General features: G+C 38.5%; 3 protein-coding genes across 6 annotated transcripts; all 3 read left to right on the forward strand.

The window, feature by feature from the left end:
* The first annotated feature begins 27,001 nt into the window (after window positions 1-27,001).
* On the forward strand, window positions 27,002-344,819 carry LOC131041755 (long-chain-fatty-acid--[acyl-carrier-protein] ligase AEE15, chloroplastic). 4 transcript variants are annotated; one of them, XM_057974951.2, is made up of 19 exons: window positions 27,002-27,160; window positions 27,370-27,606; window positions 47,051-47,248; window positions 69,370-69,484; window positions 113,566-113,653; window positions 138,964-139,172; window positions 145,353-145,471; window positions 145,598-145,747; window positions 146,058-146,125; window positions 230,773-230,878; window positions 231,038-231,196; window positions 231,366-231,419; window positions 231,496-231,576; window positions 275,577-275,714; window positions 303,342-303,501; window positions 320,756-320,835; window positions 320,999-321,144; window positions 344,431-344,488; window positions 344,584-344,819. In XM_057974951.2, exons 2-19 carry the CDS (start codon window positions 27,373-27,375, stop codon window positions 344,674-344,676), a joined length of 2,256 nt encoding a protein of 751 aa, XP_057830934.2. In that variant the 5' UTR covers window positions 27,002-27,160; window positions 27,370-27,372; the 3' UTR covers window positions 344,677-344,819. The 4 variants fall into 4 exon arrangements, with proteins under 4 accessions (XP_057830934.2, XP_057830932.2, XP_057830937.2 ...); XM_057974949.2 differs by lacking the exon at window positions 27,002-27,160 and having other exon boundaries at window positions 27,246-27,606; XM_057974954.2 differs by lacking the exons at window positions 27,002-27,160; window positions 303,342-303,501 and having other exon boundaries at window positions 27,246-27,606; window positions 275,577-275,718.
* A 43,797-nt stretch (window positions 344,820-388,616) lies between these two features.
* LOC131041765 (uncharacterized mitochondrial protein AtMg00860-like) lies at window positions 388,617-389,063 on the forward strand. The gene has a single exon (XM_057974967.2). The coding sequence runs from the start codon at window positions 388,617-388,619 to the stop codon at window positions 389,061-389,063; it is 447 nt and encodes a 148-aa protein (XP_057830950.2).
* A 131,490-nt stretch (window positions 389,064-520,553) lies between these two features.
* Window positions 520,554-521,433, forward strand: LOC131858952 (uncharacterized). The gene is made up of 2 exons (XM_059212449.1): window positions 520,554-521,167; window positions 521,349-521,433. Exons 1-2 carry the CDS (start codon window positions 520,554-520,556, stop codon window positions 521,431-521,433), a joined length of 699 nt encoding a protein of 232 aa, XP_059068432.1.
* Window positions 521,434-527,265: the final 5,832 nt, after the last annotated feature.

The following is a 527,265-nucleotide window of genomic DNA, read 5'->3' on the forward strand; positions in this document are numbered from 1 at the left end:
ACCCCCTAAAGCTTTCAAGTTAAATCCTCTCTTATGACCCCCAATTTAAACAAATAAAATGTAGCAAGGATCCTAGATCCTTGTTTCCCTCTCTTCCTGCAAGAGAGAATCTACACCCTATGAATGTCAAACTCCCTTCACCCCAAGACTACTCTACCCTTCCAAGGGTGAGTTTGGTCTTGACTCCCATAACAATATTCAAGAAAAGACATACTACACTATGCAACAATCCATCCAAAAATTTACAATAACACAAAAACTATAAATACAACAAGTAATTTAACAACATGCAAATTTTCACATAAAACAACCAAAATATGCATTTAAAAACCTAAGGGTGACAATGTACCAACCTCAACTCCTGTAATGGAATGTGATGAGAGATTTGATGAAGAACCTCCAACCCAAGTCAAAAATACCTCCACCAACTACAAGCTTCCTACCTTTGCTAAATTTTCTTCTTCAAATTCAATTCATTCAACAAGTCTTGATCTCCAAGATTGGAGAGTGGGTGATAAAAATTCTAAGTTTGAATTTTTCCTCTAAGTAGACTCCTCTCGCACTTTCCAACTTCCTTGGAAAAGGATGATGAGATCTCATATGTTGGTCTTCCCAATCCTCTTACAAGGTTTCTAAAAGAGGAAACTAAAAAGGTAAGTGTAAGGTGAGGAAGTGCATCCAACACAAGAATGGAAGGTTGTCTTACCAAGACTCAATCTTCTAAAAGTTGATTTTCGTCCATCGAGAAAATGTCATTTTGAAGTGAATTGGCAATCACATGTGAGTGGTTCTATGCCCAAAAAGGTTCCTTACCCATAGGTATATCAAGTGGGCCTTCAAATATGACCTAACCCCAACTATAGGAGTTAATTTCCCCCCCAAAAAAAACCCACCCAGGTTTGAAAAATACATAGGTTTTCACATTTCCCTCTCAAAGACATGTCATATGCCAACTCACAACACATCATAAGTGTCAAGTGACACCATAAAATACAACACATCAACATAAACTTGGACTTGTCTTTTCAAGGTGAAAATAAATTAAAATTAAACAAATTGAACATACACACATGCATTCACTTATACAAAAATAAACACATTACAAATGAGGTATTGTCTCTCCAAATAGACAAACCTTGGCTTCACAATCACACATAGGTTTGGCTCTAGTTATCTTGTGTATTTTCATGGTCACATGGATTGATATCCCGCACATCTCAACCCACACATTGGTAGATCCAAAACAATATGTATGCATATATGAAAGAATAAACTTTTAAACACATAGCATCCAATTTTACATCATATCATGAATTGATCTCCTAATAAAAAATAGTAACGATAGAATCCAATTACCTTTCCTAACAATCCATAACAATCCATATGTAACCATTTACTAAATTGCAACATCATTGAAATCATATAAAGCAATCATCAACTAGGCATGCATACGTAAATCATAATATCATCAACATAAGTACTGAAATCAAACATAATATAGGATATATCATATCCAATGGTATCAAATCATCAATCAAATAGTCTCTAAATCCATAGTGCATCAAAATAATGTATCAAACAATAAGTCCATAGTGAAAAATAAATGTGCTATGATGGCTCGGAGTAGGGCCTCACAATTTTTCCCAACAAATGTTAACATATTATCATGATATGATTCAATATCTACATATGATAAAATTATAGAAGCTCTCAAAGTAGGATTAAAGGATGCACAAGATATTTTATCATCTCTTGGCATGGGACTAGAGAATCCCACACAACATTCTTGGTGGGTTAAACCATGTATGGAGGACCAAAATTATCCAACATTCCAAGTTGTAGATGAAGTATATGATGAATATCCACCAACATATTCCAACTTTATATTTCAATCTATGTCTTCAGTGGCACACAATCATGATGAATTGAAAATAATGGAAAGTGAGTGGAGGAATCAATTGGATGAAATTTTAGATTCCACTGATGAAAATGTAAATAAAATTATAAAACCAATGTTAGAGATTGATGGTAAGGATGTGTTCAAATCTTATTTGGTTAGTCAATTGAATGGAAATCAAGCGTTATCCAAAGATAGGTTGAATAAAGTGAGGAATGGGATCTACTTTAGATAAGATGAGAGGGCCTCACAAAAGGGTGTTTCAATTAGCTTTGGAATTGGATCTGTTGGAATATTTAATCTTTACTTGGCTTAGGTTTATTTGTATTTAGTTTAGGATATTCCTTTGGAATGCCTACATGTAATTTGTCCTCTAGTACATGTGTGAAGACAAGTCATTTCTTTTATTTTCCTTTATCAAGGAATATTAGATTTCCTCCTTAAGAGGACGTGGACACATGACATACACATTTTATGAATGGTGGAATTCATCTCTTGGAATTGCCTCATTCATAATACCACAAGGGGTTTTTCTTTGTTTTTTCCCTTTCAAAAGTTCTTGTGCCTCCTTCTTCACATTTGGGTGATTGATCCAAGGTTTATGCATTTCTCTCGGTAACATTTACTTCATCAATAAACTTACTTGGATTTTGTTTTTCTTTCCTTGCTCTTGTATTTCCTTTCATTTTTTACTTCATCAATAAACTTACTTGGATTTTGTTTTTCTTTCCTTGCTCTTGTATTTCCTTTCATGGTATCAGAGCAGGTTCTCTTCCTTGTTTCAAGTTGAGATTGATGAAGGTTACCATTTTGTGGAGCTCACCTTTCTTGGAAGCATTTTTTTTAGAAAAGAGAAGAAGGTTGTTCTTTAACGTTTTGCTGTGTAGGTTATGATTTAAGTTTTTTTTTTTTTTTTTCAAACTTGTTAACAAGGCTTCATGCAGGTTTAATCTTCTTAGATTCTAGTTTAAAGTTTTTTTAAAGCTTTGGAAGGCTTGCTGCCAAAGTATTCTTTCTGGTTTGAGTTTTGATTTTGGAAGGCTTATCGCCAAACACATTTTATCTAACTTGTTTTGGAAGGCTTGTCACCAAAGCTAGTTCTTTTTTAAGCCAAGACATTCTCTATTTTTTTGTAGGTTCTATTATTTCATTTATTTGCAAGTATTTTTGATAAAAAGAAATTTCTTATTATTACTGTAGGATTTTGTTAACAAGTTTTCTGGTCTCATTTATATAATTCTAATTCTATTTGCTTTATATTAATCTATATTAATTTCAAACTAATATCAACCTACTCTTTTTCTGTTTAAGTGTTCATACTTTTTTTTTTTTTTTTTACTACTTGTTGTTGCTCCCGTAGTGAAGACTGTTTTTTTTCCTGTTGTTTTCTTATCACTGTATGTACCTTTGCTTGTTGCGGTTGGTCGGAGTTTTATCATGGTAACATTTGTAGTTTTCTCCAACTTCATTCATTACGTATCTTGCTTGGCTAAAAAAAATCATTGTATGCTTCGTCTCTTGCACTGATTTGTCTATGTGCAACGTAATTATAATACTTTTCTTTTGCAGTTCATGATACATTTCTGCATCTCTAATTTTAGGTTTGACTGTTTTAAAAATTATTAGCATTTCAGCTGAACATTTCACACACCACGTATCAACATAATTTCATTGCTTAAGATTTATTTTGGTCTACATTGACTATTGGATAGGTCACGTTTTATTCCTCCATTCCTTATTTTTTATTTCTTAGTTTTTCTAACATATAAACGTTTAAATTTTATTCAAGTATATTTTAAAAGTAAAATTCCTTTAGTTTATTTCAAGAATCTTTCACGAATAAAGCTTATAAAGTTAAAGATTTTATAAAGATTTTAATATATTTTAAATAGTTTATATTAAGAGTTTTAAAAGTTTTTTAGTTTTAAAAGTTTATGCATTTTTTAAATAAAGTGTTTAAATATATAGGTTTTTTTTTAAGTTTATATATAAATTGTTTTATTTTATTAACAAAGATTTAAATTTTTTTTAATATAAAGTTTGTTTAATTAAAATTTAAGTTTTAAACTTAAATTTGTTATTAAAAAATTGGAAAATAATATTTTTTGATAAATATTTTAATTTTTCAAAAAGGATTGAAATTTTATTCAATTTTTAATAAAGGAGGTTATTTATTTTTTCATCTTTTAATCCAAAAGGGGTAAAAAAAATTTAAATACTAACTATTATTTGTTTAAGCTTATTTTGTAAATATTTCTACTTTAATTCCAAAAATTAAATTAAATAGCACTAATTTATCATTCATGGAAAACACAAATTTCCTTCATTGGCTTGTTCATGATACTCATGTTCATATTCGGTCAGTTGGTTTTGGTCTGGTGATCATATGCTATCCTGCTTGCTTAGAAGCTTAGTTTTTGGTTCCGACGAGGGTTTCACCGATAGAGCTTTTGATGAAGATCTTTGATGAATTGCATAAGTGGTGTTGGTGCAGCTTCTGGTGGAGTTTCAGGATGCTGTTAGTAATCATGTTCAAGACTTGGCGAATGGAGATCATTGTTGTAGCGTGTGGACCTATACTGGATCCCGACTGATCTAGGTTATGGACCGACTTTAATGTAACATGTGGATTGGACCTCTCGATGTGTTTTTGGATGTCTTATGTGTTAGATATTATTTGTTTGGTCTAAGGTCGACATGGTATATAATTATGTAATTGGTTTATTATCTAGTGGCCAACCTAATTATTTATGGTTGAGGGTTTGTATATATAGATGTAAGATTTCATTGTAGATCATCATGGTTATGTTAGAGGTCATGGTCAAGGAATGTAATGTGTGAATAATGTAATATCATTCAGGCAGAGGATTTGGTCGATCATTGGAGATCGAATTGGGTTTATGTAAGAGGATGCAGTCCTCCGGTATTGAGCTTAATCGAAACTGTACTCAAGCATAGGAGATGCTATCTTTTACAGTTCAACACTTCTCTGAATTGTAGTCTGGATTTCTATGTAGTCAGTGAGGCTCTAGGCTATTGGCCTTCTTGCAAGTGCAGGCCCCTCAAGTGTAATTCACATACTTACTTTAGAAGCATTATCTAACTGTGGGTAGGCTTCCCACCGTCGTTTTTCCTTTTATCGGGTTTTCCACATATAAATTTTGGTGTCATGTGGATGGTTCTTATTTTGTGATTATTGTTTATGCTTAATTGGTTTAACTACTATTCTAGTATTAATGTTTTAGGTTATGGTATTAAAGTTTTAAATTGCTAATAGTTTTGGTAATCTATGCCAACTGATTCACCCCCCCCCCTCTTAGTTGTCTTCCAGTTATCTGAACTGTCTAACACAATCACTCTATGTGAACAAGCATGCAAAAATATATCGAATGCCATGCTTCAAACCCTCACAAATGTAACAAGAGATTCTCTCAACCCCTTAACAAAAATGGTCAACTAGCCAACCTTAGACAACTACCCTTGTGTTTTCTCTTATAGAAACAAGCTCACACAAAACCACCAAGTGATATTACGTAAAACCTTGTAACTAAACCCACGAGAATAAAAAATCATTGACCCCACATTTAATATTGGGTAATTTATTAAATAACTTTCTCTGATTAAAATAAATATAATTACAACTTACATTCAATAGAAAAAGTGGCCCCAAGAATGTTAACTCTTAGTGATGCATGTACTTCTAGGACACTAAAGGTGCACCACACAATAATAATAAATTAAATATTATAGAAATTATGCAAGGTGTACAACACCTAATTGCTAACATTCTTCCACTAGTTGTATACATTGCATAAGGTGTAACAAGTAACCGCAAACATGAACAAGGGAAAAATCCCCATAGACACATATACTATCAAGGAATCAAGATACTTGCTCCATGTGCTCCACATGCTCCATAAAAGATGCTTGTATCAAGAAACAATGTGACCACCATCTCAAAAATAAATTCTCTTGTGCTCCATCATGTCAAAGAACAAAGATAAGAAGTCATCCAAAGAGAGACCACATTATCTGTCACTACAAAGCATAAGTCTTGCCCCAACTGATATCCCAAACACAAACACTCTATCCAAAGGTATCAATATGTAGTGGTAACTGTTAAAAAAAAATATCCATAGCTGAAATATCACCTACAACAAGTGCTAACACATCCAACTAACCATGCCTCAAAGGTATACAAATCATAACAAGTGAATCTCATATCATCAACATATGCAACCCATAACATACAAACATAAGCTCCAAGTGGCAAACCTATCAATGATGAACATACACCTAGGGACTCCCAAATTGCATAGATAATGTCAAACCTAAAATTGATCAAGACATACAAAAATCCACTAATAGAATTATATAGAAAGTGTAATCATCGTCATGTAGTATCAAGGAACATCCACAATGATATGCAAAAAATGTAATCTAATAACCTGCAAGTACAACTCTCACCACATCTCTCCATAGCTCTCCCAAGTTCTTCACACACAATAATGAAAGGAGATAAAGGAACTCCATCTCATCACCCGAGAACCAAGTGACAAAACATGACCACAAGCCTAGTGGTCACCATAACTCCACACTAACCTCAAACCAATGTCATGTGAATCCAAACATCCAAGAAGATAACCAAGATGAAAGAGAGAACCTACAAATAAAAACCTATAACATGTCCTTCTACATACACCTCTAAATGCCAAGCTATGAAAATCATGATCTCTTCCATAAAACCCCAAAGAGAATAGCATCAACAACACCCATCCATTTGATACTATAGATCAAATAAAGCATATATCATGTAATCAACATGGTCATAAGCCTCTAAAACCAAAGAAGATTAAATCAAATACATTTCTTATCTATAGGAATAAGTCCAAAACCATCTCCTACACTCAACATCAATGAATTCCATCGTAAATGAACCATAATGCATAAGAAGATAAACATGTAATACACTCCTCAAATGAATACTCTAGAACTAAATAATTGTAGCTCATGATCCATATGCATGAGAATACAAGATATAAAAGATAATGCACCTATAAGAAATAATGAGCAATACCTCTCCAGTGATAAACCATCGAGTGGACCAAGAGTGGAGAATGAGAATCCTCCTCCAAGATATCCAAGTCCTCATGATTAATCTGTTGGCTTGATAATGATTGTAATGTATTCATGACTTGTTGTCATTGATGAAACACTCACACACATATATGATAACATTGACTACCGGTGTAACTTCAATTGGTTTACACTACCAACCGGTATGTTTAAGGTCTATCTCTAACCGGTACCTTGTGTCAACCGGTATGTGCCTATGAGATAACATGTGATAACACTAAGCTGGCATCAGAATCAGGATGAAGATGAAGAAGAAGATCCAGTGGAAGATTCCATAACAATGATTCACTAGTTTTATTCCAACCGGTATTAAACTACTCTAACCAGTATCTATTTTTGTGATGAGTTACCAACACCGTTTGTTTGGCAGTCATTTTTGTGATGAGTTATGATTACATGTCTAGATTCATTGCACCTAGGAAATTGTGTTCCTATGACCAACATAAGGTTTGTATGTCTATTTAAAGACATCGTAGAGAATCATTTTGATGATGAGAGATAGAGAGTTGTTATGTGAAAAGAGTGAAAAAGCTTTTGTTGAGAAGCGATAAGTGTTAAGATGTAGAGCAGTCTTGAATGTACTTAGAAGGATCTAATCAAGCAAGTTTTGTGCTACTTAGAACAGATCAATCTATTCTTGTTGTTTTCTAACCATTACAATGGATTCAAATCCCTTAACTGGGTAAGCTCTAACAAGCTTCATTGTACAAATCCTCTGACAAGGTGATCCATTAGTTTGGATTCTCAAATCCTCCAATGAGTTTACTCCTAACAAGGTAGTACTCTTAACAAGGTATAAGCTTCTGATTAAGCTTGGAATCTCTAACAATATTCGCTCCTAGCATAGCTCTTTGTAAGACCTTAACCGGTCAGTTTTCTATGACTGCAGATAGTTAGCTTGTGAGTTCCATCTCACCATGGTTTTTACCTATTTGGGTTTTCCATGTATAAACACTTGTGTTATGGTGGATGTTCTACTTTATGTGGATGTTGTTATTTCATTTTGGATAGCATGTATTTTGTTTAACCACTTGGCTAACTTCATCTTCCAGTTAGTGTTTAAAGTAGTGTGTGTTTTGGTGTCACTAATTCACCCCCCCTCTCAATGCTTTTAGAGTCCATCAATTGGTATCAAAGCCTAACTTCTTTGAAGCCTAAACGCTTAGAAGGGAATCTTGAAACTACCATGGGGGACAAAAGCTACTTTGAGATGGTTAGAGAGCTAGAAGCCAGTAGAAATGAAGTTGAAACCCTTAGGGGCAAACTGAAAGCTTCTTAAGTCAAGAGGAGAGAGCTATCTGAAAAACTATTAGAAATATCTAACAATAGTTCTTCAGACGAAGCTAATATTGATGCTTTATCAAAAGAAGTTGAAAAGTTGTAGGGTGAGAAACTGAATCTAAGGAGAGAACTGGAAGATCTCACTATCTACATGAGTCAGGAACTGGAATCCAGAAGAGCTGTTGAAGATCTTATCAAGGCAAGAGATCAAGAGATTCTAAAAATCAAACGGGAAAGAGACACCATGCATGAGGACTTAATAGCTGAAACAAAAGAAAAGGAGAATTTAAAGATAGACCTTGAGCTAGCATCATCTCTAAAAGAGAATATGTCTAAGCACAATGAGGATCTTGTCAACAAGCTCATTGAAGCCAATGAGAAACTGGAAAAGCTTGTCAAAAGTTCTACCATGCTGGAAGAAAAAATTCAATCACAGAGAATGAAGGGTGATATCTCTGGACTTGGCTTTCAGACAACTGAAAAAGGTGAATCCTCTAGCACAAAGAGCTACTATCCAAAGAATAAAAATGCTTCTAAAGTCAATAAGACTACCGGTAAGAAGGCTTTTAAACCTGTCTGCTTTGTTTGTCATAAGCCTAGTCATACTGCAAATGTTTGTAGGAACGAACCTAGCAGAAATGCAAATTATAATACCAATGCTAGGTATGTATCTAGAAAGTTTGAAGGTCATTGCTACACTTGTGGAATGTATGGGCATAGACATATTCAGTGCAGATATGGTGCAAACAATATTTTACCACACATGCATCCTAGACCATATGTTGACCAGACAAGGAATTTTGATAACCGGGAGAACAGGAACTGGCAAAGATCCTATGACAATCGGTTTCGTCCATTCAAAATGGAAAAGGTAACAAATGTTGTGTGTACCTTTTGCAATAAAATTGGTCATGTGGCTATGAACTGCTAGAAAAAGAACAGGAAAAGGAAATGCAGGACCCTGAAGATCATCTGGTATGGTATGTTACCATTGCAACAAACCGGGACACCTGGCAAAGTTTTGCAGAACAAGAAACAACAAGTCGGTCAACTCTACTAAGGATCAGAAAGGCAAGCAAAAAATTGATGTTGAGGAAACAAGAGAAGATATGAATCGAACATGGAAAAAGAAGAGCGAAGAAGTGCCTGTAGAAGAAATCACTCCTTCACCCAGTGAAGAGAGTCCAGCACCAGTGACTTAAGCCTGTCTAAAATGGCTAAGGAGAGCGTAACGGTAAAACATATTTCAGAGAGAAAGAATCTTTTTTGAATTTTGAATTTTGGTGACTTTTTGTGCTGACGTGTTAATCAACCAGTATTTCACTTAAGCGAAAAAGTTAGGGTTTGTAACCTAAAAGTATGAGCATTTATTACGGTCAGTAAAAAGGATAAAAACAAGTTTTACCTTATCATTTTTACCCTAACCCTTTTGAAAAGAAATTGAAGTGATTGGAGCAGAGCGAGATAATCTTGGTATGAATTAGCAAATTACTTTGTGATTAAGAGGAATCAAGTAGAATTGGAAACTGCAGAGAAGCGAACAGGAGAGAATTTGAATAATTCAACCGGGAAACGGAGTGACGTGCAAGACATTAGGTATTCCTTTGAACACCGTCTTGAATCTTGTTTATCTATAATGGCATCTACGTCTAAGTCTATAGAAAGATTATTGATCACTGCTAAGCCTGAAGAAGTTGTAAAGGCAGAGAGAATTATGTCTTATAATGCGTTGTCGCAAGTCCCAAGTGGAGTCATTATCCAAGGTGATTTGTCCAGCTATATAAATTGCAAAATTGAAGATATGGGAACTCTTCACATCTATACTCAATTGAAATCACTCTGTGATAAGGAAGGAAAGATTGAAGCTAAATATGCTAGGGTTTTTGAGAAAGGATTTCATAATGCCGCCTACCCTCTTGAAGATTTTGAGGAAGAGTACATAAGAATAATTCTGAGTCGAGTCCATGGAGAAAATATGTATCTGGAAAGGACTCACATGATTACCAAGGAAGCCATTAGGGCTATAATGGGTTATTGTTCAACAGGTAAAGTTCCTAAGTTGAGGAAAATTACAAAAGATACTGCCTTCAAGCTAACCGGTTCTACCTCTGATGGGCGTGCTTTCTCTGTTAACAATATCAGAGATCCTGCGGTGAAACTTGCAGCAATGATGATAGGCTATAAAGTATTTTACTCTAGTAGACTTAACAGTGTTCCATCCGCAGCAATTCATACATCACATAGTATGATTGTTGGAAATGAAGACTATGATATATGTGAAGCTATCAAAGTATAGCTATTTCTAAATTTGAAGTCCATCAAAAAGGACAATACACAGAAGTTCAAGTTTGGTCAGCTGTTGGCTGGGTTATTTTTCTACTTTCAAAATTTTCTACCGGGTATAGGTGACATTGAATGGTCCAAAGAAGAATTGGTCAATGCTCAGATAAGAAACAACATTAAGGTTGTAAATAATACCTTTTTGGCTGCCACCAATAGGTACTTCAATGAATTTCAAAAGAAAATGAGCTTGATAATGAGGGTACCTGAAGATGTAGTAAGACACTTTGAAAAAGACATAATCTTCATGGTTACTACCGACTTTTGCTTAATGCAAGCAAGAGAACCCAGAGAGGAAGAGATGGAAGATATGAGCTACGAGGTCAATCATGACTTACTGGTTGGCTATGCTAATACCCTATCAGCATCACCTATAGACAAAAAGAAGGCAAAATTGGACATCTTAACAATCCAAGCTGCACCTGCTGAAACCAGTACTACACCTGTAGCTAAAGCTAAAGGAAAGCAAAAGAAAAATGAGGAAAAATCTCTTGTGAAGAAAACTACAAGGGTGACTCGGAGTGTACTAAACAAGAAGGAACCAACACCTAAAATAATTGAGAAAAAGGAGAGTGTACCAAAGAAGAGGAGGAACAGGAAACTAATTTTGCTACCAGAGTTTGATGAAGAACCTAAGAAGGAGAAGGCAACTAGCAGAACATCTAAGAAGGAAAAGGTAGTGCCAAAGGCAACTACACCATTAGAAATTGCCAACTACAAACCTGACACAATATTTGAAAGAACAATGAAGTCATTGGGAAGAAACAAGTTTGAAAATGTTAAAGAACATTATGATTCTTTTACTGTAGATGAGCTGAAGAAAATACACCAATGGGTAATAACCTTGTTGAATCACTACTATAGATATCCACATAAATTAGAGAAGGATATTTCAGTCTCTTTGTATAATACTTTGTTAGAAAAATGGGAAGAAGCCACTCAGTTAGAAAAGGAAATTATTGATGAAGTATTTGTACAGTATTTTCCCACATTATCATCAGAAGGAATTAGTGCTTTGACTGAGGAATACAAAGTATATTTTGATTTTAAAATAAGGAGATTGAAGCTTCTTAATGGAAAAAAGGCAGTTATTGAGTCAAATACTCACCAACTAACCTGTGTAATCAAACAAAGGGTAGAGAGCCTCCACTCTATCAATAAGGATGAAACTGCAGATAATGTTTCTCCACCGAAAATGGATATAGAGAAAATTGTTCTAGCTGATATAGCCTATTCAACCAAGAAGAAGGATAACTTTGTTATTCTTGTTGATGAGGATATTAAGGATACAGTGGACCTATCGCACTAGATATGGATCCTCCTTCAATCATAGAAGTACAAGACACAACAGGTGTTCAACAGGGTACTCAACTAAAGGAGGTCAATATACTAGCAACTGAACAACTGGAGAAACCCCAATCTCCACCAGTCACTGAGATCACTTGAAAGGAATCCATTGAGAAAGTTGCTACTTAGCAAGCAGAAGGTAAAACAGAAGAAAATACATAAAAAGCCATCATTAAGTGTATACCCCCTGAACCGGCAAAGCAAAAACTATTTGATGATGATGATGAAGACTCTTTAAGTATTTCAGGTCCTATTGATATGAATACCTTGAGTGCATCTAAAATGATGAAGATTGCCAGTGTTATGCAATCTCGTGCACATAAGAAGAGGTTGAAAGAACAAAGAGTTGAGGCAGATACAATCTGGAATGCAGTAGAATTTTTTTTTGGATTACTACCAAAAACCTCTGTCGCACATCTTCCCACTCGTATCAACAAACTTGGTCAGTTAGTTGTAGAGGCATCTGATTAAATCAAATCACTTGAAGATGCTGCTCAAATATCTATTGAGAAGAGCCATAAGAAGGCATGTGGAGATAAGCTAGCTAAGCACATTGAGAATGGCAAAATGGCTTTATCTCATAATAGCAGTCTGTTGAAGAAAGCTATTGAATCTGGAGGAAATTATCTTGCCTCTACCTCCAATGTTACTTTCTTCTATTCTGATATTTCTAAGAATTAAGTTGAAACTAAACAGGAAATTGAAAGGTTATGCAACCCATATGTCCCACTCCAGGACTCCATTCATGTCTTTAACTAGTCTATAGATGAACTGCATGACAGGTTGATCAAGAATGATAATGAGAGAGCTAAGAGATTCCAATCTCTAAGAGAACTCAAAAGTCATCTCACCTCACAGATTGCCATTCTTCAGAGAGCCTACTCTAGTGCAGAAGCTATTCTTGCTACTCCTGAAACATGCTCGCTTGACTTAATGGAAGAATTCCATTCTCAGCTGCTGTCTACCTCAGAGTATACAAATCACATACTGGAATCATGGCAGAATGCTCTATCTTAGATGAAGTAGAATTTCAACAATATTTTCATGAGAATTGCTAATGTATGAATTAGTTTCAAAATGTAATATATGTTGAACTCTTTGATACATATTTTCTATATATATGTATATATTTTACTTTATCATTTTGGCATTGTTGTCAAAGGGGGAGTAATAATATGTATGTGTGTTTTTGAAAATTTTGTATTTATGCATGCATTAAGGGGGAGTATTACAACATTAAGGGTGAATGTTACATTCAAAGGGAGTATGTGTATATATATGTAGATATGTTGTGTATGCACACTTAGCAGTATTGTAAATTACTCAAAATTTTCTAAGTGTTGCCATCAATGCCAAAGGGGGAGATTGTTGGCTTGATGATGATTGTAATGTATTCATCACTTGTTGTCATTGATGAAACACTCACACACACATATGTTAACATTGACTACCAGTGTAACTTCAATTGGTTTACACTACCAATTGGTATGTTTAAGGTCTATCTCTAACCGGTAACTTGTGTCAACCGGTATGTGCCTATGAGATAACCTGTGATAACACTAAGCTGGCATCAGAATCAGGATGAAGATGAAGAAGAAGATCCAGTGGAAGATTCTGTAACAACGATTCACTAGTTTTATTCCAACCGGTATTAAACTGCTCTAACTGGTATCTATTTTTGTGATGAGTTACCAACACCGTTTGTTTGGCGGTCATTTTTGTGATGAGTTATGATTACATGTCTAGATTCACTGCACCTAGGAAATTGTGTTCCTATGGCCGACATAAGGTTTGTATGTCTATTTAAAGACATCGTAGAGAATCATTTTGATGATGAGAGATAGAGAGTTGTTATGTGAAAAGACTGAAAAAGCTTTTGTTGAGAAGCGATAAGTGTTAAGATGCAGAGCAATGTTGAATGTACTTAGAAGGATCTGATCAAGCAACTTTTGTGCTACTCAGAATAGATCAAGCTATTCTTGTTGTTTTCTAACCATTACAATGGATTCAAATCCTCTGACAAGGTGATCCATTAGTTTGGATTCTCAAATCCTCCAGTGAGGTTACTCCTAACAGGGTAGTACTCTTAACAGGGTATAAGCTTCTGATTAAGCTTGGAATCTCTAACAAGATTCGCTCCTACCAGAGCTCTTTGTAAGACCTTAACCGGTCAGTTTTCTATGACTGCAGATAGTTAACTTGTGAGTTCCATCTCACTGTGGTTTTTACGTATTTGGGTTTTCCAAGTATAAACACTTGTGTTATGGTGGATGTTTTACTTTATGTGGATGATATTATTTCATTTTGGATAACATGTATTTTGTTTAACCACTTGGCTAACTTCATCTTCCGGTTAGTGTTTAAAGTAGTGTGTGTTTTGGTGTCACTGATTCACCCCCCCTCTCAGTGCTTTTAGAGTCCATCATAATCTAAGAACAATCTCCTTATAGTTTTGTGTTGATCTCAAATCTAACTGAGGTGTAGCGTCAAACTTTCTTGCTGATAACGTCATCAAGAGTATCCATCTCAACAAATGTCTCTAATCATAAGAGAAATCTGACCCTCACCTATGTCTCAAAATATTCATGGGCACTTGTAACCAATTAATCCATGCCAAACTCCAAAATACAACATAGCATCATCATTAAGTAATCAAACAAATGATCATGTACCCAAAACAAAAAGAACCAAACAACATCGATGCCAAAGTCTAATCACCAATCAAGAACATAAACACTACTTCATGATCTCACATCTCTATAAAGGTAGAACACACGCTCTAATCAAAATATCAAAGCACTTGTATCATGCCACAACTCTAAATCGATAATCAATAGTACATCGTGACTTAATAATAGACATCCCATCAAAACAAGAATAACATGTCAAATGTCAAAGAATAAACAACACCTCAACCAAAGGCTTCAATAGTCCTCCATGGATCCAAGACATCAAACTATCCAAAGCACTTGAAGACTCTTGACAATGAAACCCTCACTGCAAAAGATCACCCACCATCTAATGGTGAATCTAACATCATTTCCACAATTTCCCACTAATTTGTGACACCTAGCTCTCTATGGCATCATGAAAAACTGTACTCTAACCAAAGATCATCCATGACCCCAACATGATCAAATAACTCAACATCATGAGCTCCTAAAGGGAAGACCCAAATTATGATCTCCGAACCAAGAAGATACAACGTGCTGCCAAACATCATAGTCACAAGCTCCCACAAAAAATGTGTATTTAAGCTATCCATGACATCATGATAGCAATATCATAAATGAGAATCAACCAAGGCCCTCACACTATCAAAGAATTCAAATACAATGCCATGAGCTCCTAAAAGATAAAGTAAAACCATGATTTTCAAACAAGAATATACACTACCACAACCAATCAAGAACCAATCCACCATTACCAATAAAGTGCATGCATATACAATCATGTCATGCCTAAGTCCCAAATCACAAGGAACATCCATGACACCATGATCACCACTAACTTAACAAGCATCTAATTCCCATTGTGTCACACATGTCTACATCACATGGTCAACAACATAGGTGTCACATCATGACTACCTAGTAACACCATCTCACATCCTCAACATGACAAACAAAGTAGCAAACCAAGTGACTAAACCAATCTATAGATCTGAATCTACATCAACATTGAAATCCACATCCAAGTCATATATGTAATTGGTAAGTATAGATCATCTACAACATTGCACAACTTGTAGACCCAAAAATACAACATACAAATGCAAACTAAATATTGATAATAATGTAAAATGAGAGTAATATAGGACATACAACTGAGTATACAATGACACAAGCACCAAATCACCAATATTTGAATTTCCATAAACTCTTAGAATCACCATAGTCACAAGAACCTATAAAAAACTCATATTGAAATAATAGCAAATAAACCATGCTAATACCACTCCAAGCTTGATCCACTGTGTAGTGCTAAAAAAAAATTTCATCGGCTATCTGAAGTCCAAAAAATGAGTTCATTTATACAAGTTATGACCTCTCCAAGTAAAAAAGGTATAACTGACTTCCAATTTGAATTTCACTATCAAAACAATAAAGTTTGGAAAAATCGATCACACCACTATGTAGTGCTTAGAACCACCTTTCCAATGACTATAATAAGTCAAAAGATTGATACTATTGTCCCAAGTTATGCTCCATAGACAAAGGTTAGCCTATTACATTTAAGGCTAGGGTTCATTTAGGGTTATAATTTAATTAGGATTAGGGTTTAATATGGATTACAATTAGGGTTAAATTAGAGTCAATATCAAGGTTAAGGTTAAGGTTAATGTTCAATCATGATTAGGGTTAAATTAGAAATGAATTAAGGTTAGGGTTTAATTAATGTTATGATTTAATTAGGGTTAGGGTTAAGGTTAAGGTCACAATTAGGGTTCAATTATGGTAACTTGATTTATTAGGGTTAGTGTACACTCAGAGTTATAATTAGGATTCAAGTAGGGTTAGGGCTCTATAATAAAGCATGAGGTTAGGGTTAGGGTTGGGGTTCTATGATAAAGCATGGGGTTAGGATTAGGGTTAGGGTTCACTCAGGTTTTAATTAGAGTTAGGGTTCAAGCAATTTCAATTAGGGTTAGGTTTAAGTTTATGACTAAGGTTCAATTATAATAAAAGTTAGGATTCAATAAAGGTCCAATTAGAGTTATTTATATATTATTATTACTTATCTATATATGACTTATGAGCATTTATTTTCATCAAATAAAATACATTTTAATTATCCTAAATTAATAAAATGTTACTTATCTTATACTTACAATGGCAATTGAATTAATGTCTTACGTGTTGCAACTCTTTTTCTAATCCTTTTCATTACCCTAACCTTATCCCCAACCCAAACTCTAATTTTAAACGTAACCCTAACCCTAACCCCATTCCTAACCCTAACACTAATCTATGTCATATATGTTGTGTTGTGAATGCTACTAGTACATAAACACACAATGTGGAGCCAATTTTTGAAATTAATTTCTCATATAAAAGTGTAATAGATATACCTCAAAAATGATATCTCTCACTATATTTTAAGAAATCAAATTATTGACCAAATAACTTATAGTAATTCACATAAACAAAGTCAACATTTTGTCTTATAACATGCTAAATTATTTATGGATGAATTCCACAAACATGGTATTTTTTGGGATTAGATATCATAAAAAAACCATTACATAATATAGGTGCTGAGAAAATACAACACCACAGGAGCCCAAATAATCTCTGCAAGCTGAAAAACCTATTACAAGGAGAAGCAAGGAAGCAAATCTCAGAAGGAAAGAATACATAGGAAAAATATGCTCCAAAAGATGAGAGCTCAATAATCTCCAAAATGTATTGTCATTAATAATCCTTCTTCATACAATGAAAAGAAAGAACTCAACCTTTAATAGGTCAAGAAACCCTAAAAGGGAAAACCTAGGTTTGCACATAACAATTAATTAAAATAATTAATTATATGCACCTAAAGTTAGCTTAAATGTAAAAGAGATAAAGGGAAATTAAATAATTAAACAAATAATGTTTAATTAATCAAGTAAATACCTGAATACTCTAACACCCCCCCTTAAGCTAGACTTAGGGAGAAGCTAAAACCTGGAACTGCTAATGAAAGTAATAAAGATGGGTCCCGACAACAAGGCCTGATCAGGTACCCAAATACAATGAAATCTCTATGAATTAGAGAAATAGAGAAAACCACATGGGAACAAAAGTCTACTCCAAAAAGAGATGGAAAAGAACACCACTGAAGCATGAAGAACCTGCAAACTCTGTCGAAGAATAACTACTGATCTGGAGAACCTCCATTGAAATAGAACATGACCAGGTAGAGAAGACTGTAATCTGCATGAGTGCCCTCAAATGACACTACTCGAATCAGATGGCAAACAAAGGCAAATAATTGAACTCAAAGATACAGATGGCATGAGACACCAAAGCCTGAAGAGCTGATCAATTGAACCATGGAAGCATTAGAACCAACATGATAAACCTCCCCATAATGCGGAAGTGGGAGAGGGACAGGAACACTGAAAAGGACAGCAAAAAAAAACTGCATGACGAAGAACCAAGAACATCAAAGGTGCTGAGACAAGTACATGGTGTCGTGGAAGGAACACTCACTTGACAAAGGAAGATGGAAAACAACAGGCAAACATCAACCCCCTCATGGCACTTGATCAATAGTACATGTACAACAAGACACAATATATGCAAGATTCCAAGTAAATAATGCATGATGACACTTTATCTCAGTGCGTTTGCATAAATACAAGATACAATGATAAGAAGACTGGAAATAGAAACGTGAACCAAAATAGAGACATCCTACTCAGAGAAGAGATCCCAGGACCTGAAACAACCACGATATCCACCAGAGTGCTGAAAAACAAAAAACTGAATAAAATATGCATGGAGCAGAATTTGGAAATAAAACTTAGATGGCTGGAAAGTACACAGCACACGCTTTCCAAAAAAATAAACTTTTTGAAAAACGGAGTTCGGATGCTCATTCTACGTCTCCTGGAGTGCAAAAATAAGACCTCACTTTGACTGGAAAAAAACATAGTCAAACAACAAAATTGGAAAAAATTACCAACATGACGAGGTCCGGCTCAGAACCATCTTTCCGACGCCTATTCATTTTTGAAAAAACAACTCCGTATGTCCAAGATAGGGCCAAAAAACCAAACCCCCCCCTGAAAAATGCCAAAAAAAGGTCTGGTGGCTTGTTTGGGCGGAGGAGGCTAGGGAGCGGCACTCCGGTGGTGGACGGGTGGAGCTCTGGTGGCCGGCGGTTGAGCTCGGTGGTTGGGTGGCGCAGGGAGGCTGCGGGCGGAGCGGCGGCTGGGGAGCGGAGCGGTGGCCGGGTGTGGGCGGCAGGCCGGGGAGCTGAGCGGCGACCAGGAGCTGCAGGGTCGAGCGGAGGCCGAGCGGAGGGCCGGGTGGCAGGGGCTGGGCGGCGGGGTCAGGGGAGGCATGGGGCCCGAGCCTGCAGGTCTGCGTTCGTGGGCCGTACTGACAGCGATAGTGGCAGGGGCCCCATGGTACCCTGCGTACCATGGAAACCCCCCCCCCCCCCCCCCCCAACCCAAAAAAAAATTTGCAAAAAACAAAATATTTTTAAGAAAAAAAACTCTTTTTTTTTTTCTTTTTTTTAAGAGATTTTTTTTTTTAAAAGCAAATTTTGGCCTGCATGCAGTAAAAAGGCAATTTTTTTTTTTTTTCAATTTTTTTTTTCAATCTGTGTGCCAGAGCCATACAGCCTAGATTTGAGAAAAATTCACCCAGAGGCTCAGGAACCAAAATAGGTTGAATTTTATATGACCATAGGGGTTTTCGGGCCTTCTGAGCACGATGGTGTGGTCCGTTTAGGCCCAAAGTGCTTAGAAAAATAAGTCAAACCCTAGGTACATAAAAAATTCTTGAAACCCCAGATCTGCTTCCAAAGCAAAATTCTCAAAACAAGAACAGGTAGCTGTAGATCTGAAGCTCTGATACCATATAGGTGTTGAGAAAATACAACACCACAGGAGCCCAAATAATCTCTGCAAGCTGAAAAACCTATTACAAGGAGAAGCAAGGAAACAAATCTCAAAAGGAAAGAATACACAGGAAAAATATGCTCCAAAAGATGAGAGCTCAATAATCTCCAAAATGTATTATCAATAATAATCCTTCTCCATACAATGAAAAGAAAGAACTCAACCTTTAATAGGTCAAGAAACCCTAAAAGGGAAAACCTAGGTTTGCACATAACAATTAATTAAAATAATTAATTATATGCACCTAAAGTTAGCTTAAGTGTAAAAGAGATAAAGGGAACTTAAATAATTAAACAAATAATGTTTAATTAATCAAGTAAATACCCGAATACTCTAACACATGGCATCAACAAAACCCGAGTTCAGCAGTATCAAGGGCACCAAGGGAAGGTGCATGCACAAAAAAATATATAGTTATCGGGCACCTCCACTATAACAGTGATGATTACATTAGATATACATATTTGTAAACGAAAATATCAGCAACAGTCTATGTAAGAAACATATGCATCAGTCTAGGAAACATATGCATCTAAAAGAAATGTGGGAATGGGTAAGGAATAAGATTGATAAGAAACTCTCCAGGTGGAACAAGAACTTTTTCTCTTTGGCTGGAAGATTCTAGGCGTGTCAGAAAATATTGGCTTCATATAATATTTATTTCTCATCAGCTTGGCTCTTTAGGAATTACCAATTTAATCATGTTCAAAAGCAGTTTAGGGAATTCCTATGGTCAGATGGCAAGGGTACTAGGAAGCAACATGCAGTGAAATGGGAATGGTGCACTATGCATAAACTATTTGGTGGGATGGGGTTGAAGGACTTGAAACTATATGGCATTGCCCTCGCCTCCAAGTGGATTCTCAAGGCCATGGAAGGTAATGAGTCATGGAAAGTTCTTATAAGAAATAATATTATATGCTTGGTCCCTAAGAAAGCCAAGAAATGGAAAGATCTCCCCATTCTTGACCTTCTTATTGGACAGTTTGAGGTATCTCCGACTGGATCTGATATCTTTAAGTCCCTATGGAAGGCTTGGGAACATGTGAAACACTTGGTACCTATCAAAGTAAATGGCACTGTACAGGGGCATATTGTTGATAACAGATCAATATGGTGGAATCTATTCCATAATGGAAAACCTTTAGCCACTCTCCAAGGCTGTTCTGCACTGAAATGGCATAATATGGGTATTAAATACTTTGAGAATCTATTTGAAAATGACCAATTGAGATCGTGGGAGGAACTGACACTTACCTTCCCTATCCCGACATCCCAGAGCAGGACCTATAACATACTTAAAATAGCCTTATCCTTTGCTCTCCCCCACTCTCACCCCCCTCTCCTTGCCCCCCCCCCCCACTTCTGCACTTTGCTGGACTGATGGCACACCTCTCCCTTCCCTTAAAGCCAAATGCATTTACTCTTCACTCATCGAGGCTGATACCATTTTTCTGCACCTTAACAAATGTTGGGGTTTAAACTGGGAACCAAAGGCCTGGAAAGATAGCCTTTGTAAATTTTGGATGGCTCATAATGAACCAAAAAAACAATTCTTTGGCTGGCGCCTGCTATTAAATAAACTCCCCATAAAAGATAAGGAGGGTGCTTTCTTAAGTTGTAACATATGCAGAGTGCCTAAAACTGTGAAACATATATTTTTTGAATGCCATTTTGCAAAAGAAATATGGAGATTGTTTGGTTTTAACTTGGAATCTGTTTCTTTTGAATACATAGATGTTATTCTAGGCTATATCAAGGGCTGTAGGAGAATTGCAAATATCTTTTGGTCTTGTTTTTCTTCGGAAGTTCTTTGGCTTATATGGAAGTATCGTAATGATGACATTTTAATAGCAATACCAAGCACCTCACTGAGTCTCTTAGGAGACTCATTGTTTACTCTATTTCTATGCGGGTCACTGTTATACTTAAGCTGAACTCGGACAAGTTTGATAGGTGGATCAAGGAGGGGGCTACTACTGTTTACATCCAAGAAACATGGTATTTTTTAGAAAGCATACACATCATAATTAAAACATAGAACTGGTTTCATCTTTATGAAATGAGTATTTAGTTTAATAGATATAACAACATTTCCATCAAGTTTAACCCTTCATAACAACTAGTCTCACCAAGCTTCTTGGAAGGTAATAAAAAAAAATTCATGTTTTTTTGTCAATATTACAAAATATTTAATTTTTTAAAATGGCATTTCAATTAAAAAAATAGTTTTTGTGATGTAAAATTATAATAAAATCTAGAAATAAGTGTAAGTAAATTTAAAAGAAAATAATTAAAAAATATGTGTATTGAAGAAAAAGTATATAGAGTTGAAAATTGTTGCTTTGTATCGATTCCTTTTATTAATTTATCAAAGGATTTGTGTCATTATATTTAAAGCATTTTCAATCCTCGTGTTCTTGCTTTTTATTTTAGTTAAACAATGCAAGTGTCCATAATAAGATTTCTTTTTAGTAAAAATTATAAAAGTGTTTTCCTTAAGTAAAAGAATGTCTTGGCCTTAAGGTCATTCAAGAGAAAACCAAAAAATATATCCATTTATATTTTATTCAACATAAACGTGAACCACCCCTAAAAGTTGATTAACAATTATAAATTGCAAGTATATATTGTTTAGTTTTAGGTTAGTTTTTACTTTATAATGGGCAAAGCTTTCAAGGTCTTAATTTTAAGAGTGGGCTTACTACACATTTGTTTTATTTTGTGTCACATTAAAAGGTGCAAATTAAAATGCTTAAACCCATGCCATCTTTACATCTACTTTCATGCTTTTATCCTACTTATTTGTGCTTTACACGCTTATCTTTTATGTAGATCGTATATTCAATACACTTACATGATCCTTACTTGGCTTTTAAGGCCACCTTTGTATTCTCACTTGCTTATAATGGGGACAACTTTATGCTATGATGCTTATTGCCAATTTACGATATCATGTGCTTGCTATATGATGGTATATATTTAAATGAAATACGTGTTTACATGTTCACATATTACATAATTATTTTCTTACTTTTATTGTTTTCACTATTTTGTGTATCTTTGCCCTAGTTTAACTCCCTACCTTCTGTTAAATGCAACCAATTGAAGTGGGATGCTATATTACCACTTACTCTTTTCATGGTTGAGATTCCCAGTAGAAACTTGTGCTAGAGAGCATCACAATGTTCAAATAAAATTATATTGCATTGCATGCTTACATTGCATGCTTACATTGCATGAATATATATTACCTTGTGTGGACACTTATCATTGCATGACATAAAATATTTGATTATACCATGTTGCACATATTAGGCGAATATTTATGACCACATTGCATGAAGATTTATGATTGCATCGTATAAGATATTTCTTGTATGAAATGTTTGCATTATGCAAGCATCTATTGCTACATTGCATGGAGAATTATAATTGCATCACACATAATCATATTGCCACATATTGTGGAGATTCAATATATGACCTATGCATTATAACATAATGCAAAGTATTATCATATCACTTTTCATATTAACAAAGTTTACTAACCTTTGTCACTTCTCCTATCTTTTTTATTTTAATTAATGGTTGTAACAACTTGCTATTTGTCCTATACAATTAAATGATATAGGCTATTCATTGCACATATTTTAATTATAACTTTGTTCGCTTCTGGTTTTTATTTTATTTGTTTTGTAGGCTTTGATGAAGCACTCATACCTAAGAAGAGGAATATAAGAATAATCTAAGAATCATTTGTTACTTTATATAAATCACCATCCTTTTGAGTTAGAATAATCAATTTTCATGCTCATTAAGAATGCCCATATACTTTGAAATGCATGCTCATTTTAGAATTGCATCCACCTCAAAGCGAATGTAATGGTGAAATTAACATGTGTGTTGTCTCCCATTAAACTTTCGACAGGTACTTTGATGAGAACATCTTATTGGAACTTCATATTGACAAGTGACTAATCTTGTGCCAAGCTTGGCTTATGATTTAATCCATATCCATCCATATTTCCTCTCATTTATATTCATTCACCATTGACCTCACATTATTGTGCCTGTATTTTCCCTCATTTTGTAGATTTAGTCTTTGCCTTAAAGCTTATCATTTCTATGCTCTACTTAAATTCCATATTGATGAGATCAATCTTGTGATGTGCAATAATGAACCTAGAATTCAAACTTTTAACTTTCAAATCCAAGCCTCTTGCCCCTTTTCTAATAGTTGTTATGAGTTGACTGAACACATGTTTGTGCAACATGTTGTTATGTCACAATATTTAAAGATATTCAATATGCCACCAATCTATAAGATTAAACAAAAAAATATTAAAGCACACTTTGATTTTCTAAATGGACAAAGAACCTCATTTGCATATAAGCCACTTGCATGCTAGTAAATGTTGTCTTCAAATCTTTGTATGAAGCCATAAAAGCTATTCCATTTATGGATCTTATGCAAGAGAACTTGATCCTAACGATTTGATATATATTCTTTGAAGGTGTTTCTAAACAACACAATCTTTATATTAGACATCAACAATCATAACAAACGATTTTCAAAAGTATACATTTCACTAGTTCATATATGCATATTAGAATTCACGATTGCAACATTCAAGATCCAACTCCCCACACTCATGATTAAACTACAAGACTTTTTATACTAATGTATGGTTCTCATATAATCTGTAAAGCGGAAAAATCGAACCCTAGTCGTTCTCCCCTCCCCAACTCCAAGGAGAGAGAAGGGAGAGTCACTAGGGTTGATGGTTTTCACTTAGGAGAGACTTTACATTCAAAAGAGGGGTTGAAACCCACAAGATCCAATCCCACGCAATGCAAGATTGGACTCTATATGAGTTTCAAGGGTTGTGATAGCAAGGATACCCTCTTTTGTAAAGAATGTAGATAGAATGATTAAGCTAGGAATGCATAGAAAGTGAGAAAGATTCGCTTATAAACTGAGTTAGGGATATAGGATGAAGCTGCGAACCTGGAATTAGCAGTAAAATGTCGATACGGCGCTGTCCTGCAAATTTGAGCAAAAGTTGACGGGACGATGGCGCCCGGCGTGCACACGGTCCTCCGAAAAATCCGCGAAACGAAGGGGGATCTGTTCGTCTCTGCACAAGGATTCCAGATCTTCAATTTCAGTCGCGTACCTGCAACCTACACACAGAAAAGCGAAGACGATTGGGGGGTTAGGGATTAGGGGTTTGCCCTTAGGTCAAACCCCGGTTTTGGAATTAACCAAGAAATGAGAAATGCTGTAAATGTAAATGTCTGTAATGTAAAACAAGTACTAATACCTTGTTGTAAGGATGTTTGTATCCTTATATGCGAAGGTATAGATGTTGTTGTTTGTTGTATGTTGTATGTTGTATGTAGCATGTAGTATGTGATCTCCTCTTCAATGGTTGAATCCTTGTCTTGAATGCAACACTTAGCCTTGAATGGAGACTTAGAATGATCAATTGCTTGAAAGAATGCTTGAATGCTTGAATGCTTGAGTATAGTTTCCACGCTTTTTCCATCTATTTTCCATCTTACCAAATGGGAGAGGAAAATGTAGTTTATATACTTGCCAATTAGGGTTAAAAGACTGATTTTCCCGACCTTAGGCCGACCAGGAAATATTATTTCCAATTTGCAAACAAAAAGACCCGAAGTCCCATAGGAGACCGGGCCCAAAATAGGGCCAGGGACCAGGGCGTTGGGCGCCATGGTCCTGGGGGACCAGGGCGCTGGGCGCTCTGGTCCCACCTCCCGGGACAGCAGGGTGCAAAGGAGGTTCAGGCCAGGGTGCTTGAAAATGCAGTTTTTGGTGTCGTGAGCAAGTTTCGGGGTCTCCATTCAGGTTCAGTGTTGCGTTGCCATCGTGAAGACCCAAATGCGGTCGAAATTGCAAGTGTCACAATTTTAGGATGCTACATAATCATTATACCAATACCATTATTTTGTAAGATAGCAAATACATTTTATATATAATCACCATCATGATCCCATAAGTAATTCTAAATCTAAATATCATTTTTTAACTCTTATTTTTTCTTTTAAATTCCATTCCAATGAAAACTTAGGAACATATTAAGTTCTCCACTTATTAAGAAAACAAATGTTTGACCAAACAATTTTATAATATTCTTATATAAACAAACTCAACTTTTTGTCGTATATAGGGTCCACATTTTATGGATGGATTCCAAAAAATATGATGTTATACAAGCTCCTACATCAGAGTAAATGCTCTTAAAAGAGTAGACTGTTTAATCTTAATGAGTCGAGTACGTAGTTTTATAGTTAGGTGTGATAGTGTTTCCATGAAATTTAACCTTTGACAACAACTAATCTCACCAACCTATTTGGAAAACAATTAAAATTTTAAAAAAATCACTTCATATATTGAAAAATAATTATAAGATATATTTTTTATGATATATATTTTAAAATTAAAAAGTTAGTTTTTTATGATTGCAAAAAATATAATAATTTTGTAAAAATAATGTAAATAAATATAAGAAATCTTAATATTTTTATTTTGTGAAATATTAATCTTCTACTATTTAATTTAATAATAAAATTATATTAAAAGATATATCAAAACAAATCATAGCTTTGAATATAATATATTATAAATCTTATCTTGTATAATTTGTCAAAAAATGCTGTCTATTTAATTCTTAAAAATAAATAAATAAATCATTTTCAAATATAAATATCATAGAAATAAAGTGAAATCAATATCTATAATAATCAATGCCTATAATAATAATCAATACCTATAATGATAAGGCAACCATTTTTGTCAAATAAGTTGGTGAGAATAATTGTTGTAATAGTTGTATTGGTTCCTAACAAATTTAGCATCTTAATGATAAAGTTACAAATTATATTTATTGTTTAAATAATATTTGCTATAGTTAATGTATTGATTTAATATTTGCTATAATTAATGTATTGATTTGAAAATAAATTAAATTTGATATTTTAAAATATTAAAAACAATTAATATTTCATTGATTGAATTTTTAATTTTCAAGTGAAAAATGAGAAATTGTTGAGATATTGACTTTCTTAATTTTGTATAGATATTTTTATTTTTCATATTTATAAATTATGTATTATTTAAAATCTTCTTGTTAATAAGGAGTTAAAAATATCACTTGACAATACTAATATATATATGTATATAATCTAAATCTATATATTTTTCTATATATTAAATTACTATAAAATTTCAAAAAATTATTTAATTTAAAAAATAAATATCATACACTAAAATTTAAATAAAAAATATAAATAAGATAAATTCAATTCCTAAACACTAATGAGATTAAATGGATAAAAATAAACTGCAAATTTATTTGAATGGACAGTAAAAACCTAATGCCACTCACGTAAACATTTTTGACGATTAGGATGGTTCTTCCTTCAATAAAAGCTGTATAACTAATTTAACATCTCATCTTTGAATCTGCAACATGCCTGACAAATTATCCCAATGAAGCCTTGTTCGCCATTTTCAGGCATGTCTCTTAAATCTGTATCTCTTAATTTTTATTATTTATATATTTTATATATAGGTGTTTCGTAAGCATTTTTGAATGTAGTGACAAAATTTTATCGAGTGCATAGTCGAATGGAAGTATATTCCAATTACAATCAAACAGACTGATTCGGCTTTTTTTGTTTGCTTTGAAATCAATGAATGATATCTTGCCCTGCTTATATGCAGGGGATGTTCGTTATTTTTAGCACAAGCTTTGGATTCAGAGGTTCAGCTATGTCAATTTCATTGCCTGCATATGGCTTTGTGAATGGTGGTGCTAGGTTTAGCACTGTCAAACATGAAAGAATTTGCAGGCCTTTTGCTTTTGGTGAAGGAAAAATACGGGACAAGTTTTTCCCATCGAGTTATCGGAGGTCTATATTGCGGACCAATCGAAATTTCCGGATTTATTGCGTAATTGAGGTAGAATATTGGATAAAAAACAAAAATCTTTTTTCAATTCTGTTTTTTATTGATTAGTGGACTGATCTTTGTTAGGCAATAGTCTCTTATGATTTGTTGTTATGTTTTTCCTTTCTCTGTATGCATAGCTACTGCTAGGCCATAGTCATGTTGGGTTTAAACATTTTTCATAGATATCACTTGTTTTAAGCTCCACATAATAGAGACCTAAGACGGCAAATTGTTCTTACGATTTACCTTAAAACCAGTCAAGAGTATAACAGTGGAATGAAATCCTAAACTAGTGGAATATGCCACTTTCTTTGTAAACTGCTTCTAAGTTAGAATCTTGAGAATTACATTTCATGATAACCGCCACAAGTCGAGGAAACCTGCAAGGCATGATTCCTAGACCACTAGTAATGTTAGTAAGCTAGGGAAGATCCACGGTGAAACTGCTAGGGATGTTAGAACTGGGGACGGCTAGAAATGTTAATACTCGAGAGATGTTAGTAAGCTAGGAAAAACCCAAAAGACATGACTACGGAATTGCTAGAGAGCTAGACATGTCACGTCGGTGATTTTAGTAAGCTAGGGAAGATCCACAAGGCATGCTTGCAGAATCAAACAGGAACGTCAGTACTAGAGAGAGCTAGAAGTGCTAGTACTTGAGTGATGTTAGTAAATCTAGGGATGGTCAAAATGCAGAGAGCTCGAGATGTTTGTACTCGAGGAGGATATTAAGCCATCGACCAGGGGACTTGCACCTCATAGTCAAGCTTCAGGTTTTTGGTGCAGACAGTGTCTCGTAAACTGTTGAGAATGTGAAGTTCAATGGTCATCTGATCATTCCTTTCCTTTCTCTTTTCATTTCTTTGCTGTTTCTTTATATTTGAAGAGTTAAACATTTGTATAAAAAGACGAGTGCAGATTATGTATGGCGTATCAGAGAAGCAGTGAATAAAGATATTCCCCTGCTTTCCCGTAGATGTAGCCTTCAATGGTGAACCACATGATTTGCTGTGTTATGTGTCTAGTTTTGATTGTCTTTATTTTTAGTTGTTTATTATTATTTTATCTGCTCTTTAAATTCAACATAAACCACCTATTTCTCACAATTGTCATACATGTGGGATAGACACAAATTTAGAGTATTGTTGTGTAATAAAATTTTCAACTACTTCGATATGCTTCCTTATTTAAAACTAAAAACAATCACAGAAAATAGATAAGAACGACTAGATATATCTTGGGCAGGGAAAATAATAAAAAGCTGAAAAAAATAGAAGATAATATGGGGAGAATTTTGACAGAAATCCTTTTTCTAGATTTTTTAATGGTTGTTAATGTTAAAGTAGATTAGATTTCTTTGTAGCTAGAAATAGAGGTATCTTTTATTTTTATTGTCTCACAAATGATGCTCTCACTAACCTATTTATCTTGCAGGTTGCTGCAAGTATAAGGAGAAGATAGCATGTCCACAAAGTATGTTGGCAACCTGCAAGTATAAGGAGAAGATAGTATGTCCACAAAGTATGTTGGTTTGCCAAGTATTGATAATACTTCAAGTGTTGCTGATTATATCACAAATATTGCTGGGCGTTAAGAATGAGATCGATCTTCAAAGGCTTAGACTAATAGATTGCTGTGTAACCTTTCACCGATCTATCGTGGATTATATATATATGGGTGAGGAGACATATCGATTGATAGACATGTCTCCACACGTGTGGAGACATGTCTCTCCACCGATATGTCCATTCATTAATCATTGCAAACATCATACCGATTCATAATTGGTAGTTTATAATCCATTAACAAAACCGATTCCTAATTGGTAGTTTATAATTCATTAACAAAACCGATTCCTAATCGGTATGTTAGAATGATGATAACACAAGCATCATTAAATCGATACACATTATTGATTATTATAAAGGTCAAGTAGTAAATCGATACACATTATCGATTATAGTAAAGATCAATGAAAGTAGTTGATACACAATATCGACTGGGTTTAGATCATGCACGATATTCAATGCAGATCGATAAACACAGATTTATACCTGGAAGAACAATAGTAATGATGATCGATGTATGATCAGCCATTTGATCATTCAATCGAATCGATGCTTATTCATAACATGATTATTTATTCCACATAGAATAAATCAATATAATGATGTATGATTTAATATCCATGTATGTATATTAATATATGTAATAATAATAACAAACACAATTATTATTATTATGTATATTGGTATACGTATATAACAAAATTATAAATCATTCTATTGATGTAATTATCATCCATGAAGCTATCATCATTATCACTCCCTCTTAGCTAGGGAGGATAAAATCTATCCAAGAGTATAACACAATAGATCCATTAATTGTGAAGGAGGAAAGATACCTTATCGTGATAGTAGGAGATATGGTATAACCAAGAATATCAAGTCACGTGTGAATTTTGTGACCCAGATCAGTAATCAGATTTTCAGTATTTAATTGTTTGTTAACATTAAGTAAACTATAAACAAGTAAATGAAAGAATGAAAGCAAGTGCACAAGAGACCAACACAAATACCCTGGGAAAACCTCCAAGGAGGAAAAACCCAACACTAAAGACCCATAGGTCAGATTATGTATTCAATCTTAATTGTACCAATACAATTACTTAGCTGGTCACTTCAGATCTGCTCTTCTAGCATGTCAGATCTGCCCTTCTAAGAAGTCTGCATCAGGTCTGCTCTATCACCGAAATTAGGAATACCAAATGCCTTCAATCTCCTTGAATAAATTCGCCCAATTCCCTTCTAGATTTCGCACACTTTGGTTGCAAAAGAATTTCGCTAGTTGCATGAGTGATGAATAATGAATGAAATGAGATTGGCAATTGAACTTTATTTATATGAGCTTTTAACCCATATAACCCCAAGTCGGCCTTAATTAAATATATGCATTTGGCGCCAAGTTAATTTAGTGTGGCGTGGAGATATTTAGGGTGGCGTGGTAGATATAGGGCTGGTCCTGTTTTAGGGACACGTTAACCCTTTAGGAAAGGTCCCAGTTCGATATGGGTTCGGATGTTGCCTTAAGGCAATCCGAACCCTCTTTCCTAGTTACAAACAACACTCCCTCTTAACTAGGGAAGAAGAGAATACATAATCTGAACCTTTAGAGTTCCATCTAGCACAGAAGCATAGAATTACATCTTCCACCTAGCACACAAGCATAGGATGGTTCTAGCACGCAAGCATAGAAAGTGTAATACACAAGTGGGTCTTTACATAATTACAATTTTCCATCTAGCACACAAGCATAGAGTGGATCCTTTCATTCTTGCACACAAGCAAAGAATGATCAAAATGCTGCAGACAGAGTCACTGAGATTGAAGCTCCCTCTCAACTAGGGTTTCATTTTCCACAATACCAAATCTGTCTCTGAAGTATTCGAACTTCACTCTGGATAAGGGTTTGGTAAGAATATCTGCAACCTATTCATCTGTGCTAATATACTTTAGCTGAATGGTGCCTCTTTGCACCATATCCTGAATGAAGTGATAATGCGTTTCCACATGTTTGGACCGGTCATGGAACACAGGATTTACCGACATCTTTATACAACTTTGATTATCACAATGAATAGTGGTAGGACCACTAGATTGACCAAATAGTCCAACTAGAAGTTTGTGAAGCCATACTGCTTCTCTAGATGCGACAGATGCTGCGATGTACTCAGCTTCTGCAGTGCTCAATGCTACCGAAGATTGCTTTCTACATGCCCAAGAGATTACTGTAGAGCCTAAATTGAAGCAGATACCCAAAGTACTTTTCCTGTCCTTGACACTTCTTGCCCAATCTGAATCTGAATAGCCTTCCAAGAAGATTGAGGTATTGAATGAATACTTCAGCCCATAACCAATAGTGCCACGCAGGTATCTTAGAATGTGCTTGGCAGTAACCAGGTGAACCAGTTTAGGCAAGCTCATGAACTGACTGAGGGCATTCACAACATAACAGATATCTGGTCTAGTATTGACTAGATACATCAAGGATTCAATCAGCTGCTTGTACTCAGATGGATCTGCAAAGTTCAGAGTTAGCTGTAGAAACACTTAACTTCTTTAAGTTAGATTTCATAGGAGTAGACATGGGTTTATAGTCCATCATTCTAAATCTTTCAGAATATCAATAGTGTACTTTCCTTGACTTAGAAAAATTTCATTGGGTTTTTGCCACACTTCTAACCCTAGGAAGTAATGCATTAGACCTAAATCCTTCATTTTAAATTCTGAGGCTAATTCTTTCTTACATCTCGTGATTAATTTATTTTCACCAGTGAGAAATAAATCATCCACATACAAAACCAAAATAAACATATGATTATTATATATCTTCAAGTAAATGTTAGCATCAACATCATTCTTACAAAATCCTAAGCTTAGTAAGTATTTATCAATTCTTTCATACCAAGCATGAGGAGCCTGTTTGAGCCCATATAAGACTTTCTTCAACCTGCAGATATGAGAATCTCTTTTATGGATTACATAACCTTCTGGTTGCTCAATATAGACTTCTTCCTCAATGACACCATTGAGGAAGGTTGTCTTAACGTCCATGTGATGTAGCTCCCAACCTTTGGCTGCAGCAATAGCTATTATAGATCTAATAGAAGTATATCTAGCAACAGGAGCAAATGTTTCCTCATAATCTATTCCTTCCTTTTGAGAAAAACCACGAGCTACAAATCTAGCTTTATATTTTTCAATACTACCATCAGCATTATACTTAATTTTAAACAACCATTTAGAAGAAACAACAGACTTACCTTTGGGTCTGGGTACAATGTCCCAAAAATCATTCTTGATGATAGACCCATACTCTTCATCCATGGCTAATTTCCAAGCATGATGAGACATAGCTTCTTCGACATCATGAGGTTCAGACTCAATGATATTACACATTACAGAAATGTAGTTGGCGTGATTTTGGGGTCTCTTGCTATCTCTAAAGGTTCCTCTGGGAGCAACAAATCCTTAAGCATCTTGAATAGTGTTTCTAACCCAAAGTGGCCTCTTCTTGCTGACCACAATATCCTTAGGTATATCTGTAGAGTCCATGGGTTCTGCATGATCATCCCGAACTTCTTGATCTGGGAGGTCAATGGGCTCCTTCTGTATCTCAGGGTTAGCATCAACATTTGAATCTTGATTTTCAATCACCATATCATCATTATCAGACAATGAACTTAGATCTTTTGAAAGCAATATCTTCTTCAAAAGTTACATCTCTACTTACCTCAACATACCTTTGACCTGAAATGTAGATCCTGAAGGCTTTGGAAGATTCACTGTATCCCACTAAAATGCCTTTCTTTCAAGAGGGATCCAACTTGGTTCGTTTTTCTTTAGGCACATGAACATACACAGGGCTCCCGAATATCCTTAGGTGGCTGATGTCAGGTTTGATTCCTGTAAAGGCTTCTTCAGGGGTTACATTCTTTAGAGCACGATGAGGACATCTATTCTGAATGTAAACTACTGTTTTGGATGCCTCTGCCCATAGGAAAGGTTGCAGGTCTTGATCATGAATCATGGCTCTTGCAGCTTCAACAATGGTCCTGTTCTTTCTTTCAGCAACTCCATTTTGCTGAGGATTGTAGGGAACACAAAACTCTCTCTTAATTCTTGCCTTAATACAAAAATCATAAAAACTACCTGAGGTGTACTCACCTCCATTGTCAGACCTTAAACATTTAATTCAATTTCCAGTAGTATTTTCAACCAAGGCTTTGAATTCTTTAAATCTGTTTAGGACTTCTTCAGACTCTTTAGATTTAAGAAAGTAAATCCATGTTTTCCTAGAGAAATCATCTATGAAGATAACATAATAAAGGAAGCCGCTAGGAGATGCTACAGACATGGGGCCGCATAAATCTGAATTGTTTTGAAATATGGATCGAAGAATAATGACAACGATTCTGGAAGACTGATTGCCGTGAGTTATTGATCGTCTCCATCATTGAATCCGGTTTAAATACAAGAGGAAAGGTTGCCTGTGTGGACATGCCCCTACGGAGGCAACCGTTCAGAACAATTAGTTTGTTTATGTTTTATTTCCGAACTGTATGCTTTGTTAATATATCACTCTCCAGATAATAACCGATTTACCATCAGTTAGATTCACGAGGGTTATATCTTAACACTCCCTCTTAGCAGGAGTGGATCTAAGTAATTTTCTTGGGAGCATATTCTGTCATGACTTCCGACACAATTCGGGACAACATTTAATATAGTCTTGTCATGACAATAAACTCAATATCATGATATCCGGCTCATTCTGGGACAATCACTTAAGAAGTCAATCATGAGATGATCACATACTTTAGGATCAAGATATCCGACACAGTCCGGGACAACAACTTTATGTAGTCAATCTTGACACTTGGTCAACTATTGTCAAGATTGTCACCTTGAAATAGTAACCTTAAACATAAGAAGATCGTCATCTTCTTGAACACAGTTAGAATATTGCAATATACATTTTATTTATTTATTCATGAACAAATTACACATGGTAGGAATTTCATCCTAATAATCTTAATTATAATCTAGTCATACCAAGTTTACTTCTGAAGTATTCTATCTTCAATCTTGCAAGTGGCTTGGTGAAGATATCAGCATTTTGTTCTTCAGTACTAATGTACACTAGTTTTATGATGTTTCGATCTACCATATCTCTTATGTAGTGATAAGGGATCTCAATATGTTTGGATCAATTGTGAAAAACTGGATTTACTGAGAGCTTGATACAGCTCTGATTATCACAGTGAATTATTGTTGAATTCAGAGTTTTTCCAAATAATCCAAATAATAACTTTCTTAGCCATACCGCTTCACGAGCTCCCATGGAGGCTGCCATATATTCTGCTTCGGTGGAGCTTTGTGCAACTGCTGACTATTTTCTGCTGAACCAAGATATCATAGCAGAACCAAGACTGAAGCAACACCCTGTAGTACTTTTACGGTCAGTTGTACTTCCGGCCCAATCAGAATCAGAATATCCTTCAAGTTGAATCTCAACATTTTCATACTTTAAGCCAAGTCCGATTGTGCCTCGTAAATATCTTAGAATGTGTTTAGCAGCCATTAGATGTATCTTCTTAGGTTCACACATGAAGTGACTTAATACATTTGTAGCATAGCAGATATCAGGACGAGTATTTACCAAATACATGAGTGAACTGACAATTTGTCTGTAGAGTGTGGGATCTGTATGTTCTGAATCTTCTACCTCAATTTTCAGCTTGTGCAAATTAGTTTCCATTGGTGTAGCTAATGGCTTACACTCCATCATCCCAAATCTAGTTAGAATATCTGTGGTGTACTTTCCTTGATTTAGGAAGATGTAGTTTTTCTTCTGCCATACTTCTAATCCCAGAAAATAATGTAGAAGCCCTAGATCCTTCATATCGAATTCTGCTGCCAGATCTTGCTTACATTTCTCAATGAGATTATCCTCTCCTGTTATCAAAAGATCATCCACGTAAAGGACCAATATAATCATATTGCCATTTGGAGCCTTGAAGTAGATGTTGGGATCTGCTAGGTTCTTGGAGTACCCTAGTTTGGAGAGATATTTGTCTATCCTTGCATACCAGGCCCTAGGTGCTTGTTTTAACCCATAGAGAGCTTTCTTTAGTTTACAAACATAACAATTTTTATCACGTATGGTGAATCCTTTTGGTTGTTCTATATATACTTCTTCTTCAATTGAACCATTTAGGAAGGTAGTCTTTACGTCCATTTGGTGAATTTTCCATCCTTTGGATGCTGCAATTGCAATGATTGTTCTTACTGACGTATACCGGGCAACTGGGGCAAATGTCTCTTCATAATCAATTCCTGCTTTCTGAGAGAATCCCCTGGCCACAAAGCGAGCTTTATGTTTTTCAATGCTGCCATTAGATGCATATTTGACCTTGAATAACCACTTGGATGAGACAACTGATTTGTCTTTTGGTCTAGGCACTATATCCCAAACATCATTCTTTAGTATAGATTGATATTCTTCAACCATAGCATCTTTCCAAGCCTGTTTTGATAAGGCTTCTCTGACATTTGTTGGTTCAGAATTTGTGAGTTCGGTTAGAAGTGCAGCATAACATTTTAGAGTTCTTGTTCTCTTATTTTCTTTGGAAATTTCATTTGGTTCTACATTATTCTCTTCAATCATTTTCCTTGCCCATTGAGGTCTTTTCTTGTTATTGAGTGTTTCAATATTTTCATCAACAAGAGGTTCAGAAGCTCTTATGATGTCCTCCCTCTCAGTGTCTGAAGGTTCGGAATTTTCTATGATATTCTCCCTCTCAATCTCAGTTATGTGATCTTCTTCTTCTTTAGTAATGTTATCATCCTCAGGTTCTTTGAGTGTAGTGTTTTCTTCAAACTTTACATCTCTACTTATCTCAACAGATTTTTTCCCTGGAATGTAAATGCGATATCCTTTAGTATTTTCACTATAGCCAATGAAGATACCTCTTTTTCCGGATGGTTCTAGTTTTGTCCTCTTTTCTTTAGGAACATGTAATATACGGGACAGCCAAATATCCTTAAATGACTTAAGTCTGGTTTGTTCCCTGTAAAAGCTTCTTCAGGAGTTATGTTTTCTAGAACTGAGTGCGGACATCTGTTTTAAATGTAGACTGCTGTATTTGAAGCTTCTGCCTAGAATGAAGTGTGTAAGTTTTGGTCATGCATCATGGCTTTGGTGCTTCAATTATGGCTCTGTTCTTTCTTTCTGCTACTCCATTTTGTTGTGGATTATATGGTACAGTATACTCCCTCTTAATCCCAACAGAATTACAAAAGTCTTTGAAGTTGTCAGATGTATATTCTCCCCCATTGTCGGATCTTAACACCTTAATTTTCTTCCCTGACTAGTTTTCTACTAGTGCCTTGAATTCTTTGAACTTAGATAGTACTTCATTTGAGTCTTTGCACTTTAGAAAATATATCCATGTTTTTCGAGAGTAGTCGTCAACAAAGATTATGTAGTATAAGGATCTAGTCAGGGATGGTGTTGACATGGGACTGCATAGGTCTGAGTGAATTAGTTCTAAAATAACTTTTGATTTGTGCTCGCTTGAGGGAAAAGAAACTTTCGCATTCTTTCCCAAGGCACATCCTTTGCAAATGCCTGTGTGTTCAGATTTTAGTTGGGGCAGTCCTGAAGTAATCTTCTTTATGTTGGATAGAGCACTATATCTTAGGTGTCCTAATCTTTTGTGCCATAATTCATTATTATTTGAAACTTCAAGATTTAGTGCTTCCTTTTGATCACTGCATAGTTTGTATAGGCTACCATCTCTTGAACCTACTGTTATTGCATTTTTGATATTTGTATTTTTAGGCCAGAGTAGAACTTTATCTTCATTGAAGGTAACCCGATATCCTTGATCAGCTAGGCCTGAGATTGAGACTAGATTTCTTTTTATTCGAGGTACAAACAAAACATCCTTTAATTGTAGAGATACTCCATTTCTTAGTTTGTTAGTACAGGTCCCAATTCCTTTCACAGGATGTGGAGTTATCTCCAATAGTAACCTCTTCACTTGAGTGCCCGTTAAGTGTTTCAAGCTGATTTCTAAATCCAGTTATATGCCTTGATGCTCCACTGTCTACGATCCAAGTGTTTTTATTTGTATTTATTTCGCTTGATAGGGCTAAGAAGAAAAGTGAGTTTTCTCCTTTGACTTCGGCTAGAGTAGCTTGTGTTTTCTTCCTTTCTGGACAATTCCTGTGAGTGTGCCCATATTTGTTGCATTTGTAACACTGAATTTTAGACATATCTCTTTTCTGATGGTTTTTATTTCCTCTCTTCCATTTGGAGAACTTTTTCTTTTTGTTGAAGGTATTTGTATTAAGTGCTTGGATTTCTCCTTCTTTATTTGGCCCTAATCCTCTTGAGATTAGTCAAGATTCCTCTTGAATGCACTCATTCTTAAGTTGTTCAAATTTGGGTAAGGGGGGTGTTCTGCTAATACATTGAATGTAGGATTCCCATGAAATTGGTAATCCTCTTAGGGCTATGAGAGAGATTTCTTGATCATCTACCTCATTTCCAATAGTTTGTAATTGGTCTTTTACTTCAGATATCCTTGAAAAGTATGTAGATATTATATCATCTTTATTCATCTTTATGTTTAAAAGTTGTTGTTTCAAGGTTAACATTCTACTCGCATTGTTAACTTCATATGTATTTTTAATGGTTTTAAATACTTCATATGCTTTAGGCAGTTTGGCTATAGATGGAAGAATATGATCTTTGACTGAGTCAATAATTATTTTCTTTGCTTTATTATTACGCCTTTTCCAGGTAGATTTCTCTGGTTCATCATTTGGCATGTCTAGATTTTCTTCTATGTAAGACTCTAATTCTAGTTCTTCAAGAATGGCAATGATTTGTATCTTCCAGGAAACGAAGTTGGAGGCTCCTTGAGTCTATCTTCCACTCTCATATTACTTGACATTTTGAATATTTTCTTAGTCGGATATATCCTCTGCGTCGATTTGTTATTTACTTCCGATAAATACTTATGAGTAATATGGCTGTCTAATTTATTCTCTTAATATGCTGGCTCTGATACCATGTTGTGAAATATGGATCGAAGAATAATGACAACGATTCTGGAAGACTGATTGCCGTGGGTTATTGATCGTCTCCATCATTGAATCCGGTTTAAATACAAGAGGAAAGGTTGCCTACGTAGGGACATGTCCATACGTGGCAGTTGCCACGTATGGACATGCCCCTACAGAGGCAACCGTTCATAACAATTAGTTTTTTTATGTTTAATTTCCGAACTGTATGCTCTATGTTGCCACGTATGGACATGCCCCTATGGAGGCAACCATTCATAACAATTAGTTTGTTTATGTTTAATTTCCGAACTGTATGCTCTGTTAATATATCACTCTCCAGATAATAACCGATTTACCATCATTTAGATTCACGAGGGCTATATCTTAACATGAATGAATAAGTTCTAACTTTTCTTTAGCCCTACTATCACTTTTATGAAAAGGGTTCTTCACATTCTTACCCATTGCACAACCTTTACAAGCATCATCAAGACATAAACTAAGTTTAGGCATACCTTTAACCATTTTACCGAGAGTGGGAAGAGCTTGAAAGTGTAGATGGCCAAGTCTTCTATGCCATAGCTCGCATGATTCAGGGGCTTCATGGATGAGAGCTTGAATTGAGTTAGCTGCAAGCTTATATAAACCATCACATGTATTTCCAATAACACGAGCAGTTTTGAAATTAGATTTCTTAGACCAAGCAAGTATTTTCCCTTTAGAAAATGCTATTTGCAAACCCTTATCTTCTAAAGCAGAAATGGAAATGAGATTTCTTTTAATACTAGGTACAAAAAGGATATCATAGAGTTGTAAGGAAATACCAGAGTCTAGTTTTAAAGAGGTAGTACCAGAACCTTTTACCGAGTATCGAGCATCATCACTGATTACCACACGAAGGTTGGTATCCTTTTCTATCAGACTTGAAAGATGCTCACGAAAACCTGAGATGTGTCTGGAGGAACCACTGCTAATTATCCAAGTATCACTGTCAGTAGGAATGTTGCTTGATAGGGCAAAGATAAGAAGATAGTCCTCCTTTTGTTCAGCAACTTCATTTAAATTGACTTCCCTTTCCTTAGGATCATTCTGACAATCTCTGGCATAGTGACCATACTTATCACATCTGAAACAACGAATGTGGGAGGAATCTCTTGACTTCTTCCTTGGATCATAGGAGGAGGATCTAAAATCTTTGCTTCTCTTTTCTTTCTTCCAATGCCCACCTTTCCTAGACTTAGCTATGAGAACATGATTATCATCTTTGTGAGAGTTCTTGAGTTTTCCTCTTACCTCAATTAGAGATTCCTCTTCAATGCAATCAGATTGAAGATGCTCATAGTTGGGACGATCAGCTCTTCCACCAATGCTACGAATGAATGGTTCCCATTCATCAGGTAGGCCATTTAATGCAATCATGACAAGGTCTTTATCCGAAATTTGGCAATCAAGAGTACTTAGCTTGTCCTTTAGTTCATTGATCTTCATGAAGTAGGCCATGATTGAGTCTTCTTCTTTCATTTTTATGTGAAGTAGCTACTGCCTTAGAGCAAGAGCCCTGCTGAGGTTGTTGACTTCATACATCCCCCTTCCAAGTGTTTGATCATTTCCCTGGCAGAAGCAAATTTTGAAATGACAGTGACAAGATGATTCTTGACAGATTCAATTATGATCTTCCTAGCCTTGAGGGAGTCTTTCTTGAACCGCTTCAGTTCTTCGACATCTTCAGGAGGGGACAGCCTTTCTTCTTGTACGAATTTAAGCAGTTCATTCTCTTCAAGGATCAGTAGAATACGGACTTTCCAAGCAGCAAAAGCAAGGGCTCCATCAAGTCTATCTTCAGCCCTCAAACCTGACATTTTAATCTGAAAACAAGCAGCAACTAAATGCAACAAATGATTTACTAAAATCTGAAGTTAGTAACACCTTAGCTCTGATACCATGTGAATTTTGTGATCCAGATCAGTAATCAGATTTTCAGTATTTTATTGTTTGTTAACATTAAGTAAACTATAAACAAGTAAATGAAAGAATGAAAGCAAGTGCACAAGAGACCAACACAAATACCCTGGGAAAACCTCCAAAGAGGAAAAACCTAGCACTAAAGACCCACAGGTCAGATTATGTATTCAATCTTAATTGTACCAATACAATTACTTAGCTGGTCACTTCAGATCTGCTCTTCTAACATGTCAGATCTGCCCTTCTAAGAAGTCTGCATCAGGTCTGCTCTATCATGGAAATTAGGAATACCAAATGCCTTTAATCTCCTTGAATAAATTCGCCCAATTCCCTTCTAGATTTCGCACACTTTGGTTGCAGAAGAATTTGGCTAGTTGCATGAGTGATGAATAACGAATGAAATGAGATTGGCAATTGAACTTTATTTATATGAGCTTTTAACCCATATAACCCCAAGTCGGCCTTAATTAAATATATGCATTTGGCGCCAAGTTAATTTAGTGTGGCGTGGAGATATTTAGGGTGGCGTGGTAGATATAGGGCTGGTCCTGTTTTAGGGACACTTTAACCCTTTAGGAAAGGTCCCAGTCCGATATGGGTTCGGATGTTGCCTTAAGGCAATCCGAACCCTCTTTCCTAGTTACAAACAACAACATGATATTCACCATATCTCACAAATATCCATATTTATGGTATGTGCACTTGGCATCACGTCTCATGATGCCTACCATAATGGATATCAGATCATGGCATATCCACGGATATTAAGACTCATAATATCCACCATGATGATCTCTTGTAGAGTTATTATGGTTTATTTAATGACATCAAGTCTCATGATATCTACCATAATGTCTAAGAGATATTAACTATCATGATATGTCCACGGATATCAAGTCACATGATATCCATCATGATAGTGAAATTGATCATTGTAAAGTCGTCACCTTACAATATCAATCAGATACAAGTGTTCATTATTGAAAAGTCGTCACCTTTCAACAATGACCATAGGGGGCTCATGAAGTCATGGACTCACACACATGACGATAAAAGAGTTTACACATTAAACATCTTTAAATATTAGTACAAATAAAAATAATTAGATACTCAATCTCAAATTTAATTTACATTTTCAACCATACCAAGTTTATCCCGAAAGTGTTCAACCTTTATCTTGGAGAGTGGCTTGGTGAGGATGTTTGCTATCTGATGACTTGTACTAATATACTCCCATTGGATCACATTCCTTTCTACCACGTTTCTAACATAGTGATAAGGAATCTCATTGTGTTTTGATCTATCATGAAACACTGGATTCACTGAAAGCTTGATGCAACTTTGGTTGTCACAATGGATGACAATAGGATTCAAGGGATGACCAAACAGTCCTACAAGCAATTTCCTAAGCCACACCGCTTCTCTTGCTCCCATGGAGGCTGCAATGTACTCAACTTCTGTAGAACTCTGTGCAACTGAGGATTGTTTTCTACTGATCCATGAGATCATTGCTGATCCTAAACTGAAGCAACGTCCTGATGTGCTCTTTCTGTCAACCACACTTCCAGCCCAATCTGAGTTAGTGTATCCATGTAGATCTAGGTCTACATGTTTATATCTAAGACCATATCCAATTGAGCCTCGAAGGTATCTCAGAATGTGTTTTGCTGCAACAAGATGTATCTCCTTTGGTTCACACATAAACTGGCTAAGTGCATTCACTGCATAACAAATATCACGTCTATTGTTGACCAAATACATCAAGGATCCAATTATCTGTCTGTAGAGAGTGGGATCTGCAAATTCCAAGTCTACTGCTGCTTCCTTCAATTTGTGCAAATTTGTTTCCATAGGTGTAGACATGGGTTTGCACTCCATCATTCCAAACCTCTTCAGAATGTCAATAGTATACTTTCCCTGATTCAGAGTGATGCCATTTGCCTGCTGCCAAACTTCTAATCCAAGGAAGTAATGTAGGATACCCATATCCTTCATATCAAATTCTGAAGCTAAGTCCTTTTTACACTGGGTAATTAGGTGATCTTCCTCTGTGATTAACAGGTCATCAACATATAAAATAAGAATTAACATATCACCATCAATTACCTTAAAGTAGAGGTTTGGATCTTCATCATTCTTGGAAAACTCTAATCCCAAGAGGTAGTGATCAATCCTTTCATACCAGGCTCTAGGGGCCTGTTTGAGTCCATACGAAGCTTTCTTCAATCTGCAAACATGTGATTCAGCCTTATGTATAACAAATCCTTCCGGTTGCTCTAGATAGACTTCCTCCTCAATCGTGGCATTTAGGAATGCAGTCTTCATATCCATTTGATGGATCTTCCATCTCTTTGATGTTGCAATAGCAATTACGGCTCTGACTGAAGTGTATCGGGCAACAGGGGCAAAAGTCTCTTCATAATCAATTCCCTCTTTCTGAGAGAAACCTCTGGCAACAAACCAGGCTTTGTGTTTTTCAATGCTACCATCTGCAGCATGTTTGATCTTGAATAGCCATTTTGATGATACAACAGATTTTTCTTTAGGCCTTGGTACGATGTTCCAGACATCATTTTTTACAATGGACTGATACTCTTCTGACATAGCATCTTTCCACACTTGATGATTGAGAGCTTCTTTAACACAAGATGGTTTTGAATTTATGATCTCACTCATCAAGGCAACATAACTAGAGAATCTGTGAGGTCTCTTGCTTTCCCTGAAGGTTCCCTTTGGTGTTGTATAATTCTTGGCTTCCTGAATCATCTTCCTAGCCCAAAGTGGTCTCTTTTTGTTTACATTACTAGGTTCATTTAAGGGAGCAATTTGACCTTCACTTTCAATTTCTTCATGAGTCTCCCTCTGAATCTCAGGAGCATGATCCTCTTCCATATTTTTAGGAGGATCTTGATCTTCTATCTCATGAGAGCTTTTGGATCTCTTGAAAGCAATGTCTTCCTCAAAAATGACATCCCTGCTAAGTTCAATTGATCTTTGACTAGGTATGTATATTCTATAGGCTTTAGATGTTTCACTATAGCCTACAAATACTCCTTTCCTGCCTGAGGGTTCTAACTTAGACCTCTTTTCTTTAGGTACATGTAAGTAGACAGGACAACCAAGGATTCTTAGATGACTTATATCAGGTTTGATTCCAGTGAATGCTTCTTCAGGTGTTTTGTTGTCTGGAAGTGAATGAGGACATCTATTTTGGATGTAGACAGTTGTCCCAGAGGCTTCGGCCCAAAATGAAGTTTCTATGTTTTGATCATACATCATAGCTCTAGCAGCTTCTACTATAGTCCTATTCTTTCTTTCTGCCACCACATTTTGTTGGGGATTATAAGGTACAATAAACTCCCTCCTAATCCCAGCATTTACACAATACTCCTTAAAAATGTCTGAAGTATATTCCCCCCCATTGTCTGTCCTTAATGTTTTGATTTTCTTCCCTGACATGTTTTCTACGAGAGCTTTGAATTCCTTGAACCTCATAAGGATTTCTTCAGACTCTTTACATTTAAGAAAATATATCCAAGTTTTCCTAGAGAAGTCATCTACAAATATTACATAGTACAAGAATCCTCCTATAGAGGTTACAAACATGGGTCCACATAAATCAGAATGAATTAGTTCTAATACATTTTTTAGATGCTATCACTATTGTGGAAAGTTCCTTTTGTATTCTTTCTTAGGGCACAACCCTTGCATGTTCCTTCATGATTTTGATTTAGCTTAGGCAAACCAATCACCATTTTCTCTATGGAGGGTAGAGCACGAAAATGGAGATGCCCTAATCTTTTGTGCCAAATCTCGTTTGAATTTGAAGTCTCATGAATTAGGGCTTGAGTGGGAGTAGTGCATAGTTTGTAAAGGCATCCATGTCTAACTCCTATAGTATGAACCTTCTTGATTGTGGAGTTCTTTGGCCATGCTAGAACTTTGCCTTCCATAAAGGTTATCCTATACCCTTTGTCTTCAAGTGCAGAAATGGAGACTAGATTTCTCTTTATCCTTGGCACAAATAATATTCTTGTGAGCTGAAGAGATATGCCTGATTTCAGATTTATGGTATAGGTTCCAATCCCTTTGACTGGGTAGTTAGAATCGTCCCCAATGGTTACTTCCTCATCGGAATTCTCCACCATAGTGTCTAGGTGTTCTGTGAATCCGGTGGTATGACGCGAGGCTCCACTATCAATCACCTAGGTGTTGAGGCTGGTTGAGACTTGGCTTGATAAGGCTGAATAGAAGACAAACTTCTCATGTTCATTCTCCACGCTAGCTTTTTCAACTTCAACAATGGAGGCTTGTTGTTTTGGCCTATCCGGACACTTCATGGCATAATGTCCATACTTATCACATCTGAAACATTACACTTGAGATATGTCCCTCCTCTTCTTGGAAGAGACTTTTCTATTGGTGCCCCTGTCCTTCTTCCTCTTGAAGTTCCTCTTCTTCCCTTTCTTGTGAGAGTGAGAGTTCAACACATGAATATGTTCATTGGTGGTATTTTGGTTAATCCCCCTGGCGATCAATCTGGGTTCTTCTTGAATGCAATCCGTCTTCAACCGATCGAACTTGGGGAGCTTTGAACGTGCACTTATTCTTTGAATAAATGATTCCCATGATGTTGGGAGTCCATTTAGAGCCATCAACATTAACTCCTTGTTTTCAATTAGATGACCAATAGTAGAAAGTTGGTCCCTCAATTCAGTGATCCTCATAAAAGATGATGTGACAGTTTCTCCCTTATTCATCTTCACATGATGGAGTTCTCTTTTCAACGTGAGAGCTCTACCGGTATTGTTTATTTCATGCATGTCTTCAAGTGATTTGAACATGCGGTATGCTGTGTCATACTTTGAAATAACTGGAACTATATGGTCTCTAACTGCATCCACGATCACTTTCATAGCTTTTCCATTGTTCTTGTTCCATTGAATTTTCTCAACATCATCATCTGGTTCAGGTAGTTTTCCCATTATAAATGAATCTAGTTCATTCTCCTTCAAGGTAAGCATGATCCTAAACTTCCATGATACAAAGTTAGACGCTCCTTCAAGACGATCTTCGAATCTGACTCCGCTTGCCATTATGAAGAAAGGAATGTGATTTTTCCTAAGAGTAAAATGAGAGTCTAGATAATCTACTATCTCAAATCTAATTGGATCTTCCTTGACCTTGCTTTGATACCATGTTAAAGTAGATTAGATTTCTTAGTAGATAGAAATAGAGGTATCTTTTATTTTTATTGTCTCACAAATGATGCTCTCACTAACTTATTTATCTTGTAGGTTGCTGCAAGTATAAGGAGAAGATAGTATGTCCACAAAGTATGTTGGTTTGCCAAGTATTGATAATACTTCAAGTGTTGCTGATTATATCACAAATATTGCTGGGCATTAAGAATGAGATTGATCTTCAAAGGCTTAAACTAATAGATTGCTGTGTAACTTTTCACCGATCTATCGTGGATTATATATATATGGGTGAGGAGACATATCAATGGATAGACATGTCTCCACACGTGTGGAGACATGGCTCTCCATTGATATGTCCATTCATTAATCATTGCAAACATCATACCGATTCATAATTGGTAGTTTATAATTCATTAACAAAACCGATTCCTAATCGGTAGTTTATAATTCATTAACAAAACTGATTCCTAATCGGTATGTTGAGTGATGATAACACAAGCATCATTAAATCGATACACATTATCGATTATAATAAAGGTCAAGTAGTAAATCGATACACATTATCGATTATAGTAAAGATCAATGAAAGTAGTCGATACACAATATCGACTGGGTTTAGATCATGCATGATATTCAATGCAGATCAATAAACACAGATTTATACCTGGAAGAACAATAGTAATGATGATCGATGTATGATCAGCCATTTGATCATTCAATCGAATTGATGCTTATTCATAACATGATTATTTATTCCACATAGAATAAATCAATATAATGATTTATGATTTAATATCCATGTATGTATGTATATTAATATATGTAATAATAATAATGAAAATTATTATTATTATGTATATTGGTATACATATATAACAAAATCATAAATCATTCTATTGATGTAATTATCATCCATGATTATATTTATCTGATCGAAGCTATCATCATTAACAGTTAAAACTCTATGTTCTATCCGAATATCTAGAAAAATCTTTGATGGATATATTTTACAAGTACAGACTATAGAATGGTTGGGGAAACTTTCTGGATTATCCCAAAATTTAGGGAGAACTTTTATAGAAGTCTTGCTGTAGGTATAGACTAGAGAATGGTTTGCCAATGCTCCTCATATATCAGAAGCTATTGGAAATTTTTTGATGGAAATCTTTCTAGAAGAATAGCATATAGAATGGTTGGTGACTTTTTCCATTTTTTCAGCCAATTTAGGGAAAGTTTTGGTGGAAATTTTCTTGCATGTATAATTGTTGGCAAATCTTTCTGGTTTGCCTGAAGATCTAGGGAAGTTTTTGATGGAGATCTTTTTGCAAGTGTGGACCGTAGAGTGAAAATTTTCATGGATATCCTTTTACACATATAAACTGTAGAATGCCTAAAGAATTTTCAGTTTGTTAGAAAATCTACGGAAAACTCGAAGAACTTTTGCAAATTATAGATTGTAGATGGCTTGACGAATCTCTTCCTTGAAATTGATGTTCCTTTTTTATGGCTCGGTGTCAAACTTTTATAAACATTATAGTTTTATTTAGTCTCAGGATGAAATTATTATTTTTCTTATGGTTTTTGTATCATGTCTCTGTCACTTTTCAATGTCTATTCATAAATTGATTCCCTATATTTTTTTTGCTGAAGGCAGGACAGAAGGTTTTTGAATTCAGAAAATGTGCCCCACTTCTTGAGAGCACATTTTTAGAGCAAAATGAAGTTTCAGACTCAACTGAATGGAAGGCTGTTCCAGATATTTGGAGGACATCAGCAGAGCAACATGGTGATCGAATCGCTGTGGCAGATTACTATCATGATCCACCTTCCCAGATGACTTACAAACAGGTAAGAATTTAGAAGCTGTAATGTCCCTTCTCAGAACTTTCAATGAAGACAACAGTTTGGAACACAAACAACAATATTCACCAAATAATATAAACACAATTTTCGCCAAACTATATTCAAACAGAATCAAACTCAAACAACACAAATAAACTTGCACAAATGATTTGAACTCCAGCAGTAACTTATATCGATTATGATCTAATCTCTACAACAAGGTACTTCTATGATAGTCATTACACCAACACACAATATTAACAAATAGTGCTCACATTGACTCTTACTATTTCAAGTTCCACCTTCTTGAGTTCTCCCTCTTTCAAGAATGATTCTTTTGGATTCTGCTCCTTGCGCCTTCTCCTCCTCTACCTGTTTCTTATTCTCATATCATAATACTCCTCAAAAGACATGTCACAACGGATCACAGGATCCAGGACAACATATTCAACATGATATCTTGCCCTTTCATCCTCTTGTTGTGGGTGTATAGGTTGTTTGTCTTGCTTCTTGGTTACTACCCTAGCCATCTCCATCAGGTCTGGTTTTTCTTCCTTCTCAGAAGCATTCCCTTCATCCTTGGACGATTCACGAGCACAATCCATTCCTTTTGATATGCAGCCATAGTCTTTTGACATTCAAGTAATTTTTGTAACAATTCTGACATGGTTTTGTTAGGGGTCAATAACACATGTTAGTAAGGATGATAGTTATATTTGTGTTTATGTTTATGTTGAGTGGCCGAGAGGTTCTCGTCGGGTAGTTAGGAGTGGGTGACGGTTGGCAACTTGGCCAACCGTCGAGTCTATATATGGCTTGGATGGAACCTCGGCAACGGGGGGATGTTGTATGGACATATTCTAGATAATTCAATAAAGATATCATTCTCTTGATCTAGTTGGTTGTCATTATTACTTATGCTTTGATATATGAATGTTCTGTTACATGAATAGTTGGTACGTGTGGACAAGACTGTGTTATCTGTGGGTTTTACGAACCTTACATCAAGGACTAAACATTTTGGCGCCGTTGCCTGAATGAACCTAGAGATAATTATGGCGGCAGGCGGAAGGAATTGATGGGCCGGCCATTCAACTAGCAATAATTGTTGTGGACAGCGACACACACGAAGAAAGTACCATGGAAGAGAACTGAGAGGATCAGTTGACGGTAGACTTGGTAGAGTTGTGGGACGTGTTGGTCACGCAGTACGCGCAGAGAGAGGCTTAGGAGAGGGCCGTCTTTGAAGGCACTGTACGTGGTGAACTCACTGTCAGCACTCCCGTCTTTGACCTACTCGGAATTATTCCAAGGTTACTCGGCATAAATCTGATTGCACTTAAAGACCGAAGGGAGGAAACTGCACGAGAACTCCGTTGGCAACAAGTACTCTGAAGGTACGAGGAGCGGAGCTGTAGGGAGGAAGAGGAGAGGGAGGCTAGCCGATGCCGTACCTCTTGCACTTGATGCCCCTACGGCCAAACAAGGACAAACATACCACTGCCACCAAAGGAGTAGACGAGGGAACTGTACGGAGATCTCTCCGCATAAAAGAACAAGCCAAACGGAGACGACAGCTAAGGGAGGTTGCTGGCTCGAAGAGCCCTGAGAAACGCAACGGAAGTCGGAGTGTGAGTCAGAGCCGTAGTCGGGAGAGACAAAGGCCGTGTACGTGGAAAGAGTTGGCCGAGGTCGCCAGGAACTTGCCACTTCCAGATGTAGTAGAGGAAGATCTCGCCGACCAGGCTCCACACTCGACATCGAGTGAAGAGGACTCCGGAACCGAGTCACAGAGCAACCCGTCAAAATATTCTGAACAAGGAGAGGAGGCGGTACGGGACATGCACGAAAAGATCGCCACTATTTTTGAAGCAACATTATCTGGCATCAGGAATTTGTCCTTGTCAGAGAGAATCAAAATAGGAGGGTCAGATCCAGAAACCCCGAGGAGGGACTATAGGAGCGAGGGTGACCACAGCCCTGCAGACAGGGGTCCAACCAGATCAAGAGTGTACGGTACCTCCCAGACATATAATACCTTCCCAGCATATAGTCACTTCCAAGCGCTACATAAAACCCTCCAAACAAGAACAATGGCACACACCTCGGAGAAACAGAAGCTTCCAAAATTCATTGGCGACGGGTCAGAGGATCTCGTACGACATTGTAAGACATGCGTGACCATTTGGGAGGCAAATAGCCAGGATGACTAGGATTACTGGTTGAAGGCATTTCCAACCACTCTGCGAGGAATAGTGATTGATTGGTATACAGACCTGGATGCCCAGTATAAAACTTCCTGGAATAGTCTGAAGAAGGCTTTCCAAGAGGAGTTCAAACTCCTACGGGATGACAATGAAATCGTGGTGGAGATTTACAACACCAAGCGAGGATTAAGTGAAAGTGTGCGGGCATATAATAGAAGGCTGAGGGAACTACTCAACAAAATGGAGAACCAGCCGACTGATGGCCTCAAGAAGCAGTGGTTTGTTGAAGGACTGGTACCGTCTCTCAGACGGAAGATGAAAGTGGTCCCTCTACCCTCGTATGACGAAGCATACAACCGTGCGATGGATATTGAAAGTGAAAATAAGACATCCCGAGGGAAGTGCCAGGTGAACGATGGTGACAGTACGAATGAAGACAATGATGGGGAGTCCAAAATCGTGCAAGCACTCCTAAGGGATATGATGAGGATGATGAAAGAACTAAAGGCTGACAAAGAAAGTGACAAGGAAGGAAAAGAGCTATGGTGTACCGACTGCAAGACGGAAGGACACACTAAGGGGAGTTGCCCCTACAAAGCCTTCTGTGACATCTGCCAAGTAATGGGACATTCCATTAAGGAATGCCCGCACAACTTGAAGGCACGGAGCACACAAGTGCTCTACGCCCAACCCGACCAAGTCACACTGTCAGCGACACCTCCGAAGTTGGCAACAAACTCTGATGCCTCTCTTGGAGGGTACAAAAACAATTGGCGGGGTAACAACAGGTCCAACAATAACACGCCAAGGAGTAGAATTCAATACGACACGAAGGGACAACCCATGATTCAATGCCGGAAGTGCAACGAATGGGGTCACTTTGCGCGGGAATGTCAAAACGGGGGTGATGTAGGAAGTTTGCTGTGCAAATGGTGCGGTCCAGGACATCATGAGGACATAGACTGTCCAAAGCAAAAAGGGGTGAATATGCTGGAGGTAGAAGGATCGGGGGAAGGCGTATTGGCAATCACAAGATTGCAAAACAAGAAAGTCATGTATCCTGACCCTCGCACGGAGAAAGAAAGACTCCAGGAAGCCAGAGCGGATATCGAGGAGGCGATGGCAGAAGAACAGAGGGCCTCGCACTCGGCTGCCAGTACACCACTCTGGCCAGGACCGAAGAAAACTATCATTAAGCAGATGTTACAGACCACAATACTCGTACGAGTATCTGACCTTCTACAGACCATGCCATAGTTGAGGATGGCCTTGACAAATGCAGCCAGTGACACCACCGTAGACCAAGAACACCGGGCGATGACGAAACCAAAGAGTACAGCTCCGGTGAAGGAACCTGGTATGGACGCCATGGACCCTATGCTACTCACGATAAGCATTGGACGAAAACCTGCCGTGGTGGAGATGGACATAATGGGACAAAAGCTCACAAACACCATTGTGGATGGTGGGTCCGGAGTCAACGTACTATCGGACGAAACGTGGAGAAGCCTTAGCAAGCCTACTCTCTGGCCACCAACATTCCATCTCGTCGGTGCGGACCAACACGGTATCAAACCCCTTGGTACTCTCATGGCACAAAAGGTAGTGATCGGGACACAACAATTCCTTCTGGACTTCGTAGTCATCCCACTAGAAAGAAAAGCATACGACGCCCTCCTGGGAAGGGGATGGCTGATCATGGCTAGAGCCAATCATAATCGGAAGAAGAATACACTCTTAATCGAGAGTGACGGTCATAAGTATGTAATCGACCTAAGGAATCAGTCCGTCAGTGAAGAGCTCATGTCATTCGACTCCGACTCGGAGGATTCAAATAGATGGGAGTGGGGTTCCGAAGGAGACAGAGGAGGGAAGGAACCCAACGAGGAAGGAGTGTTGGAACTGGACAGATGTTCTGAAGATGGGACTAGTTCGCTGGCCGGACTCTTCCATTGGCAGATGGAGGACTACAAGGTCTTCCACCTAGAGTGCCACATGCTGCAAATATGCGAGATGGGGGAATCAAGTGGCGGTATGGAAGAACAGTCATTTCCCCCAGAGTACGGTAGGTACCAGGAGGGAATGGCATGGATGGACGACACACCAGCCCACCAGTTTGAACGAGACAAACCCATCAAGTACAAGGAAGGAGATGTGAAGAAAGTTAATTTGGGTAATGACGAGGACTCGCAAGTGATACTCGTAGGGGATGACTGGAACACCATACTGAAGGCAACAACTTTCAGGATATTTCTGGAATATAAGGACGTCTTTGCCTGGACCTACAAGGACTTGAAGGGGGTACCGCCGAAATTGTGTGTACATCGCATAACCCTCATACTAGGAGGCCAATCCGTACAGAGGAGACTGTACAAGATGAACAAGAACTATGCAGCCAAAGTAAACGAGGAAATCAACAAAATGTTGGAAGCAGGGATCATATTCAAAGTGGAAACTAGTGACTGGGTTTCCCCAATAGTCATTTCTCTTAAGAAGGAAGCTAATCGGATAAGGATATGCGTGGACTTCAGGTACCTAAACCTGGTAACCATCAAGGATCCATTCCTGATTCCATTCATTGACAGCATCTTGTAGGAAGTAGCTGGGCATGAGATATACACATTCCTAGATGGATTCTCGGGATACAACCCGATAAGTATTGCGGAAGAAGACAAGCTGAAAACCACATTAGTGGTGGAGGAAGGGGTGTACGCCTATAATCGCATGCCCTTCGGGCTATGTAATGCACCTGCAACTTTCCAGAGAATAATTCTACACATCTTTGACAAAATGTCCGTAGGAAACTTCAGGGCATTCTTGGATGACTGGCCGATTTTCAGCGACCAGGACACCCATTTGAAGGCTCTCGGAGAATGTATGGAGAGGTGTCGAAAAGCTAGGCTGGCTCTGAACCCAAGGAAATGCAGGTTTATGGTACCGCAAGGGAAGCTTCTTGGCCACATTGTTTGTAAAGAAGGTCTGAAGACAGACCTGGATAAGATAGGAGTGATTGTCAACATGGAGAGTCGAATGAATGTGACAGGGGTGAAATCATTCCTAGGCCACGTCGGCTACTACCAAAGATTTATCAAAGGCTTTGCACAAGTCTCCTGGCCCCTAGATAAGCTGACAAGGAAGGGAGAGCCGTTTGTATGGGGTACGGAGTAGGAAGAAGCCTTCAAAGAATTGAAGGATCGGCTAGTGAGTGCATCGATACTGGTATACCCGGATTGGAATAAGGAGTTTCACGTACATGTCAATGCCTCCAACTTCGCAATTGGTGCTACCCTCGCGCAAGTAGGGACGCAAGGAGTGGATCATTCCGTTTTCTTCGCCAGCCGACTCCTGTCAAGGGCTGAACGAAACTATAGCACAACGGAGCGAGAGGCACTAGGGATGGTGTATGTCGTACAAAAGTTCCGGCACTACATGTTGGCTACGCCGTTCACATTTTATGTGGACCTGTTGACGTGGATGAAATCGCATTGCTGCAAACTCCATACGGCCAACGCAGAATAGAATAGCCGATTGATTATCCTACTCTCTCTTGAGATAAGGAAGTCTCTAATGCTGTTTTCTAAGTTTGATCAAAGGAGACTACCTCAAGGTTTCTTTTGTCAGGTCTTGATTGCGCGATCTCTCAGTGGCTTGATGTGTTTATGCTGGAAACACAAAGGGGGACTTACGTTTGACTAGCAATTTTATGGATAAGTTCCCCGAAACTTTTACGATCTTTCCATCAGATGATATTGGTTAATTTGACGCTGTTTTAGTAAGACTGCAGATTTTTCGAATAATAAAAAAGGGGAGAAAAGAAAGGAAGGATAGAGAGGGAGAGAGAGAGACATGAACTGTAAATTCTAACTAAGACAACAAATTAAGTCAAGCAGACAGACACCTCCAGGAAACTAGATTAGACATCATCAGTCATTTAGACACAATGCTTGCATAAACTTAGTGCAATCTTCAAAGGAGAAACTAGATTTTCATATTACCAAGTACGATATTAGAATTTCTACATTCATAGTATGTATTTGATAATCGAACTGAGCATGAAATGGTCCAGATTAACCATGCGGAAAGAAAAGCAATCAGCGACTCTCTAATGGTATGGACTGTGAAGATTCTATTAGATGCTTGATTGAAAAACTGCTTATGCAAAATAAATAGACATAACTAAAAGCTTTCAAAATTAAGTGAAGGAGGAGACCATGCACTCACAAGGAAACTTGAAAATAGTCTTAATTCATTGTATTAATTCCTGCAAATTTCTTCAGAGCTTTCGCAACAATCCAAGAACTTCTTACAAAAAAGAGGGAAAACCAGTCCCTTAAATAGGCTTCAAAAAGGATGAATGGCTTAGATTAAATCTAAATACGTGGCCTAGATTCATCCATAAAGGAGTGCTGCCTATACCCATAAATGGGAGGCAAATATCAACAACTACCCCAAAATGGGCAATAACTACCCAAAAAGGGATAATTACAACAATTTGGAACAAATCAAAAAGGGGGCACAAAAGTTTTACAAGTTGTTGACCAAAAGTCAACTGTCACCTTTTTGGGACAAAAAGTGCATTTTAAGATTTGGAGGGGAAAAAACACTTTTGAGAAACTACTTTCTCTATTTCGACTTCACACTCTTTCTCTAGAAACTAGTCCTCGCCATGCAGGCATTCCTGCCATAGATCATGACCTGCTGCTTGTTCCTTGTGAACATATTCCTAGAATTTGATACATAACTGGAATAGTAGACTGAATGGAGGCATGGGGGGGTGGCGAATTTTGTACTGCATGCCCTCGAGATACTGGTCCACGTGCTTTAAACCGTCCTTCCAGCTGGAGCGATTACGCTCGAAGCATAATATATCAGAGTGGAACTGACCAGCAAAACTCAAGTCCTCAGTGGAATAAGAAACCTTATCTGTCCCCAACCTCTCTTCCCAGTCCGGCCGGATTACACTGTCGGACAGGTCATTTATCCATCCTGAAACCATTGATCGGAGGATGGTCTTACCTAGTTCTTGCATGTTCCCCAGAATTACCTCACATGTGTCACTTTCTTTGTCAATAATTTCTTTGGCGTCGTTCTTCATGGTGATGGTCCAGTACCATTCTTTGAGAACATTGATGCTATGAGGATCTAGGATGGTAGATAATGTGGGAATTTGCGCATGTGTCCAGAAAAGAGCTCTCATGAAGGGAAGGGTAGAGGCTGCCACTTCGTGCATGTGAAGGGATTCCTTCTTTACCTCTAACAACTTGACTAGAGTGAGCTCTCGATGAAGGGCCATTTCTTTCACCTCTTTAAGGATCTGTTCTCCCCTCTTCTTGATGTCTTGCATCCACTCCTTGACAGCCTTTGCGGTATCCCGAATTCCTTCAAATTCAATCGTGGTCCTTTGGGCCAATGCTGTCGGGGGAATATGGGATTTGGAGGGATTGTGTAATGGCCTTAGGAGCTGATCGATGTATTCCTCGGCTTGCTCGGCATGAGCCCGATACATATCCTTTTCCGCTGTGATCTCTTCGAGCTGTCTGAGTATGTTCTGCACTGAATCCTTAAATTCTTCTTTTTCTTGCTCTTTGGTAGCTCGTCCGATGGGGATAGTCGTGATGCTATAATCTGCTAGTGTTATTTGATCTGCTGGCTTGTCTATGGGCGGGGTGGCAATATGAAGAGTGCGGTTCCTTTGCTCGTCCCTGGTTACTCTAGAATATGCCCTTGGTTTCTTCTTCCCTTTAGCTTTTGCTTGATCCATTCACGAGAAAATATCCTCTAGATCGATGGGTGTTTTGGTGGCGGCCCTGCGCTGAGCTCTAGCAATCAGCCACTCTTGAGGTACTGTCTGGGTCGATGATAGGGTCAAGTCAGCATTCTGTTCTCCTACGTTCTCAACCGACTGACCACAAATTCGTAGCTGCCCTGCCATCGGAGGAGTGAAAGAGGGAGGAAGCTCTTTGGTTGCAACTGAGTTCTCCCCTATTTCACTGAACAACTGTCTGACATCTTCTTGTGAAGGTTGCTCTTCAGTTCTCTCGGGCTCATGAGTTTCGTCTATCCTTTGTTCTCCCTCGACGGTGGAGTCGTCCTTGGCTGTATTGAGGAGTAGCAACTCGTGACGGCTCTGTTGGGTAGGTTCATGCACTTCGACCCCCTGGGTGGATGGGATTTCTCCTTCTTCTATTTGGTTACCTAGTTCGGTCAACTCGAGGGCTCGTAGCTCAGTATCCAGTACATCAGGTGCAGGAGGATCATTGGCCTCAAATGCATCGATGTCGCTCTAGGAAGGCGGAGTAGGTACGCAATCCAATTCTATGGCATCGTCGGACGAACTGGGATCTTTTGAAGATGAAGTGACCTCTGGCCTCTTTATAGGAATCTTTTCCCTTCTTGTTCTTTTGGACGTCCGAGTCCCTCTGCAAGCCTTAGCCTTCTTTCTTTTCTCTGGTTTCTCAGTTCTTTCTCGGGGTGCACTAGATGTCCCTTCGTCTTCGGAAGACTGAGAATCAAGACTGCCCATCAAATGGTAAGTGAATGGACCCCCTCATGGACTAGCCTCTCGATCTGATGATGTAACCACTGATCTGTGTACCTTGCTGGGGCTACCATAATTGCTTCGAAATCTGTGATTGGGTCCTGAGACCAATCAACGCCTGGCAAGAGGTGTCTTACTGCTTCGAATTCTCGGACCTGGAGGCAATTTCCTGAGTCCGTGAGCTGATCTGGGACCCGACGGTATTCAAAGAGTCGCATCTGTTGCACACTCAACCTAGAATATTCCCGTCGCCTGACTTCGTAGTCATCAGAGCAATTTTTCCAATAGTCTTCAACTGACTCCTTTGCTCTGTATCTTCGACCATAGGCCCTTTTTGCCAGATTATCATGATCGAAGTATTTTCTTGGGAAATGGTCCTGTAGGCCATAAGAGGCCAACTCTGCAAGGGACTCTTCTGCTAGGGTAGGGGTCTTCAAATGGACATCATGGCTGCCTATGATCATAGGAAATGCGAATCCAGCCTGCTTGCTTTCTCGAAGTAAGATGCCGGCGGGGCATGATTGCCTTGCCACCTCCATAAGGATTACTTTTTCGGTTGGATACCGTGGAAGTCGAAGGGGGGCACCATCGAAGCTAGCTATTCGGAGGTAGGAAAACCTTGGGAACTGAATGAACCAGGCTCCATACCTCTGGACTAAAGTAGTAGCTTGCTCCGAGAGCCTTATGTGCAACCCGCCCTGCATTAGCCTGACCAAGCGCATCGTGAAGGCGTCATTGACACGTTCATACTGACCAACCGCGTAAGCCGGGCTGTTCTTTTCCCTTTGAGCTATAGCCTTGTAGTGTAGCTGCGGGTAACAATCATAGACTTTCACCTGACCGGGCCCATTCCCGATCTCACCTTTCATTATCAATCCTGGCAGTGGCTGGTTCTTTGCGAACATATAGACCAAATAGGAGGTCATGGTGAAGTACTTCTTCGTTTCGAGCTCAATCAGCTGAGTGTGGATGTTATCGCTTATTATCTGGGCCCAGTCAAACTTAGACTTTCCGGCGAAGACTTGCTCTGTAAAATAGAACATCCACTCTTCAAAGTAGCTGGACTTAGGAAGTCCCATGACTCGGCTGAGTAAGGTGACCATATCCCCATGTTCATTATGAAAATCACTCCTGGGGGTCTTTTTCACAATCCTGGTGCTCGAAGGCCTTTTCTCCTTGAACCATTCCTCGTTAATCAGTGCTTTGCATCGGGCTGGATTCATATCATATGCCCCTTGTGCTTCGTCTATGGTTGTAGTTGTGGGATTATTTGAAAAGGGGATATCAAATGCATCACCAATAGCCTCAGGGGAGAAGTCGGCGATAGTCATATTCTCCAGAAGCACTAATCTGGACTTTGGTTCGTAATGCCGAGCAGCCTCCACTACTAATTCATAGTTCTGGATTGCTGGAGGAAAACCTGCCGCTTGGGCGATGCCACTTTCCACCATCTGCCTAGGCCTGCCATATGCGTTGGGTGAGAAGACCCGATTCCTGAAGTCCTGAATATCAATATGGCCAAGGTCGGTGTCACCAATGTTGTCCCAGACGCTCTGAATCTTCGACTCCCTCAATCCTCCCCTTTGATACTGGTTCTTCATCTTTTCAACCTTACGCGTGATGTCTGATTTGGATGCTCGTGAGGTTTCGGCTGCAGCGGGCGTTTTTAATGATTCTACCGCCGATTTAGGCATCTATCCTGCACTGCCGGACGCGGATTACGAGGTGATACAAGAAAGGTAACGCGTGTTAGATAAAAAATACAAAAATAATAATGCTCCAGCAGGCCGGGATTAATTTAAAGTTTAGTCTGGACATGGAGCAATATTATTTCTAGCTAACAGCTTGATCAACTTTAACCATAGCATATCCTTGAAGATTTTTAACTACGCATTTATACTTATCACTTCCGGATTTTGGATTAATCTTTCAATAGAGACAGCATGAAAATTTTCCTAAGCTTGAAAAGAGGTGCAATTTCTGGTGAAGCCTTAAGAGTGGATTTCTAAATTTCGAGCGTTTGAACAATGTTTATGAGCACAAGAGATGCAAATTTCAAGAATTCAAGTATTGCGATCAAATTTTACGATTTGCCCATTCAATTTAAACATTTTCTAAATGATCATATGTAACAAAGCGCACTTACCTGATGGGAGCGGACGGCGAAGGATTAGCCAACCTTGTCGCGTGAAATGAACGGACGCTTCTGCAAAGTTTGAATCCCAACGGTTATCCTTTTTGCCTTAAATTTACGTGGTTGCTGGACAAAGTGAATTCATCATTTTAAATAGTTTTCTTCCTACCTTGGGTAATTGGTAATTTGAGCTTAGATGACCAGGAGGATTTAATGCAACACCTTACCTTCTTGCTTTCGGACTTTGGATGGTTTTCAAATTCTGAACTGCGCTTTCCTCCTTGCGAGTCTTGCAAATTTCGCGTCTTCCACTTCGCGATTTGCACACCTCTGGCGAATTTCGGAGGTCTGACCCACTTTGGTGAATTTCGGACCTTTCGCTTCCTTTTTTGCAAACTTGGAAACTTTGCGACCTCCACTTGTTGGGGGTCCTGGGCGCTTGGTTGGTTAAAGAGCACCGACACTGTTTGGGAGGTAAAACCTCGGACTTCAACGGCTTCGCCGAAACTACGGATTCTCAACTCATTATTGACGGCTTCAGACTAACCTCGGACTTCAACGCGCCTCTGTATTTCGGAGCTTAGAGGTTTTCGGTATGCTTGGTGATTTTAACCCTTTGGCGGCTTCAGGCTTGTGATGACTTCGGAGGATTTGAACGAATCTGCAAGCCGCGCGAACCTTTAAACTAAGCCATTCCTTACGACTTTCGCGACTTCAAGAGCCGCGACGCCCTTATTTGAAAAAAACTTCGGAGGATGGGGGCGTTTTAATCTGTAGAACTGAGTGCGTCCCTTTAAGTGTTTCGCGTTTTCGGAGCTGGGGGCGTTTTAATCTTTTTTCGCGTTTTCCTCACTTGCTTCCAAGGGTCCGAGAAAAAAAAGACTTAAGTGATTTCGGGCGATCTCGGACCTAAACGCGCTTTCGCGAGTTTATTACCTCACATCTTTGAGCTAGGGTCCGAAAAAAAAGAACTTAAAGGTTTTCGGAGGCTAAAGCACTTTAGCCATTCTTTTACGATTTTCGCCGTTTTATCCTAGAGTCCGAAAAATAGACGCCTGAAGGTTTTCGGAGGGTTGAAGCGCTTTGGTGAGTTTTGGAGTTCAAACGCGCTTCTTTCTTTTAACTCGACGCCCTTTTACTCCAGGTCCGAATTTGGAACTTAAAGTGATTTTTGAGCTTTGAAACGGTTTTTGCAAAATCGTGCTTTAAACATTTTGCCCCAGGGTTCGAAAATGGACATTTGAAGCGACTTTCGGATCAAAACGTGCCTCTTACAGGCTCTAGTTTCGCCCCAAGGTCCGAAAATGGACATTTGAAGTGATTTTCGGAGCTAGAGCTATCTTTGCAACATTTTAAAAGAACTTTTGCATCGTTTTCGGACCAAGTAGGGAGCATCCGTTTTTGAAATTTTCGCCCCAGGGTCTAAGATTCAATCCCCTCGGCGATTTTGGCAAGATTAGCTTAGTGAAATTCTGACGCCCCCCTTCGGGCCTTTGGGTCCGAAATCTGCCCCCTTAGACAATTTTGAAAACTTGCACGGAATGTCGAACCTCCTACTAGCTTTTTGCCAGGTTCCACAAATCTGGATTTAGGAGGCATCAGAATACTAAGGCACCTGGCTGGTCAATTCGATCCTTCATCAGCAGGTGAAAATCATCTCTCGCCCAAACCTTACAAAGGTCGGGTGACAAACCTTATGTAATCGGCCTCACAGCTCTGGCTTGGCGGGATCCGCCAATTCCTACCACCTTATGCCTATCTAAGGCGATTCTCAAAACTTCGAACAAAGCTCTTGGCGCTCACGCCCGAGAGCTAGACTAGTCAGGAGGACTCATCGGTTCATTACTTCAACGTCAATCAGTTTACGGATCGGTCACGAACTCGCTTGAAGAGACGCGAGAAACTCTGCTTGGAACCTAGCAGGACAACGACGAAAAGCTCAAAACGGGAAGGGGGACCCTGTCGGCGACAGGGAGCGTGTGCAACGCACAACAGGACCATCAGGCACTAATTTATCTAGTAAATAAACGAATTATCTAGGGTAGGGTAAGTAGATGGCTACTACTCTTGCAAGAATTTACCTTCACCATTATTGTACGACCAGGAAAGTCCCATGTAATAGTCGACCAACTATCAAGGATCAGATCAGGGGAACCAACGGAAGGGGTGAATGAGGACTTTCGAGATGCACACTTGTTCCAGATTGCAATACTACCATCCTGGTACGAAAAAATTGGTCGGTACCTCTCTACTTCTACATTTCCAAGGGAGATGCCTTTAGGGGAACGAAGGAAGCTGGCACTGAAGAGTAATACCTTCCAACTGATCAATGGGCTGTTATATAAAATGGGTCCCGACCAAATCTTGAGGAGATGTGTTATGGAGGAGGAAGTTTTCGACGTGTTGAAGGAAGCACACGACGGGTTAGCAGGCGGACATATGGGACCAGATGCAATTGCCAGGAAAGTGCTTTTGGCTGGCCTATGGTGGCCAAGTCTACACATTGACGCCCGAGAGTGGGTGATCGGGTGTGACACTTGCCAACGTGTGGGAAAACCACTCAAGAGGAACTTCATGCCCCTCTTTCCCTCGCAGTCGCAGGAGTTATTCGAACGGTGGGGTCTGGACTTTGTGGGACCTTTGAAGCCGAGTAGCATGCACAGGTGCAAATATATTGTAGTAGCTACGAAATACCTCACCAAGTGGGCAGAAGTGAGGGCCTTGCCAGATAACACGACTTTGAGTACGGCACGGTTTTTGTATGAACAGATCGTCATGAGGTACGGGATACCCCTTTAGATCACGAGTGACACGGGAGTGCACTTTGTCAACCAAGTAATTCGTACCATGACCGTAGAGTTCAAAATCTTTCACAATCTCTCTAGTTCGTACTACCCCCGAGCTAATGGGCAGGCAGAAGCAATCAACAAGGTGTTGGTGTCATACAAATCATGTGGGGTGGAGCAGGAAGACTGGAAGGAAAGGCTACCAGCCGTACTATGGGCTTACCGCACAACATACAAAGTCACCACGGGGCATACCTCGTTCCAGCTCATGTATGGGCAAGAGGTAGTAGTACCAGCCGAGTACACCGTACCTAGCCTTCGGGTGACGGTGGATAATAGACTCGGTGATGGAGAGAGCTTGAGTGCAAGGCTTGGCAGCCTGCTAAAACTGGACGAACGAAGAATAATGGCACAATGGGCGACGGAGGTGGTGCAATGCTGACGGAAGTGTTGGCATGACTAGCACCTATGGCGGGTCAACTTCCGGCTGAGGCAGTTGGTTTTGAAGTATAACGACCGAAACGAACTTCAACTAGGGAAGTTTAAAGTTTGATGGCTCGGACCCTATAAGATTAGAGAGGTCGGTGAGAATGGGGCGGTGAAGCTATCGACTTTGGATAACAATCCAATCAGGGACCTAGTGAATGGTTCCAAGTTGAAAATCTACAAAGAATGAAACAAACCTATAATTGAGATTAACATGCTGGGATACGCTTCCAAAGGGCACTGGACCATTGGCCAGAGCAAGGAAGTCGAAGAAGACCCGATGGTAAAAGAAAAACCCTACCCGAGAGATGAAGAGTGGGCGAAGCCTTTTGCGGCCATGGAAGAACGGCTTGTGCTGAAGCGGGTGGAAGGTGTTGCGGTTCCCAGGATCCACAAACACCTCACAAATGCATATTTTGGGGACCTAGCTATGTGGGTGCGGGTTTCAGGACATTGGAAGAAGCAGGCCCCATATGAAGGTCTTCGAGAAGGGTATGTAGCATATGATATTGATGAAGAAGTGGAAAACCGAAGGAGAGCGGAGAGCGCAAATAAAGAGGAGGAACCGGTAGATTTGGAGGTAGAACTTGACTTAGAGGAGTATGTGGCAACCCTAGGTCCCTGTTTAAAAATGGTGCTGAAAACAAAAGATTTATTAGTCATCACCTCCCAGCTAGGAGAAGCAAAAGCTGGACCCAATTCATCATACCGGGTGATCCCTAACCCGGTGGGACCATCGGAAGTTGACGGAGAGAAAGTAAAATGGTACCAACATTACGGGGGTCGCTACATTGACGACCGATATAAGGGGGTGGGACCCGCTCCGTTAGTTGACAAGATATGGGACCTGGAGTACGTGGGGTCGTGTTGTGCACAAGAATGCTATAGGAGGTTGCCGCTCGTTTGCATGTGGTTGCATGATTCGGAGATAAAGTTGAAGACCCAGAATGAACCCTCAGGGAGGAAGAGGAGCACAAGAGATGTGGGTGCTGACCAAGAGTCAAATAAAAGGTGGAAGGAAGCCAGGACGAGTGGCAAGGGAAGATCAAGGAAGAAATATAGTACCCGAACAACGAGGAGGAAACTAAGGGGGCAGATAGATTATCCAGCAACATTGGTAGAAGTAATGAACTATCCTGTGGACCCCAAAGGGCCATCTAAACAACGTAACCTAACCTGGGGATACCTTGGTAAATTGAAGGTACGAAGAATTACATTTAAAAAGTACTGTCAAATAAAGGAATTGAAACAATTGCTAAGAAAGTGGGTATTAAAAATTGGGGAAGGGGGATATATGGAAAGGAGAAAAAGGTCAGGGTCAACAAGTATTAAAAAATTAAAGTGTTAGGCAAAAGTAGGGGAAATAAGTAAGGAAAAAATACGACTGATAAAAAGGCATTTATTTTATATTAAATTTATAAAGCATTTATGCCTAACCCTAACCCTGACAAAAACAAGTGATTATAAAGACCCCCAAGAGGCCCATTTGTATACAGCGCAGAGAAGAAATCAAAGCAAACTTGGCAGCAAAATGAAATCGGGAGGACGAAGGCAGGGATCCGTATGGCCAGGCATAGAGGAGGAACTAAGTCCATACATCGTATGAACTGATTGTACGAACGAGGAGGCATCGAAAGAGCCATTGGTTGATCCGTACGATGTGCGGATTGCTCGAACAGAAGGACGAGAGAGTCAAGCGTCTAATCTGTACGACGCACGACTGATGCATACAGACGTGACAGAGGCAAGCAGGGGGCAACGGGACACTCCATACGGTGTACGGAGTACGAAGAGCGCAATGCAGGTCAACATACGACAGTCACATCTGACCCATACGGTTGGCACCAACTTCAATAGACTAATCCGTACAATGTACAAAGTTTTAGGTACGGTGTACGACAATCACAACATTATTCTCTGTACAGAGTACAGTGCAAACTGTACGACAAGCTAAGAGGCCGGTACAATAGTGTACGACCATCGACGCAGGGAAGGGGGAAGTCGTACGGACAGGGAGACAAATACCGTACGAAGGCCAGCACAAGATAGTCCGTACACACAGGAAACAGGCAGGTATAAGAATTAAGAGTGTTGTTTTGCAAATCAAACTACGAAATCCGGACGGTGAGGAGGCAGCGGATAGTGCAATGGGCCGTACAAATTGGCGAAGCACACTTTCAGACGGTTATAATAACGACCAAGGATGGGACAAAGGCAGGAGAACAAAGAAAAGCAGTTGCAGTGCAGCCATGACTGCCAAAGAGTCGGCCAGCAGCAAGAAGGCCAGAAACAGGCCAAAGGTACAGAAGGATTCAGAGGGAATCATGATGGAGAATGTAGCATTTGAGAGCGTGACTGGCAGCGAATGCCGTACCTGGTGGGAGGAAACTCCCCCGGACCATGTGATAAAGGATTCTCTTAGGAAAGTTCAGCTAGACCATGCCATCCAAATGCCCACATTCAGCATCAAGGATTTTTAGCCAGTACTGTGGACTATGGTGTCTGGATACAACCCGTAGGAATGGGCTTCCATCATTCAGTTTCAGGGATGCACGGTGCGAGTTTCTTTTAAACCAAAGGACTTTAGGAGGGTATTTGGTATACCCGAGAAGGGGGCATCTGCAACCAAACCAACCAAAAAGCTCACCAAGGAAAAAAAAAAATGGCTGATGGATGTGGTATGCAGGGACAACCTCACAGAGGAACAGTGGAAGAGTGCCTGGTCTGATGGCAGGGGGGTGAAGCGTGCGTTTATCGCACCAGGAGAATGGAGAATGCTAATGGACTTGGTAAAAAGTCGCCTTACAGGAGCCAGCCGTGCATCCGACATAGCTGTTTGGATGATTGGGTTAATGAATGGGATTAAGTGTGGTAAAGTGTACAACTGGGGGCAACTTTTGGTAGAAAGAATCCATGATTTTCTCAAGCTGGAACACAAGACATTCTACATGTGCCATCATGCCATCAAACTATGCCTAGATGCTGTACGCCTACAAGTACCACCAGAAATTGGGGAACCTTCGAACTGCGCGGACGGGTGGAACCGAATAAACCTACCATGTACTACTACACCCACCTGGACACACTAGGTGACACTGCGCAACCGACCAAAAGGAGGAGGAAGCTGGACGCGTACGTAGAGGTCGAAGATGCCAGCAGCACCAAGGATTTTGGGGAGGCAGAAGAGACTGAGGAGCAGGAAAGTGGTGATGAGTGTTTCGTATGGCACCACACACAGCTGTAGAGGATGAAGGGGAAGCAGAGTCGCAGCAGCAGGAAGAGGAGGAAGAGGAGGATCAACACGAAGGGTTACGGGCACAATGGAAGAGCACGAGGGTAAAGTTCACACCCCCACAATTATCTTCGACACACTTGGTACTGCAGGAAGCACTTACGGTGGCCAGCCCTGTGGGGGACGTACAACCAGTAGGGGTGCTGTTTCGAAAAGTCAACGAAGGGGAACTACTAGCGTAGCGGCGGGTATCACTACCACAAATCAGCTCGGCTGTACTTGCATCAGAAGCCTCAGAGTGTACTAGTACGACCGACCAGACAATGGTAGAGGGGGCCGTACCAGGAAAAGACACGATGGCCGAATAGGGAATTGGTACGGGTACGACAGATCCAGGTTCTTGTATAGTAGGCATTGGTACGGTACCAACAAGTACTGGTACGACGTCAACATGTACTGGTACGACGTCAACAGGTACTGTTATGACACCAACATGTACTGGCATGATACCAGCATGTACTGGTACGACACCAACAGGTACTAGCACGCCAGGTGCTAGTACGGTTACAGTAGGGAAGGAGGAGGCAGGGAATGTACCGATGATTGGGGATGGCCTGGAGGCGTTGGTAGCATTGGAGACACTGACGGATGAAGATATAGATGCTTAGCTGGATGGATGGCTGGGGCAGTTTGCACTCACACCGCACCTTCCCCCCTCCCCTGCACATGGCCATTGGGGCGCACCAGACACTGGACAAGACTATTCCTATCACAGACCAGGACGTGGGGATGTCTGTTGACCGAGAGCGTCGGGCACCAAGAAGTGGCGGGTAGGACCAAAAGAGGAGCTATGATGGGGAAAGCGGGCCAGAAGGATCACTGGCAGGGCTTCACCTCACTCTACTAGATCCGAGCGATCCAGCAGGCTCACTCTAGCGGTTCCTTGGAGAGCTACAGGGGATCTCCGATGTTGCACGTGGAATGGCACAGTCGACTGGGCAGTTGGAGGCCGGCAACTCCGCCGACGCTGCGCAACTGTGCCACTTCATGACTTTGGGGTGTGCAGATGAGTTTGCACGCCACTTCGAGCAGCAAGGGTGGCTGGACAGTAGTACGCCGGAGATGGTTCAGGAATGGACTCACAGGCGCCTGGTGGGAGGCGGGGGCCTTTCGGGTTTTGTACTTGCGGATGTGACGGCACCAGATAGAGCAGGAGGCCCAGCGGTTGTATATAACAAAATTGGAGAAGGAAGGGGAGAAGCATGCACAACTAGCGGCAGTAGAAAAGAACCCGTGTAATGAGCTAGAAATGAAGGTGACTCCCTATGAGGCCCGTTGCAGCATGTAGAAGGAGGAGGTGCAAGTATTGGCAGCCAAGGTGGCAGAGCTCACCTCACAGATGGAGCAAAAAGATAAGAAACTGTTGGAAGCTCACCTCGCAGATGGAGCAAAAAGATAAGAAACTATTGGAAGCTGCCCACATGGTAAAGAAGGCATGGGAACGACAGCTGCTGGCAGAAAAGAACTTGAGACTTCACACAGGGCAACAACCTCCTTCTTCGATCACTACAGGGATGCCTCCTCCCTCTTCTCAGTCCTAGTTTGTGTTTTGTATTTCAGCTCCTATTGTCTTAGTCATCTAGAAGACGACTACTTTTTTGGGGGGGCTAATGTTAGGGGTCAATAACACATGTTAGTATATGTTTATGTTGAGTCGCCGAGAGGTTCCCGTCAGGTAGTTGGGAGTGGGTGACGGTTGGCAACTTGGCCAACCGTCGAGTCTATATATTGGTTTGGATGGAACCTCGGCAACGAGGGGATGTTGTATGGACATATTCTGGATAATTCAATAAAGATATCATTCTCCTGATCTAGTTGGTTGTCATTATTATTTATGCTTTGATATATGAATGTTTTGTTACATGAATAGTTGGTACGTGTGGACAAGATTGTGTTATCTGTGGGTTTTACCAACCTTACATTAAGGACTAAATAGTTTCTTCAAATGTCTTCATCTCTCTCCATTGATATACAAGTTGGCAAGATATTGGCTTTGATACAACTATAATGTCCCTTCCTAGAATTTTCAATGAAAAGAACGCTTTGGAACACAAACAACAATATTCACTAAATAACATAAATGCAATCTTTGCCAAATTATATTCAAATAGAATTAAACTCAAACAACACAAATAAACTTGAACAAATGATTTGGACTCCAGCAATAACTTATATTGATTATGATTTGATCTCTACAAGAAGGGACTGTTATGACAGTCATTACAATAGCAACAAACAATATTAGCAAACAATTATCTCATTGACTCATTGAATTTTCCTGCAAATCCTTGAAGCTCCAATGCACTCCTTGAGTGAGAATGCTCTCAAAGAACCAAATGGTTTTCGTCCACATAGATAGCTTGAATACATAATACCCAAAAGAACAATGACAGAACATGGATGATCACAATTGAAAGGTTTTAATAGTTTTATATTTGTAATGTCCCCTACTTGATTAACATAATTAATCTATATCAATATACTAAAATTGATTGACAGACTAATCATGAAGCCAGTCATTGATATTCTTCAATTTATTAGTTATTAACAAGTCCTTATTTATTTTCCTCATTAGATGATTAATTTCATTAATCATAGTTCTTAATATAGATATCAGACCTTGCTACCACTTCAGTTTTAAGGGAGAAAGGTCTATGTATGTTACCAAAGCGCTTAGAGACCAAATACAATAGGTTCCCTCAAAGTTTACAGATCCAAGCCCTTACCTATCTTGGGTTTATACCCTCAAGGCTCATGGGTTGCTGATCCCCACCCTACCTTGGGACTTAACCTATTGCTTGGATTTAGACTGCCCCTCTTTGGAACATCTCATCCCCATCTTCTTAAATACTGACAGTAATAACATGATTTAGACTATAAGTATACTAATTTCTCATGTATTATCAATATATATAAAATTAAGTATGATTGTCATACAGGTTGCAGTCTATATTAATATTACTATTAAATCCTGCATAAGAACATTATCAGGCATCATATATTAAGCACACATATTAAGCACATCCTCATGCATACCACCAAGAGCAAGGATGTTACTGCCTGTAACTTAATAACAGTTCTGATCTGATTTGATCTGATCTAATTGAGGGTGATATCACTGGAGGCTTTTGATTCCTTTTCTTTATATCTCTGAATGAGAGGGAGGGGTCACACCTCTTCATCATGTATGCCCTTTGGCAAGAGATACACCTTTTCACCATTAGCACCCTTTGGAAGAGTGCAACTCTTTGTTATTTCTGCCCTTTAAAAGGGACACAACCTTTCACAATCAGATCTGCACTTTTTATTTAAATCTGATCTGCACTTCTGATTCCCAGCTTATTCCCCCTTCACATGAGTTCTCTTCTCCCTTTTATACCTCATATTTGAGGGAGTCATAACTTATCATTTCATGCCTTTTGACCATTCATTAACTTTAATCAAATCTTAATTATATTTAATTATACTCTTTTATATTTTAACTGAATTTTTTTATTTTTTTCTTTTGAATTTTAATTTTATTATTATTTATTATTAAATTATATTTCAAAGTAGGGACATTACAATATTCTACACATCCAAAAGATCAAAGTAGTTGGCCTAGACCCAAGCTGGCACCGAGGCCCAAATTTGACTTCTATATGCTACATTCACAACTCAGCCTTAGTGGGCCATTTGAACGTTACATCGCATGTCAGCCTTACAGGCCTTATAGACTTTCCTGTTGCAGGTTCAGAGTTTATTTTTTCTTTCAACTTGGCATGCATTGAGCCGCAACCCCAATACTCGACCTCCGATAGCTCCTTGGCATGCATCGGGCAGCAATCCCAATCCCCAACCTCCCTTAGGGCCTTGCCATGCATTGGGCAGTGACCTTGATCCCTGACCTCAGACAGGTTCCTGGTATGTGTTGGGCTGCAACCATGATCCCTGACCTTCAATAGGTTCTTGGCATGCATCGGGCAACAATCCCAATCTCCGATCCTTGGCATGTTTTAGACAGCAGCTCTGATCCTGGAACTCCAATGTCTCCTTGAGCAAACTATCTTTGTTCTGATTTTGAAAAAGGGACATGACAAAAGCACACAAATGACACAACAGATAAGGAATTTGTTTTACTGTATTAACTTAGTACTGACCATTTTGAGCGATTCACATTGGAGGCTCATTGTCATACCCTATCTCTATAAAATTCCAAATTAAAGCTATACATGCAATTTAAACTTTTGGTTCTTGCATTAGGGGTGAATGGTAATTTGAAGCTACCAAACTCTTTCTTGTGCGGTATTCAAAAATGATATCAGATAATATTCAATATTCCATTGGAGCAAGCTATTGTAGTGCTAGTTTTCTTGTCTGTAAATTTACTCTTGGGTTGATTTGTATTTGGGGCTTTTATGTTCATGCGATGCTAGTTGTAAAATTAAGCTGGAACTAAAGTCGCATCCAATAATGTGAGCTTGTTTTTTCTTCAGAGAAACATTTGCATGGTTCCAATAATTTATATTTGTACCCAAATCCCACTTTGGTGTAAGAATCATATCATTGGGAAGTGTACTCATCAGTAGCAATAATGAAAATTGTTAAGACAAAAATGGCCCACGTTGTGACTATACTGCTTTTTTATCTTAAATCTTATATGTTTGGATCCTTCCTTACAAAAGATGGTACTGGGAAATTTCAGCTCGAACAGGCAATCTTGGATTTTGCAGAAGGGTTGCGTGTTATTGGCATTTGTCCAGATCAAAAGATTGCCCTTTTTGCAGACAATTCCTGCCACTGGTTGGTAGCTGATCAAGGTAATCAATTTAAAAAAGTCAAAATTTCTGTTCTGGCATGTAGACATATTGCTGTTAATATTCATTTCCTCTAAAATTCTTTTTATGGCAGTAGTAATTGAAATTTCAAGATAGGATATAAATATAATAAAAGAAATAAAATTTAGTAATTTGTATGGATTGCAAAATACTGGGTAGTTTGTTTGGAGAATTACTAATATTTTACACATTATAAAAGAAACCCCTTAATGATACTTGTCAAGTAGAAATAATATCTCAAAGTTGTGCAAAGGAAAGTGCTACAAGATAATGTAGACCTTGCACATTTTTAAGCTTTAAAGATTCACAATTGCAGGACTAATGATCATTTAAATTTGTGAACTATGGAAGGTCTAGCTAGTATAATGTTTTATGCATTACTGTTAATAAAACATACAGTTGGTACCTTTCATTGTCTGTAAGGATACTTATCATAGCATTTGTTTCCAATTCATCCTATGCTATGGATGAATTACTGTTTAGTGGCATTTTGAAATTGTATAATTTTTTGAGATTGCGATGGTGTAGTCAAAATCCTTATGGTCTGTGGTCTTGCGTTGGCTATTACAATGTGAAGCCGACCTTGTGGTCTGACAACAATGATACCTTGTAACAACCATAAACTTGTCACACAGTCCTATAATTGCAATTAGTCTATATGTTCAGTTTGTTGTCAACAATACCATGCAGAACTAGGATTATGGTTGAGTTAGTTAGATATCATGTGGTCTGCAGAGTGATTATACTGTGGCATTGTGACAGAGTTACCATGTGGAATGGAAGTGTAGGAATACTAACACGTTATAGTGATAATCTTGCCTTGGATCATTCACTGTTGAGCCTTCACAAAAGCCATTTTATGCATACATTGGCAAGTTAACTTCCAACTGCAGAGGTGTACCATGTGTCACATGTTGATTCTTTGACAAATGTAAGGATGTTGAATTGAGGTGTAGCTCAGTCCATCCATTTGTTGTTATACAGCTTAGGTTTTTTTCAAAGTGCCCAAGATTTTGAAATGACTGAAAGGTGAATTATCTCATCTTTCCCATCATTTATTCTTCCCTTTAATAACATAACTGAGAGTTAGGGAGCTTTTTGAACTTGGAAGAGTGATGCTGACAAGGGAAATCTTGCAAGGAAGTGTACCTTGCAAGAGAGATTTCTGGGAAGTCCAATAGGCAAGTTTAGAGCATGTATGTGTAGTTTTAGCTTGAAAGTAGAAAGTAGAACTGTGGTTTGTTAATAATGTATAATGCCAGACAATTGATATAACAATATCTTGAGTAGGAATTGAATTTTGTTTACATTTCTGCAAATTAATAGAGGAAGGATTTTCAAGGTTGAATTTGCTCTTTCATTTAAGGCCTGTGCACTCTAATCCAGTTTGATCAGTTGATTGTTGTTACAGTGGTATCATAGCTAAAATTGTGAGTGGAGAAATACCTTTTTAGGCCTCAAGGAAGAGTTTGAAGATGCGTTGAAAACCAGTGTGAGGATTGTGGCTCATAACAGGTAATTACCTCTTGGAAGAGGAAGAGGAGATCAGTCACTAAATGTTGGCTGTTTGATCTAGATGATTATCATTAGAGCTATACAAGGACGGTGTGAAAGTGGATTGAAAAAGATTATTTCAACGGAAATAAGTGAAGAAAGTGATGTTTAAAAGCAACATGAAGTCTAGCCATGAGAATTTGAAAATGAGCTCAGAGTGAGGAAAAACTTATCAAAGTCATTTCTGAAATGAGAAATTTTCTTTTCCAGGATGTTCGAGTCTTTAGTATTTGATAGAGAAATTACATAGTTAATCGATTGTTTTGAGTTTGATTAGACAGAGGATATCCATGGAATTTTAATTGCATGTGCCAAGTTGAAAGATCATGCTACCATACGGTGGAAAGGTGTGTATTTAGAAAGAACAGAAAGGGAAAAAAGATTAAACATGTCATAGCATATTTTTGAACTTATTGAGTTTACCCAACAAGTTACAAAATTTGAAGCATAAAGAGCTGACCTACATGACTACATTGAGCAATCCTACGAGCTAACCATAGAATTTTATCCCTTAGAAGACGATGAAGATAAACTTACAGGTATGCAAATGGCTTTCAGTTTTCTATTCAAGATGAATTTAGTGTGCTAGTTGCATTTCATAGTTTGAGGGCAGAAGAGAAGTCAAGATGGCAACAAAGTGTGGGAGGAAGAGACTACAAAGGTGAAAGGAAAATTGTTTGGAGAAGAAAAAAGTTTGAAAAGCAAAAAGTATTGAAAAAAAGAGTTTCCTGTTGTAGTCAGAGAAGTGACTTTTACTCTTTGGAAGGAAGAGTTTGTAATATGTTTTGATAAAATTCATTTTAGTTGTAGCCAACGTGGCCTTGGGCATATGAATATTTGGAAATAGTGAAGGAAAGTAGAAGAAACGAGGCAAGAGGTTGTATAACATTTAACTCAAGTAGAAGATTAACTGTTAGAAGAAAAAGAAATCTCCATTGAAACTTAAGGAAGGTGAGGATTTGATTTTGTGAAGAGTGTTGGTCAAGTCAGAGAATAAAGAGAAAGTTCCATGGCAAATAAAAGACTATTTTAAAACTGTGTGAGGAAGATGGAAAAATTTGGATGTTAATGATTGATGGTATCATGGTGGCATTACTAATATTTTTGGTATCTGCAGAGATGGTGCAGAAGTTGGGTGTGAAAAATACCTCACACCCAAATCCATAGAAGGTTTCATGGTTGCAAAAGGGTTATCAAGCAACGATGACTGAGCAGTGTAATGTAAATTTCTGCTGAATTCTGTCTTTGTATATTAACAGATGGAAGTGTCATGCGGTGTAATGAACATGGATGTTTTCCACATTGTTGGGATGGCCATGTTATAATGACAAAATTGCAATTCATAATGGTTGAAATAACAGTTACATGTTATCTGAGGATAGGAACTACGAGTTGTTTCCCATGAAAGAATAATTGGAAGAGAATAGTAAAATGATGTTAGTCTTATTAAAGAATATCCTCTGCTAAGCTTCATAATTGGAGTTGTATTCAATTCAAGAGGGTTCTAAAGTGTAGATAGAGACTCCAGTAGTAGTGAAGCCCTTGTTAGTGATGAGTGCATTTGGGAATGCAGATACCCAAATGCAAGAATTTCTAAATGAAGGAATGTTAAGGAAAGAAGATGAGTTGAAGACATACTTTCTTAGGCATGGTTGTATGAAACATTTGTGTAGGATTTGAGGCCATTTTGAAATGGCATACCCTACAGGTTATTATGGAAGTATCATATGGTGCATTGAATGAAATAATCACTAGAATTCTTGTATGCCTAGAATTTTAGTGAAGTTTGAAATTTGAATTCTAGAAAAGTCCATGCTGATGGTGCACGAGGAGGTGTTAAAGTAGAGGTAAGATAGGTAGTTAGGTATCTCTTGTTGAAGATACAAAATTGGTGTGTCTGCAAAAAGATATTCTTCACATTAAGAGAAATCTAATTAATACATGGGAGTTGGTTTAGTTAGTTCCCAAATCAACAGATTCTCAAACCCTAAAGATTTAGCCATTTCCTTATCAATAGGTTCAACCGTTCAAGGTTGGATTTGGCCAACGAACGAGATTCAGTCACAAGACTGAAATCTCCTGCATTTTTGGCTTTGCAAGACCAAGGCGGATATACCTCTACAATGCCTAAATATCGTACTTCATTTCAAACTTGGGGCATTACAAACTACAACAGATATCTCAATGAGAATATGCCAAGTAAAGTTTATAAACTTCAGATTTGGCTACACTCCTGGCTTCTTAATGTTTCACTCAGCACTTGGGATTGATTTCTACACTAAACCTACTCCTATAAACAAAAAATAAATGAAGTTTTATGAGATTATTTGTGATTTTGAAAACTGGGTGCAAGCCCCATAACTAGTGCCTTTCTAAGGGCAGCAGAGTCAACCTACAACAAGTAGACATTAAACCCAAATAGATTAGAACATAACCAATGAGTTCATAGTATTAATGCATTAAATTAACACCCTCCACTATAGTTTCATTGCAGCCATTCTTTGTTATCCTTCATGCATACAACATCATTTCTCTATCCTATTAGAAGCAGTTTAATCTCTTACTTGAAGAGAAGCAAAAAATAAGACAAACACCAGAACTTGTTGGGAAAAAACAAAGGATCTTTGATCTTTCATTTCATAAAACAGTGCTTGTACATGCTGGAGACAACTACAATAAAACTTTGAAATTTGCTTGTATTCTGGTTTGAAACTATTTGAAATAGAAAAACAACTACAAGTTGAAAGCATCATTCTACATGCTCTAACTATGGACTGTACACGGAAGCCTTGCTTCCAGAAATTACACTTAGAAAAATTACATTCTCCCCCCCCCGATCTTCCAAAATGAGGAGAAGAGAGGACTAAATACACTAAGAGGAAACTGTAATATCCCCTTCCTTGTGATGTTGCATTTAGTGCTCCATTGGCCTATTCCGGAGACCCGTAGGCTGTGTGGAAAGGTTAATTAAGGGTTCCCATGTTCCTTGGAGTCGATCAGACTTGTTAGGGGTGGAATGTGAACTTACTATTTTTAGTAAGTTAGGGTTTGGCCGTCGAGATGGTATAGAGTTGCTATGCTCGCCAAGCTCTTTCTTTGGTTGCGAAGATAACAATTTTTGGAGCATTATTTCACGACTTACTATTTTTCGTAAGTAGTAGTTTGGGACATTCTATTTTTGGCAGTCCTAGATTTGGTCTTGTTCTGGCACAATTCAGTGATCCTCATTGCTCAGTTTCATCCAGATTCTGTTGATGATCAGTACTGGAGTTATAAGCAATTTAATTAAATATTATTCCTTATCCTATGGTTATTATTTAATTATTTTATTACTTATTGATGTTATGAGGAATTGTTCAGAAATTGATATTTTTCGTAAGTCTTGCCTAGGCGAATTATTTAATGAATATATGGGACTTTATTTTCGATATATTCCAAAGTCATATCATGCCAAAATCGTGGTCTTCTTCCTAGGCGCGATTTTTGGACTTAGGAAAGTGGGTGCCACTTTGGGTCCACCACTTGAAATGAAATGCAATTTGAATGAGGCAAATTTGGAGGCAGTTTCATTTGAATTTCAGAATGGAAAAGCTATTTAAACAAGTGTTGGGCTCCTCATTTGTTTATCGAGAGAAAATATATCGTTATGCTGTCGGAATGACTCCAGACATTCTTCGAGTGTGAATACCTCCTAGATCCTTCCTTCCGGTTTCGAGTGTGAGACATCACTCCTAGCTGTGGTGCGTAGTTGTGATCTTTTTGGTGATTTTCGGGTGTGTTGGTGAAGAAGTTGTGTGTTGTTGGTGTGTTGGTTGGAAGTGCATTTTGCTCGTAGCTGCCGGTGTGTTGGTTGGAAGTGCATTTTGCTCATAGCTGCCGGTGTGTTGAGTGCATTGTTCTGGGTGAGGGCTTGTTGGAAGCGTACCGGAGAGACGATAGTTCTCCTATATTGGCGTGGCATTTGGAGAACTCTCCATTTTTTAGTTGCAAATCGAACTATTCAGCAAAAATGCTATTTCCAGAATTGCCTTGGGTTGTGTGCATTTTTTTGTTGATGCTCTCCAGTTGCAGTTTCAAGGTATTGTTTTGTTTGCTTATGTCATACACTTCATTAGCTTCTGGTTTGGCATGATTCTATTGGGTTTTGAGAGAGTTACAAGCAATTTAGTGGGTTTCGGGATGGCTGGTTCTGCGTTTTCCTTGCATCTGATTTCAGAACAGCAAGTAGTATTCTTGGTTAGAATGTGTTAGTGAATTCTTAAGATATGTACTTCACTCTATCTTCTTTCACATTTCTATCATTGTAAGAATTGCCTCAGTAGTACTGACCAATTCATTCTATGCTACATTTCCCGTTGAACAAGTGGAAGAGGATGGCTTAGCCGCCTGTATGTTTTGTAATTTAGTTTGTCCTCCCACTGAGCAAGTGGTTGAGTGATATTGTCCTCCCGCTGAGATATGCGGTTGAGTGATAGTTTTATTTAAAAGTCCTCCCGTTGCATAAGTGGTAGAGTGATTTGGTTCTGTTATGCTTTTGTGCCTTGGCTGGTTTACCGCCAAGTTAGTGTTCTTCATCCCGCAGAAAAGTGGAAGTGGCTGGCTTGCCGCCTAGTTTTGTAATTGCGTTGTAATTTCCAGCGGATTAGTGAGGTAATGAACCCCTTGTCACCATATGCTCTCACCTTCCCACATTGGGCTCTTGGTGATCAGAAAGTGTAAGGGTCACTTGTCATAACCCCATATTTTTGTAAATTATAAAAATAAATAAATAATAATAAAAATAATAAAACATTTATATTTTTGAAAATGATTCCTTATTTTATATTAATATAATAATAATAATGTTAATTACTTCTCGAATTAACTTCACCATAAAATGTTGATCAATTAATAAATAATTATTAATACATATAAATTATCACTAAATAAATATAAACCTAATATATTATGAAACATTTAAGATACATTATAAAAAACAAATAAAACTCATGCAAGTATATTTTCGATACCTAAATTATAATAAACAAAATACTTTAACTAAAGTTTCGGGTATGTTTAACCCCGTAATTGGCATGGCTTAAGGCAACGGCTTTGGGCGAAAACGAGGCGTCGTTTTAAACAAACGCCGAGAGACGTTGCGGGTCACCCCTTCCACAAGAGACACATCCCCTGGCTTGGTCCACGCAAACCCCCCTCCACAAATATTAAAGCAGAACGCTTAGCGGGGAGGAGGATAGGAAGGAAAAAGGGAGGAACGCAGGCAGACACACGGCCGAGGGTATTTCGGGCAGAAAGGACTGCGGGCAGGAAACAGGTAAGACCGATAACCATTAAGTATATTTCATAGTAAAGTAATTTTAAAAATAGTAATTCCGATAGACAGTATATAGAATGTTAATGTTAAATAATAGTATAAGGTTTTCATTAAATACATTGTATGTTATATTAAAGGTAGACAAATAATATAGTTAATATAAAATAATAAATATATATATATATATACGTATATATGTTGCACAATATGAATAAATCATCATGAATGAATAAGTTAGTAAATAGTTTGATAAATGAACTAATTAATAAACCACAAATCTTGACTAAGGAAATAACGTCATGATGTAATTAAGGGTTAATAGATATAATATGCATTACTATTAAATTATGACTAATATGAATAAAGCAATTATATATTTAAACCTAGTGGGGTAGATGAGGAATTAGGCAACAGGGATAGCAGGAACTAGGCCTTTGTCAGGTAGCCCACCCACTGCAGTTGACAAAGGGCTTCTGGCAGGAGGGCCAAGGGGGTATGTACCGTCCTTGGGCCTGATAAGCGCTACGGGCATCCTAAGGTAGCTTATCCCTTTTATTCCACTAGGAATTAAATATGGAGTTGACTTATTGATAACTAATAAACTCAAATGAATTTAGACAAATTATACCCTAGATGAGTTAATCAATCATTAAAAATCATTGTTTACGTGTTTTCTTAGATTTGCGAAGTTGGGACATTACATTACTTTTCAGTAGCATTGGAATTATATTTCCTAACTTTAACGGGTGCATTGTAATATTGTTGTGCTTGAAAACCGAAAAAAATAAGTGGGAATATTACAGTGGGATTAGAGCTGGTTTTTCCTGCCAGCCTGTGAAGTCAGGGTAAATAGAGTTCTCCATGAGTGATAGAGATGTCAGCTACTACAATAGAGAATAGAGACGCCAGTAGTATCAGATTCTTGCAGTGCCTCTTGAAGAGACTTTTTCAGAAGTCTTGAGAAACAGAGATAAGGAAGTTGATTCAGTGGACTCAACAGATTCAATGGGGGAAAGACTTTTTGGACAGAATGAAACAGCTATGGCTGTAGAGAAAATAGAGAAGAAATTTGACACCATGATGGACATGACGTCTCAGATGATAGCCACCTTTAGGCAGAGTGCTGGAGGAGGGCATAATCAAGATCCAAATCAGAATATGAGTGGTAATAATGGCAGTACTTCCAACAACTCCGGTGGTAATGGGAATGGCAGCAACAATGGTAGATATGGTAATGGAATGCCTGTTGGATTGGTGACTAGGCCATTGCAAACAGTTTTTCTTCCAAGGGAAACACCGCCTCTTGAAGTGGAAGTCCTTGTAGCTGAGGAGATTTGGGCTAGCTTTGTGGAGCATGTAGCATTTCCCCAAGAGATTCGAAATGCTATGTCTCTTGACCAATATATGAATCAAAAGAAGAGAAGGGAAGGGAGATATGATAATCCTTACTCCACTCCCAGAGATTTTCAACAGGCCCTTGGGAAGGTCACTCTAGCACACTTTGATGGAAGCAATGTGAGCACGACTAGAGCTTGGGTGCAGAAGTTGGACAACTACTTGTCCTTGAGACCCATGCCCGAAGAAGAGGCCATCAAGTTTGCCACCTTGCACCTAGATGGAGTTGCTCATGAATGGTGGTACCATGGGTTGATCACCCTTGGTCACAACTTGATCCATACGTATGTTGAATTCACCAACAAGTTGATAGAAAGATTTGATACCAAGGATCCGGAGGTGAAGTTTGGAGAGCTAGCACAACTCAAACAGCAGGGTTCTGTGGACACCTTCATAACTGAATTTCAGAGTCTTTTAGTTATGGTTAATAGTATCTCGGAGAAAAGACTGGTGGTCTTGTTCACTGAAGGACTTGAAGAACCATTGAGAGGTTGGGTAAAAGCCTTTGACCCGCCCACCTTGGCTGATGCAGTCAAGAAGGCTAGAAGCATGGAGTTGGCTGCCCCTAAGCCTAAATTTCAGTCAAAGCCTTTTCCATTTCGTAAAGACAAGAAAATTTTTTCTAATCAACCTAAGAAGTTCCCTCCCCGGATGGATGATGAGCTCCGTCAAGAACTTCGGAGGAAGAATTTGTGTTACTCATGCAAGGAACCTTGGGTTCCGGGTCATAGATGCCATGGAAAGGGTAATGCTCGGCAAATGGAAGCATATTCAGCTGAGGGATCAGATTCTGAAAATTCAGAACAGCAGCTTGATTCGGAGGAAAGTGAGTATGAAGGGGCTCCAAAAGGGCCTGAAAGTGATCAAGATGATAAGGGTATAGCTGCCCAACTCTCTAGCTTCCACAAGAATGAATCATTCAGAGTTCGAAGAGCATTGGGAGAGCACCGACTTGTTGCTCTAATTGGTACAGGAGCAACTCACAACTTCATTGATGCTAGGATTGTTGCCAAGAGAGGTCTTATCACTGATGATGTTGAAGACTTCAAGGTCATGGTGGCTGATGGATCAACAATTTGTGGTAAACGGATGGTGTCGAACATGTCAATGAAGCTTGGTAATTATGAAGTCAAGGATTACTTCTATGTTGTCAATATTGAAGGGACCGATGATATGGTCCTAGGCATTCAGTGGCTGCGATCTCTTGGTGAGATCACTCTTAACTTGCAAACCATGGAGTTAAAGTTCATGACTGAAGGGAAGAAGGTGGTTTTGCGAGGAATGTCTAATGGGGGTCCTCGGATTGTATCCTTAAAGAGGATGGAGAGGCTGATCCATCATAACCAAGTAGAGTGGGCAGCAGAATGTGTGTTAATGCCATCAAACCCATTAGAAGACAAGGGCAGCTACACTGCTGATATTCAAGTTCTAATCACAGACAAGAGCAAGGTCTTTGGAAATCTGCCACTTAGAAGATCTCTTGAGTATATGGTCATGCCATCCCACTCATCTGAAGAAAGGAGAAGCTATCCTGAAGACATTCAGGCTTTGATTTCAAAGAGGAGCAAGGTGTTTGAGACTCCACCCCCAGGTAGGCCGCCTGAGCGCGGTACTAAACACATCATTGAGTTGGAAGAGGGTACTAAGCCTATCATGATTACTCCTTACCGTTACCCAAAGAAGCAGAAGGACGAGATTGAGAAAGCCATTAAGGAGCTTCTAGACATGGGTTACATTAGGCCAAGCAAGAGCCCCTTTGCTTCGGCCGTTGTATTGGTGAAGAAGAAGGATGGGACCTATTGACGTGTTTGAAATTGCATTGCTGCAAACTCCATACGGCCAACGCAGAATAGAATAGCCGATTGATTATCCTATCCTCTCTTGAAATAAGGGAATCCCTAATGCTATTTTCTATATTTGATCAAAGGAGACGACCTCAAGGTTTCTTTTGTCAGGTCTTGACTGCGGGATTTGTCAGTGGCTTGATGTGTTTTTTGCTGGAAACACAAGGGGGACTTACGTTTAACTGACAATTTATGGATAAGTTCCTTGTAACTTTTACGATCTTTCTATCGGATGATATCGGAACTTTTACGATCTTTCTATCGGATGATATCGGTTAATTTCATACTGTTTGATAGGACTGCAGATTTTCTGAATAAAAAAAAGGGAAAAAAGGAGGGAAGGATAGAGAGGGAGAGAAAGACATGAACTGTAAATTCTAACTAAGATAGCAAATTCAGTCAAGCAGACAGACACCTCCAGGAAACTAGATTAAACATCACTAGCTATTTAGACACAATGTTTGCTTAAATCCAGTGCAATCTTCAAAGGAGAAACTAGATTTTCATATTATCAAGTATGATATTAGAACTTCTACATTCATAGTATGTATTTGATAACCGAACTGAGCATGAAAGGGTCTAGATTAACCATGCAGAAAGAAAAGCAATCAGCCGTTCTCTAATGGTATGGACTGTAAGGATTCTATCAGATGCTTGATTTGAAAAATGCTATGTAAAATAAATAGACATAACTGAAAGCTTTCTAAATTAAGTGAAGAAGGAGACCATGCACTCACAAGGAAACTTGAAAACAGTCTTAATTCATTGCATTAATTCCTGTAAATTTCTCCAGAGCTTTCTCAACAATCCAAGAACTTCTTACAAAAAAGAGGGAAAACCAGTCCCTTAAATAGGCTTCAAAAAGGATGAATGGCCTAGATTTAATCTAAACAAGTGGCCCAGATTCATCCATAAAGCATGGCTGCCCATACCCATAAATGGGAGGCAAATATCAACAACTACCCCAAAATGGGCAATAACTACCCCAAAATGGGCAATAACTACCCAAAAAGGGATAATTACAACAATTTGGAACAATCCAAAAAGGTGCATCAAAAAAAGTTTTACATTTGTTGACCAAAAGTCAACTGTCACCCTTTTGTGCAAAAGTGCACTTTTAAGATTTGGAGGGAAGAAAGCACTTTTGAGAAATTACTTTCTCTATTTCGGTCTCACACTCTTTCTCTAGAAACTGATCCTCGCCATGCAGGTATTCCCACCATAAATCACGACCTGCTGCTCGTTCCTCGCGAACGTATTCCTGGAATTTGATACACAACTGGAAGAGCAGACTGAATGGAGGCATGGGAGGGTGGCGAATTTTGTACTGCATGCCCTCGAGATACTGGTCCATGTGCTTTAAACCGTCCTTCCAGTTGGAGCGATTACGCTCAAAGCATAATATATCTGAATGGAATTGACCAGCAAAACTCAAGTCCTTAGCGGAATAGGAAATCCTATCCATCCCCAACCTTTCTTCCCAGTCCGGCTAGATTGCACTATCGGATAGGTCATTTATCCATTCTGAAACCATTGATCGGAGGATGGTCTTACCTAGTTCTTGCATGTTCCCCAGAATTACCTCACATGCGTCACTTTCTTTGTCAATAATTTCTTTGGTGTTGTTCTTCATGGTGATGGTCCAGTACCACTCCTTGAGAACACTGATGCTATGAGGATCTAGGATGGCAGACAATGTGGGAATTTGCGCATGTGTCCAGAAAAGAGCTCTCATGAGGGGAAGGGTAGAGGCTGCCACTTCATGCATGTGAAGGGATTCCTTCTTTACCTCCAACAACTTGACTAGAGTGAGCTCTCGATGAAGGGCCATTTCTTTCACCTCCTTAAGGATCTGCTCTCCCCTTTTCTTGACGTCCTGCATCCATTCCTTGACGGCCTTTGCGGTATCCCGAATTCCTTCAAATTCAATCGTGGTCCTTTGCGCCAATGCTGTCGGGGGAATATGGGATTTGGAGGGATTGTGTAATGGCCTTAGGAGCTGATCGATGTATTCCTCGGCTTGCTCGGCACGAGCCCGATACATATCCTTTTCCGCTGTGATCTCTTCGAGCTGTCTGAGTATGTTCTGCACTGAATCCTTAAATTCTTCTTTTTCTTGCTCTTTGGTAGCTTGTCCGATGGGGACAGTTGTGATGCTATAATCTGCCAGTGTTATCTAATCTGCTGGCTTGTCTACGGGCGGGGTGGCAATATGAAGAGTGCGGTTCCTTTGCTCGTCCTTGGTCACTCTAGAATATGCCCTTGGTTTCTTCTTCCCTTTGGCTTTTGCTTGATCCATACGCGAGAAGATATCCTCTAGATCGATGGGTGTTTTGGTGGCGGCCTTGCGCTGAGCTTTAGCAATCAGCCACTCTTGAGGCATTGTCTGGGTTGATGATAGGGTCAAGTCAGCATTCTGTTCTCCTACGTTTCAACCGACTAACCACAAATTCGCAGCTGCCCTGGCACCGGAGGAGTGAAAGAGGTGTGAAGCTCTTTGCTTGCAGTTGAATTCTCCCCTATTTCGCTGAACAATTGCCCGACATCCTCATGTGAAGGTTGCTCTTCAGTTCTCTCAAGCTCATGAGTTTTGTCTATCCTTTGTTCTCCCTCGATGGTGGAGTCGTCTTTGGTTGTATTGAAGAGCAGCAACTCGTGACGGCTTTGTTGGGTAGGTTCATGCACTTTGACCCCCTGGGTGGATGGGATTTCTCCTTCTTCTATTTGGTTACTCAGTTCGGTCAAATCGAGGGGTCTTAGCTCAGTGTCCAGTACATCAGGCGTAGGAGGATCATTAGCCTCAAATGCATCGATGTCGCTCTGGGAGGGTGGAGCAGGTACGCAATCCAATTCTATAGCATCGTCGGACGAACTGGGATCTTTTGAAGATGAAGTGACCTCTGGCCTCTTTATAGGAATCTTCTCCCTTCTTGTTCTTTTGGACGTCCGAGTTCCTCTACAAGCCTTAGCCTTCTTTCTTTTCTCTGGTTTCTCAGTTCTTTCCCGGGGTGCACTAGATGTTCCTTCGTCTTCTGAAGACTGAGAATCGAGACTGCCCATCAAATGGTAAGTGAACTGGACTCCCTCATGGACTAGCCTCTCGATCTGCTGATGTAACCACTGATCTGTGTACCTTGCTGGGGCTGCCATAACTGCCTCGAAATCTGTGATTGGGTCCTGGGACCAATCAACGCCTGGCAAGAGATGCCTTACTGCTTCAAATTCTCGGGCCTGGAGGCAATTTCCTGAGTCTGTGAGTTGATCTGGGACCCGACGGTATTCAAAGAGCCACATCTGTTGCACACTCAACCTAGAATATTCCCGTCGCCTGACGTCGTAGTCATCGGAGCAATTCTTCCAATAGTCTTCAACTAACTCCTTTGCTCTGTACCTTCGACCATAGGCCCTTTTAGCCAGATTATCGTGATCAAAGTGTTTTCTTGGGAAATGGTCTTGTAGGCCATAAGAGGCCAACTCTGCAAGGGACTGCTCTGCTAGGGTAGGGGTCTTCAAGTGGACATCATGGCTGCCTATGATCATAGGAAATGTGAATCCAGCCTGCTTGCTTTCTCAGAGTAAGATGCCAGCCGGGCGTGACTGCCTTGCAACCTCCATAAGAATTACTTTGTCAGTTGGATACTGTGGAAGTCGGAGGGGAGCACCATCGAAGCCAGCTATTCGGATGTAGAAAAACTTGGGGAACTGAATGAACCAAGCTTCATACCTCTGCACTAAAGTAGTAGCTTGCTCCGAGAGCCTTATGTGTAACCCTCCCTGCATTAGCCTGACCAGGGGCATTGTGAAGGCATCATTGACGCGTTCATTCTGACCAACCGCGTAAGCCGGGCTGTTCTTTTCCCTCTGAGCTATATCCTGGTAGTGCACCTGTGGGTAACAATCATAGACTTTCACCTGACTGGGCCCATTCCCGATTTCACCTTTCATTATCAATCCTGGTAGTGGTTGGTTCTTGGCGAACATATAGACCAAATAAGAGGTCATGGTGAAGTACTTCTTCTTTTTGAGCTCAATCAGTTGAGTGTGGATGTTATCGCTTATGATCTGGGCCCAGTCAAACTTAGACTTTCCGGCGAAGACCTGCTCTGTAAAATAGAACATCCATTCTTCAAAGTAGCTGGACTTAGGAAGTCCCATGACTCGGCTGAGTAAGGTGACCATATCCCCATGTTCATTATGAAAATCACTCCTGGGGGTCTTTTTCACAATGCTGGTGCTTGAAGGCCTTTTCTCCTTGAACCATTCTTCGTTGATCAGTGCTTTGCATCGGGCCGGATTCATATCATATGCCCCTTGTGCTTCGTCTATGGTTGTAGCTGTGGGATTATTTGGAAAGGGGATGTCAAATGCATCACCAATAGCCTCAGGGGAGAAGTTGGCGATAGTCATATTCTCCAGAAGCATTAGTCTGGACTTCAGTTCATAATGCCGAGCAGCCTCCACTACTAATTCATAGTTCTGTATTGCTGGAGGAAAACCCGTCGCTTGGGCGATGCCACTTTCCACCATCTGCCTAGGCCTGCCATATGCGTTGGGTGAGAAGACCCGATTCCTGAAGTCCTGAATATCGATATGGCCAAGGTCAGTATCACCAATGTTGTCCCAGACGCTTTGAACTTTCGACTCCCGCAATCCTCTCCTCTGATATTGATACTTCATCCTTTCAACCTTACGCGGGATATCTGATTTGGACGCTTGTGAGGTTTCGGCTACTGCGGGCGTTTTTGATGATTCCACCGCCGATTTAGGCATTTATCCTGCACAGTGGGACGCGGATTACGAGGTGATACAAGAAAGGTAATGCGGGTTAGATAACAAAATGCTCCAGCATGCCGGGATTAATTTAAAATTTAGTTTGGACATGGAGCAATATTTCTAGCTAACAACTTGATCAATCCCGAAACCAGAATATTCACAAAGATTCCTGACTACGCATTTATATTTATCATTTTTGGATTTTGGATTAACTTTCAACAGAGACCAAGCATGAAAATTTTCCAAAGTTTGAAAAGAGATGCAATTTGTGGCGAAGCCTTAAGAGTGGATTTCTAAATTTCGAGTGCTTTGAACAATGTTTATGAGCAAAAGAGATGCAAATTTCAAGAATTCAAGCATTGCGATCAAATTTTACGCATTTGTCTATTCGATTTAAGCATTTTTCAAATGATCATACGCAACAAAGCGTACTTACCTGATGGGAGCGGATGGCGAGAGATTACCCAACCTTGTCGCGTGAAATGAACGGACGATCCTGCAAAGTTTGAATTCCAACGGTTATCTCTTTGTTTTAAATTTTCGCGGTTGCTGGACAAAAGAGAACTTATCATTTTAAATGGTTTTCTTCTCACCCTGGGTGATTGGCAATCTGAGTTTAAATGATCTGGAGGAGTTAATGCAGCGTTTTACCTTCTTGTTTTCGGACCTCGGAGGGTTTTCAAATTTTGAACTGCGTTTTCCTCCTTGCGAGTTTTGCAAATTTCGCGTTTTCTACTTCGCGATTTGCACACCTCTGGCGAATTTCGGAGCTTGGAGGTTTTCGGAGCACTGGTGCTGTTTTGCAAGTAACTTTCGGATTTAGAAGATGATCCTGCAAATTTCAGAGCTGGGATGCTCTCGCCACTTTGGAGATATTCTCGGACTTCAATGGTTTCGCCAAAACTTCGGATCCTTAACTCACTATAGGTGGCTTTAGACTAACCTTGGACCTCAACGTGTTTCTATATTTCGGAGCTTGGAGCCTGAGGTATACTTCGTGATTTTAACCTTATGCGGCTTCAGGCGCTTTGGAGAGTTTTTTTTTTTTTGCGATGACTTCGGAGCTCGACACCGACGGGAAACTTCGGATTCGGACGCTATACTCGCAGCTTGTGTTAGACGTTGATGCTATCCAAAGGAAATGCTATTTGCAAGCTATGCCAACCCTTTCAACTACGCCGTCCTTGACGATTCTCGCGATTTCTGGAGTTCAATGCCTCGCCCGAAACTTCGGATCCTTAGGGCATTTTGCGATTTTCGGAGCATCCAGGCGTTTTGCAAGCAAAAAACTTAAGAGCGTTTGAATGAATTTTAATGCCTTTTGCGATTTTCGGGTTTTAACAAGAACCACGGAGTTTCGGACCTGGACGCCTCTTTGCGTTATGCAAACTTCGGAGTATTCATCGCTCTTGGGATTTCGCGGCCTCAGGACTTTGGCGAGTTTTTAAAGAATTTTCGGACCACTTAACACGATTTGCAAATTCCTTTAAAAACGTCGGACCATTGGCACATTTTCGCAACTTTTTAAATAAAGTTCGGACCACTCACGCCCTTTGGGATTTCGGGGCTTAAACGCCTTTTGGCGAATTTTGGATCTCAAACGCGTTTTGTTTTTAAACTTGACGCACTTTCCATTTTCCTAGTTTTTCACTCCCAGGTCCGAATTTGAGCATCTTAAGTGATTTTCGGAGCTGGGGGAGGTTTTGCAAAATCTCGCATTGCATACCCTTTTTGAAATTGTTCTAGGGTCCGAAAATGAGGCGCTTTAGTGATTTCGGACCTCGAGGCCCCTTTAGGAACATTTCGCGCTTTATACTTTTTAATCCCAAGGGTCCAAAAATGAAAAACTTAAGTGATTTCGGAATACTTTGCACTTTATCTCCTTTTACAATTCGCTCCAAGGTCCGAAAAAGTAATGAGTTAAAGGTTTTCGGACTTAGAAGATGATCCCTTGCGACATTTCGCACCTGCACATTCGCCCTGGGGTCCGAAAATGTAACGCCCAAGTGCTTTCGGAGTTGGAAACACATGGCGAACTTCGGACCTGAACACCCATATGCGTGTGCTCTTTACGTTAGCCATTTTTTAAATTTCGGAGCTGGGGTCCGAAAATATGGGGGTTTTGAGGCATTTTCGGGGCCTGAGGAAAACTTTGCATTTTGCGCCCTCCATCCTTCATCCCTAGGGTCCGAATTTGGACATTTTTAGTGATTATCGGACCTGGAACCATCTTTTGCAATACTTAAAGGCTTTCGCATTATTTTCGGACCAAATGGAAAGCATCAGATTTTGAAATTTTTGCCCCAGGGTCCGAAATGCGATCCCCTGGGCAATTTTGGCAAGATTATCCTAGTGAAATTGTTCGGACCTCAGACTAGCCTTTTGCCGGATTTCACAAATTTGGTTTTAGGAGGCTTCAGAATCCTAAGGCATTTGGCTAGGCAATTCGATCGTTCATTAGCAGGCGAAAATTATCTTTTCTTCAAATCTTATAAACATCGCGGCGACAATCCTTATGTAGTCTGCTTCACAGCTGTTGTGCGAAAAACAGCGGCTTTGGTCTTCGTTTGACCTTTAGGCGCACTGTCCTTGCTTGGCGGGCTCCGCCAATTCCTACTACCTTACGTCTACCTAAGGCGATTCTCAAAACTTCGAACAGAACTCTTGGCGTTCACGCTCGAGAGCTAGACTAGCCGGGAAGATTCATCGGCTCATTACCCTTACATCAATCACTTCACGGACCAGTCGTGAACTCGCTCGAAGAGACGCGCGAAACTCAGCAGGGTAATGACGGAAAACTCAAAACAGGAAGGGGGACCCTGTCGGCGACAGGGAGCGTGGGCAACGCACAACAGGACCATGCGTATGTGCGTGGATTATTGAGCCTTAAATCAGAAAACCATGAAGAATCGGTAGCCCATTCCGAGGATTGATGAGCTCATTGACGAGCTGCATGGTGCCGCGTACTTCTCTCAGATCGGGCTACCATCAAATTAGAATGAGGGCTTCTGATGTGGAGAAGACTTCTTTCAGATGCCACTTTGGGCATTTCGAATTTCTAGTCATGCCTTTTGGTTTGACTAATGCTCCAGCCACATTTCAGTCCTGCATGAACAAAATCTTTCAGAAGTAGTTGAGGAAGTTTGTGCTCATATTTTTCGATGACATTCTCATCTTCAGCAAGACTTGGAAGGAGCACTTACAACACTTAGATGAAATTCTTAGCATTCTAGAGTTTGAATCATTGTTTGCCAAAGAATCTAAGTGTGAGTTTGGAATGAGGGAGTTGCTCTACTTGGGGCACATCATCAGTGCAAAGGGTGTGAAGGTGGATCCCGAAAAGATTAGAGCTATCCTTGATTGGCCACCACCTGAGAGCATAACTCATTTGAAAGGATTCTTGGGTCTATGCAGTTTTTATAGAAGGTTTGTGAAGGGTTATTCTCAGTTGGCTGTCCCCCTCACAGACCTCACTAAGAAAGGAGGCTTTGAGTGGTCTGCAAAGGCACAAACAATGTTTGATTAGTTTAAGGGAATCATGAGCTCATGCCCGGTTTTGGCCTTACCAGATTTCACCAAGCCTTTTGAACTGCAATGTGATGCATTAGGGGAAGGTGTTGGTGTAGTTCTTATGCAAGACAAGCAACCTATTGTCTTTGAAAGTAGAAAGCTGAGAGGGCCTGAAAGGCTATATTCAATCTGTGACAAGGAGATGCTCGCCATAATGCATGCCCTTGCGAAATTCAGGTAGTACCCGGTGGGAAGTAGGTTCGTTGTTAAGACTGATCATAATAGTCTTAAGTATTTCATGCACCAGAAAGATTTGAATGAAAGGCAGCAGAAGTGGGTTAGTAAGCTCTAGGCCTATGACTTCGACATTGAGTATGTGAAGGGGAAGAACAACATAGTGGCCGATGCCCTTTCACGGAGACCCCACCTAAGCTCTATATGTGAGCTTACTGCTGATTGGAGGGACCTATTGCTTGCTGATTGTGCCAAAAATCAGTTTGCAACCAGCATTGTTGAATGCACTTTTCATGATGAAAAGTACTATTTGGTTGATGGATTGATTTTGTATAAGGGAAGAATCCTTCTTCTACCTGAATCAAAGTTGAAGGAGAAGGTATTGCAGACTTTTCACGACATTCCCCTTGCTGGCCACCAAGGTTTTTTCAAGACTTACAAGCAGATCCGAGAGAGATTCTCTTGGAAAGGGTTGAAGAGAGATGTCTTGAAGTATGTTAGGGAATGCCATACTTGTTAGAAGAACAAGGATGAACACACAACACCCGCTGGTTTATTGCAACCATTGCCAATTCCCAGTCAAAAATGGGAAAGTGTCTCTATGGATTTTATCACTGGGTTGCCAATGGCTAGTGGGAAGGATTGTATCTATGTGGTGGTGGATAGATTGACAAAATTTGCTCATTTTTTTGCCATCACTAGCTCATTTACAACAGCTTAGGTTGCTGATTTTTTCTTCCGTGAGGTGTTTAGGCTACATGGGCTGCCTAAAAATATTGTGAGTTATAGGGACAACAAGTTCCTAAGCTCCTTCTGGCAAGAGATTTTCAGATTATGTGGTACTGTGCTAACCCCAAGCACGAGTTACCGTCCCCTAGACAGATGGACAAACAGAGATAGTAAATAAGTGGTTGGAGGGTTACTTGAGGAACTACGTTTCAGAACAGCAGAAGGCTTGGGTAAGATGGCTACATCTTGGTGAATACTAATACGAGCAGACCCCATACCCCTGACAATTAATGCCCCTACGGCCAAATAAGGACCGAGGACGTACTAGTACCACCCGAGAGGTAGGGGAAGGATTGGTACGAAGATCCTTACGTATAAGAGAACAAAGTGAACAGAGATGGCGGCTAAGGGAGATTGTTGAAGGTTTGGCAAGTCTGGAAAGGCGGAGTAAGAGTTGGAGTGAGTCGGAGCAGTAGTCGGGAGAGGCAGAAATCGTGTACGTGGAACTAGTTGGTAGAGGTTGTGAGGGACCTACCACTTCTAGACGTAGTGGATGAGGATCTCGCCGAACAGGCCACACACTCAACGTCGAGTGAAGAGTACGAGATTGAGTCTTAGAATAGCCTGTCGAAACACTCCAAATGTGAAGAAGAGGTAGTATGGGACCTTGAGGGCAAGGTTGCTGAAATTTTTGAAACCAACCTGCATAGAATTGGGAATCTGTCTTTGGCGGAGCAATCAAAAATAGGAGGGTCGGGCCCGAAGACTCCAGAAAGAAGAGAATATAAAAACGAGGGTGACCAAGGCGTGAAAGATGCAAAAGTTGGATGCATAGAGAGCGCGTGCGTGGCTAAGGGTGCAAGAGAAGCACCGGAACGCGTAGAGTAGAACGGTCCAATCTGGTCGAACGCATACAGTACCTTCCAAGCAGCACACAATACCCTCCAGGCATTGCACGCTACCTTCTAGGCAAGAACAATGTTGCAGAATGAGAAATAAAAGCTTCCAAAATTCATGGGTGACGGGTCGGAGGACCCCGTACAACACTACAAAACATGTATAACCATATGGGAGGCAAATGGTCAAGACGACTAGGATTACTGGTTGAAGGTGTTTTCGGCCACCCTTCGGGGGATCACCATTGATTGGTATACGAACCTTGATGGCTAGCACAAAACGAGATGGAGTGATCTGAAGAAGGCCTTCTAGGAGGAATTCAAACTCCTGAGGGGTGACAACGAGATTGTGGCTGAAATTTACAATACCAAGCAAGGCAAAAGTGAAAGTATTCGGGCTTACAATTGTAGGTTGAAAGAATTACTGAACAAGATGGAAAACCAGCCAGCTGATGGACTGAAGAAACGATGGTTTGTGGAGGGACTCGTGCCGTCTCTCAGATGGAAGATGAAGGTGGTCCCTCTGCCATCATATGATGCTTATAACAGAGCAATGGACATCGAAAGGGAAGAGGTGGTGGGCAAGTGATGATGACAGTACGGATGGAAGCAATGATGGAGAGTCCAAAACAGTACAGGCCCTTCTTAGTGACATGATGTGGATGATGAAGGAGTTGAAGGCTGACACGGACGGTGGCAAAGAGGGTAAAGAACTTTGGTGCACTGATTGCAAAGCAAGTCATACTAAGAGAACATGCCCAAGGAATTCTTTTTGTGACATCTATCAGGTGCTGGGACATTCCATTAAGGAATGCCCATACAATCTAAAGACACGGAGCACACAAGTGCTCTTCACTCAAGGGGAACAAGCCACTCCGCCAACCACACCACGTAAACCATCGTCAAACTTCGACGCTTCACCAGGTGAATACCGCAATAATCGGCGAGGGAACAATCGGTCCAACAACACGTCGAGAAGTAAAATTCAGTACGATGCGAAGGGGTGACGCATGATCCAATGCCACAAATGTAATGAGTGGGACCACTTAGCTTGTGAGTGTCAGAGCGGGAACAATAACAATAACGGAAGTTTGCCGTGCAAGTGGTGCGGTCCTGAGAACCTAAGTCACAGAGTTCACCGAATTTCAAGGATGAAATTCGAATTTTGGCGAACTTCAAACTTTAATGTAAAATTTGTAAAAATTTGCCTTGAAATTCGTATAGAAAAAGTCGGAAATGTTTTTTGCCAAAATATATTTTTGAAAAGCGTTTTTTTCAAGGTTTTCAGAAAGGGTTTTCATGTTCTCAAGTTATTTTTTAATAAAACATTGCGACTTCGCAACAGAAAAAAAACCGGAAGTCATGACACTGAGCATATGTCTTATTCAAAATCGCAGTGTTTTACTATCCATCCAACATGAATCCAGAGGATATTTTTGGAGCACAAATATTTTCAAGTTGAATGGTCACATTTTAGGAGGTCAAGGACTAGTGAGAGAGAGAACAAAACGCCATCCGCTAGGCATCCAAAGTCGCAAATTGTATTTTAGGTTTTTTTTTCTCATTTATACACTTTTATCAAAGTATGCTAAATTTTAATAACATATGCTTATAATGTCAAATATAAATTTATTTATATTAAATTGTTATTAAAATTTTTAACATTTTAACTGTTATTTTATTTATTTATTTATTTTGGTTGTTTTCATTTATAAAATTTAATGATGTATTATAATTTTTATTAATATGTGTATATTATTAGAAATGTCAAGTTTATTTAAGTTAAATGAAATTATGTTAATAAAAAAGTTAACATTTATTATAGTTGAATTTAATATTATTTTATCTTATTTAAATAGTTCTATTTTTAAATATTAATATTTAATAAATTAAAATTGTCATATCTTAAAATATTTAATTTATATTTTAAATTATTTATAGATAAAATTTAACAAAAATATACAAAAAATTAATATATTTAAATTAAATTTAACAAATTAATTATATTTAATATAATATTGTTTTATTTTAAACTTAACATATTTATACAAGGCGAATTTAATGTCGAATTTTTTTCTCAATTTTTCTCTTGTCGAATTTCATCCAAATTTTATTGTTGTTGAATTTGAATTCGAATTCGAACCTTGTGACTTAGCCGAGAACCATGAGGACACTGACTGCCCAAAGTAGAATGGGGTAAATATGCTAGACGTCAAGGAACCAGACGAGGAGGTATTGGCAATTACAAGGTTGCAGAGCAAAAAGGTAGTGTACTCTGATCCCCGTACGAAGAAGGACAGACTCTGGGAAGCAAAGGCCGATGTTGAACGGGTGATGGCGGAAGAACAAAGGGCCTCACACAACGCTGCCCGTACCCCACTTCGTTGAGAGTTCGAAAAAACTATAATCAAATAGATGTTGCAGGCTACCGTACCAGTATGGGTATTTGACCTTCTGCAGACGATGCCACAATTGAAAATGGCTCTCACAAGTGTAGTTGGTGACAACACCATTGGCCAGGAACGTTGCTAGTCGGCAACAAAATCACTTGGCACGACTGCCATGGATCCCATGTCGGCAGCAGAATCACCTGGCATGTCTGCCACGGACCCCATGCTACTCACCGTGAGTATCGGCCGTGTTGGTGTCTGTTTTATCATCTACCAAACATTAGAATAAAGTACCAAAGATAATTTATCCTCTCTTGAAAATTCACTGCGTATGCTAAGATTGCTAGAAGATCATATAGCGATTCCAAGGTATCTTTTGTCAGGTCTTGACGTGTGGATAAGCTCAATGGGCATTGTGATTTGCTGGTAATACACAAAGGGACTTACGCTGGAACGAATTGTCAACAAGTTTGGGATTTAGATGGATTTGTCAATTAAAGCTCTCCTCTGTCTTTTGGGATTTTCGAGATTTAAGACTTCAAAAAGGATAAAAGAGATAAGGGTTGAGAATTCTACTCTAATCCTATGAATTCCAGAGACGGTATTGATTTAGTGAACTCAATAAACCACACTTTGTTCCGCCTCACTTAAGACAACTTACAGAAAGTGGATGCAATCTTCGAGGGATGTGCTAATGATCGGAAGTCTAAGCATGCACAAAATGAAAGCTCAGACTAACTTTACATAGTGAATGAAAGTTATCCATTCACCAAAAGTATGAGCGGAGATACACCATAAACCAATATTTATTAGATCTTTCATTCAATCTAACAACATGAAATAAATTCTAACTTATGTGTTGAAGAAATTGAAAACCTTGCTTAATCACTCAAACAATAGGGATTGCAAAGCCTTAAGAGAAAGCACACATGTAATATATTATCTAAAAAATGACCTTCATGCAACAATATTTCAAAAACCTCACACTCTCCAAATGAGAGGAGGCAACCTTATATAGTAGTCTAGAAATTATGAACGACCGAGATCGAACAATGATCAAGGGCTCAGATTAAAAGTTCAAAATCCTAATTAGGGTTTCCCCAAACTCTAACAGTTAAAATGAACAAGGAGACAAGTGGCATAGTTGCTATTCTCACTAAGGTGAGTGTCCAGTTTCCTTGTTTGAAGATTCGATGTACTTGGACACGAGAAGTCGCACCTCTATGGTGATACTTGGCAAGTTGGTAATTTGGAAGTCGACCATATCCACATCACCAGTATAGGTGGCGAGAGTGTCTTCCCAACCAGTTGCTTGTGTCAGGAAATTTTCATCTATGCATATGAAGTTTGAAACTCTGGAGAGATCCTCCCTGAGAATTGGCCCTGAAACTTTGAAGAAGTTTCCTTGAACTTTGGCCCTCAAATTCTTTGCACGCAGATGCTTCTCTCGCACCTCATCCCGTTGCAATATCTCAGCTGCTACAAAGAAACCCTTGTCTTGAATATCTCTGATGGTCTTTTCAATTTTTGAGCACTTAGCCTCGGATTTTTTCAAAGATTCAACCCTTGTAACCAAGGCAAAGTACCAAGTACTGAAATCATATAGGTCACCGGGCTGGATGACTTTTCTATCTATAAGGTCCTGCTAAGAAAGTCCTCTGATTGCTTTCAGATATGGAATGATTCCTCTCTGAATATCCTCAACATCTTCCCAAGCTTCAGCCATATCTTGAATTCTACTCAATAAGGAAGATGTGGAGTCATGCACTGATATCAGGTTCTCAATAAGTATGTCAGCACGTTCTGAGGCATCAGCCGTCCATTCCTTAGCTTCTCTGAAAGTTGTTTTTTATGTCCTCATAATCCTTTAATGATTCTTGTGGAAGAGGTATGGGCGGAGCAACAGGTACCTCCTCCCGATCTATAGGTTTTGTCAAATGTTGAACATATCTCTTCCATTGCTCATTTTCGTCTTCAACCTTCTTTCTTTTTTCCTTTTCCTTAGCTAGTCTTGCCTTTAGAGCGTTGCAAGAATCATCAAAATCTTGGATCTCTTGGGCCTGAGTAGGCTTACCCAAATTCACACTAGTGATTTCATAATCCTCAGGAGTGATGCTATCTTGAGTTTTCCCTTCCTTAGGTACTGCCACGTGAACTGTCCTGCATCCTGCACCATCTCTCTGGATCAAGGGGGATCTCTTGGTTGGCTTGGGCGGCTTCATCTTGCTCAATTTATCTAACTTAGCCAAAAGTTCAACTGTATTATCTATATGGTGAACCTCTTTAGGAACTTTGGCTTTAATTCTTTCTCTCAACCAATCAGGAATGGTTGACTGCTCCACGCCACTCTCATCAATATTATCTTCTACCTCCTTCGGTCCAGTGACTATGCCATCAGAGAATTCTCTTGGTTGCTCCAAGTTCTCAACTCGGATAACTTCAGCCACTTTGGGTTCTTGTCCTGGTTCCTCCGCGATCTCCTTAATGATTGGAGAAGGAACTCTCATTTCTTATTCCTCTGTCTCAACATCTTGCTCTTGCTCATCAATTATCACTCTCAGTGGCGTGGTAGAAGAAGCACTTGTGGTCGAGTGACCTTCTCTTGTCTGCTGTGGTCCACCTACATCTACCTCTCCAGCGACCTTCTTTCCTTTTGCCTTCAATGAATTTGCAGTGGGCTCTTTTCTTTTCCTCGATCCCACACTTTCGAGGTTCCTGTGGCCGCTGGACGTTACACCATGATTCAAGGACATAGATTCATCTGTCCCCATAAGATCATATGTGAAAGTAACATTCTTCACCTTAAGTTCCTTTGTTTTTTGAGCTGCCCACCATTTCGAATATTCAATTATTGGCTTCATAAGGTCTCCAAGGTTAGACTTCTCAAATTCTGACCAATCAATGGGGGCAGGGGGCCCATTTTTCAAGACGGCGTAGTGCGGTGGCTCATACTCATTGACCTCTTCAAGCTGGTCTGCTACTCGGAATACTTCAGAAACTCTGTCCAAATTTAGTGGAATTCTAGACCACAACCTCCTTATGTCGAAGCTGTCAACAACATTGGCCCAATAATCTTCTAAGTCTGGCTTATGCTTGAATTTTACTTCATTTACTTTCCCCATTTTATGAAAAGGGTCAAAATGACTCCTAGCTTGGTACTGGAAAAATGGATACCACCGGACCTCCTTATCAGCAAATGCAACAACTTGGGATGAAGGACATGTTTCTAACCCATTCCCAATAGTAAGTGAAGATGCTCCTGTCTTCTGTTTCTTTCTCTTGACACTTACAAAATTTTCTAACTGCCGTACTACCTCGAGTAGTACCATCCTGTTTGTGGGAAACATAGGCAATTTGTATGTCTGTCCTAAGAATCCCTGAATCCTTAGATAAGTGAACCTGGGGTATTGGATAAACCAATCTCCAAATCTACTAATGAAGTCCATCGACTCTTGAGAGAGTCGCTGATGGGTACCCCCTTGTAGGGTTTTGGTGATATGCATCAGGAATGCATCATTAACTCTCTTTAAGTGGAACTTTTGTTCGAAATGCAGCTGGGGATGGTAGTCATAAACAAGAAACTCGTTTTCTTTGTTCTCGACAGCGCCTCTACATACAATACCTCTGTACCTATATGTTCTAGCCAAAGAATAAAACAAGTAGGAACTCATGTAGACAGTCCTATTCTTTGCCAAATTTCTCAATTGATCATCAAGGTTATCACTAATAATCCTTGCCTAGTTGATCATATTCACTCCAGCGGTGACCTCATGGATAAAGTAGTACATCCATGGTTCAAAAGGAGCACCCTGCTGGCTTCCCATAACCCTGTTCAATAGGATGATGAGGTCTCCATAATCTTCCTTGAAGTTTTGTAATGTCCCCTTCTCAGTGATATGCATTCAGTGGTCCATTGCTTATTCCGGAAACCCGTAGGCTATTTGGAAAGGAGAATTTGGGTTTCCAATTTTTGTGGAGTTTTGCACGAGCTTTTTAGGGTTTGTCAGGAGGGAATTCTTCAGTTCCGCTTATGGTTTCCTTCTCGGTTTTCCATGAACTCTAGGGTGGCATAACATGCATTTGATTCTTTGGTGAAGTCAGAACGTACTATTTTTAGTAAGTTAGGGTTTGGCTGTTTGGATGATGCAGTTCTGCTGAGGTCTCCAAGCTCTTTCTCTAGGTGCGAAGATCATGTTTTTTGGAGCAGTATTTCTTGACTTACTATTTTTAGTAAGTGGCTATGTTGAGCATTTCTATTTTTAGCAATCTTGGACAGGGTCCTGACTCAACACAATTCAGTGGTCTTCATTGCACAACTTCATCCTTGACTTTGGTATTGATCAGTATTGGAGTTATAAGCTATTTAATTAAATATTAATTTCTTATCCTAACGTTTAATATTTAATTATTTTTATTACTGATTATTTGTGTTGTGGGCAACTTAGGGGAAAATATTTATCTGCCATCTATATTGTTATTTTCCTAAGTTAGGCATGGAAATTTGAAGAATGTCTTAAGTTATTGTTTGAGGACTTAGGCAAGTTCGAACTTGTGTAAGTATTGATTAAATACAATTTGGGCGCCCACTTTGGTTATGAAATGAAATGTAAATTGGATGCCATGTGATAGCGAAATGAAATGCAATGAAATTTGGGTGAATTTGGGAGCAATTATATTTGAATTTCAGAAGGAAAAATCTATAAATACAGGTGCTTGGCCTCTCATTTGGCATCTTGTGAAATTGCATCGTTATGCTGCCGGTTTGGTGATTGAAATTTGAGCTTCGAAGTGTGGCTTCCTAGCTAAGTCTTAGTTTCGTACTTGGGAGATAGTACCTAGCTGTGTTCTTGTATTTCCATTGCTGTTAGAGAGTGTTTTGCAGATTGTGGAGTGTTCTTGTGTGATTTTGGAGTGTTTTCTTGCTGCTGGTCACGGAGTTGCTGAAACCAATTTTCGCTCATACCTCTTGGCCAAGCGATTCTATCATTCTGGGTATTGGCTCTTTAGTTTTGTATGTCCCAGGCGATGGCTTATGTAAGTTTTCAGCTCTGAACTTTGAGTATTCAATTTTATTTTGCATATTGAACTTCCCAGCCTAGGCGCCATCCTTTGGGTGAGCTTTTGGAAGCAAGTTGTGGTGTTTTGGATTTATAGAGGTCACTTTTCTGCTTGTGCTTGGTCATTTCTGAGAAGCGGTTAGTGGTCCTTTTCATTGAAGGATTTGAAGTACCTTTGAAAGGTTGGGTTAAAACTTTTGATCCGCCCACCTTGGTAGAAGCCATTAAGAAATCTAGGAGCATGGAGTATGCTGCCCCTAAGAATAAATTTCAGTCCAAGCCATTCTCTTTCTGGAAGGATAAGAAGAAGTTTTCAAATTAGACCAAGAAATTCCCTTCTCGGATGGATGATGAGCTCCGTCAAGAGCTCCGGAGGAAGAATCTATGCTACTCTTGCAGAGAACCTTGGGCCCCAGGACACAAGTGCCATGGAAAGGGTAATTTGCATCAAATGGAGACCTACTTAGTTGATGGTTCAGGTTCTGAAATTTTAGAACAACAGACTGAAATTGAGGACAGTGAGTATGAAGAGGCTCCAGAAGGGCCTGAAATTGAACCAGAAGATAGAGGAGTGGTTGCTCAACTCTCGAGCATTCACAAGAATGAATCTTTCAGAGTTCGGGGAGTGTTGGGAGAGCACCGTGTCATTGCTCTCATTGACACTGGAGCGACCCATAACTTCATTGATGAGAGAATTGTTGCAAAGAGGGGGCTAGTGGCAGAGGAAGTAGAAGGCTTCAAAGTCATGGTAGCTGATGGCTCCACTATATCTTTCAACGGAATGATTTCCAACATGTCTTTGAAGTTGGGAAACCATGAGATTCGAGATGAATTCTTTGTGGTTAGCATTGGAGGGACTAATGATGCAGTCCTTGGAATTCTGTGGCTGAGATCTCTTGGAGAGATTACTCTAAATTTGCAAACCATGGAGCTGAAATTTATAGCAGATGGGAAGAAGGTAGTCCTGAGAGGGATGTCCAATGGTGGTCTTAGAGCAGTATCTTTGAAGAGGATGGAGAGGTTGGTCCGCCATAACCAAGTGCAGTGGGCAACAGAGTGTTTGATATTGCCTTCAGATACACTTGAAGATAAGAGGGGCTACTCTATAGACATTCAAGCTTTGATCACGGAGAGGAGTAAGACTCTTGGGGATCCACTCCTTGGTAAACCTATAAAGTTCATGTTTACGCCTTCCAGTCCACCTGAAGAGAAGAGGAGTTATCCTGAAGACATCCAGGCTTTGATAACCAAGAGGAGTAAGGTGTTTGAGAATCCACCTCTTGGTAGACCTCCTAAAAGAGGTACATAACACATCATTGAGCTTGAGGAAGGAGCTAAGCCTGTTATGACTACTCTCTATTGGTACCGCAAGAAGTAGAAGGATGAAATAGAAAAAGCTATTAAAGAGCTTCTTGACATGGGTTATATTCGGCCAAGCAAAAGCCCTTTTGCTTTGGTTGTGGGTTTGGTTTAGAAGGAGGATGGGACCATGCGCATGTGCGTGGACTACCGAGCTCTGAATCAGAAAACCATCAAGAATCGGTACCCAATTCTGAGAATTGATGAGCTCATTGATGAGCTACATGGAGCCGTGTTCTTCTCAAAGATAGATCTTAGATTGGGCTACCACCAAATCAGGATGAGGGCGTCAGATCTGGAGAAAACTGCTTTCAGATGCCACTTTGGGCATTTTGAGTTCCTAGTCATGCCCTTTGGCTTGACTAACGCCCCGACCACATTCCAGTCATGCATGAACAAAATCTTCCAGAAACAGTTGAGGAAGTTTGTGCTCATATTCTTTGATGACATACTCATATTCAGCAAGTCATGGAAGGAGCACTTACAACACTTGGATGAAGTGTTGAGCATACTGGAATCTAAATCCCTGTTTGTAGAGGAGTCCAAATGTGAATTTGGAATGGAAGAATTGCTCTACCTTGGTCACGTTATCAATGCAGGAGGTGTGAAGGTAGACCCTAGAAAGATTAGAGCTATCATTGATTGGCCTCCTCCCGAGTACATAACACACTTGAAGGGATTCTTGGGTCTTTGTGGTTTTTACCGTAGGTTTGTGAAGGGATACTCTCAGTTGGCTGCCCCCCTCATAGATCTTACAAGGAAAGGAGCTTTTGAGTGGTCAGAAAAGGCACATGCAGTATTTGTTTGGTTTAAGGAGATCATGAGCTCGTGCCTTGTTTTGGCTCTACTTGATTTCACTAAGCCTTTCGAACTACAGTGTGATGCTTCTGGTTAAGGCGTTGGTGCAGTCCTCATGCAAGACAAGCATCTTATTGTCTTTGAAACCAGAAAATTAAGAGGACTGGAGAGGTCCATCTATGACAAAGAGATGCTTGCCATCATGCATGCTCTTGCGAAGTTCAGGCAGTATCTAGTGGGGAGTAAGTTTGTGGTTAAGACTGATCACAACAGTCTTAAACATTTCATGCACCAAAGGGATTTGGATGAGAGGCAACAGAAGTGGGTGAGTAAGCTACAGGCTTACGACTTTGATACCGAGTATGTCAAAGGAAAGAATAACATTGTGGTTGATGCTCTGTTCCGAAGGCCCTACTTGAGCTCACTGTGCGAGCTTACTGCTGATTGGAGGGAGTTGTTGCTTGCCGATTATGCCAAAAATCAGTTTCCAACCAGCATTGTAGAGTGTATTTTTCATGATGAAAAGTACAAATTGGTTGAGGGGTTGATTCTATACAAGGGAAGGATCTTTAGTGTGGTTGAATCTAAGCTTAAGGAGAAGATTTTGAAGACTTTCCATGACATTCCCCTTGTTGGTCACCAAGGTTACTTCAAGACTTACAGGCGGATCTGAGAGACATTTTCCTGGAAGGGGCTGAAAAATGATGTCTTGAGGTACATTAAGGAATGTCATACATGTCAGAGAAACAAAGATGAGCACATTCTGCCAGCTGGTTTGTTACAACCCTTGCCCATTCCTAGTCAAAAATGGGAAAGTGTATCCATGGACTTCATCACTGGGTTGCCACGGGCTCAGGGGAAGGATTGTATATATGTGGTGGTGGATAGACTAAGTTAGTTTGCTCACTTTATCCCCATCACCAGCTCATTTACAGCAGCTCAAGTTGCTGAGTTGTTCTTTCGGGAGGTGTTTAGGTTACATGGATTGCCAAAGAACATTGTGAGTGATAGGGACAACAGGTTCCTAAGTGCTTTTTGGCAGGAGATTTTCAGATTATGTGGTACTGTGCTCACTCCAAGCACTAGTTATCACCCACAAACTAATGGGTAGATTGAGATAGTGAATAAGTGGTTGGAAGGATATCTCATAAGCTATGTCTTGGAGCAGCAGAATGCATGGGTGAGATGGCTTCACCTAGGGGAGTATTGCTACAACTCCTATCACATGTCCATCTGGATGTCACCATTCATGGCACTATATGGTTATGAAGCTCCTAGCTTTGCTGACTTGATATTTGGTGATAGCAGAACCCCTCAGGCGAAGGATATGATGCAACAAAGTCAGGATATTTTGAGGTCCTTGAGGGACAATCTCTAGCATGTACAAAATCAGCAAAAGTATGCTGATCAACAACGAGTTGAGCGCACTTTTGAGGTGGGCGACATGGTTTATTTGAGGCTCCAACCCTACAGACAGTCTACTCTCAAGAAAAGTGGAGTTGAGAAATTGAAATGACAATTTTATGGGCCCTTTAGAGTCAACAAGAGGATTGGAGAAGTGGCATATGAGTTGGAACTCCCGACGAGCAACATGATTCATAATGTATTTCATGTGTCTCGCCTTAAGAAGGCTCTTGGGCATGATGTTGTTGCTTCAGCTGAGTTACCTCCACTTGATGAGGAGGGAGAGTTAGTCTTAATTCTTGAAGCTATCCTTGATATCAGGGAGCGTTCTCTGAGGAAAAGAGTGATCAAGGAGTACTTGATCAAATGGAAGAATTTGCCAGCTGAGGATGCTACATGGGAGAATGAAGAAATTTTACTGCATCTAGCCTTACAGTTGCTTGAGGACAAGAAATTTTCGGGAGGGTGGACTGTAATGTCCCCTTCTCAGTGATGTGCATTTAGTGGTCCATTGGCCTATTCCAGAAACCCGTAGGCTATTTGGAAAGGAGAATTAGGGTTTCCAATTTTTGTGGAGTTCTGCACGATCTTTTTAGGGTTTGTCAGGAGGGAATTCTTCAGTTCCGCTTATGGTTTCCTTCTGGGTTTTTCATGAACTCCAGGGTGGCATAACATGCATTTGATTCTTTGGTGAAGTTAGAACTTATTATTTTTAGTAAGTTAGGGTTTGGCTGTTTGGATGATGCAGTTCTACTGAGCTTTCCAAGCTCTTTCTCTGGGTGCGAAGATCATGTTTTTCGGAGCAGTATTTCTTGACTTACTATTTTTAGTAAGTGGCTGTGTTGAGCATTTCTATTTTTAGCAGTCTTGGACAGGGTTTTGTCTCAGCACAGTTCAGTGGCCTTCATTGCATAGCTTCATCCTTGACTTTGGTATTGATCAGTTTTGGAGTTATAAGTTATTTAATTAAATATTAATTCCTTATCCTAATGTTCAATATTTAATTATTTTTATTACTAATTATTTGTATTGTGGGCAACTTAGGGGAAAATATTTATCTGCCATCTATATTGTTATTTTCCTAAGTTAGGCGTGGAAATTTGAAGAATGCCTTAAGTTATTGTTTGAGGACTTAGGCAAGTTCGAACTTGTGTAACTATTGATTAAATACAATTTGGGCGCCCACTTTGGTTATGAAATGAAATGTAAATTGGACGCTGTGATAGCGAAATGAAATGCAATGAAATTTGGGCGAATTTGGGAGCAATTACATTTGAATTCTAGAAGGAAAAATCTATAAATACAGGTGCTTGGCCTCTCATTTGGCATCTTGTGAAATTGCATTGTTATGCTGCCGGTTTGGCGATTGAATTCTGAGCTTCGAAGTGTGGCTTCCTAGCTAAGTCTCAACTTCGTACTTGGGAGATAGTACCTAGCCGTGTTCTTGTATTTCTAGTGCTGTTAGAGAGTGTTTTGCAGATTGTGGAGTGTTCTTGTGTGATTTTGGAGTGTTTTCTTGCTGCTGGTCGCGGAGTTGCTGAAACCAATTTTCGCTGATACCTCTTGGCCAAGCGATTCTATCATTCTGGGTATTGGCTCTTTGGTTTTCTATGTCCCAGGCGATGGCTTCTGTAAGTTTTCAGCTCTGAACTTTGAGTATTCAATTTTATTTTGCATATCGAGCTTCCCAGCCTAGGCGCCATCCTTTGGGTGAGCTTTTGGAAGCACGTTGTGGTGTTTTGGATTTATAGAGGTCACTTTTTTGCTTGTGCTTGGTCATTTCTGATATATTAGCAGTTTGGGAGTGTTTGGGGGTGTTGTGTGTGAGTTGTGAGTGAGTTTTATGCATTTAGTGTGTCTTGGTGTTGCTGGTTGTGCATTTCTAGCTTGCTGTCATAAATTACAGATTTACAGAAGTTGGCTTTTGGGTGTGCATTTCGAAGTGTGAGTAGATTAGTTGATTTGGGTGTGATTTGGGGTGATTTGGGTGAGTTTGGAGAGAGATGTGAACATTTCATAGTTTCTTGAAGTTGCTGGTCTGCGTGTTATTGATCCTAGAATTTCATAATTACATGTTGAAGGGTCTTTGGGGAGTTAGTAATTGTTTGGAGATATTCATCAACATTGGACAACATTACTTCTCTATTCTATCTCTCTATTTCTATATTGTAAGGTTAAGTAGTAGTACTACTAACCATTTCTGGAGTGTTGCTTGCCCACTGCATAAGTGGAAGAGGCTGGCCATGCCGCCTGTCTTTGTTTGTAATAATGTCCTTCCGCTGAATAAGCGGTGGAGTTGATAGTAATCTTTATTTTTGTCTTCCCACTGAGTAAGTGGTTGAGCGATATTGTCCTCCCGCTGAAATATGCGGTAGAGTGATTGTTTTTATGTATAAGTCCTCCCGCTGCGTAAGTGGTAGAGTGATTGCGTTCATTTTCTTGTTGTTTTCCTTGGCTGGTTTACCGCCAAGAAGTTTAGTTTCTATCTTGCTATATAAGCAGAAGGGGCTGGCTTGCCGCCCGTGCATTTTAATTTTTTAGTTGGGTTTTGGTGCTAAAGATCCTCGGAACATCGTATGCTCTCACCCTCCCAGATTGGGCTCTCGGTGAACAAAAGGTGGAAGGGTTCCCTTTCAGTTATTCTGGATTATTTCTCTAACCTTAACGGGTTACTGTGTTTGCTTTGTAAAATAAAAAAAAATGAAGGGGAATATTACAAGTATGCTCGTTTAAGGAGTTTGGGTATTTTAGAGCTTCCTTTCCTTGGCTTTTCCAACCATTGATGGTTGATGTTAGCTTCATATTCTTCTATGTGATCCTTGTACAGTTGTGTCGCCTCATCCTTGGTTATGTAAACAGTTTTGTGGTACTCGAGGATACGAAATGCTTCTCTGATCGCCACTTCTCCGATGTTTGCCAGGATTTTGCCATCAGGGGCTATTATTTCGCTACTTGCTGGGTTGTAATGTTTAGAGCATTTGGCCACTAACTCAGCACACTGCATTGTTGGAAGGAAACTAGCAGCTTGTATGATTCCGTTGTTCATCATCCTTCGCGCAATTGCGGTAGGTAGTTGAGCGCTTGTGCCATACATTCTCTTCTTAAATTCCCGGAGATCGATGTGACCCAAGTTTGTGTCACCAACTTGCTTCCATTTAGAATTCATCTTCGTTTCCGGAGGGGAATCTTTGTCCACTAGATCTTGCGTGATGTCCCTGCTTTGAAGGTCATCCAAATCTGCACAAGAACACAAATAATAAACTTAAGTTATAATCTGTATTTTAGGTGCAATTTCAGAGTTTGGAGGCTAAGTAATTTATAGTTTACTCTCTTATCAACACTTAGCCTTGAAAATTGGATTTTCAAATACTTTGATATTCTGAAAATTTTAAGAAAATCCCTTGAAAAATCATCAGACTTAAGGAGTTAAAAGTCTGATTTTATCTTCAAAATCAGAATTTGGAAAAATTAAGTTCGTTCAACTCCTTGAAATTTATTCTAACTTGTTTATAGGCAGAAAATGAGAAAGAAAGAAAGGGAAATCTGCTAAATTTATTCTTTCCCTTTAAACTTTGAGGAAAAACCTAGGTTCAAAACCCAATTACTTGGCTTCAAAACTAATTTTCACCTTCGAATAAAGAAGAATGAGAAAAGAAGTTGCTTGGAATATGAGAATCAGATGTTAATCTCAGAAAATTAATAAATTTGTCTTCCAAACAGTCAAAGTCCCTCCAAAATCTGCGCAACTTGTGAAAAACAAATGGTTGAAAATCTGAGACTTATGCTTGAAATCCTGCTTGAGATTACTTTAACCTGCAGAAATACTCTCAAAAAAATACTCTCAACTTGCACAAAACTTCTCTCAAAATGCCTCTCAGCTTGTTCTTAAAGTTTGAACTTCATATGATGAAATGAGAGAATGAAAGACATTTGTATTGGAGTTCGAATTCTTCATTTAGAAACATAGAGGATCTTCAAAATTTGTTTGTAATTTATCCTTCATACATCGAACTTGGACATTCAGTCTATCGAGCTTGCAAAGAAAGTTTCCATTTTGATCCCTAGTTGCTTTGTCATCACTATCAAGTTCGAAATCCTCATCTTATCTTTCCAATGCAACTTTCTAATTCAGTTTTCAGTTCATAATTTGAACCAAATTTGCAATATTCTCTTTTTAAAACTTTCCAAATATGTCAATAGTTCGAACTTGGGAATCAAATTTTGATGACATCTCCTTGGAATATTCCTTCATTTCAGACTTAGTGAGTTTTCACATGAGGCGGACTTTATTGCATTGATTTTCCTTGCTAGGGCGAACTTATTGATTTCATGGCTCATTGCTTGAGGGCGGACTTTGACATCACCTTATCCACAAGGCGGACTTCATAAACTTCATGACACACAACCTTCTCCTTCAAGGCGGACTTGAACATCTTCAGGGACTATGGAGGGCGGATTTGGTAAACTCCATGCTCTTCAAACATTTGTTGATTCCCTCATCCTTGGGCGGACTTCTTCACTTCCTTGCACCATGTCTTATGATAGGGCGGGGTTGCTTGACATTGTACACTAAGAAGGCGGACTTTACAAACTTTAGGAACCATAGTCCTTGACCAAGGGCGAACTTTCTTACTTCCTTGCACCTCAACTCTCCACTCATGGCGGACTTTGACATCACCTTGCACTTGTAACATTTTGTAGGGTGGACTTCTCCAATATCATGACCCACCTCACTTTCCCAAGGCGAACTTTACCAACTTTGTGCACCAAGAAGGCGGACTTGGTGGATCTCAGGAATCATGACCTTGACCAAGGACAGACTTCACTGATTTCATGGAACCCCTTCATCATTTTCAAGGAGGACTTCATTGATTTCATGAAACACATGATCAAAACTTGAAATCTCCATAACTTGTGCAAATTTTACTGGATCGCCTTGAAATTTGAAAACTATGCCTGAATCATTCATTGAATTCCTCGGGATTCCTAAAATTTAGGAATTTGGTTTTTTGGGTCAAAACTTGGATCTAAGGAGGAATTTGTTGATTATTTTAGTGTATTTCAGTTCGACTAGTGCAAACCCTAGATCCACTTTCTAAAAATAGAAAAAGCACAGTTCCCTAAAAAATAGGAAAAAACTTTCTAAAAATAGCCATTTTGAGGATCGTGCTCAAAATGCCAAAAACAAAACTTCCTAAAAAATAGGAAAAAGCAAAAAAGAAAAACTTTACAAAAATAGAAAGTTGTCCAAATTTGCTCAAATCAATTGCGATCTTCATCTTTTGGGCTTTCTAGACACAATGACAACGTCTAGACTCTGTTCTAACTGTGGCTTGCACACATTGACTCATAATGTTCAAAACTTAGGTCGCTCAAAACTGACAAACTTGGCAATACCGATGCAGGAAGGTCACAAGGCTCTAACAAAACCCTAGAAAGCAGGAAAAACGGAGGGTCCCCATTTGCAATGGGGTGATGTGTGAAAAAGGTCACAACATTTGACGACTTCACGTGGGGAATGTTCCTGAACATTCCTGGGATAAAACCCTCTTCAAACTCAGAATCAAAAATTAATTATAGCTAACTTACCCGCTGGCTAAGAAGGGTACTCAGAAAAGGAAGAGGAATCCTAGATTGTATCAAGGTCTTTCATCCTTCAATTAGAAGTGTGTGCAGTCGCATTCATTTCCATCTCACGAGAACAAGATGACCCTTTGGTTCCATCATGGCAAGTTATGTAGTTTTAAGCGCTTTTGTCTCAACTCCGAAAGCATCCTTGGGTAGAGCCTCGCTACCAGCGAACGTCTATAGCCCCGACGAGGTTATCTCTATAATCTCATGGAGATTGCTCTACTTCCAGCGATTTATGTTTTGTTTTGAAAGTACACCTATAGAGATTTCTGCACACCCAAAAAGCCAAGTATTTTGATTTTCTTCCTTTTCTTTTATTCTTTCTTGATATTCTTTTCTTCACATATTTCCACACTTTGGCTTGTAAGCAATGAAGCGCACAATGGGATTGAGCGTTATAGTGGCGCTGAAGTAAGTTTTTTGATGTTTTTCTTTATGTTTTCTTGCCATAACTTCTCCTAGGAGACCAAAATGATTCAGAGGATTTGTTAAGTGTATAAGGTGTAATGACTGAAAGATCGAGTGTCAAGATACAATAGATGATTCCCTTTCTAGTCAAGTACTAATCCTAACTTTAAGATACTTTAGAAATGTTGGTTGAAAATTTTGTACACTTGGGGAAATATACAAAATTGTGGTTTCAACCACAGTGTGTGAGTAAAACTCTCCTAATTAAGGGAAGGCTCCCCCTATCTATATCTAATCTAAAAATAAACAGGATGAGACAACAGTCTTTCTTCTTTCTTCAAGAAAGCCAATATCCTTTTCTCTTCACAGAAAAGTGATAGCAAGTTAACTTAAAACAGCAATGACAACCTTTTGAAATAAGATGAGAGAAAGGAAATGGAGTTTCCTGAAAGATCAAAGACTTCCGTCACTTCCTTCGGGACGAGACAGCAATATCAAGCTCAAAGACTTGAATATATGAAGTCCTATCTACCCTTTTCTATGCTAATGATATCAAGAACAAATTATAGCAGCACAAAGCTTGAAATATCTTATTCTCTTTTACACAAAACAGTAAGAACTAGTATGAGCTCAAAGACTTGCAACTATTTCTTATCACAAAATCTATTTCTAATCTCTCTTAAGAACAAGTGCAAGCACAAAGTCTTACAGTTCTTCCCAAAAGAATTTATACTCTAATTGATATTAACCTCCAATATTTGCAGCACAAAGACCCTCTCTTAGGTACACCACTCCATAGTGGATGCCTAATTCCTGCGAAATGGAGCCAAGAGGGATGTAGCATCTGCTCTTGGGCCTAGGGTGGAGGGTCTCTTGGACACCCTATCCAGCTAGCCTACCTTAGTGCTTGAGGAATTGGATAATAAATAATGGCGACTGACCTATAATCTGATTTTATCTAGCAAATATAATACTAATGGTAATCAATACATCAAAGAATTGTATCACTCAATCTAATTCATTAGTATATGTTTTAATTTATAAGTATTACTTCAAATGTGTTCTCTAATTTCGTGTTGCAAGAAAACAGTATACAAAGGTATTCCCATAAACTTAATTACCTATTTTAGATGTGGGCAAATTTAGGTTAATTTAAAAGTATAACTAACTGGGGGACATTACACAAATGATTCTAGTGTTTTGACTATGATTAGTCATTTTACAAGAATGTGCAATAAACCAAAACCAATATCCTTGTAGCCGTTGCTTTGATGCATGTCCATAACCTGTTCAAGAGCACCCCTTTTGCGTAGACATGGAGAACTTTCGCATGGTTTGCTTGAAAATTTCCAAAGCCTTTTCACCAAATCCATTTAGTGCATGTTCTGCAAACATTACATTGCATGCGATGATATCTTGTCACGACATTCTATTGATCAGTGATGGATGAATGAGAATATCTTCTCCGCATAGAAAGTTGTCATCATTAGCATTGAGATACCAACTTGGAATAAAAACTTCATGAGATTCATCTTGATGTATCCTTCCCTCTTCTTCAAGCTTGGCCTATATGCATGTCTTGAAAACACTTGTTACCTATTTTGGCTTGTTACCAAATCGATCAATGATTTCTTCTTTGTTATTGCAATTTTCACAATGTTGTTTCCCTTCTTCAAAATAATCTTCTTTTTCTATCGCCATCATCTCTTGGTCATCTTCTTGAGAAAACATAACAACCTCATCTTCCAGGCTTGCAAGTTTTGTTGAATCCCTTTCAACATTTTAACTATAAGAATTTTTGTCAACCAACAAATAGCTTTCACTCCTTTTTTTCAATCTTTTGCAATTTTTGAAGCAATGAAGGATGAACTTTGTTAGGATCGAGTTGCTTTCCACCATAAAAACTCTTCAAGATTTTGACTTGTTTAGGACCATCAAGAGTTTGATTCTGTTGAGCAACAGGTACAAGAGAAGGATCATTTTTCTCTTCATCATTGTTGCTTGTTATTGATTCAGGTAAATGATAAGAAGCAAGAAAACTGATCTCCTTTCCATCCTTTTCTTCAATGTCTTGCAATATTTGACATAAGGAAGGGTGAATCTCATTAGGAGTAAACCGCATACCACCATAGAAGCTCTTCAAGAATTCAACTTGTTTGCGCTCATCAATGACTTAATTCTTTTGATGTCGAAAGTCTTCATCATCGCTTTCACTGTCACTTTCTAATTTTCCTTTGTACCTAACCATTGTTCTGAATTTGATCTTTCATATAGAGTCGCCAACCTTCATCCTAAAGAAGGTACCTTGAAATTTATGAGGAACAAAAGACATTGGTATTTCGCTTCCCAGCAGAGTCGCCAAAAATCTCTTGGTAAACAGATTTGTCACTTCGATTTTGTCTCCAAAACTGACCTTGTTTTCTCGAAGACCAAATGACAACCGTACCAACAGTTGGAGAGATTGTAGTAAAACCACAATCTTCCTCTGCGTTTGAGAGGGGCTGCTCTCTTGTATGATGGGGGAAACACTGGCAAAGGTCAAAAACTCCAGCTTGATATAGCCATGATTTGCATTGATTTGAATGTTTCTGAAATTGATTCAATGAATCGATTTACTACACATTGTAATTATCGCATTTTGTAAGATGACCTTCTTTAACTCGTTCTTGTCAAATGATTCTAGTGTTTTCACCATGATTAGTCATTTTACAAGAACGTGCAATAAACCAAAATCGATATCCTTGTAGCCACTGCTTTGATGCATGTCCATAACTTGTTCAAGAGTACCCATTCTGCGTAGACATGGAGAACTTTGGCACAGTTTGCTTGAAAATTTCTAAAGCCTTTTCATCAAATCCATTTAGTGCATGTTCTACAAACATTACATTGCATGCGGTGAGATCTCGTCATGACATTCTATTGATCATTTCGAATGCTTTCTCTTTTCTTTATAGGTCGTGGGAGAGACCTTGTCAAATGGTTCACTTGCCTTATCTTTGCTTCCAGATTTCTTTGAAAAGCAATTCGGGTATGTTGCCTTTGGTACCACATTTGTATGCATAACTATGAATGATCTGTTACACCTTTACGCCTCACTGCATTAGGTCGAACTCTCATGTCAATGATATGGTTTAGGGTTTGTTTGCGTGCTTGCCATGAGCTTGTCAGTTAGATATGCTTAGAAGTTCTTGAGCCCGTTTCATCATGTATTCGATGCCAAATTCTGGAATTGTGGCAAGGTTAGTTAAAATGACTAACTTTTATTTGGGACGATATTGACTACTTCTTCAACTTACGCTACTTGCCGATACTTGTGAACTTGGGCTTTGTTGGCAACTTGTGACACTTTTACAAATCACCCATGAAATAATAACTGATTTTCTCTTAAGAATGTATTGGCTCTTTTGCAACTCGATCAAATTGCCAAAAAAAATGTGTTAAAATAACTAACTCTTCCATGAGTGAGAGTGCGTTGGTGTCTTTGAAAAGTAAAACAAGTAACCAAAAAGTTAAGAGTTGAGTGTATCGGCCCCTTTGGATATGTCGGCAACTTTATAAACTAAACCAACTTGCCGCAAAGAACCAAAATTATTGAAGAGTTCAATGATTCTTCACATCCTCTCTTATACTTCATCGGCATTTGAAAGCACTTTCACTAGTTTACCAGCTTACCGATCATAGTTTGATTGCCGAATAATTCCATTTGACATGCAAATCCATACGGATATCATTATGGTAATGAATTCCTTTGCTTGACATCTCCCAAATGCCTTTGCTCGAAATGTCTTTACACCAAGACCATGAAATTAAAGGTATGCAACTTGTGTTTTTCTCCATTGCTATTGTATAGTCCTCAGCCCATGGTAGAAAGTCTCTGTATATCTTTACAATAAATACATTTTGCACATATTCATGATCATTATATTCCATGAGATGACATATCTCCAAGATATTTTGCCAATCAATTTCATTGTTTTATTTGTGATTTGGGCAAACTGTATCACCACTTTGCAAGGTCTTTGGCTAAGGTGACAGATGATTTTTCTCCACCACGGTGAGATATTTAGCACCTTGGGATGACCAGGGATATTTATGACCAAGAGGTTATTCAAGGAGCTTGACATGAAATTTTTAAAATTTTGCAAGTTTAAAAATTGGGCTAACAAGACCTCATGTGAGCCTCTCTAATCCAATTGCTTCAGAATATCTTGCGATGTTCAATAAAAAATCTCTGTCACTCGAGGAAAAGTTATCCCTCGTAAGATACTTCTTCAATTGGACCACATGCAATCTTCAAGAGAATGCAAACTAGATTACTATGATAACCTTGATGAATCTCTAAAGGAACTCAACTTGGACTACTCTCCCATGCTTGAGGAGCCTCCAAGAGAATTCCTCGACTACTTTGATGCTTCTCTCTTTTAAAATATCCAAGTTCGAGTTTAGAATATTTTTGGGCAGCAAATTGTGCAAATGACCATGTGTTTTTCATAACCTGAAGATCTGTTTTCCATAATGGTAGATGGTGCACTCCCATAAAAAGTCTAGGGAAATTGGATTGATGTTGATTTTTGCCCTTTCTTTCTCCCCAAAATTAATGAGATGTGGCTTTGAATGACACATCTCCAATTATGCATGGTAGTTGCTTGAGGGGATCAAAAATGACTCTTTGGATCACAAAATGACTAAGGATGTTTCCTAGAAACAAGGAATCAGAATAAATGCGAAAGAACAAATAGATAAACAAAGTCAATACCTTATTGGTTTTTATTCATTTGTTTTTGGGTGATGTAGATCATAGTCGAAAAACTTAGACTCAACAATAACTCGACAAGTTCAAAACTTTTGAAAACTTAGGACTTGGCGAATTCATCGAACATTTGAATATTTTTTAAAGTATTCTTGAAAAATACAAATTTGTAGAACATTTAATTGATTTTTATCATATATAATTAGTTTTTGAGTTTAATGTATATTATTCTTAAGTCTTCTAAACATACAATACAAAAGTTTTGACATGTATATAAAATCAAAAATAATAACTAATATAATATTGTTAATTTAATTATTTTTATTTATCAATATTAATTTTAAATACATCTAACTAAAAAAATCCATAGATATCAATCTTATTTTATTTAAATAAGAATAATCTTATTATTTTATCTATGTAAAGTATTAATTATATCTCAATTTATTTTAATTTTTATGTATACAATCACGAAGATACAATTTCTCTTATTACTTTTAAAAATATTTATATTAATATTTTATATAAGGAAAAAATAACTTGTGGAATTTGTCAATATAAAAAAATTGAAAATCATTGAAATCAGTGATGCTAAATTTCCAAGATCTGTGATCATCCACAGTAAGTCATCATCGTGCCCAAAGTCAATACCTTATTGGTCTTCATTCATTTGTTATTGGGTGATGTAGATCATAGTTGAAAAACTTTGACTCAACAATAACTCTGCAAGTCCAAAACTTTTGAAAACTTAGGGCTCGGCAAATTCATCAAACATTTGAATTTTTTTAAAAGTATTCTTGAAAAACACAAATTTGTAGAACATTTATTGATTTTTATCATATATAAATTAGTTTTTGAGTTTAATGTATATTATTTTCAACTCTTCTAAACATACAATATAAAAGTTTTGACATATGTATATAAAATCAAAATATAATAATTAATATAATATTGTTAATTTGATTATTTTTATTTATCAATATTAATTTTAAATACATCTAACTAAAAAAATCCATAGATATCAATCTTATTTTATTTAAACAAGAATAATCTTATTATTTTATTTATGTATAGTATTAATTATATATCAATTTATTTTAATTTTTATGTATACAATCACAAAGATACAATTCTTTTTATTATTTTAAAAAATATTAATATTAATATCTCATTTAAGGAAAAAATAACTTGTGAAATCTGTCAATATAATTTTTTTGAAAATCATTGAAATCACCAATGCCAAATTTCCAAGATCCGTGATCATCCATAGTAAGTTGTTGTCGTGCCCTAACTTGTTGCAGTTGTTCCCCTGAAAATGCATGAAATCACAATAAGTCACTATTGTGCCCTACCTGCCATAGTCATCCTCAATTGCCCTAAAAAATGCATGAAATCACTGAGTTCATTTTAATATTTGGCATAAATGGTTTTTGTCGATTTTGGTGAGTTTTTGATAGATTTTATAGCATAAATCATGACTTTTTAATCATTTTTAATGAAAATATCAATGCAAGTTTTCATTAAAATTACTTGCCACTAGTTTTGGCTTGCAAGTACTCGCAGACTTTTGCATCCATGATGTGGATAACTGAAGAACCAAGGATGCTCTTGCATCAACATCTATAAGTGGTAGTAGGCTATGGTGTGTTATGTACCTTGTATGTCTATGGCCTCTAACTTTTAAATGAGTATGTGGATGCACAACCTAGGAAAAATATGTTATATACTTATTATATTTATATGTATCTCATTTGAAATGATTAAGCATGCACATTGATAATATAGACAAGAATATAAAGAGATCATTGCCTCAAGAGCTTACACTAAATTAAAGTTGGGCATATTGTTGGAAATTTGTGTGAGATTTATTCCATCATTATAATGCATCTCTTAAGATCTTTCTAAATAAATTTCAAGCTAAATAAGATTGAGAATAATATTTATAGTTTCCTTGATATGCTTTTTTTGATAAAATATGTATTCTTTATAAAATATACTTCTTTTAATGTAATTTCAGGCATTATGGCATCTGGAGCAATAAATGTCGTTCGTGGTTCCCGATCATCAATGGAGGAACTATTGCAAATATACAATCATTCTGACAGGTTTTTATTGGCTTTGTTCTTTATCCATTGTTAAAATTATTTTCTTTGCATGTTTGCTTGCAAATAATATTTCATAACTTGGTATATTCTAGCATCACTTACACACACACACATACACACTCACATGCATGCACACGCACGCACACACATGCACACACACACACGCACAACACACACACAAGCACGCACACACACGCGCACACACACACACATGCACACACACACACACACACACACACCATTGTTTTTTGTTTTGAATCATTTAAACTCACAACATAAATTTAAGTAGCTTGTAAGAAGATAGTATTTAAGATACACTTGAAAGGTGATCATGTAGGGGCATGCTAGTGAAAGTGTAATCTTCCATCACCCAAATTTTTTTTGTGATTTTGAGGTGCACATAGGTAGAATAAAGTGGTTTCTCTATGCACACACACGCACACGCACACACACACACGCACGCGCACACACCATTGTTTTTTGTTTTGAATCATTTAAACTCACAACATAAATTTAAGTAGCTTATAAGAAGATACTATTTAAGATACACTTGAAAGGTGATCATGTAGGGGCATGCTAGGGAAAGTGTAATCTTCCATCACCCAATTTTTTTTGTGATTTTGAGGTGCACATAGGCAAAATAAAGTGGTTTCTCTATAATATTTAGTTGTGTTTGAGCTTGTAAGAAGACTTGTGAAGGTGTGTAGTGTCCCCTTTTGTTGAGTAGCTGGAAATGTCTCTTTTAGCCTATTTATTTCCCATAGGCTAATTTCAAGTTTTGATAGGGTATAATTTAACTAATTGAATAAAGGTGTTGTAATGTCCCCTTCCTAATTTGCCCTAGAATTTGGCCTAAAATCACAATTGCAACAAATTAGGGTTAAGGTTACATCTTATAAAATAAATATTTCTTCAATAGTGAGATCTTGAATTTGAATCCTCCAATCACTCACACACACACACACACAGATATGTATATATATAGACACACACACACACACACACTTAATTGTTAGGGTTAGACAAATCATTCATAATCATAGACTACAAAGCACATTAGAGTTTGGAGGAAGAGACATGATGGGTCCGCCCAAAGCCATTTCCACACCAAGTCCAAGGGGATGTCAACCACAACCTTCTTGCTTGCTTGGCAGCTTGTACCTGCTGTCCTCATTCATGTCTCATCTTCTTGAAGGCACATGCCCTCTTGCAGGATTAGGGAGAGGTTGTAAGGGGGTGTTGTGCGTTGCACACACTCCCTGTCGCCGACAAGGTCCCCCTCTTTTGGTTTTCAGCCTTCGTCCTGCTGAGTTTCGAATTTTGATTTTTGTCCGCTGTCCCTCTTGTTGGGATCCAGGAAGTGGTAAAGTAGTAGACTTTGCAGTCGTTGAAGAAAGGGCGTGTTTGGATTTTTGAGGTGCATCCTCTAGGAGTTCTGCGCGGAGAGTCTCGCATCATTTTTGAGTGCCCAAAATCAGTCCAAGGGAGATCTAGTTATAGCGTAAGCCTGGGAATCTGCAAGGTGAGTTTAACGCTTAAGTTGAAAACTTTTCAAATATCGCTTCTTGGCCGATTTTCGCCAAATTTGAGGGCAAAGTTAAAGTTTTGAAAAGCTCGCAAAAACGCCTTGTAGCCCGAATTTCGGCAAATAGAGGCAAAATGTCAAAGTCTAAAAAGTTTGCGAAATATCCTTTTGACCTGATTTTCGCCAGATCTGAGGCAAAGTGTCAAAAAAGTCTAACAGTTTGCGAAATATCCTTTTGACCCGATTTTTGCCAGATTTGAGGCAAAGTGTCAAAAAGGCTAAAAGTTTGCGAAATATCCTTATTTGCCAATTTTCGCCAAAACTAAGGTAAAATGTCAAAGTCTAAAACGTTTGCGAAATATCCTTATTCGCCGATTTTTCGGGAAACTAAGGTAATATGTCAAAAGTGGAAAAGTTTTGCAAACAAGGCCAAAACCCCGAAGTTCGGCGATAAGTGAAGATGTTCGCAAAAGGAGCAATATAGCCGAAATTCGCACCAAGAGGAAAAAACGCGAAACTTTAAAAAGTTTGCAAACAAGGCAAAAACCCCGAAGTTCGGCGATAACAAGTAAAAACGCGAAACTTTAAAAAGTTTGCAAACCAGGCCAAAACCCCAAAGTTCAGCAATAAGTGAAGATGTTCGCAAAAGGAGCAATATAGCCGAAATTTGCACCAAGAGGAAAAAACGCGAAACTTTAAAAAGTTTGCAAACAATGCAAAAACCCCGAAGTTCGACGATAACAAGTAAAAACGCGAAACTTTAAAAAGTTTGCAAAATCCCCATATTCACCGATTGTCAGGAGACAAAGGTAAAACGCAAAAAAATTAAAGGTTTGCAAAGAGGCCAAAAACCCCGAAGTTCGGTGATAACAAGTAAAACGCAAAAAATTAAAAGTTTGCAAAAAGGTGTCTTAGCCTGAATTTTGACAAAGGTAAAAAGTCAAATGTCTAAAAGGTTTGCAAAGAGGCCAAAAACCCCGAAATTCGGCGCACCAAGGTAAAGCGTGAAGATGAAGAACCAAGTTTACAAAAGAAGGTTAAAGGCCAAAGTTCTTGAAATGTTTTAACAGTAAAACTTTCGAAATCGCCCCAATTCGATTTTCACCAGAATATCGAAGCGTTAAGCTTTAATGTTTGCAAAAGGGCCCATAACCCCGAAAGTTAGGTCAAATCGCTAAGGGGAAGGCTTTTCTTAGGTGCCTCTCCTAGTTGAAAGGAAGTCGTGCATGGAGGAGAATCGTCAACTGCAAAATCCGCAGTTTGCAAAACCTTTCTTTTCCTCGAAAATTGCCAAAGATCACGAAATCGCAAGAGAAAAATTAGGAGTTTTCACGATTTGAAATTTGCAAGCGCTCCAAGCACCGAAGTCGCGAGGTAGAGCCTAGGTGGTGTCTTAGGGTTTACGTGTGTTTCCTCCAGTCCGAAAATTCGACAATTTGAAAATCACGTGAAATCAGGAAAGGGCATTTTCCAAGTTTTAAAACAACCCCACAGGCCGAGTTTGCACAAAGCCCTTTTAATTTGAGGTTTGGGGAGACCGCGGGATTGACACCTTGTTTGCTAGGTAAGCTCGCTTTGTCTCCTTTGAAATCATTTAAAATAAATGCAAAATTGGTCAAATGTGTTTAAGCAGATAATATAAAATTAATCAAATGGTGAAATTCTGTGGACCGCATCTTTTTCCTTTTGAAAGGCATCAAACAAAGCAGTTAAATCAAAGTTTGTCAAGAAAATTAATCCAGGAATGCAAATTTCAGACAGGAAATTTTGAACCTCATTCATTTTTTTTGAAAACTGAACTTAAAGACTTTGAGTGCAAATTTAGCAATCCTTGAACACCCAAGCCCTAAACCACAGCCAAGTGACAAATTTTAAACGAAGAGCTTAATAACATTTCATGTCCAAATTAATCAGGCTCTTTTGCTGAAGCGTCGTACTTTCTTCAAATTTCAGTTTTCCATTGATCCTTATGTGCTAACGTTATCCTCTTTTGACTAACCTTTTTGTCTCCTTCATCTCTTCTCATAATCCGCGTCCAGTTGTGCAGGAAAAATGCCTAAATCTGCGGTAGAATCCTCAAAAACGCTTGGTGCAGTCGGAACATATCGGGCTTCTAAATCAGACATCCCCCGCAAAGGCGAGAAGATGAAATACCAGTACCAGAGAGGACTGAGGGAGTCAAAAGTCCAGAGCATATGGGAAAACACAGGCGATACTGACTTGGGCCACATAGACATTCAAGACTTCAGAGACCGGGTATATTCCCCTAACGCCTATGGTAGGCCTAGGCGGATGATGGAAAGTGGTGTCGCCCAGGCAGCAGGATTTCCTCCATCAGTGTAGAATTATGAGCTAGTAGTTGAGGCTGCCCGACATTATCAGCCAGAGACTAGATTAGTGGTTCTGGAGAATATGGTCCTAGCTAACTTCACACCTGAGGCCATTGGGGAAGCATTTGACATCCCGTTCCCGGATAACCCCATTGCGACAACCATAGATGAAGCACAAGTCGCATATGTCATGAACCCTGCTAAATGTAGGACATTGATAAATGAGGAATGGTATAAGGAGAGAAGGTCTCTGAGTATTAGAATCGGGAAAAAGACCCCCAGAAGTGACTTTCACAATAAGCATGATGATATGGTCACCTTGCTCAGCCGGGTTATGGGACTCCCTCAATCTAAATTTTTTGAAGAGTGGATGTTCTACTTTACGAAGCAGGTCTTTGCCGGGAAATCCAAGTTCGACTGGGCCCAGATCATCAGTGATAATATCCATACCCAGTTGGTCGAACTTGAAGAGAAGAAGCACTTCACCATGACCTCTTACCTAGTTTATATGTTCGCTCGACACCAACCACTGACAGGGTTGATCAAGAAGGGTGAAATCGGGAACGGGCCCAATCAGGTAAAGGTGTATGACTGCTATCCTCAACTACATTACTATGACATAGCTCAAAGGGAAAAGAACAACCTTGCTTATGCAATTGGTCAATATGAGCGTGTCAATGACGCCTTCACAATGCGCCTAGTCAGGCTGATGCAAGGGGGATTGCACATAAGGCTCTCAGAGCAGGCTACCATTTTGGTACAAAGGTACGACGCCTGGTTTATTCAATTCCCTAGGTTCTCCTATATCCGGATAGCCGGCTTTGAGGGAGCTCCGTTCCGACTTCCACGCTATCCAATAGACAAAGTAATTCTTCTGGAAGTTGCAAGACAAGCACATCCAGCGGGCAGCTTACTCAGAGACAAGAAGCAGTCCGGATTCACCTTCCCTATGATTTTGGGTAACCTCGATGTGCATTTAAAAAATTCAGCACATGCCGATGAGTCACTTGCTGAATTAGCATCTTATGGCCTACACGAACATTTCCCAAGGCAATGTTTTGATCATGACAATTTGGCAAAAAGAGCCTATGGTAGAGCAAAGGAATCAATTGAAGACTATTGGAAGAAGTTCTGATGACTATGAGGTCCAACGGCGTGAATATTCAAGGTTAAGTGTGCAGCAAATGTGACTTTATGAATACCGTCGGGTCCTGAATCAAGTGACAGATTTTGGCAATTGCTTGCAGGTTCGGGAGTTTGAGGTCGCAAGGCACCTCTTGCCGGGCATTGATTGGTCTCAGGATCCAATTACTGATTTTGAGGCAGTTATGGCAGCTCCAGGGAGGTACACCGATCATTGGTTACACTAGCAGATTGAGAGACTAACCCATGGGGGAATTCAATTCATATACCATATGATGGGTAGTCTCGATTCTTAGTCCTCGGAAGATGAGGGAACCTCAAGTGCACCAAAGGAAGAGGTTGAGAAACCCGAAAAAAGGAAGAAAGCCAGAGCTAATAGAGGGGCTCGGATGTCAAAAAGGACTAGAAGGGAGAAGATCCCTATTAGAAGGCCAGAAGTCACTTCATCATCCAAGCACCCCAGTTCCGATGATGATGTAGTTGAACTTGATTATATACTTGCTCCGCCCTCCGAGAGCGATGTTGATGCATTCAAGGCTGATAATCCTCTGGCACAAAACGAACTAAATACAGAGGTGAGGATCATTGATTCTAGTGAATTTGAAAACCAAGTTGAGGAAGGAGAAATTCTGTCGAATCGAGAGGCTGATGTACATGAACTCACCTAGGGGAGTCGGCATGAATTACAATTGCATAGTACTGGCAAAGATGACACCACCGTCGAAGGAGAAGGAAAGGCGGATGAGACCCACGAGCTCGACAGAACTGAGGAGCAACCATCACATGGGGATACCCGACAGTTGTTCAGTGAGGTAGGGGAGAACTCAGCTATAAGCAAAGGGCTGGATACTACCTCTGCTCCTCCTATGACAGATCAATTGTAGATATGCAATGAACCAGCTGAAACCTCTAAGGAGCAGAGTGGAAATTTGACCATAACATCTGGGCAAATCATACCTGAAGACTGGTTAGTTGCTAGTGCACAGCGGAAGGCAGCCACCAAGCCACCTATCGACTTGGAGGATATTTTCTCTCGCATAGGGGAAACAAAGTCCAAAGGGAAGAAAAAGCCTAAGATCTACTCCCGGATCACCACGGATGAGCAGAGGAACCGCACCATCCATATCGCTACCCCGCCTGTCGATAATCCAGCAGATCAAATTGCATTGGCCGATTATAGCATTACAACCGTCCCGATGGGGCGAGCCACCAAAGAACAAGAAAGGGAGGAGTTCAAGGACTCTGTGCAAAATATGCTTAGGCAACTCGACGAGATAACTGCTGAGAGAAACATGTACCGAGTTCGTGCTGAGCAGGCCAAGGGGTACATTGATCACCTGCTGAAATCGTTGCATCATGACCCCGAATCCCATGTTCCCCCATTAGCATTGGCGCAAAGGACTACAACAGAGTTTGAAGGAGTACGGGATACCGCCAGGGCTGTCAAGGAATGGATTCGAGACATTAAGGAAAGGGGAGAGCTGATCATTGAAGATGTAAAGGAAATGGCCCACCACCGAGAGACCATTTTGGTCAAATTGTTCGAGCTAAAGAGGGAATGCCTCAGGGTTCATGAGGTCGTTGCTACTATGCTTCCCCTCATGAGGGCTCTTTTCTGGACTCATGCGCAGATTCCTACTGTAAAATTCCTTAACTGAATTTATTTGCAAGGAAAAGAAATATCACAGGTCAAGCAAAAGATTGCTAATAAAACATAAAGATATTGAATCTTTGAATTTTTGGAAATTTCATCACACCGTTCTATTTTAATTGCATCCTTCCTCTTGCTTAATTCACAACAAATTTATACTTGTTCGATATAATAGGGGAATGATTATTGATAATTTCAAATAATGTTCCTAATTTTGCAAATGAAAGGAAATGAATATGCAGTTTACAACTGGTAAAGATTTTAACATTTGTGCACCTGAAGCATTCACAGCCAAATTGGCAATTCGGTGTTGACTCAAATTATTATACTGAAATTGCTCTTTCCGGAAACACTGTCACAGGTCAAGCAAAAGATTGCTAATAAAACATAAAGATATTGAATCTTTGAATTTCTGGAAATTTCATCACACCGTTCTGTTTTAATTGCATCCTTCCTCTTGCTTCGATTCTGCCATGGATATAATAGCAATAGGGAAATCCCAATAGGCCAATTATTATTGACGAAAGGAATACTCTGTATTTCTTATCGGAAACTACAGAGATGAATATGAACTCTCTTCCAATTATTAAATCTAATGATATTTTCCGCTGCCCACATTTCCAACAGTGCCTCCATTTAAAAATGAATTTAGAAAGGAATCCGTTCCGTCCCGAAACTGTTTGGAAACCAACCCGAAACTTATTCCATTTCAAAAATAAAGAATAGTTTATTGGCTTATTTATTAGTTTATATTAGTGAAGAAATACTAATATAAAATAATTAACCTGAGAATAATTTATTTAATTATTAATTAATTTATATTAATGAAATGGATAATTAATATAAAATAATTAATATAATATTCTAGTTGAACTTAAACTAGTATTTATTAGGGGACATTACAGTCTCCCCTGCCTCATTTTTGCTTGCCCACAAGCAACTGTAAATTTGAATGCTCAAGAACATTTGCATTCTCCCATGTAGCGTCGTCATGAGGCAAATTTTTTCATTTGATAAGGTATTCTCGGATTGTCCTGTTTCGCAAGTGCTTGTCTCTAGTATCCAGAATAACTTCAAGTATCATCTCTAACTTACTGTCTTCATCCATTGGCGGTAAATCCTCAGAAACTGTCACCTGCTGACCCAAAGCTTTTTTGAGACAAGATACGTGAAATACATTGTGTATCTTGCTATTCATTGGCAAAGCTAGTTCATATGCAACTGCTCCAACTTGTCGAACAACAGGATATGGTCCATAAAACTGGGGTTTCAATTTCTCAGCCCCACTACACTTGAGAGATGACTATCGATATGGCTGTAACTTGAGCTACACCAAATCTCCAACATCAAAGTGGCGTTCAACTTGCTTTTTATCTGCATAAATTTTTTGTTGATTCTGTGCACATTGCAAATTTTCCTTAAGTGCTGTCAGAATATCTTGGCTTTCCTGAAGCCAATCACGAGATTTAGGAACATTACTTTGATCAAAAGCAAGGTCAAGAAAAGAGAGTACATCATAGCCATATAATGCTTTGAAAGGAGTCATGCCAATTGACATATGGAATGTAGTATTATAACAATATTCACCCAAATATAACCAACGAACGCAAGCTTTCTGATGTCCTGCTACATAGTTACGAAGGTAACCTTCTATCCACTTGTTCACTATTTCCGTCTGTCCATCAGTTTGCGGATGATAACTGGTGCTGTGGTTCAACTCTATACCTGTCAATCTGAAAAGCTCCCCCCAAAATATACTAAAAAATCTACTATCTCGATCACTGATTATATTCTTCGGTAAACCATGTAAACAGAATATCTCTCTAAAGAATAAATCTGCGATCTGAACAATTATGAATTCTATAGTGATAGGAAAGAAGTGTGCAAATTTAGTTAATCTATCAACGACAACAAAAATACAATCTTTACCTTGGAACCTCGGTAAACCTGTGATGAAATCCATTGATATACTTTCCCATTTCTGTTCTGGTATAGGTAGCGGCTGTAATAAACCTGCAGGATAAGTATGCTCTGCTTTATTTTGCTGGCAAGTGGTGCATTCTTTGACATAACGAAGGACATCATTTTTTAATCCTTTCCATGTGAACCTTTCTCTTAGCTGTCGATAAGTTTTAAAGTATCCAGGGTGCCCTGCTAAAGGAATATCATGCACTGATTGGAGGATTTTCTCTTTCAACTTCGAACATGGAATCAAATAAATCCTGCCCTTGTAATAGATAACATCATTTACAACCTTATATTTATCATCTTGTATATTACCATCTAGCAAATCACATGCAAAAGAATCCTTAGAATATTCAACCAGCAATAAAGATTTCCAATCAGCTGTTACTACAGATAATGCATTTATTTCAAGCCTTCTAGATAATGCATCTGCGACAACATTGTTTTTACCTTTCACATATTCAATTTCAAATTCATAAGCTTGGATCTTACTGATCCATTTTTGCTGCCTGTCATTCAAGTCTTTCTGTCCCAAGAAATATCTCAAACTGTTATGGTCAGTTCTTACTACAAATTTGCCACCAACCAAATATTGTCTAAATTTTGCCAATGCGTGCATGATTGCCAACATTTCTTTGTCATAAATATAATACAATTTCTCAAGGTTACTAAGTTTCCTGCTTTCATGAGCTATAGGATGTTTATTTTGCATTAAGACTGCTCCTATTCCCTCACCAGATGCATCACATTCTAAGACAAAAGGCTGATTAAAATCTAGAAGTGCAAGTACTGGGCAACAACTCATTACCTCTTTAAGTTTCTCAAAAGCCTCTGACAAATCTCCTGTAATAACTACATAATCCAAAGAATCCTCATAAATCTGTAAGATTTCGTGGCGGTGGCCAATCCAGAATGGCTCTTATCTTTTCTTGATTAACCTGTACACCTGTAGCACTGATCATATGCCCTAAATACAAAATTTGTGTCATTCCAAATTCACATTTAGAAGCCTTTGCATAAAGTGATTGAGATTCCATAATACCAAGAACTATATCAATATGTTTCAAGTGATCTTCCCAAGTTTTGCTGTAAATCAATATATCATCAAAGAAAACTAGCAAAATTTCCTCAACTGTTTGTTAAAGATATGATTCATACAAGATTGAAATGTTGCCGGAGCATTTATTAAACCGAACGGCATAACCAAAAATTCATAATGACCATAATGACAACGAAAAGCAGTTTTCTGAATATCTTGATCTCTTAACTTAATCTGATGATATCCTAACCTCAAATCAATTTTAGAAAAATAGACAGCACCATTTTATTCATCTAACAACTCATCAATACGAGGAATTGGATACTTGTTTTTGATTGTCTTCTTGTTAAGAGCCCGATAATCAATACACATATGAAGAGTTCCATCCTTCTTTTTGACCAGTACTATTGATGATGCAAAAAGGACTAGAACTAGGCTTGATATGCCCCATATCCAACAATTCCTTAATTGCCTTTTCTATTTCATCCCTGAATGTTTTAGGATGTCTGTAAGGAGTTGTGATAACTGGTTTGGCACCTTCGTCTAATTCAATGGTATGTTCAAATCCTCTATCAGGTGGGGCTCCTGGAGGAATATCATTGAAAGCCAAATGATGTGAATGTAATACTTTTAACAAATCATCTTGATAAGATTTAGATTCAAATCCTGATACCTTGTTAGAGATTAAACATTGTGCTGACCATGCCACATCTCCATGTCTGAATATAGCCTCCATTCTTTTAACACTAATGATCTTGGGACCACCGTTAGACATTCCACGAAGTACTACTTTCTTATCATCAATTTTAAAAGAAAATTCCAAACTTTTAAAACTCTGAGTGTACTCATCTAATGTTTCCATCCATTGAATACCCAGAACAACATTAGTGTCAGCCAAATCAATCACATAAAAATCATCAGTAACAGTATAATTACCAAGAGTAATACTCAATTTAGGAACTTTATGAGTACTGGATAAATTAGTTCCACCTGCTACTCTAACATCAAAACCCTCATGTTTTTCAGTTTGCAAACCACGCTTTTCCACAAGAGCTGCATCTATAAAATTATGAGTAGAACCACTATCAAGCATAACAACCACACGCTGCCCATTCAAGACTCCTCTAACTCTGAAAATATTATAATGTGGTGTTCCTGTCATAGATGCTATTACCCCTTCACCATGTTTTACTGTCTCTGATTCTGTGTTAGGTTCAACATTCTCTTCATCGTCACTATGTGACATAACCTCAATGTAATGAATTTTCCCCTTTCCCAGATATCTATGTCCTGGCTGCCATGGGCCCATGATTCTCTACAACTGAAACATAGTTTTTTTTTTTCTGAGTTCTTCCCTTTCTTCTTTATCTAACCTGTTATTGGGGAAATTTTCCTTGTTAAAGGGTTGTTTGTCTAGCTTAAGTGGTGGTCCTTTATTAAAAGTTTTCCCTTTTGAAGAAGGTTCCAATTCCCTTGCTCTTTTAATAGCTGTCTGTAATGTTGGAGGATTTAAGGATTTAACCCATCCTTTGAGTGAATCGGACAATCCATCTATGAATATAACAATTTTATGTCTCTCTAAAATTTCAGTTACTAAAACTGCCAACTTTTCAAATTCAGAAATATATTGCTCAACAGTTCCAGTTTGCTTAAGCTGAGTTAAATCTTTTAGATGAAGTTCAGGATCTTTAGAATCAAATCTGTCAATAAGTTTCTCAGTGAATTCAACATATGTAATAATCTGATTATGACCCAAAGTTACTTGCCCATGGTGCCACCATTCATGTACTACACAATCAAGATGTAATGCTGCATATTTAATTGCTTCATCTTCCAACATAGGATTTAATTGAAAATAAGTGTTAAGTTTTTGCACCCATGCCTTGGCTGTGGTTTTCCCTGACCCATCAAAGTAAGGAATAGACATCTTACCAATTTTCCTCTGTAATTCATTGTTATTCCCTCGTTGTCTTCTTGGCCTATGTTTCATTCTGACATTCAAGTATTCTCTAAATGTCATTGTTGATCTAAAATCATCCCTTGATAATAACCAATCATGGTGTATCTCAACCTTTAATTCTCTAATTGTTGGTTCATTTTCTGGTTGCACATTCCTAGCAGTGAAGGTTGGCATAAAGGGTCTGGTTGTTCTTGTTCTTTCCGGCTGATTATTATTAACAAAATGCTCATCTCTACCCCCATTATTTACCCCAACATTTTGATGTTGATTATTATTTTGTGCCATAAATTGGGTCATTAAATTAGTCATTCTGTTGACATTGTCCTGCATATCTTGTTGACTTTTGATTAAAGTTGCTATGAGATCCCTATTGTTTTCAGGTTCCCCCATATTGTTTGTTGAAAAAATAATCTCTTCGTCAGTTTCAGTATGGATGTTCTCAATTTCAAATTGAATAGAAGAACTACTTTGTGCTAAAGGAAAGTTTTGATATCTGTTTTGTTGGGCCCTAGTATTTCAAAAATTATAATTTTCCTGGTGCATACTCAGCTGTGCATAGATTTTTCATGAATTTTCAACTAAAAAAAAAAAAAACACCCTACATGCTGGCAAGATTCAAAAGCTCTGAAACCACTGTAAAATTCCTTAACTGAATTTATTTGCAAGGAAAAGAAATATCACACGTCAAGCAAAAGATTGCTAATAAAACATAAAGATATTGAATCTTTGAATTTCTGGAAATTTCATCACACCGTTCTATTTTAATTGCATCCTTCCTCTTGCTTAATTCACAACAAATTTATACTTGTTCGATATAATAGGGGAATGATTATTGATCATTTCAAATAATGTTCCTAATTCTGCAAATGAAAGGAAATGAATATGCAGTTTGCAACTGGTAAAGATTTTAATATTTGTGCACCTGAAGCATTCACAGCCAAATTGGCAATTCAGTGTTGACTCAAATTATTATATTGAAACTGCTCTTTCCGGAAACACTGTCACAGGTCAAGCAAAAGATTGCTAATAAAACATAAAGATATTGAATCTTTGAATTTCTGGAAATTTCATCACACCGTTCTGTTTTAATTGCATCCTTCCTCTTGCTTCAATTCCGCCATGGATATAATAGCAATAGGAAAATCCCAATAGGCCAATTATTATTGACGAAAGGAATACTCTGTATTTCTTATCGGAAACTACAAAGATGAATATGAACTCTCTTCCAGTTATTAAATCTAATGATATTTTCCGCTGCCCACATTTTCAATAGTGCCTCCATTTAAAAATGTTTAGAAAGGAATCCGTTCTGTCCCGAAACTGTTTGGAAACCAACCCGAAACTTATTCCATTTCAAAAATAAACAATAGTTTATTGGCTTATTAATTAGTTTATATTAGTGAAGAAATACTAATATAAAATAATTAACCTGAGAATAATTTATTTCCTTATTAATTAATTTATATTAATGAAATGGATAATTAATATAAAATAATTAATATAATATTCTAGTTGAACTTAAACTAGAATTTATTAGGGGACAGTACACCTACATTGTCCGCCATCCTGGATCCTTATGACATCAACGTCTTTAAAGAATGGTACTGGACCGCCACCATGAAGAATGAAACAAAAGATACCATTAATAAAGAGCAGGTAGAATGCGAGGAAATATTGAAGGACATGAAGGACCTTGGTGGAAGGATCCTCCGATCAATGGTTCTGGGCTGGAAAAATAGTTTGTCTGATGACCTAGTGCAGCCGGACTGGGAGGATAGATTGAGAATGGATAAGGTCGCCTACTCCACGGAGGACCTGGAGTTTGCTAGTGGATTGCATTCAAACATTTTGTGTTTTGAAGCTCATCGGTCCGACTGGAAGGATGGGTTAAAGCATGTAGATCGTCATTTGGAGGGCATGCAATATAAAATACGCCATCCTCCTATGCCTCAGTTCATGGTGCTGTTCCAGCTATGCATCAGATTTCAAGACTATGTTCGAGCAGGACGTGCAGCAGGTCAGGACCTTTGGAAGGAATATTTGTACGCTGAGGATAAATTTCTAGAAAAGGGGTCTACAGCAGAAAAGGAAAAAGTGCCTTCTGTTGACGGGAATAATCATTATGTTATGTTGTTATATTATGTTTATGTTGTCGTCGGTAATAATGAGTTATGGCGGTCAGTTAGTTGGCCGACGGGTAGGTAGTTGGAGTCGCGACGGTTGTGTCGCACCCCTTCGGGTATTATATATTGTGTACCTTTTCTTCGAAGTGGGATCATGTTAGTCGTGTTAGATGTAATGTGGATGACAGATTATAATATGAACATCTTTTGACATTAATGGAAAGCTTATTCTTGTACTTCCTTTGTATTTGCATTGTGCATTGCTGTGCGATTTCTGTATTCTTCCTGTTTACCCAGTGAGGTAAACATTTGGCGCCGTTGCCGAAATTATTTCGGAGGGACGGGAATATACTAAATGGCACAGGGATAATGGGACAACCATTGCCCGAGGGGACGAGGAGTAACCCTGACGAAGATCACCAAGAACTGTTCGAAGGAGAACGAGCACTCACAAAAGATTTCGCTTGCATCCTTCAGGCGGCCATCGAAACACACGTACGGAGGGAAGCCACCATTGAGGCTGTTCCAGAGGATGCTGTGTGGAGCGCGCTTGGTGTAAGCCCGACGGTGAATCGGTTGATGAGCAAATTGCCTAACCTTCTGGCTCAAGCATTTTTGGCTCTTCAAAACTGCAGAGAAGACACCTACCGTGAGAACCGACGACAACAAATCTTACGAGAATTTCATGAGCGCCAGGATGACGGACGATCGACGAAGGACAAATAATCCTTAAATTGTGAAGGGAGAAAGAACACTGTTAGAAGCAGAAGAATTATGTTGATTGTATACAAAAGAATGAATTAATAAAGACGTGTTGTGTTTTGGTTTATGTGTTGTGAAACATGAAATTGTACCACAATTAATGCCCAATTTATTGAATAAAGACAGAAATAAGAAATTAGAAACCGACGAGTGGGAGGCTGCGCAGAAGGCTTTGATTCTGGAACGACGTGTAGAACGTAGACGGAGGCTGAGGCAACTTGCCGAAGGACGACCTGCCGAAGGGTTGCCCGAAGGGTACCAAGGAGGTGTCACGGAAGGTGCAGAAGCCGAGGGGAATTTCTACGCGTCGCCAGACTACTGTAGAGCGAGAAGCCTCGAAGAGTTTCTGGAGGAAACTAGGTTACGGAGAGAACTAGTTGAAGAGACTCGAAATCGGTTCATAGACTTATATCTCACGCCACAAAGGGAGGATCACCGAAGGGAGCCGGGCACGGGTAACGACGAAGGGGAAGCTAACCGCACGGTAGGTACAAGGCAGAACACCGTACCTTCGGTCACCACCACAGGAGACATCAGCGGCATCGGAGGGAGCAGCGCCGGAGGGTAGACACAGCCACAACCAGTGGACGACTTCCATCAATGGCGAGCAAACAGAAGTTGCCCAAATTCAACGGGGATAGCAAAGATGATCCCGCACGGCATTGCCGTACCTGCAAAACCATCTAGACAGCCAACGGGGTGACTGACCAGGATGAATGGATGAAGCAGTTCCCCGCCACACTGAGAGGAGTGGCTATTGACTGGTATTCAGACTTGGATAAAACCGGGGTAACTACGTGGGATGAATTGAAGAAAGCATTCGAGAAGGAATTTCGGCTTCTCCGAGATGATAATGAGATAGTCTCGGAAATCTATGGAACAAAGCAAGGAAAGAAGGAGACCGTACGGGCATATGGCCGTCGGCTAAAGGAATTAGTCGGAAAGATGGAAAGCCAACCGACTGATGGCTTAAAGAAGCGGTGGTTTGTCGAGGGTCTGAACCCTAAGCTACGACGAAAGATGAAAATTGTGCCTCCGACATCCTACGAGGATGCATACAATCGGGCCATGGACTTGGAAAGTGAAAATAAGACGGCCAAAAAGAAGAAGAATAGATCTTCGTCATCCTCTGAAGATGATACGTCGAAAGAAGAGAGTAGCAGTGATGAGAAGCCGAAGAAGAAAGTCACGGCCCTTCAGAAGGATATGGAACGGATGTTAAAAGAGTTTAAGACAATGAAGGGGGCCACAAGCAAGGATGATGAACTGTGGTGCACGGATTGTAAGGAGAGCGGCCACACAAAGGGTGCCTGTCCCAAGAAGGCATTCTGTGACATCTGCCAGATCATGGGACATTCTACAAAGGAATGCCCATACAATCTGAAGGCACGTAACCAGCAAGTGCTCTTTGCACGAGCAGTCCTCCACATCGGATTCAAACAATAATGCATCTTTCGGAGGCTACCGAGGAAATCGACGAGGCGGACAGGGGAATAATAATAATTCCACCAGAAACAGGGTCCAATACGATGCGAAGGGACGCCTGATGATTCAATGAAGGGCTTGCAATCAATGGGGTCATTACGCACGAGAGTGTAATAACAATGACACCGCTCAAAAGCTATGTCGGTGGTGTGGCCCCGGTGACCATGAAGATGCCGATTGTCCGAAGTCTGGCGTAGGGGCCAATCTGATTGATATCGAAGGCAACACACGGGGTAAAGAAGCCATCCTTGCTCTTACCCGAGGGCAGGCAAAGGAAGCCCGATACCCCCATCCCTGCACGGAGAAGCAGAGAATGACGGAGGCAAGGGAGGAAATAGAAAGGGCCATGAAAGCCCAACGGGGAGAGACACACGACCCATCTGGACCCTACTGCACAGACGCGGAGAGGAACATTGTATGGCAGATGCTCCAAATGGAGGTACCTGTGAAACTGGAAGACCTCCTACACACCATACCACAATTGGGGACAGTGCTGTTGGGCGCAAAGGTTGATAAACCCAAACCGAGAGACATGGACGCTCCCATACTAGGAAGCTCAGCAACAAATCCAGTTGTACTTACCGTCAACAATGGTCGACACCCAGCCGTGGTGGAGATGGGCATCCTGGGCACCATCCTGACGGATACTATAGTAGACGGCGGTTTCGAAGTAAATGTCCTTCTGGAGAACACATGGAAAAAGCTAGGAAAGCCCACTCTGTGGCCACCTACGTTTAATCTGCTAGGTGCAGACCAGCACGGGATTAAACCCCTCGGCATGTTGATGGCACAGCAAGTCACCGTGGGTGCACAACCTTTTGTACTCGACTTCATGGTCATTCCATTGAAACAAAAAGGGTATGACGCCATACTTGGAAGAGGATGGTTAGTGGCAGCGAAAGCAAACCACAACTGGAAACGAAATACACTCTCGATGGAGAGCGGAGGCAAGAAATTCACTATTGATCTCCGGACGCAGTTGGTGAGCGAGGAACTTGCCTCTTCCTCGGGATCTGAATCCGAGAGGGAAAATGACCCACGAGACGAAGGGAGAGAGGGGATGGACCCAGATGCCGAAGGCATATTAAAAATCGGAGGTTGCTGTTCGGAGGATGACACAGATTCACTAAATGAATTGTTCCATTGGCAGCAGGAGGACTATGAGATGTTCTCACCCTCCTGTAACGTATTAAGCGTCGAAGTAGAGGAACCAGAGCAACCAACAGAGGTGTACCTGCCGGAATACAAAGAAAATTGGAAGGGAGACGCCCCAAACCCTGGCGACGTAAATAATCCAAAGAGTGTTGGCAACGATTGGAACCCTGTATGGAAGACCGCAGTCTTCAAAATCTTTATTATTCTTCTTCTTCTTATGTACGGGAAGGAGATCGTGGTCCCTGTAGAATTTGTGGTTCCAGGTCTTCCTATGGCCATTGAAAATAGACTTGCCACCAACGGGTACAAATTGAAACCCTACCACGCGAAGCGCGCAGGGGACTCGAGAGGCCGGACGGACACCCGAGAGCCCGGAGGGGGACCCGAGAGGATGGAAGGGGACCTAAGAGGCCGGGCAAGCGACTCGAGAGGCACGGGACAAAAGCAGGAGACTTTTGGGCGAGGACAACCGAGAAGGATGAAGAGCGATCCCAGAGACAGGGGACCCGAGCCGAAGACTCTCTAGACAACTTAAAAAAAAAAATAAAAAAAAAAGAGAAAAAAAAAATCGCACGATCGTACGACAGTGACCGTACGGTCAAAAAAAAAGAAAAAGAAAAAAAAAGGAGAAAAAAACAGGCCACCGCACGGTGGGGAAGAGAAAGTGGCCACCGTACAGTGGGCCCACCGAAGGTGGCATCACCGTATGATGGAACCACCGTGCGGTGGGACCACCGACGGTGGAACCATCGTGCGGTGGGACCACCGACGGTGGAGCCATCGGGCGGTGGAACCACCGACGGTGGCCCCACCGTGCGGTGGAATCACCGACGGTGACACCATCGTGCGGTGGGAGCCACCGAAGGCCGCTCAAAACGGATAAAACGCCGCACGAAGACATCGCTGCGCAAGGATAAAACGTCGCGCAAGGAAAAAAAAAAAGGAACGCCGCACACCGAGGATAGGAGGAAGCCACCACGCCCCACGAGGAAGTCACCACGCCGCACGAAGAAGCCACCACGCCGCACACCGCACAACACCGGACACCGCGAGGCGCGAAGGGTAAAGGAAAAGACCCCGCACACCGTCAAAGGCACATCACCAGCCAGGGAAAGGGACGCACCGCACAATCAACACGCACAACAAGGGTTATGCACACCAACGCGCAGCAGCCGCAAAAGGAAAAAGAAAAAAAGAGACCAAGCCCGCACAATCCACACAGCCACGTAAGGGCAAAATGACCGCCACAGGTAGACCAAGCAGCCGCACGATTGGAGGTGCCAGTGCTGTTGTTGACCGGAGGTGTGTCCGTACGATAAGAAGGGTGTCGACCGCACGATTGGAGGTGCTAGTGCTGTTGTTGACCGTATAGGGAGGTTGTATGGCCGGGATGCCATCGGGGAAATTACAGTGCTAAAAAAAAACAAAAAAAAAAACGACGACGACGGATTGAAAAATGATTCGATGACATTTGGAGCCTAGACACTGAAAATATTGGAGTGTAGAAGAAGGGTTTTGACATCATAAAATATCACAGAAATGATGCGCGCCATGGACTTTCGTGGGGTTCTGAAGGTTGTAAATTGGTGTTGGCGGCGGGAGCGCACTTGGGGCGCTGCCCCAGGACCCCACGAGGGGCGCTGCCCCTCGACCCCGCGGGGGCGCTGCCCCTTGACCCCGCTGGGGCGCTGCCCCAGACCCCGCGAGGGGTGCTGCCCCTCGACCCTGCTGGGGGCGTTGCCCCCAGACCCCCAATTTATTTTGAGCTACAGAAGACCATGGGAAGTGTTGTGGTTGTCCGTATTGTGAGAAAGAAGCCTGCAGCTAAGCATTGGCGGGGAAGCCATAAGCCGTAGAGGGAGACGGATTTGGAGGTTGGGAACAAACAGAGTTTGAGGGAAGGCATTGCAAGTCCGCGCAGTTGTATGACACCAGGGAGTTATTCAGTTCAGTTTTTAGCCTTTGGGGAGTGTGATGGAGGATTTGAGGTGTCTCCTAGCATTTGTGCCAGCGGATTGTGGCCACCTCCAGGCATGACTGGTACGCTTTGAGGAACTCGGAGTATGTCTCGGTTGGACGTGAGGTTGCCTTGGTGGATGCACAGAGGGCTCGGGAGGAGTTGACCACCAAGTTGGAGGCAATAGTCGTGTGAGACTTAGTTCAGCGTACCCAGGAGTTGGATGCCGGGAGAGCAGCACGGGTGGCTATCGAGGACAAATTGGCTAGAGAGATAGTATCATTTGAGTAGCAGTTGGTGGAAGCTGAGACTGAAAAACGTGTTTTGCAGCCAAGTTTGGGTTAAGCACAGGAGGACTGTGATGGCAAAGGAAGCAATATTGGTGAATTCCGCACTTGAGCATCGGATGGTAGCAGAAAAGGGTTTTCAGGCGAGGACGCAGCGAGTGTATAAGATTCGGGCCCGACTGGCGTCAGTAGTTCCTGCCGTTCATCTCTATTTTGTAATAAGTCGTCGGAGTCGACTTCTTTTCTTGGGGGGGATGATGTTGACGGGAATAATCATTATGTTATGTTGTTATATTATGTTTATGTTGTCGTCGGTAATAATGAGCTACGGCGGTCAGTTAGTTGGCCGACGGGTAGGTAGTTGGAGTCGCGACGGTTGTGTCGCACCCCTTCGGGTATTATATATTGTGTACCTTTTCTTTGAAGTGGGATCATGTTAGTCGTGTTAGATGTAATGTGGACGACAAATTATAATATGAACATCTTTTGACATTAATGGAAAGCTTATTCTGGTACTTCCTTTGTATTTGCATTGTGCATTGCTGTGCGATTTCTGTATTCTTCCTGTTTACCCAGTGAGGTAAACACCTTCATAAAATGCAAAATTCTTTTAATTTCTAAAAAAACACTTTTTGGCCATAAAGTTCATTTCTAACTGCCAAGTCAATTGTAAATTTTGAGCTCCGTGCATGTGCACTTTTTGAGCTGCTTTTTGGTAGTTATTAATTGCCTTTTTAGGTAGTTACTTTTTCCTCCTTTGGTGGTTGTTGATATTTTGCCTCCTATTTATGGGCATGGGTACTATGTTGTATTTATGAATCTGGGCCACTTGTTTTGTTTTAATCTTGGCCATTCATCTGAGTTTTGAAACTCTATTTAAAGGGGTTGGTTTTCCCTTATTTTTGTAAGAAGTCTAAGATTGTTGCTGAAACTCTGGCGAAATTCATGCAGAATTAATGGAAATTAAAGCTGTTTCATTTCTTTGTGAGTGCATGGTCTCCTTCTTCACCATTTAATATTCTTGTTATGCCTTTTGTTTTCAGATAGTATTTTTAGGATAATATTTGATAAAAACCTTGGTGTTCATACCATTAAGAATTGGTTGATTGTCACTCCCCCTGCATGGTTAATCTGAACCAATTTGTGTGCTTAGTTCGGTTGTTAAACATCAAGTGAATGGATGTCAAGTCCCACATATATGTTTAGTAGCATGAAAATTCAGCTCCCTTTGAAGATTGCACTAGATTTTACAACATTGTGCTTTATTAGCTGATAATGTTAAATCTGGTTTTTTGAGGTTTCTGTCTGTTTTCCTGAATATGTTATCTTAAATAAATTAATTAGATATTCTCTATCTCTTTTCCCCTTTCCCTTTTCTCTTTTTTTTATCAAGAAGAAACCATACAATCAAGTTGAGATAATATCAATCCAGGTGAAATCAGATGATATAGGATTGTTAAACTTTAGGGAACTCGCTCGAAGCCGTTCGTCTAACCTTAAGTCCCCTTTGTGTTTCCAGCAAAACACATCAAACTACTAAGCTATCCTGCAGTTAAGACTTGACAACCGAAACATTGAGGTAATCCCCATTGATCAATTAAAAACGGCACTAGGGATTTCCTTATTTCAAGAGGATAGGATTCTTAGTATTCTATTCTGCGTTGGCCGGATGGAGTCATAGTAATGCGATTTCAGACACGTCAACAGAATTGGCGCTAGAAGGAGGGCAAGTTGGAACGAATTGGATCCTTCTCTTTGGAGAGATTCGAAAGAGTCCCGAAGTCTAGCCCAGAACGAGAAAGATTCGCTGGATTTCATTTCTATAGGCGTAAAAGTTATCGCAGGGTTGCAGACCCCAGTGAGCCCAACTCGTCAGACCAGCAGTTTGCTGTCCCAGAAAGCACGGTTTTCATGACCCTAGCTGCCACAACTCCAGTTTCCCCTTTGGTTCCCGTAATCTCTCCTTCTCTGTACGGGGGTTCGGATAAGTGGCCTTTTTGGTCTGAGCGCGGGTGATTGCCAGTACTTCTTTCTCACCAGTCTTCTCAATGTTGAGGAGGTTAACCCTTGGCTTGGGGCAATTTATCTCATCGTGGTCTCCCAAGACCACACCATCTACACAAGTGTTGTGATGCCTCCTCTTTCTGGGAGTCCCGCGCAAAGTGTCCCCACTGGTTGCATGCCTGACATTGAATCATCGGCCGTCCCTTGGCATCATACTGTATTCGACTCCGATTATTGCTATTATTATTGTTGCCTCTTCCTCCCCTTCGGTTACCTCTGTAACCGCTAGATGATGCCGTGGTGGTGGCTTGGGGCTGTGATGTGCCTGCTGTCGGTGATCGCTGCTCCTGGGTGAAGAGCACTTGGTTCTCGCATGTCTTCATGTTGTAGGGACATTCTTTGGCAGAATGTTCCAACACTTGGCAAATATCGTAGAAGGCCTTTTTTGGACAAGAGCCTTTTGTGTGACCTTCCTCCTTACATTCTGCGCACCACACTTCCTCATTTTTGCTAGTGCTTCCCTTCATGCTCTTGAATTCCTTCATCATGCGGTGCATATCTTTTTGAAGGGCTTGCACCTTTTTACTCGACCCCTCGTCGCTGCTACTTCCGTCGGAGGAGTCCTCTTCAGAGGATCTATCTTTCTTTTTCCTGGATGTCTTCCCTTCACTCTCCAAGTCCATTGCCTGGTTATAGGCATCATCATAGGACGTGGGGGGTACAATTTTCATTTTTCTTCTAAGCGATGATTTTAGGCCCTCCACGAACCATCTTTTCTTAAACCCATCTCCAGGCTGATTATCCATTCTCCCCAACAATTCCTTGAGGCGTCGGCTATATCCGCGGAGGGTCTCACTTTTCCCTTGCTTGGTGCTTAGGATTTCTGCTACAATTTCATTATCATCTCTGAGGAGTCGAAACTCCTTTTTGAAGGCTTTGTTCAATGCATCCCAAGTTGTCAGTTGGGTTTTGTCAGCATTCGAGTACCAATCGATGACTACTCCTCGTAGGGTGGCGGGAAATTGCACCACCCATTCGGCCCTGTCGACCATGCCATTGGCCGACCAGATTGTCTCACATGTACGACAGTGCCGTACAAGGTCTTCTTTTCCATCTCCGGTGAACTTCGGTAATTTTTGCCGATTCGCCATTACGTTTCTTGGCAGCGGCCCAGTTTGCCCTCCGGAACTCGAATTTAACCCTCCAGGAACTCCTCCTCCAGGCACTTGTCCTCCCGAAGGTACTCTGTCGAGATTTGGTCCATTGGGTCCCACCAAGTTGCTCTGACTACCAGGGTTTGATGAGCCTGTCCCAAACACATTGCTTCTACTACCGTGACCTTGTGTCCTCCCGACACCTTCGGTCGCACTGGTATCCTCGGCCTCTCTGTCCTCGCTTTCTCTCTCGTCTTTCCTCCTCGTCTTAGCACCTCTGTATGGCGCATACGGCTCTACCGTACTCCCGTCACCGATCTCCTCCAATGTTAGGGAAAGGTCCCCCAAACGTTTCTTGGTGGTTTCTATTAGTGTGGAAACTTGGCCCTTGCCAGAGCCATTGCTGCCATTTCCGCTGCTTCCTTCCTCGGTAATCCTCTTAAATCTTCTTCTTCGTTCTACTTGTTGCTCGAGAATTAATGCTCGTTGGGCGGCTTCAGAGTCCTCAATGTATTCCTTCTTATTTTTGTCTTTATTTAGCAGATTGGGCATTAATTCTAAATTCTCTTTATGCAATAGGACAAGGCATCATATTGAAAAGAACACTTTTATTAATTCATCCCTGGTATACAATGTATGTCACTACAGTGGGGTGTTCTTGTTTTATTCTTCTCCGCTCGTACACATTCACGGATTATTCATCCCTCGATCGGTTTCATTGCGCTCCTCTTGGCGCTTGTGAAACTCCCGTAGGATTTGCTGGCATCGGTTCTCCCGATAGGTCTCTTCCCTGCGGCTTTGGAGAGCCAAAAATGCCTGTGCCAGAAGGCTGGGCAAATTGCTCATCAACCGATTTACCGCCGGGCTTACACCAAGCGCACTCCACACAGCGTCCTCTGGAACATCCTCGGCGGTGGCTTCCCTTCCTACGTGTGTTTCAATCGCCACCTGGACGTTGCAGGAAAAATCCTTCGTGAGTGCTAGTTCTTCGTCGAATAGTTCTTCAGGTTCTTCGTCCGGGTTACTGCTCGTCCCTTCGGCCAATGGTTGTCCCATTATCAGTGTGCCATGTAGTATACTCCCGTGCTTCGGATAAATTGTGGCAACGATGCCAGATGTTTACCCTCTGGGTGAACAGTTTAGAACATACAGATAGAACACTCAATGCAGAATAATAATGCCATAGATATCAGATAAAACATAAGAGATGCTATTCCATTCATAATCATGTGTGTTCGTACAAGTTACCTTCCAAGGTATATAAAGGTACTGAGGGGGTTTGAGGGCCAACCGTCGCACCCGTAACTACCATCCCTCGGTTACCGAACTAACAAAGACAAATACAACTTAATTAACTAGTTTTATTCTCGTACAATATTGCCGCCAACATTGTTTGCTGTTCCATATGGTATATATCTCTTTTTGTTCTCCTATTACCTTTTCATGTTCCCATCTCAAAGTGAAGTGATACACCTCTTTGAATAGAGATCTTTCAAAGAGACATGACTTTTGTTATGAAATGATTACTGCCTTCATTAACTTTAAATGTTGCCTTTATTAGCCTTTATCGCTGCTCTTAGTAAGCTTAAAATGCTTCCTTTTATCCAACTCTAATTGCTTCCTTTTAGACCTATATGAATCTCTATCACTGTTTTCGAATTATCAATTGCTGCCTTTTAAATTATATCAATCGTAGCTTTTGAGATGATCACGGTCTTCTATATATTAATCATTGTCTTTAGTAGATTAATCACTGCCACCTTTATATCAATTGTTCCATTTATCGTTTAAATTGCTCACTTAATGATATGGATAGCTACCTTATATCCTTAACTCTAATTGCTGACTTGCTGCTGCTTATCACATTTTATGGGTGCAGTTTGGAATCACATAATCACTTACTATCATCATTATTAGGTGATAGCACTGGTTAAATAAATGTCATAGTTCCCTTCTCTATTAAGATTATGACCTCCACTTTATAAATAATAATAAGACTGCTGTTTAATAAATAATGGGATTAAGACTGCTGTCAATAAATAATGAGACAAGACTACCGCTTAATAAATAACGAGATTGCTTTCTTCCTTCGCTGTTAGTCTGGGTATGATCAGAAAATTGAGTTTATTTGATGAGGATGAATGTGTTATTGCCGGGGTCATGACAGTGATGGATGTAATCCTGACAGAGCATGACAGAAAAGTGAACCGTCATAAACAATACCTCCTCTAGAATTAATGAAGCAGAAAGCCGCCTCTCACTAAGTCTAGATTCCCTCTAGAAGCCCCATTAAAATTTAATTTAACATAGGTTTCTTCAAGTCCATTTTTCTCTTCTTGCATGCTCAGCTGCTTTATTCCTCCTTTTCTTCTTACTTGCTTTCTTTTTCTCCTTTATCCCTTGAATGTGGAGACCTTTTGTTGAGAATTTATTAGCAATAACCTGCTGGATAATGTATAGCTGACAAAAGAAACCTGAATAATTTCAAAATTTTGAATTCTGCTGTGTTTCATTTTTGGTTTGTTCCTCTTTATATATGTTTAATCTGTTATGATTTATTTTCTGACATGGAATTGTACACTTGATATTTGCGTGCCTCTATATCTCATTGCTATTTTGTACATTGATAAAATAGTCCAAATTAAGTGAAATGTGGTAAAATGCTTGATCCTTTGTTGAAAGATGTATACAGTTATTTATCTTGAGAAACATTCCTTTGGATTCTTTTAGGTGTATAGTTCTCACTAATTTTATCCTATATACTATATAGTGTTGCGCTTATTGTGGATAATCCGAGTCTACTGAATAATCTTGCACCGAAGTTCAACTCCTACACAAACTTAAAGTTTGTTGTTGTCCTATGGGGTGAGAAATCAATGGTTGACTCAAATGTTGGAAATACAATAGCTCTCTACAGCTATGATGAATTCAGTCATATGGGTCATGAAAGCCGGAAGCGTTTGCTTGCAAACACATCAGGTAATGCCAAGTCTGATTGATTATTTGTAATTAAATAAATATGAATGCATTTTCCTCTTTATATTGCCATATGTGACAAGGATGATGCACTAAATTCTTTGTGGTGTTGTCGAAGATGAAAGTCTATATTACCTGTATAATGGATTTATTCGGGCTGAATATAGAGTTATGCTTTATTATTTGGTTGGCTTAATGCAAGCTGGGTTAGCCTTGACTCTGACCCAAGTTTTGGGCTTAGTTGTGTAGTTATATGTAGGAATATATCAACATTGCTACATGTTATTCTTAAACATAATAATATAATTGTGTGATCAGATTACATCAAAATTAGTACTTCTCATAGAGTTCATAAAAGTATGTGATCTATGAAATTGTCCATGGGAAATGTAGCCATCAAATTCTGGCGAGACTGTATAATTCAATGAAATATATAAATATGGATCTCATGATATGCAGATTACAGGAAAAAGCGACGATGCTACATAGCAGCAACTACCTTGCAGGCTTGACAAAGGAATAGAACAGTGCAATTTCCTTTGAAATGGCTGTTAAATGATATCATAATGAATAAAAAATAATTGCTATTGTATATGGATTAAAAATAATTCCTGGCTATGATGAAAATCATGTTGTTATCGCATGTATTTGTTACAAGATAAAATTTCTTCCCTTAGGCTCTTTGCTTTGCCCCCACCTAATCTTATCCATCATATGATCTGATTTCTCTCTTTTATTTTTCCATATTTACCTGATAACTTTTCCCACTTGAAGTTCCATTATGCACCCAATGTTTGGAACTATTCATCCTTGACTTGTGTAAATATAGAACTTCTATATCAATAACAGCGGGCTTGTTAAATCTGCAACGGAATTTGGCTTGGGAACTCCAAATCTTGCGAAAGTTTGGGAGCCATGACATTTACAATGCCTTCTATGAGAAAAATAATTCTACATTTTGTGAGCTTTTTAACCAAGCCTTCTTAATCTCCACTAAAATTTGCTCATTGTCATGGAGTCCTTGCCGTTTAAGTCTATGGATATTCTCTCAGTTTCAACAATATCATAAATAAAAATTTAAGAGTAGTTTCTCTCTACATTGTGGATTTGGTATCAGTTACATACTCAACATACTCAACTGCTTTGTCATTTAGTTTTTCTAATTACAACATTTGTATAAATATCATTTTTTATGTAGGAACACCTGTTTTGTTTTAATGAAATTTTGTCAAAGCAACAACAACACTTGCTATAAAGGAGTTTATTGACATTCATAAATCTGATATAAAGTTTCCATTACAGACTCTGCTAAAACAATTACTTTGAGAGGAAATATCATATGACCAAATCACATTAATGGCATAGAATGGATAAACATAAGTAAACTAACACGAAATACCTTTCATAAGCAAATAGTAGGAAAACTGTGGTCTGCTGTAATGATTTTGTGGGAGATATCATCCTCATCATCTGTAATGTTCCATTTTTAAAGCACTATCAGCATGATGATAGTTAGCATATTCAGCGGGTTCCCATAGGCTAATGAGTTAGCGTTGGGGACTCATGGTGATAGGATGGACACTGACCTAGTCAATTGGTAGAATTTCTATTTTTGGGAATGTCAGTAAATGCATTTGATATGGATATCGTGGCAGTTAATGTGGTCCAGAGCAATTAATTTAAATAACATTAAAATATTAAAAGTAAATTATAGATCTAACTTTAGTTTTATTTAATTTAATAAAGTAACCTAGTGGGCGCTCAAGGTGATATAAGGTGACTTTCAAATATTAAATAAAATGCTCTTTTGAAGTGGGCACCTAAGTTGGAAGATATAAGAAAATATTTAATTAAAATTAAAATGTTGGAATCCCTAAGGAGGCCTTTTTAATACAGTTTCTGGAGATCAATTGCATTATGCTTGGATTTCATATTGAACTAAGAAATTGTTTGAATTGAACTTTCCTTTGCTTTGTGAGGACAAAAACTCTTGCAAAGGAGATTCTCTTTGTTAGTGAAAGGTCTAACTTGGAGGATTTATTGGCGATTTGGCTCAAGAATCACAATTGGGCTTCACAGTGATTTGAAACTTCAGTTTTTGAGCGTAAATCTTCAAAGCTGATTTGAAGAATATCAAGAAGGGAAGATTGAAGAGTCATTTTGCAGACTTGGGGCAGATTTCTTCCATTCTTTTCTGTCCATACAACCTATGAGAGGAAGTGGGAGTTGTGAAGTGGGTGGCTAGAGTTTGGAGGCATTTAGGGCCTGCAATCTCAAATACATTCCAATCACAGCCTTTGGAGGAGACATTAGAAGGTGGAATCCAAGTTTGGTGAACCCCAGAGGGTTGTTTGAGTGCATTAAACAAACTTGTATATTCCAGATTTGATGGGTAGGTCTGATATGTCATTGTAATGTGATTTCACTATTTGGGTATTGAAGATTTTGATGATACATTGTACTTTTAATTGTGAAAATGATTCTAAAATTATTACTAGTTGTGGGCATTCCTAAAATTTAATATTTGGAAGGTTATTTCTATTATTTTATTGTTGCAAATAAGATTATTGTGAAATCTATTAATGCATCTTCGTTGTTTACTGCTTAACTCTAGCAGTTATAGAAGTAAACAAAAATACAAGTACAGGATAATTAAGAATTTAGAACATGTTTGGAAGATGTATCTTTTATTGTCAATTACCAGATGTGCAAGATATGCAATAAGTACAATAACATCAGAGAGAGATGTCCCAACTACAAACAACTACATATAAATAGTGTATTGGGTTGGTTAAGGCTATGAACCACCTGCAACTGCCAACTGCAATTGCCAACTGCCTACCCACAAGTAGTTGGGAACTAATCATCTCAATTACAAAACATAACAATTATTTATTCAGCCGATTGCAACCATATACCTTTGTTGACGACATCAACCGCCCCAAAAAAGAAAGTCTTCTTCCAGACAATAGAGACAAAATTGGGAGCTGGACATAACAAAATTGAAGAGAATATCTATTGAGAGGGGTGAGAAGATGTCCTTGGATGTATGAAGGACGTAGAGGTGAAAGTCTGAGAGTGTTGCTGCTGAAGTCATCGAAGGCATTGGTTGGTCACCAACTCTTACTCTCAGGCTGCCGTCACCATATAAGAAGCCTCCATCAAATGCTTCTTGGTGTTTTTGAGATCCTGTCCCTTCACAACAACTTACTATCCCTCTCTGCTAACTTTTGGTCCTTTTCGCCAAGCTGGGTGGTCCTCTCTACTAATTGTCTATCCTTCTCTGTTAGTTGGCTCTCTTTCTTAACCATTGTCTTCTCTAATGCTGTAACTTGGTTGTGCTCTTGGGCTAGTTTGTCCTGGGACTTCTGAATTTAATCAGCCAACTCCTTCCAAGCATTCTGGGCTTGGCAAATGGCCTTGTCTCTTGACTGGGTGGATTCCTCCATAGAAGCTACAACTCCATGCCATGGAGTGCTCCCAGTGCTTGGCCATGTCTAACTCTAATTGTTGGCCATGGTGGGTGCCAGGCAGTCACCATCTCAGGTGTATCTATGCATGTCCACCCTCAAGAGATGAAACATCTGAAGAAGTCTCCTTGGCATTTCACCTACATGAATGCGAGAATTTGCTTGGCCACATGTGCTAGTAAGGGGTTATGGCCAATATCAAGGGCCCAAGCAACATTCCCCACTGTATCCATGAACTTGGCCATTGTTTGCAGTTTTCTAATGTATTGCTATATTGTGCCAACAAGATCATTTGGATTTGGCCTAGCTGTAGAAAAATCCCATCAACCTCATTGAATGACAACTCGACCTTTCCTGCAGGTGTGTATGGCAAGTGTGTAGCCTCTCAAGGTGCCTGTGGAACTGCAGTAGGATTTGCTTTTGCAGTTGGTTGTGACTGTGGATGCTCACTCTATTGAGTATCAACTACTAGAGAAATCATTGTCTCCTACATCCTAACTTTCTCTAGCCTACCAATAGTCTCCAAAAGTAAGACTGGTGACTCCATTGGAGGGGCATCCGTTGGTACCCTTAACATGTCTAACCATTTGTCCATGTTGCCCTTCGATTCTGTAGTGCCTTCCGTTGGAATTGTAAGTGTGGTTGGAGATGGTGCAGTTGACATTATTGGTTCCATAGCTGGTGGTGGTGGGGTCACCACTAATGAGATTGCTAACGGTCGTACCATTGGTGAAGGTATGGCTTCTGTTGATGGGACTAATGGCAGTGGTATAGGTAGTTTCGGGAGGGGAATTGGTCGTAAGTGCTCTACGGCCATATCCTCAATGAATATTCTTTCTATTCTCTTTTGCAGCATCAGTTCCTTTTGTTTTTTCTAACATGGACTGTAGTTTTATGGATAATGGCATAAATTTGTGTAATCTCGTTAGCTAATTTCCATTGTTGGATTTACAGTTCTTTAAAGACCCGTTTTATTTTCTTGTATTACTTTTTTGCATTGGTAGATGCCTTAGTTTCCCTTTGCCACTCTCATTGTAGGTCACACTTTTGAGATTCGTTAACATATTTTGGTCATAGTTAGACTAGAAAAAAATTTCTTTTTGAATATATATTCTAGCTATGTTTTTCCAAGTAGATCTAACAAACATGTATGCAATACAACTATTCAATTAGGGTAGTTTGCCCTGAAATGACTAAAAAGGGGCTGAATGGCTATTACAAGCCACTGTTAATTGTTGGAGGTTCAAGGGATGGAGCAGAGATTTTCTGAATGGGAATTCAATCTGCTATTACAAACATTGATTGATAGTTCTGATATGACTTATAAACTATGAGTTAACTCTAGAACATACAATTGAGAGCTTTTCTAGGAAATTTATGTAATATGCATGCACATGTGGGGGCAGCATTTTGCCTTGTGATAATGTCAACTTAAATAATTTATGGTTCATTGTATCTTGCCCTTGATATTCCATCCCGAGGCTTCTCAGACATGTTTTCCTCAAAGTTGAGTCACAGTTCTTAGAACTTTTCTTGTTTGTAAGAATTTTCTTAGCGCCTCCTTCGTTCCTTGGTTTCAAAATCATTGGCTTCTGGACTTTCTTCTTGTGTTCTCCAATTTGTTTGATTTTTGTAAGCCTCAAATACTTAACCTTGTAAAAAGCTATTCAACTTGTGTGTAATGACAAGATAGCCATAAGAATGTAGTCTGAGGCATTTTTTAATAGCTTCATACTCATAATTAGAATTCTTATTTTATAAACTTTCCTGATCTTTTTCTTGTGCCCTCTGGCCACTGTTTAAAATATAAACTCCATTTGAGGTTTGTAGCCATCATCTCTGAATGTTCCCTATTGTCTTGTTTTCATTGGAATTTAAATTATTTAATCATCACTAATGGAATGGTTCTAACGTTTCTTTGTTGTTTTGTCATTTTATTCACAAGTCACTGAAATGGCTCTTTTCTAGTGAACAATTCCTACAAATATCTTTGGCATATTCCATCAAGAAACAATTGCACAGAGCTTGTTTAGCTCTACAATTACAATTTATAGAGACTTTTATGGTAATCTGTATGATGTTATGTGCTATTGACCTTCATATGTTCCTAATTTAACACAACCCAAACATTTAAAACTTCGTATGCTCTAAACACTATATTGGAATCTACTTTTTCCATTTGGAATATGGGTTCTTAGGTTAAGGTCCCATCTCCTATGACAAATACAAGGGTCAAAATTATTTTCTAATATTTGTCCTCTATTATTTGATGTTGTGTTGTTTCACATTTTTTTCTATTTAAACAACTGTGGGATATATTGTTTAATTTTCACTCTAGCATCTAAGAAGGCATTAATGAGGTCTTAATAATTATCTTGTAACAAAAGGGGATAATGCAATTGACTTATAAATGTTCCTAGTATAAAATATTTGAATTTTCTCATATACTAAAGACTAAGCTAGATTCTTACTTTTTCCATGTGGCATATGTGTTTAGGTCAAGGTCCCATACCCTATGAAAAATGCAAGGATCAAAATTGTTTTCAAATCTTTGAACCATGCTCAATGTAGTATTTTCCTTTTTACTCTTTGAACAAATAGATCGTTTAGATTTGAAATTCTGTCCAAACAGACATTATTAAAGTGTTAATAAGTCTCTTGTAACAAAAGTGGATACTGTAATTAATTCCAGCTTATAAATTGATATTTATAGGTCATTGCTTCAGATACGAGGCCATCAAATCAGATGATGTTGCAACACTGGTGTATACAAGTGGAACAACTGGGACTCCAAAAGGCGTCATGCTTACACATAAAAATTTGCTGCATCAGGTGGTGATTCAAACTATTATATTGAGTGTGGGTGTTCTTAATAGAATCTACACGAATGGGTACTCTCAAAAATAGATCCAATATCTTATCATAAGATTGACTATCCTATGTATGTAATGATTTCAGATTATGCATCTAGGTGAGATAGTGCCTGCCATTCCTGGAGACAGATTTCTTAGTCTTCTTCCACCATGGCATATGTATGAGCGTGCAGCAGAATATTTTACATTCACTCGTGGGGTTGAGCAAGTATACACTAATGTGAAGAACTTGAAGGTATGACCTATAGATGAGGTGTCTATACGACAACATAAGATCATCTCTGTTCAACATATTTTGGCATAAAGTAGATGATTCTTGCATCCTTTTAGATTTCATGTATTTTATAGTCTGTAACTTTCTTTCTTTAATTTGACGATGTAGGTTAAAAAGTTGAGAGTGTCAAGTTATATTTGCATTTCCTGGTCATATTGACTTCAATTTTTTAATTTTCAGCTCTCCGTTGTGAATATTTCTATCATCACTTTATTTTGTCCCTTTGCATATGGTCCCTTTTCAACTCACATGGGAAATTTGTAAACTGTAGGAGGATCTGAAGCGCTATCAAACAAACTATCTGGTTTCAGTGCCACTCGTTTACGATATACTTTATAGGTATATAGAATTTATTCAATTGCTCCTCTCATTTGGCAATGTTCTTGAATTATAGAAATTAGCTCTGGTGGTGCTAAGAGAAAAATTGAGAGTACTTAAGAGTGGAAAGGGACAGGTACTATGCTTTTATACAATATTATCATGGAGGAAATAAAAACAAATTATAAGGTAGGTATAGATATACTCGATCATTAATTAAGGGATACTAAAAAATGTTAAATGATAAGAATGACGTAAGGATTAATTTAATATAAGTATAAGAATGAGCTTATGTTTACTCCATTAAGTTTGACCAACTATGGACAAAATTTAAAAGGAGGATGATCAACCTCATCATGTCATCCAGAGTAGATTCAATGGGACAAGTTTGTGTTAGGGAGATGCTGGGTCAGAATCTTATTGTAGTTTCCATTCTACCCACCATCATCCTCTTTTCAAGCAGAAGTATTTATGGAAGCTTTAAATTTGGCCTAATAGCACATGTTTCTTTTTCCTTATCGCATATAAAAAATACTAGTTGCTGATGTCAAGATGTGAAAAGGGTGGTTTGCCAATACACGTCCAAATTATCTCAAGGTGAATGAGGCTATCGAACATCTCATCCTACTTTGCTCCTTTGTTAATCTGTTAAGCACGATATAGATAACATGTTTCTCACAAAATTGTGATGGAACAAGTGCAGAAACATGAGCTTTGGCAATTTGGGATGAATCATTAGTAGTAAAAAGGCTCATATGGCCTTACCTATCAACATTTATGGCCATCAAAACCAATAATTTTACTAAGGTAAAGGTCCTTTTTCAAGGGATACTTATAGTCAAAAACTTGGGTTACACTCACATTCATATTATGGTGATTCCTAGTGTATCTTCAATGTTGTATGAAAATTTCATAAGCACGCACACCTCTCAGATGATGCCTTTGGTCCACTGCCCCAGTACCATTGGCTCTTTCAAAATATTGTACATTCTTTTGTGTCTATTCTCACAAGATTTCATGATTTACATCTTTTACTGTTTCAAAATCCAATTCAACTCCTTAGCTAATCACCTAGCAAAAGAGACTGTTAACATTGACCCTTACAAATTTGAACTAACTCAATATTGGTGCATTGGAGAAATGGTTCTATATTATATTTGGGGTTCTATATTGTTAAAATAATATTAATATCTTCTATAATGGTCATCTTCTATTTTTAGTGGTCATCTTCTATTTTAAGTTGTCGACTTATTTAGCTTGTTAAGTTAGCTTTTTATTATGTAATTAGCTTTGAAGCTTTATTTAGCATTTAGCTTTTTAGTTAATTAGCTTTTAAGCTTAATTTAGCTTCCACGCTTAATTTAGTGTTTAGCTCTTTAATCTTTTACTTTAACGTTATGTTCTAATTATAGAACATCATCTTGTAACCTCTCTATATACGTGTGTATATCGTTCAATGTAATTATCCGATTATTGAATCATTCATTCAATTTATTTTTCATGGCATCAGAGCGGGTTGATGGCATTCTTTAAAGTTTGGCAAATTTTTTAATAAAAATTCATGGCCTTCTTTCTGGAATATTTTCTAGTTTTTTTTAATTGTTTTTTTATAAAAAGACGATTTTGCTTTTTTGAAGGCTTTTTGAGGGTTTCGAGGGTTTCTAATTCGTGGACAAATTTCTTTGTGCTGGGCAGCAGTTCATGTTTTTTTTGCAGATTGAAAATTTTGTTAGGGTTTTTGCAATTTTTGACTAGGGTTTTGACCCTTCAGTTCAAGTCGAAATTTTATTTTGGTTGCAGATTTTTGGTAGGTTTTTCGAGACCTCAATTGGGTTGTCATTAGATTTTTCTGGGTGCATCGTTTTCCGTGCCTCAATTTTTGAGCCGTCAAATTTGCATTTTGATTCCAGATTCTTGGTGGGTTTTTCAAGAGCTTTTTTGGGTTGGTCTCAGATTTTTTTGGGTGCCTCATTTTCCATGCCTCAAATTTTGTGGTAGCGAATTTGCCTTAGAATTTAAAAACAGTTTGCAATTTCTGCTAATTTTGTGGACGTCGGGAATTTTTGGTGTTTTCTGGGCACTATTTATGCTGTTTTAAGTTTACAGAAAATTTTAATTTCTGGGTTTCTTCCAAACCTCGAACTTCGTGCCTTGGAATTTGTGCCAAAATTCTTCTCCAGGGTTTCAGTTTTTCAGCAGCTGCTTCTATTTTGATTTTTGAATCAGATTCTTCTGTCTCATGCTTTCACTAGGTTGACCTCATTCAACCTCCATTTTCGTGATGGCATCTTTGACCAACATCATGTTGGAACACAGTCAGAAGTTCAGTGGCCTCAACCACAACATCTGGAAACAGTGCATGTTCACGATATCTGAATATCGTTACCTTTATCAGATTGATTTAGGCCAGACCTCGTCTTACAGGTCCCAGGGTTTTCACGATTTTTTCCTCAAAAATTGTCTGTCAGTTTTCTAATTTTTCCCACAAAAAAATCATGGGAGGGTTTTCACGTTTTTTCCTCAAAAATTGTTCGCAGGGTTTATAATTTTCCCTTAAAAATTATCTAATTTGTAATCTGCGATATTCGCGTAAGATTTTAGTTATCTGGGTTTTACCCTTTTTTTCCACAAAAACGATGATTTGTAACCTCAGATTTCTTGGTTTTTCGATTTTCTCCTCAAAATAGTAAATTCTCTTTTCGAGGGTTCCTATTTTAGGGCTTAGAATTTTTTCCTTAAAAATTATTATCTGTTATCCACAAAGCTTGCGTGGGATTTCTAGGTTTTCACGAGTTTTTCTTAAAAAATTGTTTGCTGGTTTTTACGATTTTTTCCTCAAAAATCATCTGTAATACGCAAAGTTCGCGTGAGATTTATGATTCCGGAAGTTCTCTGGTTTTGATCGATTTTTCTCCTAAAAAATCGAGCTTTGTTGCAGTCAGTTTGGGTCGCACCTGTCAGGGCGAACATCTGCAACTGTGGTATCTTGCAATCAGTTTTGGAGTTGGTATGCTTCTGCAAAAGGGTTTGCTGATTTTTTCCTCAAAATCATGGTTTCATGCTTCAGTAATTCGTGTGTGCCACATCTCTAATCCGCATGTGAAGGCTACATTAGCTTGGATGGCTTTTGGTACTCTTTGGTCATTTACATTTTGCAGATCCTGGGAGGGTTCTCTGTAGTTGCAAAGTGTTCTTTGCATGTGTGATGATAACACCTGTAGTGTTTTCTGTAGGGTATTGAGTACGATGACCATTAGGGAGGGTGTTAAAATAATATTTATATCTTCTATAATGGTCATCTTCTATTTTAAGTTGTCGACTTATTTAGCTTGTTAAGTTAGTTTTTTATTATGTAATTAGCTTTTAAGCTTTATTTAGCATTTAGCTTTTCAGTTAATTGGCTTTTAAGCTTTATTTAGCTTTCACGCTTAATTTAGTGTTTAGCTCTTTAATCTTTACTTTAACGTTATGTTCTAATTATAGAACATCGTCTTGTAACCTCTATATATACATGTATATCGTTCAATGTAATTATCCGATTATTGAATCATTCATTCAATTTATTTTTCATATATTGTTAATCTTTTTGTTTGTCCTTTTCTTGACAACACAAAACATTACTATGTGTAAGGATGTACCTTTCTTCAAATTTGAAGAGGAAGCTCCCATTTGAAGAGTGAAGGAAGTGATAATATTCCCTCATATGATAATTAAAATAAACCTAACTAGTGGGATTTCTTTGAGGGTGTACAAAAAAGTTTAAAGAAAAACTACCTTTTTTTCTCAAGCTAATGCAGAAGGCTATTCAGTACTTCTGCACAAGACAAACGGATTTATGATTTTTGCCTAATACAAAAATGCTAAACAATCAGCAAATGGTCAATATTTTCAGCTAAAGGCAAACAAAAAAGTCTGAGTACAACACAGATTTAATTGAATTAAAGACAGTTTGGTAAATTGAACCAGGGAATTGCATACAAAGCCACTATCACCAAGTTTAAGGAAACCTGCAATGGAAAGCCTACAAATGCAATAAAGTAATTTAATTTTCCTGAAGTACATATGCACAAAAACTCCTAAGTAAATTTTGAACAACAATCTCAGCAGCAGGTAAGCATACAAGTACTATTGAAAATCTATGTTACATGTTGTTTCAGTGATGGCTGGTGGGATGCATATTGGGGAACAGCAGTTCAAAGGGGGCGTTTTTGGGGATGGCGGGATGTGTTGTGGGACCTGCAGTTCAAGGACTCAATTTTTGGGACACCAGGGGATGGTGGGACATCTTTTGGGGACCGCAGTTCAAGAGAGCCTTTTTGGGGGATATATATACTCAAATTTTTACAAGTTTAACTATACATGAGTTTAAATTCAAGTTTGAACATTAATATAATGTATGAAATTTAATATTCGTTGTAACATGTTCAATAATTCCAGTATAGAAGCAATGCAAAATATAATTTTTTTGATTCATTGTTCAATGTTTTTGTTGCAACAAAAGCCTGAAAGGGTACAACTTGTAATGACAGCATACATTTCTTACAACTGTATGCATTCATGTGACATATGCATGATTTCATTTTACAACTGTATGTGCTCATTCCACAGCTGTATACTATCATTTTTTAATTGTCTGCTCTCCTACAGCTGTATGCAGTCTTAGAATCGCCCATTGATTTAAAGGTAACAACTATATGTTGCTATTCAACAGGGGCATGTTTTCATTCCATTGTTGTATGTAATCATTCAACAGTAAATTTACTTTTCATGCTTCCATTCTTTCACACAATTTCCCTATAATGACCCCTGTTTAATCATAATTAATCTTATTTCAATATGATTTAGATTAGTTAAAATAAGAAACTGATTCAGCAAAAATAATCAAATGTGTGTCATTCCATATTCTATTGATTAGATTGATTGATAAGTAAATTGTTCATTAATTAATTTAAGATGATTAACTTCAATAAACATAACCTTTAACCCTTGCATTACTCCAGCCTAAGAGGAAGCAAATGACTAGTTGCCAAGCGCTTTGATACCAATTTCAATAGGCTTCCCTCAAAGTTTACAAATCCAAGCCCTTACCCCATTTTGGACCTTGTCCTCAAGGTTCTCAGGTCGCTGATCCCCACCCTCTCTTGGAAACAACCTATTGACTGGATTTAAACTGCCCCTCTTGGAAACAAGTCCATCACCTCTCCTTAGTTACTGGTAGTAATGGCAAGAATATTGTCAAGTAATTCCACTATTATACCGATTTAAAGTAATTTCTCTTAACGTTAAATAACTTAGCTGTTATCATAATTAAATATCTAGTTCTATTATTATGTGTCTGACTGTATTTATGTTTGTAAATATACAGTGTAACATTGTATAGTTTACTGCTATTCTATAATTGGATAACCAGTTAGTTTCTCTTCTAAAATATATTCTTTTATAATATTGCATTTATTCTGGAACGTATTATTATTATTGACTAAATTCTATTCCTATTCTGGAACATGATTGTCATTGAACAATATTTAATAATATTAATATCTTATCACATCTTTAATAATATTAATACCTTATCACATCTTTAAGATTTCCATATTAACATTGGGTAAGGAATACATACCACTGCAGTGTAATGTCCCTACTAGTTAGAGATCATTAAGCTACAAAATAGATTGTTAGAATACAACAAACATATATATATATATATATATATCTATATATATATATATATAAGTAATCTAAATTGCAATCTGACTTTAAAATACTTACTTAACATAATCACAACTTTTATCTAATAAAAAGGATACGATTGCCATATGAAAGTATATCCTTAGGCGGCCGTGAAGCTCGCCTTCTTGGAAACCATCTTGGTTCCAAGCCCTCCAGCAAGTCGAAGGTGAATTCGACTCCTGTCTTGAATGTAATTTCTTACATCCAAGCCCTCCAGGAAATCGAAGGTTAATTCGACTCCTGTCTTGAATGTAATTTCTTACATCCAAGCCCTCCAGGAAATTGAACGTTAATTCGATTCCTCTCTTGGGTGTAACCTCTTACACCCAAGCCATCCAAGGAAGACGCTATGTCAATTCCTTGCCTTGGATGATGCATCCAATCATCCAAGTCCTCAGAGGGGACAGACCAGATCCGTCTCTTCTTGGATGAACTTAGTCAACCAAGCCATATATATGCATATAGATATTCAGTATATACTGCCTACCAGGGATTATCATAATCCCTCGATTAGGCTAAGGGAATTTCTTCCCTATAACATTCATCATATAATCACATTAATATTACATTTTATAATTCATTACTGTTTTCCATTCCATAATTTACGTCTTCATTTACATATTCTTTAATCTTTCTAATGATCCTAAATATACATACATATTCTACATAGATTCCTATCTTTATTGCTACATTCATATAAGTAATCATTAGAGATATATGTATTAATAAAAATGCATTAATATATATGTGTGTGTGTGGTACACACGTCCACACACATATATACCTTAAGACTTCTTAACCCCTCTTACCTGTACGCAGATTGTAGCCTGCGGTTGGAGTTCGCACTGTAGATGTCGCCTGCAGATTGGGAGGCATACCACAAAGAACACAAATGTTGCTTCCTGTAACTTGATAACAATTCTGATCTGATCTTATCAATGGTGATGTCACCAGATGCTTTTGATTCCTTCCCTTTATATCTCTCAATGTGAGGGAGAGGTCACACCTCTTCATGATGTATGCCCTTTGGAAAGAGACATACCCTTTCACCATTAGCACCCTTTGAAAGAGTGTAACTCTTCATTATTTCTACCATTTGAAAGGGACACAACCTTTCATAATCAGATCTGCATTTATTATTTAAATCAAATCTGCACTTCTCATCACCAAATTATCCCCCCTCAAATGAGGTTTTCTTCTCCCTTTTATATATCATTGTTGAGGGAGTCACAACTTTTCCTTTCATATCTTTTGACTTTTCATTAACTTAATTAATTTTTTATTAATCATATTTAATTATATCATTTTATATTTTAATTTTATTATTATCATTTATTATTAAATTCTATTTCAAAGCGGGGATATTACAGTCCACCCCTCCCAAATTTGCTTGTCCTCAAGCAATGTAGATTTTAACTTTCTCAAACTAAGTCATCTACGAATATGAATATAAAAACAAAGAGCATACACATGAAAAACACGAAGCATACACATGGATAATTGCAAACACAAAGCATACACATGAATACACGTATTGTCAAATTTTTCTTATTGTCTAGAATGATTCAATGATTCATCTTTACCCTGCAGGATGGTAGGATCGTTGCTCTGATACCACTGTAATGTCCCTACTAGTTAGAGATTTTTTACCTACAAAATAGATTGTTAGAATACAACAAACATATATATATATGTATATAAGTAATCTAAATTGCAATCTAACATTAAAATACTTACTTAACATAATCACAACTTTTATCTAATAAAAAGGATACGATTGCCATACGAAAGTATGTCCTTAGGCGGCCGTGAAGCTCGCCTTCCTGGAACCCATCTTGGTTCCAAGCCCTCCAGGAAGTCGAAGGTGAATTCGAGTCCTGTCTTGAATGTAATTTCTTACATCCAAGCCCTCCAAGAAATTGAAGGTTAATTCGACTCCTGTCTTGAATGTAATTTCTTACATCCAAGCCCTCCAGGAAATCGAAGGTTAATTCGATTCCTGTCTTGGGTGTAACCTCTTACCCCCAAGCCATCCAAGGAAGACCCTATGTCAATTCCTTTCCTTGGATGATGCATCCCATCATGCAAGTCCTCAGAGGGGACCGGCCAGATCCGTCTCTTCTTGGATGAACTTAGTCAACCAAGCCATATATATGCATATAGATATTCAGTATATACTGCCTACCAAGGATTATCATAATCCCTCCATTAGGCTAAGGGAATTTCTTCCCTATAACCTTCATCATATAATTACATTAATATTACATTTTATAATTGATTACTATTTTCCATTCCATAATTTACGTCTTCATTTACATATTCTTTAATCTTTCTAATGATCCTAAATATACATACATATTCTACATAGATTCCTATCTTTATTGCTACATTCATATAAGTAATCATTAGAGATATATGTATTCATAAAAATGCATTAATATATAAGTGTGTGTGTGGCACACACGTCCACACACATATATACCTTAAGACTTCTTAACCCCTTACCTGTACGCAGATTGTAGCCTGCAGTTGGAGTTCGCACTGTAGATGTCGCCTGTAGATTGGGAGGCATACCACAAAGAACACAAATGTTGCTTCCTGTAATTTGATAACAATTCTGATCTGATCTTATCAATGGTGATGTCACCAGATGCTTTTGATTCCTTCCCTTTATATCTCTCAATTTGAGGGAGAGGTCACACCTCTTCATCATGTATGCCCTTTGGAAAGAGACATACCCTTTCACCATTAGCACCCTTTGAAAGAGTGTAACTCTTCATTATTTCTACCATTTGAAAGGGACACAACCTTTCATAATCAGATCTGCACTTATTATTTAAATCAAATCTGCACTTATCATCACCAAATTATCCCCCCTCAAATGAGGTTTTCTTCTCCCTTTTATATATCATTGTTGAGGGAGTTGCAACTTTTCCTTTCATATCTTTTGACTTTTCATTAACTTAATTAATTTTTTATTAATCATATATAATTATATCATTTTATATTTTAATTTTATTATTATCATTTATTATTAAATTCTATTTCAAAGTGGGGATATTATTATCATTTATTATTAAATTCTATTTCAAAGTGGATATTTTACAGTCCACCCCTCCCGAATTTGCTTGTCGTCAAGCAATGTAGATTTTAACTTTCTCAGACTAAGTCATCTACGAATATGAATATAAAAACAAAGAGCATACACATGAAAAACACAAAGCATACACATGGATAATTACAAACACAAAGCATACACATGAATACACGTATTGTCAAATTTTTCTTATTGTCTAGAATGTTTCAATGATTCATCTTTACCCTGCAGGATGGCAGGATCATTGCTATGATACCACTGTAATGTCCCTACTAGTTAGAGATCATTAACCTACAAAATAGATTGTTAGAATACAACAAACATATATATATATAAGTAATCTAAATTGCAATCTAACTTTAAAGTACTTACTTAACATAATCACAACTTTTATCTAATAAAAAGGATACAATTGCCATACGAAAGTATGTCCTTAGGCGGCCGTGAAGCTCGCTTTCTTGGAACCCATCTTGGTTCCAAGCCCTCCAGGAAGTCGAAGGTGAATTCAACTCCTGTCTTGAATATAATTTCTTACATCCAAGCCCTCCAAAAAATCGAAGGTTAATTACACTCCTGTCTTGAATGTAATTTCTTACATTCAAGCCCTCCAGGAAATCGAACGTTAATTCGATTCCTGTCTTGGGTGTAACCTCTTACACCCAAGCCATCCAAGGAAGACCCTATGTCAATTCCTTGCCTTGGATGATGCATCCATCATCCAATTCCTCAGAGGGGACCGACCAAATCTGTCTCTTCTTGGATGAACATATATATGCATATAGATATTCAGTATATATTGCCTACCAGGGATTATCATAATCCCTCCATTAGGCTAAGGGAATTTCTTCCCTATAACCTTCATCATATAATCACATTAATATTACATTTTATAATTCATTACTGTTTTCCATTCCATAATTTACGTCTTCATTTACATATTTTGTAATCTTTCTAATGATTCTAAATATGCATACATATTCTACATAGATTCCTATCTTTATTGCTACATTCATATAAGTAATCATTAGAGATATATGTATTCATAAAAATGCATTAATATATATGTGTGTGTGTGGCACACACGTCCACACACATATATACCTTAAGACTTCTTAACCCCTCTTACCTGTACGCAGATTGTAGCCTGCGGTTCGAGTTCGCACTTTAGATGTCGCCTACAGATTGGGAGGCATACCACAAAGAACACAAATGTTCCTTCCGGTAACTTGATAACAATTCTGATCTGATCTTATCTATGGTGATGTCACCAGATGCTTTTGATTCCATCCCTTTATATCTCTCAATTTGAGGGAGAGGTCACACCTCTTCATCATGTATGCCCTTTGGAAAGAGACATACCCTTTCACCATTAGCACCCTTTGAAAGAGTGTAACTCTTCATTATTTCTACCATTTGAAAGGGACACAACCTTTCATAATCAGATCTGCACTTATTATTTAAATCAAATCTGCACTTCTCATCACCAAATTATCCCCCCTCTCAAATGAGGTTTTCTTCTCCCTTTTATATATCATTGTTGAGGGAGTCACAACTTTTCCTTTCATATCTTTTGACTTTTCATTAACTTAATTAATTTTTTATTAAGCATATTTAATTATATCATTTTATATTTTAATTTTATTATTATCATTTATTATTAAATTCTATTTCAAAGTGGGGATATTATTATCATTTATTTTTAAATTCTATTTCGAAGTGGGGATATTACAGTCCACCCCTCCCAAATTTGCTTGTCCTCAAGGAATGTAGATTTTAACTTTCTCAAACTATGTCATCTATGAATATGAATATAAAAACAAAGAGCATACACATGAAAAACATGAAGCATACACATGGATAATTCCAAACACAAAGCATACACATGAATACACGTATTGTCAAATTTTTCTTATTGTCTAGAATGATTCAATGATTCATCTTTACCCTGCAGGATGGCAGGATCATTGCTCTGATACCACTGTAATGTCCCTACTAGTTAGAGATCATTAACCTACAAAATAGATTGTTAGAATACAACAAACATATATATATATATATATATATATATATATATATATATATATATATATATATATATATATATATATATATATATATATATATATATAAGTAATCTAAATTGCAATCTAACTTTAAAATACTTAACATAGTCACAACTTTTATCTAATAAAAAGGATACGATTGCCATACGAAAGTATGTCCTTAGGCGGCCGGGAAGCTCGCCTTCTTGGAACCCATCTTGGTTCCAAGCCCTCCAGGAAGTCGAAGGTGAATTCGACTTCTGTCTTGAATGTAATTTCTTACATCCAAGCCCTTCAGGAAATCGAAGGTTAATTCGACTCCTGTCTTGAATGTAATTTCTTACATCCAAGCCCTCCAGGAAATCGAAGGTTAATTCGATTCCTGTCTTGGGTGTAACCTCTTACACCCAAGCCATCCAAGGATGACTGTATGCCAATTCCTTGCCTTGGATGATGGGATAGGGGACCAGCCAGATTCGTCTCTTTTTGGATGAACTTAGTCAACTAAGCCATATATATGCATATAGATATTCAGTATATACTGCCTACCAGGAATTATCATAATCCCTCGATTAGGCTAAGGGAATTTCTTCCCTATAACCTTCATCATATAATCACATTAATATTACATTTTATAATTCATTACTGTTTTCCATTCCATAATTTACGTCTTCATTTACATATTCTTTAATCTTTCTAATGGTCCTAAATATACATACATATTCTACATAGATTCCTCTCTTTATTGCTACATTCATATAAGTAATCATTAGAGATATATGTATTCATAAAAATGCATTAATATATATGTGTGTGTGTGGCACACACGTCCACACACATATATACCTTAAGACTTCTTAACCCCTCTTACCTGTACGCAGATTGTAGCCTGCGGTTCGAGTTCGCACTTTAGATGTCGCCTACAGATTGGGAGGCATACCACAAAGAACACAAATGTTCCTTCCGGTAACTTGATAACAATTCTGATCTGATCTTATCTATGGTGATGTCACCAGATGCTTTTGATTCCATCCCTTTATATCTCTCAATTTGAGGGAGAGGTCACACCTCTTCATCATGTATGCCCTTTGGAAAGAGACATACCCTTTCACCATTAGCACCCTTTGAAAGAGTGTAACTCTTCATTATTTCTACCATTTGAAAGGGACACAACCTTTCATAATCAGATCTGCACTTATTATTTAAATCAAATCTGCACTTCTCATCACCAAATTATCCCCCCTCAAATGAGGTTTTCTTCTCCCTTTTATATATCATTGTTGAGGGAGTCACAACTTTTCCTTTCATATCTTTTGACTTTTCATTAACTTAATTAATTTTTTATTAAGCATATTTAATTATATCATTTTATATTTTAATTTTATTATTATCATTTATTATTAAATTCTATTTCAAAGTGGGGATATTATTATCATTTATTATTAAATTCTATTTCAAAGTGGGGATATTACAAGTCCATCACCTCTCCTTAGTTACTGGTACTAATGGCAAGGATATTTTCAAGTAATTCCACTATTATACCGATTTAAAGTAATTTCTCTTAACGTTATATAACTTAGCTGTTATCATAATTAAATATCCAGTTCTATTATTATGTGTCTGACTGTATTTATGTTTGTAAATATACAGTGTAACATTGTATAGTTTACTGCCATTCTATAATTGGATAACCAGTTAGTTTCTCTTCTAAAATATATTCTTTTATAATATTGCATTTATTCTGGAACGTATTATTTATTATTGACTAAATTCTATTCCTATTCTGGAACATGATTGTCATTGAACAATATTTAATAATATTAATATCTTATCACATCTTTAATAATATTAATACCTTATCACATCTTTAAGATTTCCATATTAACATTGGGTAAGGAATACATACCACTGCAGACAGTCTTTCTGACAGTCTGACTCCTTTGTCTGCTGATTCTCTATCCCCCCCCGGCTAGCGGTGAAAGTTCCTCTATATAATCTGTGGTAGAGGAGAGTCATGACTTTCCTTGTGAAGAGTCATGATCTATGATTTCCTTATCGGGAATGATATGCCCCCGATGGATATTAACAGTATTGAAGGTTAATATTAAATTAATATTAAACAATGATTAATATATATATCAGATATTAGTGATTGTTATTAAATATTAAATATTAAACATTATAAATTAATATATAGTCATGGATTATATAAAAGTATATAAGAGAGAAATTATAAAATAGTATTAATAAGAGTACAATTAATTGATTGTATATTAATATTTATTTAGGGATATTACATTCCCATTGATTGAAAGAGTAAGAAATGTATGTCATTCAACAGTAAATTTTATTTTCATGGTTCTATTCTTACACACAATTTCCCATTGATTGAAAGAGCAAGAAATGTATGTTATTATGCTTTCATTTTACAGTAATATTCAGTCATTAAACATTTTACACTTCCATTAGAGCTGTCTGTAATCATTCAAAAGTTCTATTTTTTTTTCTGATATTGTGTTCACGGGGATGCATCCTCGATTTCCTAGGTGACAGGGAATGACCAAGGACTGTTCCTTGCCAACCTGTTGTACAAGGGATGCTGGGAGGATGGTCATACAAGTTGGGAGGGGGGTAGGGAGAGCAACACATCCCCATCTGACATAGATGAAAATCTAAGTGCAAAAAGAACCTATTTATAACGTGTACAAAAACTACCTAAAAATTAAATAAAAACTAAATATTCTATTACTTGTGGTATCAGTAGATTTCTTACATACAGAGCAAGATCAAAATATATAATTATCATCAAATACATCAACTAAAATTAGAAATCTTGAAATAGAATTATACCAAAACTATATGGTGACTCTCCATAGAAGGTCATCTTAAAATAGTTATGATCCAAAATAAAGGTGATCTAAATATAGAGATAGCTAAAATTGGCTACTTTGGAATCCCACTTGAAAGGCCTTGCACAACAGCAGCAGCATAAGCATCATTCACTTTTTGGAATCTATCAAGAAACCCTTGTACTCGAGACTTGTCTGGTTAAGCATAGAATACATTGAAACACTTGAACATCTAAGCAATAGCTGCAATCTGTCACTTTAGTATCAACCTCAGTCAAATCCTTCTCTCTTGCTTGAATATGCCTAGAAATGAAAGCTGACTTGTCCATATTTTCAAAGTGCTGTAACTAACCTGAAATTTTGCTTGTAGCTCATCATGTTCAACTTGAATGCCATTTTCAGCAAAAAAGATACATGGAATCAAGGTCATGAAAGTGGTGATATGCTGCTCAATGTTATCCAATCTTAATTTTGATCCCTAAAAATTGTGACAGCATCCTTAAAGAGTTGTATCAAGAACTTATATTGCTTTGACCAATTGAAAGTAGGGTCCTCTTCAACACTCTTTATCAACACCTATTTCCACTAATTTTAGTGCACCGAGGGTTTTAATGTGATTGAATTTTTCCATCAAATGTGTAATATCCCTTTTTGGCAGCAATGTAATAATTAACTAATTATTAATTTATTTAGTAATTAATCAATAATTATTTAAAGTTTCAGTGATTTATTGGAGAAAAATAAATTAAAAATATTAATAAGTCACTTATGACTTGATTACAAAATTAAAAGAATCGGTTGCCAGAAAGTATTATTAAAAGGGGCTTTGGAGTGCAAAAGAAAAACATAGGGGAAATTATTTTTATGAAAGAATAGTGGCAAGCTTTGGGCTTTCAGGAGGTTTGAGGACGAAAACCCTCAAGCTTGTTCAGGTTGGATGCAAACCCAGTCTGTATTCATGGGTGAATTCAGAGCAGGATTCACACTTGGGCATCAACAAGAGAAATTTGTGGACTCTTCTTGTGAAGACAAATTTGTGATGTCCCCATCCTTTACCAAATAGCAAACTAGTAAATATACATATATGTGATCAAGGAGTGGCAGAACTTGAACATTCCCAAGTAGTCAGGAGACAATTTATACATAGCAATTAGAAGTTCAAATAGGTAGTTTTGCAATAAAACCAGTGACACCAAAGTTTTATCAAGGAAAATCATCTTATTCATAAGACTTCATGATTTTCCTATCGAGCACCAAGATAACATGAAGAGAGTTCAATAGCATGGATTTAGCAATTCTCATGGATCATAATATGGATACCACACAGAAGTGTACATATCATAGCAACAATTCTGTGGAACTCTTATATGTGTCAATCATAAATAAAGACAACTCCTCATCGATATCACTATCAGACAAATTGAACTACAGTAAGTTGCTATGTTACTACCAGCCAGCATATCGATGTATATCATAAGCATCACTTAATGTTGCTTTGGATCAATCATATCAAGCAAGGAGAAAACATATTATTGCTGCATAAGAAGGATCAATCAAGGATGATTAAGTTAACAACAAGTGAAGAGACTAATGAATATCAATTAGATGGGATAACAAATAATAATTAACCATGGAAGGCAGCAATTATACAATTAATTATGAAAGGCAATTTGCATAATAAACCGATTTGTATAAAATCATGAAGAGATACGATTAGGAAGAGGTATGTCTGTTAAACATTCAAAGGATGCAACCCTTCGATCTTGCAAGATATATAATGGGGTTCAATTCCATTTAAAAAAAAAATCATCGAATCTTACTCATTTGTTTCTTATATCCAGTTTGGAACGCTCTATTAGAGCAATTGCCTTTTGGCATAAATCGGTGGCATATAATCCAAGATTGCTATCAGGAACAGCCCATTCACTGCACATTTATAAAGTTCAGATCAGACACAGCAATGTCATCGCTATAAGTGATAGTGGAAGACATTTGCATATTTATAAAGATAGATTAGGAACAGCAAGATATATCATCGCTTTAAGCGATAGAAGCAGACTTTAGCCTATTCCTTAGTGTCATATCAGGGGCAGCTATCAGCAACATTGATTGCACATTTCATAATGTTATAGCAGAGGTGCAGATCAGATATATAGCTGAGATCATCTTGCTTAAATCCCATCGATATATCAGTGATACTTTATCATATTGAAAGTGTTATATCTTATTATATCATATTATAAGTGGTATTCATTGTAAATCCTATAAGCAGATCCTTATATATTATTATATACTAAGTGGTATCAGTTATCTTTTTAGAGTCTTTGATTGGAAAGAAGTCTCATGCAATTGATTTGTAAGTAATAGTTCCCTAATTCCCAATAATTTACATAAGGGGACATTACAAAATTTCAGGAGAATATTGATCAGTTTATCATAATGGATTAATATTTTGAAGTAAAAAATTATTATCACTGTCGTGGGAGCAATATTGGCATGGAGATTAACTGATATTGTATGATTACCAATAATATTTACTGGGGCTGCCAAAATAATTGATTTTGGATGGATCGATCCCCTCTTCCACAGACGTGGTAAATGAATGCTTGAACATTAAGGTTTCTGAAAGGTGTATGGAACAAAATGATTTGGCAAATAAAAGTATGTTAGCTGGTGAAATAAATAGTCAACCTTTTATATTTGGCCATAAATATTGAAGTCATCGATGTGAATACTTTGGATTGATTAATAAATCCTATGATTAATATTTTTTATTGTATTTGCGTTGCTTATGAAGTTTGGATGATTATTTATCATTAGTTGTTGGGCGTGCTTATCGAATCAAAAACTATTTAGGCAGTAAGCCACGTGGTTTTCTGTGGAGAACATCATGGACATTTCTGGTGTGAAGGCAAGGCAATTCCATCTTATTTTGACCGCTTCATCATTGTTTGGCGTGGTTTTTATTTCTCTACAAATTGTGGAATCATATTAGCGTCTCTCTAGAATTGGAAGAGGTTATTTGGAATGGAGATTCCATCTACAGAAGACAGAGAGTCCCAATTTGATAGGCGTAAGCTCCCAGGAATAAAATTCATCATATGTTGTTTTGGCTTCCAAAAAGAAATTGTGGGAATGAGAGTACACAGTTTTGGACGGATATTATTGTTTGCAGGGGGTTGAACATGTTGTATTTGTATTCTCACCTTCAATTAATGAGCCACCATTCACAATTTACTCAAGCCATGGATGTTCTTACTCTCACAGCCATTAGTGTTGGCAGTTTAAAACTTTAAAGGCATCCGGTGCAAACCATTAATTGAACCAAGAATTTTGTGTGAGGTCATCTTCTTTGGAACAGGCTCATATGGACAACTGGGCTATTGGATATCTTGCAAGGCACTTTTCCATCGTGGCTGCATTAGAATCCAAACCTCAACTTCTTGGTGTGAGATCTTATGACTCGTTGCTGAGACATGGCATGGAAAGAGATGTTTGGTGGGAGTTGCTAGCTGAGAAGAAAGGAATCAAACTCTATTGTATGAACCAGTGAGTTTATTAATGAATTCCTCTCTTACTATTTAGTGATTAAAATCTGTCTACTCTTCCAATTTTCTGATATTAGAGATTTGAGAAAAGCTTGAAACATTAATGGCGGTTTCCAATGCCAAACAATAATCTCTTTTGCTATCTGAAAGTTGTTCTACTATACCTCATTTTAGTATTCCTACAGCAGTTACATGATCTGGCCTGATTTACTTCCGTCTGAGTTATATTGCTTTTCTGAACATTCTCCGTGATATTACTGTTGCAATTGTACTTTATTTTATCATGCAGTTTCATGAACAATGCATCTAGAAATGCTGAACTACAAACAGCAGTGTGGTGGATGTTGAAAACTATTTCATTCAGGTGCGAATCTGAAATAATTGAGACATCAGACAGCCTCTCAAATATGCAACCAGTAAACTGTTTGACAAAATGCCTATGGAAGATTTGAGTAGTTGGAATTAGAATTTAGCCGGCATCTTACAAATGCTCGTATGAACAGACCCCATGCACCATAGCTTGCTCCAATGATGAAATATCATGTATTGCCTCGCATGCTTTTGTCAACAAAGCATACAACTTGGCAATTACATGTAACCCTTGATTAAAAAATCCATTGATCCACTTCTTTGTATGTTTTTAAAGTGCAACTCTAATAAACACCCTAGATTTTTTTTTTTTAATATTGTAACTGGAATTGAGATACAAAGAAACTTCCTTTCGACTTTCTTGTTACCCAAATCGTGGAATGGGCAAGGTGAGAGCATATGGTGTTAAATATTATATTTACATTGAAATGCAGGAAATGTAAGGAAAGCACTAGGTGGCAAGCCGGCCAATACCGCCTCTTTAGTTGAGTACATATGTATTAATGGAAATTAAAATAAGCATCTTCCACTTAATTCAGTGTTGAGTGAAATGGGCATGTCCAGTTATTCAGTGGGAAAGCTTACTACAAATTAACAACTTATTCAGTGGGTTAAGTACATTAACAAATAACAAGAGTAATGGCGGCATTACCATCTAGTGTTACAGTACAGAATGCATAGAAAGGTAAATTTTCAGCGGTACAACCTTCCAAAGGATTACAAAGGTAGAACCAATGCATTATTATCACCAAATAAGAAGATTAGCTGCTGGTAATAAGTACTGATGATAAAAATGGAACTGCTGTAACACCTCCAAAGAGCTAAAAATCATAAACAATTCACCCAACTTGAAAATGGCAACAATATACCTTGAAGGGATGGATTGGGAAAGTGATGCTGGTCTGGAATAACTATTTGCTTACTGGTAAACTGTTAATGTAGGTCTGATACGAATTTTATAATACTGTTAAACTTCAACCAGATCAATAAACCACTCCAAAGTCATGCAAAAGCTGAATTACACCTTCAAAAACTCAGAGGCTGGAAGACTCCTTAAAAGAACTCCCAATCTACACTCAAGCACATTGGAAGACAGATATACTGAAGAGCACAAGAATATATTGAGAAGGGGGCGGAGGGCGGGGGTGGGTGTAATGCCCCCACTCTAGTCAGTATCAGTTGTTGATGGGTTAACCTATTATCTGGACTCTCATAGGCTGACATGTTTAGATAGAGAGTCTCAGTGGCAGTTCCACTTCTTCAGTTCAGTCTTGGGTTCAGTTCCAAGGCCTTTGCGTCAGTGTGTGGACTTAGTTGAGGGACTTATTATCTACAGTAAGTCAATCTGGTAGTAGTGCTATCTTTAGTTAGGACACTTGGACACATGGGGGTTATTCAGTGTTGACTCTAGCTTCAGACGACACGTCAAAAGACTTAATATTGAGGGAGATATTAATATTTTAGTGGTTATATGGATATTATAAAGTCATAAAGTGACTTTATTAAAATTAAAAGCCACTTAAATATGATAAAGTGTTTTTTATTAAATCACTTAAGTGAATTTGGATGCCCAAAAAGAAAATTAAACTATGGAGAGTAAATTAAATACATTTAAATGTATTTAAATGACTTTGGGCATACTTTCTTAGGAAACGTGCCATTTGGAGTTATTATAAAGTTATATTATTGACTTAATTAAAAAGTGGGCCACTTAAATAGGATTAAGTGAATATCAAAAGGGTATGCCCAAGTGGGGAATTAATTCAAATGTTGCATAAAGTATATTAAATACATTTTAAATGTATTTAACTCCCTTAAAGAGGAAATCACACTTTTTGGAGAATTATGTCTTTTTGGGTTTATAAAGGTAAAGCTAGCAATTCAACCTCGATTATTGATTATTTGACATTGCTTGTTATTTTGCTCTGTGGAATTCTTTGACAAGGGTTTCAGAGATTTGGCCATTGGAGAACGGAAATTCTTCGTGGATCTGTGATTGTGAGGCTGTGGAAGATCAGTTGAATTATTACAATTGTGAAGGCTTCATTCAGGAGTCTTATTGTGCGTCAACAGAGATTCTTTTATCCAGATATTGGAGATTTTTCAATAAGGAAAGGGCAAATCAGGTTAGATGCCCCTTTTAGCAGCATACTTCATTTCAATAAGCAGCCATATAGTTTCTAGTTGCTGGACGTACAATTCAGGCTTGGCACGTGGGGTCCAAGAAAGGGACGTTTTGTCCTGGAGGGCTGAAACGCCTTCTTGCATTTTGGTTGCACAATTTCCAACGCCAAGCACATACAGGGTATTCCATCACTTTTCTGGCTTGAAGAAATAATTTTCTGGACTTGTACACCTATTTTGGTCAATTTCCCAGTTCAGGCTGACAAACTCCAGAATTCTTTATTTAAAATAAGTTGAGGACCTACGGGTATGTTTTATGTATTAGTTTCATTTGCAGCAGTTATCTAATTCATAATATAGATTCAATTGCCCTATATTTGGTATCTATTCAGTTTTATGAGCAATTCTTGCCTGGTGCACTTGTTATTTTTTATTCAAAATTGTTCAAAACCCTTGAAAAATCCAAAAACAAATCAGCAATAGTATTTCAGGAGAGTTAGAACCAGCAGGGGTGGGGGTGAATCGGTATATTAATTAACTTTAATTTTCTAAACTTCAATCACAAGTATATAACTTATCTCATAATCATATTTATTGCATACCAACATTCATATGTGATCTAACTATTATGAACACAAATAGAACACAAGATATATACATGGAAACCCTTACGGGAGAAAATCACCGCAATAAATGCTTTTATAAATACTCCTTTTACAATGTTTGTAGGCACCAACCTACTAGAGGCACCAACCCCTACGTATATGAGCACCAACCCACTGAAAGCACCAATTCGCAACCCACTGGAAGCACCAACTCCCACAACTGAGCACCAACTCAGCAAGAGACACCAATCTCTTTTCTATGAGGCACCAACCTCCAAATCAGAACTAGGTTCCACCTTGATTTTTGCTTCTTCAATGGATGATGGACAATTAAATCTTTTCAAATCTGCCTATATTCCTTTCTCAATTGTATATTCTCTTCTTCACAAATCTGCATATATATTTCTTTCACAACTTTATCTATTTTCATTCACAAATCTGCATTATTTCCCTTTCAAGACTTATTACAATCTTCTCTTCTAAATCTTTTTGATCCCTCTTTTAAATCTGAAATAATCTTCCTCTCAAATCTGCTACAAAAACTATCTTCTTAATCTGCTATTAATTCTTCATATCCCTCCCTATCAAATGTGCAATTTATCTGTTCATACTGTCTTTACAAAATCTGCTTTCTTTTTCATGAGTATTCTTCTTGATCTCTGCAAGATCTTATCCTTCATATCAGCATATTTTTTTCTTCCCAGCAGCTGTACAGTCTATCTGAAAAATAATTTCAGAATTATTACACTTTACTCCACACACTGTTAAACTGATTTTAATTTCTTTATGTACCTTTCAAGTAATCTTTCACAGAAAGGTTGCATATTTATAACCCAACGGTTATGATGATAATCAAGTCCTTTTGTTTGCTAAACCAAATCATTACTCTTAATCAAAACTCTTTTCAAACAAAATACAATACCTTTATATTTCTTTCAAGGAACATGACTCTTCTTGAAAGAGACAATATTTCATAGGTTATACACTTTCTTCAAAAGAGACGTCTTTACAAAACAAATCTGCCTTTATTAATTTTTAATAACATACCAAACAAGTGGTCATTGTTGACACATTTGTCATTGATGTCACCCATGCATTAAGTGTATCTGCACTGAATATCAACAAATGACAATTTCAGATCCTATCACAATCACAGTCAATTTATTTTACCCAGAATAAATCCAGGCAAACATACAATCTATTTGTTGATCAAATTGCAGCACCGGAATTGTAAAACAGAAAAGAAAGATGAGGGTTACTTCTGTTGACATACAGAATCTTTTTCGGATTTAGCACGTACAGAGCGTATCTTAAATCATTTACAGCAGTGTTGATTTCATTCGCTGTATCTAATAAAAAATGATGATATTTTTCTGTTGCTATCAAAGATGCTTTCAAATTTATATACGGGCAGTGTCAAACTTATTCTCAAATCGTATTGTCAGAAATTTTATAGAATGATCATTGATTATTGGAAGCTTTGTAGTGAAAGCCACATCTGATTTATATAAAGTTTGGAAACTTTCATCCCAGAGGGAAGGCGTTAATGATTGGTTTCAAATCAGTTGAATTAGTTTATAACTTGTTTAGAGTTTGTTTGTGATTAGTTTACAAACCAACTAAATCGGTTTCTAACCAACTTTGCAAGTTATAACTTCTTAACCAAATTGGTTAAGAGTCCGTCTTTGCCATCTGAGGGTATATATATTATTTCAATGTATATGTTCTGTGATAAGTTGAGAAAAGAATGCAAATGTGCTGAAAAGAAAATACAATAAAATGTTCAGATCTGAAGAATTGCCATATTTTCAGTAAAAATCTAAGCCTTCAATTCAGACGTGATGGTAGCAATAAAGATCTGTGTCTTCAATCCAGACGTAAAGGAAGCAACTCACTGTATTCTCAGTAGAGACGTGTGTGCATACAAATATGGTGATGTTACAGAAGTGTATTTAAGATGACAGTGTACCTTGTCGGCAGCATTAAGAGCAACAGTAAAAAGGGGTAACAATTCTGTGATTTCTGATTAAATTTGAAAATCATTCAAAAGGAATTCTTGTATCTTTCTGTATATCGTTGATCTTTTGGTGACAGTAAACATGGTGACTGTAAACATAAATTAATAGATATACACTGAGACAAGTATACACAGAGATAATGATATAGATTTTTGAAGTTCTGAATATTGTATCATTCATACAGAGTTTGAGAGTTGCAGGTTGAATATTCCACTAGGTGAAAAATCTTGGTAATACTTTTGTCAGTATATGACAATTTTGTTGCTGATATTCAGTGTTTTCTGGGCATCCAAGTACAGAGACATAGTTCAGAACAGAACACTTTTGATTGAACATATTCAGAGTACTTAGACATTCAGATACAGAGGCATTTATTTCAGTTCATCAAAGTTATTTATTTCAAAGTTCTATTCTCTGAAACAGAAATTGAATGTACATTCGATACACTTAGTAATTTCATATGATAATGTTTCAGAGTTCATAATTTGTCATAACTTGTAAACTGGGTTTAGAGTTGGCGCTCTAAGAGACCCAAATTGGTGCTTGTGTTTCAAGTTGTATTGTTGGTTGAGTTGGTGCTCATAAAGGGGTTTGGTGACTTCTTAGGGTTGGTGCTCTTAAAGGTTGTAAAGAATTTTAATTGTGAGACCGGATTAGGACAGTAGATCCTAGCAGCATTTCTCACCGTGGTTTTCCCACATTGGGTTTTGTTGACGTGTATTTTGTACACTATCAAACACAGAATAAAATACCTAAAGGTACCTTATCCTCTCTTGAGTAAAGCCCCTGATTGCTGAAGATATCGCGAAAAAGGATCAATCAGGATGACTTCAAGGTTCTTGTATGTAGGGTCTCTACGTGTGGATAAGCTCTTTGTGGTATGATGTGATTTGCTGGAATCACAAGGGGACTTACATTTGATGCCTGAACTTCTGATTTGCTTTGAATATTGCTGGAACACAAGATTTTCACTAGCTTAGATTTGAAAAAAGGAAAAAAGATGAGGGCGAGGAAAGGATCTAATCCTAACACTAAGAATGTAAGAGCAATGAATGATCTTTGATGAAATTCTAAGTAAGTCTTGTTTTGACATCATAGGAACATCTCCACAATGTTAGTGCGATCTTCGAAGGAAAGCTTTATGATGTTCAAATCATCACTGCAGGCATAGACACCATCAGGTTGATGCATATCGATGAAGAAGCGACAATTGAAGTTAAGCTTAAGCTGAATGATTCCAGTTGACTACGCAAGGCAAGTCTGCAATCAACAAACTGCTAGTAGTATGGATATACGAATTCCACCATCAATCTAGCACATTTCTTCCACTCATCTAATAACATGAAATCAAATACAAGAAGTATAAAGACCATGCAAATTGTCGAATCAACCCATAAATTTCACCATTTCTTCAATGAAGTTACAAGTCTTTTACAACAACATCTTGGCAACAATCTTTGCCTTCTCTCTCTACTCTACTCTAGTTACTATTCTATTTCTATCTTCTAACTATTTTCAACTCTCTAACTATTATCTAACTATTGCTAATTGCCTTTACAAAATGAAATGCCAGGGCTTATATAGTGCCTTCAATACAATTCGATGGCTTAGATCAATTCGAGATCAATGGCCAAGATTCAACAATGAAAACCCTAACTAGGGTTTGTTACAACCATTACATAACATTTAATGCTTGACCAATGATAAAATTGTATTGCTTGGACACATGTCCTCTCTAGAAATTTCCACCAATGGATAGCTAGGGTAGGTACATCGGAGTTTGTGCCACCTTCCATGAGTTAGGTACATTGAATCTGGAAATGTTGAGGTGGACCACACTGATTGGATGAGCGATGACTAGGATGCCACCTCGCCTTGGAATGCTGGATTGGAAGAGGTCGCCCTTGTCCTTGCTAGGCTGGATTGAAGAAGGTCGTCCTTGTCCTGGCTTGATTTTCCAACTCCGGGATCTCCATTTGATGCCTACACAACATTTCAAAATTAGTAACTAGATTTTGCAAGGTATAACTATAGATTAGAGATTAAATTTAGGAAACTTCATGATAAGTCTTTGAGTTATCATTTCCTAAATATGATCGAGCTACTGAAATTCAAAATTTCAAAATTCAAAATTTAATGCTATGACGATCAAAATTCAAAATTCAAGACAAGGAATCACATCGCCATACCTCTCTTGAGAGCTAACTCTAAAATGCAAAAATAAGAAATTCGCCTAGGCAAAAATCAATGTCTGATGACTTCAAAGTGATCTTTTTCAAACGAACGTCCTTCTTAGCAACTTTGCCACCTTTGGGGGGGGTCTTCAATGTCTTGATGGCAAGCTCGCTTCACTTGAAACTAAGTTCGCACTCCCCTTTGATGATGTTTCGCACCTCCTTTATGAAATTCGCACTTCTCCTAGTACTCTCCAAATCGCATGCAAAGGAATGTTCGAATGATGACTTGAAATGCTTCAAAGTACCCTCCTTATATAAGCGCTCACCTCTTTAATTACCTCTAGGCCGACTTTACAAAATAAGGCAATTTAAAACAATTTTTAAATAAAAACCAAGGGCCGACTTTGTAAAATATAAGATTTGAAATTTAAGCGCTCACCCCACTTTAATTTTTATTTAAAATAATAATTAATTCATTTAATGCCCTTGCAATTAATTAATTCGATTTTTTAAAGGCAAAAAATAATTAATTAAATGTCCATGCGCAAATTTTACATGCTAACTTTAATTGAATATTCAAATTTTATTGATTTTAGCATTTAATAAAATTCAAAAATGTTATTAGCGCCAAAATTTGGGAGATGGAAAAATACAAACCATATCGCTCTGGTCCTTGGGAGAGGGACAGGAGCGAATTAGCATTTTAGCCTTGATTCTTTTGTCTTTTACGTTCAAAACTACCTTCTCCACGTGCAAACTAGCACCTTCGTTGGGTTTCTCGAGCTTGATTGATTCAACTTTGTGGATAAATGCCTCTTAAGGTCAATATCGCCCTGGTCCCTTGGTGAGGGACAGGAGCGAACCTTGTGTTCTCCTTAATCCTTGTTTCTTTGGTCACCAATTTTCATCACTAGGCAAGTAACAACGTTACCCCTTCACTCCACGCATACTTTACTTGGCTTTTACAAAGCACATTTGATGTTTGAAGGATTTTCGCCCTGGTCCCTTGGTGAGGGATAGGAGCGAACTTAGGCATATAGTGCAAATCCTTCATCTTTGGCGATCTTTGTAACTTCATTCTTTGTCGAGGCGTTCCAGACATCATTGCTTCCTTGTACCCTGACTTGGAGTGATTTAAAACTTGGAGGAAAAGCCACATAACTAATATTTCGCCCTGGTCCCTGGCTGAGGGACAAGAGCGAACTTACACTTGTAGGCTCAATCGTGCTTTGCTAACTTCCAAATTTATCTTCAACGGACTCGTTGTGCCCCCTTTCACTTATCCTTGGCATGGTATTTGTTTCAACTTGGTGAGAAATTGGTCTAAGGAAGAAATCGCTCTGGTCCCTGACTGAGGGACAGGAGCGCCTAGGCAAATATGGGCCTTGCTTCGGTGTTTTACAATCTTCAAATTATCTTCAATGGGTTCGTTACACCCTCTTCACTTGCTTCAAACTTAATCTTCACTTGATCTTCGCCCAAATTTTGCCCTATAAGGAAATTTGCTCTGGTCCCTGGGAGAGGGACGGGAGCTAACATCAAATTTCACCCTGGTCCCTGGCAGAGGGACAGGAGCGATTTTGCTTCTAGAGTCCATTTTCCTTACGTCGGCAGTTTCAAGTTATATTCAACTGATAAAGTGCACTTCCTTGGTTCTCCTTAAATCGCAAAATTGTTGAAATCTTTCAAGGACAAGGCAATTTTGGATTTCAAGCTCCGGTCCTTCAGTGAGGGACAGGAGCGATTTTTGCTCCTGGCACATTTCCATGTTCGCGAAATTCTTCAAATTATATTCAATGGATAGAACATGCCTCCCTTTATCTCTTCCAATCCGAAAGTCATCTTGATCCTGCAAGGACAATAAAATTTTGAGAAACAAGCTCCGGTCCTTCAGTGAGGGACAGGAGCGATTTTGCTTCCACAGGCCAAAATATCACGATTTCAAGGGTTTAATCACTTCACAAGGCAAAGTTAGGTCATTTTCAATACCCGGGATCAATCATCAAAATTTTCAAAATTTGGTCAAAATCATTCAATCAGACAAAATTCATCATTTCATCATCAACACTTAGGCAAAAATTGGACTTTGCATCAAAATTCCGACTGAACCTAGACCAACTCACTTGACCACCTGACGAATTCACCTTATTCAAAATTGCATCCTACGGGAGGAAGCTCAATAGCTCTCAAGATTGACTGGATTCTGGCCTGAAAACACTAAAACGGGAACCCTAAGGCTTGACCCTAGTCCAGACGACTGACATACTAAACCAAAACCCTAAAAAGCAGAGAGAAAGGCGAGCACAAACGAAAAAAAAAAACAAGGGTCCCCATTTGCAATGGGGCGATGTGTGAAAACGTCACAACAGGTTTCCACGTAAAATCTTGTGCATTGTGCTCTTGCTGTTGCATTATTTTAGTTTCAGTTGTTGCTTTTTCAAGTCTTTCAATTTTCAGATTAAAGTTGTTAAAGAGACAAAAGTTTCTGTACTACTGATTCACCCTCCTTCGCTCAGTAGTACTTCTGTGTTCTATAGTCATAAACACCAAGCGCCAGTATTATGAAGTCGTCCTTATTGAATTGCTTCTCATCAAATCCACTTCTTATTATACTAACCGTTGCCTTTATTAATTGCTGTGTATTATGGTTGCCGTTCCTATATTTACTATGTGGTATCTCTGCCTTTTGTTATGTTTGTATTAATTGAGGCTTCTCTGTATTAAATTGCACCTTTCCTTGCTGTAATGAAATCGCACTTATAGAACCGGTTGAGAGATATGTGGCTGAGAAGTTTGTGTATAATATTGATTCCATTTGCCACTTAATATCTTCCCATTAGAAGTCGATTCAAATGTCTTTTATGTAGTCACATAAAGTTGGACTGTTATTTATTTGCTTCAATCGCACCATATTGTCTATTATCTCTAAATAGATTGTATGTCCCATAATTAATCAAGTCGCTGCCAATTACCATTTTCACCATATCGATTACTTCTACTATTGAATTCTTTGGCCACTATATTTTCTTTGCATTTTGTCTTCAACAGATCGCTGGTCTTTGTGATCATGGCAATCAAGTCGGCATATATATATCTATAGTAATAGTCTCTGTTTTTGTTCAAAACAAATCACCACATTCTAGAAGAACTCTATCAATCATGTCCAACATTTCATATAAGGATCGATACACATATATGAACAATATAAATCATTGTGATCACTGCATATAACAATCCAAGTGATGACTGTACTCTTCCTTGATATATCATTGCCTCTGTAAAATATAGTAATTGCTATCTTAATGGATTAGTGATTAACTTGGCCTTGTTTCACAGATCTATCCTTCTCATAGGAAGATACAAACTGAAGAAATTACTCTCAGTAATTGCTATCTTAATGGACTATATCTTTCAATAGTGTAGGAAGTGTTGCTCATGAGGGATTTCATCCTCAAAAGCTGGGAAATGTCCAGATTACTCCAAAAAATCAAATTCCAAGAATACACAATTACCAAGATGTCTCTAATAGCTTTACAAACTCACATTTATAACTCAATTTGGGCACAATTACCAAAGCACCACAAATGTGGGATTATACATATGTACAATAAAATAACATTAACTCCTTATGTCTCCCATTTAAAGGGGACTTTTAATATTTTCCCTTTAAACATTAGTCCCAACATTTATTAATTACTTAAGTTAAATAAAAAAATTTAACTTTAGTAACTTTTAACTTAATTGCCCAAATAATTATTGGCTCATTAAATTTGCAAATCTGATGACAAATAATGATCACCATAAATACTGGCATTATAAAATGCATCAAATATTTCCGGCCACTGAGCCCCTGCTGACTAACTATAAATAGTAAGTATCTGGAAAACTTGTCAAAACACCTCCGATTGGCCTGAAACTAAAATTGCCTAGACCAAATCCCTCACTGATCCCTGTAAAGTCCTAGTTAGCCCTCGGGACCAAGGCAAAACAGGCTAACGACACATCATTTGATAACTGGCTAAAATGGGTGTAATTTTGTGCCCTAGATTAGTAATCAGATTTATGTCCTTTAATTATGCCCTAGTTTGTTAATCAGATTTGTAACATTTTAGTAAATCATAATTCAGTAAACTCAGAAATTAAGGAAGTAAACAAGAGACAAACACAAATACCTTGGGAAAACCTCCAAGGAGGAAAAACCCAACATTAAAGACCCACAGGTCAGATCATATATTCTCTCTTAATATTACACGTACAATACTTATCTTCCTTGTCAGATCTGATCCGTTCTTGTATGACAGATCTGCACTTCTAAGCTCTTCAAGTCTGCACCAAAGATTGCCTTTGTCCTCTTGGACAAGTTCACATAAGTCTAGGCAAGTTCGCACCCTCCTAGTGTAAATTCGCACTTTTCATGCAGAGCTGATTCGCTGAATGCTTGAGATTGAATGATTGTGTTTGACTTGTGAAATGTCTTTTATTTATATGCACCTTTAACCCTTATTTGCCAGTCGGCCTCCTTTAAGTTTTGGCGCCAATATTATTATGGCGTGTGTATTTAGGATAGCGTGAGGAATAGGGCAGGGCCTAGACTTGGGGCACGTTACCCTTTAGGGCCCAGACCTAAAAGGGTTTGGATGTTGCCTTAAGGCAATCCGAACCCTATATAGCCCTAGTTACAAACAACAATGGGGACTTACAGTCCACCCCCCTTGAAATTGCTTGTCCTCAAGCAATCTCAATGTAACCCCATGGTTACTAGACCGAATCATACTGAAGTTGAGTATAATCCCAGGGTCCCAAATCAATCTAGTAGATACGTAGCACCATTTACTCCGAGCTCTATCTTGCTGATCACCTGTACCAATGACGTCCTGTGAACCTCCACCAAAGGAAGTAATCAGGAATGACATAAACTGAAACATCTCCCCAAGATACGGCTCTATGAAGATATCAAACTAAAACAACATGGGAGTGCTTTCTGGCATGTCAACATAGTTTGTCACAATCCTCTCAACTGTTGAGCTACTAACCATAGTGTTTGCAAGGTCTTGAATCAAACTCTGTGTGGAACTACCATGCTGATTCTGCACCTCTCTGACCATGATTGATAAATCATCATATGCAAACTGCACTCTCAACCCCTGAATTCTCATAGGAAAAACATTAACAAAACCAAACTGAATTTCCTAGGTAGGCAGAAAACGAACTCACCGTCAATCATGATCATGGGCAACCGAAGAAATACCTTTCTCATCCTTCAAAAGAAACCAACCCAAACTCTCCCAATACCAACCTGAAGGAAATTAATCACCGTCAAAATTCTGCAGAGTGCCCCCCAAGGAATGTCTCTATTGTCGCCCATTGGCATCATGCCATTGACACCTAAACTCTATGTGCCAATTGAAGGATCTCGACTACACCAATATTCCGAACTCATTACTCTCAACCCTTTTTTGTCTTGCAACATATGTACTAACAATATGAAGTATTTGCAGTGACTTAACCCCTCCCATGTGGAAATGGAGGATAACAGTACTATACCCCAAGATTCTCCTACAACTATCTGCATAGATGTCTGGAAGTTCTCAAAACAGTAAGTATGCAAGGCTAAGACTACAAACTGCAACATCAAATCGACAAGAAACCAAATCCTAGTCAAAATTTCCCTCCAATCCACCTGCAATAGTTGTAATGGTCTCATATATTCACTGAAATAGGGGGTAACAACATCAATACTACTACACTTTGAGTCCCTGTCACAAGGAATAAATCCACCACACTGACGCTACACTACTCGGTTACCCTCTACAGTCCAATCGAACCAATTCTCAAACACTGCTTCTGTAGGCAACTAGCTGGTGAAAACAAAGTGAGAGACTTGCCAAACTTGGTCTCATCACCTGTTATTAGAAACATGTCATACGAGGGCGCACCCAAATGCTCCTTACTCAATTCACCTTTCCATGCCATCAGTGATAGTCAAATCCTGGGTATGTGGGCTAAAGGTAATTTGATGAGCACACCTCAATATGCAGTCGAGGTGAAACACTCCTGTCTGCACCAATGGAATATTAGAGTGGTTGTGTTTTCCACTTCGTGTTGGTAACAACAGAAGTTAACTTACAACTCAACGCAGGAAGAACAACTGCATCAACATTACCATCATAAGTACCATCCATCGCTTGAACAGTGGTTGGAAGAATACTAAGGTCTAGCGTGCATGACCTAGAAGGAATCATTTCCTCCTGACCAGGCTGCCCGACGATAACCTCAATAGAACCCATGTAAGACCTTATGCCCAATTCTTTGATGATGCCTAAACCTGCAACCAAGTTCATTGTGTATGAGTCAACACCAATCCAATCCACCCAAAGTGGTCTCCTGTAGACCTGAACGATGCCCAACATAGGTGCATAAAAAAAAATACCAACCCTTGTCAAACTGCTAGTATAGATCAGAACAACATGATGTGACCAGTAAACCAAATCTAGGATGGAGGAAAATGTATCTCTACCACCCAAGGAGGGTAAGAACTCATCATTCCCCCATCCTCTCACTCCAAAGTGACAATCCCAATCTCTCCTATCCATATCCATAGCCGCTGCCCTCAAAGGTGCTGGAATACTGTAGCCAACATGTTCCTCTTCAAACTATAGACTGAAATCATATGGAAAGGTGCTGAAGTCATGTTGTGCCATCTCATACTTATGGATTTCATCAACCTTTCAATGATTTGTTTGATCTCTAAGGTCCTGACATCATGCTCATGGATCACCGATGGAGCAGCAATGGTTTCCTCCGCTTTGTGTAAGGAAGAGTGGGCCATGCTCAACTGTAAGCAAAGATCATCAATTTCTTCCTCCTTCTCAAGGCATCTAAATAGATCTCAGCTAAGTTGAGAAGGTGATCACGGTCTGAAAGAAGGTGCAAATAGTTTGTCTTCATTTTTCCCATTCCTTCTTTGATCGTTTGCAAACTAACAAGAGAAGATTCCGCTTCAGTTCCCTTTTGTCTTCTCTCTAACTAAATCATCCAAAGGTAATTTTCAACCAGCTTAAGCATTTCATCATGATGAGATAAAGCTGCCACTATCCCATCCTCATTCAACTTCAACTGATTCCACAAACTATACGGACTGTGAGGTGTTTGAACATCTTCTACTTCGCATGAAGATGCACCTGATTGTGACTGAAATTCTTCTCCAGCAAAGTCATGCATGCACATGTTATGGTTTGAAATTAGAACAATACTAATTCCACCTATAGAAGTATCCTCAATGCCCTGATTAATTTTCTCGGTACCAGAAAGTCCAGTTCGCTCTATACACTCATCTGATTCATTAGAAGATGGTATGCTCTCAACATGTAGTTCTATTGGAGCAATAATGTGATCATAAATGGACTCCTCAAGGAAGTTTTCCTCTTCCACTGTTTTATCAATGAAAATATGCACATCACTGATGAAGAGTTTTCAAATCCCCTCACCTGTAGTGACTGATTCTAACTCCATAAACTCCTCCTTGATTGAATGGGAGTCATTATCTTTTTCACTTTACTCAGGCAAAGCAATAGGTGTAAACAAAGCTGAAATTTTCTCATCAACATCTGAATTGATTTTCTCTTGAAGAGAAGGTGAAACTTGTAAACCCAAGAGATCAATTCTTCTATAGTTATCTGTTCCCTAAACTTCTCAATCTTCAGCTCAACCATATTTCTTGAGAAATCATAGGCTGCAACTAAAACATGCAGCTCACTTCTCCAAATGTCTAACAAATCAGACCGCAACTACTTACAAACAACACCATTCTCATCTAAGATCATGGACAAGATGTCGTACATATCTGTCTTCACCCTATCTGGATGGCGTTTCTTGATGACGGCTATGAAACAATGAAACATTTGTAGAATCAACTCATCAAAATGAAGGTCCAACATAAGGACAAATGTTCTAGTCCTTGCCATAATGTCTAAAATTTTAGCTCTCCTACCAAAAGTGGGGGCTTTGACATCTTGTATCCCTTGTAGACTCTCTACAATCAGCTGTAAAACCTCTTTCATTGTATCATCATCTTCATAGGGAACTAGAGGTATCATAATCCTCATGATTTCAGATAAACAAGAAGTTACCCACAACTTAATCTCATCATCTGGATGCCTTAGCCACTTGTGTTGACTCAAAGTGGTCACTGTAGGAGCCATAGCTATTTGTATCAATTCGGAAGGTGGCTTCTCAACGAGGATCAAACATTCCTCTACCTTATTTAAAGTGTTCAAAACATCAACCCTTGGTTGGGAATGATCATTGAGCTTACTACTTGCGACATAGAGTGTCCTTGCCAATTGTTTCCCATCTTCTATTGCCATTATCCAAGCTGAAGTCTGACTTCCACAATCACCCAAAGGTTGCCAGGAACTTTAGCTCTGATACCACTGTAATAGATCCCCTGTTCTGGTCTAATTCTTCGACTTTACATTCAATGGAATTTTGCCGAACAGTTTGCAAGCATGCTCTGACTGGTTTGAATGATAGTTTGAATGTGCTTAATTTTGCAATGCTCATGAATTACCAAATGAAAATAACTTGCAACAAAGACTGAAAAAAAAAAGAATTCTATAGTTTGGAACAGCTGACAAAATACAATGTTTTTTCGCAATGAAAATTCCAGATTTTTCCCACAGCCAATATATTCAGATTTAATACAATATTTTGACAACCCAGTTCAGAAAATCAAGTCTATTATCTAGGCCAATGATACCCAGAAAATATGGAGGTTACAAAATAGTACTCACAAGTTTGCCCAACTCTGAAAGCTCCTCCAAATGATGGCAAACAATTCAACCTTAGTACTCAGATTATGAAAGAGGTGCAACAACGTACTGTTCCAGTCCTGTATGTCTCTCTTTGATGCGTGATTCTCCTCCCAAAGATACCCATTGTGATATGCATTGTGTTCGGCCTCAATATAGAGAATGATACCTTCACATGGTGCAGCTAGCAATAGACATTGGCAACGATTACAACCCAGACACAAGGAGCAGCCAATATGCATTGTTTGGCCCTCTAAAATCCAGTCGCCTCCTTCCCAACTCCACCGCCTAGACTAGTGATGAATTTTGCTCATTGGCATGGCTCCAACAGAAAGGCACAACTCAAGTGATACTGCAACATGGGCCAGCAAGCATGAATATTGGGTAAACTCAGAATGAATCTTTCCAAATCGCCTTCTTCAGACTCGCAATAATGTATCAATAATAATCTCTAAGTCTGCACCACAAACTTAAGCTCGATGGTGTTGCCTGTATGGAAACACTCTGAACTTCCCAGACTATATCTTTCAATAGCATAGGAAGTGTTGCTCATGATGGATTTTGTCCTCAAAAGCCAGAAAATGTCCAGATTACTCCAGAAACTCAAATTCCAAGAATACACAATTACCAAGATGTCTCTAATAGCTTTACAAGGTCACATTTATAACTCAATTTGGGCACAATTACCAAAGCATCACAAATGTGGGATTATACATATGTATAATAAAATAACATTAACTCCTTATGTCTCCCATTTAAAGGGGACTTTTAATATTTTCCCTTTAAACATTAATCCCAACATTTATTAATTACTTAAGTTAAATATTTAAATTTAACTTTAGTAACTTTTAACTTAATTGCCCAAATAATTATTGGCTCATTAAATTTGCAAACTTGATGACAAATAATGAACACCATAAATATTGGCATTATAAAATGCATCAAATATTTCCGGCTACTGAGCCCCTGCTGACTTACTATAAATAGTAAGTATCTGGAAACCCTGTCAAAACACCTTCATTTGGCCTGAAACTGAAATTGCCTAGGCCAAATCTCTCACCGATTCTTGTAAAGTCCTAGTTAGCCCTTGGGACCAAGGCAAAACAGGCTAATGACACATCATCTGATAACTGGCTAAAATGGGGACATTACACAAGTCTTGCATGAATTGTACAATTGAAGGTCAGACTCACAATTCTGGATGAGTTTCCGTCTATGCCACAACAGATTGGAATGGAAAAGTCACTCTTCTTTTGCGTAGCAGTTGTGATAAATGATATGTACGTTTGCGAACCTACTATTATCATGGCAAAATGACTGTAGAATGCTTATTCTTTGACAAAGTTCGTCCATTTCTTCATTCCTATACACAATAGTAGTAGATGACTATACTGACTTTGCTTTCACTAGTCCTAATGCTTTGTTCCACATATCTCCTTTGGGATCCTTTGTATAATTGGTGATCTCCATATCATAGAATTGATTGGTGATAAACATCTACAACAAATAGAACCCCTTCATGTCAAGAACAAGGAGTGCCAAAGTTGTGACAAAATTGTCATGCAAAGCAATTTTCTTTCTAGTTATTGCCTCCAATCTGCATTTTCCTAAGACCTTTTGAACAAATACTTGTGCCACTTATTGTCACAATGAAAGATACACCTTCCATTCCTAAATCCCTCGCCTTTGTCTATACTCCTCTTTTTGGCCATCCTAAATTACAATTGTCTTTCATGGAGGGGATTGATGAATGTGTTTTTCTAAATCTTTAAAACTATCTATTGAAATGTTGAAAGACTGAACTAAAATGCTTTTGCAAATCTCATTCTTGATCAGAATGCCATGTCAAAGAGACTGTGTACTTAGTTTACAGGTTGACTTTGTGCAAAGTCACAAACTATATTGTAATCGACATTTTGACATCTATCGCCATCTAGATATTATTTATGTTGTGGTATGTTTTGTGCAATGTAATCAGTGATATGAATATAAACAACGAAAATCTATTTTCCACAATTCATGTGTTTAAGTGTCTATTTTATTTGCCTACAATATCTCTATGCTATGGAAATGCCCTTAAATATATATAAAAAGTAGGTTTTGACTCAATTTTTTACATTTTTTTGTAAATTCGATTTTTTTCCCTTTTTTCCCAATTTTTTCAAAAAATCTTATACTTTTGTTTTGCCGATTAATTCCCCAAATGATTAATGCTACTGTGGTTCACTCTATATCATCAAAATCTTTACCTCATCTGCAGTGTCCAAAATTTTGTAATCTACAATCTTAGAATAATTACTTATAAATAATTTACATAGTTCCATAGTTCCTTGCAGTTTCCTGACAGGGGGATGGGTGTGAGGGACCGGGGGACCAAGGACCTAAATTTGGGGGACGGTGGCAAAGCAATGGTGGGGGGCAGGGCTGATATAAAAATAGAGGTGAATTGAAATCTTCAAGGCAAATTCTGCAATATAAGATCTTTGTGTGTGTCCCATGAAAGGCCAACTAGTTTTCACAAAGTTAAAGGTTTCAATCGGTATGTATGGCATGTGCCATATAGGAAGTGACCCGACGGAGTCCTCAGCAGAGGTGGCGGAAGTGGTTGTGCTATGGGGGGGTGTTTCCCCCAAGTCCCCAAGTCTCGGAAATGCCCCCCTATAGGAGATGCGTCTCCGTAGAACACTGGTAATTTATCAACTATTCATATAATCATCACGCAAACTAGATATCAATCATATTGGGACTTGTCACATGACCCATACTCAACGTTGTACTGATCAAGACCAATCATTGTGCAAGGCTAATATATACTGCAATACTGCAAAGTGTAATGAGCTACTCTCAAAAAATGTCCAATCCTCAATGAGCAATATGAGTAAATACTCATGGCTGGTAGTCCTCAGCTATCGATCCTCTAGGACCACACTGCAATAATTGTAAATTCATAAAAGGGCCAGTCAGCAATGTGACCAATAAGTAATATCCAACTATTATTCTGGAAAAACTATGCATCATTAGTGAAAATATTTGAATTATGCTAGTTGCCAAGCTGACATTCAACCAATTATAGCATACTAATCAAAGTCGACAAGCACTGATTGGGTACAAAAGTAGGCATATGTTAACATCTGAGATTGAGTCAACAACTGTGAAAATTTTTGATGACTCAAACTTGTAACAACAACAAATTCGAATCTGCCATCATCATAGACTCAAAATCCATATCACCAAATCACTCATCGTTTAACAATCTATAATCCTCAACCATTAACAAAAGTCGAAAGTTGATCAACAAGCAACTTGAAATATGACATTTGATGTGCCCCCTTATTGAATGAGAGCGACGAATCCCCTAAAAGCGAAGCACATAAAATCGACAGGTTTGTATATATATTGCACAACTTATTGATGCCCCTTCCATTTTCATCACAAGTCTCCATTAAGCCACCCTTTAGGATCTCTAACTTAATGTGTAGAGTGTAAGATGCCCTTTTGGGTTTTTGATTTACAACTCAAGTGCACAAAATGTAGGCCTGAATTGCTCTATTGAATCAACAAGAGGCGATATCTCAATCTCCACAGCCTCAGATAATTTGAACACATAAAGAAGGACCATCATTATCATGAGCTGCATATCAAACATCCTCAACAAAAAAAATCTCACTGCTCAGAAAACATTTGACATCTCTAATAAAAAAATCACCATCATTAGCATCCCATTTAGAATAGAAAATCTCAATAACCGAATCAGTACCATCAAAATGACCAATGGATATAAAATCAGTCTCTATGGGAATGCGGTTCAACTTTGCAATCCTCTTGTGAAGTGGTCACTTATCAAATAGACCAAGGCACATCTAAACAATATCAACATCAAGACTAGACAACTTAGGGTCAACAAGATCTACAAGACTAACCTCATTATCATCAAAAAAATTAGGTCTTAGATCGATATCACCTTCATGAGTAAACATATCATCATCACCAATAGTAGACTAATTTCTTCTATAAGATTTGCTATATATATATATATATATATATATATATTGATGTTCTGACCTAAATTATTGATGCACTTGACTGAAATACTCTGCTATACCCTTGAGTGGTGTTGACGCGTCTGAAATCGCATTGCTGCAAACTTCATACGGCCAACGCAGAATAGAATAGCCGACTGATTATCCTACTCTCTCTTGAGATAAGGAAGTCTCTAATGCTGTTTTCTAAGTTTGATCAAAGGAGACTACCTCAAGGTTTCTTTCGTCAGGTCTTGACTGCGGGATCTCTCAGTGGCTTGATGTGTTTATGCTGGAAACACAAGGGGACTTACGTTTGATTGGCAATTCCATGTATGAATTCCCAGGGACCTCCTACGGTTTTCTTTCAGGTGATGTTGGTTAATTTGAAGCTGATTTAGCAGGACTGCAGATTTCAAAAAAGGGGATAAAATTGGGAGGAAAGAAAGGAAGGGTAGGGAGAAAGAGAACTGTAAATGTTAACTAGGACAACAGATTTACCCAAGCAGACAGACACCTTCAGGAAACCAGATTAAGCATCATCAGTCATTCAGATACAATGTTTGCATAAACTTAGTGCAATCTTCAAAGGAGAAACCAGATTTTCATATTACCAAATACAATATTAGAACTTCTACATTCATGATATGTATACATTTGATAATCGAACTGAATCATAAAATAGCCCAGATTAACCATGCAGAAAGGAAAAAAAGCAATCAGCTATTCTCTAATGGTATGGACTGTGAAGGTTCTATCAGATGCTTGGTAAGAACTGCTGTGCAAAATGAATAGACATAATTTAAAAACTTTCTAATTTAAATGAAGAAGGAGACCATGCACTCACAAGGAAATTTGAAGGTAATTTTAATCCATTGTATTAATTCCTACAAAATTTCTTCAGAGCTTTCACAACAATTCAAGAACTTCCTCCTTTTATGAGGGAAAACGAGTCCCCTTAAATAGGTTTCCAAAAAATGAATGAATGGCCAAGATTTAATCTAGACAAGTGGCCCAGATTCATCCTTACAAAAAGAGGGACCCACACTCATAAATAGGGGAATAAATATCTACAACTACCCCAAAAGGAGCAATAACTACCAAAAGATAATTACAACTTTTGAAATAATCCAAAAAGGGAGGTGCACAAAAAACTTTACAATATGTTGACCAAAAGTCAACTGTCACCTTTTTGGAACAAAAGTGCACTTTTTAAGATTTGGAGGGAAAAGGGCATTTTTGAGAAACTATTTTCTCTATTCTGGTTTCACACTCCTTTTGTAGAAACCGGTCTTCGCCATGCAAGTATTCTCGCCATAAATCACGACCTGCTGCTCGTTCCTCGCGGACATATTCCTGAAACTTGATGCATAATTGGAAGAGGGGATTAAAAGGTGGCATGGGAGGGTGGCGAATTTTGTACTGCATGCCTTCGAGATACTGGTCCACGTGCCTTAAACCGTCCTTCCAGCTGGAGCGATTACGCTCGAAGCACAATATGTCTGAATGGAACTGACCAGCAAAACTCAAGTCTTCAATGGAATAAGAAGCCTTATCTGCTCCCAACCTTTCCTCCCAATCCGGCCGGATTACACTGTCGGACAGGTCATTTATCCACCCCGAAACCATTGATCGGAGGATGGTCTTGCCTAATTCTTGCATGTTCCCCAGAATTGCCTCACATGCGTCATTTTCTTTGTCAATAATTTCCTGGGCGTCGTTCTTCATGGTGACGGCCCAGTACCATTCCTTGAGAACACTGATGCTATGGGGATCCAGGATGTCAGGCAGTGTGGGAATTTGTGTATGTGTCCAGAAAAGAGCTCTTAGGAGGGGAAGGGTAGAGGCTGCTACTTCATGCATGTGAAGGGATTCCCTCTTTACTTCCAACAGCCTGACTAGAGTGAGCTCTCGATGGAGAGCCATTTCCTTTACTTCTTTGAGGATCTGTTCTCCCTTTTTTTTGATGTCCTGCACCCGTTCCTTAACGGCCTTTGCGGTATCCCGAATTCCTTCAAATTCAGTCGTGGTCCTTTGCGCCAATGCCATTGGGGGAATATGGGATTCAGAGGGGTTGTGTAGTGGCCGCAGGAGCTTATCGATGTATCCCTCGGCTTGTTCAGCACGGGCCCGATACATATCCTTTTCAGCCGTGATTTCCTCGAGCTATCTGAGTATGTTCTGCACTGAGTCCTTGAATTCCTCCTTTTCTTGCTCTTTTGTAGCTCGTCCGATGGGGACAGTCGTAATGCTATAATCTGCCAGTGTTATTTGATCTGCTGGCTTGTTTACGGGTGGGGTAGCAATATGAAGAGTGCGGTTCCTTTGCTCATCCTTGGTTATCTTAGAATATGTTCTTGGTTTCTTCTTCCCTTTTGCTTTTGCTTGATCCATTCGTGAGAAGATGTCCTCTAGATCGATGGGTGCCTTGGTGGCGGCCCTGCGCTGAGCTCTGGCGATCAGCCACTCTTGAGGCACTGTCTGAGTTGAGGATAGGGTTAAGTTAGCACCTTGTGCTCCCATGCTTTCAACTGGCTGATCACAAATTAACAGCTGTCCCGCCATCGGAGGGGTGGAAGAAGGAGGAAGCTCCTTGTTTGCATCTGAGTTCTCCCCTATCTCACTGAATAATTGTCTGACATCTTCCTGTGATGGTGGCTCCTTGGTTCCCTCGAGCTCATGGATCTCGTCTGTTCTTTGTTCCCCTTCGACAGTTGAGTCGTCCTTGGCGGCATGGAGGAGTAGCAATTCGTGGCGGCTCTGCTGGGTAGGCTCATGCACTTCGATCCCCTGGGTGGATGGGATTTCTCCTTCCTCTATTTGGTCACCCGGCTTAGTCGGATTGGGCCCCTTTTGCTCGGTGTCCGGCATATCTGGAGCAGGAGGATCATTGGCTTGGAATGCCTCTATGTCGCTCTGGGAAGGCGGAGCAGGTATGCGATCCAAATCTATGGCGTCGTCGGACGAACTGGGATCCCTTGAGGATGAAGTGGTCTCTGGCCTTCTTATGGGAATCTTCTCCCTCCTTGTTCTCTTGGATGCCCGAGTCCCTCTGCAAGCCTTAGTTTTCTTCCTTTTCTCTGGTTTTTCAGCTGATGTCCTTTCATCTTCGGAAGACTGAGAGTCGAAATTGCCCATCAGATGGTAAGTGAACTGGACCCCTTCATGGACTAGCCTCTCGATCTGGTGTTGTAACCACTGATCTGTGTATCTTGCCGGGGCTGCCATGACTGCTTCGAAATCCGTGATTGGGTCTTGAGACCAATCAACGCCTGGCAAGAGATGCCTTACTGCTTCGAATTCCCGGACTTGGAGACAATTCCCCGAGTCTGTGAGCTGATCCGGGACCCGACGGTACTCAAAGAGTCGCATTTGCTGCACACTCAATCTAGAATATTCCCATCGCCTGACTTCGTAGTCATCGGAGCAATTTTTCCAGTAATCTTCAATTGACTCCTTTGCTCTGTAGCGCCTACCGTAAGCTCTCTTTGCCAAATTGTCATGATCAAAACATTTTCTTGGGAAATGTTCCTGTAGGCCACAAGAGGCTAGCTCTGCAAGGGACTCTTCTGCTAGGGTGGGAGTTCTCAATTGGACATCATGGTTGCCTATGATCATTGGAAATGCGAATCCAGCCTGCTTGCTTTCTCGTAATAACATGCCGGCAGGGCGTGATTGTCTTGCCACCTCCATGAGGACTACTTTATCGGTTGGGTACCGCGGAAGTCGAAGGGGGGCACCTTCAAAGCCAGCAATTCGGATGTAGGAGAATCTTGGGAATTGAATAAACCAGGCCCCATACCTCTGCACTAAAATGGTAGCTTGCTCCAAGAGCCTTATGTGTAACCCTCCCCGCATTAGCCTGACTAGGCGCATTGTGAAGGCGTCGTTGACACGTTCGTACTGTCCGACCGCGTAAGCCGGGCTGCTCTTTTCCCTTTGAGCTATATCCTGGTAGTGCAGCTGCGGGTAGCAATCATAAACCTTTACCTGACCAGGCCCATTCCCGATCTCACCTTTCATTATTAATCCTGGCAGTGGCTGGTTCTTTGCGAACATATAGACCAAATAGGAGGTCATGGTGAAATACTTCTTTGTCTCAAGCTCAATTAACTGAGCGTGGATGTTATCACTTATGATCTGGGCCCAGTCAAACTTAGACTTTCCGGCAAAGACCTGTTCTGTAAAATAGAACATCCATTCCTCAAAGTAGTTGGACTTAGGAAGTCCCATGACTCGGCTAAGTAAGGTGACCATATCGCCATGTTCATTATGAAAGTCACTTCTGGGGGTCTTTTTCACAATCCTGGTGCTTGAAGGCCTTTTCTCTTTGAACCATTCTTCGTTAATCAATGCCCTGCATCGGGCTGGGTTCATATCATACGCCCCCTGTGCCTCGTCCATTTTTGTAGCTATGGGATTATTTGGAAAGGGGATATCAAATGCATCACCGATAGCCTCAGGGGAGAAGTCGGCAATAGTGATATCTTCCAGAAGCACTAATCTGGACTTTGGCTCGTAATGCCGAGCGGCTTCCACTACTAACTCATAGTTCTGGATTGCTGGAGGAAAACCTGCTGCTTGGGCGATGCCACTTTCCAGCATTTGCCTAGGCCTGCCATATGCATTGGGTGAGAAGACCCGATCCCTGAAATCCTGAATATCAATGTGGCCAAGGTCGGTGTCACCAATGTTGTCCCAGATGCTCTGGACCTTTGACTCTCTTAACCCTCCCCTCTGATACTGATACTTCATTCTTTCAACTTTCCGTGGGATGTCTGATTTGGATGCTCGTGAGGTTTCTGCTGCAGCGGGTGTTTTTGATGATTCTGCCGCTGATTTAGGCATTTATCCTGCACAGCCAGACACGGATTACAAGGTGGTACGAGAATGATAATGCGGGTTAGATAATAACAGAAGTGTTTCAACAGACCGAGATTAGTTTAAATATCACTCTGGGCTAACAATCTGATTAACTTCAACAGCATCGTATTCCTGAAGATTTATGACTAAGCATTCTCACTTTCGAATTTTTTGGATTAATTTTAACAACGGCAAAACATGAGAATTTTGAAAAGAGATGCAGTTTCCGGCCAAACCTCGGGAATGAATCCTAAATTTTGGATGTTCGAATGATGGAGATGCAGACTCTAAGCATTTCAAATTTTGCGTATTTGCCTATTTGATCCACACATTTTAAGTGACCGTACGCGATAAAGCGTACTTACCTGATTGGAGCGAATGATGGGTGATTGCCCGACCTTGTTGCGTGGGGGCGAGCGGATGACCCAGCAAAATTTGAATCCCAACGGTTATCCTTCCTGTTTAAATTTTCGCGGTTTGGAAGATGAAAGAGAATTTATCAATTTCACATGGTTCTGTGCTTAGCAACCTGAATTTTAAATGGTTGATGGGAGGATGATGCGGTGTCTTACCTCCTTGTTTTCGGATTTGAGAGTTCTTTCAAATTTTGAATTGCATTCTTTGAATTTTGACAAATTGGAGGTTTCGGATTTAACCTTCGCGGGTTTGCTCGCCCTGGCCTCCGCGTTACAAACTGTGCCTTTTGCGTTAAAGTTTCGCTTGCTTTTTGGACTTCGCTTTCTGCGTTAAAGCTTGGAGCTTAAGTCGGGAGAGATGATCGCATTGGCTTTTAGCCTTGCCTTCGTGTTGTGTTCGGACCTAAGGTTCGAAAATGATTGTGTCGCCTTCAGCTTCCATCCCCGCCGAGGTTCGGACCTGGGGTCCGAAATGCGATCTCACAGGGTTAATTTCCTCGCCTTTCGCCAGCGCTCGAGGCTTAGGGTCTGGAGACGATAATCGCACTATGTTTTGCCTTAAAACGTTCACCTTGGAATTTCGGACGCTTAGGGTCCGAAAACGTTGTTTGCACTATGTTTAAAAAACTCCCTTTTGTTTTCGTTTAAGTTTGGACGCGGGGGTCCGAAATGGATGCTGCGCTATGTTTTAAAACTTAACTTCGCCTTGGTTTAAGTTCGGACGCGGGGGTCCGAAATGGATGCTGCGCTATGTTTTAAAACTTAACTTCGCCTTGGTTTAAGTTCAGACGCGGGGGTCCGAAATGGATGCTGCGCTATGTTTTAAAACTTAACTTCGCCTTGGTTTAAGTTCGGACGCGGGGGTCCGAAATGGATGCTGCGCTATGTTTTAAAACTTAACTTCGCCTTGGTTTAAGTTCGGACGCGGGGGTCCGAAATGGATGCTGCGCTATGTTTTAAAACTAAACTTCGCCTTGGTTTAAGTTCGGACGCGGGGGTCCGAAATGCGCATTTTGTTATGTTTAAAAACCTAACTTTCACTTTTCGGGGCTTAGGGTCCGAAATAGATGTTCGCCCTTATGCTTTAAAACTTAACTTTCACTTTTCGGGGCTTAGGGTCCGAAAACGTTGTTTGCACTATGTTTTAAAACTTAACTTTCACTTTTCGGGGCTTAGGGTCGGAAATGGATGTTCACCCTTATGCTTTAAAACTTAACTTTCACTTTTCGGGGCTTAGGGTCCGAAAACGTTGTTTGCACTATGTTTTAAAACTTAACTTTCACTTTTCGGGGCTTAGGGTCCGAAATGGATGTTCGCCCTTATGCTTTAAAGCTTAACTTTCACTTTTCGGGGCTTAGGGTCCGAAATGGATGTTCGCCCTTATGCTTTAAAACTTAACTTTTGGAAATTTCGGACGCGTAAATCCAAAAGGGGGAGCGCATAACGTTTCCTTTTTTTACCTCAACTTGACTTTCGCCAAGTTCGGACCTGGGGTCCGAAAAGGAGATGCATCATGTTAAACTTTGAAATTTTGGAACAAACTTTCGGCATTTACGCCCGAAAGCCAGATCAGTCAAGAGGACTCATTGTTTCATTACTCCAACGTCGATCAGCTTATGGACTGATCACGAACTCGCTCGAGGAGACATGAGAAACTCTGCTTCGATTCTCGGGATGACGATAAAAAAAAAACTCAAAACTGGAAAGGGGGACCCTGTCGGCGACAGGGGGCGTGTGCAACGCACAACAAATGGCGACTCTGCTGGAGAAATGCTCCCAGTCATTTCGGGAACGCAAGTTCGGATCGAACCTAGAATCTCTGGTTAACCACCACGATTGAGAGGAGAGAAGGAGAAGAGTCTTTCAAAACAAGATAATGTGAATAGTCAAATCAAATCACACGCAGGTCGGATCAACTAGTGTGTGCAAATGGAGTTCATTCCAGCCTAGAAAAAGTTGTGGCATCAATGTTTCACTGCGTCGAGATGTCCAACGGGCTAATACTTCAAAAGCAACCTGGATAGAGCCCCGCTGCCAGCAAGCGTCTATAGCCCCGGCGGAGTTATCGCCTGTTAGCTCACAGAGATTGCTCTGTTTCCCGCAAGAAGGTTTTACCCCTTTTTCTTTTTATACCGGCAGAGATGCCTGCATTCCCTTTTGCCAATTTTACGCTTAACGCTTGATTTCAGAGCGCTTGATCAATTTTCTTTTCTTTTCTCTCTTCCTTTTCTCTTTTTTTGGCATAGTAGGCAGTGAAGCCTACGCGGGATTGAGCGTAACAGTGGTCGCTGAAGCATAGCCACGGACCTTTCATCGATATAGCGTTCCTTTGATTAGCAACTGATTGTATGCAATTTTTTTATATGTATCTGTGCAGTAATCGCGATATTGTGGATAGGTTTTGACTAGGACAAGATTTTGTAGAGAAAGGTCGTCTAGATCTAACCGGACGGATCATGGGGTGCTCCATTAATCAAAAGTCTCCCCGAGCTTGGATTCCAAAACAGATGGTAACAGTAATCTGGCGTCGCACCAACGTTTGTACATGGCGAAGGCCTCCTTCGAGAAAATGACAGGGGTCCCAAAACGGAGCAGGAAAACAGGAAACTAAGCTAAGACAAGGAAGGAAAACGGAGCCGCTATTCACAATGAAAAAGGCTTGGGGAAGCCTATGGCTGGAAATAATGCTTGAGGAATTGACCATTCACGGGCAAGGGAACGTCCTCGCCTGTTAGGGTCCTGAGTCGGAATGCATTCTCTCCCAAAATTTCTGAAATTTGAAAAGGACCGAGCCACAGATTATCAAACTTGTCGTGCTCTCCCTTTCTTTCATGAGCTTTGTCCCAACAAAGGACAAGATCGGAAATGCGAAAGGCCTTTACTTTTGCCCGTCTGTCGAACCAACGCTTGACTACTTCTTGGTGTTTGGCAAAATTATTTATAGTGTCGTCTCTTTTTTCATCTAAGTATAACAGCTGGGACAACCTGGCTTCCACAGCGTTATTGATTCCTAGGTATTCGCTCATGAACTGCAAAGTTGGTATTCTCAATTGTATCGGGAAGATGGGGTCAAGACCATATACTAAGTGGTATGGAGAAGTTCCAATGGCGGCCTTGCATCGGGTACGGTCTGCCCAAAGGGCGAATCGGAGTTGGGTGTGCCAATCTTTCGGGTTCTTGTCTAGGAGTCTCTTAATCACACTCAGGAGGTTTTTGTTTGTGGATTCTGCTAAACCATTACCTTGGGGGTAGTAATTAGATGAAAATTTTAAAGTGATCCCGTAATTGAAGGCCCAATTGGAAAATTTTAATGACGTGAAAGCAGAACCATTATCACAGACTAGAGCGTGAGGACAGCCAAAACGTGTAATAATATTCTCCTCTAAAAATTTAATAACAGCATCAGCATTGCATTGTTTCAACGATTGAGCTTCAGACCACCTTGTACAATAATCAGAAGCGGTTAGAATGTACCTGTGTTGCGCAGAGGAGGGTGGGTTGATTGTACCTATGAAGTTGAGCGCCCATTGGCCAAATGGTCTTACCTCTATGACTGGTTGGAGTGGCATGGCTGGGGTCCGCTCCCTTGCTGCGGATACTTGGCACACATGACATTTCTTTATATGTTCGTGGGTGTCTCGGAATAAGGTAGGCCAATAATAGCCTGCCCTGAGGATTTGGTGAGCCGTTGCTAGGCCTGATCCGTGGCCGGTTCCGAACTTGGTATGGAACTGCTCTATAATCTGGCGTGCTTCATCCTCATTTACGCACCTCAGGTAAATGCCCTCATGATTCCTGCGGTATAAGACGGCACCTTGCAGCATGAAACGGCTACTCTTCATCCTTAGTGCCCTTTTCTGCACTGGGTTGAGGTGTGATGGGCATTTCTGATTAAGAAGGTAGAAAATTATGTCATCATACCACCTGTCTGGGGAGACCTGTTCAATCAGATACTGTTGATGTACAATTCCTGAGCATTCAGACGCGAGGGTTTGTGCCAAGGCCTGACCTCGTACTAGCTTCATAGGCTGGATTTCAATGTCATATTCCTGAATGATGGTCACCCATTTGCCTCTCCTTTCGCCTAGCTCATTCTGCATCAATAATGTCTTCACTGCGACATCTGGTACTATGGCATATATCTTACTCCTAAGTATATAATGCCGGAACTTCCTGATGGCTTTGACTAGCGCATAGGCCTACTTTTCAATGTTTGGGTATCTTAGTTCAGCCTCCTTCAACGGAGTACTCATGAATGCTATCGGGTGCTCACCCTTTTCCTCCTTTCGCTGAGTTAAGATTGCTGCACAGGTGTGCTCGGAGGCGAAGGAATAAATGTAAAACGGGCGTAGGTAGTCAGGGCTTACCAGAACCGGCGCTTGGACGATTGCTTGCTTGATCTCTTCGAACGCCCTTTTGGTTACTGGGGTCCATTCTATCTTGGCGTCCTTTTTCAACATATCGTTGAGAGGGCGAACTATTTCGGCAAACCCAGTTATGAATTTTCTAACAAAATTTATCTTTCCGAAATATGACTTAAGTTCCTTTTTACTTGCAGGGAGATTGATTTGTAGTATGGCCTTGATCCTATCAGGGTCGATTGCTATGCCCTTTTCTGAGATAACATGGCCGAGGAGCTTGCCTTCGGTCACTCCGAACATACATTTCCTTGGATTTAAAGATATCCCGAATCGATGACAGCGCCGGAAAACCTTTCGTAAGTCATTCACATGATCTACCCTTTGCTTGGAGAAAACGGTCAAGTCGTCCATATAGACGATGATGTAGTGACCTACAAGGTCTTTGAATGCAATGTCCATGGCGCGTTGAAATGTAGCCCCTGCGTTGATCAAACCAAAGGGCATTCTCCGATAAGCAAATATCCCCCACTTAGTGGTAAATGCAGTCTTAAGTCGGTCCTCGTATTCGACCATTACTTGGTTGTACCCGGAGTAACCATCCAAGAAGGACATCATCTGGGATCCGTTGACCGTTTGCAGGACTTCATCAAGGGAGGGCAGCGGGTAGTTATCCTTTTTTGATGCTCTGTTTAGATTACGGAAATCGACACATAGTCTGATTTCCCCGTTCTTCTTTCTTACTGGGACTAGATTAGCGACCCAGGTAGAATGTCGTACTGGAAAGACGATGCGAGCAGCCAGCAACTTCTTTACCTCCTGATATATTAATGGTTCGAGGAGGGCATTCACTGGACGCTGTTTCTGCCTGAAAGGTTTTGAATCTGGCTTGAGGGGTATGGTATGAGTTATTACAGATGTATCATAGGTTTTGAGATCCTCATACCCCCAAGCGATGATATCTGGGAATTCCCTCATATTTTTGAGGATTCCGTCTCTTTCTTGGGGCGTACACACTTTGCCAATCAGCACGTTCTTTTGATTTTCTTGCGTGCCGATGTTGATTTTATCACAGGCGCCTCCTTCTACAGTGCCTTCTTTGCGAGACTTAAGCTGGTCCCAGTCGAAAATTCGTTCTAACTGCACCATACCTTTGGGAATCGTATTTGTTCTGAGATTCAAGACCCCCTCTATGTCAATCTCGGCTTCTTGGGGTTCTTCCTCATCTATGATCTGAGTTGCAAACACATCTGAGCTTGTAATGAAGTCGATGATGTGCTTGTCATCATTGAGAACTTGAAAATTGGTGATGTTGTCTGGGACTGATGGAACTGAGGCTAACTCTACTGTAAATTTCTTCAAACTTTGCATTGATAGTGGCTCAAGCGTGCTTGCGACCTGGGCTAACGAATCAGCGACCTGCTTTTGGGACCTGAATATGGTCTTGATGTTGAAAGCATCGAAGCTTTCCATTATGTCCCACACATGATTACGGTAAAGGCTGAGTCTCTTGTCGTGGCAGGTGTATTGTCTTCGAACTTGCCTGACTACTACTTCGGAATCTCCGAAACAATGCAGGATCTGGGCTCCCCTTTTAGTGGCTAATAGCAAGCCGTGAATTAAAGACTCGTATTCTGCTATATTGTTGGTGCAGTGAAACTGTAGCTTGTAGGAAGCTAAATAGGTTTCACCAGTGGGGCTTATCAGTTCTACCCCTGCTCCAGCCCCTCTCTTGGATTTAGAGCCATCGAACCTTAAGGTCCAAGTCTGATTTGGGCTGGTAACCTTGCTTGCTGCGGTTGCCGGACCTGTAATTCCATACTTTTGCGGGTCAGGGGGTGTGGTGACTTCCGGCCTGAGAGTACGAGTTTGTAGCACTTCTGAATGTCTCTTGCATGCCTGACTCAATGCTGCCCTGCATAGTGAACAAGTTGTTTCTGAATGGGCAGCATTGTGAACTCTGCACCAACTGGTTAGGAGCAAATTTGCAATAGAATCTTGGGAGTTGAGCTGGGACGCTGGTCCTTCACATTTGCAAAAGAATTCCCTGAGGCTGCCAAATAACTCACCTTCTTCTGGCGATGGGGCCTCCTTATCATAACTCTCTGCAATCTGTCCGAAATTTTGGACTGGGTTTGAGCATTGTACCAATAAGACTTCGTTCATTGACCCGACGTCTGCCCTATATGTGCCCAGGTCTGATTCTAAGAATAGGGTTTCATTAGCCTGATTATATTCCGTAATCATCAGCTTGAGCCGAGGTTCGGATTCGATCCGGATCTGATTTGCTACCCCTCTCCATGGTAGCCACATATGGGTGAAACTAGAATGCAGCCAGCCGTTCAGGACGCAGGTCCAATCTCGGCTGAGTAACATGCCATAGGCCCCTGGGATGTCCACCACTTGAATGTCGATGTACATCTGAATACGTGGATCAGCTGTTAGTTGCATGTGTATGTTGTTTAGCTCGCCCACTACAGTTACTTCAGATTTGTCCAACTGGGTAACCTTTCGGTTAGTCTTGGTGGGGGTCAGGCCTAAAGCACTACATACTGACAAGGGCATAACATTTGCTGAAGCTCCCGAATCAATGAGGCAATTGTGCAAGTTCTTACCAAAGATTCGGAGAGTTAATAGAAAAGGGGGGGGTTCTAGCTTTTCAGTGAACAAGCTTATTGTAGGCTCCGATGGTAAGGTGTCATTATTCATGATTGAGATATCCTGAGTCCTTCCCCGTGCACGTGCTCCAAAGCCAGCCTCCATAGGTTGATCATTTTGGAACTCAGGTGGTGCAGCATAATTCACTGTCGCACCCCTGGGAGTTGTTGGTCCTCTCACCTCACCACTGATCTTCTGGGGTTGTCCTTGTACTATCCTTTGTCCGGAGTGATCGTCCATCCCTTTAGACTGAGTCGGTGTGGGTTCCTTAAGACTATTCAAGACCATGTCCCTGACTTCGGAGACTTTCATTAGTTCAAAAAAGGGTAAGTTGACTTTCATCCTTTTGAACTCGTCTGCCACCAATTGACCTAGCTTAGCAATTTCTATATTGCTGGATGACCTATCACTAGAGCCTGGATTTGTGACAGTAATTGGCTAGTTCTGCGGAACGAGCATTCTTGGCTGGGGGGGGGTCTTCTGGGGCTGCCCTTGGCTCGCGTAGTGTTGTGATGCCTTTGGATAACTTGGGTTATTACTAGCATTCTGATCTGGAGGGACCTGGATGTCTTTGGGAGGTGTGGAAGTGGTGTAGGGGCTGCTGTTGCTGTTCTGGTTGTTATTGTTGTAATACCCCCGATTTGCGCGCTGGTATTGCTGAAATGCATTTACATCGACGGGCTGATTCGGGTCAGCCACCTCGTTTTCATCCTGATTGGGGAAGAAAAATGGGGGAATGTAGGTTTCTAGAACAAGTGCAGTGTCATACCTTGGTGACGGCACTATTTCAAATCCAGAGGGAGGGAGCACTGGTTGAGGCATTGTGTTTTCCACCTCTCGTTGGAATATGCTGGCAGCAACCTGAAATTCGTCGCATTGCAACTCTGAGTGCTGATTAGTGTTGTGTAACCTGCACCAGTTAGAAAGCGCTGCCTCTGCCAAAAATACCGTATCCGTTGGCCTGTTTTCCGATGCTGGCGGATTGTCGAGCGGAGTAGGCACTCCTCCGTTGTTGGGGCGGGTGTTCCATGTCCTTGCGGGTCTCTGATACCCTTGATTCTGATATTGGCCCTGGTGTTGGTTCCTCTGATTACTTTGCAACTGATTATTCTGATTTCGCAGATGAGTAACTTCAGAGGACAGCCTTTTCATTTGGTCAGTCAGTTCCCGCATCTCATCCTTCTCTTCTTGGGTTCTTGATGACACCGTGGTATTTTGCAGATAGATGGGCTGCTTAGGGAGGATTTGGGCTATAGGTGGTCCTGGATGAAGTACCAGTTGGCTGGTGGGCTGCTGAGGCTGATATGCCGGTTGTGGGATTGGGTTTAAAATGGGTGCTTGGTGGGCCAAAGCCTGACTAATTCCCTGGACTTGGCTGGACGCAGCAGGGGGTCCTAATTGCATCAGGGGCCCGACGATATTTTGGCCTAGCCCCTTACTAATTTCCATGGCCTTAGCATAGGCCTCAGTCAGTGTAGTCGGCGCAGGGTGTGATTGTCGGACGAACATGGCTGTTAAATAATCCAGCGCTGAATAGTAGATTTCTCTTGCCGAAGCGTCACTCACCACATATGGATCCTGCAATCGGGTGAAGGCCTTGTGGAACCTGTTGTTGAAGGAGCTTATAGGCTCGTGTTCCTGTCTCTTGACTTCCACAAATTGCCTATACAGCTCCGTGGGGGTTATAGGGATGCCATATTTTCCTGTGAAGGCTGTCTTCAACTTTTCCCAAGAGTTGATAGAGGATACCGGTAAATGTATGAACCAGTAAAATGCGTCTTCACCCAATGAATAAGGAAAAAGCCTGCATGCAACATCCGCGTATTCAATTCACCTATTGCGCAACGCATCCTCAAATATTTTGATATGCTCTTCCGCTGTTCTGTTTGGGTCATTTGGATGAAAAACGGAACAGAATCTGTCCGGGCTCTTGGGCATATCATGGTAAGCTGGGAAAATCAGTGGTGACGGGTTGTCTACCAACCATGTGGCACCATTTGGAGCAGGTGGATTGTGCGCCATCTGTGGCTGAGTTATCTGTGTTGTAGTAGGAACTAGATTTGTAACCACTGGAACCGTAAAAACTGAACTCCCTGGAACGGTGGACTGCTGATTCGCCGAGCTGGACTCACTGGGGTTTGAAGGCTGGCGATAACCCTTGCGTCTGTAGAACTGAAAACCAGTAAATCTTTCCCGTTCTGGGCTTGATTTTTGGACTCTTTCGAACCTTTTAGGAGAAAAAGACCCAATTCGTTCCAGCGTGAGTTATCTTGGGAGTTGATCTGGTGGATGTGCGGATCCTTCTCTGGCTGAGGAGGGTATGATCTTCCTTTGACTTCCAAGCCAGGGAGTGTAACTAATCCGCAATGTATGACTGATTCAGCCCCTGATCTGGCTGTTCGAGTGAAGGTTAAGTGAGTATTCACAGGGCAACACCATGCTGCATCTTGAGCTGCCTTCCTAGTACCTGTTGTACGTAAAAAAAGGGTAAAAGCTGATTCTGCGTCTTCCTTTCTGAGAGCAGTCTGATATGATCTTTGAGCTAGACTGCTCGGGGCCCTCCTTCTAGCGCCAATTCTGTTGACGTGCGCGAAGGAGGGACAAAAGTCTTGGATAACTCTTTACGGATATGATTATCTTGATTTTGGTAGTTCAAACAATCATGCATTTACTGCGGTCGCCCCTCCCTCTAGCGCCAATTCTGTTGACGAGTCTGAAATCGCATTGCTGCAAACTTCATATGGCCAACGCAGAATAGAATAGCCGACTGATTATCCTACTCTCTCTTGAGATAAGGAAGTCTCTAATGCTGTTTTCTAAGTTTGATCAAAGGAGACTACCTCAAGGTTTCTTTCGTCAGGTCTTGACTGCGGGATCTCTCAGTGGCTTGATGTGTTTATGCTGGAAACACAAGGGGACTTACGTTTGATTGGCAATTCCATGTACGAATTCCCAGGGACCTCCTACGGTTTTCTTTCAGGTGATGTTGGTTAATTTGAAGCTGATTTAGCAGGACTGCAGATTTCAAAAAAGGGGATAAAATTGGGAGGAAAGAAAGGAAGGGTAGGGAGAAAGAGAACTGTAAATGTTAACTAGGACAACAGATTTACCCAAGCAGACAGACACCTCCAGGAAACCAGATTAAGCATCATCAGTCATTCAGACACAATGTTTGCATAAACTTAGTGCAATCTTCAAAGGAGAAACCAGATTTTCATATTACCAAATACAATATTAGAACTTCTACATTCATGATATGTATACATTTGATAATCGAACTGAATCATAAAATAGCCCAGATTAACCATGCAGAAAGGAAAAAAAGCAATCAGCTATCCTCTAATGGTATGGACTGTGAAGGTTCTATCAGATGCTTGGTAAGAACTACTGTGCAAAATGAATAGACATAATTTAAAAACTTTCTAATTTAAATGAAGAAGGAGACCATGCACTCACAAGGAAATTTGAAGGTAATTTTAATCCATTGTATTAATTCCTGCAAAATTTCTTCAGAGCTTTCGCAACAATTCAAGAACTTCCTCCTTTTATGAGGGAAAACCAGTCCCCTTAAATAGGTTTCCAAAAAATGAATGAATGGCCAAGATTTAATCTAGACAAGTGGCCCAGATTCATCCTTACAAAAAGAGGGACCCACACTCATAAATAGGGGAATAAATATCTACAACTACCCCAAAAGGAGCAATAACTACCAAAGGATAATTACAACTTTTGAAATAATCCAAAAAGGGAGGTGCACAAAAAACTTTACAATATGTTGACCAAAAGTCAACTGTCACCTTTTTGGAACAAAAGTGCACTTTTTAAGATTTGGAGGGAAAAGGGCATTTTTGAGAAACTATTTTCTCTATTCTGGTTTCACACTCCTTTTGTAGAAACTGGTCTTCGCCATGCAGGTATTCTCGCCATAAATCACGACCTGCTGCTCGTTCCTCGCGGACATATTCCTGAAACTTGATGCATAATTGGAAGAGGGGATTAAAAGGTGGCATGGGAGGGTGGCGAATTTTGTACTGCATGCCTTCGAGATACTGGTCCACGTGCCTTAAACCGTCCTTCCAGCTGGAGCGATTACGCTCGAAGCACAATATGTCTGAATGGAACTGACCAGCAAAACTCAAGTCTTCAATGGAATAAGAAGCCTTATCTGCTCCCAACCTTTCCTCCCAATCCGGCCGGATTACACTGTCGGACAGGTCATTTATCCACCCCGAAACCATTGATCGGAGGATGGTCTTTCCTAATTCTTGCATGTTCCCCAGAATTGCCTCACATGCGTCATTTTCTTTGTCAATAATTTCCTGGGCGTCGTTCTTCATGGTGACGGCCCAGTACCATTCCTTGAGAACACTGATGCTATGGGGATCCAGGATGTCAGGCAGTGTGGGAATTTGTGTATGTGTCCAGAAAAGAGCTCTTAGGAGGGGAAGGGTAGAGGCTGCTACTTCATGCATGTGAAGGGATTCCCTCTTTACTTCCAACAGCCTGACTAGAGTGAGCTCTCGATGGAGAGCCATTTCCTTTACTTCTTTGAGGATCTGTTCTCCCTTTTTTTTGATGTCCTGCACCCGTTCCTTAACGGCCTTTGCGGTATCCCGAATTCCTTCAAATTCAGTCGTGGTCCTTTGCGCCAATGCCATTGGGGGAATATGGGATTCAGAGGGGTTGTGTAGTGGCCGCAGGAGCTTATCGATGTATCCCTCGGCTTGTTTAGCACGGGCCCGATACATATCCTTTTCAGCCGTGATTTCCTCGAGCTATCTGAGTATGTTCTGCACTGAGTCCTTGAATTCCTCCTTTTCTTGCTCTTTTGTAGCTCGTCCGATGGGGACAGTCGTAATGCTATAATCTGCCAGTGTTATTTGATCTGCTAGCTTGTTTACGGGTGGGGTAGCAATATGAAGAGGGCGGTTCCTTTGCTCATCCTTGGTTATCTTAGAATATGTTCTTGGTTTCTTCTTCCCTTTTGCTTTTGCTTGATCCATTCGTGAGAAGATGTCCTCTAGATCGATGGGTGCCTTGGTGGCGGCCCTGCGCTGAGCTCTGGCGATCAGCCACTCTTGAGGCACTGTCTGAGTTGAGGATAGGGTTAAGTTAGCACCTTGTGCTCCCATGCTTTCAACTGGCTGATCACAAATTAACAGCTGTCCCGCCATCGGAGGGGTGGAAGAAGGAGGAAGCTCCTTGTTTGCATCTGAGTTCTCCCCTATCTCACTGAATAATTGTCTGACATCTTCCTGTGATGGTGGCTCCTTGGTTCCCTCGAGCTCATGGATCTCGTCTGTTCTTTGTTCCCCTTCGACAGTTGAGTCGTCCTTGGCTGCATGGAGGAGTAGCAATTCGTGGCGGCTCTGCTGGGTAGGCTCATGCACTTCGATCCCCTGGGTGGATGGGATTTCTCCTTCCTCTATTTGGTCACCCGGCTTAGTCGGATTGGGCCCCTTTTGCTCGGTGTCCGGCATATCTGGAGCAGGAGGATCATTGGCTTGGAATGCCTCTATGTCGCTCTGGGAAGGCGTAGCAGGTATGCGATCCAAATCTATGGCGTCGTCGGACGAACTGGGATCCCTTGAGGATGAAGTGGTCTCTGGCCTTCTTATGGGAATCTTCTCCCTCCTTGTTCTCTTGGATGCCCGAGTCCCTCTGCAAGCCTTAGTTTTCTTCCTTTTCTCTGGTTTTTCAGCTGATGTCCTTTCATCTTCGGAAGACTGAGAGTCGAAATTGCCCATCAGATGGTAAGTGAACTGGACCCCTTCATGGACTAGCCTCTCGATCTGGTGTTGTAACCACTGATCTGTGTATCTTGCCGGGGCTGCCATGACTGCTTCGAAATCCGTGATTGGGTCTTGAGACCAATCAACGCCTGGCAAGAGATGCCTTACTGCTTCGAATTCCCAGACTTGGAGACAATTCCCCAAGTCTGTGAGCTGATCCGGGACCCGACGGTACTCAAAGAGTCGCATTTGCTGCACACTCAATCTAGAATATTCCCGTCGCCTGACTTCATAGTCATCGGAGCAATTTTTCCAGTAATCTTCAATTGACTCCTTTGCTCTGTAGCGCCTACCGTAAGCTCTCTTTGCCAAATTGTCATGATCAAAACATTTTCCTGGGAAATGTTCCTGTAGGCCATAAGAGGCTAGCTCTGCAAGGGACTCTTCTGCTAGGGTGGGAGTTCTCAATTGGACATCATGGTTCCCAATGATCATTGGAAATGCGAATCCAGCCTGCTTGCTTTCTCGTAATAACATGCCGGCAGGGCGTGATTGTCTTGCCACCTCCATGAGGACTACTTTATCGGTTGGGTACCGCGGAAGTCGAAGGGGGGCACCTTCAAAGCCAGCAATTCGGATGTAGGAGAATCTTGGGAATTGAATAAACCAGGCCCCATACCTCTGCACTAAAATGGTAGCTTGCTCCGAGAGCCTTATGTGTAACCCTCCCCGCATTAGCCTGACTAGGCGCATTGTGAAGGCGTCGTTGACACGTTCGTACTGTCCGACCGCATAAGCCGGGCTGCTCTTTTCCCTTTGAGCTATATCCTGGTAGTGCAGCTGCGGGTAGCAATCATAAACCTTTACCTGACCAGGCCCATTCCCGATCTCACCTTTCATTATTAATCCTGGCAATGGCTGGTTCTTTGCGAACATATAGACCAAATAGGAGGTCATGGTGAAATACTTCTTTGTCTCAAGCTCAATTAACTGAGCGTGGATGTTATCACTTATGATCTGGGCCCAGTCAAACTTAGACTTTCCGGCAAAGACCTGTTCTGTAAAATAGAACATCCATTCTTCAAAGTAGTTGGACTTAGGAAGTCCCATGACTCGGCTAAGTAAGGTGACCATATCGCCATGTTCATTATGAAAGTCACTTCTGGGGGTCTTTTTCACAATCCTGGTGCTTGAAGGCCTTTTCTCTTTGAACCATTCTTCGTTAATCAATGCCCTGCACCGGGCTGGGTTCATATCATACGCCCCCTGTGCCTCGTCCATTTTTGTAGCTATGGGATTATTTGGAAAGGGGATATCAAATGCATCACCGATAGCCTCAGGGGAGAAGTCGGCAATAGTGATATCTTCCAGAAGCACTAATCTGGACTTTGGCTCGTAATGCCGAGCGGCTTCCACTACTAACTCATAGTTCTGGATTGCTGGAGGAAAACCTGCTGCTTGGGCGATGCCACTTTCCAGCATTTGCCTAGGCCTGCCATATGCATTGGGTGAGAAGACCCGATCCCTGAAATCCTGAATATCAATGTGGCCAAGGTCGGTGTCACCAATGTTGTCCCAGATGCTCTGGACCTTTGACTCTCTTAACCCTCCCCTCTGATACTGATACTTCATTCTTTCAACTTTCCGTGGGATGTCTGATTTGGATGCTCGTGAGGTTTCTGCTGCAGCGGGTGTTTTTGATGATTCTGCCGCTGATTTAGGCATTTATCCTGCACAGCCAGACACGGATTACAAGGTGGTACGAGAATGATAATGCGGGTTAGATAATAACAGAAGTGTTTCAACAGACCGAGATTAGTTTAAATATCACTCTGGGCTAACAATCTGATTAACTTCAACAGCATCATATTCCTGAAGATTTATGACTAAGCATTCTCACTTTCGAATTTTTTGGATTAATTTTAACAACGGCAAAACATGAGAATTTTGAAAAGAGATGCAGTTTCCGGCCAAACCTCGGGAATGAATCCTAAATTTTGGATGTTCGAATGATGGAGATGCAGACTCTAAGCATTTCAAATTTTGCGTATTTGCCTATTTGATCCACACATTTTAAATGACCGTACGCGATAAAGCGTACTTACCTGATTGGAGCGAATGATGGGTGATTGCCCGACCTTGTTGCGTGGGGGCGAGCGGATGACCCTGCAAAATTTGAATCCCAACGGTTATCCTTCCTGTTTAAATTTTCGCGGTTTGGAAGATGAAAGAGAATTTATCAATTTCACATGGTTCTGTGCTTAGCAACCTGAATTTTAAATGGTTGATGGGAGGATGATGCGGTGTCTTACCTCCTTGTTTTCGGATTTGAGAGTTCTTTCAAATTTTGAATTGCATTCTTTGAATTTTGACAAATTGGAGGTTTCGGATTTAACCTTCGCGGGTTTGCTCGCCCTGGCCTCCGCGTTACAAACTGTGCCTTTTGCGTTAAAGTTTCGCTTGCTTTTTGGACTTCGCTTTCTGCGTTAAAGCTTGGAGCTTAAGTCGGGAGAGATGATCGCATTGGCTTTTAGCCTTGCCTTCGTGTTGTGTTCGGACCTAAGGTTCGAAAATGATTGTGTCGCCTTCAGCTTCCATCCCCGCCGAGGTTCAGACCTGGGGTCCGAAATGCGATCTCACAGGGTTAATTTCCTCGCCTTTCGCCAGCGCTCGAGGCTTAGGGTCTGGAGACGATAATCGCGCTATGTTTTGCCTTAAAACGTTCACCTTGGAATTTCGGACGCTTAGGGTCCGAAAACGTTGTTTGCACTATGTTTTAAAAACTCCCTTTTGTTTTCGTTTATGTTTGGACGCGGGGGTCCGAAATGGATGCTGCGCTATGTTTTAAAACTTAACTTCGCCTTGGTTTAAGTTCGGACGCGGGGGTCCGAAATGGATGCTGCGCTATGTTTTAAAACTTAACTTCGCCTTGGTTTAAGTTCGGATGCGGGGGTCCGAAATGCGCGTTTTGTTATGTTTAAAAACCTAACTTTCACTTTTCGGGGCTTAGGGTCCGAAATGGATGTTCGCCCTTATGCTTTAAAACTTAACTTTCACTTTTCGGGGCTTAGGGTCCGAAAACGTTGTTTGCACTATGTTTTAAAACTTAACTTTCACTTTTCGGGGCTTAGGGTCCGAAATGGATGTTCGCCCTTATGCTTTAAAACTTAACTTTCACTTTTCGGGGCTTAGGGTCCGAAAACGTTGTTTGCACTATGTTTTAAAACTTAACTTTCACTTTTCGGGGCTTAGGGTCCGAAATGGATGTTCGCCCTTATGCTTTAAAGCTTAACTTTCATTTTTCGGGGCTTAGGGTCCGAAATGGATGTTCGCCCTTATGCTTTAAAACTTAACTTTTGGAAATTTCGGACGCTTAAATCCAAAAGGGGGAGCGCATAACGTTTCCTTTTTTTACCTCAACTTGACTTTTGCCAAGTTCGGACCTGGGGTCCGAAAAGGAGATGCATCATGTTAAACTTTGAAATTTTGGAACAAACTTTCGGCATTTACGCCCGAAAGCCAGATCAGTCAAGAGGACTCATTGGTTCATTACTCCAATGTCGATCAGCTTATGGACTGATCACGAACTCGCTCGAGGAGACACGAGAAACTCTGCTTCGATTCTCGGGATGACGATTAAAAAAAAACTCAAAACTGGAAAGGGGGACCCTGTCGGCGACAGGGGGCGTGTGCAACGCACAACAAGTGGCTGCTCAAAACACTAAGAATGATGCACAAAAAAAAATTCAACATCCATCATAAAACCACTGAACTAAACCATTTCTAATTGATACCAACTACTTTAATAGCTCAAGTTTGCATCCTAAATAGAAATTTCAGATCTAATTGCTGCTATTTTATATCTGTCCAATCATTAGTCATGATTGTACAACTCTACCTCCTCAATATCTAATGCTGATGCTCAATTTTGGCCATCACATCGACCACCTTTTAACTGAAAATGGAGCTCTTTATCTTCTCATTATTAGGGGCTCTAAACCTTGTGCCACAAATAGTAACGGTATCTATTAGATTTTTCCTAGCTTACCGGGTTCGCCCCTTGGCACCCCTAGTACCTGTCCGGTCTAGTCTGGGTCCATTGTTCCGGTTTGGTCTGACCAGGGTTCGCAAAAATCAAAGATGGTTCGACCTGGCTCGAACTCGGGCGGACCCGGGTGGCCCAAAAAGCCATATTTTATGCAAAATTTAATTACTTTTTAAAATCCGCCAGGTAAAAAGTGAATTTTATACCCTAAAAGTGACTTCTAAAACATAATCTGGGCTCATTTCTCCTCATTTGTGTTGCAAACAAAAGTTTTTTGATAGCAGGTTGAAGAAAGGGTGAACAAAGTTTGGCTTCCAAGATCAAATAGGAGTTGAAGACTGATTTTTGAAGCTCAACAAGTGTTGCAGCATCATTTCCATACATTTGCAAGCTCCCATTGGCTACAAGTGGTAGGTTTTTTAACATTTTTTTCCAATTATTTTTGTTTCACAAATTGTCAAACATGAAACATTAATTGTTTTTCATTATTTTGTTTTGGTTTTTGAATATGTTTATGTTATTTCTTGCCATAGGAACTAGAATGGCATCTACCTCTTCCTCCATTGGCATTGAACAAACAATTACAAAACAAAGAAATGATCCAAATTCTCCCTTATGGAAGTATGTTGACATTTTAAAACCACTTCCAGTGTAATGTCCCCTACTAGGTCTAGCTTTGTTTTCCCCATAATTAATCCATCTCAACATACTTATGACTTAAACTAAATTGATTAGGAGACAAACTATCTTAAATATCGCATTTTCCAACTTCTTAGATATCGATAGTCATAACAAAGAAACAGTCTTCTTTCTAATATTGAATTAATAATTCAATTTGGTTTACAATCTTATATTTACTTGTTCATTCAACGAAAAATCAAAGTAGAACATACAGAAATTACTTTTTTCAGATTATACATATGCAGCGGAAACAAGATTTATTCAATTGCAACTTATATGGTTTATAACATTTTTTTTTCCTTTAATAACCATAGTTGGTAGCACAGGGAATGATCCGGTTAGCCCATCCATCCCACTCTGGATCCAAAGGCAGTCATGATGCCCCTTTGGCTTACTATTAGTGGTGTGGGTCTTATCCCCGCAATTTATTCCTTGTCTCACCCTAAAATTATTAAACCAAGGAAGTTTCAGATTGTAGAGGGGCTTATTAATGGCCAGTCCCAGGCCCAGTAGCAGTCATAAGCCCCACTGGCCTATTGATCTTACATTGATTAGTAGGTGGACAACTGAGACAGGCTTATCCTCCTCTCCCAACCACTCTGCCTTCCCGGGATTTTTAGCAAATTAGTGAATAGATTCATTGTTATTGACATAAGATTCTACAGTAAGTTTTAGTTTCTAATTTGTAAAATAATCTGTCAGTATTACAGTAGAACGTTTTATCCAAATTTTATATAATTTTATGGTTATTATACCTGGAGAACAGAAAATGTACTCATTAAGGAATTCACTTATGCCATTAGTGGTTTAACTTTATTAGTAATCTAGTTATGTATATCATAATATATCAGACGTACTGTGAAAGACTGCTAATTCCTTAGCATAACATTATTCATACTTTATTACTATTGTAACTGCTTATGCGTATCAGATTGTGACCGCTTGGGATCGTAAATACATATATGACATTAAGTTTAATTACTAGAAATGCACAGCTCTATCAATTCACATACATAGTTGCAGTTTAATATGTTATACAAATTGAATGCTGAATAATTACGGTTTAATACAAGCACACGCGAATTTGGCATTATAACCATAAATCTAAACACTGTCGTGCATTATAACTTGTTCGTATCGTTTAACCAATCGAGCATATTTTCTGATTATGCGACATACAGTAAGTTACTGAAAACTATATAGTAGATTTGTTACAGTTATAATTAGCTGTGTGAAATGGTTTAACATTCGTGACATACTGAAGTGATTTCTATCATATTTTAGATACACGTATTACTCTTTGCAATATCTTAGCAACAATTATTACCATTCCTTTAGGAGATGAAGACATACCTGAAACGTCTTCTTTCTGGATTTCTTTGGTTGTTTTATACCCCTATTGTGTTAGTCAGGGTGTAGATGTGGACTGAGGCAGCAACAGTGGTGTCAGAGTCCTTCCTTTCTCTGGTAATCCCTTATCCTTAATACTTTGTTTTCTTCTCCACCAACGTAATGCCCTTTGGCAAGAGACACACCCTTTCACCATTAGCGCCTTTTGAAAGAGTGCAACTCTTCATTATTTCTGCCCTTTGGAAAGGACATAATCTTTTATAATCAGATCTGCACTTCTCCTTTTTCAAATTCTCCCCCCATCAAATGAGTTTCTCTTCTCCCTTTTATATCTCATGTTTGAGGAAGTCACAACTTATCATTTCATGCCTTTTGACCTTTCATTAACTTTAATTATATTTAATTATATTCTTTTATATTTTAATATTAATTTTAATATTTATTCTTTTGTATTTTAATTTTATTATTATTTATTATTAAATTATATTTCAAAGTGGGACATTACATCCAGGAGGTGGGGGATTCCGTTGGAGATGCCAAGGATGTGGTATTGAACGTAATATGTGATGTCCCCTTCTAGCTAGAGACATCACTCTAGCTTGTGATTAGCCTATCAAAGATCCTCGTAGGCTAGTAGGATTGGATAGAGGGTCACCTTGGCGTGGAGATCTTCCGGGGACAGAGCAAAGTACACTTCTGGGTTGCCAGAGTTTGTTTATGATGAGTTTTGCTTTGAGTTTGGCTTGGCCAGGCTATTTTTAGCAGTTGGAGATGGACCCCTGCTATTTTTAGCAGACATCACGGTCATATGGGTGGTCAACTAGTGAGCTCGAGTTTCAGACGGCATAGCTAAATTCAAAATATTTGTGGAGTTAGACAAGTTTGAATGACTTAGCATTTATTATTAAGTGATTTAATAATAAAGTTATAAAGTGACTTTATATTATAATCACTTAACTTGAGGGTCAACTCATCATTAGACGGGGCCATGTTTTTAATTAAATTATCAGAGCCAGACTATTGAAATATTAAAATTAAATGCCCATTTAATGATTAAAATCGTTTTGACACCCAAAGTGAAATTAAATGAAATTACAAGCAAAATTGTAATTAAGAGGATTAGGGTACGACTTGCAAAAAAGGATATATAGCGTTGAGTTTGGAAAGAAGAGGATGGCTAATTTATTTTGACATTGTGAAATTGAAAGGGTTTGCTCTGGAGACTAGGGTTTTCAGCCACCATTGGAGGACGTAGTTGCTTCAATGTTCACCATCTGAGCTGATGAAATATTCAGTGATATTTGGTTTCAGGAAGACTTCATTCAGAGGTCTTATTTGCATCTAATTGCGCAGAATTGAAGAATAAATTCACAAGAAATTATTGCAGATTTATTGAAGAAATTTTGGTGATTAACAAGTGCGGTACGGATTGCTACAGTACCGCCGTACGGATTGCTACAGTGTCGAGTGAACAGTACCGAGTGAATAGTGCCGCGGTACGGACTGCTACAGTGCCGCGTGAACAGTAAATTTTCAAAAAAAATTAAAATTTGCAGTTTGCAGATTTTTTTCAACTACTGGGACAGCAAAAATCAGGTTTTTTATCTTACATTGTAATGAATTTGTTTTCCAGGCATATTGGCCATAAAACAGAACAACATTCCCTTGATAATCTCGTAAATTAATTCCAGCAGTAATATTATTGTTTCAGTATTATTTTAAGCATAGGAGTTTATTTCAGTATTGTATCATTGCTCATTATTACCAAAAAAAACACAAAAAAATCCATAAACATTCAAAAACCAAAACAAATTCAAATCTACTGCATTCAAAAGAAACAGTCAGCAGAGGAGAGCCAAGTTGGGTTCTTACATAATAGTTCATATTATCGGGTGGTAGGCCATTTGTGTGGAATGAAAGGAAGAGGCATAAAAAAATGCTCTGGAAAAGATGGTAAACCTAAACCAGATGAGATAGTGATGAAATATATTAGGGAGCATGAGGAGGCAAAAGAGAGAGAAGCCTGTAGATTGAATCAAACTGCACCAAAGAAAACAAGGGGAATGCAAGCCCCATCTAATCCCGATGTTGTAGTAGAAGACCACCCCTTCTTTTCCACAAATGAACCTGAAAATGAACCACCCTTGACACGCAAAAAAAACAAAGGGGCCTTTAGAACTGCATTTCAAAATGAGAGTAGAGACATTGCTGACCAAGATGTAGAAAGGTGCATTTGTGCAAATGGGTTGGCTTTCAATGTTGTTCGCTCCCCATATTGGAAGCAAATGATAAAAAGTGTTAATGAAGCTCCAGGAGGGTGTAAGGGCCTAGGTTATGAGAAGGTACATGGAACATTATTGGACAAAGAGGTGAAGAGGGTTGAAGATGCATTGAAACCCATAAGGGATTCATGGGCTGAGACAGGTGTAACAATTGTTTTAGATGGGTGGAAAGATGCTAAAAATTGCCCCTTGATCAATGTCATAGCAGTGTCCCCTAAAGGGGCAATGTTTTTTAAAGCTGTGGATTGTGAGGGCCAAGTAAAAGATGGCCAATTTATTGCAAAAATTCTCATCTCCATCATTGAGTCAGTGGGATCCCGCAATGTTGGTCAAGTCATAACGGACAATGCAAGAAATTGTAGAGCTGCTGGTTTGTTGGTTGAGGAACATTATGATCACATCTTTTGGACACCTTGTGCGGTCCATTCACTCAATCTTATGCTACAAAGGATTGGGACTAAAATAAAATGGATCAGAGATGTGTATGTAGAGGTTGAGGAAATCCAGATGTTCATCACAAACCACCACATGTTTCAAGGGATTTTTAGATCCTTTTCGAATTTGGAGCTATTGAAGGTAAGTGAAATAGTAATTTAATTTTACATTTTTTTGATTTTTTTAATTTCAATGTTTATAATATCGTGTAAGCTATATTGTGTATTCTTCTTTAAAGTTTGGCTTTATTTTTTAATCATTTTGGCATTAATTTGTGTTATAGGTTGCTGAGATCCGTTTTGCATCAAACACAATCATCTTAAGACGACTTGTGAAAGTTAGAGTGGCACTATGTAATATGGTGACTAGCAACAATTGGATTGTATGGAAGCAGAGTAGCAGTGAGAGGGCAGAAAAAATTAGGGAGAGAATACTGAATGAGAAATGGTGGGATCTTGTTACATATCTCCTAAGTATCACCGAGCCCATTATGAGTACGCTATACTGACATGGATAGGCCTTGTATTGGTGAGATTTATGATGGCATTGACTCAATGCTTGAAAAAATAAAGTTCACTATAAATGCAAAAGAGAATGACCCCAAGGAGAAATTCTTCAAAGAAGTGAAAGCAATTATTGTAGAAAGGTGGAGTAAGATGACCACTCCTTTGCATCTTCTTGCCTATGCCTTGACACCAAAGTACTATAGCAATCAGTTTCTTGATAAACCAGGAATGTAATGTTCCTTGACGGTATGGTGAACTGGCAAAGACTGTTGAATTGGCAGAGGACGGTCGCACAATGGATAGACTGTATGGTGGTAAGAAGAGGGGGCCGTACAGTGTGAAGACCGTACAGTGGAGTGAGGGTCCATGCGGTGGGCGAAACAGGCCGTACGGTGGTGTGTGGTAGGTCGTGCGGTGGAGCCAAGCAGGTTGTACGGTGGGAAGAAGGCAGGCCGTACGGTGAAGGGGGTGTACGGTGGTATGGGGATGCAGTGACCGTACGGTGAAGGGGTCGTATGGTGGTGTGGGGATGCAGTGACCATACGGGGAGAGGTTGTAGAGTGATGTGCGGAGGGAGTAGCCGTACAGTGAAACTGTACTGTGGACTTGGAGGGAGGGGTCTGTCGTGTGGTATGGTGGTTCAATGGACTACCTTCGGTGGTTCAAGGGTTGATCTTTTGCGCGCATATCAAGTATTGACCTCCAAATGATAAGAATCCTTTAATATGCATGTATACCAGAAATGAAGCTATTTGATTCAACAATGATGAGTTTCCAGAAGATCCAGAACAAGTACACAGAGCAGAGTAGGGTGAGGGATGAATCCCATCGAAACTGCGGATACCAAGTAGGGAGGGTCTTTCACCTCCAAAATTGCGGGTAACAGAACTCCAACTGGAATTCGCACAAACAAGAGAAAATACCAAATCGCCTACCTACAACAATGACTAGCACGACCATATATATGGGCTCCGGGAAACTTCCCGAAGGGTTACAAACGGGCCGACACGACCAATCAAAACTCGCCTAAACTAATTAAATAAAAGGGCCCGAAAGATTTATTATTAAATTTGGGCCTTACAACAAAGTAATTAGATTTATTATTTAATTACATCGGGGACATCACAAGGAAGGATTCCACCATGGAGAGATCTAGAAGTATCTGATGGGTACAAGGCAGCATTTCTTAGACTATATCTTGATGATGATTTGCGAGATAATGTTACAAATGAATTCATAGAATTCGCAAATGGGAATGGTCTAAGTGTTGATGCACTTCGTCATAGATCCAAGAAGGATACTCATAGCTGGTGGTACTTCCATGCTTCATGCTTCCAACACCTACAACCCCTTGCTGTAAAAGTTTTATCACAAGTTTATTTATAGTTTACTTTGTCTTCATAGGTTGCTAGTAATTATTAATTTTAATTTTATTAATGTATAACTTTAATTGTTTACTTTGTCTTCATAGGTTGATAGTTCATTTGCTTCAGAAAGAAATTGGAGCACATACTCTTTCATCCACTCAGTAAAGCATGATAGGTTGCTGTCAAAAAGAGCGGAGAATTTAGTATATGTGCATTCCAACCTATGTCTTCTTTCACACAAACAATGTGACTACACACAAGGGCAAACGAAGATGTGGGATATAGAGCCAGTGCATATTGATTTGGATGCTCTTGCTTCTCAACTTCTTGCATTGACACTTGATGACTTGGAGAGCGAGCTAACTTATAGTGCAAGTGCAAGTGGCTTTGGCTCATCTAATGTCAATGTCAATGATGAAGAGGATGAGGAGGAGGAGGAGGATGAATTAGTTGATCCATTTGATGATTAAACTTTATATTGTTGAAAGTTGAAACAATGATACTTGAATATTTTATTATTTTGATATTAAACTTGATGTATATGATGCTATTATGGTATGATCGTGATGCTATGATTACAAGTTTATGTTTGTTTTGTTGTTTATATGATGCTATGTGACATATATATATGTATGTATATATCTATATATATATATATATATATAATTTACATGTTTTTGTACTAATGAACCCAAACCCCTTTTCAAAATTTTGTCGTACCGGTTCTTCGAACTCGAACCGGTGCCCGAACCCGAACCGGCAAGCTAGGATTTTTCTAATAAGGAAACCTAAAATTGAGAAAAGAAATACAAAATAAGTACTCTAAATTTGAAATCTAACTTCAAAAACCCCTTAAATTTAAAACTTCAAGAGATAATGAAATCACAAAACATCTTTAAAAACATAAATGATAATTAATTACTTGGTCACATGAAATGGAAAGGAACAATAGAACTCAAATCCCTTGATTGCACTCCTTGCTACATCATACTTGTCTTTATTCTAACCCATGCTCTCAAATGATCATTACGAATCAAGAGTATTGCATCAAACAATATATGAGTCCAATCTAAATCTGTGAAAGCTAGGCCCAACACTAGCATTGATATTGCCATTGTCATTAGTGATAAAATAAAAAATAAAAAAATAAAGAAATAGAGGATTGAACAATAAGAGTCTCCACAAATGGTTTCCATCTCTTCTCTTTTCCTATTTCTACTTCTTTTTGTTGGTTAAAGGTGTTTGAGTGACTTTGTACCTTGTACACAATACCAAGAGGCATATTTTGACACAAACTATCATCTCGACGTAGCATTGTGTGAGGTGTTATTCTAGTTGATTAATGCCGCCTCACTAATTTTCACATCACAAAATTTGCAAATCAACCCCTTTTTTTGCCCTTTGGAAGGCATGTTTTTAGGTTTTTTGTAACTAGGCATAACATCAAAATAATTTATAAATGTAAAGTATGCTACAATGACAAATAAATAGAAAATTAATGAGTATATATGATTTTTAGATAAAACTGAAAAAAAAAAAAAGGAAAAAAGTAAAAACAGTTAGGGTTTACAACTAAAAAATAGATAAAAAATTACAAGAAATAATTAGAGCTTGTTCATAAAAAGAGATCAAAACTAGAAAAGTGCATTATGGAAAGAGGGAATTTGTTTTTCCCTCATTTATTTCTTATTCCATGAAATCTAAAATAGAAAAAGTTAAACAAATGTAGAAGACAAGCAAAATGAAAAAAAAAGATTGAAAATAGAAAAGTACCTCTTCAAATTAGGTCCAACTTGACATTGGGCTGCTCCAAATCACTGGTGGTCTCTTCCAAATGGACTATAGGGTCCTTTACATACACTTAGAGCTGCTACAAACCTATCAAAGTTGCTTTGAATTAATGTTTTCTGCTCAAGTTGTTTGCTTGTTTTTGTGTCAATAGATTGTGATTTTAGCTCCCATACTCTTTTTTTCTTCTCTTCCTTGTGCTTGCCAATAAAATGAATTTCTTTTGAGAGTGTTAGAAGTCATTTGAAAGTTCTAGGTTTGAGTGATCCTTTTTTTTTGTTTTCATCTTTTGATTTTTATAGATGATTGTGATGGTTGAGTACTAAACATGGGACTTGTTGGGTTCAACATGTCTAACCGGACTCACCGAACACTTCAGTCCTGATTTTGTTGGCCTTGGCTAGGTTAAACTGGATGGGGACTTGGTAAGTCTCAACAAATTTACATGTCTTTTGGCTATGCTTTTTAGAGGTAGAGCTCATCTCTCTTTGCTACGTGTTGTGACCTATTTCACACATCACCCTAGTGCAAATGGGGATCCCCAATAGTTTTCTTTTTAGGGATTTGTCTAAGTGTTGCAATTTCATAAGTCTCTGTTTTCTAGAGTTTAGAGTTAGGGTTTTTTTCCAAGAGTCACCCCTAGCCAAATAGAGAAGTCATACCTTGATCAGTATGTAGACATCACCAAAGCACTTAGAAGGCACGAAGGACGAAGATCGCAATTGCTTTGAGTCAATTCTGACACTTTCCTATTTTTAAGGAATTCTCTTTTTTTTGCTTTTTCTACCTTATTTATTTTTGGCACTTTGGGCCCAATCCGAGAAGCAGCTTTTTTGGCTTGCTTTTTGCTTTTTTTTGCTTTTTTGAAAGTAGATTTAGGGTTTGGTCCCTTAGGTCATGACATTAGTGCCAATGTCCTTAGAATCCGAAAATTATGTCTCTAAGTGTAAAAAGTAGGGTAAAAACCCCAACCTAGGGTTTTGTTCCAGAAGATCCAAACATGAGCATGGCGACAGAAGGAAGGTTGGAACATGGCACATAAACCTATGGTCAAACCAATGTCTCAATGTCCAAATCACTCTCCAACTCCGCCTTGTCCAATGGAAAGGCCAAGTCTGCCCAAGCAAAGAAAGGGCATGATCAATGGTTGATTGCCCAAGGATAGGTCAAGTCCGCTATGGCTTATGGATCTCAAAGTCCGTCTATGGCAAAGAAGTCTTCAAGTCCATCCAGCACAATGAAAGGGATGTCCACACAAGGTGTAAAGTCTGCCCATTAGCAAGAAAGGTTATGGCAAGACAAGTAAGAAGTCGACCTAGCATATGGGAAGCATGGCCAAACCATAGGAAAAGTCTGCCTTGTGCCAAGAAGAGTTGAAGTCCGTCTTAGGCAAAGCATGTCTAGAATCCGCCCTACCTTGGCATAAAGCTCTCAAAGTCCACCCATGGCAAGGAAGCATTGAAGTCTGCTCAAAGGTTGGCACATGTGGTATAAAGTCCACCAAGGGAAGCAAGGTAAAATGGCACATGGAACATAAACTCCGCCCAAGCCTAAAGAAAACGTCCAAAGCATGGATAAAGTCTGTTGTAGCATGTGGTATGGATGGCATAAAAGTCTTCAACTACGCCTTGGTCAAAGTGCCTAAACACTAAGCAAGTCTGCTAGGCACTGTTATCGGGAAAAAGTGTATAGTTTAGTAATGTTAATTATTGATAGTTAGTTAGCCGACGGGTAGGTAGTTGGAGTCGCGACGGTTGTGTCGCACCCCTTCGGCTGTCATATATTGTACCACCTTCGGGTGTTGGAGGACATGTAATGTTGGCGACACATTATAATATGAACATCCTTTGACTTTAATGGCAAGCTTATTCTGGTACTATCTACCCGTCGGCTAACTAACTATCAATAATTAACATTACTAAACTATACACTTTTTCCCGATAACAGGCACTTGGGAAGGATGTCCGAAGGAGAGGTAAAGTCTGCTTTGGAAAAAATGATGCTCGTAGCACAAGGCACATCAAAGTCCGCCTTGGCCTAAGCATAGATCAAGTCTGCCTTAGACAAGAGAGTAGGATGGCACAAAGAAGTTAAACTCTGCCTTAGAACATGGCAATACAACATTAAAGGCAGCCTTGACCAAGGAGTCTCAAGGTCTGACCAAGGTGAAGAATGGAGTTGGCTTGGCAAACATAAAATGCCCAATGAAGGCGAAAGTCCGCCATGCCTAAGAATGTGCAAAGTCCACTAGGCATTTGAAAGGAGTGTTGAAACACTAGGCAATGAAGTCCAAAGTCTGCCTAGGAAAAGTTAAAGGTGGCAAGGTGAGAAGTGCACAAGGTTTGACATGGCATGAAGGAGGTAAAGTCCGCCTATGCACATAAAGATGTCCAAACCCTATCAAAATTCGCCTAGGCACTTGGAAAAACATCCAACCGTTGTCAAAAACCACCAAAGATAGAAAAGCAATGATTAGATGGAGTATGCATTGGAAAGTTAGAGGTTCGCCTAGGTAAAATTGGCAAAGTGATAGGTCTAATATGCCAAAACATGGAAAAGTGTTTCAAACACATGAAAAGATTGATCAAGATTGAAAGGGTTGGGAAAATAAAATTTAAACACTTAAAAATATTCTTATATTTTTCCAACACTTAGAATTATTTTTGAAGGGAAAATAAATTCAACATTTAGAATTTTTTTGGAATTCAAGAGAATCATCTAGAAGGTTCTAAGAATATCGCCTTGGGTGAAGAATTAAAAAGTTTCGATTTTGAGAAAATAAAGAAAGGCCAAGTTCGATGAACCTAAAGGGATATCGATAAAAACAAAAAAAACAAAAACAAAAAAAAACAGAAACAGGAAGCTTCTAAAAATCGAACTTCTCAACTCTATATCAACTCAACTTGTCCCTTTCAAAATTCATTATCAGGTTTGAAGATTGGAGTTCGATTTTGGAAGAAATTTTCTCTTTCTTGAAGTTTTGGAAGACTGAATTTTGAAGAAGAATTTTTGAAGAAGTAAAATTTTTAAGTGTTGGAAGACAGAACAAGGTGCTTTTTCTGAGCTTAAGACAGAATTTTTTGAATTTAAGACAAATTTTCATCAAAATCAGTCAAAGAAAATCCCAGAGGTTCAAGAAATTCATATTCTCAACTGATTTCTTCTGTCTAAGCCATTTATCTCTCAAAATTTACTAAGTACTTAGCCAAATTCCTCTACTTTCAGTCTGATTTTTCACAAGAAATTTAGCTTTTTGACAGGCTGAAAGTGAATTTCTGAGATAAAAACATCCAAAATCAGAATTAAAACTTTGAATTTTCTCAAGAAATAATGTTAAATTTTCATGTGTATTGCAGGTTAGAAGCCTGCCGATGCTGCTGTGTCGACCAACTTATAGGCTCGCCACCGACCAAGATGCTCGCTCCTACTCTTGGGAATATGCTTTGCTTGCAACTAAGGCCATTCCATTCCACTCTTCTTCTTTCTTGATCAGATGCTCCATCCTTGGATTGTTGGAATGAGCACCAAAGGAGTACCTTCCAGGAAAGCTCAGATGAAGTTCGGTGGTAAAGGGTTGCAGTCGGAGTCGAAGATCAATTCCAAGTGGAAGAATGTCATAGATACCAACCTCGGGCATGTAGATTTCAAAGACTTCAAAAAGAGAATGTACAGGCATGATGGATACTTGCCAACACCTATTACCCACCGGATGATGAGAAATGGCATCGTCCAGGCAGTTGGATTTCTACCAGCCATAGAATGTGCAGAATTGATGGTCGAATGTGCTATTCACTACAACACACAAGAAAGAGAGATCATTGCACTTGATGGAAGAGTTTTAGCTCATCTTGGAGAGTTAGCCAATCAGGAAGCGTTTGGGATACCAAACTACAACAAAACTTCATATAAAACCAAAGAAGACACCCAAAAACTTTATGATGGCCAGCTTGACCTCTGTGTGACATGTTTGCCCTCTCGGGTAAACGGTTAAATGCAGAAAGTAAATGCACAGAACATAATGGAAATACATTAAATAACCAGTCTCTATATTAATTCAACAGTCCATGTACATCAAGTGCTTATAACATTACATTTGACATGACTATCATGATGATACTTCGAAGAAAAGGTATACAATATATAATACCCGAAGGGGTGCGACACAACCGTTGCGACTCCAACTACCTACCCGTCGGCTAACTAACTGACCGCCGTAACTCATTATTACCAACGGCAACATAAACATAATATGACATAATAACATAATGATTATTCCCGGCAACATCATCCCCCCCAAGAAAAGAAGTTGACTCCGACGACTTAATACAAAATAGAGATGAACGGTAGAAACTATTGACGCCAGTCGGGCCCGGATCTTATACACTTGCTGCGTCCTCGCTTGAAAACCCTTTTCTGCTACCATCCGATGCTCAAGTGCGGAATTCACCAATATTGCTTCCTTTGCCATCACAGTCCTCCTGTGTCTAACCCAAACTTGTCTGCAAAACACGTTTTTCAATCTCAGCTTCCACCAACTGCTACTCAATTGATACTGTCTCCCTAGCCAATTTGTCCTCGATAGCCACTCATGCTACTCTCCCGGCATCCAACTCCTGGGTACGCTGAACTACGTCTCACGCAACTATTGCCTCCAACCTGGTGGTCAGCTCCTCCCGAGCCCTTTGTGCATCCACCAAGGCAACCTCACGTCCAGTCGAGACATACTCCGAGTTCCTCAAAGCGTACCAGTCATGACTAGAGGTGGCCACAATCCGCTGGCACAAATGCTAGGAGACACCTCAAATCCTCCATCACACTCCCCAAAGGCTAAAAACTGAACTGAATAACTCCCTAGTGTCATACAACTGTGCGGACCTGCAATGCCTTCCCTCGAACTCTGTTTGTTCGCAACCTCCAAATCCGTCTCCCTCTACGGCTTATGGCTTCCCGCCAATGCTTAGCGTCAGGCTTCTTTCTCACCGTACGGAACAACCCACACTTACCATGACTTCTCAGATGCCCTTCGCCCAGCTCGAAAAAGTGTATTGTAGCTCAAAAAATAAATTGGGGGTCTGGGGGCAACGCCCCCAACGGGATCGAGGGGCAGCGCCCCTCGCGGGGTTTGGGGCAACGCCCCCAACGGGGTCGAGGGGCAGCGCCCCTCACGGGGTTTGGGGCAGCGCCCCAGCGGGGTCGAGGGGCAGCGCCCCTCGCGGGGTCCTAGGGCAGCGCCCCCGTCGCCAACACCAATTTACAACCCTCAGGAACCATACGAAAGTCCATGGCGCATAGCATTTCAGTGATATTTTAAGATGCCAAAAACCCTTCTTTTTCACTCTGAATTTCCAGTGTCCTGGCTTCAAACTCTAGCAAATCATTTTAAATTTGGTCGTCATCATTTTTTTTTTTTTTGGCACTTTAATGTCCCCGATGGCACCTCGGCCATACAACCTCCCTGTACGGTCAACAACAGCACTGGCACCTCCGATCGTTTGGCCACCTTCCCGTGCGGTCGACACCCTTCTTACCATACAGACACACCTCCACTCGCACCTCCGATCGTGCGGCCACCTTCCCGTGCGGTCGACACCCTTCTTACCGTATGGACACACCTCCAGCATACCGACAACATGCTCAACTGTGCACACTGTACGGTCCTCCTTCCGCACGCCCAACGCAGTTCAACCGTACAGTGACCACTGACGACGAAGCGACTGCGTGTGTGTTTGTGCGGTTGCATGGCTGTGCGGCTGGGGGCTGCGCGCTCTGCGGTTGTGGGTTGTTCGGCGCGTGAGTGTGCGGGCGGGTGAGTTGTGCGGCTGCGGGTTGCGTGCTGTGTGGCTTTGTAGTTGCGGGTGCCACCGCCGGTGGTCCACCGCATGGTGGTCGCCGTCGGTGGCCCACCGCACGGTGGTCGTCGTCGGTGTTAGCACCGCATGGTGGTCGCCGTCGGTGTTACCACTGCCAGTGGCCCACCGCATGGTGGTCATCGTCGGAGTTACCACCGCACGGTGGTCCCATCGTAGGTCTATCCCAAAAAAATAATTTGACCGTACGATCGCTGTCATACGACCGTACGGTTTTTTTTTCAAATTTTTTAATTTTTTTTTTTTTTAAAAGTTGTCTAGAGAGTCTTCGGCTCGGGTCCCTTGTCTCTGGGATCGCCCTTCATCCTTCTCGGTTTTCCTCGCCCAAAAGTCTCTTGCTTTTGTCCCGTGCCTCTCGAGTCGCCTGCCCAGCCTCTTGGGTCCCCTTCCATCCTCTCGGGTCCCCCTTCGGGCTCTTGGGTCCTCTGCGCGCTTCGCGTCTTAGGCTTTCAATTTGGGCCCGTTGGTGGCAAGTCTATTTTCAATGGCCATCGGAAGACCTGGAACCACAAATTCTACAGGGACCACGACCTCCTTCCCGTACATAAGAAGAAGAAGAATAATAAAGATTTTGAAAGCTGCGGCCTTCCACACAGGGTTCCAATCGTTGCCGACACTCTTTGGATTATTTACGTCGCCAGGGTTTGGGGCGTCTCCCTTCCAATATTCTCTGTATTCCAGCAGGTACACCTCTGTTGGTTGCTCTGGTTCCTCTACTTCGAGCCTGTAGCTTTGGAACATTTCGTAATCCTCCATTTGCCAGTGGAAGAGCCCGTTAAGTGAGCATACCTCATCTTTAGAACATCCCTCCAATTCGAGCACCCCTTCACTGTTCGGCTCCATCGCGTTCTTGCCCTTGCTTTCATCGGGACCCCCTTCCCCTTTATTAGAGTCCTCTGAGTCTGAGTCGGAAGAGGCGAGCTCTTCGCCAACATCTTGGGTGTGTAGGTCAATGGTATATTTCCGCCCTCCCTTCTCCATGGAAAGTGTATTTTTCTTCCAGTTGTGGTTTACCCTCTCGTTGATCAACCACGCTCTCCCCAGGATGGCGTCATAGCCTTTCTTCTTCGAGGGAATAACCACGAAATCTAACAAGAATGGTTGCGTACCAATTGTCACTTGCTGGGCCATCAACAGGCCGAGTGGCTTAATGCCGTGTTGGTCCGCTCCCACCAGGTTGAATGTGGGTGGCCACAAGGTGGGCTTCCCCAGCCGCTTCCATGTTTCTTCTGGTAGTACATTCACCCTAGATCCCCCGTCCACAATGGTGTCCTTCAGAATGGTCCCATGGATACCCATTTCTACCACAGCTGGGTGTCTACCACTGCTCAAGGCTAGTAACATCGGGTCAGTCGAAGGGCTGACAGAAACCTCCACCTGTGGTGTACTCTTTGAAGCGGTGGTGGGGACCCCTACCTGTGGTGCACTCGACGATGCAGTGGCGGGAACCCCTACCTGTGGTGCACTCGACGATGCGGTGGTGGGAACCCCTACCTGTGGTGTACTCGATAATGCGGTGCTTTGCACATTGGTGAGGATGGTAGTCCTCAATTGTGGCATAGAGTCTAGGTCTTTTACCTTTATCGGCACCTCTATCTACAAGATTTGCCCAATGATGTTATTTTCCGCTTCCGTACGGGATGATGTACTCGCCACCTCGTTGTCCCGTCGTTCAGTCGTCATCTCACGTTCAATATTGGCCTTTGCCTCCCGTAATCTCTCCTTCTCCGTACGGGGGTCGGGATAAGTGGCTTTTTTCGTCTGGGCGTGGGTGATCGCCAGTACTTCTTTCTCACCAGTCTTCTCAGCCTTCTTAATGTTGAGGAGATTAACCCCTGCCTGCGGGCAATTTGCGTCCTCATGGTCGCCTGGCCCACACCAACGACAGAGGTGCTGAGGGGTGGCTTCCTTCGTGCAATCACGGGCGAAGTGCCCCCACTGATTACAGGCCCTACATTGGATAATTGGCCGGCCCTTGGCGTCATACTGGATACGGCTTCCGTAATTTTTATTGTTGCTATTCCTCCCGCCGCTGCGTCTGTTGTCCCAGTATCCTCCAGATGATGCCGTTGTGTTAGTATGTTGGCCATTACCCGCTGGGGCGGATGTTGTGGCCTGCTTCGTGAATAGCACCTGGTTCTTTTGCGTACTTCGGGTTTTCATGTTGTATGGGCACTCCTTGGTGGAGTGTCCCATCACTTGGCAAATCTCGCAGAATGCCTTCTTTTGGCAAGTACCCTTTGTGTGCCCTTACTCTTTGCACTCAGTGCACCATATGTCCCCTTCGTTCCGACCAGTGCTTCTCATTATTTTGAATTCTTTTCTCATTCGGTCCATGTCTTTCTGGAGCACTTGCACCCGTTTGCCAGCCTCGTCGTCGTTGCTGCTTTCCTGTGAAGAGTCATCATCCTCGGATGAGGATTTATTACTTTTCTTCTTCTTTGATGTTTTGTGTTCGCTCTCCAGGTCCATCGCCCTATTATAAGCGTCGTCATATGACGTCGGGGTACAATTTTCATCTTCCTTCGTAGGGAGGATTTCAACCTTTCAATGAACCATCGTTTCTTCAATCCATCTGCGGGTTGGCTTTCCATTTTACCCAAGAGGTCTTTCAGCCTCCGACTGTATGCCCATACTGTCTCCCTGGTACCTTGTTTGGTACTGTATATCTCCATTACAATTTCATTGTCATCACGAAGCAACCGAAACTCCCCCGTGAATTCCTTCTGTAGATTGGCCCACGTGGCCACTTTTTGCTTGTCCACATTGGAGTACCAATCTATGGCAACTCCTCGTAACGTGGCTAGGAACTGCTGTACCCAGTCATCCTGGTTTGTTACTTCGTTGGCGGACCAAATGGTTTCACATGTACGGCAGTGCCGTAAGGGGTCTTCCTTGCCCTCCCCTGTGAACTTTGGCAATTTTTGTTTAATCGCCATCCCACCGGTGGGTCTCGCTCCTCTAATTCCTTGTGTGCTTGTACTTGGCGATCCTCCGCCTCCTGCAACTGAACCTCCACTCGTGGGTCCTCCGGAAAAAGTTGCTGACACCGAACCAAACAAATTGCCTCCCGTACAGTACCCTTGTGCTCCCTCGGCACCTTCGGTCATACCGTCACCTTCCGTTGTCTCCCTCCGGTTGTCCTCTGAAATGGACAAATTCTTTAGCAAGTCTCTGGGAGCGTCGATCAGGTTTAGACTTTGCCTTGTTTGTTCCACCAACTCTTCGCGGCTTCTTACCCTACGGTGGTATTCTGGTGAACTGTAGAGTTCTCCTTCGCCACCCTCCGTGACTCCTTCTGGCAGCCCTACAACAGTGTAGACAGTGTAGTTCTCTCCATCTATCTCTGCCTCCGCAACCTCCGTGACACCTCCTGGGTTCCCTTCGGGCAACCCCTCGGCCGGTCGTCCCTCGGCAAGCTGCCTTAGCCTACGCCTTCGTTCTATCTGCTGTCTGAGATTCAACGCGGTTTGTGCCACTTCCCATTCGTCACTCTGTATCTTTTAATTTTTGTCCTTATTTAGTCTATTGGGCATAAGTCACTTCCATACACAGCAACCACACGCCATGTACACAAAAAAACTTTTATTATTTTTATTTTTATTTTGCCTTTCGGCCACAATTTATATCAGTAGTGTGTCGGGAATATTACAAGGTTCAATTTCCCCTTCGCCTCTTGCCATGACGCTCTGCGTCCCACGACGATTGTTCCCTTTGCGCGTCGTCGGCCTCTGGGTCAATCTCACCGATGGGTAGGCCCGTTGTGTCTGTGCGCCATCCGTGTCTTCTGTTCCCGAGTTCGTCTAGGCAACGGCGCCAAATGTTTGCCCTCTCGGGTAAACGGTTAAATGCAGAAAGTAAATTCACAGAACATAATGGAAATACATTAAATATCCAGTCTCTATATTAATTCAACAGTCCATGTACATCAAGTGCTTATAACATTACATTTGACATGACTATCGTGATGATACTTCGAAGAAAAGGTACACAATATATAATACCCGAAGGGGTGCGACACAACCATCGCGACTCCAACTACCTACCCGTCGGCTAACTAACTGACCGCCGTAACTCATTATTACCAACGACAACATAAACATAATATGACAACATAACATAATGATTATTCCCGGCAACACGACAAATATCAACAAGTCATGGTTAGAAAAGCCTAGGGCTTCCCTCAAGAAAGTGCCAAAGAAGCTACTACGCATAGACTTCAAAGAAGAATATGGTGACATCATCCTACTAGTGAATAGAGTAATGGGCAGCGCTCAAGGTGCACCATTCGAAACATAGATGTATTAGTTCATCGATGAGATCACCTCAGGAGTTAAAATGTTCAATTGGTCCCGAATAATCAGTGATAATCTAGATGAACAACTAAAGAACTTAGAAAGGACAAAATCATTTTGAATGAGCTCCTACATTGTCTATTTGTTGGCTAGAAACCATAGTTGGACTACTCGCGACTCGGCTCGACTCGCCAAGCCTTTGGGAAAAAAACTCGGCGAAAAACTTGACAACTTAAAAACATGCTTAAATTTAATAAAAAATGCATTTTTTTTTCAAAATTTAATGAGAAGATGCATCCAATGAGTCAATAAATGATAACACAAAAGAAACAAGCCGATTCTAGATATATTTAAATGCAAAGTGTCTACAAAATCGCATCCTCATGAGGATGCGGAGGATGCTGATGGCTGGAAGCCTGAAAGCAAAATAGTAAATAGTTTTTGTAAAACCAAAAGTAAATACATCATTACAAATTAAAATTACAACTTCCTCTTCCCAACTCTAGCAAAAACTAGGGGAGAGGTAGAAGTAGAGGGTCTAGTCCTAGAAGTCTACAGTGGGCGTGATTGTGCCTCCTCGCTCGGTATGGCTGGCTCATCCTCCATCCTGGATGAAGCTATGTCTCCACCTTCTTGTGGCACTGGCAATGACTCCTCATCCTCATCCTCTTCCTCCTCAATGTCATCCAGCGTGAAACCAAATCCACCCCCCTCCTCCATAGCTTGCCTCTCCAAATTAGTGATGTCATCCTCGGAAAACAATGGAGGCTGCTCCTGTGATGTCCAATCACTATAAGGATCTATATCATCCAAGTCAAGTGGACCACCTACTACTTCCTCTACCTTCCTTACGCGCAATCGAAGATTATATTGCACAAAAACAAGGTCATTGAGGCGTTTTTGAGCTAACTGGCTCCTCTTCTTCATGTCGATGGCTTCAAACAAGCTCTAATTGGGCTCACAACTAGATGAACTACAAGGTTGATATAAGATTCCGAGGGCAAATGTTTTGAGATTTGGGGTATTTCCACCCCAACTTTGCCAACAAGCATCTGCAAATTAAAATTAGGTTGAGAGTAGCACCCCTCGCCGAGGTCTGAGGGTGAGAAAAGAGGGGTAGAGAGATAGGTCTAGATCTTGGGGGAGAGAGGAGAGAGTGAGATGGAGTGTGGTAAAGAGGGGGATAGAGGAAGAGTGATAGGGAGATAGATAGGTCTAGAATTCGAGGTCGATAAAGTGAGTGAGATAGAGAGCGAGAGAATGTTGATACGAGCATAATGATTACTGAAATTTGACTGTGTCTGAAAAATTAAAAGATCTTCTAAAACCTTGAATTTGTATTATAACTCCTAGAGATCTGAAACCACTCTCAAACATCCTGCCAATATATACATGAAATATAACTTAAAGTATAAGAAAGGAAAGAGACATATTGAAATGCCACTTATACTCAAATGTTATATTTCATGTATATATTTTGATGATGAGAATGAAACTAACTTGAAAAAACAAAAATAGATAATTTTTTGACATGTTTGGGCCTCTTTTTTTAGTCTAGCTGAGTTTTTTATAGAAACTCACCAAGTTTTTGCAAAAAACTCGGCGAGTTTTTGCTGCGAGTTAAAGTGGTAAAAACTTGCAGAGCTCAAAAACTCGATGAGTTTTACAAACTCGCCGAGTGCTCTGCGAGTGTTCCATCTATGCCAAAAACTATAGATATACAGGATTGATTTGCAAGGGCATGGTAGGCAATGGAGAGAATGAGTTCAAGTCCCATGACTTTTACCTGTAGTTGCAGCTTAGTGAAAAGACTCACTTCAAGCGGGTAAATGATGCATTCCTGATGTATATCACAAGGACACTACAAGGAGGAACTCATCAGAGACTTTCTCATGAAGCCAAGAGTTTGATCAACAGATATGGATCTTGGTTTATCCAATTTCCAAAATTCACATACATAAGAATTCAAGGTTTTACTGGTTGTCCTTACCGGCTTCTAATCTATCCTATCAACAGAATGGTCTTGCTTGAGGTCCTTAGACAGTTGGAGACATATCAGAACTTCCAGAGAGACGAGCAAAAGATAACTATTTCCTTTCCTTTCTTCATCGGAAATATGCTAGAGTCTTGTCCAACAACACAGGCAACTGAGAGTGCCAGGCTTGAGATGCAATGGTATCCTTTCACATTCTATCGGTCTAGAGCTGATTATGACCCTCACAACAATATTGGGACAATAAATGGAGAAAGGTACAAACATAGAGTAGAATTGGAAGACTTTTGGGCAAATGTTACTGATGTTTGACATCAAGAAAAGGCTATGGTCTAGACTACCAATAAACTTGATCAGAACTACTAAACTTTTTCATGTGCCAGATCAGTTGGAAGATGATGGAGAATACACCCAACCTCGTTTTGATGAGAATGCACCTCTTCCTCCTGTGAGATGGTTTGAACCAGAGCATGCAGATTTGGCTACCTTAATGAGGCCAGTGGTCAAGTTTTCTAAGTGGTGGGTCGATCAGCTAGTTCATGGGCTAAGACGACAGAATATAACTTCAACTTATAACCTGATGGGTGAAATAGAAGCATATTCTTCAAATGTAGAAGCATCTCAAAATTTTCAACCCATTGAAAGAACTAACTCTAGGAAAAAGAAGAAAGAAGTTGGAAGCTCTTCAAGGACAAAGGGCAAGACAGTTATAAATGAAGGACCTGCTCAGAAGAAGCAAAGACTGGAACCATCTAGTTCTGCCGCATCTGGGGATAGGAACAATGTATTACCTATTGATGAGTCATTGGCTGAGATAAAGAATCCTTCTCCAATCCATGGGGAAAATGTAGAGTCAATCCAGCAAGAAGATGAAGAACCTCCATCTCCTACAAGCACATAAATATTGGAGTCAAATAATGAAATGGATATTTTGGGCAATGAATTTCAGGAGGGAATGATTTCCGCTCTTTGAGGAGGCCAGAAGAGGAAGGCATTGAGCAACCTACAGTTCTTGATTGGCTGAAAGAAAGAATGAAAGTAAAAGCACCAGTGGAAGTTAAGGAAGAAGAAGATGACACGACCGATTTCTTGGCTAGATTAGGAGAGGTTGCTGCAAAGAAACTTGCTAGGAAGTTTTCCACAATCCAAAGAGATGAGACAGGCTGCCAAACAGTTCAAATTGCTGTACCAAAAGTAAACAAGTCAAAAGAAGATATAACCTATCAAGAGTATGAAATTACCCACCTTTGACTTGGGACCAACTACCAAAGGTCAAGAGGTGGAAGACTTAGACAATTCAGTCAGTTCCATGAAGGTAAGGATAGATTAGGAGGTAAGAAAGAAAAGAGAATATAAGAAGGAAATTGAGCGTCTAAAGTAATACATTCAGCACCTGGCCAAGCCACTTAACCAAGGCGATGCAACAACTACTCTACTTCTGAATCCTTAACAAGGAGCAACTGAAAATCTTGAGGAAGAAAAGGTGATAGCTAGAGAAGCTAAAGAGTGGATGGCAAGCAAAAGAGAAGAAGCATCCACGTTCATGGATAAATTAATGCAGACATATGGACATACTTCCTTCTTGCTTTCCAGAATTGCAAACATGATAGAAGCATGGGCTGACCTTCAGGATATTCAAGACAGAGTTATTCCGTGCCCTAGAGTATTGAAAGGCATGCATAAGCAAGAGCTGATTGATAAGGAGATAATTGCAGCAAGGGCTGCCTATGATTTTAATGCATGGCATTGGGCATTGGTTGCATGTGGTGAAGTCCTGGAGAAGGTAAAGGTTGAAAGTTTTAAGTTTGAGGAGAAGATTAAAGAAATACAAAACAAAATTCTCCTTGTGACTATTGATTTACTTGAAAAAGAAACCATCCGGGAGAGTGATATGCGGCTAGAAAATCTCAAGTTCAAAACTTAGGAGATTTTCTTCACTGTCATAGGAACAGTCTTGAAGTAAAATTTAACCAAAGCATCAGAATTCTTGTTGATTTGGGATGTCTTCCAAAAACAGGAACTGGAGTGGGAGATTGCATTCGCCGCTTGTGCAGACGACTTGGATGGATGGGAATACAAGATCAACATGCTGCCACATGTCACTATGGAAGAGGTCAACATGATTGTGTCCAGATTCATTGAACACACTGCCAATCAGTAGGATAAAGTTGTGCCTTCCTAGGAAATGGCTATTCACGCCACTTGTCTCGCATGCACTTGTCTTTGGTTTTATTTTGGGAAACTCTATCTAGGGTTGGGTTGTCTTGATCTCAACTGTTGATCTTAGATCGATCTCGGCCTTTCATTTGTTTTCAGAAACTATATATAAACTCTCATTTTGTAATTTCATTGTGGTGGAGAGATTTATGAAATTGTTGCTTAGAGCTACTTGAATAATAAAGAGTTCATTTGCAGATTTGCTTTGAAGTCTTATTGTTATTAAGTGGTTGCATGGTTGTATACTTTCTTCAACAATAGAATTGATTTGTTTAAAGTAAATTTGCTTTCAAAGTTGTTAGATGAATGAAGGATTTGATAGTTTAGATTGGTGAAACTCTTACTCATACTTTCTTTGGATGGATGATTTTCGTTCCATGTGTAAAGTTAGCCTGAGCTTATGATGTGGATGTCTTAACTTTTACTTGGAGTAAGTATTGTTCGATTGATGGTATTATTCACAAGTATAAAAATCATAAGCACAACCTTAGAAGATTGCACCTGCTTTGCGTAGTTGTCCTAGTGTGGTGAAACAAAGTATTGTTATTGGTTTCACCCAATCTCTACCGTCTCTTGAGTTCATAGGAATAGCTTAGAAGTAGCATAGAAATTTTGAACCCGTATCCTTTTTATCCCTTTTTTGAGGAAGTTAAATCTGAAAATCCAAAAACACAAAAAAAAGAGCACTCATTGCCATATTTGTCTAAGTCCTAGCTTGTGAATGATATTAGTCAAGCGTAAGTCCCCCTTGTATTTCAGCATACATAACCAAGGAAGCTATCCAACATAAAGTCGCTCGTTCGCACATATAGACCTTGGAGTCACCTTGTGGTCTTTCTCGCAATCTTGGCACAAGTAGTGATTTTGTTCAAGAGAGGGTAGAGTATCCTTGGATATTTTATTCTAATGTTCGGTAAATGATAAAACGTGAACCAACACTACACACTATTATAAGAAAGTGCAAGCATCTCAGAAACCAACTCCCAACCATGATAAATCATATAGATTTATTTCACATCCATGGTACTTGCAGGAAGCATAGTGTACTCTTGGCCAAGGCATTGTTGATGAAAGACATGTCTTGAACTCCCTGCAGTGAATTCTGTGGATTCTATTCTAGCTACATCTAGGATCAAAATTCCTTTGTTTATTGTTGGCAGCGCTACAAATGCGGTTGCCTAACCCCTAAACGATCAATCACACATATGCCCCTTCGCTCCAATGTAAAAACCTCTCAAAATTTCTATCACGCATCACTGTTTAACATCTATCAACATCATCAACCTTTTCTCAGTCAAGCTATCAAACTTATTACCAACCTCCACCACCCCACTTAACATATTTTAGAAAGGGGCCAATAGATGCGCCTTTCTCTCCAAATACTTTTGGACTACAGCACCTCTCACACTTTTGTGGCATCCGCATAACCCACTGCCATGCTGCACTAATGTCCCTATAATGATGGTATTGGGTCCCACAATTCACTGATGATGGAACTCTGTTTGACCAGCCTTGAATGCAAGGAGCAGTCAGTTTTGGTTGACAACCAAGTATCTCCATAGTAGAGAGATACACCATCCAGAGTCAAAATCCAACAACTATTCTTGCTTTGAATGATCTCTGAAGTTGCTGAAATTCTTTTGAAAGAAAGCTTAAAAGGTCATAGGTCAAATAGTCATGCCCGCTGAAGTAATGTCCACAGAGTCCTTTTTTTTGTTTAATATATGGTGTTGAATTTGCCCAGGAAAAAATATGTATGACATCATCCTCTAGAAGAATATGAGTAAAAAGTCCACATAATTTCTATTCCCAGGTAGAAAAGCTGAACATTGTTTTCCATCTTTTGACATATGGCCATCTTTCCAATCCCAGTCATCAGTATTCAAGTGTAAATTTGTATAAGTTCATAGTGTTGCCAAATTGTTCCTCATAGGTTTCATGAAATTGAAGTTCATTAGTTGCACCAAGGCCTTCAAATCCAACTTCACTCTTGTGCAAGTCATACATTAACGAACATTGGGATCCACATTGCTGATGCTGCCTCTCCCAGTACAACAATTCACCCTGCCTTTGTCAAAGTTGTGGTACACTTGAAAACATACTCTTGTGCCAAACTCTGTTTTGCCAAACCTCATGTTTATTGCAAGATTCTACCTTTGCGTCAATCACAATTTTTGTCGCCAAATTTGTAGAATTTTCTTTGATATGCATTATCTATTTTTGTATTATGTATATGGAAAAAAAAATAATCTGATGTTATTCTGTCCCCAGATTGTAGAAGTTTTATTTCCCATTTTCTTTGGTATATATGATCTATCTGAGTATTTTTTGTCATGGAAACATAGATTCAAAGAAATGCAAAAGGTTTAATGCACAAAAAGTTAATAAATGTTAGACCTGGATTGCTCCATGGTTTTCCTGCAGTGGAATTCAGAAGCAACTTTCTTCAAGTTCAAATGCAAAAAAACTTGTAGCACTAACCTTAATAAACATCAGCATGTTTTATATGGAGTTCAAGAGGATATACGAGGTCAGTAATACAACGATTTGGATGTTTTTCACTGATCAAAATGGATGTTATTTTAGTAGAAAACTATTTTGGGGCCCATATTTATGTTGTAATAAGCTGCCAAAATTTAATCCAGGTCTTTAATTTCTGATAATCTTATCTTTATGTTATATTCCAAAGGGAAAATCTTTAGCAAGGACAAGACACAAACAATCATTATCATTTGCTATATCAGAGTGGATTTTCACTAGAATTCTTGCAGCATTATTATGGCCATTCCACTTATTAGGAAAGAAGCTTGTCTACAGCAAGATTCATTCCGCACTTGGAATAAATAAGGTTAGCTTGCATCTCGTTATATGACCAATAAATGTTCTTCTTTGCTAATAGATAATGAAACTTAAAGGTGATTATTCATTTTCTAAACTGTCTGGGTAACTATGAATTAATAAAGAACAGGAAATGAAATAGGAATTGAAGATTTAAAAAATTTCATCTGATATTGCAGTCTGGCATAAGTGGTGGCGGAAGCCTTCCTTCCCATGTTGACCGATTTTTTGAGGTCAGTATTTGATTAAACAAGCCACTAGAATATTTCTTGGTTTGCTGGCTAATCCAATATTTACTTTCTCTCGTAGGCAATCGGCATAACCCTGCTTAATGGATATGGTCTAACAGAGTCATCTCCTGTTATTTGTGCACGCCCAAAAGAATGTAATGTATGGTTTTATTCCCTCAAATAAATCTTATTCATTCACATTAATCACCAGTTCCATGTTTTTCCAAAAATGGTTCTTGTTTGCTTCATCTAGGCACTAGTATAAAATTTGGATGGTTTCTGTTCATTTCCCCTCTCTTTCACATTGCTTAACAAGCAAATTTTTTCTGTGATCTTTGTTAAAAAATGCCAAATCAGCATTATAATATGTGAATATCCCAGAGTCCATGAACATAGTTATAGATGGATGCACATTCCATTAGATCTAAGGAATAATACAAGCAATCAGTATCCCCAAAATGCTGGCAGTGTACTCTCATATGCTTGTAAAGAGATTCAATTCTTCCAGAATTCAATCTCTCTTTCATTTGCAAACATGCAAAGACAAAGTGTATACGTGGATTTCATTTTCCCTCAAACTAAGTTGTGGACAATTTACCCAGTGAGTTTCAAATGCAGATCTGGTCAATGAGTTTGGAATGCAGAGACAATTTATGTTGCAGGACCCTAGGCAAACCCAGGGCCACACCCGGACCCAGTTTGAACCCACATTTGCACCCAGCCTTTGACCCCTGTACTCAGTAACATAGCCCTCAAACATGTCTCCTAACCAAATACCTTTGGTTTGTACTTTTAGTATGCAAATATTTGTGCCTTTCACAAGCCATTACAGTGGTAGTAATGAAACTTGAACTTTGCTTAGATTCCACAGACCTTGTTTAGCATTGGACTCAAACTCAACAAATTATATATATTATATAATATATATATATATGCTACCATATATATTGTCCATCGAAATGTAACTGTTATCTCAAAAGCTTGCACCCTTGCTGAGCTATCAACTCAGCAACCTTGTGAAACATGGAAACAACCCCGAAGTGTGGGACCTTGCGCAAGGGGGTTGAATCTCCGGAGAAGGCCGGCTTCCTTCTCTATCTAGGTGCAGGTGTTGAACCAACTCAATACTTCAAAGCTAATTCCTAAGCCTACCCTAACAACTTGCAGAGGAAAAGAGAAGAGAGAAATTGCTTGAAACAAAGGGAGGTGATGCATCAAGAAGAGATTGTTCCTCTCCCCACCCGAAATGGCACAAGGAATCAACCGAAAAGCCTAAGAGATGCACAAGCTTCAATTGCATGAGTTACCCAAATGCATGTGTGGAGGGTGGAATTTTCTAATTGTTAAGAGGGAAAAAGGATTCCCACAAGGTCACACTCAGAAAACCAGTTAACACAGCATACATGTGAAAGTAAACCACAAACATACACTTATAATGAAGGTAAGAACACATACACATCATACATAAGTTGAAGGAAGGCAAGAATAGAGATTTTCAATTCATCATAAGGCCAAATGCTAGTCTTACAGTTGCAAAAATGCAAAAACTTACAAGTCTTCAAGAGAAGAGAAGAACATAAGAAAGCTCAAGGCAGCAGGGAGAGAACCCTTTACAATGAGGCTTAAAAGCCATTATATAGAAAAAATGGGTTACAATGGTGATCATGACCCCTGCATGTCAGTTTGGAGGTGCAGGGAAGTGCATGCACTTGACTTGTACATGCAAGCAACCTAGCCATACCCACAAGGGCAATCCTGAGAAGGTGGATTGACTAACCTTCCAAAGTCAGGCATGACATAGGTCATCAAGCATGGGCCCGTACCTCCCTTGATGGAAATTCTGCCAAAAACATTAAATGCACCCCTTGTGGCTCCACAAAAAAGTGCATAAGTCACCAAAGTTGTCGGAGCATTTAAAGCTTTGAGTGTCGATCACGCCATCCGGAAGTGTTGCAAGTCGGAAGTAGTTTGGAAAACTTCGGAGACCGGGGTCTCCGTAGTTGGGGCAAGGAACTTCGGAACCTAGGGGTTCCGGAGTTCCAGAGAACTTCGGGGACCGGAGTCTTCGTAGTTGGGGAACTTCGGAGACCGGGGTCTCCGTAGTTGGGCAAGGAACTTCGGAACCTCGGGGTTCCGGAGTTGGATAAGGAACTTCGAAACCTAGGGGTTCCGGAGTTTTGGGGTTGAAGACTAAGGAACTTCGGAACCTGGGGGTTCCGGAGTTCCGGGGTAGAAGACTTAGGAACTTGGGGAACTTCGGAGACTGGGGTCTGCGTAGTTGGGGAACTTCGGAGACCGGGGTCTTCGTAGTTGGGCAAGGAACTTCGGAACTTGGGGTTTTCGGAGTTGAAGACTAAGGAACTTCGGAACCTGGGGGTTCCGGAGTTCCGGGGTAGAAGACTTAGGAACTTCGGAACCTGGGGGTTCCGGAGTTCCGAGGTAGAAGACTTAGGAGAAAAGCTAAGGGAAGGAAGGGAACTTCGAAAACTTGGAGTTCCGGAGCAGGAAAGAAAGAAGCTAAGGCAAAGAAACTCGGAACCTCGGGGTTCCGAAGTTCCGGGCTAGAGAAAGAGAGGGCCAAGGAACTTCCGGCAAAACAACACTTCAAACCATGATTTCATTGCTTTTCTCCTTGATCAACTGGGCAGCGCTGGTCCATGGAACATATCTTTGATCAGTTCTCACTGATGGACCGAGTGTGTCATAAAATGACAACAGTAACTAAGAAATGCCATTGCATATGATGTACAAAGGGGTTTGCTTTTCGTTTAAAGTACAAACTTGATTACTAGAGTCTTGTGCCGAGTCTACCCAAGTCTTGGAGAGTACTTGTACAACACCTGCTCCAAGGCTCTCCAAGTCTCAGGCTTGGACTCTCGAGTCTTGAGCTCAGACTCTTATGTCTAGTGCTTGGACATCATAGTCTTGCTTTTTTAAGTGAAATTTCAACTTTTTTGGTTATTTTTTGACATTTTTTTCTTATTCGCCATTTCACCTAGTGAAGCATCAACATATCAATAAGACGATTCGAGAAGAGAATTTTTAAGGATTCAAAGTTGATCAAATCATCATATAGAATCAGTAGAATTGGATGCAATGGAGGAAAACAAAAACACTTTCGACAAAAAAATCTATCATCATTTTGATATTGACTTACATTGTAGTTCAAGACTTGAAAAATTTACATTAGGAGCGTAAAGATGAAGATGTAGATTGTATTTGGTTGTTTTTTTCACTTTGACCTATCATTATATGTAAACAATTATCATGCTGTTATAAATATATTATTTATAATTTTGTTGTTATAGTGTATTGTTCAACTTTGAAACTATGAAATTTAGAAATTGAGATTTTGAGGATCATATGACATTTAATGTTTGAATTATGAAAAATTGATAGTCAAATTAGACATTTATGTTCTCTAAATGCAATAATTCCATTTTTGTATAATTACTAGGATTTGTTTTTGCTGAGTTTATGCTGAGTTAATACCAAATCTTGAATCCAAGTTAAAATTTTGGGCTGCCAGATCGAGTCCAAGTCTGGGTCTTTAAACTATGATATGCATTCACAATTGAACTTTCCTAATTTCACCATGATAGAATTTCCTAATTTCACCATTAAAGGCATAAAACCTTGAAATTTTTTCCATATGTCTATAAACAATTTTGGAAACTAAGAATACCATTTGGTTCCAAATGTGGACAATGCCCTTTTATCCAATTAAAATCCACTTTTTATGACTCCATAATCTTTTTCCATTATCATGGCTGGAAAATGGGCTTTTGAAAATTTTCACTTATCAATTTAAACTCATTGTAAATCCAATAATTTAACCTACAATTGAAAGGCATATGCTTCCACTAGAGTGGGCATAGCAAAACAAAAGTAAAGAACTTCAAATGCTAAGCAAAAAAAGGAGAATATGTTTAATTCTTGGAGTTCAAACAATGCAAAATTCAAGCAACTCAAGAGGTTTGGAGATTGAGTGATCTAAAGAAGGCATTTCAGGAGGAATTTAAAGTTCAAACCCCTGAGGGATGACAATGAGATCGTGGCTGAGATATACAATATGAAGCAGGGTAAGGGCGAGAGCGTACAAGCATTCAATCGACGACTAAAGGAATTATTGAACAAGATGGAGAACCAACCGACTGATGGACTGAAGAAGCGATGGTTTGTCGAGGGATTGATTCCCTCCCTCAAAAAGAAAATGATAGTTGTCCCTTTGTGCTCGTACGCTAATGCCTACAATCAGGCGATGGACATTGAAATAAAATGAAAGTTGTTTGTCCGTCCTCATACGCTAACGTCCACAATCGAGCGACGGACATTGAAAGTGAGAGCAAAACATCCAAAGGGAAGAAAAAGCTCAACGACGATGATAGTACGAAGGAGAGTAGCGGCGGAGAGTCCAAAACCATACAAGCCCTCCATAGAGATATGATGCAGATGATGGAGTTGAAGGTGGAGGAGGGTGGCAAAGAGGGTAAAGAACTTTGGTGCACCAACTGCAAAGCAGAAGGTCATACTAAGAGAACATGTCCAAAGAAGTCTTTTTGTGACATCTGTCAGGTACTGGGACATTCCATCAAGGAATTCCCGTACAATCTGAAGACAGGGAGCACACAAGTGCTCTTTGCCCAAGGGGAACAAGCTACCCTGCCAACCACACCACCCAAACCACCAGCAAATTCCGATGTTTCACCAAGAGGATGCCGCAATAATCGGCGAGGGAACAATCGGTCTAACAACAAAACATCAAGAAGTAAAATCCATTACGATGCGAAGGGGCGATTCATGATCCAGTGCCACAAATGCAATAAGTAGGGCCACTTCGCTCGTGAGTGTTAGAGCGGGACCAATAATGGAAGTTTGTTGTGTAAGTGGTGTGGTCTTAGGAACCATGAGGACACTGACTGCCCAAAGCAGAAAGGGCTAAATATGCTGGATGTGAAGGAGCTAGACGCGGAGGTATTGGCAATCGTGAGGTTACAGAGCAAAAAGGCAGTGTACCCCGATCCTCGTATAAAGAAGGAAAGACTCTGAGAGGCAAAGGCGGATGTTGAACAAGAAATGGCGGAAGAGCGAAGGGCCTCACTTAACGTCGCCAGTACCCCACTACGGTCAGAGTTCGAGAAAACTATAATAAAACGAATGTTGTAGGCTACCATACCAATACAGGTATTTGACCTTCTGCAGACTATGCCACAATTGAAAATGGCCATCACAAATGTAGTCCGCGACAATATCATCGACCAGGAACGTTGCGAGCCGGTGGCAAAACCACCTGGCATTCCTTCCATAGGCCCCATGCTACTCATCGTGACTATTGGCCAGAAGCCAGCCGTAGTAGAAATGGAGATTATGGGACGGAAGCTGACGAATACCATCGTCAACTGCAGCTCTGAGGTAAATGTATTAGCGAAGGAGACATGGAGGGGTCGGGGTAAACCAACTCTCTGGCCACCAACAGTCCACCTTGTAGGTGCCAACCAACATGGTATCAAGCCCTTGGGAACACTTATGGCACAAAAAAATTTTGTTGGGAGAGGTTGGCTAATTATGGCATAGGCAAATCATAATTGGAAGAAGAATACACTCTCCATCAAGAGTGAAGTGCACAAATATGTGACTGACTTGAGGAACCAAGTAGTGAGCGAGGAATTGGCATCTTTTGACTTCGACTTAGATGACTCATGATTATGAATGGGGTTCAGAGGACGGAAAGGGAAAGATCGAACCCAATAACGAAGGAGTACTGGAGTTGGAAGGTTGTTCAGAGGACGAGACGAGCTTTCTCAACAGGCTCTTCCATTGGCAGATGGAGGACTACGAGGTCTTCCACCTAGAGTGCCATTTGTTGCAAATCTGTAAGATGGAGGAGATTGGTGGCGAAGGTACGAAGAGTGCAACCTTTCCTCTAGAGTACAAAGAGTACCGAGAAGGCGTAGCACGGGTGGATGATACACCGACTCATCAGTTCGAATGAGACAGGGCCATCAAGTACGAGAAATCAAATGTAAAGAAAGTAAATCTGGGAAATGACGACAATTTGAGGATGATCCTCGTAGGGGTTGATTGGAACCTTGTACTAAAAGCAATGGCCTTTAAAATATTTTTGGAGTAGAAAGACGTCTTTGCATGGATGTACAAGGACTTGAAAGGGATACGTACGGAGTTGTGTGTACATTGAATACCCCTCATACCCGGTGCCCAGCCCGTACGGAGGAGGCCGTACAAAATGAATAAAAACTATGCGGCCAAAGTCAATGAAGAGATTGAAAAAGATGTTGGAAGCCGACATTATTTTTAAAGTGGAAACGAGTGAATGGGTATCACCCATTGTCATTTCTCTGAAAAAAGGGGCGAATCAGATCAGAATTTGTGTGGACTTTTGGTGCTTAAATGCAATGACCATCAAGGACCCCTTTCCAATCCCATTCACGGACAGTATCCTGGAGGAGGTGGCGAGCCATGAAAAGTATTCATTCCTGAATGGGTTCTCTAGTTATAATCAAATCAGCATTGCAGACGAGGACAAGTTGAAAACCACCTTCGTAGTGGAAGAGGGAGTGTACACGTACAAACGGATGCCCTTTGGTCTATTGAACGCTCCAACCACCTTCCAGCGGATAATACTACACATTTTTGATAGGATGTCAGTGGGAAATTTTAAGGCTTTTCTCAATGACTGGTCCATCTATAGCGAGCAAGAAACCCATCTAAAGGCACTACAAGAGTGCATGTTGAGGTGCCGATGGGCCAGGCTAGCTCTCAATTAGAAGAAGTGTCGGTTCATGTTACCATAGGGCAAGCTGTTGGGCCACATTGTATGCAAAGAAGGGTTGAAGACAGATCCAGACAAGGTAGGGGTCATAGTAACCATGGAGAGTCTGGAGGATGTGATGGGAGTCAAATCCTTTGTTGGACATGTGGGCTATTATCAAAGGTTCATTAAGAGCTTCACGCAGATTTCTTACCCACTTGACAAACTGACAAGGAAAGGTGAACCGTTCGTCTGGGGAACAGAGCAGGAAGAGGCATTTAAAGACCTTAAGTCCCAATTGGTGAGTGCACCGATCTTGGCATACCTGGATTGGGACAAGGAGTTCCACATACACGTGGATGCCTCCAACTATGCCATTGGTGCTACTCTAGTACAGGTAGGCGTACAAGGGCTGGACCATCCCATCTTCTTTGCTAGCCACCTAATCTCCAAGGCCGAATGCAATTACAACATGACAGAGAGGGAGGCACTCGGAATGCTATGCTCCATATAAAAATTTCGTCATTTCCTCCTAGCGACACCGTTCACGTTCTGCGTGGACCACCAAGCCCTCATGCATCTGGTAAACAAGCCAATAATTCAAGGGCACGTGAGCAAATGGTTGTTGTTACTCCAAGAGTTTACTTTCACCATCATAGTACGGCCAGGGAAAAGCCATGTGATTGTAGACCAACTGCATCGAATCAAGTCCGGAGAGCCTCTAGAGGCGGTAAATGAAGATTTTCTTGATGCACACCTACTCCAGATAGTAGCATTTCCTCCTTAGTATGAAAACATTGGTGAGTATCTGTCTACCTCAATATTTTCGAAGGATATGCCACCAGGGGAATGGCGGAAGTTGGCATTGAAAAGCAAGACGTTCCAGTTAATTAATGGCTTGTTGTACAAAATGGGACTCGATCAAATACTCTGAAGATGTGTGATCAAGGATGAAATTCCTGGCGTTTTGAAAGAGGCACATGCGGACTTGCTGGAGGCCACATGGGACTTGATGCCATTGCACGAAAATTTCTATTGGTAGGGCTATGGTGGCTGACCCTGCACACAGACTCCCGTGAGTGGGTTGTAGGGTGCGACACATGCCAACAAGTGGGGAAACTGCTGAAAAGGGATTTTATGCCTTTGTTCCCCTCTCAACCACAGGAGTTGTTCGAGAGGTGGGGACTAGACTTTGTAGGACCACTGAAGGTAAGTAGCATGCATAGGTGTTGGTACATCATCATAGCTACCGAGTACCTTACGAAGTTGGCAGAGGCGAGAGCACTTCCAGACAATACCATCGTTAGTACGACAAGATTTCTCTACGAGTAGGTTGTAATTAGGTTCGATATTCCCATCCAAATCACCAGTAATCATGGGGTCTATCTTGTTAACCAAGTCATCAAGACAATGACAACAAAGTTCAAAATTTTTCACAATCTGTCAAGTCCGTACTACCTGTTGTGCCTTGCACACACTCCCCGTCGCCGACAGGGTCCCCCCTTTTTCTTTTTTTGGTTTCCATCTCGCCCCCAATGTGGGATTTTGAATTTTTATTCGCCATGGAGATGCAGCAGGTAGTAGCATGAGGAAATGATCCTGCAAGAGAGTGAGCCCGCCCACTTCCTTAAGTCCTGAGGAGTTCGTATCAAATGTCAGGCATGATCTCGTCCGTGATGAGAGGGTTGAATCATGAACCATACAAAGAGATGGGGTGTCGGGAAGAACGGAGCACTAAAGCTATCCACCTTGGACGACAACCCAATCAGGGACCCATTGAATGGTTCGAAATTGAAAGTTTATAGAGAATGAAACAAACCTGTGATAGCGATCAACATGCTAGGATACGCTACAAAAGGAGATTGGACCATCGGGCAAAGTAGGGAAGTGGAAGAAGACCCGGTGGTGAAAGCAGAGCCCTATCGATGGGATGAAGATTGGGCCAAACCGCTCACATTCATGGAAGAATGACTTGTGCCAAAGCGGGTGGAAGGTGTTGCGGTTCTGAGGATCCATAAACACCTAACAAATGCGTATTTTGGGGACCCGACTGTGTGGGTATGGATTTCAGGTCATTGGAGGAAGAGGGCTCCATATGAAGGTCTTCGAGAGGGGTATGTAGCGTATGATATCGATGAGGAAGCCGAAGCCAAGAAGAAATCCTAGAATGCAAATGAGGAAGGGGAAGCTGCAGACTTGGAGGAAGAAATTGACCTAGAGGAGTACGGGGCAACGTTAGGTTCCTGATTGAAGATGGTGTTGAAAACATAAGACTTGTTCATCATAGCCTCCCAGCCAGGCGAATTGGAGGCCGGACCAAATTCATTATATCAGGTAATACCTAACCCCGTAGGACCCTCAGAGGTGAACAGAGAAAGGGTAACATGGTACTAGCAGTACGAAGGCCGGCAAGTTGACGAGCGATATAAGGGAGTGGGACCCGCTCCGTTGGTTGATAAGATATGGGATCTAGAGTACGTGGGGACGTGTTGTGCAGAAGAATGCTACAAGAGGATGCCGCACATATATATGTGGTTGCATGATTCAGAGATTAAGTTAAGGCCTCAGGACGATCCTTCAGGAGTGAAAAGGAACATAGAAAACGAGGATGCTGTCCAAGGACCAAATAAAAGGTGGAAGGAAATCAAAATGAATGACAAGGGAAAAGCGAGGAAAAAATCAAGTATCCGTACAGCGAAGAGGAAATTGAGGAAACGAAAATGTTGTTTGGAAGTATCCAAAAAGTGATAAGCTATCCTATAGATCAAAAAGGGAGAATAGAACAACAGAAACGAGCCCTAGGATACCTTAGTAAATTGAAGGTAGAGAAAAATTGAATTTAAGAAATATTGCCAAGTGAAGATTTTAAAACAATTTTTAAGGAAGGGGGTATTAAAAGTTGAAAAAGAAAAGCATATGAAAAAAATAATAAAAAGGACAGGGTTAGCAAGTATTAAAAAATTAAAATGCAAGGCAAAAGTGATGGAAGTAAGGGAAAAATACATTCAATAAAAAGGAGGTTATTTTATAAAAAATTAATAAAGTATTTATGCCTAACCCTAACCCTGGAAAAAGAAAATGATTATAAAAATCCCCAAAGAGCCCATTTTTACACAACACATAGGAAGAATCAAGTTTATGGAAGCAGAATCGGCGAAGGAGGAAAATCGAGTGCAGAGAGAAGTGAAGGTACAAGATCGTACGGATCCATACAGTACTTAGCATAGGTTGTACGATTGGCAAACACATCAACACGAACACCACGAACAGGAGTATAACTAGCACGTACGGACAAAGTAGGAGCAGTGCGTGAAATACAAAAGTCTAATCCGTACGGAGTACAACCAACAAGCGAAGAAGCCCGTACGTTGTACGCATACGACCTGTAGCAATATATTCCGCACGGTGCATGACAATCAAGCCAAGAAATCCATACGAGGGGCATACCGTATGGTGCACGGCGAGCAAGACACGAAATCCGTACGAGGGACATACCGTACGGTGTACGACGAACAAGGCAGGGAATCTGTACAAGGGTCATATTGTATGATGGAACAGCTGATCTAGCATCATGCGACAGGAATACAAGCAATCTGTACGATCACGTACATTCGTACAGATACCAGTAGGGAAGAAGCAAGGTCGTACGACGTCCATCCATGTAGGTATTAGTTGCATAAAAGATTCGAAGGCATCTGTGTAAGAATTCGTGCCATCCGTACGGAGCTGTGGGCAGAGTTCGCGCAAGTTGAAGAAGTTGTATGGTAAGGAAGTACCACGTGCAGGCATAAACTTGGCAGACCATACAGCAAGCTTGGCAGGGAAATTGGTACAATGGTTCGTACTTGCTGGGGGGACCTCAGTCGCGCAGCAAATTCAAATCGTTATAATAACGGCCAGGAAGCATGAAAAGCCAAAGGGAAAAATCAGCACGACAATCATAATGCCACCATGACAGCTACGGAGCTTGGCAGCAGCAGAAAGAAGGTGAAAATTAGGCCAAAAGTACAAAAGGAACCGAAAGGAATTACTGCAGAAAATGTGGCATTTGAGAGTGTGACCGACAGTGAATGTTGTACTTGGTGGGAGGAAAACCCTTCAGACCATGTGATAAAAACTTCCCTCCGAAAAGCGCAGGTGGATCACGCCATTCAAATGCCGACATTCAATATTAAGGATTTCAAATCTGTGCTTCATACTATGGTGTCTGGATACAACCGCCACGAGAGAGCCTCCATTATCCAATTTCAGGGTTGCATAGTAAGGGTTTCCTTCAAGGCTAAGGACTTTAAGAGGGTATTTGGTATACCCGATATGGGAGCATCTGCAACAAAACTAGCCAAGAAGCTCACCAAGGAGAAAAAGAAATGGTTGTTGGACTTGGTGTGTAGGGATGATCTGATGGAAGAACAATGGAAGAGTGTCTGGTCTGCGAATAATAGTAGAGGACTGAAGCATGCTTTTATTGCACCCGGGGAGTGGAGGATGTTGATGGACTTGGTGAAAAGCTGATTCATAGGGGCTAGTCAAGCATCTGATAGAGCCATCTGGATGATAGGACTGATGAATGGCATCGAGTGTGGTAAGGTTTATAACTGAGGGCAGCTCTTATCTGAGAGGATTCATGGTTTCCTCAACCTGGAGCATAAAACATTCTATATGTGCCACCACGCCATTAGTCTGTTTCTAGATGCAGTACGTAGATAAGTACCTTCAGAGATGTGGAGTACTTTTGAGCCACGCGGTTGGGTGGAACCCAACAAACCCTCCATGTACTATTATGTTCACCTGGACACCCTTGGAGATGCCATACAACCAATGAAGAGGAGGAGGAAGCTGGACGTAGCAGTAGAGGTGGAAGAAGATAGCAACATGGAAGACTCAGATGAGGAGGCAGAGGAAACAGAGGAACAGGAGAGTGGAGATGAAGGATTCCGCATTATTGGTTGAAAATTTTGTACACTTGGGGAAATATACAAAATTGTGGCTTCAACCACAGTGTGTGAGTAAAACTCTCCTAATTAAGGGAAGGCTCCCCCTATCTATCTAATACTAAAACTAAAATAGGATGGAACAATAGTCTTTCTTCTTTTCTCAAGAAAGCCAATATCCTTTTCTCTTCACAAAAAAGTGATAGCAATTTAACATAAAACAAGAATAACAACTTTTTGAAATGAAATGAGAGAAAGGAAATGAAGTTTCTTGAAAGCTCAAAGACTTCCGTCACTTCCTTCGGGACGGAACAGCAATATGAAGCTCAAAGTCTTGACTATGTGAAGTCCTATCTACCCTTTTCTATTCTAATGATGTCAAGAACAAATTATGACAGCACAAAGTTTGAAATAACTTATTTCTTTCTACATAAGACAACAAGAACTAGTGTGAGCTCAAAGTTTCATAGCTATTTCCTATTATAAAACCTACTTCTAATCTTTGTCAAGAACGAGTGTAAGCACAAATTCCTACAACTTTTCTCAATAGAACTTCTATTTTAACTAAATTAATCTCCAATACTTGCAACACAAAGTCTGCAAATCAAATTTAATTAAGCCCTTTAAAAAACACATACAAGAAAGGTAATATTGAACATAAACTCAAGAATATAGCACAAAGTCTCAACACTCAAGTGACTTTCTTCTATTCCTTTCAATTCTTCAATTTACACATAAAAGCTGAAAGTCTTATTTGCTGCAAATTTGGCAGAGTTTTTGCATGCTTTCCAAAAGATAAAGATTACAATAGACCTCCTCAAGTATTTATAGGATTGGAGTCTTGAGAAAAAGGTGGGAGAATCCTAACTAACTTGAGAAATTCTCTCAACCACCAAGACTTATTCAATAGCTAACTATGACTTATTCAAAGTTACAAGTTCTATTCTAAATTGACTTGTTACTCGTCTACTTGTAATTATAAAAGTGTAAGTAATGACTTGACTTGCAATTTACAAAATGTTTTTACAATTCAACTTGTCAATAGAAAAACTACAACTAAGAGATTACAATTCTGAAAAATGCAACTAAGTGTTGAAAAACACTTAAGTTGCAGCATGTGAAGACATGAGTCCTTCGAACTTCTGGATGATCGTTTGTAGCTTAGCAGGATTCAGCTTGTGGGTGTTCTTGGCCACAATCATGGTCTTCACACTTGTATCATGGCATTGAAGAAGCATAGAGTTGTTATTCTCCAAAGTAGACTGGATTTCTTGCAAGAAGATTCGATGTTTCATCAAAACTTGAATTGAGGCAGCTGAAAATTGCTCACTCCTCCACTCATTATGAATCTTCATCTGTAGATCTAGGAGAACTTCTTCTTCTGGTATCAACTCCCCATTCTGACCCATGATATTGCAAGAGGCCTTCTCACAGTGAGAAACAACTCCTTGGAATACTTCAACTCGCAATCTCATTGCGTCATCAATCTCTTCAATGAGGGATTTGAGAATGAGGACTTTGTTTTCTAGGAGCTCTTCAAATTCTAGATACATGACCCTGGAAGGAATAATGTCATGCTCCTAAAGAACACTCAACTGTCGTTGAGGCATCTTGCGCCAAACCGTCAAGCTACCTTCAACCCTTTCCAAGTTCTGTTTGAAAGTCTCGGAGGTATGATTCAATTTTTCTTCAATGGTCTCCAACTTAACCATCATTTGGAATATGTCTTTTAGCACTTGCACACACAGATCATGAAGCTGATCCACCGAAGAGTCCAACGCTTGTACCTTCTGAGCAACTCTTTCAACTCCCGAATTGATTCTTGTGAACTGGAAGAACTTGAAGGATTACTCCCTTCACCAGTAGGTTTTGTGATTTTATGAACAGCTGTAACAAGTTGCCTATTCTCCTCTTCTAGGTTGTCTTTCTTCGCTAGAAGTTCATCATACCGCTGTACTAGTGAAGCTATGGATTGTTGGGCATCATGCTTGATCACTTCATGCGTTTGCTTACCCAATTCTATCCTTGTGACCCTATAATCAGCAGCTTGAATTTCCACGTGTGACTTATCTACAAGGGGCTCAACAATTTCTGCCACTTTCATCTTGTTGCTATCAACTGTTACCCTTGAGATCGTCTTGGCTCTTTTAGCAACCTTGGGCCTAGATTGCTTAAGTTGTTGATAATCAAAGACATCAGAAGAAATTTCCTGCTTCTTCCTCTTGGAAGTGAAAGAACTAAGCCATGGAGATAAAACGACTAGTTCTCCTTGAGTAGCAGCTAAAAGAAGAGGAGAAGCAGTTTCTGTTTGAACAGCCGTGGTCACCCTGGGGGTTGTATCTGTCTGGATGGCAACCATGGCTTGTTTAGTAATCAAAGGGCATGAAGATTGTTTCATAAAATACTCAAAGCTAGAACTAGAGGTATGAATCTCTGACAAATGAATACATGCAAGAGTATCCTCGGAGATTTCCAACAAACTCTCTTGTTGATGATTGAGAGGTGGCTCAACTGCTGAAATGGGAACGACATTCTGAGGAGACACATCCACTATTGTGTCAGGAGTAGATAGAGGCAACTCCATGGAAATTGTGGAGGGAATCTCATGAGGTGACTCCAAAGCCAATGACTTAGGAGCATCATTTGATTGTTGTCCTTCCTCCGGATCATCAGAATCAATCACATGAATGTGAATCTGGGACTTTTCTTTCCCACGAACTGTCGCCTCCTCAGGAGGAAGCACCATTGCCTGACTAACCCGCAATTTGATCCTCGTGCCTGAAGATGATGCACCTTCCTTGTTGTCAATCTGAATCTCAGACTTACGTCCAAGAGGCCCCGTAGAATCATCTTCTTTTCCGCCCTTAATCTTGATGAGCCTAACACCGTTACCTTTAAGCCAAGTGTTGGTGTTAGCTAAGATGGGCTGAAATCTTTCAAGAATGGAAGTGCATTCTTTATGTGACCACTCTATTAAAGGAAGTGGGGCTTCATCAACCCTCCATGAGACGTACTCTGGATCAAGCACATTTCCATCATCAATCATCCCTTGCGGAATATCCACCAGGTTCAAATCAATAACCCGTTCAAGGGTGAGCCTACAATAATCCATCTTAAGAACCTCCTTTTCTGTATGGAAATCCACCCAGATATCTTCTATGCGATGTACATGTATGAAGGACTTTTTGATTCTCTCCTTCATACCTCGGTCGTAAAAATCTGCCCTTGACTTAAACCATTTGAGTTTTATCTCCTGCATCTCAGTGTCCATAGCTTTGGCTTTGGTGGATGTGATGAGGGAGTACCGACCAATCTTCAATGGATTAGTTGTAGAAATCCCCATTCCAACCTTATGCTTGAAAGATTGGTGTGCATGAACCGTCATGATTTGTCTTCCCAACTCCAGAAGAATAATCTTATCAGTTGAGTATCTAGGGAGCATGTATGGCTGCCCATTGTAACATCCAACTCTCATATAAGTGAAAGTCGGGAATTGAAGGAACAAGCAACCATACTCATTCACCCTTTCCCATGGTCATCAGATATTCTTCTATTCTTTAGAGGGTTGTCAAACTGACACATGAAATAACCAAAGAATGCATCCTGAACCCTTATGAAATGTAACTTGCTGGGTCTCAAGGGCAGCTGATCATAGTACTCCCACACTGGTATAAGTGAGTGATCACCCTTGGTAGAAAGACTAGAGAAATGTCTAAGTGACGCTGCCAAATACACCAAGTATGAGTTCATGTAAAATGTCATAGTGGTAGGGACTGCTGCAAGTTGTTCACACAAAACATCACTAATAATTTCTCCCCATGAGATGTGATGGGACTGCCTTATGAACATGATAAACTGATACATCCAAGGCTCAAAAACATTAGAATGCTCAAGACCTAACCTTCTGCTGAGGAGAGTAATGATGTCTCCAATTTTCCACTTGAAGTCACAACTGTATAACTTAGCCCACCTTGTAAAAGCGGCTCGTGGCTCATGGATCCATCTGTTAATGTGACGTTTGTAGTCCTTTTCCCTCTTGACATAATACTCAACTGCACTATCCTTGGAAATCTCCATATACAGAGGTGCTGACGGTATTCTGAAAACTTTCTCAATAGTATCCGCATCAAGGCGGATTATTGCCTCACCATCATCATTTCTAATGGTTCTTGTCTCCTTGTCGAAATGGTGAGTGCAAGCAAGAACAAATTCAGGTTTTTAGGGCAGCCACCAGAAAAGCAAAGGCATGATGTGTATGGCTATCTAGCAAACGCTGCATATTACTATACTGCGGATCCTCCACCCTTTTGATGAATTCTGACATGCCAACATGCCCAATTTCTGTATCCTTGATATGATCCATAGGGGAGGAAACCTGTGTAGGAGAAACCTCATTCTGGTATTTGTCATATTTATATTTCATCTTCTTTGGAACGGAAGATGATGGCAAATTTGACATTGAAGAACAACTTGGTATGTTGTGATGAAGACTTAAAAGTGTCAAAGCAACATCAAGATCAGTTGCAACTATCATCTTTCCTTCTTCCAATGGGAAAAACTCCAACCCTTGCATTTCACAATTTTGTGAGAGGAAGATGGGAAATAAATGGGGATGCTTGAAACTTGGCTTTTGACCAATTTCGGATCTTACAAGTGGTGAAGAACAATGTGCAATTGAACTTTTGAAACCCGAATGCAAGTATACTTGCAAAAAGGGAAAATGAAGAAGTGGGTGAAAAATGAGATTTTGACATGTGGGAAATGGCGTGAATGGTATGTACGGATAAAGGCAATGAGTATGAACAAAAATGGAAGGATTTTGGGAAGATCACTTTCAACAAAATGGGAAGAACCTTTCAACTTGTAATCCGGTTTTAAAAACCCGATTTTGAAAGGATGAATATTTTCCAACTTACAAATTTGAAATTTCACCAAAAGATGGTTAAAATTTTCCAGCCAAAAGGTAGATCAATTATTTTCATCTTACTTGCAATCGAGATTTAAAATCCCGAATGCAAGTAAAGAGGGAAAATGGGGAAGATCAATGCAATTTACAAATTGCTTTGCAAAGGGGAAAATCTCTCTCACAACACTGTTTTAGGCAAGAACTATCAAAATAAACATACATACAACTAGAAAGATCAAACAAGAACAAAAAATAAACAAAGAAATAAAGAAAAAATGAAAGCAAAACCAAAAGAAATCTTACCTTGCTTAACCAAGATGCCTCTTCAAAAGATGAAACAATCTTTGAAAGGAAGAAACAATCCTTTAAATAGAAATAGACACCAAAACCCTTGCCACGTTTTTTGCAAACTCGGATTTGAAGCATAAATAGTAAAAGCATGTTACAAAATGCGAGTAGAAAGGGTCAAATCTTTCAAGGAAATACCACGTAGGAGAAGAACAATGCCACACGCCCAAACATGGAGTGAAACCATGGCAAGCAAACTCCAAATCGTGGCATGTAAAAGACGTCTTTGAAGAGGTAAAACACAGCATGAAACGGCTACCAAATCATTTGCAACATGTTCCCAAACTCACAAAATCCGCGATGAAACCATATTGCCTCCTTGATCCATGAATTTCTCCACAAAAATTGGGAAGAATTTGTGGCAAAATCGGTTTAGGAGAGGAAAAATGCTTGGTCGGGTTCTTAGCAAGGAATAACAAGTTCAAAAAATTGCCTTCAATCACATGTAATCGGGTTTTAAAAACCCTTTAACAAGTTTAAAATGCCTTTATTTTCATTCATAAGGCAAATCGAGTTTATGAGAGAGATCAACAAGTCACAATAACTTGTAAGGGGAAAATAAAATCCCCTTGACAAGTTTTAATAACTTAACTTTAAAAAGAACTTGTAATGGGGAAATAAAATTCCCTTTACAATTGACTTTTTAAAAACAATAAAACATGTAATAGGGAAATAAAATCCCTATTACAACTAAAAAGTAACTTTAAAACTTGTAATAAGGAAATAAAATCCCTATTACAACTAAAATCACTTAAATAGGAACTTTATAAAAGAATTACAAGTTCTTTTTAATTTATAATTTTAAATTAACTTGTAATATGTCCAAAAATTTCCTATTATAACTTAAAAAGCCAAAAAGCACAAAGGGGGAAATAAAAAGTAAGTTACAAGTTCGAATTTCATAAAGTGCACTTGTAATTAACTTAAAATTTCCCTACAAAGACTAAAACAAAAGAAAACATTAAAACTTGCAACTTAAGGAAAATTTCCCACCCGCAGTCAAGGAGAAAAAAACTCGAAATTGAAGGAAAAACATAGCAAATAAAACCAGAATGCAATGAAATTTGAAATGTGATTTGTGGATGGACTGAGGATTAGTCCAGTCAAAGGGTAAGGCAAAATTATGCCTCGGGAAGCGTGCCATAGAGTAATTTTTATTTTTTTTGACAATTTTTTTATGTAATGGTCCATCATTTTTTAAAACAAAAAATGAGGACAACACGCATGGCACCGCACAATGCTGGAGAAGAAGAAGAAGAAGCAAAGTCGCAACAACAGGAAGGGGAGGAGGAAGAAGAACAGTCGAAGAATGGAGGGTTGCGAGCACAGTGAAGAAGCACTCGGGTGAAATTTACACCTCCCAAATTACCTCCTTCCGCGCACTTGGTACCTAAGGAAGCACTCATAGTGGCTAGCCTGGTAGGCGACGTGAGACTAGTAGGAGTGTTGTTTAGGAAAGTTGATGAAGGGGAGCCTCCAGCACAAAGGCGGGTGTCGCTGCCATAGATAGACCTGGCCGTACTAGAACCACAAGCCGTACCAGCAAACCGTACTAGTAGACCAACAAACTGTATGAGTGGAGACTTAGGCGGCACAGTAGTGGTGGATCGTACGGTGGCAAGGATGGATGTGCAGCATGCGAGGAAAATGAACACCATGTGGAGTGATGAGAGCCAGGAGGTGGCCGTACAAGAAGCAAGTACTAGTACGAAGGAGGTGACCGTAGCGGTTGAGGGCAGTACGACACCCCCAAGAGGGAAGGAGTCCATGAACGTACTGATGGTAGACACGGAAGGAGGGGATGGCCGGGAGGATTTTTCGGTGTTGGACACACGTTGACGAGGATATAGATGCATCCTTGGATGGGTGGCTCGGGCAGTTTGCACTTGCACCTCACCTCCCCACTTCGCCTTCACCACACGACATGGCAGTTGGCCAAGGCGAGACACAGCATAGGGCCGCTCCTATCATAGATCAGGTTTAAGACGAGATGATGTCCGCAGAGGAACAGGACAAGGAGATTGGGGGAAGTGGACATGATCAGAAAATCATTGATGTAGAGGATAGCGGGTCTGGAGGACCACTGGCAAGGCTACATATTACACCACCAGATCCTAGAGACCCAACAGGCTCCCTTCAACGATTCCTTGGGGAGTTACAGGGGATATCAGACATAGCCCGAGGTATGGCACAGTTGGCTAGATAGATGGATGGCAACAACTCAGATGACGTTGAGAAGCTATTGCACTTCATGGCTTCGAGGTGTGAGGAGGAGTTTGCACGCCACTTTGAGCAGCGGGGGTGGCCCAAGAGTAGTACACCAAAGATGGCGCAGGAGTGGAAGCACATGCGATTGGTGGAGGGAGTTGGTACCTTGGGAGCCACCTTGCGTAGTATGGAGGGATTGTTCCGAGATGTCTACTTATAGATGAGACAAAGTAAGATGGAGCAACAGACACAACAGCAGTACATAGAGAAATTGGAGAAGGAGGTAGACCAACGTGTGCAGTTGGCCACAGTGGAGAAAGACTTGAGGGTTGAGTTGGAGGTGAAGGTGGCCACTTATGACACCCGTTGCAATAGGCAGGAGGAGGAGTTGAAGGCACTTGCAGCGAAGGTGGCTGACTTGACTTTGCAGGTGGAGCAGAAGGACAAGAAACTATTGGAGGTTGCACACATGGTCAAGAAGGCACACGAGCGACAACTGATTGCTGAGGAGAACCTCGGGCTCCACACTGGACGACAGCCTTCTTCTTCGGCCACGACAGGGATGCCTCCTCCCCCTCATAAGTCTTAGTTTTTTTTTCTGTTTGTCGTACCAGCTCCTGTTTGTTCTAGTCGTCTAGAAGACGACTACTTTTTTGGGGGGGGTTGATGTTAGGGGTCAATAACACATGTTTGTTTATAGTTGGTTGGGGTGTTTTATGTTTTGTTATGTATGGGTTGCCGAGAGGTTCCCGTGGGGTAGTTGGTAGTTTGTGATGGTCGGCAGCCTGGCCAACTGTCGGGTCTATATAATGTATGGATGGAACCTCAGCAAGTTAGCATTGTACTGGCATATTTGGAATACAATAAGATATCATAATTCTGCCATATCTGTTTCTATAATTGTTATCTATGCTTTAATATACATGAATGTTCCTGTTACATGAGTTGTTGGTATGCGTGGAATATCTCTGTTTATTTGTGAGTTTACCAACCTCACTGTAGGGACTAAACAAACCTCTCTCGGATCTGCATGTACGTCTTAAAGAACCCTGGGTGACCAGCCAATGGCACATCATGAAATGTTTTTAGAATTGACATCATAAAGTGTGAAGAAGGCACTAAGTAGATTCTACCTTTGTGGTAAATTAGATCATCCATCACTGTGAACCTGTCATCCTGAGTGGTGCCTTCTATCACTCCTATTGCCATGGATCCCTAGCATATTCTGCTACGATCAATTCTTTCCAATCAACTGATATTTCCACCAAAGAACATAAGTGTGGCCTCCTGGAAAGTGCATTAGCTACCACATTCTTCTTCCCTTTGTCATATTTAATGTCAAAATCATATGCCTACAACTTAGTGACTCACTTTTGTTGTGATGTCCCCAATGTAAATAAATAATAAATCTAATTACTTTGTTGCAAGGCCCAAATTTAATAACAAATCTTTCGGGCCCTTTTATTTAATTAGTTTAGGTGAGTTTTGATTGGTCGTGTCAACCAGTTTGTAACCCTTCGGGAAGTTTCCTGGAGCCCATATATATGGCCGTGCTAGTCATTGTTGTAGGTAGGCAATTTGGTATTTTCTCTTGTTTGTGCAAATTCCAGTTGGAGTTCTGTCACCCGCCATTTCGGAGGTGAAAGACCCTCCCTACTTGGTATCCGCAGTTTCGGTGGGATTCATCCCTTACCCTACTCTGCTCTGTGTACTTGTTCTGGATCTTCCGGAAACTCATCATTGTTGAATCAAATAGCTTCATTTCTGGTATACATGCATATTAAAGGATTCTTATCATTTGGAGATCAATACTTGATATGCGCACAGAAGATCAACCCTTGAACCACCAAAGGTAGTCCATTGAACCACTATACCACACGATAGACCCCTCCCTCCAAGTCCACAGTACGGCTTCACCGTACGGCTACTCCCTCCGCACATCACTGTACAATCTCTCCCCGTACGGTCACTGCATCCCCACACCACCGTACGACCCCTTCATCGTACGGTCACTCCATCCCCATACCACCGTACACCTCCTTCACCGTACAACCTTCCTTCTTCCCACCATACGGCCTGCTTGGCTCCACAGCATGACCTACCACACACCACCGTACGGCCTGTTTCGCCCACCGCATGGACCCTCACTCCACCGTACGGTCTTCACACTGTACGACCCCCTCTTCTTACCACAGTACAGTCTATCAACTGTGCGACCGTCCTCTGCCAATTCAACAGTCTTTGCCAGTTCATCGTACCGTCAAGGAACATTACATTTGTTGTCTATCATTTGAGATTCCTCTAATTCATAAAATATTTTATGCTGTTATGATCTGGTTTAATTACAAATTTACCTCCCACCAGGTATGATCTGAACTTGGCCAATGCATGCATGATGGCCAACATCTCTCTATCATAAATGGAGTAGCTTTTCTCTAGCCCTCTCAATTTCCTTCTTTCAAATGCAATGGGGTGTTTATCTTGCATCAGAACTGCACCAATCCCTTCCCAAAATGCATCACACTGCAACTCAAACAATTTGGCACAGTCAGGATGTGCTAAAATTGGACAAGAAGACATCACCTGTTTGAAGTGTTCAAAACATCTTTGAGCTGATTCGGACCATTCAAAGGCCCCTTTCTTTGTTAGATCTGTGAATGGAGATGTTGTCTGTGAAAACCCCTTCACAAACCTCTTGTAAAACCGCACAAACTAAAGAATCCTTTGAGCTAAGTGAGATTAGGAGGAGTCAGCCAATCAATGATGGCTTGTAATGTCCCTACTAGTTAGGGATCACTATCCTGCAAAACAAATTGTTAGAATACGACAGAAATACATATATATATAATTAATTTAACTTGCCATCTAATTTTAAAATACTTAATTAACATAATCACAATTTTCATCTAGTAAAAAGGATACGAATGCCATATGACAATATGTCATTAGGCGGCCGTGAGGCTCGCCTTCTTGGAACCCATCTTGGTTCCAAGCCCTCCAGGAAATCTAAGGTGAATCTGATTCCTGTCTTGAATGTAATTTCTTACATCCAAGCCCTCTAGGAAATCGAAGGTTAATTCGATTCTTGTCTTGAATGTAATTTCTTGCATTCAAGCCCTCTAGAAAATCGAAGGTTAATTCGATTCCTATCTTGGTTGTAATTTCTTACACCCAAGCCATCCAAGGAAGACCCTATGTCCATTCCTTGCCTTGGGTGATGCATCCCATCATCCAAGTCCTCAGAGGGGACCGGCCAGATCCATCTCTTCTTGGTTGAACTTAGTCACCCAAGCCATACATATGCATATAGATGTTCAGTATATATACTGCCCTAGGGATTATCATAATCCCTCCCTTAGACTAAGGGAGTTTCCTCCCTATAGCCTCCAACATGTGTTTACATTTATAATACATTTTGACAATTTAGTACTATTTTCATTTCAGAATCCACCTTTTTATGTTAACATGTATTCCTAATGTATTCTTTAACATATATATATATCAAATGTGCTTTACCATCATTAACATACGCATTACATTTTCATTAATCACATCTGTATTACATAATCCTTCCTAGTGTGTAAATTAGTGTATTAATTACTTGTAACAAATAATATCAACATATTCCTTACCTATGTTCAATGATATATATTAGTAACCATTAACATATTAACTAATTATATTCCTTAATAAATGGTAATACTTTACCCCTTACCTGTTTGTCCGCAGCAGAAGTCCCGCTCTCTGATTATTTCCACCGCTCTACCTCTCGTCCTCTACCCCCTCTCACTACTATGGCTACGATTACCGTCGCACCTCTTCGTGCGGGGTGATTGGGGGGGGGGTGCTTGTTATAGTCCGTTAGGAGTATAGTTTCGTATTACTTTGCTTTTTTAGAATGTATTTAAATAATTAATAAGTTCCTCTTTATTATATATATTTACATGTATAATAAATAACACTTATTTTATTATATATTTAATATAATAAATAACACTTCCTTTATTATATATATATTTAAATATATTACATATTAAATAACACTTTCCTTTATTATATATTAAATATATTTCCTCTATTTAATATATTACTTATATTATCGTATTAATCATGTATTTACAATAATCTTATTTAATTGATCCATATCCTTAACATTATTAAATAACTTTACATCAGGTGATAACGTAGGGTTATCACAGTCCCTCCGTCTCAATTTTGCTTGTCCTCAAGCATCTTTAGGTCTTCCTCTGTTTCCCACGTAGCATCCTCATTTGGGATTTTCTTCCATTTAATCAGGTGTTCGGTAATGGTTCGGTTCCTAAGCTCTTTCTGTCGTGTATCTAGAATGATCTTAGGGTACAAGGTGAGTTTCCCTTCATCATCTAGGGGTGGTAGTTCACTGCAAGGAGCCAAGTGTTGCCCGAGAACCTTTTTGAGTCGGGAGACATGGAACACATTATGTATTTTACTGTCTTTGGGAAGTTCTATCTCATAAGCTACTTCCCCAATCCTTCGAATTACCTTATAGGGTCCATAGAACCGAGGTTTCAATTTTTCAGCCCCATTCTTCTTGAGGGAAGATTGCTTATATGGTTGTAGCCTTAAAAACACTAGATCTCCGGCCTCAAAAGTCCTTTCTGTACGCTTCCCAAAGTCAATTTACAACAAGCCCAAAATCAACAAAAGATCTATGCAGACGCATAGATCTTTTGTTGATTTTGGGCTTGTTGTAGATTCTCTTTCAAGGTCTTCATGATATCCTTACTTTGTTGAACAAAATCCTGTGCTTTTGGTACTTTTCTTTCTTGGTTTATTAGTTCTCCAAAGCTTGTGGCCTCGTAGCCGTATAAGGCTTGGAAAGGGCTCATCCTGATTGACATGTGGTGTGTCGTGTTGTAACAATGTTCTCCTAGGTGTAACCACTTGATCCAAGCCGTTTGTTGCCCTGTAACATAATTCCTTAGGTAGCCCTCTATCCATTTGTTCATTATTTCAGTTTGCCCATTAGTTTGAGGGTGGTAACTGGTACTTGGGGTCAGAACCGTTCCTGCCATTCTAAAGAGTTCCTGCCAGAATTGGCTAATAAACTTGCTATCTCTATCACTGACAATATTGAAAGGGAGTCCATGGAGTCTGAAAATCTCCTTGAAGAATAAATCGGCTATTTAGTGGGCTTTGTATTTGGTGGAAACTGCAAAGAAATGGGCATATTTCGTGAGTCTGTCTACCACCACAAAGATGCTATCTTTTCCTTGTGTCCTTGGCAACCCTGTTATAAAGTCCATCGAAATGCTCTCCCACTTCTGTTTGGGAATAGGTAGTGGTTGAAGTAATCCGGCTGGGTGAGTGAGTTTGGTTTTGTTGCGTTGACACGTTAGGCACTCTTGTACATATTTTTGGACATCTCTCTTCTGGTCTTTCCATGCATATTTTTCCCTTATGTGTTTATAAGTTTTATAATATCCTTGATGTCCCGCCAGGGGGTTATCATGGAATTCTTTTAGGAGCTTGTTTTTGAATTTGGTTTGAGGGGTCAAGTATACCCTTCCCTTGTACAAGATGAGGTCGCCTTTAACTTTAAAGTCTTCATTGGGGAGGTTTCCCTCCAAGATTTTCTTTGTTTGTGGGTCTTGGTTATATTCATTAAGGATTTCTTCCTTCCAATCCCTTGAGATGCTGGTAAGGGCATTGAGGTGTGCTCTTCGGGAAAATGCATCTGCTGCCCTGTTATTCACCCCTTTCACATATTCTATCTCAAAGTCATAGGCTTGTATTTTGCTCACCCATTTTTGTTGCCTATCATTAAGGTCCCTTTGGCTCAAGAAGAAGCGTAGGCTGTTATGATCGGTTTTCACACTGAACTTCCCACAGACGAGGTATTGGCGAAATTTGGCCAAGGCATGCATTATGGCTAACATTTCTTTGTGATAGATAGAGTAGTGTCTCTCTGCTTCGGTAAGTTTACGACTCTCAAAAGCTAGGGGGTGCTTCTTTTGCATGAGGACTGCCCCAATTCCCTCTCCGGATGCATGACATTGTAGTTCAAAAGGTATAGAGAAGTCGGGAATGGCCAATACTGGACATGAGCTCATGGTTATTTTAAGTTGTTCGAAGGCTTGTTGGGCTTGGTCATTCCATGTGAAGGCTCCTTTCTTAGTTAGGTCGGTGAGGGGTGCTGCTATTTTGGAGAACCCTTTTACAAAACGTCTATAGTAGCTGCATAGTCCCACAAACCCTCTTAATTGTGTTAAGGTTCTAGGGGTGGCCCATTCCTTGATGGCCTTGATTTCTTCCTCATCCACACTCACTCCTACCTCGCTAATTTTGTGTCCTAAGTATATGATTTCTCTCATTCCAAATTCGCACTTGGAGGCTTTAGCATATAAGGATTCAGTTTCAAGAATATTTAATACCTCTTCGATGTGCAGAAGGTGTTCTTCCCATGTCTTGCTGTAAATGAGTATATCATCGAAAAATATTAGAAGAAATTTTCTCAACTGTTGCCTGAATGTATGATTCATGCATGACTGAAAGGTGGCCGAGGCATTAGTGAGACCAAATGGTAGACCCAAAAATTCGAAATGTCCATAATGACATCTGAATGTTGTCTTGGGGATATCTTCTTCCCTCATTCTAATATGATGGTACCCTAACCTTAGATCGATTTTAGAGAAATATTTTGTTCCGTGGAGTTCATCCATTAGTTCATCAATTCGTGGGATAGGATATCTGTTCTTTATAGTCTTTTTATTCAGGGCCCGGTAATCTATGCACATTCTCATTGTCCCATCTTTCTTCTTGACCAATACTACTGATGAAGCAAAAGGGTTGTTGCTTGGTTGGATGTGTCACATTTCTAATAATTCTTTTATGGTTTTTTCAATCTCTTCTTTGAATTTATGGGGGTGGCGGTAAGGAGTGGTAATGACAGGCTTTGCTCCTTCTAATTCAATGGAATGCTCAAATCCCCTTTTTGGGGGTAATCCTGGAGGAATGTCTTCGAAGACTTTTTTGTGTCCCTTAAGGATGGGTTGTATATCACTCTGGATGATTTGACCTTCGGTTTGAGATTTATCCAAGATCATACATTGGGCGACCCACTCTCCTTGATCATGTCTAAGGATTTTCTCCATTTTATTGCACGATACTATCTTTGGAGAGCCATCGGGAATTCCCTTTAATGTTATCTCCCGATTTGGACTATCCATGGTGAATCGTCCCAATGAGTTTATCCATGGCATCCCCAAAATGATGTCATTCTCTAGGTTCACCACGAAGAAGTTCCTCGTAATTGTATGACCCCCTAGGGTGACTTCCAATTGAGGTATAACTTTAGTGCACCTGTCTATGACTCCATTGCCCATGATCACTTCAAACCCTCCGAACTCTTGAGTTTTTAACCTTCTCTTCGCTGCCAAGTGTTTGCTAATGAAGTCATGTGATGCTCCTGTGTCAACTAATGCAATTACCTTCTGTCCTTTGATAGTTCCTTTGAGCTTGAAGCATCTATTTTCACTCTCTTGAGTGATGACTGCCAAGGTACTGGGTTCGTTGTTTTCAAATCTGACTCTTTTGTAGGGTCTTTCCTCATCCCGTATTTCTTTAGTGTTATTTAACTGTCCTCTTTTACATTCATGGCCTCTCCCCCATGGGGCCTTGCATTTGAAACATAACCCTTTCTCCACGAGTTCTTCTCTCTCCTTACATTGGTGATTGAAACTCCAAGGTTTCTTGCACAAGCGGCAAGGCTTTTCCCAGCGGTCCCTCTGGGGTCCTTCATTCCTATGTGGTGTTTTGGTTGAGGTATTCTTGAGAGTACTAAATTCGACCATCCTAGTTTTCTTGATGGCTTCTCCTAAATTCTGGGGTTCCAGGGGTTTTACAAAAATTTTAATAGTCTTTCAGGCCTTCTAAAAACATGTAGGTAAGCCTTCTCTGAGATAGGTCGGAGATCATTACTGACAAGTTTTGGAATTGGTCTATATGGTCTTCAATGGTTCCTATTTGCTTAAGGTGTGTTAACTCTTAGAAGTACCATTCAGAGTCTTTATGGTCGAATCGGCTGATGAGCTTTTGGGTAAACTCATTGTAGGTGGAGACATTTTTGTGTCCTAGGGTAATGAGACCGTTATGCCACCAATTATGGGCTGCTCCGATTAAATGTAGTGTGGCAAATTTTATAGCATCTCCTTCCGTCATGGGGCTGTATGAGAGGTATGTGTCTAGTTTTTGTACCCAAGCTTGGGCGACATCCTTCCCTGACCCGTCAAAGCATGGTAGGGACATTTTGTTGACTTTAGCTTTGAGGTCATTTCCCATAGGTTTTCTCCTTCTACCTTCACTAGTTTTGGATTCACAGAAGTCTTTGAAGGACACCACCCTTTGAACTTCTGGCTCTAATCTGGCATAAATTTGGGCTATTTCTTCCACCCCAAGTGTGGCTGGCTCCTCTTCCTCCCTCCCATGTTTCTCTCTAGGGAGAAATTCGGGAATTGTTTGTCTAGAACTTCGAGGAGATTGTTCGTTATCGGCGTTATTAGAGTGTGTCTCTCTTCTAAGGTTTGGCATATCTCTATTGTTGTTGTTTGTACTTTGGAGGATTAATTGGCTCATTCTTTTGAATTTCTCATTGGTTTGTTCCATGAAAGTCTGAAGTTGTTTGGCCAAGTGATCGGCCATTGCTTTCGTGCCTTTCTTTCTCTGATATGTGATCATAAACTAAGAACCTTTCCCACAGGTTGGCAGGCCTATGCTCTGATACCACTGTAATGTCCCTACTAGTTAGGGATCACTATCCTGCAAAACAGATTGTTAGAATATGACAGAAATACATATATATATAAATAATTTAACTTGCCATCTAATTTTAAAATACTTAATTAACATAATCACAATTTTCATCTAAAAAGGATACGAATGCCATACGACAATATGTCATTAGGCGGCCGTGAGGCTCACCTTCTTGGTACCCATCTTGGTTCCAAGCCCTCCAGGAAATCGAAGGTGAATCCGATTCCTGTCTTGAATGTAATTTCTTACATCCAAGCCCTCTAGGAAATCGAAGGTTAATTCGATTCCTATCTTGAATGTAATTTCTTACTTTCAAGCCCTCCAGAAAATCGAAGGTTAATTCGATTCCTGTCTTGGGTGTAATTTCTTACACCCAAGCCATCCAAGGAAGACCCTATGTCCATTCCTTGCCTTGGGTGATGCATCCCATCATCCAAGTCCTCAGAGGGGACCGGCCAAATCCGTCTCTTCTTGGTTGAACTTAGTCACCCAAGCCATACATATGCATATAGATGTTCAGTATATATACTGCCCTAGGGATTATCATAATCCCTCCCTTAGACTAAGGGAGTTTCCTCCCTATAGCCTCCAACATGTGTTTACATTTATAATACATTTTGATAATTTAGTACTATTTTCATTTCATAATCCACCTTTTTATGTTAACATGTATTCCTAATGTATTCTTTAACATATATATATATATATCAAATGTGCTTTACCATCATTAACATATGCATTACATTTTCATTATTCACATCTATATTACATAATCCTTCCTAGTGTGTAAATTAGTGTATTAATTACTTGTAACAAATAACATTAACATATTCCTTACCTATGTTCAATGATATATATTAGTAAGCATTAACATATTAACTAATTATATTCCTAAGTAAATGGTAATACTTTACCCCTTACCTGTTTGTCCGCAGCAGAAGTCCCGCTCTCTGATTATTTCCACCACTCTACCTCCCGTCCTCTACCCCCTCTCACTACTACGGCTGCCTCCCCTTAATACCTCGTGAAGGGTTGTACCCCTCCACGGGTCCCCTTCCGCATGAAGGGGTGCGGTGGTAATCGCAGCCCGTCACACCTCTTCGTGCGGGGTGATTGGGGGGGGCTTGTTATAGTCTGTTAGGAGTATAGTTTCGTATTACTTTGCCTTTTTAGAATGTATTTAAATAATTAATAAGTTCCTCTTTATTATATATATTTACATGTATAATAAATAACACTTCCTTTATTATTTATATATATATATATTTAAATATATTACATATTAAATAACACTTTCCTTTATTATATATTAAATATATTTCCTCTATTTAATATATTACTTATATTATCGTATTAATCATGTATTTACAATAATCTTATTTAATTGATCCATATCCTTAACATTATTAAATAACTTTACATCAGCTGATAACGTAGGGTTATCATATGGCTCTGATCTTTTCTGGATCCACTCTTACTCCATCCGCACTAATGATTTGGCCATGATATAGAAGCTCTATCATGTCAAATTCACATTTTGATTACTTAGCATATAAAGACTCACTTTCCAAAATGTTTAAGACCTCCAAATGTGGCTGATGCTCCCCCCTAGTGCTACTGAAGATCAAGATATCATAAAAGAAGATCAACTCAAATTTTCTCAACTATCTCTTGAATACTTGATTCAGGCAACTCTGGTATGTGGCAGGAGCGTTAGTCAGCCCAAAGGGCATAATTAAGAACTCAAAGTGGTTGTAATGCCATCTAAAAGCTGTTTTTTCAATGTCTTCTGCCCTCATTCTAATCTAATGGTATCCGAACCTCAAGTCTATTTTTGAGAAATAGCATGCCCCATGTAGCTCATCTATTAATTCATCTATCCGTGGTATAGGGTATCTGTTTTTTATTGTTTTCATATTAAGGACTCTGTAATCAATGCATATTCTCATCATTCCGTCTTTTTCCTTAACCAAGACCACCGTTGAAGCGAAAGTACTCTTACTTGGCCTAATGTGTCCCATTTCTAGCAACTCTTTAATAGCCTTTTCAATCTCATCCTTGTGTTTCTTAGGATGGCAATAAGGGGTAGTGATCCCTGGCTTGGCCCCTTCTTCCAATTCTATGACATGCTCTATTCCCCTCTCAAGAGGAACTCCATGAGGTATGCTATCAAAGACCTTTGTGTGACTGGATATCACCTTTTGTATATCTGGATGGTAACTCTTAACTTGTTGCTCGGAAACTGAAGGCATAATAAGACATTATGTTGCCCACTTTACTTGATCATGCCTAATCAACCGTTCCATCCATTTGAGTGATACTACTCTAAATCCCCCATCTGGAAGTCCTGTAAGCACCACGTTCCTTTCTTGGTGTTTGAACTTAACCTCTAACCTTTCCAAATTGAAAGTGAATTTTACTAATGACATCATCCATGTCATGCCGAGAATAGCATCGTAATCTCCCATGTCAACCACAAATAAATCATCTACCAACTCATAATCACCCAATTGTATGTGCAGATTGGAAATCTTACGAGTACAACGAAGTTTATGTCTGTTGGCTACCATTACTCTAAACCCATCATGCTCTTCCATTTGCAACCCTCTCTTTGCTACAACACTCTCATCAATGAAGTTATGTGTAGCTCCTATATCTATCAAGGAGATCCCTCGCTGCCCCTGTATCACACCCCTCACTTTAAAAGTGATTGCCTTTTGGGCACTAGTAAGTTGTGCAATAGTCCTATGATTCTTAGTCCTTCTAACGCGTTTTCCTTTTCACTACTCTCACAATCAGATTGTTGATCTGATCTTTCTAACGCTGATTCTTCAGTAGAAAAATACTCAATCTACTTTGCCTTCACTTTAACAACACATTTATGTGAAGGGTCCCATGGTTCGCTACAATGGAAACACAATTTCTTCCTTCCGAGTTCATTTAACTAATCACTGTCTAGATTGCTTGAATCATTTCTTGGCTGACGTAAATCCCTCTGGAAATTTCTCTTGTCCTTATCCTTCTTGGATGGGAACCCCTTTGATTGATATTTGACCCTAGAAGTAGAGGACTCCATGTCTCGGGCCTTTTTAATGGCATCATGTAACATGGGAAGGTTAAGACCCTTGATCCATCCTCTTAAGGGATATGCTAATCCATCCATGAACAATACCGTAAGCCTCCTCTCAGATATGTCAGTGACTAGAACTGATAGTCTCTAGAAATCTGCAACATAAGTTTCCATCGAACTCCACTGTTTAAGCTTTGCTAGCTCTTTAAAATGTAACTCTGGATCTTTCTTATCAAATATTTCAATTAATCTCTCAGTGACGTCCACATAAGAGGTAATTTGATCATGTCCCATGGTAACCATTTTGTGATGCCACCACTCATGTGCAATTCCATCAAGATGAATCCCTGCGTACTTGATGCCTTCTTCCTTTCGTATAGGGTTGAGTTGAAGATATGTATCCACTTTCTAGACCCAAGCTCGTGTTGTAGTCTTCCCTAGAGCATCAAAATATGGTAAAGTTAACTTCCCTACTTTCTTCCTCAATTCAAAATTCTGATTCCTATCTCTGGTGCGTGGTCTATGTTTCATCCTCACATCAATGTAATCCCATAAAGATATAGCTGCCTAGAACTTTTCTCCTCCACTCTCCCAATCTCTCCTAAATTGATCCTGTAAGTCTGTAATCTGAGGCTCATTTTTTTATTGTGCCTGCACCCTAGGTGGAAAGGTAGGTAGAAGAGGTCTAGAGCTTACCGTTCTAGTTGGCTGAGCTACATGTCTAAAGTTATCACCCATATGTGCTCTTCCGTTGTTCCCATTTCCATTTTGTCCATTATTACCTCCATTCTGATTATTATTACCACCATTATTTCCGCGGTTGTTTCTGCAACCCAAGTTATTCACATCAATACCCATCTAGCGAGCTATCATCTGTGTTAGTAAGTCCAAACACTGACTCTATTGCCATGCTCTTTGCTCTGCTAGCTATTGTCCCTGTACTAGTGTGTCCAATAATTTTATAAACCTCTCCTCACCTAGATGTTTTCTCTCACCCATATTGTTAATGTTTTGTTCTCCTATAACTCCTTGTTCTTCTGGACTTGTATTAAATGTTGCTCTATTTCTTCATGTGTTGTAATGGTGGGTGAAAGATTGTTGGTCAAATCCAAACATATTACTATTTACTCGTATTGTACCCTCCAAGATGGCAAGATACACTGCTCTGATACCACTGTAATGGGCAGGCTGGTTTGGGTTTATCTTTTTTTTTGTCTAATTGAAATAAGGTTTTGAGACAATTTGACTTGCTTTGCTTGTTCCAAATATAACAGTGAATACCAACAACAATATTGCAGCATATAATAATAAAAAAGTAAAGAGTTTGCTGATAATTAAGATCAGTCAATACATATAAACACAGCAGCAACTTTGTTGGTTGTTTTGGGCCTCCTACCCTAGCCGCTACCATGCAAAATCAATCTCAGCTTGATCTCATCTGTTATCTCCAGCTCCAGAACATTACTCCAGCCACGTTGTTTGAACATTGAATGTATTATCAGCAGTAATACCTCCTTGATGTCACTCTCCAAATGGTCCAGCTTTGCACATCACTATCTCAGATATGTACAAGTCCTTCCAGGTAAGTTGTAACCTGTACGGCACCCTAGCCGCAGTTGCAAACCTGTACGGCACCCCTTAAGACAGTTCCAAACCTGTACAGCACCCCTCCAGACTCATACAATTCAGCACCAACTCAAACAGGTACAGACAGCATAGGGAAGATAAATCACAGCAACATCATTTCAATCACAACTCTCAACCTTTCAAATCGACCCCCTGAATGACTGAAAGCTTCTTAATGGAGGGAAGAACTTGAACAATGCTATCTAAATTTACCTTGATACAAGCATTAAACTAAACCTCCAGACTATGTCTTCCAACAGCGTAGAGATTGTCAGCATAGATGGATTTCACATAAAATAATAATCTTTGCCCTTTTTAATATTTCACATATCTCTCCTCAAGTGGACGTCCACCCTTTTTGCTTGTAAAATATCATTTAAATCTTTATTTTCTTTTCTCTTTAGAAGGCCACATAAAATGATATTAAAATATTATTTTACCTCCTTAACTTTGACATCAACTTTATTTTAACTTAGGTGATCAAGTCACTTTATTAAAATATTGTGATAATAAAATATTATTTCCCAACTTGAGGAAATTTGGAAGTCCTAAAACTGAAGACTCTGCACTCTATAGTTGAGGGGAAACTAAGATTGGGACCAATTACCAGAAATAGCGCTTATGATAAATAGTAATCTAAAAATAGTTAGTTAGCCAAAACTCCCAATTGACCTAATCGGTGTCCAAATTAACACTCAAAAAATAGTAACATGAAAATAGTATGGACAAGCTGCCCGAAATTGCTCCAGAAAGTGTCATTCATCTCCATCAATCCGTTTGAACACACTAGCGATATTAAAATATTACTCTGATCATGCTGAGACCAACCTAGAAAGCTAGCGCCAGCTACACTACAAGAGAACTTGAAAATGGGGACATTACATTCATCACTTCCTTTCTTCTATTGCAAAAGACTTGAACTACAAGCTGCTAACACCATTGTAGACTAGTACACTGGACTGTAAAATTATCCCCACAAAGAACTTGTGGAGCTTGAATTTTTGACTCCTTTATCAACTTGAATGTTTGAAGTGGGACATGATAACTTAGTTGAGTCATCCTTCCTCTTTCTTCTTCAAGGGTTCTCATCTTTGTAACTGAAGGTTGTAGAGAGCATTTATATTCTATACTATATTTAACTTCTGTTTCTTGAAAATAAATATATTTTTCTAGAATGCCAATGTTTCAAATTCTTAATTGTGTATAATAATATTATTGATTATGTAATGGTTTATATTTATCAAATGTATCTTGTAGGTAATGATCAGGTTTTGAATTCCACTAAGATATTGTTGATGTGTCTTTTGTACACGACCAAACACAGAATAAAATACCTAAAGGTACCTTATCCTCTCTTGAACAAAGTTTCCCGACTGCTGAAGATCTTGCCGAAGGATCAGTCGGAGTAACTCCAAGGCTCTGATATGTAGGTTCTCTACTCGTGGATAAGCACCAGTGGTCGTTGTGTTTGCTGTTTTACAAGGGGCCTTACGTACTTTCTGGGAAAGCTTGTTCTTGCAACTACTTCTCAATGAGGAAACTGAATTCTCCTAATACTAACTGATGTTTCAAAAAAGGCAAAAGATAAGGGTTTTAAGGAGGCTATACTAAACTAATCCTAGGAATGACTAAATGAGGATTGGTCTTGATAAAACTCTACCAATTTCAGTATTGCCAAAAGATTACAACTCTACTAGAATTGGTGCGATCTTCTAAGGGGATTCAATGATTTTCTAATCATCAATGGGATAGATATTATCACTAAGATACATATCAATATTTCCAATAATGATTGAACTCTTAAACAATCTTAATATCTCCAATTGACCACACAAGGCGTGCTTACAATCAGTAAGGAGCTAGTGGTTTGGACTATGAGTTTTACCAAAGATCAAACACAACATTCGTCCTTCAATCTAATTCTAAAACTTAAATACTATCTCTACTAGAAGTGATTCAAGAAGGTAAACAACCATGAAAATAGCCACAAGGATTGCAATAAAACACCATAACTTCAATATTTCATTGATCTCATAGCAAAATAAAACAACAATTGTTCAACTTTCTTTCTTCACTACTTCTTTCTCTGCTGCTAACAATCTTAATCTTATTTCTCTTTTCTCTGACTCTAACTTCTTTAAAATGAATTGAGTGAGGGCTTATATAGCACTCTCAAATACAATGAACGGCCTAGATCTAAAGAAGATCAAAGGCTAAGATTTTGACACCTAAACCCTAATTATGGTTTGTTAAAAAAAGAACCCCATTTAGATAAACATTATCAATCCATAGCCAATAGAAATTGGCACAAATAACGAGGAAACATAGCCCAATGGGAATAAAGTTGCCACATCATCTTACAACAACTTCTCATCTAGAATTTTGTTCCCTTTTCTATGCTCTTTTCTGGTATATTCAATGAATCTGGACGGAATCCCCTCAATCTCAGCAATGAGAATCTCATGCAGGTTCTTTATTTGCTCTTCCAGGTGAAGGACTTGATCAAAAGCTGCGAGAAGAGTCATCTCCCATCCAGGCTCGAGCTCTTTTCTCTTTTCGATCAGGAACATAGTAGCATACATATGATCTCGCTGCTTTTCTATAACTATGTTCTCTTCTTTACAAAAAATAATCTTGATCCTGTCTTCCAATTCTTGGATATCCACATCTGTTTCGATCTCTATCCTTCTGTCAAGGATTGTACATAACACATCAAACACCTTATCCTGAATAGGGTGGATAGTGCCTTCAACTCGGCTGCATTAGTTATTGATGTCTTCGAAAAGAACTTCCTTCATTTGGAGCAAAGTTGACCATTGCAGAAGGTTATGGGTTCCTCCCTCCACTATCTTCTCTTGTGCTAAAATCTGCCTTGATGTCCTTCTTATCACTTGTAAGACTGGGATGACAATGTCTTTAGTGTGAGTGAATGCATCCACAGTTATCAATAGATTATGAATGATCTCAAGAACTTGGATAGCCCGATGAACTGTCTTCATCATTCTTGTTACAAATTCAATGGCTACCTTGTAAGATTCATCAATCCATGAACTCATGAGTTGGGCTAAGTTCTTCATCCTTTCTGCCTCATTTATTGATTCAGGAGGAAGTGCATGCAAAGGTGATACTGCTAGATCGTGTCGCCTTAATGGTTGATTAAGGTATCTAAAATAATTCCTCCAAGCACTAACCTCCCTTTCTAGCTTCTTATTCTTTTCCATTTCTTCTTTGAGTTTGTCATTAAGTGCTCTCACTGAATCAGTTGCTTCTTCCATGGCCTACTCGGAGGTAAGTGGACCAAGATCAAATGTCTCTAAATCATATTCCTCTGTCATAATCTCATCCTCATACTTGTCCCCTACTGGTGTGGCTACCTGTATCTTCCTGGATCGTGCATCATCTCTAATTACCTTTGACATCTTTGTAGCCTTCTTCTTTTCGATTTCTTCTTGGGAATTTCCTACGAGACTTTCCAAGTCGAATACTTGTTCTTCCTCTTCAACCACAACTACCCTCGTCAGTCTTTCTTTTAGCCAATCTGGAATGGAAGACTTTCTTTCCCTTACCTGTATTTCCTTAGGTAGAGGTCTATCGTCTCTGAAAGGAGATGTTGCTTCATCATCATTCTTTTCTTCTTGTTGTTCATTAGCACCAACCTAGAGAGATTGACTTGATGAGTGTTGAGGTGTTCGTCCTTTGCCTTGTTTATCATTCTGCACTATGGATTCCATAGACTCATCAATTTCATACACTATCTCTCTTTGATCCTCTCCTTGACTTATCTCCTTTTCATGTCTAGAAGACATACTCGGTGGACGATCAGGATTCACCTTTTGTTTCTTCTTGGAAGGTTCTCTCTTCTCAGGTCCTTCTTTTCTCTTCGACCCTTTGGAATGAGAAGTATTCTCACTCACACTTGCTTCTCCTTCTTCTGTTCTTGTTTCTAGGGTGAATGTCATGGCTATATTCTGCTCCTTCAATTTTTGATGTTGTACGTCCACCCATTTGCGAGTGCAATTCAAAACAGGATCCATCAATGCTTTTAGATCTGCAACTCCTTGCTCATTCCAATCTATCTTCACTTCTTTATCTTCCTTCTCATAGGACGATTGGAGATATCTACCACTGTCCTGGGCTTGATCGGCTACTCTATAAACCTTACATTTCCGGATAAGATCCAAGGGTAATCTAGAATGCATCTTTCTCTTCACCTCTACATCATCCTGGACATTCATCCAGAAGTCCTCCACTTGAAACTCATGTTTGTACTTCTTCCCAACTGTCTCTTCCATATGACCATGAGGATCGAAATTCCCTCTTGAGGCAAAGGATGTGAATGAATACAGAGAGAATTCATTTTCTACATCCTCTGCGGCTTGAGAATTAGGACACACTTCAATTGAATTTCCCAGTAAAATGGGTACGAGGATACCATTTCCATGCTTATGTCTTGATGCTGTAGCATAGGCTGCTAACTGTCTAGTCACTTCAAGCAATATTATTCTATCTGTAGGATACCTTGGCAACATATAAGGAGGTGAATGACATCTATGGATCCTGATGTAGGTGAATTTTGGAAACTGAATGAACCATGCACCATGCTTCTTCATGAGCTCTTGTGCCTCCGGAGACAGTCGATGGTGAATCCCTCCTTGCAATGTCCTAGTGATATACATTGTGAAGGTGTCATTGACTAGCTTGTAGTCATTCCTTGGCGGATGATGCAGTTGAACATAAGAATCACATGCTCTTATTTCTCCGGGTCCTCTCCCAACAACTCCTTTGTGTGGTAGCCTTGCATACTCAAAACTTCTTACTAAGGAATATATGACATATGAACTCGTGTGGAATGACTTAGTAGGGACTAGCCTCCTCAACTAGACGTCTAGGTTGTTGCTAATGATTCTAGCACAATTGAGCATCCCTTTTCCTTAGACGATCACCTGAATAAAGAACATCCACTTGTCAAAGAAGAAGGCTTGAGAAGCACTTATAACCCGATTGAGCATGGTTATCAAGTCCTTGAATTCTTCTTGGAAATCGATTTTGTGTGGCGTATTAGGTATCTTGTTCAAGTGAGGCCTACTCTTGAGTAACCAATTCTTATTGATGAAGTTCAGACAGGTATCAGGATCATCTTCGTAGATGGACCTAGCTCCTTCCAAGCTCTTGTAGATCATATCTCTCGGCTCCAGGAGATGAAAAGCTTCACTTATAGCTTCTTTTGAAAGATAGGCTAGGACAGTTCCATCCTCGGCTATGATCGTCCTTGAATGTGAATCATAATGCTTGGCACATTCGATCATCAGCTCGTGACATTTAACTGCGGGAGGGAAGCCTGCGGCCTTGATGATGCCACTCTCAATTATCTTCTTGCCTACAGGTGATGGCTTGCCAATATAGGGTGCTTCTAGAAACTTCTTCACATTGAAGTTTCCTAGATTGCTGTCTCCGATATTGCTCCATTTGGACAAGATCTTGGTCTCCAAATCTTCGCTCTTTTGATCTTCTTTGATGAGAGCCTGTTGGGTAGTGGATCCACTAGCCTTGGGGGTCGTCATTTGATACCTACAAAAACAAGCTTAAGTTAGGTTTAAGTATAGTACCCAAGATAGGAGATTTGAGACTTTTAAAGAAATGATTATATTACAATTTGAAAATAGAATGATAAACCCTTAAAATTATGAATTTTCAAATTGATATCACTTATCAATCAAACCAGATTATTGAAGACTTAACCTCAAAAAGGATTGATATAGAAATTTGAATCAGATCTTCAATATACTTTCAAAAATCTGATTGTACATACCTTCTCCTTGACTTCTAGCTATCAACTTGAAAAGATAGATTAAAAAAATGAAGATTTGTGCTGGACGAAAGGTCTTTGATCTGCACTTCAGGTTCGCCCTTGATGATTTAGCCTTCACTTAGCCTTTAATCAGTCCTCATAGATCAGAAATTCACCTTCCTTTTTGCAGTCTACTCTGCTATTTCTGCTCCTAAAATTCGCTTTAGGAAAGACACAAATGAATGAATGCTTAAACTTCACAAATCTCTTCCGCTTTATATGGCGATTTCTCCATTTTACCAATAGGCCAACTTGCATAAATGCACAAATAAAATAAAATAAAATCTTCTCCAAGCTGGCCGACTTAGCAATAAAGCTGAAAAAGATGTACTTGGGCACCAAAGGAATTTTTTTTTTAATTTTAAGACTTAAAAAATCAATTTACCCATTTTGATAGGTGTCTAATTTAGGCGGATTTGCATTACTCACACAAATGAGGTTTGATTAGCAATTAATGATAGGGAAATTGTGTCTTGAATATGGTTTGATTTGCGAATCTCTCGAGAGGGTATAGGTAAGCCTAGAAGATGCTAGAGTTTCTTCAAAATTTGATGAAGGCACACTTAGTCTTCATAATAAATAGAATGTTCATGATGTGAGAAACTTCATCTTTCCATACCTTCACAATCTTGATTTTTCACTACTTCATGCTCTTGTCATCATGACCTTGCAACTTGCCTTTGCCTAGCTCAAACAAGGTGAAAAATAGGCATTTCAAAGGATTTCGCCTTGGACCCTTTGGAAGGGTCAAAAGCGATTTCCATGATTAGGTCTCAATTGCCTTACTCCTTCACTCCGAATTGCTCTTTAAGGTAAGCATATGCTAGTTTTAGCTCTTCAAAAGCCTAGGGATTCATTTTTTAGCTTCCATCATTGATGAATTAGGTGATCATGAGAATTTCGCTCTGGACCCTTTGGAAGGGTCAGGAGCGAAATTCATCCCTTAGCTCGAAATTCATACTTTTTGAACTCAAAACTTACTCAAATGCAAGCTTGTGGCAATCTTCAAGTCTAATCCATCTTGATCATTGTCCTGGCTTAACACAAACTTGAAGGAAACATGATATTTTGTGAATTTCGCTCTGGACCCTTTGGAAGGGTCAGGAGCGAAATTCAATTTTTAGGCTTGATATTTCATTTCCTTTACTTCAATACACCTTGCAAGGCAAAATAACATCATTCCATCCTCAACCACGCCCTAGGAATCAAAGTCTTGGCTTCATACAAGGAGAAAATAGTTGATTTGAAGAATTTCGCTTTGGACCCTTTGGAAGGGTCAGGAGCGAAATTCATACCTTGCTTGTCTTCTCTTACTTAGTTCCATTCTTTTCACTTTGTTTCCCCTTGACTCCCTCATTTAGATCCATTTCTCAACCTGACAACATTTGCTAGATCCCCAAAAGGCCTGAGAGGGAAAATTCGCTCAAAATCATGGCCAAGGCAGGACCTATCTAGGATTTCGCTCTGGACCCTTTGGAAGGGTCAGGAGCGAAATCCTTGTCCTAGCCTAAAATCTACATTTTTGGTGGCCAAAATTCATTCAAGGGCAATCCTAAGGGCTTCTCTCACCTTGGTCTAGGCCTGGCGTGGCACAAATTTTGGAGGATAGGATGGGTTTTAGGATTTTCTCTCTAGACCCTTTGGAAGGGTCAGGAGCGAAATCCTTGTTTTAGGACAAATTCTACCATGCCTCTCACTTCAACTCACCTCAAAGGTCAAGGAAACTTTGCTTCATTCTTCCCTAAGCCATTAAAAACCAAAAGTTTGACTTGATTTGCAAGGAAAATAGGTGATCTTAGGAATTTCGCTCTAGACCCTTTGGAAGGGTCAGGAGCGAAATCCTTCATTTTGCTCAATTCCTCCAAATTCATTGATTACTAGAAACTCAAAGTCATTCCTAAGGACATCCCCAATCTCAGTTCATCCTGATCCACACTTGTCTTGGCATAAAATTGAGAGAAAAGAGAGGTTTTGGGGAATTTCGCTCTAGACCCTTTGGAAGGGTCAGGAGCAAAATTCCCATTCTAGGCTTGATATTTCACCTTTTAAACTCCAATCTTCTTTGCAAGGCAAAAAATACATCATTCTTCGCCCAAGGAACAAGGTTTGTGGCCTAAGCCTGGAAGCAAATGAGGTCAATAAAGAATTTCGCTTTGGACCCTTTGGAAGGGTCAGGAGCGAAATTCATCTTTTAGGCCAAATCTTCATCTTTCAATGCGTCCAACCACCTTTCAAGGTAAGAACATACCAATCCACCCTCTAACATGCCATAGAAACCAACGCCTATCCAAAACAAGGAAATGAGAGTTATAAGGATTTTCGGTCTGGACCCTTTGGAAGGGTCAGGAGTGAAATCCTCATTCTTGGCTTGATTTTCTACTTCATCCCTCCAATTCTTCCTCAAACTTGATCAATTCAACTTCCTTCCATCCCAATCAAGGCAATCCACCATCAAACTAGCTCCAGACAAGGCTAACCTAGGTCTTAAGGCAAAAAAGAAGGTCAAATGGAGGTTTTCGCTCTGGACCCTTTGGAAGGGTCAGGAGCGAAATTCTCCTTTGAGGTTGATTTCCACCATTTCATCGCCTTAAACCTCCTCTCCAAGGCAAATATGCATCCAAGTCTCCTCAACTATGCCTCAAAAAATCCAAAACTTGGCCATATCAAAGAGCAAAATAGAGGAAAAGTGAATTTCGCTTTGGACCCTTTGGAAGGGTCAGGAGCGAAATTCTTGTCTTGGACAAAATCCACACTTTCCAACACCTTCAATCACTTCCTAGGGCTAGAACATATCAATTTGCCCTTACCATGCCCAAGGAACAAGACTTTCAGTGCAAACAAGGAGAAAAAAGGTGACTTCTAAGAATTTTGCTCTGGCCCTTTGGAAGGGTCAGGAGCGAAATTCATAAATTAGGTTGATTTCACACTCCATTGCCTCAATTCACCTTCAAACTTGATCAAATTCACCTCTCCTTATCACCATCAAGTCTATTTGCCACTTACTTAGGTCAAAACAAGGTCTTTCCAATGTCCTAGGCAAAATAGAGGGTCAGATGAGGATTTCGCTATGGACCCTTTGGAAGGGTCAATAGCGAAATTCCTATTTTGGGTTGATTTTGACTACTCCATCGCCTCAATCCAATTTTCAAAGGCAAGAACACATCAATCCTCTCCAACCATGCCTTAGAAGTCCAAAACTTGGCCATAACAAGGAAGAAAAATGAAGGTTATGTGAATTTCGCTCTGGACTTGGGCTCATTTCTCACCCTTTTCCTCCTTTTCTTGGCTTGAATATGACTTCTTAGGCCCCCTCCTATCATCATCAAGTCAAGTTGCTCTCAAAGTGGCATTTATTTCAAGGTCTTAGTGAGGAAAATAGGGTTTTACAAGAATTTCGTTCTGGACCCTTTGGAAGGGCCAGGAGCGAAATTCACAGTAAGGCTCAAATCTTGACTTTATTTCCCACATTTCCTTATCCAAAGAAGTGCTTGGCTCTCAAAAAATGCATGGGACAAGGATTAGTTCATAGGTTTGGGCAGGTAAAATGTCTTATGAAGGAATTCGCTCTGGACCCTTTGGAAGGGTCAGGAGCGAAATTCCTGATTCTAGGCTTGATTCACTTTGGAATTAACTTGACTTTGCCCTAGACTCAACCCTTGGTGCATATCCTTCCATATCCTGCCAATTTGATCAACAATTCCTAAAATCGCTTCCTGAATCTTGCCTTTGCCACTGGCTCTGCCTAATCAACTCTGACCTAACAGCAGACAAGACTTTGACATGAAAACCAACAACCCTAACCTACCCTGACTAGAGACTTTTATCTCTTTTGCACAATTTATCCATCTTCAATCTCCTGAAAGGTAAGACCCCTCTAAGATAACCCTAGGGTTCAAGGCAGACAACATATGACTTCCCAAATCCAGGCTACACTCAGCTTTGAAAGAAACCCTAGGATGAGCTCTTTGAGAGAAACCCTAATCTACCCAGCCCAAGCGACCACTAACTCACTCAAAACACCTAGCAAGCAGAGAAAAAACCTAGCTAAGAGAAAGCAAAACCCAAGAAAAAGAGGGGGTCCCCATCCTAATGGGGCGATGTGTGAAATGGTCACAACAGATATATCACACACTAAATCTCTTGCTTTCTTTCTTTGTTTTTTACCTTTGTGTTTTGATATTGAGTGTAATATCCCTACATAAATATTGATATATCAATTATCTTATTTCTCATTTTATTAATTTATTTCTTATATAACCAATTTCTATCTTATATTCTTATATAATCAATATCTAAATATTAATTTATAAACAATGTTTAATATTTAATATTAATTTATAATCAATAATAATTAAATTTAAATAATATAATAAATTAATCCCAAGTATGGAAGTGCTCGTTTGAAAAGTCACGATTCCATTATTCTTAGCAGAAGACTATTAAGAAACTCACGATGTACAGAAGGGGTGCAAGGAAAGGATGTTGACTAAGAGCCACGTCCTTGCACACAAGACCATTGAAAAAGCTTGTAAGGACAGGATTCCAAGTGGGATAGGGCATCGAATGAAATGATAAGGAAAGAAAAGTAGAGATCGGTGGGTATAAGCAGATTGCTGTATCTTGCTGCCATTGGTACGTTTTATTCATAAATTGTTATAGCATCGATGCTTCTTTCTGAGAACTGTTCTGCAGTCGTATTATTCTGCAGTTATACTTTATAATAATTTCTGAAATATATATATATATATATATAATGTCTCGATCAGAAAAAAATAACAATATTAGATTGTAAATCAGAAAGAACTCTTAAGGTAATAAACATTAAGAAGAATATGTATATACCACTCAGTATTTAAGAAGATGGGATTGAGTTGTTTCCAAGAGGGGCAGTCTAAATCTAGCCAATAGGATGATTCCCAAGATAGGGTAAGGATCAGCATCCCGTAAACTTTGAGGGTGTAGTCCCAAGACAGGGTAAGGGCTTGGATCCGTAAACTTTGAGGGAGCCTATTGAGTTTGGTATCGAAGTGCTTGGCAACATAGTCATCTCCTTCTTCCTTAAAACTGGAGTAGTAACAAGGATTGAACTTTGCATTAAGAATTATGGATGATAAAATTAATTATCTAATATGATAGAATTAATGGTTTAGTATGGTGGATTGACAATTTATTCATTAATAATTGATAAATTATTTAAAACTATGGAATATCACAGATTTGATTTATGTTAAGGAAAGAGCTAAGAATAGAGTTGTCTCCTAATCAATTTAGTTTAAGTCATAAGTATATTGAAATAGATTAATTACTGTTATATCAGGCCTAAACTTAGTAGGGGACATTACATTGAATAATTTTCATAGCCTGGGGTCTTCTTACTCTAGTTCTTCTGTATTATAACATGTAATACTTTTGAGTTCCACTGACATACTTTGGTCATTTGGTGGACATTAATATAATTTTCTATTTTGTTTCTTCTTTCTCTTATCTGTTTAATTTTTTGTTGTCTTCATTCATCTTCTATTACATATTTGATATTTCACATATTGCATGTTTTGTTTTTAAGTTACTTTCTACTTTGAACGGAACATTTATATATTATTGACAATCAATGATCATCACAATTAGTTTTTAATTAAATTGATATCTATTGTTGGATATATGAAGGTTCTTGGGACAGTTGGTAGAGCTCTTCCTGCTACTGAGGTGGAAGTTTTTGACTCAGAAACTGGAAACAAGCTTCCAGCAGGGTCAAAGGGTATTGTCAAAGTTCGAGGTCCTCAAATCATGAAAGGATATTACAAGGCAGGTATTTCAGTAATTAGATGGTCATTTGCAGGAACGAGGGAATATTTCAAATATTTCACAAAGCTATCTTAATTATTATTTTTATAATTTCTGGCATACAAGACAATTAAAGTGTGATCTTGAGACTATTGTTAAACTTGTTTCGACACATCTCTCTTCAACTTGTTTGTGAATTTTGTTTTCGATAGGCAGAAATAATTATATGAATATTGGGAAAAGTATACCTAACACAGTAAGCTGTGATCTTTGTATAGGAGGATTGTTACACATACTTCTAAAACCTTAGAGCAGAAAAGCCAGGTTGAGAATCTTACATACAGGCAACTCTATGAGCATGGTAAAGTGGTCATACCAGACTTTGGAGATAAACAAAAACAGAATCACAGACATGATAATAGCCAGATTTCCTCTTTAAAAATGTATCAACTTAAATGGGATGAATTGCAATTGCCAAGCTGGCCTTCTTTCCAGTGATAAGAACTTCTCCAAATTCTTCATAGCTTTTTTCTGCTCTATAACTTTTCTATTTTTCTTGTCCCAAGAGCTTGTAAGATTCCTTATGATAGTTTTATGGGTTTTCTGATATATTTGATTTTTTTTTGTAATTCTTTTGGCAAAGTGTTTGACAGAATGCCAAGAGACTAAATATGCTAGAGAATTTATTTCACATTCATAAGAAATATAAAACAAACTGCTGTACCAGATTCATAATAATAAATAAAAAAACAACTGGAACCAAATTATTAATGCTGATACAAATTTACTAAGCTAGAATACATTTCTTTTGTCAAAAATTCACAACAATGTAATGATTTTGTGTTAATTTATTGATAGACAATGACTTTTTGTTCGTATTTGAAACAAACCTAACATCCCTCACTATGAATTTTATTGGATCACTGAAAACAAGTTGAACCCATCTAGTACATGTGTTCTACCATTAACCAAAAAAATCTATGATTTGTAAACTAGAGGAATCCAGGACTTACTACTAGTTATCACAAGCAAATTCGTAGTGAAGGATGAGCTACACATCCTAAGATGTAATGTCCCCTTCTCATTAGTGCGCAGACATTCGTGGAGTTTGGCCTATTATGTGACCCCTGTAGGCCAAGGAGTTGATGAGAGGGTCGTCTTGGCAGTTACTTATGGCTTCACATATTATTTTTCATGGTTTTATGGTGAGATAATGTGTTCTCACGTATGATGTCACGTGTGCACTTTATATTTTAGAAATATTTTAATATTTACTAAAGTGCAATTAAAAGATTATTTTTAAGGAGGTAATTAAATATTATTTTATTAAAATGGAATCTTCTAGAAGGAGGCCGATTCATGTGTGGGAAAAGATAAAAAGGGGATGAGCCTCATGTTGTGATCATTGAATATTGGACATCTTCTTGTGTTATGAACTTGTGGAGCCAAGGGTTTCTACAGATTATTGGTCATTGGGAACGATACGTCCCTTTGATTCGCATAACTAAGGTGGTGAAAGATCCTCCGAAGGGTTGCAATAGTGAGTGAAGGATACCTCAGTCCTTCATACTTGAGTTCACTGTGGTCTGACATCAACTTTCATGGTAGACGATTTTGGAGAGTACTTCAGCTCATTGGTATATTTGACATCTATCCTTGTATCGATATATTAAGGAAGGAAAGGCGATTCCTTAGGAGCATATTGGAGGAGAATTTGGAGGAGGTTTCAGTCACTTATCAGGTCTGATACCAAGTTCGACCAGTCCTTCCATACCCCACGATTTTGCTCATAACTTCATCTTGGTGCATTGATTCATTCCTAGATTGGAGCGTCCACTTGGTAGGAGTTCATTGATGATGTTGGATGCTTGAAAAGAGACGTAGGAGCTGGTATTTATTTATTATTGTCACTTACATCAGAACAGGGGTGATTTTGGTGAAAGGGGTCGATTTGGCACAAGGAAAGCATAGGGAGTCTTGATATTGCTTGCTCCTTCATCTATACACCAAGGCGCTTCATCCAAGTTCTCTTTGGCATAGTTTTCAATAAGTTTTTTAGCAATGTATGTATGAATTCATGGGTGCCCTTAGTACTCAGAATTCTGAAACTATTGTTGTCCTCATTTTTGTTTTCAAAAATGAAGGACCACTACAGTGAAATTTTTATGAAAAAATTGAAATTTTTACTCTATGGCACGCTTCCCGAGGCATAATTTCGACTAATCCTTGGACTGGCTTGATCCTCAGTCCATTCTCGAACTACGTTTCGAATTTCGTCCAATTCTGGGTTCGTTTGCTATGCCTTTCCTTCAATTTCGGGTTTTAAAACCCAGACTGCAGGTGGAGAATTTTCTTCAAACTGCAAGTTTTAATGATATTCATTGTTATGGTCTTTGTAGGGGAATTTTTGATCAATTACATGTGCACTTTTGTTCTAAATATGTCACTTGTAATTTATTTTAAGTTTCCCCTTTAATGTTTTTATCTTTTTATTGTTTTTTGGTCATTTTTTTAGTTAAAATAGGGGTTTTTTGGCTCAACTGCAAGTAAACTTGCAGTTTGTTCAAAAAACCCCTACTTTAATGGTTTTCACATGTAATAGGGATTTTAAATCCCCATTACATATGTGCAAGTGTTTTTAACTTGTTGTAGGGATTTTATTTCCCTTTTACAAGTATTTTTAAAACTTGCAGTTTGTCTTTTAAAACCCGATTTTGGCATAAAAGTACATTTTTGACAAATTTAAACTTGTCATTTGTCTTTTAAAACCCGATTTTGGCTTGATGAGTGAAAAAGTGATAAATTAAACTTGTCATTTGTCTTTTAAAACCCGATTTTGGCTTGTAAATGGAAAAAGTGAAAATCGAACTTGTTGTTTTCTTTCTAAAACCCGATTTGCATGATTTTGGGTATTTCGAACTTGTTGTTTGTCTCCCAAAACCCGATTTGCAAGGAAAATGGATTTTTTGAAGATGTCAAAGCGATTTTTTGGGGAGATTTGCTAGAGATGCAAGGCGTTTAGGATTGTATCCTATTCTCAAGCATTTTCAAACGCACTTTTCGCCATTTAGAGTTTATTATTACTGGTTTTTGGAGCTAAATCAGCAAAAACGTGGTTTATCCAATCCACATTTTGGGCGCTTTTTACCTCATAAATATGCAATCTCCTAAGGCGTTTTGCCCTCTCCCACCTAGGCGTGGAGTATGGGATAGGTTTCAAGACATTTAATGATCCATTAATGGTGTATCGAATACCACGTTTTTTGCAAAAACGTGATTCTCTTTGGCTACGTGATTCTCTTTGGCGTCATTACCTCCAACAAAAACCTTTGGCGTCATTGCTCCAACAAATACCTAAGGCGTTTTGCTCCAATATACTTGAAATGCACACTTTCATTGGCATTTTGCTCCTCCAAGTTTAAGATTGCTGCCATATTTGGGACATTTTTACAAAAAAACGTGTTAAGGGTTTGATAGTCCGGTTTTGCTTCTCCTTTTGAAGAATTGTTGCATTATTGGAGAAACATTTTGCATTTTTAAAGAAAGGTATGTTCTCCTTCCCTTCTTCTCTTCATTTTATTATTTTCTTTATTTTTCGTTTTTAGTTGCATTTTTGGCATGTGTTGTTCTTCCCCTAAAAATTGGTTTTCATGAAAGAAATCTTCCCCTTTGAAATGCAATTGTTGAATCGCATTGTTCTTCCTAAAAATCCATCTTAAACTTGTATTTGGGATTTTTAATCTCGATTACAAGTTCGCTGGAAATTCTTGTTCTTCCCCTACGGTTAAGGAATTTAATCATTTTTGGTTAAAATTCCAAGCTTGAAAAGTGTGAAATACCCCTCCCTTGCAAATTTGGGTTTTAAATACCGGATTACATGTTGAAAAGATCTTCCCATTTTCATGAAAATGACTTTCCCGGATATTCCCGTTTCTATTCATTCGCGTTCCCCATATCCGTACTTTCCATTTCCATCATTTCCCGCAAGTCAAAATCCCATTTTTCGTCCATTTCTCCATTTTCGAATTTACAAGTGTACTTGTATTCGGGTTTTAAAACCCCGATTGCATGTTTGTACTTTCCAACTTGTATACTTGCGAAAATTCTCCCAAGATCCGAAATTGGTCAAAGTCAAGATTTTCCCATTTCTATATATCTCCCCTCTTCCTCTCACAAAACGGTGAAATTCAGAGATCAAAGTTTTTCCCATTTGAAAAAGAAAGAATGATATTTGCAGCTGATTATGATGTGGCCTTAACTCTTTTAAGTCTTCATCACAGCATTCCAGGTTCACAATCAATGTCAGATTTGCTGGCATCGCCAACTCCAAAGAAAATGAAATACAAATATGACAAATACCAGAATGAGGTTACCCCTTCCCAGGTATCTTCTCCATTGGATCGCATCAGGAACACAGAAATAGGGCACGTTGATATGGCAGAATTCATTCACAGGGTAGAAGATCCACAGGATAACAACTTGCAGCGGCTGTTGGACAGCCATATCCACCATGCATCTTCTTTCCCAGTAGCTGCCCTAGAACCTGAGTTTGTTCTTGCATGCGCCCATCATTTTGACAAAGAGTCAAGAGTCATCAAAAATGATGATGGTGAAGCTATAATTCGTCTTGATGCGGATACAATCGAGAAGGTCTTCAAAATACCTCCTGCACCTGTTTATATGGAAATCACCAAAGAAAGTGCAGCAGAGTATTATGTGAAAAGGGAAAAAGATTGCAAGCGACACATCAATAGATGGATTCAAGAGCCACGTCCTTCCTTCTCAAGATGGGCAAAGTTGTACCGTTGTGATTTCAAGTGGGAGATAGGAGACACCATCACTCTTCTCAGCAGAATGTTGGGCCTTGAGCACTCCAATGTCTTTGAGCCATGGATGTATCAATTCATCATGTTCATACGACAGTCGCATCACATTTCATGGGGTGAAATCATCAGCGATGCTTTGTGCGAACAACTTGCAGCAGTTCCTACCACTATGACCTTCTTCATGAATTCTTATTTGGTATATTTAGCAGCGTCACTTAGACACTTTCCAGGTCTTTCTACCAAGGGTGATCGCTCGCTTATACCAGTTTGGGAATATTATGACCAGTTGCCATTGAAACCTAGCAGGCTACATTTTAGAAGAGTCCAAGATGCATTCTTCGGATATTTCATGTGTCAGTTTGATAGAGATTTCAGAAATAAAAGAGTATCAGATGAGGCATGGGTCAAGGTGTCTGAGTATGGGTGTTTATTCCTGCAATTTCCCACCTTCATCTACATGAGGATTGGGTGCTATGATGGACAGCCATACATGCTTCCAAGATACCCAACCGATAAGATAATTCTTATGGAGTTGGGAAGACAGATTATGGCTGTTCATACTCTTCAGTCTGCTAGACACAAGGTTGGAATGGGGATCTCCAGTACAAATCCATTGAAAATTGGTCGATACTCCCTTGTCACATCTATGAAGGCTAAGGCCATGGAGGTTGAATTGCAGGAAATCAAGCTTAAGAGGTTCAAACCTAGAGCTGATTTTGATTATAGAGGTATGAAGGAGAAGATCAAGAAATCCTTTGTGCATGTTCATCGCATTGAAGACATCTGGGTAGATCTCCGCACGGAAGTCGAAGTTCTGAAGATGGATTATTGCAGGCTCACTGTTGAGCAAATTGTTGACTTGAACTTGGCGGATATCCCACAAGGGATGATCGATGACGGGCATATACTTGATCCTGAATACACTTCACGAAGGGTTGAGGAAGCTCCACTTCCTTTGATCCAATGGTCACACAAGGAGTGCGTCTCCATCCTTGACAGATTTCAGCCTATCTTGGCCAACACTAACGCATGGCTGAAAAGTAATGCTGTTAGACTTATCAAAATCAAGGTTGGTAAAGAAGATGATTCTACAGGGCCTCTTGGACGGAAGTCTGAGATTCAGATTGATAATAAGGAGGGTGCTTCATCTTCAGGCACAAGGATCAAGTTACGAGTTAGTCGTGCAGTAGTGCTTCCTCCTGAGGAGACAACTACTCGTGGGAAGGAGAAATCACGGTTCCATGTTCGGGTGATCGATCTGGATAATCCAGAAGAGGGGCAGCAATCTGATGATGCGCCTAAGTCTCCAGTTTCAGACACGCCTCATGAGGTCATTCCTCCAGTTTCTATTGAGACGCCTCTTTCTCCTCCTGATTTGCTCATTGATGAGTCTCCTCAGAATGCAGTTCCCATTTCAGCATACGGGCCTTCTCCTGATCAACAATGAGAAAGTGTGTTGGAAGTTCCTGAAGATAATCTCACTTGCATTCAGTTATCAGAAATTGATACTTCCACTTCTGGTTTTGAAGAATTCATGAGGCAATCTTCATGCCCATTGGTAACTGAGCAAACCGTGGTCGCTATTCAAACAGATATTCCTCCCAGGGTGACCACGGTAATTCAAACAGAAACTGCTTCTCCTTTGCCTACAGCTACTACTGGAAGTCAGTTGATGACTTTGCCTCCATGGCTTAGTTCTTTCACCCCGAAAAGAAAGAAGCAAGAGATTTCACCTGATACCTTTGACTACCAGCAACTCAAATAGTCCAGATCAAAAGTTGCTAAGAAGGCAAAGACTATCTCTAGGGTAACTGTTGATAGCAACAAGATGAAAGTAGCTGAAATTGTGGAACCTATTGCAGATAAACCACTTGATGAAATGTCAGCTGCTGATTATAAGGTTACAAGGGTAGAATTGGGCAAGCAAACACATGAGGTTATTAAACATGATGCTCAGTTTTCTGTTGCTTCACTAGTGCAAAGGTGTGACGATCTTCTTGCAAAGAAAGACAAGCTAGAAGAAGAAAACCGACAGCTCATGGCAGCCATCCATAAAATCACAAAACCTGCTGCTGAAGGGAGTAACTCCATAGGTTCTTCCGGTTCCCAAGAATCGATTCGTGGAGTGGAAAGGGCTGCTCAAAAAGTACAAGCACTGGATTCCTGGATTGATCAGCTTCATGATCAATGTATGCAAGTGGTAAAAGACACTTTTCAAATAATGTCTAAGCTAGAAACCATTGAGGAGAAATTGGATCAGACTTCTAACACTTTCAAAAAGGATCTGGAAAGTGTTGAGAAAAGTCTAGCAATCTGGCGTACTATGCCTCAACAACAGCTGAGTATTTTGCAGGATCACGCCATCATCTCTTCCAGGGTCATGTACTTGGAATTTGAGGAACTTATGGAAAACAAAACCCTTGTTCTTAAATCCCTCATTGAGGAGATCAGTGATGCAAGGAGATTCCGGGATGAAGTCTATCAAGGTATTGTCTCACATTGTGAAAGGGCCTCTTGCAATATAGTAAGTCAGGATGGAGAGCTGATTCCAGAAGAAGAAGTTCTTGCTGATTTACAGATGAGGAATCATAATGAATGGAGGAGTGAACAATTCTCGGCATCTTCAATTCAAGCATTGATGAAACACCAAGCCTTTCTGCATGAGATCCAGTCTATCCTGGATAAAGACAATTCTGCCCTCCTCCGTTGTCACGACACTATTGTGAAGACTATGGTTGTTGCTAAGAACACCCATGAACCGAATCCCGAGGAACTACAAGTGAGCATTAGGAAATTTCAAGGATTCATGTCTTCACAAAAGGCAACTTAAGTGTTTTTCAACACTTAGTTGAATTTTCTCTCTTTTGTAATCTTTAGTTGTAATTTCGTTTTGACAAGTTACATGTAAAAGTAATTTTTGTAAAATACAAGTTACACATTACTTGTACTTTTGTAATTACATGTAAGGCAACTACAAGTTATGTCCGATTAGGACTGTAGTTGGAATAAGTCTTAGTTAGTTAGAGTAACTCTTAGTTAATTAATGAAGTCTCAGTTATTTATTGAAGGAGTCTTGGTGGTTGAGAGAATCTCTCAAGTTAGTTAGGATCCTCCCACCTTTTTCTCAAGGCTCCTCTTCTATAAATACTTGAGAGGTCCATTGTAAATATATCTTTTGGAAAGCAAGCAAAAACTCTGCCAAATTTACAGCAAGAAGTCTTTGAGCTTATGTATGTGGATTGAAAGTTTTTGAAGAATAATAAAGAAGGATTACTCAAGTTTTGAGTCTTTGAACTACATGTTTGAGTTTGAATCTTTTTATTTCTTCTATGCAAAGTGTTTCTAAAGGAGCTTAGTCCAATCTGATTTGAAGTCTTTGAGCTGCAAGTAGAGAAGATTAATTAAAATAGGAAACCCTCTTGAAGGAGCAGCAAGTCTTTGAGCTTGCGTCTATTCTTGAGGAAAAATTACTGTTTGATAAGAAATAGCAGCAAGTCTTTGAGCTTGCATTAGTTCTTGTCTTTGTGTTAAAAGAATAGATTATTTCAGTCTTTGAGCTGTTATCTTTTATTCGATGTAAAATTTAGTATAGCAAAGGGTAGATAGGACTTCCAATAGTAAAGTCTTTGAACTTGATATTGTTGTCCCGTCCCGAAGGAAGTGACGGAAGTCTTTGCGCTTTCAGGAAACTTCATTTCCTTTCTCTCATTTCACTTGAAAGTAGTTACTGTTGTTCGTTTTCAATCGCTATCCTTTTCTGTGAAGAGAAAAGGATATTGTCTTTCTTGAAGAAAGAAGGAAGACTGCTGTCCCATCCTGTTTTTATTTCAGTTTTAGTTAGATAAGGGGAGCCTTCCCTTAATTTGGAGAGTTTTTACTCGTGTGCTGTGGTTGAAACCACAATTTTGTATATTTCCCCCAAGTGTACAAAATTTTCAACCAACAACTATTTCATTGTAAGCCAAGAATCTTGGCCATTGCTTAGTTATTTTGTAAGTAGTCTATTGCTTTCAATAATAATAAGGGATAAGGTTGCATTCAATCCATATGTTGTTACCTCAATCATTTAGTTGTATGCCAATCGTTTGTTGAAATACCAGTCTGCTGTAGGTGCTCATTTCTTGCATTTAATTCATGTATATGCATCTGAAAAACACAAAAACTATAGCATGTTCATCCTAGAAGGTTATCTTGATGTTTTAGAATCTTTTGCAAGCAATAATATCATTGTCAATTGAAGTTAGTACTATTAAAGCAAGTCTGAAGTTTTATATCAGTCATATGTCAAGTGTTCAACGAAATTCTTCAAGGACCAAGAAATCAGAAATTTACATCAGAATTGGCAAGTGATATTACATAAGAGAAACCTAAAACAATTTTTCTTTGGGAATTGAGAACAGTAAACACCACAAAAATGAAGACATGATGATTTACCTTGGATAACTTGAATCTTGAGAGAAAACTCTAATAATCAGTAAGAAACAACAATCACTTTATACTTACTTAATTGGATTTACAATCTTAGGTCTTGTGGCCATAGAAATACCCTAAGATCAATTTATTTCAGCTCCTAAGATCACTACAACAACTCTCCTATACACTTAACTCAATTCTTTTGCCTATGACAATGTTTTTAAATCTATGAACTCTAAGCAAAACTCAAAATATTCAGCCTAAATTAGTCTCATTTGTCTCTATGGGCATTTACACAAGTGATATAGGCTGGAACTATCATTTTAGGAATCCAAAAAATCTCTAGAAATCGATTGGAAAAGGAATTTAAAGTGTTCTGGGGCATTTTTCACAATTTTTGTTTGATGAAATTGCAGCTTTTCAACAATTACAAAGTTGCCTTGATGAATTTGAAGCCTCTACTAGATGAAATTGCCTTTCTCCAGCAGTTACAGAAACACTGCTTCTTGGATGAAATTTCTCCATTAATTAGTAACAAAAAACACTCATTTTCCACTATCCTTAATTGGAATTACAATCATAGGTCTATTGACAATACAACTAGCCTAGAAATTCAAACTTATTTTAGTCCCTAAGATCACTATAACAACTCTCCCATACACTCAATCCCATTCTTTTGCCTATGTCAATGTTTTTAAATCTATTAATTCTAACCAAAATGCAAAATATTTGGCCTAAATTCTTCTTTGTTGCCTTAATGGGCATTTACCCAAGTGATATAGGTTGGAATTGTCTGGTTAGGAATCCCAAGAGTCTCTAGAAATTCACTAGAAGAGGAATTTAAGCTTCCTTGGGTATTGTTGACGTGGCTAAAATTGCATTGCTACAACTCCATTCGGCCAACGCAGAATAGAATGCTAAGTATCCTATCCCCTCTTGAGATAAGGAAATCCCTAATGTTGTTTCAATTGATCAATTGGGAGGACCTCAAGGTTTCGATTGTCAGGTCTTGACTGCAGGATAGCTCAACGGTCGATGTGATTTGCTGGGAGCACAAGGGGACTTACTTTTTGCAACAAGGTGGTTTGCTGTGATTCTCAGACTACGAAATAAAATCAAAAGGGAAGGGTTCAGGAAGCCTAAGGACAAGGAAGATAACAGTTGATGCAGCGGGTAGATAGATTTCGATAAACCAGTTCTTGTTTTGCTAGAGACACCCTCACAACTAGACAAGAATGGTGCAAGCTCCAAGGGATGAAGGATTTTTAGACCCGAGACATTCGTTTTAGGCACCCAATTCTGGCACAGCCTAAGACGAACACCTGCAGTTGAACTAAGCATAGTTTGGGTTCAGACTAACTATGCATAATGACCCACAATCAGCAAACCCCCAATGGTATGAACCAGAAATGCATCAAATACCCCTCTACACTTCACCATTAAAATACCTGCACTCTAAAATTAACCAGTTGAAAGAAACCATGCAAACAGACTAAAAACAAGATAATAAACACCAAATCAATGTCTATATATTGATTTCAGCTGCCTATTAGAACAATTCAATTTTGCAGCATCTCTATGCTACTACTAAAATCTAACCTATGCCAACTCTAAAATCTAACTACAAAATTCTAACCCTTTACAAAAGAAAGGCCTCTGCCTTTTATAGATTTTACAATATGAATCAAAGGCTAGGATGGATTGCATCCAAGGGTCCTAATCTGCCTTCCAGAAGCATGGAAGCTTTAACCCATGCCCATTAAACTCTCAGTCATCCACCCAACAACCCTCTCAACTGCCTACAACTATTTGGCTTCAATTTGAGTCTATCCGGTAGTTGGAGATAACTATCCACAACTGACCTATTTCCCCTTTGTTTCAAAATATCTTGAGTGGGGCCCACAGGCAGTTTTACAATAAAACAGTTTCAGTTTTCAGAAACTGAACTTCTGGAATTAAATCCAACTATGTAATTTTCCTGAGAATGCATACTTTGCAACATTCAGAGTGTTCTTCGGTCTTTGGTCTCAGTGATGGACTTCAGCTTTGTGGTCTGGTGGCGCAGTGGTGTGCTTCCCAATGCTCGGTTCAGATCTCGTGCTCCTACATCTTCCTCTTCAGCTTTGAGCGCCTGGCTCCTTGACGTTTCAGGCCTTCTCCTGGTTCTTCGGGATGATGCCTTTGACCTACGAACAATCAATCAATTTGAAAAATTAAAATTAATTTGATAAACATTAAATTTTAACGTTTGGCTCAAGAAGCTCTTTGTGAGATGAATCCTTAAATGTTTTTCGCTTGATAGAGGTGAAATGTGATATTTCATTTTAAATGCTCATTTGCCTCTTTCTTTGGAATTTCGTGCATATTAGGCAATTTGAAACCTCTAAGCATTTTTTGAATTTCGGCCCTATGAGGATTTTGACTTATTAGATTTTCAGCCAAAAAGGCCTTTTGCAAAGTTTTAAAACGCCTCTCTTCTAACATCCTCACGATTTTGGTCCTAAAAGGCCATTTTGCCAAATTTTAAATTTTGCCAAATTTTAAATGATTTCAGCCTAATAGGCCTTTTTGCAAACTTTTAAGTGATTTCGGCCTAATAGGCCTTTTTGCAAACTGTAAGTGATTTCGGCCTAAAAGGCCTTTTTGCAAACTTTAAGTGATTTCGGCCTAAAAGGCCTTTTTGCAAACTTTTAAGTTAAAACGCCTTTACTTCTCATTTTTGTGTTTTCGGGTTAGAAGGTCATTTTCGGCCAAAAGCATATTTTCACGATTTTAATGTTTTTCGGGACTTACGACATTTTCGGCCCAAAGGTATCATTTGCACGACTTTCAACTGTTGTTTCATTTTTGGCTTACAAGCCGAGTTTGCAAGACTATGAAGCTTTATCATTTTCAGCGATTTAACTATTTTGCGAGATTTTCAAAGGGCATGAAACTTCCGAACTTTATCCTTTTGCTCATTCTGCTAAGCGAAATTGGGTTTCTAAGGCAACTCACACGAATTTTACTTCATAGCATTGAACGCTTCCTTTATTTCTCTCCTACTACGCGGGCAGCCCAGACTCAAAACAGGGCTCCCTGTCAATGACGGGGTGTGTGTGCTAAACGCACAACAAGTATTTTTTCTATTTCAATCGTGTGATGAAATTTCAGCTTTTCAACAGTCACAAAACTGTCTCAACTAATTTGAAACCACTAGTTGACGAAATTGCCTTTTTTTAACAGTTATGCAAACATTGTTTCTTGGACAAAGCTACTCTATTAGTTATGAAATTGCTACTTGTCTAAAATAGCTGGTTTCACATAAAAGCCCAAAATTCTTTGTTTCTCTTCAAATTTGCAACTTTTGATGCTTGAAATTTGCTTCACGTGTCTTCTAAGCTATCCTTTAGTTCTTCAACAAAATCAACTAATCACAACTACCTAATACAAAAAGGTTTTGTTCCTTAAAAAGCTAGGAAGAACCAAAACAATAGCAATGCTCCTCACAATGGATGACATGTCTACCACCTTACTTTGCACCATTCTAACCAAGATCTAGAAAACCTCTATCTCTAGAAGGTTGAAGGATTTTATAATGGAAACATGCTTGAACTTGTTAAAAGAACCATATCAACATTCTTTTTCTTCCACGTTGTTAGCGTTTTAATTTGTCCTAAATGAGATAACACAAAATGGAAAAACACGAGGATAAAATCTCTTCAAATTAGCAAGAGAAACTCCCTAAAACTAAACAGTGCTCCTAAACCTAAAACTTTGGAAAAGATTTCATAATGTCCCTTTCTACAAAGTAATCCAGAGCATTTAATTAGCCTATTTAATTCCTGTAGGCTAAAAGTTATGAAAAGGGGAATTATTTAATCTTATTCCGCCAAGTATATTTAACGGGTAATATTATTTAATTAATTTAATAAGTTTAATAAAGTGACTTAAGTGGGTTATTAAAGGAGAAACAATAAAATCACTTTAATTCCCGGGATTAAATAAAATATTAAGATACCAAGAATTTGAAAAGTTTATCTATAAGCTTCCAGGGGATGTTATAAAAATATATCTTGGGAATGTTCTAAATATATTCATCTTGGACTGACTATGTAAATAAAGATCATATGGTATGCATTCATAAATAAACCATGTTTAACTCTTCTTTCAAGAGCTTAGAACAAATGAAGAGCATTTCCATTGATTTCAAATGTCAAAATAACCAACAATTTGCCTTATACAATATGATAGTCTGCTGCAACTATGGACTGAGTACAAAGATAAATATACACAAGTATCTGACCTTGGCAAACAACAGCTATAACTCCTCACAGAACCTTCTTGGTGTCGCCTAGCCCAGATTGATCAAACATGAACCTCACATCCCAACTTACACTTGCTGTTATACTGTTTCAAACCCCACATCAGCTTGCTGGGGTCCATAACTTGCCAAACACCCCTATTCCTCCAATCTGGCGTCATACTTTTGATCGCCAAGCAAAGGAATGGGCCAACATTCCATAAATCTGCCTCTTACACCCAGCAATAAGGTATAACACATTAGCAATGGAATTATCCAAGTGTCCAACAATAACTTCGATCTCTAACGCCCAAGAATTGACTCTATACCACACCTAACAAATATGACAAAAACTTGACATGATAATGGTGTCTAACCAAATAACATAGCTCGACTCAAGGTTCATCGACCAACCACAAGGTGCATGTTAGTAGCCTAAGTGGTTCAGGTGGTAGCATAGGGAACATCTATGTACAATGTACAATACCAAAGTGTCACAATTCATTAACATGGAACCAATAGCGCACAACACAGTATACCCGAATAGATTTGCGTAACACCGGTGTATATCATATTCATCTCCAATTACCATGTTTTCACAATGTGCTACAAGTTTACAATATAAAGAGTTCGCGGTTGGTTAGGCCACCAACCGTCCGGCAACTAACTACCCGCAGAAACAACTCAATACTATTATTTTCTATTAAAGCATTAAAAAGCCTTATTTACTAATTACTGGCTTACATCATCCCCCCCCAAAACTTGTTCGTCTTCCAGACGAACACTACAACAATTAAACAAGAAATATCTACTTAGAGGGACAAGAGGACGTCCCTGTCTCGTAGTGGTCCGTTCTCGGAGTATCTTCAGGTCCCTCTCAGCAAGAAGTTGCTTCTCTCGAGTGGCTTTCAGAAGCCTGAGTGCATCCATTCGGTCCTTCTCAGAGGCAGCCAACTTCCGTTCTGTTTCACGTCGCATGGTTCTCTCTTGAACCATTTCTTGCTCCATAGCTTGGATCGTTTCTTTCAGCTCACTCTCTCGCTAAAGGGCTAAGGTATGGACTCCTTCCATTCTGTTTGCTTCCCAGGTCATCCTTTGGAGCTGTAAGAATGTAGCACGGAAGGTCTGTTCTATGGAAGTGAGAGCTCTCATTACTTTCTGATTACCTTCTGTATGTTCACTAAGGATCCGTGGTATTCCCCATTCTGCTATTATCTCTGGAATTTCCGTGTCGGGCCAACCTTGGTTCCTAATTTTCTCTAAGAACTCCCTCTCGCAGCCTTCTGTCATAAACGCCAGTAGTGCTTCCGCTGCTCTTACTATAGCCGGCATATCAGACCCTCGAGACTGATCTATCATCCTCTTTGTGGCTGCCCTTATTACTTCCAACTCGGAAAGAAAATTCTGCGCAACTGGTTCCCACTCTTGGATTCCCTTTGCTGGTGCTGGTGAGGACGTACTGTGCCCTTTTCCGATTTCTTCAATCCTCTGGCTCTCCTGCTGATCAGTCCCCAATGATGGTGAAGGAGGTGGAACCTCTATGTCCATCTGGAATCTTACTAGCAGGCTGTCTGCTTCTGTCTCCATGTCTGTTTCCTCAGTCCCCTTTCCTTTGTCTCCCTCTGGCTCTTCACCGTGTACTCCTTCTGTATTTCCTGCCTCCATGGTTGCAAGTGGATCAGTTATGGGTGCTACTACCAATGCAACAGCTCTAGCCGCTTCTACGCCCTGGGTTGTGCTTATATGAAGGGTGTGGGCCCCAACATGTCCCCGCAAGTCTACTAACTGAGATGGGGTCCCTGTGACTCCAATTACCAAATGTGTTGTGGTGGGAATCTGTGCTGGTTCGAAGAGTACCTTTTTCCTTACTCCCCATCCTGGTACGGCTGGTATGCCCTCCATATGGCTCTCTGTCGCGACCCTCCTACGTGTTCTCCGTCGTGTTCCCTGCCCATTGGCTCCATCCTGAATTCTCCTTCATCTTCTTCTGAAGATGATATGTATGTTTCTTCTCCCCCTGTATCTACCTCTTCCTCAGAATTATTGTCTTCTTCTCCTCCATCTTCTAAGTTTCCTGCCAGTTCTAGCCTTGCTTTTTTCCTTGGTGTTGTCTCTGTGGTTACTGTAAAAGTGTCCAGGTGTAGCCAATAGTACATGGCTGGCTTGTAGGGCTCCACCCGGCTTGAGGCCACAAATCCTCCTCTGTTTTCTAACGCCACTTGAGTTCTCAATGCTTCCAAGAAGAGGGCAATGAGGTGATGGGGCACGTATAGGGTCTTGTGTTTGAGGAGCATGGCTTCCTTCACACGGTCGGAAAGGACTCGGCCCCAGTTATAAATTTTGCCATTACTCAATCCGTGCATGAGGCGTAGCATCCATATTGCAACATCGAATGCTCGGCTTGCTGCTGTTAACTTACTCTTTATGATATCCAGGACACATCTCCATTCTGGTGAGGTGAGGTAAGATTTCTTCAGGCCCCTTCTATTGCTATTCTGCCATAAACTGTTCCATTGCTCTTCTGTGAGTGCATCGCCGCAGATATGCTCCAGTAGCCACTTCTTTTCTTCTGTAGGCATTTTTGCTGATGGTTTCATAGCTGAATCGCCGCTACTGGGAATGCCGAAAACCTTGCTGAATTCTTTGGGTGCATAAGAAATGACCACTGTTTGTCCCAAATAGTCAATTACTGATCTATGTCTGTCCTGCTCATATCCATGGACCATGGCACGCAGTATAGGCTCGAATTCTTTTAGGTTGAAGATGGGCATGAAAATGATTTTGTCAACTTCTGCTTGCTTTAATGAACTTTTTAGGGGGTGGTCCTCCTCATTGTTTTCCCACCACTTCCTGCACTCGCTTCCAATTACTCCTTCAAACGTGACATTCTCTACATTCACCTGTTCTGATGCTCTTTCTTGGCTTTTCTTGCTGGTTCCTGGCATGGCCATTGCTTGCTTGTTAGAAGTGCTAGCTTTGTAATTTATTTCATAACTTCCCTTTTTAGGGTTGCCATGACTCCCTTTCACCATCTTGTGCGTGTATGGTGATGTACCCGAGGGCTGTGGGCCTATACACTGTGACTGAGGCTGAGGTGTTATGTAAGCTGGTGGTTGCGTGCTTTTTTTTCTAAGTGCCGCCCCTTTTTCGCTGCTGCTCCGTGTTGTGCTGCTGGTGCTGTGTCCTACGCCCCAACTCCCTCTTGTGCTGCGTACGCCTTCCTTCGCCCTGCTGCGTACCTTACCTTCTTCCCCGCCGCGTACGCCTTCCACGCGGCTGCCTTCCTTCCCGCCGCTGCCTTCTTCCACGCGGCTGCCTTCTTCCATGCGGTTGCCTTCCTTCCCGCCGCATATGCCTTCCACGCGGCTGCCTTCCTTCCCACTGCGTACACCTGCCTTCACGCCGCATACGCTCTTCTCCCCATGGCTTCCTTCCTTCCCACCGCGTACGCCCTTCTCCTCGCTGCCTTCCTTCCCACCGTGTACGCCCTTCTCCCCGCGCCTGCCTTCGTTCTCGCCGCGTACGCCTGCCTCCACTCCGCTGCGTACGCCTCTTCCTTCCACACGTACGCCTTCGTCCCCATGTCTGCCTTCCTCCACGCGTACGCCTTCGTCCCCACGTCTGCCTTCCTGCACGCGTACTCCTTCCTCCTCCACGCGTACGGTCCCCTTCACTCCATTGTGCGCTTGTGTCTCCTTGCTGCGTGCTCTCTCTTCCACCCTGCGTACGCCCAACCCGCATACAATGTGTCTCTTGTGCGTGGCCTCCACCTTCTTATGTTTTTCTTGCGTTATTATTTTTACTTTTTTGGTTTTGTTTTTTGATATTTTGCCTTGGTCTTTTATTTTTAAATACTTCCGCCTTGATTTTTTTCTTTTTCTTTTTCTCTCTCCGTCCTCCTCTCTCTTCATTTTTTCTTTGTGCCACTTTATTTCTGTTTGAAAATTGGCTATTTTATTTTTTTCAATCACCACCATTTTAATGGTCATCATATTAATGGCTATGGACTCCCTTTCTTTGTAGATCTTTAGTTTTGATCCATTTACTAGATCTTTGATGGGGCTATCATCCAGGTTGGACAATTTAATAGCTCCATTATTTCCCACCTCCCTTACCTTGTATGGCCCTAGCCATCGAAGTTTAAATTTACCTGGTCGGAGTTCATTCCGACCATTGTACTTGAGTACCAGCTGCCCTGGCGAGAACTTCATCCGCCTTAGATGTTTATCATGCCAAGCTTTCCTTCTGTTCTGAGCCACTTCTATGGCCCATTGGGCTATTAGGCGGCGCTCATCTAATTTTTGTAATGTCATAAGTCGTTCCTTTAGGCTTTCCTCATCCCCCCATCTGCTCTGTACTGCTATCCGCAAGGTTGGTACAGTGTATTCTACTGGCATTACTGCCTCCTGTCCATACATAAGCTGAAAGGGGGTGTGTGTAGTTGTTGCTTTGTACGTTGTCCGGTAGGCCCACAATACTGCTGGTAATCGCTCTTCCCAATCACCTTGCTCTACTCCACACGTCTTGTAGAGAATAGATACTAGTACTTTGTTGGTGGACTCCGCTTGGCCATTCGCCCTGGGATAGTATGGACTAGATAATGTGTGGAAAATCTTGAATTCTGTTGTCATATTGCGTATCACTTGATTGACAAAGTGTACCCCCCTATCACTAGTGAGTTGCAGGGGTATCCCGAACCGGGTCACAATGTGTTCATAGAGGAACTTGGCGGTGCTCAAGGCTGTGTTGTCAGGTAAAGCTCTAGCTTCGGCCCACTTGGTGAGGTATTCTGTAGCCACCACAATATAGTGGCATCTATGTATTTTGCTTGTCCTCATAGGTCCTACGAAATCCAGTCCCCATCTTTCGAACAATTCCTATGGTTGGGACGAGAACAGGGGCATGAAGTCTCGTTTGAGTGGCTTACCTGCCCTTTGGCATGTGTCGCAGCTGGTCACCCATTCCCTCGCATCCGCATAAAGTGTAGGCCACCAGAGCCCTGCTAACAAAATTTTCCGTGCCGTGGTATCTGGCCCCATATGTCCTCCGGCTAGTCCTTCGTGAGATTCTCTTAGGACTCCAGGAATTTCTTCCTCTAGGACACATCTTCGCAGGATACTATCCGGACCTAGTTTATATAGGAGCCCGTGGATCAATTGGAACGTGGTACTTTTTAGTGCGAGCTTCCTTCTCTCGCTTGGGCTCATGTCACCTGGAAATGTTGCTGTAGAAAGATACTGCCCGAGTTTCTCGTACCAGGAAGGTAACACAGCTATCTTGAATAATTGGCCATCGGGGAAATCTTCGCTCACTCCTCCTTCTCCTGGCTCCCCGGATTTTATTCTAGACAGATGGTCAACCATTACGTGACTTTTCCCTGGTCGCACCACGACATTGAAAGTAAATTCCTGAAGCAAGATCAACCATCGGCTTACTCGTCCTTGAATAACTGGTTTGTTCACCAGGTACATGAGTGCTTGGTGATCCACAAAAAATGTGAATGGGGTGGCCAAAAGATAATGGCGGAACTTCTGCACTGCATATACCATTCCCAAGGCTTCCCTTTCCGTGGTGCTATAATTTCTTTCTGCTTTTGACATTAGCCTACTAGCAAAATATATTGGGTGGTCTAAGCCTGAGGATCCCAGTTGCGTTAAGATGGCTCCAATTGCAAAGTTAGAAGCGTCCACATGTACATGAAATTTATTCTCCCAATTTGGGTATGCCAAAATAGGTGCACTTACCAATCTGGTTTTGAGTTCTTAGAAGGCTTCGTTATGCTCCTTGTCCCACACAATGGTTCCCCTTTCCTTGTTAGGCGTTCAAGTGGAAGGGACACTTCTGCAAATCCTTTAATGAACCGTCGGTAGTACCCAACATGGTCAAGGAAGGATTTGATCCCCGTAACATCTGTTGGGCTATCCATGTCGAGAATAACTCTGATCTTATCTGGGTCTGTTTTTAACCCTGCCTTACAGACTATGTGGCCGAGTAATCGCCCCTGTGGCACTAGGAACCTACATTTCTTGGGATTGAGTGCCAGTCTTGCTCGTCGACACCGGTCCATGCATTCTCCCAGTATCCTCAAATGGTTTTCCTTATCACTATATACTAACCAATCGTCCAGGAAGGCCTTGAAGTTCCCAGTGGCCATTTTGTCAAAGATGTGGAGAATGATCCTCTGGAAAGTGGCTGGGGCGTTGCATAGCCCAAATGGCATACGGTTGTACGCAAAAACTCCATCTTCCACAATAAATGTGGTTTTGAGTTTGTCCTCCTCCGCAATGCCAATCTGGTTATAGCTGGAAAAGCCGTCCATGAAGGAGTAAATCTCATGCCCTGCTACCTCTTCGAGGATGCTATCAGTAAACAGTATCGGAAACGGGTCCTTAATGGTTACAGCATTTAAGCTTCTGAAGTCCACGCAAATGCGGATCTTGTTTCCTTCCTTTTTCAGGGAGATAACAATGGGAGAAACCCATTCACTAGTTTGCACTCGGAAAATGATCCCGGCGTCTAGCATTTTTTCTATTTCTTCTTGTACCTTGGCCGCATAGTTCTTATTCATGCGATAGGGGCGTTTCCACACAGGTCTTGCCCCTTCCATCAAAGGTATTCGATGTACGCATAGTTCCGGTGGTACTCCCTTCAGATCTTTATAAGTCCAGGCGAACACATCTTTATACTCCAAGAATATCTTAAACGTGGCTGCCTTTAGTACAGGGTTCCAATCATCTCCAACCAATATCACTCTTGGGTCCTTTTCATTTCCCAAGTTGGTGCTCTGAACCTTTGGTTCCTCGTATTGTACCACTTCTTTCTCAAATTGGTGTGCCGGTGTGCTGTCTACTTCTGCCCCTCCTTCCTCGTATTCCGCAAATTGTGGCGGGTAGGTGCCATCGTTTCCTAACTCGAGGATTTCCAATACATTGCACTCTGGTTGGAAGATCTCATAATCTTCCATCTACCAGTGGAATAGTCCACTTAGAGAACTTGTTTCATCTTCTGAGCAATTACCGAGGCGGAGCACCCCTTCTCCATTGGGCTCTATCTCGCCTTTTTCCCTTACGGTATTCCCCTCCGAGTCAGAATCTGAGGCCATTTCTTGACTCACCTGCTGGTTTCGCAGGTCAATGACATTTGTTTCCCTCACTTTCAATGGAAAGGGTATTTTTTTTCCAGTTGTGGTTTGCTTTGGCCGTGACCAGCCATCCTCTTCCCAGAAGTGCATCATATCCCTTCCGCTCCAATGATATGACCATGAAATCTAAAAAGAAGTGTTGTGTCCCGATAGTTACCTTTTGGCCCATAAGCGTGCCCAATGGTTTGATGCCATGCTGATCGGCTCCCTACGAGGTGGAAGGCTGGCGGCCAGAGTGTCGGTTTCCCCAAGGTTTTCCATGTCTCCTCAGGTAGCACGTTTACCGCAGACCCTCCGTCCACGATGGTGTTAGTAAGCCTGAACCCGAGAATCTCCATTTCTACTAAGGCTGGTGTCCTGCCTACCCCTACTGTCATCAACATAGGATCATTAGTCTCCTTTGCGTGGTTCCTTCCTTCCATTTCCTCCTTGTGGTTCGGCGTCTTCTCCTCCTTCCTGGTCTCCTCCACTTGGTTTATAGCTATCCATAGTTGTGGTAGTGTTTGCAACAGATCCACTACGCGGACCAGCACTGTGGTTTGCAGTAGCTGTTTCATTATGGTTGTTTCAGAGTCGGTTCGCATGGTGTTGGTGGTTTTGTCGGGTGCTGGCTTTCTCCATTCCTCACTCATTTCCCTTTCTACTTCTCTTTGTGCCTCTTTTAGTCTTCCCTTCTCTGTGCCTGGGTCAGGGTATATTAGTTTCCTTGTATGAGATCGGGTAATGGCTAGTACTTCTGGGCATCGTGCATCTAGTTCCGGCCGTACTACCTCCAACATGTTCACGCCTTTCTGTCTTGGACATTCCGTATCTTCGTGATTGCCCGGCCCACACCATTTGCAGAGTAGCCCTCCTTGCCCAACACCACTCTGGCAGTCGCGTGCAAAATGGCCCCATTCGTTACATCATCGACATTGTATCATTGGTCTTCCTTTTGCATCGTATTGGATGCGACCCCGTGGTGTATTATTATTGCTGCTGTTGTTACTCCCCCTCCGGCTGGTCTTATAGCCGCCTGGTGACGCATCTGGGTTTGTGTTCTTGGTGGGTGTAGTGGGTGGTGTTGCCTGTTCTTGAGTATAAAGTACCTGGGCACTCCTAGCCTTCAAGTTGTAGGGGCATTCCTTAATAGCATGTCCCAACACTTGGCAGATGTCACAAAAAGCTTTCTTTGGACAATTGGTTTTTGTGTGTCCCTCCAGTTTGCACTCTGTGCACCAGAGGTCTCTGCCCTCCCTACTTTCTTCTTTTTGCGTCCTCATTTCCCGCATCATCCGTCTCATATCCTTCCTGAGTGCTTGTATCGTACGTGACTCCTCCTCGCTCTCCTGATCACTACTATCTTCATCGCTTGTACGCTTCTTGCCCTTTGATGTCTTGTTCTCACTTTCAATATCCATGGCTCTATTGTATGCCTCCATGAAAGTGGATGGGGTAACTACCTTCATCTTTTTCCGCAGTGATGGTTGCAGACCCTCAATAAACCATCACTTCTTTAACCAGTCGGCCGGGGTATTATCCATTTTGCCAATTAACTCTTTTAGTTTGCGGTAGTAGGACCGTACCGTCTCACTCTTGCCCTGTTTGGTGTTGTATATTTCCGCGACGATCTCGTCATCGTCCTGCAGTAGCCGAAACTCCTCAAATGCCTTAGCAAGTCTTTTCCAGGTATCCTTTGAAGTGATGGGTAGGTCCGTGTACCAATCAATGGCAATACCCCGCAGGGTGGCTGGAAATGCTTTTAGCTAGTTATCCTCATCATCCTCGCCATTGGCCTGCCATATGGTGACACAAGTTTTACAGTGGCGGGCAAGATCCTCCGATCCTAGTCCATTGAATCTGGGGAGTTTCTGTTTTTTGGAGTTATGTGCCATCTTCCGTGTACTTCCCAAGTTGTCCTGGGAATTGTTGGATAACTCGGTTGGCGCAGTTGTTTCTTCCCAATTATCACTGCTACCTAATACCTCTGGGCTGTTGTGACTCTTGTCCCACGCTTGTGTATGTTGTCGAGAACCTTCCGCCACGCTCCCTCTTTCTTCCACTATCTTGTAGAGTTTCAGGCGCCTCTCAAGTTGTTCTTGGATCCGCAGGGATCTTCTTACTATGTCTTCTTGGTTCCCTTCTTGTTCCTCCGGGGCTTCTCGGTTTCGATCTTTGTTTAGTGTATTTGGCATTAATTTTTGGAATTGCGGCGGTTTCGTCGTTGTGTATAGTCCCTCTGTTCTTCTTCCCTTTGATTCCTTTCTTTATACTGTTGGAGCACTTGTTGCCTGCGTTGCTCCCTTCGTGTGTTCTCTCGTTCCTCTTCACGTTCCACGAGTACACGTGCCAACAACCTTGGAAGGCTACCCAGGAGATCATGTACTGCCTGGTTCACGTTGAGTTCCGCCCGTACCGTATCAGCCGAGACAGCGCTCAGTTCCGCTTCTTGCTATACGTACCGGTCCACGGAAACGTCCCATGCGTGAATCAGGTCCTGTGTCAACTGATCCTCCCTGGTTACTTCCGTGTTATCTTCTATGTCACTGTCTGTCACCAGGATATTTTGGTCGAATGGACGACCCATTATACTTCCATCCCGCCAGCTTTCCCTCCTCAAACCTTCAGGTTCGACCTAGGCAACGGCGCCAAAATGTTAGTAGCCTAAGTGGTTCAGGTGGTAGCATAGGGAACATCAATATACAATGTACAATACCAAAGTATCACAATTCATTAACATGGAACCAATAGCGCACAACACTGTATACCCGAATAGATTTGCGTAACACCGGTGTATATCATATTCATCTCCAATTACCATGTTTTCACAATGCGCTACAAGTTTACAATATAAAGAGTTCGCGGTTGGTTAGGCCACCAACCGTCCGGCAACTAACTACCCGCAGAAACAACTCAATACTATTATTTTCTATTAAAGCATTAAAAAGCCTTATTTACTAATTACTGGCTTACAGTGCAAATAGCTTTTTCTTTCCAGTAACCTCCTGTAAAACCTCAATTGCCCAAGAAGAAAGATTAACGATGGCATCCCACTTTTCCTAGCACACTCCCAAAATCCTCAAAACTCGGAAATTTCACAAATTTCCAAATCCTCCTAACGTTGAATCCAAGTGTGAAACTTGAGTGACTCCACCTACAACCAAGGAGGGTAGATCTTGCACTATTGAAACCAATTTCCTTTAGGGTTTTTGCTCCACAAGAAGCTCTCCTAACCCACAATAGAGAAAATAAACAAGCCTATAGAAATGAACTTCCAAACTCCTTTTTATATTTTCCCTCTAAACATTACCGAAGGACTTTTCAAATTCCCGCTTTAAATATTTCATTAAAGTGCATTATTTAAAGTGACTTCTAATATTTCTTTTAATTTTCACTTAAGTCATTAAACTAATTAAAATGAAGTTATCTGTAAAATGTCACTTTATTACACAACTTTAAATGATTAATTTAATTTAATTTATATTTCAACATTAGCCTACGAAAATAAAATAGGCTAAACAGTGGCCATTGATTACTTCTCGGAAGGAGACATCTCGAAAGATCAACCGTCACCAAGTGACAAATTCACATCACTACCAAAATTTCCATTGAACTGTGATACCAAGCTACACATGATATTGTGATAACCATATCCTAAATGAAAATTACCCATGGCCCTTGCACAATCAAACACTCAACTACAACAGTAGTTGTTCCAAGGGATAAAGTAGAACAATAATCACCAAACCAAGAAGATAAACCACCACCTACAATCTAGGAATCAATCCAACACCACCAACTAAATTTGGATTAACAACCATGTCATGCAAAATTTCCAAGCATACAAAGAACTTCCATGACATCATTATCACTGCTCAATGTGCTTGCATAAACAACCATGTCATGCCAAAGCTCAAAACATACAAGGAACCTCCATGACACCATGATCACCACTACATGTACTTGTATCAAAATAGTACTAAGTTTCACACATCTGCACCAATAGTCAACAACAATAGGTCCCACAATACAAGTATCTCAAATAATACTACCTTTTTGGCCTCATAACAACAAACATACCAATGCATCGATTGGCCAAACCAAGGCCAACTAACATAATCTTCATCGATATTGAAAGATCTATGAGTATAGATGACACACATTCGAGTTATCCATGCAACTTGTAAATATAGATAGCCTCCTAGAAAACTGCACAACTCATAGATTTCACAATGCCACATATGGGTTGAACATTACATTAATAAACATGTCAAACAGAGATAGCTAGGGATAAACATGTAGATTATTCACGATCTAATGTCAAATCACATAGGTACCCAATAAACAACTATACAAAACTGTAAGTGAACAAATCACACATCAACATTTTCAAACCTAATAATTTGCAAAATATCTAGACAATGCTCTTTGTCACCTACAAGAAGTTCAAAATTGGACATCATGGCGCAAGATATGACCTCTTGAAACAAGGAGAACAAAATCAACTTCCAACTAACATTTTCTACCATAAACAACAACTTGGAAAAACTACTGATACTATTGCACAATACTTGGAAAAAGCTTGTTGTTGACTATAAGAATGCAAAAATCTAACTCCTTGGGTGAAAGTTATGCTCTCTAAAAAAATTGGCTCTTTAGGTATCTCAAAAACACAACTTCCACTCTTATGGTGTCAAACTGGTGGGGGGTGATTGTGCCACCAAGCTGCTCTACGACAAATCTCTAGTAGTGGTGGGCTCCAAAACTACAAATTTGGGAGTAGGTGTTGCTAGTGAGTGGCTCATTAGTGGCACAAACCCAACTCAACCAGTGGATCATTCCTAGGACTAGGGTCTATGACCCATTAAAATATTTCATATCCGTGTGACTTGCCAATTAAACCTTTTTTTTCATATTTTATTTGTGTCAACTCCACACTTGTTATGCCAACTGATGTACAGGAATATGTTGAATTTTCTAATAATGCTTGTCCTTGACTAGATTGTACCTTTTGTTGATCATGACATTGTATGGTATGGATTTTTATGACCATAGGGATTTTGTATGATTGTATAGACCTCAATTCTTCCATGTACTAAAAATGATCTGAATTTTTTGTCCAAAGAATATCAAGCTTCATATAGATCCATAGGTTTTTGAGCTTCTTCACTCAATGGTTGAGGTCTATTTTTTCCTAAGAAGTCATTTGCTTGCAAAACTTTACCCCCATAACCCTTAGTAAAAGAGACAAAAAAACCCAATTTGCCAAATCCAAACACAAACCTGAGATTGTCAACAACTCAAATTTGCAACAAGTCCAAAAACCTTGAAAACTGTTTTCTTTTTCTTACAAAGCCATGGATTCAACTATGCACAAGATTCTACTCATACCAAGGGTTAACAACCAAATAGACGTTTCTTCTAACAACCATTCTTTGATACCAAATTAAGGGATTTTTGCAGCAATAATATGCTATCTCCACGTAACCATCATAAGAGAAAAATATGCAAAACAAGTATTCAAAATCTACAATGCTAAAAAAATAATAAATGTACCACAAGATAAACACCGGGTGTACCTTGGGAAAACCCTCTCGAAAGAAAAATCCAGCTTCCAAAAGTGACATTCAATGTATTATATCAAGAACAATATTACAATACACTTTCAAAGTTTCCATGCAAGGCTTTTAAAGCATCAAGCAAGCTAACTTGTGAACAAGCAAATGAGAACCATGTAGCCACACAGTTCAATCCATGCTTTCTATACTCATTTGTAACCTACTCAAGATGCCCAGTCAACCTTAGCCAACAAGCAAAAGATTACACAACCCAGCTTTTACAACTATTAATCTGATTCAAAGTTTTAAAACTCGGACTCGCCACAGACTCGGCAAAACAAAAATTTGGACTTGGACTCGTGAAAGACTCGCGAAAGACTCGGCAAAAAAAAAACCGTAGTTTTACAAAAAAACATAAAGAAATTAATGCATTTAGAGAACATAAGAGCCATAATTGAAACATTACACATGTCATATGATCTACAAACGCACGATATTTGAAATTTCATCATTCATACTCATAGTTTCAACCCTAAAATGTATAATAGAAACATAAGTTTATAAATGTAAATACCAAGATTTCTTCAATGCTAATTATGTTGTTATATGGAGCCTAATCAGACTCGGAGATTAAATTTTCCCTACTTCCATCAACGCAGTTTCCCCCTATATTTTTCGACGGGGGTTTGGGGGCAACGCCCCCAAGTTGGGGTCAAGGGGCATCACCCCTTGCGGGGTCAAGAGATATTTCACTCCCTCAGTTATGTTAAATGAAGGCAAAATTTTTTTAAAAAACTCACTTTTAAAGCTTGCATGACGTTTTTTCTGGGTCACGCGAGTCCATCTGAAAGACTCGCGAGTCCGTGCAAAAGACTCGCGAGCCCTTGGCGAGTCGACTCGTGGCTCCCATGGACTCAGGAGTCTTAAAACTATGATCTGATTGCTTTTATAGAAACAAGCATAAAACCACTAAGTGATATTACATAAACCATGAGCTCACTAAACCATGACTCCAAATTAAATAGTCCGTTCTAGTTTTTCCCAACATTAAACATTTTCCTAATGTGACACCCACATTAAGTATTTATTCCAATGTCCCATACAACATACAAGTGGCCCCAAGAATGTCTAACCCATGTGGTATCCATGTCTAAGATATATTGCAATTAAATATTACTTTTTACATTATTAGCATTATGCAAGGTGTACAACACTTTTTTCAACAAGTCAGTCATACCTTATGGTTGTGTTGGAAATATATGGTGGTAAAAAATGATCAATGTCACCCTTGATGTTTCTAAGTTATTCAGGAGATTCTTTTTGGAAGTTTCTTAGTGCCTTTTCTTCTTTATGCTTGAGATTTTTATTTCTTTGTCCATTTGTTCAATTTTAAGTGTTTTAGTGTTCAAATTTATCATTTAAGACTTCTTTCTTTTAATTTCTATGCAGAATCTGTTAGCAACAAATAAAGCTATAGATAAAGATGGCTGGCTTGACACGGGTGACATAGGATGGATTGTGCCCCAGTCATCAATAGGTGCTGGTCGTAATTGTGGAGGAATGCTTGTTCTTGAAGGTCGTGCAAAAGATACCATTGTACTTTCTTCAGGTACAGACATTATACTAATGCATATCTTGAGCATAGTTCAAAGTAAGAGTTTAACATCATTTTACTTTTCACAGGTTTCAATAATATACTTATGCAAATCCCAATCATAGTTCAAGTGTGATTTGTACATCAAAATGTTGAATTTGGCATTAGCTTTTATTACATTTTAAGTTGTATGACACATCGAGACATCTTATATTCTTGGACAATTAGTTTAAAATCATTTATTTAGGTTAGAGGTTCATCTTGAGACTGGTGCATGATTCTCAAAATCTCAGCAGTGTTCTCCGGTATCACCACTTCTAGGAAGGAAATCCAATTGCAATCTTTTTACCCAAATATATAGTTGATATCGAAAGTCTCATACCGAGCTGGAGTATCAAGAATTATCCTTGTAGCATATTAAAAGAGATTCTCTTTACATAGTTACCTTAAGTGAGGAAGGATAGCTCTTACAATTTTGAAGTTTTTGTCATATGTATGATGTGCATTGAATAATGATGGCATTTTTGGGTGAGATCGACACATTTTTTCATTCTCATCTACTCTCTCTAGTCTCAGCACTCCTACTTGTTTGTTTCTTTTGATGGTGAGCATAGGTGTAAAGTTCTGCAAAGCTTTAGGAGGTCTCATGAAAAATGAATTTGTTGTCCCTAATGTTGTTCTCAAACAGGTGTTCAAGGCTGCAAATGGGAAAATTATGAGCTTATTGAAGTCTGACTACTAGGATCGATGCACACATGGCCCTATTTGTTGGTAGGACTCCTCATTATATTGGTTTGAGCATCCTCATAATTTGCAAAGTGACTTTAAATGTTGTGACATCTCTTGGTTGGTAGATAGCTAGTACAGAAGAGCGGCTGTGTTCGACCTATGCACCATTGTGTGAAAGAATGCACACTAAACCAAGGCCATAGATGAAGAGAGGGCATGTCTAATAATCATGTCTTTAAGTTCTAAAATGTATTAAGCTGTCATATATGTCATCAAAATATGACTGACAACATATGATGATAGAGAAAAACTTAGAAATAAAGAGTATCAGAATATTGTGAGGAAGTAGATAGCGTTGTTGGCAACTCTGATTATTGTGATCAAAATGTGTCAAAAAAGAAATTTGAGAAAGCTGTAGATGTGAAAATAAAGACCAAGTTGTAATTGGTCAATTCTAAACAAAAAGTCACAGAAGCTTGAAATGTCAAGGCAGAAGCTGATACCTCCATTGTACAACAAGTTGGATTATTACAAAAATCCAAAGTTCTTATAAAACCCATGTGAATATAATTGAAGAGATGAAGTTTTTAATTGAGAAAGTGAACAATTCTCTAATCGCATGCAAGAAGGAAAATATTAAGCTCTAAATAATTCTATGGCTCAGGCTCTGGCTCAGCCTCGTCTATCTGCCTCCTAGAAAGGCGTCTAAGGTAGGTCCTGGATGACTGAGTAGCCATAGTCTCTGTCTGTGATGTGCCAGTCTAAGTAGCCATAGGTGTTGTGCCTGATCGTGCTCTATCCTCCTCTGCCATAGCCACAACCTCAGCCTCTCTGTCTGCCTGGTCAACCCACTCAAGGTCCTCATCAGTGAAGACTAGATCAGTGGACTCAGTGAGCCAATCGGACTCGGGGTCGACTTCCTCTAGAGTGATCGGAGAGGAGCAACGTCCAAAATAAAATCTGTCTGGTCCTGAGACGAAGGTTGTAATGAACAAAGACTAGATCATTCAACCTCTCCACAGACAATCTATTTCGCCTCTTCGAGTGGATGTGCTCGAACATGCTCCAGTTGCACTCACATCCAGAAGCGCTGCACGGCTGGCTCAATATGCGGATGGCAATTTTTTGAAGGTTTGGGGTTGAAGGCCCAAACATTTGCCACCATCTATCTGAGATAAGAAAAAGAAAAATACATTAGTCTCATTTCCAACTTTAAAGGTAGATTATAAAATGAAAAATTAAAATGCATAAGTCATAAACTTTAGAATTTTCTACCTGGCTGCAATTTTGTCCAACCCTCATCGCCCTTGCGACATTATTAAATGCATCCATCTCGAGAAGTGTAGCTGTGGCATCAGTGCCCATCCGTTGTACTACTAAATATAGCCCGCTAAGAACCTCCTCATCTGCTTTGAAATCGGCACGGAAACGAAATGATGGATTAAGGTAATAAGCTGCTGCATGGATGAGCCTATGAAGTTGGTTATGCCATCTTCTATCAATTATGTCCCAAATGGGCCTATACTTATCCTCAACTCCAGCATATGTAGATCTAATGGCCTCCTTGGCCCTATCCATGCCCTCATATATGTAGCCCATAGCGGGCTTCTCCCCATCAACAACTCGTAGGAGAACTACTAGGGGCTCAGTGACCTACAAATAATGTTAAACAAAAATAGTTAACTCACAAGTGTGCATGAAAATAAAAAAAATTGCAAAGTTGCACAATGCATACAAAACAAAAATACGCATATAAATTTATAAAATTACCTGCACGATCTCTGCACAAGGGGTCCAAAAACCTGGCTCATCAAAAATGCAATCTGCTACATCCATCCCTGCAATGGTCGTAGCATAGGATGAGGAAGTCCACTCCTCACCAACAAACATGCGCCTCAAAGATGCCTTTGATTTTAACAAGGATTTCAATGTGAGGAAATTTGAGGCAAATCTCGTTATACTAGGACGAGCCAACTCCCTTTCCGCCATGTATTGCCTCATAATGCTAAGGACCAATGCATGATTGTAAATAAATTTGCATATATTCTTGGCCCTTTCAATGCATTCTTTCACCCATCCAAGCTTACCTATATCCTCCAACATGAGGTCAAGGCAATTGGCCGCACATGGAGACCAAAAGATTTTTGGGTGCCTCTCCATCAAAAGTTTTCCTGCAACAATTTTAAATTAGTTAAAGAATTAGATGTGATAAGTATCAAGAAATTTTACCATTAATATTTAAAAGTTAAAAACTTAAAAGTTTAAAACTTAAAACTTAAAACTTAAAAGAAAACTTTTAAAGTTTACCTGCAGCAACATAACTTGCTGCATTATCCGTCACCACTTGCACCACATTTTCTTCCCCCACCTCATCTATAACTTCCTCAATAGCCTCACATAAGTATGCCGCATTTTTGACATGTGAGGAAGCATCGATGGACTTCAAAAACATGGTGGATCCTGAAAATAAAACAAATTAATTATCAATAAATTAGAATGTAAATTATTCGATTTCAATCACAATTCATATAGAGAAGTAAAATGATCAATCACCTCCGCTGGAAACAAGAAAATTTAGGAGTGTCCTATTCCTCCTATCAGTCCAACCATCTGTCATGATGGTGCAACCCTTGTGGCTCCAAGATTGGCAGTGGTCCTCTAGGTCAACTTTCATATCTTCCACCATTTCCAACAAGAGAGGGCCACTCATCTCAGTATCACTAGGGGCTTTAAACCCCGCCCCACAAATGGTTACTGCATCAATCATGCCTTGCCAATAAGGAGACCTGTCACAAATTGAAATAGATTAAATAAGAAAAGTTCAATTTCAATTTCAACTTTCAACTTCAAACCATAAAATTTTAAATTTTAATTTAAAACAATCAAATAAAAAAGTACCTGGCTGCAATAAATGGAATGTTGCAGAAGTATCAAAACTTGCAAATTGCTTTTCTTCCTGTATCATGGACCTCCTTGTTCCAAGACATGCTCTCAAGCGAGGGTTGTGCGCCAGGAGTAGTGCGTGGTACAAAAAAATTGTCTATCTTGGATTTTCGCACTCTAGGACCAAAAGTGTGACTATTAGGAGCAGGAATAGAAGTACTAGCACTAGCAGAAGCACTAGGACAAAAGGGAGGCATAGAAGAACCCTCTCCAACACAACCTATGGATGCAGTTGTGGATGCGGAGCCGGATGCGGATGTGGGTGGAGGGGAACCAATATGACATAACTCCTCTCTGTCTTTTTTTTGTTTGCTCATGTATTTCAAAATTTTCTAATTGGACGTAACAAAAACGGACTGCTTCGGGAGGTGTCTCGGTACAAGGCTCAGTATCATGACCACGTATGCTAGCAATATGATATTTCAATCTATTTATCCCCCCATGGTTAATTTCCTTACAAAAAATACACTTGGTTTGATTTCTTTGTCTACCAGGGAATTCTTCAGTGTATTTCCATGTCTCATCTTTTTGACCATGTTTCCTAGGCTTAGGTTGTGGAGGATTAGGATGAGCCATTAGGAATAAAAATTGTTTTCAAAACGTGAGGGCTGCTGCAATAAGACAATTTTACAAATCACCATTTGAGCATTGTGTTTGACAAAGTTTTAAATTTTAAATTTTAAACTAATTAAAAAAAATCAGCAAAGACTAATTTGTGTATTGTGTTTTTTCTTGAAAATTTTCAAGTTTCAAAGAAAAAAATTAAGAATTGAGAAAAATCAGCAAACCCTAGATTTTTTTTAGAAAAAATTGTAAATACATGTATACAATTTTTTCAAAAAAAATAGTCTAGGGTTTGCTATGCTATTGTTCTATTTATCTCTGTTGACGAGAATAATCATTATGTTATGTTGGTATATTATGTTTATGTTGTCGTCGGTAATAATGAGTTACGGCGGTCAGTTAGTTAGCCGACGGGTAGGTAGTTGGAGTCGCGACGGTTGTGTCGCACCCCTTCGGCTGTCATATATTGTACCACCTCCGGGTGTTGGAGGACATGTAATATTGACGACAGATTATAATATGAACATCTTTTGACATTAATGGCAAGCTTATTCTGGTACTTCTTTTGTATTTGCATTGTGCATTGCTGTTCGATTTCTGTATTCTTCCTATTTATCCAGTGAGATAAACATTTGGCGCCGTTGCCTAGACGAACTCGGAACGGAAGACACGGATGGCGCACAGACCCAATGGGCCTACCCGTTGCTGAAATAAACCCAGAAGTCGACGATACCCAAACAGAACTCTATGTAGGAGAAGACACCGCGACGAGAGAATTTTCAATTCTACTCCAAGTAGCCATTCAGACCTATGTTCGACGAGAGGCGGCGGAGGCAGAAGTCCCACCAAGTGCCGTCTGGACAGCGTTGGAAGTGAGTCCGGAGGTAAATCGGTTGATGAACCATCTCCCCCGATTGCTAGCACAAGCATCGTTGGCACAACAAGCTCGCCTGGAGGAGATTGCCCGGGAGGAGCGACGCCAAGAAATTTTGCAACAGTACGAGGAACGGGAAGTAGAACGAGATGGCGCCAGGGGCATTTGAACCGTGAGCCATACGGGACGGAATAAAGAACACTTATTGTAATAATTATGTCATATTGTTGGCATAAACTTGTCTTCCACATTATGAATGAATAAAAGTGTTCTACTTTTTATGTCATTAAGTATATAGAAAGTTGTTGGGAATTAATGCCCAATACACTGAATAAAGACAAAAATAAGCAACAATATATAGATGAACGTGCAGTAGCCCAACGTGCCTTGATCCTTGAACAGCAAGCGGAAAGGCGACAGAGGTATAAGCGAAGAGAGGAGGAACGCTCCGAAGGGGACGGTGAGGCCAGCGGCCACCCACGGAGTCGGGAGGAGTTACTTGCGGAAACTCGCCGCATGATAGAGTATACCAAAACTCAGTTGAGGGATTTGAGGGACTTGCCACACACACCAGAGGCTAGGAAAACTCCAAGGAGTGGGGAGGAGGCAGGAGAGGGAGAAGACACCGGGGCTGCCAGGAGTGTCGGAGGGACACCGGGGCACGGCGGTCAAGCACCCCTTATAGGATCTGACCCATCCGGAGTAGGACAACAGCCACCAGTAGTAAAAAGACAAGGCATGGCACAAAAACAAAAACTTCCAAAGTTCCATGGGGATGGGAAAGAAGACCCTGTCCGCCACTGTCGCACTTGTGAAACAATTTGGGGAGCGAATGGTGTTACCGATGAGGACAAGTGGGTAACACAGTTTCCCGCAACCTTGAGGGGCGTAGCCATCGACTGGTTTTCGGATACGGATAAGGCTAAAATTAGCACATGGCCAGACTTGAAGAAGGAATTTCAAGCAGAGTTTCGTCTCCTAAGAGACGATAATGAGATCGTAGCCGAAATCTACGGCACGAAACAGAGAAAGGACGAGACTATTCGAACCTACAGCCGGCGGCTCAAAGAGCTGCTAGGAAAGATGGAGAACCAGCCAGCAGACGGACTGAAAAAACGGTGGTTCGTGGAAGGTCTAAAGAAATCCCTTAGACGAAAAATGAAGATAGTACCTCCCTCTTCATACTCCGACGCCTATAACAGGGCAATGGATTTAGAAAGTCAACAAAAGACGTCCAAGAAGAAGAAAAATAAATCCTCGTCGGAGGATGATTCCTCTTCTGACAAAAGTGATAGCAGTGATGACGACTCTAATCGGAAGGTACGGGCTCTCCAGAAAGATATGGAGCAAATGATGAGAGAGATAAAGGCAACCAAAGGAAGCACAAGCAAAGGCGACGAAGGGGATTTATGGTGCACGGACTGCCGTACCGACGGACACACCAAGGGGTCTTGTCCGAAAAAAGCATTTTGCGATATTTGCCAGATTGTCGGACACCTTACCAAGGAGTGTCCGTACAATATGAAGACCCGTAACCAACAGGTTCTCTTTACAGAACCATCTGCGTCAGCCGGCACGTCCCAGCCTGCGAGCAACAACGCCTCGTCTGGCGGCTACCGAAACAACAGGCGAGGAAGAGGCAACAATAACAATAACGGAAGCCGTATCCAATATGACGCCAAGGGCCGGCCAATTATCCAATGTAGGGCCTGTAATCAGTGGGGGCACTTCGCCCGTGATTGCACGAAGGAAGCCACCCCTCAGCACCTCTGCCGTTGGTGTGGGCCAGGCGACCATGAGGACGCAAATTGCCCGCAGGCAGGGGTTAATCTCCTCAACATTGAGAAGGCTGAGAAGACTGGTGAGAAAGAAGTACTGGCGATCACCCGCGCCCAGACGAAAAAAGCCACTTATCCCGACCCCTGTACGGAGAAGGAGCGATTACGGGAGGCAAAGGCCAATATTGAACGTGAGATGACGACCGAACGACGGGACAACGAGGTGGTGAGTACATCATTCCGTACGGAAGCGGAAAATAACATCATTGAGCAAATCTTGCAGATAGAGGTGCCGATAAAGGTAAAAGACCTTCTAGACTCTATGCCACAATTGAGGACTGCCATCCTCACCAATGTGCAAAGCACCGCATCGTCGAGTGCACCACAGGTAGGGGTTCCCGCCACCGCTACGAAGAGTACACCACAGGTGGAGGTTTCCGTCAGCCCTTCGACTGACCCGATGTTACTAGCCGTGAGCAGTGGTAGACACCCAGCTGTGGTAGAAATGCGTATCCGTGGGACCATTTTGAAGGACACCATTGTGGACGGAGGATCTGGGGTGAATGTACTACCAGAAGAAACATGGAAGCGGCTGGGGAAGCCCACCCTGTGGCCACCCACATTCAACCTGGTGGGAGCGAACCAACACGGCATTAAGCCACTCGGCCTGTTGATGGCCCAGCAAGTGACAATTGGTACGCAACCATTCTTGTTAGATTTCGTGGTTATTCCCTCGAAGAAGAAAGGCTATGACGCCATCCTGGGGAGAGTGTGGTTGATCAACACAAGGGTAAACCACAACTGGAAGAAAAATACACTTTCCATGGAGAAGGGAGGGCGAAAATATACCATTGACCTACACACCCAAAATGTCGGCGAAGAGCTCGCCTCTTCCGACTCGGAGGACTCTAATAAAGGGGAAGGGGGTCCCGATGAAAGTAAGGGCAAGAACGCGATGGAGCCGAACAGTGAAGGGGTGCTAGAATTGGAGGGATGTTCTGAAGATGAGGTATGCTCGACTAACGGGCTCTTCCACTGGCAAATGGAGGATTACGAAATGTTCCAAAGCTACAGGCTTGAAGTAGAGGAACCAGAGCAACCAACAGAGGTGTACCTGCCGGAATACAGAGAATATTGGAAGGGAGACGCCCCAAACCCTAGTGGCGACGTAAATAATCCGAAGAGTGTCGGCACCGATTGGAACCCTGTGTGGAAGGCCGCAGCCTTCAAAATCTTTATTATCCTTCTTCTTCTTATGTACGGGAAGGAGGTCGTGGTCCCTGTAGAATTTGTGGTTCCAGGTCTTTCAATGACCAGTGAAAATAGATTGGCCACCAACGGGTACAAATTGAAACCTTACCACGCGAAGCGCGCAGGGGACCCGAGAGGCCAGACAGACACTCGAGAGCCCGGAGGGGGACCCGAGAGGATGGAAGGGGACCTAAGAGGCCGGGCAAGCAACTCGAGAGGCACGGGACAAAAGCAGGAGACTTTTGGGCGAGAAAAACCGAGAAGGATGAAGGGCGATCCCAGAGACAGGGGACCCGAGCCGAAGACTCTCTAGACAACTTTAAAAAAAAAAAAAATCGCACGGTCGTACGATACCGACCGTACGGTCAAAAAAAAAAAAAAAGAAGGGGAAAATGGCCACCGTACGGTGGGGCCAAGGTGACAAGGTGACACCACCGTGCGGTGGAACCACCGAAGGCCACGCAAGGATATAAAACGCCGCACACCGCTGAGGAAAGGAAGAAGCAACCACACCGCACAGCCAACCTTGGCAATAAAACCCCGCGGAGGAAGAAGACACCGAACACGGCCGAAGGCACATCACCGCGCAGCCAGGGAAAGGGACGCACCGCACGGCCGGATCAATACACACAGCCCACGAGCTACCGCAGGGAGTGAAGCAGATGGATGGGGTCGAGGGTTCTTACAGATTGATCCGCCGCTTAGGGAGAGCGGGATTTCGCACAATTCCACACAGCCACGTAAGGGCAAAACGATCGCCACAGGTAGACCAAGAAGCCACACGATTGGAGGTGGTATGGCGGGACATTACAGTGCCTAAAAAAAAAAAAAAAAAAACCGACGGATTGAAAAATGATTCGATGACATCTGGAGCCTAGACACTGAAAATATTGGAGTGTAGAAGAAGGGTTTTGACATCATAAAATATCACAGAAATGATGCGCGCCATGGACTTTCGTGGGGTTCTGAAGGTTGTAAATTGGTGTTGGCGGCAGGGGCGCTGCCCCTTGACCCCACTGTGGCGCTACCCCAAACCCCGCGAGGGGCGCTGCCCCTCGACCCCGTTGGGGGCGTTGCCCCCAGACCCCCAGTTTATTTTGAGCTACAGAAGACCACGGGAAGAGTTGTGGTTGTCCGTCTTGTGAGAAAGAAGCCTGCAGCTAAGCATTGGCGGGGAAGAAATAAGCTGTAGAGGGAGATGGATTTGGAGGTTGCGAACAAACAGAGTTTGAGGGAAGGCATTGCAGGTCCGCACAGTTGTATGACACCAGGGAGTTATTCAGTTCAGTTTTTAGCCTTTGGGGAGTGTGATGGAGGATTTGAGGTGGCTCCTAGCATTTGTGCCAACGGATTGTGGCCACCTGCAGGCATGACTGGTACGCTTTGAGGAACTCGGAGTATGTCTCGGTTGGACGTGAGGTTGCCTTGGTGGATGCACAGAGGGCTCGGGAGGAGCTGACCACCAGGTTGGAGGCAATAGTCGCGTGAGACTTAGTTCAGCGTACCCAGGAGTTGGATGCCGAGAGAGCAGCACGGGTGGCTATCGAGCACAAATTGGCTAGGGAGACAGAATCATTTGAGTAGCAGTTGGTGGAAGCTGAGACTAAAAAACGTGTTTTGCAGACAAGTTTGGGTTAGGCCCAGGAGAACTGTGATGGCAAAGGAAGCAATATTGGTGAAATCCGCACTTGAGCATCAGATGGTAGCAGAAAAGGGTTTTCAGGCGAGGACGCAGCAAGTGTATAAGATCCGGGCCCGACTGGCGTCAGTAGTTCCTGCCGTTCATCTCTATTTTGTATTAAGTCGTCGAAGTCGACTTCTTTTCTTGGGGGGGATGATGTTGACGGGAATAATCATTATGTTATGTTGGTATATTATGTTTATGTTGTCATCGGTAATAATGAGTTACGGCGGTCAGTTAGTTAGCCGACGGGTAGGTAGTTGGAGTCGCGACGGTTGTGTCGCACCCCTTCGGCTGTCATATATTGTACCACCTCCGGGTGTTGGAGGACATGTAATATTGACGACAGATTATAATATGAACATCCTTTGACATTAATGGCAAGCTTATTCTGGTACTTCTCTTGTATTTGCATTGTGCATTACTGTTCAGTTTCTGTATTCTTCCTGTTTACCCAGTGAGGTAAACAATCTCATTGTGATTGAAGTATGCAAGCAACAATATAGATTTGGAAAGTTGAACTTAAAAAAAAATAACAACAAAACGAAAAATTCATAGATATAGAAAAAAAACCAACATAATCAATAAAAATTAACACTTACCTCTTTCAAATTTGTTGAGAAGTGTTTGAAATGAGCTTCTATGGACTCCTTGATGCTCTCAATGCAACTATAGTGCTGCCCCAATGTGATTTGTGCAAGCTTTTCACCTCTTCCTCTCAGCTGGTTGCAAAACTATGGCTTCCTATTTTTCTCTCTTCCTCTCTTTTTTCCACTCTTCCACTCATAAAAGTGAATGTCAATTCCTTTCAGGGTTAGAAGAAAGGGAAATGGCAAAAAAAATAATAAAAATATGTTATGGATTTTTTGTTTTTGCATCCACACTTTTCAAGCTGCGCCGGTCGGGTCACGACCCTTGGACTCGGCGAGTCAGGGGGTGACTCGCTGACTCGACAAGTTAGGCGAGTCACACCCTGTGACCTGTCCGAGCCCGGTCAGGGTCACTGTGACCCGGCGAAGGTCACCCGGCCCGCTGACTCGCGTGACTCGCCGCGAGTCACGGAACTCTAAAAAAGATGCCTCAAGAAGCTGAAAATTATGCTGCTCCAAAGGGGACCTTCAGAGAAAGTAAGAGACCTAACCTATTTTCCAGTTATACTGCCTTGATGAGTGAGATCATTGATGCAGAACCTTCCTGTGTTGGAGATGCGCTCAAGCATCAAGTTTGGAAAGATGCTATGTCAGAAGAGTATCAGTCAATTCTGAAAAATGATGTCTGGGATATTGTGCCTAGGCCTAGAGGCAAATCTGTGGTATCTTCTAAATGGCTCTTCAAAATCAAACATGCAGCAGATGGCAGCATTGAGAAGCACAAAGAAAGGTTTGTTGCCAGAGGTTTCTCACAGAAAGAAGGTTTTGACTATGAAGAGACATTTGCTCCTGTTGCCAGATACACTTATGTCCGAGCAGTTTTGGCTATTGCAGCATCGAAAGGATGGAAAGTCCATCAAATGGATGTCAAGACTGCTTTTCTGAATGGTAAGATTGAAGAAGTTTATTTGGAGCAACTTGAAGGTTTTGTGATTCATAAGGCTGAATCACATGTCTGCAAATTAAAGAAAGCTCTTTATGGACTGAAATAGGCCCCCCAGAGCATGGTATGAAAGAATTGATCACTATCTCTTGGAATTAGGGTTTTTCAAGAATGAAGTAGATCCAAATCTCTACTACAAGGTAATCAATGGTGAATCATTAATTCTTATTCTTTCGGTTGATGATCTACTAATCATAGGAGAGGATAATTGTATTTCTCGATGTAAGAAAGAATTAGCCTCTGAGTTTGATATGAAAGATTTAGGAATTCTTCACTACTTCCTTGGATTGGAAGTTTGGCAGCAGGCAGATGGTATAATCCTTAATCAAGGAAAATACACCATTGATATACTCAAGAGATTTAGAATGTTGGATTGTAGATCCATGACCACACCTATGGAGACAAATCTGCACAAGCTAAAGGAAATAGCTGCAGAATCAGAGTTTGCAGATCCTACACTCTACAGACAAATTATTGGATCTCTGATGTATTTGGTAAACACAAGACCTAATATATGTTATGCTGTAAATGCACTAAGTCAATTCATGTGTGAACCCAGGGAAATACATCTTGTTGCTGCAAAGCATATTCTGAGATATCTTCGAGGAACTATTGGTTTTGGTTTGAAATATAAACATGTAGAACTTGACCTACATGGATTCACTGATTCTAATTGGGCTGGAAGCATAGTTGACAGGAAAAGCACATCAAGATGTTGCTTCAATTTAGGATCAGGAATGATCTCATGGATATGTAGAAAACAGTCTTCAGTTGCTCAGAGTTCTACAAAAGTTGAATACATTGCAACCTCCATGGGAACAAGAGAAGTTGTATGGCTCTGGAAATTGTTTGTAGAACTGTTTGGTCAGCCCTTAAATCCTACTATCATCTACTGTGACAATCAGAGTTGCATCAAGCTTTCAATGAATCCAGTATTTCATGACAGGTCTAAACACATTGAGATTCTTTATCACTATGTTCGAGATATGGTGGAAAGGAATGTGATCCGACTGAATTATATTAGTACAGGTGATCAGATTGCAGACATTCTTACCAAGTCTCTCTCCAGGATCAAGATTGAACACTTTAGAGATAAACTTGGTATGGTTGAAAATGTTATTTAATTTTGAGATAGAGTCTCATTTATTCTGATTTACTAATATATTTAAAGATGTTTAGTGTGTAAACACTTTTATTTGTCATGTGTGTGACTCCATGACTGCATGGGCCTTCTGTGAACATTATTGAAGGGTGACAACTTTTCAATAATGAACACTTGTTTCAAATTGATATTGTAAGGTGACGATTTTACAATTATCAATTTAACTATCTTGATGGATGTCATGTGACTTGATATCTGTGGACATGTCATGATAGTATATATATCTCTAAGACATTATGGTAGATATATGTTGGTTGATATCATTAAATAAACCATAATTATGATAGAGATCTTCATGGTGAATATTATGAACATAATATTCGTGGACATGCCATGAAATCATTATCAATATGGTAGACATCATGTGACTTGATGCCAGTGCACATACCTTACTTGATAACTATGAGTTATGGTGAGTATCATGAGACTTGATATTCATTGTTGAACCATATCTCTGAATATCACTATGGTGTGATATCTCCTCTCTTCATAATCAATGGATGAATTGTGATGTTTTCTCTAACATGAAATGTGTCCTCCCTAGTTAAGAGGGAGTGTTAATTTTGTAACATCGGTCGTACTATTTCATGCTTCTGATATATATATATATATATATATATATATATATATATATATATATATATTAATTTGATTACATATACTAATATGTTAACGTTAACTAATGATAAATAAAACCAAAGTTAACTTATCGTGTTTGAGCAACGGTTACACCGTTCATGGTATCGGGTGGTAAAGCGATTCTCAAACAAGTCGCACTCCTTCCGATTGGGTAAGTAAACGGTGACTAGTTTATATACTGTGGTGAGAGGTACATAGGGAAGAGATGTGTCTTCCCACATGGGAAGACATATCTCTTCACTACGTAACCCCTCATCCACTTATATAGCATGCTTACATTGAGGAGGATGCACACACCAAAATTGATAAGTGTGGTGCAGCTTTAAAACACACTATAGCAGATAAAATACAACTTTCAGATCATATCTCCATCTCTTCTATTTTGATCACAGAATTTTGAAAGAACTTAACAAGGCCTTTTAACATTTTAAAACAACTTAATTCCCCCATTATTTCCATTTCCCTATGCATCCAACTTTGGGACATAACTTTTATAATATTCAATACTAAAGTGAATATTAAGACATTACTTTATAACTTTAGTGCAAATATTAAAATAATCCAAACCACTTTGCGAAAAGCACCACCAAGGCATCAAAAATTCAGACTGAAAATGCCATGAAGGAACCGATACTGAAGAATGATGTCGAGTGCCAAAACAAGCACTTACTAAAATAATATTAGTGTTTTCCAAGAACTATAGAGAACAACCTAGAAGGCCTAAAACTCTACAAAGATCATCACTGCAAACCTGAAAGCCAAATAAACTCCAAATCACCACTGGATGCCAAGAAATCTTAAACTTAAATCTCCTAGAACGTTGGAACTCTCCTAATTCACCTAGAAACCTTCGGAAAACCAAAACTAGCCAACACTCACAGAGCAGTATGCCGTAAAAAAGGGGACATTACAGGTTCACCCTAGATAATTCAGCTTTTTTATTTGTGGAAATTTGTGCATAAATCCTAAATAATGTCAACGATAATGTACTAAATAAATTGTTTGTAAATTATAATAATAACAGTAGCAATATAAAACGGGCAACAGCTATCAGCAAACTATAATATTTAATGACATAAAATAATAGCAGCAGTTATTCAATATTGACTTATAGACAATGATGTGAGATAGACGAATCAGTCCACTAAATTGATCCAAGCTGATTTATTATTCACCAAAGACAAAATTGCATAAACTAAGGAAATTCAGTCCTATGAACCAGAATAATCAAGCTGAGTGCAATATCAGAAATTGATATTAGTAACTTACATTGATAAATCAGTAATCTAAGTAATTTAATTATTATTTCTATTCAATCTCGCTTTAAAGGAAGCGGCAGCCAGATCTGAGTGGTTGTATAAAATGCAAGGATAAATAAGACTAATTACCAATAGTAACAATACAGTAGGTGGTAAGATGATAATACAATTTATTAATGGCAGATATGCATGCATAGATTAATTCTAAGTTTCTAACTGCTTCCAAAAGATGACAGCTTAACTAAAATCATTCAAATTTATTTAAGCTAACGCACAGAGAGTTAAGTTCTTGCTGTAAGGGTTTAAAAACTATCAATGAGCACAAACAAATAACTTTGCAGCACCCTACTATTCACATCAGAGAGATTTAAAATCAAATGCATATTAAACTAAGAACTAACATTCTGTGGCAGCAACAAATAAAATTATTGATTCTTATGCATAAATAAACCCAGAATTAATTCGCCCTTATTAAAATTAATTATTTTTACAAAGGAGGGGCAGATCACACGAGAAAGAACAGATAAAAAGGCAAATTCAGCCCAATTTGGTGCAGCAGCTGATGTTACCATTAATGTCAATAAAATTCTCAAATTGTTCAATGGAAATTTGCAGTCAACAGTCCATAAGACTGAAGGTTTTCATCCCCAATCAATTAGCGATTTCAAGAGGTTTTTCGTCCTCGAGAACACACTACCAAGGGTTATCATCCTTGAAAGCTTCCAAGAGAAAATAAGTTTGAAAATAATTATTTGGATACAAAATGAGGGCATTACATTTGCCTTTATAAGCATTACATTTTTGAGCCCTTAATTATAATTTTCCCTCCTAAAATTAAAATAATATAAAAAGTAACTTAATGTTATTTAATTATGTAATAGAAAGCACTTTATTTGAGCACCCAAATAGAACAATAATTGGGCCTTAAAAATAAATTGTTGCCGACTCAATTAGGGAGGGGACATGACAATAAACTAGGCCAATGGGGTATGAATTTTCTGGTCAATTTTGAACTTTATTAGATTGGCCAATGTTTGATTTTGGGTGCATTTTATTTAGGATTTTAGTAAGGGTCCAGTGAGGGGTTGGTTTGGTGTATTTTTAATATTTGTTGAATGATCCATCTTGTGTCTTCTAAAGGAGGATTTATGAGGGGATTATAAGGCACTTGCTCATATTCATTTTCATTGGCTCTCATGTCTAAAGTGGGATAATCATCTTTTTAATATATTCAGACTATATTTGCTTCGCAGTTAAATGCATGCATTTGATCAAGTTGTTGGCAATGGATCATATCTAGTTTTTGAGCTTGAGCATAGGAGATGATATAGTCTTCATCATAAAATACTTGAATAGTAAAAGCTTGCTTGTGTTGGCATTCCTCGTGTGTTGTATCCTTATTAAAGATGCCATTTTGACTAAAGGATTGAGGAGTCAATAAGAGTGAGTCGTAGAAAAGTTTTGTATCTTCATTCTCATGACATTGAAAGTTATCATTACTGTGGGATGCTCTAATTTCACATTGAAAGATGGGTCACTCTTGTTTGAGATCTTTGAGGAGTTCCAAGGAACTATCTAATGGAGACTTTTGGCAAACTTCTGTACTAGAAGTGCTAGGTGGCAGGACATTGCTTGATATTCCCACTATTGATGTACTGAAATCAGGCACTAGGGGGATTCCAGTAAGAGTTCCATCCTTTGAAGGGGTGTAAGTAAATCCATAGTCTAGATTTTTTAATTTGAAGATTCAATCGAGATATTCTTGTTCATATGCTCAATAATTTCAATCATTTGCATTAAATAGATGGTCCAAGTTGATAAGTTGATCTTGAAGCAAATTAAACCATAAGGTTTTATCCTCAATGATATGTCCATGGGAAGAGTGAATTGACAATTACTATGGGATCTAAAGGGATTGACACTAGCTAGAATATCTTTAAGATGCGACATGATCAAAAAATGATTCTAAAAGATGCGTAGTATAAGATAAAAGGAAAATATGAAAATGGCTTGATCAAAAGCAGGATAAGATTCATGTTGGGTTCACCAAAAACTTGTTGGCTTAAAATACGTCTCTATGATACAGTGATCCTCTGATTGGAAAAAGGTAAAAGACCAATTTAAATCCCCCACAATTCATAACTACCAGTTGACAAATCAGTATAGGGATGTAAGTAGTAGTTTGTAAATGTGTGCCACTGAGCTGTAAACCAGAGCAATGAAGGCTATAATGCCATTAGGCAGTAAGAAAGGGCTAAGGTAACAATAATGTAGAAGATAGAAGTAAAATAATGAGCAATACTATGCTATCTAATATATGAAACACACATAAATTACAATATGGATGGAATTGCAAAAACAGAGACTAAAGATAGACTGACTCATCTGCACATTAATCTTCCCTGTGGTAAAGCATAAATAAGGTGCAAACATTCTCAATGATGAAACATCTCTCTTCGAATTGTTTAAAACATGAGAAATTTATTTTATTCTTACTAAGCTTAACAGCTGCTGTACAGTTTGGTTAACCTTTTTAGCTGTAGAGATCATCCACTAGCACCTTAATACATGTTTGGCATTCTGCTCTTTTTTTAATTGTTTCATGCAAGTTCATATTTGGATGTCAGCAATTTTTTATATTCCTTTTTACAACTCTTAACTACTTAATTATACATAATTTTCTATTATGATAATTTCTGATTTTATGTTTTTTTCAAACATCTTCCTGTAATCTTTCTCTACTGGAACTATGAAGTACCTAATTTTTGTTCATTTTTTGAAAACTGCTCTCCTTAGGTGAAAATGTAGAACCAGAAGAAATTGAAGAAGCTGCAATGCAGAGTAACGTGATCCATCAAATTGTTGTTGTTGGGCAGGTATAAATTCAAAATAATCCTGGTTCTGGCTTCATGGAAATGATTAAAGAGTTATTGTAGTCCAGTGTTTAAATCTGATTGTTAAGGGAATCCTGAGATATTTATTTCTACATGGGAGGTATCATGTTTATAGATAATCCTTACAAACCCTATATACTTGCAGGACCAGCGCCGGCTTGGTGCTTTAATAGTTCCAAACAAAGAAGAGCTGGACTTGGCAGCAAAAAGTTTGATGAAATCAAAGGATATTGCATCAGAACCAACCATTGTAGTCCTGAATGATTTGATTCGGCAGGAACTAAATAAATAGTATGCATTCCTTTCCTCACCTTTTGAAGCATGCATGTGACTGATGTTTGTGATGAAAGACAGATATTAAGGGAATTTTTTTCAAATGGGAAACAGATTTTGTTCCAAGAGACATCTTATTCTTCCAAGTATATTATTTTTATCTACATATGATAGACATAACAATTATGGAAGCTGTTTGCTTGGAGAACAGTCTTTCATACAATATAATTTATAATGATGAGGGCTAGTAAAAGCATGATTAGCACTGAAAATGAACAAGACATTCTCGAAAGATAGTTGTTTATAATCCACACCAAAGTACACATATGGGTTACTGAACTGAGTAAAGAAGCATAAAAGATTGGCTTCAATATGACAACACAATCATGTCATTTTGTATATCCAAGGGTACAAAATTCAAGGAAAGAAGCTGCATTATAAATGAAACAGAGAATTAAAGGAAATCCAACAAGGTAGATGGGAAGGGGAAATATGGTCTTTATGGCTACAAGGTTAGACAATTTGATAAAATACAAAAACAATAATGACTATTTTATGCTTAATTGCCTCAACAAAACATGTATTTGTTCCTCATTACTATTGTAGCATCTCATTTACACAAGAAAAATAAAATTTTATATGGCATTTAATTATGGGTTTATAGACCCCCGTTTGATTTTTCAAGTACACTACATATTTAAAGGACCCAACGGTTGCCAAGAGGAACACAACCATCAACCAACCGACACATATAACTACCCAAGAGCGACAAGAAACTTAATTTGGACAATTAATTCATTATCGAATAACCAATATTATCAAACATAACAATAGGCATTGTACGTTGACTACATCATCCCCCCCAAAAGAAAAAAACATCTTTCAAACGACAAGTAAACATCAAGTAATATTCAGGAAAACTAATGACAAGAATGTAGACAATGACTTGTACTTTGACAACTCAAAGTGGTAGTGTACCTGAAAAAACAACTGGGGGTCTAGGGGCAGCGCAGTGTTTAACCAATGTATGACGTCAAAATTCTGATAGAGTTGTACTCTCCACTTTAGAATTGATGGGCGTACTAGAAGTTGCAGAAAACTCGCATAATATTGCCATACGAATCCTACCACCTACTTTTGCTACCCTTCCCATATGGCTTGACCACGTACGGCTCCCCTCACCTCACGTACAGCCTGATACACATGATGTACGATGTGATACAAATCACATATAGTTTGAAACAAATCATGTGCAATCTGAAACAAATCCCATACAGCTGCCTTGCCCTCCTAGACGACCTTATGCCACCCTCGTATTCCCTCCTTTGCTCCCCGTACAAGCCCATGTTGTGGGTTGCGTACAGCTACTTCTTCTCTTCATACAGTTGGATGATATGGATCAGGTGTGGCTTGTCCTTGTCCGTACAGAGTGTCTATTCCCTTGTATGGCGTGCTTCTTTCTTGTCTGTATAGCGTTCTCTTCTCCTCATACGGTATCCTTCTCTTCTTGCCATACGCCCTTTCTATCTACTCGTACGGTTTGATGTTCCTATACGGCCATGTACTGGTGTCACTTCCTCCATATGAACTGGCAAGGTTGTTTGTGGTTTATGGTCCTAGTTCCTTGTCATACTGTGAGGGTCTAGGAATCTTGTACAGTATGTCGTACCTCAGAATACAATTGCCAAAATCTTAAAGTGTCATACCAAGATTGTTGGATAGGCTTTGCCAAATTTTCTTGTGCAAAACAAAGACTTGGATGTCATACTGTAAAACTCCTTGGAGGTTGTGCATTGATTATTGAGTGTTGAACCAATGTTGGGTGTCGTACCAATTTAATACCTTGATTTTTTTTTAAATTCTCATTGGCCGACTCCATATTTTGCCTTCTTAATTTTCTTCGATTCCCTTTTCTATTTCCTTCCATTTTCCATCTCAATATTGTCAGATGTATCGTACATAAATTTATACACTTTCATTAGTTTCTCCACTAAGAGTTGTAGCTTCAAGAAAATTACATGTTGGCGAAAATACCGCGTAGTCCTCCATTTGCCAGTAAAATAGTCCATTCAAGGAACTCGTCTCATCTTCAGAGCAGTCTTCCAGCTCGAGCACCCCTTCGTCATTAGGTTTCATTGTTTTCCTTCATACATACCCCACTCTCCATCTTTGTATTTTGATTCAGAGGACGCCAGTTCTTTTCTCACCACCCGATTCAATGGATGAGAGTGTGTTTCGCTTCCAATTGTGATTTGCCTTAGCAGTGATCAACCAACCCCTCCCGAGGAGTGTGTCATATGCCTTCTTCTGCAATGGGATGACTTCAAAGTCCAAAATAAATTGTTGTGTCCCAATCGTTACTTTTTGTGCCATCAATGTTCCCAACAGCTTGATGTCATAGTGATCAACACCTACCAAGTGGAAGGTCAACGACCAAAATGTTGGTCTTTCGTCGATGATGGTATTTGTCAATTTCCTCCCCATAATTTCCATCTTGACGACGGCAAGCTTCCTCCTGATGCTCACCATCAGCAACATTGGATCACTGGCCCCATTCCCTTCACGTGGTGGTTTCCCCATCGGTTCCTCTCGTGGCTTACATTGTTTTTGGCTGATTGTGTCGTCATTGACCGTGTTGGTAATTGCCACTCTCAATTACTACATAGTTTGAAGAAAATTTGCCACCTTGATGGGTATGGTTGTCTATAGCACCTACCGAACTATATTCTTCTCTAACTCTGATCACAATGGCGTACTTGTAGTTCCATTGGAGGTTATTCATTCCTTTGCTAACACTTGTTCTACTGGTTTCTCGGAGTCATTCCTTCTCCATACAAAGGTCTAAGTGCATTGCCTTCTTCATTTGTGCTCTCGTGATTGCCAGAATGTAATGTCCCCTTGTGTTATTATTTATGAATTAGGGAACAATTACTAAGTCAATCATTGCAAGAGACTTCTTTCCTTAAAATCTCAAATAATGCTGAAGGTAATAATGATAGAAGTTTTTTTATTGCAAATAATAGTTTATTATATCATTTAATAACTGATTGTCCTTATACAATATAATTGATACCACTTATTTTTAGATGATGTATGATGTATGTAAACAAATATCATTGCTATTTCGGGTATGACACTTGGATGTATGCAAAATGATATTGAATAATAATATATATATCTGATCTGCAACTATCATCGGATAAGGTGCTGCAGAGATGAAGAAAATGCTGCCTTTTCTGATATGTCATTGTATAATGTATGCAAAACCTCCTTCCTTATATTATAGTGATAATGCTATAAGGCTGTGTCTGATTTGACAATGTAACTATGCCAATGAAGATCCTCAATCACTAACAATGATGAGAGATGATTGTGGTTTCTGATTTTTTCTTGAAACTCGTGCAATAATGGTGGTGCCTTCTCTGATCTGAAATGTGTTCTATATGCAACCAGTTTAATGACTCAAGGTCAATTCGCTCAGACTGAGCAATCCGAATAGGATATAAAAGAGATACATAAACTTTGCTGCTTTCTAATGGAGGAATTAGTTCTTCTTATATCTAACCAAGATGAAGCGATAAGTCACATCTCACATCCTTTCATGTTGTCATCTTTCATAACTATCTCTAATCGTACCTCTTGAATTTAGCCGATCTTGTCTAATAATCATATTTGTTTATTATTCGATTCTTCTTGTGTATCACTGCCTTGATGTACCTTAAGATGTAGATTATGCTAATTTATCTTATCAATAGTTAGTGTAATGATATTTGATATCATAGTTGGTCGATCTCCTTAACCATAGCATTATCGTGATTTCCTCATATCCACGTGGTTATATTGTTACTCACCGTATTTTGCTGGTCATGGATTGTCTTGAATACGATGTTGGCGGCATTATTGTACACGCAAATAAGACTAGTTAATTATGTGTAATTGTTTTGGTTAGTTGGCAACCGAGGGGTGGCAGTTGTGGTGCGACAGTTGGCGCTCGCACCCCCTCGGTATCTTTATATACTTTGGAATGTAACTTGCAACGACAGCAATTATGAATGGAATAACATCTTTTATACTTTGTCTGACATTTATGGCGTTATTTTGCATTACGTGCTTTATGTTTTAAGCTATTCACCCGAGAGGGCAAACATTTGGCACCGTTGCCTAGACGTACTCGGGAACGGAAGACGCGGATGGCGCACGGACACGATGGGCCTACCCGTTGGTGAGGTAAACCCAAAGGCCGACGACGCGCGAACAGAACTTTACATAGGAGAAGACACCGCAACGAGAGAATTTTCAATTCTGCTCCAGGTAGCTATCCAAACCTACGTCCGACGAGAGGCGACGGAGGCAGAAATCCCACCAAGTGTCGTGTGGACAGCGTTGGAGGTGAGCCCGGCAGTAAATCAATTGATGAACCATCTTCCCTGGTTGCTTGCACAGGCATCGCTGGCACAACAAGCTCGCCTGGAGGAGATTGCCCAGGAAGAGCGACGCCAACAAATCCTTCAACAGTACGAGGAAAGCAGCCGAACGGGATGGTGCCAAGCCAGGAGGGAATTGAAACTTGAACTTTCCATATTCAAATAAAAGTGTCATTGACACGAGTTGTATCTAACGAAATGAATTAATAAAGAAGTGTTTTGATTTATGTATTGCGAATTCTGGAAATGTGCGGCAATTAATGCCCAACCTATTGAATAAAGATAGAAATAAAAAAGCAGAAATGGACGAGTGGGAGGCCGCGCAGAGAGCCTTGATTCTGGAACGTGTAGAACGTAGACGAAGGCTGAGGCAACTTGCCGAAGGATGACCTGCCGAAGGGTTGCCTGAAGGGAACCAAGGAGGTGTCACAAAGGGTGCAGAAGCCGAGGGGAATTTCTACGCGTCGCCAGACCACCGTAGGGTGAGAAGCCACGAAGAGTTTCTGGAGGAAACAAGGTTACGAAGAGATCTAGTTGAAGAGACCCGGGATCGGTTCAGAAACTTATCCCTTACACCACAAAGTGAGGATCACCAAAGGGAGCCAGCAGTGGGCGCAGGTGACAACGAAGGGGAGGATAACCGTGCGGTAGGTGCCACACTCGGCAGGCAAAACACCGTACCTCCAGTCACCCCCGCAGGACACACCATCGGCATCGAAGGGACCGGAGGGAGCAACACAGGGGCACAGACACAGCCACAACCACCTCCAGGTAGACGACCCCCATCGATGGCGAGCAAACAGAAGTTGCCTAAATTCAACGGGGATGGCAACGATGACCCCGTACGGCACTGCCGAACGTGTGAAACAAAATGGTCAGCCAACGGGGTAGTTGACAAAGCTGATTGGGTGGTGCAGTTCCCTGCCACCCTGAGAGGAGTAGCCATCGATTGGTTCTCCGATGTGGATAAAGCAAAGGTGGAACATGGGATGACCTGTAGAAAGCTTTCGAGACAGAGTTTCGACTCCTTCGAGATGATAATGAGATCGTGGCGGAGATATTAAGCACAAAGCAGGGAAAGCATGAGACAGTGTGACTGTGAACATACAGCCGACGGTTAAAAGAGTTACTGGGGAAGATGGAGAACCAGCCGGCGGACGGACCAAAGAAGAGATGGTTCGTGGAAGGGTTGCGGTCATCCCTACGGAGAAAAATGAAAATTGTACCGTCCACCTCATACGATGACGTCTACAATCGCGCGATGGATTTGGAAAGTGAAGACAAAACATCGCAGAAGAAAAAGGAAAAGTCCTCTGGAGAAGAGGAGTCCTCGGGAGAAAGCAGCAGTGATGAATCGTCAAATAAGAAGGTGCAAGCTCTTCAAAAGGATATGCACCGTATGATGAAGGAATTTAAGAATATGAGAGGGAGCATGAGTAAAAACGAAGACTTGTGGTGCACGGAATGTAAGGAAGAAAGCCACACAAAAGGCACCTGCCCGAAAAAGGCATTCTGTGAAATTTGCCAAATGTTGGGACACGCCGTCAAAGAGTGTCCCTACAACATGAAAACGAAAGGGAACCAGGTATTCTTCGCGCAAGAGCAACCCTCGCTGTCCGCAGCAGCAGGCTCCGAAGGAAGAAGGCCACACAAAAGGCACCTGCCCGAAAAAGGCATTCTGTGAAATTTGCCAAATGTTGGGACACGCCGTCAAAGAGTGTCCCTACAACATGAAAACGAAAGGGAACCAGGTATTCTTCGTGCAAGAGCAACCCTCGCTGTCCGCAGCAGCAGGCTCCGCCCAGACGCAAGCCGACACCACTGCATCATCCGATGGTTATCGAGGAAATCGAAGAGGAGGGAGAGGCAACAACAACAACAACAACAATAACAATCGGAGCAGAGTGCAGTATGATACTAAGGGGCGGCCAATAATTCAATGTCGGGCCTGCAACCAATGGGGGCATTTCGCTCGGGAATGCCAGAACACTGAAACCCCCCAGAGCCTGTGTAGATGGTGCGGCCCCGATGACCACAATGACACACACCGCCCTAAGCAGGGGGTGAATTTGCTCAATATTGAGAAGAGGGGCGAAGACAAAGAAGTGTTGGCAATCACTCGCACGCAGGCGAAGAAGGCAACCTATCCCGACCCCCGCACGGAGAAGGAGAGACTACGGGAGGCGAAGGCCGACATTGAACGGGAGATGGCGGCAGAAGGACGAAAGGACACGGAGATAATGAGTCCCTCAACCCGCCTACAAGCGGAACAAAATATCATTGGGCAAATCTTGCAGATGGAGGTGCCGATAAAGGTAAAAGACCTTCTAGACTCTATGCCACATTTGAGGACTGCCATCCTCACCAATGTGCAAAGCACCGCACATACATCGTCGAGTGCACCACAAGTAGGGGTTCCCGCCACCGCTTCGAAGAGTACACCACAGGTGGAGGTTCCCGTCAGCCCTTCGACTAACCCGATGTTACTAGCCTTGAGCAGTGGTAGACACCCAGCTATGGTAGAAATGGGTATCCGTGGGACCATTCTGAAGGACACCATTGTGGACGGGGGATCTGGGGTGAATGTACTACCAGAAGAAACATGGAAGCGGCTAGGGAAGCCCACCCTGTGGCCACCCACATTCAACCTGGTGGGAGCGGACCAACACGGCATCAAGCCACTCGGCCTATTGATGGCCCAACAAGTGACAATTGGTACGCAACCATTCCTGTTAGATTTCGTGGTTATTCCCTCGAAAAAGAGGCTATGATGCCATCCTAGGGAGAGTGTGGTTGATCACTACGAGGGTGAACCACAACTGGAAGAAAAATACACTCTCCGTGGAGAAGGGAGGGCGGAAATATATCATTGACCTACGAACCCAAAATGTTGGTGAAGAGCTCGCCTCTTCCGACTCGGACTCAGAGGACTCTAATAAATGGGAATGGGGTTCCGAGGGAAGCAAAGGCAAGAACGCGATGGAGCCAAACAGTGAAGGGGTCCTCGAATTAGAGGAATGTTCTGAAGACGAAGTGTGCTCACTCAATGGGCTCTTCCATTGGCAAATGGAGGATTACGAACTTTTTCAGTGCAACATGTTGTAGATAGAAGAGCCCGTGGATAAAGAGGTCTTCCCTCCGGAAAACAGGGAATATAAGGAGGGGGAAGCCCGAGTGGACGAGGCACCTGCACATCAGTTCGAAAAAGACAAACCCATTCAATTTGAAGAGTCCAAGCTGAAGGCAACAAACCTGGGAAAAGAGGACCCACGGAATATATTAGTCGGGGATGACTAGGATCCTGTGCTGAAGGCAGCGGCCTTCAAAATATTTCTGGAGTTTAAAGATGTCTTTGCATGGACGTATAAAGACCTGAAGGGAGTACCTCCCGAACTGTGCGTGCACCGCATGCTGCTGGTACCTAGAGCCCAACTGGTACGAAAAAGACCGTACCAGATGAACCGCAACTATGCAGCGCGGGTCAACAAAGAGAAAAAATGCTCAAGGTTGGTATCATTTTTAAAGTGCAGACAAGCAAATGGGTGTCGCCCATAGTCATTTCACTAAAGAAGGAGGCTAACCAAATAAGGATTTGTGTGGACTTCCGGTGTCTCAATGCAGTTACGATTAAAGACCCTTTCCCAATCCCGTTTACGGACAGCATACTGGAGGAGGTGGTCGGCCATGAGATGTACTCGTTTTTGGATGGATTCTCCAGATATAACCAGATCTCAATCGCCGAGGAAGATAAACTGAAGACCACCTTCGTGGTCGAAGATGGTGTCTATGCATACAACCGGATGCCATTCGGCCTATGCAATGCACCTGCAACATTCCAGCGGATTATACTGCACATATTCGACAAAATGTCGGTTGGGAATTTTAAAGCCTTCCTCGACGACTGGTCCATCTATAGCGGGCAAGATACGCATTTGGTAGCCCTTAGAGAGTGCCTGGAGAGATGCCGGAGAGCAAGACTAGCCCTTAACCCAAAAAAATGTCGATTTATGGTGCCACAAGGCAAATTGCTTGGGCACATCGTATGCAAGGCAGGTCTGACGACGGACTCAGACAAAATACGAGTAATCGTGGAGATGGAGCCTCCTACGGATGTCACCGGGGTAAAGTCCTTCCTGGGCCATATCAGCTACTATAGGAGATTCATAAAAAACTTTGCACAAATATCCCACCCCTTGGACAAGCTCACTCGCAAGGGTGAGCCGTACACCTGGGGGACCCCGGAGAGTGAAGCATTTGAGGAATTGAAGACGAGGCTGGTAGCTGCTCCCATCCTCGCTTACCCCAACTGGGACAGGGAGTTCCATGTCCATGTGGATGCCTCAAACTTTGCAATTGGTGCCACACTGGCCCAAGTGGGAGATCATGGGTTGGATCCAGAGTTCCCAAACTCGCCGCGAGTCAAGCGAGTCGAGCCAAGCTCGGCGAGTTTTGCTGACTCGGGACTCGGATTCGGCGAGTTTTGACCATAACTCGCCTGACTCGCGAGTCGGGCGAGTTATGGCAAAACTCGCCGAGTCCAAGCTCCAAGACTCGGCCAGTCTCTCCGCCAGGATTCATATATGGAATATAACATTTCCTTATGTCTTTTCTCTTTCTTATACTTTAAGTTATATTCCATATATATTATCAGGATGTTTGAGAGTGGTTTCGGACCTCCATGAGTTATAATGCAAAATCTAGTTTTTGGAGGATCCTTCAAATTTCCAGACTTAGTCAAATTTCAGGCCATTTCAGGATCAGGATGACATTCCAGACTTTTAAGGCAAGTTCACTCTGACCTTGATGTAAGGGACGCGACCTAGGAGGACACTATACATTCAACCAAGGTTTGATTTAGCAACTTGAAGCGTGACCAAATAGTACACAAAAACCCTAGGAATGATCTAAATAACCCCTAATCACTCAACTGACCTAACCTCCTTCACTCCACCTTGAGGAGATCCACTCGATTTGATGACCTTTGAGAAACTCAATCCCTTCAATGCAAAGGCTAAGACACTAAAACAACCAACAACAAAACTAAAAGAGCTAACCCTAGAAAGCAAAAAGTGGGGGTCTTCATTTGCAATGGGGCGATGTGTGAGTACCTCACAACAAGGATGTTTCTTAAAATTTTGAAAAAAGGGGGTGAGTTGGGGACATTTCCTACCTGTCTCCACATCCCAAAAAATCCCCCCATGGGGCACAAGGTTATTTTTGGCAAGGGACATGTCTCTGAGGAGCATATTTTCAAACCCTTCTGGCCTCACAATTCCCCCTTCCATCCAACATATATATAGCCTAAAAACTAAGAGGTCCAAGATAGACCAAGGTCAACTATAGTCCCAAGGTAAAACCTAAGTTCAACAAGCACACTATTTAATGCTACCATACACATGCAATCCTTACAATTTCCAAGTGAAGATGTTCTTGATGTCTCATGTTGGTGCTCCCAAAATTTCAATTTGGCCAAAGAAAATACTAAAGAGAAGCCCCAAACAAGTAGATACTCTACCAACATGCCTTTCATGGCATTACAAGCTAGCACACATTATAATTGAGCTTTATTCAATAATGGGTGCATGAAACAAGTTTTAAATTGTTAAAAATCTCTTAATTTCAAGGTTTTTTTTTATTTTGCCGAGTCATTGCCGAGTCGGCCTTGCCGAGTCTATTTTGCCAGTAGACTGTTATCTAAAGCGGGGAAGAATTACAGCACAACAGAACGGGAGGCATTGGGGATGATCTATGCGGTACAAAAATTCAAACACTATCTGTTGGCGACACCGTTCACATTCTACGTGGACCATCAAGCCCTCATGTACTTGGTCAACAAGCCGATAATTCAGGGAAGGATTAGTCGGTGGCTACTCTTGCTACAGGAGTTTACGTTCACAATAATTGTACGGCCAGGAAAAAGCCATGTCATTGTTGACCAGCTGTCCCGAATCAGGTCCAGAGACCTGCCAGAAGGGGTAAATGACGACTTTCCAGACGCCCACCTATTCAAGATCGCAGTACTACCACCATGGTATACTGCTATCGGGGAATATCTCTCCACCTCTGTATTCCCCCAAGGCATGCCGTCGGGAGAGCGAAGAAAGCTTGTGTTGAGAAGCCGCACATTCCAGTTGATTAATGGTTTATTGTATAAAATGGGGCCCGACGAGGTGTTACGTCGGTGTGTGATGGAGGAAGAAGTGCCTAGCATCCTGAGGGAAGCACATGAGGGGCCCGCAGGAGGCCATATGGGACCGGACACTACAGTAAGAAAGGTGTTGCTAGCAGGCCTCTGGTGGCACACAGTATATAATGATGCGAGAGAATGGGTAGTGGGGTGTGATACCTGCCAGAGAGCGGGGAGGCCACTGAAAAGGGATTTCATGCCCCTCAACCCGTCGCATGCTCAAGAACTATTCGAGCGCTAGGGGCTGGATTTCATTGGGCCACTCAAAGTGAGCCGCGCTAGGAGGTGTCGGTACATTGTGGTAGCCACTAAATATTTAACAAAGTGGGTCAAAGCGCGAGCCCTACCAGACAACTCGGTCGTAAGCACAGCAAGATTTATCTACGAAGAAATTATTACGCAGTATGGGATCCCTATGCAGTTGACAAGCGACAGAGGCAGACATTTTGTGAACCACATGATTAAACTCCTTACTACAGAATTCAAGATTTTTCATTCACTATCTAGCCCCTACTACCCGCGAGCCAACAGGCAGGCCGAGGCTACCAACAAGGTTATTGTGAGCGTGATATACAAGTCGTGCGGTGTCGAGGGAGAAGACTGGGAAGAAAAGTTACCTTCGGTCTTGTGGGCCTACCGTACAACCTACAAGGTGACCACAGGCCAGACTCTGTTCCAGCTCATGTACGGGCAAGAAGCTGTGGTACTAGCAGAATTCATGGTACCAAGCCTTCACATTGCAGTAGAGAACAGACTCGAGGATATGGAGAGTCTGAGGGAGAGACTGTATGCCTTAAGCAAGTTGGACGAAAAAAGAATGATGGCACAATGGGCCACAGAGGCAGCCCAGCAAAGACGGAAGGTCTGGCACGACAAGCATCTTTGACGGATGAAGTTTACTCCTGGGCAACTAGTGTTGAAATTCAATGGAAGGAACGAAATCAAACCTAGAAAATTCAAAGTGCGAAGGCTAGGGCCCTTCAAGGTACGTGAGGTCAATGCCAACGGGGCAATCAAGTTGTGGATGCTCGACGGGAGGGAGATACCAGACGCCATCAATGGGTCGAAATTAAAGGTTTATCACTAACGGAGGGAACTTGGACCCTCCAGTCAGGATGTTTGTCAGTGATGTCTATTAGTGTACTATAAAATAAAATAAAAAGTACGGTCCATACGACAACCGTATGGATGAGAAAAAAAAAAAAGACGTGGGGCCACCATATGGTGACCACGCCGGCGGTGGATGCCACCATGCGGTGGACGCCACCGCACATATAAACCCCCGTGCAAACAATAAATAAAACACAGCAGCCGCAAACAAAAAGAAAGACGCTCGCACAGCCCCGCACAATCCTGCGCAGCCCCGCAGGCACCCGCACTAAAACAAGAAATAAATAAAAAGAAAACCACGAGCCCACGCCAGAAGTAAACCACACAGCCAAGCAAGGGAAAAAGGACTGCCACAAGTAGACCACGCAGCCACACGAGAAAAAAAAAAAAGGGACAAAGAAGGAGGAGGTCGTTACGAAGGTGCCCAAGACCGTACGATTTTTAATAGGTATTCAGTTATACCAAAGATTAATGGATTCAGCAGGGAAACGAAGTTGGAAAAAACAGCTGCAGGCTTCCTCCAGTAGCAGCCAGAAGGATAGCAATACTAGGGTTTTATCATCAGGCATACGTGTTGCAGGCGGCACCATGGATGCCAACGCCTGACAGAAGTAGAAAGCAGAAAGCACCACAGGCTGCCATAAGTGCGAAAAATACATTAACCCCCCAGAACATCACCTTTGAAGGCCTGAACGGGTCGGAGTGCCGGAAATGGTGGTAGGACACTCCCGACAATGATCTCGTGAAGCAAAATCTCCGAAAGGCACAAGTGGAGGGTGCCCTACGGTTCATGGTGGACACTTTCGACAGGCACACATGCACCAGCATTTTTGAATACCTCGGGAGGGATGTTACCATATCCTTCAAAGCAGGGGACTTCACAAGGGTATTCGGCATTCCAGGCAGCCAGGGCAAGAAAATAGAATTGAAGGCCAAAAAGATGAAGCGAGAAGAGGAGCGGTGGATTAAATTAATCTCCAGGAACTTGACGACAGCAGAGTTGGACAACGTGGCTAATGCCACGAAGGGTCGAGGAATCCGTAAGACTTTTGTTGCAGAGGGCCACTGGCGATGCATTATGGATGTCATCAAGAGCAAATTGACAGGGTCGGGTAGGGCTTCGGACATCGCCCTTCCTCAGATTATGCTGATGAACGGGTTGATGATTGGCATTGTGTATGATTGGGTCGCGTTACTCGCAAAGCGCATGTATGAGTTTTTGACGTTGCAGCATCGCACATTCTATATGCCCCACTACGCTATAGGGTTGTTCTTGGAGGCCACGCGAGAAGCAGTGCCCGAGGAAGAGTTGGAGGTACGGCCATAGGGACCGTTGACAACAGGTGAGCCTCCAATAATGTATTGGAGGCACTTGGACATTGGGCACTCTTCCGCGAAGCGGAAATGGGCGGTAGATACGGCTCGGCCTCAGGGGAGCCTGACAGCGGGAGGGATTCCAGCAGTACGGAGGATTCAGAAGCAGAAGATGAGGAGGATGATAGCAGCAGGGCGATGGAGGAGTGGGTACGGGTCCTGTTTGCCCCACCACTGCTATCGATGGGCATGCCTGTGCCATCATCTGGAGTGGGCGGCACCTGTATTCCGGCCTTCGGGCAGAGCCGCATGCCAGTTACACTTGGCCCCCTCTAGCACCAGGTAGCATCACCAGGCCCAACGACGATGGCACTTACCGAGGACATGGCAGAGTCAAGGACGGAGGAGTCACCGCATCGGGTAGTGGTCGCTGAGGAGCAGGGGCTGAGGGAGGTGGTCAATACAGAGCCTCAAGTGTGGTTGGACGTTGTAGGGAGTGACGCAGTGGTGACTGTTTCTGCGTCTTTGTTGGAGGAGCCGACGACAGCAAACCATCCCCTGGTTGTAGAGATGTGTGTCGACCCGTCGGTTGTGGCTATGCAGAGCTGGCTCACACAGCGGTTTCAGATGACATTGGCACAACCGGAGGGAGGTGTTGTATTTTCACCGTGTCGAGAGACTAGAGCAGAGGTAGTCGACTTGGACGACTCATCAGGCGAGGCACATGGACTCGTAGTTGGGAACGAGGCAGGGGAGGTCGCCTCTGCTGGGCAGGCGCCAGGGGATGGTACACCTTCGGTGGCAGAGGAGGTACCTTCACAACAGGATGCGGTTGTGTCCGTTCCACCAGAGACTTCACAGCCTTCGGCGCAGACGGGGGAGGATATTGAGACCTATCTAGCTGACATGGCTGACATGGTGACGAGGGGTAGGCGAGTGGTGGCCGCTGCCCAGACGCAAGCATTGCAGCAGGTGGTGGTGGAGCTAGAGGAGGTCTTACAGTTTATGCGGGTGGGCTGCCCGACAACCTTTGCTACCTACTTTGAGTCTCAGGGGTGGCCGACTACTAAGACAGAGGAGATGCTCCAGGCTTGGAGGCTGCGTCAGCCCGTTGTGGAGAGTCGGGTGACGGTAGTTGTCCGCGAGATTGGGCAGGTCTACCGGGATGCCTATTATACATTGAGGCGTACACAACAGGAGTCTACGATCCGCGAGGCTGCCCAAGTAGCGTTGGAGAAGGAGGTGGCCAGTCAACAGGCCTCATGGGCAGCCGAGAGGGCACAGTCATTGGCACAACTAGAGGAGGCCCGCGCAGAGACAGTCGAGGTAGAGACTCGTCTGGCGGCTGAGTAGAGTGTGAGGAGCCACGTGCAGCAGGAGTTGGATGTCGTCAGTACCGAGAGGAGTCTGTTGCAGACTCAGTTGGGCTGCGCGACGGAGGCAACAGATACAAAAGAAAAGGAGCTGCTGGAAGCCGCACACATGGTGAAGACAGCTTTGGAGAAAGTATTGGTGGCGGAGCGGGATGTGACAGCACGCACTCAACAGGTGTATGAGCTCCACGCCCGCTTGGCGGCCCAGACACCGGCATCTTAGCCTTCTGCTTCAGGGACGCTTCCTCAGCCCACTCCCTAGTTTTTTTGATATATATTGTACAGGTTGCATTATCTCCATTTTTGTTGTAAGTCGCCTGGAGACGACTTTTCTTTTGGGGGGGATGATGTTGGCGGCATTATTGTACACGCAAATAAGACTAGTTAATTATGTGTAATTGTTTTGGTTAGTTGGCAACTGAGGGGTGGCAGTTGCAGTGCGACGGTTGGCTCTCGCACCCCCTCGATATCTTTATATACTTCGGAATGTAACTTGCAACGACAGCAATTATGAATGGAATAACATCTTTTATATTTTGTCTGACATTTATGGCGTTATTCTGCATTACGTGCTTTATGTTTTAAGCTATTCACCCGAGAGGGCAAACATACAAATCCTAATAAATGTGTTACAAACCGATTATCAATCACTTCTGTTGATGATCACTGATGTATGAGTTGATAATTCTCAATACTTAGTGACTCATATGGTACTATCATCACCACAGATTAAATTGATGCTCTATTGATCTATTTTAGTATTCTGATTGCCCGCTACTCTTCATAATGGTCTTCATTACCCTTATTGATGTTGCTAACAATTGGTCCATATATTACTCTATCAAAGGTTGATCATTGATTTGGAGATCTATCTAATCGCAGTCCTCTTAAGATTGGTATCGAACTAATAGTCTTCCTTTACATATATTTAGTCAATAGTCAGTTATAGCTATCTAATTTTGGATGCTTGCAAGTCTTCATGCCCCAATGACTAGGCATTTATTCTCTATCTTGTATTTATCCTTATTGTTCTACATTTTATTATTTTCTACTCTTAACCATTCAGAATTTTTATCAAGGCTGCCACCCTTGATCACATAACTGTATATCGCTTGTTACTTCCTAAGTTAAAGATGGGGATATTGCATAGAACTACCTCGTCTTGTTCCTCCACGTCCAGCATATTAATACTCTTTTGCTTCTGGCAGTTGGTGTCTTCATGGTCACCTGGTCCACACCATTTGCACAATAATTGTACGTTTTCTTTCTTATTTTGGCAAACTCTTGCAAAGTGTCCCCATTCACTACATTGTCAACACTGTATGATCGGATGTCCTCTAGAGTCGTACTGTATTTGATTTCACCCTCGTTGATTTCTATAACTGTCTGGCAATACATTGTGTGGTTTTGATGGAGTAGACTCTCCCTATGTGAAGGGTATTGTTGTCATTTTATGACACCCTTGGTCCATCAGTAAGAACCGATTAGAGATACGATCCATGGACCAGTGCTGCCCTCGTTGATCAAGGAGAAAGCAAAAGAATCATGAAGTGTGAAGTGTTGCCTTGTCCGGAGGAAGTTCCTCCCTTGGCTTTTCTTCCTTCCCCAAAACTTTGGAACCCAAAGGTTCCGAGGTTCTTCCCCTTTGCCTTCTCCTGTTCTCCTTCCCCGGAACTCCGGAACCTCGGCCCCGAGGTTCCGAAGTTCCTTCCCTTTGCTGCCTTTCTTTTCTTTTCCTAGAACTCCGGAAACCCAAGTTTCCAAAGTTCCTCTCCTTTCTCTTTCTCTTTCGTTCCCCGGAACCCCGAAACCCCGAGGTTCTGAAGTTCTTTTCTTTTCTTCTTCTCTTCCTCGAAACTTCGGAGCCCCGAGGTTCGGAAGTTCCTTTGCTTAGTTCCGCCTTTCCCTTGCCAGTTTCCCCGAAACTCCGGAACCCCGAAGTTCCGAAGTTCCTTTCCTTGCCCTTCTCTGGAACTCCGGAACCTTGAGGTTCCGAAGTTCTTTTCCCTTGCCTTCTTTGGAACTCCAAAACCCCAAGGTTTCGAAGTTCTCTTCCTTTGCTTCCCTTTCTTCTCTCCAGAACTTCGGAACCGAAGTTCCTTCCCTCCTTGCCTTTTCTCTCTAATTCCCCCAAAACTCCGGAACCCCGAGGTTTCAAAGTTCCTTCCTCAGTGCTTTTCTAGTTCTCCGAAACCCCAAGGTTCCAAAGTTCCCTTCTGCGTCTTTTTCCTCTTCCTCGGAACTCCGGAACCCCGAGGTTTCGATGTTCTTTCCTTGTCTTCCCCACTTCGGGAACCCGAGTTTATGAAGTCCCCGGACTTCTTTCCGACTGGCAACACTTTTGGATGGCGTGATCGACACTCAAGGCTTTAAATGCTCCAACAGTTTTGGTGGCTTATGCACCTTCTTTGTGGAGCCACAGGAGTGCATTTAATGTTTTTGGCAGGATTTCCATCAAGGGAGGTACGGGGCCATGCTTGTTGTGGTGACTTATGTCATGTCTGCATACTCTGACTTTGGAAGGTCACTCGATCCACCTTCTCAGGGTTGCCTTTTGTGGGTATGGCTAGGTTTCTTGCAAGTACTGAAGTCAAGTGCATGCACTTTCCTGCACTCCCAGACTGACATGCAAGGGTCATGATAACTCTTGTAACCATTTTTCTATATAAGGCGTTTAAGCCTCATTGTAAAGGGTTCTCTCCCTGCTGCCTTGAGCTTTCCTATGCTCTTTCTCTTCTCTTGAAGATTTGTTATTATTTTTGCATTTCTGCAACTGTAAGTTTGGCCTTTGGCCTTTGAATGAATTGAAATTACATTCTTGCCTTCCTTCAACTTATGCAAGCATACTAGTACTTGAAGCCCTTGCTAAGAGGGAGGCTTAGCATCAATGATTTGTGTTATCTATTGTTAATGCATTTTTCTCTGAGACGGAGAAATTTGAGGTGAAAGCCCTTGTTAATGCATTTTTCTCTGAGACGAAGAAATTTGAGGTGAAAGCCCTTGTCCATCTCTGAGATGGAGATGTGGTTCTTTTCACCCCCTGGGAGTAGCCATGGTGGATGTCATGTTGAGTGACTCCATGAAAACATAACATTGAGTGACTCTGTGATGGGCACTTCTACGTGTGTTTCTTTCCACACATGGGAGTAGCCATGGTGGGTGTCATGTTGAGAGACTCCGTGATGGGCACTTGTACATGTGTTTCTTTCCACACATGGAAGTAGCCATGGTAGACATCATGTTGAGAGACTCCATGATGACATCACATTGAGGGATTCCGTGATGAACCTTTGAAGCTTTCCACAAATGGGTGTAGCCATTGTGGGTGTCATGTTGAGAGACTCCATGATGTGGATATCTGGAAAGATACCTCCCTAGCTAAGAGGGAGTGTTGATGTTATAGCAGCGGGAGATATCTTTCTCTCAAAACTTAAATAATAAATAATTAATAAGGCAAGTCGGCCTTAATCACAAATTATATTATTTCTTAAAAAGAGGTCGACCTAAGTGAAGAGTCACCTTGTTTTGTATATATACAAGGTGAAGTCCATTCATTCATATGATCAAGTCATTCTCTAATTCAATCGGCATTCTCTCAAGATGGAGTTCTCTCTTAGTAGCATATCAGTTTCACTTGTATCTTTGCATCAAGGAGTGATGCTATTATTCATTGTATTTACTCAGCCTTGTGTAAGTCCAGACTCTGCATGCAGCATTCTGCACTTGTATCTAATATATATATAAGATATATTTTGCTGGGTTTTTTCTCCCTCGAGTAGGAGGGTTTTCCCAAGATAAACTGTTGTGTTTATTGCTCTTTGTGTTGTGTATTCTACTTATTACATTCCTGATCTAAAACACTAACAAGGCTAACTTTCTTGATGAGGAATTGGATAGTGATACAAATGATGATGCTACACCATCTGAGCCAAGTGCTCTTGATGACTTAGAGCTTTTTTTAAGTTCTGAAGTCTTGACTTTTTATTGTACCTTTTTGAAAATAAATCATCTTCGCAATCGTGATTTCACATGTTTCTTATGGTTTATATTTTATAAATGTGCCATCTTTTTATAATGATTTCAAATCTGTTTAGCAATGTTAAAACTATTTTGATAATTTATTAGAATTATTACATATATTTAAAATAAACAACATTATATAAGGCGAACTTAATCTGAATTTTTTTTTCTCGAATTTTTCCCTAGTCAAATTTCATCTGAATTTTATGGTTGTCGAATTCGAATTTGAATTTGAACCTTGTGACTTAGGTTTCATCAAAATTTGGGGTCGAATTGACTGAGGGCACATTTTACGAGGTGAGTTTTGGAGGTAGCTGAAAATTTTGGTTAGTTTGGCACAAAACAAATGTTACCATCATGCTCAAGAGGCTTGAGAACCCGAAAATAGCCTACTATCAATTTGTCAAAATCAGAGATCAAGGAATTCTTTGCAAAAAAAATTTAGGAAGTTTCCATTTTTGGAAAGTTTCCATTTTCAGCAAGTTTATGTTTTCAAAAAGTTTCCATTTTCAGCAAATTTCTATTTAGGAAAGTTTCTATTTTGGAAACCTGCTATTTTTGAAAACTTTCTATTTTCAGAAAGTTGCTATTTTCATACATATTTCTTTGTTGGGGTCCCTCTAAGCCTTCCAAGCCCTAAAAAAGAATCTTCAATGTTTTTGTCATACGGAGTCAAAATCGAGCAAACGAAATATCATTGGAAAGCTAGTTCAGAGGGCTATCCTATTCTGCAGGTTGTTTTATCAGATTCTACACCAATTTTCCATACCGGGCCTCCAAAGTCGGCCTTTAAATTTTGCACTTTTGGGGCCATATCTTGTACATTCGAACTCTATTTTTCGAGTTCTACATATTGTCTAAAAGCTCTCCAAGTCACCTATTCAAATCAGTTGTTCTATTTTCCAGATTTTTCTCCAAGTGACTTTTATTCAATCTTTTGTGTTTTCACTTCATGGCTGATTACTTGATCATTCAGGCTTCTAGAATCTTTTTGTTTGCAATAGATGGCTTCGATGTATTTGCAACACTTTTCCCTAATTGGGCATTTTGAACATCCTTTCCATGCACTTCTTTGCTTGTAGACATACTAAGATAAAGTGGCACTCTTGTGTATAGTTTTTGGAGATTTTGCACATTTTGTTGTACCTTATTTTGTACACACACTATATTATAAAGTACCATGGGGGTTGTGTAGTGTTTTTTGTTTTACCATCACATCTTTGTCCGGTGAGTGTCCCTCCATGACAATATTGAATCCTAGAGATTCTTGTCCCATGCGTGTGTGGATCTATTGCATACCCTTTTTCAATTGCAGATACTTTCTTGAGCACATTCAGATTCTTCTTCATGCACTTCATGGTGACACACAGTTTCAATGGACTTGTCATGTCTCTCCTTTGTCAACATTATGGGGGGATTTCTACTGTTGGTGCTAATGCTTCATTGGTTTTGCTTTGGAGTTGGATGCTCTTGCATTCCAGTTTTGTGGAGGCGACCTTCAATCTTCAATTGTTGATCAATGTTTTTCAGACTATTAGTTTTCTCTTGCATGGTTGAGTAGTGCCATTGGGGTCACTCGTGCAGATTCATGTGTCATTTGTATCTTCGACTGACAGATGTTTTGCCTTTGTTTGCCATTTGATTGTTCGAGTAGTGTCGTTGGGGGCACTTGTGCAGATTGTTGTCTTTTTGATTCTGATTATCATCTTTGTTTTAGAGGATGTTCTTCATTCGGCACTATAGCAGTTATCATTTGACAATTGTCTGCAACTTCTTTGTGGTTCGAGGATGTTCTTCATGTTCCTATTTTTTTGAGACATTATTTTTTTGGAGGCTTCTTAGTCCTTCATTCTTTTTTCAGTAGTTCATGTTTCTTTTCATGTATTGCATCTCTCGCTTTTGGAGGGGTTTTTTCCCACACGGTTTTTTCTCCTTTTCTCCGCTTAGAGAGACTTCATTGGTTTGTACATATGTACCTAATCAAGCCTTTTGTTGCCAGGGCCCATTTCTACATTCATACATTAAGAGTTTTTCTACTCACCTTAAGTTTCACTTAAGAGGGGTGTTAGAGCATATTTAGCTATTCGTTGGTTTTTTACAACTAGTTATGCTTTTTTGCTTAAGTACTTAGGAGTGCTTATTTTATTTGTGCACCTTGTTTACCTTTTATCCATCTAGTTTAGCTAGAGTTGAACTTTATTTAGCTCCTCATTCTTGTGCTTTTAATTCTCCTAAATTTAGCTCTGTGCTTTCTTTATAAGCACCTCATTGTACAATTGTAATTCATTATGTGTTCTTTGCTTTTGAGTAATATAGCATTCATTTGTGCAACTCTCATTTGTGGAAGGTGTTTGTGTTTGCCGTTTGATATTGTAGGCCTATGTTTCAATCTTTTGTGTTGCAAAATTCAACATGGTATTAGAGCTTTTTGAAACTTCAACAAGGTCTTCATTCATGTGTTGAGCAATTTCTTTCTTATTCCTACTTCTGTTACTTCCTTTCTCCTTGGGTTCTTTTTTTTCGTCTTTATTGTGATCCTCTTGGGTTGCCCTATTTGAAGGTGTCTTTGAATTTTGCGTGCCCCATATCTAAAACAAGATTTCATAGTCAATTTGTCATGGATGTATAATCTTCCAAATTTAATATATTTCCTCCAGCAGTGGTTTCTGTGGGTTCGGGATGCTGCAAACTCTGGTTTAGGCTTCCCTTCCTCAACTCTTTGTTTTTGGGTTTTTTCATGGAGATCAACAATCAATTCTCCAATTGACTGGTGGGCATACTCATTCCAGAATGCCAATGGGAGGCCATGTAGACATTACCCATATTGGAAATTAGTGGAAAACTCATTAACCATTTCCTCATGTATAATCCAAAGTTTTGGTGAACCCAGGGACCTCCTGCAAAAATCAGATTTTGTTCATTGAGGATCTTTGACTCACAATGAAGAAGCCCTTCTAAAGGCAAGTAGTGGAGAATTGTCCATTGATTTGACAATGATCTCTTGTTCATTGATTTAAATGTTACTTAAGTAAATACTGATGAAAGTGACATACTAGGGCTTTATCTGACAATTGCCTTAGGTGTTCTATCATATTTGAATTTTCTTCAAGGTGGGCCTATTAATTTGCAGGGATAGTCGCTTGGCTTTTGTAGGATTCCTGGGATATTATGGTTGTTTTCCATGGAATCCCAGAATTTAAAGAGTTTGTTTCCATCCCTACTAGTATTAACAGAGCCCTTGCTTGTGGCTTTCGCTTGCATACTGTACCATTTATTCAAAGTTTTTAATTGTTACAACAATTTGAAGTCAGCCAATTAGAAGCAGGAAGAGCTGGCTACAACTTTGTAATGTCCCTACTAGGAGGCTGCCAATTTCCCTATAATCAACACTCATTACGTAATATTATCATGCCTTAAATTAATTTATTAAACTAGATAACCATATTTATTCATAGTACAATTGATAGTGGCTATATTCAAGCCCCAATTCTTACTTCCTTTCTAATCCTCAACCCTGGATAGGGATTTATTTGTCTAGGGCGCGATGACACCAACTCCAAAATTGGGCCAGGTTTCAGGAACATCTGTCCAGACCACCCTTGGGCTCACGTAATTTGGGTTGGATTTACTTTGCCTTTCCCTAACAACACCACACCTCTCCATCTGGGGGGCAATAGAAATGATTAAGTAATTGGGCTGTAAGTTTACTAACTTCTAATGTATTATGAATAAATATGTAATTAAGTATAGCTGTCATACATATTGCAGTCTATATTAATATTACTATTAAATTCTGCATAAGAACATTATCAGGCTTCATATCTTAAGCATACATATTAAGCACATTCCCATGCATATCACCAAGAACAAGGATGTTACTGCCTCTAACTTAATAACAGTTCTGATCTGATCTGATCCATGGTGATGTCACTGGTTGCTTTTGATTCATTTCCTTTATATCTCTCAATGTGAGGGAGAGGTCGCACCTCTTCATCAGGTATGCCCTTTGGCAAGAGACACACCCTTTCCACCATTAGCACCCTTTGAAAAAGTGCAACTCTTCATTATTTCTGCACTTTGAAAGGGACACAACCTTTCACAATCAGATCTGCACTTCTTATTTAAATCAGATCTGCACTTTTGATTCCCAAATTAACCCCCTCCTCTCCCGGTATAACATTTGGAGAGACGCAACTTATCATTTCATGCTGTTTGACCAGTCATTAACTTTAATCAAGTTTTAATTATATTCTTTTATATTTTTATTTAATTTTTATTTTTATTCTTTTGTATTTTAATTTTATTATTATTATTTTTTATTAAATTATATTTCAAAGTGAGGACATTACAAACTTCCCTTGAGTGGAGTGGAGAACTTTGCTCATGAAAAATGCCTTGCATGTTATCTTCTAAAGAAAATCACTATCAGATATTGTCATGATTCTTTGCAGCTGCCCTGGTCATCCAGGGTGTCCCCTAGATGAGGCCTTGCAAGGGTAGTGAAGAGATGAAAAGATAATTGAATTGTACCTGCAATCATGTTCGAAAGATCTTGGAAGATGGACATTTCCAGTAAACATACCCTGTTGATTCTTTTCGTTCTATCTAAAATACATAAGCACTGTGCCAGCCTAACTGAAATCTTGCTTTTATTGCCATACTTGGCAAACCACTCACCGCCCCTTAATTTTTACGTAAAACTTATTGGTTTCCAAGGGTGTATATAAGCAATATCCTGAGTTGGATGAAAAAGCAAATATATTTGAGAAATGACAATATTTGAGAAATGACAAGTGTTTGTATCTTACATTGTCAAGAAATTGGTGATTATGAATTCTGTGTGATTGCTTATTGTCTGCGACTGTGTCCCTTGCAGTACGTCAAGCTGCTCATTTCAAATAGGACCGTTTTTGCTGCTGGAGGAACCTTTCACGGTATGTTTTGTTTCTGCATTCAGTGATTTATGAGGACGATTGATTAAAAATGGCATAAAAAATTCATTCATTTTGTTGGTTATCTTTGCTTGCAGATAGAGAATGGTTTACTTACGCCAACCCTGAAAATTCGGAGAGATATTGTATTCACTCGGTTTCATGATCAAATTGTTAGTCTATTTAAATAGATCAAAGTAGAATGATGAAATCATGTAATCAATTTGAATGTTTTTGTTGCATAGATATTTAATTATCTCCTGGGCACATTTTTTTCTATAGAAATATTTACTCAGCTAATGCATAAAAATAAGATTTAAGACCTTTCCCACTATTTTTTTTTTGTTTTTTGTTTTTTTTTTTTTGTTTTGGCAAACTGCTACCATGGGGTAGCTCCCTTTTCATTAATAACATAAAACAGATTGATAGCTAGTTACAGAGATTATGCATCAAAATGCGGATGGCCTCCGCAACTTCTTGGAGTGTGCCATCCGCCGCCTACCAGTCACCTCTTTCCTGGTCGATAATCTTTCAAAGATCTTCCCACTGCCCAGTATCCTCTGTAATTACTGAAACAGTCTCATCAATCACCACTTCTGACAGGAAGTCGGCGGCCTCGTTCGCCTCCCGGTATACATGCTTAGTGGAGAAGTTATCCATGTCCGCAAGGATCTCCCTTATACTTGCAACCCACTGTTGAAGTTTCCAACTTATCGCTTTGTTTGAGGATACCGCATTGATTATAATTAACAAGTCCTCCTCAATATCGATATCTCTAATGTTTTTTTGCTTGCACCATTTAAGGGCTTCATAGAGAGCTCTGAACGCGGCCTCGTTATTGCTACCATCCGGTGCCTTAACTGCCGCTAGCGATAAAGGCTTCCTTGTGTGATCACAAATCCACATCCCAAGCGGCCAGGGTTAGATTTTGATGCCCCATCAAAATTTAGCTTTAATTTGCCTTCTCGGGGCAATTCCCACTATTTATTATTATTAAAATAATATTAAACTAGCAATTGCATCTTGGTGTGCAATGGGTACGTCGAATACAAGAATAATGGTAAAAATAATAGAAAGGGGAAATAAAAGAATACTGGCAAAAATAATAATTGATAAAGTGACATATTGCAAACCATCTTTTTTTAAATAAGTTAGAACAAGTTTAATAATTTATCATATAGAGATCATTCATTTTTATGGTATGGGGTCAATATTCTAATGTAGAGTTTTTGGAGGACATGTTTTGTACAAAATTTTGTATGGATGGAGAAGATCCCAATAGATCTTCAAAACTACTTGATAGAAGCGGGTAGTAGCTTGGAGGAGAGGAGTTAGAGTTCCAACTATTGGTTGCTTTGTTTGAAGGTATATCAAAGTTATCAATTAGGATAGCCTTGCAATTAAAGGAGATGTAGAAAAACAAACAAGAACCATAAAATAATATTGCAAAAGTATGGACATATGTAAATTTGTGTAAAATCTTGCAAGAATATTCCAAAACAAGATCATTTAATTGGTTGAGAAGCAAGGAACAATGTGTGTGCATACCATTTGAGAGTTGAAGTCAACATTTGACATTTGCAAGGTGACGTTGTTGAATAAAGTGTATAGTGTAACTTGTAAGAGTCGGTCAACAAGAGACACTTTCGCAAGAATGTTTGCAATCACATATGTTGTTAACATTGCCATCATGCAGTACAAACTTAGTGGAAGATATTGGCCTACGAATAAGTTTGTCATGACCCCCTTATGTTGAACCCCGCCTATCAGCGGATATAGACACTTCAGAGTTCCAATTTTATCTTAGATTATTTAAGGTTGATTCAAATAATATGAACATGGACTTACGTACTTACCTTGATTATGTTTATTGATGGATGCAGAATAACATAAAGTGCTTTCAACCTTATATGTGTGAGGTAAGAATGATCACTCTTAATATGTACAATCAACTTAAAAGGACTAAACACTTTTAATCAATATAATGTACGATTTTATCTATGGTGAATGAAAGAATAAAAAAAAATTTAATGGTAAATAATAGAATCAACATCAGATAAAGCTAATTTTATTAACTAAACAATTTGATGTCCTAATAAAATAATCTTTATGGATAATTAACATTTATTCATAACTAGATTTAGGGAATGGAATAAATGAAATATTTATTTGACAATTCATAGAAAACTATTAATAAATAATCATTATATGTATCGTCCTTAAATTATTATTGATTATTTCATTTATTTGTTTATCTATTTAAAGCTTGGGGAGTTACAAATTAAGGGGGATCATGGAAGGTGTGGAGAAGTGCGTTCCAGGCAGGTGTAATTTGGGGAGAATTTGGGATGTGAACTGGCGAAGAAGCCTTCTGGTAGAGGAGGGAGCATGAAATAGAGAGAGGGGAGAGGAATTTTGGGGTTGGATCCTAGTGAAAAAAAAAGAGCTTGCTGAAAATTTTCTGGGGTCTGGGTTTTTGTATTCGGATTGGGGATTTCTGTTGGGGTCTGGTATTTGGATCTGTGATTGGATTGGTAGGATTTTGGAAGGACTCCCTCAAATCTGGTAGTCTGTAATCTCTCGTGGAGCATTCTGCAACACTGGAACTACCTCTTTCGAACGAAGGAACCCAGGTTGGAACTGTTCTTTGTATTTGCACTTTCTGTAGATTTAGTTGGTTAATGTTTTAATAATATTATAATTTGTGTGATCCATGTTTCTCTCCGTATTGGTTCTTTTTCTCCCAATCCCTTGTCTCTGTCGGACTTAAATGTATATATGTATATTGGTACATAAGAGTATGGTTCTCCCCTTCTATTTTCTTCTCTGATCTTGTAGTTGATATTCATGTCTTGAGTGGTGTTGGTCTTTTGAAGCAACTGTTAACTGGTGTAGACCCCCTGCAAGGTTCGGCGCATGGTGACGGTTATTATTTTGAGTGCATGGTTTGATGACATTCTGCATATTTTGCCCTTTATTAGCCGATTGATATTATCGACATGGCTTCCTTACTTTATATCGGTATTAGTGTCAAATTTGCATTCCTTGTCTAAAACCTTTCTGCGTTATGCGCACTGTTGTCGTTGGCAATTATTGATGTGCTTACTCTCATCTATTGAAGCCTTTAATCGATATGTTTTCTTATTAATCGGTTGAAATTGATGGGCAATCCCTTGAAATGTTGTTCTTCTTTTGATCGATAGACATTTCTTATTCACCGATTGATATACTCTACATTACTTCCCTTCCTATTAACCGGTGCATTCCTTGTGTGGAGCGACTCTTGCCTGATCCTTTTTAGTCATATTTGTCACGGATGGTCGATGTCTTGAGTTTGGAAACAACCCTGTGTTCACGCCTCTTCCTTAGTTGATTTTTGGTGCAGTAACAGCAGATTTAGCAGGTTAAGCAAGCGATCCTGTTAGTTTAGTAGCAGCAGCGGTTTTGCCCCAAAAGCAGATAGAAATACGCAGGGGGTAAGGGTCGGTTGTAACGTGCATGTATCATATATCAGTATCTCTATAGTGCCTTCTGAAAGGAAGTGCCGGATAGGTGCCTCACGGATGGATCGGTGCCCACTACAAATAACGGATAGGTTCAGCTTGTAACGATTGATGGGTCTTATAACGATGGATGGATAAGGTTCTTGTAACGATTGATGGATAGGGGTAGAAATCACGGCTAGGACATTTGGTTATTCAATTTACTTGTTTAGTTAAACATGATTCGTATTTTAACTTCAGATTAATTGTGATTACCATTTGCCATGTCATATTTACTATGGTCGTATATATCCGATTATCTACTTACGTTATATAATCGAGGGTTGACTATGATCGGTTTAACCATATTTGTTATTGCATTGATCTGTAATCGATTTATCATATTGGACTTGTTACGTATTGGTTAAGTTTATTATGCATAATCGATCATAATTGAATCGGTTCTGCATCCAATTGCCATCGTGACTCTTCATATAATTCTAGAGTCACGACTTATTAAGTTGTCTTCGGGTATCATATATGAATATGATACTTCTTTTGAATGGCAATAAGGTGAACGATATAATAAGCAAGCAGTTCATGGGAAATCAATATTAGCAGATCGATAATATACATACAGTGAATTACATACAACAATACGTAAACACTGCAGTTCGTAATTACCATCAACCTTAAGGAGGTCAATATTAAACAGCAATCTATTATCACAGAGATCGTGGCTATACATATAAACCCTGCATATCGTATATATTGTGATAGATTGGATCTCATCTAAATTGTGATATATACACACATTAATTTGTGATCTTCGCACACAGCAAATTCAACAAACATTCTGCTAATTGAATTCGTACCTTACATAGGTTGGGAAGGATTCTACTTGTTGTACAAATGCAGGTTAATAGGAATAATATTAACTAAAATGGACGAATGAAGTAAATAGGTAAGTATTATATTTGTATCCAAAAAGAGCCTTAGACCTCTTAGCCTCATAGAAGGGGGTAACATACCACTATGTGTATACTTATATTCATAAGTGCAAACGATCATAATTGATTATGAATTTATCACATTAAATTGCTTCTCCATCATAATTGATTATGAATTTATCACATTAAATTGCTTCTCCATTTATGTTGGTAGACATGTATATTACCCTAAATTAATCAATGAATTGGTTTGAATTTCTTTATATCGCATATATATATAATATATACATATCAATGTTAATAAGTTGCAAGAAATTATAGCGCTAATGGGATGCCTTCCTTATGAGGATATAGTGTTAATAGGATATATGGAGATTAGTACTAAAGGGTTGATGTGGATATCTAATTAAATAAAATAATTTGTCTTTGTTTTACCGTTGTTTAACTATCGCCGAATAACCTTGTTATCATGGATGATTATCACTTAGTGACATAAGAATCATTTAATAACTTGGTGGTCATTGGCTAATTATCATCGAGTAAATTAATATCTCTTTTAAATTATTTGGGTTAATTTAACTACCATTGAATTTTATGTTGGATAAAATAGTTGGGTTTTATTTCGGTGATATAGAATTCCTTACCTTGTCTCAAGACTTTGTTTGACGCGGTGATAGAATTTTCACTGTGATGGAATAAGAAGGGATGATGTTTCAAGGTAATTTTCTTCCAAAGAACGTGGCTATATTGGATAACTTTGATAGTAAATCATTTAGCCATAACAAGTCCCGATCTTAAAGATGTATGACATAAGTTATGTTACGAAAGGTAAAATTGGCTAAGGGTGCATACCATTCTAAAATTTAAAGAGAAAGCATGTAGTTTACATTGTTACCATGTTGTCATACTGAAATGCCCCATTAGAATGATAAAATATTTGTGTTGACTACTAAGGGTTAGTAACCAATAATAATATGTCGTTTAATTAGAGATAAATTATCAAGGTTGGGATTTTCAATACAAGCTATAACTAATTTAGTAGGAGAAACATGTTGCATCAAATATTTGTTAATATTCATTCGATATTGTACAGTAGTTCCCTATAGTATTCATCAATGATCGATTTGTTTTCATTTGGTGCATATTAGTATTTTTTATCATGATATCTCGATGTGCAATTGGACTTCTTTATCATGTATTAGGATTCAAGGAATGGAAGGTATATAGTGTATTAGTGCACTTGTGATTATTCTATATGTTGTTTATAGAACATCTTAACCCTTACTCTTATATATGTTGTTAATAAAACATCTTAACCCTTACTCTTATATGCAAATTACAAATTGTATTAAACACTTGATCATGCTCATTCTATTCTCCACCTTACTATTTAATTTGAGAGGTAAATATTACGGAATCATCTTATATGAGCCAATCACCTTAATTTGGTAGAGAAATCATATAGTCATATTATTATGCCCATTAAAAAGGCATATCAAAGTAAATAGGACATTATTTTCATGAGGGTTATAGTTATTGGAGTAACCATTTGGGTATTACTATAGGTATATTTTTTTTATTATTTTTTTTTTTTTATTTTTTTTTTTATGCTATTGATAGTACATGTTCATCATGAGTCTTGATAAATCTTAGTTAGGTGTTTTATTTAGGAACTTTCTTAGGCATAGAGTAAAGCAAGATAAGCCTCAAGGGAAAGTGGTTAGGTCTTTCGTCCCTGTTTCACCTAAGTGGGTGGCAGCCAACGAGGGTATTGTCTGGGGTACTGGACCCTAGAAAGGGTTGCATACCCACTCTTATTCCAACATATTAGATGAGTTTTAGTTGTTTTCATGAACTACGATGTCTCTGCGCTTTCACGTAGGCAAGGCCATTTGTGATGAGCCCCCGAGACATTAGGTTTGGTCCTAAGGTCTTGTTTATTTTTTAGTTTTGATTGATCTTGCCATATCTTCCCATTAATATGCATGTCTTATTCATCTTTATAAAATCATTAGTCATCTATTGTATGAATGATTCAGTTAAAGTATTGATATGATTTGATATAAATAATTGTAGACCTTGTGTTGAATGTCTAGATGAGTAGGACAAATTGTGCATGCAGGTCTAGAAGAAATGATAATGCAAAATGATGGATTGGTGAGAGCAACTTGATTACAAAGAAGGTTGCAAATGTGTTATGTTGTTATAAAGAAACAAAAAGTTATTGAAAATTCATAATTTTGAAGTGGGTCCTTACAAAGTTGAAATATGATAATTAGGTATTGACAAAATAAATGTGGTCATCGCAAAGTTGAAATTGAGTGAAAACAATTTTTTTAAAAGTTGAAATCTAGTAAAAGAAGTTTTTTCTAAACATGGTTTTCCGTAAAAAAGTGTTGGAACGCAAATCAAGGTTGAGATTGATTTGTTTGAAAAGAGAAAGTGTCAAACAATTTCTAAGGTTAAAAACCTCTTTTTCTAACTATTTTTAAACTAAAATATAACCTTGTCTCCTTTTTAAAATATTGCATATCTATATGTATTTCTTTTGTTTAAAACAAATTAATTTAATAGTTACAAATTTTGATCTGTATGAAATGGAAAACAATATTTAATATAAAACTTAGGATAATATGTACTACTTTTATATCTATGACAAGTCAATGCATATAAAAAGAAATTCATTAAATAAAAAAGTCTTGTAAAAGAGACCTCATAATTATTATGTCAAGAATTTGCATCGATAGTTATAAGTAAGTTACATAGTAGCAAAATAGAAGTTTGTCTATTTACATTTGATTATCTATATAGATAGGTGTAGATCAATTGCATAATAAGAAGTTAAAACAATTAACCACATATTTTATGAGTACATCTCATATGCATGGATAAAAGAGGAGGCTCCCTAATTTTTATAATGTTTATAATAGCATAGCCTCTTAAGGAAAGTGTATAAACCCTCTAATTTAGTGCAATTGTCTTAGAATGTTGACAATGTTTCTTGAAGTTTTTTGACACCCAATTCTTCCACAAGAGGTGTTGTTTGGCATGCAAATTTGAATTTATGTACAATATCATGACAACTACTTGACATAGTTGAAGCAACATGTTGGACATAGTTTCCAAGACATTCTATTTATTCACAAAGAAACATGATTTTGCTAGCAGAGCTATGGTATCCATTGGCATTAAGGGGTTTTGAATACTTTATGTTATATCTCCACTAGAGAGTTGAAGAATATCATGAATATTTTCATATGAAATGTCAAATTATGATTGTCCATTCAACAAATTTTAAAAATACAAAAATTAAATTAACATATAATTTAAATAAATAAAATTTCAAATATAAAAAATGATAAAATGATGAAAAAAAATTTTACAAAAAAAAATAGAAATCTTTATCAATAAATATATAATAATAATTAGTCCATAATAATTATGATTGTCCATTCAACAAATTTTAAAAAAACAAAAATTAAATTAACATATAATTTAAATAAATAAAATTTCAAATATAAAAAATGATAAAATGATGAAAACATTTTTTACAAAAAAAAATAGAAATCTTTATCAATAAATATATAATAATAATTAGTCCAAGGGTTGAGCTTAACTGGTTAAAACACTGGGTTCTCACTGTGGAGACCCAAGTTCAATTCTCAATAGGGACATCTGAAGTGGAATTCTAAGTTGTGACTCTTGGCCTTCCATAGGATGGGGAAGGTCTTGGGGTCAATCTAATCAAACATAATAATAATAATTCAAAGATATGTAATAGGGATGGGGCCCCCTACTGTGTCCCCACTGGTTCATAGCTCCAGTCAAAAGCTAATTACCGATCAAAATATATCTATATAATTATGAAATTTATTATTTATCTAATATAACATTTTATTTAATTTATTTTAGTTAAAAATGACTTGAAATTTTGTATATAATAATATGAATATTTTTTAAAATAAAGAAATTGAAATTTTATAAAAAAAAATTGATCATGACAACAATAACAAGGACGCAAAGCGTCAAGTTCCTGCCATTAGTATGAGTAGTTTAGAGTAAATAAAAATAGAGATAAAGATAGAGGGAGAGGAAGATGGAGAGAAATACATAGAGAGATAGAGAAAGGTAGAAGAAAAGATAAAAATAGAAAGAGAGAGATTTAAGGAGATGGATAGATAGATAGAGAGGAAGAGGTAGAGGGGGAGATAAAGGTAGAGAGATAGATAGATGAGTATATAGGGAGTGGAAGAGATTGATAGATATAGAGGGAGAGGGAGAGGGGGAAATAGAGGTGGATTTAAAATTTAATCAATAAGAATATTATAAAATATATGTTTATATCTATTTTAAGTTAATCAATTTAATTAATTACTAACATTTTCATTAGCTAAAAGGAATTTTTTAAAGAGCCTCAATCTTTATACAAAGAAAAAAAAAAAATAGGAAAAACAAGATATTCAATGTGTCAAGGTTAGAGATAGAGATAGAATAAGAGTCATGACTAAGCAGATTACTAAAGTTTGAATTGTATAATAAAAAACAATTTTATTATCATTACATGGTTAATAAAATGCATCAAAATTATAGTTTTCATTTTAAATTTTGAATTATATAGAAGAGTTTTTTTGTTGCATGATTAATGAGACACCAATGTTATAGTTTTCATTTGAAACTTTGAATTGTATAGAATATAAAATGTTTTATTACAAAGTTAGAGTTTTCATTTCATCATTTGATTTGATTATATAGTTATAAAGTTGAATAGTCTCTAAATAAAAATATTAAAAATAAAATCAAACGATATTCAAAATATTAAAGCTAAAATTTTAACTTTTACATTAAGAGTTACAAGTAAAACCAAACTTTAAAAGTTAAAAATTAAGTAAAACTTATTAAAAATTGAAAAAAGTGAACTCTATTTTTTTAAAATGTAATTAAAAAATAAACAAATATTTATTGTCATTGTGTTTTCTATTTAAATGATAATTATAAAATATGATTCTTTCATTAGTACTACAAATTATCATACAAATAAATTTAAAAATCTTTGTACAATTGTAATTGCATTGCATAAATAGCATTTTTATTAAATTATTTTTTATATTGCATGAATAAATAATTAAAATAGATGTTAAAATTGATTATAATTATTTTTGAACCACAATTCTTAATGAAGATAAAAATTAAAAAGTAATAAATTTATAAAATCAATATTAACAAATTATAAAATATTATAAAATTGAACTCTACTCCAAACAAAACATTTAAAAAAAAAAAAAAAAATTTAAATTTTAATTTTTATCTTTTTATATTTAAAATTATAAGTAAAACTAAATTTTAAAAAGTAAAAAAATGAAATACAATCTACTTAAAAAATTTAAAAATAGATATTTTTAAAAAGAATATAATAAAAAATTAAATATTTATATCTGTTAAATTTCTTTTTTTAATAATTATTATTAAATATAATTTAATTATTAGTAAAAAATTATGAAAATAAAAATATTTATTATAAATTTAACTTTATAATCCAAATGTAATAGAGGTGGCTTCATTTAAAAAAAGCAAGAAAGAAATGCTTTAAATAATGGGAATTAAGTGTTTTTATTATTTATTTATAGATAAAGTACATTAACATATCCCATCGACATTTTGGTTATTAATGAGATTTGAAATGTATTTATGTAAGCTAGCAAATTATCCGGTCTCATACGGAGCAAATTGTCGGATAAGCGATGGTGAGTACGAAAACGATAGTGAATGGCGGTCAGTAACTTTTCTATTTCCACTTTTAACTTATGTGCTCTCATAAACTATGGGGACGGAAACCGAGATTTATAACTGACGTAAATACTTTTTAATATTTTTTGGTGTGGATGCATTAAATTTCTGACAGCTTTTAGTTGTAGCAGTACATAAAATTTGTGTTATTTTTGTTGATGAAAATTAAATTTTATGCCTATAGAAATTCATATAGACCAATCACAACACAAATAAGTCTTTTTTAAAATATGTTTTGTTAAAAAATAAGCAACTTAACTTTTGAAAAAAGAGAGATTTATTTTAGTTTGAAAAAATCTAAAAAATTGATTGGCTGAAAACACAATGTTTAATCACTATTTAAAAACATAGTGAATGCATAAGTATTCCTGCCATGGGCAGGAACTAATAATATAATATATGTATTTATACAAGGTTTAAAAATTATGCTTCTTAAATGAACATGACAGTTTGTTCGATCGTCCATTAAATACATGACACGTTACTGAACTGACCGTAGTTTTATTTTACCGTAGTTTTGTGACTGTAGTTAGGTGGGATGATAATGAAGGGTTAGGATGAGTTCAATCGTCTTGCATGTTGTGCGAGATGATATCAAATTCAGCTTGTGCATCTCAAATAAGAGACACCTTGAGTAATGAAAAGATAAGGTTGCGGATGAAATTTTGAATAATGTTTAACGCCAAGTCACCAAAAGAAATTTTGAATAGCATTTAACGCAAGTCACCAAAAATTTGTGGGCATAGTTAACTGGCAGACGGGCATGTGTCCCATATGTTTTGCCATACGTACTGCCATATGTTCTCACATGAGAATAGCAATAGATGGAATGAATCCGAGGAGAAAACGTTAGAAACTAAGACGTGCAGTGGTGGTGTCCGATGTCAGCCAGTTGCAAAATAAAAATAAATCGTCTTACAGTGGTGGTGTCAGATGTCAGCCAGTTGCAGAATGGTGTTGGTGTACGTACAGCCACTGAGGATGCAAAAAAATCTAACGGATAAAATATTCCCAATGGTCTTGCATAGCTTCTTAAGAGATTTGAGCCATTGATTGTAAAAGTCAGCCGGTGCATCTCATATAAGAGATGCCTTCGGCGTAATAATTATTAGAAGATAAAATTTTAGTTGTAATAAAGTTATCTTAGTGGCAAATGTTTTTTTGTTTTTTTAGTTCATTATTTTTTATTTTTGTGATGCATATCATGTTTATCTATATGCATTGTTTCATTCTCCAATCTCTATATAAGAAAATCAACTTTTTTGTAATTGTTACTCAATTATTTAATAGATATGTTTTTTGCATAAATTTGTGTAGTACATATGGTCAATTAGTAGGCCATTTATAAAATGATGTTGTTTGTGGAACAAAGGTCTTAATGAAGATGTGATAGCTTCAAATCAACTATGCATCAACCACAAGGATCCAATCATAATTGAAACAAAACTTTTGAATTAAGAAGATAATCAAGTTCCAATAGGCTCATGTTATGTTTGGAATAGGGTGAGAGGGAGAGAGAGGTAGAGATAGGGATAGAAAGAGAGGGAGAGATATAAATAGGATGGAGACGGAGAGAGATGATAGAGGAATAGATAGAGATGGAAGAGAAAAATACAAGGAAAGATATAAAGATAAAGATAGAGATGATAAGTGATATATATATATATAAAGAGAGAGAGGAGAAATACAGAGAGATAGATATAGAGATCTAAAAAGATTGAGAGGGAGGGAGAGAGATGGATGAATATAGGGGAGATAGAGGCTCAAAGAGAAGAAGAGAGAGAAGGAGAGATAGGGAGGGGGGGGGATGGGGAGTAGACAAACAAAGAGAACTAGAGATAGAAAAATAGAGATGGAGAGAGGGTGAGAAAAATAGGGGGAGAGAGAGAGTGGGGTGGAGATATGGAGATAGAGATAGAGAAAGGTGACAAAGACAAGTAATAGAGAGAAAGATATAGGTCGAGAGGTAGAAATGTGTGTGTGTGTGTGTGTGTGTGTGTGTGTGTTTTAGAGAGAAAGGAGAAGTTGAGAGGTATAAAAAGGATGATGGGGAGAAAGGGAGAGATAGAGTAGATATAGCTTGTAAAATGTAAAGGGGGTGAGAGAGAAGGAGATGGGGAAATAGAGATAAAAAGAGTGAGACAATGAGACAGGGGGAGATAGAGAGATAGAAAGATAAATATATAGGAAGTGATATATAAAGAGAGGTAGAGATGAAGGGAGAGAAGTGTATAAGAGAGAGATAGAGATAGAGATAGGGAGTGTGTCTATGTGAATGATAGAGATATAGGGAGTGTGTCTATGTGAATGATAGAGATAGAGAGGGAGAAATAGGGAATTTATATGTGAGTGAGAGAGAGATGCAGATATATATATATATATATATATATATATATATATATATATAGGGGGGGAGGGAGAGACAAAAATAGAGAGAGGATAGAGAAGTGTGTGTGTGTGTATAGAGAGAGAGAGAGAGAGAGAGAGTTTTGCATAAATTTGGATGCTACATGAAACATTGAAGCTTGCATGGCAAGCTTCTCGAGAGGAAAGCAAACCTTGCCAACCAGTCCACTCCACAGTTTCCAACAAATTTGTACCATTGTGGTAACAATGGTAATGTATATTAAGCTATCAAAATTTACTATAAAGTATTGGCTTAGTAATCACTTGCACATTCAAATCTTGTACAAGAACATAAGCATATATGGTGATTTTCAAATGTCCTTGTAAATCATTTAAGTAAAATATAAGTGTTTTTCAAGAATAACTAAAACCATCATTCAGACTTGATGTAGAATCAATGTAGAATGACTTCTCTATATCATAGCTATGAGGAGATTTGTACCTTAACTCGTGGTGTTCATTTTTGGGTCAAAGATTTATCTTATCTCACATTTCTAGATATGAGGATATTTTAGATTATCTATCATCTAGAAGCATCCCTTGATATGTGGTTGACAAAGCAAACAAAATTAATGAAATATAATAATAGACTTGTAATTTTCTATTACTTACAAAAAATTTACAAGTTTTTTGAAGCAACATTTTAACATCAAATCATAAATAGCATGAAATTAAATAATAATAATAATAATAAGACTTAAGACGTGTACAAATATTGAAGTTTTATCAATTGATTGAAAATATAGTCATCTTTGAAAACCATTTGTCATGTTTTTAATGTGTCGTTCCTCTCCCAATCATTGTCAATCATCTCTAGGTAAATAAAATTTAAGTAGTTTTGTATATCATAATAACAATTATCAAATATTAGTATAATTAAACTTTACTTTGTTGACAACTATTATAACATTTAAAGAATATTATTAATTCTTTTTTTTTTATTGATGTTTTCCATTATTTAAAATTGCTTATCTATCATATGATTGTTTAAAAATATATTTGTGGTCTTCAAATGCCTATCTCCCATTTCTTTTGAAAATAATACGCTAAACCATTCTTTATCTCTTATACTATGCTCTTTACCTACTCAAATTAAGAGGACATGTAGCAATAGTTTATCTCTTATACTATGCTCTTTACCTACTCAAATTAAGAGGATAGGTAGCAATTGGATTGTGATTAGTCTTTATGAGGAAGCAGTCAACAATGTGATAATAACTTCTCAACATGATGAATAACCTTTACAAAAGTGTGTAGCAAATCATAAGTTGTAATAGGCCTCGATGCGAAAGATGTTTAAAGTCCCTTAATCAATAATTGGGTCCACAACTTGATAGGTATGATATTATGTGGGATTGAATCATCTACTCTTCTTTGTGAGTTGAGTCCATAAACCTAATTATCTTTGGAAAAATCAAATTAATATTACAAAAGTTAAGTATTAGTATAAAAACTTTAAAATGATAAAAGAAAATTATTAAATACGACATATTTTATAGTTATAGATTTGTCACCAAAACAAAATGATCCTTGCTACATTTAAAATTTGAATTTACATGTGTTTAAAGGATGACTTCTCGTACAATACAACATATACTTGGTGTCATGGTATGTGTGAGATATCCACTAATATTTCTTTTGACATTTACCTTGGACTTAATAAATTGCCTTTGAGGCAATAAAATGGAGATTCCTATGATTTTTAAACCCAAACAATCTCCCTTACTATTCAAAATGGAAAATGTCAAAGTTTTCTCAAGATTGTGATTCTTGGGCCAATATATAATTTATCCATTTTTAGTCCTTACTAACATCTAGAATTAGTGGTGGTGAAGGTAAAAACACAATGGATTTGCTCAATAGACTCCTTAGGTCTTATTTCCCAAATGTGAATAGCCCATCATCAAATCCATCTTTCCATTCAAATTGATACCTCAAAACACACTCTGATTCCCCTTACATCTAAAATGTCATCTCAAAACACACTCTGATTCCCCTTCCATCTAAAATGTCATCTCAAAACACACTCCTATATCCTTTACATCTTATCAAAGTTGTAAAGGCCCTCCATATGCTATTTAATCCTTATATTTAATGGAAGAACAATTATTTACTTAACATGGCTAATGTAATTGCATCCAATTGTTGAGAATAGTATGTGTACTAGTAGAATGAGTCCAATGAGTAGTTAATTCAATTGTTATCTGAATAATGGTAAGATGGCAATTTCTTTCCCATAGAATCAACTCTATATGTAAGCTTTTTCACCTCTTACACTCTCATTCATTATATCCATTTGGCAAGATAAAGACTTATTTGTCTCATCCATCTTCCATGATTGTCTTAGCTATATTTGCATGATTTTGCTTGTGTATGTCCCTGAGAGCTATCATTGGTTGTTGTTTTCTCTTATCATATCTTTGCTAACCACATAATTTGTGATATGAAACCCTCATCTAATTACATGGTTTCCACCTTGCCTTGCATGAAAAATGAACATTAGCTAGGAACACCTTAATCTATGACTATCCAAATGATGAGATGATAAAGCACTTGAACATGCAAGAACTTGATCAACATTGATTTCATCCAAGGGAATGATCCTTATGTTTCCACTCAACATTTGTCTACGAAGATTCAAGACTTCATTAAGTTGCTCTTTCTTGCTTAAACAACATGAAGCTTTTTACTCCATTAATAACATGGTACTTGTTTGATAGTTACAAAAATGTACTTTTAGTTATAAATGTAGGATTACCAAGAACAAGACCATAAACATCCATATAAGTAAAATACAACAACCATGTCATTAACAAATGTGAAGCAACTAAACACATTGTTTTACATTGTTTACTATCACAACAACACCTTCTTTGATCCAATCAAACCCATATGCGTGGAATGTTGATAAATTTTTAAGCAAATTTTATCAAATAAATCTTGGGAATTCAAGTTATCTTGAGAAAAATGAATTAGCCTTAAAACTCTTAATACAAATTTATTGGGACTAGATGTTATGCCTTGAAAGTTCTAATATCATTTAATTATTTGTTTTGATTGTATTATTTTACTATGCCCTCATGGAAAACGGTATCCCACTTTGACTCAAAATGTATCGTGTGTATTTAATTGTATGGAAGGTGTAATAGAGCATCTATGTCATATAAGGTGTGTAAGAGAATCTATGACATTGCAAAATGTGCAAGAATGTAAGAGATTCTATGACACGCATAAGAGCATGTAAGAGGGCCATTGCATTGTGGATCAAGAATCTTGACCCAGTCATGGTGTCTAAGTTGGCATGACATAAAACATCTTGTTAATGGAGGTAAAATAATAAAATGGCATTTGCCCAATTTGGGTGAAAAGTCGTGAGAAGTTTATGATGTATAAGGGAATATACTATTAATAATATGTTGACTCATGGGATGTGAGTCATGAGAATTCCTACCATGCCAATTTGGGGCCTTGTTTAGGCCCATGGTACTGCCTTTTGGTGGTTTCATAAAGCTCCTTAAGTCTAAATATTGAGGTTCTAAGATGGAGGGATTATGCATTATTCACTATAGGATTATGATGTCATTTTTTATCCAAAGGTTGTTGCATGTTGATCTCTATGGAAGGAATGAAGCATGATATTGTATTGTGACTATATTGTTGCTAGAGTTGTATTAGCTATCATGTTTATTTTTTCGTGAAAGGCTTTCCTAAGTTATGTGTGTCACTCTTCTCTTTATGGTTATTTATATTCTTTCATTTGTGTTCCTTTCTAACAATTGGTCAAGATTTTATCTATCACATTTGGACATTATTCATGCACGGTGAATTTCCTTTTATTTGGTATCAAAGCTATGGCTTTGGCTATAGGAGAGATTGTCATTCTTAAGACTCTCATCCTACAATACATAGAAATACCTCATTTTGAGAAATATAATGGGAAAGGTGATCCTAATACACGTGTCAGTATTTATTGCTTTATATAGTGATTTCATTTTCTAGGATGCCCTTCTTTAAAACTTGTTCCTAAATACTTGAGAGAAACTACTTTGGATCGTTTTTTCTCTTTGCCTAATAACTCAATTAATAATTTTGAACAATTAGTAAATCAATTCTTGCAACATTTTTAAAATAGTATTGGTCCACGAGTTAAATTGACTAATTTGGTGCATTGCAAACAAGGTGTGAAATAGAAAGTGGTTGATTTATTGATAACTATCAAACTTTATATTCACAAATTTCTTATTCACTTCCTGATGTTGACATTCAAAGAGTTTTCATTGGTAATTTACAACTGCATATTAATGATAAAATCTTGTTTATGAAATATCCATCCTTTACACACTAGTGCACAACACTTTGTGATTATCAACTCTCAGTTAATCAATATGAAAATTCTTCATCTATGAATTTAGTTGACAAATACGAAGAGGCTCCTTAAACTTACCAAGGCTTTAAGAAACAAAATAAAAACTTCATTAAGATAAACACTCATTCTTCTAATAATATTAAAAGATAATTTGTAGCTACAACACCTTTCATTGTAGCTCACTTTGCTTCTAAACTGAAGAATTGCAATTGTACACATCTTTTTGATGTCCTTACATTTTGTATGCTTCAATTGTTAAATTACAATTTGATTAAGCTACCCCCATCCATCCCATAGACACCTCAAAGCCTTTGTCTCTTTTGGTTAACTCTAAGGTCTTTTGTCAATATCATTGTACTTTTGGACATGATATGGAGAAATGTATGTGTCTTAGAAGTGAAATTCAAGACCTCATAGACTTTAATATCATACATGTGGATGATATGAGTGATAAAGAGAATAAATCCATAGCACCACCTAATCAAAAATTGTGAATCTTTACCAATTATTGACCTTCTCATACCACAAATGTTGTTGAGCTTCATGATGCTAGTTCTATAGAAACCGATGCCCCCAATCCAATCAAACCTAACATAAAGTGAATGTGATAGAAACTTGTCCCAAGCAAGAGAAACCTAAGCCTAACCGTGAACCAAATATCACCTTTACCTCAAGTAATATCTTAAATAATGTGCATGATGGACCACTATACATTACTACTATAATTAATGGTGAATCCACACATGGGGTGCTTGTTGATCTAGTATTATGATAAATCTAAAGTCTTCTTGATCAAGGTGCATGATTCTTTTATTTGTCCCACCATTGGTTCCATCACCCCTCAAGTTCAAGTTGAATCTAAGAGCTTAGATGTTCCTTTTATCATTATCCCTACCTTAGACCATTTTTTTGTGAAGTTGGGTCATCCTTGGCTCACCTCTATGAATCTATTCCCTTCCATAGTTCATAAGTACATTTGAAATATAAGTGAACTATATATAATAGTACTTTCCACCCCTTGTCTAGATGTTTAAACCTCATAGTTGACCATTTTTGTCCTCAATAAAGTCAACCAATTAAACCTCATGAAGACAACCTATTCTTATTCTACCAAAATTTGAAATCCAAAATAATATATGAGTTATCCTTAGGCAGTTTTGTGGTACCCACTCCAACTACTACCCCTAAGAATCTTTTGACATATATTAATATAGAAGTAACTCTTCCTGTCCCATGCGTAATAAGTGAACCACATCTTGGATCAAGAATCCTCCTTCTCCCTAGAGCATCTAACGTGTTTGTTGTAGTTCCACCTCTGCCATCCTATAAAGGATAACAAGGCAAATGTCTGGCACCATCTAGACCTCCTCCTATCTCTCAAACTTTAAAGGTTCGTTTTGTTCCTAGCGAAAACAAATAAAAGGAAATGATGTTTAGTGATACTGAACCTCCTACAAAATCTTTGAACTATAAATAATGAAATCGTAGTGAGAGAGAACATTGATGACAACATTGTACTAAGGCTCGTGATCTTGCTATGAGAAGTGAGTCTTCCCCTAAGCAATCAAATGTCGATTTGGCTCTACCTCCTCAACCTTCCCTACCATCATCCACTCCTAGAGATGATCCTTAACTTTCCCAACCTTGTTGAAAGCTAGAGTTGTCAATCCCCAAGGATTCTTCTCCTATTCAATCACCTATAGTGATCAATTTGGATGATAATTTGAATAACATGGTTGAAATTGTTGAAAATATAGAGATGTCCTTAATGTTTTCTAAAGCAATAAATCTAGCTATTAGTGACAAATATAGTGATCCATCGTTAGAATATTGTCCATGTTTCGAATTAGACATGGCACCTTGTACTTTATTAGTCATAACTCCTTGACCATCTTGCTCACCATCCCTTTATAATGATGAGCAACATTGGGAGGCAGATGATTTGCTAGTAGCTTGTTGGTGTGGTACCTCTTTTTTTTCATATGTTTTCTTGCATGTGATGTGTTTCCCCATGATGTTCTTATTGGCATGTCTTTTGTTTGTTAGGCTCTCTCTAGATGACCATTGAGGCTCCATTGGCACAAGGATACAAAGAGACTAATCCTATTGCAACTTCTCTATTTGTATCTTGATTCTTCTATATTATTGTATACATGTGTTGTAAATGTGCTTTTGTTGTATATATGTTTTTTTCTTGTCTTTTAGGGATGATGCAAAGCATTGAGACTTTTTAGTCTCTTACATGTTGACCCAAAAAGACCCTCTATTCATCTCACGTGCTTTTCCTCCTTTGTACTTGTAGTTCCACTACATTTGGTGGATGAGCAATTCAAAAAAATTATATTGATATACAGGATTTATCTGTGGCACAACTAACGCTAGATCATGGATTCCTTATGTGCTCTTATCTTGTATGTGACTTTTGACTTTGACTTGCCTACTTTTGGGGGCATTTCACTATTGTGATGTGCTTGTCTATGGGATGGACACTACCTTAAAGAAAATGTTTTTTTTTGTGTACACAATCACTTTAAGGTAGAGCATACACTCTTCTATGTGTTTCACTTTGTACACATACCACAAGATTGATTTGTATACTTTGATCACACACCATGATTTAGCTTGGTGCCATTGTAGTAACCATCTTGCAATATCATATGCAAGATCACCCAACAAATAGAGGAATTTTACTTTGTAATCATTGTTGTTGTGAAGCTCACCTAGCATAACACAACTTGCTATCCCTTGTGAGACCTTCACTTGTTCATGAGTCACCTAGCATAATGCAACTTGCTAGTCCTTGTGACCCCTTTGTGACATGAACCCTAGTATGTATTTGATTATTCTTACTAGTCCTAGAGGTCATGCCTTGTGTTTTGTTATGGCTCCTAGTAAGCTCCTATGAATCTTACTAGCTCTAGATGTCATACCCCTTTTTGTTTTTGCATACTCCATGTGTCGTACCTATGTTGATCATATTACTCACTTTGTACTTGTCTTTTATCTTTATATTATAGATTCACGAGAATTTAAATCTTGGGGGTTATCACCTTGTCAATCTTGGTGTTGTCTTGTCTATTTGATGTCTTGGTGACAGTATCTTTAACTTTTTCATACTTTACGAAGAGTATGAGCGTAAGTTCATAGTCTTACTAAAGTGGGGGCTAAATGTAGTGTATTAAATTGTATCACTTTACAATTTCATGCTCACTTTGGACTCACTTTGGTGGTTGTCCCTAATCTACCTAATTCATCTATGATTGTGCTAAGTTTCAAGACAATTTTTGAAAACTTGGTGCAATCCCCTACTCATGACCTTTGTTTAGGCTCAAGCTACTAGGACTAGAGTGTCCAACACCCATGTCCAGATGGATTAGGGCACCCAACGCCCCCATCCAAGCAGTTTACCCCCAAATTTTAAATTAAATGGTCGACTTTGTTAGTGGGAAATTGCTCTTCCAATGTTGGACTTCACTAAAAATTAATTTTGAAAATGTGTAAGTTGCATATAAATACAACTCCCTCTCTCATTTCAAACATCACCTAAAAATTACATCCTATGAGTGCATTCAATCTAGCATAATTAATTAAGGGCACATCTGCATTCAAGCATTCAAGTTTCAGCAATCATGATCAATTTTTATGTGTTCCTCCATGATGAAGCCATGCATTAACACCATTAAAGAAACATCAAGCCTTATGTGGGACTTCAAGCCAAGGGTTTCATATCTAAGGTAACTATTACCCATTTTTGCATTGCATACTAATATGGGTATGAGTTCATTTTTTTTCTATCCTTGCTAGGTTGCCTACGAGTCCTTATTATTTGTATGTTAAGGAAAGAGGGTATTTTCAAAAGCCAATGCAAATATTGCTACAAAGAATTGGACTTTAGATATCTCACACCTAATACATGCCCCATTTTATGTGGGCTTATTCAAGAAAATGAGTTTTAACTTTGTCAAGAAAAGAAATGTTAATCTTACCATTTACAACACGTGATTCTGAAAGAAAGAGAGGGAAATGTTGTTATTCTTTTTCCTCATCTAAAGCCTTGTATCCACGCAACCTAGAAACTGTGAGCAAATGTAGGGTTTTTTTGTTTGCACTGAAGAGGTTTTGCCCACATAGCAACAAGAAGGTTTTATAATTTGAAGCTTGAAGAAGCCTCACATCGCAAGAAGCAAGAGGTTTACCCATATTGTAGAGCACATTGTAAAACAGAATGAGGGAAATCATGGCACATTTATGAAGGTTTTGTTGTACAAGACTGAAGAAGTTCAAAGTTTTGTTGATTGGCACAAAGAAAGATAACACCTTTTTGTTCCAGTGTTTGCAAATGTTGCATAAGGTGTACATTGTAAATATTTCATCTCTTTAGTTTCATCTTGATAGGTCAAGTCATTTACTTCTCACCTTGCTATATTTTTTTTTTCCATTTTAAGCATTGAATAGTGTAGCAAGGGTTTGTGGACTAATAAATATAGAGTAAAAGTGACACTTGCAACAATACAGTCAACAATGCAATGAGATTTATGTTGTTGAGCAAGATAGTGATATATAGTAGTGATAAAGATAGAAATGTCAATGATAGTAGAAATGATATAGTGTCTTAATCTTCATACAAATGAGTGTCCTTGCAAGTCATAATGACAACCAATTAAAAAAAATACAAGTATACTAATATAAACATGCAAATGAGCACATCACATGTGGAAGAAAGATAAAATCAAACCTCAAATGAAGGCAATAGACTCTCAATGAAGAGTGAATAAGATTCCTAGAACCAAACAAGGTGATTCAAATGCATTTGAGCTAAGATATTGCTAGCAAAACTTAGTATCAGTGAGTAGAGGCCATGTCTTCATGAAAACCTCAACTTAGTATCAGTGAGTAGAGGTATTGTCTTTGTGAAAGCAACATTGAAACCCCTGATAGGTAGGAAACTACCAAATGATGAAAACCCTATTCAAAAGTCATTGTTATAATACTTAAGCATTATCATTATTGGAATCAATGATAAATTGTGGCTCAATGTCAAAACCATAGGTGCCAATGCTATTGTTAACATACAGTGTCAAAAATGAAAAGTACCTACCAATGGAACTCAATCTCATACTATAAAAAACCCAAAAGGTTGAGTACATAGTCTATTGGAGAATTGGAGAAACCTTGTATTAAACCTTACTCATGATTAATCCTTGTGATATGATGATAGAAGGCAATTTTTGAAGAGTTGGGAAGGTTTTTGTTTTGCATTCTCTTCATAGTTAAGGAAAGACAACCTTAGTTGATGCAATGTTGGTCCAAGAAAAGGAAAGGCAGTGTTGTAGCAACATCAAGCAAGATAGCCGCAAATGCTACTTCAAAATGACAATGCACACATTAGCAAAAATTAATGAAAGACCATACAAGTAAGAAGTCAAGGGATAACAATGAAGAGTGAAGAGAAGAAACTCTAATAGTTGTCATGATTAGTCATGGTGAGCTTCAAATGAATAGGAAAATAGTGAAGGGACATAAAATTTGATCCCTAATGACACAAATAAAGGTCATCATAATGTCATGCCTAGGAAAAAGAGAATCTAAACCTATAGTGAGAGAGGACAAAACTTATAGAGGAAAAAAGAAAGGCATATCACAACAAATAATCATAGTGGTATGCAAGAATGGTAAACAAAGCAGTGATATTAATGCACATCAATGATGGTTCAAGCTAGAAGGTGACAATTCTTTCTAAAGAAAATAGTGCAGGTTACAAACAAACCATGACACTGAAGGGAAATTTCATGATAGCCTTAAGTATAGAGGGGCAAACATGATAAGAGGACAATGATATGGGTGAAGTCTTATGCATCTCGACTAATGAAATATGAACTGAAAAATGTGCATATCTCAAGTGTGTCACCTTATAAGTAAATGTAAATGTGGTTTGGATATGGAATAGGCACTTGAAAATGTGAGTTATGCATTCATCCAATATCCAGTGGCAAAGACAACAAAAAGAATAGAAGTCTTGCAAGGAAAGAAGACATTGTCACAAGCTCTTAATGACACTAGCATCAAGTGATGGTAATATTTGTCAAAATTGAGATCATGACAATCCAAGAAAGAATGTATCAAGCGTATATGCCTCTATTCAAGGGTTTGTTTAAGGTAATCACTTGTACACTTATTATGCCTAAACTTTTTCCATTTGAAAATGTATGGTTATTGTATACTGTCAAATGATGTGAAATCTTGTAATATATGAGATCTACACCATGATTGAAGAGTAGTCCCCATGAAAGCTAAGGCATAGGAAAGCACATCAAGTCTAACATATTGAGAACAACCATGACAAAAGATAGAGTTTAAAATACATACAAAGCTAGATAAGGATAAAATGTAATAATGCAGTCCACGCATCCTAGAGAAGTGATTAGTTTTGATGACAACATGATAGTGCTAATGACAACGGATAGTCAAATGCATGATAGCGTATGGATGGGAACCTAAATGACAAGTTGTCATCAAATTGCTCTAACAATATTAGAGTACCAAAGATGACACTCATTAAGTCCAAAGAGTAGAAGCCCTAATGGTATAAGGACAACAATGATCCCTAAGTCTTGTGACAAGTTTATGCTAATAAACAATGAAGGATAAGTGCAACAGAAGTTGCATGCCATATTTATGTAGTACCCCTCCATGCTTTGCTTCAGATACTCATTACTTTGACTTGTTAGACTATGTTTGACTCATTATATGTGGTTCATTTCATTGGTTCATGTGTATTGATACATGCATGTGATCCATGTTATTGAACTATTTTATGATGGTTATATGTTTCAAGACATGATTACTATTATGTTTTATTTGAGATGGACATAATAATGTTAGAGATTGCATACTTATGACTTGGATTATATTTTGGTGATTCATTATGATGCTTAATGAGAAGTTAATCTATGATCAGATGCTATTATATGGATTTTATGATGTTGATGTTTATGGATCTTTATTGTATTGCTTGCTTGGGGTTAGGGTGAAAGGAATGATTTCATATTACTCATTCATGAGCTACATATGATGTAATGATTTCCTTTCACTAGATGGGATTAGAGAAATATATGTATATGCATGTATGTATATATACAACACATTTTGTGCATGTTACAAGTACCGGACATCAACTCCACCTGGTTCCACAAGTTTGAGCATGTCTTTAAATCTCAGTTGTGGTACAAGAGATAGTACAAGGCTGAAATGTATCTAACCCTAGCCATTGTCCTAATCTAAGGACAGTTATCTAGTCTTTATTTTATATCGTCAGATGTGTCATCTAGACAATGTCTGATCACCTTGTTGTCAATTATAAGTCTTGTTTTGATATTGGCATTATTTCATGATTTATTTGAGTGTGTGGGATTTTACATTATTTTAATTACTGATATTAATGGTAATTTGATTATTATAAATTAATTAATAATTAATTATTGTTTATTATTGATTTAATTGTATTTTTTAAATAATAAATATATACCTATTATTAGATAATCGTTATTAATTGATTAATTATTGTGCATGTGATATTTTTACTGTGGAAACTATTTTGGAGTGGAAATTATATTTTATTTTATTTTATTATTGGTGGAACTAATTGTTCTTTCTTGGTGGAACTAGTTGTCTTGTTTTTATGGATAAATATATTTTTAATGGGAATTAATAATTTATTCTTTTCTTGGTTGTCAAGTTGGAATTAACTATTTTAGGGGCTTTTAATTGGTGATTTAATATTTATTATTATTTAATTCTTTTGTGGGGATTTTAATTTTGAAATTAATTTCATATTATTATTTATTTAATTCTTTTTTTATAATTTTGGAATTAGGTTTTTTGTGTATGATTTTTGTGAGCTTTATTTAGTAAATAATTTATTTTTATTTATTCTTTATGAGAATTATTTGACGTGACTTCATGAAGTTTTTTTTTGGAACAATTATTGTTGGAATCTTGTGAAGAATTTTCGAATGGATTTTTGTGTTGTGAAATTGGAGAAGGGTTTGCAGCTTTTCAAGGTGGATTGTAGATTGTTTTATTGGAGAAAGATTTGTGGTTCAAAATTTGTCTGCAAATCTTCTCTCTTCTTTATCTTTCTTCATAGGTTTTCCATGTAGGTCCTTATTTCCCAATTTTAATTTCAGTTTAATTTGCAATATTGGTTAAATGGATTATTAGTGGGATTGGGAATGTGTATTTGATTATATTTACTATTTTAAAACAATTATTTAATGTATGTTTTCAAAGATAAAATTTTGCTAAAATCAGGTATAGGGATTTAGTAGTTGTTCGTTTTTGCTTAATTATTGTTTGAAATTCTTGTATGAATCCATGTGCTTTATTTATCATTGTTTTTTGAAGGTTATCAAACCCTTCTCAAATGATTTTTGATCAGATTTTTCTTTGGAGTCTTTTCGTTGCTCGTTTTTTACTATCAAGTCTCCCTATTCTGGTGAGTATTCTATGTTGTGTATGCATAGGAACATAAATCATATGCACAACAATATGACTTATATACACAACAAGATGACTCATATGCATAGCAAGATTTAACTGGTGTGCAATAGGACTTAATGGATGTGCAAAATCACTATTTTTTGGGTTTGACTGAGTTGTAAGTTTTTTATTTGTTTCCGGTTAGTTCTAGAGGCTTGTGAAGCTCATTACTATGTTTTTTATGTGATTTTGAGTTTGTAAAACCTTATTGTATTGGATTAGTGTTAGTTTGCCAATTCCTATGTCTGGTTGTGGAAAGATTCAATGATTTATGCTCCATTTTTCAATTTCATGACTTAACCCTTGTTGTTAGGGTCTTGGATGGAAAGTTCTATTTCAGTTATGTAAATTGAGCTTGATATTGGTTTCATATTGGTTCATTTTATGTTGGAGAAATTATATTTGAAACTTATGTCTTAGATTAGCTAGGTGCATTAAGGGGGAGTGACTCTCTATGGGGTTTGGGGCCCTAAGTGGTTGCTAGGATAACCCATAGGTGAGTAGAGTAACAAGTGATAACACTAATAAAAATTTGGGTTGGTTTCTCACACACTAATAAGATAATGTTTTGTGCTCCACTCATGGCCTTGTGTGCTTGTATAGACAAAGGATGAATTTGGGAAGGCCAGTACGTCTAGAGAGGCATTCGTGTGGAGAGGCGCATAGATCTGGCATGATTGTGCAATAACTTGTCTTCACGAAAAGATTGTGTGGTTCTACATAAGTTTTTGAATGGGGGCCGAGGTCTGGAGAGGCTACCAAGATAACCCATGTCGAGGCTATACAATGACACTCTCTCCTTCATGTACCCTAGTATCCTATTGTGTTAGCTTTTATGAGGAAACCTTTGGGATTTCTTTTGTAGGTTTTGATTGTTATATGTTTTTGGAAGTCTTGTGGAAGTTCTTTGGAGGTCTTTTGGTTGTTAAATTTGCTTACTTATCTTGTGTGTTGGTATCTTTTGTATTTTGGTTGTGAGTTGGTCAATGCTTTTATCCCTAGCCATCTTGTTTGTTGTTTGGGGCCTTGTGTCTATCTCCAGCATCGGGGGTGGACCTTTGGTTTTCACATGGTCAAGTGGTAGTGTTTTACCATCCATTGGGGTTTGTCTTCATATTTTTTGCACATGAGAAACTAGATGGATCTTATCTTGTGTACCAGTGATTCTATATTCATATGCAGATTGCTTTATATTGTAATGTATTATTTATGTATATTCCAAAAGCAACATAAAGAATGTTTAATTGTAAAATTGTATTCATAAATGAAAGGAAATTTGTAAATGAATTTTCCAAATGAAAAAGATTGTAAAAGGATTGTTATGATAGTTGCAATTGTATTAATGGATATCTTGTAGGTGAATGTACTTTTATGGATTGTATATATGTACTTATTCTTTCTGAAGGTTATCAAAGGAATCTTTCATTTGATTCTTTAAAATGAACTTAGCATAGATCTTTATGTGCGAGTTATATGATTAATGAATGATGGTTAGTGTTTCTTAGTAGCGACGTTAGGGAACCCTTAGAGTTTTGTTATGAGAGGTGATAAATTTTCCACTTGAAGTTGTTGGTATTCATCTATGATATGTAATGCATTTACTTAGTGTTGTATTGAGTTAAAAGATGAATGATATGTTATGTTTCCTTTTTTAAAAAAATATTTTCTATGTGTTTGGTTAATAGTTGTTAATATTTTAGGGTTCCCTGGCGGAGCGTTACAATTTATGAAAGGTTCCAAAGGGGTAGGTTTAACACATGTACAAGGCATAGCAAAAAGCACAAAAATAATGATGATAATGATACCCATGAGAGGAAAAGATGAAAGTCATAAATTTGTCTTAGACATGAGATCAAAACAAAGAGTTGATATCATGAATCAAAATATTGAACACACAATTTTATAGCTAATAAAATAGAAGATGATACATTATTATAATTCCATTTGCATAATCATTGCCAAAAATTATTATGTTGTTTGTAGTATAGAAATATATGACACGTGATGAGAATACAAGTATGGGAAAGGGACAAGTCTTTTCAATCCAAATTTTACGTAGCAATTTCGAATAGAAAGTGATAGTTCAGTTTTTTAAAGCAAAGATAGTAAATTGAAGAATGCGGCCTTGTCATGATTGTACCTAGCAAAAATGACAATTTTAAAAGTGGTGTTCAATCTTTAAAGGAAGTGTTACTCATATTTGGAATACGTTTATTTTGGGCATTCTTGAAGGATGCAAAACTGACATGAAAGCTATTCTAAAGGAACCTTCTCAAAAGACAAGGTTATTCAAAAGGATAAGTTATCAAAATAGTCATGGAAAATGAATGGTAAATAAAAGATGACCAAAGGGAAGTCTCCAAGGTTTCCCAATGATGCATGATAGCTACTAATGGATGGTCATAAATAGTAATGAAATGTAATAGCCAAGGGTTCTCATATGGACAATCAATGACAAGGGTGTTGACAAGTAAAGACGGTGAAAGCAATAGATAATGCACATAAGGGCTAGAAAGAGTGGCAGATCATGAGTAGACAACAGGTTTGCATCAAAGGGACAGTTAGAGATATTACCAAAGACATGGTAAGATCAAAGAAAATGGTCTTAAGGAAGGAGAACTTTCCTATACATATAATAGGAACACATTTGCCAAGATGCACAAGACTGTGGAAAGCGAAAGAAGGCAATGAAGATCCATGTGTTAAGTGTGTGATAGCACATGAACCATGTATGACAATGTTAATATGCTTGAAGACAATGAAGTCAAAAAAGGGAGACATGATATCAAGGGCCTTTTGAAGACAACTAAAAAGTGTATAAAGTCCAAAGAAAAGGAGCGATTCTTTGACTCATAAATGATTTTTTCACATGTATAAAGACTCCTGTGAGATATGAATTCATTCAAGGGACAATTTTGGGGCAATAAAGACTTAGTTTCAAGCAATTTAAGGGGACTTTAGTGGCCTAATTCAGTTCTATCCAACCCAAGGGCAAATTGTTGACTCATTCAACCAGTTGAGCAGATTGGAGACATCATGGAGAGCATATGGGGTGGTTTAGTGACTTGTTCAAGAAGTTGAGCATTTTAAGGAAGTAATTTTGAAATTTTTCAAGGTAGAACCAAGCATCTAAGAGTAGTTTAAGGAGCCTAATAAATAGATGGGTCAAGGAAGGGGACTTTTATGCATCTTTTCACCATTTTAGAGCACTTTTTAGACCTCAAAAATAAAAAAAACATCAATTGGACACCCAAGGAGTTTGAGTCAGCAAGTAATGTAATCAAATTTATTTCTCTTCTTCTCACATGTTCCTAAGTTATAGAAAGTTGTTGCACAGCTATAAAACTCAATCCTAGACTTAGTTTTAAGTTAGTTCTTGCAATCTTGGCATATCATTGTAACTACAAAAAAGGTTATTTCTGTCCAGTTATGGTATTGTAACTCAAAAGCAGTCACTTGTGACTAAAAATAGCAATGTATTTTCATTGTTCAAAGTATTTTTTCAGGCTTGTACTCCTGCTACAATACCTTAGATCAATAAAATACACTATTTTTGCCTTCTCGTCTCCCTATTTTCTTGTATGTATCTTGATGATGGAAGGATTTTTTTAATGATTTTTGTAGCTCCTTGACGTTTTGTCTCATCCTAGCACCTTGGAACATAGAAACATATGCATTTTACAAGTTGTAAGTTTGGCAATGAATCTAAACAATTCTATTTTGTGAAAAAAATATTTTCCTTCTCAAAACTATGAAAATTCAAGCCTCCTTATGAAACATTGATGTAGAAAATATGCATGATATTTGAGTTATGTAGAGAAATAGTTGGGTATTTCATTATTTTGTGTGTTAGAAATAGAATTACAATCTAAAACATTTTGGTGCATCCCCTTAGTAGAGGTTAGATTTCATTTCAAGTTCTTTCCCTTTTTCCAACAAGTAGTAGAGGTTAGGAAAAGTACTAAAAAAGGAGCCAATCTACTCTAGAGATTCACTCCAACATACAAGCAAGCCATAGGCCCAAGATTGATTCCATGGATCAATGGATAGCTAAGTGAAGCATTTGGTAAGGGTTCATATTCGATTGATAACAATATTGTTTATCAATGCAAGTATTTATATTAAGTTTTTAGCCTATGTCATTTCTAAGGACAAGTTCTCTTTTCATCAATCATTGTTGTAGTGGAGGTGGGAACACTAACACAGGGTTTTACCTAGGCGAGCCCCTATACAACTCAACATTTTCCTCATTTTTGTGTGTGCAGATTCATATCCAACCATGGGAAGTGATAAAGTTGCACAAAGAAGATAGCAATAGATGATCATGATCCCAGACTTTGAACAAACAGATACCTCTAGACTATGATGCCCTCCAATTGTGTCTAACACTTTTCAATTGATTTTCTTAGAGACATATCTATAGAGCCTTTTGACTTGGAATCTGAAACTTACTTTTGATTCAAACACCCTCAAATTGGGGCGCCTAACACACTAGTCTTGCACTATTAGGTCTAGATTGCACTCATAAGTTCCTCTCTGCCTCCTCTTTCCATATCTGATCTATTGTGTTGATCTCATATTCTGCATTTTATTATTTATGTTGAAAGTTGTTAAATTCATATCATTTAGCCTAATGCTTTTACACTCATTTCATAACCTTAATACCATTGCAACAAACGGAATAGAAGACCAAGTGCTCAACTTCCTGTGAGGATCGTAGTTGATCTTGTTTGTGTTCTAATAATATGCAGTGGATATTTGAGATCTTAGTTTATGTTCCTAGGCTAGAATCTCATTTCCCCACATATTAGCTTCTATTACAATACATATAAAAAAAACCTAAAAAATGAATTGTTTGATACACCTATAAATTAGAATTATTGATAACTTGTCTTGTAAAAGTAACTTTCATAAGTTTTATTTCATATCATGTTTATTTATTTTATTTGGTAGTTTATTTTCCTTTCTTTATATTATACTTATTGGAAGAAAAATTATTAGGAATTTTAAAGTTTCAAGCCAATCCATAAGTTATAGGTGTATGAAAAATTTGTATGTATGTATGTACACACACATATCTATGTATGTATGTATACATATACATACATTTATATGTATGTATACATATACATACATTTGTATGTATGTATGTATGTATGTATGTATGTATGTATACGCATGCATATACGCACACATACACATACACATATGCATATGCATGTACACATGCACAACACACACACGTGCACGCGCACGCGCGCACGCACACACACACCTATACATATATATGCATGTATGTATGTATGTATGTATATATGTTTGTCATCTAAGACATGAAGTTTGAGTAAAGTGGTAGAATGACAACTACAAGAGGATATATTAGACTAGAAAAATGTGTAACAATTTCAAACTCCAAATATGTTTTAGTTTATTTCCATGATTCAAATGTTATATGATTGAAAACATTAACTCTTAGAAGGGTTTCCTTTAATAAGAAGTGAGAACTAAATATGACAAGAAGTTGAGAGAATTCTCAAGGTCAAGTGTGTTTATTAAGAGGGAAAATTAGAAGGTAGGAGGGGCAAAGTATGGGATGGGATTGAAAGAAATAGAGTTGATCGCTAGTGGAGATGTTGGAATGGATGAATTTCTAAGAAAGAAGTTGGAATTGAGAATCATTTTTGGTTTCTAAAGGACAAAACTAAGTTTGATTCATTTGAGAATTGATAAGGAACATTTTAATTAGCATTAAAGAGATATCAAATTAAAGTAAAGGGAATAAAGATATATAAAAAGCACTTAGGGGGTAGACAAAGAGCTTGTTTCTTGTGGTTCATCTCTAATATTTGAGAAAATTGCATTTACCAATGTGGACATATTAAGTTGATTAGAAGGAGGCACAAGGGATTCATTGAAGGAGATTGGTGATTTGTCAACATGTAGGGGGTGGTAGTCTATTGGAGTAGCAGTAAATATATGCAAAAACTTAAAACTTTTGCATTTAATATGTACATAATGTGTAAAAAAAATCATTCAAAAGTAAATGTACAAAGAAGACAAGAGCATATAAAGGAAAGGATGAGGACGTGAGGATATAGGATTGAAAGTATGATTATAACTGTGAAACACATGTGGGACACTTGGGAAAAGTGTGAGGACACATGTAGAGTCTGTATGGGATGAATCAAAAAGTAAAAAAGTATCGCCAAGTGGTATTAAGTATAGTGTGAATAGGACCAACTAGGTAGGTTACTAAATATTTAAGTAATAAGATGTTTCACTCCAACGCCCTCATTAATTGAAACTTACTGAGAAAGATAAACACCAAAAAATGAATCTTGACAACTAGGCTTAATCAGTTACTCAAATACAATATTTTTTTTACAAATGGAGAAAAGGAGAAAACCAAGTGGGGAAAAATTCATCTCCAAAAGAGGGAAGAGAAGGAATATCTTCAAAATTTATCCTTGAAAAATAGGAACATGAAGAACTCCTAAAGCATGTAGAAATAATCAAATATGTTGTAGAACTATTTTTTGCTAGAATCAGCTAACTCTCCCATGAATGTAGATAAGGGTATGATAGGCACACAATATTACATGAGAAACCCCATCAACACTACTCAACCATATATATATATACACAAATGACACAACAAAAATAATCTATGAAATTAAAAAATGCAAGTGGAACTATGATCAAAGAGACACAAAACACTACATGAGTGGCAACATCAACACTAATAAATATGCATCTTGTGCTCCACTTAAGTACTAGAACATCACGAATATTGATCAACTGAAAGAGGAAGATGATTTCCTCCATTACTCATTGAAACCAATGAATTCTTAGTATAACAATATGATATACCCCCATTATACTTACAAAAGAGTCGTATTGAAATATAGTATCCCTCCGAGACACACATTTTAATTTATGCTTTTGATAGACCTATTTAGACTCATGGTTGATATTTTGAGGATATTTTACCGACACTTATGATCTTATTTAGTCTCTAGATGCTTATTGATGATGATGGATATTTTGATATGACTCATGATGTTGGATGATTTATATGATTGATGATACATTCTGGATTATTTGATGGATGGATTATATGCACTTGATGTTCCTATATGGATTATATGATTCATGATGTTATGATAGTTCTAACCCCTTTTGTGATTATGATTTCATGCGATGCATTGATGTTGTTATTGTGTGACCGTCTTCGTGAAAGGGATGATGCCCTATCACTCATTGTGAGCATGATATGGTGTTGTGATTCTCTTTTCACTTTCTCGTTTATCATTGTGTGTGTGTGTGGGCACGTGCGCACGCACACGCACGTGTGTGTGTGTGTGGGTGTGTGTATTAAATTGTGTTTTAGTGGTGGTTGCAGGATTGCAAGTATCAGACATCAACTCCACCTAGCCTCACAGGTTTGAGCGTGTCCTATCCCAATGGCAAGTTGTCGGAGATGACATGTGTTTCCCTCTCATACTCTAGGCTTAGTTGTTCACCTTGTCAGTTGTGTCGTTCCATAAGTGGTGGTTAGAGTCCTATGTGGATGTTGCCCCTTTTGTCAGGTTACTTGAGGCAATGAGAGTGTATGTTTATTATTTAATTAATAATTGGATTAATGTAATTTATTAATATTTAAATTAATTTATCGTATTGTATGGGTATTTAATTATTTGGATTATTTATTATGGAGGCTTCATTAATGTTATTGAGCTTGGTTTATTTGATTTATTGATTTATTGTTTAAATTGATTATTTTATAATTAATCTATTGTTGAGATTAATTTATTTGATTTATTGTTTAGTTGATTTGTATTATTTATTTATTATCTATTTCTTTATTATTTATTTATTTATTGTTTAATGGCTAATTTAGTATTTATTTATTGTTTATGTTTTATTAGCAATTTGCTTTTATCTTCTGTTATGAATTTCTATTTATATGGCTTTCACCCATTTCATTCATTTATTTGACTATTATTGGGGTTGATTTTATTATTCCCTTAATTATGTTTATACAAATATTATCTTGTTACTATTGATAATCAGCTATAATATAAAGTTTACCTACCCTCTTTCCTGATTGGTTGATTTTGAACAAGTAAGTAAATAATATTACTAAATAATATTTACTTCGAAATCATGCTTGGTAGGTATAATATATTGTTTTATCAAATTTTCCAATTGGCAGGTATCTTTCTATAGTTTGGATTTAATTTTTATTTATTGCCTTCTATGTGCGTTGTCGAGAGTTGGCTTCTCTGTGATTTTTGGTGATTACTGGAGATTTTGTTGTATTAGAGGCTCTGAATTGGATTGCAGCTTCAAGATTTTGGTTTTTCTCTTAAACGGTTTTTCCTTGGCCATAACTTCTATTGTTTCTAGGTTGGAGGATTCTACTTTTGCAATTTTGGTTTTTCGAAAAATCATTTCTTTGTGTCTGTATTGTTCTTGTGAAAGATTGCTTGTTTGATGTTGGGATAAATTATATTTTGAATAGGAAATAGGGTATTTAAATAGATATTTACATTTTATATAATTTGGGAAAGTGATTTCACTGTGTTCTTACATTGTCGGCAGTTTGCCAGAAATGGCTTTGGGAGATTTTTGAGTATTTTTTAATATAATTTCAATGTCAATATGCGAATTCTTATTTGAGTTTGGAAGTTTGATATATGAGAGGTCCCTATTTATTTAAAGATTGGGAGTGTTTTCATATGATACCTTTGTTTTATCTGCATGATTTCATTTTGGAAATTTGTCATGAAAGGCTCTGTGCAAACTATGTATTTGTCATGACTGATTGGATGCTTTGTTTTGGGGTCAATTTATAATGTATGTTGGCTTTCCACGACTCCTTATTGGTTTTAGGAGTGATTGCATTCTTAGAATGAGATTTCATTTGTTGAATTTGAGTAGTTGTTCTCTATATGATGTCAGGAAGGTTCTCTGACTATGTGAGTGGATTTTGAGTCTTTGAATCAATTAACGGATTGAATTTCTCCTTGATAATTGTGTTTTTAATGTTGTCACATTTTTTTGGAGGTTTTAGATTCCAATTTGTTATGCCTTAGTGGTTTTCTGGGTTGTCCGGAAGCATTCCTCTTTAGTTTTGAGTTTTCTAGCTCTCTGTCTCAAAAGCACCAAAAGAACTATCAAATGCACCAAATTTAGTGTCAAAGGCACCACTTTATTGGTCAAATGTGCCACAATACTTGTCATATGTGCCAAACTGCATTTTATGGTGTTTTTGTGAGGTTTTGACCCTTCTAGGTTGGTTTTTCCGATCTTTCGTGATTCTAGAGGCTCTATTTTGATGTGTTTGAGATTCTTGGGGTACTGTGCTATTAATATTTGATGTATTTGAATTCTTTTGATCTACGGAAAGAAGTTTTGTACTTCTCTGTTGAGGTTTTGTATTGTTTCTCCGACAAGTTGAGTGAATACTTGTTGTTTGAGGATGGACTATTGTTGCTCTGGTCAGAGGATATGTTGTTCCTTATTGTAGACGTTTATGTGGTGTTAATAGAATTATGTTTGTCCTTGTTTATGTGTATTTGTCCTTCTTGAGGCTTTTTATTAATGTGGCAATTTTGGTATTATGAGTTAGATGGATTGTTTCTTGATGTATAGGTCTTTGTGGACGATTATGGCTATCGTTTATGTTTTGGTTCAATGTTCATGTGACGTTGTTGTGATGTTATTTTTATGTTCACCCTAAGGTATTGGTCCATGGATGGGAGAGTGGGCTCTTGCATGTGTGGATCGGGGTCGTGAGCAATAGACTTCTAGAAGGGGGTCTAGACTAGCCGAGGAACCACATGAAGAGTTTATGTTTAATTGCAAGTGATAACCATAATAGTTAATTAGTGGGTTGGGTAAACATGATTCACTTAATCAAGATAATGAAATTGAGTTTATGCCTCAATGAATCCCAGGGGGGGGGTTTGGGATCTAAAATTAGGAAGACCATTGATGTGGTAGACCAACCTCCCTTGTTTGGCTCCAAGGTTGAGGCGGATTCCACATGAGGCTAGCATGTGTCCATTATCCTTATACCTTGATTTGTTGTTTATGCCTCTAGGAGTTTATTGTTTTGTTTAGCCATGTGATGTGATTTGATCTTTGTTTCTTGATGTTATCTTATGGTTGTCATGTTGAGTCCCTTGGTTGTTAGGTGTCAGCCTAGGTCTTGAGTGTGAGTTGGAACCCCATGTCATCTCCTTGCACGAGGGTGGTTCCACATGGTTAGGTGGTTTGATGCCTTCTTCCATTGGGATGTTCTTCATTGATGCTAGCATGCGTGGCTATGGATTCTATGACTCTCTTGTATGCGAATGGACATGCAGCTGATTTCTATGTATAAATATTGTAATGTGTATTCATGATGGCATTGTAAATGTAAAGAAGACTATGTACTTGTATCATGAATACTTATGTATAGGGTATGATATTGATGTAAATACTATGATCTTGAAAAGGAATAAGATGATGTATTATCATAGGAATCATGTAGTGGAAATATTCATTATGTATAGGAATGAGATCTTATGATGATTAGAGAATTCGATGTTTAGACTTAGTGCATTCTTGTTGTAGCACAAGGTTCTTAATTGGTCTTGTTGCTTGTGTTCCTAATTGAAAAGTAGATTAGTACTTGTTGTTACAATCTTGCACATGTGTATGGTTAGTAATTTGATGTATTGTGTACAGGATACTCTTTAGGAAATAATCTAATTACATTTGTAGGAGAAAGATGTAGATAGCTTCATGATGTAATATTAAGGGGAATAGAAGTATTTGATTTGGTACTTAAATGAACTTGGATATTTGATGGGTTATGGAGTTATTCTTTGGAAATTTATAATCTCATGATAAGGAAATAATGAATAGGACTTAATTGTAATATTGTTAATGATTTTATGATGTAGATATGATATTGAAATGTTGATAGTAAGTAGTGACGTCAAGATACCCTAGGGAAAGAATGAATGGATATATGTTTATGGTTAGGATGTTAATTCCACTTGCATTATATGTTACTTTGATTTTATGATGATGTTCTATGCAATCTTATGGAGATAATCTATGTTTGGATTTATGATAGTTTACTATGTTGCATTGATAGATGATTTTTTTTTTAAATTATCTCAATTTGTTAGTTAGTTTAGTTATTTTCTCTAGTGTATTTTGGCCGGAATTACATCTGGTATCGGAGCCCATGTCCATAAACTGGGTACTCTAGTTTCACATGAGCCCATTGTGCATATTACCACTTAGCATGGGGTAGCCTAGCAATTTATCCCTACTTGTTATTTTCTTGAATTTATTGCCCTATCTTTAGCTTGTAGTTTCTTTTTGCACCTTGGTTAGACAAGATGCCTACTAGAGGTAGAGGTCGAGGTCATGGTCATCGTGGTCGTATGGGTACTCGACATAATCCTCATCGCGAGGTTTTTGAAGAGTCACACCACGAGGAGATGCAATAGGATCAGAAGGTCGAAGGAGCACAAGGTGGTGATGCAATTCCGCAGTTGGTCAATGCACTTCAGAGTCTTCTTGATCATTTAGAACCGGGACAGCAAGAGAACCGGCAGGAGGAGTCTCACCATTCTGGTCATCAGGAGAGAGAGTGATCATGTTCGCCTCGTAGGAGAGAAGACGCAATTGTGGATCAAGATGCAGTTGCTGCTAGTCATATGAGAGATCTTTTGAGATCTTGTCCCCTTGCTTTTGATGGTTCTAGCAGTGGCATGGAGGCGGAGACTTGGATTCTTAACTTGGGCAGGTGTTTTGCTATGCATCTGTATAGCAATAACACCAAGGCCAGGTGTGCGATTATGCATCTTCATGACTTTTCTTCGACGTGGTGGTGTACTGAGGATCAGAAGTTGTGTTTGGATATTGTGACGATTTCTTGGGAGTTGTTCCTTGAGCAACTTCGTACCCAATTTTTGTCAGATCATTAGAGGCAGAGAAAGGTAGATGAACTCCACGATTTGAGGTAGCAATACATGACAGTTGAGCAGTATGACCGTAAGTTCTTTAAAATTAAGCAGTACATCGAGATAGCCGATGATGATCCTATGTTGATTCAACACTTTGTTAGGGGTCTTAGTGACCGCATCAATGGAGGGATTCGACTTCTCGAGCCTAAGACCTTGGAGATAGCTATGGAGAAGGCGCGAATAGCCGAGGAGAACCTGACTTTTTCTTTGGGTGGTGTGCCAAGTGTGCAGATAGTTAGTGCTCCAGCTATAGGAGCAGTTGCAAGAGGTTCTTTGTCACAGGGTTCAAGATTTGCTAGGAGTAGACAATGGTCTTGGAAGAAGTTTGCATGGAGTCAGGGTTTTTCTTGTGGTGCTAGATCTCAGCAGGATAAAGATCGTGTGTAGTGTCCCTCCTTGATTTATCTTGTCTTTTGTACATCAAAGGAATATATTAATCTATCTTAGTCTACTTTATGATGATTTGATGGTATCATGTTATGTACTAACCCTATTTCATGATTGTATTGGATATGATGATGGATCTATATTTGATCATTATTCATGATGGATCATATTACTTATAGGATTTTGATGACTTTATGATTACGCTAACCCTACTCTATGATTATGATGACTCTGTTGATGCTACGATGTTTGTGATTGTCTTCTAGTGTTCATGATTAGAGACGATGTCATACAACTCATTGCGAGCATGATATGACGTTGTGATTCTCTATCACTTGCTTGATCATTTATGATGTATATATATTGTATTGTGTTTAGTGGTGGATGCAAGATTGCAGGTACTAGACATCAACTCCACCTGGTCTCACAAGTCTGAGCATGTCTTTATCCCAATGGCAAATTGTTGGAGATGGCATGTGTTTCCCTCTCATACTCTTGGCTTAAGTTGATACCCTTGTCAATTAGTGTCTTGGCTTGAGTCGTTGGTCTGTGTCATGTGGTATGTTATTCAACCTTATGTCGGGTTACCTTGTGAGTTTGTGATTATTTATTAATTAATAATTATTTGGTTTATATAGTTTATAAATATTAAATTAAATCAATGGATGACATTAATATTTAATATTAATGTGTGATTATTATTATTATTGGAAAATTATTACTCATTAATGTTTATGGATTTATATTTTATTGGTTATTTGGAATTGTGGAAATTAATTAATCAATTACTACATATAGCCATTGGCGTAAATCATTAAATAATGGTTAGTACGAATACAATATATTTATACATATTTATATTCTATGAGTTTATAATTAATTAATATTTAACTAGTGGAATTATATTAGTTGAGTATTTATGCTTATCAGTACATCCATTTATTTATTTATTATTTATTTGATTATTTTATATGAATGTGGGAGATATTTATATTATTGAGTTTGACTTATATTGGCTAGAGCATTCATATGTATCTATACATTTAATTATTTGTTTATTGTTTATCTATTTATTTATTTTTAGGTCATCTATTTATTGGTTATTTATTATTTATTTATATTGGTTTTGATTTTTTATTTGAGCTTTTGATTTATTGGATTATTTATTTATTTATTAATTACTGGATGGGTATTTATGTATGTCTGTACATTTATTTAATTATCTTCTTTATTGATTATTTATTTATTTATTTATTGTTGGATCATTTATTGTTTATCTAATTATTTATTGTTTTGATTATTTATTTATTTGCATTGTTGTTTTATTTATTTGTTATTATTTATGTACCTACCCCTTGTTATAATTGGCCCTCTTAGGAGTTGTGATTGTGAGGATAATGTTATTTAATTGTTTGTTTGTTTGTTTATATTATTTGTGGTTTTATGTTTAATTGGATCATTTATTTATATTCCCTTTGATTTATTTTATTGGGATTTAATTTATTATTATTGTTTATTATATTATTATTACATTCTCTTGTTACTAATTGAGTAATCAAATATTATGTTTATACCTACCCTATTATTTTATTGGTTGAGAATTGAGGGCAAGTAAATAATATTATTTTATATTCTTACTTCGATTTTTGGAAGGGGGTTGGTATAGATATATTTTATTGGAATATTTTGATTGGCAGATATTCTTCTATAGTTTTGAATGAGATTCTATTTATTGGCTTTGTGAGCATTTTTGTGGGTGTGCTTCTAGATATCTTTCTGTGACTTTTGGATTTTAGAATTGTTTGGAGGGAGAATTGCTTGGTTGGGTTGAATTTTGGAAAGCCTGTTGGTTTGGATTTTTTCTCTTCTACGAATGCATTACCATCACTCTACTTCCAGGTTGGAGATCTTTTTCCATTCTTGTGTTTTAATTTTTAAAAAGAGTTGTTTTCTTCGTGACTGCTAAAACATTGTTTGGGGAGATTTGGGAATGAATGATTATTCTATTATCAATAATTGGGAGTAACATTTTGGGAAAAAAATTTATATATGATTTTATGAATCTGTGTGTTGTATTTCCGAAAAAGGGCATTTGTGTATGTTAATATGTTGATTATAATTTGCTTGTGAATGCATTGTGATAATGCTTGGTTTTGTGAGGTTTACTTGTTATTGTATACCCTGCCTTGTGTCGATTTGGTTTGATTAGATCTGGAATGGCTATATCTGTAATCATTTACGTGCAAGTTATTGTCAGTATAAGTTGGAATTCTTGGATGCATTGTATTGTTGGCCTTAACAAAGCTTTGTTTTGGTTTCTTATTGGCTTTTAATGACTTCTTGGTCGTATCTATGTCATTGTAAGGCCCGTAGTCGAATCTGGGCAAATTTGAATATCTTTGTATTCCATTTTCTGTGAGTTCGTCCCTTGTTACAATAGCGCTACTATGGGATTCAATAACACCAAAGTAGTGTCAATAGATTTATGGGTTAGTTTTTGAGTCCCTCAGTTGATTTCTCTGCTTGGTATTTATTCCAAAGGCTTGTTTTGTTATGATTGATGGTTTTGGGGCACTATTCCATTCATTTGTGATATGTGTGAATCCATTTTGGCTCTGGAAAGTGGTTTTGTGCTTGTCCGTTGAGGTTTTGATATGTTTCTCCAGCAAGTTGAGTGATTCCTTGTTGTTGAGGATGGTTAATTGTAGCTCGAGCAAGAGGTTATGTTGTGCCTCGTTGTGGAGGATCATTCTATGTTATTAGATTCATTTATTGCCCCTATTTATGTGTATTTGAAATTCTTGAGGCTCTCTTTATTATTGCATTTTGGCATTATGAGCTTATGGCTTGTTCCTTGTTAAGTGACTCTTGGATGTATGTTGATGGCAATCTTTGTGATTCAGTTGTATCATTTTTGTAATGATTGTTGGATGCTTCCCATTTTGAGTTTCATGTTGTTGTAAGATGTATCTTGTTATGTTTTTTACCCTATGGTCTTGGTCCATGTTTGGGAGAGTGGGCTCTTGCATGTGTTGGACCTAGGTTATGAGCACTAGATCTCTAGGAAGGGGGTCTAGACCTATGGAACCACATGAAGAGTTTATGGTTTAATTTGAAAGTAATAACATTATTAATAATTGATTAGTGGGTTGGGTATTTAGGAATTCACCTAATTAATATTAAGAATATGATGTTGTATGCCCCAATTGGACGGGCCCAGGGAGATGGTTTTGGGATCCTATATTGGGAAGATCATTGGAGTGGTATACCCGATCTCCCTTGAGTGAGTCCAAGGTGGAGACGAATGCCACATGAGGTTAGCATGTGATGACACTCTACCCCACATGTGTTCATTATCCATAAGCCTTGATTTGTTGAATTATGCCTCTGGAGGTTGATTGCTTTGATTTAGCCATGTGATGTATTATGATGTTATATTCTTATGTTGGAGTCTTGTAGTGTCATGTTGTATCCTATGGTTGTTAGGTGTCAACTTAGGTCTTGAGTGTGAATTGGAACCTTATATCATTTCCTAGCATGGGGGGTGGTTCCTATTTGGTTCCACATGGTCGGTTGGTTTGATGTCTTCTACCATTGGGATATTCTTCTTGGATGTTAGCGTGCATGGATTTGGATCTATAGTATCTCATTATGAGTTTGTATTCTTGGAGCATATTTATGTAATCATAATTGAAATCATGTGTTTTGAAATATGGAAATGTAAAGAAGACTTTGTGATCAGTGTATTGAGATCATGTATTATAGAACATGTAGTAAGATGATTTCTAAATGAAATATATTGAATAAGATTATTGTATATGGATATTCTAATTGTTGATATTTTTCTTGATTAGAAAGAAATTAAATAATTTAGACATATGTATGTTATGTCCTAAGTATATTTTATGGATAGTAGTGATTATTTTAATTATCATATATGCCTTGATTTGAAAGATGTTAATCTCCAATGTCAGATATCTTGAGATATGGAATATGGTTCTTTATTATGTGGTTGTCCTATGGTGTTGATTTCTATGTATTAGAGACGTTACCATATTACGATGTCTTGTAAATGAGGAATATGAATATGCGTCTATTTAACTTGTATTATTAAGATGGGATGTAGCAAAGAGATTATGTGCTTGTTCCATGTTCTTGATATAGAAGAACTATGCTATTGTTATAAGATGATGTATTGGTATGTGGTTCATATTATAGATATGTTTTTCACGTTGAGAATGAAATCCTATGTTTAAATTAGGGGATTGAAATAGTAGATTGTATTTATTCTTGTAGAATCATATGACTCTCAAACCTGTTTAGTAGATTGGAATCCTATTTGGATGTAGATAAGTACTTGTTGATATGATCTTGCATATGGCTATGAATATTATTGTTGATGATTTGTGCTTAAGGAAATAATACAATACCATTAGTAAAATAGGGATAAATGCATTTAGTTTCATTTTGTGTTAAGTGTTCAAATGAGTAAAGACGGGTATTAGAAATATTCGTTTGGTACTTAAAAATGAACCTTAGAAAGAGTATGAAAGGGAATGGATTTATACATGTGTGTTAATGTTTTATCATAGTTGCATGGGAAGTAAATGTTTAGTTGGATGATAGTTTATGGTGTTCTAGATGGATCTACGATATGTTAGTTTAATGTCAAGTAGTGATGTTGAGATACCCTAGGGAATGGAGATGGATTATATGGTTATCTTAAAAGAAAAGAAAAAATGTCTTTTTGTTAGTAGATTTTGGTTTATTTTTATAGGGTATTTTAGCGGGCATTACACCATGGCAGGCAGTGTGATAGGCAATCGATTCCCTCTCAGCTAGCACAAAGTTTTCAACAGTCGAGCAGAGGTAGTCCTCAACAATCCAGTGCACCTTCAGTTACTCGAGGATTTAGTAGAGGGAGTTGCTTTACTTGTGGATAGCAGGGTCACTACTCCACTTAGTGCCCTCAAAGATCCACATAGGTGTCAAGACAGAGACTGGCAACTTCTGAGGCTATAGTAGGTGATGTTGGGAGATCCCATCGAGTATTTGCAACGGTTGATAACCATCAAGCCGAGCACCAAGCTATAGTTGTTGAGATTACAAGTGAGATACTTGGTATCTCTTGCTCAGTATTATTTGATTTAGGTGCGTCTTATTCTTTCATTTCTCCTTCAGTAGTAGAGAGATGTGGGATTGTTGTGGCAAAGTAAGGTGATAGGTGGCAAGTCGAGTTGGCTATGGGGTCCAAGGTGGCAGTATATTCCATTGTACATGGTTGTGAGTTAGATTTGGGAATTTGTACCACCTCAGTGGATCTTTGTGTTCTCTCTTTGGGTTCTTACGGTGTTATGCTAGGCATGGATTGGCTTGAGTCTCATTAGGATAGTATTGACTGCCATGGCAACAGGGTGCAGTGTTTAGATGATAGTGGAAAGAGTGTGGAGATAGTGGGTGTTCAGAGACCTATTTATCTTCACATGATCTTTGCTATGCAGTTGAAGTGGCGTACGCAACAGGTTTGTCAGTTGTTTGCAGTGAGAGTGGATGATTTAGATGAAGGAGGGAATCATGATGATCTCTTTCATTGTCATCCCATTCTCCAGGAGTTTTCAAATGTTTTCCCTAGTGAGATCCAGGTATGTCGCCGAAGCACGACATTGATTTTCGGATAGATTTGGTTCCAGGAGCAGAGCCTATATCTAAGGCTCCTTATTGGATGACTACTCAAGAGTTGAGCGAGTTGATATTGCAGTTGGAGGAGTTATTGGCTAAGGGATTCATTCGTACCAGTGTCTTTCCATTGGTATGTCGGTACTATTTGTGAAGGAGAAAGATGGATCTCTTAGGTTGTGTATTGATTATGGACAACTTAATAAGGTGACGATCAAGAACCGATATCTTTTGTCAAGGATTGATGACTTGTTTGATCAGATTAAGGATGCAAAGACCTTCTCCAAGATAGATCTTAAGTCCGGATATCACCAACTGAGAATTCACAAGGCAGATATTTATCGTGCAACATTATGCACTAGATATGGACATTATGAGTTTACAATGGTACCTTTTGGTCTCACTAATGCTCCATCAGTTTTCGTGAGCTTGATGAATGGATTTTTCAGGACGTACCTCGATAGGTTTGTGTTTGTATTCTTGGATGACATATTGGTTTTCTCGAGATCAATGGAGGAGAATGAGGAGCACATGAAGCAAGTTTTGCAGTGTCTTTGGGATAATCAGTTGTACACCAATATGACAAAGTGCAAGTTCTTTCAGACAGAGGTGAGATATATTGGCCATGCCATATCAGGAGAGGGTATCACAGTAGAACCCTCTAAGATTCAGGCTATAGTAGATTGTCTAGTACCCACTAATATGGGCGAGGTTCATAGCTTCATGGGACTTGTAGGCTATTATCACATATTTGTTCAGGATTTCTTGAGTATTTCTCAGCCTATCACTTCTCTTCATAGGAAAGGGAAGAAGTTTGTATGGTCAGATCAGTGTGAGATGGTTTTTCGGATCCTTAAGGAGCATTTGACTAGTGCACCTATTCTAGCAGTGGTAGATTCTTGCATGATGTTGTGGCGTGCACAGATGCGTCATTGGAGGGTCTTGGAGCAGTTTTGATGTAGGATGGTAGAGTGATAGCATACGCCTCACGTAAGCTCAAAGATCATGAGTTAAATTATCCTACTCACGATTTAGAGCTAGCACAGTCATGCATGCTTTGGTTCGTTGGAGACATTTTCTTCTTGGGCATCGATTTGAGCTACACAATGTTCACTGTAGTTTGCAGTATATTTTCACGCAGCCGAACTTGAATGCTAGGCAACGGTGTTGGATGGAGTTCTTATGTGAGTATGATTTTGAGGTGATATGCATTAAGGGTAAGGAGAATTGGGTAGAGGATTCCTTGAGTCATAGGAGGTATGAGGTTTCAATGATGATTCTCAATGTAGATTTGAGGAGCAAGATACTTAGTGCTCTTCCACCAGATGGTTGGTATCAGAAGGTCAAAGCAGAGATTGCATCAGGGAGAGATTTGGATGACAGATATGTAGGTTACTCTTTGGAGTCCAATGATCTTCTTCGACATTTGGGATGTATATATGTTCCACCTTCAGATGGTCTATGAGTATTGATTTTATCAGAGGCCCATCATGCACCTTACTCAACACATCAAGGTGTTAAGAAGATGCACACAGATTTGCGACAGTTGTATCATTGGGAAAGCATGAGGAGATATATAGCGGATTATGTATCATGTTGCTTAGAGTGTCAACAGGTGAAGGCAGAGCACCAACATCCGATAGGTTTGTTGCAGTCAAACCTGGTTCCAGAGTGGAAATGGAACATTATATCTATGGATTTTATCATTGGTTTGCCTATGTCTTCACATCGTCACGATGCTATCATGGTCATTGTTGATAGGTTGACCAAGGTGGCACATTTCTTGCCGATCAAATCTTCATACTCAGCAACGACACTGTCATATTTTCATGGAGCACATAGTGAGGTTGCATGGTATTCCTCGACAAATTATATCAGATCATGATCCATTGTTCACTTCAGCATTATGGACTTCCCTTCAGCATGACTTAGGAGCACAGCTAAACTTTAGTTCGACATATCATCCCAAGACAAACGGTCAAATAGAGAGGGTTAATCAAGTGTTGGAGGATATGTTGCGGATATACGTCATGGATCAGCAATCTAGATTGGAGGATTACATTCATTTGGTGGAGTTTGCCTATAACAACGGCTATCATAGTTTGAATTTCATGTCCCCTTTCCAAGCATTATATGGTAGACTGTGTCAGACACCCTTGAGTTGGGATCATTTGGAGGATAGAGTACTCCTTGGTTCAAAGATGTTGCAGGACATGGAGCAGTAGGTGAGGCGTATTAGAGAGCATTTGACAACGGCATAGGACAAACAAAAGAAATATGCAGATGCTCATCGTGTGGACAGAGAGTTTTTGGTCGGAGATAAGGTGTTTTTGAGAGTGCATCCACAAAAGAGTCATATCCATTATGGAAAAGGCTCTAAGTTGGTGCCTCGATTTGTAGGACCTTTTGAGATTTTGGAGTGGATTGGTCCTGTAGCATATCACCTTGCATTGTCGCCTAGCTTGTCTCGTATCCATGATGTATTTCATGTGTCTATATTGAGGCCTTATCATCCTGATATATCACATGTTTTGGATTGACATTCATTGCAAATCAAGGACGAGCACCTTTCTTTGGAACCCGTGCACATTCTTCAACATCGACAGCTGACCCTCAAGGGTCGGGACATAGAGCAGGTAAGGGTTCAAGAGTACCTAAGTGATGATACTTCAACAACATGGGAGGATGTTGGTCGGATGAGAGAGCTTTACCCATATTTGTTCTCAGGCTTCCAGGAGTAAACCTAGGCAAAGGGGGGGGGGGGGTTGTAGTATCCCTCCTAAACTCACATTTTGATTTATACTTGGATAGACCTATTTAGACTCTTGATTGATATTTTGAGGACATTTGATCGACACTTATGATCTTATTTATTCTCTAGATGCTTATTGATGATGATGGATATTTGATATGACTTGTAATGTTGGATGATTTATATGATCGATGATACATTCTAGATTATTTGATGGATGGATTATATGCACTTGATGTTCCTATGTGGATTATATAATTCATAATGTTATGATAGTTCTAACCCCTATTTCGTGATTATGATTTGATATGATGCATTGATGTTGTTATTGTGTGATTGTCTTCGTGAAAGGGACGATGTCTTATCACTCATTGTGAGCATAATATGGTGTTGCGATTCTCTTTTCACTTGCCTATTTATCATTGTGTGTGTGTGTGTGTCTATATATATATATATATACATATATATATATATATATACATATATATATATATATGTATATATATACATATATATATATATATATACATATATATATATATATGTATATATATATATATATATATATGTATATATATATATATGTATATGTATGTATATATGTATATATATATATATGTATATTTATATGTATATATGTATATTTATATGTATATATATATATACATATATATATACATATGTGTGTGTGTGTGTGTACATATACATGTACATGTATATGTGTGTGTGTGTGTGTGTGTATTGTATTGTATTTTAGTGGTGGTTGCAGGATTGCAGGTACCGGACATCAACTCCACCTAGTCTCATAGGTTTGAGTGTGTCCTATCCCAATGGCAAGTTGTCGAAGATGGCATGTGTTTCCCTCTCATACTCTAGGCTTAGTTGTTCACCTTGTCATTTGTGTCGTGGCTTAAGTGGTGGTTAGAGTCTTGTGTTGATGTTGCCCCTTTTGTTGGGTTACTTGAGGTGATGTGAGTGTATGTTTATTATTTAATTAACAATTAGATTGATGTTTGACCAAAAAAACAATTAGATTAATGTAATTTATTAATGTTTAAATTAATTTATCATATAGCATGGGTATTTAATTATTTGGATTATTTATTATTGAGGCTTGATTAATGTTATTGAGCTTGGTTTATTTGATTTATTGATTTATTGTTTAAATTGATTATTTGATAATTAATCTATTGTTGAGATTAATTTATTAATTTATTTGATTTATTGTTTGATTGATTTGTATTATTTATTTATTGTCTATTGTTTTATTATTTATTTATTTATTATTTAATGGCTAATTTATTATTTATTTATTGTTTATGTTTTATTAACAATTTGATTTTATCTTTTATTATGAATTTCCATTTGTATGGCTTTCACCCATTTAATTCATTTATTTGACTATTATTGGGGTTGATTTTTTTATTTGCTTAATTGTGTTTATACAACTATTATCTTGTTACTATTGATACTCAGATATAATATAAAGTTTACCTACCCTCGTTCTTGAATAGTTGATTTTGAATGGGTAAGTAAATAATATTACTAAATAATATTTACCTTGAAATCATGCTTGGTAGGTATAATATATTGTTATATCGAATTTTCGGGTTTGTCGATATCTTTCTATAGTTTGGGTTTAATTTTTATTTATTGCATTCTCTATGCGTTGTCGGGGGTTGGCTTCTCTATGATTTTTGGTGAATACTGGAGATTTTGTCGGATTGGAGGCTTGGAATTGGATTTAAGCTTGAGGTTTTTTGTTTTTCTCTTCATCGGTTTTTCATTGGCCATAACTTCTATTGTTTCCAGGTTGGAGGATTCTACTTTTGCAATTTTGGTTTCCGGAAAATCATTTCTCTATGTCTGAATTGTGGTTGTGAAAGATTGTTTGTTTGATGTTGGGAAAAATTATATTGTGAATAGGAAAGGGGTATTGAAATAGATATTTACATTTTATATAATTTGGGAAAGTGATTTCACTGTGTTCTTGCATTGTCGGTAGTTTGTCAGAAATGGCTTTGGGAGATTTTTGAGTATTTCTAAATATGATTTCAATGTCAATCTATGAATTCTTATTTGAGTTTGGATGTGTGATTTATGATTGGTCCCTATTTATTTAAAGATTGGGATTATTTTCATATGATACCTTTGTTTTATCCACATGGTTTCATTTTGGAAATTTGTCGTGAAAGGCTTTGTGCAAACTATGTATTTGTCATGATTGATTGGATGCTTTGTTTTGGGGTCAATTGATAATGTATGTTGTCTTTCCACAACTCCTTATTGGTTTTACGAGTGATTTCATTCTTAGAATGAGATTTCATTTGTTGAATTTCAGTAATTGCTCTCTGTATGATATCAGGAAGCTTTTGTGTCTATTTGAGTGGATTTTGAGTCTTTGAATCAATTAATGGATTGAATTTATCCATGATAATTGTGTTATGAATGTTTTCATATTTTTCTGGGAGGTTGTAGATTCCAATTTTTATGCCTTAGTGGTATTTTGGGTTGTTCGGAAGCGTTCCTCTTTCGTTTTGAGTTTTCTAGCTCTTTGTCTCAAAAGCGCCAAAAGAACTATCAAATCCACCACAAAATTTGTCAAATGCATCAAATTTAGTGTCAAAGGTGCCACTTTATTGGTCAAATGTGCCATAGTACTTGGCATATGCACCAAACTGCATTCTATGGTGTTTTTTGAGGTTTTGACCCTTCTACATTGGTTTTTATGATCTTTCGTGATTCCAAAGGCTCTGTTTTGATGTGTTTGAGATTCTTGGGGCATTTTGCTATTCAAATCTGATGTATTTGAATTCTTTTGAGCTCTATAAATAAGGTTTGTACTTGTTCGTTGAGGTTTTGTATTGTTGCTCTGACAAGTTGAGTGAATCCTTGTTGTTTGGGGATGGACTATTGTTGCTCCAGCGAGAGGATATTTTTTTCCTCGCTATAGAGGTTTATGTGGTGTTAATGGCATTATTTTTTGTACTTGTTTATGTGTATTTGTCCTTCTCGAGGCTTTTTATTATAATGTAGCAATTTTGGCATTATGAACTTGATGGATTGTTTCTTGATGTATAGTTATTTGTGGACGATTATGACTATCATTTATGCTTTGGTTCAATGTTCACCTTATGTCATTGTGATTATATTGTTATGTTCACCCTAAGGTATCGGTCCATGGATGGGAGAGTGGGCTCTTGCATGTGTGGACCGGGATCATGAGCAATAGACTCCTAGAAGGGGGTCTAGACCAGCCGAGGAACCACATGAAGAGTTTATGTTTAATTGCAAGTGATAATCATAATAGTTAATTAGTGGGTTGGGTAAATAGGATTCACTTAATCAAGATAATGAAATTGATTTTATGCTCCATTGAATCCCAGGGAGGAGGTTTGGGGATCTAGAATTGGGAAGACCGTTGATGAAGTAGACCGACCTCCCTTGTTTGGCTTAAAGATTGAGGCAGATTCCACATGAGGCTATCATGTGATGAAAATATTCCCTACATGTGTCCATTATCCTTATACCTTGATTTGTTGTTTATGCCTCTAGGAGTTTATTGTTTGGTTTAGCCATGTGATGTGATTTGATCTTTGTTTCTTGATGTTATCTTATGGTTGTCATGTTGAGTCCCTTGGTTGTTAGGTGTCAGCCTAGGTCTTGAGTGTGAGTTGGAACCCCATGTCACCTCTTAGCATGGGGGGTAGTTCCTATTTGGTTCCACATGGTTGGGTAGTTTGATGCCTTCTTCCATTGGGATGTTCTTCATTGATGCTAGTGTGTGTGGCTATGGATTCTATGACTCTCTTATATGTGAATGAGCATGCATTTGATTTCTATGTATAAAGATTGTAATGTGTATTCATGATGGCATTGTAAATGTAAAGAAGACTATGTACTTGTATCATGAACACTTATGTATAGGGTATGATATTGATGTAAAGACTATGATCTTGAAAATAAATAAGATGATGTATTATCATAGGAATTATGTAGTGGAAATATTCATTATGTATAGGAATGAGATCTTATGATGATTAGAGAATTAGGTGTTTAGACTTAGTGCATTCTTGTTATAGAACAAGGTTCTTAATTGGTCTTGTTGCTTGTGTTCCTAACTAAAAAGTAGATTAGTACTTGTTGTTATAATCTTGCACATGTGTATGGTTAGTAATTTGATGTATTGTGTAGAGGATAATCTTTAGGAAATAATATAACTCCATTTGTAGGAGAAAAATGTAGATAGATTCATGATGTAATATTAAGGGGAATATAAATATTTAATTTGGTGCTTAAATGAACTTGGATATTTGATGGGTTATGGAGTTATTCTTTGGAAATTTATAATCTCATGATAAGGAAATAATGAATAGGACTTAATTGTAATATTGTTAATGATTGTATGATGTAGATATGATATTGAAATGTTGATAGTAAGTAGTGACGTTAAGATACCCTAGGGAAAGAATGAATGGATATATGTTTATGGATAGGATGTTAATTATGTTTGCATTATGTAATGCCCACCAAAATACCCTAGAGGAATAAACCAAAATCTACTAACAAAAGAGATTAAAAAAAAAATCTTTAAGATAACCACAACAACTACACTATTACTAGTATTTATTAATGCAACATTACTACCATTATTCACCAATGCATCGTCAACTATATACATGAATACATAAATCAACAAGAACATAACCATAGAATCATATTACGCAAGCGGAATAACCATTTAATCATTAACATAACTCTATATAAACTCATACAATGCAAATCCATTCCCTAGGGTATCTCAATGTCACTACTTGACAAAATCTTAGCACGTCACATATTCATCTTAGAATATCATATTATATTATCCATCTATTCATTCACTTTCCATACAACTATGATAAATCCTTAACACATACACATAACTTAGTCACGTAACATACTCTTTAGATTCTTGTAGAAACTACCAAATCAAATACTCCTAATATCATTCTTCCATTCATCATAAAAGAAACATAAATAATATAACCATTCTCTTTAAAAATGTTAATTTTAAGACCAGACAAATAACAGTAAGCATAAAATAACAAAGAAAACACACGTAACACAATAGTACCCTGGGAAAACCTCCCTCTTGGAGGTGAAAAACCCATCAACAAGTCTCATATGTTTATTAGGCAATAAACAAAAGTGATTTTACAATATGCTTCAGTACTTGAAGTTGTTAGCACATAATGGATAATAATAGCTTCAACTTAGGGAGTGAACTTATCTGCAATTCGAATGTTATTGTCCCAAAGATGAAGTTCGCTACCCTTTAAATGGAATTCGCTGACCTCCCAGGGTGATAGCAGTGCTTCAGATAAGATTCGTTGAGCTTCCAATAATATTTGTTGTCCTCTAATAGTGTTCATTGTCCTCTAATAGTGTTTGTTGTCCCCTGATTGTGTTCGTTGTGCACTCAATGATGATCGCTTCCTTTAGATGATGTTTGCTGATCTCTGATCATAATATGTTGATCGCTGAAGTAATTCGCTTATGACAAATAGGAATGTATTTTCAAAAATGTATATGTGATGTTTGTAAATGACTTTGTATATATATGTGACCAACTAACCTAGAAGCCTTAGGTCGGCCTTGCTAAATGATTTCATAATAATCTAAGGTTGGCGCCCAATATAGGGTTAGACCAATAACCATTTACAAGTTACATTTATATATAGGTCTTGTCCTATCCACAAGTTACATTATACATAGGTCTTGTCCTATCCATAGCAAGATATAATTACAAGTTACATGTATTTGATCCAGCCCTAAGTTACATCATTTACCTTCACATTACATGTGTTTGAGTCCAGCCCTTAGTGGTTCGGATTGCATGAGAGATAATATATAGGAATTTTAATTGTCATTGACAACATTAAAATTCAATAGTCAGGTATCTGAGCTAGCTACAATTTTCAACACTCCCTCTTAGTTAGGGAGGATAATTGCCACTTGTCATGATCCATTGATGACCTTCATCTTGCATTGCCTGCAAGGATGAATGTATAAGCTCCATAGAGTATACCTGCAATAAAACACATAAATATCATGAACTCATTTCATGATGTCCATCTTGCATTGCTCGCAGAGGATGGATCCACCTTGCATTTCCCGCAGAGGGTGGAAGAGGTCTTACACCTCAGCCTTCTCCCAAAGAAGGATACAGTGTCACCTTGCATTGCCCGCAGAGGGTGAAAGAGGTCTTACACCTCATCCTTCTCCCAGAGAAGGATACAATGTCACCTTGCATTGCCTGCAGAGGGTGACTCCACCTTGTATTTCCTGCAGAGGGTGGAAGATGCAAACTAAATTGCATCACTAAGATTGAGACTCCCTCTCAATCAATGTTGTGTTCTCCACTATTCCAAGCTTCTCTCTGAAGTACTCAAACTTCACTTGAGCTAGAGGCTTGGTGAGAACATCTAAAACCTGTTCATCAGTGCTAATATATTTCAGTTGGATGGTACCTGTTTGTGCCATATCATGAACATAGTGATAATGAGTTTCCACGTGTTTTGTCCTGTCATGAAACACGGGATTATTAGACATTTTAATACAACTCTGGTTATCACAATAAATAACAGTGGATTCCCAAGGTTGTCCAAACAACCCAGCAAGAAGTTTGTGAAGCCAAACTGCTTCTCTCATTGCCACACTTGAAGCAATGTATTCAGCTTCTGCAGTACTTAATGCAACTGAGGATTGTTTCCTACTAGCTCAAGAGATCATAGCAGAACCCAATCTAGAACAAATTCCTGAAGTGTTTTTCCTATCAATAACACTTTCAGCCCAATCAAAATCAGAGTAGCCTTCCAAATTGATCACTGTGTTGATTGGATGCTTCAGCCCATAGCCAACTCTTCCACACAAGTATGCCAGGATGTGCTTGGCTGCCACCAAGTGAACATGCTTTGGCTGGTTCATGAATTGGATAAGTGCACTCACTGCATAGCAAATATCTGGTCTAATGTTAACTAGATACACCAAGGATCCAATCAACTACCTGTACTCTGAAGGATCTGCAAAATCAGAATTCGCTGCAGAAATACTCAACTTCTTTAAGTTAGTTTCCATAGGAGTAGACATAGATTTACAATCCATCATATCAATGGCATATTTTCTTGACTAGGGATAAGATCTTTGTCATACTTCTAGTCCTAGACAGTAATGCAATAGGCCTAGATCCTTCATTCCAAATTCAATGGCTAATACTTTCTTACATTTAATGATGAGACTATCTTCAACAGTTAGAAATAAATAATTCATATATATATAAGAAACAGAATTAGCAGTTCACTATTGAATACTTTTAAAGTGAAGATTAGAATCAGCATCATTCTTGCAAGATCCTAGACTAATCAAATATTTGTCAATCTTCTCATACCAAGCTCAAGAAGTTTTCTTGAGGCCATAAAGAGCTTTTCTTTAATCTGCACACATGAGATTCTCTATCTTGATTCTCATAACCTTCTAGTTATTCAATATAGACAACATTAAGAAAACAATCTTTATATCTAACTTCCAGCCCGCAGCATTAGCTATAATGGTTCTAATATTAGTTTATCTAGCAGCAAGAGCAAATGTTTCCTTCTAACCATGAGCTACACATCTAGCTTCATATTTTCAAAAACTTCCATATGGAACTCCCTCTTGATTCTTAATATAAAATTTTGGTAATCAAGTCTTATGAAGATTGCATAATATAAGAATCAATCAAGGAAGGCAGCCATAAATCAAAGATGAGAAATGCCAATCTTTTCCTTACTTCACTTTTACGAAATGGACCCATAGCACAATCATTATGATCAAGGCATACCTTCAAGTGAAGAAACCAATCTCCCTCTTAAGCTTGAAGGAATGGTAATTAAGGAATCTCTTGAAGAGAAGCATCAACATGATTAAATATCCCAATAGAATGAATTAACATGTAAAGTAACTTATCTCTTTATTGACTAGACTTCCACCATTGACAACATATGCCAAGATTGCTCAAAAGGATATTGTCAGTCTATGATCAACTTCAACCATAGTGTAAAGCTACACAACATTATAAAATTGTTTTCCATAGTTGAATAACAGAGAGTTAGCTATATCAGAAAACTAAAGCAAGTGTATGACTTCAAAAAAAAATTACAAAATCCATAAGCAAGGTATATAAGCAAAATTGTCTTTCCAGCCAATGCGTAAAATCAGATATGAATATCAACCACTCAAAAGGATACACATTGTAGTTGAGCACAACCGTATGATAAAAAACCCAACTTCAATAAGTTAGATACCTTATTCATCTTAGGTTTCATCATCAACAGAATACTTACTTCAAATAATGTAATAGGTAGTATGCCCAAATTCAAGAGATAATATCACAATGAATATTTATGTGAGGATGGTGAAAGCCATGACAAAAAATGCATTAGAGCTAAAGGCAATCCTCTACACAAGAAGAGCAGAGCAAGGTTATAATAGAAGGATAACAAGGATCATGAGAGCTTTACGAAGAGTTGAAGAGAACCAAGAGTTGCACAGTCACAACCATACATGACAGCCTTATCCAAACATAAAACACTCATAGAAAAGAGGATGCAACCCATAAAAGATTTGATGCAAATCAAGAGACACACCATAAGAGTGTATAATTCCAGAGCAGCAAGACTATTAAGCATTTCAAGACTTAGATAGAATATGGTGCATCAGAACTATGCAGCAAGTATCATAAAGGATCGGATCATAATATGAAGATAGTAAGGTCATCATTGGGCATAGATACTAAATAGGATGACTAAGACATCTTACCTTTAAATGCCTACCACACCAATGACTAAGGTTCCATGTTTCTGAATCTCCTATAAATTTATTCATCTTCCTATTTTTGCTTCTTGTTATATCCATCATAATACTCCTAGATTTATATTTGAATACACATGATGAAGTCTTAAGTGCCAAGGATGTATTTAGGTCAAAGCATCAATTCGGATCATTACAAATCACATCAAATAGGTTGAGAGATAAACATACTCAAAGTAGAGAGTAGGGCATAACTAACTTCAATAATTCAAACTGGATTAGAACAAATTCTTAACCCAAGAACAAGGCTCAAACTAGGGTGATTGTTACAAACCCTAGGAAGATAGTTATGCCACCCTTAAAGGAATACTAAGATCTAAAAACAAGTGCACAAACCGACATATGAAAGCACCCTCAGATGAAGTAGTTAACAAGCAAGAGAACTTTGTGCACTAGATAAGACACCAATAACAATAAGGCAATCAGATGCAAATCTCCAAACCAAGTGGACCCTACAATTGAGAATAGAGGAATGAGAACACGTAAAATCTTATTCTTGCTATCATCTCTTCGATGCCCTCAATTTGCCAGCAGGTATATTGTCTAGATTTGTTATTGATTCATGTTATCCCTAGTCCTGCAAAAGAAGTAATACAAGATCCACATTCAAGTTGTTAGGCTTTATAGAAGGAACCTGCTTTGATACCATGTTAATTTTAAGACTAGATAGATAGTAGTAAGCAGAAAATAACAAAGAAAACACACATAACACAGCAGTACCTTGGGAAACCTCCCTCTTGGAGGTGAAAAACCCAGCAACAAGTCTCAGATGTTTATTAGGCAATAATCAGAAGTAATTTTACAATGTGCTTCAATACGTGAAGCTGTCAGCACATAATGGACAATAATAGCTTCAACCTAGGGAGTGAACTTATCTGCAATTCGGATGTTGTTGTCCCAAAGATGAAGTTTGCTGCCCTTTAAATGGAATTCACTGACCTCCCAGGGTGATAGTAGTGCTTTAGATAAGGTTCATTGACCTTTTAATAATATTTGATGTCTTCTAATAGTGTTCATTCTCCTCTAATAGTGTTTGTTGTCCCCTGATTGTGTCCGTTGTGCACTCAATGATGATCACTTCCTTTACATGATGTTTGTTGATCTCTGATCATAATATGTTGATCGTTGAAGTAATTCGCTTATGATAGATCTAGGAATGTATTTTCCAAAAATGTATATGTGATGTTTGTAAATGACTTTGTATATATATGTGACCAACTAACCTAGAAGCCTTAGGTCGGCCTTGCTAAATGATTTCATAATAATCTAAGGTTGGTGCCCAATATAGGGTCAGACAAATAATCATTTACAAGTTACATTTATATATAGGTCTTGTTCTATCCACAAGTTACATTATACATAGGTCTTGTCCTATCCATAGTAAGATATAATTACAAGTTACATGTATTTAATCCATCCCTAAGTTACATCATTTGCCTTCATGTTACATGTGTTTGGGCCCAGCCCTAAGTGGTTCGGGTTGCATGAGATATAATATATAGGAATTTTAATTGTCATTGACAACATTAAAATTCAATAGTCAGGTATCCGAGCTAGCTACAATTTTCAACAAAAAAGACTAGAATATCCTTTAAGTTTTTACTACAAATCTCTAAGACAAGAAGCTCAATCTCCTAAGCAACATAATCCATCACACCTAAATGATTTCCATTACTTAAACAAATTCTATAACAACAACTATTAATCTTTCATCTTAATTTTCCTTAAGGTCATACATACAATTCCATCTTACAATTTCACACAATACAAACATACAAATACTATCTCTTTCTTTCACATAAAACTATACTCTAACATTACATAAACGAGTATCCATTACATCAATGAATATTCCATAAGAACTTCTCCTACTACTAAATCATGTCTCTTTTTTAATTACATCAACAATCATTTGAAGATACATAACATAAGGATACATTATCTTCTTTACAAATATAAATCATCATGATACAATGTCTTATTTTCCATGTACATAGAAATAAGCTCCACAGAATAATTACATGAAGAGTCCAAGAATCTAATCCATGCACGCTAACATCCAAGAAGAATATCCCAATGGTAGAAGGCATCAAACCACCCGACCATGTGGAACCAAATAGGAACCACCCCATGTGCTAGGAGAAGACATAAGGTTCCAACTCACACTCAAGACCTAAGTTGACATCTAAAAACCAAAGGATACAACATGACACCATATACTCCAACACAGGAATACAACATCAAAATACATCACATGGCTAAATAAAAGCAATCAACCTCTAGAGGCATAATTCAACAAATCAAGGCTTATGGATAATGGACACATGTGGGGTAGAGTGTCATCACATGCTAACCTCATGTGGCATCTGTCTCCACCTTGCGTCGCTCAAAGGAGATAAGGTATATTGCTCCAATAGCCTTCCCAATCTAGGATCCCAAAACCACCTCCCTAGATCTGTCTAATTGGGGCATACAACACCATATTCCTAATCTTGATTATGTGAATTCCTAAATACCCAAACCACTAATTAATTATTAATAATGTTATCACTTGCAAATTAAACCATAAACTCTTCATGTGGCTCCATAGGTCTAGACCCCCTTCCTAGAGATCTACTGCTCATAACCTAGGTCCAACACATGCAAGAGCCCACTCTCCCAAACACGGACCAAGACCATAGGGTAAAAACATAACAAGATACATCTTACAACAACATGAAACTCAACATGGGAAGCATCCAAATGTCATTACAAACTGATACAACTGAATCACAAATATAGCCATCAACATACAACCAAGAGCCACTTAACAAGGATCAAGCCATAAGCTCATAATGCCAAAATGCAACAATAAAGAAAGCCTTAAGAATGTCAAATACACAAAAATAGGGGCAATACATGAATCCAATAACATAGAATGATCCTCCATAGCGAGGCACAACATGACCTCTCGCTGGAGCTACAATTAACCATCCTCAACAACAAGGAATCACTCAACTTGCTGGAGCAACATATCAAAACCTCAACGAACAAGCACAAAACCACTTGTCGAAGCCCAAATGGATTCACACATATCACAAATGAATATCACAATGCCCCAAAACCATCAAACATAACAAAATGAGCCTTTGGAATGAAGACCAAGGAGAGAAATCAACCGAGGGACTCAAAAACCAACCCAAAAATCCACTAACACTACTTTGGCACTATTGAAGCCCAGAGTAGCACTATTGTAATAGGGGACCAACTCAAAAAAATGGGATACAAAGATACTCAAATTTGCCCAGATTCGAGCTCGAGCCTTACAATGGCATAAATATGACCCAAAAGTCACTAAAAGCCAATAAGAAACCAAAACAAAGCCTTGTTAAGGCCAACAATACAACGCATCCAAGAATTCCAACTTATACCGGCAATAACTTACACAGACAAGATTACAAACATAGCCACTCCAGATCTAATCAAACCAAATGGACACAAGATAGGGTATGCAACAACAAATAAACCTCACAAAAGCAACCGTTACCACGATACATTCACAGGAAACTTATAATCAACATACACAAATGCCCTTTTCTGGCAATACAACACATAGATTCATAAAATCATATATAAATCTTTTTCCCAAAATATTACTCCCAATTACTAATAATAGAATAATCATTCATTCTCAAATCTCCCCAAACAATCTTTTAGCAGTCACGAAGAAAACAACTCTTTTCAAAAATCAAAATGCAAGAATGGAAAAATATCTCCAACCTGAAAGTAGAGTGATGGTAATGCAATCGTAGAAGAGCAAAAATCCAAACCAACAAGCTTTCCAAAATTCAACCCAACCAAGCAATTCTCCCTCCATGCAATCCTAAAATCCAAAAGTCGCAGAAAGCTATCCAAAAGCACACCCACAAAAACGATCACAAAGCCAATAAATAGAATCTCATTCAAAACTACAGAAGAATATCTGCCAATCAAAATATTCCAATAAAATATGTTCTATAGGAACCCCCTTCCAAAAATCGAGGTAAGAATATAAAATAATATTATTTACTTACCCTCAAATCTCAACCAATAAAATAATAGGGTAGATATAAACATAATAATGAATTAATCAATTAGTAACAAGAGAATGTAATAATAATAATATAATAAACAATAATAATAAATTAAAGCCCAATAAAATAAATCAAAGGCAATATAAATAAATGCTCCAATTAAATATTAAACCACAAATAATATAAATAATATTATCCTCACAATCACAACTCCCAAGAGAGCCAATCTTAACAAGGGGTAGGTACATCAATAATTACAAATAAATAAAACAACAATGCAAATAATAAATAATTAGATAAACAATAAAAAATCCAACAATACATAAATAATCAATAAAGAAGATAAATAAACAAATGTATGGAGAGACATAAATACCCATTTAGTAATTAAACAATAAATAAATAAATAATAATCCAATAAATAAAAAATTCAAATAATAAATCAAAACCAATATAAATAAATAATAAATAACCTATAAATAGATGAGCCAAAAATAAATAAATAGATAAACAATAAACAAATAATTAAATGTATAGATACATATAAATGCTCTTAGCCAATATAATTTAAACTCAATCCTATAAATGTCTCCCACATACATATAAAATAATCAAATAAATAATAAATAATTAGATGGATGTGCTGATAAGCATAAATACTCAATTAATATAATTCCACCAATTTAATTATTAATTAATTATAAACTCCCAGTAAATAAATATGTATAAATATATTGTATTCCTACTAACCATTATTTAATAATTTACGTCAATGGCTATATGTAGTAATTTGATTAATTAATTTCCATAATTCTAAATAACCAATAAAATATAAATCCACAAAATAAATATTAATGAATAATAATTCTCCAATAATAATAATCGTACATTAATATTAAATATTAATGTCATCCATTGATTTAATTTAATATTTATAAACTATATAAACCAATTAATTATTAATTAATAAATAATCGCAAACTCACAAGGCAACCTAACATAAGGTTGAACAACATACCACATGACACAGACCAACGACTCAAGTCAAGACACTAATTGACAAGGGTATCAACTTAAGCCTAGAGTATGAGAGGGAAACACATGCCATCTCCAACAACTTGCCATTGGGATAAAGACACTCTCAGACCTGTGAGACCAGGTGGAGTCGATGTCTAGTACCTGCTATCTTGCATCCACCACTAAACACAATACAACATATATACAACACATATACATCATAAATGAGCAGGCAAGTGATAGAGAATTGCAACGTCATATCGTGCTCGAAATGAGTGGTATGATATCGTCTCTAATCACAAAGACACTAGAAGATAATCACAAACATCATAGCATCAACTCAGTCATCATAATCATAGAGTAGGGTTAACGTAATCATAATGTCATCAAAATCCCATAAACAATATGACCCATCATGAATAATGATCAAATATAGACCCATCATAATATTCAATACAATCATGAGATAGGGCTAGTACATAACATGATACCATCAAATCATCATAAAGTAGACTAAGCTAGATCAATATATTCCTTTGATTTACAAAAAGACAAGATGAATCAGGGAGGGGCACTACATGCTATATGTTACTTTGATTTGATCATGATGTGATATGCAATCTTATGGAGAATCTATGTTTGGATTTATGATAGTTTACTATGTTGCATTGATAGATGATTTTTTTTTTTAAATTATCTCAATTTGTTAGTTAGTTCAATTATTTTCTCTAGGGTATTTTGGCGGGAATTACATGAAAGATCAACTAAATTATGGTAAAAATTTGTGCAAAGGTATGAACAAGTAACATGAAGTCCAATATGATGTGCAAACAACTAAAAAATGTTGTGCAAGAACAACATATTAAACTAGAATGTTTAATTGTTTGTTGTCTTGGAGGGACACTCATCAAACAAAGTTGTGATGAGAAGTAAAAAGGAACATGAACAATCCCCCATGTCACTTTATAGGTAGCTCAATTATAAAAAAAATACATCATGATGTGCACAATTCCCCCAAATAGAACAAAAAATTAATTTTGACACTTTATATTGATGTGCTTAAAAATAACAGTGTTGCAAAGTTGTTGTAAGTGTCCAAAAAGAACAAATTTAGTTTATGTCATGAGGTGATCACAAGAATATACAAGTTCAATAATTCCTTATAAATTATCCTTAAAATGTGACAAAAACTAAAAAATAAATCCCAAAATAAATAATAATATAAAATATGTCCTCCCAAAAAAATGTTTTTAAGTACAATTTGTGCATTTTGGAAGCCTAAACTAACCATTTATAACACATCATTATTTTATTATTTTCTAGGAAAATATGCTATTTAAGGAAAAGTAAATTTTCCATCACATTCCTTGTTTTTTTTATTATAAATTAAAACTTTGACATCATGGGCAAAAGTCATGCCTTGTCCAAAAAAGAGTGCAAAATTGAAGCTTGAAGGAAAATCTCAAAAAATCAAAATCGATAAGGAAAAATATTACATGATGGAAATTACTCAGAAGAATCTTTTGAATGCCTATAAAAAGTTAAAAGGAATGACTTTATCCACCCAATTTATGCCAAAAGAAAAAAAAACCTTGATGAATATTGCATAGGTTCTGGTGGTGTTGATGAAGTTTGGGAAATCTAGTGTAGAGATGGTGAAATCTAAATTGTGAAATAGCGAAGATGAAATTTAAAAGTTTGAAGTTGTGCAAAGATGTAATGGATTCCAAAGGTCTAAATTTTTATTGAGACGTGATAAAGTCAAAAAAGGTTAGAATTACAAAGATGATATAAAGTTTGAAAGTATGAAGGTGCAATTGTAGTTCAAATTTTAAAAGTTTGATGATGGCTCAAAGTTCAAAGGCATGATAGTAGTTCATAGTTTTATCATTTCTTAATTCTCAAAGGCACATTGATGGTCCAAACTTTTTAGTTTCAATATATGATAATAATTTGAGGTTTTCAAGGGTCCATGATGTAAACAACCAATTAGTTGATATTAGTGGTATAATGATTAGTGAAGCACAAAATATACACTTATAGTATGTCAATGCATAGTAAGAAACTACCAAATAGCACCTATGACTACTAGAAAAAAAATAAAGTCAAAGGGGTCTATATAAAAATCGAGACCCTATACATGATGTAGCTAGATGGTGAAGGTACAACCATATGGTTGTATGGGTCCATATAAACTATATGGATTTACATGTGGCCACCATTGGATCCCATTCTAAAAATTTCTAAAAAATATATTTCTCCATACCTATAGTGCCTTTTTTTAATATGTAGGTTTTGGGCCTTTAAGTGTGGCTATGAGGATTGTTTTTCTCTAAAATGTGCCCTATTAAAGTAGGTGTCCAAAACCTTGTAAATTCAAGATAATTTGGGAAGGGATTTGTAAGATATCTCTAACTCCATGTTGGATTTGAAATCAAATTAATGCAAAAACCAAAAATTTCCACAATGAATATGTGTATAAAATTCAAAAAACTCATACAGAAATAAATGTAGAAATAAGTCTTACATATAAAGAGAAGGAAGAGGAGGTGAGAAGGTAGGATTAAAATTATGACTACCCCTCCAAATGAAAGACACATATGTAGTCCACATGAGTTGCTCAGACAAAAAGTAAAATGTCTCTCTAAGTGTTCTCAAGTGTAATGTGGATAGGACTAACTAGGTAGGTTAATAATGAGTTAGGTAATAACACCTTCCCTACTATCATAGTACAATTGAATTTCTTAAGAATGTTTATATGTGAGACTTGGAACATCCCATAGATCTTTAAGTATTTTAATTCCCTTTTTTAAAATATTTTTCCATGAGACTAGACGAGAGCCAATGGTTGTTTTTCTACTTGGATAAGTTGACTCCACTAGATTCAAGAGGTAGGTAAACTTAACCCATCATAAAGATACTAATCATGTCACTTCACAATAAGAATAGTGGTTTCCAATTCCTCCAAATTATGGTAAACAAATCCTATCCATGAGGCCTAAAGTGTGGTACATATCCTTACATCCAATTATGGACCATTTTAATATGGTGCCTTATTATAAAATTAAAATGGTAGGCCATTGAGAGATCTAAATATCCATTTATCTATGAGCCAAGCTCCTTGATGATATGGATCAATATGACTAAATCCACATATTAATATAGAGGGTAGCTCTATATATGGTATAAAGACATGGATAGTAAATATATCTTTTCATTTGAACACATCCAACCATGCAAAGGAATCTATGGGCCTAATAATGAAATTTAGTTTTCAATTTTTTAATGCACGATGACCATTGTCAATGATGAAATCTCCTAAACTAAATTAAATAACAGGGTTTCTAAAAATTTGACGATGTGTGAAGAGATATTTGAATGGGACTCAAGGAAGGAGACAAACATGAGAATACATGAATTACTCAATTTCATTCATGAATAGATGAGTACTTAAAAACAATAGATAATATTTCAAGAATTTACAAGGTGTTAGAAACTCCCACTATTATATTTTTTATATGCATGTTGTCATTAGAAAAGTGAGAACTTAGGATAATTAAACAATTGGAGAGAGTGGTGACATGGATGAGACATTTGGAATGAACATGTTGGAGAAAATAGATAAAAATATTAAATAATACGACATAAATGAATGATGCAAAAGGCAAAGTTTGGTGAATATATCCTTGAAGAGGGAATGAAGGGGAGAGAATCATTATTCACAAAACAACCATTAGCATATGTACAAAAATTAATGTGTGAGCTAATTCTAGAAACGCATCTAAGACAAATTAACACTTTACGGACATGAGGTGATTTGATCATATCATGTGCTTTGTTAAACTCCAACTTGATTAGAAGATCACCCTATGTCATTTGGTTAGTAGATTTTGATGTAAGAACAAATTATCAAGTACAAAATAGCTACCTAGATGTATTGTTTGTTCAAGGAAAATAATACATTTGATTTCATTTGTTATGGATTTATTCATGTGATTTTATATTACATTTTCAATAAATAGATGGTCACCACATAGTCATTGTGTCATCATTTTTTCCTTTAGAAATAATATTGATCAAACCTTGGTTGGTGAAGCCTAGAAGAACCTTCTGAAATACCTCATTTTATACTGCATAGCATTATTCTAATTTATGGTCACATCATAAGAATAATTCAATAAGGAGATCATCCATACTAGGTTTTTTTCTTGTTATCTATGGCATCAACTACCACATCAAACTATTTTCTTCTAAAAAATTCATTCATCTATCATCTTCTATTTTTTTCCTAGATAGAGTTATACCCATGGGATATGAGAGAAGTTGTTGGGAGTGTTGAATGAACAAGTTCTTAATGTTTTCATTATTTCTATAGAGTTGGATACCATTATTAAGGAGAGAGGCAACATTTTATTTTGTGTTTGTTTAAAAATAATTGGAAGAAGAATTTAGTTACCTTGTTGCCATTTTTAATCCAACTTGATTTGTCTCTAATGTTTGTACCTTTTCCCTTGTATAATTTGAGCTATCTAACTTTGTTTTAAACAAGGATACAACTTATTATATTGTGGTATTTGTAGGTGAGGATGTTAGTAAGGATTTATCTTTTTTCTAATTTGCCTTGAAGGTTTCACTCTATTCTCTTTATTTTCTAGACATCTTATGGCCATAAGACATGAGGAAAATAGTACATCTAATAATGTGTGTTTCAACCATTATATCTAACTTCCATCAATTGTAGGACTATGACCATTATTTCAAATGGCTATGATGGAGGCAATATAGCCAAGTGGAGAAGATGGGATTATTTTATATAAACAAAAAAGTAGGAAGGGGAAATATGTTGGGTTTATTAGCACATGAGGAGAAAGGGAGATTATCTAAAAGGATAGTAGAAAGATTTATATATACAATTTAACCTACAAGGTATGGAATAATGTTTAGATTAGTGGATATGTAGAAGCAATCAAGTAAATTGAAATATAAAGGAAAACAATCTACAATCAAATGATGTGAACTAGTGAAGGGAATGTTAACTTTTCTTTCCATGAATGGGTTAAAAAAAATTGTGTAATGGTTTAAGGTTCACAAATCAAATTCAAACTAAGGTAATATAGTTTAATTCATCTACACTTTGAATGATTTTATACCATGTTGAAGTAACTCTCGACCACCCATTTTTGTGGAGATTAACACAAATCCATTTTCATTGAAAAGTTCACTCATTGGACTAATTACAATCATAGATAGAGAAGAGCTTAACAAAGTAGTCATGGATAAGAAGTAATGCATAGACACAATAATTTGAGGGATCAAATTTAAAGGTGATAGTGAATTTATAAATCCAAGGGTCCAAACGAAACACTAAAACAATACATTTAAAAATCCAAGGAGCTAACCCTAATAGTAACACTAATCTCATTACGTTTACTATAGTGGAGGAATAGAGCTTGCTTCCAAATTATTTTAAGGGTAAAATAAAAGTGTAGTCTAGACACCTTTTTATCTAGTAAAAATAAAACATTTGGGTGGTGATTGGATACTGCATATCTTGATTTCCTTGAAGGGATTGATATGCTCATCACATTCCAATAGAGAATATTACAATTAATTTGAGAGTTACGAATTCTCTCTTCATTATTTGGATGTAGAAATTAATTATCCAGTGATTTAAGTTGAGAATACAAATAGATAATTATAATCAAAATCTCTATTGAAGGGAACCTAAAATGGGGTCTTGGAGTTTCATTATGGAAGGAGATTATTAGAATCTTCACTACTAGGTGGATACTCCAATATATGGTGAAGGAATTACTAGGAAAAGTGTGATCATGAAAAGAGATGGGGGAATGTAGAGGATGGGTTGAGGGGTGAAAGAGGGATGAGGTTGCAAGGTAGGGGGGAGATCAAATAGGTAGTGAGGAGGGAGTGAAATCAACAAAATTTTATATCAATGGGGAGTGAGTAGTGGGAAAGAGATGTGATTCAATTAGAGGTGAGGGATACTATTTAATCAAAAGTAAAAGGAGGCAAGGTTTAGAGATAGGTTGGGGGCATGACAAGTTCTCAATTTCTGGATTGGGAAATTTTGAATGAGATGATGACCTCTTCTACTATAAAAACATACATTTAGTTTATTTAGATGGGAAATTAACTGGTAATTTTTAAACCCTAGCCAAATACTTTTATTAAATCAAGAAGAGGCTAAGAAAGGTTTATTCTATGCATGTACATGGTTTCACATATACAATATCAAATTTATCCATAGGGGGAGGAAGGGTTGGGTGGGAATTCTAGTTGGTGGGGGGGAGGAACTATAATTAATTGGGTATAGTTTCCCCGTACAATTGTAGGGATCGCTTGGACTAAAACCCCAACTTGAATCATAAAATCCAGTGACTTGCTCTACCTTCTCCCATTGGTTTTCTCTATCCTCCCGTTAGAGCCCCCCCCCCCCCCACCCCTTTGTAGTAGTTATAGTAGGGTTGAACTATAACGTATATAATGGTGGGCTATTCAAGCGTCTATAGAGTTGCCAATCCATAATAGGAATAAATGAGTGATCTAATATGCATGGATCCTTGTCTATAGAGGAGATAATGAATGAATTCCTCTATGGCTATTGATCTAATCTATAGTTAGTGAAATACCAATATCTTCCCCCTCCCTCCTGTTTTGCCCCATTCTCAGCCCCTTGCTCCAAAAAAAACTCTACCACGCCTCCCCTGGTCTCTCCCCAACAAATCACTTGCTTTATCCCCCCTCGGGGAACCCTATGATTCCCTCCCACCCTTTCTTTAGCCCACCTGGGGTGGGTGGGAGAACCGACGCCTCCTACCCTTAGGCTTTATCTTCCTCCCACCCCTTAAAATAGTAGGGGGGCATCAATAAATTCGAGAAGCCCTCTATTTTAAGCTATAATAAGCATGCATGCATGCAAGGTGGGGGCTAAAGCAGGAGTGGGTGGGAAGTCTAACGGCCCAACAAATAGTAGGGGCTTGGATGAACCCCACCCTGCCTCCTTATTCTAGCCTCCCATAATCAAGCTACTGACTACCATAGAATTGGGCGGGGCCCGTTACCCACCTGATGAACAAGGATAGCAAGATGAAACATGTTAAATTTTAGTTGTCCTAGTAGATTAATTGTAGTCCACCCGGGCCCCTACCATTCAAAGGTAGTTCAAACAATAGAATAGAGGGCCTCCTACCCACTAAAGTTACAGATGCAAAGGCACTCTTATAAAAAGGAGTCGACTACCTTGGGGGAATGTGTCGGATTGAGCTTCATGATTTTTCAAGGCTTGCCTTCTCGATGATAGAGGGGGACTTGACATACCATTCTTCTCATTGCCACAACATCCCTGAACTTAACAAGCAGTCAGTCGAGTGCATCCGCCCGATTCATTGAAATGAGAACATAATTCGAGGGAGGCCCTTAATCCTCCCTGGGCAATAAGTCTTGGGAATGGCTAGTGGGTCCCATTCTATATAAGGGATATTCCCACATCCCTTTAGAATAGTAGAGCTTCCGAATGCCCATTCTGACATGGAAAGATCCTCGATCTTCTTAGCCCATTAAAAGAAAGATTCTCGATCGATTGATTCTGGACCGACATTATCATTACACCATGAGACTTGATTGAGTTGATAATCAATTTATCTAAGAAAAATATGAAAGGATAGCTTAAGATATAGGAATTTATTTATTTATTTTAGACTGTGGGAATCGGGTATAGCACCCTCCTATAAACTGCAGTGTGTCGGGTAAACTTTTTAACATGACTGGTGACGCTGGTGCGACACATCCTCTAGTACCACATGGGTTGGGGGGAGACTAGACCTCATGACCTCGTACTTCACCACAGGAAGCTCTCGTCAATCGAGCTAGGCCCCCAGCCCCAAGGTATAGGAATTCAATCAATATAAGGTATTAATTAGATTTTGGAGGGCCTTCAAGGTGGTAATCAAGATCCCAATCTTGTAGATAACTATTTTTTCAATAAATAACTTGAAAAAAATAATGGAGAATCACTTGGGCAAGCTCAAATGAGCCAAACATATATGAGTTGTAACCCCTCTTGAGACGTTTAAAATCTTCTATGACCAACCTATTATTCTCATAGATTATTTTAACTCATTTTAAAAAATCTTGTTCAATAGGAACACATCTAAGAAAGAAAATAATAACAATATGTTGCTTACATTCTAAAATAACATGAAAAATATCATCTAGCATATTCCATTCACACACTTTACATTGAGGGTTGCTTCTTTGGCTAGACTATCTCTAGCTAGTCATCCTCATGTTCAAATCAAGCTCCTCAAGGTCATTCCTAGATCCATGACTATTGTTTATAATTGTGTGTGAAAGGAGAGGGTTAGAGTTTGAAGTGTTAGTTGATAAAATAGATGAAATGTAAGTAAGAAGGGTTGGCCATTTGTTAGGATAATTATTGAGATGAGTGGCATTGAAATATAGAGCCCTAGAATCTAGCATCTTGATAGATCATAGGGTCCATTCCAATGGTAGGAATTGTAAGGGGCTTCTATAAAGGATAAATAGGAAATTAAGGTCACTAACACTACTCAATGGAGAAGTAGAGGCATTTCAAGGTTTGTCAAGGATCAATGCATCAAGTCATGTATACGACTTCATATGACTTTTTTCTTGACTATGAGAGTATTCAATACGGAACGGAAGTTATAGTCAAATGAATGTGTATAGTTAGAGCACAAGATGTGTAAAGCATTTAAAGTACACCCAAACAAGAAGACAAAAATTAAGTAATATTTGAGTATTGTAATGATAGTAAATACTTTCATTGTATTTACATAGAGATAAATAATTAAACAATAATAAAATCCTAAGATTTTAGAGTTGGGACTAATAATTGATATTGCAATAAATACTAAAATCAATGCAATAGTTAAATGAAAATGATATATACTTGGCTCTAGATCCAATCAAGAAACCATAATGATAGATGTTAGAAACCAACTCGCCATCGTATTAGAAAACTAGGCCTCTATAATTGACCACATCGAAACTAGAAAATTGATTGGAATTTGCTCTCATTCAAATCAATTTTGAAATTCACTTGTGGATATAATTTGACTACAATCCAACAACTAGAATGTGCCCATCTCCCCTCGTTGTACCTATGTATAAAGAAGGGTGGTGTTAAGAGACATTGTTTGAGTACTTATTAGACAAGTGTTTATTCACCTTTGTTCAAGCCCCCTAGGTTAATGATTTAACAAGTTGAAAAAATATTGAAGACAATAGAGAAGCATGTAGTATGCCTAGGATGATAATGCAATTAGGATACACTATGATATTCTCATATGAATGCTGTTAGATTCTCTCGTGATAATGACAAATTAGGGCGCCTATAAGGTACATCATCTTAGTGTATAATTTAAAATAATTAGTATTTTAATTGACTTATAACAACTAGTAAGAAAGTGTGAATTTGTGTCCAATTTAAAAAAAATTTAAGTTTGGGGTTGAAATTTATGCATGCAAAATTGATCACTGTCAACCTCACGCCTATAGATTCAAATTAAGAAAATGAATAATAGAAAGACCCTTAAAATGTGTGGAAATAAAATATGACTAAATAAATTTATTTTACACTTACATAAAAATATTTGCATACTAATCAATACATCAAAATCAATATAATTAACAATAGACCTGAAACATTATAAAAATAAAAAATAATAAAAAACAAAACCTAAATGTGGTTGTCAACCTTATCAATTATTTTTTAAGACATGTCACACAAAAATGTAAAAAAAATGGGCATACGGCCATAAAATTTTGGCCCTCAACATGGGTATGCTATTAGTAAACGTACACTTCATAAATATCAATTTCCAAAGAAATTATAAACGTGCACTTACTTTATAAATATGGTATTTTGTGGCGCCGTCCTCTTGCATGTGTTGCACGTCTTACTCAAATACGTGAGAAGACAAAATGCCAAACATATGAGTTAAAAAACACGTGTTTATTGCCATCAAACAATCTGATAAAGTTAGAAAGAAAATATAGGTTCTATCGTACATTTGTTTTTAGTGCATGGTAATTGTAAAGTTTGAAGTGTACTATAATAATATTTATTTATATGTAGAATTCTTCTCAATAAATAGTTTGAGTTCATATAACTTGTTAAAAGCATATTGTAGTAAATTAAATAATTATTAATTAATATTAAAATAGTGAGTTTTTTAATACATATATTATGATATTTATGTTAATTCTTGTTTATTTAATTTGGAGATTTGCGATGCATTTTAAATGGTTATGAAAATGATCAAATTTATTTATGAGTAAAAGATAAAATTATATTTAGGGGTAAGACCCCTGCCCGTCCGGTTAAGCAGAGAAGGCCTAAGTCGTGGGTATGCTCCCCATGGTCTTGGGTTCAACTCCGTGTCGGATTCACTTGGTGCACTCGTGTTGCAGGCACGTGGGTGCATCCCTAGGGGGACTAGTTTCGCCTCACTCACCTCAGATACCCAAGATACGGCTTGTTGGGTGCTAGGCGGGTAGAGGAGACACCCCCCAGGTTAAAAAAAGAAAAAGAAAAAAAAAAGAGATATAATTATATTACAAATTGGCAACTTCATTTACACCACTTCTCTAAACTTCATATAATCAAACTTTCTTAGCATCACAAGTTAGGTATTGAAGCAAATCTAATTTTGATGATAAACTTGTAACATGTAATTAAATAAAGACAAAATTAAATTAAATATATATTTTCATTGAAAAAAAAGAATATCTAAATCTCATTGAGTTTATAAAAAAATGAATTGAAGCTTTATAAGAACTTTAGAATAACAAACTTGATTGATTTTTTTTGCATACAATGATTAAAATTTTGAAAGACTAAATGTAGTAGAATTAGAAGTGATAGTTTATCTATATTTTAATTGAAGAAGTTATATTCGACTAAAACTAAAGAATAAATATTCTACTTTTTTTTTTGCTCAGTAATAATGTTATATTTCACTGATATTCAAAGGGAGATATACAATATCAAGAAGTCAAAATGTCAACTTTCTAAAAACTTCATCATTTGCCAAAAAGAGGCATCCCATCTAACCTAACTGGAGCTTTTTCGAAAAGCTCATTCACTCTAACTACATCATCCAAACCATAACCTACTCCCAGACCAAACAATAAAAAAGACAAAATGAAATTACAAAAAAGATGGATGAACCCACCAGAGACAAAAACAGAAGACACCAAATCTGAAACTGAACCAAAACATCATCAATGCATCTTCGAAGAGCTAGCTTCACCAATCAACCACTTCCCTACAATCGCTCTCGGCTTCCTCAGACGCAGTACTCTCCTCCCCACTCCCTTTGCCTCGGCCTTGGCTCGTTCAATGATAGTGTCAAGCTCTTTGATCTGCACCATAAGTTTCAGGGCTTCCCTTGCCTCTGCCCTTCGATGAAACTTGCATTGTCCTCACGACCATCTCACAAAAGGTATTATCATTGTCTTAACGCCCTTCCCATCACCCTCCACACCTTCTCCAATATCAAACCCTTCCCCAGGTACCACCCACTCCAGAAATGACTTCATTGAGTCCAGGAAGTCTTTATGAACCAGAGCTTCCATCACCCACATCATTGTTTCAACATTCTCGCCAACTTCCAGGCCCCACGCCATAATTAAGGAGTATATGTCCATCCTCGTTTTGTATCTATGCTTCACCCTGTCGAAAGCCTTGCCCACAATGAGAAAGATACACTGTGCCATATGCTCATCCCAGAAATTGAAAATACCCTGCAGCCTCCTCATCGATAAATCCCCATAGAAAGGGCATAATTGATTTCTTGTTCGAAGGGTGAAATTTTCTTCCATTTCACCACCCTGCACAACACCATCAGCTTCGACACACTCAGAAACACCACCTCTGCTAAAAAAATTCGCAAAAAGGCATTTCTACCTCCGCTTCTCTCTCGACTTCGAACAATGTAGAAGGGAAAGGACCAACAATTAAAATTGATTTCCATCAACTCAAGCTCCTTCATTAATGTCCCTGCAGGTCTTTATTACCCGTCGCCACTTCCAAAACGCTTCTTTGATTTTTCTACTCAAGGTGTACTAGAAGGATATTGCTAAAACTTTGATCATTTCTAAAAAATATTAGATCTCCTCAATGAAAACTTGTCGAAGGTCCTCAAACCTCATTTCACCAATTTCACTAAAGGTTAAAGCCCATTTAGATAGAATGTTCACCTCCAAGTTGCCCGACCTTCTAATGTGACTCACTTTGAAGTCTTCAAAAGAGTTTAATTCTTCCAAAATATTGAAAATTGAATTATGTAGATGCCATGCCTCTATACTACCCTTCATTATTGCCTAAATGATGATCAATGAATCTCCCTCCAAGCGCAACCTTCTAACTCCCAACTTCCTACAAAATCTGACTGTAATCAATGCACTTGAAGCTTCTGCAATATTGTTTGTTCCTGGGTCAAGTTTTTGTGCTCCTAAAGCCACCACTTCCCCCTTACAATCTTTAACAATGAATCTCGCTCTAAATGGTCCAGGATTTCCTTTAGATGCATCATCAAAATTGATATTCCACCCTCCCTTCAAAGGTCTCTTCCACTTCCCCTTAGGTTGAGAGGAAGAGCTAGATTAAACCCAACCATGCCCCTTAACGGGCCTAAGGCGAATGCCCAGCCATCAAGCTTGTATACTTCTATCTTCTAGACTAAAAGGGACCTTCGGATTGAAATACTAGGATGTCGCAACTTTTACTATCTCCTTTATAGCATGATTAATTCTCCATTTCAATCTATCAAGGGACTTCATCTTATCTAAAAAGGTGTGTCTATTCCTCTCTTTCCATATCTTCTAGATGACAATAGATGGACTTACCTTCCATATATAAGAAAGAGTCAATTTTCTAAACCCCATCGGCCAACTTTCCAACACTTGCTTCAAAGTTTCATGCATTGGGCTCTGCCATTCCAAAAGACTTCTTACCATCTCCCAATAAGAAGAAGCAACTTTGCAATTTAAGAGTAAATGGTCTATAGTTTCTTCTGCCTCCCCACACAAAACACATTTAGATGGCTCATAGAATCCCAACCTCTTTCTTCTATCCCTTGTGAGAATACGACCTCTATAAGCCAGCCATGTAAAATCTCCCACTTTAGGCAAAACTTCCTTCCCCCAAAACAAATCCACAAGCTAAGTTTCACCCCTCGCACCACCTCCAAGAATTTTTACCCCAATTTCCTTGAATACTTTCTATCAACTGCCCCACACAAAACAACTTTTTCCTCACGATTAGCTTTTTGTATTCTTCTTGAATTGAAAATACCCTGCATCAATATTTTTTGTTGATCTGGTATGTCAAGATCCTATAGGGATTTTCACGTCCATGAGCCACCAAAAACCCCCCCTTGATAAGTCAGATAGTCACTAATATTTTCTCCCCAATGTTGAAGGAACCAGAGCCTTAAATTTTGAAACTTGGGATTGTCTTAAAGGGCTGAAAGACCGTTCCAAGAGTCATCACATAATTTAGCTCTCAAGCCATTGCCAGCCTGCCAAGTGATATGCTTTGCAATTACCTTGCGACGGGAAGTAATAAAATTCTACATAGTTGAACCATGTGGGGGGTTACGAATAGTTAAGATCCTACAATCATCCATTGAATCCAAATATTTAGCTTTTAAAATTCTGACCCAAAGCTGAGAGGGTTGTGAATAAATACTCCACACAAGTTTCAAACCAAGGGCTTCATTCATGATCTTTCAATCCCTCATGCCTACTCCCCCTTTATCTTTTGCTAAATAAATCTTATCCCATGAGAGCAACGGAATCTTATCTTGATCACTTGCTCCATTCTAGAAAAAAATCCTCATTCATTGTCCAATAACCTTTACAATTTTTTGGGGGATCTTGAGGCACATCATAGAAAAAATCAGGATTGCTGAAACTACTGATTTTAACATTAGAATCCTTCCGGCAAATGTTAACCATTTTCTTTTCTAGCCATCCAATATTTTCAGACAGTTCTCCATTAAACCCTTCCACACAACGGATCAACAAGAACCACCAAAGAGTGGGATACCTAGATATTTTCCTGGAAGAGTACCATGATTCATGCCTAGAATAGAATAGATCTCTGTTTGTTTCTGACAACAAGTATTAAATAAAAAAACTTTTGATTTTCTATAGTTGATGCATTGGCTGGATATTTGGCTATACATGTCCAGTATCTCTTTCATAACCCTTGCTTCCCTAAAAGAGGCTTCCCCTAACAAGAGGGTATCATTGACAAATTGTAAATGTTAAATATTTTCTATACCATCTACCACCTTCACTCCCTTCCACACCCCATCCCTCCTCTTCTTACAAATCGGTCTCCCTAGAGCCTTGGCCATGATGATAAATAGAAAAGGTGAGATGGGATCTGCCTGCCTTAATCCTTTCTCAGACTAAAAAAAACCTTGAGGACTCTCATTTATTAGGACCGAGAAGAGTGATGTTTTGATACAGTTTTCAACCCATTTCACCCAATCATCACAAAACCCAAATTTTCTTAGCACGTCAAGAAGGAAGTTTCTATTCACTTCATCATAGGCCTTCCTGATATCAAGCTTTACCAACATTTTATCTGTTCTAGAGGTCTGGATCAAGTGAATTGCCTCATGTGCTACTATTACACCCTCATAAATAGAACGGTTGGGGGAGAACCCACTTTTCTCTAAGGAGATAACCGAATCCAAAATCACCTTCAGCCTATTCACCATAACTTTAGAAATGATTTTATAAATTGTATTACAGAGTGAGATGGGTCTAAAATCTCCAAATGCTTGTATTTCCTCCTTTTTAGGAATTAGAGCAATAAAGGTATTGTTGAAGTCCTTTAAAATAAAAGTCACATCAACATTGAGCCCCTCAAAGAAATTCAAATTTCTTTGAATCCCCCTATGCATCCTCATTTTGAAATTCAAATTTCCTTTCCCCCCTCTTCTCAAGGAATTTTATATTCCCTTTTATTTCTTCAAGGTATCCTCGATCCATGCCCACTACCTCAAACCAATCCTAGCCCTTCATGATCAAACCAATCTTAGCCCTCCGTTGGCCTCCTCCAATCGATAAATTGGAGGATCATTTCCTCGCCAAAGAAGAACATCCTTCTTCTAAACTTATGCTACCCATTTCTCTTCTATCTTCTTCCTATCATACCATCATAATGCCCTCATAATCCTTCAATTTTCCAATCTAAATCTATCCAAATCCATCATAATCCCAAACTCAAATCCATATCCAATCAATAACCCAATCTTGTTGGGAAAAGGAGAGAAATCCACTTCCACATCAAAGGAGCCAATCCAATCAAGTGGAGCACAAGGGCACCTTCACTTCATCCAAGGCTCAATCCGAGGAAGGATTCAAGCTTGGGAAGGTATACTTGGTTTTGGTAAATTTTGTGCTTATGCTTGTTTCTTGTTTTATCTAACTATTCCACCCCTTCTCATGTTTGCACATCTTCACATACCTCAACCCATTGTCAAGATCTTTCCTCCCTGATAACTTGAATCTCCACTACCTCTTCTTTCCACAGAATACCCAGTCCACCTGAGGCTCCGACCGATCCTACTATTTTTCTTTACCAACCTTTAAAACTCCTACTAAATTTATCAACATCTGCCCCACTCAGTTTCATCTCTTGTAAAATCACTATTTCAATCCTCATTTAATCAAAACATCACTTGATCAAATGATTTTTTTCAAAGGCATTGCAGCCTTTGACATTCCATGATAGGACCCTCATGGCTCCCAAGAAAAGGCATTTCTTTTTCCAGATCTCAATTTGTTTTGACCTGCTTCACATCTGGCCATCTCCTGTTTAACTCTAGCTAATTTTGGACCCCTCTTCTTTTTCTCTCTTACAAAAGCCTTCAGTTTTTTGTTGAAAATTGATCCAGCAATATCTTGTCCATGATTCTTATGACTACATTTAGACCTAACTCATCCCCATATTTGGCCTCTCCATCTAAATCCATATCTTCAAAAGAATTATCATCCTCCTTAGCTTCATCAAGTGAACTCTCTAAGTTCCTTATTGGAAAAAAAATTATATCCTTAAAAAAGATTTTTGAATCCTCACCTCTTCTGGTTACCTAGTAATTTTGTTTTGGTAGTGATTGTTCTGGAACCATCTGACTATCGGAATAATCTTCGTCAGATTTATCCCTCCTTGTAACATTATCATGTGATCTGTTTACAAAAGGTACATTGCTTGACATATTCCCTTCACCTTCAAAGAAAGTTTCCAAACTATTACATCCCATTATTCCCTTCTCCACTTCCATTACATTATCCTTTGAGATGAAGTTCAATTCACTTACCATTGTGCTTCTCAAACCCACAGCTAGGTTATCAACACACTGAGGAGTAATTTTTTTCAACATGTACATGCTTCTTTCTATCCATCCTTTGAGTTGAGCTTCCTTTCGGAGAGGCCGATTTCATGGAAGGTGTACTTATCTCATTCCCTTTTGTCAGTTGGGTGTTATCCTCCTTTATTGGATCCCTTCCCTAACAATTGGCCTCACACCTTGCCAATGACCATGAATCTAAGTATGACATAGCAACCTTTAATCCCCTATCATTCTCAAAAGAATGTACTTTTTTCCATGTCATCGCCTCCAAAAAATCAAGATCCTCAATATAAAATGAGTCTTCTTTACTAAGAAGCAAATATGTGAGAGCTTCCTGTTCTAGTCCCTTTCCTTTCTCCAATTTTGAACATTCCTTTTCGGGGTGTCCAAGCCCTTTACAAATCTTACACATTTCAATATGTTCCTCAACTTCTATTGAGTGCTTCTAGATGCCTTATCCTATTCTCAGCTCCATCGTTTTAGGAAGCGTATGTACTGCTTGCTAGAGAATACAAATACGAGCATACATACTGTAGTCTTTGATTGTTATAGCCTCATCTGCCTTGACAAAGGTGCCCAACTTGTTTCCAATTTGTGCTACAGTTTCATTGTCCCAATACTCATACAGTAGGTTATACAACTAGATCCACATTGGTATCTATGTGATAGATTCGTCCTTGGGATTAAAATTCAAAGTCCAATCCTTAAGATAAAAACCTTTCCCCCCAATCAAAAAGGGGCCATTGTTTAGGATCCACTCCTTATCTTTGGAGCTCAAACAGATTACTAAGTAAAATCCATTGGGTAATATTTTCAAAACAATTGTTTTCCCCCAATTCTCATTACACCAGCTTCTAACCCTTTTGAAAGTCGGTCAGGGGCCACTCCACTTCATGAAAAATGCTTTCTCCTTAAGGTTACTAACCGATTCATTCTAGGTTTGTCCATCTATCAATAAACAGACCAATGTAGTGTGCTCAAGATTAGGGTTTACCTTTTCTTGTCGTTGTGAGTCTGGGATTTCGGCCTCCATAATTTCTTCTCTATTTTGTGAAAATTGAACGATTCATTCAGCCTTAAATCTACAAAGCCCCATTTATTCCTCGTAACTGAATCTTGTCTGAAGGGTTTCTCCGGATCTCATTTCTTGCAAAGTAATTGAAAAACTTTCCTGGAGCCTTCCATGCTTTCTAAGGAGGTCGTCAAGCCCTATTTTGCGGATGGCTACTGAATTTGATGTTTAGTGGCCATGACTTTTGTCCTCGGCCAATCCATCGGTCCTGGGGTCTGTGAAACCCTAGCTCCTTCCTTCGCTCTGCCATGAGTCTCAATATTCTACTAATTTTAAATTAAATAACATGTAACCAAATTGTTTCTATTTAAAAATCAATAATATGTATCCTAACATGTAAAGTGTCAATATTTGTTGACACGCAAGTGAGTATTTCATGTGAGATATAGCATTTATGTGTCTCTAATGCATATAGGGTTGATTTAGTCATTTGTTTCTTACTTGCTAACTATTTAATAATGTTAAAAATCGTTCAATAGATGTCAAAAGAGGATAGGTACGATTTGCATTACATAATTAACAAGAACTGTAATTTTATAAGCATGAATATAAAAGGTTAAGGATAACCTATTATATTTGACCAAAAAATGTTGTTAATCATATACTTCAAACCAAGTGCTTTTGATCCTTGATTAAGATTAAATTGAATGAGCTATAAATAGTTTAACTTCATTTGTTTAGAGAGTATCAAATTTGTATCAACTCAGTTAGGTACAAAATGTTAGGTTTTAAGGCAGACTAAAGCAATAAACAATATTAAATACAATGTAGAATAAGGGAGGCAAAAATAACATATCACAGTAACCTAGAGATTTAATGCAGTTCATCCAATGTGGGCTACATCCACAAAGAAATAGTTTTCACTTTCTTTCTATTATCCAATGAAGAGAAAATTACAATTTGATAATATTTCACATTACACAACCACTTATTTATCAAGCCTTTTGGCAGTTTAAAAAGATTGGTTTTCATGTCAAAATAATAGTCAACTCCTTTATTAAATAATGGAAAAAAATTGCTTTAAGGGCACTACCCCCAACAACCCAAGTGATAGAGGCATTGCCCCCAGGCCCCTACCATGGACTCCATCCTCAAGCCCCACAACAGGGGCTCTTCCACCCTAGCACGCACCCATTAATTGATTCGGGGGAAAAACATGACTAACAAAGTCAATAAAATTTATGCCCAACACCATGATCAATCTCCACACACCAATATAGAAAACAATTTACCACAATTGACAAGTTTAAATTGATTACTATGTTATTTTTTGTTGGTTGTTCTTGTTGTGAGCATAAGCCTATTAATATACATTTGGGATGCAATCTATCATGTTCCTTCTATTCTATATATTTACCATCACAAAAATATTATTATATCATTTCTTAAACAATGTGGTGTAATAAAACATCATAAAAAAAAGATATAAAAATGAATTCTTGTCTATTTAAAGAGTTTAACAAATTTACAAACATATTTGAAGTATGTTCTTAAACATATTAATCTTTAAGTAAAGTAGGGTAGTATTTGTAATTTTTGATGATGGAGTATATGCAACATTATAATCTTGTGGGGACCATTTCAATAATATCCTAAACTCTATTGTCTACATGTATTTGAACTTTATTACTTGAATTCGTTTAACTAACAAAGATGATTTATATAATAGATTTTAATTTATTTACAATTATTTTTACTTTTATATATTTTAGATAATATATTATTTATAATTTACTATTTATTGTTTATTATTTATTATTTATTATTTATTATTTATTATTTATATATAATATAGAATTATTGCATATCAAATATAGGCCTTTTTTCATAATGTGTTGAATATTTTATGTATTGGAGCATTTTTGCGATGAATTATTTGTCATTATCCTTGAGTAAAGTGAGCAATTGAATGTTCCAATTTGGTGCAATTCTAATGGATCTTCCTTATCCATGGTTGCCTCGAGCTTGGAATCATGGGAAGTTAATTTTTCCACTAATTTTTATGTGGCAACTGATCTCTTGGGTAAGTCTCAGTTATCGTCCCATATCCGAATGGTTAGGTGTCTTGCTCCTTATCTCTCTTGGATTCTCATTGGAGATTTCAATGTTGTTTTTAGTATGGGGGAGAAGCAAGGAGTTGTTGCCAAGATTGAGCAATCTTCTAGGCTCCCAAGGGGCATTATTGGTTTTTTTAACTTGGTGGACATCAAACCATCTAATTGTGTATTCACTTGGAACAATAGGATATGGGGTGTTGATGATATCTCTAAAAGTCTCGATAGGTTCCTTGTCTCTAATTTTTGGGTCGAAGATAATTGGATCAGGAGCTTTGAGATTCTAGATTGGAAAGGCTCTTATCACTAGTCAATCAAGCTTTCATCTCTTTCCTTTAGACCATTTAAGATTCCTTTTAGGTTTCAACTTATGTGGCTTTGTGACTCTTCTTTACAAGAGTTTATTGTAGAGTCAAAAATATCACCCTCATCACCTCTAGTGGCAATTACGACATGTGGCATCTCCCCCATGCTGCTTGGAGGACAGGTCCACCAACTTGTCCTTTTGTCCACCAAAGAAGCTCATGTCAGCTTCTCTGGAGGCATTACCAATCCTGTCAATCTGATAGATTCACGAGCGCAGACTCGGCACAAAGACGTCCATGTGGTGCGCTACCATCCCACCAACTTGCCAGCCAGCAAGTAGTTGTTTAGGCGTTACTACTTGCGCCAGGAAGGAATCGCAACACCTCCCTGTGCGACCACCGACATCCAGATTCATCCCTTAGCCTATATCTTTGGTTTTGGGATACTTCCAAAGGATCTTTTGGCAGATCAAGACTTTCCCTTGGAGATACTACCACCATTGTTGCAGCATTGTCAAGCTACCAAGTTCATCAAATGCATTAACACTTGCCAAGCATTAGGGGAGTAATCTAACTTTATCTTGCATTTCCAACATCTCATTTACTTTTCAATTATCGAATAGCATAGCATCATCTTTGCATTTGTCTTTGCATTCTTCTTTATCATCTTATTTATCCTCTTCCTTTCTCATGGCTATCTGGGGTTGTCCGTGGAGGTGGAAACACCAAAACGGGGGTCTGACTTAGGCAGGCTCCAAAACACAACCCCCAACATTTTCTCTCTTGCATGTGTGTAGGTACAGCTTCATGGAGAGGAGACTATCTTGCATGAGGCTTCATAGCGTGGACCAGTTGTGAGATTCCTTCATCCTTTTATCACTCTTCTCATTTCACTTTGTAATCTGTGTTTTCCATACATTTTAGTATTATTTAGCTAATCTGCAAATTTTGTCAACACATCCTGAGCTTTTTGCTTAGACTATGTACTCCATCTATACAGGATGATAGCGCACCATGCTAGCATCCCTGCTTTACATGCTCATCCTACAGACAGAGGCTCTGCAGAGCCATCCAGAGACATCTCTCGGGCGTCTGACATTCCTTGCATGATTTTGTTATCCCCTAGCTCAGCGTTGAAAAGGTAATCGGTGGGACAATTTGTCCTTGACAATTCATCATACTTGAGGTGACAAATTCTCTCCATTAAATTTATTTTAGAGTGGTAGGGCAAAGGGAAACCAACATATCGCACAACAATGTCCTATTTTTTTATAAGACTTTAATTTGTTAAGTACAAGTTAAAAAAATGGAATAGGCAATGCTTTAGCAATGTGTTTAGAGAGAGAGTGGAAATCGAATCTCACCTTGATAAAATTACTTGAAAAATCTAGGATCATGGTTTAACAAGAGTCCTTTAGACTAGAAGCAACAATGGTGAAAAACATGGAGGAATGGGAGTTGCGTGAAGAAGTATTTTGGAAGAAGTTTTGGATAGACTAGTTATAAGAGGGAGATAGAAACTCTTCTTTCTTCCATAGTTCTATTAAGGAGAGGAGATAAGGGAATCTTATTACCTCTCTCGCGTCTTCTGAAGGGAGGTTGCTTTCTTTATTTAGGATGATCTCTCAAGAGATATCTCAATATTACTCCACTTTGTTTACTGAGGATTCCCCCTAGCAAGGGAGGGTGAGGATCATGTTATAAAGAGCGTCCCTTATCTACTTTCCAATGAGATGAATGCTTATTTGATCCAACATGTCATGTTGGATGAGCTAGAGAGGATTGTTTTCTAGATGAAGGGAAAGCCCCTAGGTTTGATGAATTCGCAATATAGTTTCACCAAGAGTTTTGGAATATAATCAAACTAGACCTTTTAGAGGTGGTCTTGGAATACCAAAGTAATAAACAAATGCTAAGAGTCATGAATTCTATGTTCCTTGCTCTTATTCCATAAAGACAATGAGGTAATTCATTAGACCTTTTTAGACCTATAGCTCTATGCAATATTGTCTAGAAAATTATTACAAAATTGATTGCATAAAGACTTAAGTCATTTCTTATTTCTTTGATCTCAAACAAGAAAGGGGGTTTTCTTGTTGGTAGACAAATTATGGATGGAGTTAGGATCTATTCATTAAACTCGACATGGCCAAAGCTTATAATCGTGTCAAATGGGTCTTTCTACACAAAATTTTGGAAGATTTTGTGTCTCACAAATATTGGATCAATTGGGTTATGAGTTGTGTCACTTCCTCTTCATTCTTTTCTCTCATCAATAGTGAGCTCTTTGGATCTTCTCAGGATCTTCGCCAAGGGGACCCTTTATCTCCTTATTTATTTATTTTAATGGTTGAAGGCTTGGAGAGATTAATCAAGTCTTTTATCAAGCAAGAGTTGATTCAAGGTTGGAATTGGGAGAATAGATTACCCACCCACTCTCATTTATATTTTGTGGATGATACGATGTTGTTGGGCTTAGAAAGAGTTAATGAGGCAGTCAACTTCAGAAGGGCCTTAGATATTTACCTAGTGGCTTATTGACAAAAGATTAATGAAGATAAGTCTTCCATTTTCTTCTTTAATACTCCCAAGCTTATTCAATCTAGGATTGCTCAGATTCTTAGGTTCCAAATTGGTACTCTTCCTTTTTTGTACCTTAGAATTTTTGTTGCTAAGGGGTCTTTGCCCAGCAAATTTTGGTAAGAGATGCTTGATAAGTTTCATAGGAAGGTTTCACATTGGACCAACAGATGGCACTCTACTACTGGGACAATGACTCTTCTTAAGTCAATGATCCAAGCTCCCCCTATATATAAGTATTTTATTCAGGTGGCTCTCTCAAGATTTATTAAGAAGTTTGATGCTCTTTCCCCTCAATTCTTATGGGTGGGTAGTTTTCACTCAAAGAAGTGGATTCTAGTTACGTAGGACTGTATTTGTAGGCCAAAACAAGAAGGGGGAATTGGTCTTCGTCGGACTATCCTTAATAGCCAAGTCTTGGTAGCTAAGATTTATTGAAGATGGTGTTGTCATCAGGAATAGGATTGGGCCAGAATATTTACTTCTAAGTACCTGAGGGTGTAGAGAGTATAGATGTATATATTTGTAGTCTTGTGGGAAAAGGCTCTATGATCTAGAACACCCTAAAATGTGGTGCAAATATAATCAAGCAAGGGATTTTCTAGATCTGCAATAGAGGTGTTGAGGACTTTTTTTGCTTTGATTTCTGAGATGGGAATCCTCATATCATAGCTATGTTTTTGCACTTGCAATTGTTGTGCAACATTTTTCTTGAGGCAAGTGGAGTAAGGTGGAGGAATATAAAACTTATTAGGCTTTATGTCCAATTGAAGTGTCTAGATGGAAGGAACCTCATGAGTGGCCCCTTGGGGGATCAAAGGACGATCCACAAGAGATTGGAAAATTGTTAGCTGGAAGAGCTTGCAACTACCTAGAAGGGAGAGATAATCTTTCTTGGGGCCCTGGCTCAAAAGAAATATTCTCAATTGCTTTGAGTTATCAATATTTGGACAAGATAACTTATGGAATAAATGTTGTTCTTGATGCAAGCAAGTTTAGAATAATTTTCTTTGTCTAAATGCAATTTCTTCATGTGGCTAGTGGTGTGGAGTAAATGTCTCACTTGGGAGAACTTGAGAAAGGGAGGTTTTCAGGGCCCTTCTAGGTGTGTCTTGTGCAATATCAGTGAAGAATTCATTTCACATGTCTTTTTCTCATATCCCATTTCAAGGTAAATTTGGCACTGTTGGTTTGGAGTCTAGAATTAGTCATGTATTCATGCCTCTTCTTCCTTGGTTGAGTTCTAGGGTCTTCTAGGGAATTCTCCTGCCAAGACATCATTTCTCCATGTTGCCTGGAATAGAGATCCTTCCTTTATTCTATGGTAAATATGGCTAGAGAGAAACAAGAGAATTTTTCAATATAAGAAAAGGTTAAGTCATCAAGTTTGGATGATAATTATTAGTTCTCAGCAGGAGACCCTATTGGGAAAATATGATTTGTCTGTTCCTGTGGATTCAAGTGATGTAGCTACCATTCACAGGCTAGGTTTGGTTGGTTGTAGTGGAAGGCCACCCTCTTCTATGGTTTGTCAACAGGGTAAGAGCAACGTTTTTTGTTAAGGATGTTGGTAACCCCCTCCTTTGAGTGTCCTGAAGATAAATACTAATGGGTCTTCTAAAGGGAATCTCAAACTTGCTAGGATTGGTGGAGTTGGTAGAGATACCTCAGGGGTTATCCTCTTTTCTTCTCTATGTAAAAATGTCATCACACTAACAACTTTATATAAGCTCTAGCTATTATTTATGTGTTAAAGAAAAGTTGTGCTCTAGGTTGGAGAAATGTTGTTTGTGAATCTAACTCATAGATTGCGATTAATATGTTGAACATGAGGTAGGTGGAGGGAGTGAGGTGGTAGCTCGCCTCAATGGTCAATCAGATTGTGAGACTTTGTGGTTCTACAGATTTGGTTAATGTTGACTCTTAATTTTACCTTAAACGCTAATAGCCTTATGGGAAATTCAGTGATGGGGGACCTTTTACGCGAAACTCACTCAATGACCTCCAGGTTTGAGAAGTCGGCTCTTCTTACAATTGGGGGGGAGAAAAGGGGAAGAAGGAAACTTTAAAAAAAAGATCTACACTACTTAGGCAATACGCCAAAATATTTTGGAAAAGTATTAACAACATATAAAACCCAGAGACATGCGGCTTTAAAGCTCATTCAATAATCTACATCCTCGGAACCATTTGAGAGAGTAATTCAACAAAACCCATTCAACATAAAATGACATCAACCATTCATCCAATAGATAAAAAGCCTCAAAACATAGTTTAATTTGTGGAGTCTCACAAAAAATACCATAGAAGTTATTGAATTTGAGAACAACACAACAGTCAGTATATTAAGCTTCAAATAAAACAATCACAAAGGCCATAGGCACAATCTGACATGTCTATCATTCACCAAATTTAATTAACATAAAGGCCTCTTCAATGAACCAAAGTATTAAAATCTTTGTAAAAATCTTAACCTCCTTAAAGCAAGAAAATGAAAGCATATATAGAGCCCCCGTCTCTTAACCAATAGTACATAGCATCAACAACATCCTAGCAACTGCTTCTGACAGGAAACTCCCAGCGTGGCACTCCGCGAGATGCTACCCAGCGAAACAGCCTTCGAAGTTGTTATCCCAACTACGTCATAGCAACCCTTGCACCTGCCCAACAAGAAAATTGTGATACAAACCACATTCTAGTTCATGAACTACCATTGAAGACACGCGGCGACTCGAGGGAGACACCAAGTCGAGCACAAAAAGAGAACTGGATCATACAACGCGGGGACACCAAATGTCATCATCTTTACACAATGGATGGTGGGGCCAAGAAGCATACATCAAGATAAAAACTTGATCCATGTGGCAGCTTTGAGTTCTCTCAACTTTGAGTGAGAAGAGTGAGCAACTCGGGACAACGTCAAGATGCCACTTGGCACACAAGCTGGCAAACGGAAAAATGGTCAAAAATCAAAAGAAGTTGCTGCCACTTGACCAAAATGCCTCCTACGAGCAATCCCAAAATAATATTAACATTTCTTGGCAACTAAATGGGGAATTCTTCCTGCAGAATGCTAGAACCCAAAATTGTTGGTTCAAAGACCAGACTTCATGCCAGAATGGGGAAAAGCAGATCAAAGACCTGCTGCAATGGAAACCATTCATCCTATGAGGGTAGCACCTGCGCTTCCAAATTCTGGTAGTGTTGATCTAAACAGATTACTTCATCAAATGGCAATTCATTGGTTCATCATGGACCAGTTTCAAGAGTGCATAGAGTTGGGCTAGGAGATGCAAGAGATGCTTGACTTCCTCCACCAAAATATGATTGCTCAGGTGTTGTAGGAAGGTCTTATCTTATTGTAATTTCTCTATCTGGCTCAACACTTGTTCAATCCCTAGCACGGAGCCATCCGCAGGAAAAGGATAAGGCAGACCCAGAAAAACAAACCTCTCTAGGCGTTTCTTGATATCTAGAACTGAAATCTTTAAAGGCTCAAGCATTATTGATACATGCATGATTACCCTATGTTGGTTAATGAAGACATTAGTCTTCCTAATTAATTTCTTGTGCTTTGTAATTCCTTTTTCTCTCAATTCTTCATCTAGAGCAACATACAACAACTAAATTTATCTGTGGGCTACAAGGAGCTTAGCACCAATAAAAAGCATAGAGTTGTTAATGAGAGTGCCCACTTCAACATAGAGAGATTGCACTTCTCCTAGGAATCTCAATACGGGTTGTAGCGAAGGGCAATACTGCTTACTTCTTTCCCAATGGGAAACATACAATTCCACCAAAATTGGAGAGAAATCTTGAGGAACCTCCAGAGAGGGAGGAAGGTTTGATAACCATGAGACTTACTTATCTTTTTCTCTTATCTCATCTTGCAGCTCCCTGCACTTGTCTTGTTCATGGACCACCTGACTTTCTAAAGCACGGATTTTGGTGTTTCCATCTTGTATATCTTGTTGAAGTCGCGACATGCGATCTCGCTCTTGCTACAACAAACCTTCCACATTCAGGAATCTCTTTTCATCTTGCTCCATGCCACTTCATTTTTCATGCACATTTGTTTCAAACCTTACTCTTTCCTCTGAAATTGTGACTTGTGCATCACTCAATTGCCGAGCATATTCTTCTTTTAGGTGGATCTCCTCACGCAATTGTGTATGAATTTGGGTAGCATCTCTAGAAGTTGCTTTTAGTTATTGTACTTCTTTCTCCCTCTCTTGTAATTCTTTCAAGGCCACATTCCTCATTCTCTCATGTCCTTTCAATTGAGAACTCACATTGTTCAGGGTGAACTGTAACTTTCCTTTTTTAGAGTTAGCCTGGGTTAGCAATCCCTGCAAGCAGCTGATTTCAGCATTCCCAGCTCTATCTTCCTTTCTCTATTGGTTCAAGGATTCTCGGAGGCTCCCATTCTCTGCTTGCATTTTCTCCAGACGACGGCTCTTTTTGATGAAATCTGAAGACACAGCCTTCAAAGTTTCTTCCATCATTTCTACTTTGTTAGATGTCGTAGCATTCAGGAGATTAACCCCGACAGCATGCAAGGTGTAATCATTGGGTCTCATTTGGGCCTCTGGCTTGTCGACCTTGGAGAACATGGTCACAAAGAAGAGACTGTCCTTTTCCTCACTGAAATGCATCTGTACGTGCGGACAGGTTGGCCTGGCACCATCTTTCTCCTTTCTCTTGCTGGTCCTGCCAATACGTGCAATCTTGGAATAGGTAACCTGTTGTTGATAACAACCTGGATTTGTAATAGCTTGGCCTGCAAATGTTGCATCAGGAGGGATTGCAAAGGAGAATTGGGAAATAGGGCCACCGAAAGAGGTCTAAATGGGATGTACAAGTGTGGTTGGAGAAAACAATGGGTTAAAAGGAGAGGCTCCTAAAGAAAATGGATCAGCGGACGCTACCCTAACATTTGGGGGAGGAGTGGACCCTCTGAAACCAAGCCTATGCGAGACAGTGGCTGAATCAAGAACCTGTGGGGAAACCACTGCAGGGATAAAATCGGGGGTAGGGAGCGAAATGGAGACCTGCGATAACGCAACTTGAGGGTCGACTGGAGCCCCGTCGGGTGCTAATGTGAGGGTCGTGGGGATTTGGGCAGGCATAAATGCGAGTTGGGATGCTATGGAAGATACATATTGACCAAAGAGAAAAGGCAAAGAAGGGTGTACCTGAACCGTAGAAGTCACTAGTCATTGAGAGGCTGAGGGAACCACCAGGACCTGAGAAGATGAAGCCTTGTTTGTAGAACCCAGATATTGCTTTTTACTAGAAGGGGAATCAATCGCTTGCTTCTCAGCCAATTTTTTGGCAGTTTGGGAACGAGGTCTCCGGATTGAACTAGCAAGAGGAAGAGGAATACTAGACTCGGTCTCTTGCTCTTCTACACTTATAACTTCTACCTCCTGTTGTTGGGTCGCCTTGGGGGATGAGTCACCACATGGGGACTCGTCGCTTGTCTCTTCATCTGACTTGTTGTGCTCTCACCATTCAGTCTCAAAATGCTTGTCAAAAGGAGCATTCCCGATGTTAGCCCTAGGTTGATTCACTTCTGACAATAGATCCAGAAATCCTCCCTCTTATTCTTAGGCCACAAATCCAAACTCATGGCTTCTAGCATGCTCTGGGGAATGGGCTTCACTAGATTATAATTTTGTATGATAGAGTAAAAATTCAACGACAAGGGACGTTTCAAAATAGGAAAATCATTGGGACCCACATAGAGATTTGGATCATTCACTGACAGGTTGATGCGTCCTTCCCATGAACTTTGTGGTTCATGCTTAACTGCATTTTTTCTCTTAGACAGGCACCCATCTGGGTCGTAACTTCACGTATCATCAATTATTAACAAGTCAAGTTGCACCAGCTTGGAGGTCAGGACATTTTCATCAATGCTCCTTTGTACGAGAGTAATGGGGCCAATAGCCTTGTGGTCCTCTATTATGGAGGTATCATGTTTTCCCGCCCCTATAGCTTTGTCGATCTTCACCAACTGTCAAAAAAATTCAAGGGCAAGGGTTCTCTCTGTGACATAGGTAGGTAGGCGGAAGGGCTCTTCAAAGAAACCATGCACCCGGATAAAGGAAAAGTCACTACCCAGAAACCAGTCACAAGGGGGGCACTCATTGTACATCCAATTCATTTGTATCTAGGAAAAGTGGGCAAGAGGCTCTTCGGGAATCAAACCAAAATCTCAAATGATTGGAGTTAGGAAACAGTCTGAAAACTGGTAGGTATCGTTAGAAGCTAGTAGAATGGGCATCCAGGCCGACACATGCATCTTGTTTCCTGACTCATCGTGGGTAGCCAATCGCATGAATTGGCTGAAAAAAGCATCATTCTGGTGCAGGAAAAGGTGAACTAGGAATGAGGCGAACCTAAACTACCAAAAATGTTGAAATTCAGCTAATTGCTTCACCATTTCTCTAGCTATTGAAACAGAGAAGTCGAAATGAAATGGCTCTTTCTGCTTCTAACATTTGAAAAGGAAACCCATCATAGGAGCAGTGAAATCTTGGTCATTATCGCAACCGCATAGCCATGCAAGGATCGAGGAGATATCTTTGAGGTCATCATGCCTCAAGTCGTTGTAGGATAGAGGGAATCTTGGAGGCCCAGTTGTTGGACTCCGATTTAGCATGTTATGACAGAAAGAGACGATATCTCTTCTAGTGTCCCAATATTCCTCCATGGAACTCTCACCGAATGCCTCCATTCCATCAAAAATGGGACAACATGTCATATCTCTCATAGCCTCTTGGGTTATAACTACTCTCATAAAAGAGCCCTGAATTGAAGAAGAAATAGGCTCAAACATATTGGTGCACACAGCTACAAATTCTAGACAGTGCGGAACCATGGGAACCACGAACTGAGGAGCAACCTTATTCCAGAATTTGACTGTTGTAGATTGTGGATCATTTATGTGATTTACCATCCTATCGCAAGCGGCCTCTCTAAGGTTCTTCGGCTGCTTGTGAAGTTCGGGCTCAATGACATTCTCTAAAGAATCTATCACTACTCGCTGGGTTGCGAGTGGTCGACTTTGATTTAGCTTTTGTTCTTTGATATTCCGACTTTAGGGGCACGGCGTGAGAGGAATACGAGAGCTCCCCGAATACATCTACCCACATTTTTCCTTGGAAAGAACCTGAGGAAGTTGCTTCCATCTCCATCTTCTATAAGAAAGATTCTCTTTCTAACACCTCTAAATATTTTCGGCGCTTGGGGTTGTAGAATGAACAATATGATAGGCAGTTTTGGAGACCTTCTTCCTTAAATGCGTCGCATGCCTAGATTTGCGTGAAAAAGGCATTTAATGACAAGTGCCTATCCGCACGTATGCCAATTCATCTTCCTAGTTGCAGTTAATTCTAAAAAAGGATAAGTGTCGCCGTAAGTGTTTCCCGAGAAGATGCCTATTCAGTCTACCATTACTTCGAGCCACTTGAGGTGATCTGTTTGTCTGGACAAATCTCCCCATTAAGGAGAGTATCTGCAGCTAGTGAGGCTCACATGAGTTATAACAAACTTGTGGGTTTTTTGGCTTTGACACGATGTACTTATATATGTGTGTGGTGTCTAAGGACACCGATTCTCTTTTCAAGGTAAAGGATAGGGCATACGCAACCTTCAAGCTAGACTCAGTCTACTTGTGCGAGTTGATGAGAGAAGACAGTTGCATCAAAAATCGGGAGCACTGGCTCTCCACTTCTTTCATCACCTGGAGCTGAAAATCCGCTACAAATATGTCTTTTCAGACATCCTTTTGCACATTATCCAGCTCAACAGCAGAGTTTCCTAAAAAAATGGATACTCCCATCAGGCTTACGAGCAATAAGGGTCAAGTCACTTTCTGAGGCAATATCCTAGACCGGAGGTTACAAGGGATGACACGATGCAAAAATCCTTTGATCATTGTTGCCATCAAATGGGTGCTTGGGGAGGATTTCATTGATGATGTCAACATATACTGTGTCAACACAGATATTTGCTCACGTTTTGTGGCTTCATTACTGGATGTCGGGATGATTGGTTATCTGACCTTAGAGCTAGCTAAAGCACTCTTCTCTCTGGATTATCTAGGTGGCCTAAAGTAAGTTGTTGTGTACTATGTACAGAGGCTTACCTCTGGCCTCGGATTTGCAGCGTTTTATCACCCTTTGTGAGGAGATGACCTAGTATCCGTTGATAGGCAGCCTAAAGACCATGTTGTTGTCGTCTCATTGCTTCCAAGCGGAGCTTGCTGCGGAGTTCCTCCTCCGAGTCCATTTGATAGTGCCTATTCCGGATGGCACTGAGTGGTATACTGAATTTAAAGACTAAATATTCTCACGGATCTTGACGCCACATATTCTCCCTAACCTGGTGCTTGTGTCGATAGCTTAGAAACTCAATGATGACTTTGGCCATGAGTGGTCGGAGGGAGATGATGTTGAGTATGAAGATGATGACTCTGAATTCTGGATGGATGAAGATGATGATGAAGAAGATCGTTGAGATACTGCCACCCTATTTCAGAAAGTTTTTTCTCTTTATTTCTCAAATCTAGGTCGCAGGCCTTCTGCATATATCGTACCAAGATACTTATAATATAATGATTTCCTTTTGCTTGCTCAAGGTATATCTTGTGGTTCACTTTTTCTCTTTGGGAATGCACAAAGAAAAATAATTAAATAAATAAAGCACACTAAAATACATTGTTTACATTATTGTACATTAAGAAATTTGTTTCTAGTGAAAGGGTTTAAGATGAAACCTATTGACCGAGATTCCAAGAGATTCCCCTACATATTCTCGAGATCAAAAACATTAAAATCCTTGCAATTCGTAATGCGGAAGGGTCCCTCCCATTAACCATCAAATTTAGCATGTTGATCGGGCTTGGCTTCCCTCTCATTATACTTCAAAACAAGGTTGCCTTGTTTGAGTCCCGGGTCAGAACTTTTCTTATTATCAAACCATCTCTTGACAGTTTGCTGGCAGTTTTGAAGAAACAAAAATGTTGCTTCCCTTGCTCCCTCTAGCTCCACAAGCTCTGCCAATCTTACCTCCATGGGACCATTTTCGGCCACCTCAATAGATTTGAGTAACTATAAGGCGGGGATGTCCAAAGACACGGGGAATAAGGCATCCTTGTTGTAGAGGAACTTGTATGGTTGGGCATGATTCGGTCTACCCATAACGCACTTCTCAAGTGGTGATGCCACTCCCTTTTGTGCTCAGAGCCCATCCTTTTAATGAGTCTTATGAGATTCTTCTTATTGGAATCATCTAGGTCGTTTCCCTGTGGATAGTAGTTTGAGGAGGTCTTCAGGTAGATACCTTGACTGAGAGAGAACTGGGTGACTCATGAGCCTGTGAATGCTTGTGCATTGTTCGATATTATGGTCTTTGGCAGACCATATCGACACACTAAGTCTTCTAGGAATGCTAATATCTTTGCCTCCGATAAATTCCTCAAGGGGACAACTTCATACCATCTGGTGAAGTAGTCAGTAGCAATTAGGATCCACTTGTGTCCGACTGAGCTTGGAGGGTTGATCATTCCTATGAAACCAAGACCCCACTGAGCAAAGGGTTCTTCCACCATTATGGGCCTGAGAGGCATTTCCACCTTTCTACACCTACCACTGTAGTATTGGCATTCTTTGCATTCTCTTACTAGAGTATGCACATCTTTAAACATAGAGGGCCAGAAGTACCCAGTGTGGGTGATCTTAATGATGGTGGTTTGTGCTGAATAGTGGCCTCCTAATAATCCATAATGGAATTCATGTAGAATCTTACTAGCTTTGCCTTGGTCCACGCAGCGGAGTAGGATTCCATTGAAATTTCTCTTAAAAAGCACTCCTTCCATCAAGCGGAAGCCATTATTATGCATCGTGTAGAATCTCTTCTTTTCGGGAAGGAGGCCTGTAGGGAAAATTCCAATCTTCATAAAATGTTTCTGATTCTCCATCCAGCATGCTTCTGTTGGTTCGGAGGTGACCATTACAACTTCTTCTGTAGTAATCTTGGCCTCTTGGGGGTCAGACTCTTAGGCTATATATTCACACAAGCCTTTGTCGCGGATTACCTTGGTGGGTCTGACATCAAAGTCATATTCTAGGATTTTGGTAATCCAGTTCGCTCTCTTCTCTGTAATGTCGCCTTCCATTATATATTCCCTGGCTGAAGGTTGGGCAACATACACAATAGCCTTATTACACGCGATAAATTGCCTAAATGTTTTAAGGCCCTTGACAATGGCCAAAGCTTGCTTTTCAACAAAATTGTATTTAGCCTCATATTCTTTCAGATTTTTGGAATGGAAAGCTATGGGATGCTCACCTCTTTTATCTACATCTTTCTGGGTTAGAACCACGACAATGCTATAATTGCTGGAGAAAACATACATTATAAAATCCTAGGACATATCAGGGTTGGAGAGCACCGGAGCTGAAGAGATGGCATCTTTGATCCTCTCGAATGCCTCTTTAGCTTTAGTAGTCCATTTTAAATGCATTTCCTTTTTAAGCATTAGAGTGATGGGCCTCACCATCCCAGCAAAGTTTGAGATAAAGTAGCTAACAAAGTTAACTTTACCTAGGAAGAACCGAATGCCTTTCTTGTTGACAAGAAGTGGAAGCTCCTTTATTGCCTTCACTCAATCTGGATCGATGGAGACTCCTTCTTTTGACACTATGTGCCCCAGTAATTTCCCTTGTGGGACCCCAAAGATGCATTTCTTTGGGTATAATGAGATGCCAAACTCCAAGAACTTCTGGAACACTAGCTCGAGACGATTGAAGTGATCTTCTTTGTGCTTTGAAAACATGGTCAAGTCATCCAAGTATATGAGGATGATTTTTTTAATGAGCTCTTTGAAAGCCAAATCCATAGCTCTCTAAAAAGTGGCACCAGTGTTCGACAACCCAAACGACATTTTTTTATAAGCAAATGTTCCCCATTTGGTTGTAAAGGTTGTCTTATGTTGATCTTCTAGCTTTACCAATACCTGGTTATAACCTGAGAACCCATCCAACATCGAGAACATCTCAGACCCTGCTACAGTGCTTAAAAATTGTTCCATGGGTGGAAAAGGGTAATGGTCTTTTAGAGAGGCTTGGTTCAAGTCCCAAAATTCTACACAGAGTCAGATATCTCCGTTCTTCTTTCTGACTGGCACCACTTTGGATACCCATGTACTATTCTTGTTGGGGTAGATGATCTTTGATTCTATCAACTTCTTCAATTCCTAAGCCATAAGAAACTCAATCTTCGGATTGACAGGTCTTCGCTTCTATCGAACCAGCTTGGCCCCATCAGCGAGCTCAATGGTGTGTTGAATGATAGAATTGTATCCTTTCAAATCTTCATATGACCATGCTAGCATGCCCACAGACTCATCACAATATCGAGCCAATCTCTCTCAGTCTTCTGGGGAACTTCCTTTCCAACCTTAACTACTCTCTCATTCCCCACTGACATTTTGGCGTAGTCACCTTTATTGGTCATGAGTTTTCGCTTGTCATTTTTAGCATCATCATGGTCAAACAAATTCTCCAGGGTGATCAATCCATTTGGGAGCTTGTTGGATTTCAATTGAATGATTTGATCCTCATAAGCCTCCTTTACTTTAGGCTTCAATTGGTCAACAAACTCTCTTGAGTTTTAAATGAACAAAGCAATTTTCTCATCACTCTCAAAAACTTGCCAGTGGGTGTCATTGTCTGGAATAGGTGATCGAATGATCACACAAACCGCCTTGGGATTGGCGAGCAACTCCATAGTAGGGTTGAATTGCGACCCAATAGTATCCATCTGATCAGCGGATGCATTTGTCTTTCAAGGAACCCTCTGGATGTTGAAAGCATCGAAGCTTTTGATCAGATCCCATGCCCTATGACGGTAGGATCTCATACGAACATACTTGGCACTAGATATTCCTCGAACCTTGTGTACGACCAGCTCATAATCGCCCAAAACTTTCAATTGCTTTATACCCATCCTTTCTGCCAAACTTAGGCCTTGGATCAACCCTTCATATTCTGCTTCATTGTTGGAGCAATCAAACTGTAGGCGAAAAGACCTCAGGATCTATTTACCCGAAGGTTAAGTAAGGCAAATCCTAGTGCCTGAACCTATTTTGCATCTTGTGCCATCAAAGTGTAAGGTCCAGAGTGCAAAGGACAACTTTTCCTTGGTTAGCGGATCCTTAGTTAGTTTTGGGATGACTTAATCTTCATCAAAAATACAGTAAGTGCCAAGACCTCTGGCGTGATAGTTGGAATATGGATCACAATTTATGAATTCATTAAGAAAAATTTCATGTTCTGGTGTAATATCCCCGGTCACCTCTTCATCTTCAAGAAGCTCCATCATTTTTCTCTCTTCATTAGAGATAGAGGTATGAGTTGGCTCAAAGTTGAGCATAGCCTGATCCGCTACGTGCTCGGTGTGTAGGGGTTCTGAAAGAATTTTGAGTTTAGCATCATGCTGAGTTCAAAGGATGAGGTGAGACTAGTGTAAAGATAGGTAACCTCCTATTTTGGCAGTGAAGTCTCGAGAAAGGAAGAGGCCAAAAACAGGCAGAATGTCAATAACTACTACTTCTTAAGACATGGTGACACTAGGACAAGCAAACAATGTCAGCGGAAAGCTTTTAATAAGACCCACAGTCTGAACTTTATTTCCTTCTAGTTGCATAACACCCCTATTTAAAGGCTCATATTTAATATTTAAAACCTCGACAATTTGCTTAGGCATGATGGCGGTGCTAGCACCGGAATCTATAATAGAATTGTGTAAAATTTTGTCTCCTACTATGAGGGTCAAATAGAAAGGATTTGGTTTAGGCTTACCTTCCACTTGGGATTTAGGAGGTACGACCTCATTTGTCAACACCGTCGGTGAGCATGGTTGTTTTGCGGGGGGCTGGAATCTTTCTTCACTAGCCCGCGAAGAATTGGTAATATTCCTACTAGCAGGCTTCTCCACCTTTGACAGAGCTTCTTTCAATCGATTCTTCTGCTCCGGGATACTAAGGAGATCCCATAAGGATACGTTAGTTGGGGCTTTCTTTAGCTGCTCCACCATGTCCAACACTAATGGTATCGATGTCCTTGCCTCTCTCTGCTTATAGGGGGTAAATTCCTTTCTCGGATATGTGGTAGCAACTGCGGGTTATTCAGGAACTTTATCTGAGATGAATCTCCCTTGCATGCCTACATTCTTTCATGTGAAATGTCTTTTTGATCAGAGGTTGTAATCTAACTGCACTTGAGGATCCCTCAAGATTGATGTGGCTGCGTCATTTGTGAGCACGACGTCTTCATCCTCCATCCAAGAGAATAATTCATGGTTCGGAGCTATCTTTGTTTCTTGCTCTATTGACATACCTTGCATCTATGCAATGAGAGACGCATTGTCCATGCCAAGGGATGCATAAACCAAATCATCTAGAGCCCTGCCTAGGTTCCGTTGATCTATAATTTTTTATTGTAAATTGCCTTTCAGGCAATTTCTTGGGGTGTGGGCGTTGTTACATGGAAAACACCAAGAATTGGTATCATCCACTAGATTATTCTATCCTACGGTCAACTATTTACCGGTGCTGGGATATATAGTTTGCAAAGGATTGGGCACTGGAACTATCTGGCCATTTGGCTGACTTGAGGAAGTTTAGTTATTTGCATATTGGTTTTGCTGATATGCGGGTCTATTCCCTTGGAAATTTTGTTGGAAAGGAGGTCTAGTGGATGGGATTTGGAACCTTTTCAAATTAACAATTTCATTCGAGAAAGGTCTCAACAAATTTTTCATATCATTGACCTCTACAGCCAAAGATGAGGGGCAAGGCAGATTTGCTTGTTGGGATCCAGGGTACACATACATACATTGGGGAGCAGATGTGATAGGCACGGATGTCTTAGGGACCTGATTTGATAGCTCAGGAAAGACCAGCATGAGCAATCGTGGCGCAAGCTTTCCTGCATCAATTAGATTATTTTCTGCTTGGACTGCCAAATCAAACACATCCAGGAGAGTATTGCCTCTGAGAGATTGGATCATCATAGATATATTTGAATTGAAAGCTTTCAAATGAAAAACAAATGCCATATTTGCAGGTGGACAAGCGGACAATGGTATTCTTTTCCAGGTCCTCTAAAACCTCAAATTAAATTTTGTCAATGCTTCTTGAGGGGCTCTCTTTATGGTAATCAATTGTTGCATTAGGGATGACCTATCAGCCTTGTCGAAAAATCTCTCAAAGACATGGTCACCCAGCTAATCCCAATCGGCTATAGAGTTTGGGTCGAGAGATCTGTACCCATCTAAAGCTTTCCCTTTGAATGAAGCCATGAGCAATCTCAGAGCTACATTTTGCTCTATAATGTTATGGACGGTGTAGACATCAGCCACATCTTGTAGGTGTTCCCCAAACATCTTGGGACATTCTCCGGTGAATTTAGGGACATCTTTTAGCATGGAAGTGGGAATCGGCCCCCATGTTGTAGGTGGAAAAGAAGGAACGAGAGGGCTCCCGCTATTCCAAGTCATGAAGTTTCTAGGAGGGATTTGAGCCATTATTATGGGAACAACTGCAGGGAAAATAGCTAGATTCTGGGAAGAAGTAGCTACAGGCGAATGGACGCTTACCAGGGGTGGGAGAAGCAAACTGGGATTTAAATTTGTTTGTCTTCTGGTAACAGGTCTACAACTCATAAAATTGCTTAGGCTATTTCAAAATTATGGTCCCACTAGGCGTGCTAGAAAAAGAACTGTTGACTCTTAATTTTACCTTAAATGCTAACAGCCTTATGGGAAATTTAGTGATGGGGGACCTTTTGCACGAAACTCACTGAATGACCTCTGGGTTTGAGAAGCCACCTCTTCATACAATTGGGGGGGAGAAAAGGGGAAGAAAGAAACTTAAAACAAAAGATCTACACTACTTAGGCGATACGCCAAAATATTTTGGAAAAGCATTAACAACATATAAAACCCAAAGACATGTGACTTTAAAGTTCATTCAACAATCTACATGCTCAAAACTATTTGAGAGAGTAATTCAACAGAACCCATTCAACATAAATGACATCAACCATTCATCCAACAGATAACAAGTCTCAGAACATAGTTTAATTTATGGAGTCTCACAGCAAATACCATAGAAGTTATTGAATTTGAAAATAGCACAGCAGTCAGTATATTAAGCTTCAAATAAAATAATCACAAAGGTCATAGGCACAATCTGACATGTCTATCATTCACCAAATTTAATTAACATTAAGCCCTCTTCAATGAGCCAAAGTCTAAAACTCTCTCTAAAAAGTTTGAACCTCCTTAAAGCAAGAAAAAGAAAGCATATATAGAGCCCCCGACTCTTAACCAACAGTACGCAACATTAGCAACATCCTAGCAACCACTTCTGACAGGAAACTCCTAGCATGGCACTCCGCGAGACACTACCCAATGAAACGGTCTTCGAAGTTGTTATCTCAACCGCGTCATGGTGACCCCTGCACATGCCCAACAAGAAAATCACGATGCAAACCCCATTCTAGTTCATGAACTACCATGGAAGACATGCAGCAACACGAGGGAGACCCGTAGTTGAGCGCAAAAAGAGAACCAGATCATGCAACACAGGGACACCAAGCATCACCATCTTTACACGATGGATGGTGGGGCCAAGCAGTATACACCGAGATAAAAACTTGAGCCATGCAGCAACTCCACGTTCTCTCAACTTTGAGCAAGAAAAGAGAGCAACTCAGGACAACGTCAAGATGCCACTTGGCACACAGGCTGGCAAACGGAAAAATGGCCGAAAATCAAAAGAAGTCGCTACCACTTGACCAAATGCCACCTACGAGCAATCCCAAAATAATATTAGCAATTACCTTTTATCACATTCCTTGGGAATAGAATAGGTAATTGTAGACACCTAAAAATGTCTCATTGATCATATACTAATTATTCATCTAAATTAGTTAAATAATTCTTTAATTATTTAATTAAGTTAATCTTATTCTTCTAAATTCATTTTTCCTCATTTTACTAATTATTCTATTTCCATTTCTAATCAATCATTAACCCTTTTTTTAATATTAATTATTTAATTAATTATGATTTTAATCCTTTAATTTAAATAATCTTTATTATTTTATTAGCTTTAATTTCTAAATAATTAAATACTTTCTTTAAATTAAAGAAAGTATTTAATTAACTAATTTATTCTTCTAATTCCAATTCCCAAATTCTAATTTCGTCTAATTTCATTAATTCTTCTAATTCATTAATTCTCCAAATTCAAATTCAAATTCATATTCTTCTAAATTCATCTAATTCAAATACATGTGCATGATTTCAAAAATCAAATTGAAAATCAAAGTCAAGTTCTAAATATATTCAAATAATAAATTCAGTATTTGAATTAAATCTCATGCAAAGATTAAACGAAAAATCAAAGTCAAAGTGCAAGCACATGCTAAATTAATTAATTCAATTATCTTTCCAATTTCTAGTTCTATCTTCCACTTTGCTTTTTTCCAAAAAGCTTTCAATCAGTTAACAATTCAATCTATTTTCATTGATTATTTTAATTAGTTGATTAATTGCATCATTTATTTAATTCTCTCCAATCATTCATTTTCTATCTTCCAATTACCTTTTTCTTAATAAAGCTTTCTTTGTCATCAATCAGTTATCCTCTAATCATTCTTTTTCATCTTTCAATCAGCTTTTTTCTCAATCAGTTAACTCATTTATCTATTCAATCAATTGAGTTCCACCTCCAAATCAGCATTTCAACTATCAATCACCATGTGAGCTCACCTAAGTTCCACCTCTTGATCAATTTGTTCCACCTCTCAATCAATCCTCCCAAAAAATCTATAAATTCAACATTCAATCTCCATTTTCAACAATCACGAACTTCAAATCTTTGTGTCAATTGCAAGTTGCCAGCATAATATGTGAGAGCCATCATACCACAAAGAAGAGAAGAACATTGGAAGCCATATGCAGTCATGGGATAGGGAGTCTTAATTGATATTTTACATCCTTATTGCTTTGATTGTGTTATTTTATTGATGTTATTTGAATTATTTAACTAGAATAGGGATTCATGATTTCCTTATTGATTCTAGTTAAGCAATGATGATTTTAAGCATACGACATTTTGGTGAACCCGATGTGAACAACAGCTAATTAACCCTCTACGTTTGTGTGATTTTGTAGGATTGTACGAATTTTTAGATTTTTTATAGGTTTCGTACGGATTTCAAAGGCGGATTTAAACATCTGGCATTCGTACAGACATCATCACGCAATTGCATAGACAGATTTACGCATTCATGCAGATTCCATAACGCATTCGCCTAGACATCATTACGCAATCGTTATTCATATTTAGGCATTCGGTTTTTTTCTTTTTTTTCATTTTTTAATTCTCTATCCTGTCTAAATTTTGCATTAAATTCTGCAAATCTAAATATGTTTTACCTTTATATGATGATTTCCATATAATATCTCATGGCACATAAGGTAAAGTTTAAGATTTTAAGTGCTCGAAGAACAACAGAACAAAGGAGGCAAGCCAGACATTACCAACGAATTCTAAAGGCATAAAATAGGATATAAGACCTAGAGGACCAACAAGCCATTGACAGATACAACCGTGTTCTATCATACACAGTGAAATATGACTTGATTAATATAGAATGGTTGATGAGATATCTGACTAGGCCCTCACAGTCTGTTTTGCAGGTTTCTAGTGAAGTTTAAGCTTTTGATAGGGTTCCTTAATTTTTTGTTTCTCTATCACGCATTTGCCCTATTCTGTTTCCACATTCGCTCTATTAGATTTACGCATCCGTTCAATCATCATTACGCAATCGTCTAGATAGCATTACGTATTTGTTCTATTAGGATCATGCATTCGTTTTATAGGTAGTTTGGTTTTTTGTTTTCCTGTGTGCTTTCTGGTTACTGATTCCCTATTTGTAGCGTGTGGCGAAATTACAGAGAAGGCTTGATCATCCCAGATTATTTGCAAATTACTAACAATTTGATTGTAGGATCCTTTAGGGTTGACTCACTTTTGGACTTTGGGTTTAAAATTGACATGGATTCTCTCACACTTCGTATTGGTGCTTAAAATAAATCTGGGTTTAAAATTGACATGCATGATCTCACACTTCACTTTGGTGTTTAAAATAGGCATGCACATGCAGATCTTACACCTCAGTTTGGGCTTTAAAATTGACATGAATCCGGCTTATGGATAGAATAAATCACACATTGTGATACTTAAGGGAAAAAGAACTTTTTTGTGTCTTAGGTGGACCTATTGTTGCAATAAGTACGTTTCCACCCGCCTTCGGGGTCTTGGGAGAGAGGGAAAGATGATAATGACACCCACTTTTATTTTCAGTAGTGAGGGGTGTATACACCTAAAAATGGTCTAAAGATAGTTAATTAAATAAACAATTATTTAATTAATCCCCCTTCCTAATTTAATTGAGTTCATTAGCGATTTGATTAAATTATCCCTTTCATCTACTTATTCATAAATCTAAGGATTCATTCATTAAGATCATTCCATGGTCTCCTTTGATTAATTAATTCAAATTAATTAATCCTCCCCCATTCTAATTCAATTCTTCTAATCCTCTAATTAATTTAAACAAATCAATTTATGAGTTGTTGAAAATTAATTAGTCTTTTCCTAATATTTGAATTTTTAAATTCAAATTGCCCACACACCTCCTAACTTCTAACCACTTGACCTAACCATCCCTCTAACCTAACCCATTCCACCTAACCTTGGGTTTACCTAACCCTATCCTATCTTGCACATTCTAACCTCCTTATCCTAACCTCTTATGGTGTGGATATTATTCCCTTGAGACACATGGCACTTTGGCCACATGTCTCCTCCCTTGGACACTTGCCCTCTCATGAGCAAGGCTCCTTGACACTTTTCATCATAGAGATGACAAGTGTCCCTTCCTTCAACCTCTTCTCCAACCTCCTCCAATTTCACCATTGAGATCTTCAGACTCAATCTTGACTGTTGATTTCTGCCACCTCATCCCTGGCCTTGGAAATCCTATAAATATCCCCCATTTTGGAGCACAAAGGATCCCATCGCAATATCAATTTAGGCATTGTTACTATAGGCATATCATTTGAGCATTGTTGTTATAGGCAATTGCATCTTAGATTTATCTTAATTTGATCATTTTCTAGCATAATTGTTGAATCATGTAGCTTAATCATCCATATCTTTAGCTTAATTAGTCTCATAGATCAATCTAGCTTAATCAATCTCATCTTTGCATATCATTATCATTTCAAATCCTCCATCTAGGTGTAGTCAAGTCACTGGGATTGCTTATCCAGATCTGAGTGCAAATCCATACTCGCATCTCTTAGGAGGTGATAGGCCACTTTGTCAGGGTTCATCTTTCATTTTCTTCTTATTTCCTAACCATACTTTTAATGATCTATTGAGTGTTTGTGTTGCAGCTGCAGGTATCACACTTCAAAGGCACGACATTTTGGCGCCCACCGTGGGGCCGAAAATCTCATTTTTGGCCTCTTAACATCATCAAATTTTCAATCTAGCAGGTTTCTAGCCGAATCTGATTCAGAATTTCATACAAGTTCCCTTTCTATCTCGTACGAGATACTTTGTGCCCTCATACGAGTAGGTGAGAATTATCATACAATCAGGTGAGAATCATCGTCGAAATTTTTGTTTTGTGTTTTCAAACAGATTGCATTTTAGGGTTTTTATGCTTCAATTTGATTATTACTAATGCTAACCCTGGTCTGTTTGTGAGTTTTTTGACAACCTAACCGGTTTTTGCAAGACGATTGTCGAAGATTATGCTTGTCAAAGCTTCATTTCAACAAAACACATCATGACTGCTAACGTATCTATTTTGCAGGTTGCCTAGGAGGACTCAACCAAACTTTATGTCTTCTTTAAATTTTCTAGGCACACTTGTTTTGGCTAATGGAAATGAACAAAAATGTCTTTTGTGTTTTGATGATAGGCAAGTATTCTCTCACCTTTCTTAGGTGATCAGAAATCCAGGCTCGTCTTTTTCTTTCATTAGTGCATGTCTTTAGCGGGCCTGCCCTCCCGAGGAGCCTATAAGGCCAAAGCCATTAAGGTTGGTGAGAGGGGAATGACCCAAGTGGGAATGGCTAACGCCAAGTACTCCAACCCACTATAAAATAAATGTGATTTGATGAAAATTAAGTCAACAGCAGTTCTCAGGAATAGCTCTTCTTCATACCTTTGGGTATATCAAACCTTGGTTTTCAAGGCTAGGAGACCTCTTAATTGAGTTTATATCCCGACGCGTCGAACAGATCTGTTACTAGTTCTGATTAAAATTAGAAGCTACCTAATTCACCTCTGAAAGGGGGATAATCTTTGTGCAAGAGAGATAGTAACTCTCTCAAGACACTTGCCATATCGTGCCCCCATTAGCATTTGGAGTCAGATAATACGACATTGAGAATCCACTGTGTGAAACTCAACGACCGTATTCTGATTAGCTATTGGGTGTGTACCTAAGTTTACAAGAAAAGGTTTTCTCTCTCAGCCAACTTCCTTATGGTTTAGCATGTTGTGCTTGAGATCACTTATCATATTTTGTGTTTGTTGTGTCTTCGTCCCTAAAACAAAAAAATCAGACATCTAAAAAACTAGAAAATAGAAGCAAAACATCAAACTTCATTAATAAAAAATTTGTCCAAACAAAGTTTTTGTCTCTGTTTTGTCCTCTGTCGTATGAGTTTTTTAGTTTTTGTACAAGGCATCTAGTTTATCGTCCAGTCCAGTAAGAATTATTGTGCAAGTCATCTTAGCAGAAAACTTTGTGTTATCTTTTATCGTCTGGCCCAGTGCGAATTGTCGTACGAATCATTTTAGTAGAGAATTTTGTGTCATCTTTTGTCGTCTGGTTCTGTGAGAAATCTCATACGATTTTATGTCTTTTGTCATGCGAAATTTCTAGTTTGTCGTATGAGCCTATCTAAATTGTCGTTCGAGGTTGTATAAGGTGTACGAATTTATGTCTCTATTTGTCCAGAACTGTCTTCTTGCATGTCTTTTTCAGATCTGTCATATTTGCTTGGTCAGTTTACAGTGAGCATAAGCACCTGTTATCTGTCATTCTATGCTTAGATTGTCTCGCTTGGTCAAGTTATCATCTGTCAAGTCAGACTCTAGAAATAGACACCTCAAGATTTTCAAGTATTCGCCTTCAACAAGTTCAAGATCTAACATCTCAAAGTGCATTATCACCCTCTTTGATAAACTGATCACTCAAAACATAGTTTCTCATTAGGATCTATCATCCTCTATCACAAAACTACAATGTTTGGTGGGGACAACCTTGTCGCACATCGTAGGATATATCGTTCCTATTGGACTTGGTTTTTTATCAAAATCATCATCATTGCACTCCAAAACCAAAGATCGAAAAACTTGCAAACTTTTTAAACACTTGAATCATCTTTTCGTGTCATATCATTTTATCACATTTACATTGACAGTTGATCACTTATCGAAACAACTTTTGGACAATTGAATCCTAGCACAATATCTAACACACGTGTATGCACGTTTTAACCAAGACTCAGAGACGAAAGATTGCAGAAACATAAATAGAAACGTTTGAAATAACTGAAGATTATAGAAACATGGAACACGAAGATGAAATACAAGTTGAAGAGGAAATAACATAACAACATTTCAGAGAAATCAAAAAAGATCCTCAATTCGATAAATTTATGGAGAAAAATATTGGAGGGAGAAAAAGAAAAATATTTCCTAATGTTACCAGAATCTGGTGCTACACTCCCCCAAGATTTTGATGTGAACAAATTGACACAAAAGAGAAGTGACCCCTCCCTTAATAACGAACAATATGAGGATATTTTTGGTCTTAAAATTAATGACATGTCAATTCCTAGTAACACTAGAACCAATGAGGAAACTTACATTCCCAAAAGGGATGACGTAGAAATTCTAAATAACGTTAAAACCAATGAGGATACAAGAAGAGATCAAGATCCTCCTCGAATGCAAAATCATGGTTATACAAGAAAAAAATCATGTTGATAATCCTATCACAACTCTCACACAACAAATACAAACACTGCAAACACAAATTCAAGATATGCAGAGAGAAAATGTTCGAAGATACTCACTTCAAGAAATTTGTCCTTATCCATTTGACATAAATCTAAACATGATACCATTTCCTATAGGTTGTGAAACTCCTAGATACGAAAAATATGATGGAAGCACTAACCCCCAAGATCATATACGAGAATTTTGCACAATGAGTATGGAGTTTGCACATGAGGATACCTACTTGATGAGATTATTTCTAAAAAGCTTAACTAGACTAACTATGGAATGGCTCTCAAAACTTCCACCTGGAATCAAATCATTCTCAGAATTGGTGGATAAGTTTGTTTCACAATACTCTTACAACATACAACATGAAGTAACAATGCTAGACCTATGTAATGCCAAACAAAAGAGTGGAGAACCTTTCATGACATTTTTACAGAGATGGAGACGGTTGGCTTCACGATATCCTCGTATAGTGCCAAAGTATGAAAAAATGGACATATTCATCGACAACCTAAATGATCAAATGAGTTATCATCTAAAAATGTAAGGACATCAAAGTTTTGGAAAGATGATTGATAATGGAATCAGAATGGAGGAAGTCATGATAAAGAAGAGTGAGTTGAAAATTTACAAAGAAGAAGTTCACCCTCCTAACAACACTAACAACAACAACAATGATAAGCCAAAGTTTTGGAATAAAAATTGTAATGTCGTTAATGATGGGATAGTGGATAACAACAATGTGAAACCAAAACAACTGGTTTTTAATTTATCCAATCACTTAGCAGTGGCTCAACAAAACAACAATCACCAAAAAGCAACTATGAAAAATTTCTTTCAAAGGCAATTTACAAACATTGGTGAACCCCTTGGGTCAGCACTAAAGACACTTCTCGCAAACAAATTGATTACTTTGCTAGAAGGAAGGAACTACGAACCTCAAGTAAAACCCCCTTGGTGGAATGATAACCATTATTGCGATTTCCATCAAAACAAGGGACATCACATAGATAATTGTCAGCAGTTGAAACATGTCATCCAAGATTTGATTGATAATGGAGTAATAACTGTGGATGGACATATGACAAACGAATCTCATACAACTTTTAAAACTTCACTTCCAAATTATGAGAAGGGTGAATCATCAGCAACAAATAATGGAAAGGGTAAAGCAAAGGTAAACTACGCTCATACATATGATAATGTGGTAAATGTGATTGTAGTTAAAGAAAAGCAAAATCAAGAACCCACTCATGCTATCACAAGAAGAAAAGCTAAAGTTGTTTTGTCGGGTCCTACAACAAACACATCATCTACCACCAAACAATACAGTCTAGTGGATCAATTACAGAAAACACCCCACAAATATACATCTTAGAACTTTTAAAGCTTTTACCTGCACACAAAGAAATTCTAGAAAGAGCATTAGTCAATACAACAATGTCTAAAGATCTTGATATAGATCAATTCCAAACTATGGTGGGACACCTCACAACCCCTCACTACTTATCATTTATAGAAGAAGATGATATATCCTTGCAACACCCCCATAATGCTCCCTTGCATATTGAAGTTCTCATTCACAAGACACGCATTAAACGTGTCCTAATAGATGGTGGAGTTGGCTTAAAAATTTGCTCATTAAGTCTTGTTTGTGCTTTAGGTTATTCAAAAGATGTAGTTGATCCCCGGAAAAAGATCACCATCAAAGCCTATGATGAAGAAGAGAGTTCCTCTAAAGGAATTATGATGTTACCCATCAGAGTGGGACCTTTATAGAAAGACACAGTAGGCCAAGTTCTAGACTTGGACTTATCATACAACATACTCTTGGGAAGACCCTGGATAAATGATATACAAGTTGTTCCATCAACATATCATCAGTGCTTAAATTTTCCCTACAATGGGCAGGAAATCACGATCTTGACAGATTCAAATCCATTTGTACTGTAGTAATATCAAACCAGTTCAAGAAGTCATTGTTCTTCATAATAGGGAGGCATCATCTTCAAACACACAAACCAAAGAAAAATCATTTGCCTCAATTTTGTCAAGTATAGAAAAACAAATGTAGTTAAGAGATCGAGGGAACAGAGAATATTCACTATCCCAATTACCACTTTCTCCTAAATCCTTTGGAAAACCATCAAACTCTAAACAACAACCAATTGTGAAACATATTCCAATATTTGATGGAGCATTTGTTAGTGTTGGGACCTTATCAGATGAAACAAAAGACAAAGATGTGCTACAGTGGCTATACAAGGATGAAGAAGTCTAACAAAAGGTCAACAATGTCAGAATACCTACAGAAAAATATGGAAAAGGATTTAACATTCTTAAAAAAATGGGATACACTAGAACAAGTCCTATAGGAAAAATAAAAGAAGGTATCTTAGAACCTATCCAACCTCATACTCAGCACGCTACCAAAAAAGCAGGCTTAGGGTATGGACAAGTTACTCTACCTGAAGACACATCGTCTAGCCAACAACAACAAGAATATGAAAATAGACAAGAACAACTTGCAATTGAAAGGGAAGAAGCATCTACCAAACAACAAGCACAAGCAAACATGAAATGGAAAAAGAAGCAGGCCTCAAATCAACAGGAAAAGCAAACTAATGGTACCTCATAAGTAGCAGTAACTCTCAATCAAGACAAGCACGAACCTAATATTAATAAGGAGAGCTCATAGCAAGGTTGACAAAACTCAATCTCAGTCCCAAAGAAGTTGAATATGAAAGAAAAGACATAGCAAGAAAAGCAGAAGAAATAAATCAAACACTATATGACCAAATATGTAGATTGCAAGCTGCAAGTGAGACAGATTCTAATGAATGGGAACGGGATTCCTATCACTCTGAAGAATCAATGGAAGAAAATTGCTTTGAAGAAGATGTAGGAGTCAATGTAGTTCACACGTATGCAAGGAAAACGTTAGGAACTAGCCCACTTGAATTAGAATCACATTCAGCTGACTTGGACTTAATCAAGGATGATCAAGAACTCCTTGTGCAAGGTCATTCTGATGAGGGTATCGTTCTAGACATTGACATACATATCGAAAACTTTGAAACATCTATCATGACCCTTGATACCCTTGAAACATCTCAACTTGAGGACCCCTTACCTCTAATCCACCCCGAACTTATTGATTGGGAAAATGAAGGACATATTGTCATTAATACCTTTCTGAATGACCATGTCATTTCTATATATCTTAATGCAATTGAACCCGTAACAACTTTCACCGGGAATCTCAGCAACACATCTTCCAATCAAGTGGATGCCAAATCTCGTAGTCGCAAAAAGAAAAATAAAGAATACAATATCAGGTCTAATGCTGAAAACCATTTCTTGGCAACATTAGATCAGGAAAAAGTAAAAATAAAGGACGCATCTAACGGTGAAAACCTCCTCGAGGTGCTGGAAGATGGGAGATTTGACACTATACCTGAGTACTATCAAGAAAGGTCATCAATTTTGATCAAACCAATAGAGGCAGTTAACATTGGGACAATAGAGCAACCAAAGATCCTACATCTAGCAACTTCTCTTTCAGAAGAAGAAATGCAACAATATATGGAATTCTTCAAACAATGGCAAATCAATTTCGCCTGGTCATATGCAAACATGCCAGGATTGGATCCGGAGCTTATTATGCATCACTTAAATGTCAGTCCAGGAGCCAAACCAATTAAGCAGAAATTAAGGAAGATGCATCCACATATCGCTCTCTTTGTCAAAGTAGAACTAAAGAAATTAATGGATGTAGGATTCATCGGACTTGTAGCATATCCTCAATGGGTATCAAACATTGTTCCTGTTTCCAAACCAAACAAAAGTATCAGAGTATGCACAAATTTCAAAGATCTTAATAATGCATGTCCAAAGGATGACTTTCCTTTGCCTAACATTGACATCATTGTAGATTTAACTATTGGACACTCCATGTTTTCTCTAATGGATGGTTTCTTCGGATACAATCAGATTAAAATAGCACCTAAAGATCAAGAAAAGACAGCTTTCATAGGTCCATGGGGTACTTTTTGCTGGAACATCATGCCTTTTGGATTAAAGAATGCAGGTGCCACATATCATAGAGCTATGACAACAATATTCCATGACATGATGCATACATTCATGGAAGACTATGTGGATGACATCTTGGCCAAATCATACAACAGAGAAGAACATATAGAGATACTGGAAAAGATCTTTGACCAGTTAGAATAGTACAAGCTACGGCTAAATCCTAAGAAATGTGTCTTTGGTGTCACTTTAGGAAATCTATTGGGATACATTGTTTCAGCTAGAGGTATTGAAGTAGATCCGGCTAAGGTCAAAGCAATCATGGAAACGACATCTCCCAAGAATATAAGTCAACTAAGATCACTCCAAGGAAGACTCTAGTCAATCAGAAGATGTGTGGCTCAACTAGCTGTATCCTTTCAAAAAGCCATGTTTCTACTCAAGGAAATATGTATGGTGAGTATCTTGGGAGCAAAACCATCTATGCTCTTGCACTGAACTTTTCGCAAATACCCTCAATCAATAGAACGGGTGGGCTTCTATATAAAAAGGTGTCTAGTAATGTTCGATATTTTTGGACATAAGTTCATTTTGTAGTGACTCACTTAAGAGCCTTGTAACTTGTGGTGGGGCCCATATATCCTTTCGACAAGTTACACTATAGGAACAACTATACCTAAGGCTACAACTTTCGCTCACACCTGATTTCTATAGCGGCTCGAAGGATTTACCGTGCGAGGTTGTTCCCAAAAGTGATGTGTCTCTTTGTAAGACTCTCTTAAAAAGATAAAAATTTGAGTGTTACTAACACTTTTCTCTTGCACCTAGGACCACGAAAGCCAAGGGAGAGGATAGTGTGTGTTAGAAGTAGGACCACTCGACAAACTTTGCACAAGTGTGCCAATCATTGAAAACACTTTTTCTTTTTAACCAAGTTATAGCAATGTGATCTAAAAAATATTTGGAGATGTTGCTCCAACAACCATGGTATTCTTTCTTAACTTCAAGGAAAAATGTTATGTAATCTAGGAAGTTGAAATCCTGGTCAACTGAATTTGAAACACGTTTTGCTTTGAAGTAAATCGCTTTGAGAACAACTTTGACAAATTGGAGGTTCTTTTTAACTTGCACAAATGAAGTGTTGATTGTGAATTTTAGTTTGATGCAATAAAAATTAAAGCTTTGTTTGTTGATTTTAAGCACCAAATGAAAATTGTCCCTAACTTGCAAAAGCAAATTTGTTTGATTGAGTTTTTGTGGTTCTTTTTAGTTTGCCAAAATGAGGTTCTTTTTAGAGCTCCAAACTGAAAAGTATGATTAATTTTAAAACCCAAATTGAAGTGAAGTTGATTTTTAACCAATAAAAGAAAGTGAATTCATTTTATCCTAACTTTAAATAAGTTAGTGAAAAAGGAATAAAAGCTTTCTAATTTAAGTCTTCAAATCCTACAATGAGATTAGCCAAACACTTGCACAAAAAGCAACCAGTTAGTGAAAAAGGAATTTTTGGTGGGCTTCTACAAGTCTAAATACTTTTGATTTTTTGGTATTTACAACTCTCTGTTACAATAGCGCTACTCTATGTGCAAACAGAAGCGCTATTTAAAACGAAAGCGTTATATAAATGACAAAAGCACCAAACTAACTACAACATCACTACAAGAAGACCAACCATGCTAAAAGACTCTGTCAAACAGAATAAATTATGTCAAACAAAGAGCGCAAAAGTGCTAAAAGTAGACACAATAGCGTTATTTAATGGTCAATAGAACTAGAAGAAGGACGATAGCACCGGCTAGAAGACAATAGCGCTATTATGGTGAACAATAGTGCTAAATCACCAACTTTTGAAGGTGCTAGAGCATGATCAATGGCGCTAAAGTGCAACCTGTGTATCAATTAAAATAAGAAAAAGTTAATGATTTTATCAAAAATGAATCAGAAGGTTGCGTGTTCGATTCATGTCGGGTTCACCAAATGATGCTCTGCAAAAGGATGTTAGAATATGTTAGGAAGACAAACACAAACACACAAGAAATAATCCAAGTGTTAGTATTAGAAATCACAAATCAAAGACTATCCTAAGAAAGCATATCAAGAGAGACACCAAACACAAAATAGAAAGCTTAACAAAACTAAGAAATGCAATTAAACATCTCCAAATGACCTCCACCATGTTTGTAGCTACTCCTCCCTTGTTCCTCTCCTCTCCAAGTTGCAAATGAGTGTAGCTCTCAGTAGCTTTTTGCACTATTCTAGATGTCTTATGGAGATTCAAGATTGAAATGATTAAACTATGCTAATGCAAGTGTGAAACAATCTAAATACCAAATATTATGTAATTAACTAATGTTAATTTTAGCCAAAAAGACAAATAGATTATGCTAGAATGCTCTCTAAAATTCAGTATAACTTAGATGCACACAAGATTTCAGTATCTGGATTATGAAGGAATGGGCTCTATTTATAGGAAAAATAGAGAAATGGATGGTTGAGATTGAGTAATCTCAACAAGGGTCAGGATTGAAGGGTTTTTGATCCATGTGAGGGCTTTCAATCCAATCCCAGGATGACAAATGTCAACATGAGATGGGTTGAGGGGAGAGGGAAGAAGCATTAAATCCTTGACATGACTTGAGGGTTAACTTGAGAGGTAAGGTTAATGTTGAGTTGAATGAATAAGTTCATTAGCCAATGAATAATGCCTTTATCCAATGGATAAACTCTTGTGCAAGAGTTAGTAAGGATAACCATGGTCAAAGCAATAAATGCTTGAGGAGACACATGGGTTACATGGAGGTTGAGTTAGAGGGAAAGTCTCTAACCATGTGGGTAAGTTGAAGAGCCATTAATGGTCATGTAAGAGCCATTAATGGTCATGTAAGAGTCATTAGTGGTTTTGAAGAGTTTAGAGGCTATCTTGTTGAACACATAAAGCATTAAATGCTTTTCAAAAGACTTTGGAGGCTTTGAGAAGTGACTTCAAGTTGCTTAGGAATGTGACAATAATTAGGGGATGGGTTTAGGCTAATTAGGAGGGGTTAGAAGAATTTAGAAAGTGGTTAGAAGAGTCTAGAAGGAGATTTAGGATTGCAAGTGGGTTTGGTGGGTGAGGGAAAATAGGATTTAAATTAATTTATTTCAATTGTGGTTGCAACTTGCATTTGTAGGAGAATGCAAGTGGGGGGGGGGAGTAATTTAGGGATTTAAATAAATGTTTAATTTATTTATTTAGAAGCGGAAAGGGGTTAATTTAAATAAATATGATTTATTTATTTAATTGGTTTAGAGGTGTGGTTTAATGAATTAATTTAAACAAATTAGATAATTTATTTAATTAGTAGTAGAAGAGTGTAAGGATGAATTAATTAAATATTAATTTAATTAACTGTTGGCTAGTGGATTTAATCATCAAATAAATAGTAAGTATTCATTTAATTAAATGGACAGATTTATGTGACTACAGATACTACAGGATGAAGAATCTTGGGATTCTTTGGAGTACTAATGTTGATTTCTTCTGTAGGTTCAATCAAGATAGTTGATCTCTCTTGAAAATGTTTTGGGATGGTTTCAAATCTTCCATCTTCGAGCGCCTCAAGGAGGTTTTCACCCTCAGATACGCCCTTTATTTTATCTTTCGATTGGTCTAATGTTGCCATAAAATGGTTTTCAGCATTAGACCTTCTTTTTAATTCTTTAATTTCACTTTTACGACTAGGAGATTTGGCCCCTCACTAGAAGATGTGTTATTAGATTCACTGGTGGAAGCTCTTTTGGGTGTTACAGGCTCAACGACATTAAGATATACAGCTATAGCATGGTCGTTTGGGAAGGTGTCAACTTTACTGATTTCGGTGATGTCCCAGTCAATAATTTTTGGGTGTACTAAGGGTAAATGATCCTCTGATTGGTTAATTTCAAATACTTCAATGGTCATGACATAATTATCAAATTTTGTTGTTGTTTCAGTCGAGTTAAGGATATCCCTCTCCTCAGGATATGTTCTCCCGATCGCCCTCCAATTGGTCTCTGTGAAGTTAGAATCGTTAATTTGTGATTCACATTCAAGTGGCCTATATTCTAACATTTGGCCTGCATACGAATGGACTATCTATCATTATATACATCTTTTGTATTATAAAATTCTTCTAAAGATATTTCAGAACATGTGTCAAATTCCCACTCATGCGAGTCAGTTTCACTACTAGCTTGTAATCTACAGATTTGCTCACATAGATTGTGGGTTTCTTCTTCTATTTTCTTTGCCATTGCTTTTCTTCTCTCATATTATGCTTCTTCTAGACTAATTGTTACTTCTCCTAGCCTAGCTATCAAAGGAGACTACAAACATCTTCACCAAAAGAAAGTTCCTTCATTTGTGAGCTTTGCTTGGGATGCAACAAGTGTCTACTCTAGGAAGGAATTTTTAGTCCTTCATTCTCTCTCTACTCTTGGGGGGTCATTTTTCTCTCTTTACTTGGGGGTCTATTCCTCTTATGGGTGGCTTCTTCTTTTGGGGGAATCTCTATATACAAGGGTACCTAACATGGCCTCATTTGTTGGGACCCATCTTTTCACCCACCTAAGCTACACTTAAAGGGTGTGTTTTATTGTAGGTTTTAATTTTTCCTTGTGTTAGGGGGTATTTATTTTTTCTACACATATTATTTAAGCTTTCTTAGGTTATTAGGAGTGGTTAATATGAGGACACATGGTGAAATAATTTAGCTACATGTATAACTCTCACCCTTACATGGGTAATTGAGTTACACACCTTCCTTTGGCTTGTTGTGCTGTTATGTTCTGATACTAAATGTTAAGTACAGATGCCAATAGCCAACAAGATGAGAGGGGGGGGGTGAATCATACAAACTTAATCTTCACTGAAATCAACAAATTCAACCTCGGTAGCCTTAATAGATATATGTAACCAAAACTGTAAAACATGCAAACTCATAAACAGATAACATCACAACACATTTAACACCAGATTTAATGTGGAAACCCAAATAGGGAAAAAGCACTGTGGGATTTCGGACCCACTAAGAAATATACTCTTCTAGAGTATGCTTGGTTAAAAGCAAATCATGTTAAAGATTACAAACACATTGCTAGATGTGACCCGGTTAAGGGATTTCCCTCAGATCTGTTAAGATCTTCACTTTGTTAGAAGTGACCTTGTCAAAGGATTTCAAACACTCAACTAGAATGTTACCTTGCTAGAGGTTTTACAAATAAGACTGTTAAGTCCACTCGGTTAAGAGATTTTCTGTCACTTTACAAAATAACAGTAATAAGAATGTATCTGCAACTTTACATCTAAAATGCTAAAGCAGATTCTTATTTGCTCAATCTTTCCTAGTCATAGGACTTATCTTGTCCCTCTGATGGGCTCTATACTCTGTTAATCAAACAGATCTTCAAGCTTCTATGCTCTGTAATTACTATGTAGCATCTTTGTGCTTACACTTTGCCCGCATACATTGTTTATCAACAATTCCTTATTTATAAACAATTTGCTAACCGCTAAATCTCCTTGATCACATTTCCCATGATCAATCATAGCCATCAGATCTTTAATCTTGACCAGGTTCAGTGTATCCTTCAATCTGAAAATGTTTTACCTTGCCTTGGAACTTGCATACATTTCTTGGAACTTGTGCTAGGGTATTGCGGTTCAATCTGAGTTGTAGATCTTCCTGTCGATCTTCCATTGCCATAGATTCTTAACAAACTTCATGCACAACATACCAATCATTTAATCAACTCCAACTCATCAACTTCCTTCATTAAATAACGCTTTTATTCATCCAATGCATTCTGTTACTGCTCGGTTGTAACTCAGTAAATACTAAACTTCACTTGGTAGATATTTTGCCTTCATTAACCGATAGCGATAACCTTAGGGTTTACCAACTAGGTTCCTTGGGGTTTACCGACTAGGTTCTTTGCTCGGTGACATAGTATAGTATTAACCTTACAATCAACAACATATGTAGGATATCAAAATAATCTAAACATCATGATCTCATCATTGTCTAACTCGGTAATAGTTGCCCATTGAATAACGTATTCCTCCCCTTATTCATCACATTCTTCTGTGTCTTTTACCGACATCTTAATTCTCTTCAAATCAATCTTCTCAAGATATGGCAACATCATACTGAATTAGAAAATCAATTTCTTGACATCAATGACAAAATAATGTTATTAAGATAGTAAATATCCTTAATCAGTTATATCCATAATCATCAACAACCTTCTCAATATCCTCTTAAAAATGCCAACAATCTCCCTTGTTTTGTTGTAATGCCAACATGTGCAACCTCACATAACCACTATTTTATCATTTCCTAAGTGGGTTATAGGATAGTTGGCTTTCTCGCCCTCTTTTGGCCTTATGTGCCAACTTTCATAACTCCTTTCCTGTCTTCATGTAAGGAGGTTGTGGCACATGTTTTGGCATTTCAACAAGTAGGTAAAACCTCCCACTTTTTATGGGGAGTGGTAGTTAATGAACCTCTTAGATGTATATGCTATTATTTTTTAATATAATTAACATTACTCCCACCTTCACTAGTTCAGTGATAGCTCGGTGAGAGTATTGAGAGTCTTCTCAAACTTCTCTCTATTTGTCTCTATTTTTCTCTCATTTCAAATTTCTCTTCACTCAATTGTTTTAATCTCCGATCATCTATTTATTGGAGTTGCATATGATCTATGACTAACATTAGATCTTGGCTTGATTCTCGCTTCTCGTTTCTCACAAAAATCTACTAGGGGGCTCATCACTGATGACCTTGCCTACATCAAGCATAGAGACATTGTAGTTCAAATTTTAAGTTTAAAACCATCTACTATGATATTATAAGAGTGGGTCGGTAACCTTTTCTAGGGTCCAACTCCCTAGATAGTTTTCTCATTGCTTGCCACCCACTTAACATTAGTGTACGTATTTTACTTTTTCTTATGTTAGGGGATATTTATTTTCCTTATGTTAGGGGATATTTATTTTCCTACACATATTATTTAAGCTTTCTTGGGTTAGTAGGAGTGGTTAATATGAGAGAACGTGACAAAATAATTTAACTACATGTGTAACTCCCACCTACTTATGGGTAGTTGAGTTACACACCCTCTTTTGGCTTACTGTACCACCTCTCGTAACCACTATTTTGTAATTTCCTAAGTGGGTTATGGTGTAGTTGGTTTTCTCACCCTCTTTCAACTTTATGGGTCACCTTTATAACTCCTTTTTTCTTCGTGTGAGGAAGTTATGCCACATGTTTTGGCATTTACCAAGTAGGTAAAACCTCCCACTTTTATGGGGAGTGTGAATTAATTAACCTCTTGGATGTATATGCTATTATTTTTCTATATAATAAGCACTATAATCTCACCTTCACTAGTTCGATGATAGCTCGGTGAGAGTATTGGGGGTCTTCTCAAAATTCTATTTATTTGTCTATATTTTTTTCTTCATTCAATTGTTTTGATCTTTGATCAACTATTGCTTGGAGGTGCATGTGATCTATGATCAACATCAAATCCTAGCTTGGTTCTTCCTTCTCCCAAAATCTAACATGGTATCAGAGTTGTGTTGTTTGGTATAGCTCATTATTTTTTTTATTTTTTAGAGAGATTTGAGACAATTAGATAGTTAATATTTTTCTTAGAAACCAAGTATACTCTTCTCTTACATTCTTGTGTGACCTGGATAATTTAAATAGTTTAAAGGAAAAACAAGCTTCAAGTTAATTTGGTTGACATATATATCTGTTCCTTTGAGATCTGGATGATTGTAGCATTTTGGTAATATTGGAGGATTTTTTCAGCATTTCCAAAGTGTCTAGAACGCTCGAGAATTTCAAAAGTGACTTTTATTTCACTAAAATTAGAGTTTGGAGGAAAGAATAAAAAATCAAAGTGAACATAAAAATTCAATTTTTTTTATTGGAGTTGTTTTCATTTTTTTATATAGAAAATGAATTTGAATAGGGCATGATCCATTTTTGACAGACAAATTTAGCAACTTTTTAAAAAATTGCATAACTTTTACCTTGGGTGTCATATTTTCGCAAATGATTACTCGATAGAAAGTTAGATATGAGAGATTTCCATTAACATTGATTTAATTTTCCATCAGATATCATAGGTTGAACTAGCTACATGTGAATACACCTAAAAATGATGTGAAGATAATTAATTAAATAAACAATTATTTAATTAATCCCCCTTCCCAATTTAATTGAATTCATTAGAAATTTGATTAAATTCTCCCTTTCATCTACTTATTAATAAATCTAAGGATTTATTTAATAGGTTCATTTCAATGGTCTCCTTTGATTAATTAATTCAAATTAATTAATCCCCCCCCATTAAATTATTTCCTTCTAATCCTCTAATTAATTAAAACAAATCAATTTATGAGTTGTTGAAAATTAATTAGTCTTTTCCTATTATTTGAATTTTTAAATTCAAATTACCCACATGCCTCCTAACTTCTAACCACCTAACCTAACCCATTCCACCTAACCTTGGGTTTGCCTAACCCTATCCTATCTTGCACATCCTAACCTCCTATGGTGTGGATATTCTTCCCTTGAGACACATGGCACTTAGGCCACATGTCTCCTCTCTTGGACACTTGCCCTCTTATGAGCAAGGCTCCTTGACACTTGTCACCACAAAGATGACAAGTGTCCCTTCTTCCAACCTCTTCTTTGACCTCCTCCAATTTCACCCTTGATATCTTCAGACTCAATCTTGATCGTTGATTCCTACCACCTCATCCCTAGCCTTGGAAATCCTATAAATATCCCCCATTTTGGAGCACAAAGGATCCCATCTCATTATCAATTTAGGCATTGTTACTATAGGCATATCATTTGAGCATTATTGTTATAGGCAATTACATCTTAGATTTAGCTTAATTTGATCATTTTCTAGCATAATTGTTGAATCATGTAGATTAATCAATCTCTTTTCTAGCTTAATTACATCATCATCATAGCTTAATCATGCATATAATTAGCTTAATTAGTCTCTTGGATCAATCTAGCTTAATCAGTCGCACCTTTGCATATCATTATCATTTCAAATCCTCCATCTAGGTGCAGTCAAGTCACTGGGATTGCTTATCCAGATCTGAGAGCAAATCCATACTCACATCTCTTAGGAGGTGATAGGTCGCTTTGTCATGGTTTATCTTTCTTTTTCTTTTAATTTGCTAACCATGCTTGTAATAATCTATTGAGTGTTTGTGTTGCAGCTACAGGTATCACACTTCATAGGCACGACATTTTGGCGCCCACCGTGGGGCCTGAAATCTCATTTTTGGCCTCTTAGCATCATCAAATTTCCAATCTAGCAAGTTTCTGGCCGGGTCTGATTTAGAATTTCGTATGAGTTACTTTCTACCTCATATGAGTTCCTTTGTGTCTTTGTACAAGCAAGGAGAATTGTCGTACGACATTCTGTTTCTGTGTTTTCAAAATAGATTGCATTTTAGGGTTTTCATGTTTTAATTTGATTATTACTAATGCTAACTGTGGTCTATTTGTGAGTTTTTCAACAGCCTAATTGGTTTTTGCAGGACAATTGTCGAATATTACGCTTGTCAAAGCTTCGTTTCAACAAAACATATCATGACTACTAACGTATCTATTTTGCAGGTTGCCTAGGAGGACTCGACCAAACTTTATGTCTTCTTTAAATTTTCTAGGCACACTTGTTTTTGCTAATAGAAATGAACAAACCTGTATTATGTGTTTTGATGATAGGCGAGTATGCTCTCACCTTTCTTAGGTGATCAGAAAGCTAGACTCATCCTTTGCTTTAAATAGTGCATATCTTTAGCAGGTCTGCCCTCCCGAGGAGCTAATAACTCTAAGCCATTAAGGTCGGTGAGAGGGGAACGACCCAAGTGGGAATGGCTAATGCCAAGTACTCCAATCCACTATAAAATAAATGTGATTTGATGAAAATCAAGTCAATGGCGGTGCTCGGGAATAACTCTCCTTCGTACCTTCGGGTATATCAAACCTTGGTTTTCAAGGCTGGGAGACCTCTTAATTGAGTTTATACCCTGACACGCCAAACGGATCCCTTACTAGTTCCAATTAAGAATAGAAGCTACCCAATTCACCTCCAAAAGGGTGATAATATTTGTGCAAGAGAGATAGTAACTCTCCCAAGACACTTGCCATATCACGCCCCCATTAGCGTTTGGAGTCGGATAATACGGCATTGAGAATCCATTGCGTGAGACTCAGTGGTCATATTTTGATTAGGTATTGGGTGTGTACCTAAGTTTGCAAGCAAAGCTTTTCTCTCTTAGCCAACTTCCTTAGGTAGTGTACTGTGCTTGAGGTCACTTATCATATCGTGTGTTTGTTATGTCTTCGTCCCTAAAATAGAAAATCAGACATCTAAAAAACTGGAAAACAGAAGCAAAACATCAAACTTCATTAATAAAAAATCTATCCAAACAAAGTTTTTGTCTTTGTTCTATCCTCTATCGTACGATTTTGTTAGTTTGTCATACGAGGCATCTAGTTCATCGTCTGGTCCAGTGAAAATTGTCGTACGAGCCGATTTAGCAAAAAAAATTATGTCATATTTCATCGTCTGACCCAATGAGAATTCTCGTACGAGTCATCTTACTAGAGGATTTTGTATCATCATTTGTCATTTGGTTCTGTGAGAAAGCTCGTACGAGTTTATGTCTTTTGTCGTGCAAAATTTCTAGTTTGTCGTATGAGCCTGGCTGAATTGTTGTTTAGTGTTGTATGCTCTGTCTATCCAAAACTGTCTTCTTGCATGTCTTTTTCAGATCTGTCATATTTGCTTGGTCAGTTTACAGTGAGCATAAACATCGGTTATCTGTCATTTTGTTCTTAGATTGTCTCCTTGGTTCACTTGGTCAAGTTATCATCTATCAAATCGAACTCTAGAAATAGACACCTCAAGATTTTCAAGTATTCACCTTCAACAAGTTCAAGATCTAAACATCTCAAAGTGCATTATCACCCTCTTTGATAAACTGATCACTCAAAACATAGTTTATCATCAAGATCTATCATCCTCAATCACGAAACTACAACGCTTGGTCAGGATAACCTTGTCCCACATCGTAGGATATATTGTTCCTATTGGACTTTTTTTTTATCAAAATCATCATCATTGCACTCCAAAACCAAAGATCGAAAAACTTGCAAACTTTTAAACACTTGAATCATCTTTTCGTGTCATATCACTTTATCACATTTGCATGGACAGTTGATCACTTATCGAAACAACTTTTGGACAATCGAATCCTAGCACAATATCCAACACACGTGTATGCCCGTTTTAACTAGAGCGCAGAGACATAAGATCACTGAAACGGAAGTTGAAACATTTGAAATAGTTGAAAATCATAGCAACATGACATACCAAAGAAAAATATAGGAAAAAGACATAACAAGCCAACATATCAGAGCAATCAAACAACTCCAAAATCAAAATCCAACTATGTCAAAATCTCACAAGGATTCAAATACATCTCCAAAGAAAGGTAGCTCTTTTATGCAACTCTTAAAGAGATCCCTAAAGGATTTGGCTCAGAAAGATGAAAATCATACACGTATGTATAGAAATGGATCATCCCTTCATAAGAAAATTGACTCTCCAAAGGCATCTATTCCTACACCTCTTGAAAGCTTGCAAGAACCTTCCATAGCATCATCACCAAACAATACACCCAAAGATGAAGTTCCCCAAGGGATATCCATGATTGCCATCAAACCTATTTCAGAGGATCATATTCAAAGCTCATCTCCTTCATATCCAAGTATTGATTCCTTGCAACATCCCCATAATTCTCCCTTGCATATTGAAGTCCTCATTCATAGAACGTTCGTTAAACGTGTCCTAATAGATGGAGGAGCTGGCTTAAACATTTGCTCATTAAGTCTTGTCTGTGCTCTAGGTTATTCAGAAGATGCAGTTGATCCCCAGAAAAAGATAGCAATCAAAGCCTATGGTCAAGAAGAGCATTCCTCTAAAGGAATTGTGATATTACCCATCAGAATGGGACCTTTGCAAAAAGACACAACATGCCAAGTTCTAGACTTGGACTTATCATACAACATACTCTTGGGAAGACCCTGGATACATGACATACAAGTTGTTTCATCAACATATCATCAGTGCCTAAAATTTCCCTACAATGGGTAGGAAATCACGATCTCAGCAGACTCAAATCCATTACAATGTTGTAGTAATCTAAAACCCGCTCAAGAGGTCATTGTTCCACATAACAAAGAGGCAGCATCTTCAAGCACACAATCCAAAGAACAATCATTTGCATCAATTTTGTCAAACATGGAAAAAAAAATGCCGCTAAAAGATCAAGGGAACGGGGAATATTTTTTATCATGGAAAAACAAACAAGAGAAACTTCAAATTGAAAGGGAAGAAGAAGATGTAGGAGTCGATATAGTTCACGCGTATGCAAGGAAAACGTTAGGAACTAGCCTACTTGAATTAGATTCACATTCGGCTGACTTGGACTTAATTGAGGACGATCAGGAACCCCTTGCGCGAGGTCATTTTGACGAGAGTATCATTCTAGACATGGAAATACATATTGAAAGCTCTAACATCTCTATCATGACCCCTAATATCTTTGACATAATTCAACATGAGGATCCTTTATCCTTAATCCCTCCTAAACCTATGGACTGGGAAAATGAAGGACATACTACCATTAATAGTTTTCCTAATGACCATGCCATATCCTTATATCTTAATGAAATCAAACCCACAACAACTTTCACCAAGGATTTTGCTAACATATCTTCAAGTCAAGTGGGTGTCAAATCTCCTAGTCGCAAAAATGAATATAAAGAAAACAATATCAAGTCTAATGCTGAAAACCATTTATTGGCAACATTAGATCGTGAAAAAGTAAAAAGAAAGGACGCATCTAATGGTGAAAACCTCCTTGAGGCACCGGAAGATGGGAGATTTGACACCTTACCTGAATACTATCAAGAGAGGTCATCTATCCTGATGGAACCGACAAAGGCAGTTACCATGGGCACAACTAATCTACATCCAACAATCTCTCTATCAAAACATGAACTACAGAAATATTTGGAACCCTTCAAAAGATGGCAAATCAATTTTACCTGGTCATATACAGACATTCCAGGATTCGATCCAAATCTTATAATACATCACCCGAATATCAGTCCAGAGCAGGCATCAATAATGGAACACAACATGGATCAGGAGCGGGTATTTTATTCATCACACCACAAGGTCATACAATTCCAAAAGCATACAAATTAAGCTTTTCATGCACCAACAATACAACAGAATATGGAGCTTTGGTTACAGGTATCAAAATGGCTATAGAATGGAACATTACAAAACTTCAAGTTTTTGGAGACTCTCAGCTCGTCATTAATCAAATCAATGACGATTATCCAAAAAAAAATGAAAAGTTAATGCCTTATAAAAAGATGGTTGATGATATCAAGAAATACTTTGTAGAAATAACTTTTTCAGCAGATTCCAAGGAATGACAACAAAGCAGTAGATGTCATGGAAACACTTGCTTCTCTCCTTCAAACACAAGAAAATCAACAGCGTTATGAATTCCTGGTGGAAGAGTTGTTTTACCTTTCTCATAATTGTCCCGATTCCCAAACTATCAGTCACCTTATTGGGCATGATTCCTCCCACTATGGCCCAGCTTACACATACCTAAAAGATAATATCCTCCCTCCTGACTTATCAAAAAATCAAAAAAGATACTTTATTCGCCAATCCTCCCATTATACGCTCGTCGCGAATACCCTATTTAAATGAGGTCTAGATGGTACTCTTTTAAGATGTCTCGAACAAGAAGAATCTGAGAAGGCCTTACATGAAGTCCATAATGGCATTTGTGGCACTCATTCAAGTGGTCTTACCCTTTCGAAAAAACTCATATGCTTGGGCTATTATTGGCCGACTATGGAACAAGATTCTTTTCAGATAGCTAGAACATGCAAACAATGTCAAATCCTTGGGAATTTGATTCATGCACCAACACAAGAACTTCATGCTTTGGCAACATCTTGGCCTTTCTTCCAATGGGGTCTTGATCTAGTAGGAAAGATCAATCCTTCTTCATCTAATGGTCACAAATTCATCCTTGTAGCTACATAATATTTCACAAAATGGATTGAGGCAGTACCTCTCACAAATATCACAGGAAAACAAATTGCTTCATTTATCTTGAACTACATCATCTGTCACTATGGAATACCAATGACCATTATCATTGATAATGGGTGACCGTTCAAGAATTAGGATGTCCAAGGACTATGTGAGAAATTCAAGATCCAACACAGATTTTCCACACCCTACTATCCAAAAGGAAATGGGCAAGCAGAAGCATCAAACAAAACTCTTTTGAAAATCCTCAAAAAGACAGTAAATGATGTTGGCAGAGATTGTCATATTCAATTGAACCCTGCTCTATGGGCCTACTGTACTAGTATCCACACACCAACAGGTGCCACACCTTTCTCTCTTGTTTATGGATCAGAAGCAATACTACCAATAGAAGTAGAGATACCTTCTCTACGAGTATCATTAAAAGGTCTTATCCCAGATGAAGAACAACGAGTATCTAGATTACAGGAGTTAGAATTGATCCATGAATGAAGACAAAATGTCTTTGATCATTTAAAGGTATATCAACAAAGAATTTGTCGAAGTTATAATCATAAGGTCAAACCATGAGTCTTTCAAGTTGGGGAACTAGTCCTAAAGGAAAATCCATGAAACCAATCAAATCGAGAAAAGAAAGGAAAGTTTGAACCAAGCTAGTTAGGTCTGTTTGTGGTCACAACAGTATTTGGGTCAGGAGCATATCAGCTATCAACATAGGATGGGGATCAGCTCGAGGAACCTATCAATAGCATGCATCTAAAAAAGTTTTATGTTTGAAAAAACAGAAAAATCCAAAAACAGTGAAAAAGAAAAAAAATCCAAAAATAGTGAAAAACAACAAAACAAAAAAAAATCAAATATGAGAAAAAGTACAATAAAAACAGATGGTGAAAACCTGGCAAACAAGTGCAATCTATCCGCTAGCTCTTCCATCTATTAGTTCATGCATCCTTCTGCTTGCATTCGTTCATTTTCCATCAACAATGTTCATATTCATAATAAAGCCTTTGTACATACGCAGGTATCCTGGGTGGCTTCTCGCCATGGTTTGGATCATTGGGTATATCATAATGAATTTGTTTCTAGGCTTGGGGCAAAACCCTGCACCTTGCTGGGGGCAAATTTTTTTATCATTTTAAGCTTAATCAAACAGGTAGAACAATAGTCAGGCAACTCTTATCAAATGAAAATTGAGACACATCCAATATCGAACACGAGATCAAATTGTCAACCATCAAACTATCACAAAGTCAGTCTAAGCACATTACACACTTTTCAATGGATGGTATCTTTTGGATAATGATTTTAACATGATTGTTCAACTTTTCTATCTTGATTTTCACTATCATGATTTCTAAGTGACTCCAGGATGTCTCTGACTAGAGGAACAAGGAAGGAACGTGATATTTTTCTTGTCTGATGTCTGTAAATCAATCATTAATATGTACAAATTTGTCTCAGGACATGATCATCGGAGTATCATCGAAGACATTTCTGATTTGCGTATTGAAATCGTTAATACTGCCTGTTTTATGCAAGCAACACTCAGGTCATCTTGGTTCAATTATACCTCAATTCTTGTGCTAACTTGCCATATCAAAATCTAGGAAAATAGTGCTCCGGTCATCATGGTTTAGTTATACCATTGATGTTTGCACTTACTTCCTACATTTTCAAAAGCTCAATGATGACAAAATGCAATAACCCAATGACTGATCCGGTCATAGCTTTGCATTGGCATTTGCATTTAGCTTGCATTTCATTTTTGCATGGGATCCTGCATGCTAATTTTATCCAAGGTTAAATATATTGCAGGAATCATCAAGGTATCATCATGAGTGTATACGCCATCAAACTGATGACTCATCTCTCTCCAGATATTGTCGACCTAGCAAAAATCTTATATTCCCCTCTCAACCAAACCAACATCAGCATATTTGAATCTTCCTGCAACTGGATATCAAAAAATCTGTCAGTTCTTTGCTCAATCAACCTTATCAATTCTATCAATCGATCACATCTAAATCAATTCTATCATGTCTTATACAGGATGTATCTTTCCTGGAACCAGACGTTTTGATCATGTCTTATACATGATATATCATTCCTAAAATCAGACGCTTTGATCATCTTTGTCTTATACAGGAGGTGTCAATCTTGAAACCAGATTGAATCTCGATCTTATCAATCTAATCAATCAATCTTTATCAATAATCAAGAACCACATCACCTGTTAGGCCCAATATGGAAAGCTAATGTACTGAGAGGGGAGGGGTGAATCAGTACTCCAAAAATTTTCTTTGATAATAACCTTACTATTATGCATAAACAGAATAGTGCAGTAACATAAAATAAAACTAAAATCAACAGATAACAATCATACATGATTCACTCCATAAAACATATATTTTGGTCATGCAGAAACTCTTGATTAGAGAGAAAAACTGCGGTGGGGATGGCACCCACAACTTCACTACTGCAATAATAAAGAATGCTTGGTTAGAGCTACATTTAGCTATTTTTGATAGCTTACCCTGTTAGGAGTATCAAGATCAGTTAGATCTACCTTACTAAAGGATTTTACAACACCATATAAATATTGCACATGGTTAAAGGATTTACAATTTATAGACTTGGTTAGAGTCTTTTACCCTGTTAAAGGTTTCTCTTACAACTTCAAAATATTACAATAGAATCATTACAAATATCTGCATCTTTACATCTGAAATGTTATAGCAGATTCTATGTGCTCAGAATAAGATTACTTAGCTTGTAGCATACCTCGGTAACCCATATTGTAACTCGGTAAACCCTTCTGTTTACTCTGTTCTTCGACTGTTCACTGATAACCTTCTCGATGACCTCTTTGTGTCTCTGTAACAGTCTTCTTTTCATGCATACACACACATATCTTACATCTCTTGTATATCTCTCTCTTTTTCTGACCCTAAAATCATGTTGTATAAATAGATCTCTTACAGCGGTGATCTGATTCATTGCTTCAATCTTACAAAAAGATTCCTTGAATGAATAACTAAACAAAATATTTCATTGGTTAGATTGACCTTGTAATCATACACAATCTTCTAGTGCAATTTCCAATGCAAAAACGGTTAGATGTGCCTCGATCTTGTAACACGTTTTCATGTGCATGTCCAGGTTCAATGTATCTGGTAAAACATTTCACTCGGTGAATATCAACTCGGTGAGTTAACTTTACCGCTCGGTAGCCATGAAACATTACTCGGTAAACAACTCGGTGAATACTGCATTTTGTGATTGCTTTCTTCTGTAACTGACTAGACTGTTCATACCGACTTCTCTGTGTGTACCGACTGCATGATTCGGTAATACTAACCGACTAGAATATATAGTATGACTTTGGATATGAAACTAATGGCAATTTGAAAAGTAGTAACATCACCGTGATCGTAGAACTCGCACTTTCATCAACCACAGTTGCACAAAGAAAATCATTTCTAATCGGGATATCAATTTCACAAAGATCCAAAAACTCCAAAGGTCAATTATCTCAATTGATCTCCCGAGGGGGCATCATCGTATCGCATTTTATCAATCAATAGCTGGGGCATCATATTGAACCAATATCATCAACAAAATTAGATTATTCTTTAAATCAACGCGTCATCACACCTCGCTTCAAAGAGGGGGAAAATGTATACACCTAAAAATGGTCCGAAGATAATTAATTAAATAAGCAATTATTTAATTAATCCCCCTTCCCAATTTAATTGAATTCATTAGAAATTTGATTAAATTCTCCCTTTCATCTACTTATTAATAAATCTAAGGATTTATTTAATAGGTTCATTTCAATGGTCTCCTTTGATTAATTAATTCAAATTAATCAATCCGCCCCCATTAAATTATTTCCTTCTAATCCTCTAATTAATTAAAACAAATCAATTTATGAGTTGTTGAAAATTAATTAGTCTTTTCGTATTATTTGAATTTTTAAATTCAAATTACCCACATGCCTCCTAACCTTGTAATATTTGGGAGGGGTGATTTTTTAGACTAGTGGAAAGGCGAGGTGTCTCTTGTGCCTTCTTTCTTGCACTTTTCCTTATTCTTTGTGATTTTTTTTTTTGCTATCATGGATGCATCTACAGTTCCTCTTTTAACACCATATAATTATTTTGAATGAAAATCTAAGATGATAATATATCTGAAAAGACATGGATATCATCGAGTTACAATGGGACTCGAAACTGAACCTCGTGATGATGTAGAAAAGATAAAATGGTTTAATAAATGTGCTAAAATATTTGGTACTCTATGCATGCCAGTCTCCCCTAACCTTATTTTTTACATTGAATCTGCCACTACACCAAATGGAGTGTGGACCATTTTGGAACCCTCTTTGGTAAGCAGGACAAGTTAAGAGGTCATCAGTTGGAGAATGAAATCGTAGGGTTGAATCCATCCAATTTTGACACTATACAAGACTTTTTCACAAAACTAAAATTTGTAAGATTGAAATTGGAACAATGTGGAGTTAAGAAGGATGATAAGAAATTGACCTTGAGTATTATTTTTAAGCTTGATCCTAACTATTCAATATTTCTTTCTACATTTTATGCTACAAAATGTACCCTAGGTACCACATTCAAAGTGCCTTCTCTAGATGAATTTGTTGTAGATCTCACAAGGGAGCGAGACAAATTGGTTCAAATGGGTACAATCAAACCCTCTAAGTGGCATGCCTTAGTTGTAAATCAAGGCACAAAAGAATAGAAAGGGTTTAGTAAGCAATATAAGAAATAGAAGAACCAAGGAGAGAAGAAGAAAGATCATAAATTTGCTACTTCAAAAGTAGATAATTGAACCTCTTCATCAAAAGGTGAACCTAAGAAGGAGAAGGTCAAGTTTTCTTACTGTAAGAGGCCTGACCATGATGAACATAAGTGTTTGAAGAAACAAAATGATCACCTTTCACGTCTTTTAGAAAAGAACAATATCAAGGTGCCTAATTCAGTCAAACAGAGTTCATTAGAAAGATCTTCTAAGGACACAGACAAAGGTAAGGGGAAATGAAAGATTAAGGCCCTAGTTGATATTGTTTCACAACCAAAATTGTTAGATAGCTGACTTGAGTGATTCGCACCACATGGATTCTTCAGAAGATGATTTCACCTCTTTAGAGTCGTGTTATATGCCTTCCATACTAATGCACGAGAGAGGGGTTGTTGATGTGATAAAGGGAAAATTTGAGGATGTCCTTTGTGTTCCATATCTATCAACTAATCTCCTATCTATTTATTAGATCACTCACATTGGTTCTGACAAGCAAGTTGATTGCACACTAGATGTGTGGCAATCAATGAAATGCATAATGGGTCTACTATTGCACTAGGAAAAGTATATCATCGTTCCAGATTATATCAACTTTCTCATTTTGTTCCTAACTCTCCTTTGATGTTCTTACTCACTCATGCAAATAAGGTGAGTTATTTGTTGCATTAACAATTTGGCCACTTGAACTACTATTACTTGCAACAACTTAATCAACATGACATGGTTTCAAGGTTGCCTTCTATTTTTATTTTTTGATGGAGTTTTCTAGGGATGCATTCTTGGTAAGAATCTCGAGGATAAATATGACAAAGGAAAAGCAAGGAGAGGTACATAGCTATTGGAGTTGGTATACAATGACTTGGCATGACCATTTCCACAAACATCTTTCAATAGGGCTAGATATGTCTTGACATTTATTCATGACTTGTATAGATATACATGGGTTTACTTTTTCGAATAAAAGTCTGAGGTTGTTGAGAATTTTCTAGATTTCAAAGCTTTTGCAAAGAAATAATCTAAGAAGTTCATTGAGATGTTGCATCCAGATAATGGGGCTGAATATGTTAATAATCAATTTGAACAAATTTGTGCTTCAAAAGGTTAAACATGCAACACACAATTCCATATAGTCCTTAACAAAATGATATCCCAAAATGCAAGAATAGGTCCTTGAAGGAGATGGATAATTGTATGATTCACTCCAAGTCTTTGACACCTCAGTATTGGGTAGAGGCCATCAAATGTGCATGTTACATCCAAAAATGAGTTCCTCTTAAAGTTGTGAAGGGGGTAACTCCTTTTCAAGCTTGAACTAGTTGTAAACCCACAATTAAGGACTTCAAAGTGTTTGGTTCTCTTGAATGGGCCTACATTACAGTAGAGAAACTTAAGGCTATGGATCCACAGAGAAATCCTTGCATATTTGTTGGATATATAGATGATGGCAAAGGGTACAAACTTCTCCATCCAACCACTCATGAGTTCTTCATTGTGAGGAGTGTTCATTTTGATAAGAGTTCTTCTAGTTCTTCTCATACTACTTCTCCATCTACCATCACATTGGAGACATTGCATCATGATTTTATTTCTTTAAAGGATCTTAATCCTCCTAGTTTTGATGTGGAGTCTTCTTCCTCCACTTCAGATGGTGATAGTTATGATGCGGATTCATAATCATCTCTAAGTCATCATTCAAAGGTTGATGATTCTTCCCCAAACACTCTAGCCTCAATTCCTCTTTGGGCTTGACAATATTTGAGTGAGCAAGTGATTGGCTTGGTGATCCACAATTATCTCGAGAAGCTTTAGGTATTCCCGAGTGGGATGTTGTAATGCAAGAAGAGTTCAATTCCTTGGAAATGAATCACATGTGGGATTTAGTCCCTCTACCTAATGGAAGTAATCTTGTTCGATGCAAGTGAATCTATCAAATAAAATTTGTAGCACATGGGTCAGTCGATAAGTATAAGGCTCATTTGGTTAAAAAAGGATTCTCCAAAGTTCCCAAGATTTACTACCCTGACTTTTACACCAATTGCTAAGATGAATTCCATTTAACTTGACTTTGATATAGCTATAGCCCATTGTTGGGAAGTGCATCATATGGATGTGAAGAGTGACTTTCTTCATGGTGAACTTCGAGAGGAAATATACATGAACTAGCCACATGGATTTGTTCAGGATCCCTCACTTATGTATCAACTTCTAAAGTCTCTTTATGGCCTCAAGCAGGCTCCTCGAGCTTGGTATGCCAAGATGGGATCATTACTTCTGATAGTTGGTTTCACTAGATACCATTTTGATCTAAAAATATACATACTACAGTAGGATGACACTTTTGTGCATTTTTTCCTCATTATGTTAATGACTTGTTAATCGCAAGGAGTCACTCATCCACCATTAAGGTAGTGAAGACTTCTCTACATGATATATTTATGATGTTAGACTTGGGTCTATTGCATTACTTCTTAGGGATTGAGATCACTCACTTATCTTTAGGTATCTTCCTTAGACAACCCAAGTATGCACTTGATATGCTCTCTATATTTTGTATGGCTAATTGTAAGCTTGTGCTGACTCCATTTTTGTCAAGGGTCAAACTTGACTCTAAGTTCTCTTCACCCTTGGTTGATGGCACTTTATAGAAGCAACTTGTTGGGAGTCTCATCTACTTGATTCATAGGAGACTTGACATTTCATATGTTATGGTCATGGTCTCTCGATTCATGCAAGATCCCCTTGAGTTGCATTGGAAAGCAGCTAAGAGGATCCTCCACTACATTCAAGGTACTCACAATTATGGAATTCAGTATGCAACAGGCGTGGATATTGACTTGGTGGGATATACAAATTCATATCAGGCAAATGATTCTCAGGATCGCAAGTCTACTTTAGGGTATTGTTTCTCACTTGGTTCTGGTCTAGTTTGTTGGTCGAGCAAGAAGTAGTCTACAATTTCTCTTTCTTCCACAAAGGATTAAGTATTGAGGGGGAATCAATGAAACCATTAAGGCTATTTAGCTTCAGAATATTCTCACTAAGTTTGGTATTCCAATACAAATGACTATAGTCATATTTTGTGATAATCAGGGTGCTATATAGATCTCAAGAAATCTAGTTCATAGCCAGAGGATTAAATGCATTGAGATACATATGTACTACATTCAGGAGATGATTCGGAAAGGAATCATTAATCTGAAGTTTTGTTCTACATTAGAGTAGACTGCGAACATCTTCACCAAACCCTTCACTAAAAGAAATTTCCTTCATTTGCAAGCTCTGCTTGGGATGCGATAGGTGTCCACTTCAGGAGGTACTTCTTAGTACTTCATTTTCTCTCTCTATTTAGGGGGGCTATTCCTCTTATGGGAAGCTTCTTCTCTTGGGGGGGAATCTCCATGTACATAGGTACCTAACATGGCCTCATTTATTGGGACCCATCTTTTCATCCACCTAGGCTATGCTTAAGGGGGTGTTAGTGTAGGTTTTTTACTTTTCCTTATGTTAGGGGGTATTTATTTTCCTACACATATTATTTAAGTTTTCTTAGGTTATTAGGAGTGGTTAATATGAGGACGCATGGTGAGATAATTCAATTACATATGTAACTCCCACCTAATCATGGGTAGTTGAGTTAAAGATCCTCTTTTGGTTGTCGTGCAACCTCTCATAACCACTATTTTGTCTTTTCCTAAGTGGGTTATGGGGTAGTTGGGTTTCTCACCCTCTTTTAGCTTTATGTGCCACCTTTATAGCTCCTTTTTCTTTTTCATGTAAGGAGGTTATGGCACATGTTTTGGCATTTACCAAGTAGGTGAAACCTCCCACTTTTATGAGGACTGGGAGTTAATGTACACCTCTTGAATGTATATGCTATTATTTTTCTATATAATAAGCATTACTAGTTTAGTGATAGCTCAATGAGAGTATTGAGAGTCTTCTCATAATTCTCCTGATTTGCCTTTATTTTTCTCTCATTTGAGATTTATCTTCATTCAGTTATTTTGATCTTCGATCAACTATTGCTTGGAGGTGCATGTGATCTACGATTGACATTAGATCCTGGCTTAGTTCTTGCTTCTCACAAAATCTAACACTTAGGTGAAATGGAAAAGAAATCAAAACTAATTTTGTTTTATAGATTAGTTGCACATATACCTCCTCAAAACGTTACTCCAAGGACATATATGCATTGGTTAAAATTAATATTAAATCACAATACTTATGTAAATCAATGCATTACTATTGAGTATGTAAAGTGCCAATCATAAGTTATATCATACATTTTACAACAAGTTGATAAAAGGGAGATACATTTGATACTATTTAGTAATTTATATAACAATTTCCTATACAAGGCATAATTAGTCCTAGAGAATGTTTTCCCAAGCTCAGCATAACATCCAATACAACTATCCAATTAGATTATCCTTGGCCAATACACATAAGCGATATTTACACCATACATCATGTTAGCTTAATCGTATGTCATTATTAAATACTAGGTAGTAAGCTTGTTGAACTCATTCATAGTTGTGTCTAAGGGTCAATATTATTGTAACATGATAATGATTAGCAAGGTATAGCCCATAGTAAAAATATAATGCTACTAATCAAAATACATTCAATCATAACAACATAACAAAAATAATTCTAAATGTATTAAAAAATATAACCTAGGAAATCAAAATATGGAATAATTATGCAAATTGACAAATTGTACATGTCCTATTATAACATGTTCCAATGATATCAATATCACATTCATTGGGAGGATTTGTTGGAAGGACATAGATTTTTGGGTGCAAATAATGAGCTGAGCTTAATTTAGTGGATTACCAAGGAAAGGTGGCTGACTTTTTGGTGAGTTCTAGGGAGGAGGGAAGAATTGTGTGGAGTTGGAAGTCGGTGGTGGATTTAAATTTGGATCTAGATCATACCACAACCCTCCAAAATATATTTGACTCTAAAAATATTTGGTTGTCATAAGGGAAAGATGAGATCGTGTGGTGAGGCTCTAAATCTGGGAAGTATTTAGTAAAAGTTGGTTACAAACTAGTGGAGGTGGTAGTAGACATGGAGGACTGGCTGAAGGATTTGTGCTAGAATAATTCATGTCATCCCAAAGCTGGCTCCTTCTCTTAGCTAGCTTTGAGAGGGCGCATTTTAATAGGAGATAGATTAAAAGAGTCAGGGTTTGTTGGTCCTTTTATCTATGTAACAAAGAAGAGGAGTCTTTGGACCATTTATTGTTGCATAAATATTTTCAAGGCAAATTGGTAAATAGTGAAAGTGAGGGGATTGAGGAGTTGGCAATAAAACCAATATATTACCAATAAATGAATAACACATTCACTCTATAGTACAATATTTTTTGAGAAGATTCATAATAGTAGTATAATCGTGCTTCCAACAAGAGCCTCTAGATTTGAACCAAACTAAGTCCATTAATTCATTATATGAAGATTAATTCTTTATTTTAATAATAAGAACACAAAAGATGACTAAGTAATAAGGATAAACATGATTGGTTGAAATAGTAACAATGTAATAATAGTTAACAATTCCATAGTGACTCAATCAACAATATTATCCAATAGAATAATTGAGCAATCACTGATGAACACAATTATCATCATTAACATAATGTGGCCATTTAACTATAAACATTCTATGAAAGAATTTTTTGTTTTTATTTATTTTTATCCAAGTGAGACTAGAACTTGTAGATTAGGCATTATTTTTGCACCAACATCATTATCTAGATATTAAAATTTAAAAAAGGAGAATCCTTAGCACTTGGAAAACAATTATTCATGACTTCAAATAGATAGTTATTTAAGACTTTCAAATAACTCAACATTCAACCCAACTTCTCAAAAGTAAACTTTCAAAATATTTTCCTTAGACATGATGTGCAATTTTTTTGTGCAACATACACATGAAATACTTTACTCTAAAACTCTTTGTACTTCCTTGCATGTTCATAATGATTCTCTTCCTCAAAATATTTTGGCTCATACTTTTCATGATGGAAAAACATTAATAGAAAATCTATAATTTTTTCATGAAGAACTACAAACAACTAAATTTTTATCATCAATCCTTTCAAGTTAAGTATCAATGGTTTCACTTAAATTTTATTTTAAATCGATCATAATTCTTCTTGGTAATAAAAGGATCATATTGTAATTTAATCATTTATATAAATGTCTATAAAGATTATCCTTCAAATAAAACTTCCTTTATAATAAACAAGATGTATATAGGGTTAAATAAATCTACAAGTTTTGACTTAAACAAAAAGAACAACAATAATGTGAGTGCTCAATATGTGCGGTCACAAATTTCTAATCTTATTCCAAACAACACATTATAATAATACCATATATTTAAATTTTTCCATTCCATACTTTATCAACCATGTTACTCTTATTGGTGTCATATAGATTCATTACTTGTAAACATCTATTTATTCTTATCTTTTGCTCTAGAACCATTTATTTTTATATCTTGTTGTATTCTTGTCGTTTACTCTACAACCATTTATTATTTTATGTTGTAGTCTTTTCTATTATATTTTTGTTGTATATTATACACTTATCTCTTAATTTTATTTTTTATTGATTATGTGGATTTTAAGCCTCGTTCAATCGACAAGTGAGACCACAAATTGGGGGACCTCATCCTTGAATCCAATAGTCTAGATTCATGAGCACAGAAGCTCAACAGGGACCCCAAGCCCATAGGAGTGAAAGACCCATGTGGGTTCGATATAAAAACACTAGGCATGAAAGACCCATGTGGGTTCGACGTAATCTGTGAGAAGCACATGCCAATGATGATTTCAATCCGCAAGTAGCACACTCCCAACATGGGTCTGGCACAAGGTTAGCGAGCACATCGGCCTTGCAAGGGTTAAACATGGTTAGTCCTTAAGCTCCTCTTGAGCACCTCCTCCTCAACATCTCCTCACACATCGTTCACCTCCTACATGTTCTCCAATCTCCAACTCCACAACCACAAGCACGTCCTCCAATCTTAGCATGTACACTAACCTCCTGCATGTCCACCAAGGTGGGCCCAAATCGACATTAACACCATTTGAGCTAAGTGGGGATTTGAACCTTGGCTACACCATTAATAATGCAACCACTTGACCACTACACCACAAGGTGATCCCCTTATCTCTCAAATTTATTATTCTATGTTGTTGCAATTTCTTATGTGCTAATATTATTCTTTGTTGATGCAGTCTTCATTTATTATTCTTACCATAATATCAATGACATTTCAATAAGATACATTACCAATTACATTTTAATTGTATATATTCATCAATATTTTCCTTATGTATAGATCAATCTACATGTACATATTCATTGCATTATTTATAGTGTAATATATGATTCATTTTATTATGTTTAACATATGATATGATGCCCAAATAAGTTCAAATTATTTCACCAAAATATGTACAATAGTCCATAACTAGTAATATAATCAACATAAATTATAGGTTTAGCTAGCAATATAATTAGCATAAATAATAGTTTGGCATAAATATATTGGTATGATCAATAATAACAATGAAATATAAAATCATTGTGTGAACAAAATTACTAGTACTTTTAGCAACATAATCCTCATTATCATAAAATAGCCACTATGTTACTAGCATAATCATCATTTTAAATAGAATAACCATATTTATGTATAATAATAGTGATGAATAGTAAGAGGGGGGGTGAATTAGTATACCAAAAAAAACTGTACTCAAATACTTAAATAGCTTAGCAGTAAACCAGTAAAACAGTTTAGCAAACAAACCGATTAGTACACATGCAAACCAAATAGCAAATAATGCATTCACCCACAGAAGCACAATCACCATAACACAAGAGATTTTGACATGGAAACCCAAATGGGAAAAACCATAGTGAGATGAAACTCACGAGTAACTATCTACAGAATAGTAACCAGACCGGTTAAGGTCATACAATATTCTTTACCAGAACATATCCTATTAGGAATCTCAATCTCTATTAGGAGATAAGTCTGATTAAAGACTACCTTGTAAGAGGATTTAAGATCCATAGATGTGAACCACCTTGTTAGAGGATTTTACAAAGGCTCTTCTAAGCCTACTCGGTTAAGGGTTTTCAGACTTGTCAAAGATGTAAGTAATCAACAAGTGAGTGATCTAGATACTAGCACAGTATGCTTGGTTAGATCCATTAAAGCACATTGTTAATGCATGTTGCATTACTTCAGTCTTCAGAAAAACTCCACACTCGGTTACTACACACAAACTTGATTTGTTGTCTTAAGATCACACACTCAAACTCATCAACCACCAAAAACCCTAACAACTACTCCTAAAACCCTAGACATGATGTCCTTAAGAAGGAACCTGATTTCATGTCAATCCAATAAGATTACAGTGCGAGTTCCTAGGTTCAGTGTACCTAGACATATTTGGTAACACGGCATAGAAGCACTGCCAAAGTGTCGGCACTGCCAAACAAACGGTGGATGGTAACTCATCATAGAGTAATACCGGTTTATACAAAATGTCGATTGCCGGTTTGGAACTCAGAGTAATACCGGTTCAAATATTAAACAGATTGTCGGTTCACACTTTCACCAATTACTGATTTGCCAAAATGAAGACTGGGAATATGATAACTACCTCTTTAGTTCCTTTGCTCCGCTTTGCTCTGCTCTGCTTAAGTCTCTATGCCGCTTGAGATTGGTAAACACTTTCTGTATAACAACAATAGTCTAAAGACTACAACATGATACCGGTTTGGAACAATTACCGGTTAAGCATAACTCATACATACAAAAAGTGATCTCAAAGCAAGTGTGTGTCCATCAATGACAATCACAACATAATCATCAAAAATGCCAACAATCTCCCCCTTTGGCATTGATGGCAACACTTAGGAAAAATTTTGACATCTAAGCGTTTTACAATAAAATTATGCCATAATCATAATTACTCCCCCTAAGCATATACACTATCTCTTTTGCAGAAAATACAATGTATACTACTCTCTTATAGAGATAAACATGAAAGTATACATAGCATGCATCAAAATTTTAAATACCAGAATACTACTCCCCCTTTGCCAACAATGACAAAATATAGTTGATAACCCCTGTTTCCATTAGCATTAAAATAATAAGTGTTTATGACAATAAAGAGTGAAACTTGTCAAAAATAGATTTAAAGTCCTGAGTAAATTGCTTCATGGATAATGACCATGATTCAAGCAATGAGGTAGCAACCTCATTCTCCATCTTCATCTGATAGACCTGTTCTTCCATGGCATCCATGGTACTCATCTCTTGAGTAACCGTGAGGGCATCCAGATTTAGATAGCATTTCTGAAGAATTTGTAGTCTTGGCAGTAGGACCAGTTGAAGTTCTTGCAAATTACGTGTCTGGTTGCTTATCTCTGCCTCTATTCTTGCAGACTGGAGATGAAACCGGTGAGCAGTTTGTCCATATGTGGAGAAGGAATCATACGAAGTCTTGAAGGTGCTTATAAATGACTGCATATCAGATTACAGTTTGGCTTTCTGAGCAAGCACATCATCACATAATAGATGAGGTTGACATATCTTACTTAGCAATAGTTTGCCCTCATCCATCGCATCTCTAATGTCCTTCTGTGCCTTTTGTAGATCAGACCGGAGTTCTGTTAACTTTTTCACCAAGGAAGTGTCCAGAGCCTTTTGATGTTTCTTCTTGGCATTTGCTTCTTCAACCTCTTCCAGGCTTTGCACTTGGTCTTCTACAACTATGCATAGGAGCTTCAATTGTGCAAGAGAGTAATCGGTACTGGGGAGGTTGGTACCGGGTATCAAATTGGTTAGTGTTTCCATCGCAGTTTGAATCACATCTTCCTCCTTTTTCCTCCTTAGAGCTTCCAGTCGCTCTTGGGCAAGCTTGATGCTTTGGAGCAACTCCATTTCATTTGCAGATTGGAGGTCAATGGGACTGGCAATGTCAGCAGGTTTAGCCTGACTATCGGTTGCCATTGGGGTCTCCACCTGTGTGCTCTTTGCCACTACTTCCTTGTCCTTGGCTTTTTGCTTGTCTTCTTATGTCTTCCTTTGCTTCTCTTCTTCTTTCTTTCTTTTCTCTTCTTCTTGTCTCTTCTCTTCATCTTTCCGCTTCTTCTCTTCTTCATCCTTCTTATTCTCCTCTTCCTTCTTCCTCTTCTCCTCTTCTTGTTTCTTCTCTTCCTCTTTTTGCTTCTCCTCTTCTTTCTTTTCCTCTTCCTTCTTTTTCTTCTCTTCCTCTTGTTTCTTATTTTCCTCTTCTCTTCTCTTCTTCTCCTCTTCTTTTCTCTTATCCTCTTCCTCTTTTCCTCCACTTTTCTCTTTTCCTCTTCATCTTTCCTCTTTTCCTCCTCTTTTCTCTTTTCCTCTTCATCTTTTTGTTTCTTCTTTTCTACTTCATGTTGCTTCTTTTCTTCTTCTGCCTACTTCTCATGTCCTGTTCCTTTTGATGGTGTAACCTGAGTAACTTTTTCACCATCTAAGGTGTCAACGTCAATGGGTTCCATTTGTTCAGTGACCGATTCTCCTTCACTGTCATACACTTCATCCGGTTGATTGATTTTTGGTTCTTGCTTAGCCTTTTTGTTAGCTTCAGATACATTGTGCAATCTCAGAGTAGCCAGGGTATGAGAGTGGGTGTCTTTCACCACTTCAGGATCTTTTCCTTCTAGCAACAGGAGTCTCCTTCTTCTCATAAAGAAAAGGCCCTTACATCTTTCCATAACTTCATAAAGTTCTGAATTAGATACATCAAGAAAGTATTGTACAAACACTTCCTCTCTTATTTCCTGTTCTTTCTCGATGGCAATGCGCCATTTGTTATCTAAAGATTTATACAAAGAATCAGGTACCTCAGATCTAATTTCTGGGGGTGATCGGTAATTAATACATAGGTATTGAATGACTTCCTGTTCTACTTCCTCTTTCTCAGTATCATTGAAATCATCAAAATATTCTTTTAAATCACTAAGCAATTTCCGTCTAATATTTTTGATAGTCCTTTGACAATGTGACAAAGGTTTATAAGAGGTAACATGGATATTTACTAGTGCAGATGTTGCCAGTTCATTGCTTGTTGCCTTTATCTTCTTCCTCGTTTGCCTAGTCTTCTTAGGCAGTTCTTCAGATACAGTGTCCTCTGAGTCTGGTGTGTTGCTTTTTGCCTTCCGTTTCCTCTCAAATACCTTGGCGGGAGCAGCTTTCGGTTTCTTCTTTGCCAGTGACCGCTTGGTCACTTTAGGACTTGTTGTAGTAACCGGTGTCGACACAAATGGCACTTCCTTTGCCTTCTTTGCTAGAGGTCCTTTTCCTTTCTGCACTGAAGGTTCGTCAACCAGTGTGACCCTTTCCAGATAGGTGTTGGTTATTTTCTCCTTAAGATCAAGATGTGAGGCAATAAGGGTAGAGGCATACTCGTCCAGCATATCATACATTACCTCATAGCCCATAGGCTCCACTTCTTCCTGTCTGGGCTCAACAACCTCCATTATGCATTCATCCACTTTGATGATAAAGCAGATGTCCTCTTCGTATTTCTTGACAATGTCACTAGATATCCTCATCCTTAGGCTCATCTTGCTTCTGAACTCATCAAAGTACTTGTTCAGGACTTCAGGGTAGCTGGTTCCAACTGCTTGCAGGCTTTCTTTGATTTGTTTTGTAACCGGTTGGTCAGTAGACCACTGAATATATCCAAATGTTGGAAAGTAACCTTGGAAGTAGAAGAATAACCCAACCAGTAGTTGTCCAAACTTAAACCTCAAGGAATTGTCCCGTTTGATAGAGTTTAGGTTTATCAGGAATTGTCTGTGCATATAGGTGCATAGATCAAATGATGCATCTTCTTTGATCATCCAGTAGGTAGCATTTACCGTCATTGCTGAGACAGAGTTGATTTTGTTGGCATGGAACATCTGGTATCCTATCACCATACATGCATATTTGACAAGGTCATCCTTGATTGAATTGACAGTCATTCCTCGTGAATCGCTCATAGAACCGGTGAGCATAGTCATTTCTGTCTTGCTAATCTTTCTTAGGGCTGGCACTTCACCGACGTTGCAGAAACTAGTGATGGCATGAATCGCTTCTGGTGTGATATCATGCGTCCATTCTAAGTACATCTTATCACCATGTACTCTGCTCAGAATAATGCGAATGTGATCATCCGAAAATTCTTCAAGAAAATAGACTGCATTGTGAAGTTTCTTCTTTTCCAGAATGTTGAATTCTGGTTTAATCTTCTTATCCTTTCCGCAGAACAAACTCAGTTGGGAATGTATTACAAGAGACCCTAATTCTTCAATTTTACAATCAATGTAATCTGAAATACCTTCCTCCAATATAACTCCAGTGGGTACTTGGGATAGGGCATTGTATTTTGCCTTTCGTTTGATGAAATCTACAGAATCAACAAGTGCACTAGAACTAGCATGTGATGCAGAAGCCATGATAAACAGAGAATTTTGAAAAATACCTTCATAGATCAAAACTTAGGGCTTCACAATTTGAACTTTGCTACACACTCCTTCAGTTGTTGAAATATCGCTTTGCGTTCTACACTTCTCCAACAGATGTTTGCTTTAGATTCTTCTTCAGGATTTTGATAAATTCTTTGAATCGTAGTGTAAATCGCTTTTCTTCGCTCTACACTTAATAATTTCTTCGCTTGAAAATTGATAAGTAAAAATGACTTGAAGATTCTTTTTAAACAAATCCTTCACCTACCGTAATAAATGCTCCACTATTAGGGCACAAACCCTAATTTTCCTTTTACCATTTCCGGTCTTCTGCCAAAAGACAGGTATCACATACCGGTTAAGGTCTTTTACCGGTGTAGACCAGGGGTTCGAAAATTTTCACCGTTTGCTCCCCCTAAGCTTTTCTGATGCTTAGTTTGTCAGTTCAACAGCTTCCACACTAGATGCAGAAACCAGTTCTTCTTGAATTACTTCTTCTGGCTTCTTCTTCCAAGTTTTCTTCATACCTACTTGAATAGTTTCAACATCAATCTTTCCTTCCGGAGTGACCGGTATATCATCCGATATGTTCTTTCTAGTTCTATAGAATCTTGTTGTATGCCCCAGTTTGTTGCAATGATAGCAAACCATTCCAAGTGCTCTCTAAGGTCCATTATTCATGTTTTCATTCTTCCTTCTGCATGTTGCAGCAGTGTGACCATGACCATGACAGATCAAACAGTTTTCTCTCCATCTGGTTGCCGCTTGATAGCCACCGCTACCTGACTAATGATTATAGGTACTAAACCGGTTTGGATTCTAGTTCCCAGAGGGCTCAGGAAAAACTCCTCGACTCCTTTGAGGATACCTTCCGGTGTTGTGCATGACAGACCTGCATTCAAATGCTCTATGCCCAAACTCGTTGCATGCATAGCAGTTACCATTGAATCTAATGGGTCTTGGCTTATCATTTAGAAAATAAGGAAAATTATTGTAAGCCTTACTTCTACATACATTGGCAGTGTGTCCTTCCTTGAGACAATTAAAGCAAACAGGTTTGAACTTTTGCTTACCTTTATCCTTTGGTGTCAATTGCTTCTTTATGCTCCATCTTTTTTTCCAGAGGTCTCACCTTCCTCATAATCGGAAAAACCAAGTCCAGTGTTATTCTTTGTCAGTTGAACAGATTCAAGCTTTTGTTCAAGCCTAATCGAACTCTTATTGTATTTGGCAAGTATTTCCTTTGACTCGGTGAGTTCTTTGGAAATAGTAGCATTGGATTCCTTCAAGGTTGAAGTCTCATAAATAACCATGTTTAGTTCACCTTGCATTTCTTCTTTTTCCACTTTACTCTCTTGGAGATGAGTGGTCAATGCACTGATTTCCTGCTTCAACTTTGAGATCTCACAGTCTTTGTCTTTTACCAAATCTTCAACTTTCCTCCAGTTCTCAAGCTCTTGACACATTCAGATAGTCAGTCCTTCCAACTCCTTTCTTAGGTTGGAATTGGATTCATTCAACTTTTCTACTTCTTGAATTAGGGCTTCCATGTCCACTTCATCAGAAGAACTGTTTACAGTTAGCTCCATCAATTTTTCAGCATGTTCTCTCCTTTTTGCCTGAGAGGCCTTATATTTGACCATAAGTTCATCATAGGCTTACTCAATCTGAGTGAGCCGATGAGTAAGTTCCCTCACAGTGTATTCCCTCATATCTCCTTTCAAGTGGTTAAACTTATAGAAAGGTTGGCTCTGATACCAATTGATGAATACTAAGAGCGGGGGGTGAATTAGTATACCAAAAAAAACTGTACTCAAATACTTAAACAGCTTAGCAGTAAACCAGTAAAACAGTTTAGTAGACAAACCGGTTAGCACACATGCAAACGAAATAGCAAATAATGCATTCACCCACAGAAGCACAATCACCATGACACAAGAGATTTTGACGTGGAAACCCAAATGGGAAAAACCACAGTGAGATGAAACTCACAAGTAACTATCTGCAGAATAGTAACCAGACCGGTTAAGGTCATACAATATTCTTTACCAGAACAGATCCTATTAGGAATCTCAATCTCTATTAGGAGATAAGTCCGATTAAAGACTACCTTGTAAGAGGATTTAAGATCCATAGATGTGAACCACCTTGTTAGAGGATTTTACAAAGGCTCTTCTAAGCCTACTCGGTTAAGGGTTTTCAGACTTGTCAAAGATGTAAGTAATCAACAAGTGAGTGATCTAGATACTAGCACAGTATGCTTGGTTAGATCCATTAAAGCACATTGTTAATGCATGTTGCATTACTTCAGTCTTCAGAAAAACTCCACACTCGGTTACTACACACAAACTTGATTTGTTGTCTTAAGATCACACACTCAAACTCATCAACCACCAAAAACCCTAACAACTACTCCTAAAACCCTAGACATGATGTCCTTAAGAAGGAAACTGATTTCATGTTGGTCCAATAAGATTACAGTGTGAGTTCCTAGGTTCAGTGTACCTAGACATATTTGGTAACACGACACAGAAGTACCGCCAGAGTGTCGGCACCGCCAAACAAACGATGGATGGTAACTCATCACAGAGTAATACCGGTTTATACAAAATGTCGGTTGCTGGTTTGGAACTTAGAGTAATACCGGTTCAAATATTAAATAGATTGTCGGTTCACACTTTCACCAATTACTAGTTTGCCAAAATGAAGACTGGGAATATGATAACTGTCGCTTTAGTTCCTTTGCTCCACTTTGCTCTGCTCCGCTTAAGTCTCTATGCCGCTTGAGATCGGTAAACACTTTCTGCATGACAGCAATAGTCTAAAGACTACAACATGATACCGGTTTGGAACAATTACCGGTTAAGCATAACTCATACATACAAAAAGTGATCTCAAAGCAAGTGTGTGTCCATCAATGACAATCACAACATAATCATAAAAAATGCCAACAAATAGAATTGAAGTATAGAAACAATTATTTCAAAAGCCTAATCATGATTTGATCAATAATCACTCTTCTAGTAGCAGAAATATCAACAAGTCTATTGATATTTAATCAAAGTAAAAGCTAGTATAGATTTGAGCATACTTGAATAGAGATACAAACCATCCAAGAATGCCTTTACTATTATTCACAACCACATCACATGGAAGAGATAAGTAGTGCATATGGCAGGTACAAAGCTTGTGCCCCCAACTTTTCCAATACTTCTAATTCTTCTTTTTTTAATTTTATTTTATTTTCTACAACCTCATGTTGGTTTTGACTCTAGCAAGAGTTTTTACCACCACCTTTTTATGTTAGTTCTCTTCTTTTCTTATCGATTTTAATGATCACAAGATATGCACAAGATGGGTTTGTTGTAATGGCTTTAGAAACTTTCAAGCAAATACTATTGGAGCTTACAAGATTCACACCAAACAACAAGAAAGATGGACATCAGAAAACATAATCCACTTTTTTTATACAAAAATACACAGCTCCATAATAGATTTCTATTCTAATCAAATCATTTGAAACTTCCTCTTGTTTCTTTTGATATTGAGATAGTAGAGACTAGAGCCTTGCATTAGTCCAATCTTTTTGTATTTGCCTCACAAGAAAGTGTGCCAAGCTCTTTTTGCATAGAATTGATTTTCCATGAGGCGAAGCTTATTTTGCCATGTAAATTTTTATCTAATCTTGCACATCACAGTAGAATCCGATTGGAAAGTAAGAAGAAAACTTGGATAACAAAAAACAAAATTTTGAGAGCAAGTATATTAATACTATTTCATTAACTATGAAATGCATAAATTACAAAGCATATGATTACAAATAAAACCCTTTGTAGGATTAAAAAATAGAGGAAAGGCACAAATATAGAAACAACATATTTTAAAGCTTGAAATCCTCCTTAGCTTAAAATAAACAAAGCACCCATAAAACAAGCAAAAAATAGTAAGTGCACTAAAACTCACCCCTCCCCCCGAAGTCTAACTAAGGAGATAGAAGCCTAAGGTAAAGAAAGTGGAAAGAGGGAAAACCCTATGGGAATTCCCCCTAAAAAATATATGCTAACTAAGCATGATAGCTATTATGTTGTAGTGTCTAGTTGAAGAAGGTGTCATAGAAAGTGAAAAGGAAGAGATAATGTATCCCCCCACAATGTATAGTCAATCGTAGATTCTCAAAAATAGATTTAGAAGATGGTCCACAATTATCAAACAAAATTCCCCACCTTAGGAAGAAACAAAACCAAAGGTGCATGCAAGATATCTTCCCATTAATGAACGGAATATGTAGAATGAAAAGTCAAAACAAATGATATCTCTAAACTCTACTTAGTGGTCTCCATGTCAATGTTGAAAGTTGTCAGAATCTAATCAAGCGTTCAAAGCCACATTGTTGAAGATGACAATCTAGAATCTCTTAGAAATTGATGTACAACACGATCAAAAGACTCAAGTATCTCCTTTGAAGGCAAAGAGATCTCTTCAAAATTTTGTGCCAAAGTATCCACACTCATAACAAACTATGAGAAATGATCATGTAGAAAATGAAGAAGAGGATCAAAATGTTCCCTCACAACAATTGAAGAAGAATCATCCTCATTAAAGAGAAGATGTGTGCAATCAATAGTGTCATCTAGATCCAAAATGAGGGACACTACAAACAAATAAGATATGTTTGGTAGAAATTGGCCCCAACGAATTGAATCCAAAAAACATAAATGATCCTGCTGCAAAGAATCATTGGAAGCTTTCAATGAAGCAACTTTGAAGAAGCCACAAGTGTAAATGGGTTAAAAATAAATTAATCATCCTAGAAGGATGTGTCCACACAATATGAGGAAATAGAATTCTTAGTATTATCCAGAAGAGCTTGGTCATCCAAGGAAACATCATTTTCAAATGAAGATCCAATGTCTTCATACAATTGTTGGATGATGGTCCAAATAATTAAAGGGAACTTAGTTTTCTCTACGTGGTGTAGAGTATTCTTATAAATAGTAAGATATAACAGTCCATAGACCATGTCATTACTGTTAAACCATGTATTCCTTTGTTCATAGTCACTTGGCTTAAGAATGAGTCCGAGGAGATAGGGTTGTAGATCCTACTCAAGACAATGATTCTTTATCCCTTGTTTCTAGGACAAATAGTTCTCTAAAGTTAGCTTGACAATAGAAGGATGAAAATAATTATCAAGAGACATGATTAAACCTCCCAATAATGGAACTTTATCTTATTTCATGATTACACAAAAGACATTAAGAGACACCCCCAAGAATGCAAATTCCATTCTTTCTAATAACTCTAATCTTAAATAGGTCTACAAAAGATTGTGTGTACTCCTTCCTAGCCCTCATGTGCTCTGATACCATGTAAATTTTTATCTAATCATGTACTACACAGTAGGATCTGGCTAGAAAATAAAAAGAAAACTTGTAGAATGAAAAAAATAATTCGAGAGCAAGTTGAATAAAACTATTTCATTAAATATGAAATGTGAAAAAATTGCGAAGTATATAATTGCAAATAAAACCCTTTGTAGGATTAAAAAAATAGAGGAAAGGCTCAAATCTAGAAAAATCAAATTTTAAAGCTTGAAGTTCTCCTTAGTTTTCTTAAAATAAACAAAGCACCCATGTGAAGCAAAGCACCCGTAAAATAAGCAAAAAATAGTAAGTGAGCTAACATACCAACGTCTGTATATTTTGTTATTTGTCTATTTTTTTGCCCTCGTTATCCTTTCCAACAATTGGGTATCTTTTTTGGGGGAATGTCGTGTCTTATTTCTCGCTTGAGTCATGAAATCGATTTTATGCCCAAACAATTCAAAGCTCTTTCATAGGCTATAAAGGACACCCAAATTAGTTGAAGGCTTTCCCACAAGTTTTAATAATCACCCAACATAGTTCAATCACTCCTCTACCCACCCAATTAAATATATTCAATACAATGTTGAGCATAATGATGCCCACATTTCCTCAACTCGGATTCCTTAGAACTCAAATGGTCCAAAGAAAAACCCAAAGAGAAAAAAAAAATCTCGCTCCACATTCTCCAAACTTTTTTTAATACCAAAAAACTCAAACTTATGTGAGGACACTTACTATTTAAAGTAAGAGGATAAATGCTAGAATATTCAAAAATGACATTCTTGAAAAGCAACAAATTCCTTAAACTACAATATTGCAGTTGGCAACTAGCACTCTGCATAAGTCTTTTGTTTATGTTGTGTTGTCAAGAATATCATATATCTTAGTTGCCCCCATCTCTCCAAAATAAATACTCCATCCCTCCTCCTCCTTTCAAACACAAACTAAAAATCACTTAGTTTCTCCCCAAAAATGAGCAGTGGTTCAAAATAATATCATTTTAACTTCCACACAGTTTTCATGCTCTCCTCATTTAATGGTCCCCCTGTTTGTTTGCTTCTTACACTCAACAATGTGGCCTCACCAGTCCCAATAATTACAAGATGTACACAAATTATGAAGAGGCTTTAGAAACCTTCAAACAATTGTACCACTCCATCACAAGGCACACATAAAATCAATTGGTTGAAAAACCTTTTTTTTTTTTGGAAACTCCCAAGAAAATGCAAATAGCAGTATTAGTGACTTTTTTGTGAGGGTACCCATGCCTTCATGTGAATTTTGTAGGCAGGTGGCAAGGGTGTCATGTCTCCTTCAATGCAATCTCTTCCCCACTTGCTTTGACTTGCAATAAAATTATTAAATGCAAGCTTCTTGCCATGGAGTGGAGTGGAGTGGAAGTGACAAAAAGAGATATCTTGCTTAAATGCCTAATGCTTCTATTAAATTATAGTAAAGGAAAGTTGGTATGAAATTTCAAGGGTTTTAAAGTTGCTAGATTATTGAATGATTTCTCTAATATTAAGTTCATGATTGTAGGGTGGTTGTTGAGTGGATTCAAGTTTGACATGCTTCTTGGTAGTGTTTAGTATCTCGTGCCAAAACACATACAAATCAAAATTTCAATCTTCTTCGATCATCTATTATTTGAGATCGTAATATCAAATTCTAATATTTAATTTATATCTTAAATAACTCGTATATAATTCATTGTTCACATTCTAATCAACAACAACAATTGACATATATAAATCTTCATTTTTCTCTTATTACTTGTAATTAATATTGCATTAGTTTTGAATATGCATATGAATCATAATATAAGTTCTATCAAATAAAACTTACAATATATTATCACTACTAATTTTATACCAATAATTAATATCCTCACAAAAACCAAATCGAATCATATATAAATTATGTTGCAGTTATGGAGTAGTATATTGTCATTGGTGTATGTTGATCTGTTAAGAGGTTGAAGCATAAGGGCAGTCGGGAAGTTTCACGAGTGTGGGACCAAGTGCAACCTATGAAACAGCCTCTGAGATTTTAGAAGTCAACTCTTTGTTCTTCTTGGGGTTTGGAAAAGGAGAGAGAGAAGTTCAAAATACCCAAATCAAGGCAATTATTCAACGAATGTGAGGCTTATAATGAATGCAAAGATTTTACAACACTTTAATCCTTGTATTGATAAGACATCTAGGACTTACCTATTTTTCAAGAGGGACACAGTATGCAATAGACCATTTATTGTTGGGATGAGAACAAAATACATGAAGTGACAAATACATAAGATGTATTATTCAAATTCTCATTGCAGGAAGCACTTGTAAAGGCCAAACAAAATTAGATAAATCTTTTAAATCTCCACAATGGTTCAACATTATATAAATTATGTGATGAATGGTATAATTCGACGTTTATCCCTATGGAAAATAAAAGAGTAAAATCCCTTACATCATTTATTATCCACTTGAAATTTAGACAGCCAAAGAAACCCACATAGAAAAGTAATCATACACTTATATTGAAAGCGCAAAACATTTACCATAATAGACATGAGAAAGGTGACTAAGGCACAATCTAGTATTTTATTAAGGGCAAACATGTTGAAGCTTTGACACAAATTTCATCTTACACAACTTGAAACCATGATTCATTCCATCCTAAGCAAGAGGCTCAAAGATGACTGCTATCAAATTAGGACTAAAGGATGTAAAAGCCTTCTATTCATTAGAAGCCAAAAACATTCTTATATAATATCTCCTTGGAATTTTTATATTTTCTTCTCTATCTGGAAAACATCTTCATTCGGTTACAAAATATTTTTCTTGGTGGCGGGATCATAATGATGGAGATAATTGCTTGTAGGCTAGAGAGCTCTATACCATAAATCTTCCTTGATTACCAGCATGATCACCATCTGTATCTCCAAAACTTCTTATTCATTATTTGATGGAATAAAACACTCAATTTTACTCGGGCAATCATATTCTCTTTCCTTTTGTTTTGGTCCCAATTATTAACGTGCATGCAATTTTGCTAAATAGGATCATTCAAAACTCTTTGCATGACTGCCACGTAAAGTTTATTTTCTAGGGGATGCCTCCCTATTGTTTTACTGGAGTGGGATGCACAATGGACATGCATTGGGTAGACAGGGAGTTCTTAGAGTTGCTTTTAATGTTTGTTAGATCCTTGGTAGAGCTAACATGTGACGCACAAGTAGGGCTCCTTAGTTTTTGTGCTTCAGACCAGTCTCGTTTTCTCTTGGTGTCAACATGTGGCACACTAGCAGGGAATTATCTCAAGGCAAGAATCTTTACTTTGAAAGGAAGCAAAGAACTCCCACATGTCTCTTTTGCGATTCGATTTGCGCAAGCAAAGAGGAAAGTAGGTCGATGTCCTTAGTTAGGAAATAAATTTTCTGTAGATGGAGGCAACAATATCAACACATGATGTCAACAAAATATGCACCTGAACAACTAAGGGAGATTGGTGTAGATGATAGGTATTACATGCTAAGGAGGATTCTAATGCAAGTATGGAATCAACATGTTATCATTATGGTATAGTTTTTCCTTGTAGAGATGTGGAAGATAAAGATTTAACATTACAGTGATCTAGAAGACAAGGATTAAGTATTTGCTACACATGCTTGTACCATATCTTTGGAATTTCATATCCATACTATGTATTATTGATGAGTTATTACTTTTACGAGATCTTTATCAAAGATAATCAAGTTGAATATCTGAGTAAGATGCAACTATAAGTACACATGTATGAAGTAATCTATAATGATAACTTGTCAATTTGACACACCACACATAGTGGTAATGTGTAGGAAAATTCTCTAAGGAATTAACAAACTATTTATGAAGGTAGAGACATGGTAATTTGGTCCACACTCCTTCGCATGGCAAGATACCTTCTTGTAGTTCAGAAGTTAAGATTGTTGTATTATACAAATTTAATATTCAATTTTTTAGGCCACACCTCCTTCTGCAAAGAAAGTTAGTGTTTATTGTGTACTAATTTGTGTTAAGGTAGAGCAAAGGGTCTTAGAAGCCAAGTTGGAATGCACCACATTCCACCATACAGATTGACACAGTCATGCACTTTTGAGGATATGTTCATGTATGTATAAGTTCCACTCAATTTCCAAATTGTGAGGTGTACCACAAGTTCAGTTTTCATAGTGCCCAAGTGATACAATTTGTCTAGTATGCCTTATTTTCACCTACACAAGTAATCATGTACTTGCGCTAGCATGTATCGATCAAATTTTGAAAGGGATGTATGAAAAATTGATTGAAAAGAGTAAAAAGTGTATGTATCGTGTATGCATAGTGATATTCATCTTCTTCTGATACCTCAAATAGTTCAATCGTGTCTCTCTAGGTGACTAATGGGTGTTGGGCTGACTAGACATTGTTCTCATGCTTGTGCCATGGTTCCTTATGTTCACGCTACTTTGGGAGTTAGAATCAAGATGTGTTTGGAAGCAATTGAATCTTTCTTTGAGCCACAACACATTGTCCTTCACGGGTCATGAGTTTTGTGGCTGACTTATGTAATGTTTTACACGTTTCATCTACTACTAACCTATTTGATGTTTTGAACTCTTGTGGAGAGTATTTCTTGCGTTCAATTGATGAAAATATTTTGTATCTCATATATATGTCATTTTGGAGCTAAATTTTTTGAGGATTTGAATATTTTGGTGGATATGTATATATAGAAGATCGAATTGTTGATTGACAACTATAAAAATGTTAAGAATGTGCAGATGTTGAAGGTAGTGAGCCAGAAGTAGTTAATAGTGGAGAATAAAAATAATTGTTGATTGATCAGTGAAGTAAGCCACAAATTACAGTCAATCATTTGTTCCAATATTGTACTATTAGAGAGTTGTTGTTTCCTTGGGTTGTATCCCTAAAACAAAGTTGTAATTTAGGGAGTTATTGCTTCCTTCAGTTGTAGCCCTAAAATAAAGTTGTAAATATATTCATATTATTGTGGGGTTGGATTTTGACAAAAAATACAAGCAAATTTCTCATTGTGGTTTTTCCCTTATTAGGTTTTCCACATAAATTTGGTGTTATCTTGTTCAATTGTGTGGTTTGCTCCTTTCTTTCAATTTTACATATTGTACATATGCTTAGTTATAAAGTAAAGGTTTTGACTTGAGATGTAGTAAAGGGTTTAAGGTTTTAAGATACTAATTCACCTCCCTCTCTCAATATTCTATTGTGTTCAACAATTGGTATCAAAGCAACATTCCTTTACACAAGTCTAACAACTTGGAGAAAAACACATGGGATCTAATATATAGCCTAATCCTCCAGAAGATGATAAAGACATGTTTGATTTCAATGAAGAAGATTGTGAAGTTGATTATGAAGGAGAGATCATATCTATAGTAGAAGATATTTATATAGCAAGAGAAAAATTTGAAGAACTTAAGACCAAACTCAAAGATTCTAACAAAACAATCTCCAATCTGAAAGTTCAAGTTGAGGAAGGAAAGAGAATTGAAGATTGCATAAGCATTAAGCTACATGAAAAATCAGTTAAATATTCAAATCTTGAGGAAGATGTTGTCTCTTTAAGAAAATAATTGGAGAGAGAAAAGGAACAAATACATGAAAACCTAAAACTCAAGAATAACACCAACATTCTTGATGAGATAATTAGTACTCAAAAATCACAAAAGGACAAAAGTGGTCTTGGATTTGAAATGGGTCGAAACTTAAAGATGGATGCTTCTAAAGACACATTGAGATAAAGAAGAATAAAGTGTGTGCTAAGGATTCTAAGAATACTAAAGATGGCAAGAAAAATTTGAAGAATGGTCAAACACACCTCAACAATTAGATGAAAGGCTTTGAGAAATCTTTCCCTAAACAAGATACTAAATCAAGGTATTCTCAATCATTTCATGGTCCTTGTTATGCCTATAATAAGTCTAGGCATAAGGCAAATAATTATAGAACCAAGGCAAGAAGAGATAACTACATGAGTAAGAAATCATTTGTGCCTAAAAAAATAGTGTTATGAACTCTCATTCTTTCCATGGTTATTGCTATGCATGCAATAAGTTTGGCCATAAGGTTGTAGGGTGTAGGACTAAGATGAGGAGAAATAAATGTGGTTTGGATTACAACATTGTTTTCTACAAGTGCAATAACTTTGGGCACAAAGAAAATTTTTGTAGGAGTGGTTCTATGAAACTAAGCAAAGTTTATCCATTTTCGGTTGGTACTAAGTTGAGTTTAGACATGTATCCAAGTTCTTGTAATGGGGAAAATTGGCTTTGGCAATTTGCAACGTAGAAGGGAGAAATCACCAAATTAATTTTGCTTAAAAAACCATTACATTCAAAAGAGAGAAGGGAATCAACTAGATTCAGTAATAAATTAGATAAGGACTGAATATTGAATGGATTTGATTGATTTTAGATTTTTTTTCCTCTCCTTTGTAAATCGAAATGTTGATTTAAGGTAAAGTGCTAAAAATGAAGGTAAAACTGAGAAAACAGTGAGCTACAGATGTGAGATCGAGTTGGGCACCTGGAATTGAGCAGTATAAGCCAAGTTGCATTTGACTCTCGAAAAAGCTCCTAAAAAGTTGGGACCAGGACGTGACACCATGGTCCTTCAAACTTTCCGCATGTCGAAAAGGGTTGATCCCTCTTTGTGAATGAAGCTTATTCTGAGAAGTATAGCTCTGTACATGTTTCCTGCACACAAAAAGAAAGGGAAAAAGGTTGGGAATAGGGGCTTGCCTTAGGTCAAACCCTAGTTTTGGAATTTACCATGAAATTGAAATAAATGTAATTGAAATGACTAAAAGGAAAGAATCTCCTTTTGAGGAAGATGCTGAATTATGACTAAAAAATGAATGATTATACCTCCTTGTGAAGTTTTGCTTGCCTCCACATGGAATTAGGGTTTCATGAAATAGGATGTAGATCTCCACTTCAATGCTTGAATCTTGACTTTATTGCTTCTCCAAGGCTTGAAGGAAGATTGAAAATGCTCAATTTTTCTTGAATGCTTGATTACATGATTTGGTGTGCATGCTCAATACTTCTTGATTCTTGTGGATTCATGTGATGATAAAATGAGAGGGGAAATCCTCTTTATATACTTTCCCGTTGACAAAACTCATTAATTTTGCGACATGAGCTGACACAAAGGGAATTCCCGCTCAAATTTAAAATGTGAAAAGGGTTAAAAGGGGCCCAAAAATGAGGGGGATCATAGTGTGGCGCCATGGTCCTATTGAGGACTAGGGTGCCACACCTTGGTCCTACTCTATTTTGGGGCAAGGGTCAAGTGCCAAATGAATGCTAAGTGAAGCAATATGGAAGGGGCACGAGAATAATCAGGTCCCAAGTAGGCTAAGGGGAGAAAACACTAAGATAAGGACCCAATGCAGTCAAAATTGCAAAGGGGTGCAATTTTAGGATGCTACATTTAACCCCCATTTAGCGAGAGTATGAAGTCAATCATACTCTTGGTAAAGTACAAAGGATTCACATTGAAAAACATTCACCAAGTCATCGAGGAGGCAAGATACACCAAGCCCCTAGTGGATTTTAGGATCTTACAACTTCAATGATAAGGTAAAAGGGAAGATCATGAGAGAGAAAGAGAGAACCATGACTACAAACTAGTAAGGTTCTCTTACCATGAGTCATGAAAAGAAAAATACGAAAAATTACAAAGCAAAAGACAAATTTTGCTAAGTAACTTTAAGTATCAAGATATGCAAGAGAGAGAATCATTGAGCGGAGTGTATGCCCCCATGTTAAACTGATTGCGTACACCTTTTCAAGAGCAATTTATTCATGGTAGGATACACTCAAAAAGACAAGCACGCTATCACAATAATAAGCCCCCAAGAGAGGACAAATCAAAGGACAATGATCACAAAACACAAGGTTGTTTCACTTAACTCTAGAGTCAGTATGCTTTTTATTATAACCAATATATATCATGTGTATACATATGCATAGAATTTTCCTCATCACCCAAATATAGGAAACCACCATGGAAGAAGGGAACACGTGTGTCTTTTGAGTCAACATAGGAGAGACCCAAAAGAGATCTCTACACTTTGCACGTCCTCGAGTAGACAACACTAGGGACAACAAATAGAAGAATGAAGAGACAAATAGAAGGAGGTCACAAGCAAGAGAGACAGAGGGAGAAAATCTAGGGTTCAAATGAAGCTAATCAAGTACGTCATCCACCCCCTAATCTTGCTCATTATTGTTTTGGGAAGGTAGAAAACACACAAGAGGAGCAACATTGAGCATAGTAGATGGAGCTATTAAAGTTCCAAACAAGGACCATGCTCTAATGATGGATCACTTTGTCTGTTACTAGGAGATAGGATTAATGATTTTGAAAATTTCTCAGATAAATCATTATCAACATCAACATATTCATATTCATCATCAGAAATATTAGGATTAACATTTTCATCATTGACAACATTCTCACCAATTTCTTCATCAAGATTAATAAAAATAGGAGCTCTACTAGGAATAGAACTTCAACCATCATTTGTCTTAAAATCATTTTGTGTCTTATAGAATTAGGTTGAACATCATGGTTAGGAGAAGGTTGCGAAAATAGAACTATATCAAGGGTTGGTGTCTTAGTGGAAGAAACGGTTTGGGAAGCAAGTTCACAAGCTCTCGCATGATGTCTCCATCGACGTTCTCTCGCACAATAGTTTCTTTTGGTTTTAGCAGAAGGTTGTGAAGGTTTAGGTTCGTCAGGTATAGGCTTCTTTTGTTCTTTGAAGGCAGGATGCATAGGAGAAGGTATTTTAGGTTGAAAAATAGGAGAGGTTGGTTGCTTCCCTTTGTAAGATGTAGGAGGCAGAACCACACCATATAAAGCAGGAATGAGAGGTGTAGGAAGTAAAATAGGTCCATCATGAAGAGGAGGAATAGATCTACCCTTAGGAGGAATAGATTGATGCTTAGGTGGAATAGATTGACGCTTCAGAGGAAGAGCATTTTTACCTTTGGGAGGAAGAATAAACTCATCCTTAGGAGAAGGAATGGATCCTTCCTTAGGAAAAAGAATATCCCTTTCCTTAGGAGGAATGATAGACATATCTTTAGGAGAAGAAATAGGTTATTCTTTGGGAAGAAGATTATTTATTTCCTTGGGAGGAAGAATAATATTATCCTCAGGAAGAGGTATATGATCACCAAGAGGAAGGCTAAGTGTTGGATTTGTAGGTTTACTCAAGGATAAAATCATCTCATTTTTTCCATTTTTGATATGATTTAAAGAGAGCATCACTTCTAGATTGAAGAGGTTGGAATTGTTCAAAATAAAAATAATCAAGACAAATATCTCCATGCCTCACCATAGGTTGATATATGCTAGGATTAACAGTTATGTTTTTACCATCATGAGGAAATTTCAAACACTTATGAATAGTAGAAGCAACCGCTTTCATGGAAGAGAGCCAAGGATGTCCCAACTTCACACGAAATTGATCGAATGTAGGAATGATAACAAAGACAACCTCTAAGAATTTTGTGCCAACATCAATAGGAAGTGTGATAGAACCAATAGAAAGATAAGAGAATCCATCAAAAACTCTAACTATCACATCAGTTTTATCATATGTCACTTGATGCAATTGCAAAGTATAAATAAATTTTTCAGTTATCACATTAACCATGCAAGTTGGATCAATAAGCACCCCTCAAGAAGGTATACCTTTGATTTTTGTAGTTATGTAAAGTGGGCCATCGGGTGCTTTAATTGTCTCGCTAGGATGAAATGTAATGCATAAATTCTTAGGAGTTTAATTTTTATCAACAAGGCTCACCACATTATTAGACTCAAGGCCAACATCAATAGGAGAGAAGGCAAGCCGATCAGTCTCAATCACATTAATAGAATGGGAAGGTAAAGGATCCATGAAAAATTGAAGGTTTTGATTAGGAGGAGCTACTAATTTGTTTCCTTTATCATTCACACCAGTTACATATATGGTATTGTTATCAATCAAATCTTGAATCTTACTCCTTAATGAATAACACTTTTCAGTGTCATGACCAGGTTGACGATGACATTGGCAAAAGGCTTTGACATCATAGGAATCTGGAAAAGGAATAGTTGTTTCAATTGGTTTAATAGGGGGAAGTTTTAACACATTCCTTTGTAACAATTGTGACATAATACTATACAAAGATTCATTAAGAGGAATGAATTCTTTTCTAAAGTATTTGGAAAAAGGAGGCACACCTATTGTTGTGGCCGCTACTTGAGTGTTGTTGTTGTCATTGAATTTGATGAATCCCTTATTCGGTTTGAACTTTGCAAAAGGTTGTTTAACACTTTCACTTTTATCACTCGGATCCATTGAAGATGATTGTTCCAATGAACTCATGGTAAGCTGATAATGTGAAGTACTGCGCACAACTATGTAAAGGAAGTAAACTCAGAAAAGAGAAGTTTATCCCTAATGTCTTTTTGCAAATTAGAAATGAAAATTATTTGAATATATTGATTAGGCACATGAAAACAAATTTGAGAATACAAATGTTTATATCTACCAATAAAATCAGTCACTTTTTCTTTAACACCTTGCTTAAATTGCATCAAATCAGTCAAAGTGATTTTAGGACCAATATTATTGTGAAATTATTGAATTAAAGTATTAGCCAATTGTTAAAAAGAAGTAATAGAATAAGGAGGCAAAGAACAATACTATTGCAAATTTGAATTTGAAGCCACTCTAAAATGATAATTTCAAAATTTAAACAACCCACAAGCTCAATTTTAATTTTTTTGAAAATTAGGGTTTTTGCAATTAACCACTTAATTTGAAAATATAAATGTGAAATTTGACTTGCAAGTGAAAATTTGAATTTTGAAATTGGAAGACACTTAGATCTGAAACAATGAACCCAAATTACGCAATTCACAAGCTCAATTTTGAAATTAAAAATTAGGGTTTTAGTGAAATTAACCTCTAAATTTTTAAAATTTGCAAGAAAATCAAACTTGTAAATGAAAATTTGAATTTTAAATTGCATACACACTCAAATATGAAAACAAAAATAAGAAATAATCATAGGACATGTTAGGTTCACCAAAATGTAATGGGGAAAATTGGATTTGGCAATTTGCAACATAGAAGGGAGAAATCACCAAATCAATTTTGCTTAAAAACCCATTATATTCAAAAGCGAAAAGGGAATCCACTAGATTCAGTCACAAATCAAATAAGGAATTAATACTGAATGGATTTGATTTATTTTAGAATGTTTCTCCTCTCTTTTATAAATTGAAATGCTGATTTAAGGGAAAGTGTTGAAAAATGAAGGTAAATTTGAGAAAATAGTGAGCTACAGATGTGGGATCAAGCTGGGCACCTAGAATTGAGTAGTATAAGCCAATTCGAATCTGACCCTCGAAAAAGATCCTAAAAAGATAGGACCAAGACGCGGCAACATAGTCCTCTGAACTTTCTACGCGTCGAAAAGGGTTGATTCGTCTCTGTGAATGAAGCTTATTCTGAGAAGTACAACTCTGTGCCTATTTCCTACACACGGAAAGAAAGGGAAAAGGTTGGGAATAGGGGCTTGCCTTAGGTCAAACCCCAATTTTGAAATTAACCATGAAATTTAAATAAATGTAATTGAAATGACTGAAAGGAAAGGATCTCCTTTGAGGGAGATGCTGAATTGACTGAAAATTGAATGATTATTGTCGTGTGTGTGAAGTAGGGTACCTGCAGCTGCAACACAAACACTCAATAGATCATTACAAGCATGGTTAGAAAATTAAAAGAAAATGAAATATAAACCATGACAAAGTGACCTATCGCCTCCTAAGAGATGCGAGTATGGATTTGCTCTCAGATCTAGATAAGCAATCTCAGTGACTTGACTACATCTAGACGGAGGATTTGAAATGATAATGATATGCAAGCTAGATGAGATTGATTATGCTAGATTGATCCAAGAGTCTAATTAATCTTATGATATGCATGATTTAGCTATGATTATGATGCAATTAAGCTAGAAAAGGGATTGATCAAGCTACATGATTCAACAATTAATTAAACTAGATCTAAGATGCAATTGCCTATAATAACAATGCTCAAATGATATTCTATAATGGATATGCCTATAGTAACAATGCTTAAATTGATATGAGATGGGAACCTTTGTGCTCCAAAATGGGGGATATTTATAGGATTTCTAAGGCCAGGGGTGAGGTGGCAGGAATCAACGGTCAAGATTGAGTCTGAAGATATCGAGGGTGAAATTGGAGGAGGTTGGAGAAGAGGTTGGAGGAAGGGACACTTGTAATATTTGTGGTGGCAAGTGTCAAGGATCCTTGCTAATGAGAGAGCAAGTGTCGAAGAGAGGAGACATGTGGAAAAGGTGCCATGTGTCTCAAGGGGAGAATATCCACACCATAGGAGGTTAGGATAAGGAGGTTAGGATGTGCAAGATTCGATAGGGTTAGTTAAACCCAAGGTTAGGTGAAATGGGTAAGGTTAAAGGGATGGTTAGGCTAGGTGGTTAGAAGTTAGGAGGCATGTGGGTAATTTGAATTTAAAAATTCAAATAATAGGAAAAGGCTAATTAACTTTCAACAAATCATAAATTGATTTGTTTTAATTAATTAGGGGATTAGAAGAAATGAATTAAATGGGGGAATGATTAATTAATTTGGATTAATTAATCAAAGGGGACTATTGAAATGAACCTATTACATAAATCCTTAGATAATAAGTAGATGAAAGGGATTTAATCAAATTTCTAATGAATTCAATTAAATTGGGAAGGGGGATTAATTAAATAATTTCTTATTCAATTAATTATCTTCAGACTATTTTTAGGTGTATACATTTTGCCCCTCTTTTAAGCGAGGTGTGATGACGCGTTGATTCAAAGAATAATCTTATTTCGATGATGATATTGATGTGATATTGGTTTGATAGGATTACCCAGACATTGATTGATAAATTGTGGTATGATGATGCCCCCTTGGGAGATCAATTGAGATAATTGACCTTTGGAGTGTTTGGATAGTTGTGAAATTGATGTCCCAATTAGAATTGATTTGATTTCTACAACTGTGGTTGATGAAAGTGGGAGTTCTTTGATCACTATGATGTGGTTCTGGATGTGATGATTGATAAAGCTTTATTGAATTGATAAGATTGATAAGATCGAGACTGAGTCTGGTTTCAGGAATTAATACTTCCTATATAAGACAAAGATTATCAAAGCGTCTGGTTTCAGGAATGATATATCCATATAAGACTTGATCAGAACGTCTAGTTCTAGGGTAGATACATCATGTATAAGACATGATAGAATAGATCATATGAGAGCATTTGATATAATTGATAAGGTTGATTGGATAAATAACTTCAGGTTGCACGAAGGTTCAGATATGTTGATGTTGGTTCTGTTGAGGGGGTAACATAAGATTTGTGTTGGGTTGACAATATCTGGAGAGAGATGAGTCATTGTTCTGATTGTGTATACACTTATGATGATACATTGATGATTCCTGCAATAGATTTGGCCTTGAATAAGATGAGCTTGCGTGATCCCATGCAAAAATGAAATGCAAGCTAAATGCAAATGAAGTGAAAAGCCATCACTGGACCAGTCACTGGGTGATTGCGTTTTGTCATCATTAAGCTTTTTAAAATGTGGGAAGTGAGTGCAAACATCAATGGTATAATTAAACCATGATGATGTGAGCACTTATTTCCTGGATTTCGATATTGCAAGTTAGCACAAGCATCGAGGTATAATTGAACCAAGATGACCTAAGTGTTACTTGCATAAAACATGCAATATTAACCATTTCTATACACAAATCGGAAATGTCTTCAATGATACTCCGATGATCATGTCCCGAGACAAATTTGCACATATTAACGATTAATTTACAAACATCAGACAAGAAGAATATCATGTTCCTTCCTTGTTCCTCTAGTCACAAACATCTTGGAGTCACTCAAAAATCATGATAGCGAAAATGAAGATAGAAAATTTGAATCAATATTGTTTAAAGCATTATTCAAAAGATATCATCCATTGAAAAGTGTGTGATATGCTTAGACTGATATGTGATAGTGTGATGGTTGACAATTTGATTTTGTGTGCGATGTTGGATGTGTCTCAGTTTTCGCTTGACAAGCGTTGCCTAACTGTTGTTCTTCCTATTTAATAAAGCCTAAAATGATAAAAAATCTTGCCCCCAGCTAGGTGTAGGATTCTGCCCCAAGCCTAGAAACAAAGTCATTATGATATACCCAATGATCCAAACCATGGTGAGAAATCAACTACGATGGCTGTGTATGCACAAAAATTTATTATGGATATGAACAACACTGATGGGAATGAATTCAAGCAGAAGGATGCATGAACTAATAGATGGAAGAGCCAACTAACAGATAGTGCCTATTTGCCAGGTTTTCACCACTTGTTTTTATTGCACTTTTTCTCATATTTGATTTTTTTTTTCATTGCTTTTGTATTTTCTGATTTTCCATTGTTTTTGGATTTTTTTGCTTTTTCAGGCATAAAACTTCTTCAGATGCATGCTATTGATGGGTTCCTCAAGCTGATCTTCATCCTATGTTGATAGTTGACATGCTCCTGACCCAAATACTGTTGTGACCACAAACGGACCTAACCAGTTTGGTTCAAACTTCCCTTTCTTTTCTCGATCTGATTGGTTTCGTGGATTTTCCTTTAGTACTAGTTCCCCAACTTGAAAGACTCGCGGTTTGACCTTGTGATTATAACTTCGACACATTCTTTGCTGATATTCCTTTAAATGATCAAAGATATTTTGTCTTCGTTCATGGATCAATTCTAACTCTTGCAATCTAGATACTCGTTGTTCTTCACCTGGGATAAGACCTTTTAATGATACACGTAGAGAAGGTATCTCTACTTCTATTGGTAGTATTGCTTTTGATCCATAAACATGAGAGAAAGGTGTGGCACCTGTTGGTGTACGGATATTGGTATGGTAGGCCCATAGAGTAGGGTTGAATTGAATATGCCAATCTCTGCCAGCATCATTCACTGTCTTTTTGAGGATTTTCAAAATAGTTTTGTTTGACGCTTCTCTTTGCCCATTCCCTTGTCGATAGTAGGGTGTGGAAAATCTGTGTTGGATTTTGAATTTCTCACATAGCTCTTGGACATCCTGATTCTTGAATGGTCGCCCATTATCAGTGATAATGGTCATGGGTATTCCATAGCGATAGATGAGGTAGTTTAAGATAAATGCAACAATTTGTTTTCTTGTGATATTGATGAGAGGTATTGCCTCAATCCATTTTGTGAAATATTTTGTAGCTACAAGGATGAATTTATGACCATTGGATGAAGAGGGGTTTATCTTTCCTACTAGATCAAGACCCCATTGGCAGAAAGGCCAAGATGTTGCCGAAGCATGAAGTTCTTGTGATGGTGCATGAATTAGATTTCCATGGATCTGACATTGTTTGCATGTTTTAGCTATCTAAAAAAATCTCGTTCCATAGTTGGCCAATAATAGCCCAAACATATGAGTTTTTTTGAAAGGGTAAGACCACTTGAATGAGTGCCACAAATGTCGTTATGGAGTTCATTTAAGGCCTTCTCAGATTCTTCTTGTTCGAGACATCTTAAAAGAGTACCGTCTAGACCTCGTTTAAAAAGGGTATCCACGACAAGAGTATAATGGGAGGATTGGCGGATAAAGTTTCTTTTTTGATTCTTTGATAGGTCAGGAGGGAGGATATTATCTTTCAAGTATGTATAAGTTTGGCCATAGAGGGAGGAATCATGCCCAACAAGGTGATAGATAGTTTGGGAATTAGGACAATTATGAGCAGGGTAAAACAACTCTTCCATCAGGAATTCATAACGCTCTTGATTTTCCTATGTCTGAAGTAGAGAAGCAAGTGTTGTCATGGCATTTGCTGCTTTATTGTCATTCCTTGGAATCTACTAAAAAGTTATTTCTACAAAATATTTCTTGACCTCATCAACCATCTTCTTATAAGGCATTAGATTTTCATCCTTTGTTTGGTAATCATCATTAATTTGATTAATGACGAGCTGAGAGTATCCAAAGACCTGAAGTTGCGTAATGTTCCATTGTATAGCCATTTTGATACCTGTAACCAAAGCTTCATATTCTGTTGTATTGTTGGTGCATGGAAAGCTTAATATTTACGCTTTTGGAATTGTATGACCTTGTGGTGTGATGAATAGAATTCTTGCACCTGATCCATGTTGTGTATATGAACCATCATGGTATAATTGCCATGTTTTTGTGGTGACTGTTAGGATATCAACATCGGGAAACTCAATCTGTAAGGGACGATCATCTTGAAGTGGTGCCTCTGCTAGTTGGTCTGCAATGACTTGCCCCTTTATAGACTTTCTGTCAACATTTTCAATATCAAACTCGCTTAGAATCATGATCCATTTTGCTAGTCTTCCTATCAATGTCGCCTTGCTGAGCAAATACTTCAATGGATTGATTTTAGCAATCAATCAACTTGATGGAGTGCGATAGTAGATAGTGTCTTAATTTTTTAGAAGCAAACACTACCGCCAAGCATGCTTTTTTTGTTGGTGAATAGTTGATCTCGTATCCTACTAATGTTCTGTTGATATAGTAGATGGCTCATTCTTTTCCTTCATTATCCTGTTGTGCAAGCGAAAATCCTAATGATACTTCGGTGCTCGATACATAGAGTAACAATGGCTTTCTTAAGATTGGTGACATTAGGACGGGCGGTTGCATGAGATAGGCCTTGATCTTATTGAATGCATCCTCACATTAATGGTCCCATCTGAATTTAACATTTTTATGCAATAGATGAGTAAATGGTTGGCACTTATTTGCTAGTTGAGCAACAAATCTTCTGATTGATTGTAGTCTTCCTTGGAGTGATCTGATTTGACTGATATTCCAGGGAGATTCCATTTCCATGATTTCTTTGACCTTAGTTGGATCTACTTTGATACCCCTAGCTGAGACAATGTATCTCAATAGCTTGCCGGAAGTGACACCAAAGGCACATTTCTTGGGATTGAGTCATAGCTTATACTGTTCTAACCTATCAAAGATCTTTTCCAGTATTCCTATATGGTCTTCTCTGTTGTATGATTTGGCCAATATGTCATCCACATAATATTCCATGAATGTATGCATCATGTCATGGAATATCGTTGTCATAGCTCTCTGATATGTAGCACTTGCGTTCTTTAGTCCAAAAGGCATGTCGTTCCATCATAAAGTACCCCATGGACATGTGAAAGTTGTCTTTTCTTGATCTTTAGGCACTATTTTAATCTGATTGTATCTGGAGAAACCATCCATTAGAGAAAACATGGAGTGTCCAGTAGTTAAATCCACAATGAGGTCAATGTTAGGGAAAGGAAAGTCATCCTTTTGACATGCATTATTAAGATCTCTTAAGTCTATGCATATTCTGATACTTTTATCTGGTTTGGAAATAGGAACGATGTTGGATACCCATTGAGAATATGCGACAGGTCTGATGAATCCGACATCCAGTAATTTCTTTAGTTCTGCTTTGACTAGAAGAGCAATATGAGGATGCATCTTCCTTAATTTATGTTTAACTGGTTTGGCTCCTAGACTAACATTTAAGTGATGCATAATAAGCTCTGGATCCAATCCTGTCATGTCTGCATATGACTAAGCAAAATTGATTTGTCGTCATTTGAATAATTCCATATATTGTTGCATTTCTTGTTCTGACAAAGAAGTTGTTGGATGTAGAATCTTTGGTTGCTCTATTGTGCCAATGTTAACTGCCTCTGTTGGCTCGATCAAAATGGATGACCTTTCTTGATAGTGTGCAGGTAAAGTGTCAAATATCCCATCTTCCGACGCCTCGAGAAGGTTTTCACCATTAGATGTGTGCTTTCTTTTTACTTTTTCCTGATCTAATGTTGCCAAGAAATAGTTTCAGCATTAGACCTGATATTGTTTTCTTTATTTTTACTTTTGCGACTAGGAGATTTGGCACCCACTTGACTAGAAGATGCGTTGTTAAAATTCCTAGTGAAAGTTGTTGCGGGTTCAATTGTGTTAAGATATACATATATGGCATGGTCATTAGGAAAGGTATCAATGTCAGTATGTCTTTCATTTTCCCAATCAATAAGTTTGGGGTGGATTAGAGGTAAGGGGTCATCAGGTTAAGATGTCTCGAGGGTATCAAGAGTCATGATAGAGATGTCAAATATTTTGATATGTATGTCAATGTCTAGGACGGTACTCTCATCAAAATAACCTCGCGCAAGGAGCTCCTAATCATCCTCAATTAAGTCCAAGTCAGTCGAATGTGATTCTAATTCAAGTGGCTTAGTTCCTGATGTTTTCCCTGCATACGTGTGAACTACAATGACTCCTACATCCTCTTCAAAGAAATTTTCTTCCGTTGATTCTTTAGAGTGATAGGAATCCCATTCCCATTCATTAGAATCTGTTTCACTTGCAGCTTGCAATCTACAGATTTGTTCATATAGTGTTTGATTTATTTCTTCTGCTTTTCTTGCTATATCTTTTCTTCTTTCATATTCAGCTTCTTCGGGACTGAGATTGAGTTCTGTCAACCTTGCTATGAGGTATCCTTGATTAGTATTAGGTTCATGCTTGTTTTGATCGAGAGTTACTACTATGTGCGAGGTGTTTTTAGTCTGTTTTTCCTGTTGATTTGAAGCTTGCTTCTTTTTCCATTTCATGTTTGCTTGTGCTTGTTGCTTGGTAGATGCTTCTTCTCTTTCAATTGCAAGTTGTTATTGTCTGTTTTCATATTCCTCTTCTTGTTGGCTAGAAGATGTGTCTTTTGGTAGAGTAATTTGTCCATACCCTAAGCCTGGTTTGTTGGTAGCCTGCTGATTATGAGGTTGGATAGGTTCTAAGATACCTTCTTTTCATTTTCCTATAGGACCTGCTCCAGTGTATCCCATTTTTTGAAGAATGTTAAATCCTTTTCCATATTTTTCTGTGGGTATTCTGACATTGTTGATCTTTTGTTGGACTTCTTCATCCTTGTATAGCCACTGTAGCACATCTTTGTCTTTTGTTTCCTCTGATAAGGTCCTAGCACTAACAAATGCTCCATCAAATATTGGAAGATGTTTTACAATTTGTTGTTGTTTAGAGTTTGATGGTTTTCTATAGGACTTAGGAGAAAGTGGTATTTGTGATATTGAATATTCTTTGTTCCCTCGATCTCTTAGCTACATTTGTTTTTCTATACTTGACAAAATTGAGGCAAATGATTTTTCTTTGGATTGTGTGTTTGAAGATGATGCCTCCCTATTATGAGGAACAATGACTTCTTGAGCTAGTTTGAGATTACTACAATACTGAAATGGATTTGAATTTGCCGAGATCGAGATTTCCTGCCCATTGTAGGGAAATTTTAGGCACTAATGATATGTTGATGGAACAAATTGTATGCCATGTATCCAGGGTCTTCCCAAGAGTATGTTGTATGATAAGTCCAAGTCTAGAACTTGGCATGTTGTGTCTTTTTGCAAAGGTCCCACTCTGATGGGTAACATCGCAATTCCTTTAGAGGAATGCTCTTCTTCATCATATGCTTTGATGGTGACATTTTTTTGGGGATCAACTGCATCTTCTCAATAACCTAGAGCACGGACAAGACTCAATGAGAAAATGTTTAAGCCAACTCCCTCATCTATTAGGACACATTTAACTCGCGTCTTATGAATGAGGACTTTGATATGCAAGGGAAAATTATGGGGATGTTGCAAGGACATGTCATCTTCTTTTGCGAATGATAAGTAGTGAGGGGTTGTGAGATGTCCCACCATGGTTTGGAATTGATCTATATCAATATCCTTAGACACTGTTGTATCTACTAATGCTCGTTCAAGGATTTCTTTGTGTGCAGGTGAAAGCTTTAAAAGTTCTAAGATGGATATTTGCGTAGGCATTTTTTGTAATTGATCCACTAGGTTATATTGTTTTGTAGTGGATGATGTGTTAGTTGTAGGACCCAAAAAAACAACTTTATCTTTGCTTCTTGTGATAGCATGAGCAGGTTCTTGATGTTGCTTTTCTTTAACTACAATAACATTTATCACATTATCATATGTATGAGCATAGTTTACCTTTGTTTTACCCTTACCATTATGTGTTGTTGATGATTCACCCTTCTCATAGTTTGGAAGTGGAGTTTTAAAAGTTGTATGAGATTCGTTTGTCGTATGTGAATCTACAGTTATTACTCCATTATCAATCAAATCTTGGATGACATGTTTCAACTTCTAACAATTATCTGTGTGATGTCCTTTATTCTGATGAAAATTGCAATAATGGTTGTCGTTCCATCGGGAGGGTTTCACTTGAGGTTCGTAGTTTCTTCCTTATGGCAAAGTAATCAATTTGTTTGTGAGAAGTGTCTTTAGTGCTGACCCAAGTGGTTCACCAATGTTTGTAAATTTCCTTCGAAAGAAATTGTTGAAAGTTGATTTTTGGTGATTGTTGTTTTGTTGAGCTATTGCTGAGTGTGTGGATAAATTGAAAACTGGTTGCTTTGGTTTTACATTGTTGTCATCCACTATACCATCATTGACGACATTTCGATTTCTATTCCAAAATTTAGGCTTATCATTGTTATTGTTTTTAACATTGTTGTTAGGAGGATTAACCCCTTCTTTGTATAGCATCAACTCACCCTTCTTTACCATAGCTTCATCCATTCTGATACCATTATCAATCATCTTTTTAAAATTTTGATGCCATTGCATTTTTAGATGATATCTCATTTATCCATTTAGGTCATCGATGAATATATCTATTTTCTCGTATTTTAGCACCGTTTGAGGATACCGTGAAGCTAACCGTCTCCATCTTTGTAGAAATGTCATGAAAGGTTCTCCACTCTTATGTTTAGTATTAAATAAATCTAGCATTGTTACCTCATGTTGAATGTTGTAAGAGTATTGTGAAACAAACTTATCCACTAGTTCCGTGAATATCTAATTTCAAGTGGAAATTTGGAGAACCATTCCATAGCTAGTCCACTTAAGCTCTTTGGAAATAATCTCATCAGGTAGGTATCCTCATGTGCAAACTCCATACTCATTGTACAAAATTCTCGTATATGATCTTGGGGATCAGTGCTTCCATTATATTTATCATATCGAGGAGTTTCACAACCTGTAGGAAATGGTATCATGTTTAGATTTATGTCCAATGGGTAAAGACAAATTTCTTGAAGCGAGTATCTTCTAATAGTTTCTCTCTGCATATCTTGAATTTGTGTTTACAATGTTTGTATTTGTTGTGTAAGAGCTGTGATAGGATTATCAACATGATTTGTCCTTGTATAACCATTAGTGTGCGTTCTAGTATGATCTTGATCTCTTCTTGTATCATCTCGAATCCTTCTTGTGTCTTCATTAGATTTGACGTGGTTGAGAATTTTTACGTCATCCTTTTTGGGAATGGAAGTTTCCTCATTAGTTCTTATGTTATCAGGAATTGATGTGTCATCAATTTTGAGAACAAAAATATCCTCACGTCATTTGTTATCATGGGAAGAGTCACTTCTCTTTTGTGCTAATTTGCTCACATCAAAATCTTGGGGGAGTGTAGCACCAGATTTAGCTAACATTAGGAAGTATTTTTCTTTTTCTCCCTCCAATATTTTCTTCATAAATTTATCGAATTTAGGATCTTGTTTGATTTCTCGGAGATGTTGTTCTATTATTTCCCCTTCTTCTTGTATTTAATTTTTGAGTTCCATGTTTCTATAATCTTCAGTTATGTCAAATGTTTCAATTTTTGTTTTTGCTATCTTCCGTCTCTACGCTCTAGTTAAAATGAGCATACACGTGTGTTGGATATTGTGCAAGTATTTGATTGTCTATGAGGTGTTTCAATAAGTGATCAACTGTCAATGTAAATGTGATAGAGTGATATGATATGAAAAGATAATTCAAGTGTTTAAAAGTTTGCAAGTTTTTCAATCTTCAGTTTTGGAGTGCAATGATGATGGTTTTGATAAAACCAAGTCCAATAGGAACGATATATCCTATGATGTGGGACAAGGTTATCTTGACCAAACGTTGTAGTTTCGTGATAGAGGATGATAGATCCTGATGAGAAACTATGTTTTGTGTGATCAGTTTATCAAAGAAGGTGATAATGCACTTTGAGATGTTTAGATCTTGAACTAGTTGAAGGCAAATACTTGAAAATCTTGAGGTGTCTATTTCTAGAATTCGATTTGACAGATGATAACTTGACCAAGCAAACCAAGAAGACAATCTAAGCATAGAATGACATATATCAAGTGTTTATGCTCACTGTAAATTGACCAAGTAAATATGATAGATTTGAAAAAGACATGCAAGAAGAGAGCTCTAGACTGATAGAGACAAAAATTCGTACGACAGTTTAGACAGCCCTGGACGACAATTTAGACAGGCCCATACGATAAACTAGAAATATCGCATGACAAAGGAATAAACTCATACAAGCTTTCTCACAGAACCAGACGACAAAAGATAACACAAAATCCTCTGCTAAGCTAACTCATACGATAATTCTCACCGAACCAGACGATAAACTAGATTTTTTGTATGATAAACTAGAAAACTCGTACAACTGAGGACAAAACAGAGACAAAAATTTTGCTTGGACATATTTTTGATCAATGAAGTTTTATGTTTTGCTTCTATTTTCTAGTTTTAGATGTTTGATTTTCTACTTTAGGGATGAGGACACAACAAACACATGATATGATAAGTGACCTCAAGCACAACATGCTAAATCCTAAGGAAGTTGGCTGAGAGAGAAAACCTTTGCTTGCAAACTTAGGTACACACCCAATAGCTAATCAAAATACGACCACTGAGTCTCACGCAATGGATTCTCAACGCCATATTATCCGACTCCAAACGCTAATGGGGGCACGATATGGCAAGTGTCTTGGGAGAGTTATTATCTCTCTTGCACAAAGATTATCCCCTTTTCGGAGGTGAATCAGGTAGCTTCTATCTTAGGGTTCGTAGTAAGGGTTTCTGTTTGAAATTGCCCCTTGTAGTCGCGCAAGCGCGATTGAGGCCTATAGCCCAACAAGGTACCAAAACAAGAAGTAGTCTCGCAAGTGTGATTGAGACCGTGAGGCCCTACTAAATGTACGATATGAGAGATCTCAAAAGAGAAAACTCAAATAATCCCATCCTCTGAGACTTTAATCCCGAGAGGCCTATTTTTTAGAGTGAGTAAAAAATATTAGATCTAGCTGTACTCACTTGGGTCATTCTCACAGGGTGATTACTTTTTCCCACTGTGACAGGCCCACTAAAGGTAATCAAATCTCAAACAATAGAAGCGCTTCAAGGGTCGGGATTTCTGATTGTCCAAATGGACAAGAGCGTACTCTCCTAACTTTTAGACAACTTCTCAAACATAGAAAACAAGATGTTCATTTACCATTAGCTAAATAAGTGCCTAGAAAGCTTAAAGAAGACACAAAGTTTGGTTGAGTTCTCTTAGGCAACTTGCAAAACAGATACGTTAGTAGTCATGTTGTTTTGCTGAAATGACGCTTTGACAAGCGTAATCTTTGACAATCGTCTTACAAAAAACCAGTTAGGTTGTTGAAAAACTCACAAAAAGACTAGGATTAGCATTAGTAATAATCAAATTGAAGCATGAAAACCCTAAAATGTACTCTGTTTTGAAAACATAGAAGCAAAAATTCGTACAATGATTCTCACCTTCTCGTACAATAATTCTCACATACTCATACGAGGGCACAAAGAAGCTCATACGAGATAGAAAGGGAACTCGTACGAAATTCTGAATCAGACCTAGCCATAACCTTGCGAGACTGAAAATTTGATGATGCTAAGAGGCCAAAAATGAGATTTTCGGCCCCACAGTGGGCACCAAAATGTCGTGCGTGTGAAGTAAGGTACCTGCAATTGCAACACAAACACTCAATAGATCATTACAAGCATGGTTAGAAAATTAAAAGAAAATGAAAGATAAACCATGATAAAGTGACCTATCGCCTCCTAAGAGATGCGAGTATGGATTTGCTCTCAGATCTGGATAAGCAATCCCAGTGACTTGACTACACCTAGACAAAGGATTTGAAATGATAATGATATGCAAGCTAGATGAGATTGATTATGCTAGATTGATCCAAGAGTCTAATTAATCTAATGATATTCATGATTTAGCTATGATGATGATGCAATTAAGATAAAAAAGAGATTGATTAAGCTACATGATTCAACAATTATGCTAGAAAATGATCAAATTAAACTAGATCTAAGATGCAATTGCCTATAATAACAATGCTCAAATGATATTCTAGAATGGATATGCCTATAGTAACAATGCCTAAATTGATATGAGATGGGATCCTTTGTGCTCCAAAATGGGGGATATATATAGGATTTCCAAGGCTAGGGGTGAGGTGGTAGGAATCAATAGTCAAGATTGAGTCTGAAGATATCAAGGGTGAAATTGGAGGAGGTTTGAGAAGAGGTTGGAAGAAGGGAAACCTGTCATCTTTGTGGTGACAAGTGTCAAGAAGCCTTACTCATGAGAGGGCAAGTGTCCAAGAGAGGAAACATGTGGCAAAAGTGCCATGTGTATCAAGGGGAGAATATCCACACCATAGGAGGTTAGGATAAGGAGGTTAGGATGTGCAAGATAGGATAGGGTTAGTTAAACCCAAGGTTAGGTGAAATGGGTAAGGTTAGAGGGATGGTTAGGCTAGGTGGTTAGAAGTTAGGAGGCATGTGGGTAATTTGAATTTAAAAGTTTAAATAATAGGAAAAGGCTAATTAACTTTCAACAACTCATAAATTGATTTGTTTTAATTAATTAGGGGATTAGAAAGAAATGAATTAAATGGGGGAAGGATTAATTAATTTGGATTAATTAATCAATGGGGACTATTGAAATGAACCTTTTAAATAAATCCTTAGATTTATTAATAAGTAGATGAAAGGGATTTAATCAAATTGCTAATGAATTCAATTAAATTGGGAAGGGGGATTAATTAAATAATTTCTTATTCAATTAATTATCTTCAGACCATGTTTAGGTGTATACAATTATACCTCCTTGCGATGTTTTGCTTGCCTTCACATGGAATTAGGGTTTCATGAAATAGGATGTAGATCTCCACTTCAATGCTTGAATATTGACTTTATTGCCACTCCAAGGCTTGAAGGAAGACTAAAAATGCTCAATTGCTCTTGAATGATTGATTGCTTGATCTCATGTGTGTGCTCAATACTTCTTAATTCTTGTGGATTAGTGTGATGATCAAATGAGAGGGGAAATCCTATTTATATACTTGCCCATTGAGAAAACTGATTAATTTTTGACATGAGTTGACAGGGAGAGGGAATTCCCACTCAAATTTGAAATGTGAAAAAGGGTTATAAGGGCCCCAAAAATGAGGGGTACCATGGCGTGGCCCCATGGTCCTATTAAGGACCAGGGAACCATGCCTTGGTCCTACCCTATTTGGGGGCAAGGGTCAAGTGCCAAATGAATGCCAAGTGATGCAATATGGAAGGGGCACAAGCATAATTAGGTCCCAAGCAGGCCAAGGGGCGCAAACGCTAAGGTAAGGACCCAATGCAGTCAAAATTGCAAAGGGGTACAATTTTAGGATGCTATAGTTCTAATGATGATTTTGAGGATGTGTCTAAGGTTCCCTATGCTAGTTCCTTTGAGATTTTAATGTATGCAATATCTTGCATTAGACCATATATGGCCCAAGCTATTGTAGTTCTAAGCATGCTTATGTCTAATTCAGGTAAATGACATTGGACTTTTTTTAAGAGGGTGTTTAGATATTTGTGAGGTACTTCTTATTATTGTTTGATTTATTATGGTATTGATGTTGTGGTTAAGTCATTGGACATTGAGGGATTCATTGATGTAGGCTGGGAAGGTGACTTGAATAGTTGAAGGTCCACTACTAGCTATGCATTTACTTTGTTTAGACGAGCAGTGAGTTGAATGAGTAAGAGGAAAACCATAGTTTCTGTTTACACCATTTAAGTAGATTATATGACTGGTACACATGCCTCTAAGGTGCTGGTATGGTTACAAATACTTGGTATTAGCATTGGTTTTGATTACAAGACTGCAAGGATTGGATGTGTCAGTTAGAGTGCTATTTGTTTAGCCAAGAATCTCATGTATCATTCTTATATTAAGAATGTTGACGTTCAGAAAAAAAAAATGGAGCGTAGGAGGAAGCTACAGTTTACAGGCGGAGGCGATTTTCAGTCGCGAGGGTGGGAGAATGGAACAAGAAGAATGGAAAATAAGTGGCCCTGGTGTCCACCGCGATCAAACCAATGGCAGTGGCAGGATACGGGACGGAGGAGGAGGGAGGGAGCTAGTTATGGTGAAACTAAATTCCCTTTTGAGCATGACAAAACCAAATGGGGGCACTCGCGATTTCTGAACTTACCAAAATGGAGCAAGCAACAGATGGAGGAGAGATTGAGGAGGAAGGTTCTGGCACCTTCTCTTATGACTGGTGAGAAACCGGAAACGTCTGGAAAGAGGATAGTCAGCATTTGCATTGACTCAGAGGCTTGGAAGGAATCGATAGAAGTCTTGCGAGCCATAGATTTCTTCTTGAAATGGGGAGGGAATTGGATGGATTTTCCAAAAATTAGGACTTGGGTCAATGAAGAATGGGGGAGTCACTTTGAGATTAAAACCCTAACAAATGGGTTTTTCCTTATCATCACTGGGACAGCTGAGGAGAAGATTGTGGTGATGAATTCTAGGCCATTTTTGATGATGGGAGTAGGGTTTTATATTAAGGACTGGATCCCTAACTTTGATCCTCGAAAAGCCACCGTAGAGGAAATTCTTGTTTGGATCAGGCTCTACAATCTCTCGCATGAATATTGGAAGGAGGAAGTTGTTAAGAGCATTGGTGATAAGCTAGGGAGATTCATTAAGTTGGATGAAGCGATTGACAAGTTGAACTCATGCATGTATGCCAAAATCTGTGTCATGTGGAAACCACACCCACGACTTCCAAAGATCGTTGAGCTTAGATCGCCAGAGGGTCTTTGGAGACAAGAGATTGAAGTTGAAGAAATAATGGTTAAGTGTAAACTCTGCAAAGATTGGGGACACGAGGACTGTGATTGTCGGGGAGGCCAGAAGGGGAAGGGAAGGGCAGACCACGCTTTGGAGGAGCAGTTGATAGCAGGGTTGGAGGTGACTAAACAACCATCCGACCACACAGATCCCATACAATGTTCAAATCAGGCCTTTTCATTGGTTGGGAAACTTCATCATAGCTCTGAAGTTTTAGAGGGGTTGGCAGTACCATTGGATTCTTCCCCTGCTCAGGAAACATTGCTAAAGGTCTCTGGTCCCTCTGGAAGTGAGGTTGATGCGGTCGCAAATGGCAAACTGGGAGAGATTTTTGAGGACCGCCATCAAAATCTAGCAGGATGTGCTCATGGGGTGCAGGTGTGCCAAGCTAGTAGTGAAGAGTGTGGGGACGCTTGCTTCCAAATAGAAGGAATGACAACAAAAGCTGATCTTGTGTTTTTGAGTCATGACTTTGCAGTAGGTAGGGGGATTCCATCTCAGCACAGGTTTTTCTCTACTTCTGAGACTGGGCTGGAGAACCTGTAGAAGGGTTTGAGTGACAAGCCTTTGGTGAACCAGATTTCAGATGCTTTAGCTAGGAGTGCAGAGGATAAAGGTACTTGCTTTAAAGACATTCACATGTCCCCGGGTAAGGTAGATAATGGCCTTCCAGCAGAGCTGGAGTTAGATGAGGAGGATGGGTTAAGTGATGATTCCTTGGGGTTGTCTGGTGAGTTAGGTAAGAAAGAGATTAGAACCATCGAACAAACCAAAACAAATCCCTCTAAATCCAAAGGGAATTTGAGAGGAAGGAAAAATAGGCAGAAGCTGCTTGAGGAAGCAGGCAACGTGAAGGGTCAGACAAGGTTGCTTCGATCCGGGAGAGACTTGTTCTCTCCTGGGCAGCAATGAAGTTCCTAACTTGGAACGTCAGGGGCTACAATGCTCCTGATAAGAGACGCCTAATCAAAAGAGGATTTGATCAGGTTTGCCAGAAATAATTTGTATCCAGGAAACAAAATTGGGAAGAGAAGATGCAGCTAGAGTTTTTGGTGTTAGGCAGAGGTGGTCTGGTTTCTTTGTGGACTCGGAAGGGGCCTCAGGAGGACTAGGCATTTTGTGGAATCCATTGGTAGTTCAGGTAGAGGTTGTTTCTTGCTCTAAATATTGGCAGATGGTTAAGGTGTTTTCGAAGATCATGAATTTTTCTTGTTTCCTCATCAACGTCTATGGACCCACATTGGTTGTGGAGAAGTGTCAATTATGGGAGGATATCTCCAAGCTTTTAGAGGAGGTGAGGTCGGCCTTAGCTATTGTTGCTGGGGATTTCAACGCCATTCTTTCTTTCTTGGAAAAGCGTGGAGGGGTGAGTAGGATGGGCAAGACGCAATCAGACTTTCAGACATTTGTGGATTCAAATGCCCTATTTGAAGTGGTTGATAAAGGAGGGAACTTTACTTCGACAAATAGACGATGGGGCTTTTCCAACATAGCTGACAAACTAGATAGGTTCTTCCTTGTAGGGGATTGGAATTTGGCCCCCTTGGTCTTTGAGGCAGAAGTTTTAGCAATTTCAGGTTCGGACCATTTCCCAGTCTCTTTGGTTGTGCAAAAAGATGGAATTCCGCTTCGGTGTCCTTTCAAGGTGGAAAAAATGTGCTTAAGGGAGCCGAGATTTAGAGATCAAGTGGTGGGTTGGTGGAAGGAGGCTCCGGTGGTGGAAGGCTTCTTGGCCTTTAAGTTCTTCAAGAAGCTTAGTTATGTGAAACATAAACTGAAATCTTGGAATAGGGATGTGTTCGGTAATATATTCAATGAAAAGAAAAGGATTGAAGGGGATCTGGGGGCTTTGAATGCGAAAGTTTTGGCCGAAGGGATGGATGAAGTGGATTTCCTCACGAAGAAAGATCTGCTTAGTAGGTATGGGGAAGTTTTGCAGAGGGAGGAGATTTACTAGAAGCAAAAATCGTGAGAGAATTGACTTAAAGCAGGTGACAGAAATACAAATTTTTTTCATAGTTTGGTGAAGGCAAGGAGATGCCTCAATAGGATCCTCTCCCTGAGACTTATGGATGACACTTCTACGAAGAATCTAGAATGCATTAATCAGTAGGCGGTGGATTTTTGTGGTAATCTTTGGAGGAAGGACGGGGCTGGTCAGGCGTGCTTGCAGACTGAGTTTTAAGAGTTAATTCCTCCCATAGTAACTAAGGATGACAACAAGATGCTTAAGGAACCAGTCTCGTTGAAGGAAGTGAAAGTTGCTATTTTTGGTCTAGGTGGGGAGAAAGCACCAGGCCCAGACGAGTTTCAGGCTTTCTTTTAGCAGTTCTTTTGGGATGTGATTGGTGGAGAGCTGTTAGAAGTGGTCGAAGAGTCAAGGTCAAGGGGATTTATTTTGAAGGAATTCAACTGCACTCTGGTGGCGCTTATTCCCAAGAAAGCCAAGCCGGTTGGGTTTGAGGAATTTCGTCTGATTTCGTTGTGTAACACTATTTATAAAATCATAATAAAAGTTGTTGCTAACAGGCTCAAATTGATCCTAGATAAATTGATTTCTTGTGAACAGAGCGGTTTTACCCCAGGGAGGAACATTGTGGATGGGGTTATTGTGGCCCATGAGGCGATTCACACAGCCATGAAGAGTAGGCAGAGAAGAATGATCCTTAAGTTAGATATTCAGAAAGCCTACGATAGAGTTGATAGGTCCTTCTTGGTGGCTGTGTTAGTAAGGTTTGGGTTTTGTAAGGCTTGGATTAAGTGGATCTCCAGTATGATTATGCAATTCTCAGCCTTGGTTTTAGTCAATGGTAGCTCTCAAGGCTTCTTTCCCACCTCACAGGGCATTCGACAAGGGGATCCAATATCCCCCTTTCTCTTTATTTTAATGGCAGAAGTTCTTGGCCGATCGATTGCTTAGAAGCATTCTCAAGGGATGTGGAAAGGCATTGAGATTACACGAGGGGTGGATTCCACAACTCATTCACAGTTTGATGATGATACTTGTCTTTTTGGGGTGGCCTCAATGCATGAAGCAATGGTTATAAAGAAAGTATTGGATAGTTATAGTTGGGCTACTGGACAGGAAATTAATTGGGATAAATCAGAAATCTTCTTCTTCCACACTGAAGTTGGGTCACAAAGAGCAATCACCAGATTGTTTGGGATTAAGATTGGTCAGCTTCCAGGGAAATTCCTTGGTATGCCATTTTTTGTTGGAGCTGGCAAGGCAGAAATTTGGAAAGGATTACTTGATGGGTGTAAAGCAAAGATGGAGGGTTGGAAGACCAAGTGGATCTCTTTGGCTGGTCGTCTTCTGATGCTGAAGACTGTTGTATCGGCTATGCCTATTTTCCCTATGGCATGTTTTAAACTCCCTGGTTTGGTCATTAAGAGTATGCAACAAAAGATGAGGAAATTTTTATGGAATGGAAATCAGGAGCAGGACAAAATCCTGCTCATGGCTTGGGACAAAGTGTGCAAACCCAAAGGAGGAGGAGGTGCATGGCTTCGCGATTGGAGACTTATTAACGAGGCTATGGGGGCCAAGTTAGTGTGGTAGATGTACAGTAAGCCGGAGCAAAGGTGGGTTCGTATTTTACAAGCTAAGTATTTGGATAGTGAGGAAATGGAAAGGATCCTAACGACAGAAGACCCCCCGAGAGGATCCACTCTGTGGAATTTTCTGGTGAGTTGCAAGAGCCTGACTACGAATCATATTTCTTGGCAGATTGGAGATGGGAAAAAGGCATGCTTCTGGCAGGACTCTTGGGATGGGCGACCATCGTTGGATTCCCAGTCCCCCCAGCAGATAAAGATTAAGACGACTCAGCTCTAGGGTTCAAAGGTGAGCGATTTCCTATTGCCAGATATGCAAGTTTTGGGTCAGCGTTGGAACTGGAAGGATCCCAGTGAGTTAAATTTGGGGGAGATGGATGAACGACTGCTGAGGAATATCCTGAACAGTAGAGAGGTCTTGGGCTCTAGAGATGAGGATGAGATAGTTTGGAGTGGTGCCAAAAGTGGCAATTACTCTGTTAAGTTGGGGTTTACTCTTTTGGAGGCTGAGGGCAGGGTGAAGGAATGGGAAGCCAAACTATGCTGGAACAACATTTGTTTACCGAAGGCAGGAAGGAGCCTTCTCTTGGCTAGCTGGCAATAGGCGGATTTTGTCAAGAGACTGTCTCAAAAAAATAGGGTTTGCAGGCCCATTCCGCTGTGTGCTCTGTGAAAAAGAGGAGGAAGATGTGGACCACCTTTTGTTTAACTGCAAATTTGCTCAGGAAGCATGGTGTTTTGGGTTGCAAAGACTGAATTGGAAGGGTCCAATGGTAGGGAACTTGAACGATTGGTTGGAGTCTTGGTCTGTTTTGGGTAAGTCGTCAATATTTGTTGTCATATGGAAGATTTTACCTTCTACTGTTTTATGGGAACTTTGGAAAGAAAGGAACCGTAGAGTGTTTGACGGAAAAGTAGAAAATAGGGATCGCTTTCTGATTAGATTGAAGAAGGCGATCTGAGAACTAGTCACTAATGCTGCTTCTCAGGTGAACTTAGCAAAGACTCCTTTCACCCCGTTTGATGCTGGAGTTTTGGTGAACTGGCCTTTGATCAAATTTAGGCCTGCTAATGAGCTTTTGAGGGCAAATCCTCAAAGGATGGGTGAAGTAAGACAGGTGTGGGCCCCGCCAGAAAAGGGTTGGATCAAGGTCAATTTTGATGGTGCCTCAAGGGGAAATCTAGGGGTCTCTAGTGCTGGAGTAGTTGTCCAGGATGATTGTGGCAACATTCTAGCCCTAGGTGCTAAAAGATTGATGGATGGATCGAACAATGATGCAGAGTGCCAAGCAGCTTTAGAAGCTATTCTTATGGCTATAAAATTGGGAGTGAAAAAACTACATTTGGAAGGCGACTCTCAGATTGTGGTGAACAAGATAGCTAGAGGTCGTATGGAGGCGTGACATTTAGACAAACATGTTCAAAGAATGAAACTTCTTTTGGGTGGCTTTGAAGACTGTAAGGTGACTCATGTTCTCAGAGAAGCTAATGTGGAGGCTAATAAGCTTTCAAATGTGGGGGCGAATGATTCTTTGGAAAACAATTTCAAAATATTTGAGGACTTTCGAACAGTTAGTTCTTAGGATTTTGGTTGAATTGCTTTTATTAAGGGAAGTGAACCCGAGTCATTCTTGACGTGGTTGATTGACACTGGACCTGTGGAAAATTATGGCCCTCGTAGATTGTGATATATGATTTAGTTGCAAGTGGCCTTGGCGGCTTTGGAGTGATGATGGAGGCCATCGGTGAGTTGTCTTGTTGATGAGGCGTTGTTTGAGGCGATACGTGTGGTGCATTCATGCCATGTGATGGTGGTGCTTTTTTTTTGAAAGGCCTTGGTCTTTGTTTCCCTGGCATTTCATGGTCGTTGGTTTCTGGCTTTGGCTGTGTGTGAAGGTTTTAGTGAAGAGGCGAGACAGAATGGAGGCAAATTTTTCCTTGACAACGGATGGTCAAATGCCAGCATTTCGTGGGTTGATCTCGAGTAACAGGCTGATGAATGTCTTCAGGGTGGATGGGGAGGAGTTTTGGATGGCAGTGTGGTTGATGGTCGGGGAGGAATTTCTGGAGTCTGACTACTGGCCTCAAACCAACCTCGACATCTCGTCGTTGTTTGTCGCCCTGGCTTTGTTGGTGGGAAAGTCGACGGAGGAGGTGTTGCGGGTGGCAGATTTGGTGCTGCGTCCAAAGTGGGCGGGAGGTTTGAATGATGTGGTGGCTCAGGCTGTTGTTGGGAAAGGGCTGAAGATGATGGATGATCCATGGTAGAGGATTGGAGTAGAAGCGGGGGAGCTGCAACCTTTTGTTATATGGTCGGCTTCTCGACCTGTTGAAATCCAGCTTGAGAATGCACAAAAGGGTTGGAGGGATGTTGTGCAATATGTGCGAGGTTTAGGGCCGACTAAGCGATGGAAGATATGCGGGAAGAAGACCCCAATTCGGTCTGAAGCTCCGCTGGGCATGGATGGGAGGCCTATGACCCACCATTAGATTCCACGGACGCAAGTGAAGGCGGGGGAGCGCGAGTCGCTACGTGATGGCCGGTCGGGAACACTGCTAGGTGGAGGAGGTGAGGTGCAGGATGTAGGGCCTGGCAGGGGCAATCCAAACTTTTCTAGGGAAGAGGCTTTGGGATGATTTCGATAGATGGGTCTCTATGGCGGGGCGGTTTTTTGACGACGTTTATGTATGTACGGCTGGTTTTGTAGATCTGGTGTCTTTTTTTTGGGTTCTTTGGTTTTGTAGGGGCGAGACCCCTTGTAATGGTAGGAAGTTTGTTTGCATTTTGGATGTAAATCTTCCCTTTTTCAAGCAATATATAAACCTGGTTATCGATTAAAAAAAAAGAATGTTGATGTTCAATATGAAAAAAATTAGAAAAAAAAAGAGGAAGATTATTGTTGTTTTGTTAACTTGAAGAAATCTTTCAACATAGTTACTAGGAATAAGTTAGGGTGTAGAATGAAAGATCTTAGTATCCCACAATAGTATTGAGTAGTTGTTAATTTTATCTACGAAGAAGTTTGAGTCAAAATCAATACTCAAGCAGGCCTTTCCAAAAAAAAATAGGTGCAACATTGGAGTTGAGGATGACATTTATCTCCTATACTTCTTAGCTTATATATTGACAAATTTTAAGAATGGATACATTTCAAGGAGGAGATAATTTTATATTTAGAGAAGTTTTTTTTTGTACATTGGTAATCTCATTTTGTTTGTTGGGTTTACTCAAGAGTTTTAAGGGAACATTATTGCCCTTGAACACTTTTGTAATGAGGTGCATATGAAAGTTAAAATACTAGTAAGGCTATGATTACGATATTCTCCAAAATTTTATTTTAAAGGAAGTATTCTATAAGAAGTAACATAGTACAAATACAATCCATAGATAGTGGATGACAAAATAGGTTTTTTTTAAAATGGCTTTCTCGCTCTCAACTGAAACCCTTATGCGTTTTGTTGCTAGTTCACTATTTGTTGTTGCTGGGTCACCTTCTATTGCCTCGTTATTTGTTGTTGGTTCACCATCTGTTGTTGGTCCATCACTTGCCGCTAGTTCATTGTCGATGACTATTATTCTACTCGTTGGTTTGTTGACTACGAACAGTGGTGTCCCCATTGCATCTAATTTCCCACCTTTAGGTTCTGGCTCATTGTGTGGGGATGCTTTTGCTTCTTTCCTAACATCTATGTCTTATGCTAAGGTGGCTAGGTCTTCTGGTGGTAAAATCCCTTCATCTGCTCTTGCTCATCCCTCTCATAGGGGTAAACCCTTGCATTGTTCTTCCTTTGAACCTATTGTTGTTTATGGGCAAGATGTATTTGTGAAAGAAGATTACTTCTCTTGTGTTGCTCTTATTTGTAGGCTCAATGGTTTATGGCCTTCCCTTCTAGATTTGACCAAATGGGTTTTAGTGTATTGGAGGCCCATTATTGAGGATAGGATTGAACTTTATCCTTAAGCTAGGGTTTTTTGTGGCTGCTTTTCAATTTGAGGATGATAGGGCTCAGGTGTTGGAAGGTGGTGTTTGGTTGTGGGATAAGCACTCGCTTTCTTTTAGGCCTTGGTTCCTTTCCTTCAGCCCTCTTTTAGAATCTGTTATTATTTTTCCTACTTGGGTTAATATTCTTAATGTGCTTCTCCAAGTTTGGGCTAAGTCTTGCTTTGAATCTATTAGAAATGCTATTGGGAGGTTTTTTATGGTTGATGCTTCATCTCTAATCTATGATTATCCTATTTTTTTCTGCATCCTCATGGCTATTGATACCTCAAAAAATATTCTTGGAGAGGTCATCTTGATGGTTAGGGATAGACCATGGTCTCAGATTCTTGATTATGAGGTTCTTCCTTTTCGGTATAGGAGATGTTTTGCTATTGGTCACTTGGTTAAAAATTGTGAAAAATCTTGTCGTAGTGATGCTACATGGTGGAAAAATGCTCTTTGTCAGCATCTTATTGTGGGAGAGTTTTATAATTTTGAGGATGATTTTGGGGAAATGTTGTCACCACTTCTTTGATTCCTAATGGTCCCATTGAGCAATAGGATTGTTAGGGCTAGTTGGTTGCTTGTTTGTCATCTCTTCATGCTGTTAATTCACTGTTGTTTGGTGTTGTTGATTCATCATAAGTTGGTTTGGGCCCATTGGTTGCCTACCCACCTTCGACTAATGGTTTGTTACACACTTCTAATTTGTTATTGTTGACTACTATGCGTGAGCCTTTTGTTGATCTATCTCTAATGTCTTGACCTTCAGAGCCATTGGTAGATTATCCTCCTACCTCTTTGTCCTCTTGACATTCTAAGGATGATATTTCTTGGGTGGTTGTGCAACATAGGAAGAGAGGTTTTTCGAAGCATAACCTAACTTCTCTTTCTTCTCTTTCCCTAGTTAAGGGGGCTCATAGTGGTTGAAAGGTTTCAAAGATGGTTTAGTTTCCATCTTTTTGCTCCTTCAATTTTTTATTCAGGGTGTTAGGTGCCTTCACAAGCTTGTGTTTTGCTTAGAGTTTTAGATGCCCTTCAAAACTTGCTTGTCTTGTTGTTGGTTGGCTACTATTTGCATGTGTTCTATCTTTTAGCAACATTCTTTTCATGGGTTTTGGATCCTAGCTAAAATCTATTTGTATAAGGTTTTAGGTCCCTTCAAAGCTTGTTTTACCTTTAATAAAAAATATAGTACAAATACCTTGGGATTGACTTTACCAACAAAATTGGAACAATTGTATAAATAAGAGAACTTTGGGATGTTGGTGAGCATTTTATGCTTTACAAAAGCAAAGAGACACAATTATGGAATTGAAAAACTATTCATATTATTTGGGCTATTAGTAATTTTGGTAGTTATGAGTGTGAATTGTGAGCTAACAACTCTTAGACTTAAAATTGAAGGAAATGAAAATCACAAGTAAATTCAAGCTTAAAACTTTGATCTCCTATGAGATTCTTCTAGTTGAAATAAATAATTACTTTATTGCAGCCATTTCTATGATGCATCTCCTAGGATATTTGAAAAAAAAAATGAGTAAATGGAAGTAATAGATGGCCTAAGGTTGTCATCAAATATGTTTCCAATGAGAAAAAAAAGTCCCAGATAAAATAAAACTTAAAGTAGACGAACAAATAGAACATTCAACTGAATGCGTGTCTTAGCAATAGCAAAGGAATAAAGTCTTTTTCTTACATACGTATTCAACAAGCCTATGAGGGAAAATGTTTCAAGGTGAAAGAAAAAATATTAACGTGACAAATTTAACCCCACATAAGATTATCAACACAAGGCTTATATATAGACAAACATCTCTTGAAGAGCACAAATTTTCATTGATCAACTAATTACTAATTCACATCATCTTTGATATGAAGCAAGCAAATGGAAGAGGCCAAAAGAAGAATGAGAGGAGATAGTTTATGTCTTTTGTGTAGCTAGAATAGTTGAATGAGATAAAACACTTTATTTTTGAATGTGATGCTTGATAATGACATATAGATCAATTAGATGGATACTTTAACAACTTCCTTAACAAAATTTATATAATGAAAATATAGTTAAAAACCCAAAAGAATTCATCATCAAATTAAATAATACAA

This window comes from Cryptomeria japonica, chromosome 10 (genome assembly GCF_030272615.1).
Source record: "Cryptomeria japonica chromosome 10, Sugi_1.0, whole genome shotgun sequence".
Classification (NCBI taxonomy): Eukaryota; Viridiplantae; Streptophyta; class Pinopsida; order Cupressales; family Cupressaceae; genus Cryptomeria; species Cryptomeria japonica.

Excerpts from the sequence above, each read along its gene's own strand:
- LOC131858952 (XM_059212449.1), top strand. The coding sequence starts at position 520,554 with ATGTGGAAAGGCATTGAGATTACACGAGGGGTGGATTCCACAACTCAT. Across the intron at positions 521,168-521,348 it reads AACGAGGCTATGGGGGCCAA|ATTGGAGATGGGAAAAAGGC; the intron begins GTTAGTGTGGTA and ends ATTTCTTGGCAG.
- LOC131041755 (XM_057974949.2), top strand. The coding sequence starts at position 27,343 with ATGATATCTTGCCCTGCTTATATGCAGGGGATGTTCGTTATTTTTAGC. Across the intron at positions 27,607-47,050 it reads GGATTTATTGCGTAATTGAG|GCAGGACAGAAGGTTTTTGA; the intron begins GTAGAATATTGG and ends TTTTTGCTGAAG. Across the intron at positions 145,472-145,597 it reads ATAAAAATTTGCTGCATCAG|ATTATGCATCTAGGTGAGAT; the intron begins GTGGTGATTCAA and ends TAATGATTTCAG.
- LOC131041765 (XM_057974967.2), top strand. The coding sequence starts at position 388,617 with ATGGAGGAGAATGAGGAGCACATGAAGCAAGTTTTGCAGTGTCTTTGG.